The sequence below is a fragment of the Anolis carolinensis genome, chromosome 3 (genome assembly GCF_035594765.1).
Source record: "Anolis carolinensis isolate JA03-04 chromosome 3, rAnoCar3.1.pri, whole genome shotgun sequence".
Classification (NCBI taxonomy): domain Eukaryota; kingdom Metazoa; phylum Chordata; class Lepidosauria; order Squamata; family Dactyloidae; genus Anolis; species Anolis carolinensis.
The window spans coordinates 46,641,695-47,218,410 of NC_085843.1; the positions used below are offsets into that span (position 1 = coordinate 46,641,695).

Genomic DNA, 576,716 nt, shown 5'->3' on the forward strand with positions numbered 1-576,716 from the left:
CTCTGTGCTTTTTAATGTTTCTTGAGTGTTGGACTTTCAACTGGCCTGTTGTCATCTATCATTAATCTAAGATAACTTTTTACCTTTGAATTTTATCTTTGATTTTTCAGAATAATTTTATATCTGACACTAAGGAGACAAATTTTTTTAGCTGAACAAGAAAGTGACCATTGCTGGTCTTTAAATCGCTACCAAAATTACTAATCTACAATCAACACGTTTAAATTTAAATACTCTACCTCAGCTGATTTGTGGGACATCCTTTAAGAGGAAGGGAGAGAGGGAGGGAGATGTAGCAGTATAGTTCTACAAACTGATTATGTAAATTTCTCTGCTTTAGAACATACCTTCTGGTTTTAGTAGTGCTGAAGAGAAATTTTATCCTTTCTCTTCAGAAAATTCACCTTACTTTTGAAACAAAGAGTTTTTCATTTTTCATTTATACCAGAATAACTTTGTAGTGAGATGCGCCTTTCAATCTGAAAAAAGTTTTTGGAGCCTTTACTTTTAAAATACCATTATAACTTTTTTTTTTTAGACAATATTCAATATCTTTAACAATCATAGATATAATCATTTCCACTTAAATGCAAACATATATATACTACATCATTTTATATGCCTCTTTTACTTTTTAACTTCATATCCTTGGTTATGGTTACATAATAAGTTAGATTATTTTTTTAAAAAATGAGTTATACTAGAAGCCATGTTCTCCTTAGCAGAAATGAGATTCCTTTTGGGGAAAAATATCTTTCTCATCTTTAAAATGAAAATGTCTTTGAGAATTGCTACCCTACAGGTAAGACTTAATTCTCCCTACCATAACTTTTAATCTACTTTGTACAAAGTCATAGAATAAAAAGCATAGCTTTGGGTGAAAGAAAATTACTCCCAACAAGAATAAACTTAGTCAAGTAATGGGAACTCAGCAAGCCAACACTTATGTAAATCCCATTGACTCAAACAGTCTACTTTAGTTGATAAAAATAGTTGGATTTAGCCATGTATATGTAGCCAAAGGAAAAAACACCAGAATAATTATATTACAAAATATACTCTACCTCTGTGTGTAATTTTTTTTTACTATCAAACTATTTTCAGAATTAGATACATGATCTTTCAGCACATGGGTACTCATAGTTGTATGCTACATAGTTGTACTCTTATAACCCATAACATTCTAAATATGCTCTACATTTCTGAAAGTGTAGAGCAAGAATATTTACAATACAAGTAAGTAATTACAGTCTGAAGGTTTTTGAATATAGCTGAAGTCTATCCCCAGGGATAGTTCTCCATAATTAGGTATGCCATAAATAATCATGATTAATTATGTTTCTGGATAGTCATCTGCCTCTGATGAATTATTGTTGTTCTTGATAATGCTAAAGAAAACAAAGTATATTAAAGCCAGCAGATTTATAAAAGCTCATGTGGCACAGCAGAGAAATCCTATGTGCAAATTATTGTCAGAAGACACATGTTAAGAAACTGTCTGATTCATACGTGTGTTTTGCCTAGGAAGAAAAAGGGGCACAACCTGCATTTAAATGGTAGGTATTCCCAGAACCTTATTGAAAACACACTAACAGGAAAGACAATTGGAGATTTGTACCAGGAGTAATATGTGATATGGAAATGCTTGCAAAATTTCTCATCTTGAAAAGAGAGACTGACTAAGGACGATTCCAGACAGCACAAAAATGCGGATTTTAAATGGAGGACAAAAACCCCCAGGACCTGTAACATTTTCCCACACAGACCTGTGGGTCCCAGGATTTCTTCTGCCATCCTCACAGGATTCCTCTGTGTCAGAACAAGATGGAGGGCAGACAGGGAACATACGCACTAGGCATGGGCGAATCTTCAGAATAAGTCATTTATCGTAATAAATTCATTATTCAAAATAGATCCGAGGTGGTTTGGCGCTTCAGAATTAACCTTCCAATTCGAAGCGTTGGCACCTATGCCTCTAAATACCTTCGGAAAACCTTTGGATATATGGGAAAGTGTTTTAATTCAGCCAACCTTTGCTATTCAGGAGAGAAATCCTCCTTCCTGTTTTAGAGTGGTTGCTTTCTATGGGTCTCTTAAACAGGCTTCAGAAGTGGAGGGAGCCTGGATCTTGTCTTCCCGCGCTTAAACCCGGGCTTGCAAAAGTGGAGGGAGGATCTATCTTGCAAACTACTCCATCTTCCCGTGCTTAAACCTGGGCTTGCAAAAGTGGAGGGAGGATGTCCCTTGCAAACCACTTCATCTTCCCGCGCTTAAACCGAGGCTTGCAGAAAGGAGAGAGCTTGATAATTGCAAGGTTTTAATTCTGCAGGATCTCCCTTGCAAAACCCCTTCTGCCTTTGCCAGAAACATTAAGTGAGGAAAGGGGGGAAAGGAGGGGGGATCAATCCCATTGTACTGGCAAAACCCCAAACTAGAACTCTCCACCCAATGGGCAGGGAAAGCAAACTATCACCCTTCTAAGGATTTCCCACAATTCCCTCCTATTATTTTAAATTACCCTGATATTATTATTATTATTATTATTATTATTATTATTATTATGAATTAATATTATTGGCACCCCACTTTTCTCTCTAGATTTGAGATGGAAAGGGACTCAGGTTATATAAAATAGTATCATTCTGGGAAGGGAAAAAGTTGCATTTCAAATCTATGTTTTAATAGTATTCCTGTGCATGTGACATGTGTAAGCTCCATCCACTCCTGAGCGCGGGAAGAAACCCACTCTTAGATCATCTTCTTATCCCAGAATATATGGCAGTGGGGACATATATTCTCCTCCTCCTCCTCCTCCTCCTCGTTTGCAAGAGGAATTAGGCTGGATCTACACTGGCCTATATCCCAGGATCTTATCCCAGATTTTATGGCAGTGGGGACATATATTCTCCTCCTCCTCCTCCTCCTCCTTGTTTGCAAGATCAGGCTGGATCTACACTGGCCTATATCCCAGGATCTTATCCCAGATTTTATGGCAGTGGGGACATATATTCTCCTCCTCCTCCTCCTCCTCCTCGTTTGCAAGATCAGGCTGGATCTACACTGGCCTATATCCCAGGATCTTATCCCAGAGTATATGGCAGTGGGGACATATATTCTCCTCCTCCTCCTCCTTTGAAAGACCAAGCTGGATCTACACTGGCCTATATCCCAGGATCTTATCCCAGATTATCTGATTTAAACTGGATTATATGAGTTTCCACTGCCATATAATCTGGGATAAGAAGAAAAGTGGTGGATCTTGGCACACAGCTGTGAATCCTGGGGGAGTTTTGGGAATTCTAGTTTACCCACATCCTTATACATTTTCTCATAGGAGCATTCATAAAAAACAAAAGACTGAGGTTTTTTCTAAGACATAATGTAACATCGGAAGCGGGCTAAGTCTCATAGGGAAGAAAGCCACTCGTGAGTAAAAGAGGGGCTAAGCCTTAAAGGCAGAAACAGCGGGTCCCTTTTTGGGACAGCATGGTGTGGTGTAGTGGTTTGAGAGTTGGACTACTATTGTGGCTTCATTCCCCACTCAGCCATGGTGGTCACACACTCTCAGCCCCAGAAAACCCAATGAAACAGGAAATAACACTTTCAAACCAGGAACAGATTTCCTTATTCAGAGGTTGATGGCCATCTGTCAGGAGTGATTTGATGGTGTGCTATGATTTCTGTTCCTGGTTGATAAAACAGCAAGGGGCATTGTCCTATAAAAAATAGCACATTATGGTTTGTTGAGTTTCTCTCCACCAATTTAACAATGTTTCAGCCACAAAAACAAAGTTTCAAACCAGGAACAGATTTCTGCAATTATTAAAAATGGTTTATTATAAAAGCTATGAAAATTCGCCAAAGATCAGAAGATAAGGAAAACGTTCTGAAATTTGGTGAGCTAACAGTGTGTTCTACCACTGTAGCAAATTTCATTAGGATAGTTCAAAAAATGAGGGATAGAGAGGCCCCTCAATTTTCCCCATTGACAATAATGTTTTCCTTTATGTGCATGCGCATCCGCCATTAACAAAGTACATACGAAGCTTCAGAAGCTTCAGAAATTTTGAATTTTTTGCTTCAAAATTCGGAAATGACTTTAGAAATGAAGCGCCAGTGCCCCCTACTTTAGAAGTGAGTATTGAACCATGTTTTCATGGATTGCACATGCCTAATGCACACATATGAATATCTTAATAAAAATACAAGCAGATTTGCATGTGCGTATATGAGGTTCAGCACATAATGGAGGGAATTAAAAAAACTTCTGCCGGATTTCTCTCTTTCCCCAATTATTTATTCAAATGCTGTTTAATACTATACAACTTAAAATAAAGAGTTTCAGAGAGTTCTAATTGCTCTCCATTCATGCTTCCTTTAAATCAGCTGTGTGTCCATTTCACAGCCCAATCAGCTGATCAGCTGTTTCGAGCTTTTTAAAAGCAGACATGTGCTGGAACAGTCTTCACAGAAGAAAACAGAAGAAAACACATGTTTTTCGCAAGTGCAGGGATATACAGTGATGCAAATATGTGCATTTTCCTGCTAAAATTACGATAATAGAGGACCTTTTAGGGGTCCGGGCTGTGGCGCAGCTGTTGAGCAGCTGCCTTAAATCACTCTGAGCATGAGGTCATGAGTTCGAGGCCAGCCCGTGGCGGGGTGAGCACCCGTCAATTAAAAATAAAAAATAGCCCCTGCTCGTTGCTGACCTAGCAACCCGAAAGATAGTTGCATCTATCAAGTAGGAGATAAGGTACCACTAAAGTGGGGAGGCAAGATTAACTAATTTACGACCTGGAATGAGGAAGTGCCGTCAGTGTGGATGATGAAGCAGCTGCTCCCCCCTGTGGCCAGAATTGAACATCCCCTCAGAAGAAGGTTAACTTGCCTCTGCGTGTGTCTCTCAGTCTCTGTTTGATGTGTTTATGGGCATTGAATGTTTGCCCTATGTGTGTTATAATGTGATCCGCCCTGAGTCCCCTTCGGGGTGAGAAGGGCGGAATATAAATACTGTAAATAATAAATAAATAAATTTTACCCTGTGTTTTTCATCCATTGCAGTTAATCAGTGCAGATTTACAGCTAGTCTCATGTAGTCACCCCCTCTCACTTTAACTCGGGAAATCTTGTGTTTTAGGTGCTGTGTAGATGGGCCCTAAAAATCTCAATGACATTTCTCACCTGCAATTTAGAATAAGGAGCACTATGTTTTTTGCCAAGATTTTATCAAAAATATATTTCGGCAATATATTCTGTTTTTGAATCAAAGCACACATGAATAGCAGTTGGGATGCTCTCACATTACACAATTACAATATTATGATTTGCTGTTAACTATCATGGCAACATTCTATGGAATCTTTGGGTTTGCAGTTCTGTGGCCCCTCCTTTTTTTGTGTGCAAAAAAATCTACTTTCCAAATAAGAACTTTTTGCACAAAATTTGTAAATCTGATCTAAAAAAATTCCAACCCTGTGACTATCTCCACGTTGTGAAACTTTTTTTTACATAAACCCTTGTGTGTAATAACAAAATGTATGGGAAAGGGTTATAACATACCCCTTAAAAACCTTCCATTTATATTCTGTTTTGCAAAAATAAAAATAAACACCATAATTTAAATTAAAAAAAACCCTCACCACTGTTTCCAGAAAACCCCACAGTGTTTTGTGTAACAATCATGCTTTCGAATTTAATTGATAGCTTCACACAATAAACAGGTGTTTAGAATAGGTGGTGGGGGGAAGGGGGTGCTATATAAAAATATTTCAAGAAATGTTCTGTTTATGGATTGCCAAATGATTTTGTGTAAGTTTTCTTGGTTTAGCACATTTACACAATATAAAACCCCCATGCATAAACTTTGCATAAACTACCCCAACGTGGTAGTTTTTGCATAAACTACCGCAATGTGGCTATCTAGAAATAGACTAATATCCTGAGATTTCTCAGAAGTATTGAGTGAAAACTAAAACATTTCCCCTGATCTATTATTTTCCTTAACTGGATTTCCTGAGTGTCAGAAAGCACATTTCTGAAGTCAAAACTGTCTGTCCAATACACCAGGTTGGTAACATAGCTCAACTTACCGCAACTTAGTGGAGCATCTGATGCTCAGAAATACCTTCAACCCTTGGATATTGGGAAGAATATTATACTTGTAGGATATTAATTTAAAGGAATACAATAACAAAAGAAAACATGACATTCTTTAAGCCTCATAAGTGAAGTGTTTTTGAGGTGTATTGAACTGCCATTGAAAATACTCTATTGTATACTAATTGTGGTATTGGATGTACATTGCACCTAAATATATTTTGAGATAGAGCAGCAGAGGTCAAGTGAAGAAAATGTCAAATAAGAAGCACAAAAAGAAGACTATTTGAATTTTTATTTTTAATTATTACTGTTTTTATGAACTTTACTTGCAAATCAGTTAGCTAATAGTGTAAAATGATCACAAGTTATGGAACTATAAAACCTGTTTCTTTTGCTACCAAACATACAAACATGGGTTGGATAATGTGTTGGATATTAATTAAATTAAACGTGTGTCTTGAATATTCATGGAGATCTAACATAAAGTAAACAAAACCATCAGTTTATACTACAGAATATCATTATGGAAATCTATCCTTATACATTCAGATGAAATGCATTTTTATTTCATACATTTTATATTAGTTCACAACAGAACCATTAAATGTATTGTCCTATTTACTATTTTTTTCATTTCAAAAAACAGGTAAAATATCCGTTGTAGATTAAGAGCAATTGCCAAATGTTTTGATATAGTAAGTAATATCAATATCCTCTATTGGTCTATAGACCAATATACATTCAATATGTGGTCCAATCTAAAAATCCCATAATCTAGACAGCACCTGAAACATCTTTGACAATTCTCTCTCTGACAGAGAATACTTTGTTTTTAACAGAATTTCAAAAATTGAAATGACAGGTGTGAATGAGCCATATTAGATTACCTGGAAAAGATAACTACACCCATAAAGGCATGTTGATCCAGGCGCTTCACTTGAAACATCTTTCCACTTAAGATTTAGGCTCTGATCCAAATAGGAATATTCATGTGCTTTGAGGTAGGTAGATCTGTCTCATTTTAACCTTACTCCTCCATAATCATTCTTAAGGGGAATGATTTAGCTGAAACTTGTTTCAGCCTGATTCTGTGTATGTTTACTTAGAAAATACAACTGGTTTCCAAGTATTAGTAAGCAAAGTAGACCTCTACATTCTCAGTTCAAAAGGGGAAAAAACAGGGGGAAAAGACAGGAAGAAAAGAGTGATTAGGAGTAAATCCAATCATTTGTTCTAACTACAGGAGAACCAGCGAATCAACAGAACTCACATAGTCATTGATTTTCTAACTGATTTAGTTGTCTTTGTTTTACTGCTAAGTTAGCCTGACATATGACAACATTATGTATGGAATATCTCCAAGAGCCTGGTCATCAACAGCTTTGCTCATGTTTGTAAATTCAAAGCCATGGCTTCCTTAATTAACTGAGGGCGCATCCACACAGCGCCTAAAATGTGCAAGCGCCTGCACTTTTACCTGTGACATCCAAATGATGCCTCAGGTTAAAAGCAAATTAATTTGTGACAAAGCAGGAAAACCTTGCGTTGTCCCAAATTAATTTGACACATGGAAAAACCTGGGTCTTTCAGAAGAAAGCGTCTTTCAAGGTGTGGGTGCTGTGTGAATTGGGCCCGGGGATCCTGTTGTGTGACTTCTGGGCCCAATCCACACAGCTGTCTCAGGATTTAAAGGCTCCTGGAGCCTGGAAACCCCAAAACAGCATCCACCCCCTCCCAAAACCCCTTTAAAAAACAAACAAAAAACAAACAAAAAATAACTTACCTGGCCACCATTTTCCTGCTGTCAGCCCTCTCCTGGCATGTGGAAATGACATGTCAGGAGAAGGGGAGTGAGAAGCAATTTTCTTCTAATTGCAAAATGCACATCTTTATTTTTTTTATACACACAGGATTTTTGAGCCACTTCAAATATAGTGGGTGTAGATCTCTGTTTGACTAATTGCATTGGATTTCACTTTGAGAGAAATACAGGATATAAATTCAATCAATCAAAATATGTGTAAATAAATAAATGTAGAGAGAATTCTTCTTCCTCTTTTCTCACTGTACCCCCAATCTGTTCTGGAAGTCTCCCCATCCCTAAATCATATTTTGAAAGACTACATTAGGAGTTGATACATTTATCATTAGTTGTCTACTGGGGTGTGTGAATCCATTCTGTTTTCATTCTGTTTTCTTTTCAAATTTCAGGTGGCCCCTTTCTGTTTTCTGGAAGATTTGGGGGGATTTGGAGGGGGGGGGGCATTTGGATTGGTAATTCAGAACCCTGAGTTCTGTTTCCATTTTGGGAATAATCTTCCCAAAAAAAGAATGGGAGATGGGGGCACATGAAAACAGAACAAAAACAAAATGGATTATGTACCATTTCAAACACCCCTAGCACACATGCATGCACATCTGAATAAAAATCATTTTAATACTTATCCAGGTTAATGGGATACTTTGACCCTTTGTGGTTACTTTCTATTACAGAATTTATGAATGATTATAAGAACCTAGTAGCCTTTTTATGAAACTGTTGCCTAAAGAGTTGTAAACAATATTCCAGAATTTCAAGCTAGGATGTGTCCAGAGAATGAAACCAAATGTAACAAGGGTCTGGAAGTCAAGCCCTTTGAGGAATGGCTTAGGGAGCTGGGCATGATTAACTTGAAGAAAAAAAGGCTGGGTTAGGGACACAAAAGCCATGTTTAAATGTTTGAAAGGATCTCACACTGAGGAAAGGGCAGGCTTGTTTTCTGCTGCTCTGGAGGCTAAACTATGTTTTCAAACTGCAGGAAAAGTGATTCCACCTAAACATTAGAAAGAATTTCCTGATGGTAACAAGTATTCTGCAGTGGAATATGCTACCTCAGAGTGTGGTGGAGTCCCCTTCTATGGAGGGTTTAAAGTGAAGACTAGATGGCCATCTGTCAGGACTACTTTGATTGTATGTTCTTACATGGCAGAGCAATGGACTGGGTGGTACTTGCTGTCTCTTCCTACTCTATGATTCTATGTGATCATGTTTTATATTACTAGGTGTGGGGATTTGTAGAATATCCTTGTTATTTATATGCAAACACTTCAGTGTATATGGGGCATATTGATATACTGCAATAGATTAGAATTCTTATTTGGATTAGAAATCATTACAGATTAAAGTGAAGATTAAGCATGAGACGTGGAAAGATAACAAGAGCATTAATTAATGAAGGGGAAAGTTTAGCATGTAAAGAGCCTGCAAATAAAAAGAAAATGGGCCTTCACCAGTTCATCAAAAACTACAGCAGCACTGAAACCACAGAAACTAAAATATGCAGTCCTCCCTAAGGATAGAATTCCAAACTGGTCCTCTTCATCATTATGTAACTCATTTATCTGGCTTGTGTAAGTAGAGAAGGGACTCAGATTCTGCTTGTAATAGTCAGATCGATTAATGCAGAGCTTTCCAAAAGTTTCAAGTTGGTGGCAAACCATTTTTGCTAGCAAACTGAAGGTTAAGCCAGCCCTTTATAAGAGATACAGACACATACATAAATTGTAATAACAAAATGTATAGCGAAAGGTTACAACATATTTCATAAAAACCTTTTATTTATATTTTTAAAATATATAATTTATTTCTTATTTCACATAAACTCAAATGTTTCTCGCTACATTAGTGTGATATACTTATACGTTGCAGCTGACACACTAACATGTCATGACACACAGTTTGGAAAGAGCTAGACGGGGGAGTGTATCCCTATAGGTTCTCATGGATCTCTCAATGGCTTTCAATACCACTGTCCATGGGGAGAGGGGGCAGGATATAAATAAAGCTTTATTATTATTATGGTCATCTGGAGTTTTAGAGTACAGTGCCATCTATATGCAGCTCTACTACTCCTTTCCATCTAATGCCAAGTCTACTATATTACCAGGGACTATGGTTTTACCAAAACTGTCCAGACCTTTCTAGAAAACCACAGCTTCTACATGGAGTTTCAAGGCAGGAAAAGTAGATGGAAGAGACAAAATAATGGTTTACCCTAAGGCAGCATTCTTGTTTAACATCTTTACTAATGATCAGCCACAGCCACCATTCACAAAAAGCTTTATATATGCTGATTACCTTGGCCTAACAACACAAGTAAAATACTTTGAAAGCCTTCGACAATACTTTGAAACAGTTGAAAAAACAACTTACTAATGCCCTGATAATGCCAAAGATAACCACCTGATTCCTAACCCCACCAAAACACAGGTATGTGTTTTCCACCTATCTAATCATGAAGCCAACAGGAAATTGAAAGTAACTTGGCAAGGCCAAGAGCTCAAACACTGTTTTCATCCTAAATATCTTGGTGTCAACTTAGATCGAACACTAACATTTAGGAAACACTGTATGAACCCCAAGCACACAGTAGCTGCATGAAATAACATTCTGCAGAAACTTACTGGTAGCACATATGGTACAGACCCAAAATTAATAAGAACATCAGCCCTGTCCTTGTCTTACTCAACTGTTGAAGATGCCTGCCCTGTTTGGCACAAGTCTGTTCACGCAAAGCAAGTGAATATAGCACTGAATGAAACATGCAAATAATCACAGGATGTCTCTGACCTGCACATGTTGATAACCTCTATAAGCTAGCTGGCATTCCCCCCCCCCCCCCGATGTACAATGGGAAGTTCCTGTTAATTGGGAGAGAAAAAAGGTTGAACACTAAAAGCCATCCTCTGCATGACTATCAGCCTCTCCCCCCTCCTAGACTCAAATCTAGGAGAACCACCACTCCTCTTAATATTCCCCCAGCAACAGCAAGAGTATCCCTCTGGGCAGCTAAACCAGGAAATCCCAAATGGTTGGCACCCCACAAGGATCTGCCTCCAGGGGCAAACCAAGAATGGGCAACTTGGAAGTCCCTGAACAGATTCAGAAGTGGAGTGGGCAGACAAAAAGACAATCTGGCAAAATTGCACTACCTAAAAGAATCCTTCACCTTGTGCAAGAAGCAGAACAAACAACTCAGCAGCTGTATGCTTGTCCACAATGCTCTGCCTCATGCACAAAGGAAGAACTGTTTAAAGCTACAGACAATGTGGTTGCTGTTTGTCCATTTTTGGTCTAAAATTATTTAGTCACTTGTGCTCCCTCTAGTTTATCAGTTTTATTCTTATTTAAGCAATGCTTTTGACACAAAATAAATAAATAAACCTAATGCCAAGGAAGCTGTCTTGATCCTAAACTAGTGCTTGTCATCATTAATGGACTGGATGAGGGTAAACAAAATTGAAACTTAATCCAGACAAGACAGAGGTACTCCTGGTCAGGCAGACCAGGGAATAGGGATCCAGTCTGTGCTGGATGGGGTCACACTCCGCCTGAAAACACAGATTCACAGTGAACCTGGAGGCCCAGGTATCGGTTGTGGCCAGGAGGGCCTTTGCACAATTAAAACTTGTGTGCCAACTGCGCCCATTTTGAGAAGCCAGATCTGGTCAGAGTGGTACATGCCTTAGTTACATACCATCTAGATTGCTGTAATGCGATCTCCATGAGGCTGCTTCTGAAGTATGCTCAGAAACTTCAGGTGGTCCAAAGAGCTGCAGCTAGGTTGCTAACTGGGGCTGGCTACAGGGAGCACACAACCCTCGTTGCAGCAGCTCCACTGGCTGTCAGTTTGCTTCTGGGCACAATTGAAAGTGATGGTTATGACCTTTAAAGCCCTAGATAGTTCAGGTCCATACTATCTGCCTGACCGCATCCCCTTGTACAAACCTGCCCAAGCCCTGAGATCTTCAGGAGAGGTTCTTCTCTCGGTCTCACCTCCACCTCAAGCTTGGTTGGTGGGAACGAGAAAACAGGCCTTCTCAGTAGCTGCCTGTCGATTCTGGAACTCCCTGCCCAGGAAAGCCAGGATGCCGCCCTCCCTGCTATCCTTCTGGTGGCAGGCTAAAACCTTTTTGTTCACATAGGCTTTTAAAGATGAAGGTTTTTAAGATAAATTCAGGGGATGCTGTGTTTTTAAACTTTGAATGTGTTTTAATATTTTTTTAACTGGGGATTTTAAAATACTGTTTATATTTAATCCTGTTTTAATATTCACATATTTGTATATTTTAAATAGTTATGCTGATGCTTTTACGTTGAGCCACTTTGAGTCCTTTTTGGGGGAGATAAGGCAGGCTAACAACAACAACAACAACAACAACAACAACAACAACAACAACAACAATAACGGGTTATTGTTCATTTTCTGGGCTGTATGGCCATGTTCCAGAAGCATTATCTCCTGACATTTCACCCACATCTATGGCAGGCATCCTCAGAGGTTGTGAGGTATATTGGAAAACTATACCACTAGAGTTCTTTATCCCACCCTGGACCTTCCACAGATATATAAACCTCCCTTGCTTAGTTTTCCAATAGACCTCACAACCTCTGAGGATGCCTGCCATAGATGTGGGTGAAGAATGCTTTTGGAACATGGCCATGCAGCCCAGAAAATGCACAACAGCCCAGTGATTCTCGCCATGAAAGCCTTCAACAACACTATTATTATTATTATTATTATTATTATTATTATTATTATTATTATTATTTTATTATGACACAGCAAACAAGATAGATATGCTGGATTTCATATCACAAAATCACAAGTCGATCACTTCCCAAGTGTCTAGGACTGTGTGATGTATTTTCGGATGATGTGCGCAGATCCCAGCAGGGTGGCCTTTTGTATTATTATTATTATTATTATTATTATTTGAAACACAACAAGATGAGTCCACAGCAGACACTCTGCTGGCTGTCGTATTGGATCACACGTCGGACACTTCCCAAATGTCTAGAAGTGTGATGTATCGGCGAATGATGCGTGCAGATCCCAGTAAGGTGGCCTTCTGCAGCTGGCAGATGGTAATTTTGTTAGCGCCAATTGTGTTTAAGTGCAGGACAAGGTCTTAAGGCACTGCACCCCGTGTGCCAATCACCACTGGGACCACCTTGAATGGCTTGTGCCAGAATCTTTGTAATTCGATCTTTAAATTCTTATATTGTGTCAGCTTTTCCAGTTGTTTCTCTTCAATCCTGCTGTTACCTGGGACTGCAACATCAACAATCCATACTTGATTTTTTAACACGATCATGAGGTCTGGAGTATTGTGCTCCAAAACTCTGTCTGTCTGAATTTGGAAGTCCCAGAGTAGTCTGACATGTTCATTCTCTGTAACTTTTTCCGGCTTGTGATCCCACCAGTTCTTTGTCACAGGCAGATGGTATTTGTGGCCAGGCCCGGCCCAACATGGAGGCCATTGAAGCGCCCGCTTCGGGCGCACGGTCCTCAGGGGCACCATCGAGGTTCCCCCCCCCCCGGCGGGGACCATGGGCCCGCTTGCTGCCGAATAGGAAAGCCTGTTCAGCGACGAGCAAGCTCTCCTGCTGCAGCCTGGCCAGCTAGGCAAGGCCAGATGGGCCAGGGCGAGTGGCGCAGAAGGCGGGGCCATGTCTGGGTGGTGCTCCACCTCCCGCATCGTGCAGCCATGCCACGCACCCTGGCTCCGCCTCCCACGCTACGCAAGGTCAGGGTGCGCTGTTCGGGAAGCGGGGCCAGAGTTGGCCCCACCTCCCACGCCACTTGCCCTGGCCCAGCTGGCCTTGCCCAGCCAGCCAGACTGCAGAAGGAGTTCTTCTAGGCCACGGTGAAGGTCCAGCCAGCCTGGCTGGGCCTTCGCCGTGGCCTGGAAGGATTTTCCTGCCGCTTCCCGGTCGGGGCAGGATGCGGGGTCCTGTCTAGGCAGGGCCCCGCCTCCTGTGTTGCACAGCCACACCCCACCTCCCACATCACGCGAGAGGCAGGGTCAGGGTGCGTGACGCGGGAGATGGGGCCAGGGCACGGAGGCGAGGCCAGGTCTGGCCACACCCTGCCTCCTGCAGTGCATGGCCACACCTCCCGCAGCACATGGCCACTCCTCCTGCAGCGTGGGGGGGCGCAATTTTTTTTTTGGCTTAACACTTAATATTACCTTGGGCCGGTTCTGTTTGTGGCACAAGTTCCAATGAATCATCTGAGCAACTGTGTTATGCCTCTGCTTGTAGTCTGTCTGTGCGATCTTCTTGCAACAGCTGAGGATGAGATCTATTGTTTCATCTGCTTCCTTGCAGAGTCTACATTTGGGATCTGTAGTCGACTTTTCAATTTTGGCTTTGATGGCCTTGGTTCTAATGGCTTGTTCTTGGGCTGCCAGAATCAGGCTTTCTGTATCATTTGTCAAAGTCCCATTTGTGAGCCCCAGCCATGTTTTTTCTTTGTCAATTTGGCTCTCAATTTTTTCAGGAACTGTCCATGAAGAGCCACCCTAATAATAATAATAATAATAATAATAATAATAATAATAATAATAATAATAATAATAATAATAATAATAAGGTTATTGTGTGAGAAGGTATATTTAGTTACCGAGCTACGAAATATGAGAAATAATAGTGGTACTCGTTAGCTGAATAATAAAATGGGGAAGGCTGAATAACTCAGTCTCATGCCCCCCACCCACACAGAAAGAGAAAGAGAGCAAATAACAGAGAAAGAAATAAGCCCAGCTTTATTGGAGGTCATTTTTGAATTTAGAGTGCCAAATCCCTATACAACCAGTATACATGTCTTTTTAAAAGTTTGTATGCCCTCAATTTTGCAGGTCTGCAAATTATCCTGCTAGGTTGCTTAGACTTTATTAGGTATGGGTTTGTTGGCATTGGCATAGATTTTAGTTTTCCTATAAGAATTTTTGAATGATGCTGTTTGTTCTAGAAGTCATAAATAAACTTTCTCCAGAATGCATCTCATGATAACTGCACTAGCTAATTGGCTGGAAAGAAAACCAAACATATGTTTCCTTATGTAGATAATTTGTTACTTATTCATATATTCACTCAGTATTTAATTGCAGCTGTACATTTTGGCTTTTAGATTTTACGCCTGTTCTATGCAAATGCAATAAAAGATTTAATTACACACTCATAACAATTAGGTGTTTCTACAAAGAAAGTTTTTGCTCTTGTAGAAATGTTTGGAATTCAGATTTATACAAGCTAAGCTTACCACAGTATTTTTAAATGTCTGCCTAGAATCCAGGGCATTTAACTTTTCATATTGCAAAGAAATTATTCATGAAACATTTTTTCAGCTTGATGCAAATGGTCAACATGACATTGACAGACCTCAAGATTGTTGTTGTTTTTTTTTTCATCCAGTACAACTCCTGGAAGCATTTGTGGTTCCTTTAGAATGCATTCTTTAGTGCTTTTCATTTTCAAAGTGTATATCTTCTTTTTGTAGAGTAGGCATTCTTACATTTGTGGCCACTACTTGACATTGTTACAATCTGATTTTTTTGTTATTTATAACATTTCTACAAAGACAATTTTAAAGACCTCATAAACATTCATTTTCAATGCATGAAGTTCCTGCATTCATTTCTTTGTTGTCTAAAGTTGAGACCACAACCCCTTTTAAAGGTGCCAAGGAAAAAAAGCACATGTTTAAAAGCATTCCATTTTTTCAAAATCAACCATATTGGCTCTTTGTACAATAATTAATTCACATGTTTTATGAGTTAAAAGGTGTTTATGCTCAAGTAAGTGTGCATACGTTTGTAGCATGAACCATCCTTTTGTTTCTAATTCTTTTATTTCACACTCTTCACTTCCAGCCATCAAACCAACTTTTCAGACTCAAATACTCCCAAGGTCCCATATCCCCAACATTCATTTGGCACCTCTTTTATGCAATCCAGAAAGCCTTGTCTTCCTTGCTTGCTTTCCTTTACTTCTCTATACTAGATTGACTATGTAAAGGCAGTCTCAAAGCCTTTAACTCCTTATGGAAACAGAAGTGATATGTTCTGAACATGATGGTTTGGATCCAGTTTTAGCACAGGGAGAGGTGACCTACTGTTTTCAAAGCATTTGCACTAAGTACAGCTAACTCTGTCTTCAGACTTTGACCCCTGCTATTCAGACTTAAAAGATGCTACTATCAAAATCCGCATTCTATGAATTCAGAGTAAGAGCATGGGAGTGTCCCACATTTAACATTCTTTGGTCTTGCTGATTCTAAATTGCTTTCTTTCAAAAGTTTACAACACTTTAAATTTAACACTCTTCATCTGAGAAAACATGTTTAGGTAGTTGCAACCTTGCTTTGCATTTACATTCTTTTAAATAGTTTTGACATTTAAGGATGCTGTACTATACCATACACAAGATATATATTTAAATCACATCATTACAAAAAAATCAGCCTGTGCTTTATTGACTGTGGCAAAGTCTTTGAATAAATCATGAAAAGTTTTGGATATAGATATGCCACAACTTTTTATTGTCCGATGCATCACTTGTACTCAAGTTAAAAGACTACTATTAGAACACAATACAGAAAAATAGAATAATTTCTAACTGGCAAGGGAATCAGGCAAGACTACATTTCATCACCCTATTTGTTTAACTTGTATGCTAAAACATATATTTAAAGCAGGATTAGATTCAAAGGAAGGAGGAGTGAAAATTGGAGAAAGGAATATGAATAATTTAAGATAAGAAGAGAACACCATACTACTAACAGAAAATAGCAAATGCTTGGAATGATTAATGAAGAAAATCAAGATCAGAAAGTTCAGGCAAGTTTACAGTTTACAAGTTTAATTCAAGGTTTTTCATACTTTGGCTTAATGGATTATGGATTAATTAAAATGAAGAAATCAGAAGAAGCATTGGATTTTAAAGTTCAGCTATGAAAGAACTAGACAAGATGTTGAAATGTAAAGATATGTCACTGGTTATTGAAGTTAGGCTGGTCAAAGCTATTATATGTCTCATTTCTATGTATGGGCAGCAAAACTGAGCAGTGAATAAGCTATACACACACACACACACACACATTTGAGATGTGGGCAGGAGAACAGATTTGGAGATATCACAGACTGCCAAAAAGGCAAATAAATGGATCCTAGAGGAAATTAGGCCATAACTCTTTCAGAAGCTAAAACCAAAGGTTCCCAAACTTTCTTGGCCTATCACCCCCTTTTCAGAAAAAAAATTACTCAGCGCCCTCTCCCCACTTTGGAAATTTGCCTTCTTTATGTAAACAAATAGAAATGTGCAGTGACAAATATACATTCTTTTATGGATCTACATTTCTATCTATCCTACAATGACCACTGATCATTGCATTTTATATATTTTATATATTTTATAATTTGCATTTTGTATATTCATTTGGAAAATAAAGCAATCACTATGACTTTAACTCTGTGTTACACAAAAGATTAAACATGTACAGAGTTTTCTTCTCTTCTTTCTTTATGTTTCAACCACCCCTTATTTTTATTCACTGTCCCCCAATTGAACCTCAGACTACTTCCACATCCCCGGATCATTTCAGTGCGCCCCAGAGAGCAATATTACCCACTTTGAGAAGCACTAGGTTAAACTGGAATTGTATGACATCAGCAGGATAAAATAATTTTGGGATATCTCACTCATAGGATCACCATATGCCAAAACTGACTTGAAGGCGTTTAACAACAAAAATATTCCTAACCACCAAAAAAGAGCATTGGCCAGAATTCAATGTTAGAAGACTCAACTAGCATGAAACCCTAGGACAGTGATCTGGACAGGCCTGGGTACAATTAGCAAATCACAGCTCATGAAATGTTGAGAAGGGAAAGAGGAGAGAGGTTCTATAAGTCAGCACCTATGTGAGCCAAGGATGAAGCCCCTCCACCACATGGCTGGTCCAGTGGGAGATAGGCAGAGACCACACTCACATTGAGGCTTTAATGCAGGCAGCCCCAGTATTGTGAAGCAAACAGAATTCTAGGAAATGTAGTTTAGAATTCTCTGCCACAGGGGTCCTTGCCTTCGCAAAATACATTTCCAGAATTCCTCCCTGAAAGTTTTGATGTCCATTCTCTAAAGTCATTTTGAGATTTTTAAAAAGGGATTGTTGGGAGTTGAATCAACCCTGCGAGACAGGCAAAGTTGAGAGGCAGTAACTCCAAAGTTTACCTAGTATGTTTCTTATGTGTTATTATTTCAAAGTCTGGGTGGGCATCTGATGGGGTAATTTGACTGTGCTTTTCCTGTGTGGCAGAAAGACATGACAGTAATTACATCTGGGACAATCTACATGCAAGCCATGTGCAATAGTAATGAACTATGTTTTTTCCCATAATGGGTGTTGTCTTTAATTGAACCTCTTCACTTTAGGGCAGTGGTTCTCAGCAGGGCCGTTCCAACGTTGACGCGGATGAAGCCGCGGCTTCGGGTGCACGTGGAAGGGGGCGCTGTTGAGGCCAAATTCTGTGCGTGCACCAACGTGCACACACAACACCATCGCCCAAAAGCGCCCTCCCTCTTCTCCCTCTTTTCCCTCCCTCCTCCTTCTTTTACCTGCTCTCCCCTTCTGCCTTGCAGCCAGGCTTTGAGGCTGCGGAGGGGGCAGGGCTGGGGCCTAAGGGCACAGAGGGCACGCCCCTCCCGGAAGACCACGCCCCCTGCTTCCGAAGGAGTACCTTGGAAGTGCCCTTTGGCCCCGCCCCCTCCTTAGCCCGCGCTTGGCCCAATCAAGATGGCGGCTCATGGGCTATCTGGCAATGTTCCAGAAAGATTCTCTCCTGACGTTTTGCCTGCATCTATGGCAGGCACTCTCAGTGGTTGTGAGGTCTGTTGGAAACAAAGCAAGTGGGGATTATATATCTGTGGAATGTTCAGGGTGGGGAAAAGAACTCTTGTCTGAGGCACATGTGAATGTTGCAAATGGCCACCGTTATTAGCATTAAATAGCCTTGCAGATTCAAAGCCTGGCTGCTTTTTGCCTGGGGTAATCCTTTGTTGGGATGTGTTAGCTTGCCCTGATTGAGGATCCCCTGGCGCCCTCCCTCTTCTCCCTCCTCTCCTTTTCCCTCCCATCTTTTACTCTTTCTTTCCTTCCTTCCTTCCTTCCTTCCTTCCTTCCTTCCTTCTTTCCTCCTTCCTTCCTTCCTTCCTTCCTTCCTCATCTCCTTTCTACTGCATGGACATTCATAGGCAGTTTTCCCAGTCTCTCTGGTGAGTTTATAGGTATGTTCCAGAAGCATTCTCTTCTGACGTTTCGCCTGCATCTATGGCAGGCACTCTCAGTGGTTGTGAGGTCTGTTGGAAACAAAGCAGGTGGGGTTTATATATCTGTGGAATGTTCAGGGTGGGGAAAAGAACTCTTGTCTGAGGCACATGTGAATGTTGCAAATGGCCACCGTTATTAGCATTAAATAGCCTTGCAGCTTCAAACCTGGCTGCTTTTTGCCTGGGGTAATCCTTTGTTGGGAGGTGTTAGCTTGCCCTGATTGAGGATCCCCCTCTTCTTCCTCCCTCCCTCTCTCCCTCCTTCTTCTCTCAGTGGTTGTGAGGTCTCTTGGAAACTAGGCAAACAGGGTTTATATATCTGTGGAATGTTCAGGGTTGGAAAAAGAACTGTTGTCTGAGGTACCTTGATTAGCATTACATAGTCTTGCAGCTTCAAAGCCTGGCTGCTTTCTGCCTGTGGTAATCTTTTGTTGGGCGGTGTTAGCTGGCCCTGATTGTTTCCTTTGTTTTCTGAGTGGTGTTCTTTATTTACTGTCCTGATTTTAGAGTTTTTAAAATACTGACGTTTCGCCCACATCTACTAAGTTTGTCCCCACTTCAAGTAAATCCCCCCAGCTTTGCCATCAGAGTTGTCAGAGGTTGAAAAGAATGTCTGCTCATCATTCTCATGCTCAGCAGAGGATAAGCACCATAGTTATCATGCTGAGTATATTCTCTAAAATGCCAAACCCTAGTTACTGTAGCCCTATTGAAGCTTCTATCAGAGTAAGAAGGCCAAAATTACCATATTACATCAATCTCAGCCACACCTTTTTTGCCTAAATGACTATTTCAAAAGTGAGGTGCACATTACATTTGTGTAATACAGTAAAGACAAGTGGGTTGCTGTGAGCTTTTTGGGCTGTATGGCCATGTTCCAGAAGCATTCTCTCCTGACATTTCGTCTGCATCTATGGCAGGCATCCTTAGAGGTTGGAAACTAATTAAGTGGGGTTTATATATCTGCAGAATGTCCAGGATGGGAGAAAGATACTCTTGTCTGTTGGAGGCAGGTATAAATGTTTCAGTTGCTTGGCTGCTTCCTGTCTGGGGGAATCCTTTGTTGGGATGATTTATTAATATTATTATTATTAGGCCTTGCTCCAGGGAGGGTTCTTCTGCCGTGGCTCCCTACCTATCTATCTACCTTGCCACATATTTTCCACATTGTGTGTATGTGTATATATATATATAAGATACATACACACACACACACACACACACACACACACACACACAAACACATATGCAGGGACCATATGTGCCGTGTGTGTGTTCTATTCACCTCTACCTTCTACCTTTTATTTTTCAGTGATTGGTTTGTCGGGGGGGGGGGCGCCAAAATTACTGCTTGCTTACACTTGAAAATTTCCTAGGTCTGGCCCTAGTTCTCAGCCTGGGGTCCCCAGATGTTTTTGGCTTACAACTCCCAGAAACCACAGCCAGTTTACCAGCTGTGAGGATTTCTGTGACTTGAAGGCCAAAATATCTGGGGACCTACAGGTTGAGAACCACTGCTTTAGGGAGTTATTCTGACCATAAATTCACCTTAGCATCCACACCTACTTCTTGAAATTGTCCAACATTTTTGTGCAAAATTGTTCTTAAAGCAGGGGATTACTAAACAGATTTTGCTGCTCAAAGGCAATTCCAAATTTTCTCTGTAACTGGTTACTTTAAAGCCAGTTTTCCAAGTGAAAGGAAGAATGTAGCTCATGTATCTCCTATAACTAACATTCCATAGAGCTGAGTCATGGCAGTAAAAGTGGTATCAAACTGCACTAATTATACAGTGTAGGAGATTCACTATAAATTAAATTTATTTAATCACTAAACAGACAATAAAATACCAACATTAACTATATTCTCTACTAAACTTAGATTATGTTCCATATGAATGAAGTAAAACACCTTTTGCATCCTTGGTTTTTACTTGAGTTGGAGAGAGTTCAGCATATATATCAATCTACATTCTGTGTGTGTGTATTCATTCATTCATGCACACCTATATTCATGCACACTGTATTATGTGAACTTACATCAACCATATAATGCAGTTTTAAACTGGATTAGATGGCAGTATTAATTTACTCTATTATTATTAAAAGGATACATATGCCTGTAGATCCAGCCTGGGATTACGGTCTCTGCTGCCTATTATCTTAGATTTTCTTCTAAATATATCACCAATGCTCACTGCAGCTGTATGGTATTATTATAAGTAGGAATGGAAAGGAATATCATTCTAGTCAACAGTCTCAATGAAAGTAGTATTTTCTAAGAAACCCAAAAGTCCCTAAGAATGACCATTACTGATGTGATGTGATGGCAGATAGAACAAACTGAAATTGAATCCAGACAAGACAGAGGTCCTCCTAGTCAGTCGTAAAGCTGAACAGGGCATAGGGTTACAGCCTGTGCTAGATGTGGGTTACACTCCCCCTGAAGGCACAGGTTCGCAGCTTGGGAGTGATCCTAGATTCACTGCTGAGTCTAGCAGTGGCTAGGGGAGCTTTTGCACAACTAAAACTTGTGCACCAGCTGCACCCATACCTTGGGAAGCCTGACTTGACCATGGTGGTCTACACTCTTGTTACATCCTGAATAGACTACTACAACGTGCTCTATGTGGGGCTGCCTTTGAAGACTGTTCTGAAGCTTCAATTAGTCCAATGGGCAGCAGCCATATTACTCACTGGAGTGGCGTACAGGAAGCATACCACCTCCCTGTTAGGTCAGCTCCACTGGCTGCCAGATTGCTACTGGGCACAATTCAAAATGCTGACTTTAGCCAATAAAGCTCTAAATTGTTCTAGCCCAACTTACTTGTCCTAACATATCTCCCTCTATGATCTGCCTTGTAAGTTAAGATCATCAGGGGAGACCCTGCTCTTGATCACAACCTTCACAAGTGTGACTGGTAGGGATGAAAGACAGTAGTCTTTCTCAGTAGTGGCCCCCCGTCTGCAGAATTCTCTCCCCAATGAGATCAGGATGGCTCCCTCCCTCCTTTCCTTTCGAAAAAAAAAATTAAAACATTGTTGTGGGACCAGGCACTTGAGCAGCAGATGCAGCGATAATAGTAAGGACAATTTTTATGACTGATAATGGACAGACCCTGGATTATATGACTTGAACTGTGCACTTTTAAATTGATGTTTTTAATTAATGTTTTATTGTTTTTAATTGCTAGTGTCTATAACTGTTGTGTTTTTGACATCTAATGATTGCCGATTGTGAAACTGCCCTGAGTCCCCTCCCCTTGGGGGGTGAGAACGACAGTATACAAATGTCTGAAATAAATAAATAAATAAATAAACATGAAGCCAGTCAAAATGGTGAGATTTGATTTCCTATACTCTGGATCATGCTCATCCCTGTTCATTTTTGGATTCTTCTTGAGGGTGCTGCTATGAAAATCCAGTGCACTTCACAATTCATCACTAAGGCCATATGTCTTTACAGGAGAACACTGCTTCTTATGTCATATGACAGGCCACTATTACATAAGTATCTGGTTAGCTATCACTTCCAAAGGTGAAGATCTGATGCTCATGTACAAATTGCAAATTGATTTGGTGATGCTGTAGTTATAGATCAGCCTTATGTATTCTTTGGGATTAAAAAAAACCCTTTAGTGTTCTGCCCTAGTTCACTTGGAAGGTGAACTGACTGCACAGGGAACAAATTGGAGTTGAATCAAATATGAATTTATTAACTTTAGTCTTTCTCTCCTCCTGAGTCTCACTGCAAAGTCTTTATGAGGAAAGGTAAAGTCTTTGAAAGAGACAGTTCTGGTCAAACTGGGGCTCTTGAATATTTATTTCTTAGTATCTCTTTCTTGTATGGTATTCAACTAGCTCTAAGACGGTCTCAATATTTAACTCTGACTGGACTCAAATACAGTTCATACAGCTCCAACTAGACTTGAATACAGCTCATACAGCTCCAACTGGATGTGCTATTTTGTAGACCTTCCAACCTTCCTCTCTCTTCACCTTTCAGTTACAAAAAGGCTAACTCTTCCAAGACCCAGAAGTGCCTTGCCTGAAGCTCCGCCCCTGAGGAGATTCCTAAAAGGGCAGGGCAACATAGGCTTCAAATGCAAAGAGGCTGTCTAGAAACTGTACAAAAATATTAATCTCTCTAACTATAAAGGTCTTAACTAGGGGTAAACACAGTGTGGGTCTTCATGGGGCATGGCATTTAGACCTAATTGATTTTCCCAGATTTCGGATATACAACTCAGGAATTTCTCACTATCAATGTGAAGCTTAATTAATGAGCAACTTTGCCTTCCATTATGTACAGAATTTCTGAAATCTATGAGCAGTACCTCCATGTAAATGAATATTCTTTAAGAATTTTAAGCAAAGATGTTGGCTTGGTTATTTTCCAACTATCCAAACAAACAGCCAAAAGAAGAGCCAAGGCAGGTGAGCAGTAAAGCCAAAAGGAATTTAATAATCGCCGTGTTTATAGTAGTAACACAATCATCCAAAATTCCTTTTATGAGCCTTTATCTTTTTTCTTTCATATTTATTTCAGTATAAAACAAAACAGATTTTTGACCAAAAAAAATCCCATACCAGTAATCCACAATATTAGGAAATCGCAAAAATGTCACTGTCTTGGTACATTTGTAGTTACAGTATTCTCCTCCTGTCATAATAGTCAGAAGTTATAATGTACAATTAATGTGAGAAGCCAGGATTATCATTAAGATGCCAATGAGAGACTCAAAGGAAGTTCATGACTTTCTACTTTCAACTTAACTAATGCAATAACTGAATAGTGCAACCATTCTTTAAACAGTGATAATGAGTAAAGTCAGATTTTAAAAAATTTTAAATCAAGAAGACATAATAATAGGTTCATAGGTCATGAAGACCTATAAATACAGTGTGTGAAAGAGAGGGGGGAGAGAACTTCAACATGATAACTGGTTACTTTCATCACATGCTCTTCTAATGCTTGATGGCTGGTGGCATGACATAAATACGTTGAGCAGTTAGAAGTATTTGTTTGATTCCTCCCTTCTCTAAATTTTATACAAATATATTTTATATAAACTCTAAGCCTACAAAACTTCAAACTTATGTTGGCTTTACTATCAACTATACAATTGCATTTTTTATTTATCACTAATTACAGGTATGAAAATATAATTTCTGTAAATACTTGAGTAGGTTTTTTAGAAAAAGAGACCTGTGGTATTTTTCTCCTTTAAATTTCATTGACAGAGCAATTGATGGGGCACAATGTAGGCTAACATCTGACATAATGGATATGCTACACCACCAGATTGGTATCTGTTGAATACCAATCTAATGCCACTGACAGTGTATCTACCAATGTGCCTTCGTATTGTCTCTTTGTACAATGGAGGCTTCTCACTGTATATTCCTGCTAAGCCAATGGATAAAGTGGTACTCTGAAAGCACTGTGAATAGTTGTGCCTCATTCAAGAGTGCACAACTGGAATCTTGTAGATTAATCCCCATTAGAGTAGACCCACTGATTCAGGTCTTGAATGGTGAGTCCAGCATGGGTATTTCAATTGATTCAACAGCTCTGCTCCAGTTCAGGATAACAGCAGACTCTAAGGCCATGTGAAATAGTTGTACTTGTGGAACATCATATATAAAACTGTGAACTGAAGATGTCTAGGGACAATGATATAACTATACAGCAGAGGGAATCTACAGAGGTCTATGATACCAATAGGATTCCATTAACAAAAGGTTGTGAATGACAATCACTACTTCACCTTGCAGAATTCTATCTCCAGATTGGATGGAGGATAAGATGGCTACATGTACATTTTTCCAGCCATTTGAAGCTGAGTGTGGAAAATTTTTGTTCCTGTTTCCTTTTTTTTTTTGTTCACAGTAAACATGCTGGGCCAGAGAATCTTAGATTTGTGGTCCTCTTTAAATAAAAAATCCAGTATCTGTTTTAACTTTCTTCTCTATATGTATTGAATATGTTGAATGATTTTAACTCTGAATTTTTAATACTGTTTATATTTAATTCTGTTTTAAATATTTGTATATTTGAATATTTTAAATTGTGTACTAATGAATTTATGTTAAGCTGCTTTGAGTCCCCTTTGGGAGAAGCAAAGTGGAGTATAAATGATGATGATGATGATGATGATGATGATGATGATGATGATGATGATGATGATGATGATGGAAGACCTCAGGTTGTAACTAGATAAGCTAGGGTGCTGGAGGCAGGCCTTCTGCTTATTCTGTATAAGTGGAATAAAAATGAATGAAAAAACATATAAACTGATATATTTTGCTCACATTTCCAGCTTTGGATCAAGTGCTATCTTGAAAAAGCTCTGACACATCCTTTGCAGGGCTGGATCTTTATCAGGTTATCATGGCACATTGAAAGTTGGTAATGTTTTAGGACCATAAATATTCAACTCATTGCCATATATAATCTTTAAAGCATTGACAGTATATTTTACATTAGTTATCCAATTTTCTTTTTGTGCCTTTTATCTAATGTCCACACTAGTTGTAGGCAGACAGATCAAAAAAAGCAGACTATTTTCCCCCACCTAAAATAAATACCTACATATTTTCTCCATACACCATGAGGCTTCATTTCATATGTATGATGAATTTTTCAGTGTCTATAAACGTGAAGCTAATATCTATCTGACATTTCTGGAGTAAACGATAAACACAAATCCATTATTCAGGTTTCTTTTCTTTTTTAAAAAAATCCTTGGAGTAGCAATCATGCTTATCTGCTGGAATGTCTGGAATGCTTTTGCTTCTTCTAAAATCCCACGGAAAAGACACTTGAAGATTTCGGTTCCTTTCTGAATCACTGAGGTCAGGCAAGGACATAATCACAACAACTCCTGAAAGTAAAGGCCCACTTTATTTACTCATCATATCCTCCTGAACCTTTGAATGGGGGAAGAATAGACTTTTGTGTTCTTTCTTTCACTCACAAGTAATATACTTATGACAGGAAGGTTCTAGGTACTTTAGCAATACATGCATATGACTGCCTCTTTGGTGGCAGAGGATGATCATGCAAATAGATAATTTTTGCAAAGCAACTCAGTCTTCTACAAGGGGAATTTTTTGGAATTCCTACTGTTTCAAATACACACATGAACATATGTTGCAACAATTAAATAGGTGACATTAATAACGTTTCCCTTATTTAGAAACATAAGCTATGTTATTCTTTAGAAGTTTGGGTTGCTGTGAGTCTTTCGGGCTGTATGATCATGTTCCAGAAGCTTTCTCTCCTGACATTTCGCCCACATCTGTGGCAGACATCCACAGAGGTTGTGAGATATGTTGGAAACTAGGCAAGGGATATTTATATATCTGTGGAAGGTCCAGGGTGAGAGAAATAACTCTTGTCTGTTGGAGGCAGGTGTGTATGTTGTCATTACACCTTGATTAGCATTTGATGGCCCTGTGACCTCAAGGTCTGGCTTCTTCCTGTCTGGGGGTGTTAGCTGTCCCTGATTGTTTCATGTCTGGAATTTCTCTGTTTTCAGAGTGTTGTTCTTTATTTATTGTTCTGATTTTAGAGTTTTTTAAATACTGGTAGCCAATTTTTTTTCATTTTCATGGTTTCCTCCTTTCTGTTAAAATTGTCCACATGCTTGTGGATTTCAATGGCTTCTCTGTGTAGTTTGACATAGTTGTTAGAGTGGTCCAGCATTTCTGTGTTCTCAAATAATATGCTATGTACAGATTGGTTCATCAAGTGCTCTGAGGATGCCTGCCACAGTAGAGAAAGCTACTGGAACATGGCCATACAGCCCAAAAGGCTCATAACCACCCAGTGATTCCGGCCATGAAAGCCTTTGACAATATTTTAGAAGTTTGTTTTGCTTTAAGTGCATAAGTGTTACATTTTGCAAAGTGTTTCAGGTGATTCCATCTTCTGTGCTTCACCTAGTATTGAACTATGAGCTATTGTTGGCCTCTCCTAATTCAGCACTCTGAGATAGAGTTTTTCTCCAACAAGCCAATTGTCACCTCAAAGGGATATTGAAAAATAGCAGGGGGACTGATTTCATCCGCATTTATAAGAAAATACTACAGACCTTGAAAAACCATGGTGGTATCCCCTGTCCACATTCTTTAGAATGTCTTCTCTTCCTGATGCCACAGAACAAAGACTTCTGTGCTGAATTTGATGTTTTCAAAGCTGTATAAAATCAGTGATATTTTTATTGACAGAACAAACTAAATAGATTCCTATGTGAATTCAAGATAAAGAATTAAAGAACCCCTATTACCAAGCTGAAGATTTATATTTCAAAATATTTAGTAAAAATGCAGGCCAATCTAAGAAGAGACATAATCATATAAATCATTTCAGCTGCTTCAATAAGGAGATTGGCTTTACATGCATTTCTAAAATTTCTATCCATTGAGGGAAGGAATTTACAATTCAGTGAAATAAAAATTCTGGTCATTCAGTCTGAGCACTAATTGATATGTGTTTTGCAAAAAACAAAACAAATCTTTTCCATTAACCTTAGAAGCTTTTGAGAAATGATTTACAGTGCCCTTCCAGACATCTGTACTTGGAAGAAAGTCTTGCAGTGTTATGTGGGACTTGCCTCCTACAATATGTGTTGAGGTCCATAAATCTAATGCATCAGAACAATTCCCCAAATAATAAAATGGAATACTTGCTAATGGAATACTTGTTAATATGATCATTTGTTCCTACACAATGAAATAGTCAACTGATTGGGAGGGGGAGGGCTCAATAGAATACTGTTCTATGAATCTGAATGAGAAGAATAGCATAGACAAATAATGGATTTAAACATAATTCTAAGTTTAAATAAGTATGGATGAATGGGAGATAATATACACAGTCAATTATAATAATCCAAAGGGGGATTACTTTAATGTTTTTCCCCGCACAGTGTGGTGACTTCATGCAATAGACAATTTTATTTTTGTTTGCATTGTTTAAGCTGCATTCTCTGCCTATAGCACCTGAAATGACTTCCGGTTAAGATATTAAAACAATAAAAAAGATAAACATACCAAAATCTATGTAGCAGTCTTTTGAGAAATGGGTTTGCAAATTAATTTGCCACAGCCGTAAATGGCTCAACATAGTTTAGTAGTTCTGCATATGGAGCTATGCAGTGCTGAGGCATTTACCACAACTATGATGACTGAATTGCTGCTGAAGGAACACCATAATTCCTTGTTTGGAAAAGAGCGAGGGGAGTCACAGAGGTGTCTGCTATGTATCTGTAGCCAATTGCCAAGCAATATGCCTATTGGCCAGGGTCATGGAATCATAGAATAGTAGAGTTGGAAGAGACCTCATGGGCCATCCAGTCCAACCCCCTGCCAAGTCCTGCAGAGGACTCTTGTTGACTAGAAAGCAGCTGACTGATGGTCCCATCTTCTCATGCAGTAGCAATCTCTGAAGTGAGAGTAAATTGTGATAGAGGTCTTTCTCCTGCACGTTGCAATGAAGACTTCTCACAGGAGTGCATGGGACCATCAGTTAATTGCTTCTCTGCTAACAAGGGAACAGACCTCAATCAATTGTAGTGACTAATTCCTTAGAAACTGGTGATTTCCTTAGAAACTAATGTGATTAATTCCCAGTGAGTGATAATTAGGGGAATAAAGTTGGGATACACTGAGTAGTACCATAACTATTATGTTTGCATATATCTAAGGGCCCTTCCAGACAGGTCCTATATCCTAGGATCTGATCCCAGGTTTTCTGTTTATCCCAGATTATCTGGCAGTGCAGACTCATAAAATCCAGTTTAAAGCAAAAAACCTGGGATCAGATCTAGGGATATAGGGCCTATCTGGAAGGGCCTCAATGGGATCCTGGTCTTTGCCTCTAATTGTGATTGTAAATCTAAGACATTATTAAGAAAACATAGCTAATTTGCCCACACAGTCGATTGTTAGGAAGATCTGCTAAAAGAGGCACTTTGCCAGTGGATTATTCTTTCATCCAGCTAAAACATAGTTGAAGATAATAGCTATTTCTCAATGCAACAGAACCAGCTAGGGACTTACATAGTGGATAGGTGGATGTAAGTGCAACAATACTCACATAGTTCTATTCTACAAAAATGGTTGTTCAGAATTATATTAGCTTTGATGCTAGAGGAGATGCACTGTAATCATAACAAGTACCCATTGATAGCTTCACAGATGTGTAACACTTTAATGATCAAGTACACACATCAATGTGCTCTACCAGTATCCAAATTTTGTTTCTCCATAAGGTTTGGATTTCTGCTCCCAGAATTCCTGTAAATCAAGTTAGCTGGGCCATCTGGGGAATGAAGGTTGTGAGCCACTGCACTAAACCAAAAGCTTCTGCCACCATTTTCATGGGTCTATCTGTTCTTTTCTTGTTTCCCTCACTACCATCCCTTTAAATTCTCTTTATAATCATAGTTGATGCTGATTTTTATTTTTTTTAAAAGGAGGGGACACATTTATAAAATCTTTTGCAGTGTGTGTATGTGATACTGATAGTTTCATTTCCTGTTACTACCCTACTGATACCCAACAAGGCATGTGATCTTTTCACAGCAGGTGCACCCTGTATTGATGTTTTGATAAAGCTTTGTACAAGAATCTCAACATCATCTTCCTGGTTAATCCCTAATCCCTCAGACCCTGCCACCATCTTTATTCAGTTGGATTATCTTCACTAGTGTATATCACTTTTTTTTACTTGCACTGCATCATTTGGATGCCCATTAACCCAGTTTGAATAAGTATTTTAGTGCTCCTCACTATTCCTAATCTCATTATCCCTACATATCTTGATGTCACTGCTCACTTCACAGTCCAGATCAGTAATGAACACATTAAAGAGCACCTGCTTACTCCTTTGTATCGCTGTCTATTCCAAATTCATTTCCTAATTCTGAAACCAGTTGTCAATCCATTAGAGAACTTCTATCATCCCATGAACACGCAGTATTTTGCCAGTACCAAGACACTGCTTTGATTTTGAGTGATATGATACCAAATCAGTTACAAAGAATCCTGTTTTTATTACAGGATCAGGGGGGAAAGAAACAGTTTGGGCAATTTAAAAAGCACTGGCCATATTTATTTAGAAGATGATCGCTGTCCTGTAATTTATGAATGGGTAAATTAAAAACCAATTACCTGTGCCATACATTTTTATATAGTTCTTTAGTTATTACAATTGCTTATGCCTGCACGTAACAAAGTATATGCATAAGCAATAATTGAACAGGGGGGGGGGGGGGGAAACAGATCCAACCACAAATTCTATTTTTTTCCTTCCATGCGTGCATGCACACTAAGTATCTTCTATTCCTATCCTTTAAAAATATCCTTACATTTCATTATGCTAAGTTGAGAATCATGGAGCAGATAAGAGCTAATTACATTTTATATTTCTTTTTTCACCAAGCCCTACAGAATATGCAGGTGAATGGTGCTTAAATTATTTATCTGAAAAAGGCAGAGTAGGAAAATTTTTAGTGCCACTGAAGTCTTTCAATGGTATGGAGATTGCTGGAAGAAATATCTTCTGTCCTCCATAATCAGTACAATGAGGCAGCAGAATAGACAGTTATGGGAATGGATGTTGAGATTTTTTTTCTCTCCTTTTCCCCCTCAGCTTAATTTTCATTCAAATAGTCTGTTTTTCATGAACAGGATGCAAGCAAGTGACTTTTTGACTATATCTCCCAGAATCCCCAGTCAGACGGCCACATATATTTCAGACTGGGGGTGTTCTAGGAGTTGTAATCAAATAGTAACTTTCTCAAGCTCTTGAAAATAATTATTCTTCCACTGGTGTATATTGTTTATGTTACAATAGAATGGAAGAATACCTGATATCTATATGTTCATATGAGCAGATTTTCATGGATACATCAGTAATAGTCAGGGCCGTAGTCAGAGGAGGGAGTTTAATAATTCAACCCCTTCCCCACCAAAATGGGTCAGGTTAAAAAAAACTGGTTTACTCTAGTAAAGTAAAGTAAAGGTAAAGGTTTCCCCTGATGTTAAGTCTAGTCGTGTCTGTCTCTGGGGGTTGGTGCTCATCTCCATTTCTAAGCCAAAGAGCTGGCATTGTCCATAGACACCTCCAAGGTCATGTGGCCGGCATGTCTGGGACAGTCCTGATTTATCCTCTATCTGCCCATTTTAGATGCTTCTAAAATGTCCCTGTTATTCTTCTCCTACTTTACATTTTTGTCTTCAACCTACTTCATTATTTGTTCAAAGTGCACAAATAATGTGCACTCAACTCAGCAGGTGTGAAGGGCTTTTTGCTCTTCTTAGTAGTCAAAAGACAACTGCTGTATCATCTCCTAGCTTTTATGTTATTTCCTATTAATATCTTGTGTCAATTTGATCAGATTCTGGAGTACTTGTCCACTCATGTTCCTGTTTTCATCTATCCAAGCTCTTATGTGCTTAGATCAGCAGGTTACAGAGATAATTAACTCTTCTACCTCCACCAACTTCAGAAGCAGGACAATAGCTTTGTGGCAGTATGTCTGCTTTGTAAGCAAAAATGTGTGCCTGCAAGCAGGTGAGTTTCTATTAATAAAGGATCAAATAATCCAGACTAAATTATACCATACCAGAAAGAGAAGCAATCCATTCTGATATGCAGAGCCAAATTAAAAGGACTGAGGCACTGGAGCAGTCCAAAAAAATAGAACCCCCATAAAATATGTTTTTTACACATGTAAAGTGTTCCAGAGTGCCTGGTGGCATAGTGAGTTAAACCGCTGAGTGGCTGAACTCTGGGGAGCAAGGTGAGCTCCCACTGTTAGCCCCTGCTTCTGCCAACCTAGCAGTTTGAAAACATGCAAATGTGATCAGATCAATAGGTACTGCTTCGGCAGGAAGGTAACAACACTCCATGCAGTTATGCTAGCCACATGACCTTGGAGGTGTCTACGGACAACACCAGCTCTTTGGCTTAGAAATGGAGATGAGCACCAACCCCCAGAGTCAAACACGACTAGACTTAATATCAGGGGAAAACCTTTACTTAAAGTGTTCCAGAAGTGAGGGCAGAAATATGTTAAAAACCTCACCAAGGTGCATTTGACAGAAGCTGTAAAATCTCCATGTATGAATTCATCTTTATTTCTGCAAGTTGGGAGACCAATGCAGCCCCCCCCCCCCCCACCATACTCTCAAAACAACAAATGTTGATGACAACAGAAAAAATCAGGAGGCTCAGAGGGGAGGGGACTGGGAAGGACAGGAAGAAAATAACACTTATTCCCTTCAGCGCTTTAAAAAAACAGAGCAATTTCATAACTTGGACCAGTGATAGGCCTTTGATTTTTTCTGATTCTTTTTTTTAAGGGGCCGAGCAATTAATCAAGCTTAGCAATGGGCAAAGATGATGTAGTCCTGCTATCAATTGTGTTTTTCTTTTCATATTGACCACATAAGTGAACTGGAATAAAAGGATCTTGGTGTCATTGGAAACAGCACCCCAACCACTCATAGATTCTGTGACAGATAAAAGGAAAATACAAGTTTTGCAACCAATTGAGGCTGGGGAGAGGGGTGCTGACTAATAGTCTTTTAACATTGTTAATCTTATCATGTGCAAGCAGTTTTATTAATTCAGCAGCTGCTTAAAATCAATGGTATGATATAAAGAACTCTTTGAAGTCGGTGGAAAGTTATGCCTAAAAATCAATGGTGCTATATGGTCCTAAAATATGAAATGCTATGCTGTGAACCTCCTACATTTGCTGGTGCAGAGTTATTGAAATAGGAAATATCATTTTATTGCAAAAGAAGTCAGAAGCATCTCATCTATATAATTCTTCATCTTATACCTTAAAACTCACATTAGTTGAAAGTTGTTCTGATTTCAATAGGACTTTCTCCATGTAATGTAAAGATTGGGCTGTTTTCTGTATTTCCACAGTAATTAATTCAGGCATTTGAATGGATAATCTGTTCATTATGCTTAACTGACTCGGTTGGGACTAAGGTTTATGTACAAGGTTTTGTGGATGATTGGTTCAAGTATTTTGTATTGTTTTAAATCTGTATTTAACTTCTTATGTTTTATTCTTTTGTATTGTTGTGTATTGGCATCGAATTCTGCCAGTTTTGTAAGCCGCCCTTAGTCCCTTCAGGTAAGAAGGGTGGGATAGAAATGATGGAAATAAATAAATAATAAATAAATAGTGAAAGCATATGAAGGTATTTTAGTCAAATCTGAACATTTGTTCCAAACCTGAAAGCAGTCCCATGATTCACCTAGGCAAACTTACTTTTCCAGGTAATTTCTATCCTGGCTATAAAAAAACCGATTGCCTGCAAGACTGTTCTTATAGCTACAGATGTAGCTACAGACTTTTGCACCCTCTTCCGAGTCGTCCACGTTTCCTGGCATGGCCAGCTGGAGTGGTGGCAGAAGAGGAGTCTGACTGCCTCTTCCTGGCTCTTCTGCCGCCCGCCCTCCCCCGCTCGCTCACTGAGCGGAGCAGCGTTCCTTCTTCCCTGGCAGAGGCAGCCAGAGCCACATGGCAGGGCTGAAGCAAGGGGGCAGCAATGGGGTAAATAAACAAATATAAATTTTCCCACGAAACAGCGAGTCCACGATAAGAGAACCACAAAGTTCAGGGGAACACTGTACATGCATCCAAAAATCTATACGTATGATTTTTTGATATCTTTGAAATTTGACCACATGGAAAGCAATCACTTGAGAGTTTCCACTAGGATTGTAACAACTTCTATATTGTTATCACTTTGAACTTGGCACAACTGTACTCCATTTAAAACCTCACAGGTCATTATACATACTTATATGTCTCCGATTTCCACACATAACACACTACCAAATCAATTGTGTATAGCCATGTCCTCTGATTCAACCATATCTGTTCTGACCCAAAACACAGAAACACAAAACTCATAGATTTACAACAGGCACTCCTCAAACTATAGCATCTATCTAAAGAGGGGGAGAAGTAAACCAAAGAGGCACAATTAATACCCATGGACCATAGGACAGACCAAAAAGACAATACATTCCTAATCACCACTTGAGACCACTCAATCCCATCATCATCAAGGTACAACCAATTCTGTCCTCACACAAGCTCTGGAAGTCAGCCTTTTATTAACCTACATACAACCTCCAAATTTTAAACAGCTCCTCACTTACAACAGGATGCATAACATAGATGGCAATACCGGAACAAGACCCTGATATAAACTTAGATGCTGATTCTGTCTCCAGACACATACCTGCCAATAGAAATCGCAACACCTCAGACCCTGTAGCAGAACATGCCAAGTGTAAGACTAGAAAGAGAAACAGCTGAATTTAATTACAGTAGAGTCTCACTAATCCAAGCCTCGCTTAGCCAAGCTTCTGGATAATCCAAGCCACTTTTGTAGTCAATGTTTTCAATATATCATGATATTTTGGTGCTAAATTTGTAAATACAGTAATTGCAACATAACATTACTGTGTATTAAACTACTTTTTCTGTCAAATTTGTTGTATAACATGATGTTTTGGTGCTTAATTTGTAAAATCATAACCTAATTTGATGTTTAATAGGCTTTCCCTTAATCCCTCCTTATTATCCAAGATATTCGCTTATCCAAGCTTCTGCTGGCCCATTTAGCTTGGATAAATGAGACTCTACTGTATATTCACACATTCCAGTTCTTTAGCAGAGATATAAAGAAAGGAATGGCTTCATAGTGCACTACATCTATCAATACAAAATTCCTTGCCACTGCATGTATAACAAAGGAATATTCTGATAGAGAGCTTTGAACCCAGGGAAACTGACTTTGAGTGAGCAGAAATATTGCTTTCATACATTAATACTAACTGGTCACTATAAGGATCTGATAGACCCTTTTCAACATATACACTCCTTTGAAAATGTATGACAAAGAATGTGTTTTGCATCTTTCTGGATCCTTGCATTCTACAACATTACCACAACTATATAACTATGTTTCATACCTGAGGCTTTACTATCATTCTGTATTGCCTCTGAAGAAGTGAGCTTATATCCACAAAAGCTTGTTTTAAAATAAAAAAACAGTTAATCTTAGTGATGTTGCAACATACCTTTTATTCTTCATTCCTTCCTTTCTCCTTTTTATATTGCAAAAAATGAAGATGAGTATAAATTTGAAAACTGTTATACCAATTTTCCGAATATGCCACTACCACAACAGACATTTATCTCAATTTTCTGCATAGCCCACTGGATCAATACACCATTATCACAATTTTATGCCTATCCCATCATATCAATATATTCATAGATTGACCAAGATATATATTTTTATACAAAAATATCATTCAGAATCAATTTATAAATTAGTGGTGTCATTCTTTACTTTTTTCGTGAAGCAAATAATGAGAAAATCTTTCAAACGCTGCAGTTTTTGAAGATTATTCACAAGCTGCAAAATTTGCCTATCACTATTTTGCACAAGAAACAGCATCATATGAACCAGCCCCCCCCCCCCCCCGCAAATATCAACTCGATATTTGTTCCTTAACTTACAACAGGAACAAGAAACCAAAGACAAATGAACCCTATTGATATGAATGTTTTCCATCAGAAATTGTCAGATGTAGGTAGGTGAATCCACAGGTACTGGTCCGTAGGATATGGAGGTCACACTGTATTTTCTGTTCAGGAATTAGCTTTTTTGCAGAATATTTTCTATTCAAACACATTCTGTGGAAATTGAATAATTTTCCAAGCAGAAAATAGCTGGTTTCTATGTTAATCAAGCACATGCAAATTTTGCACAGAATAAGTCTACATTTACATGCTTTTTTGTGCAGAAATGCTGTTTCCTTCATTTCTGCAAAACTGTTTCCTGTGCAGAAAAGGCTGTTTTCTGCACAAAATAAGCATGTTTGAATTTTTGCACAGAACAACACTTGAATTGCAGAATTATAATCAGCCCAGAACTTTTTTTATCAGTTTATCAATGCATAAAAACATTTTCTGCTATATCTTGTATATTTTGAATACTAGTTCCATCCCTAACACATGCATTTTTGAGTAATTCAAATATAAATTTTAATTTTGCAAAAATTTCAAACATTTTCCATTTAAAAAAGATAATAATTATTATTATTATTATTATTATTATTATTATTATTATTATTTATTTCTTATATGCTGCCTCCATCTCCCGGAGGGACTCAAGGTGGCTCACATGGGGACAAAGCCCTAAAAACAACAGTTGGCATATGCATAGAACAGTACAAGTTACAACATTAAAATACATAGCAAAAACCAAACAATTTTAAAACTTTAAAATAAACACATATCAAAGCAATTGGACAAGGATTGGGGCTTTTTAGGATTACATGGGAGGTCGCAGATTTGTGCAACATGAATAGTCGAACCAGAGTGGGGTAAAATGCTAGGGGCCAGCTGGGTGATTTGGACTGTATAAGATTTATACTTCTAGATTTTTTTTTAAAAAAAGACGTTTTTATAAAAATTGTGTAGTAGTAGTAATAATAATAATAATAATAATAATAATAATAATAATAACTTCATTTTCATACCCTGCCTCCATCCCCCTGAAGGGACTATAAACCCAATGGTTGAGGAAGATAGATAAAGTGCTGCGTTTAGTGAGAGACTTGGGGTGGGATAAACAATGAAGTTATTCTCAACTGAAGGGATGGAATAAAATCAGATAAATAATTGACACTGAGATGGGACCTGTCATGGGGATTAATTATTCATTCTTCAAAAGCTCACTGGAAAAGTCAAGTTTTTAAACTTTTCTAAAGGCTGACAGGGTGGGTGCTTGCCTATTTTCCCTGGGGAGTGATTTCCAGAGCCAAGGGGCCACCACGGAGAAGGATCTCTCCCTCATCCCCACAAGCCGTACTTGTGACGGAGGCGGAAGCGAGAGGATGGGCTCCCCCGGAGACCAAAGAGATCATAATTTCCTTACTTGTCTTAATTTCCCTAAGTTTCTAATTGTATTGTATATTAAAAGAACTTTCTAATATATTAAAGGAAACTTCAACTAGTACTTAAATCAAAAGTCCATTAGGTACCTAGAGTTCACTAGAATACATTCCACCATTTTTATCTTACAAAAACTGGAACATACTGTTAACATTATTTCCCCTGTGATAAATCATGTTCAGTGTTTCCTTTCCTCTAAAGACTGGTGCATTTTAAAGTTACAATGAGTTGCTTAATTATTAATATCTGGATAAAAGTCTCAAAAGCTTGAAGTACAAAATTATTCAGTGTATTCTATAAATACTGCTGTCATTGCTATGAAACTTTAGATCATTTACTCTCCAGGGCCACTTGCTTGTCTTGCAAAATTCTTGGCAACTCAATACGGATCTATGATCCCCAAAGGTAAAAATAAAAGTATGAATGTGAGTATGTAAAGCTGATTCTCAATAGCTACAGAAAAGAAGAAGAAAAAGGCTGTGCAAGGAGTGTGCAATGACAGCATGTCTAATGCAGACATTGGGGGGGGGGGAGAGTGGGGGGGGGGAATATTCACTGCTGCATTCCTGCAGATGATATCCTTGAGGTAAACTGGATGCATCTCTATTGACTCCCAAAAAAATGGAAACTGTTAAAGAGACTGGTTTTTGGAAGTCTGGAACCATTGTTATGGACTATCAAGCAGAGAGTTCACATCTATCTGGTGTGGGCAAAAAGTGGCCCTCTGGAACTTGTTGAAGCGCAACATCCATCAGTCCTAACCAGTAGAGCCAATTGCGAGTCATGCTGAAGGGATGCTTTTTACATATGCCTGTCACACATTTTTCCATACATGCTCACTAACTCCTCTTCAGAATGTTTGAATACAGGGAATTATTCATGTGATTTTGGAATATTTAATCCTCCAATAAATGGTCTTTGAGGCCAAATTACATGGTGTGATTTGAGCATTGGGCTACAACCCTGGGCACACTCTCTTAGGCCCCACCTACACTGCCATATAATGCAATTTGAAGCTGCATTATAGGATCAGTGTGGACTTACATAATGTAGTTTAATGCAGTTAAATACCTCTCTAGAAATGTATAGGTCCTCCAGTGCAATCCTCTGGTCGGATTCCAGCAAAACGTGAACATAGAGTCATGCTGGAAGATCTAGAAATATTTAGAGAGGTATCCTGTCAGGTAAAAAACATCAATTTCTTTATTTGCAGTTATTTACTTTCATGTGGGGGGGGGGGGGTCCTATGCCACAAAAGTTAATGTAGATCATGGGCTGTATTTCCATAATAAAGATGAGAAACTACATTTGAAAGGACTGTGATTCGCTGAAATTCAGGACTGAGTCAAAAACTAAAATGGCCAATTCTGTATTCATACACACAGTATCATGAAACAATACCCACTAGCTCACATTTGTAGTAATTGGCTTAGAGCCAATTACTCTGAAAGACTAGTATAGTTAAATACAATGGTTTCTGATTGGAATCATAAATCACCTTCTGTAAATTAAGTTACCTGCCCAAAGAGATAGAAAGACTTATAATTGAATTTGGGCACCAAATGCCCCAGCAGCGAGCAGTCAGTATTTTAAGATTTTCACCCATTTACATTTTCTTTCCTAAGTGCTTTTGCTAGGTAATATGCAATGTATGTACAAAATCCAGCAGCACTGGATTGGAAGCGAACAGATGGTATTCAACTGAATTAAAAGCAACAACATTTTGAGATTAAGATTCCATTGTATCAAAGAACATATGGGAAGAAATGCTGTAGTAATGCATTGAATTTCATAGGTAATGGTTTTTTCAAATGTTACTTCAAGGTGGTGCAGGAATCAACATTGCTTTGATTTGGTTTTGTCAAACTATTTAGGTCCACAGTATTAGAGCGCACATGGAACTCCACCTGCCATATACAGTTCAATTGAATCTTGAATTTTGATCATACAGTCATTTAAATTCTTTGCTTGTGTAAAGTCCTGGGCTGAAGAAACCCAACCAGCGTAATGAGGATATTTCCAACAGTGGAAAATAGAATATGATTTCACTTTGGTTCCCTAGTTGATGTATAATTGCACCTCTCTTTCTCTCTCCACATCAAAATATCCACTCTGAATCAGTCCAAACATTTCTCAACTATCCTCCAAAATATTTTGGATTACAATTCCCATAGTCCACTTTACAGATTGGTGAAGGCTGGTCCGGCCAGTTCAAGATTCTGTGTCCACTCAATACCACTGGTCAGATATAAATGGAAAGCTCACACAGAAGTTTTGATGCTGACAGCTTCTCCTTGTTCATTGTGTTCAGCATCTGATATTTTGATTTCGGAATAGATGGATGGATGGACAGGTGAACAGTTAGATAATCTATTTGCATTTGACACCAGCATTGCATATGATCATTCACAATTCTGTCCCATCCTTTGTATATATTTTTATTTTATTCTGTGTCAAAAGCATTGCATAGAAAAGTTTAAAACTGATAAAATAAAGGAATCACAAGCAGCTAAATAGATATAGACCAAAAATGGGCAACAGCGACTGCATTGTCTGTAGCTTTAAACAGTTTTTCCTCTATGCATGAGGCAGAGCATTGTGGGCAAGCATACAGGTGCAAGGTTGTTTGTTCTACTCCACAATCGAACAAGGTGGAGGGTCCTTCTAGGTATTGCCATTTTGCCAGGTTGTCTTTTACTTTTCTAACTCCACTTTTAGGTCTTTTCAGTGACTTCCAAGTTGCCCATTTTTGGTTTGCCACTGGAGGAAGATCCTCGTGGAGGGCCATCCAGTTGGAATTGCCCAATTTTGCTGCCCACAGGGATATTCTTGCTGTTGCTGGAGGAACATTTAGAGGGGTGGTGGTTCTCATCAAGCTTTTCCTTGATTTAAGTCTACTGGGAGGAGGCTGGTAGCCATACAGTGAGTGGCTTTCACCTTATTTCTCCTCCCATCACACATCCGGGGGGGGGGGGGGGACAGTGCCAGCTAGCTTATAGAATCTATCAACAGGTGTAGATTTAAGACATCCTGTGATTATTCTATATGTCTCATTCAGTGCTATATTCACCTGCTTCGCATGGGCAGATTTATGCCAGATGGGGCAGGCATACTCAGCAGTTGAGAAAGACTGCTGATGTTCTTATTAATTTTCAATCTGCACCTCATGAGCTATTAGTACATTTCCACAGGATGTTTGTGCTTGGTGTTCACACAGTGTTTTCTAAATGTTAGTGTTCAGTCTAAGGTTATGCCTTAGATTTTATTTTATATGATAAAATATCATTCATATTTTAATAAATTTATGTCAAAATTAACATAACAGATTTGTCTATTCTGGAGATGGGCTTAATTTTCCAAAGTTCTTGCATTCTGCTATGTTAATGCTGTAATACAATTGCCACCTCATTCTTCTGGGAGCCTTTTCTAAGATGATTTCTCTGTGCTGGGAAATGGTATACTATATGAATGTGGCTAGTGCAAATGAAGAGAAATTCTGTATTTGGAGAGTACACCCCTTGTTTTGATAGATTAAGAAACAGAGAATGAAAAGAGTGGATGGAGATGAGTAAAACTCAAAGAGATCTTATCTGTGTCTGAAGTGTATCTGCCCCCCCCCCCAGAATTACCTCCTAAGTCTCTTGTCCCTTCATCATATCATGCTATGTTGATTGCTGTTCAAAACACCTGTGTAATGAGATAACATGTCCCTTTATCTCAGCCCTATAAGACTTTCACTTTCCTGCTGCTCTGCAAGAAAGAATAGGATCTAACAACTAGTCATTCAAGGTCATATTCACAGCTTTTTTAAGCCAATGGAAAGTGTCTGTTGGGCTTTAAGGGGATTGGCAGTGCAAGGACTTGCAATTTCAATAAACAACATAAACAAACAATATGCAAGTACGTACAGGGAAGGGAAGATGGATGGAATGTGACAGCAAAAACAGTATGACAGCAGTGAAACACAATGCTTGCAGCTTTAGTGGCCCCATGGTGTTTGTTTACATTTTACTATTTTATTAAGAGCAAAGGAATCTACAGTGAATCCCCCAAAGTCCAAACTTTGAGAAGATAAAGCATTATTTTAATGCTTACCAGAAACCTGAAGGCTTTTAGCCAGTGCACTGTGACTGAAATATGCAGCCTTGGAATCCCATCTGATTCTTCTGCCACAGATATATTGCTCTAAGTAAATAAAGTGTTTTGACTCCTGAAGATATTAAGCAATGCATTTGATCTCATTGCCAGCACAAATAGCACTGAAGCATGTACAAGGCTTTTCCTTATGCTCTTTTCTATTAATATGGTATTGCTTGGAAGAACAGGGAGAAATGCTATTTTCTTCTTTGGTAACTTGGTCAAACAGAAGACACTGGATGGAGGAACAGTACATACTGAAATAGGCCTGCAGAGAGCTGGAATCTATGACAAGCTCATCACAATCTATGACGAGCCCTTACATGTCTATCATTCAAAATATCCATACTCCTATATGCTACTCATAATATATACTACAGGAAAATACCACTGTAGGGATATTTGTCTTTAACAAGCTTTCAGCTTAACAGCCCATCTCTTTTAAACTGATACAGGAAAGACCAATGAAACTGCTTCTTCAGACAGACATAATCTGAATATGTGCAGCATAGCTGTGGTTATAATCCCACATGTTTATATCCCAGTAAGTAAAAAGTATATAGGAAGATGCAATATCAATATTTCAAGTAACTTCTACTTTAAGCTGTGATAATGTTTTATTAGTTCAACGAAACAGGAAACCATGATGATCCTGGATGATTGCCCAAGCCTAGTTGTCTATTTTTTTTACTATATTTATATCCCACTTTCTCTCACCCCAAAGGGGACTCAAAGCAGCTCATAGTATGGTAAAATTCAATGCCGCATATACAAACAAGTAAAATGCAATATATCATATACATAAACTGAATAAAAGCATATAAATACTATAAACTGTTAAAAACCATAAAGCCAAGTCAGAGTTGTCGTTTTTGTTGCTACAATTATGCTGGTTCTCTATTGCACATATCCAAATGCCTGCCAGGTCTTTACTCTTTCCCTGAAAACCAGTAATTGATATTTTTCTACCTGTGTTTACAACAAAAACATTAATTTAAAAATAACTTTTCCCACCATTTGGTGATGTTTATATCCCAGTTTTGTTGAACCATATACTGTATTCTTGCTTCAGATTTCTTTGGAAAGTTAGTTCTGTTGTTGGGAGGACTGGGTGCTGTCTACATTTGCATCTTTGACCATGGTCAAAATGTCTTCTGGCCACCTGGAAACAGATAAGGAAAGTAGAGTAGAATGTGAGGTTTCCATACTGATTTGACATTTTCTATAAATAATTCCTTGTAAAATTCAAGATTTGGGAAGCATAGTTTGTTAGATAGAAATGGCACAAGTAAAAATATTTGAAGTTTGATGAACATTTGGAATATTGATAGCACCTGGGTAATGACTGTGAATGTCATGATGAAATACCTAAGGGGATGTGGTAATGGCTGAGTCATAACCATGTGAGGTGTATTGCAAAGGGGTTACATCAGCCATTGTCCCTTATGGATGACTTGTTAGCAGGATTAAAGATTCCATCTTACTCTCTCCTGCATGACTCATTGTGAGTATCTGTCCATTTTGTATGTGACTTTCTGTCTCTGCAGATTTGATTGTTTGTAAGGACAAGCCTGAAAGTGGATCTGCGTATCCTGATTGTACATTTGTGTATATTGCATCGGTGAAGATTAAAACCTTCGGATATTTGGGATGAAAACCTGAATCTGTGAGTTTACTAAACAGTGTGTATATAAAATCAGATGCTTGCAGTTGGACTCTGCTGAAGCATGTTTTTGCTGTGAAAGGACTCTGCTGTATTTTTATTGCTTCTGGGACACTTGCTAGCCAGAGCGCAGCATTCCAAGGAGGTTGTGTTTTGGAAATTATAAATCATTTCACGAACCTATCTCGCAACACATTTAAGATTACCCTAGGAGCATTGACCACAGCAACTTCTCAAATTCTCAAAGAGTTTGAGTTTTTATGCTTATTTTTATTATATTTTTCTTACCTGCCTCTCCTCATGGCTCGACATGGGTCACAGCACAAAAACACATGAATACTAAAACAATTCTACAAACACACATATTGATGAAAGATACATATCAAAGCATTTCTATAAATACAATTAATTGCCGAGGACAAAGACCACAACACAGAACATGCTTTCAAGTGGCTACATAGGCCTGCCAGAAGAGGTAGGTTTTTAGATGGTTCTGAAATTCGGACAGCAGGTCATTCCACAGTCTTGCGGCAGCCAATGAAAAGATCCTCTGGGTGAGGGTGCCCAGTCGAGTTCTAGCTGGTTGGAGTAGCCACTCCCCAGAGGACCTAAGTGTTCAGGGCAGATTGTATGGGAAAAGGTGATCCTATAGGTAACCTGGAAACCGAACCATGTAGGGGTTTAAAGCCCGGAAGCTAATTGGCAGTCAGTGGAGTGACTTTAGGAAAGGTGTAATATGCTTGATCAGTCCTAGATGTTCACGTAACCAATCTGGCTGCTGTATTTTGAACCAGCTGGAGTTTCCAAACTTATTAAAAGGGTAGCCCAATTGCAGAAGTCTAATCTAACAAAAACAAATGATTAATTTAAAAAATGATATTCATTAATTACCCAGCTAGCAAGATAGGGGTGTAATTTGATATACCCTATTTGCCTATTTGTCTATTTATTGGGTGAAGGCAAAAAATTGAAAAGAGGTGGGGTTTTATTTAAGTTTGCCCCTCTTTCCATGTTTGTTTGGTGTTGGGGCATCCACATATAAAAATGATCGAACCTAATTTGAAGGGCTTTTGATTTATTTTTTTAAAAAAGATATGACAGTAATACATTTCTGTTTTCCATTTCATTTCCACAGTACACATATATCCCATCAAGGCTAGGTTTCAAATTAATTAATATCACATATTCTGAAACTATCATGTTTTGTTCTATGGACAATGACGTATTTTCATTAGAAAATAGAGCAAGTTTCAGAAAGAGTTCTCTAGACAACAGCCTTCTGTGGTCATGACATCCAGGGGTTTAAAAAAGCTGTAGTCTCAAAAGAAACTTTTCTAAGCAATTATTGTTATGAATGCATCAAAGACAATGGTTGCCAGGTTCATAAAACTCTTCATAATAATAAAATGAGGGATTTATATCTCGTTTGCTACGTCATACTATGTCTTTGTGCCAATAAATAATAATAATAATAATAATAATAATAATAATAATAATAATAATAATAATAATATCCCTCAATGTGTGCCACCTTGTTGTGGTGGTGGTGGGGAGGGGGGCTTGACTGCTCCAAGGATGCTGAGAATTGTGCTGGGGGTAGTGTAACTACCAGCAGGTCCAACCAAGCCAGAGAGGTCTCAGTTGACGAGTGGAACTAAGAGCACCTAACCCATTAGTATTATGGAGAAACAAACCAAAATGAAGTCTATACTGGCTCGGTTGTCACCCAGGATAAAAAGGACTGCAGTGGATGCTGCTGATTCTGGACATCCATTGACAAGTGGGCTACAGAATCAAAATATAAATGACCAGTCACAGACACGGCAGAAATATACAATGCCAAAAAACCACACAGTTATGAAATGCTATTACAAATCAGAACCTCAGAAGCATGGCTACCAAAAAAGGATGCATCAACTGTGGAAACAAGAGTACCCTGACTCACAAATAACAGAACCCTGACTCGCTGATCAACAAAGATTCATAATCAGAAACAAAGTGTTCAGTGAAGTTGAACTCGAAGAAATTCAGAAAATCTGCAAAGTAAATTACCATCAGGCCACAGTACAGACAGTAGCAGAGACTCCAGAAACACTTGGAATGCTGGAGCAGACTCAACCAGAATAAAGTGTGGAGCTTTTGCAAGAATTTGAAGAACCAACACTTGAAGCACTTGGTGAATTACCAGCAGGGATCCTCCAACTTTTTAAGCCGAGGGCCGGTCCACAATCCTTCAGACTGTTGAGGGGCCGGATTATCATTTGAAAAAAATATAAACAAATTCTGATGCAGACTGCATATGTCTTATTTGTAGTACAAAAATAACAACAACAACAACAACAACAACAACAAGAACGAAAGAACAATACAATATTTAAAAATAAAAACAATTTTAACCAACATACATTTATCAGGATTTCAATGGGAAGTGTGGTCCTGCTTCTGGCCAATGAGATAGTCAAGTTAATTAGGGTTGTTGTTGTTGTTGTTGTGTGCCTTCAAGTCATTTCAGACTTTGGGCGAGCCTAAGTCTAAAATTTATTTATTTATTTATTATTTACTGCATTTATTTACTACATTTGTATCACACCCTTCTCACCCCAAAGGGGACTCAGAGTGGCTTACAAATTATATGTACATACAATATATTATATTATTAGTATAGCACAATATTAGCATTATATATTACTATATTGAACTATACCACTATACTGTAATATTATTAGTAATATTATATGTAATATAGAATATATAATTAATATTATTATATGGTATTATTATTAGTGTTATATTGTATTACATTATAATATTATTATCAATATTATATGTATATACAATATATTATATTATAAAACTGAGGGCGGGGGCCAGGTATATGACCTCAGAGGGCCGCATCCGGCCCCTGGGCCTTAGTTCGGGGACCCCTGATTACCAGGAACGTTGACAGCAAGACAACAAGAGCTCAAGGATAAAGTCATGGCCCATGCTGCAGCAAATGCAGTAAGAAAGAAGTCTCCCAACTTTAAAAACATTGCCCAAGAGATGCCTGGCTCCTCTCATGAAAGATGTGAATACATTACTTTCTACTGTCCATATAATACCCATTGGACAAATAAACCAGTTTGCCTACAGTACAGCAGTGGTAATAACAGAAGAGCTTGGACTCCTACAACCAATGCAGCCCCAAAGAATATCGAATGGAAAACCAAAATGGAAGGTCAGGTTGGAGTTGAAAATCAAAAATCTACAATCAGATGCAAGTAACATGAAAAATATGAAGGAGAAGAAACTGAAGAATTTCAGACAAAATCAAGTAATACATCAGAAAATACTGGCTGAACACCAGAAAAATTGAAGAAGCTTTGGAAATTGTGAAAAAACAAATTACAGCAACAGTCAGAAAAACTGAAAGATATGAAGCCACAATCATCCAGTACAGACAAAATCAAATGTTTCAATCAGACCAAAGATGGTTCTACTGGAGTCTGTACCAAAAAAACAGACACAGTAATCATAAAGCCTGAGAAAACTGCAACAACTAAATTCTGGAAAGAACTTTGGGAAAATAATAAGAACTACAACAGAAACACTTGGTGGATAAAGGAGTTTGAAGAAAAATTCTGACAGAACAAAATGGAACAGATGGAAATAACTGAAATGATCAGCAAACGAGTGCAAAAAGTCAAGAACTGGACATCGCCTGATAATGATCAACTTCATGGATTTTGGCTCAAATATCTGATTAGTCTACATGGAAAAATGGCCCAACAATTTAATGAGGATCCAACAAAAGGAGCAGCACCAGGAAACTACAGGCCAATAACATGTCTGCCCACTATGTTTAAGCTACTGACTGGCATCATAGCTGACAGAATTCAAAACTATCTTGAAGGAAAAAAAACATCTTGCCAGATGAACAGAAAGGCAACAAACGGAACAGCAGGGGCACAAAAGACTAGTTATTAATTGACAAAATGATTCTGGAGAACTGTAAAAGCCGAAATGCTAATCTTCACATGACGTGGATTGGCTACAAAAAGGCCTTTGACTCACTCTCACACAGCTGGGTCATCAAGTACCTGGACGCCATCGGAATTTGTAAAAACGTTGGCACCTTTATTGAAAATATGATGGAGCACTGGAAAACCAAACTGTTTGTTGGAAATGAAAACTATGAACTTGCCAACATCAGAAAAGGAATTTTCCAGGGAGACTCCCTATTCCCACTGCTTTTCATTATTGCCATTATCCCTCTGTCAACAATCTTACAAAAAACAAACCTCAGCTATCAAACCTCTAAGAAATCTCACAAAATTTCACATCTGATGTACATGGATGACCTGAAGCTGTATGGGAAAACTGAAACTGAAATCGAGTCTCTGACTAACACTGTCCGAATCTTTAGCACTGATATCAACATGAAGTTTGGTCTGGAAAAATGTTCGACAGTGGCATTGAAGAAGGGAAAAATCATTGAAAGTGAGGGTATAAATATGCCTAATGGCCAAATGATAAAGCGTCACCAGCCAGAGGCCTATAAATATCTGGGCATATTACAGCTGGACAACATCAAACATGAACATGTAAAAACTGTGGTCAGCAAAGAATACACTCAAAGAGTCATAAAAATTCTCAAAAGTAAGCTCAATGGAGGAAACACCATCAAGGTCATAAACACCTCGGCCATACCTGTCATAAGATATACTGCTGACATCATAAATTGGACACAGATGGAACTGGACAATTTGGACAGAAAACAAGAAAACTCATGACCATTCATCATTCACTTCATCCTCACAGTGATGTTGACCGGATATATCTGCCTAGAAGATCTGGTGGCAGAGGACTCTTACAAGTAAAACAAGCAGTCAAAGAAGAAGAACATGCCCTGACAGAATATGTAAAGGAAAGTGAAGAACCTGCTTTGATTGAAGTCAAAAATCAGAAACTCCTCAAAGCACATCCTCTATTGATATAATTCTAATAGATTATACATAATCTATCAGAGATGTTAGAGTCGACTGGATGAGGAAGAGAAAACAAATCTAGTGTATGCTCAATCTGTCTGCATAGTTGATTTTGTGAGCTGCAGAAAAGAAGTGAACTTTTCTAGGTAACCCATGTTATGGAATTCAGTTACAAAGTTCACTTGGCACACTTTGTTCTTATGACTTTTATTTTCGTGTTTAAATCATGTTTTATTAAGCTTGCCATTTTATCTTTTTATGTTAATGTTTAAAATGTTATAATTGTGCGTGTTTTTTTTTCATTTAATGTGTTTTATTTTGTTTATTCTATTTACCTGGGCTCGACCCCATGTAAGCCGCCCCGAGTCCCTTCAGGGAGATGGAGGCTGGGTATAAAAGGTTGTAAAAGGTTTTCCCCTGACGTTAAGTCCAGTTGTGACCGACTCTGGGGGTTGGTGCTCATCTCCATTTCTAAGCCGAAGAGCCGGCGTTGTCCGTAGACACCTCTAAGTTCATGTGGCCGGCAGGACTGCATGGAGCGCCCTTACCTTCCTGCCGGAGCGATACCTATTGATCTACTCACATTGGCATGTTTTCAAACTGCTAGGTTGGCAGGAGCTGGGGCTAACAGCGGCCGCTCATTCTGCTCCCGGGATTTGAACCTGGCACCTTTTGGTCCGCAAGTTCAGTAGCTCAGTGCTTTAACACACTTCACCACCGGGGCTCCTGGGTATAAAAATAATTGTTGTTGTTGTTGTTGTTGTTGTACATGATCTCAGCATTAAAATCATTTGCTTGTACAGGCAGTTCCTGAGTTTGAAGCATCTGATTTATATACACCTCTTAGTTACAAACAAGGGTGAGACAACAGGAAGTGAGAAGAAATCTAGGAAGAAAGATCCACTCCTGGAAAAACTGTCATGGGAATAGGTGTCTCCACTGAAGCTTTTTCACCAATACTTTTTTCCACAACAACCCAATTTTTTCAAAATCCAATTATCACAGGGATAGAAAGTGAGGTGAAATCTTCTGAATAGGGCCTAAGCAGCAAAAGAAATATTACAGGAGTGTTAACCCTTTCCTATGCTATCCAAAACTTTTTTAAAAATTGGCTGGAGTTACACTTAAAATGTATCTATTCTGACTTACACTCAAATTCAACTTAAGAACAAATATGATCTATCTTGTTCATAAGCCTGGGACGGCCTGTATTTCAAATATGCTTTCTAGCGCAGCTGGATTCAAATGACTGAACTATTCTCAAAACAATATGATATTGTTTATTTATTGGAATTGATTATCTTGGTATACACAAACACACACACACTCTAAAACATTTATATATTAATTGGTTTACTTTTCTGGGTTGTCTTGTTTCTATTGTATTGTATTGTATTGTATTGTATTGTATTGTATTGTATTGTATTGTATTGTATTGTATTGTAAAATCTGCCTTACAAGAATTGTCCTGAAAGGTGGCTAAAAATAAGCCTATAAATAATTATTTATATACTTGGATACTTCATTGATACGATTCTTTTTCACAGGATGAACACATCTTCACCTCTGCATCAACTTTATATGGGGTCATGTGTCCAAATATCCCTTTTGATCAGCAATTATTTATTTAAATCCTGGGACTCTCTCTGTGTGCCAGAGACTATGCATGTGTTTAATGGGAATTATATTGCACTGATGAACACTGGATTTCTTTTTTTATTTCATCCCCTTGTTTTGTGATTTTGTTTTTTGGATTCAACAATTTTGCAAAGTTTTTAGTCACCTAACAATTCTGCATTTTACTTGTTAGTAATTTATTTTATTAGATTATTAATTAATGTTAATTTTCTGCTATGAATGTTATATTTAAAAAGCTTTGTTATATCTTCTATTTCCTTCATGCTTCCTTTTGCTTCCTTAGGTTATCTTGAAACATTAAGCCTATTTAATCTATTTATTTTGCACCATTAAAGACATGAGTATTGAACTGTTTGGTACCCTGCACACACTATAGTTTTTTTAAAAAAAGGTCAGTAAAGTCATTAAGTTTGAACGTTAAGCAATGCAGTTCCAGATTTATTTTTTTTTACTACAGAAAGTCATTATCTTCAGGGATGGTGTACCACTGCATATAACACTCAGTTGGCTGACGCCCTAAAGAAAATTAATAAGATATGTTGTAAAAACATTGTGGCAAAGTGAAATAAAAAGTAACCAGTCAGCCATAGAATGCACAGATGAAAAAATTAATCAGATCCTACAAATTATTGATTGGAAGCTTGGTATATTTAAATAAAAATGTTTTGAGAGTGATTATTACACTTCTGAAACTGTGGGGTGACTGCAGGTCAAGTGGCGATCTGATGGCCTTTATGAATAGAGGCAGGATCAAGCAGTTTTCATCAGGGTTAAAATGTTAGGAGTCAGAGTTAAGATTATTTAAGGTCAGTCTGACCATCACAATCCCTCTGCTTCTAAGTGACAACCCATACTCCTGCTTTCAGTACAGTGTGAAACTAGCTGGCTACACTGGGGTCAGGTAGGAAATTTCTCCCATTTACATGTTTTGTTTTGTTTTGTTTTGTTTTGTTTTGTTTTGTTTTGTTTTGTTTTGTTTTGTTTTGTTTTGTTTTGTTTTGTTTTGTTTTGTTTTGTTTTGTTTTGTTTTGTTTTGTTTTGTTTTGTTTTGCCAGCATCATACTGTTATCTATTGGATTTGGATGATTGATTAAGGGTGGTTTTGATAAATAAGTTGTCTCAAAAATGTATGGGGAGGAATAATACTTTGGTGTATAACTCCCCTTCCCCCTTTCATGGTGAAGAAAGCCTTTGAAATGCCCTTTTAAGTTCTGAGTACCCAGGAGGTTGTGAAAGAGCCTGTCTTTGGAGCTAACTTGTGGATAGTGTGGCGTGAGGAGTCCAGGTGTATCAATGTGGGAGTGTCCAAAAGGTCTTTTGCAGTCTGCACAACCAACCAGGCTGACAGCACATTGGCACCAGTGCTATGTTATCCTAGGGGCCACCACTATTGTTTTGCTAGCCAGAGGTGATGCGGTTCCCCAGTAGAGCCTTGCTGGTGAGATGACAACAGGATGCCCAGCCATGTGATCATGTGCTGGGAAGATGCTTCTTGCTGGCAAAATATTGGTGGGTCTTTTGATGCATGGACACTGGATTCTCTGAGATCCAACATAATCTGCTGTCTTCATTTCAAAAACATTGGGAGTTACAACACAGATTACTTCAGAGTGTCCTGGAAGTCCAAAGTAACACATGATGGATGAATGGCTAGAAGCTGTAGAATTGATTATATAACTTATGGACAATTCACAGGGGGTGTTGATATACCTTTTTTTTTTTTTGCTCATGTAGTCTCGGAGTTAGTCTATTTGGCTGAATTCAGACAAAGGTTGACATGCTGTTACTGGTGCACACTTGCATAAATCACTGTATGCCATTTTATTATTGTATTGCTGCAGTTAGGGGAATTCATTACTTCCCATAAGCAATGATCCTGGCTCCTTCAAAACTCATCTATTGCCTGTGCCTTCTTTCCCATTTAGTGGCCAATGAAAAGCAAATGTTGATGAAGAAGAGGCTGGATATCTCACCCCAGGGTGGACTTAGTGTGGATTTGAGCTGTGTGCAACTCCTGGGCCTCAATTTTGCATCCCTGGAGCTCTCAACAGCTTTCTAAATTTCCCCATTTTAAAAAGAAAATGTTGATGTATTTTCAGATATGTAAAAAAAATGGATTAAGTCCCCTAAATGTGTGAAAACATGCAAACATATCCACACACACACACACTCACTGCTGCTTATGCATAGAAAAAAGGTCAAAAATGGGGAGGTGGGCAAAGTTCTCTTAGTACACTCCTCCCCCCACACACATTTACCAATATATCCAGAACTCGTGGGGGCTGTATGTCAGCCTGGAATGATTCATTTTCACTATACTTATCAGCAAAACATACTCCCATCCCTCACATGCACATACATAATTTGCATGTCATGCCACCCCTGTAAAAACAAGCTGATTTGAACAAGTGAAATTCAAATCAACAGTATGCATTCACAGGTAAATTGGTTTTGAATTTATTACAAAATATGACTCAAATGTGACAAGGCAAAACACATAATAAATTGCAAAGATCAAAACAAAAAAGTGTTGGAGAATGTTGGTTGGGGAAACATTAACTTGGCCAGAAGATGATTTAGATTTTTCTCATTTGGGGAGAATTCCTATGGTAGCCTAATGCCTCCATTGGGCGTTATGCAATCACAATTTAAAACATAATGTTTTTGACATATTGGTGTGCATTGCCCATCCTTCCCACTGCATATTGATACCTGCTGCAGTTTACCACCTGTGTAACCTCTGTTTGATGGGTGTCTAGAGCATACCTTACTGGAATGAAAGTTCTTTCAACTGTTATTGGAATGATCTTATTTCCATTTGTCTATAAGGAATGGGAAAGTTTTGGGGAATGTATTGTATGACCTATGGAAATGAAGTTTTAAATTGCATTAGTAGATAAGAACCTAGCATCCAAGTAAAAACAGAATGTTAGCACATCAACAACGCACTTTGCACATACTCAGAAGTATTTTCCCCTCTTTATTGTAGCTTCATACTTTCCTGAACACAAAGAAAGTAGATTTGAAAGCAAAACAGGTGGGAGCTCATAGCTCTTCCTGCAGTTATTTCAAATACTTGCAGCCACAATATACATAGTATGCAGTCTTGAGTACTACTGATTCCAAATGCCAAGTCTGGAAGCCTGTTTGTTTATTATGTGTAAGTTACCCTAAGAGAGGTGTTCAGTTTTTTTTTCCTGCTGCAAAACATCGACTTACAGGAGGATGTGAAGTTATGCATGTGATGCTATTGTACACACACATTGCTCCTGCAAATGATCATTGTACTTGTGCGCATATAAATACACATTGTCCATTTGATTTCACATTCAATTGTGCAATATTACAAGTCACTGACAAGACAGCATTGCAGAGCCACCATGTAATCCTATGAGCGTCAATTTATACTCAGTCTCCCTAGTGTAAAATTGCAACCCAGAAGGCAAAATCAGTGATATCCTTATTCTTTGCTCCAGTTGTCACTAGCTGCTGCTTCTCTTTTTGCTCCTCTTTATCTTCTTTTCTGTTGCCTGCTTACTTGCTTGAGAGAGAGCAGTTAAGAAAGCAAAACAACTACTGCTGTTTATTCCCTTTTCCCCAACACTCCTCCTTACTGCTGCTTTCTCTAAGCCAAAAAAAAGACAAATGGGCAATGATGAGGAAGAAGATGAAAAGCAGCAGTGTGATGTATCAGGTCAGATTTGGCCTGGGAAAATGAATCCCATCCCATCATAGCTATGAAGTTCCCTGGATGACCTTAGGCCAATTACTCATGGGAATGACCACGAACTAATGGAGGATGACAGGTTAGGTCCCTAGAAGTTCCAAGTATGCTGGAAGCTATTGCCTGGAGCATGAAGAGCTTTCCATACAGATAAATAGTGAATCAAATGGATCAGAAACAGGGCTCTTTATAATGAAGCATCATATGGTCTAAGAACCAGGTAGCTCTTGATATGACTCATGTGGGCCTTGTTAGGTACCAAACAATGCCACTGTATTATGGTGGACTGAACTTTAAGATACTGTCCCAAAAGAATATAAAAAGGTTTCCTGTTGAATCGTACCAAGGATTTATCTGGTCTAGCATCCTATTTTCATTATTTCCCAAACAGATTCTTCTATTTACTCCCTGGGCAGGATTTGTAGTCCTATTGGCAATGGTTGTGAGAATGTTGGCAGCATTCCTTGTTACAAGAAATCATGGCCATATTGCTAGTGGTAAAAAAAAGAAAGGATGGCAATATTTTACACTAGATACTGAGAAGAGCATAGCAAAAATATTACAACTGTTACATGCAGTCTTTCCAGGTTTCCTAGGTTTTTTCAGTATGTACGCAAACCTAGGGCCATGCGCCCCCCCCCCCCGGAAATTACACCCCCCAGCTTACCAGTGGCGGTGGCGACCATTGGGTCACTCGCCACAGAACAAGGAAGTCCTTGCTATTCTCGCAAGATTTCGCGAGATCTCACGAAATCTCGTGAGAATAGCAAGGACTTCCTTGTTACATGGCAAGCGATCCAATGGTCGCCGCCACCGCCACCACTGTGAGAGCGCCCAGCAAGGGCTGCGCCCGAAGCAGCGGCTTCATGGGCCTCCATTATGAACCGGCCCTGAGTCTTTCCATGTGTGGATGAGGGTGTTACTTGAGAAGTATGTATGCCTTGGCTCTGACTGTGAGTTTAATATAAACAACATCAGCAGAAAACCAAAAACAACTAACAAGGGGCCCTTCCACACAGCCATATAACCTAAAATATCAAGGCAAATAATCCAAAATATCTGCTTTGATCAGAGTTATCTGAGTCTATACTGCCATATGATACAGTTCAATGTGGATTTTATACAGCTGTGTGGAAGGGGCCAAAGAATCACAGTGTTGGATTTTTAGGATGTGATCCTTAAACGATTAACTGCAGTGGGGGGAGTTCTGCTGCAATCAACAACATTTGGTTGCAAGTAAACATATTTTAGATCACAGTGTACATCCAGTTTAAATCCAGCTAATACATTTTGTGGGTTGGAATAAATGCCAGAAGGACAAAGTCATTCGAACTAGAAAAACTTTGCACTTCAGTGGCATACCAAAAAGCATAACAAGAACCACTATGGGATTGTTGTGAGCTAAAGCAACTCTCTGATCAGTTCATCAGTTCTGGTTTAATGTTCAGATAACTGGGAGTAGAAAAAGCACTTGTTTCTGCATCTTAAGCAGGAAAACAGAAAATGTTTTATAAGCTTTCATGCTGTATTTGAAGATTATCATAAAAAGGGAATTTTCTCCCTGTAAAGGCTCCAAACAGTAAACCTTTAAGTCTATTTGACATTCATTGCATTTCAAGGCATAACCCACCCTGCAGTTTCTACCGAGCTGCAAATATTTGAATCTAAGCATAAACTCCACCTTTTAAGTTAATTGCTATGCTTTAATGAACAACACTTCCTTGTATATTTACAGTGATCCCATTGACACACTTCCTTTGGCTCTTTGGAAAATATTGATTTTAATAAACTAGCATGTTAGCAGCTTGAAGCAAATGTGACAGATGGCTATGTGGGGGATGATTCAGTCAATGAATATCTCGTATATACATCTCCTCTATTAAGCATAAATGTGGTCCTTATAAAGATGTTGAAGTAAATTCTGTAAAAATATTGCAGGCACTTAGTTCGGAAACATATCATAACCCTCATGAGTGATTTAAAACAACACTCAAACCACCACTTAACCAAGGAAGTAAGATTAAAAGCAGTTCTGCTGGGGTGAAGGCTCTGGCAAGCACAGAACCAATTTTGATGTTTTTTTAGTTTGGTATCCAATGGTTTCTTCACAGGCTATGATGATGGAGGTCTTCAGTTTATTCCAATGTTCCTCAGCATTTTCAAGATATTCCATGGGTAGATGATCCTCCAGTGTTGTTTGGAGTAGGGCTCATTTGGAAGGCTCTTGAAGGGCCTGGGTGTTCATTTAACACCTCATCTTTCTTCCTTGGACTCTGTGTTTGGGACAATCCTTTTTTTTGAAAAAATTATTCAGTTTTAAGACACATACACATATACACAATTTACAATTCCCACCACCACCATGAGGATTTTTTATTTTATATATTAATCCTTTTTGAGATGATCCTTATATATTTACATACTATATAACATTTGTATCTTATTTCTTATGGCCTGATCTCTAGAATTATTCATAATAAAATTCGAATCAGATTAACCTGTGGTCTGTCCAGCAGTCATCAAAGCCTGTCATGGCTCTTGTGAGAAACACATTGTGGCGGTCTCTGGCATGTATAATTATATTGTCTAAGAAGTGGCAGTGCTTTGACTGAGGGTGCTTTCCATGATGTCTTAGAGTAATGGGTCAATTCCACTTCTCTGCTAGCATGTTGGGTGTAAAGTGACATCAGGAGATGAGATTCTCCTCTTCTCACAGTACTCCCCCCCCCCATCCCCAAGCTGGCTCTTTTCTGATTATTTTATATTTTACAGTTATATTTGCATTTTTCCTTTTTCATAACTGAAATTCTTCAGTTGCTTCTAAAACATTAAGGAAACACAGAAGTATGGGAAAGTGGCATTACAAGTGGCAATAATGGTATATGGAAGTATGATGATGCGGCCACAGATTGTTGAATCAATGTAATTGCACAAATCAAGACTGTTGTAATATTGTAAAGTCTTATCCCAGTATGTATCCACTGTTGTTTTTAGTGCAACTGCCATGGAATGGTGGCTTTATGTAATAAAGTCTGGAAGGCCCTCCCCAAAGAGATTAGACTGGCCCCCACTTTAACGATCTTCAGGAAGCAGTTGAAAACATGGTTTTGGAAGCAAGTGTTTGAACATGGTTAATTGTAAACAAATAATGGAGGTTTTTAATAGGATCAAAAATTTAATTGGTTTTTACTGTTTTTATCAACAAGAGCAGACCTTCTGATGCTATAGTGGCACTATATGTCATAACTGTTGTAATCATAACTGTTGTAATACTGTCTGGATGATGTCATAAGACATTAACATTTCTTATTGGATTTATTTTCTTTATGTGTTGTGATTTGCCCTTTTGATTTGTTTGTTTTGATTTAACTTTTTGGAAGTATTTGTGATGATACTATGTATATTGTTCTTTCTGTTGTAAGCCACCCCGAGTCCTCTTGGGGAGAGAGGGTGGGATATAACTAAAGCATTTATTATTATTATTATTATTATTATTATTATTATTATTATTATTATTATTATTTATTTGGAGCTGGAAGAATTTATACACGAGGTTCAGTGGGTCCTTGCTCAGTGGCCATTAATCTGCAGCCACAAAAGAGTCCAGCTTCACTGAGGGACTCCAATCATGTAGAGATACTATAATAGCGGAAGTCTCCATATTATGCAGGCTTCAGCTATTATATAACTCTAATATTATTGCAGATTCACACACACAAAAAAAAACCTGAGGATTATTTCAGGCAGCAAAAGTACATCCACTTCTTTTTCACTTAATGGAAAGACCCACAAAATTTACACCTTGTACTTTGACCCCAAAGCACTTTAGAAATGTATTATAGCACCTTAGTTTAAGTGGCCCCTCCATGCCATCCCCTCCACCAACCTGGTGGTCCATTTTATACTGCTTTATTTTTAACTGATTTATATGTTAACTGAGTTTTATGGTTTAATGTATTGTTTTGTTTAAAGTAACTGTTTTCTATAAATGCTGTTTTTATTGCAATGTCTTTTAACTGATCTACTTGTTCTGTATCTTCGGGCCTGTGTCCTGTGTAGCCGCCCCGAGTCCCTGCTGGGAGATGGTGGCGGGGTAAAAAAAATAAAGTTAGTTACTTACTTACAAAAGAAATTCATCAGATTGTGATTTTGCTATTTGTTCAGTAGTGTTTCTTTTATGAAAATGGCAAAATCATTAGTTGTTTTTCACTGAAAAGAGAGATTTTTATCCATGCTAATATAAGACACAAACTAATTTCTCGCTGATGAACAAAGGACTTCTCTTAGCATCTGAAAATCTAATCATGGTAGTTATTCCAGTGAAGGCTGTACTGTGTGAAGGGCAGTACTATCCTGTCATATGATTATAACAAGATAGTAGATAGAATAGGAGGAGACAGTTTGCATTTGTAGCAACTAAGATCCAATGAAACCATGTAATGGAATAAAAACATTAACAAAGAATTAAAACAAAGATGGGGGACTTTAATTGAAAACTTGATCAATTAGCAGAAAGGCCATAAGTAGGAGGCAGCAGACCATGAAATTTGATTAAACTGAACCATACGTCCCACTTCATTTCCAGTGGTGTCACAAAACTGATGACCTTGAAAAGAGAAGACATTTCGAAAGTGCAAAATACTGGTTAATTTGGTGCTGTTTAAAGGAGAGAGCTGATAATAAATGTTGTACCTCCAGAAAGACTTAAATTAAAAATCACATACATATTCAGACCTGAGAGGCAGGTAGCCAATAAATTTAGATAATTGACATGCAATCCAAATTTATTACAATAGGGAGATGCAAAAGCAATGCAGAAAAAGGCCCTCGTTTAGCAAATTTGACAAACTAGGCTGATCATACAATAGCTTGCTGGCTAGTCTAATTATTCACAGGTATTTCCACATTGCTTTAGTGCACAGTATAATGTCTCACCAATTGAGAAAATCAGAAATTTTTTGTCAGTGATCTGCATTGAAAAAATGTACAATAGTGAATGGTAAGTTTCCTGAACAACTTACATTCATACATTCTTTTTACTCTGTCATTCATACATTCTCTTCCCATATCTCTTTTCCTGCTTATCTATGTAAGATGATGAGGTCATTTTTTTTAAAAGTGGCTTGATTTGGAATGGCAGTCCTGATCAGTCCTCTGTCGTCCCTCTTTTTCAGATGTTTTAATTTCTCCCTTTTTCTCCCACTATCTTACTTTCCTCCAACTTACTTCAACTGCTGCAACTAAAGCCAGATCTACACTGCCATATGATGCAGTTTGGAACTACATTATACTGTCAGTGTAGACCCATATAATGCATTTTGGGGGTGTTAATTTTTTAAAAAAATATTACTTATTCTAAGATACATGAAAACTAGACTCTAAATGTTCTCAGGATCCAGGTTTCTGAAAGTTAAATATTTTTCCCATGGGTAATGAATGCAGAGATTGACGTTCTCTTTTGTCTGATCATAAAGTCATTTCACATATTTGTTTTAGAGAAGGGAGAAATCTACAGGCATTTTTGCCAAGTCAGTTTTGAATGTTTGGCATGGTAGCCATTTCAAACAAAACTGTTCCTCCATGTACAGATAAAGCACCAATTGTATCACGTAAAAAGTATCTCAACTCTCCACCTCTACAGATCAGTTCCGTTTTAGTTTCAGATTTGAGATGCCTGTTCCGTTTTTGGGAAAAATTGGGAGATTTGGGAGGGGAGGTTTTCCCATAATTCAAAATAGAGTTCTGTTTTTGTTACCGGATAATTCAGTCCATTGGTGCCAATGGGGAAACATGCGAGGCTCATCTTTTCATCATTGTTTCAGCTATCAGGACCATGCTTCATACACTTGTAGACCACATTTACAATCACAAGCCTTCCAAGTTTCAGAATGTTTTGGTCATCCATCAATTTTAAGGAATTTTTAAAAATTTTTACAAAGAGTCACAGCACTGAGCTAACAAGTAGAAATGGCTTTTAAATTTTCTTATATATTTTGTTGTTGGGGATAAGCCGCTGGTGCGGGAGTACATACACAAGCCAGAAAAACTCAAAGGAAGAGGGTAGGTACCTTGCAAAACTACAGCACCATGATTCCATAGAATCATAGAATCATAGAATCATAGAATAGTAGAGTTGGAAGAGACCTCAAGGGCCATCTAGTCCAACCCCCCGCTAAGAAGCAGGAAATCGCATTCAAAGCACCCCCGACAGATGGCCATCCAGCCTCTGCTTAAAAGCCTCCAAAGAAGGAGCCTCCACCACAGTCCGGGGGAGAGAGTTCCACTGCCGAACAGCCCTCACAGTGAGGAAGTTCTTCCTGATGTTCAGGTGGAATCTCCTTTCCTGTAGTTTGAAGCCATTGTTCCGTGTCCTAGTCTGCAGGGCAGCAGAAAATAAGCTTGCTCCCTCCTCCCTATGACTTCCCCTCACATATTTGTACATGGCTATCATGTCTCCTCTCAGCCTTCTCTTCTGCAGGCTAAACATGCCCAGCTCTTTAAGCCTCTCCTCATAGGGCTTGTTCTCCAGACCCTTAATCATTTTAGTTGCCCTCCTCTGGACGCTTTCCAGCTTGTCAGCATCTCCCTTCATCTGCGGTGCCCAAAACTGGACACAGTATTCCAGGTGTGGTCTGACCAAGGCAGAATAGAGGGGGAGCATGACTTCCCTGGATCTAGACGTTATTCCCCTATTGATGCAGGCCAAAATCCCATTGGCTTTTTTAGCTGCCGCATCACATTGTAGGCTCATGTTTAACTTGTTGTCCACGAGGACTCCAAGATCTTTTTCGCACACACTGCTGTCAAGCCAGGCGTCCCCCATTCTGTATCTTTGATTTCCATTTTTTCTGCCGAAGTGAAGTATCTTGCATTTGTCCCTGTTGAACTTCATTTTGTTAGTTTCGGCCCATCTCTCTAGTCTGTCAAGATCGTTTTGAATTCTGCTCCTGTCTTCTGGAGTGTTAGCTATCCCTCCGAGTTTGGTGTCATCTGCAAACTTGATGATCGTGCCTTCTAACCCTTCGTCTAAGTCGTTAATAAAGATGTTGAACAGAACCGGGCCCAGGACGGAGCCCTGCGGCACTCCACTTGTCACTTCTTTCCATGATGAAGACGACGCATTGGTGAGCACCCTTTGGGTTCGTTCGCTTAGCCAATTACAGATCCACCTAACCGTAGTTTTGTCTAGCCCACATTTTACTAGTTTGTTTGCCAGAAGGTCGTGGGGGACTTTGTCGAAGGCCTTACTGAAATCTAGATATGCTACATCCACGGCATTCCCTGTATCGACCCAACTCGTAACTCTATCGAAAAAAGAGATCAGATTAGTCTGGCATGACTTGTTTTTGGTAAATCCGTGTTGACTATTAGCAATGACCGCATTTGTTTCTAAGTGTTTGCAGACCACTTCCTTAATGATCTTTTCCAGAATCTTGCCTGGTATTGATGTGAGGCTGACCGGACGGTAATTGTTTGGGTCGTTCTTTTTTCCCTTCTTGAAGATAGGGACCACAGGATGGACTACTGGCAAGCGATGGGGTGCATCTCACACAAGTAGGAAAACATCTTTTTGCACACAGACTCACAAACCTCATCAGGCGCACTTTAAACTAAATCCACTGGGGGAGGGGAACAACAGCCTGGCGAACACTATATTACCCACGACCACAGGGAACCGCCGAAAGGCTAAACGGAGGGCTGCACAAACACAGCAAGGACCAAGTACAGAGAGCACAATAATCCCAAATAAACAGTTCGAGGGGAGGTCACAGGGGCTTACATGTCTTTACACTAATGCTCAGAGCATGGGAAATAAGCAAGACGAACTCCAACTCCTAGCACAGCACCACACATACGATGTCATAGGCATCACTGAAACCTGGTGGGATGACTCCCATCACTGGAATTTAACCATTGAGGGCTATAACCTCTTTCACAGAAATAGAACAAAGGGGAGAGGAGGGGGAGTAGCTTTATATGTCAAAAACAGTTACGTTGCAGAAGAAATGCAAGACTGTAATCCGGGAAACCAGCTTGAAAGCATCTGGATAAGAATCAAGGGAACCGGGACTCAAAAAGATCTTGTCGTGGGTGTCTACTACAGACCTCCGAGTCAGGATGAAGGACTTGATGAAGCCTTCTGTCAACAGCTGACCAAACAGGCACAAAGAAGAGATATAGTAGTCATGGGCGATTTCAATTATCCCGATATCTGCTGGAAAACAAACTCAGCCAAGAGTACAAAGTCTAACAAATTCCTCACTTGCCTTGCAGATAATTTTATGGTCCAGAAGGTAGAAGAGGCAACAAGGGGATCAGCAACTCTTGATCTAATCTTAACAAATGTGGAAGACCTGATCAATACAGTTGAAGTGGTTGGATCCTTAGGGGCAAGTGACCATGTGCTCCTGCAGTTTGCAATACAAAGGAATGCTGAAACTAAGACAAGTCAAACACGCATTCTGGACTTTAAGAGAGCTGACTTCCAAAAAATGAAGGAATTACTGAGCGGCATTCCATGGACGCCGATATTAAAAAACAAGGGAGTTAAGGATGGATGGGAGTTTTTCAAAAGTGAAATACTCAAGGCGCAAATGCAAACAGTGCCAACAAAGAAGAAAAATAAGACAAGTGCAAAGAAGCCAGAATGGATGTCCAAAGAACTTCTAACTGAGCTAAAGCTCAAAAGTGACATGCACAAGAAGTGGAAAAGGGGAGAAATCACCAAAGAAGAATTCAAACGTATAGCCAACACCTGTAGGGAAAAGGTTCGCAAGGCTAAAGCGCAAAATGAGCTCAGGCTTGCCAGGGACATAAAAAACAACAAAAAAGGCTTTTTTGCTTACGTTGGTAGAAAAAGGAAGAAAAAGGAGGCGATAGGGCCATTGCAAGGAGAAGATGGGGTGATGGCGACAGGGGACAGGGAAACGGCAGAACTACTTAATGCCTTCTTTGCCTCGGTCTTCTCGGAAAAAGAAAGCCATCTTCAACCTCAGCAACACGGAATGGACGAAGGATTGGGGGAAATCCAACCCCAAATAGGGAAACAAGTTGTCCAGGAACACTTGGCCTCTCTAAACGAATTCAAGTCCCCAGGGCCAGATCAGCTACACCCAAGAGTACTGAAGGAACTAGCGGAAGTTATTTCAGAACCACTGGCAATTATCTTCGAGAGTTCTTGGAGAACGGGAGAAGTCCCAGCAGATTGGAGGAGGGCGAATGTGGTCCCTATCTTCAAGAAGGGAAAAAAGAACGACCCAAACAATTACCGTCCGGTCAGCCTCACATCAATACCAGGCAAAATTCTCGAAAAGATCATTAAGGAAGTGGTCTGCGAACACTTAGAAACAAATGCGGTCATTGCTAATAGCCAACACGGATTTACCAAAAACAAGTCATGCCAGACTAATCTGATCTCTTTTTTCGATAGAGTTACGAGTTGGGTCGATACAGGGAATGCTGTGGATGTAGCGTACCTGGATTTCAGTAAGGCCTTCGACAAAGTCCCCCACGACCTTCTGGCAAACAAACTAGTAAAATGTGGGCTAGACAAAACTACGGTTAGGTGGATCTGTAATTGGCTAAGCGAACGAACCCAAAGGGTGCTCACCAATGCGTCGTCTTCATCATGGAAAGAAGTGACAAGTGGAGTGCCGCAGGGCTCCGTCCTGGGCCCGGTTCTGTTCAACATCTTTATTAACGACTTAGACGAAGGGTTAGAAGGCACGATCATCAAGTTTGCAGACGACACAAAACTGGGAGGGATAGCTAACACTCCAGAAGACAGGAGCAGAATTCAAAACGATCTTGACAGACTAGAGAGATGGGCCAAAACTAACAAAATGAAGTTCAACAGGGACAAATGCAAGATACTTCACTTCGGCAGAAAAAATGGAAATCAAAGATACAGAATGGGGGACGCCTGGCTTGACAGCAGTGTGTGCGAAAAAGACCTTGGAGTCCTCGTGGACAACAAGTTAAACATGAGCCAACAATGTGATGCGGCTGCTAAAAAAGCCAATGGGATTCTGGCCTGCATCAATAGGGGAATAGCGTCTAGATCCAGGGAAGTTATGCTCCCCCTCTATTCTGCCTTGGTCAGACCACACCTGGAATACTGTGTCCAATTTTGGGCACCACAGTTGAAGGGAGATGTTGACAAGCTGGAAAGCGTCCAGAGGAGGGCGACTAAAATGATTAAGGGTCTGGAGAACAAGCCCTATGAGGAGCGGCTTAAAGAGCTGGGCATGTTTAGCCTGCAGAAGAGAAGGCTGAGAGGAGACATGATAGCCATGTACAAATATGTGAAGGGAAGTCATAAGGAAGAGGGAGCAAGCTTGTTTTCTGCTGCCCTGCAGACTAGGACACGGAACAATGGCTTCAAACTACAGGAAAGGAGATTCCACCTGAACATCAGGAAGAACTTCCTCACTGTGAGAGCTGTTCGACAGTGGAACTCTCTCCCCGGGGCTGTGGTGGAGGCTCCTTCCTTGGAGGCTTTTAAGCAGAGGCTGGATGGCCATCTGTCGGGGGTGCTTTGAATGCGATTTCCTGCTTCTTAGCAGGGGGTTGGACTAGATGGCCCATGTGGTCTCTTCCAACTCTACTATTCTATGATTCTATGATTCTATGATTCTATGATTCGCCCTCCTCCAATCTGCTGGGACTTCTCCTGTTCTCCAAGAACTCTCGAAGATGATTGCCAGTGGTTCTGAAATAACTTCCGCTAGTTCCTTCAATACTCTTGGATGTAGCTGATCTGGCCCTGGGGACTTGAATTCGTTTAGAGTGGCCAGGTGTTCCTGGACAGCTTGTTTCCCTATTTGGGGTTGGATTCCCGCTAATCCTTCGTCCATTCCATGTTGCTGAGGTTGAAGATGGCTTTCTTTTTGTGAGAAGACCGAGGCAAAGAAGGCATTAAGCAGTTCTGCCTTTTCCCTATCCCCTGTCACCATCACCCCATCTACTCCTTGCAGTGGCCCTATCGCCTCCTTTTTCTTCCTTTTTCTACCAACATAAGCAAAAAAACCTTTTTTGTTGTTTTTTATGTCCCTGGCAAGCCTGAGCTCATTTTGCGCTTTAGCCTTGCGAACCTTTTCCCTACAGGAGTTGGCTATACGTTTGAATTCTTCTTTGGTGATTTCTCCCCTTTTCCACTTCTTGTGCATGTCACTTTTGAGCTTTAGCTCAGTTAGAAGTTCTTTGGACATCCATTCTGGCTTCTTTGCACTTGTCTTATTTTTCTTCTTTGTTGGCACTGTTTGCATTTGCGCCTTGAGTATTTCACTTTTGAAAAACTCCCATCCATCCTTAACTCCCTTGTTTTTTAATATCGGCGTCCATGGAATGCCGCTCAGTAATTCCTTCATTTTTTGGAAGTCAGCTCTCTTAAAGTCCAGAATGCGTGTTTGACTTGTCTTAGTTTCAGCATTCCTTTGTATTGCAAACTGCAGGAGCACATGGTCACTTGCCCCTAAGGATCCAACCACTTCAACTGTATTGATCAGGTCTTCCACATTTGTTAAGATTAGATCAAGAGTTGCTGATCCCCTTGTTGCCTCTTCTACCTTCTGGACCATAAAATTATCTGCAAGGCAAGTGAGGAATTTGTTGGACTTTGTACTCTTGGCTGAGTTTGTTTTCCAGCAGATATCGGGATAATTGAAATCGCCCATGACTACTATATCTCTTCTTTGTGCCTGTTTGGTCAGCTGTTGACAGAAGGCTTCATCAAGTCCTTCATCCTGACTCGGAGGTCTGTAGTAGACACCCACGACAAGATCTTTTTGAGTCCTGGTTCCCTTGATTCTTATCCAGATGCTTTCAAGCTGGTTTCCCGGATTACAGTCTTGCATTTCTTCTGCAACGTAACTGTTTTTGACATATAAAGCTACTCCCCCTCCTCTCCCCTTTGTTCTATTTATGTGAAAGAGGTTATAGCCCTCAATGGTTAAATTCCAGTGATGGGAGTCATCCCACCAGGTTTCAGTGATGCCTATGACATCGTATGTGTGGTGCTGTGCTAGGAGTTGGAGTTCGTCTTGCTTATTTCCCATGCTCTGAGCATTAGTGTAAAGACATGTAAGCCCCTGTGACCTCCCCTCGAACTGTTTATTTGGGATTATTGTGCTCTCTGTACTTGGTCCTTGCTGTGTTTGTGCAGCCCTCCGTTTAGCCTTACGGCGGTTCCCTGTGGTCGTGGGTAATATAGTGTTCGCCAGGCTGTTGTTCCCCTCCCCCAGTGGATTTAGTTTAAAGTGCGCCTGATGAGGTTTGTGAGTCTGTGTGCAAAAAGATGTTTTCCTACTTGTGTGAGATGCACCCCATCGCTTGCCAGTAGTCCATCCTCTTGGAAGAGTAGACCATGGTCAAGGAAGCCAAAATGCTCCTCTTGACACCATTTTCTGAGCCAGTTATTGACCTGTACTATTTTTCCGGCCCTTGTAGAGCCATTTTTCCGGCCCTTGTAGAGCCATAGCATTAAGCTATGACAGTTAAAGTGGTGTCAAACTGTAGAAATTCTACAGTGTAGATGCACCCCTTGAAAAGTTTTTAAGAATGCCCTATCCCATGGGGCTAGCCACTGAATAGTCCATCTCCCTATATCTAGTGGGAAACCAGAGGCATTTGGGAGAAAAGAGAGAAATAAAGAAGCATTTTCTGGGAACTGTTCCCAGGGACGGGAGAGTAACTTTTCCAAATCTACAGTAAATGTAATGGCATATCTAACTTTGCCATTAAAATACAGAAATATACAGAAACGTTTTCCAGGAGTGCCCTCCATTCCTATATCTTTTTATTGCCTGCATTTAATTATTCGTAAAGTTAAGAGTTGAAGCTAGAAAATATTAAAGTGGTCAGATCTTATAAATCTACTGCCTGTTATGGTTACAATATTGCAAAAATTAGTTTGTACCAACACATGTGCATTAATTTCTTATGCGTAGCAGTGAGGCAGATGTCTTTTCTCTGCCACAGTAAGCATACAATTGCTGAGAGCTTACTATCAGGCTCACCTTGCAGGGTCATTCATAGTTTCATTTCATTTCCCACCCTGCCAGCTTGCTTATAGCACAATTACAAAACTATACTGATTATACAGTGGTTGCAACCCACTGGAAATAGACATGAGAGTATATGCATATCAGCTTAATTTGTAATCTGGTCTTTTTAATAGCAGGTCTCAGAACACAGGAGTCCATATTTCATTACAAGCTCCAATTACATCACTCTTTCAGATATTCATAATAATGATATTCCTAATAGATGAGACAAGACAATGATGGCCATGAGGGACTAGGTAGCCCAACCTTTTACAATGAATGCTTGAGTCCATATGACGTTGAAATCACATGAAGTTTTGTTTTTAATTGCTGCATTCTAGTCCTCATAAACAATTCCACCTTTGCTCCTTTTGAGTGTAATTTTATTGTCCATATGGAAAGTAGGGTTTGGTATCATCAACAAGCAATCACCTCTAGTGAAAAAAGGATATTTGTCAGAAAACTACAGTTTAAGGAGAGAAAGAAAGGATGAGTATGATACCATTGGCTACCTCTCTCTCTGAGAGTGTTAGCATACCATGCTATTATACTACTATTGCCATGCATTAGCGCCACTTGTTCCTTACTTTATCACACATTGTTGATAAGGTTTGTGGAAAATGTGGAGGGGGGGGGGGAATTTAACTTGGAAGGAATATGATTCCCTTTTTCACAATTCTATAACCACCTGTATGGCTTGTATGAGAGTACAGTGAAGTCAAGCCTGGAAGTATCAGTCTAAAGGTAAGGAAGTAACAAACCAGGCGATAAAATGGGAACCCTTATGTCCAGGCTAGAAGTCTTTAATTGGGCTCTTCCTAATTGTTCCAAGGAATCACCACTAGAGGCAGTCAAAGTCAGATTGAGGTCAGCACAAATGCAGTGGAAACATGGGAATTCAGACAAAGCAGATCGGGGATGTGCCTTCTGGAAAATGAAGACATCACTACTCAAACAAGATTTTTACCTCCCAATGAAGTTGAGTCTCTATCTTTCTCACATTCTAAACAGTGAGACACTGAAAATGTTCACATTTGGAACTCATACTGTGTTTCCATTCCATTGGGACCTTTACCAACCTTCCCCTTTTGGATGTGCAAATTACTGCAGTGTAAGAAATTTGGAAACAAAAGGTAAATTTCATGTGGGGGATTTTTATTAGGGGGGGATTTCTTCTCCATAATTATGCCCTATAAGGCTGACGTAGGATCACAGAAAGGAGTTCTACCAGGTTGAGAGTCAAAGCAAGGAGCAACCCTAAGGAATGTAGCAAAGCTAGGTTTCAGGATATCACTAAAGCAGGAATATAAGAAATGCTGTCAGTCAATTAAAGGCAGTAAAAAAGATGAGTTGTCTTCAGCTCCACACTTACATATGAAGGTGTCCGGGAAAATTCCTTGCACAATTGCTAGTAATCATGTAAGATTTGTTTCAGGGTGCTTCTAGACATATATTAAACCCACTTGGGAGCAGGTTTAAGAAACCTGCTCCAAAGCAGGCATAAATCACCATATTCTGGCAAAACAAACAGGTTTTCCCATGGGTTGTTCCAATTGCAGCGCATTAACTACCGCACTGAAATGAGGACATCTCAAATCCCCCCCCCCCCGAAAAAAAACCCTTTAAAACAAAATAAAAACTTACTGGGCCACCATTATGCTTCTCTGGAAGTTCCTGGTGTGTACCAATGTTGTGCCAAGAAGTGGGGGCAGGTACAATTTGCCCCCCACCTTCTGGAGCATCATTGGTATTTGCCAGGAGCCACCAGAGAGGCACAATGGTGGCCCGGTAAGCTTTTATTTAATTTTAAAGATTTGGGGAGATTTTGGGGAGGGATGGGTTCCCTCTTCACTTCACCAGACCCACGGGGCCTGAAGAAGTAAATTGAACTATGCGGACTGATCCCGTGGTAGTCCCAGGACTACCCAGGAGTCAATCCCCACAGGGCCCATATACTCCATTAGACCCGGGTCTTTCAGGGATAATAATTCGTGACAGAGCAGGGTCCCCCTGCTTTGTCACGAATTACTTTTCTTTTACCAGAGGTGTCGTTTAGATGCCTCCGGTAAAGGTACAAGAGCTCATGCATTTTGGGGCCTGTCTGGATGGGCCCTCAGAATGTCAAGGCAATTGGGAGAAATACAGAAAAGTAAGAAACATGTGGGGCAAAACAGCCTTGTGGATTCAAGGTCAATGACAATAGAATGCATCAGGTAGCAGCTCCACACAAGAATTGGGATGCTTAAACTGACGTGACAATTATTTGGTATGGAAAAAATGCAGGGCCCTTCCACACAGCCATATAACCCAGAAATCAAGGCAGAAAATCCACAATATCTGATTTGAACTGGATTATCTGAGTCCACACTGCCATATAATCCAGATCAATGTGGATTTTACATAACTGTGTGCAAGGGACAGCAGTCTTCTTTTGAGTTTTGCTCCTACCTAACTTTTTAATATAAAAGCATTTTTTTTCTTTTAAAAAAAACACTCACACAGCCATCTCACATCTTTTCACCCCCAAGAGGCTGTTAGTGGAGCTTATTAAAATACATTATCCAAGTTCATGACTTATTCCATAACTTCACAACTCGTTTCCTAAAACAATATTGTATGATGATTTATGTGCTTGTGTTCCTTCCCTGTAAGAAATATGGTTTGTCACAAATCACTCTGTGCCCCGTAAGTAGACAACAATAGGGCTTCAAGAGCAAATCTCCAATAAATTTAATGTATTTTTCCAATAAAGTGGCCATATATTGACACAGGCAGCAATATAGAATTTTAATTACCAATGTCTGAGTGGAAGGAAATTAAAAGGTACAAGCTTGGGCAGAAATTTAATGTTTAGAATAAGATTGTATTTTGTTTTTTAGGGGTGGGCAACTGCAATGAGACCATCGTCACTAATATCAGGGCCCTTCCACACAACCACATAACTCAGGGCCCTTCTACACAGCGCTATATCCCATAATATCAAGGCAGAAAATCCCACATTATCTGAGTGTGGACTCAGATAACCTAGTTACTCTCTGGTTTGTATTTCTTTCTGGCAATAAAAACTGTTAAACTCCAAAGGCAGCCATTCACTTCTGTTACCTGCATTACAGTACACCAGCATTCTTTACCATCACAAAAATAACCACAATTCAATATGAAAAATGAACATCTGTTCACTTGTAAATTTAGTTTTGTTAGCAATTGCCCTTCAGACCAACTTCATTTCCAACCCCCTCAAAAGTACCCTCTTTTTGGTTTATGTTGAATGTCCCATTCTTTCATGTTGGTATGTTTAAGATTCCAGTTGTGGTGGAAATTCTGCACAGACTAAATTGGGAGTAAGTCACCGTTATATAACCAGAGATGCATCTACACTGTGGAATTAATGCAGTTTGATACCAATTCAACTGGCATGGCTCAATACTGTGGAGTCCTGGGAGCTACAGAAGGCAAAAGACATTGTGAAATTACCACTCTCATGATTCTATATCATTGAGCCATGGCAGTCGAAGTTGAATGTAATGCTAGAGAGTAACACAGCAGAAAGACATCTAAAAGAATGGAAATGACCAGGCTAAATTGTTAATTGGAATGGAAATATTTGAAAATGTCCATTTGTTTCTGCGTACTATGGATAGACCAATGTAATGGTACATAGCTGTTCTATTTCTAATACATCTTTTTCTCTGAACTTCTTTTTAGATCTGGGTTGCTGGAGACCTCATTCTTTTCACCATCCTTTATTAATAGCACATCTCTATAGTGAGTATTAGATACCATATTCTGTGAAATGTGATTTCTTTGATCTTCTGCCTGACTGCAAGAAAGGGCACTGAATCTCTTACTCAGCTTGAGAAACGGTTATACAAATATGCATTAATAGGAGCTCCATAATAACTAGTCCTTTTGGATGCTGCCCAAAAAACCCCTAAATCAGTTATTTATCCACAAGGTGTCATGACCTCTCTTTTTTAATGCTCTTGCCTATTTGGCATTGTTATTTCTATTGGTGCCTCCTATAATTTTCTTTCTTCCTGTTCCCTCAAGCATCTGGTACCTCTCTAAAGTTCATGGAATACATTATGTTGTTTGCTTTATCAGTACGGATATAATATTACCTTAATACATTATATAAATGAAGTATGTTGCTAAGTACCCACCTTCCAAGTCAAGTGGAATATGCCTGTGAAAATACATTAACAGTGCTTCTCCATGTGGTACTGTAGGTGTTGGTGCCATCAGTTAATACAATTGCTTTTTAAAACAGGGGGAGTCAAAAACCAGCAAGAAATGTGCTAATTCACATGCATTTAAAATCTAAAAGGCTCCCAAGGGTGAGGAAAAAAACATGTTTCATTAGCACCTTATTGTATAAACTAAAAGGGTTGGAAAAAGTGACTTTACAGAAGGTAAGCTAATTATTGTATCTGGATGGGGAGATAAAAAAGATGTCATCTAACAGGAGTGAGGAAAAGCTTTGAATGGGTTTCAAAATGGAATATTGCTGTGTTATAGAGCAGCCAGCTTTGGGGGTTGATATCATAAAAGAAAAATAAAGAATGAAATGTGCAGCCATCTTACATTATTCAGTTCCTATGAGTCTGTCTTCAATACATCTCCTGCAAGATCTCAGAAAGAAGAGGGGGGGGGGCGAAATCTGTTTCCCACATTTGGAATATTTGCTGGTCAATGCACTGAAAATAATTTTCTAACAACAGTCAAAAGATGGCAATCATGCTATAGTGAGGGTTATTTAATTTATACTAGGGCTTGCAAAGATAAAAATGATCCTGGCATCTAGAATATGTGAAGAACAGATAAAAACATCTGAGAGCAAATACACAGTGCATTTTTCTGTGCTCTGTTTAACTACAAAGACTTCAGACTAATCAGTGATTAGGAGAAAGAAATGACAAGTAAAAGTGGTGTGAAGTCAGATAAACCTGAGCAATATTTTTTTCTTTTTCTTTCTTCCTTAGAAATTAAGTACAGACGGGAGAGATAATTCTTCCATTGTACAGAACACTCTCCCTTTAGCCATCTGATGAAGCCTCCTTATATACTAGAATTCCAAACATAGGGCACTGGGGCAGAATGACCCTTTTCATGTTAAGTGGCAGTTATGGACAACTGGAAGGATCAGTATGTTCATAATTAGTACAATTAGTTAGGTTGATGTATCTTAGCAGGGAGTCCCCGATGGCACAGTGGGTAAAGCACTGAGCTGCTGAACCTGCTGACTGAAACGTCGGTGGTTCAAATCCAGGGAGTGGGGTGAGCTCCAGCTGTTAGCACCAACTTCTGCCAATTGTGCAGTTCCAAAACATGCAAATGTGAGTAGATCAATAGCTACTGCTTTGGTGGGAAGGTAACGGTGCTCCATGAAGTCATGCTGGCCACATAACCTTGGAGGCATCTACAGACAATACCAGCTCTTCAACTTAGAAATGAAGATGAGCACCAACCCCCAGAGTCGGTCACTATTAGACTTAATGTCAGGAGAAAACCTTTACCTTTACCTATCTTGGTGGAGCTACCCAATAGCTCGGATGTATTTTAATGGAGCTATCCAATAGCTCCTGAACTTTTGTGATAAACATGCTCATTACAGATATGAGAAACAACAGTTAGAGCCATGTCAGAATAACTCATGCTCATGCCTCTTTGGCTGATTATGGGTTTTTTTTACCATAATGCCAGAAATTTCTACTAAAATAAACTGAAGGGGGAGAATAGGAATGCCAGGTATGCTAAGAAAGGATGCCAAGATATCTTATATTTGGATCTCACAAAGGTTTCTTTTTAAAGTGTATTCCAGAGTGGTCCAATCAATGTGGCCACTGGTCATTATGGATGGGACACCATGGGGATTTTTGTCCGGAAAAAAAGCACAACTTTTCCAAGCTCTAAATATTTTAATGGACAATAACAACTCCCTAATTCTAAAATATCTAGGGATTGGAGAATCATTAGTCTTCCAGTGTCCAGTTCCCATATCTTTTACTGTTGCCCATGCTGGCTGCGTGTTCTAAAAATGGAAACATTTTATTGTTCACCCCACTGAAGAGAACTGCATTATACATTAACTGTGTTGTCAAAAGCTTTCATAGCCAGAATCACTGGGTTGCTGTGAGGTTTTCAGGCTGTATCGCCATGTGTTGTATGTCAGTCTGTTCAGTCTGTGATTGTTGTGACACCATTTTCCAGTAGTATTTTCTCCTCATGTTTCACCAGCATCTGGCCACAGATTCTGGCAAAACATCAGGAGAAAATGGTACTGTAACATGGCCATACTGCTCGAAAAACTCACAGAGTCATGTACATCTAAGTGCGTAGTTCATTACATCTGATTATTCACATAAAGAACTCACTTTAATATTCATATTTCATGAACATCCCTGAGCTAAAGTGTTAAATGTTCTTCATAAATGGTATCCTAGTGTATTTTCTTTTAAAATAATAATAGCTCACCTTTTTTAAAAATGACAAGAATGAAAAAAAGAAAAACATGTTATGTTTTATTGTTAACGTATGAATTTTCCACATAAAGAGAAAAAATCCTTTAAAAATAATGTTCACCGAATAGTTCGGTTCTGCTTATGGGCAAAAAAAAAACCCTTAGAAATGGAGTTCTGTGCCCTTGACATATTACTTGCTAGGACTTCATCTTAAAACACAAACCCAGCAGTTCCTGTGGGTTTTAAAGAAAAAATATGCATAAAGGGATTGTCTTTCACAACATAACAACCATCATGATGGGTGGTGGCATTGCACATTCACTGCCCCAAGCTGATACATGGAGAGTAATTACCCCCTTTGTATCCATTAGTCAATTATTCACTTTTAAAGAGTAAGTCAAAGAGTATATTCAAATCCCCAGTTCCTTAATGGCTCATTTTAGGTGAATAGCAATTTATTTTTGACCTCTATTTTTTCTCTCCTTCAAAATATTAATTTTTAATAAGAAAACTATACATTTCTCTTGGTCATAGCTAAAGTGAAACAAGAGTTAGATAATATTTTGTCCATTGCAACATTAAGGGTCAAAGGAGAATGTAGATACTAGGGCTGTGCAATTTTTTAAAATTCGTGTTCAGATGTATTTTGTAAGATTCGTACATATGAAGCAATATTAAGAAACACAAGGGGCTCCCACACAAAAAACTTAAAATTCAAAACACTGACCTATCTTGTTAAGGGGGAAAGCATCAAACGAAGCATAGGAACAATAGTTGTGTTTATTTAGCAGAAAAGGATGAAGCCGATTTGGGTTGAAACTGAAGGTTGCAAGCTATACCCTGAAAGTAATGGACAATAGTGTGTGTTTTTACATTCTCATGTACTGTATGCATTTGTAAGTTTCATGTACAGATGACACCAAACTCCAAAACTCTGGATGACCTCACCCATCTTCATTCCAAGAGTCTCTTTCTCATTTTATTGTCTCTTTTAAAATAAATCAGCTTTCTTTCATTAATCATATTTTTCAGACATAGGCAAGATCTATTGGGAAAGGGTTCCCAATTTTTTTTTTTATGAAGTCTTTGAATCCTGACCAGTCAATTTTCCCCCTTATCTTATTTTTTGTGTCAGATTATCCATTTGTATTAAATCCATTACTTTTAATGTCCAATTGTCCATTCCTCTGTTGTAGGTGTCTTTTCTTCTTTCCAGACTTTTGCTAACACCAGTCTTGCCACTGTACTTAAATAAAAAAACATTTTATCTTGATTTTCATTTAATTTGGCTTCTGTTAGGCCTAATAGGTACATTTCTGGTTCCATGACAAACTTGGTTTTTAATATTTCCTGTGTTGGGTTTGGGTTGAAACTGAAGGTTGTAAGCTAAACCCTGAAAGTAATAGGCAATAGTGTGTATTTTTACATTCTTATGTATTGTATGCATTTGTAAGTTTCATGTACAGATGACACCAAACTCCAAAACTCTGGATGACCTCACCCAGTGGTTTCATGTTTCAAGCCCCATTACCCTCTCCCCTCATGTTGATTCATGTAGGAATCAATAATACTGCTAGGCATACTTTTCAAAAGATCACAAACAATTTTCAAGCTCTTGGAACAAAGCTAAAACAATGTACTGGTGGTGTTCTTATCCCTCCTGCCAGTTGTAAGATGCAGCCCTTCAAGGGCCAGAAAAATAGTACAGGTGAATAACTGGCTCAGAAAATGGTGTCAGGAGGAATGCTTTGGCTTCCTTGACCATGGCTAGCTTTTCCAAGAGAATAGACTACTGGCAAGGAATGGGATGCATCTCACACAGGTAGGAAAACACCTTTGTGCTCACAGACTTGCAAACCTCATCAGGTGCACTTTAAACTAGGTCCACTGGGGGAGGGGGACAACAGCCTTGCTAAAAGTATTTTGCCCACGACTGTAGGGAACCACCAAAAGGCTAAACAAAGGGTTGCACAAACAAAACAAGGACCAAGGACCAACAGCACAATACTCTCAAATAAACAGCTCAGTGGAATGTCCCAGAGGGTTATGTGTCTTTACACTAATGCACAGAGCATGGGGAAAAACAAGACAAACCACAACTTTTAGCACAACACCACACTTACAATGTCATAGGCATCACTGCAACCTGATGGGATAACTCCCATCACTGGAATGTAGCCATGGAAGGCTATAAACTCTTTCACAAAAACATAACAAAGGTAAAAGGAGGGGTAGCCTAATATGTCAAAAACAGTTACAACATAGAAGAGATACAAGACTGCAATCTGGGAAACCAGCTTGAAAGCATCTGGATAAGAATCAAGGGAACCAGGACTCAAAAAGACGTCATTGTGGGTGTCTATTACAGACCTCTGGACCAGAATGAAGAATTCAATGAAGCCTTCTGTCAACAGATGACCAAACAGGCACAAAAAAGAGATTTAGTAGTCATGGGTAAGTTCAACTTTCCTGATAATTGCTGGAAAACAAACTCAGCCAAGAGTACAAAGTCCAACAAATTTCTCACTTACCTTGCAGACAATTTAATGGTCCAGAATGTAGAAAAGGCAAGAAGGGGATTGGCTACTCTCAATCTCATCCTTACAAACATGGAGAACCTGATCAATGCAGTTTAAGCGGTCGTATCCTTAGGGGCAAGTGACCATGTACTCCTGCAGTTTGTGATACAAAGGAAGGCCAAAACTAAGACAAGTCAAACCCTCATTCTGGACTTTAGGAAAGCTGACTTCCAAAAAATGAAAGAAATACTGAACGGCATTCCATGGATGCCAATACTAAAAGACAAGGGAGTTAAGGATTGATGGGAGTTTTTAAGAGTGAAACACTCAATTCGCAATTGCAAACAGTGCCAACAAAGAGAAAAAATTAGACAAGTGTAAAAAAAAAACAAACCCAGAATGGATTTCCAAAGAACTTCTAATTGGGTTAAGACTCAAAAGAGACATGTACAAGAACTGAAAAAGGGGAGAAATCACAAAAAAAAAAAAGAACAAGGAGGCAATGGGGCCTCTGTGAGGAGAAGATAGAGAAAAGCCAGAACTACTTAATGCCTTCTTTGCCTTAGTCTTCTCACAAAAACAAAGCCATCCTCAACCTCAGCAACAATGAATGGAAAGGAATTAGGGGAAAATAAAGCCTAAATAGGGAAACAAATCATTCAGAAATACCTGGCCACTCTAAACGAATTCAAATCTCCAGGGCCGGATAAACTACTTCAAGGAGTATTAAAGGAACTAGTGGAAGTCATTTCGGAACCACTGACAATAATCTTTGAGAGTCCTTGGAGAACAGAAGTCCCAACAGATTGGAAGAGGGCAAATGTGGCCCCTATCTTCAAGAAGGGAAAAAAGAACGACCCAAACAATTACCATCCAGTCAGCCTCATGTCACAAGATTCTGGAAAAGATCATTAAGGAAGTGGTCTGCAAACACTTAGAAACGAATTGCTAATAGTCAATACAGATTTATCAAAAATAAGTCATGCCAGACTAATTTGATCTCTTTTTCCAATAATGTTGCAAGCTGGGTAGATGCAGGGAACACCATGAATGTAGTGTGTCTGGTTTTCAGTAAGGCCTTCAAGAAGGTCCCCATGATCTTTTGGCAAACAAACTAGTCAAATGTGGGCTAGGCAAAACTACGGTTAGGTGGATCTGTAACTGGCTAAGTGAACGAACCTAAAAGGTGCTTACCAATGCTTCCTCTTCATCCTGAAAAGAAATGACGAATGGAGTGCCTCAGGGTTCCGTCCTGGGCCTGGTTCTGTTCAACATCCTTTTTTATGACTTAGATGAAGAGCTAGAAGGCATGATCATCAAGTTTGTAGATGACACCAAATTGGGAGAGATAGCTAATACTCCAGAAGACAGGAGCAGAGTCCAAAATGATCATAACACATTAGAGAGGTTTGGATGGAAACGAACAAGGTGCTGTTGGCACGACTGAAGCCCAGCTAGGGTGGGGCACCACCCAAAATGGCTTTGACTATCCAATAACCAGGCCAGCCCCCAGTGGCTGCAGCCACCCGATGGCACAACAGTGGGGGACAACAAGCAGATGACAAGTCCAGTCCCCTCCAGCAGCATGGATTGATCCAACAGAGGTCTGTCAGGGAGAAGCCCCTCAGTTCAGTCACGCAGCTGGCCGTGAGGAGCTGGAGCATCACCAATGCTGTAGAGATGTCTGCAGTAGTGCTGTCTGCAGTAGTGCTGTCTGCAGTGGCGGGCAGCAGTTGGAAGCCATCCCTCCCCCAGCAGTGCAATCAGTGGCAGGTGGCAAATGGAAATTAGCCAGGAGGTGCCCCCCCCCACTCCGGCGGTACAGCTGATGACCAAGGGCAGCAGCACCAGCAATGGCGGCAAGGACAGTCATCTTGGTGGCAGTAGCGAACCGCCGCAGCAACAAGCAGCAGTGGCTGCCAGCAGCAGCACGTTGCTGAACCCATAATGGGAAGCTGCACCACTGCACACCTAAGTCTGGCCAGCAGTGGTGAAAACAGACACACAGTGGAGAGCAACAGGAGGCAGCAAGTGGCCACAACGATGGACGACCAGAAGGAATCAGCAGCCAGGCGACATGGCACCAGCAGCCAGCCCAGATGCCCCGCTGCCTGCAGCAAGCTCCAGGTAAGACTATTATGTAAGATTTAAGATTAAGAAATTTAAGATCTTTGGGTGAGGCCCTACTGACGGTCCTGCCAGCCTCACAGGTACGGCTGGTGGGGACAAGAGACAGGGCCTTTTCAGTAGTGGCTCTGCGTCTATGGAACACCCTTCCAAATGACGTCAGACTGGCTCCCTCCCTTCTATCCTTCTGTAGGAACGTTAAGACCTGGCTGTGAGACCAGGCCTTTGATTAATAACAGCAGCATCAACTATTACCATCCTAGAACTCAATGACAGAACAGTTATCAGACTCGAAATGTGCCAATTGTGTATTTATATGTATATTTTTATCAATGTTTAATGTATTTAATTTTAATTGATTGAATTGTTTGTGATATTTTTATATTGTGTTTTATTGTAAGCCGCCCTGAGTCCCCTATGGGTGAGAAGGGCGGGATATAAGTATTGTTATAAATAAATAAATATTAAAAACTCTCTTAAGAGGATCCTTTTGGTCGCTGAGCAGGGAACACAGAAGGGAGTGCTTGGTAAGATTGGGCTGTTGTAGTCCAGCCTGTGATTGTGTTTGATGTCAATGGCAATGCCGAGGTTTCTGGGCTTGTGTGTGATAGCAATGGGAATGATGATCTTCCTGCTCTTGCTGAAAAGCCTGGCTCTGAGAGTCCTGAGGTTTCTCTCAAACAGAGTCTGGATGCTCAAGATCAAATTCCTGAAAGAGGCCAACAACATCCTTTCTCTGAGAATTTGTCTTCTGAGAATGATTTGTCAAATGCAGAATGTAATGAGCTTGAAGAAAGAAAACAAGTATTTTGTAAACAAAGGGAGAGTTACCAGGTTTGTCGAAGGTCAGCCCATCTATGGGGAAAAAAGGAGAACAAATCCTTATCTGGCTGTAAAGTGAAACAGAAAGTGTTCTTTTCATTGCATGAGACCGGAAAGGCTTTATAAGAGACAAGGGAATGATGCAGCTCAGTTTGGTCAACGTTGAATACTCATGACAGTCTTGTTTCCAAGTCTTGTTTCCAATAGGATTCCTAGTTTTATGATTCCAGGATTGCCAAATTCTTGTTCTGGATTTTGGATCTCTAAGCTGCCTTGTACTTTTGGATCTTGCAACCTTGTTTCTTGTGTTTTTGTCTCTATACCTTGAAGTTCATGGACTATTTGTTACCTTTTGAAGATACTGTTTTTTGGACTATACTGTTTGCATCATTTTTACTGTTTACATTTTTTTATTGCTTGGCTCTCATATATTCTTCAATAAACTGATTGCTGATTATACTCAACTGGTGTGGTGTTTAAGGTCAGAGATGTTCCTGCTCTGGGATACAACACAGGCCATGATAGCAATGGCACCAGCACTCAAGCTTTACTCCTTCATCCTCAAGCTTCTTCTCCCTTTTCCCTCACATGGGATTGCTGCAATTCCAGTTCCTCCAGGCCTCTTTCAAGATCCTGGGTCACTGGGCAGGGCAGCCCCGCTGGGATGGAGCCATTAGAGGGTGGACTGACTCGGATTATAGATCTTCCCCCAGAGCCATTTTTAAGGTCCCTTCTAGCTCGGCACCATCTTGGAAAAAGTGCATACCTTCCACTTCCATTACCCATTGAGTAAGGAAATAGTCTGTAAAATATATGCATCTGGTTTAAAGATGCTCCCGAGTCTCCACGCTTTAGAATCCATGGCAAGTGTACTATACATATAATATAAAAGAACACTTTGGATCAGTAACATTATTCAGGCATTCAGGAACAACAAACTTTGGAACACTATGTTTTTGTTTTTGTTTTACAATGATCCCATACACCATCTTGGATAAGTAATCAAACCCGGGTGTTCAAACAACATCCAGGGATATACAGTCCTTACCATAGGGTACAACAAGTTATCTGAAGTTCAGAAGTTGAACTCCAAATTGCTGAACAGAGTGAATCATCTACAAGACTTGGGTGCTATATAGAATGGAAAAGCACATTTTAAAGATTAACAATTGAATTAAAATGCACCAGCGAGGAGGAAGGGAGGAGACCTTTGAATCTATCCATAAAATACAACATTCCGTCCTAACACAAAAATGTCAACTGACCAAGTGGTCTAATGCCTTGAAGATTTTATTTCAAACCTAAATTAAAAGTGTGCTTCTCTTCAGTAAATTCAATGCTTTTCCTTATCATAGATATTCATCAATGGATCCTAAAATAGCATTTTCCATTTTTCATACAGCATCCCATTACTGGGTGTTGTTTAGCTTGTCATCCATTATAATTCCTCTATCCCCTTCTGAAGTTCTATAATCTAGCAAATTAATTATACTGAAACTATTCTTTTGGTGAATAATATTCCATTCAATATTTCCAATCAACCTTAATGGAAGTTGCTTGCTTCATACAAAATACTTGCCTTTTTATATTACTTGTGAATGTTATTTTTGTTCATTTTCCTTTTTTTCTACAGGGTATTAAATAATTTACCAAAGAGTGTGCTTTTAATATTTTACTATTTTCTTCTGATAATATTTGCTGAGTATCCTTTGTTACAAGTTATTGTTTCAATGAAAAACGAGTATCAACACATGATCACAGAAACACATGGTCAAACATCTCATTTAATGCATGTCTTCTTTTCAAAGTTTGCACTGAACCACTGGGATCTAGATACTTATTTTCCCCAAGAAATGATTGATTTGCTCTTGATGAAAGTTTATGAGAAATTGCAGGACTCCAGGGGTAGTTCTGTTGGCAGCTAATATGGCTGTGGATGGATTAAAATGAAGTACTTCTTCCTGGAAGCACTGAGAGTTGAAGATATTTTACTGAGTCAATTCCCCCCCCCCTCCCTAAAAGTATCTGATAGAAATGAGATACACAACTTAAAAGCTGACAATTAAACATAATTCCATGTGAGACTTTGCATATGATTGACATAGTCTATGGTTTGATAAGATTAAAAAAAAATCTCCAGAGATAATCACTCGTAATGAATCATTTATTATGTATATCTCTTAATTCTAACAGGGTTAAGGATGAGTGAGCATGAAAGCCAGGGGCACAGCTTTCTACATCCCATAAATACTACTTGCAGATATTTATACATGTCCCAATGAATTAGCACAAAGGGGGAAAAAACAAAATGAATCAAGGACAGACATTGCTTAGAGTTAACTGTTCGCACAACAGAAAGAATTGGGAGTTTGTCAAGTGCAAAATTAGGTAACTCTAAAAGAATGCCATTCACCAGCCAGTTTGGGCTGGGGGACTCTTTGTGAATAGACTAGAATGGGGTGAGGTCTTCTTGGTATTAATCTACCTCTGTCACATGCATGGCATGAGCCTATTAAGGTCTGCCCTCTCCCCACCACAACCTGTTAGCTCTGGTAACTCCCCACCCTCCCATCCAGACTTCTGTAAAATATGGTGATCATCTATTAAGCAATAGGAATTCCACCTCCACATTAGGATGTGTGTCCTTGTTTTTGAAATGTTAGTGGGGTAGTTGCTGTATAAATAGGTTAATTTGGCCAATAAGTAACTCTGTAGAATTAATGCAGTTTGACACAATCACAAGAAAACCACACAGTTTTCAAAGACAATTTGTAATTGTTCTGTGCAAAGTTCACATGTGATTGTTTTGAGCAGAAAGCAGCATTTTCTATGCAGGAAACATTATAGCAAGAAATGCAGGCGAGGAATTTTTGTGAGCCCGTCTGGTTCAAAAGATAGAAAGAGGAATACCTTCCTCTAGTAACTCCAGGAAAATTTGAAAGGCCATGCTGAGGAATCAAGGATCTACCTTTATTGAAAGAAAAGCATTTCTGTCTCAAAACTTGACAGAGCTAAATCGAAACAGAATGGAAACCCTAAGCTCAGCCCTAATATAGCATGTTAAAAATTGCCAGGTCAGCCGTGCATTGAATATATGTCAAGGTAAGTCTCCCTCCAACCAACATTTCTAGCTGATGTGTTGGTTATCTTTCTAGCCCAGACATCTAAACTGACCTTCTATAGACTATTTTCATGTAAACAACCCAGTTTTCATTCCTTGCTATCAGAAAGCCTTTAATACTTATGTGCCAGGGGTGAACTAATTATCCTTGGCTATATCTGGGGTTTTTTCCTGAGGAAAAGTTACTGAAAATAAGGTATATAATTTTATAGAGTTGTAAGAGAATTTATCACAAACAAAAACATATTAGACTCCAACTGAAGCAAAGCCATGTTAACCTTCCCTGTGAAGTCTCAGGGAATGAAAATGGACCCCATACTAGCATACTTGCCCATCAGTGTTTGAAAGGAATAGATCCCTTCCTCCTACCAGAGGCTTTTGTCGGGCACTTTGCTAGCACTGGTTCACAGGTTCCCTGGATCATATAATTACTGGAGAAATATGGGCTATCCCAGTTCTAGAGACAGACAGAGAGGCTACCAATGCTGTCTTGGACACAAAGGCCTCAGACTCAGGAGGAGAGGCCTTTCCAGATCTGGGCTGAGGCTTTGACCAAGTGCCTTTTTTTTACCTATACTATGGTGTTTTCAGCATCAGTGGCTTGAACGTAGTGCATTCTGATGGACTCCTGGTCATGTCATTTAACATATTAACTGGCAATAGTGTTCCTTCATTTCCCATATTTATCTGAAGTTATATGAATTAAGCAGCAGATCTGATTTCAGACTTCTTGTCATTAACAAGAAGTTTGAAATCTCCTCTTCCAAGGAGAACCATGTGATCTCAGACACATACTTAATCTGTGCCACAATGTGATGCAGATTAGAAATGTTATGCTCTACAATTAAACTAATCTACCACTGCTTTCGCCTTTGTCCTATCATTCAATATCTTCATTGTTGTCAGCTATTTCAAGCTTCATTCGGGTTATTAAAAATGCATAAAAGCACATGGTGTCACATTGATAAGCTGCAAATGTTCTCTATAAAATACTCTTCAGAATTCTCTTTATCAAGTGTTAATCACAAGTGTTGTCCAGGTAGTACCTGAGAATGAAGCACCAGTTCCTTGTTCAATGTGTCACCACTGAAGCTAATTAGACCTGTAGACTGTTCAAGCTGTCAGTAAGAAAGTTCTGGACAAAACTCTTCCAGACACAAAATAAAGAACCAATAACCGTACATTTCTTCCACCCAAGCTCTAAAACAATTCTTTGAATATCACATCATCTTGAGAATCCACTTGGATGCTCTATTTTATCTGTCAATTGTAACTTTAGAAAAGGTGATGGTTTGCTTTTTTTTTTTTTACTGCAGTAAGTCCTCTGGATCTCTGGGATATGCATCCATCATTTCCAGCAGCCACAGATCATTGTATCCCACATAAGAATGGTAACTGGAAGCCCCTAGTCACAGACTGGCACATGGGCGGTGGATATGGACTCAGTCGTTCTACCTCAAGGACTGTGGCAGTTGAGTAGTCCGGCAGCTGTATCCATGACTGAGCAGCCCTTTTTAAGATCCACTCTGCTCACCCCACACGGGGAAGGGGCTAGAAAAGGTGCCCTAAACATAGTCTGCCTCTCCTACCCTGACTGGACTACCATGTCCAGAGGGGTCACCACTCTGCGGCCAAAAAAGAGTAATGAACTTTGGAACATGGAACGTACGGACACTGTTGGATAACACTGACAGTGAACGCCCCGAACGCAGGACTGCTATCATTGCAAGGGAGCTGGGACGCTTTAAGATCGACATAGCAGCCCTTCAGGAGACCCGGAGAGCAGGAGAGGAACAGCTGAAGGAAGAAAAGGGAGGCTACACCTTCTTCTGGAAGGGACTGCCTGAAGAAGAGCGAAGAATACACGGAGTTGGCTTTGCTATCAGAAATGACCTGGTGAAGCACCTGACTGAAGCACCCACTGGCATCAACGAACGACTTTCAACCCTCCGAATTAACCTTGCCAAAAACCAACAGGCAACCATTATATGCGCCTATGCACCAACTCTAGATGCTGACGAAGACATCAAGGAAAATTTTTACTGTCAGCTGGACACCATCCTATCAGAGATACCTAAGGAGGACAAAATCATCCTCCTGGGGGACTTTAATGCAAGAGTCGGAAGGGACTCTGACCTGTGGCCAGGGATCATAGGAAAAGACGGGGTCGGAAACAGCAATTCGAATGGCATCTTGCTTCTCACCAAATGCGGAGAGCACAACCTTGTCATCACCAACACGCTCTTCCGCCAGAAAAACAAGCTCAAGACATCATGGAAGCACCCTTGGTCAAAGCATTGGCACCTCTTGGACTATGTTATTACACGTGCCAGAGACCGCCGCGATGTGCTTCTCACAAGAGCCATGACAGGTACTGATGACTGCTGGACAGAACACAGGTTAATCCGATCCACGATGGCTATCAAGATCGTCCCCAAACGCAGACTCCAAGGAAGAAAAACAAGGCGCAAAATGAACACCCAAGCCCTTCAGGAGCCCTCCAAACGAGCCCTTCTCCAAACAACACTCAAAGATCATCTACCCACAGAACACCCTGAAAATGTTGAGGAACATTGGAACAAACTGAAGACCTCCATCATCACAGCCTGCAAAGAAAGCATTGGATACCTAACTAAGAAACATCAAGACTGGTTTGATGATAACGACAAAGAGATCCAACAGCTGATTGATAACAAAAGGAAAGCCTTCCAAACATGGCAGAGAGACACCAACTGTGCTGCCAAGAAAAAGATCTATGCCAGTGCAAAAGCTGAGGGCCAAAGAAGGACCAGAGAACTCAAGAACATCTGGTAGACAAAGAAGGCTGAAGAAATCCAACATCTTGCAGATACCCATGACGCTCAGGGATTTTTCAAAGCCACAAAGATCATTTATGGACCAAGAAACCATGGCATACAGCCCCTACGCTCATCAGATGGAACCAAAATTCTGAAGGACAAAACATCAATTGCACTACGTTGGAAAGAGCACTACCAGAACCTGCTGAATCGCAGCTCCAATGTGGCCGAAGAGACCCTCTCACAAATCCCGCAACAACAAACCAGGGATGAGCTTGCAGCACTGCCTAGTTTGGAAGAAGTCAGCAATGCCATCAGCCAACAAAAAAACAACAAAGCCAGCGGACTTGATGGGATTCCTGCTGAAATCTTCAAAGAGGGTGGACCTGAGCTGATACAACAACTCCACCAGCTCATTGAAAAGGTGTGGATGACCGAGAAAATCCCAGCAGACTTCAAGGATGCCACCATCATCACCCTTTTCAAGAAAGGGGACAGAACAGACTGCGGGAACTATCGTGGTATCTCCCTTCTAATCTCTGCCGGGAAAATCCTTGCAAGAATCCTTGCAAACCGCCTTCTCCCTGTCTCAGAAGACACCCTCCCGGAATCCCAGAATGGCTTCCGCCCCTCCAGAGGAACAGTGGACATGATCTTCACTGCTCGACAGCTCCAAGAAAAATGCAGGGAACAAAACCAACCTCTGTACATGGCATTCATTGACCTTGCAAAGGCATTTGACACAGTGAATCGCAGCGCTCTCTGGACCATCCTCCAAAAAATCGGGTGCCCTGACAAATTTGTGAACATCCTGCGGCTCCTCCATGATGACATGATGGCAACAGTCTTGGACAGCAACGGCTCCCAAAGTGACCCATTTAAGGTGGAATCAGGTGTCAAGCAGGGATGTGTTATTGCCCCTACCTTATTTTCCATCTTCATCGCTATGATACTTCACCTTGTTGATGGGAAGCTTCCCACCAGAGTGGAAATCATCTATCGGACAGATGGCAAGCTATTTAACCTCAGCAGACTGAGAGCCAAAACCAAGGTCACTACAACATCTGTTATAGAACTCGAATATGCTGATGACAACGTAGTCTGTGCGCATTCAGAAGAAGACCTACAAGCCACTCTAAACACCTTCTCAGAAGCATACGAGAAGCTCGGCCTCTCACTGAACATCGAGAAAACCAAAGTGCTCTTCCAACAGGCACCAGCTAATCCCTCTGCAAAGCCAGGAATACAGCTTAACGGTGTAACATTAGAAAATGTTGACCATTTCCGCTACCTTGGCAGCCATCTCTCCACAAAAGTCAACATCGACACTGAAATACAATACCGCCTGAGCTCTGCGAGTGCAACATTTTTCCGTATGAAGCAGAGAGTGTTTGATGACCGGGACATCCGTAAAGATACCAAGATGCTTGTTTATAAAGCCATTGTCCTCCCAACCCTGCTCTACGCCTGTGAAACGTGGACTGTTGTGATGAGTCATGGGCCATGTAGTCCCGTTTCTGGCACTGTTGTGCCAGATGAGGAGGAGAACTTGGGTTTTTCGCCGTTTCAGTCAGAATTGGAACTTTCCCAGCCAGAATTGGAAACCTTGCACCTGCAAGAGATTTGTCTTCCAGAAGTCTGTCAAACAAGCCCTGAGCCTAAATCTCCTACGTTTTCTCGCCATGATTTTTGTAAACAACAGAGAGGAGTCGATCAGGCGTCTCGCAGGAGTGCTAGGATAGCTGCTAAGCATTCAGCTGATTAAGCCTGCTTCCCATGGGAAACTTTAGGGAGTCATGCATCTGGACTCAGAAAATAGCTTTCGTTTCTGGTTCTCCAGAGAACTGCTCTTGGGCGGGAAAACGGGACCCTATTTAGGTGTTTTACCCACAAAGGGATCTTGCGGAGTCAATTCGTCAGCAACCGGAGTAGCGTGTGTGGACAGCTACTCCGCTTCCAAGCCTCCGTTCCTGTCGCCAAGCCTTCGTTCCCAGCTTTGTTTACTCCACGAATCCTGCCTTGCTTTCTAAGACTCAGCCTCGTCTTGTTTCCCGGATTTTGCCAAGAAATTACCACGGATCTTGTTCTTGTTCCTTGTTTCCTTGTTGCCTTGAATCAAGCCTCGTTTTTCCAAGAATCAAGTTACTTCCTAGCCTCGCTCAAGTTTCATGGACTAAAAGACCTTGTCATCTCCCCTCACTTTGCCTGGCAAAGTGAGTGTTTCGGTTATTGGATTACAACTTTGGACCTTAATATTTCATATTGGACATTGTTTCTTTGGACTAATTTTGACCTTTCCTGAAAGGTCTATTTCTGGACTATTTCATACACTTGCTTTTATTAACTTTATATATTCCTTCAATAAAGATATTAGTTAGATTCTGGCCTCTGTGTATGGTTATTGGTGCTCTGCAGCCTGGGTCGTGACAGTTTGACTCCGCCACCCTAAGCACCAATTAACCTAGGCCAGTATGTCTACCGGAACCGTGCCGGGTGGCCAGCCACTTAGCTACACCATCGACAAGGACGAAGTGGACCGCATCCGTGACAAGCTCAATGCGCAGGATGGGGAAATAAGGGGTTTGAAGGAGCGCGGAATCCGTCTCCCGGCCATGGCGTTGCCAACCAAGTTTTCTGGAGAAGCTTCTAAGGTTCATGTTTTCCGTCGCCAATGCCAGGCTTATCTAGAGGCCCGTGCTGCCGAGTTTCCCCAAGAAGACATCAAGGTGGCGTGGATTTACAGTCTCTTGGACGGGCCAGGGGCCAACTGGGCGACGGCACTGTTCGACCAAGTCTCCCCACATCTAAGGTCAGCGCAACATTTCTTGGACCACCTTAAGGCGACCTGGGGAATCGAGGACAATTTGGAGGCAGCCGGCCACAAACTCCGGCGCCTCTCCCAAGGGGACAGACCCTTGTCCCAGTACATAGCCGAGTTTCGAGTGCTGGCCCACAACACCGGCTGGAACGATGTAGCCCTCAGAGGACAATTTCGGGAGGGTCTCAACATTGAGATGCTGGAAGAAATCTCCAAGGTGGATCCTCCCCACTCTCTTGAAGCACTCATTGATCAATGTTTACGAGCTGAAGTCATGCTTGCCAACAGAAAACAATGGGTCCGAGGCCAGAGCGGTAGAGCTGGGGTGAAACCTCCCGCTCCCACCGGCGTCCAGCCGCGTCCAGTATGGAGACCCCCGCCACCAGCCCCATACCCCAGAGGGAGCGAGGAGGTGCCGATGCAGTTGGGCAATGTGCGTCCCAGATTAGATGCCGCCGAGAAGGCCCGCCGCCAACGCCTAAATCTCTGTTGGTACTGCGGAAACGGGGGGCACTTCGCCAGAGAGTGCCCAGCCAAAGGGAAGCCCGCCGCCCGTCTGGCGGCGGCGTCCTCCACGGAGACGAAGACGTCTGAGGCGGCTGGCGTACAGCCGGCGGGGGAAGCCAGCGACCGGGCGTAGAGAGGCTCACCAATACGGTCAAAAAACCCACTCAAGAGCCGCCAACCGGGGTCCTATTTCTTCTAGTGGTCACCTTGTGGTCAGCAAAAAAAGGGCCCGTCATGGTCCATGCCATGATAGACTCAGGAGCCACAAACAATTTCATTGATAGAGAGTATGCCGACTCTCTGGGATTACAATATCATGACTTCAAGAACGCCCGTGTGGTGCAAGCCATCGATGGCCGCCCCCTCAAGATGGGTCCCGTAAGCCAGTGGTCGGAACCCACCAGAATGTGGATAAGGGAACATATGGAAGAGATTTCCTTCTTTGTTACCGAGGTTCCCCATTTCCCTGTGATTTTGGGAATTCCATGGCTGACACTTCACGACCCAAGCATCTCCTGGTCCAACAGAGAACTGCAGTTTGCTTCAAAATATTGCCAAAACCATTGCCTTGTAGCCAAGGTCTGCCATGCCACAGACACTGAACCCATTATCACCTTGCCCAAGAAGTACTCAGAATATTGGGATGTATTCAATGAAAAAGAAGCCGAGAGATTACCCCCACATAGACCTTATGACTGTGCCATTGACTTGGTGGAGGGGGCCCCGATCCCGCGAGGACACCTCTACTCCCTGACTGAACCGGAGCAAGAAGCTCTCAGGGAGTTCATAGAGTCAAACCTTCGCAAGGGATTCATCAGACCCTCTCAATCCCCAGCCGCTTCCCCAGTGATGTTTGTGAAAAAGAAGTCAGGGGACTTACGCTTGGTGGTGGACTATAGAGCATTGAACAATATCACTAAGCGGAACAGCTATCCCCTGCCCTTGATCTCGGACCTACTAGACCGACTTCGAGGAGCCAAGGTCTACACCAAGCTGGATCTTCGGGGGGCTTATAATCTAGTTCGCATCAGAGAAGGGGACGAGTGGAAGACCGCCTTCCAGACTAAATTCGGATTATTCGAGTCCCGAGTTATGAATTATGGTTTATGTGGAGCTCCCGCAACGTTCCAGCATTTTGTCAATGACATCTTTCAGGATTATCTAGATCGGTTCTTGATCATCTACCTGGACGATTTTTTGGTGTTTTCTAGATCACAATCAGAACATGAGAACCACGTCAGAATGGTGTTACAACGCTTGCGGGATCATGGACTTTATGCCAAGCTGGAAAAATGCGCTTTTGATCTACAAGAGGTAGATTTCCTGGGGTACCGCGTCTCGCCACTAGGGCTCTCCATGGACCCGGCAAAGGTTTCAGCAGTATTGGAATGGCGGGCGCCAACCAACAAGAAAGAGGTGCAACGATTCTTGGGGTTCGCGAACTACTACCGCAAGTTCATTCCAGACTTTGCCCGCTGGTCTGACCCAATCACCAGCTGCATCCGTGGGAAACAGCCTTTCCGCTGGACAGATCAAGCAGAGAAAGGGTTCCAGCAACTAAAGAAATTATTCACGTCCCAGCCAATCCTTCAGCATCCAGATCCTGAAACCCCTTTTGTCGTGCAGGCGGACGCCTCCGATGTGGCAATTGGGGCTGTACTCCTACAACCAGTGGGAGATCATCTTCATCCTTGTGCCTTTTATTCCCGTCAATTGACCGCACCAGAGAGAAATTACACCATTTGGGAAAAGGAACTATTGGCCATAAAGGCAGCCTTTGAAACTTGGAGACATTGGTTAGAAGGGGCCAAATTTCCCATTGAAGTCCATACTGATCATCGGAATCTAGAGCATCTAAGAACTGCCCGCAAGCTAAATCAGAGGCAACAACGCTGGGCTTTATTCTTTGAACGTTTTAACTTCCAAATTCATTATGTAACCCCAGCCCAGACCAAGCAAGCAGATGCTCTGTCACGGAAACCGGAATACGCTGCTGGGCGCAAGGAGACCTTGGAGTCCCAGCTGCTACAACCCGAGAACTTTGCCACGCTCACAGTGGGAAACACCAAATCCACTCCCATTGAATCAACTCCCTCTACTCCAGGGCCCCTTTGTGCTCAGGAAATCAGGGCTAGTCAGCAAGCAGATGCCTGGGCACAGGACCAACTTCGCCAAGGACTACATTTTCCCTTTTCGCTTAAGGATGGGCTACTTTGCTATAGAAATCATGTTTACATCCCCCCAGGACCGGGCAGGGAAAAAGCACTTCGTCTGTGTCATGACTGCAAGCCAGCAGGGCATTTCGGACTATTTAAAACCATGCATTTGATCCTAAGAGATTTCTGGTGGCCCAAGATCCGCAAGGATGTGGAAAAATATGTCAACACCTGCCCAGTATGCCAGCGCTCCAAGGCAAGAAGGGAAAAGCCCTCAGGGCTTCTGCATCCCCTCCCTACCCCATCCCACCCATGGGAAATAATCTCTGCAGATTTTATCACTGATCTACCACCTTCCTGTGGATTCACCACGATCCTAGTGGTGGTGGACCTTTTCACCAAGTTAGCCCATTTCATTCCCTGTGATGGCCTTCCCACGGCCAAAGAGACTGCAGATCTATTCCTCCAACATGTTTTCAGATTGCATGGATTACCCAAGAGTTTGGTCACAGACCGTGGGTCCCAATTCACCTCTCGTTTCTGGAAAGCACTACAAAAACTATTGGGCATAGACTCTCGTTTATCTTCGGCTCATCATCCCCAAACAGATGGGCAAACTGAGCGCACCAATGCCACTTTGGAACAATACCTTCGCTGTTATGTGAACTACCAGCAGGACAATTGGGCTTCCCTGTTATCGCTGTCAGAGTTTGCCTACAACAATGGGGTCCAGGCTTCTACTAAAGAAACCCCGTTCTTTGCAAACTACGGCTTCCATCCACGTTTCTTTCCCCCTGTCATTGAAACCTCAGAAGTTCCCGCAGCAGAGGACTGGCTGCAGGAACTCACAGCGGTGCAACAACTCTTGCTCCAGCAACTAGACCAAGCCAAGGAGGACTATAAACGTCACGCGGACAAACATCGCCAGCCGGGCCCCGAAATCAAGGTAGGAGACCGGGTTCTTCTGTCCACTCGCTTTTTGCCCTCCCATCGCCCTTGCCGGAAGTTAGATGCCCGTTTCATTGGTCCCTATCCAGTGGTGGCGCAACTTAACCCCGTGACTTTCAAACTCCAACTTCCACGCTCTATGCGCATTCATCCAGTGTTCCATCGCTCCCTGCTCCTTCCGGCGGATGGTGTGCGCCCTGATACAGACCGGCCGGCCCCCCCTCCTGTTTTGGTAGATGGGGAGGAGGAGTTCGAGGTTCAGGACATTTTGGATTCTCGCTTTCACCGCCGCCGCCTACAATATCTCATTGACTGGGTGGGTTTTGGCCCCGAGGAACGCTCTTGGGAAGACGCTTCCACAGTCCATGCCCCCGATTTAACCCGCCGCTTCCATCAGACCTATCCCGCCAAGCCGCGGCCTCGCGCCTCGGGGAGAGAGTCCCAGTTTGAGAGGGGGCTTGAGGAGGGGGATAGTGTGATGAGTCATGGGCCATGTAGTCCCGTTTCTGGCACTGTTGTGCCAGATGAGGAGGAGAACTTGGGTTTTTCGCCGTTTCAGTCAGAATTGGAACTTTCCCAGCCAGAATTGGAAACCTTGCACCTGCAAGAGATTTGTCTTCCAGAAGTCTGTCAAACAAGCCCTGAGCCTAAATCTCCTACGTTTTCTCGCCATGATTTTTGTAAACAACAGAGAGGAGTCGATCAGGCGTCTCGCAGGAGTGCTAGGATAGCTGCTAAGCATTCAGCTGATTAAGCCTGCTTCCCATGGGAAACTTTAGGGAGTCATGCATCTGGACTCAGAAAATAGCTTTCGTTTCTGGTTCTCCAGAGAACTGCTCTTGGGCGGGAAAACGGGACCCTATTTAGGTGTTTTACCCACAAAGGGATCTTGCGGAGTCAATTCGTCAGCAACCGGAGTAGCGTGTGTGGACAGCTACTCCGCTTCCAAGCCTCCGTTCCTGTCGCCAAGCCTTCGTTCCCAGCTTTGTTTACTCCACGAATCCTGCCTTGCTTTCTAAGACTCAGCCTCGTCTTGTTTCCCGGATTTTGCCAAGAAATTACCACGGATCTTGTTCTTGTTCCTTGTTTCCTTGTTGCCTTGAATCAAGCCTCGTTTTTCCAAGAATCAAGTTACTTCCTAGCCTCGCTCAAGTTTCATGGACTAAAAGACCTTGTCATCTCCCCTCACTTTGCCTGGCAAAGTGAGTGTTTCGGTTATTGGATTACAACTTTGGACCTTAATATTTCATATTGGACATTGTTTCTTTGGACTAATTTTGACCTTTCCTGAAAGGTCTATTTCTGGACTATTTCATACACTTGCTTTTATTAACTTTATATATTCCTTCAATAAAGATATTAGTTAGATTCTGGCCTCTGTGTATGGTTATTGGTGCTCTGCAGCCTGGGTCGTGACAACTGTCTACAGACGTCACACCAAACTCCTGGAGCGTTTCCATCAGCGTTGCCTCAGGAAAATCCTGCAAATCTCTTGGGAAGACAGGCGGACAAATGTCAGCGTGCTTGAGGAAGCAAAGACCACCAGCATTGAAGCGATGCTCCTACGCCATCAACTCCGCTGGACTGGCCACGTTGTCCGAATGCCCGATCACCGTCTCCCAAAGCAGCTCCTCTACTCCGAACTCAAGAATGGGAAATGTAATGTTGGTGGGCAGGAAAAGAGATTTAAAGATGGGCTCAAAGCCAACCTTAAAAACTGTGGCATAGACACTGAGAACTGGGAAGCCCTGGCCCTTGAGCGCTCCAATTGGAGGTCAGCTGTAACCAGCAGTGCTGCGGAGTTCGAAGAGGCACGAACGGAGGGCTTAAGGGAGAAACGTGCCAAGAGGAAGGAGCGTCAAGCTAACCCCGACCGGGACAGCCTTCCACCTGGAAACCGATGTCCTCACTGCGGGAGAATATGCGGGTCAAGAATAGGTCTCTTCAGCCGCCTAAGAACCCACCCCCAAGATACCAAGGATGGAAGACTATCGGCCTCGAACTACGAGGGATCGCCTAAGTAAGTAAGTAAGGTAATGATGTGAATATGTGATTGTCTGCATTTTTTCTTATCTGTGGTTTTGTATGGTTATGTCCATGTTGCCTGGGGATTACAGATTACATTTTATTTTATTTTATTTTTAAAAATTACTTTCTCAATATCTGATTTCTTTTCTTTTTTTGCAAGAGCCCTATACCCATTCTACCTGGTCAGGTCTATGACACTGAATGTCTGGGCAGAAAAATGTGGTGGGTTATCACATTTGATCTTCCTATTCAGATAGTGAAGAACATTTGGAATCAAGGACACAGGGACAATATATGATATAAAATTGCTGTATGTATAAATTTATGGATAATATTACACTCCTGATTCTGGTACCTGTATGTCTTTCTAATTTTAGAAAAGACTCTAGAGGAGAGTAGAATGAATCTTCAAAGTAAAATGAGAAGGAACTTATAATAGGTAGTCCCTCAGAGTGATAATGCCCTCTTTGTTAATATTTCCTCTGCCATAATTATAACAACTTCAAATATAGTCTTCTTCACTGTTTCTTCACAAACCACTGTCATTGTACTCTGATCTAATAAAGATGATCTCTCAGTTCTGTTGAAGTCAACACAAAACAAAATACAAATTGGATCTAACATCTATGAATGCAGTTTTTAGAATCAGTCTTTTAGAATCAGCTTCTTTTCCTCCAAAGCTGGCAGGCATACAATAAATGAAGAACTCTGACTGACAGGCATTATGTTATAGTACTGAAGATTGCCCAGTGTTTCCTCTCATAAAAGCTGCATATTTTGTTGATTCCCCAAAGGCTTGTAAAAAGGCCCACATGATGTCCTTGGCACTAGAAAGTACAAATGCCATGTTATTGTAAGACTCATTCTTTTGGGATAACTCTATTTTAATAGTGACTTTGGGACTAAACCACACATCTCTGTCTTCTCTTGGCCTAAAAGGAATGCATATGTTCTCTTTCAAGACCTTGAAAATTTCCAATTCATCCTTAAGAACTCATCATCCCCCGCCCCCTGCCACTGTCCCCTGGCAAACTCACAAATCTCATTATTTATAATAAATGTTTTCATGGACTAGAATTCACTCAATATATCTGATAACGTATATTATATCTGATAACGTATAAACACATAATAAAAGTATTAGTCAATAGATTATCTCTCTTGCTGAGAGCCAGCCTCTCCTGTTGAACAGCAGGCATAATGAATGTCAGAGAAACTGAATACTATGAAAGACTCATCAGTGAGTCAAGACTCTCCTCTAAGACCTAAAGGATTCAATTTTGGTGAGACTTAAAAGAGATTCAACATTGTATGTTCTTTTCACCAAGGCAAGAGCTATTTGTCTACCCAGGTCTTGGGCTTTCCTTGTGTTGGTATGGTTTTAATATGAGCTATTAACTGTTCAAACTTTTTTTATTAGAAGGAAAAAATGCAATATTATGTTTTAATGGGTTGTTGTTATTTTTAATCACGGCTTTCTTTATGTTGTTAATGTGCCATTTTGTATAGCTTTATATGTAAGTCAGCCGGAACATTTGATGCCATTAATTTAAATGTAATCTATCAAATCAAATAAATCAAATCAAATACACTTGAACAAAAACATTCAGCAATACATAAGGTACTTTAAAATTTATATGATAATGCTCTACTGGTTTCCTTGTAGAAGAACTGGTCTTAAATAAATATCTGTAGTTATGATCAGAAGCAGTTGGCATAGAATTGACTGTAGCATTTCAAAGTGTATTTAGTCTACCCCAGATTTTTGTAATGAAAAGTCCAGATTTTCTTCAAACTCTTACAAGATTACCTGGAAGGAAGTCCTTCAATGCTTAATTAAATTTACTCCCATAGAAATGTATGCTGCTCAGAGCAAAGAAGCCATTTCATTGTTGCTGCTGCTGTTATGTGCCTTCAAGTTGTTTCTGACTTATTACAGTACTGAAGCAATGTTTTAATATCTCTTAGGTGATCACTAAGATATAGTACATATGAAATAGTTCTACCTTGCATTATCTTTTCTTTAATATTCAATAATGCTTGTTGTACTTATAAGCAAGAGATTAATGACTTAAACAATTGGTTCATGTTCCCTTTTATAGTGTCTATCTAATGGAATGGCTTTCTCACTTCTCATCTCTCTTCTAACTTGGAAGTTTTCATTTGACATGAGAAACTTCAGAAATACAGCTGTGAATTTATTTCAAAGGAGGGTAGGCTGCCCCCTTTAGTGATGTTACCTAATTTATTTTGAATTATTCTGACCTTACAGGGTTTAACAGCATAAAAATACAGACAGCGTATATTTTGGATGAGAGCTAAACGAAAAATCTTGCTAATGTAGGGCCCATCCAGACAGGGCTTTAAACATGGGAGTTCCTGTTTTAAAAAGAGAAGTGGCTACACGTCAGCGCTAAATGCTCACTGAATTGCTACAAAGGAGGGAAACTGCAGGATAAAAAGGTTTCTGGCCAAAAGATGTGCATCTTCGTATGTCTGTGTGACCCTGCATTCCAATAAACATGTGTTTTCCCTCTCTCCCCCCTGTGGAAACAGCTCCAGCTGATGTCCCTTTTAAAAAGCCCAAAATAGCTGATCAGCTGATTGAGCTGTCAAAAAGGCACAAAGTAGTGAGGAGAAGATGGGGCAATGCTGACAGGGGATAGGGAAAAGGCAGAACTGCTTAATGGCTTCTTCGCCTCAGTCTTCTCACAAAAAGAAAGCCTCCCTCAACCTCAGCAACATGGAGTGGACAAAGGATATGGAGAAATCCAACCCCAAATAGGGAAACAAGTCCTCAGGACCAGATCAACTACATTCAAGAGTATTGAAGGAACTAGCGGAAGTCATTTCGGAACTACTGGCAATCATCTTTGAGAGTTCTTGGAGAACGGGAGAAGTCCCAGCAGATTGGAGGAGAGAAAGGAAAGAGAAAAGGGATGACCCAAACAATTTCCATCCGATCAGCCTCATGTCACAAGATTCTGGAAAAGATCATTAAGGAAGTGGTCTGCAAACACTTAGAAATGAATGCGGTCATCGCCAATAATCAACACGGATTAATCAAAAAAAAATCATGCCCGACTAATCTGATCTCTTTTTTCGATAGAGTTATGAACTGGGTAGATTCAGGAAACACCATGGATGTAGCGTATCTGGATTTCAGTAAGGCCTTTGACGAGGTCCCCCATGACCTTCTGGCAAACTAGTCAAATGTGGGCTAGGCAAAACTATGGTTAGGTGGATCTGTAATTGGTTAAGCGAACAAACCCAAAGGGTGCTCACTAATGTGTCTTCTTCATCCTGGAAAGAAGTAACGAGTGGAGTGCCACAGGTTTCTGTCCAGTTCAACATCTCTATTAATGACTTAGATGAAGGGTTAAAAGGCATGATCATCAAGTTTTCAAATAACACCAAATTGGGAGGGATAGCCAATACTCCGGAAGTCAGGTGCGGAATTCAAAACTATCATAACGGATTCGAGAGATGGGCCCAAAACTGACAAAATTAAGTTCAACAGGGGCAAATGCAAAATACTCCACTTAGGCAGAAAAAATTAAATGCAAAGATACAGAATGGGGGACGATGCCTGGCTCGACAGCAGTACGTGTAAAAAGGATTATCGAGTCCTCATGGACAACAAGTTAAACATGAGCCTACAATGTGATGTGGCAGCAAAAAAGCCATTGGGATTTTGGCCTGAATAAATAGGAGTATAGTGTCTAGATCCAGGGAAGTCATGCTACCCCTCTATTCTGCTTTGGTCAGACCACACCTGGAATACTGTGTCCAATTCTGGGCACCGCAATTGAAAGGAGATGTTGACAACCTGGAAAGTGTCCAGTGGAGGGCAACTAAAATGATTAAGGGTCTGGAGAACAAGCTGTATGAGGAGCAGCTTAAAGAGCTGGGCTTGTTTAGCCTACAGAAGAGAAGGCTGAGAGGAGACATGATAGCCATGTATAAATATGTGAGGGGAAGTCATAGGGAGGAGTGAGCAAGCTTGTTTTCTGCTGCCCTGGAGACTAGGATGAGGAACAATGGCTTCAAACTACAGGAAAGGAGCTTCCACCTGAACATTAGGAAGAACTTCCTCGCTGTGAGAGCTGTTCAGCACTGAAACTGCTCCGGAGTGTGGTGGAGGCTCCTTCTTTGGAAACTTTTAAGCAGAAGCTGGATGGCCATCTGTCAGTGGTGCTTTGAATGTGACTTTCCTGCTTCTTGGCAGGGAATTGGACTGGATGGCCCATGATATCTCTTCCAACTCTATGATTCTATGATGCACAAATGGAGAGCCATTAGAACTCTCTCAAAATATTTATTTTACACTGTTTAATATGAAACAAAACTTTAATAAATAATTAGGAAAGGGAGAAATCCAGTGGAATTTTATTTTAATTCACTCTTATGTGCTGAACTTCATATGCACACATGTTAATATACTTGTATTTATCAAGTATATGCATATCAGCGCATAACCACACACACACACACACACACACACATATACATATACATACATACATACATACATACATACATACACTTCCACCAGATAGCCCCCATTCGCCCTCCATTTTATCTCGAGACACAGAAGGGAGGCCAGTGGAGACGACAGGGAAAGAAATCCTGGGACCGGCATTTCTGTGTGGGAACCTACTCCTAGGTCCTGGGGTTGTTTTGTCCCTCTTTTTAATCCTGTGTTTTGGCGCTGTCTGGAACCACCTGTAGGTGGCTTATTAGCCCTCTGCTCTAGTTATAGCAGTCCTTGTTGAAAAGAAAACAACAGCACAAAATAAAATGTTGTAGGTTTCCATAAAAATCAGTGATGTTAGAAATATAATATCTGTCGTTCTAAAGTTACCAAATTTTTGCATCATTCTCAGTCAATGGCAAGAAGATTGGGGGGGGGGGGTATTGTCCAATGGCATTAGGGAACTTTCTCTTGGATGTACAAACATTTTTTTTGCAATGAAAAAGTCCTGAACTAAAGAAATATCATCCCTTTACAAAATTCACTTAGCTCAACTAGCTCACACAATCAATGTACATAATATCAGTTGTACCTCAGCTTGACCCATTCCTTGAATGATAAGCTGATACAGTAAGGAAATCATTACAGTGAATCTGCAATAGTGCTTTGACACATTCTAGCAATCATAAAATACTTGAATAATCAAGCAGGTGTCATTATTGCTCATTTTTCATAGTGCTTTATATACTTTACAGCACTTATCTGTTCGACAATAGAATGAAAGGATGGTTTCACAAAATGAGGATATGAAGAGATGTATGTTACAAAGAATGTGTCATGTCCCTGCTAAAAGTGTAGCCTTCTTATAGCACTTTGTGCCTGATGCCATGACTCTAATTCAGAATTTGAATAATACTTTGTAAAATGATCTAGTTACTAATTACTACTACTGTAATTCAGCAAGTAACTTGCTGAACTATTCATTACTAATGTGTTGTTATTATGCTACTGAATATACAGAAAAATGCAGATCCCTCATCAAATTAACTTATCTGTAACTCGCAAGTGTTGAAAGTTCTATCTATCTATCTATCTATCTATCTATCTATCTATCTATCTATTTATCTATCTCTTTCATCTATCTATATACACACACTCATACACACACCCTATGACATTGATTTCAGTAAGTATAATGAGGTAGGTTGTCTGTTCTACAGCTAATGTCTTCCTCTTCCTCTTCCTCTAGTCTTCGTTCTCCTCTATCAGGGGCCACACTTGGAACCTTGAGTGCCTCATGCAGCCCATGAAACTTACTTTACCCACTCCCCATTTAATCCAAAGCTCTTGTCATGTATATTATTTGAATTTACTTGCATATTAGGCATTAGATCAGTTCAAAGACATGTTGGTTACCCAATAATGAGAAGCAAAGCAGTAATAACATTTGTATTTATTTATTTTCACTGCATATAACTCACATACCCTAGTCTGACAAAGCACCTTGTAAGATAATTAAAATGGAAAATCAGTTTAAAGATAAACACATCAAGTTTTATATAGGAAGCAAGTGAATTGTATGTATAGTGTAGGACTAGGGACCTTGGCACTGGTTTTAGACAGCAGCTTCTATAACACCTAATAATTTATCATCCTTACTGGGAGAAAATCCTTTTGGGAGCAAATATCCAAAGCTCTGGCTGGCTAGATCCGATTTTAAAGTTGTTTCTGTGTTGTTGTTTTATCAAGTAAATGCAAACAATTAGGGTTTATTTAGAGCTGGAAGACACCAAATATAACTCAATTTAGAGCTGAAAGTGTGGCAAGGAAAACATAGATAGATTTCCATGAAATAACAAGTGACTTTAGTTAATGGATGCCTGAGTGCTTTTCTGGATACACTCCTAAAAGTTGGGTTTTCAAATGAAAAGAGGCAAATACAAAATGTATTAATTAAACATGTTAATTAAAAACTAAGAAAATACACTAATGAAAACATAAATTTACATTTTTAAATGTAAATTTATTGGGTAGTGATGGTTACAACATTTTCCTGGTTTTTTCAAATATAACGTTTTTGTGCCTTTTAATGCACAGCACTATGGTACTGTCTGTTAATGTAGGACAAGAGCATTTTAACATGTGTATAAATAGAACAGAAATATCCTATTCATTTCAAAGAAAAGTCTTATATTTTGTCATGCCCCCACAGGCACTTTTATTGTTTTCTTATTTGAACCTCAGTTTTCCCCTTAGTTATAATGGGTCCAGTTACTTTTTATATATTTTTCTGTGGGACAGAAATTAATTTAGATCCTGTCCCTTTAAGAACACCTGCCCCCTCCAGGTGGAGATGCAGTCCTCCTCAGCAACTTCTTTGCAGTCATTTAGGACCCTTCCACAAAACCATATAATTCAGAATATCAAGGCAGATAATCCACAATATCTGCTTTGAACCAGGTTATCTGAGTCCACACTGCCATATAATCCAGTTCAATGTGGATTTTATATAACTGTGTGGAAGGAGCCTAAGTTAGTCAAAGGGTGCTACCGTGTTTCCCCGAAAATAAGACAGTGTCTTATATTAATTTTTGCTCCCAAAGATGTGCTAGGTCTTATTTTCAGGGGATGTCTTATTTTTTCATGAAGAAGAATTCACATTTATTGTTGAACAAAAAAATGAACATTTATTATATACTGTACAGTAGTTGTCATCACAAACCAGCATAACCAGACAAACTGTGAATCCTGTCAATAATTTCTTGTTACTACCATTATTTCCATGTATATGGTACGTGCATTTATCAATCCTGCATGCTCTGGTGTTCTGTTCGATGGGCATGCTTCCAAACAAAATCTTTGCTAGGTCTTATTTTCGGGGGAGGCCTTATATTTAGCAATTCAGCAAAACCTCTACTAGGTCTTATTTTCTGGGGATGTCTTATTTTAGGGGAAACAGGGTAGGAGTCTAGAGATTGCAACATCTTCCATGTCTACGGTTGAGGAAACTCAGTTTAAGAAGTCAATTTGGGAGGCTCAGTAAAGTTTAAGGAGGCAAAGCCAGATAAAGGATACAGTTTAGAAGCCTGAAAGGAAGATCTCTTAGAAAGTAATCAAGAGAATATCAGTTAAGTTCTGAGCTCCCAACTGTTCCTTTAAAGTATTTGTTCATTAGTCAGATCCTGGGAGGAGTTAAGGTACTGACCTTTCATACAATTAAACTATTTTTGTTTATTGATACATCTTTTAGTTGTAAGTTTCCAGCTGTTCTCACTAAGAATTGGGCACCTGGAAGTTAGCTCAAGAGACAAAACACATTTCATTTTGAAAAATCCCAAGTATCACAGAAAACAGACAAGTGTTTATGACCCTCTTCTGACCTTGTTTAAAAAACAATGACACTAATAGCACGCACAATATCTTAGGTAAAGTATAACATTTTGTGGAGCGTATATTCAATACTTGATGTACTCTCCACTTCCTGCACAGAAGTGCAGCTTCCAGAGAGATTGTGTGATATCACTTTTTTCATGTGTTGGTAATATCTGGGCTGGCTCCAAACAAAACCGCACCACTAAATCTCCTTCACAGAGTACACCATCAGTGTTTGCTTCAAAATTGATGCTTCTTTGTTTTGAGAAGTTTTTCAAATATGTAGAAAGTGTTCATTTTGCAGTGTGCTGATGAAATACAATAGCAAAACCATAAGGGGGGAGGGGGGAGAGAAGAAAAGAAAAAGCTGGCTGTTTCAGAGGCGGTTTTGACTTTGGTATGCAAATTCAGTGGCACAATTGTTACCAAATAGTGGTGGAGGATACATAGTCTAAAGACCTCATCATATGCAGTGACAGAAACATCTTCTCTCTGGTCTTCCATCATGACTTATTTCTTTGTTGTTTGTTTTACTGCACAGGATTGCAGTTTAAATAGGCAAATAAATGGGCCTTTGTTCCATATTTTTTGTTGTCTGCTCTCTTATTTCACAGTGTTGCTTCAATTTATTTATACCGATTTATTTTATATTAAGGTATTAGAGTTTTGGTTATTAATGAGATAATAGATTGCGATGTCATATTTGTGTAGAGAACTGCCTCTTAACACTTACCTATGATGGAAATCCCCGAGCTTCCTCTGAAAAACTTCCTTGCTGAGTTAGATTGCAGATGGACTATAAATAAATTACATGGATATGTACAAATGCATATATATGCTCTTCATCCTCTTTGATTATCGGGACTGAGGAACAGACAATTTTCTCTCATTACTATGACTTGCCATATAGTAGAAGAAAGAGAAGCACGACCTGATCATTAGCATTCATTTATACCTTTGGGCCCTTGAATAAAAACAACAGACAACTTGAATTAGTTTCTATTTCCAGTGGGGAGGCAGTGTGAGATAAAGCACCAGCGTGGTGTGTATAAAATGGTGGTGATGTTGCTAAGCAGACAGTTCCTTTCTCTCTGTGACAGTTAGTGCATCTCTAGGGTACTGGGCTTAATTCTGAGGCAGAACAAGTTACAATACCCTTCCAAAAGCTTCATAGCTTCTGTTTGTGATGAAAATATATAAATATTGGAGAGCTTTTCATTTCATTTTAATTGCTTTGCCAAGGTAATGCAGTTGAAGGGAGGGGGAGAAAAAAGAGAGAGAGTAGCCAGGAGCTGATTAAAAACAGGTTATACAGAATTAAATGGGTGGATAAGGTTCAAAAAGGCCACCTCCAAAACTCCCAGCAATAGTAATTCACTAAAATACACAATCTGTGACATTTATTCTTATGCTTTTCCCCTCATTAAAGAGCACTGCAGGAAAATTTAAACTTTAATGTATTTCAGTGTGTTGCTCACATTGAAAACTTGGCAGGGTTTGGTATTGTTATTTATTTATGCATGTATTTTTGAATTAGATTGTAATTTGGTATTTTACTGTATTTTGTCTTTGGTTAGTCTTCAATGCATACTCTCTTGGGTACTGGCTCAAAGAAGTCTCTTCCATTTCTAATACTAATAGAGTATTATATGGTTCCCTTTTAAAAGCACTGTTCTAATTTTCCAGTCTTGTGTGTAATTTATATCAATATTATTTAAAGAAAAAACATTCCCTCCATTCCATTTTAAAGATAGCTAAGTTAATGCAACTTTAAGGTAGAACATTCAATTTTGCACACTTGCCTACTTCAGTATTTAGCTGAGATGAATAAAAGACTCAATGCATAAACTTGCTCTATCACTGCAGGAATTACAGTGGGGTTTTGGAATCTACTAGGGTTTGGTTTCAGGACCCTATTCCATGGATACCAAAAGTGGTGGATGCTGAAATTTTAGAACCTCTTCACAGGGGCTTTTTCCACCTCGTTTTTCCATTTGTTGACAGGGCCTGGATGGGATCTGCTGAGTGTCATCAGATGGCATTGGCTTGGCCCCACTCACATTTCTCCCACAACAGAGAGGAAAGTGTTTTTGGGGAGCTCTGGTGGAGCTACCCAGACTTTCCTCTCCTTTTCTCCATATGGTGGGGGAAAGGGTGGCGAGGCAATGAAAGGGTGAACCATCCCACACGCCCTTTCACCAGCGACTGCCAGCAAAATGGCACGGCCCCAGGGGGCTGTTTGAAGAGGTCTCTAATGGTATTGTAAAATAGTGTCCCATTTATAAAATAGCAAAATCAAAGGATATACTGTATTCATATTCCAAACTTGGATGATGGAATCTGTGGACATAGAGGCCCTGCTTTTTACTTCAAAATAAAAAATACAGAGGGATATATGTAAATTAGGAAATGATCAGCTGAGCAGAATTACCAACTGAAAACTGGCAAGAGTTTCTTTTGTGCAGAAGGTAACAAGCAACACCAGCAGTTCCTTATCTACAGCTATTTAAGTTATAAATTCCTTTTCCAGTTTTCACTGAGAATCAGGTTCTGGTAGCTGTACTTTTCTAAAACTGAAGTAATGTTTTAAAGTAGTGGTTCTCAACCTGTGGTCCCCAGATGTTTTTGGCCTTCAACTCCCAGAAATTCTAACAGCTGGTAAACTGGCTGAGATTTCTGGGAGTTGTAGGCCAGAAACATCTGGGGACCACAGGTTGAAAACCACTGCTCTAAAGTTCTCTTGTGCTCTTGCAGTGAAAACTGATATGAACTAGAAATAAATGGAATTAGATCATGTTTCCTTTACATATTGTCTTGTGTTTCAAAGTGTACCCAAAGTATGCATATGTATAATGACATGGCCTCCAGAAGAGGTGAAGTATGGGAAAAAAATTAATGGACCTAAAGACAACTATTTCTGTGGCATTACTATTTCTATGAAAGATTCTATCATCCTTCAAAATGAGATCATAATGTCACTAGAGTTGTAAAAAAATATTTTTATTATAGTTCTTCTTTCAACCTATTTCATCTATAGCTCCCAGAATTCTAATCCTACATGTGAATTCTGTTGGCTCGACTCAGTCCGGATTAAGGTTTATGTATAAGGTGTTGGGGACGAATGGCTCAAGTATTTTATAATGTATGGTTTGAAATCCATTTCTTGTATTTTGTTAAATTACCTAATTGTTTTAATTGCTTATGTTTTATCTTTTTGTACTGTAAATTGGCATTGAATTTTGCCAGATTGTGAGCCGCCCTGAGTCCCTTCGGGTGAGAAGGGCAGGATAGAAATGATGAAAATAAATAAATAAATGTTTAGTTGTAATGTTTGTTAATCAAATATAGAAACTGTGATCCAGAAAAATAACTTACCTAATGTATTATTGTAACATGGTCAAAACATATGCACTATGATTCTGAAAGAGGTTAAGACTGAGAATCTACATAGTTAATTTTGGATAATTTTCTATTTTGAGCCAAAATTACCTTTCCTTGGTTTCACAAAAAGGAGTATATCTTAGAATGCAGGTAGTCCACAAGTTAAAAATGGATTTGTTCAGAAAATTTCACCTCACTTTCTGTTCCTGTGATTATTGGATTTTGAAAAAAAAAATGGCTTGTTGAGGAAACAAAGATTGGTGAGAAAGCTTCAGTGGAGACACCTTTTCTCTAACTTGCCTCTTTCCGGGGTGAATGTCCCTTCCAAGGGGTAAATTTCTCTCACTTCCTGTTGTCTCCTCATTCCCCCCCCCCCTTCTTAACGATGAGTTGTTTGTAAGTTGGATATTTATAACTTGCCTGTATATTCATGCAGAGAAGTAGTGTTATCTATCTCAGAGCACTTCTACACTGACACTATAATCTATCTTGGATAAACCATTGTTAAATCCTTGAGCCGGCAAGACTGCTGACTGACAAATCAGCAGTTTGAATCCTGGGAGAGTGGATGAACTCCCTCTGTCAGTTCCAGCTCCCTATGAGAAGACTCCCAAAGGATGGTAAAACATGAAATATCTTGGTCTAGATCCAAGGAAGTAATGCTACCCCTCTATTCTGCCTTGGTCAGACCACACCTGGAATACTGTATCCAATTCTGGGCACCGCAATTGAAGGGAGATGTTGACAAGCTGGAATGTGTCCAGAGGAGGGCGACTAAAATGATCAAGGATCTGGAGAACAAGATCTATGAGAAGTGGCTTAAAGTGCTGGGTATGTTTAGCCTGCAGAAGAGAAGGTTGAGAGGAGACATGATAACCATGTATAAATATGTGAGGGCAAGTCATAGGAAGGAGGGAGAGAGCTTGTTTTCTGCTGCCCTGGAGACTAGGACACAGAACAATGGCTTCAAACTACAGGAAGGGAGATTCCACCTGAACATTAGGAAGAACTTGAGAGCTGTTCAGCAGTGGAACTCTCTGCCCCAAAGTGTGGTGGAGGCTCCTTCTTTAGAGGATTTTAAGCAGATGCAGGATGGCCATCTGTCAGGCATGCTTTGAATGTCATCTTCCTACTTCTTGGCAGGGGGTTGGACTGGATTGGACTTCCACAAATGGGCAGCAAGGACTGGGATGGGTGGAGCTATGAGCTCTGAGGCAGGGCTGAGCTTCTATCCCTGTCCTGCGGCACCTGCCAGGACACAGGGGGTGGGGCTAGAGGAGGGGGTGGGGCCTCATCCCAAATGCCTGGCAGGGCTGAACCTCTCTACCCGCCCCCATGTTCTAACAAGTGCCTCAGGGCAGGTATACAGAGGCTCAGCCCTTTGGAAGAGGCCCCGCCCCCACCCCAGCCCTGCCCTTTAGTCCTAAAAGGCCTCAGAGGCTCAGCCCTGTCTCAGGCTCTTGGAAGGAGGCCCCGCCCCCTTCCCTAGCTCCGCCCACTGTGTCCCAACAAGCACCTCAGGAGAGGTGTAGAAGATTCTCAGCCCTGTCTCAGGCTCTTGGGAAGAAGCCACACCCACTCCTCTAGCTCCGCCCCCTGTGTGTCCTAACAGGCGCCTCAGGTGCTCAACCCTGTCCCCGGCACTTGGGAAGAGGCCCCGCCCCTCCTCTGGCCCCACCCCATGTCCTAATAGGTGCCATCACTGCCCCCTGGATCGCTCCACTGCCCACCGGGGGGTGGCAGCGCCCACTTTGGGATTCACTGGTCTACAGGTTAATGATAAGCTAAATGACATTTGTCACCATATCACAACTGAAAGTGGGAATATAAAACCTAATTCAACACAATTATCTCTAAAACAAGTATTCTTTGTCCTCCCTTTTTGAAACATTTTCATTTTGCTCTTGCAGGACATCTTTAGTTCAAAGAGGTTTTCTCCTCAATAAACATATCATGGATTTTCAAGGATAACTTGTTATTTTAAACATCTAATTGGAAGGTGACATTTTATATTTTTTTAAAAGCATTTAATCTTATTGAGGCACAGTGTTTTGCTGGTGATTCAGGGAGTTTTTTTGTGTGTCAGGAGCAACCTCAGAAACTGCAAGTAGCTTCTGGTATGAGAGAATTGGTCATCTACAAGGACATTGCCCAGGGGATGCCCGGATGTTTTTTGATGTTTTTTGATGTTTTGCCATCCATGTGGGAGGCTTCTCTCATGTCCCCACAAGAGGAGCTAGAGCTGGCAGAGGGAGCTCATCCATGCTCTCCCTGGATTCAAAAGGACAACCTTCAGTCAGCAACCCATCCTGGAGGTTCAGTAAACTACCAGAACAACTTATTAATAGTAATATTGTGGAAGAGATTAGAAAGAATTTAAAAGATGAGGGAATAAATATGGGCAGCAAAAAAGGAGAGTATTAGAACTGTTAGGATGTATGCCAAAAGGAAATACTTGTAGAAATGACTGGGGGACAAGGGAGCAAACTTTACTGTCCTATAAAACTTTTTACTCTTTTTCTTGCCTTCTCTTCTTAATCCTTCTCTTTCACCTTCCTTTCACTTGCTCCCTTTTAATTGAGCACTTGAGGTGCTTTGAATGCGATTTCCTGCTTCTTAGCGGGGGGGTTGTACTAGATGGCCCATGAGGTCTCTTCCAACTCTACTATTCTATGATTCTATGAAAAGCCAAAACTGGGATTCATGATTGTTAAATTGGCTCAGAATAAATTTGAGGTCCCTGTTCCTGGATGGAGAATATGCACTCTACCACTGACTTTTGTAAACTGACTTCCTGATTGGTAATGAGGAGACAGAAAGAGTGCAATAATTCAGATGTACAAAAATGTTCTGTACATGCCCAGCAGTTCTGAAAACGTTTTTATTAAAAATTTCCCACACTCAAATCACTGGCTGATCTTTATAACTATCTAGTTCAAAGTGCCAAAGTAGTGTGCACTCAGTTAATCCAGGATACAAGCAGGAGAGGAAGGACTCGCAACCTCCCTAATAAAAGGTAAAGGTTTCCCCTGACGTTAAGTCCAGTCGTAACTGACTCTGGGGCTTGGTGCTCATCTCCATTTCTAAGCCAAAGAGCCAGCGTTGTCCATAGACACCTCCAAGGTCATGTGGCCAGCATGACTTCATGGAGCACCGTTACCTTCCCGCCGGAGCGGTACCTATTGATCTACTCACGTTTGCATGTTTTAGAACTGCTAGGTTGGCAGGAGCTGGGGCTAACAGCGGGCACTCATTCCGCTCCCTGGATTTGAACCTGGGACTTTTTGGACCGCAAGTTCAGCAGCTCAGCATTTTAACACACTATGCCACCAGAGGCCCTAATCTCCCTAATAGGCTCAGGCAAAAGCAATATTCTCCACTCTTCCTAGCTTGTGTATTTTTCCTCATTAATAACTTTTACCTTATTGACCACTGATGTTGTCATGCATCTTTTTGAAATGCTGGAGATTTTATAACACAACATATTTCCATGACACTGGATTAAGGAAGGCTGTTCTACATTGATGTACAGCCTCTTAAGTTCAAAGGCCTATTATAACTGTGGTCTCTTTCGCACTATACAATATTTAAAATTTGATTCCACTTTATTTGTAAAGTTTTCATTACGGGTAATTTGGGACTTGCAGTTCCATGAGAGGTATATAGCCTTAGCCAAGATTAAATTACAAATCCCAAGATTCTGTTGGATACAGTCATGGAAGTTAAAATGGTATGAAAGAGCTAAGTGAGAAGCTAACAAAGCTGGGCTTCTTTCTACATGGGTCTCAACAGAATCAGGCTTGCTTGCTAGGAACCTGTCAAGAAGAGAATTAACATCATTACCATGTCATTCCCTTTGAAATCCACGGCTTCTAGCTCTTTGCTCAGCCTGGAGCCCAAAACTTTTCTGGGACTACAGTCACATTTCTGATTACAAGTTAAACCAGAGAGGTTGATGTGCATCCGTGGCCTTGTGTTCTTCAGAGAATTTAATTAATGTTGCCTGCTGGCATGAAGGGTACTGAAGAGCTAAGGACCTGAAAGAGTTTAATGTTCTTCTTAGAACTGCCACTCTAATGATATAATTGTAAGTCTGCCAAATGCAGCAGCGTAGCATTAAAATAGCACTTTGTCCAGTGAAAAGGGAATAAACAGATTAAGGTTTTAACGGTAAAATGAACATATCCTTTTTCTTTAAAAAAGAAAAAGAAAAAAGGGGAATGAAGAAAAGAAAATAGCTGTTTAGCCATTTGTTAACCTTTAACCTGTGAGTACCTAGTAACTTATTCTGCCTTTTGAGGATATATGGAAATTTGTTCATTTGCATTTGTTAGGCATTTAAAGCCAATCGACTGGATCTAGACAGTGATTGCAATACCATTGGCATGGGTCTAGAATAATAGAATCATATAGTTGGAAGAGACCCCAAGGGCCATTCAGTCGAATGCTCTGCCATGCAGGAACACACAATCAAAGCATTTCTGACAGACGGCCATCCAGCCTCTGCTTCAATCCTCCCAAAGAAGGAGACTCCATCACACTCTGAGGCAGCATATTCCATTGCCAAATAGCTCTTACTGTCAGGAGATTTTGTTTAAGTGGAATCTCTTTTTCTGCAGTTTGAACCCATTGCTCATGCCCTAGTCTCCAGAGCAGCAGAAAACAAACTTTCCCTCTCCTCAATGTGACATATTTAAACATGGCTAATATGATCCCTCTCAGCCTCTTTTTCTCCCAAGTGATGATGGAATAGAGAGAATATTTATCAAATTTTAAAATTCACCAATTTAGGAAGAGTAGCTATTATCCCAGAGCACAAAATCAGAACTGATTAGAGAGCTGAACCCATATTTAAAAATATTAATTTCACCAGGGATAAATGTAAGGTATGACAGGCAGAAAAAAATGAAATGTGCAGATAAGGAAGGGTGTCACTTGGCTTTATACAAGCTGTACATTTGAGAGGGATATAGAGGTCTTAGAAACCACAAACTGAACATAAGTCAAAAGTGTGATGTTGCAGCTAAAAAGCCAATATGATTCTAGGCTTAATCAACTGGTGTAATGTTTAGATTGAGGGAAGATATAGTACCACCCTATTTTACTTTGGTCAAACCTCATGTGGAATAATGTGTCCAGTTCTGGTTATCATAATTGAAGAATGATATTATCAAGCTGGAACTGTCCAGAGGAGGCAAACAAAATTGTAACACCTTTATAAAACAGACCTGGGAATGTAAACCTGGAAAAGAGAAAGCTGAGAAGGAATAGTTATGTTTAAATATTTGAAAGAACATCGTACTGAAGATGTGGTCTGCTTGTTTTCTGATGCTCCAGAGACAAGGAGCAATGGATTCAAAATATAGGACAAAAGATTCTACTTAAACATTCCTGATTTTAAGCACTGGAGTATGCTACCTTAGAGTTTGGTAGAGTCTCCTTCTTTGGGGGTATCCAGGCAGCCTTGGATGACACATACTTCCTTGATCCATTTCAAATCCGCTTCAGAGTAGGATATGATATGGAGTTGAGACTGCTATGGTCTCCCTAGTGAATGATCTCAGTTTTATCACTGATGGGGGGGGGGAGTGTTCCTGTTGGTGCTTCTATATTTTTCAGTGGCTTTCGATACCATAGTAACCGTCAACCATAGTAACTTTCTGGAGTGCCTGAGGGGTTGGGAATTGAAGATACTGTGTTGCAGTGGTTCCTGTCATATCTTTCAGGCAGGTTCCAGATGTCGATTCTTGGGGATAGCTGCTTCTCAAAAAAATGAGCTTTTGAATGGCATCCCACAAGGTGCCATTCTATCCCCAATGCTTTTTAATATTTACATGAAATCCCTGAGAGAGATCATCCATAGGCATGGAGCTGGGTGTTATTAGTATGCTGATGGCACCCAAATATATTTCTCCATGCCTTCAAAAACAGCCTCAGCTAAGGATAGTATGTCTCCTCTGAATGAATGTCTGGAGGAGGTAATGGGCTAAATGAGGAAAAACAAATTGAAACAATCCAAACACAACAGAAGTGCATGCCATCAAGGGTCCTAATCTGGGGGTAGAGGTGTGTCAACCAGTTCTGGATGGGGTTACACTCCCCCTGAAAGATTGTATTCACAACTTGGGAGTGTCCCTGAATCCAAATGTCAGCCCATGTAAATGCGATGGTCAGCAATGCTTGCTACCAGCTTTGGCTGATATGCCAGCTGCACCCCTTCCTAGATTTGAGGGACCTAAAGACCTAAAGAAATTTCAGTTGGCCCAAAGAAACAGAAGTCAGACTGATAACTGGGGATGGCTATAGGTTGCGGAAAACTCCTCTGTTGCAGAAGATCCACTGACTGCCAACATATTTCCGGGCACAAATCAAAGTGCTGGTTTTGCCCTACATATGACTAGGGGCCAGGCTATCTGAAGGGCCATATCTCTTTCTATGAACCTGGTAGACATCTATGATTGACTGGGGAAGGCCTTCTCTCTGTCCCACCACCTGCTCAAGCATGTTTGGTGAGAACACGGGAGAGGGCCTTTGTAGTGGCTTCTCCCAGACTGCGGAACTCCCTCCCACTGCTGGCCTTTTGTAAGCTGGTAAAAACCTTCTTCTGCCAACAGGCATTTGTGGAAAAATAAGGGGCATGCTGTTGGGTGGGATTCTGGAGAAGTGAGGATTGTGAGTTTTAAAAGCTATTTTATGTTTATTATATTTTAATCTGTTTTTACCTTAATCCAAATTGTATTATAAAATTACTTTTTTGTATTGCACTTTTGAATCTATGACTGAAGTGTGAGATTGTTAGCTGCCTTGAGTCCTCACAGGGATAAAGGGGGGGGGGGGGGGGTAGAAAGAAAGTTAATAAATAAATAATATTCCATTACACATTATGCATTAAAATAAAGATGTAAGCATATCAATCAAAATACCTATGCTTAACTCCTGGTTCTAAGTCACTATCCAAATGAAGTCATCAACTAGTATGACTAGATATAGAGGAAAATTTACACACACCATTTTTCTAGGCAGCTATGACTATATGTGTGTATTTTCTGTTCACTCAGTCATTCCCTAGTGTATTTATGCACACAGCCATACGCAGAAAAGCCTAGTGTGAACTGAAGCCATTTGAATACAGTTAGCAAGTAATTTTAATAAGCAGAAGTACTTTTCATGATCACAGCCACTCAACAAAAGATACTCTGTGCTCAGGAAGACAACACTCTGCATATTTGCAATCCACTATATAATACATATACACATGTGTTGTGAAGAATAAAATTGCATGATAAAAGCACCTGGGAAATGAATGGTTGAAGAAAAATACAGAGCTACTGAGGCAGTGGTTCTCAACCTGTGAGTCCCCAGGTGTTTTGGCCTACAACTCCCAGAAATCCCAGCCAGTTTATCAGCTGTTAGGATTTCTGGGAGTTGAAGGCCAAAACATCTGAGGACCCAAAGGTTGAGAACCACTGTAAGGAATGCCCTTGCTATGCATCACTATTTGAGTTATATGAACAGAGAGAATATTTGTTTATGACTTATGACCATGGTACCTATTGAATAATCTGTCTCCGTATGAATCTGAGGGCCTTTTCAGGTATCCTTTTAATCACATGTAAGACAAGTGCAAATGGCAGGGTGTCACATCAATTTTAGATTTATTTTTGTTGCTTTGGGGTTTTTTATTTAGTTTTAATTTTGGATCATTTCAATCTCTCATTTATTTAATTGAACAGTTGGAGTCATGTTAGGGGCAAATAAAGCCAAACCATTATATTTTTTTCCTGAGTTTTGTGATATTTAGACATAGTTGTGTCTGTAGGTATTGGAGCCACAAGAACAGTACGTGGCATATGTGTGCCACAGATTACATTTTACCTTCTTCTTATCTGTAGATGAGGGAAGTAATAAACATGTGTTGACTATTGCTTTTTTAAAAAAAAATAGTTGGACTAAATGAGAACATCTAAAAAAATAAAGAGGAATGTGTTCCATTGGTTGCCTGGGATGGATTCCATGGTGGTTGTCATTTTATCCCATTCAGTCTTCCTCAAGGATTCTACCCCCTTAATACAAATGTACATAAAATGGCAATAAGAAGCATACCAAATGGGACTGCTGCTTGCCAACCAGATATTGGGAAGAAGCAGGAATCTGGATTTACCCCTGACAAGGTGTGTTAGAATAATATGAGATTTGTTCAAATGAGCCCATCACTTGCCTAAGGCAACACACTCCAAGGAACAATTGCAGCATTTTACTGTGGCCTCCCCCTGCTCTTTGTAAAACAATTCGTACTATAGTCAAGTAAATTGCTTTAAACATTATGCACACTATAAAAACCATACTCCTCTTCCAACCTACTTCTTCCTCACAAGCTAACTCAATTTAAAAAGTGGGGAGGCTGAAAGGAGAACTCTGCTGAGACTGAACTCTGTGGAGCTTCGAAGGGAAAGGGGCTCACTTGCTGTGTGGCATATTCAGAGATCACCTTGCCACATATTCTAGCTGTTTGAATTTGATTCAGAGATAATTGACACATTCAGTAGCAGACAGGGAACTAGGAACCTTAGGCATAGTTTTGCTTTTGAAAAACAGTAGGAGTGAATATAATTTGTAAAGGAGAAACAGAAAGTGAGAGAGTAGTATTTAACCCTTTCCCTGTCCAGAATTCTTCATCTGCACCATTCCAGTTTTTTATTTTATACTACAACTATGCTTCTGGATATCCCATTATGCAGGGGGCTGATGGAACTGAAGCAACAAAGTAGTTATTGCCAGAAGTATCATCTTCTCTGTCTACTGTTCCCCCTCGGAAATTCCAAAGCAGCTTTTCTGTGAAGGACTAGTCACACAATTCCCTCGCCACAATTTGGAGGAGGTGAGGTTACCCAGTGGTGGAACAGCTGGTATGGGTCAAAAATGGACTCAAGGTAAAAATTGCCATCCCCTTCAAAGACTGATTGATTGATTGATTGATTGATTGATTCATTCATTCATTCACTCATTCATAACCTTTATTATAATCTTTCAACATGCCAGTCTCTACATTATACACATATAAACAAGTAAAAACAGTACTGAACAATAAAAACAATGCAACATTTAAAAGCCATACAGCCAGAGCACTCACTTTTTCCTTTAAGGATTAATCACCATGCATATTTATGGCAATATTGTCTGACTGACAGAAGAGATGAGGCAGCCTGATTAATAATAAATTTATTACTGCCTCTCACTTCAGCTCAAGGCGGGGCACAACATCATTAAAATAACGGATAAAACACTATTACAACATATACAACAAGATACAGAGTTAAAATACAAATTAAAATCCACTGATGAAATGCCTGTCAATTTGGGTCTTCGGTTGTATCTTAAATTATGATTACTGATTTAGCTGTTAGAGCCCTTCAGGCAGGTCATTCCACAGTCCTGGTGTAGCCAATAAAAAGGTCTTCTGAGTGACGATTACCAAGCGGTTTCTGCCTGGTTGGAGTAGATGCTGCACAGAGGACCTGAGTGTGTGGAGCAGATTGTACAGGAGAAGGCTATACAAACCATGTGGGTCAAAACACTTTGTACTTTGCCCAGAAACTCACTGGCAACCAGTGAAGTGACTTTAGTATAGGGGCGATATTGTTGTAGCTCAGCCTGAGCCTAAGATGGGGCCCATTCAGCCAGTAATTCTCCCTGCACCTGCTTTGCCAGAGGACTCTGGGTTTGGGCCTGACATGCAGCCAGAGTTTGTGCCAGTGGATTCTTGGACCAGAGACCGAATGGTTGCAAGCAGGCATTGTGAACCACATTCCTCCCTGCAGTCAAGGCCAGATCTCCAGGTGTCAGATAGACATTCTAGTTTAGAGGAGGATAATGAGTTTGACAGGAGGGGGTGGATAACTCATCAAAGGAGGGAACAAGATTGCTTGCGTAGAAGTAAATGACTGCTTTTAAAGTGCTCTAATGAATAGTTTTCTCATGAGATAAAGGGTTTTCTCATGAAAGAAAGACCCTGGGTTTTCCTTAAATACCTGGTTCTTCTCTGCCATGGCAGAGGTGGCAACATTGCAATTCAAGAGAGAAAGATATTTGCTCCATGTTCCTGTATATTCTTTCAGCTATGGATTTTGCTTTAAGTTCCAGCCTTGTTTTGCCTTTGAATCCAGTTGAATATTCCAGTAACTTTGCTGTTTGGATTTCTATTACCTTGGATTACCTTGGAAATTGATCCTGCAATCTGGTCTTGTTTTCTGTGGTTCCAGTTTGTACCATGCCTTGGAATTGAACCATATTTGGACTATTCTTGATGCCTTTCATGGGACTGAGTTTGATATCTGGTTTGGATTATGTTCTTTGAGTGACTTTCTTGGACTCTTGCTTTAAGATTTTCAAGTACATTGCTCTTGTGGATTTAAACCCATTTTATTGACTCTAAACTTTATTTGCTTGTGCTTACTTACAACCTTCAATAAACAGCTTGTTTGCTTATATTCTGGGGCTCCAGTGTGGTTTTGAGGTGCCTATGCAGCCTAGGGGTGCAACAGATATGCTCACTCCTAGATGTTCATGTGATCAATCTGTCTGCTGCGTTTTGCACTATTTGGAGTTTCCAAACTTGGTACAGAGGTAGCCCAAAGTACAGCACATTGCAGAAGTACAGCCTTGAGGTTACCAGCACCTGTTTTACTATTTTTAGGTCCTCGGATTCTAGGAAGGGGCACTGCTGACATATCAGCCAAAACTGATAGTAAGCACTCATGACTGTCACATCTACCTCGGCTGACATTTGGAGAGACTGTTCCAGGAGCACTCCCAAGCTGCGAATACAGTCTTTCAAGGAGTGTAACGTCATCCAGAACTGGTTGACACAACGCCATCCTCAATTTAGGACTCTTAATGACAAGCACCTCTGTCTTATCTGGGTTCAGTTTCATGTTGTTTTTCCTTAGCCAGCCCATTACCATGAACTGAGCATCTTGGCTGATAGAATGTGCAGCAGGATCTCTGCTGAAGGTCTCAGATTTCAGGCTCATATGGAAGGAGGTGATCTGCCAGGTGTCCTGACCTCAAGTCATTTATGACTTTATAGGTCCAAGCCAATAGTTTGAACTGACATTGGAAGCATATTAGAGGTTAATGCTGTTGGTAGACCAGTGAAATGAAGTTTCAGCATACCTGAGAATGGCAGGGAAAGGAACATTGGCATGTAAAGAACTGCAAGAAAAGCCATTGATTTGTATAGACCTAGCCAATTATGGTTCTTTTTCCTCTCTTTTTTTTGGTCAGTTATACTTCTGCTAGAGTTAATTGGTGGATGCAGCACTGTCAGGAAAAGCAGCAATAATGAGGAAGAGGTAGCTGGATCTGGTAGCTGCTACTTAACTTTCCTGATTGTCCAAAGGAAAGTATAGAGTATTATATGAAATTGCAACTGTAATGCTTAGATCCAGATGATCAACATTCATTGGATCACCAGCAGTGGTGCACATTTAAAGGAGATTCAGAAGTATACTTGCAAAAGGGGACAAAAAAGACATTTATTCTCCAGATAAGAGTTGTATCATCTGCCTCAAAAGATTATTTCAGTGTCCATATATTTACTTTAATAGAGAGTGATACACTGAAAATCACACATAGAACTTTTAGGTTTCTGTATTTCCTTTTCCTTGGTAACTTTGGGCCATTTCACTTTGTCAAATTAAAGCACTAAATTCCACTTTAAGGGACATGACTGCATCTGATCGAATCCTGGGATGTTGAGGCACTAAACCTCTCTGATTGAGAATTCTAAATACCACTCTTTAAACAGTCAATCTCCAGATACAATGACATAGTAGTTAATCATATTGCTTTAATTATGCAACAGAAAGAGCCCAAAGTCTGCATCTTTTTTTTCTTTTTTTTCCTTTTTTGCATGTCTAAACTCTATTTCCAAAAGTTCTAAAATGTTATTCCAATGCAAAAGTTTGTATTCAGTTTGTATTTGCTGATAATGGTATAAATGATCTAACAGGTGGTGGTGGATCATGAAAAAAGTGTTCTCAACAGCCCAGAGACTGATGGAAGGAGAAACTTTCTCACATACATGGAGTCCCATCCCCTCTGTTGTTATTATTGTGGATTGCTGATAGTCCCTACACAGTACTTCATTCAACGCTTCATATCACCAATTGTTACTATCAAGTTGGATGCCATAGTATTTGCCTTCTCATTTATATTCTTCCATCCATGCATGCTTTTAATTGGTTCCTAACATTGCCTGAGACAATATTTCAGAGCCCTCAATTTCAGTTGGTAGTAAAGAGGTTTGGTACTTCTATTCAAGACTAATAAATTGTTAATACTTCTTTAATAATGAAATAATGCCATGGCATGCAATCTTCAATAATCATTACAAAATATGCTTTTTCTCCCAAGTAATTTACACACACCATTAAAATTAGTCTCAGCTCTACCTGGGTGAATTTAATAGCTTTAAATATTAGTATGTCTGGTGATAGTTTTCTTACAGGGGAACTGTCATTCTTTCCCCACAAAATTCATGATAGTGTTCATTTGATGAAGCCATTTTGATAATAAACTTAAGAGAAATATTTTCAAAATCTGTGCCTTGTGGTTTAAATTTTACACTGAATAAAGTTGTGTTTCTTTTATATTCAAAGGAGGACATGGGAGCCTTTCTAATTTGAAGATGTATTTTTTCACATGTTGTTTGGTATAATTAAAAGAATGGATTGTGCTCAGCAATAATAGATTATTGGACTAAGAAGGGCATGACTCGAAGTTTGGGTGGCATGGATATTTCTGTTATGATAAAGTTAGTGAATGAAATTTTTAATTATCTCTTTGTGAGGCATATCTTGTTAAAAATCTGGAATAAATCCAAGACAGGGCTACCCCCTAAGATGACTTTGTGGGTTTTACAAAAAAAAAAAAAAAAAAAAAAAAGGAAACAGTCAAAGAAAATTGATATCTGGAATCTGAACAAGAAGAATATAGAATTAAATTGAATGAGAAATTGTTGTCAGAGACTATAGCTTTCAACAGTACTGTTATAGACAAATATTTAAAACATTTAAGATGGATAAAAAGGTATATCTGAATTCGAGCTACATGTATTGATGAGGAATACCTAATTAGAAAATATATAAACTTCTGTCAATAATGGTGAAAGAAGTACAAGTAAAATATTGTATGATAAAATGGGCTCTGAATTTTCGATGTAACAAATGAAAGAGTAGGAAATAATAGGATCAAGGATATTGCTATTTTATTATGTTATGATTTGAAATAATTTTAATTAAATGTTTTATTGATAGTATGTCACTCCAGAGAAATTATCTGCAATGTTTAAAATTGCATCTAATGTTTGTTGAAAGTATGACTTGTGGTGGAGATATGACAAAGCTAAGAAATTTTGGAGTCAAATGCAAGGCTCAGTACAAAAGGTTTTGAAAATCAATGCACAATTAAAACCTGAAATGTTCTTATTAAGATTGATGGATGATCAGCTGGAGACGAAATATGGAAAACTGCTACAATATAGAAAAATATATGATTACTGGGGTTAAAATATTGTGTGCAGAGAAATGGAGGAGCACAACAATACCAGCAAAAGAAGACTGGCTGTTAAATTTGGATGATTTAGCTGAAATCATTCGAATTGGATCAGAAAAAGGTCATTAATGACATTTTTGAAACATTAGAAACCTGTGATTGTATTTATAAAGAGAAAAGACAATAACATGATAACTGTGGATTTTGATCATTGTAGATTTAGTTTAGCAGGAAAAAATGTAAGTTTTAATTGGAGAAGGAGGATTTTATATATTATGACTTTAAACCATTGCAAACAAGCAGGTGGATCAGCCAGTAATTTGTACAGTCTGCAGGGCTGCCTTTCTTCTTCCAGATTGGTATAGTCATGCTTTGCTGCTAATCCACAGGTGTCTTTCTTGGTGTAATCTGATTGAACAATTGTGTCAGCCAGCCAGCAGGATCCCAGTGTCTCAATTTCCACAGCTCTGCCACTAAATCATCAGGTCTGGTCACTTTATCTGGCTTCATGCACTATAAAAAATTTTTAATGTGTCATCAACTACAGAATTCAAGAAATTATCCATCTTACTACCAACCAATGTGGTTTCATCTCCAGCTGCAGTACCATCAATGCAATTCACACCACTCAATTCTTGCTTGAGAAACACCGTGAGAAACAAAAGCCACCTCATGTCTCATTCCTTGATTTGGAGAAAGCATTTAATTGTGTCCCTCATGAAGTTATTTGGTACTCACTATGACAATATGCTGTTCCTAAAGAACTGGTTAACTGGATCTGGATTCTGTACAGTGCTCCAAAAAGCAGGGTGCACATTGCTGTTGGCACATCGTTGGAGTTCCCCATCACCATTGGTGTGCATCAGGGCTCAGCCCTCTCTCCCCTCCTTTGTTGTAATGGATGCAGCTACTAGATATATGCAGAAACCGGCACCTTGAACTTTGTTGTATGCTGACAATGCAATGCTTGCTTCTGAGGAAAAGGAAGAACTTGAATGACAAGTGCAAGCATGGTGTGACTGGCTGGAGCAAATTAGCCTTCACCTCAACATCAAAAAGACAGAGTACATGAAAACCAACAAGGAGGAGACTGGTAGCATCCAGGTGGACAGGGTGGATTTCCCAAAAGTTAACACCTTCAAGTATCTTGAATAAATGATAACTTCTGATGGCAATGTTTTTGACGAAGTCATCGCACAGACTAACACAGGTTGAATGAAATTGCACTCGGTAGCAAGTGTACTTTGTGACAAGAAGATGTCGGATCACCTAAAATCAAAAATCTATCAAACTGTCATAAGGCCTGCCACAATATATGGAGTGAAATGTTGGCCGGTATTAAAGGAAGCGGAACGCCGCCTCAGTGTTATGGAGATGAGAATGCTGCAATTTACAGCTGGCATCACATGCCTTGACATCCGGCAACACTTTAGCATTGCTCCAATTGCTGACAAACAACAAGAACCACGCTTCAGATGGTACGGGCATAGTCTCCAAGGTGAAGATGAGTCCATTGGCAAGACTGCTTTCATTTAGAAGTGCATGGCAAGAGGCCAAAGCGATGACTGAAGCAACATTGGCTGGACATGTTGCACAATGACATAATGACCTCAAGACTTCTGACATACACCCTGGTCAGGCACACAACTTGGTGAAATGGTGCCAACAAACCAGTAAAATGCATTCCGCTATCAAGCGGGACAAATGCTGCTGCTGAAGAAGAAGAAGAAGAAGAAGAAGAAGAAGAAGAAACCATTGTAAACAAAGTTGCTAGTCACTGTAAAAATGCATGGAGAAAGAGTGACTACATATTTTCTCTTTTTCTCTTTCTATGTTCTTTTCCCTTCTTCTCTTTTTTATATATATTGATGTATTTTTTCTTCTATTTTCATGTCTATAGACATGCTCAGCAAAGAATTTCAAGTTGAACATCCCTTATCTAGAATTTTGAAATCTGTAATATACTAAAATCCAAAATTATTCCCACAGCAGCTGAGATAGTGATATTTTTGCATTATGATGGTTCAGTGTATACAAAATTTGATTAATGCACAAAACTATTAAAATATTGTCCATACAATTATTTTCAGGCAATTGTTATAAGATGCATATGAAACATGAGTGAATTTTATGTTTAGACCTGTGTCCCATCTCATAGATATTTCATTATATAAGTGTGTATATATATATACATTCCAAAATCTTTAAAAAAAAATCCAAAATCGAAAACACCTCTTCTCCCAATAATTTTGGATGAGAAATACTGCATCTGTACTTTTAAAAAGAAGTTTTTCCATATGCCACTTGTTCAGAGAAAATAATATGGTGTGCATATGAAAATTACAGTAGGGACAAACTATGCCAATTTCATGATGTAGAATGGCAGCTAAGTGTGGATTTAAAGGGGGGAAATGAATAAGCAGAGTGCAAAATTAAATACATATGCACAAACACAAAGTACTTAATGTTTCACATTAGTAAAGGTACACCAAAGAAATATTTTAATGCAAAATGGGAGGTATTATATGCAGAGACCCTTTATTATATTAGGTGAAATTCTCACAATCATTCTAATTCCATCAGGCAATGAAATGAACTGAGGTACCAAAAATAATATTACCTTTTCAGGCTTAGAAGCCAAGATCAGACATAATATTTGAATACTGCTAATAAGAAATATTAGAAAATTGGTGAGAAAAATCAATCTAATAAATGCTGACAACTTAAATAATTTAATTAATTTTGCTACAATTGGTTAACTGACTGAAGAAAACTCCAACATCGGGTCAAACCTTAGATTTTATAGAGAAAGGCATAGGTTGTTCTTATTGACTTTATAGGAACATATTTTACTATTGTCCCCCCCTCTCTCTCTTTTGTCTTTTTGAAGTCACTCACCTCCAACCTGACTTTTTTTCCCTAGGTGGGCTGCAAATCTTATAATAATATTGCTGCTTGGGAATGGGGGAAATCCCAGACTGGAAATCACTGCCCCAAAGCATAGCATCAAATTTTATAACCTTATCATTCCAGGTTGTCCCTAATTTGCATCTCTCTTTTCTTTCCATTCCCACCAATATGTACACTTCATGCACGCTTCAAACACTTTGTGTACTAAAAGTTAAGAGTGAGTGATTTAGTTCAGTTTCTATACAAATTCAGCAATAGGTGGATAGCTACAAAAATCAAGCAGTGGATAAAAGGTGCAGAAATTCAGCTTTGGGTATTTGAGCATTTCCCCATGCAACTGAATTCTATCTATCTGCTCACTGACAATCAAGAAGTATAGCCTGTAAAGGATCAGTGGTAAACTACATATTAGAGTGGCAGCATGGCAGCAGCCAGGGATCCCAAATTCAATTTGTGGCATCTCTGGTTTAAAAGTTCATATATCTAACAACCCCATTGCTCACTGAACCCTACTTACCTGATTACTTAACCTTGTATTGTGAAGCTAATGAAATAAAGTGAAATCTGCATTCATTCATTTTGAATGAACGAATCCTGGCTTTGAAAAATTGACTGGTGCAAGAATGCAAAGGAATAAATTCATCTCAGAAAGCTTTTTTGTTGGATCTTATGGGGGAAATAGGCTTACCTGAAGTGGATGGCATGATCAGAAACTACTAACCTGGGAGTCAATGTCAACATTACTTCTTTAAAATTAAGACTTATTTATAAGATTTTTTTTGTCTGAAAGATTTTTAATGAAAGACATTAAAGGAGTGGTATGCCATTAATTCTGCTAGATTTGACTTTTTGTTCTAAGCTCCACACTTACCAAACTCCTCATTTATATCCCATCTTTCTTCCCCTATTAGAATTCAAGGAGGCTTACGAAAGGCATAAAATTACAATAAAACATATAGTTAAAATATTACTAAGTTGAAATTAAAACAATATAAAATCTATTTCTGATTTATGGAAATTCTAAGGTGAATCTAGCACAGTGTTTCTTAGCATGTTTTGATGGGAAGGGGAGATATCTGAGTTCAAACTCATACAGTCCGCAAGATGTTGATGGACCACAATTTCCAGCATTCTTTGCTGTAGGCTGTGATGGTTTGGTCTCCTTAGACATGGAGTCCAAGAACATCTTCAGGGCTATATGATTTCCAATGACCATTACAGTCCTTCCCAGAGCAAAAAAGTACCAAGGAGAAAAAAAAGTACAAATAGGAAAAATAGCATTTTCTTTCTACAGTGTTCCTTTTGGTTAATTTGCTTAGCAACATTGCTGACTTGGTAACTTGTGGGTGAGTCAATATAACCTACTTCACTTTCTGAGGTTAAAATAAGGAAGATTATGTACACTGCCCTTTGTTCTTTCGAGGAAAGGTATGATAAAAACATAGGAATTTCAAAGCACTCAACATTATCATTTTCATCAAGACTATTAACTCTCATACTAGCAAAAGTTGTGAAGCAAAGTTGTATAGCTTGATGAAGTGTAGTTGCAGATATCACATGATTTTTTTCCCCTGCAGCTTATTTTTCGAACTTAAATAGAATATGAATTGTCTAGGAGAGCATGACTGTGAAGCTTACAAAAGTAAGAAGAAAGAAAATAGGTTGGGGGGAAATAGCAGTGAACTGCTTGAAGTGACAGAATTGTGTTGATGGTGTTGATCCATGACACAACGTCTGTCCACTTTGCAAGTTCGGCAGCGCATAAAAATTCATTCTTGTAGCAACAAGGAGATTAGGATGCAAGGGAAGAAAGTATATATCTTGAATCTGAAATACATCCATGTGACTGGAGAGTAATAACCACTGATTGCCTGAAACTGTGACAATTTCAGATTCAAAAGTCTAACTGAATGGACAAGCTCTATAAGAAATTTAGCTGGAATACTGGCTTTAAAATAACATTAATGTTGACAATACATTGCCTATCTTAGAAATATTTGCACCTTAAGAGAAGTCAGCATGACATCTCAAGGTCAGTAACTTTTTAATGACACATAAAGAAGATGTTGATGTCAGTGGAAAAATATTTCCTTTACAGAATCTGCAAAGGAATCTGCTCAATACTGATTCATATCTAACTGACCTTTGAATTATCTTCTGAAACTGTGGAGATACCTGTAGTTACACCTTACCATTCGTTTTTTATGTCTTACATTTTCAGTCCCCAAAATATCAAAGAGATGCCCTTTTTCATGACTGAAGACAGAAAATATTTACAAAAAGCAGACATGAGGACTGAAGTGGGAAAATTAAATTCTATTGTGAATTTTTCTCAAAGAAACACATTGTGTTGCTTTGCTGCACAGAAGGGCAGTCTTGCAAACCATGCTGTGTGTATTTCTGCATGTGTCTTGTACTGGTTGGTGCAAGCCTTATTGACAAACATCAGAACTAATGGCATGGTAACCTAATAATGAACATCAAAAGACATGGACACTGAATCCATGCATCAAATTGTTAATCTGATTCAGATTATAAGAAAAAAACTTGCATTGAGTGAGTCATGGTTTTCTAATCCCATTGAGAATTTCAGTAAATTGACTGTGTAGAGCAGTGGTTCTCAACCTGTGGGTCCCCAGAAGTTTTGGTCTTCAACTCCCAAAAATCCTAACAGCTGGTAAACTGGCTGGGATTTCTGGGAGTTGTAGGCCAAAACATCTGGGGAGCCAAAGATTGAGAACCACTGGTGTAGAATATGACTCCTTTATCCACAAATTAAATACCCATACATCAGAAATATTTGTAGACCCCTCTAGGTCCTCCAGTGTGATTCTATGACATGCTTCTGGCTCAGGTAAAGTTAAAATATAGAGTTCACTATTATTCATGGTTCCAGACATCCACAAAGGAGAAGGGTCTTAAAATATATTCCCCATAGATACGGAGGCGATATTGAAAACTTCTGTGTCCTGACTCAATGAGAATTCCTCTATCTCCTAAGTGAGAAGATGACCAATGAACCCCTTCATTTCTGTTTTCCTGCATCACAGTTTGCCAAAAGCATTTATCTTTATCTCTTAACAATTACTAGGACAAAAAAGTATTGCAGTGGCAAAAAGAAATAAATTTTTTGGGCCTTTTTCTTTGTCTTAAAAGTTTTTGTTTATTTTGGTAAATTTTCTAAAAAGTGTACACGTGAACTGGATAAAATTTGGGGAAGCAGTTTACAACTGTTTATGAGACATTGTCATAGAATGTTTACCCTTTAGGTCACAGTAATCTGTATCAATGTCTCATTTATGAAGGTTTGAAAAAGGAAAACACTGTCCAGTTTTGCAATGTTTGGCATGGGATGGCCAAATGGAGAAGTCATGAGTCTTCCTCCCCTATTCCCACCTGTATCCCTAAGATATCATTTCTTTTCTTACCTGCATTAAATAAGTGACATTTTACTATTGTGACTAAAGATATGGGAAATATATTTCTAATTTCCCTACAGTAGAAATAAATATAAATAAACAGTCCTGAAAATATCATTTCTATCCCCTGTCATTTTTCCTGATTTGCTCCAGACATTCTGCTCAAAAACTGGATGCATAGACAGCTAGGATTTCTCTGTCCAACATCCATTATCAAGAAAATTTTGTGCCTTCCAACCAGTAAGCAGCAGGAGTACATTTTTCCATCACTTTTTTATTCATCAGCAACATCACAACAACCCACAGTGATTCCTGCTAACATTAGCAGACTTTCCTATTATTAGGTGGGGTCGGCTATCTTGTACTAGTGCTAACACTAACATTAATGCTTCTTTTTTATTTCATTGTGGTTATACAATTAAACATATTGCAAAGAATACTGCTGTGGAAAATATTCCAGAATTAAGGCTTACATTCCCAGATTCGGTATCTGCAGAAAAAAAATGAAGATTACAGACACAAATGCAAATACTTATCTCCTCTCGTCCCCGATCCTACCACTGACTTTTTATTTCATTAAAATCTTTGTGACAGAATATAAAATTACAGGTTGAAAATTTATTAACTGACCAAGAAAACCATTATTTTAATGAAAAGCAGACAGCCTGTTGGTTGATTATTCTTTTGACTTCTCTGTGAGCAAAGGGATAGAAAGTAAAATTACTCAGAATAGCCAAGGATGCTTCATTAGACCAATCTCATGCAGAATGTAGGCTGGTGGGTACCTTATTGTTCCTTTGAATGCATCCTCAGCATTGCCTATTCTCTCTGAAATTTCACTTAATTTCAAAAACTAAAATAAGTATCTTGGGCAATTTCACATTCTGAGGAAGAATATAATGTCCACATCAGAAGTCACTGCTGGTGGGCAATTCTGACAGAGATCCACAGGCCAGTCATTACTATCTTTGTAAAGTACATTTCTTTCTCTTATTGAGAACAACTCTGAATTCTCTTTAAGTTTTCTGCCAATACTTTCAAGGAGGAGTTTTGCCCATCTCCCAAGATTCAGTGTAATCAGGCCATTATATATATGCAGTTTAAATATTCTTAGCTCTTCAAGACAATTTGGGGAACAAGTCCCTAAAGTATGTGAACATAACAGGGAGGAAACCTTGCTTATTTTCAGAGTGGGAAGTTTGTATTCAGGTAAAAATCCAACTGAGTGCCCAAATTGAGGCAGATTTCTCTATGTCACTGCAACTATCATATTTCCCTGATCAACATGTGCACAGGGCTAATATCTTAAAGATATTGATAGTATGGTGGATTTTCACCAGTATAAGGAATTTCTCACGGTACCAATGTAAATGTAAGGACATATTCAGCGTAAGGCATTAAGTAGTTGCTTGTTACCTATGTTTCATAACTCTAGAAGAGTTGATTCTACTAATATTCCAGGAAAGGGAATCATAGCTAAGGGAAAATGAAGCTGTATGACATAGCATATATCATATTAGATCAACATTTAGCATATCTATATAGAAAGATCAGGGTTGAGATTATTGGCTAATTAGCCTAGCAGTGACTAGAAGAAGTTAGTTTTCTGTTTTAGTAATTTTGAAATTGTACTTCCTTGAAAATATTTTTAAAACATTTTTCAAAATATCTTGAAAATATTTTTTTTGGTAAATCACTCAGAGGGCAATTTTATATTAAATTCTATATTGGGAATCATGCTACTAATCGGTCAGATGCAGCATTGGGTGAATCTTGTGAGCCCTTGGTACGCCAGGTTCCCATTGACTTCCTAAAATGCCCAGTAATCAACTTCAATAAAAAACAATTTCTCAGTTGAAAAATAAGTCCCCAGGGAACAGTTCTTGTTCTAAAATACTATTGGATGAGTCACCCTGAAACAACAAAGAAAAATCCCAGAGATGTCCCCAAAAGCAACCATTAGTAAGTGGAACTCTCTGACTCCGAGTGTTGTGGAAGTTCCTTCTTTGGAGGCTTTCAAACAGAGGCTGGATGGCTATCTGTTTGGGGTGCTTTGGTTGTGCTTTTCCTGCATGGCAGGGGGTTGGACTTGATATTCGATGTGGTCTTTTCCAACTCAATGATTCTATCAATCTATGATTCTATGTATATCCCCTCTATGAGTCCCCTCAGGGAGAAGGGCGGGGTAGAAATATTGGAAATAAATAAATATCACTTGATCAACCCAAATCATAACATGTAGTGACAGGGTTGCCTAGTGCCAAAAGTGGCACTCCAATCCATAGTAAAAGTAAAGGTGTCTCCCTGACATTAAGTCCACTCATGTCTGACTCTGGGGGATGGTGCTCATCTCCATTTCTAAGTTGAAGGGCCGGCATTGTCCGTAGACACCTCCAAGGTCAAGTGGCCGGCATGACTGCATGGAGTACCGTTACCTTCCCACCGGAGCAGTACCTATTGATCTGCTCACATTTGCATGTTTTCAAACTGCTAGGTGGGCAGAAGCTGGGGCTAACAGTGAGTGCTCACTCGAACCTGTAACCTTTTGGTCCACAAGTTAAGCATCTCAATGCTTTAACATGCTGCGCCACTGGGGGCTCACTCCAATCCATAGCAGATGCCTATCTGACTGTCATATAATACATAACTTTCATAGGAAAAATCTTCACTGAACTTTTTTTATTAGATTTGAATACAATAAAGTTGTGCTTTGAGCTACATGCAGAGAAATGAATGGAATTCTGATAACTCTTCATCCTCACAGCCTTTGAAAGCTGAATAAGCAGTTTGATGTTGGAAGTTTGAAACTGTGATGTGCTTCTTTATGGAAAAAATATTCATCACTTACAATGAATTTTTTGTAGCAGTGATGTTGGCTGGAGGATTCTGGAAGTTAAAGTCCAAAGAAGTAACCTTTCAAAGATTCTGTGTGGACTTTTACCCTGTTTATCTTAATTAAAAAGTGATTCAGCATATTGCTGAATCCTTAGGCTCCAGTATTCAGTTGTCAAGTCACATCTCTCACTTACCTTGCCACCATAATCTCTGGAGTTTTGAAAATTAATTGAATGTTTTAAAAGTTCTCTGAATATGAAATGCCGCAGTATTAGGGTGATTGATATACATGTCATCCAAGTAATGGAATCTGCACTGATATCTGGTAAAATGTGCCACACATTTCAATGCAATGAATATGTGGTTAATGAAACCTTTTATCTAAATCAATGTGTACAGTAAAGCTTGTCTAAATCAGCATTTTTCAGAAGTCTTTCAACAGTGCATTATGACAATGAGCTCCTTCATCATCAAGAATAGGGTTGCTCATGTAGAGACGTTAAAGTAGTATAACTCCCCATCAACCTTAGCATGACCATTACATCCATCACCTTGAAAGCCACCATAGTAGCACTGTTAAAACTGGAAAATACAATAAAATATAAACTCCACAAAAGAGAGCTACCTTTATTGGCCAACCAAAATGCTGAAAATGCATCATATAAGCTTTTAAAGTTTAACTGGCTTCTTCATCAGACAAAAACAAATATACAGAGAAGGTAAGTGAAGATAATAGTGTCACAGTCCTACATTCTGTCCCAGATGTTACTCTATTGGTAGTTAAGTTGGTATTGAAAGTTTTCAGTGCAAGCAGAAGTCACTCCTTCTTGACCCTGTAGGGAGTGCTTTGTGTGTTTCTTTATGGCTGGGGGGGGGATTGTATTGGATGATCCTTGTGGTCTTTTCCAACTATATGATTGTATGATTTTAACCAGCAACAAAGGGCAGTAAAAGGCAGGTAATAAAATTTTAACTACATTACCAACAACCTTCCTTGAAATCCAGCTGTCTCTGCAAAGCGAACTGATCCTTTGGTAAGCAGAGAACATTTAATTTGTCAAGAAATTTCTATACTGTTACATCTATTTTTTTAAAAAAACAATTTAAATGCTATATAGATAAAGCTTGTCAGTTGTTGTCCAATGCAAAAGGTTTATATCTTTTGAAAGTGAAAGCCTCAAAGAATTAAGTCCCAGTTCATTAGAACTTGGGTTATTCCATTTCCATGGCCTTAAAGTATCCATGGCTGTAAAAAAACAGTTCATAGCACTGAACTGTGATTTCAAGTGCTCCTGTCTTTTGGTTCATTAATACTCAGAGGCAATATTCTGCTTTTGAAGAACATGCTGCTGGTCAGTTGAAAGGCAGATCAGAAACAGGGATTCTGTCTGTGCTAGGTGAGGTTACCCTCCCTTTGAAATCTTAGGTCCATAGGTTGGATGTTTTCCCAGACTCTGCTCTGAGCCTGAATGGCCAGGTTTCAGCAGTGCCCAGGAATGCATTACCACCACTACAACTGGTATGCCAGTTGCACTCATTTCTTGAGACATTATAAAATCTGGTGGCCACCATGACACATTCTTTGATTGTATTCCATTTGGATCTCTGTAATGCACTCTACATAGGTCTTTAGAAATTTTTCAGAAACTACAGCGGGTCCAGAATGCTATGGCCAGAAGACTGATCGAGGTCAGGTACAGAGAACTTCCTTCTTAAAACAGCAGAATTGGTTACTGGCTCATTTCCAGAACACAATTCAAAGTGCTGGTCATGACCCATAATGTCCAGTTTAGGTCCAAACTATCTGAAAGACCCTATCTCTTTATATATACCTTCCAGAACTCTCAGGCCAAAATGAGGAGACAAAACTATTTCTTGCCCTTCTTTTTATTTTTCTTTATGTCTCAGATAATTTCATTAACCCCAGAAATCCTTCCTCTTCCATCCTGTATTCTTCTTATATAAATTCCTGATGCTAGATCATTATGGCCATTTTCAGAGTAGCCGGGAATCACTACATTCCAGTTTTGGCCCATGTGGTGCTACTTGTGTTCTGTTATGTTTCAGAGCTCCTAAATGCTATATGTTCCATCATTGCACAGATGGAGCTAGAAAACACATGGTCAAATAACATCAGAGTGTGGTCAAGGGAGTGAACGTTTTTAATGAGGAAGAAAACACAAGCTAGGAGAGGTTGTAGCTATTTTGTTTAACCTGAACCTACTCAGAAAGTTAAGAGTCCACACCTTCCTCTATGACACTTCAACTGAATTAATTAAGTGCAAAATACTTTGACACTTTCAACTTTTTTTGAAGAATGAAGTATGATGGCGGTGAAGGAGGAAAAAGGAAAGGAAAAAGAAACATGGATATTTTAAAAGCAGCTGAAAAGGTGAGATGATAGAGGATGAATTGAGATGATCTCTACCAACTGGGACAGCTGGAGGGTGTGTAATGGTACTGCTATATGGGAACTATGAAGATTCTTTCTGTGGGTTACCTATTCCAGTGGTAATTTAAGTTGTTAAAATATGCATAGCACATTCTTCAGATATGCTGCACTATATTTTACCAGCATTTTCTACTCCTTAGGAATTTCGTTTCTGTCAAACTGAATGAGACATGTTAAAAATATCAAGTGAGATCTACATGGCACTATCAAGAACCAGACAAATGGCACAGGTTAGAATTCTCAGTGACTGTCTTACAAGTTATGCTCATGCATTTCACTTTAGACTTGATCATTTCTAAAGCTATTATGATGTATGCTTTCCTCCATATGTAAGTAAGACATCCTTCATAACATGCACAAAATATTTGAATCCCTGGACTTGTTAAAATCTGTTTGTTACTTGTGTGATGATGATATATATTGTACAACAAACACTTAATAAGCATCTGTCAGAAAATTGACAATCCTTCCCTTCATTTCTTTCTGTTCTTTCTCTGCTTTGTAGCACATGCCTTGTACCTGTCAAACAGAGGTTAATAATATGATGTTAATACAGAACGCTTGTAAGAGATTTATTCTTAAGTTCTAAGAATGATTTCAAGATGAAAAATAAAACACATATAAACATTATATACCCTACCCACACATACATAAATCTTTGGACATGGAAACTCTTCAAATCAAAACAAATTGCCTGTTGGCATTTCCATTTACGGTGAGTTTCAGTAAATTGTTTTGTTCAAGAAAAACATCATTTCTCTCCCACTTAATCATTATTTCACTTAAACAATGCTTCTCTTCAGAAAATTCACCATTTAGTCTTCCAACTTCTGTTGCTTTATGAATTTTACTGTCCCTGAGACTGAAGCACTTGTTGATTACAGTGTTAATGCTCAGCCCAGACCTTCACAGTGATATCTAGACTCCAAGGCCAGTTTATTCTCCTGTATGAATAAGGTCAGGCTTGCAATCAACACAGAAATTAATTTGAAGTAAACTCCATACAATTCTGTTCACTTGAAAATGAATTAGCAGGGTAGGAGGAGAAGTTTATATTTTCAAACTGGTTAAAATTACTTCATTCCTAGTTTAAGCTTCCCTATTAATTCCCTTTTAATTTAATTTTAGTTTAATTCCCTTTTAAGATATTAAAATGCAAATTAATGCCTAATACATAAACAACATTTTTCAGAGTTTTCAGAAATAGTCTGTGAATGGAGCCCCCGGTTGCACAGCGAGTTAAACCACTGAGCTGCTGAACTTGCTGACAGAAAGTTCAGTGGTTCAAATCCGTGGAGTGGGGTGAGCTCCCGCTGATAGCCACAGCTTCTGCCAACCTTACATTTCGAAAACATGCAAGTATGAGTAGATAAATAGGTACCGCTCTGGCAGGAAGGTAACAGCACTCCATGCAGTCATGGCAGCCACATGTCCTTGGAGGTGTCTATGGACAACGCCGGCTCTTTGGCTTAGAAATGGAGATGAACACCAACCGGACACAGCTAGACTTAATGTCAGGGGAAAACCTTTACCTTTACCTTTGTCTGTGAATCCTTGTTTTCTTTGTTTTCATAGGAAATGCACAAATTGACAAGAATTCATTGGTTTCTTTCTGTTTCTAAATTTGAGCTAACAGGGCAAAAAGAAAAAAAAACAGCACTATCTGATATTACTATTTTATGTTTCTAATATTGGAAAACATTTGCAATTGAAGATAATGGAATCCTATTTTGTGTGTTATATGTATGAAGAAAACATGACTAGAGTTTATAAACATTGGCAAGACTGGCAAGAAAATTCATTATGAGCAAAATTTTCCAGCAACCTCTGAAGCAAAAGTAAAGAATCAAAAGTTGGAATAGACCACAAGAGTTATACAGTCCAACTGCCTACCAATAAACAAAGAAAGCACTCCTTACAGATGGCCATTCAGCCTCAATTTAAAAACCTGCAAAGGGTAATAACACAGAAAGAGATATTTCCCATACAGTCCGGAAAACTCACAGCAACCCAGTGATTCCAGCTATGAAAACCTTCGCCAACTCATTTCCCATAGTGTTTTCCTCTATATTTAATATGTGAAAGTCAGTTTTAGGAACATCTGAAAGTGAGGATGGCACTACACTGTAGAATTAATGCAGTTTGACACTATCTTAACTATCATGGCTCCATGCTATGGAATCTTGGGATTTATAGATTAGTGAAGTACCAACACATTTTAGCAGAGAAGGCTAAAGATGTTGTAAGACTATAAATCCCAAGATTTATATTGAGCCATGACAGCTAAAGTGGTGTCAAATTGCATTACTTCTATAGATGCATGTTAGGGAGCCTGTTAAGTCTCTAAAAATTGATTTCCTGATACAATCAGCATCTAGTGTATGTTTTGTAGGCATATGGGCACAAGTTAGATTGCCTGTATTCTACTAGTACATGTACTAAATAGATTTGCAATATATGGCATATCTCTCAGAATCCAACCAGACAGAATTAAGCATATTTCAACATGGTTCCCTTTTATTAATATCATCAATGACAATTGTGAGTGTGCAGTCACCGCTGTATCTATGGAGAGACATTTCAGTTGATTAGCATAGACTTTACTTACTCTTTCATGCTGTGAATCAATTAGATCTCTTTACATTTATGCCAGCTTTGTTCTATGAGGATCCTGGTGCAGATGTTTCAAGGCTAGTGAGATTGATCCTGTAAACTTCAACACAGGAAGTGGGTTTATTTTTATAGCATTTCTGCCTTCTTAATCCACTGAATTTGTTCACAGCAATAGATGCTGATGCCTGAAACATGCAGTAGATACTAATAGACAAGGTCTTTGTTGATCCCCAAAACAGTACAGTTGTTGCTGCCTGATACCTACAGCCTTATCACATGGGGCAATTAAAGTGTCCTAAGATGCTTTGCCCTAGTTCACCCATGGAGCCCCATGTGACCCATCAAATGATGTAAGGCAACTTCTGATGGGGCTCCGTGGGCTGACAGCATGGGTGGCAGCTTCCACTGCCAATACACAAGCCACCCCATGTTCCATAAGAAGCAATGGGGCTTTGGAGGAGCTGCAACACCTCCCCACATGGGATTGGGAAGCATTAGCTGGTGGCTGGAGCACTGGGATTGCCCCATTGCCACCCGCACTGTCCCCATAATTTGCCATAGTGGCTAGTGAATCATGCCACTGGACCTCATCCATGTGATGAGGTCCCTACAGTGACTACAAAAGGAAAGGGCTTGTCATTAAATTTATTTGTGCCAATGCACAAATACAGAGCAGTTTCGGAAATATAATAGTATGATGCCATGACTGGAGAAGGTGATGAATAATGTACTGAATGATGCCATGACTGGAGAAGATATGATGCCATGACTGGAGAAGGTGATGGATAATGTACTGAATCTGCTGTCCAGGAGCTTACCAGGAACTCACTGTTTATAGCAATTTCAAGACCTTTGCTACAGGACTTCAGAATTTTTACTTGAAAATGAATCTGAGCTCCCAACTCTCCCCTCCCATTCCCTCCTTGATTTTCTTGCTGTGATGAGAAATTATGGTTTGAATGAACCAAAGATTTCTCAACAACAATTAGCTATGGTTTGATCAGACGAGGAAGCCAATGATGCTATTAAGGATGCAAAGAAAAGCAAGACTATGAGACCGTGTAATTTGCCTAATTGTCTTGAAGACAAGTTGGAGCACTTGAACTGTTCTATTTGAATTGATCCACAGTCTTCAAATACAACTCAGGCTGGATATACACTGCAATATAATGCAGTATCAGAATGCAGAGTAACTGCATTGAACTGAACTATATATAATCCAGTTTAATACTGTTATTCTGCATTCCAAAACTGCATTATATCGCATTGTAGATCAATCCTCATATACTTTTGATTTACCCTGCATGTTTCTTCTTTTTATTGCATCAGACAGTGGAATGAACTTGTACAGCTGGTGAGGACTTATGGTTCAGCAGGAAATGAGCATCCAGATTTCACTGTGGCAAAATCATTTAACATAACAATTAAACTTTTATCAATAGAAATTGATATCATGAAAAATAATGGGGGGTAGTAATGGAAGGAAGGAAGGAACGGGTCTAATTTATTATCTTGGCATACAATCCTTTTTTAAAAATATCAACAATAATAATAGTAATAATAATAAAACTTTATTTATATTCCAGCCCACCTCTCCAAGGGAACTCAGTGCGGATTATAACAAACAAAAGGCAAATGCTCAGTGCTTCAATACAACAACACATACAAACATTACACAAAATCACCTAACATATAAAAACACATTATAACATGACACTAAAGTTAAATAAAACATAAGCTATCAGATAAATTATATCTAACTTAAAACATGAACCTCAGACATCAATTTACAAGTTGATTATGTGGCCAGTGATGTTAACTGGGCTAACAGGGTCTGCAAAACCCAAATACATTAACAGTTCTCAATCAGAGGTATAGTAATGTTACATCATCATCTAATCCTCCTTCTCTCCATATGCTAATGAGAAAAAGTAAGTTTTCAGTTGTTTTTTTGAAGGAGAGAAGGGAAGGGGATATCTTTATTTCTTTAAGGAAGGAGTTCAAGAAGTGGGGAGCGATCACGGAGAAGGGCTTCTCTCTCATATCCACCCGCCGTGCTTGGGGTGAGGGTGGGACCGAGACCAGGGCCTCCTCTGCTGATCGCCGTGTCAAGGTTGGTTTATAGGAGGAAATGCAATTAGTCAAATAGCCTGGGCCTGAACCATTTAGGGCTTTATAGGTAATGACCAGCATTTCTAATAAACAGAATTTATTAATCAATGTTGTGTTTAATAAAAGATCTGTGACTAAATCCTACTGAGCATAGTGAGGATTAATTATGAATAAGCAGAGCAGTGTGGTAGAGTTCTCTTTTTTACGATAAAAGAACTCCTACGATAATACTATACTATCATAATTACTATAATAGGAATAATTAAAATTATAAACTTGTAAGGAGTGTTTCATATACTAGCAAAAGAAGTTTCAACTGTGCCTGATAAAAATGTTTGGTTGAATTCAAGACTGGCTTCCCATGAATAGAATCTCAGTTCTGCAGGGGGTTCCCCAACTCTCTGAGCAACATTTTTAGGGAGCAGAGAAGGTGCTATGATAAGCGGGTGGAAAACTGCTTCATCCAGCCTTGTCGGCACAGATCTAAAAGTAAGCATCCAATGTGTATTGTTATTATTGTATCAGTTTGCAGTTTTAGAGAATAATGAGGAAGATTTAAAAACTTCACTGTTTTGAAAGAGAATTGTACCCCATGTCAACTTTTAAGCTGTTATATGTACCTCTAACTTCTTCTGCCACAACAGTCTATGATGTTTGGATTGGACAGAAGGCTTCAATTGTATGGAGCAGACTTGTCAAGTCTTTCAGACACTGTGTAAAATGGGTTAAAGATACCTCCCTCCCTGTTTTGTCCAGTTCTCTTTCACTGATAGATCAAATAACAGCCACTTTCATTTTTGACATAATAGCTTCAAAAGTGACACCAGAGTTTGTTTTTAAATTTGTTAAAAATTGAAATCCTTTCAATCTACTTCCAGGAAATTATCTTTAAATAGCTGACAACACTGCAAGAGAAAGAATGGGAGAGAAATGCAGATGCAAAGTGTTTTACCTTCGCAATGCAACTACATACATGCTTACCTGAAAAAAAGAAAAGATGGAAAGAGTGATTTTTTTGGACTACAACTTCTAGAATTTCCCAGCCAATATGTGTTGAGGAACATGAGAGATTCTAGTGTAACTCACCAGTGGAGAAATTATCATTTGCAAGCAAATTGTGAGTGACAGTCAATGGACCTCCTCACACACACCACCAGAATCGCCGCGGAATGCAGCAGATTGCAGTGATTGTTGTAGCACCCACACAAGGAGTGTGAGGACCTGTCCCACACCATCCTGGCTTTCCTCCTACCTCACCCTACTGGGCAGAGCATCAGGCAGCTGGCTGTCCCTGTAGATTTTGATGGAAAAAAAGTCTTCTGTCTTTTACCAGGGGCTATTTTTTGGTGGCAGCAGGGTTTGTTTGTTTGTTTGTTTTTTGGCAGTTTTGCCATGGAGCCACCCCAGAAGTGCTTTTCCAGGGTGTAATGGGAGCTAGCAGACTATTTATTTATTTATTTATTTATTCCAACATCCCATTTTAGCTCCTTTTTAAATGTTCCATTTTTCCTCACTTCCTCTACTTTCCCCCTTTTGTGCTCTGCTTCCTTCTATTAGTGCAAACTAATTCCGCAGGAAAGAGGGAAAAGATGAAGGCGACCTTTGCCCTTCCCGGTAGACTCAGGCAAAAGCAAACGGCTGTAGCATCTTCTAGTTTGTGAGTTCTTGCTCATTAAGAACCTTCGCCATCTTTATCACATTCTGACGTCGCTTGGCCACATGTATCCCAGTTTTCATCAGTAAAATATAGGAGAGTGTGAGCTTGTAGTCTCTTAAGTAGAATTGTTACGGTCAGGGCATACCTGTCAAGCATCAATGTATGGAGAACCAATTCCTGAACATGACTCAACTGTTTTTGTTTTTATTTTTTCTCATGATAAGTTACAAAATCCTATGTATTGAGTTTTGTGCAGCTTGATTTTTTATTTTGAGTTTTGTGCAGTTTGGTTCCCTTGGTTCAGCTTACTTATTGATTTATCTGGCTGACAGAGGTTTGGCAGTGTCTACTATAAATCCATAGATTTCCTTCAGTCTACAACACCTCGCTGTGCTCCCTGTCTGCAATATGGTCTTTTTAAAAGAATGTCTTCTAAAAGTTTAAATCCTTAATAACATCCTGCCACAGATGACACATATGACCTGTGTACAGATGTGTGACAGGGATGGAATCCTTTTGATCCCACCGCTGCCACCAATTGAGGAGAGCTCAAATTGTGGTACTCAACTCAGGCAGGGGAAATCTTTTTTAAAATCCCACTGCTGCCTCCAATTCAGGAGATGTGCGCGCGTGTGAGAGGGAGGGATGGAGGATGTGTGAATGTATGACAGGGATGATTTAGTGGATAAGGAAGGATAACAGAACTGATGGGTCTAAATGAGTAAAGATGGTAACTTATATAGAAAAGTACGGTAACTTATATAGATAGGTACAGTAACTGCCACCAACGTGAGGTAACAGGCTTACAGAGAGGCAAGGAGACTTATCTTTATGAACAATAAAAAAATTCAATCTTTATTTGTACATAAGCGTATGGTTCCAATACATAAACGTTTCAGGATCTTAAGTTACAATGTGGTCTATCTTGAATGGATATATCTTAAATAACTTCTCTTCGAACAGTAAATAAAACACCTGGTCAACTTATATTCCCAGCTTTTCCCCTGCGTGAACAATAAGCTGCCGTCCTTAGCTGATTTCCACAGCTCCTAATCTTTCCAAAACCTAACAGCCACTCTTCTTCTCAAACCCCTAACAACCACTCCTTTTTAAACCCTCACAGCAACTGAACTTTTTTTAAAAGGGAATATGCTCCAACTGTCATCTTAGCCACGCCCCTTTTCTCCCAAGGGAAGCTGTGTTACCATGGCAACCTACTAAATGCTGCTTCCAGCTAGTATCCATGCTAGGCTTTTCCTTGCTAATATATAACTCCCTTTTCCCTTAACAAACAAATAAATAAAATCATATCAATAATCCCCATTAACTCATAACATCCTTACACCTCCCCCCTAAGAAAGATTATTTTTGCCTTTTCTATGCCTAGAATGGGCAAAAATAATTAATAAATACATATATACATACACAACAGTATTCCTGAAATAAAAACATGGAGTTAAACACAATACATAATTCATAAAATACAAACCTTCACTGTTGCATATACGCATAGCATATTCATATCTCACCATTCAGTTATGAGATAGTTACTATTCAACATACACCTTAAATCCATTGGTCATCTCCCAGTGTTAAGATACACAACCTCAAATCAAAAGACATTTTAAAAATACATTTTCCATAAATCATATTTCTAACAGTTTAATTCTTATTCTGGGTTATCCCCCAAGTCTTTATTTATACACTGGACTAAAACATCTTTAGACACTTTGTCCAACTCATAGAAATCTTCCTCTCCAGCCCAGTTAGTACAGTTCCTCGACGTTTCACTCTGCGGAGCATTCCAGAGGTTAACGTGTTGTTGGGGACAACCACACTCATCCTTCCCAGCAACACAATGAATTCCCTCTGTCCCAAAAAGTCTTTTGCAAAACTTCCAAGAGTCATTTAAGAAGTCCTGCGAAACATTGTCCAAACATTTTTGTAGAATATTGAAAGTAAGCTGCTGATGGTTAAAAGTACCAATCTCTGTTGCATAGTGGTCCTCAGAACTCACTCCGTTGCAAACCAATCTCCGCTTGTTTCTTGGTTCGCTGCGATTGGCGATGACCCACAGGCTCAAGATGTCCATCTTCTTTCCTCTAACAATGGTGTTCTTTGAGGTACCGGTCACTGCTCTGTCCTCCTTCCAGGTTTCCACCGGTCCTTTAGGCTCTCCTGCACACAGCAACTTAACCGGATTAAATTTGGTGTTTTCCTGAGGTAAATTTTCCTCTGGCCACACCTGCTGACCATGCTCTGTACTTGTGGTGACCAAAGCGGTAACTACTGAGCAGATAGAGTCAGTTGAAGACTGTGAAGAGGCATCCAGACTTCTGCCCTTTGTAGTACTGGACTGTAAAGTCTGTCCTGAACAACTGCCATCTTCCTCCAACTTCTGACTCCTTATACCAACATTCATCTCTTTAGAGTGCTCAAGCAAATCATCTTCATCAATGGCTGGCACTTCTAAATCCCCCATTACCTCAGCTTGCTCTATTCCTGTGTCACCACGGTGTTGAACAGGGATCTCAGCCACTGGTGACTCATTTACCTCAGCCACGCAATGAGTCTCAAGCTGTGACTCAGATAATTTCTTTTGGAGATTTACGATTCCTCCATCTTCAGCAGAATCTTCTACTGGGTCAAAATAAGAGCTTATATGATCAGTAGAGTCATTGTTTTGAGATGGCTTCAACTCTGAAGGATAAACTTCCACTCTACAGTATTTGAAATATTTGCCATATTCCACAACTTTCCTCTCAATTGGTCTCTGTCCCTCTGTACAGCCATACCAATTGACTAACTTATTCCAGGCTTCAATAGGAATCACCTCATAATCCACTTTATCCATGCGATACTTTTTTAAAGTCTGAGTTTCTGAATCTTCAAAATGTTTCATGTTGTCAATGGGTCCTGGGTAGTGATCAGGTTTTCCTGCATAATACAGGTCCCAACTTTCAAAACCCACATATCTCTGCCACTTTTTGAACCACTTATAATCAATCAGGCACCAAGAATCCCCTGGACACAATGACATTTTCAAAAGTGGTGCGAGCTCAATCCGCTGCATCTCCACATCATCATCTTTATTAAACTTTGAGAATCTCTTCAGAAGTAGATCAGACGCTTCAGTCCTACCATTCCCTTCTTGGTTAATAATGTGTGGTTGAGACAGTGCCAATTTCTCTATTTCCAATTCCAATCGTTTCAGTTCTATTTCCTTATCCTTCTCTAGCTGCATTCTTTTCAATTCCTTCTCTTGTTCCATTTCCCATCGTTTTTCCTCCCATTCTCTCTCTCTTTGCTTATCCTCCCTTTCTCTTTGCTTATCCTCCCTTTCTCTTTCTCTTTGCTTATCCTCGCTTTCTCTTTGTTTATCCTCCAATTCTAATTTTCTCAATTCAATTTTATATTTAAGGGTTTCCCTTGTCTCAGGGGTTTGCTCAGAGTCCGAACTATCTCCTTGGTATTCACTAGCCTCTCCTGCTAACTTCTTCTGTAGTCTAGTAGCCATTTTTCTTAAATTTTACCTCACGATTTCTTACTATGCGGTCTCAAGGCACTTAGTTTGAGATGTTAAACGTATCCCGCCGCTTGGCACCAATTGAGGTGAGCCCAAATTGTGGTACTCAACTCAGGCAGGGGAAATCTTTTTTTAAATCCCACTGCTGCCTTCAGGAGATGTGCGCGCGTGTGAGAGGGAGGGATGGAGGATGTGTGAATGTATGACAGGGATGATTTAGTGGATAAGGAAGGATAACAGAACTGATGGGTCTAAATGAGTAAAGATGGTAACTTATATAGAAAAGTACGGTAACTTATATAGATAGGTACGGTAACTGCCACCAACGTGAGGTAACAGGCTTACGGAGAGGCAAGGAGACTTATTTTTATGAACAATAATAAAATTCAATCTTTATTTGTACATAAGCGTATGGTTCCAATATATAAACGTTTCAGGATCTTAAGTTACAATGTGGTCTATCTTGAATGGATATATCTTAAATAACTTCTCTTCGAACAGTAAATAAAACACCTGGTCAACTTATATCACCAGCCTTTCCCCTGCGTGAACAATAAGCTGCCGTCCTTAGCTGATTTCCACAGCTCCTAATCTTTCCAAAACCTAACAGCCACTCTTCTTCTCAAACCCCTAACAGCCACTCCTTTTTAAACCCTCACAGCAACTGAACTTTTTTAAAAGGGAATATGCTCCAACTGTCATCTTAGCCACGCCCCTTTTCTCCCAAGGGAAGCTGTGTTACCATGGCAACCTACCAAATGCTGCTTCCAGCTAGTATCCATGCTAGGCTTTTCCTTGCTAATATATAACTCCCTTTTCCCTTAACAAACAAATAAATAAAATCATATCAATAATCCCCATTAACTCATAACATCCTTACAACTTGTAACCCTAAATCCAGATGATTTTCTTGGAGGTAGGCATTATTACTACTCATTTATTTCTTGCTACGCACACAGAGGGCTTTGGTACATGGAGATAGCAAACTGGCATAGAAGCTTGGGATAGAAATGTTTCAGGCCTCCAGATGTTGTTGGACTGCAACATCCAGCAGCCCTAGGTAGCATAACCAATGTTTAGGAATCTTGGGAGTTACAATCAAGCAACATGCAGAGGATCAAATTATCCTAACCCTTATCTTAGAAAAAGAGTTATCAATGAGATCTGCTTCCCATTTTTCCTTAAGCTTTGTAACATGTGCTTAATTCAGCTTCAAGTTCATAAGCCCCATTCCTAATTTTCCCTCTTGATTGAACTAAATGGTCTTAGTGGCCCCTTTCAACACTATGATTATATGATTTTATATTTTATTAAGATTCCAGAATTGGGATTAAAAATATCTTGTAAGCCTAGTCATTTTTTTACTTTGAAAATGCAAAAGTAAAATTGTGATAGATTTATTTTATGCTTTTGTAATATATATTCTTCCAGCAGCATTTTCCCATAAAGCCCACTGCACTACAAAATTGCTCAACAGATATTTCAGACAGTACAATTACATTACCATCTGTTTGGGTTGGCATATGTGCAGTTTGAAATCCAACTTTTCAGGCATGTCAAGACACTGATTTGATAGCATCAAGTCACTCTTTGAATTTACTTTCATTTTGCTGGCTCTACCTAAAAGTCCATGCTCGTTTTAATGTTTTTCCCTTCATTTTCAAAGTTATAATGATACACATCTACTGAACCTTTCAGGCTTTTGTCACCATATGTTCCTAGTGGCTCACTTTGTTCCACATCTGCCAATTGTACACTGCATTGTGCGTTCAATATTAGCTCGAAAAACAAATAGCTTCCAACAGGGTTTCTTTCTTTTTACAGCTGTGGAATTAACTGCTCAAAATTCTAAAAGCATTCTTGTTCTGAATCTGGTTTTACAAAAATGACACATGATTGATGTGTGACTTTAATACATCTTGGTCTGTCTAAGGTGCAATCTAGGTTCATTGGCATAAGTAAAAATTTTCAATAGGCATCAGTCAGATATTGATTGCACCCTCCTTACTACAATTATGAAAGGACTTGCATAAGCGCATGTTAAAACATGGCAAGTATTCATGCCAATGGAATTTTAAAACTAGCTGTACCTGAATTTTGAAAAACAGGTGATAAAGATTTAGCTTTGAAAAATATGTTTTATTTAGATTTCTGTATCAATAACTACAGAGAGGAATGATTTCCATGACCTAAGATTGGCTTGTTTTGTTTTTCTGTGTTCTGATGTTCTCCCCTAACATCTGCCTGATAAAATAATCACAAGTGATATTGTACTGCATTCTTTTTTGGCTGGAGAGAGATGTTGGTTGCATATCTCTCTGAGCAATCCTGTATTTTTTTTAAATGCCTTTCTTTGAACATACCTCTCCCACAAGATTGTCTCCTTCAATAAAATGAAGTTTGTTGTCCTGAACTCATTATTACGAGCACTATTGTGAATCTGAAACCAACGAGTGTAGGAGATCAACATACCTGGCTCATTTTGGTACTGTGTGCTACTTCGACTTGTGTGAATATTGTTACAGACTGCCTTCAGATGTCTGAAAAATAGAACATTCGAGGACTAGACCTTTGTCCATGTAGCATAACATTGTCCTACTCCCTTCTCATTGCAGCCCTCCTGTACCTTCTCCTATGTCTGTAAATCTCTCTCAAATATCCATAGGCAGATTTGGAGCCAATATGGGTGGAGATATGAGGGTGAGGAAGTCTATGATGGTCATTCAATCATAGAAGGAGTTCACTGAATAATACATAGTTCATTGTATAAGACCAATTTCTTCTGGCAGACCAATCAAGATTATTATTAAACTGTGGTTTTTAAGATATTTATAGATGGATTTTACATATATTGGTTTTATATATTCGTTTAATTGATGTGATGTATTGTGTTATTTGTCCACCCCACCCCTACCAACATACACACACGTCAATGTGTAGAGACAGGCAGGTAACAATAAAACAACAACAAAGTTGAATAGCTCTTATTCAAAATTATTGGGATGAGAAGTGTTTTGGATTTTGGATTTTTGTCCAAATTTTGGAATACTTGCATTATTCTGTGTATGGGACCATTTAAAATTCAGAAGTCATTTGTCACATATACATCTTTAATATGTACATACTAAAAATACATGTGTGTGTGTCTACATCTATCTGTATTTCTATCTATCTGTCTAGTTCTGTACATGTAATATTGTTTGTGTATATTGAACCGTCAGAAAGAAAAGACATCACTATCTCCATCACCCATATGAACAGTCTTGGATTTTGAAGTATTTCAAATTTTGGAATTCCAGATGTGAGATGCTAAACTCATATTCTGGACTCATATTCTTCTAAACTGGAAAATAAATGACTCATTTCATAGGAAAGAAGTAATAAAATGACTGATGAATGGTATTTATAGGGCTTCTAAAGCATTAAAAGAATTAAAATCTGTGTTCATTTTATAAAAGCTTTATTAAAATAGAGTAAAACTTTACTAAATAGCCAAAGGCCATTGGTTAAATGAAATAGAGTTAAATTCTACAGAAAGCACAATAAAATCAAAGAAAGTGAAAACAAAGCAGATTGTTTAACCAATATCTGTCCATAGTACATACTGTATATACTCGAATATAAGCCTAGTTTTTCAGCCCTTTTTTCGGGCTGAAAAAGCTCCCCTCGGCTTATACTCGAGTGAGGGTCCTGGCCGGCTTCTATTCAGGTCGGCTTATACTTGAGTATAAAGGTATTCAGAGTTGGACAGTCTTATCTTATTAAAGTCTTATTATCTTAAATTACAGTTTTATATAAATATTCAAAAACATGTAACCCACTGATGCCTCAAATAATGCAATTTTATTAATATCTATTTTTATTTTTGAATTTGACCTGTAGCTGCTGCATTTCCCACCCCCTTCTTATACTTGAGTCAATAAGTTTTCCCAGGTTTTGTGGCAAAATTAGATACCTCAGCTTATATTCGAGTATATACAGTACATATAAAAAGTGTGAAAACTCAAACTTTAATATCTTTTTTCTTTACTCTCTGTCTTCATCATTCCAAGTCACATTAGCAATCTATTATATAAAGTCCATTACATTCCTTTTAAATAAAATGGATTGCCATTAGAAAATTAACAAAATCATATATAAATCTATTCTGCCCAGTCAGGAGAAAAACAACCACACATAGTTCTCTCCCAATCACTTTCCCCCTTGAATTAATGGACTATCATGCAGGATATACCACAGCATTGTATGTTACAGGATTGGTATGAATTGCTGTCCATCCTGAAACTAATGGTCTTCCATGGGGGTTTGGGGGTTGAACTCCTGAGAACCCACCTAATGTTAATATTGAAAGAAACCTATTATTTTGTGTCAAAGTAATTGTTATCTCACCAGGTGCCTATTCTGCATACATACATTGCCTAAATGTTAGGTTATAACTGTATGGGAAGCCTACACATACTGAGTGGGCTTGATACTTCCTTCACAACCAATACGTCACGTGTGTGTGGATTAGTGGATTTCCCTTTTTTCACAACAGAAAGTGGCTGTCTAAGGGACCATCTGTTGTATCATGAACCTTTCCAGACTTTAAGATCTTATGGTAAGACCCTCTTGAGAATAGCACCACTGCCAGACACACTTTCCAAGATACACTTTCCTCTCTTGTTCCCAGATTTGTGATACAGTCCCTTGGGATTGCAACCAGTTAGTACTATTGTTGCTAACTATCTGGGTGAAGATGCATATTTTTCATTTGACTTTTTGAAACAGTATAATAGTTTGACTGTGGTTTCTGTTAACCATCTTAAATTCCTATTTATAATGTAAAGATGGATTTAAAATGTAAAAATAATGGCTGGGAAGTAGGGATTTTAGATCCAAATAGTCATATCTCACTATCGCAGCTGTTGCTGTGGCATTTGAGCAGCAATGTTCACCTCGGTCTAATCGCTATATAAATACCACACTGCCAATGAAATGATCTTTTACTGAGGGCATTGTGGGAAAGTAAAAAATGGCTAATTTTACTAGCATCACTTGGTTTGCCAGGTAGATTCTTATTTTAAATGGGGCTGAAAGCAAGCATCTTAAGACACAAATTAGTGAGAATATTTCAACTCTCTCTTTTTTTCATATTTTTTTCATAGAACATTACTAAATAGAAGACCAAAAGTTATTATGGTAAAAGTAGTGGAAAGGCCATTAATAGTAGGAACATTAATTTGGAACAAACGGAATTGTGGCCTTTTTAATAGTTCAGTTGGGAATTTTGCCTAAGCATTGAGCTATTCAACGTCTAAATAAGTATTTAAGCTTCGAAAATGGCTTGGCTTTCTGCACCCCCTGTTATTTTTAATCTCTTAAGAGTTTTTCAGCACTGTATCTCATCAGTTGATGCTTCAGTTGCAACAATACTATACAGTGTAATGTCTTTCTAAATGTCTTTTGAGTGTTCCAAGACTATATCTTCCACTGTGTGATGTCTCTGTTCACCCTCCAGATGTTGTTGAACTTCCAGCATGCCTCATTATTGCCTGGATGGCTAAACGCTAAAGGGAATTGAAGTTCCGCAATGTTTGGAGCAACACACCTTGCCCATTCCTTCTGCAAACACATGAGTTTCATAACGTAAGGACCGGTTTCTCCTATGAGACTTTTAAATATATATATCCATGAACCCCAAGCATTAACTAAACATTTGGAATCAAAACTGAACAGCTAAAGAGATTATAAGATCTGATTTCTTTCAGCGTAGCCAGATCGACCTAAAATAGCTTCCTTGAATTTCCCATAATGTAGTTTTATTTGTTCGAAAGCACAATAAAGAAGCCATTTCACTAGAATTAATTTTACCCAGCAAAACTTTTATTTCTATATATCAAAGTTTTAACAAGTTTGATCTTATTCCATCTCATTGTTTATTAGACTGCTTGAGTCTTTTTACCATTAAAGCTGAATTCTCCAATGTAACAGTTTGAGCCAGGATTACAGTTTATTAGATGATTCTTGAATGTTGAGATTTTAAAATAAAAAGATGAAATATTGCTACCAGCAGAGTGACACGCAATCAAATGAATCCTACTTTCTTCCTTCTCATTTTACCTCACAGCCATTTATCAAGTTCTAACATGTAATATGACAGCTGAAAGCTTACCAGTATACCACAAATGCATTTTCTTCTCTGCATAATAATTTCATTCTTTTCACATTTAAAACTAAGCAATGTCAAAATATTTAAAACCTAAAATTATTAACGTTAAAAATACACTTCAATCCCTAATGCTGAAAATAAAATGATTCAATATTCAATCTGTGTAAAAATGCTAAAGATCAGTGCATTTACAGTACAACTCTACTATCCACGGACACACTCTGCATGGTTTTGCTTACCCATGCTCCAAAAAAAAAAAAAAAAAAAAAAGGAGTTCCTCTCCAGACGTGTTTCTGGGCTTCTCTAGGTCCTTTAGTGCTCTATTTCACATGCTTCTGGCCCAAGTATAGTCAAAATCTAGGGTTCAATATTATCTGTGGTTCCCAGTTTTCACAAAGATATGTTGAAATGTATCACCCATGAATTGTACTAATTATATCATTGGCCTGAGTAGTTTCGGCTCTTGGCACTCCCCAGTTTAACTCCTAATATCATGAAAGGAATCCAATTTACAAGCTAGATGTTGTACTCTAAAATTCAGTGATCATAAACTTCTGTGCCACATCTGTGCCTAAGCTTAATTTAGCAGTGATGATTATGTGGATTTGTGCAAATCAGTTGTTTAGAGAGGAGAGTGTCTTGCCAGTGTACCTGGAATAAGAATATATAGTTGTATATTTGAGAGTTTCACATCCAGATTCAACCAACCACAGGTCAGATATTCCTCTTCTCTTGCTCTTTGATGCAAGAGTTGTGTCAATGAAGGAGAGCCAAGAATGTGTTGACATGGTTCTTACTGCTTCTCCATCCAATTTGCAGTGCCCACAGTTGCCCAATTGATTGGCAATGCCCATGGTTGCCCAACTAACATGCTCCAACTTATGTCTAGATTGTCAGCTATTTCATTTATATGTTGTATATGGGTACTTAAGCATCTATGGATTTTGGGCTCTGCAAGGGGCACAGATATAGAGGACTATTTTATTTATTTACTAACTTAAATTATTTTTATTCCACTATTCTCCTGCTATAGGGACTCAAGGCAGCTAACTGTAGTGATGTATTTTTTATTTCAACTCTCACCACCATGCAAAGGGGAATTAAAACCAGTGGATAACATGGCAGGCTTGTTGCACTCAGTTGTACTCTAACATTCAGCCTCAAACAAGGGTCTGATACCACTGGACAACAGAACAGGATTGCATTAAATTATTTAATTTGGCCACTTTCCTTTCTACTCACAGTCCCTTACAACTCTCAAAATGGATAATCAAATGAATTTGCATTGAGATTTACCCAGACTCAATTAAAATATATATTTCACTTTGACTTAGCATAGTATCTTTCCCCTGTACATTTACCTTTGAAAACTTCCTCATCTTCTTTGGTGTGAAACATTAAGCAATGGTACCTAATCTCTGCAAATTTAATTTTTTGGGTTATTCCACTATTGTAGATAGTGACTTATTGTTTGACTAGAGGCGAAAGAAACATTAGATTCAGTCTGTCTATGTTCATACATACATCCTACAGACATCAATTTTGTTCAGATATTTTTGCAGATATATTGTTTATAGTAATTTGTACTCTTAATTTACAGATTTTTGATCCTCACTTTTTCTCTTTTGTGAGAATTTCTTTTTTAAGAAAGTAGAATAAAGGCTAATTTTAGAAGTAAAGGAAATGACGTATTTCTCTTGTCTGATTGAATTTTAGTTGGGAACAATATGTATACTAGAAACATCTAATGACATTAAAACAAATGAATGTGTTCTTTTAATGGATAATTTATTCCAGGATTGCAGCCTAACATAATGAAAAATCATTATTATCATTCCAACCTTGGTCACCCAACCCTGGAACAGCATCTGTGGGCAACTATAATTTATTTATTTACTAGCTTGGGGACCTGGTGGTGCCCGGGTCATTTGAGAATGGTATTATTTGTCTTTCAATGTTATGTATTGTGTTTGGAGTGGGTGAACTACAATTCCCCGAATTATGGGTCAATCCTCCCGAAACCCTGGCAGTATGAAAAGTTGTCCATTTTGGATCTGTGTACCAAGTGTGATCCAGATGTGTCGTTGGGTGGTCATTACGTGGCTGGAGTGGTCTCTGGATGGAGGTGAACAACTACAACTTGCAGTGTCCTGGGACAATTGTCCCACATCATTTGTCAGTATGCACAGCAGGCTATGTTGAATCTGTGTGCCAAGTTTGGTCCAGATCCGTCGTTGGCTGGGGTCAATGGTCTTTGGATGCAGGTGAACTACAACTCCGAAAATCAAGGCCCATTCCCACAAACCCGTGTAGTATGTTCAGTTGGTTATGAGGCTTCTCTGTGCGAAGTTTGGTCCTGGACCATTGTTGGTGGGCATCAGTGTTTCTCTGGATGCAGGTGAACTATAACTCCCCTTTTCCCCAACTTGTCCAATACGTTGTATTGCTTATGGGGACTGTGTGTGGCAAGTTTGGTCCTGGTGCATCATTGGTGGGGTTCGAAGTGCTCATTCATTGCAGGTGAACTATAAATCCCAGTACCTACTACTCCCAAATGTCCAGGCCAATTCCCCTCAAAACCCACCAGTACTGAAATCTGGACATATCAGGTATGCATGGCAAATTTGATCTAGACCCATAATTGTTTAGGTTCATAGCGTTGTGGGCATTGGTAAAGTACAACTCCTATAAATTTCCCAGTAGGAGTCACAATGCTCTGACTTGATGCAGGGTAAACTACAACTTCAATGTCCCAAACTCCTCCAGTAAGTGTAGTTGCAGCTAAATTCTGCTGTTTGTTATGCAGACAGATTTGAAAGGGAAGGGCAGTAGGCGGGGTCATGCAAATTCCACAGCAATGGAGAATGTTGGGATGCCTGTGTGTGGTGCAAGGGCAGTAGGCGGGGTCATGCAAATTCCACAGCAATGGAGAACCCAGGAATGCCTGCGTGTGGTGGAAGAAAAAGCAAAATGTAGGATGAAATTGTCCCCAAATGAAAGCATTCCTTGGTGGTTGTTTGTAGTGTTTGGGGAGGACATTGGCAGGGGTTGGGCTACATGTTTATAGTGCTCGCTGTAACCTCAATATCAGTGCAAAGTAGTGACTTGCTGGCTTTTGAGCAGTGGGAAGTGTAGTCTGTTTGTGGAGGCCAGAGGCTGTCTGTGTGAGCGGACATGCGTGCCACATACACACATACGGGTTTTCACTTTTAATATGGATTTAGATTTATTTAAACATTTATATACCACCTTCCTCCCAAAGCGGTTTACAGCATACTACGAACATAGTGTTAAAAATGGTCAAAACCATAGCATTTAAAACATTCCAATTAAAAACAGATATCTCAAATAAAACAGTTAAAATCACACAATCCGAAAGCGTTGATCCACGGCCAGTCCAATGTCAATTCTTCATTGCACATATGATTCCACAAACAGGTTTTTAGTTTCTTCCTAAAGACCATGAGGCAGGGCACAGATCTGATGTCACTGGGGAGGGAGTTCCACAGCCTGGGGGCCACCACTGAAAAGGTCCTGTCTCTCATCGCTGCCAATCGTGCCTGTGAAAGACGAGGGATTGAGAGCAGGGCCTCCCCAGATGATCTTAGATTCCAGGTGGGCTCGTATAACTTCTGCTTTCTGTTTTGTTAATAAGGAGAACTTTGCTGGGAAATGAAATAATATTTTAAAATAATCAAAAAAGTGGTCAAAAGTATGTTTCTTTAGTCTTGAAAAACCTTGATGACAAGAATTCTGGGCTGACAAACATCTTCACAGCTGGAAAAGTATTCTATATAAAATTTGGACTTTTCACAGAAAATGCTGTTTTCTGAACAAAAATACCACATACAAATTTTGCAGAAAAGTCACAAACTGCAAACAGCCTTTCAAAACTACACAATTTTTGAAAAAATTTTAACAGTAGGAAGAAACAGAGAAAAGAATTCATTATTTTCTTAGAGAACAAAATTAGCAAGAATTATATCCCTATTGTTTGCAGTGTGGTGTGTTTGAATGTTTATTCCATGACTCATCTGCTGGACTGACATTCCTGATCTCTGAGCTAAGGAACTTGGCAGGAGAACAGTGCCTTGTATCCTGACTCCAAACATTCCTTTCCATTTTCCAAATGTCCTAAACTTCTTTTAGACTACTTTTAGGTAGTATATACTCCCTTTTCCTCAACCCTCTCTTCTTCCAGACATTCAGATAATGAGCTGTAGCAGCATATTTATTTGAAACACTCCTATTCACATTTACATCCTCTGTACTGTGAGTTAAATTGCTATGCTTCACCATTGCTTACTCTACTGATCTATACCTACTGATTTCCAGCACTCTGATTTATATACATTGAGCAGGGTTTTGAAAAGAGAACTGCAAGAGCAGGATTGGACAACTGTGGCTCCACATATTTATTTTATTATTTTATTTTATTGAAAGAGAGAGAAAATGCTGTAGTTTTCCTGTAGGGCTCCCAAGAGCATAACAAAGGCTTTCATCCTTTGTGTAATGCATGGAGGTGGATGGGCATGCAAGTGTAGAACTTCCATCTCCCAATCTTGAAAAGCTAGGATTGCTGAGCAAATATATATACAGTAGGGTCTTACTTATCCAACTTAAACGGGCCAGCAGAATGTTGGATAAGCGAATATGTTGGATAATAAGGAGGCATTAAGGAAAAGCCTATTAAACATCAAATTAGGTTATGATTTTACAAATTAAGCACCCAAACATCATGTTAGACAACAAATTTGGCAGAAAAAGTAGTTCAATACGCAGTAATGCTATGTTGTAATTACTGTATTTACGAATTTAGCACCAAAATATCACGATGTATTGAAAACATTGACTACAAAAATGCGTTGGATAATCCAGAACGTTGGATAAGTGAGTGTTGGATAAGTGAGACTCTACTGTACCAGCTATTCACACCAATGAAAATGGAAGTGTTCTCCCACAGAGATTATTTGTAATTAACTAGAATTGAACACATGGTTGGTTACAATGTACTACCTGCCTGCAAATCCAAGCCACTAAATATACCCACACTGAAACTTGAAGACAGTTAGCATATGACAAATATAAGTTTTATATGCAATATGTATACCATCGACAGTTGACATTAACATTTATTTAAAAAATATTACACACAATCCCTAGTTTAAATTACACTGTAGAATACAGTATAAAAATAGATCCTGAACAACAACTACACATAAATAGTTTCCTTCTTTGCATAGGTCTACCATGCTCTTGGAAAAGAAGCACTTGCTAACTTCCACGTTGCCATTCTGATTATAAAATTGGAAAAGTAAGAAGGAAAGCAAGCATTTTACTTTTCTTCCATGTAATTTTACGATTTTCCTCTACGTGCCCTTTAAATTTTAAAAAAGTCATTTTAAAAATGTGAATTATTTTTTAAGTAGACTATAGTAAAGCATAAGTAAACACATGCCAATGTGCAGTAAGCTTAATGTATATGAAGTTTGTGTAATAATTAGCATCTAACTATCATATTAACACTGAGAGATTCAAGTTCAGATTTCTTTAGCCAGTCAATATCAGTTATACCTACTTCATGGGATAGTCATGTACATAACATGGAGCAGGAAACATGCATGCTATCTTGAACTTCATTAGGGAAGCTGGAGATACAACTAAAACAATGACAAAACTATTACTGCTATTAACAACAACAACAACAACAACAACAACAACAAGAAACCATTGACAGATAAACAATCCTTCAAGGTTAATAAAATCAATCAAAACATGTTGTGGAAAAGCAGAGCAAGATTTGGCATGGTATGAGAGATGCCTTTTAACATAAGACTTGCTAGACATGTATTAAACATATACAGTGTTCCCTCGCAATCTTGCAGTTCGCTTTCCACGTATTCGCTCTATCACGGAAATTTTTTAATTATTTATTTGTTTGCTTACCCACCCCATTGCTGCTTTTAATAGTGGCAGAGGAAGCTCCTACCATCACTTCCGGGTTTGCCCTGGCGGCAGCTATTTTTGGACATGCAATTTCAGAGTCTCATGACAGCGCCCCGTGCCTCGGAGGTGTGGCTTGCGCACTGGGCGCTCTTGCGAGACTCTGAAATTGCACACCCAAAAATGGCAGTCGTTAGGGCGAACCTGGAAGTGAGGGTAGGAGCCTCCTGCGTGTCCCAAAGTGCTTGTGCCTTGGTCTGAGGTGGTGCTGGGGGTGGCACAAAAAGGCAGACCAAGCGCGAACACTCAGACGAGTCATTTCTCACGTGCAGGAGCCGGAAAACAGGCACGGCGAACCTGGGAGTGTACCTCCTCTGCTGCCGCCTGCCGCCCTCTCTCTCACCCTCCCTCCTTTGCTCGCTCGCTTGCTTACTGGGCGGAGCAGCCTTCCTTCTTCCCTGGCTTCAGGAGCAAAGGCAGCCAGGGCAACATGGCAGCCACCAAGCAAAAGGCCGGCCGGCACTGGTAAGAAAGGCTTCACTCCCTCCAGGGTTTGCAAGGGGAGAAAGGCCACTTAACTATTAAAATAATGTTTATGTATTAAAATAAATATAGTGCCACTACTTCGCGGTTTTTCAGTTTTCACGGGCAGGCCTGGAACCTAACCCCTGTGAAAAGCGAGTGAGCACTGTACTTTAAGCCATTTGTGTGGCTTTGTACCAAATAAGTTTGCACATACATTTTATTTTACTTGCAACCATGTTTTTCACAGTTCAGGGAGAAGCATTATTTCCTATGTTTGCTATGCTAAAATGACACCATACTATGAAAGAAACCCAATGTCACCATTTAGCCTTACTTGTATTTTCTAATAAAACCTGCTCCAAAAATGTCATACTGGAGACTGCCCTTCAAAACCTCACATTGAATTATGATGTCTTTGAGATTAGCATCATAACATCCTTGGAGACTGAAATGCTATCCCGATAGTTTCTAAATGTTGGCATTTTTATCATCAGATTTGTCAATTGATTCTACTTGTGCTTTTCATATCTATCGGAAAGTGCTATTGGCAAGTGATGACATATATCATATTATACAATCAGAACATAAATAAGAACAAAACTGGATAGGATGAAGCAGTCACATTTGACTAATATTTGATAGTATAATTGTATATACAAAAAGAATATAGAATGTATTTTGATTTTTTTCCTAAAAAGGTGTTTACAGGTATGGAAAATTACCCCCCCCCCCCCCACACACACACACACACATACACTCCCTCCTAAACTCCCCTGTAGTCTAAAATTTCGAACATGAGTTTCCTGCCTGGTTAACTTTTGCTATATAAGACACATTTCTTCCTACCGATCTCACTGCTGGGAGAAAGCTGGTTGAAAATATAGGGAAAGTGAAGTAATGTAAGCCTTTTGTACCTAGCCTCGAGCCACAAGGAGAGGCAGATAACAAATGCTATTATTATTATTATTATTATTATTATTATTATTATTATTATTATTAAAAATATATTTTTTAAAAATATGAATGGATGTGAGGGGCCCTTTCAAACTACCCAGTTATACTGGTGTATTCCACTAACAGCCATGGCTGCATCCTATGGCATTTTGGATTTTGTAGTTTCATGATGCACTGGAGTTATCTGTATAATAATTCTAAACTTCTCCTGAAAATGAAAATCTCAGAATTTGATAGGGTGAAACCATGGAAGTTAAAGTAGAATCATTGCACTGTAGCTGTATAGTATGAAAGTGCCTTAAGTTGTGTAATAGGAAAAGACACAAAGTGAAAGCTAGCTTTTTCAGGGTAGTTTGTTGCAGGACTTTGTCCCTAGATTTGTATGTCTGTGGAAACAGAGTATTGTTAATTAGAGTGCTTAATCCAGTAGTGGTAATTTGAGATTAGGAAATTGACTACAAAGGTGAATAAAAGTAACCAAGATTAAAAAACCACAGTTGAAGAGATGGTCTGTTGCTTTCTCTTCTGAGTATGTCTTGTAGAAGGTAATTCCTGCACACTGTCCTCATTTTGATAATCTGTTTTGTCATTTCACTGAGTACAGACTGTACTTTTAAGAATAACAAGTGTACAAAGGATCATGCAAATCATTTATACAAATTTTGTACATCAAAATGGAACAAACATCAGTTTGCAAAGAATACTTTAAAAATGGGGGTGGGAAATCATGCATCCAAATTGCCTTCAAAACTTGTATCGAAACTCCCAGAAAAGTTAGACAGCACAGCTAGTGCAGAGGAAAGCTGGGAGATTCAGGACCCCATATGCAGGGCTGAACAATTTCCATCCCTTTATAAACCACATAAGTAGTGGTGAGCAGGAAAAAGCATATATAAGTATGTAGCATTCATTAGTTTCAGTACAAAATTGCATTTTAATCTATAGCTCCATTGTGGTATTCATAAAAGCATAGAATCATAGGATCATAGAATAGTAGAGTTGGAAGAGACCTCATGGGCCATCCAGTCCAACCCCCTGCCAAGAAGCAGGAAATCACATTCAAAGCACCCCCGACAGATGGCCATCCAGCCTCTGCTTAAAAGCCTCCAAAGAAGGAGCCTCCACCACAGTTCGGGGCAGAGAGTTCCACTGCCAAACAGCTATCACAGTCAGGAAGTTTTTCCTGATGTTCAGGTAGAATCTCCTTTCCTGTAGTTTGAAGCCATTGTTCCGTGTCCTAGTTTCCAGGGCAGCAGAAAACAAGCTTGCTCCCTCCTCCTTATGACTTCCCCTCACATATTTGTACATGGCTATCATGTCTCCTCTTAGCCTTCTTGTCAGCTTGTCTAGATTCATACTATGGTAGTGCAGAGGCCATGCCTTCACAATATGCTACTTGGCCCTTAAAAGAGTCTTCATTTTAAAAAAATATTGAACTTCGCACATTAGTAAAATGTTTCCCATTCAGTTTACTAATTAGTGGAAACTAAAGTTATTTAATGGACATTAAACTTACCTTAATTTAAAAGTGCTGATACAGCATAGTAAACGACAGGTCAAAAGGTAATAAAGTAGTTATTACTATGCTGAAACATACTTGGTAGATTCATTTACATGGTCCTGCATGTAGCTAGATAAAAAGGCCCCATTGATTTCCCGCTGACCCTCTTTCCCAAGTTAATGAATGACATCTACTTGAGTCAAAGGCAGGCTTACTCCAGGAAGATCTGTTATTTGCATCAGCATTCTGGGGAAGATGCTGATAAGCAAGACAAATACAAGGATTTGAGGGAACTTCTGTCATAATTGCCCAGCATACCAATTTGTAGCATACTCTATTAAATCTCTGCGGCAAGTGCTGCATGCTAATGGCTGGCTGGAGCAGTACTTCTTTCTTAGCATTACTTAGCCCGCTTGTTCCTTCTCGGCTGCATCTGAAGGATCTTCATTCTCTTGATTGCTTTAAAGACCTGCTGTTCAAAATTAGCTGAATCCTGCAGTGTGCCAAAAGCAAGGCAACAGTGGCAGAAAACACTAAGGCTTTATCAACATTTTGGCCTCTTTCCCTAGGCATTCTCAGACTGGGTGGCAAATTGCAAGATTCCCAGAGGGCCTTAATTTCAAAAAAAGCTGTAACAGAATTAGGCAAATGCTGGGTGAATCTTCTAAATTTGCTTTTTGGAGCTTTGTACTGCACATTCATATTGTAAGGAAAAATAGCAAAACAACCAGAAAAAGGGCAAGGGAGTTTTAAAGTGCATAATAGAAGGGACTAAAATAATGCTTTCATTCGTAACTCATTTCTGTTCTGGGTGTCATCCAAAACCATTGGTCCTGACAGTCTGATAATCCACACAACAGGTTATTGTGACTAACTGAGTAATTCTGCTTTCAACTAAGGGAGAAGAAGGTATGGCTACTTGTACGGCTCTCTATAAAGAGAACTATAAGGAAACAATGCACTACTACTTTTCTTAACTGTTTTAGCTGCTAGATTCCCTTCCCTTCCATCACTGTATCAGAAGCTGTTTCCAGCTCCCAGCAGTCTGGCATACAAAGCCATTAACTTCAAGTTACAGTGTGATACTGTGGTTATTTTCTCAGAAATAAGTCTTGCTGAGTGCAATAGGCCTTACTTCATAGTAAGTGTCTTTCACAATTGCAGCCTTTATTTGCCACAAGATCATTTTGCTGATATTTTGTAGACCAAAGTTGTACTCGACAAATGCATCTATTGATTTCCACATGCTAAAAACTCAGACATCCTCTCATCTTTTATACATCATCTTTTATACATTTCTGATCATCCATTTTGATCTTGCTTTAGTCACCTTTCTCATTCATGGATCTCAGTTTGTCTTCACATCACTTTATTAAAATGGATAATATCTCATACTTTTTTGTGGGTACAGTGTTACATATTCGTTTGAGTGGTTTGAGAAGATAAAGAGGAGTTCAGGGCACCAGATTTGTTTGTTCAGCCATGGATACCCTTTGGTTGATGTTTGGAGAAGTCACTGGATCTCTACCCATAAGGAAGGCAACGGTAAACCTCCTCTGACATATAAACCCATGACACTTGGGAAGTTTTCAACTTGTGATTTTGTGATACGAAATCCAGTATATCTATCTTGTTTGCTGTGTCATAATAGAATAATAATAATAATTTTATTTCTTACTGACCTCTCTTTGTGGCTCAAAGTGGGTTACAACATCACTAAAAACACATACTCATCTAAATCATTCTAAAAAACACACATATTTAAACATATTTAAATGTATACTACCTTGGCTGCATTCAGTCAAAGGATTCCTCACAACATAATAGTACAGTGTCAGAACCCTGCTACTAGAGCCTGGATGTGGCTCTGAGTTTCAGGGTCACTGACATTGATAAGACACCTGCGTCCCAGGACTCGGAGGAGAAACGGCTGATGGACTTGGCGGGGAATTTGCGCGGGGTTTTACTGAGCGGGAAGAGACTGTTCAAATGAGGGGGAGGGTATATAAAGGAGGGTTGGCCGGAGCCTCCCATTCTTGGCTTTTCTGATGTTCATGTTTCCTACAGTAAAAGTTTCTGGTGATATCACAGAGAGTCTTGTGTGTTCATTCAGGAGCGGCTGTGGTGAGCTGACATTAAGCCAAGAATACGGACACCATCCCGCTGTAGCGGTGAGGTGTAACATGCAAGTGGAGGATGAAGAGCCCTTGGGCGCCGGAGGAAGGTCGGAAAGGGCCACTCCCGAGACGGACGCTGAGTTCCACCAGCTGGCGGCCCTGGCGTCCTCCACCGCTTATGCCCAGCCAAATGGGGTAACCCAGAGGCGTGGAGTGGTGCGGGGAGACAGCACCGGAGGAGAGGAAGGTTCACCTTCCCCAGGCCCGCAAAAGATGGTGTTTCTGGAGGAGAGGATGTCGGCGATGGAGACCACCCTGGCAGTGATGTCGAGGGCGATGGAGCGCCTGGCGGTTTTGGCGGAGCCGGAGCGAGGAAGGGAACTCCGGGCTAGCTCAATGTGGGACGTGAGCATGGGAAGCAGCCAGGGCTTTGCAGACCTCCCAGCACCGAAGGGAAGGGAAATGCGAAAGGAGCCCGGTGCCCGGCCCAAGATCCAAACGAGCCTGACGCGGGTGGAGGAGAGTGACGACGAAGGGGAAAAGCCTCCGAGAATCCCGGCTACGCTCCCAACTGAGACCCTGGTGCCCCTGGCGAATGCCGGGCGTGGCACAGGACAAAGGGAAGCAGCAGCGGGGCCCACTGGCCCGCAAGGGGGCTTGCGACGGGCGGAGGATTGGGGATTGCCACCACAGGGACCCCTACCGAGACGAGAGGAACTAAGGATCGAGTTTGGGGGAGAGTCCTCTGAACTGGATTTTTTCCTGACCACGGTGAGGGGCTATATGGAGGACAATGCCCACACTTTCAGAACGGAATCCAGCCGGGTACGGGCCATTGGTGCAGTGTTGAAGAGGGGAGCGGCCAGCTGGTACGTTCAACTACACGCGCGGCGCGACCCATGTCTGGGGTCACTCCGACGCTTTATGGGGGCCCTGGAGACCCGTTTCCGAGATCCACTGGAGCAGATCCGGGCGAGGGAGGAGTTGAAGACCGTCTCCCAGGGGCAGAGGTCGGTATCTGAGTATGCGGAGGAGTTCCAATGCCTCGCTGAAAAGGTGCCGGAATGGTCTGCAGTGACAAAGATAGAACTCTTCAAAGAGGGGCTTAGGCGGGAGATCCTCTCCTGGGCGGTGCATCGTGATGAGCCTGACACACTGCGCGGATGGATTCAGCTGGCGGGGCGCGTCGAGACATCGCTGGCCCAGGCGAGGAGGCACCGAGGAGGGCTACAGCAGCGGCCGCAGATGAAAGAGGGGAGCCGGAAGGAGGGATCAACCCCAGCCGGGAGGAGAACGGAGCCGCCAGGGAACGTGAGCACCAGCAGGAGGGGCTGCTTCGTGTGCGGCCGTTTGGGCCACAGGGCTGCCGAGTGCTGGCAGAGAAAAGGGGAAGGCGGAGGCCCGCCCAAACCTAGAGCCGTGGCAGGGAAACGCGCCGAGGAAGAACCACCGATGAGGCACCACTCGGGGGGGTTGGTAAGTCAGGACAAAGCCATGATAGTGGTCCCCATTCAGCTGGAAAGTGGCAGCAAACAAGCAACCTGCAAAGCATTTGTGGATTGTGGATGTTCCAGGAACATCATCTCCCCTGAATTAGCCGAGGGATTGGGATGCGAAAGAACGAACCTAGAATCCCCAATAGCTTTTTCGCAGTTGGACGGATCCACAGCATCGGGATCATTAGCTAAGTACAGTGCCGAAGATGTAAAGTGTAAGATAGGGAGTTGGGAAGGAAAGGTGTCATTTGTGATATCACAAATAGCCAGCTATAATGTTATACTAGGCATGCCATGGCTGGGGCAGGCCAACCCGCAAATCAACTGGGAGGATAAGAGCATGATCTTCAGGATGAAGTTGGAAGAAGGGAGCCAGGAAGTGGAGAGAGAGCAGGGGAAAAGGGGGGAGGAAGACTCTATCAGGATAGCAGAACTGGCAGATAAATTACCCCCAGAGTATCGGGATTTTGTGGACGTATTTGATGAGAAGGAAGCAGACAGTTTCCCACCGAAGCGGAGAGTTGAAGTGAAGATAGAGCTAGTCCCAGGAGCAGAGCTTCCTAAGGCAAAAATATACCCAATGTCGGCTAGGGAAAAGGAGGAACTGAGAAAATACATTGATAAAAACCTAGCGAGGGGTTTCATAGAGCCTTCAAATTCCCCTCTAGGGGCGCCTGTGTTGTTCAGGCGCAAAAAGGACCAAACGCTGAGGCTCTGCATTGACTACAGGGGCCTGAATGCAATCAGTTCTGGAAATAAATACCCCCTACCTTTAGTGAAGGACTTGATCGCCCAGTTATCGGAGGGACAGATATTCACTAAATTGGACTTAATTGAAGCATACCATAAATTGCAGATTAAACCAGAGGACAGGTGGAAGACGGCCTTCTCCTGTGCATTCGGATTATTCAATTATCGTGTGCTCCCTTTCGGTTTGTGCGGCGGAGGCGCCGCGTTCATGCAATTAATCAACGAAGTGTTGCATCCATTGTTGTACAAGGGAGTCTTTGTTTTTTTAGATGACATATTGTTAGTATCTCGGACTAAGGAGCAACACGTAGAACTAGTCAGGGAAGTCCTGCAAAAGTTGAGAGAAGCAAAACTGTATGCGAAGCTTGCCAAGTGCGAGTTCAATAAAGACCAGATAGACTTTCTGGGGTATAGGATTTCCTCCCAGGGAGTGGCGATGGACCCTGCGAAGGTAGAAGACGTGAGGGGGTGGGAAGCCCCCAAAACACGGAAGCAGCTGCAATCCTTCCTAGGGTTCGCAAACTTCTATAGAACATTTATCAAGGACTTTGCGCGCCTCACTTTGCCATTAACGGATTTGTTAAAGACTAAAGGCAGGGGAGAAACAGCCAAAGTGAAGGCCCCAGGGGCCAAACTGACCTGGACAATAGAATGCCAGGAAGCTTTCGAAGCCCTTAAAAAGCGTTTTACGGAGGAGCCTGTCCTACAGCACCCTGATATGTCTAAAGCCTTTGTATTACATTGCGATGCGTCAGACAGGGCATATGGGGCAGTTCTGCTACAGAAAGACGAGGGGGGGAACCTGAAGCCATGTGGCTATCTGTCAAAAAAGTTTAGTGATACAGAAAAAAACTGGCCGATTTGGGAGAGAGAAGCCTTAGCGATTCTAAAAGCACTAGAGTGCTGGAGACACTTCCTGGAAGGAAGTGGAACACCGTTTGAGGTGTGGACTGACCATAGAAATTTACAGTATCTAAGATCCCCTCGTAAACTATCAGCGAAGCAAATTAGATGGGCCCAATATTTCAGCCGTTTTGATTTCAGACTCAGATTCTTCCAGGGGAAACATAATATACTCGCTGACGCTCTCTCTCGGATGCCTCAGCACGGGGGAGGAATTCAGGAATCTGAAGGGAGTATTTTTCTTGATAAGCAATGGGGCCTGGCAGTACTAACTCGAGCACAAGCGGCCAAAGAAAACAAACGTACTGCCATTTCCACGGGGGGAGGAGAAATATGGGAGGAAGAGTTGAAGCGAGCGTATGGAATGGACAAATGGTTACAAACAAACAAAGAAAAGGGAGAATTGTGTGGGGATTTGGTGTTTGTAAATAAGAAATTGTATATTCCTGAATGTTTAAGACGAGAAATGTTAAGGAAGTACCATGATAACAAGGGTGCGGGTCATCTAGGCCCCACCAGGACTATTAAACTGTTGGCCAAACAATGCTGGTGGCCCGGAATGAGGAAAGACGCCAGGGGATACGTCACGCAGTGTGAATTATGCGCAGAGGGAAAAACACCACCGGGGAAGCCCCAGGGGCTGTTGCAGAAGGTGGTAGAGCCCATGAGGCCATGGGAATGCGTAGCCATGGATTTTGTAGGCGAACTACCCCCCAGCAGAGGCCACAGATACATTTGGACAATATTGGACTTATTCTCAAAACAGGCACACTTTGTGGCTCTGCCAAAACTTCCTTCAGCTGAAAAACTTGCTGATTTGTATGTGAAGCACGTATATCGCCTACATGGGTGTCCCGACAAGATAATTAGTGACCGGGGAGTCCAATTTACTGCAAAATTTTGGGGAAAATTCTTACAGCTGTTAGGAGCAGAAAGGAACCTGAGCTCGGCCTTTCATCCCGCGACCAACGGGGGGGTCGAACGTACCCAACAGACACTGTGCCAATTCTTAAGGATGTACACCAATTATAGACAGGATGATTGGGCGGACCTTCTTCCGTTTGCTGAGATGGCTTTTAACGGGGCCGTACATTCGGCCACAGGTCGTGCCCCATTCGAAATAGTATACGGACAGGAGGTGGCACCTTTCCCCAGGCTACCCGAGTGGAAGGAAGGGGAGGGCCAGACCGACGAGGAATGGCCGGCCAAAATCAAGCAAGGGTGGCGAACCGTGGTAGAGGCATTGCGGGAAACACAAAAGAAGTACAAGCTCTTTGCGGATCGTAGGCGCCGAGAGGGGGACAAATTGGGCGAAGGAGATCTGGCTTGGCTGAGCACAAAAAACCTGAAATTGGGGTTCCCATCCAAGAAATTGGCTCCACGCTATATAGGGCCATTCAGGGTAGCAAAAAGAATAAACGAAGTGACCTATGAGCTGAGGCTACCAAAGGACCTAGGAAAGGTACACCCGGTATTCCATTGCAGCCTGTTAAAAAAGTATAAAGGAACTCTGGACAGCGGAGAACAATAGTTGTGTTTAATCTTTTCCTTCCAGGACGAAGGGGAGGAGGACGCCATGTCAGAACCCTGCTACTAGAGCCTGGATGTGGCTCTGAGTTTCAGGGTCACTGACATTGATAAGACACCTGCGTCCCAGGACTCGGAGGAGAAACGGCTGATGGACTTGGCGGGGAATTTGCGCGGGGTTTTACTGAGCGGGAAGAGACTGTTCAAATGAGGGGGAGGGTATATAAAGGAGGGTTGGCCGGAGCCTCCCATTCTTGGCTTTTCTGATGTTCATGTTTCCTACAGTAAAAGTTTCTGGTGATATCACAGAGAGTCTTGTGTGTTCATTCAGGAGCGGCTGTGGTGAGCTGACAGTACAGTATTTTTAAAAGATGTTTGCCCTTTTATTCTGATCTCTCTTTAGTCTTGTCATGTTACCTAGTTTTAAAAAAATATGCATACATAACATTTACCTGGTATCATATTATTTCTTGCATTCAGAGTTCTCCTATATATATGCCCGCTCTGGAGTAAAAATAATTGAATTTAGTTGAACTTACGCGTAGCGACATATTAACAGAAGTTAAAGGAGCTGCTGTTTCATGGAGCTTGTGGAAATATACCCCCTGGCTGTAATATACAATAAACTGCCCTCATGTTTTTAAAAAATACATTAGCATATTCTCTGCTACATATATTATTGTATTCTGAATTTAGAACACAATCCTATAGTTCTTTGAATGGTATCTCAAGAGCATCAGACTACGATAGAGTTCCTTCTCCAGTTTTGAAAATCTCTCTTTGTTGAGGTATGAACATCTTGTTGCTCTTCTATCAATCTTCCAATAGTTAACTTTAAAGAGAAAGGAAAATGTGAACAAAGGAAAAAAGTGATATAACTAAAAGAAGATAAAAATAAGATACCTTTGGTCTTGTGGTAAGCCCAGCAGGATTCTAAATGTGGTGGTTCCTCTCCCACTTCTTCTCTTCCCCAGACTCTAAAACCTGCTATGCCCAGGTCATTATATTTCTCTGCAGTTATATAAAAAACCTAATGAATACTTCTTTCAATCCTATTCTTGCCTCAGGTTTTCAAGAGATCTCTGAAACATTAATATACAGGTTAAACTAATGCAAAGTATCCAGGCTGCACCAAGACAGATTCTGTTTAATGTACTGTACTATAGCAGCAGCAATCCAAAATGCTGCCAATGTTGCCAACCTTTTGTCATACTTTCAGCATTTGGGAAGAAGGCACAGAAGATGGATGCAATGACACCAACTAGAAAAAAGGCTGCCTGGTCTGACCCTGTGTAACAGATTTGCCTACATTGCAGGGTTGGTGTGTAAAGGCAGATCAAAGCCTTGCTTGGAAAGGCAAAGCCAGGCAAGTGGACGAGTGTTCAGGCAGCATCATACATGGAAGTGCAGTCTGATTGGTTGATGAAATTGGAGGGTGGCTTAACAACAGGATGTAGGCGGGGCCAGAGAGACAGTAAGAGCTATTCAGCCAGAGAGTCAGTCAGTTGGGGAAGTGTCAGGATTTGGAGTTTTGAAGAGGAAGGAAATAAGAGTTTGGGAACTGTTAGTGAGAAATCTCTTTGAGGGAAAAGTTAAATTAGCCTTCGGAGAGAAGTGCTAAGAATTATAGTGAGCCTCTAAGGGTTAGAGTGCTTGTGTTAAGAGCCTCTGGGAGAGAGGATTCAAAGGTTTTAAAAGCCTGTTTATATTCCTTGTGAAGGAATATATGTTTAAGGAACTCAAGATAAAGAACCATTCTCTGTTTAAGTAACCAGCCTGTTATTTTGTTAAAACCAATGAACAACCTTTCTGTTCAAGCATAAATAAACATCATATTTCTGTTTTTACTTCACCTCAAGTGTCCGTGTGTCTTCCTTTAATTAGTGGCAGCAAATAGCCTCGCCTGCCATATTTTGGCTACATCCTCTATACCCTGCAACTGGAAAGGAATATAAATAGGACTCAGAAGTCATAACTTCCCAGAAGTTAGGCAAGGTGATTTGGGTTTTGCTTGTTTCTAAGGCCCCTTCGACACAGCTAAATAAAATCCCACATTTTCTGCTATGAACTGGAATATATGGCAGTGTGGATTCAGATAACCCAGTTCAAAACAAATATTGTGGAATTTTATGTCTTGATATTCTGGGTTATATGGCTGTGTGGAAGAGCCCTTAGATTATAACGCCCACTGGAATTTGTCCAGTTCTTTTTTTAAACTGTTCAAGATGGGAGTCATTACTACATTTTATTGTGGAAAATTTTATGATTTAACAAAGTTCTGTGTAAAATATTTCTTTTGTCTGATCTTAATTGTGTACCAATAGTTTTCAGTAGAAAGGGGTTTTTGGGTGATTGTATGATGAAAGAAAGGAAACAGCAGCAAAGAGTTTTGAGGTATCACAAAGAATGGCAAATTTTATTTGGAAAAGCCATCATAAACTCCAGCCCACAACATCAGACGAAACAGAATCCATCATTTCATATGTTTCCTTGTCTTTGCCTCTCTCATCCCAAATTAAACAGCTTCAAACATTGAATACTGGGGTTGAGGTTTTTAAGAAGAGCAATATATAGAAATTAAGAACTATTTTAATGAAAGACTATTCTCTGCCTAAGCGCAACCTAGGCCCCTCCTACACAGCTGTATACAATCCAGATTATCTGCTTTGAACTGGATTATCTAGCTGTGTGGATTTGGATAATCCAGTTCAAAGCAGATAAGGAAGATTATCTGCCTTGATATTCTGGATGATATGGCAATGTAGAAGGGCCCCTACTGTAATATTCTGTAGATCATGTTGGGAACTTTGCATTGTTCTTCTCAGGCTCCACTATCAGTCACGCTCCACCTCTTCACTCTCAGATTGCTATCCGCTCTGCTATCAGCTTTTGTCCCACAGTGTTCTATGCAAACTGAAACAAGCAGACCAAAATCTGGAGTTTTTAAAACAATTAAATATCAAACAATTCTTGGTATTTAGGACTGCATTAGTTGCATTTAAGAGGACTGCAACAAAAGTAAAACGAAAAAGTTCAAGTCAAAGGTTTAAAAGAGAACATTTGCAATAAACTTGCCACAGAGTTCAACTGAGACTGTTCCTCCTCCACTGGCTTGCATTGTTCTTGAAAAAGTAGGTTCACAAACACAGACAATAACATTATAAATTAAAAGTGGAAATCTAGATTAAATCATACCCAGAACTCAACAGATATATTTTATGACCTAAAATGCCTTTTAATATTTAATCCATTTGCAGTACTTGTTATATAATTCCTACATGTGACAAATCAATTTTTTTTAAAAAAAATATTAAATTTGTAAAAATGGAAAACTAATATGAAATTGTTATGTTGTACAAAAGTTGTACCAATCTCTTTGAGGGCAAGGATAATAGCCTTTCTCTGTGCTGCAAAGTTCCTGCTGAGTTGGAATAACATAAAAGAAATAAACAAAACATGCAGCTAATTTATTATTATGAAAGGTTGTCAATGAAACCAAAGGTTAAACTGAGACAAAATACACCATATGGCTGAAGATTCTAAAATTATTTTAAATCCATCAGTATTAAGCAGGGCCAAATATTTGTCAGCTATCTTTGATCTGAGGAGCAAACACATGGCTAGCTCCTTCCTTTCATCTCTGTTGGATCTTTAAAGAAAAACAACAGCTCTCTTATCATTGTATTATCTGCAGAAAAAGAGATAACAGAAATTTAGAAAGTAAAGAAACTTAACCGAAATAATAAATGCATTATCGTGCTTTGACATTCATAAGCTGTTCACAAAAAATATATATAAATGCATTAAGTGGTGACAGAAAATCAAGAAATTTTGACAGCACAGCTGCAGATTTGACATTTTGCCTACTAATTTTTGAAATCGGGAATGAAGCAACCTTTGTGTTCTTTAAATGTTACCGCTATTGCAGTTTTTTAAATCTGCATAATCTTCAAACTGTCAAGAAAATTTGGCTGACATCCACATCCTTTTATCAACATTCACTGACATTACAGCATTATTTTGATGATGTAAACACTAGCCAGACTCATTTGGATACCTATTTATCTCTCAAATAATATAATTTAAAACAGTTCAAATTAAGAGTAGCTTTAGATTTTTACTGACACAGAGTGCATCTACAATTTAGAATTACAATGTAGAATGGACATAACCAGCAATTACAATTCCCAAAACCATCTCTTGTGATTTGTCTTATTTTAAAGAACGTTGTGGTAAAAACTTAAAATAATTCCAAAGAATCTGAAAATTGGTGAATTGTTATGAAATCTGGCAGGCCTGCAGTCGTAAATGTGGTCTACAACTGATGTAGGTTTCACACAGATAAGCCTAAAAATGACTGCGAAACAAACATCTAAAGTTTCGCCATTGTGGTCAATGGGCCAAATCTTTCCCAAATGAAAATAAAATGAGAGGTTAGCAAGAAAATGGGACTGTAAAATGGCATGGTTTTGTGCCAAATTGCACACCCCTACTCTAGTGACTCAATCCCAATATTTCATATGATGTAATCATGTTAGTAAAAGTGGAATCATAGTGCTATAATTGTATAGTATGAAAGAGCCGTAAACTGGACTAAACATACTGGAATATTTGATTTGGCTCTAGGTCAGAGGTGAAGAACAATGGGGACAAATCCAGTATTCCTGGATTTCCAATCAGATGCCCAAATAGCATGCCTTCTCCTCCACAATTCTCTCATTTTTGAGTCTCCCAGCTTTTATACAATTCACTCATTTTAAATGGTTGAAATACGTTTCATAAGACTTACCTGCTAGCAGCAAGAACTGGAAATTACATGTACAATTTTTTTAATACAACCCATCACTGAAATGTGGCCTTCAAGAATTTCTATGAAAATTACTTCAAACTGAATGCAAAGGATTACCTACATTTGATTTGAATGTTAGCTGAATTATCATGATTTAATAACAAGTAAGTGCTCACATTGGACACAATGCTATTAGAGTCATTTTGCATAGTATTAAAAAGATAGATAGTATGTACACATCCAATTAGTGTTCAGTTCCAATAATATAGGCATATGTCATGTTAGCTCATAAAGGTATACTAGAAGCATAAATGCACAAGGCAGCTTTACACTGAAATGTATGCTTTGAATATTACTGTTAACTACAACATTCCTCTCTCTTATGTTTCACTTTTTGATATATATTTGGGCTACTCTTTAATGGAATGCTTTATGAGCACTTCTTAGTAAATTATCTTTTACTCCCAAAGTACTGAAAACTGGAAAGTGAAAAATAGTTTTGAACAAATAATATTGATGCAATGTTATACCTGTCTCTAATGTTTTACCTTCACAATAATGCCCCAGGCGTAATGGTAGTGATTCTTTGCCAAATTGGTTTTTAAAGCAAGCAGTAAATAAAGTCTCTGAAATTGCTCACTTTTCAAACACTTAAGTTCAGGACTTACTCTGAACGAAATTAAAATGGGAAGCTTTTGTACAATAAACATTATTTTGTGTGCAATATATACATTCATACATACATATACATATACAGGCATCCCCCAGATTACAAACATATGACCTGCAAATGACTCATAACTAAGAACAAAGGAAGTGAGAGAAACCTACCTTTAGGAAGGGGGATTCACTCCTGAAAGAGTTACCATGGGGAAACGGTGTCTCCACTAAAGCTTTATCACCAATCCTTGTTTCCACAACAAGCTTTTTTTTTTCAAAATCCAATTATCATGGGGACAAAAAGCAATGTGAAATCTTCTGAACAGGGGAACAGACAGCAAAAGAAACACTACAGGGGTGTTAACCCTTCCTTATGCTATCAAAGTATGTGTGTGTGTGTGTGTGTGTGTGTGTGTGTGTGTGTGTGTGTGTGTATATATATATATATATATATATATATATATATATATATATATATATATATATATATATGTCTGGAGTTACACTTTAAAATGTACCTATTCCGACACATACAAATTCAACTTAAGAAAAAACCTACATAATCTATCTTGTTCATAACTTGCCTGTATCCTGTAATGTTATTTCCTGCCAAATTTTATTTTTTACATAATAGACCCTTGCAAAGAGTCTAGGTTTCTTCTTGTCAGGGTAGGGTTTATCAACATTCAAGAAATGTTTTTCAACAATGTTTTGAAAATTTTTGAATATATATTTTTTTCAATTTCTAGTTACGAGACATAGTTTTCGATCTATTTATTTAAATAGTCTGCACAAAAAGTCTATTGTCTCGCAGGTGTCTTTAAATAAGAATAGTTTTACATTGGCTCTGTCCATGGAATGGCCAGACACTCTGTCCTTGATATTTTAGTCTGTTATTTGTTTAGAACAATCCTCTCATCAACATAGTTCTCACATTTTTGTGAAGGTTACACAGTATGGTGAATTAGGGTCTACCAACATGGGACACATAACCCAATTCAGGCAGAAGTCACCATTGTGTAGCCCAGGCATGGTCAAACTAAGGCCAGGGGACCAGATATGGGCCCCTGGGCACTTACCTTAGGCCCTCCTCATTTTCCCTGTCCTCTCAGCATAAGGACATGGTGGCCCGCCACATGCTTATGCAGAAAGGAAAGGGAAGGAAGGCATTCAGCAGCTGAGAGCCCTCTGGAGTGTTCTCAGCCACTGCATGTCTTGCCCTCCTCCTCGCATAAAGACGGTGTGAGCTGCCTTGTTCTTATGCTGAGAGGACAGCCAAAGGAAGGCACGCAGTAGCCGAGAGCCCTCTGGAGTTCTCTTTGCCATCGCCTGTCCCGCCCTCCTTCTGGCATAATGCTGAGAGGATAACCCAAAGATCAGGGGAGGGGGGTTGGGGAGGAGGATTGGGGCAATCACCGCATGTCTTCCTCCCAGCATAAGGATAGGTTGAGCAGCAGAACAACAACCTGAGGATGACCCGGGCCTGCCCTGCCCCTTCCCTGCCCCACCCTCTCACAGCCCTCTCCTTCCTGGGCCCATCCCATGCAATGCATGCCTGGTTGCCCTCTCTCCTGGCCCTGCCCTCTCCAGTGGGCCCACAATGCAACCCCAAGGCAAAAATGTTTGCCCATGCCTGGTGTAGCCATATGTTACTCAGGACTTCTAGCCCTTAAGGAAGGGTAAAACCAGCTAATCTGATTTTATCCTTTGTCATCAGGGGTTGAGGAATGACACACACTTTTGTTGGGGGTTCTAATTTAACTGCCCCAGTTCACAAGGGCTGGTGCCTTCATCCCATTTACCCCACTTCATCCAGAAAAGAAGCATGCCCTTTTAATTACAATGTTATTTTAGGGTAGGGTTTTTTGTTTGTTTGTTTTGCAGACAGCAATCAGCTTCTCAAACTTAACTACTGGAGTGAATAACTTCATGTAGTGTAATCATTAACATAGGTTTCTTTATGTGCCAGCCTATGAAATTCAACAGCATATTCATAATGCTTCTACCAAATTAGAATAATTAGATACATGAAACTGAATAGGAAAGTCAATAAAATTTAATCCTGGAGATAAAAGTGAAATCCCAGCATAAGTAATCAACCTACTGTTTGTGTGTGTTGCGTCTGTACTTTAAAAAGATGTCACCATGGGTATGTACTTTTGGCTCTTCTAGAAAAATTTTATTCTGCAACATTATATAATGGAAAAAATCATATCTCAGATTGTTGCTGAAGGGATGTACAGTTTCCTTAGCAATGAAACAAAGAATGCAAATAAACTGTAGAACTGCTATCTCTAAGATAATAAAGGAAAAACTGGACAAGTGTTTGTAGGGAATGCTTTACTTATAGACTCTTTGATTTTACTACTGCAAATAATACCCTTTGAGCTGATTCCAATTTTTCTCATCCTAAGGCTGTGGGGTGGGTGCAGACTTAGCATGGCTTTTAATGGAGTCTTGTAAAGTTTTCTGCTCATCAATATTTCTCATTGCTCTCAGAAGATATTTGATTTTAAAATGTCAGCACAGCATCTTATTAATCTGCTATCAATTGAACAAAATTAACCAACTTTTTATGGATGCATAATTTATCCTTCATAGATTACCCATCATCTTTTATGACAGATAACAGCAAACATTGAAATCTGTTGGGATTACACAACTACTGAAGAATAGTGTCTGTTTGCCAATTTATTATGTACAATCCCATTTTTTTAGTGAGGAGGGAGATCTGTCAGCGGAAAATGCAATAATATTTATTACATCTCTGTGCATGGGCATAAGACTGCCTCCTAATGCTTTACTTGTGCAGTAAATATTGAAACAGTATTTTTTTAGCATTAAAATGCTGTTACTGTAATTTCCATTTCAGTAGTAGTGAGTTCACACTCATTACTTAAAGTGCAATTTGAGATCTCTGTGCTTTGAAGCAAGCCTTACAGAATTCAATGAAGCTTGTTTCCAAAGTATATATATAGGATTTAAGCATGTTTATAATTTTACTAGTAAGTGTTCAAAGGTTCTTGCAAATTATGGTTTCCTTAGGTCTTTGTGCTGTGAAATTCCTTTTGTTTAGACTTTTGGGCTCAGGAAAAGACAAAAGTTGATCTGTCTTGCATATTGCTCTATCACTGCTGCTATAAGCATAACTATCAATGGGAGCAGAAAGCCTGTAGAAATAAAATTTAAAATGAGACAGTTCAAAGCCAATTTGATCAAGAACAAACTAATTCATTTATGAGAGTTTTTTCAAACTGAAATAAGCAAGTACACAGTCAATATTTGACAAGAACCATAAACTGAACAAAAAAGGATGCTGTATAAATCCAAGGAGTCTTTTGTGTGTTTTGTGTGTGTCCAAGATATTTCCACAGAGCACACCACAGACTTACATTTCCTTGTCTATTTGCTCCCATTGGCGTATGCTGACAAAGACGTAATAAATTTAACATATTTTGTGTATATATTTCTATTTACCCACTATCCACAGCGACCAAAAATAGCATGTGATGCTTTAATGGTAGTAGTGATGGAGAGTGTCATTTGCAGAAAGTCTGACTTAATGAGAAGAAAGATGGCACAGTTTGAGTACCCACTACATTTCACAATTTGGGTACCCACTACATTTATAAGTATCTGCTGGTGGTTGTTAATAGTCAACATACTTCTGCTGTTCTGTTTGTCTTAAAGTGAAACTCCTCAACACAAAAAATAATTAAATATCTGAATGATACTATTTCAAGTCATTCCTTCTGTTCCAGCCTAAAGAGTTTTCTGTTGGAAAATTGCACCACACACATTAGAAAGCAGCTGCACTGACAGTTCTGGTTCTCATCCAGAATCAAATCCCATTGTTAAGAATGTGGAGCTTCCTCTATGTGCTTTGTGTTTTCATACATATTATTCTCATTATTTAAAACCTACTTCCATCACATCACATGGAACAGCAGTTGTGTGGATTAGAAATAAAGTATCTTTCAGTCATATCTTTAAACACTCCAAATTCTAATGTGGGATTAACAATCCAAATTAAATCTTCCTGGAAATGAAAGGTCATACAGTTCACTCCTTCCAATGTTCACACCAATTTGTTTCAAAAAAAAAGGTTAGACCACTACACTTCCTCACTTTCCCATCTATTATTTATTTTCCCTGACCCTACATATAAGTAGTGTCTAGTCTAATCATATAGACACACAAAAAAGAGAATGAGAAAATATTTATCTCCAGCCATGAATTACAGACAGCTGTAAAAACAATCTTTAAAGACTGGGTCCCCCCCCCCCCGAAATTGAAAGAAAGAAGAGGAAAATAATGGAGATAGTGGACCTGGAGTAAACAATACCTAGCATGGTATTACTACAAAATGAACTCTGGAATTTGTCTTAAGGTTAAAATGGCTACCCCTGCACCTGTATTACATTCTCTATCTTCCTTAAAAAAATATCATCAGCCATGCACAGAGATCCTAATCTCACCTGTTAAGAACTATTAGAACACATAAAATGCATCCACAAGAAACGGACATAGAGAAGACCAGGGATTTAGAAACTTGGTAACCATTGGAAGACATGAAACATATGAATATATGGAATGCTATGAACTGAAATGCTGCTTCCAAGAAAAGCAACGGTCACACAGTGTTTTACTGTTTTAATGGGGTATGATATTGGTTTTTAAGTGTGTTTTTACGATAGTTCGTTTTTACTATATTTTGTATTATATGTGGCATTAATCTTGCCATTATGTAAGACCGCTCTGGGTCCCCCTGGGGGAGAAGAGCGGTATATAAATAAGAAAAGTCTTTACTGATTTCTGTATTGGTGATGTTAAAGTCCTAATGCTGAATCTTATTTACCTTTCAGTTAGTTTTACTCACAAGCATATTAGTGTATTGGAACCCCCAGTGGTGCAGTGGGTTAAACCTCTGAGCTGCTAAACTTGCTGACCAAAAAGTTGGCAGTTAGAATCTGGGGAGCGGGGGTGAGCTCCTGCTGTTAACCCCAGCTTCTGCCAGCCTAGCAGTTTGAAAACATGCAAATGTGAGTAGATAAATAGTTATCGTTCTGGTGGGAAGGTAACGGTGCTCCATGAAGTCATGCGGGCCCCATGACCTTATTTTCCCTGACCCTACATATAAGTAGTGTCTAGTCTAATCATATAGACACACAAAAAAGAGAATGAGAAAATATTTATCTCCAGCCATGAATTACAGACAGCTGTAAAAACAATCTTTAAAGACTGGGTCCCCCCCCCCACCCCAAATGGAAAGAAAGAAGAGGAAAATAATGGAGATAGTGGACCTGGAGTAAACAATAGCTAGCATGGTATTACTACAAAATGAACTCTGGAATTTGTCTTAAGGTTAATAGACCTACTTCTCATTATTAGCTACAAGTTGAACCTCCCTCATCTGGAAATCTGGAAATCTGAAATACTCCAACACATAAATTTTTTGGCTGCCAGCCACCCACTTCCAGAAAAAGGTATGTAATCAAATGTTCACCGTCCTCTTAATTTTTCCTGAAGGAACCCCACTGGGGAAAGAAAAGAGGGAGAAGACTCTGCTTACACAAGCCTCCTGTAAAAAATAGACACCCCAGGCTCTTTTTGCAGTGACCATTTAATGCAGTTTGAACTGCAGCAGCTAGAGAACAAACACTCAGGAAAATGCATAAAAGAAAACTCTTATTGTGCATCAATGCTCTGTGGTTTGTGTAATCACCCTTCAGGTGTCAAACTGGTTCGAGGATTTCCTAAGTAATCATCTGTACAGCAAAACCACTTTCTTCAATACTGCTTTGAAATTGCATTAAATGGCCATTGTAGATAGGACCCCAGACACCTTCTATCTGGCCAATGACAGTGCACAGTGAAGAAGTTACACTGAAAACAGCCAAGAGGGTGAGCATGGAGTGAAAAAAATTCAGAGATGGGATGGTGAGAATATTTTTCCCTCTCTTCCTGGCTACCTTTTGTAAAGTCTGGAAAAAATAATTGACAATTGTATATGCATTTTGGATGTTTGCTTTCTACAAGGGCCGTGTGTAGGTGGAGTTCTCCTCCTTCCCCCTTTGCCTCCTCCATCAGGGCTCCTTGACCAAAAAATACCCCCCCCCAAAAAAAACCCACTGAGTGCTTCACGTGTAACTAGCCCCCTTTCCTCCCTATCCCCCTATCCCAAATTCACTATGTTATATGCAAATATGGACATTTCAAATCCTTTAAAAACATTTGTTCCCAAACATTTCAGATAAGGAAGACTAACCTGTAGCATAGTTTGAATATTAGTTAGAATATACCAAGACTAAGAATGAAGGAAATAAGCAGGGTGAACAGGCTGCAAGATTTCTATGTATGCCCTCATTTCCCTCACTATATTATGCCATATTATGTATTTCCTCATGCTATATTATGCATACTGACAGCAAGGTGTGCATTTTGGGACCTGTATTTCCATTTTCCATTTTGGTAAAGCCCGAATAAAGTGAGCATAAGAATGATTATTCCTGAAATAAATGTGTGTGTTTTGACATCTCCTTTTTCAAGTGTTGTTGTTAGGTCATACAGCAAACAGTGTTGACTTCAGACTGCTTAGGTGTCCCCATAAAAATGACTAGTTCCAGCCTCTCTATATAAGAAAGTATATTATGAAATAATTTTACTTGCATTATATTAGTTTTGTAAAAATACTTTTGCTCCCTTATGTACGAGGAAAATAGCACTAATCAATTTTTTAGTTCTATGACCACATCTTCTAATAGCATACTTGGTGGTCTCAGTCCTTTCAACTGGGCAGCAGAACAGGGCCACCTGCAGGCAAAGTAGCTGTTTCCACACACTCAGGGAGAAACCCAGAAATATAGCTATGGAGAAGCAAAAGGGCCCATTGCCCTCCTGAAATAAGAATTTGGCTTCCTCAAATTATTTTTTTTTTCTCCTGGTCCTCAAATTTCTAACAATTTTAAAGTAACTTCAGCTGAGCATTAAGAAATACAGTTCTGGCATGAAAATAAAAAGGAGACGGCAAAGTAACCAAGGAGATGCACATACAGCAATTATAAGAATTATTTTCATTGTCTTACTGTCTGGAATGCTATAAAATTGAGAACCAAAATAAGCATTTGCCAGAATAAAATTCATATTTTGAGGGGGGCCAATATATTATTTTATCCCTTCTGTCAAAGGTAAACTTTTCAGAAACTCCATTTATACCCTGCCTCCATCTCCCCGAAGGGACTCAGGGCGGCTTACATAGGGCCAAGCCCAGACAGTGCAAAAGACACAACAATGTAAAAACAAATCGGTAAAACATATTTAAATCACATTTACAATAAAACATAGTAAGATAAAAACCTGAGTAGGCTCATTTACAATGGTAATCTGTGAACAGTGGTATAGTCCTGGCATGGATGAACTTTAGCTCTCCAGGTGTTTTGGACTGCAACTACCACAATTCCTAACAGCCGATAGTTGAAGTCCATCTGTGGTTTCCTATCCTCCTCTCTCTATAGTATGCTATAAGATTTTGGGGACTCACGGGCCTAATTCCTCCACTTCTCCTCTACAAATTCCCTTTCTCAGTCCCATGAACCTTAACAATGCAACATGACTCTTGATCCAAACTCACTGAAACCAGAATAGAACTTCTCTTGTTAGAGGTGAGAAGATATGGAACTTTTGTTACTTATTATACCACACAGCAAATGTGTTTGTCCCTTCCCTATCTCGGCTATGCAGAAAAGCAATTTGCTATCATGTAGCAAGAACCATTATGGTCAAAGTAATGGTTTCTGAATACCCAAGGGGTTCATTATGTATGTAGGAATAATCTGTTGTTTTTTTTTAATGTTTTATGTTGTGTGAAAAGAAGAAACTCAGAGCACTTGACTGTGGATCTAGCATAGTTGTTACGCCTCCTCCAAGAGAACGGGACTTTGAGGATGCTACTTGAAAATAATATAGAAAAAAAAATTCCTTTCATTTTTGTTTTCTTCTCTTTTTCTTTTTTTCAGTTTCTTCAATTTAATCTGTTTCTAAATATATTTCATTGTGCTCATACATTTTATGTATTTTTAAAAGCATAAATATTTTTTTTTTTTTAAAAAAAATAATAATATAGAAAAGGTAGGAGGCCTAGTCTGACCAAGCTCCTCATGCATTATGGTACCAAAGAGCTCAGAATTTGGATTAAAAACCCATTCTCCCAATAGCTAAGGCTGCTGAAATCTTTTTGTTCTGGCTGCTGAAAAAGCCCTTAAAAGCCTGAAAAAGAAAATAAGCCAAGAAGACAAAGCACTCTATTTTTCCACATGTCTCCTATGGGTCTTTAAGCTATAACTCTGGCTCAGTCTCTAAAAAGTATCCCGGAATAAAATTAAGGCCTGTGGATGTCGGGTGGGATTTTAAAACATAATTTTAATTGTATTTTACTGTATTTTAACTTTTATACTCATGACACAATTTTATATATAAATAGATAGATATCAGATGTCTTGTATGTCTAAAACGGCATTGAATGTTTGTTGTGTATGTGTGCATTGTGATCTGCCCTGAGTCCCCTTCAGGGTGAGAAGGGCAGAACATAAATACTGTAAATAATAATAATAATAATAATAATAATAATAATAATAATAATAATAATAATAATAATAACCTTGTTTTTGAATTTATATTGTATTGTGTTAGCTTGTTAGCTACCTTCAGTCCCTAGGGGGAGAAAAATGGGATGAAGTAAATTATGATTAAGTGTATCATCAGGCAATATTCCCGTATTCTACTTTCTCACTTCCATATACTGTATGAAAAGGTAAATACTTTCATCCCACTTTTATCCAGTTTTGGGGAGCTAGGTATGTTGTTGCCTATAGGGTCACTTTAACCTTCATCACCACCACTGTAGGGCTAATTCACAATGTTAATCTGCTAAGGTTTTTGATTAGGTAATTGGAATATAACTCATCGACTCCTGGACATCAGTGATTTCACATATTTGTGCCATGTGCTTTACATTGAATGGGGCATATTTTCCACTCCTTTAGACTCCTTTATGAAGTCCAAAATAGTATTTGTTCTATTTGTTGTCTCCATACACAGTTATCTCATTAATCCACTATACATCTTTATAGTCTTAAAAAAAAAAAAAAGATTTCCTGCAACAGTATTGTTTTACAAAATAACACAGTTCTGCTTTTGTCACTCCATTAAAAATATTAGAGGACAAACAAATCCAACTCTACTCAGAAGGTGCAAATTTGCTGCCATCTTGCCCCCATCTGGGACAATTTCACAAGTTATGTTTTCCCCCACACAGGAAGTTACCTTCTGTTATTAAAAAAGAAGAAATGAACAACCTTCTCAGACATGCACAGCAATTGCACATGTGTTTATTCAGCACTGGATACAGATCTTTATAAAGAAATATACTGAGAAACACCGATCTGATGATGTTCACATGAACTTAAAAGTGCTGCAGTCCATTGCAAACCACCAGATACCACAAAAGAAGAAGACCAAAAAAGCTCAGTCTTGTAAAGCTACATAAAGGTCCTTAAACCTTTGAAATCAATGAAATTATCCCAACAGGGGAGAAAAATCAAGGAGTTATCAGGAAAAAGCTAAGAATATAAGATGATTTTCTTCTTCTTAACTAGATCAGATCCAACTCACACTTCCATCTATCTCATGCCATTTCTGCTGTCAGTTAAAGCCTCTGGCAAGATATGGGATCACAGAGCTGGCAAAACTCCTGGGGAAAGATCAGTTTAAGAATTTAAAAACCACATTCATGCTAAAGTTAGGGCTGGTGGAGTGTTGTGTTTCCTGAAGAAGAAGAATTGTAATTTTTTTGTGTCAGAAGCAACTTAAACAGCAGGTTGCTTCTGGTATGAGAGAATTGGCTGTCTGCAAGGATGTTGCCCAGGGGACGCTCAGATGTTTTACCATCCTATGGAAGGCTTCTCTCGTGTCCCCGCATAGGAAGCTGGAGCTGACAGATGGGAGCTCACCCTGCTCCATGGATTCGAACTGCCAACCTTTCAGTCCGCAGTCATGCTGGCACAAGGGTTTAACCCATTGTGTCACTGGGGGTTCCTTAGTGGTATTAATTCATATATACGTAGTAGACTCTGAGGTAACAAGCATTCATAGGTATTGGTAGATGCCAGATAAATGTAGTTTCTGATTGCCTGAGGTAACTATTAAAAATAGGCCTAATACCCTGTATTATACAACATTGGGGTCTCTGGTGGCACAGTGTGTTAAAGCGCTGAGCTGCTGAACTTGCGGGCCGAAAGGTCCCAGGTTCAAATCCCGGGAGCGGAATGAGCGCCCGCTATTAGCCCCAGCTCCTGCCAACCTAGCAGTTCGAAAACATGCAAATGTGAGTAGATCAATAGGTACCGCTCCGGTGGAAAGGTAACGGCGGGCCATGCAGTCATGCCGGCCACATGACCTTGGAGGTGTCTACAGACAACGCTGGCTCTTCTGCTTAGAAATGGAGATGAGCACCAACCCCCAAAGTCAGACATGACTGGACTTAACGTCAGGGAAAAACCTTTACCTTTACCAATACAACATTATTCACATTGTATTGGCAATATTAATATTGAAATACAGTAATTCAAAGAGTCTCATACTCTATGTGTTGTTGAATGCTTTCATGGCCAGAATCACTGGGTTGCTGTGAGTTTTCCGGGCTGTATGGCCATGTTCCAGAAGCATTCTCTCCTGGCGTTTCACCCACATCTATGGCAGGCATCCTCAGAGGTTGTGAGGTTTGTTGAAACTAAGCAAGTGAGGTTTATATATCTGTGGAAGGTCCAGGGTGGGAGAAAGGCACTGCAGACTAACTCAGCCAGATAAGCCAGCCATAGCAGAGCACTTGGTGAACCAACCTGGACACAGCATATTATTTGAGAACACGGACACGCTGTACCACTCTAACAACCATCATGTTAGACTACACAGAGAAGCAATCGAAATCCACAAGCATGTGGACAATTTCAACAGAAAGGAGGAAACCATGAAAATGAACAAAATCTGGCTTCCAGTATTTAAAAACTCTAAAATCAGGACAGTAAATAAAGAACAAGACTCTGAAAACTGGGGGATTCCAGACAAGAAGCAATCTGTTGCTTGAGAATTTCAATTAACTAAGAGTCTACTGCATGGCAAATTTGGGTCCTCCAAGTGTTTTGGACTTCAACTCCCACAATTCCTAACAGCCATGCCTGGTATACACAGATGTGTGTGTGTGTATGTGTATCTATCACCTTTCTCCCTTCTCTACTCTCTTGTGTCTGCCTGTCTATCTTCCTTCCCCTTTCTCTTCTCTCTCCCCTCCCAGCTGCATGGCTTTTCCATGTCTCATTCTTTGCACCTTGCTTAGAAGCCAGGTCGCAGCTTCCTCCAGGATAAGCACCATGGAGATCTCCCTCTTCCTTCCCAGCAGATGCTCCTAACAGCACAATGATAATAGAGGAATTACAGACATGAATCAATCAGGGGCAGCTAACACCTCCGAACAAAGGATTCCCCCAGGCAGGAATGGAGTTTGCAAGGCCATTAATGCTAACCAAGGTGATTAATCACAACATTCACACTGGCCTCCACCCTGGACCGTCCACAGATATATAAACCTCCCTTGCTTAGTTTTCCAATATACAGCAGAGTCTCACTTATCCAACATAAACGGGCCGGCAGAACATTGGATAAGCGAATATGTTGGATAATAAGGAGGGATTAAGGAAAATTAGGTAATGATTTTTACAAATTAAGCACCAAAACAACATGTTATACAACAAATTTGACAGAAAAAGTCGTTCAATATGCAGTACTGCTATGTAGTAATTACTGTATTTACAAATTTATCACCAAAATATATTGAAAACATTGACTACAAAAATGCGTTGGATAATCCAGAACGTTGGATAAGCGAGTGTTGGATAAGTGAGACTCTACTGTACCTCACAACCTCTGAGGATGTCTGCCATAGATGTGGGTGAAATGTCAGGATAGAATGCTTCTGGAACATGGCCATACAGCAAGGAAAATGCACAACAACCTAAATGCTCCTAACGTTGCAGCCTCACAGCCTGGACTGTCTTGCAGCTTGGCTTCTATTCCTCCCAAATGCGAGCACAAACCACCGGCTGCCTCCTCCTCCTCCTCATCTTCTGCTTCTGTTGCAGCCTCGGGGCGAATTGAGGACACGCTCCTTGTGGCTTGACATCTGGGACAAGTCACCTAAGGACCGATCCGGATCCTAGAAACTGTCCCTCTCCCTTGGCTTCCCCCCTCCCCTCTCCCCTCCCCATCCTCTCACCTCCATCCATCCTATGCACACTTACCTAGGAGTAAGCGCCCTTGAAGCCCGTGGGACTGACTTACTGCCGGATAAACGCGCATAGGAGGATGGCAAGGCTGGGGAAGAGGTCGCTCAGGCGGACACAGCCCCAGACAGCTCGCTTCTGCCATCGCCTCTTCAATACGAATCAATGAGACTCCCCACACTCCCCATTAAAGCATTCAATCCTAGTCTCTTGCACGGGACGAGGGTGTCCTTTTTTATGAATGTTGAGAGAGAGAGAGAGCCTCACAGTGAATGGCAGACTCCCCTGGATCCCTGTCCGAGGAGGACACGCCCCCTCCCTTGCTCTCTCCACCCCACCCAGCATTGGCTTGTAGGGCGCGCGCCCCCGGGGACCAATGGGAAGCCCACCTCCCTCTGTCGCAATCAGGAGATAGCATCAGAACTAAGGGGGGAAAAAGAGGCTTCTCGGGAAAGGGAGGGGGGAGGAGAGAGGGGAGGGGTCCGCGCTCGGAGGGGGCGTGTCCTTCCCGGCTTGGCCCCGCCCCCTCTCGCCGCTCTCGGTCCTGGAGCGCCGCTAGGCTGCCAGAGGGAAAGAGCCACCTGCTTTCCCCGCAGTCGGAGCTGGACGCCCTCGCCTTCGCCCGCGACGGCGGAGCCTCCCAACTTCTGCTTCCCTTCTGAGACAGAGCGGGCTGCCGGCTTGGAAAGTTACTACCCTCTCGCTGCTGTTGAGTTGAGGAGGAAAGGCGGAGAAAGGGGAAGCGGGAGAAGCAAGGAAGCCAAAGGGAGCGGCTGCTTCTCCTTCAAGGAGCCTGCCTTCGCGGGGAGGCGGGATGGAGACCCCCTCTCTCGCCGCCGCTGCCGACGCCTCCTCCTGCCGCCGCCGCTCGCCGCTTCTGACGGGGCTCCTCCGGCTATGGCTCCTCCTCGGGGCCCTTTGCCTGCGGCCAGGTGAGCCTCCCTCGCGTGGAGGGAGAGCGCCTTCCCCGCCTCCCCTCCCCTCCTTTCGAGCCGCTCCCCGGAGCCCACGCCGCCCTGCCCCGAGCGCCTCTCCTCCGCTTCCCTTCCCCACCTTTGCCTCTTTTTGCCTCCTGAGAGGCTTTTGCTTTCTAACCTGAGATCTTAATGGAGATTTTGTTTTGGCTGGGGCGGTGTTAGTGGAGAATGTAATGTGTTGCCGAAGGCTTTCATCGCCGGGATCACCGGGTTGCTGTGAGTTTTCCGGGCTGTATGACCATGTTCCAGAAGCATTATAATAATAAGAATAATAACTTTATTCTTCTATCCCGCCCCATGTCCCTGAAGGGACTCGGGGCGGCTTACATAGGGACCAAGCCCAGTAACGCAGCAATAAATGACAGCCACGTAAGATACATTCTCTCCTGACCTTTCGCCCACATCTATGGCAGGCATCCTCAGAGGTTGTGGGGTATATTGGAAACTAGGCAAGGGAGTTGTCGAAGGCTTTCATGGCCGGAATCCCTGGGTTGTTGTGCATTTTCCGGGCTGTATGGCCATGTCCCAGAAGCATTCTCTCCTGACATTTCGCCCACATCTATGGCAGGCATCCTCAGAAGTTGTGAGGTATACTGGAAACTGGGCAAGGGAGTTGTCGAAGGCTTTCATGGGTTGTTGTGCATTTTCCGGGCTGTACGGCCATGTCCCAGAAGCATTCTCTCCTGACGTTTCGCCCACATCTATGGCAGGCATCCTCACAGGTTGTGAGGTATATTGGAAACTAGGCAAGGGAGTTGTCGAAGGCTTTCATGGCCGGAATCACTGGGATGTTGTGCATTTTCCTGGCTGTATGGCCATGTCCCAGAAGTAGTCTCTCCTGACGTTTCGCCCACATCTGTGGCAGGCATCCTCAGAGGTTGTGAGATATAAACTCCAGGAGAGAATGCTTCTGGAATATGGTCATACAGCCCGGAACATGCACAGCAACCTAGACAAGGGAGGTTTGTGTGTCTGTGGAAGGTCCAGGACGGGAGACCTTCTTCTCTGTTGGAAGCAAGTGTGAATGTTGCAATTAATCACCTTGACTAGCATGAAAAACCTTGCACATTCAAAGCCTGGTTGATTCCTGCCTGGAGAAATCCTTTGTTGGGAGGTGTTAACTGGCCCTGATTGATTAATGTGCGGAATTCCTCTCTTTTCAGAGTGTTGTTCTTTATTTACTGATTTTAGAGTTTTCTAAAATCAGGCCAGGCCTTGAAGATTCAAGGCTTTCCTATGCTAATCAAGGTGATTAATGGCAACATCCACACTTGCCTCCAACAGACAAGAGTTCTTTCTCCCACCCCGGACCTTCCACAGATATATAAACCTCCCTTGTCCTGGTTTCCAACAACCTCACAACCTCAGAGGGTGCCTGCCATAGATGTGGGCGAAACACCAGGAAAGAATGCTTCTGGAACATGCTCATACAGCCTGGAAAACTCGCAGCAACCCATGTTTGTAATGTGTGTGCGCCCCCCCCCCCCAAAAAAAAGCCGTCTGCCGCCGCAGCCTCCGGGTCGCCCCCCTTCTCTCCCTCTCTCTCTGCCTGTTGCAAACCTTGGGCGCGCGAGGGGGGGAGGCTTCCAGAGTAAAGCTGCAGGGGATTGTGGTGTTCTTCGGAGCATTCCTTCCAATATATAGAGAGAGGGGGTCGGAAACAGGGCACCCCCCATGGGGTGTGTATGTCCCCTGCTCTTCCACCTCTTACTTTTCAGATGTTCAATATTATCCATCCATGTGTGTATGCATATGGAGAAGGGGGAGACATGCATATACCCACTCAATATATATATGCATGTGTGTGTATGTGCACCCCCCTCAAAATATATCACATATTTTAGCAGGTGCCTGTATGTATGTGTGGGAGTGTGTGTATCTCACATTTTGGCCTGCATAAATAGGAGTATAGTGTCTAGGTCCAGGCAAGTCATGCTACCTCTCTATTCTGCCTTGGTCAGACCACACCTGGAATACTGTGTCCAATTCTAGGCACCGCAGTTGAAAGGAGATGTTGACAAGCTGTAATGTGTCCAGAGGAGGGCAACTAAAATGATCAAGGGTCTGGAGAACAAGCCCTATGAGGAGCGTCTTAAAGAGCTCCGCATATTTAGCCTGCAGAAGAGAAGGCTGAAAGGAGACATGTTGGCCATGTATGCGAGGGGAGGTCATAGGGAGAAGGGAGCAAGCTTGTTTTCTGCTGCCCTGCAGACTAGGACATGGAACAATGGCTTCAAACTATGGGAAAGGAGATTCCACCGGGACATTAGGATGAACTGTTCAGTAGTGGAACCCTGCTGAGTGTGGTAGAGGCTCCTGCTTTGGAGGTTTTTAAGCAAAGGCTGGATGGCCATCTGTCAGGGGTGCTTTGAATGTGATTTTCCTGCTTCTTGGCAGGGGGTTGGACTGGATGGCCCGTGAGGTTTCTTCCAACTCTATGATTCTATATTTTATGGGGTGCATATCTCACATTTTAAGGTGTACATGTCTCCTGCTCTTCCACTTCTTCCTTTCAGATTTTAATATATCATATCATATAGTATGTATATTATATTATACATATATAGATATATAGATATATGGAGGGGCATTCCTTCATATGCATAGAGAGGTGCAGGGAACACGCACTTACACATACATATTGTATATCGTTTTGAGTGGGCACATGTAATGTGTGTGCACTCTTTCAGATCTTATCCCTTTGAAGCTCTTATCTAATATGCAAATGTCTGGGAGAAGTCTCCATGAATTTTTTTTTTTTTTACTTCCGAGGAAGCACACTTAGGATTGAGTACCACAACCCCTTGCATTGGGAGTTCAAAACCACTTCGCTTGTTGTCTATGTAGAATGTTGCTGTTTTAAATTCAAATTAGTATGCGTACAATCAGTGCTAAATCTTTCTCTTTGCTGGCTTCACTATCTTGATCCCCTGCAAAACAAAGCACCCCTCTAGATATTAATGCAAAAAAAAAAAACCTGGTCCTGTTTTAAGCATTTTTGTCTCCTGCACATTACAGGGTCCTGCCTTTCTTGCATTTTATTGTGAGAGCAAATAAATCTGTTTTTTCCTCCCCAAGGAGCCCTGTGAGATCTATCAGAAACAGAGAGAGGGATTTTCCAACTTGGGTGGGTTTCTCTTGGCTCTCGTTGAAAGTTGCCTTTCTGGTTGCTCGAGAAGGAGCAAAAAGAGGTGACCTCACTTGCATTTCTAAAGAAACCCTTCCAGCACATGATAAGCATGTCCTTTGTATGGAGCAGGGGAAAGGAGAAAAAGACAGGACGGGGAGCAAGGAAAGGTTGTTAAATGCTGAATGCAATAGTTCAAGAATAAGGCTTGCTGCCAGCTAAAGGCAGTCCTATGAGCTTAGCCTGTTCTGAGCCTGAATTTTCAGTCTTTAATGCGTTACACATCCCTTTAGTAATCTTCTTAGAGAAACTTGCAATTGTATTCTATATCCTACCTGTACTACAAATGGCTCTGTATGCTAGGAAGCCTTCCCTTGGTTTCTCTGTGCTGTGTTTCCATTTCTGCTGTTCAATCTGGACTAGTGAGTGTGTTTGTGGGTGATGCTGGAAGAGACTGAGATAACTTTTAATATCATCCAGTCTCATGGTGTCTTAATGGCAGAATAAGAAGCTCTAGATGAATCTGTGTGACCAAAAAAGCCATTTGTGTACCGGTAATAGGTATAGCTCTTGGGTAGGTTTGATCTTCAGAGCTGAAGATCTGAAACATGGGGCTTCTTAAGTTCTTTTCTTTTCTTTTATTTTAGTCTGCATCTGTTCTCAAAAGAGTCTCTTGTCAAGTGAGATGTCTGGAGCAATCTTACCTCAAAGCCCATTTAAAACGGCAATGCCCAACTATTTTTTGACCTCTGGGCCACTCAAATATCTAAGGCCAAGCACATATTTTAAAAGACTATTCCCTGAAAGTATTGTGAATGTAGTTGCTCAAGCTTATAGCCTTGTTATTCTGGAGAAAACTCATTAAAGTGCATTGGCATTCTCCAGAGAAGGTGAATTGTATCCCGAAGTTCAGTTTGACTGGTTATATTTTCTTGTGCTGCTCAAGATTTCAGCAAACAGGAGTATTGAAGTGTGTTTCAAACAGGGAGTTCTGTTTGTAATTTTCTGTCTGCCTAGTTGCGTATTAAACTGAACTGATTCAAGGAAAGCAAACTGATCTGTGTTCTCTATGGAGAATGTCTCATTATTCTTGTAGAAAGAGCGTCAGCCTGTGGTTACATTTTGTATTGCTCTAAGAAAGAGTCTTTGTGTGCCTGCCTTTAGAGTCAAGACAGAAGCTTTGCAGTGAACTCAATGTTTTCAGTCACCAGACTGTACATTTGGAAAACTCCCTCATTAACCATATAAAGACCGCCTTCTTGCTGTGGAAATTGCTGGAGTAGGTGCAGATTCCCAAACATTGGTTCCTAATTAAAGACTAAATCAAATAATTCCACCATTCTGATGTCAATTAATGTCACAAAGTATCGTTGAAATATTTTTAAAGCTTTCTGATACATTATACCATTGAACACAGTATTTAATTATTATTGTGTCATGTGTTAATATTCAGGGGAACTAATTATAGTGTAACACGAAAAGGTGGGAAATATATCTAGGTAAGTCTGTGAATAGTGCTGAGACCAAAGCTTCAATTTTATATATGGAGACTTGGAGTAACCTCCATTGAACAAAGTAGGATTTATTTTTAGGAAATATATTCAAGATATATAAAAAACACATTTGCGTGCAAGAGAGATCCTCTGTGTTTGTTTTATGTTATATAGGATAAGCTTATAGAAGAAGTTATTGATCTGAAACTCTTTTATAGTACTCCTTATATTGTGAAATAATTCCTCTCATTTGTAATTCTGCGCAGGTGTATATAATTCTTTTGGAGTTCTACTAGTATGTTACTGTTCAAAATCAACATTATTGCATACTCTTATAATATTGTCATACATAAGACAAGAGAACCATATTTGTAGAGGAATAAGTTGCTTGTATCTCCCGACATAGAAAGTCACTTTCACTATCTTATGTGCTGGAAAAATTATACTTTCAACTGTGCTTCTAGAGCACTATTCCTGTCCATGTTTACCATGAAGCAAACCTTCCTTTATTCATTTGGACTTACGGTTAAGTGACTTAGAGCACCATCCCATGGACTTCCATTCAGTGTCACTTTTCTGCTGATCAACATGGGTAGAAATACAGTTGCATCCTAGTCTTACTTACATCATCACAAAGACCATCCTCCTGTACTGAGTTGTAAATCATGGTAGGAGACTGAGCCTTTCATTCTAAACATTTTTGCAAGAGAGTAAGCCCTATCAAGCCCAGTGAAACTTGCTTCTGAGTAGATGAACATAGATTATTCCTGCGTATATTACTTGTTTTACTTGGGAATATGGTCAGTGAACTCTCATACATAACCAATGAAGTGATTATGTATGCTTAAAAGTAAGGGTTAATTTTTAAAACATGAGGCAGTACATTGGGAAGTACATTGATCTATGTCAAAGATGCAACCAATAATTTTATGTCTGGATATATATTTTCCCGTTTCTAATAGTACAGGTTGAGTATGACTTATCTAAATGCTTAGAACCAGAAGTTTTGGATTTCAGATTTTTAAAAAAGATTTTGAATTACCTGTAGTTGTGTATATGTACATAATGTGATATTTTAGAGCTGGGACTCAGGTCTAAATTTAAAATTCATTTATGTTTATATGCATAGCATGGAGGTAATGTTATGCATTTACTTTTTTAAAAATGTGCACAAACCAAGTTTGTCTGTGAGAAAGTAAAGGTGTCATTACTTCAGCCACCAATGTGAACATTTTGGACTTTGGAGTATTTCAGTTTTTGAAATTCCAGATAATGGATGCTCAATCTGTATTTGAATTTGGGGGGGGGGGGTACCTTAAAACATTTACTTGGAATGGAGTTCTATTTTATTCCAAAATAAACATTTTACAGGCATTTTAATTACTGTCTGCTAGTTACTGTACACTCAAAAAATTAAGTTGCTCTGTATTGTATCATCATGCTTTTTGGAATTTTCTACTCAAGATGAGACATGTAACTGATCAAGCTATGTTTGCATGCTGGCTGAAACAGATATTTAGACTCATAATGTAGAAAGTGAGAAGATAAGACAGTTGAACCTTCATCATTAGTAATTACATCTTCCTGTGTTGAACTCTTTTAGCTTTATAATAAATGTCAGTTCGTACATAAATTAAATGAAATACAAATCTTTGTAGATAAAAATATGTCTTTCCCAAATGAAGCATGGTTGTAACTATGGTATTACTGTACAAGTCCAGAATTCACCTCTATCCAGAATGGTCCTGGCAAGTCACTGACTCATAGCCTCAGACCAATCTTTCATGAGAGGAAAAGCTACATTCCTGCTTTTAAAGGATAAGTAAAGTTGAATGATGAATTCACTTTACAAATGCTAGGGTGATTGTAATGCTTCTTAGATTAGCAACTAAGTGTAAAGTTATAAAATGTCTATAACATTTAGAAACCTAGCTGAATGAGTTGCTTGTTATTTTCTTTTTGCCGCAGCATGAATGCAAGATACAGCCAATAAAGTAAGCTACACACTCCTAATTTGATGTTTCGGGGCTCTAGATGCCTTAAATGAATGCTTCTCAGGCTATTTGGTCTGGGGAAACTGCAGCTACTGTTTTCCTATGTACCAAGAACCAGAATTATATTTGTGCCCATTGATTACAATGGTTTCTTTCTTGCTTGGAATGTTGCCAGGGTCCTAAAGCCAATATATTGGGAACTGGCAGTAGTCCAAGGCCAAAAATTTTGACTAGCACTGCTTTAGAACATTTTCCTAATCTGACTATCCACTTGAAAGATCAACACTCGTAATATTCTTTCCCCATTCCCAAGGGATCTCTTACTTCAGTGGAGTGCGCAGCTTTTCAAACAGGATGAAGCTCAGGTTATTTTTTAGGTAATTCATCACTGTTTTTTTCTTTCAGCATTCTTTCCTGTTTCAAGAAAGTATTTGAAAAATGAAGTTTGATATTGTATGCAAAAAGTCACATGCAGTATTTGGTCCATCTGTATTTGGACCATCTCTATTTGGTCAGGAATACAGATTTTATTTTCAGGAAATGGCAATTTCTGCATGGAAAATAATTTCATTGCTTTTTTTGTACAGAAAATTCTATTTTCTTTTAAAATCAAACATATGCAAAATTTATAAATAACAAATCCCCATTTACAGTGTGTTTTTGTGCAGAAAGCAACATCTGTACAAGAAATAATATTTCTCCATTGAAATATTATCCTAGAAAAATAGTGCTTTCTATGTAGCTCAGTCTTTTTTCCTATACATAAAACAATATGTTCTGAAAAAGAATTAATATTACTCCATTAAACTATTTACAGCATTTAAATTTTTAAAAATGCTGCTTCTCACACAGGACCTGCTGTTTCCTGCACCCATGTGAAATATTTTGCATAGAATAAGTTTCAAGCTGCAAAAACTTTCATTATTTTTGTCAGGGTTTCTTGGCAATGAAAAACATGTTTTGGGGCAATTTTAAAATATTTTTGAATATTCTTTCAATTTCAAATATTTTCACAAAGAAGGACCCAGATTCAATTCCTAACACTTTTAGGTGGTGTAGGAAAGACTCATACTTGAAACCTTGTAGAGCTTCTGCTAATTAGTGTCAATAATACTGGACTCTGGCTCACTATATGGCAGATTTCAGTGTCCTGTGTAAATTTGATGATGCCTCATGGATTACATGCAGTTTCTCATATTTTTGTGTATATTTTGCATAAGGACCTCCAGGAGCCATATATAGCATTGTCCTTTGCAGTTTGCCTAATCTCTAACGGTCACCAGTGCTTCAGGGATTGCAGGAGACCAAAATCTCCAGGAACCTGTATAGCAAAACAAAAAAGAAGCTACACATAATACCACAAAAAAGGCAAAGCAAACAAAACCAAACTGAAAACCCAGCAACAACAACAACAACAACACCACCACAGTATACAAGAAATGTTGGTATCTCAACAGAATAGAAAGGGACTATACTACAATATCTGTTTTACTAAATCCTAGCACACTGAAATCCTTAGTTTGAAGATGATTAATCAGAGGGGCATTGTGAATCTTGTCCTATTCAGAACTCACTCTCGAGTGGCCCTGCCAGTCATATTGTTGATTGATTCATGTTGTAGAACTCTCAAGTTGCTTTTGGATAATTCTGGGAAGGCATTTTTGATGGCACATAAAGATCTTAGTCTTTCTCATCTTTCTGTGTCCTCCTACCCTCCCTGGCACATTTCTTTGTAGTACCTTGTGCAGTTTCCTCTACTTGGTGTGGTCATTAATTTAAGAAAAGTGATCTTGTCTTGTGGTTTGAACTACTAAAGGTATGCCACTATGCCAAAAGATCTTGTATCACCTTAGAGACCAAGAGAATAACATTAGTAGCATGGGCTTTCATAGACTAAGATGTAGTGTATGAAACTTTATGCTACCAACCTCATTCTCTTAGTCTCTAAGGTGATACAAGATCCCTTTGAATACTGATATTCCAGATTAATATGGCTATATCTTGGAATTCTACCTCCGTGTAAAGGAATGCCAGTAGAACAGAATAGTGTGCATCTTGATTACATATGTGGTTGAGAATTCCATTGTACCTTTGCTTTTAAGACATTATTTGAATACATATGTAAATTGTAGACAGCTCAATTCTTAGTATACCAGATGTAATTGGTATCCTGCAGTTGGGAAATGGTCCAGACTTCATAGCTGTCACTCTGCTATTTCACACAAAGGAAACTCTCAACTTTGGAATTTAAACTTTTCATTTAAAAATGAACAAACAACATATTAGCATGAAGTACAGTCATTTATATATCTGCATAGAAGTAAGTACTTCAGAGACGCCTGTGCTGGGGGACATATCTCAGAAGTCAGCCACTTACTGATAAATATAGATGTGTATCCCCAGTGATTTTTAATATGTGAGTGATTTGGAAAGTTAAGATTTAGAATCATAGAGTTGTAAAGGACCTTGTGGACCGTCAGTTCCAATCCCCTGTTCAGTGCTCAAACTTTTATTTTGGCTTTCATGTATATGCAAGGAAAACTGAATTGAGTTCCTAAGTTAAACAAACCCCAACTTGAGGTCAAGGATACAAGATTACGGATTTCTATTTTTGTGTGTGTTGAAAATCTTCCAGCACAAATCTCTTCTATTTTTTGAGATAGGAGGATAATATAAAATAACTATGGTCAGAAGTTCTTACTTGTGGCATATGAACTAGAACAGATAGCAAATATTATAATATCTTCATGAATGTTAAACTGGTGTAGTAATGGAGTGAGTGCCTGCTAGTTCAAGATTTAATTTATTTTCTTAGCATATATGTACAGTATGTTTGAAAATCACTGTGTCTCTTCAACTGATATTTCCTTCAGAGATAAAAAAGTGTCATTTTTTCTTTTTCTCTTAGTGCTGAAATGGTGAAGAAAAAGAGAGCAGAAAGCTCGGGGCTGTGTTACAGAGGTTATCTTATGTTTGAAATGGTTTTGTAATGTTTGATTAAAAAGCATTTGAGGTTTTTCTCCTTGGATATAGCATTAGCAAGGAAACATTAATCACCTCCTAAAATATCCGACAAAGATGTTTTGTTTCATTTTTCTCTTTACATGTTAATTTAATTGAATTATTAATTTAATATAAATTTTAGCTAAATTGCAGTTTTGTTACCTTTTCTCATCTTGTTGGTCCTTGAAACTATAGAGAGTTGGATGGTGTTTTCTCACCCACCCTTTTATTTAGTAAGTATCTTCATTGAAGAGAATTAGAGACATTTGTGTGTGGTTTGTATTCTGGATATTTAAAGTAAAAACTTTGATATTGAGGCCTTCAAGACAATTCCCACAACATCTAATACAGGTGCTAATGTTGAGAAAATCCTGAAAAACTTGATGTTGAGTTGGTCCTCACAGTAGAGTTGTTAATATATATGTCATGAAGAAAAAAATGCATTTGCATGTATTTAGCAACATTATACCGTGGGCCCTTGGTATCCACTAGGGTTTGGTTTCAGGACATCCATAGATACAAGAGTCTATGGATGCTCAAGTCCCATTACATACAATAATACAGTAAAACCGTATTATTTATTTAAAATGACAAAATCAGTGTTTGCTTTTTGGATTTTGGGAAATATTTTCAAGCTGTGGAAGAAGAGTGTGTGGATATCGAGGACTGACTGTTGTTCACATATTTTTCCAAGTTCTGACATATATTAATTTTAGCAGCTCATAGTACTGAGTGATAACAATTTGTAATGCAATTTCTTTTTTGAAAAGTTTGGAATTCCTGCTATGCATTTATTTTATAATACAATCAATCCTAAACAAATTAATTATAATATTATATTACAACAGACGTGAATCTATGCTTCACACTGAAAAACCCATCACAGAAATAGGTTTAAATACATGTATGTTCAGAAATGCTTTCGTGTATTTTAAAATAATATTCACGGCCCTGAGCCATATAGAACTTTGGTGTACATAGATATACTTTGCTCAGACGTAGCTCCTTCTTACTGTCTGCTGATTTCTTTGTATCAATCACCTGATGGATGGTGGTAAAGGTTTCCCCTGACATTAAGTCCAGTCATGTCTGACTCTGGGGGTTAATACTAATCTCCATTTCTAAACCGAAGAGCCGGTGTTGTTCGTAGACACCTCCAAGGTCATGTGGCCGGCATGACTGCATGGAACGCCGTTACCTTCCTGCCGGATCTACTCACATTGGCATATTTTCGAACTGCTAGGTTGGCAGAAGCTGGAGCTAACAGTGGCCGCTCACGCCACTCCCGGGGTTTGAACCTGGGACCTTTCGGTCTGCAAGTTCAGCAGCTCAGTGCTTTAACACACTTCGCCACCGGGGCTCCTTATGGATGGTGATAGTATTCCCAAATATGAGAAATCCATCTTCTAAATCATTGCCAATCCAGGCTTATAAAACCTGTCAAAGTGGAGCTGAATAAGTCCATTTGGCTTCTGATAATTAGGTTGAAACAGTCTTGGTTGATTTTGTGGATGGTCTTCAAGATTAGACAGGAGAAGAGAGTATGTTAATTCTGCTGGACCTCTTTGTAGTGTTCAGTGTTATGGTAGACAGTATAATTCTCGGTGTCTCTGGTTTTTGGCAGTACAGTACTTTCTTTCCTGGATAAAGTTTCCAGAAAGATATTTGCACCTGTGCATACATTTCCTAATGAGGATATTCATAAAATTGTAAAGTTAACAATAAGTATTTCTAATAAATAGCATTAGAAAATACATACCCAGACAATACTGGGTACATAAGCTTGTTATTCATAAATGATTGTTTTGAGTGAGTCACACTGTCTTGGTGTAGAGCCACACTCTTAGCCTCAGAGTAAGGTGCAAACAACCCACTTTTATATACATTCTTAAATTGTTGCCTTGAGTAGGCCACAATCTTTTGAGCTTGAGTCACACTTTTTCAGCTGTAGTGGAACTTTTGTCATCATTTCCACCAGATTCTTCAATGTTTTGAAACATTGGGTTGTTGTATGTCTTTCGGGCTGTGTGGCCATGTTCCAGAAGTATTCTCTCCTGACGTTTCGCCCACATCTATGGCAGGCATCCTCAGAGGTTGTGAGGCATACCTGCCATAGATGTGGGCAAAACGTCAGGAAAGAATACTTCTGGAACATGGCCACACAGCCCAAAAGACATACAACAACCCTGTGATCCCGGCCATGAAAGCCTTCGGCAACACTTTTGAAACATTGATTCCTTCTTCGACTGCTGAAGACGTGCTGGTCATGGCTTTCAGGACTTTTTTTTTTTTTTGGCCTTGTGCTGGGCATTTTCATGACCCAACCATCTAAATGACACCAAAGCTGTCCTTTTCTTGGATGTGACAGTCTCCCAAACTCAGAGCAAAGCTCAGACACACACATACCTCTTTCAAAATATAAATCTTAATTAAATTGCTTACTTCACTATGGTGTGGATGTCCCAAATGTGGCCTTAAGAGGTGTGTGTGTGTGTGTGTGTGTTGTCTCCTGCTTAGTGTGATGCTGTATCTTTTCTAGAAAATTACATTTTGTCTTCTGGTAGCTAATCCTTTCTATCTATATATTGCCTTCTTGTGGTTGAATCTGAGTGCTGCATACATACCTATAGGTTAGTAGCTACGCCTCTTGATACACTGCCCTCTGATGATTGCTTCAGAGTGCTACATGCATATTTTGTTCATTTCGGGTAGCACTTGCCCTAAAACAGGGTGTTTCTTTTAGCTCAAACCCTTCAATTAAGGTGGATAATGAATGGTATATGTGCTAGGTTTCGTCCAGATCAGTTAGGCCACAGGGCCCTCTGTGGATCAAGCAAATAAAAATACTTGGATTAAATAGAGATTTATTTGTATTTTTGTTCCACTTTTCTTCTGTATAAGACACAAAGCAGCTTTTGTGGTTCTTTGGGATTATGTTTATGCTCCCTATTTTTACCATTTATGTCAGCTTTCCTTATTCTCTTGTCTGTCAGATACTTTGGGCCAAATCTTTCACCATCTCTTAACCACTGGCCATGCTGAATTTCTGATTACTGATGTGTACAGTAATTTGAAACAGTAGTTCAAAAATGTCAGTTGATTTTAGACATGATGGGATATATTCCTCTTGTTACCAATTCCCCTTCAATCTTGATGCATTTGGCTTGATGTACGCAGTACAAAGTTCTGAGTTTGATCTGTAAAATCCTACACAACTTGAAGATATTATCTTAAAAACTGCCTTTCTTTATATAATCCGGTCTGTGAACTTCTTATTCTTATTATACTTACTTATTCATAAAGTATTGCTGTGCAAGAGGGATTTTTCTTTGGCAGCCCATCTCTCTCTAAAACCCTTGGGAGAACTGAATATCTCCTTCATCACTTGTATTTAGAAGGGCAGTCATAATCTTTCTTCTAGACACAGTTCTACATTCTCCTTGACATTTTGTGTAATCTGCCAAGAGAGGACAAGTTGAATATCACATCTTGGCTGCAGAATGCTGATTATGGGATTCCTTCGCCATAAAGGCCCAATTGGAAGTGGTGCTGTCTTCCTTTCAGTGCCAAGTGAAAACACAGCTTTTTGCCCAAGTTTAGTGGTCTGCTGGAGTTCATGTTTAATTTAATTTTTGCAAGATTGTATGTCATTCTGGGATTTTCAGATATAGAATAGGATATAGGTATAAATAATATAATATAATATAAATAAATTCTCTGAAGAAACAAATATTTTATATAGCATTGTCCTGTTCTCTTCAGCACTGTACATGTACTGTGGAGATATTCATTGTGATGGTGGTACTTTTCTTATAAAAAGACTGTGTAAGCTTGTGGTGCTTGTCCTATTGCCAGCATTTTCATAGGATCCATGATAAATGTGATGCATATAATTCAAGTACCATCTAAATCACTGTGAATGTGAAGCATGAACTTAAATGTTTTAAGTTGCGTGCCTCCAGTAATCTTGTGTTGTGTCCATGAGACTAGCATAACCGTGTCATAAGATATTAAGAATTCAGTTTCCTGCAGAGCACACTCTGTCTTAGACTGCATAACTTTAACTTAAAAGGAAACAATATTTATAACCAGGACTGAACACTCAGTGTTAATGTGTTTAGGATCAGAGTCCAAATTTATGTATGTGTAAGCACCTAGATTTGCTGATATTAGATCTCTTTAAATTCACTAGAACGTGCCTCGTTCTTTTAATGCATTCGGCTCTTCCAGGAAGTTTGGTCATTTCTATCAAACAGCTTGATTCTAATCAGATAAAATAATTCACTTTGGTTTCACATATTTACATTCTTTTTATACAATTCTTTTATGGCCATTGATTCCACCATCTTTATGACTATTCAGACCAGTATGTATTGAGTATTGCATGCAGAGGAGGCACTTAGTATATTGTGAACTGTAAGGCAGCATTGTAAGATGTGCCACTGCACCAATACTTAAATGGTACAACGTTGGTGATAAAATCTAATCTTAGATGCATACTGAAGTACGTTTGTTAGTCCGAGAGCACCTTCTGCATTATATTAAATGTGATTTGCTTGAATTTGATAGTTCGCACCTAATAGAAGGGTAACCAAGCCAGCATTAAAGATGGATTATGTACCACTGTATCAAATAATTCTTCAATGTATAAAAGAATTCTCCACCTAAGACACTTCACTAAGAAATTGCTTGTTTAAATATGCCTGAATAAAAATATGCTACTGTTCCTTTTTGGAAGCCCACGGGCTCAAAATTTCATCTATTCAGGAAAGGTGTTCCTAATTATACTTCAAGAAAAAAGTGATGGGATTTACCTTGCAGTGTATAAAGTACTTTAGACATTTAAGTCAAATCTCTAAGTCTGTAATTTGCTTTCCATTACCTGTACATATGTACAATTTAAAATTGATGTGCTCAAGTAGCTAATAACAAAATGGTATCCTATCACTATTAAAACTGCAATTCTGTAACTGAAATAAATTCTGAAACTGGTACTAGGATTCCAAATTAACAGTTGATTTTGTAATTTTTTTCCTGTTGCCTTAGAGATTTATTTTAAGTACAACAGTAACCTTGTTGGCAAATAATAGAACTGATCTTCAGCTATGTAACATAAATATGCTTTAATTTTAGATAGGTATAATCTTGGATAGCATACACTGAAAAAGCATTTGCAGCTTTAATTCAGTTTCCTGCCATCTCTGTGAAATTTCCTTTTGCTACTGTGGTGTAGTGAGGACATTTATGCTAATATATGCCATGTGCCTGGGAACCATTACCTTTTTATGCCTGTTTTAATGGACTGATACTTTTGAAAATGATTGATAAGCAGATTTATTTCTTTTTCACACCATCACCTACTGACACTGTAAAAATCTGAAAATCAATGCTGTCTTATCAATCCCTTTGAAAATTTAGGGTGAGGGTGTGAGTTCTGTCTATCAGCATCCTATTACATTTAAGGCTACTCACACTACTGTGTAAATGCTTTCTATCCTGAGCCTTTTATATCACTCTGTACAGCATCTGAAGAAGTGCCATCCCATCCATGAAAGCGCATGCTAACATAAAAGTCAGTTAGTCTTAAAGGTCCTTCTGCATTTCTTCTTTTTTTCCCATTCCCTTTCCTTATTTATATATCCCTTTGTGCTATGTTCATGTACATTTAGCTGCATACCCATAATCACTTAACAACTTTAGAAATAGTCTCAGTGGTCTAATTGTATTCTGGGTTTGTGTGTCTGTATTCCCTCAATTCGGAGATTAATTCAAGTGTGTGAAGTGGGCTGGAAGTAGCCCCAAGGGAATGTTTTTGACTGGCAAATACAGCATGTTGTGAAATGAAGAAAGCCTTCCCTCCCAAAGCTTCTGCTGCAAGCAAATCGGTCTCACTCCAATGCTAGCCATATTTGTTTTCTCTTTTAAAAATCCACCCTTCCATAAAAGCCTTATTTCTTTTCTTTTTTAAACATCCACCCAAGAGCAGTCATACTTTATTCCGTAACATGTAGCTTGGCCTTTTAAAATGCATAGCTGTCTACACAGCCTTTTTGGAGGTGGGGATGGGTAGAACTGATACAATATGTTTTGCAATGTTGACTTTTGTTTAATATGTAACTATAGTGGCAAACATTTTTCCAAAGTACTTTTTTTTTTAATTACGCCAATTGTTAAATCATATACAGTAGAGTCTCACTTATCCAACATAAACAGGCCGGCAGAACGTTGGATAAGCGAATATGTTGGATAATAAGGAGGAATTAAGGAAAAGCCTATTAAACATCAAATTAGGTTATGCTTTTACATATTAAGCATCAAAACATCATGTTATACCACAAATTTGACAGAAAAAGAAGTTCAATACAGTAATGCTATGTAGAAATTACTGTATTTACGAACTTGGCACCAAAATATCACGATGTATTGAAAACATTGACTACAAAAAAGCGTTGGATAATCCAGAACGTTGGATAAGCAAGTGTTGGATAAGTGAGACTCTACTGTATTACAATCATATTGTAAATGAATGTCTCAGTTGAAGGAACCAATGACCCAGCCAAATATTTAAATGTTTATTATACATGGCCCTACAATTATCTCTCTAGATAGTGTAAAAGATTGCATTGCTTAGTATCCAGGATTCTATATTTCAGTTTCTATGTTTTTACTAAAGACTGTGGAGACACAGATCTATTTCAGCTTGCCATAGGTCATCTTCCCTGGAATGTCTGATTTCTTTTGTTTCTGAGTTGGAATGCAAAGAAGAATTTTTGCTGTACAATTTTCTTTTTGCATAGGCTCTCAATTCAAAATTCAAATAATGAATCCTTTGTTCTGATGGATTCCCTTTTAATTGACGTAATCCCCCCCTCTCCCGAGCACTCAGATGTAGACAAGTTGACTTCTGTATGTTCTTGGATTGTAATTTCCATCATTCATAACCCATGCTACTGGCTACAGTTGGTGGAATTTATAGTCCATCAGCAACTGGACAACTCTTTAAATGAAAGAGAGGACTGTCTATTGGGGAAAGCACCAAGGCCACCTTAGGGGGTAGCCACCCCTGGCCACTGCCTCCATTTTCTTACCCAGGTCAAAAGTGGCACCATGGTGGAGAGATAGAGAGGAACTGATGCTTCTTTTAGGTTCTTCCAGGAAAGACTAAGCTCTCTATTTTCACCACATAACTCAGGGAAGGAGATGTTTTCTTTTTAAATAAGAGTTAAGGCACTGGTTATCAACCTGAGGTCTCCAAATGTTTTTGGCCTGCAAGTCTCAGAAATCCCAGCCAGTTTATCAGCTGTTAGGATTTCTGGGAGTTGAAGGCCAAAACATCTGGGGACCCACAGGTTGAGAACAGGTTTACCCTGAGTTAAGGTAAAGTACTCACATTGAGCCGTGGATACGTTGACCCAGATTTTTTGGGCTAATTTTTGACTAAATGCTTACCATAAAAGGGACTCAAACTTTCTTTCATTCTGTAATCTAGTGTTCCCATTATGTTTTCTGCCTTTCAAGTAATTTTAGGTAAGTGCCATAGGAAAAGGTAACAAAGGTAAACATCTATATTTTGAAAACATAGTGGTTCCAATGAAAGCCTGTTCCTAGAAAATGTGAAAGAGGAACTCACATATAATTTTATTAACCTTGTTGCAAAATTCCTTTTATGGAGTTATAGGTTCTTTCTTTGCTGACTATGAGACTTGATGAATTCATTAGTTTTATTTTCTTTACAGAATTTTTTGGTGGGGAGATTATATTCTTTTCATCAAATTTTGAAGAAATCTGAGTTCTCAAATGCTCATAAAAGCATAAGTTTTTATTTTATTTTATTTCTTCTATTTATATGGCACTTTCCTCCTGGATTTGGACATAAGGCAGCTCACAAAAAATTAAGCTAAAACCATATACAGCAAATCTAAATCACAGTTAAAATCATCACCTTTGAATAACATATTCTTTAAAAAATAAAATTATTAAAAAGCATACAAAAGTTTTAAAAATAAGGCAACATCCTCTCCCTTAAGAAACCTCCCTAAAAATTAAATTCTGTTCTATCACTTAACTGAACAGAATCTGTGGCCACATTGACACTCACCTATTCACATTGTGGTGGCCAAATTCTGATGGGCTTTAGCCTGTGTTAGCCAAAATCAGGGAAAAGTTCAAATTCTGCCCCTGAGGACACAACTGGAAAGAGGTCACAACTGTCCCACTCTCATCCTGCATTCCCTGGGCTTGAGTTGCCTAGGGACATGAGATGGCAACCCCTCTCCCACCCTCCCTCAATGTCGTAGTGATCTCCAGCTGTGACATGGATACCATCTGTTCTCTGTTGTGCCATAATGATGACCAGGGTGATGGGGTGCACTGGGAAGGGAGTGGAGAGGAGGGGCCTCCTATTGCCCTGGCTGCGACAGAGATTAGATAGGGCCTGTTTTGTAGCCAGAGACTACTGTAACATTGGGGGTAGGGGAGATGGGGGGGGGCTGCCCAGTGGCACCAAACCGCATTTGGCTTCAGTGGATGATGTGGTCTCCCTCTCACGTTCACAGTGGCTGTGGGAGTCTCTGAGTAATATCACATTAGCATTTTAAAGAGGAGATGCCAGCTATCTTATCATGTTGCTGCCTTCAGAATTCTGGGAAATGTAGTTTAGGGAAGCCAAGGACCACTCTTGCTGAGAATTTCAGAGGCCTCACCCTAAACTACATTTCTTAGAATTCTGCAGGTGGCAGCCATAAAGTAGGAAAGCTGGCATTTCCATTTTAAAACATAATGTGATATCGTCCCCTGTGGGCACTATGCTGCACCCTGCAGTGCTGGATTGGCCCCTGGTTTCGGGTCTGTGTAGGCTCGACATTATTGTCTTTGCTATGTGCTTGAACTGGAAAAGTGTGTGGGTATCACATAATAATCTGTTAAATGGGCTGTAGTATTGAACATTATACAGCAATCTGAAATTAACTTGGATTAAGGTTGACCATTTGAGAAACCAAAAAACAAATGCATGGGAAACTGACTAGTCATATTACTCAATTATTTTAAAAACTAATTTAAAATACTATGGTATAAAAAGTTCTGAATTAGAAAAAGTAAGTCTTGTTAGTAATAAGCATGTTGTTTATGGTTCGTATTAATACCAAAGTACATAAATGGTATATCTAAATCCAAGAAATGGTTGCCATTTTCATCCTAAATGTTTAGACTCTTGAAACAGTTTGTATACTTAGAATATTTTACATAAATGAAAAAACTATGACTTCTTATGTAATAATGTAATAACTTTTTCTTAGCTTGTTCATATAAATGAGTAATCATCTGCTTTACATCCAGGGTTTATATCTTCTTGTATAATTATGCACTGGAGGAAGTAATGTTAAATGTAATTGCTCATTTTAGGTACAATCATATTATTTTATGTGTCACAGACCACATATTAATTCCCTTTTTAGATATAATCTCTGTAGTTGCATAATCATTTATTTTCCCTAATTAGCAACAAAGCAGGCACTAATTTTGGTGTTAGGAAGATAAACCTTTTCTTACACATTAATGTAGTTCCATAGATATTTTTTTTTCTTAAAATATACTGCATATGCTTTATGTAAATATAAAATAGGGGTTTTACAACCAATATTTTTGTGCAATTCTTTGAGATTAATTTTTCCACAATAAATTATGTCTTCTAAATACGGTTTCAATGATATATTGTAGTTTTCTATGCATACATTAGCATAGAGTACTTAATTAATTAATTAAGTTTAATTTCCTGTTTGTTATGTTAAATTTTGTATTCAGAAATTCATAAAATCATGTGGAGTCTCTGAAAACTAGAATGAGAACTATATTTTTGTGTTTGAATCACTGTGGACATAGAATTTGAACATTGGAGATCCTCTTTCCTCTAAATGTGGTTACTATCCCTCATCTCTTTGTGCAGGCTATATGAATTTTCGGGGGAGTATCTGCCACCCTTTTGTCACATTAATATATAATCAATATCTTATAATTGATACAATTGATATCAAAGTATGGACAACTCATATTAAACAAAGTTTAGATATGGTATTGGACACATACACAGAGTGTGTAGGGTTGCCCCCTAAAGAGTTGATGGACTGCAGCATTGGTCTCAGGGAGCTTTACAGACCTCTGTAAACCCTTGAATGTTCTTTAAAAATATGTACTGTTGCAACACATTTTTATAAAAAATGTTTGTCCTCCATGTATGTTGGACTAACCATTGTCCCCGGCCATTGGACATGCTGGCTAAGAAAGGTGGGAGTTGTCATTCAACAGATGTGGAGGAGGTTATATTAGGAAGATTGTTTTAATCACTGGGAATCTCCAATGTAGAACAATACTGACTTGAAATAATTAAAAGTGCGGCTTGCATATAATAATGTCAGTTGGAAAATCAGAATGCTTTCAACCCCTTATTTGGTCTCATTTTGTGCTTGAAAATCATCTTCTTTTGACTAGAACTCATATAGCCCTCCAGATGTTGCAATGCAACTCAAAGCATTCCTCAGCATTGACTGACCTTTCAGTTGTATGATTTCGACTCTTCATTTTAAAGACCCACAGGTGTGTTGTATCCTGCTTAATTTGGTGTCATTAACACTAGGGTACATCTACATTGACCACTTAATGTGGATTAACAGCATCTCAAAAACACAATGTTTAGATGATGCAGAGTGCAAACATACACAGGTGTATGAATTGGAGGCTTTAAACCAGGATAAGTATAGTCAGGAGTTGTTCTGAAATAGTGCCACAAGGTATAAATCATATTGCTTACTGAAAATGAAGAAGGGGCGGGTACTCAGGTGATGTGCACATGCTCATTGTGGAGGAAAGGAAGTTTTTTTAAAAAAATTCTCTGAAGCCATGGATACTGCTGACCTTGGGTCAGAGCTAACTTCTCTGGTGCATGTAAGCACTATCGGCCTGATTCAATTTCTTAGCATGTCATGATCCGCTCCACACTGGAGTCACTTCCTCATTGGCCACTTTCATCCTGCATTAAATGGTCCATGTAGAAGTGCCCAAATCTCTCCTGACATTCTAGGGTAGCTACTGTGTATATAAAACAGTCTTTGTATCTGTTTCCCCAATTTGTTTATTTTAAACAATCCATTTTCAATTCCTATTTTTTTTTCTACTGTAGTGTGACGTTTCCTTAACCCACACGAGTTCCCCATTTTCTGCTTAATGAGTCACATGAAATTAGAAAGGGGGAAGAAGAAAATTAATGTTTCTGTGGGAAGCAACTCTCCGTTGTTTGCATCTATGGAATTTCTTCAGAGGTCATACACATTTTCAGAGTCACATGCTACTAAAAACAAAAATTTGCTGTTTTTTATACTTCATTCTCCTCATCTGAAAGCTGATTCCTTCTTAGTTCATGCAGATTTCATCTCTGAGATTACATGGGTTTATATCAGTTTCCAGTATTTTTTATCCTACATGAGTGCTCGTGGTGTGAGTGATTTAACTCTATGGCAGAGAATTTAAGGCTTATTTGTTTTGGGCTTTTTTCATGAATTAAAACATAATATGCCTATGGAAGAAGGATGCTTTTTAAACTGCTCAGCCAGGAGTATTCAATTAACAGTTTTTGGCTGAGAACATAACTAAAAGGTAGAAAATGAGTCTGTACAAATTGCTACGATTATCTCATTACAGTTGTTTTATGTTTAATTAAAATACAAAGAAATCCCTGAACACAAATTTGTGGTTTGGTGGCTGCTTTAATGAGACTTTTGTGAAAGACATGTCTTTACAGACACTTATCTTTATTAGTTTTGAGTTCAGCATATATTTAATTAAATGTATGGCTATTGGAGCTTGTGATATTTTTGGTTTGTTCTTGTTTGTTTTGACTGCAGCTTGTAATCTAATTTAATTATGTTGCCATTCATATGTCAATATGTTTTTCCCCCTGAAGAGATGTTGCAATGCTCCAGTACTGTAAGTTTTTACCAGGATTCAATTACTTCTTTCTGTCTGAGAAGCTCTCCGTGATAATGGGCAGTCATCGTACTCATATGAGTCCACAGCACTCACCTTTGTTTCTTCTCCATCATTTTGCATTGAGCCTGCTTCACCTGCCCCTGCCTTAAACATGGATGTTAGATGAGGGCAGTTCATGTCAGACATCTACTCTCCATTTGTACTGCAGTTGCACTCTAACTCCATATGACTAAGACAAAAAGACAATTTTCATGTTGGTTTGATTGCTTAATTTATTTGTGTTATCACACACACACACACGTGCTCCAGTAGGCCCAAATCTCCCTGCTAGTCCCAATTGGAGCAGGCCAATTGAGTCTATGAATCTATTTTAAGTATTGGCATACAAATTCCCACTGATTTAATTGTTCTCCTTTGCCTGGTGCTAGCAGAATAAATTAGGCAACCATAAGAAGTATACAAGTAATATAAACTATGTTTACGTGTATATTCTGGCTTCTTCTCTAATCCTATTTAGAGTGGCCATGTTGAAATCTGTTCCTGACAGATTACTAGGAAAAATAATACTTTTCTTCTTGGTTCAAGAATTCTGTATTCAGTCTCCTATACTATTCTGACTTCTTGGAAGTAAAGTGGTAGTGGAGTTCATATTTACTTAGTCTAGCAGGGCTAAGTGAAAGTGGTTTGGTTGATACAGGGAGATATGTATCTGGTTGAGTAGGTAGAATGGACACCGTAAAAGTGTAAAAGTACTGTAATTTCAACCCATATTGTGGTAATTCCTTTAAAATGAACAAAAATGATACCTTATTTAGGTGAGATGTTATAAAGTACAGGAAAAGAGTAATCTTGCACTCATGTTTCCTGCATGCTGTCTTGAGACTTAATGAAGAGGAAGGCACTGCCAACTCTCAACTGGAGCTGACCAGATGATGTGAGTGCTAGCTTTCACCTGGAATTTTCCCTAGACTTCTGGGAAGCAGGAAGCACAAACAAGCATGAAAGTGTACTACACTCTAAATTCACAGCTATTTTCATTCTATAACATGTACGCAATCTAATATATAATTTAGTACGCAGCAATTCAGAAAGCAATTGAGATAGTACATATGCAAAATTTATCAAGTTTTGAATCGTAGCAATGCTGAATTTTAGAAGGAACACAAGTTTGTATTTAATGTGAGGATGCTATATAGAAAGATGAAGCTGAATTAAACTTTAGTGATTGGATGACCCATCGTGTCAAGGGTTTCGCCACATCCCTACAATTATGTTGGATGTCTGCAGAAAGCAGTGCCATGGCATTAGTTTGTTTTTGGGAGGATAGGATTCATTTTAGGGAGAAGGCATCCTTTAAATCAGTCTAGCCTGTTTTCCTTTGGCACTAACTTGCATAGCCCCCAATGAAGTATAATGTGATTGTTGTTATATGCCTTCAAGTTATTTGAATCCATGCCACAAAATAAAGAGACCAGACAACAAACATGGCATAAATGAATCATTATTTGACCTATTTATTTATTTAACATCTGCAAACTGGAGGGAAAAAAGAGGGTTAAATCCACCTGATGGTTATAGTTGAGGGACAAGTGTCACTTCACTGACTACCTCTGCAGACCACTCTGGGCCGGCCCCAGCCCCCAAGGACAATCAAAACATTTGATTTTTGGTTGCTCGTCCCAGCTGGTCTTAACAGGAAGGCTATTCTGGGGTGCTCCATCCCAAACCACAGGGTTTTACAAGAATGAGAAATTCCATTCTAGCCTCAAGGGTGGCCCATTTTCCAGTCCATCAAGGTGGAGACTATAAAGAGACCATTCTAGAAGTTCACCCTTCACTCACAAAGAGGAGGCCTTGGTCCAATTGAATCTAATTTTAACTTTTTACATGCCAGACACAAATTACTTAAGTGACACCACCTCAAGACAATTTCCACCTCCTACAGAAACAGTGTGGGGTAGGCAGAAAAATAAAACACAGATGAAAAGTGGGGCAAAAAATACCACTTGGCCCATGCATGACCAGTAGTAAACATACACGTGTAGGGGCGGAAGGCTGATGCCAGCCAGTTCCTCCCAGACCCTGTCTGGCCTCTTAGTCTGGCCCTTCAAATGTCCCTTCCACTCATGGGCTTTGCCTTTGTGGCTTGGATTGGTTGATTCCAATTTATAGTGATCCTAAAGCATAGTGTATTTTCATGGTTGAGCAGGAATCATAATCTCCATCATACTCGGTCATCTAAGGAAACTACAATCCTTTTCCAGAAAGGAAAGGATATGTTTCACATGCTAGTCCTATCTATGCCTCCGAGGCTGGATCTGTACTGCCCTATATCTCTGGATCTGATCCCAGATTATATGTTTATCCCAGATTATCTGGCAATGTAAACTTTTATAATCCATTTCAAAGCAGATAACCTGGGATCAGATCCTGGGATATCAGGCAGTGTAGATCCAGCCTAACATCCTATTAACTATACTGCTTGAGGCTGCTAAACTATTATTATAAGATGTTTGTGTTTTGGGGATATAAAGGAATCTGTTGGATTGGTATTTCCTTATACAACTACTGTATGAAAATTTGACAACACTCCAAAATGGCCTTACCTCATACTTCATCTTACCTTGAAAATATTGGCTTTTTGTAGATTTACAGTGTGTTTTGAGGGTTGAACTCGATAGTCCTTGGGGTCTCTTTTAATTCTATAATTTTATGAAAACTACAAATTATCCTTTTGCACATTTTAAAATGTTTACAAGCAAAAATGTGCACAAAGTAGTAAGTAGAAAATGCATACAAACATTATGAGGATCAAAAACTGCATACAAAATGGCATACATTTTGAATAAATTTATAGGAAAATGCACACACATTTATACACAACATAAAATGGCAAACCTTTGTAAAAATGAATGATTATATCAATGGGATTCTGGTGAAGGCAACAAGAATAAGACTGACAGATTGTCACATTTCCTTTCTACAGTTTGTTTAATTATCTGTTAGTGGGAGCATTATCCAACAGTATAATCTTCAGCAAAACACTAAACAGTGAAATGGTAGAATATAAGTTATATTTGTGTTCCTTTGGGATTCGCTTCCAAGTGCACTTTTATTATCTCAATTACTTTGGAACTTCAAAATAAATATCCACTATTAAAACTCAAGGTAAATAAATTTTTTTTTGTTCTTACAAAGGATTTTGGGTAGACCTTGTCAATGCATTCACTATTTACCTTATAATTATTTAATTTTCCTAAGAAGTACTGTATGTGGAATCATTCTTACAGCTTGGATTTGTTGCCAGTGTGTATTAGAAGTAGTAGTAGTAGCAGCAGTAGCAGTGGTATTGATACTACTATTGTCTGTGTTCCTTTACAGATTAAAATCTGGCATAACACATACTTGAATAGGCCTTTGAATTTCTCATTACTGCATGGTTGTACTGTGCTGTACCGCACAAAACATGTATAAATGTTAATTATGTTAATAAAACACCACAGTTGTCATCGTAGTAAGAGATGGACATTACGAAAATGATTGTATGTTTCTGTAGGTAAAGATAGTGACAATGTGCATCTTTCAGAAATGTGTGCTCTCACACATTTAGAAAGATATTATTCAGTTCTACCAGACAATCCAAATTCAACAACACCTGTCAAAAGAACAACCATTCAAATAAAAATAGCTGCTTTTCCCATCACATATTTGTAGACATGCTACCCCTGGATATCTCCAAGTCTGTCAGTATCTTTTTATCCAATGCAACCAATTTATGGGAATATCCTCCCTCTGAGAATTCAAGGGAGTATCCATGCCTTCTGTTATCTCTTATTTCAGCTTTGCTACTGTCATAAATGACCATTCTTTCATAATTTATAACTTATTCCCTTACAGTATCTAGACGTGGTGTGGGCCAAAATGGATTAGATGCTGAAATAATAACAAAGATAGTAAATGTATTTAAAAATAATAAAATCTGTAAGAACAAAAAGAAGATGTAATAAATATAGCATATCATATGAACATGGGTATTATGAAGTTGTCTATCAGTTTCTGTTCTCTTTTTATGGGACCATTCAGAAAATATACAAATAATGATTGCTTTAAAAAGCTGACCCATATTAGAGGACTGGTTCTGATCTCTAACTAGTGATTAGCTAATTCTTTTGTAAGCTCTACTACAATTAACACACTAACTGATTTAACATCTTATGATTTTGATAACTGCCTCCTTTCTATTAGCGGTGTATTAAATACATACAAAATTTCTTTTTTAAAAATGTTCACTCTGGTCTGTTGAATACTATTGTTTTAAGTTCACCACATCCTGTGGAAACTTCTGTTCTCTCTTTCTTGAGGGCTGCATTAGGAATTTCCCTTGCCTTATTTCTCAGATCCCTGGTTTCAAGTCATCTCAGCCTCAACTTTTGGCCTCCCTTCATTTCTGGCTTCTTTTTAGGTTCATCACGGTTCTCTCGGTTTCTTTGGAATTAGCTTTCTAGTTTCTTCTAACTCTCTTCTGGCTTCTTCTCTCTCTAACATATCTCTCAGTGCTGAAACTGACTGTAAATATTCTCAGCCGAAATCATTCATCAGTTTAATAATGGTAAATTTCCCTTTCCCTTCCCATATGCTGTTGCAAAATAACAAACCAGAAATACAAAATATCCACACTTTAACCAGTTGTTACCATCATATTTTATTTCTTTGCATAACACAAGAACACATGCCACCACCATCTTGACGACAGCAACAAATGGTTTTTTTTAACTGTCAGTATTCCATTTAATGAAGAGTTGGGGAATTCTTTTGGTTTTAGGGACCATATTATCATTAGGTCAAAACCAATTAACTTGAGCCCCACCACACCTTCCATTCCTAATGTTATCTAATAATATCTATTCCATTCACTATAGAGAAAATCCTTTGGTGCACTTCTCATTGCCTCACTAGATGGTGAGGAGTACGGAAATGTAATCCTCAATTATATATTTAGTCAGTCATCAAAAATAATACAGGGATTCTGCCTATCCTGCCCATTCTGCCAACCTTTAAGGTAAACCTGGGGACAGAGTATCCCCAGTGAGCTCTGCTGATTGACACCATTCACTAATGAAGGAGACTGTTATAATCCATTCTCATGGAAGAAGGTCATGAAGTCAGGATCTATCTGCTCAGAAGCTGGAATTGGCCAATGGGTTGAAGATCTCTCTCATTTGTTTCAGACACCAACTTGATTCAGAATTAACATAGAGAGACTTATCTTTAAGTTGAAGATTTCTTTATCCCACATAATTGGATAAAGAAATACCCTGACTTTTCTGCTGAAAACAAATGCAGGATACTCAGTGAACAAAGTCTCAGATAATGATGATCCTTCGATACCCACCCGCCCATCTTTTCCTCTTTGTTTTTGTCTAGTTAGACATTGAAAACAATTTGATGCTGACCTTCAGCAGCATACTGTAGTAAGCAGTGCAGTAACACTTAACTTAGGGCCCATCTACACAGTACCTTTATCCCAGGAGCTCCTGGTTCAAAATGGCGGGTGACCAAACAACATCCCCTGAAAACATGGGAGGAATTGCTACAAAGCACTAAAATGTGAGATTTTCAGTTGCGGGAATATCCTGGTTCTGGCCGGAAAATGTGGATATTCAAATCTCTGTATGTTCCTACACACAGAAAATACAGAACTTTTTATGTTGGTTTGTTCCCAGGTTATACATGTGGGTTCCTGATTGGTTGTATCCTAAAAACATGGCAACAGTTGATTAGAGGGCAAAACTTTATCCTGGCAATAGAAATTTTGTCTTCCACACATTTAATGAAGTTTGTGATTTTGCCATGTAATCAACTTTCCCCTTATTTTTATGATAAAAGCAATGAGGAACAGACATGTATGACCCAGGAACATTACCCCGTTGTTCCCAGGCACAAGTACACGACCAAACCTGTATGGACAGATGGCTATGCAGCCTCTGAATGATAACAATAATGACAAAGTTCTGTTCCTGGTTTGAAAGTATCAGTTCTTGTTTCATAGTATAGTCCTGACTTTGAAAGTAGTGGTCCTACTCCACAAACTTTGTTTGTTTGCTACAAACTTCATCAAACATGTCAGGAACAAAACTCATATGACTGATGCAAATATTCACATCTGCGCATTTAAAGTTTAAAAAAATGCCAAAATTTCCGGTGGGCGTTTCACAGTGGCCTTCTTGCGGGCTTCAACATCCTGTAATGAAGCATCAAGCCTGGATGTTGCAGGCAGAAATTCCAGGACCAATAGGTCTATTTATTTATTTATTTATTTATTTCAAATATTTCTATCCCGCCCTTCTCACCCGGAGGGACTCAGGGCGGCAAGGTCTAGTGGCCCCTCCAGGCCATCTTCTCCTCCATCCCAGTGGGGTTTTTTCTTCTTCTCTGATTCATATATTTGAGTGATTATATTGCTTCTGTTTATGTGATTGTTTTAGTCAATTGTTATTTTTTTTAATTCTTATAGCTTTTTATAGTGTTTTCAGTGTTTTATTGTACAATGTTTTATGCTGATTTTATATTGGAAACCGCCCTGAGTCCCTTTCGGGAGAGAGGGCAATATACAAATAAACTTTTACTTACTTACTTACTTACTTACTTACTTACTCTGTGTGCAGACCTGCTCTTAGGTTCTGGGGTATTTTTTTTCCCTCATGGAAAACCCGCAATTTGGTGCTGTCTGGAAGCACCCTTAGAAAGTATGTGAATCTACTCTAGCTGATCCATCTATAGCTTTGCATGTTTGGAACAAGAATACCAGAACAATTTAGGCCATTTCTACATGACCAAAATAAAGTGGACGTGCCACTCAGCTACTGCAGAGAGTCCACACGATGAACACACTACTCATCTGCTGCATGGTATAGAAGAATCATGGAATCATAGAGTAGGAAGAGACCACAAGGACCATCAAGTCCAACCCCGTCATACAGGAAAATCCAAACAAAGCACCCCAGACAGATAGCTATTCAGTCTCTGATTAAAAACTTCCAGAAAAAGAGGATCTACCACGCTCTGAAGCAGCATATCCCACTGCCTAATAAGAGTGCACAGATTTGCAACAGAAATGCTGTATCCAGCCATTGATATGGGTCAATTTGGAATTTATTCCAGAGCTTCCAAGGGTACTCCCATGGTTTTGGAAGCATTGTGCCGTCCGCCGGACAATAAAAAACTATAAAACTGAAACGTGCTGTCCTTTATCCGGGCGAACTGCAAATCCCTATAAGCTGTCCTATAGATATTGAACGACTGAGTCTGGATAACTTCAAAAAAGGATGTTTATTCATACAAGGTTGTAAACCTGACACAGATCTTAAAGTTGCAGAAAATGAAACAAATTTCTATAGGTTTTAGTCACAGAATTATCCCTGGTTCCAGAAGGCAAAGGTGATTATAAAACCACTATACCCTAATCACGCTGCCTATATTAGAAGGAGAAACTCTTTCCTTCCCTATCTTTACAGCAAAGATTAGTTCTAGAAGCGATGGAATAACTCTGCTCCTCTAACTAGATTTCCTATTCCAGATCAATATAATTCAATACTTATCTAATTTGGATAGGCTTAGATTGGCCTGGTTTTGAGGATGATTTGTCCCAGTTAGCCTTGCACAGCTCCAGCACGTTGGAAGACTATAGCCAGAATGAAGCTCCAAAATGGAGACTAGACCCTGGTAAAAAGGGCGGTCCTAAGATGTTGCACTCTTTGACCAATCACTGCAAAGAAAACTGCAGCCAGCTCTTGCAGATTCCAAGCCACCTTTCCTAGGCCTTTGCAGCCAGAGGCTCAAACAAAATGTAAAGGAGGGAAAACAAACAAACGACCAATAGGTAAGGCAAACCATCGTCCTGGGGGACGGAACACTCCCCGCTAAATTCCCAGGATGTGGGAATTTACCAATCAAAAACATACAAACACCTTTGTATACACAACAATAAAACAGTATAAAACTTACACACTTTGGACAAGCAACACGAGATTGCTGGTTGGTCTGTCTAGGACAGACATTTTGTCCTTACTATGAGTCTTTACCTGAACTTTTCTAACCTTACCGTCAGGGCAAAGAAAGGTCTTTAGTATAATGCCCATAGGCCAGGCATAGCAGGGCAAGTCTTTGTCCTTTAGCAACACAAGGTTTCCCACCTTGAAATTGTCCTTTGGGGTTTGCCAGAGTCTTCTGGTTGGAAGCTGGCTTAAGTATTCGGCCTTCCACCTCTTCCAGAAGTGGTTGGCTAAGGTCTGCACATGCAAAATTGGTGCCACAGTCCGACCAAATTAACTTAATTGGCCCTCTGAGGGCTACAAACTTTTTCAAGGCATTTATGAATGATGAAGTGTCCATTCCCTCTGCAACCTCTATATGGACAGCTCGTACTGACAAACAAGTAAACAAACCGCCCATCTTTTATTATTTACAACACCACCCCTGGTTTTTCTGGTGACAATTTCCCAAGGACCAAACACATCAATTCCCACGTGGGAAAAAGGGGGGTCTGTCAAAGTCCTGTCCTGAGGTAACTCAGCCATTAACTGACTTAGACAGTTACGTCTGAGTCGCCGACATTTGACACACTTAAAAATAACACTGCTGACCAAACTTTTAGCATTTACCACCCACAGGCTTTCATTTCTAAGGGCTGCCTCAGTTAGAGTTCTACCTTGATGATGAATTTTCTCATGGTAGTGACGAACCAACAGCAAAGCAATATGGCTATTGGGGGGTACAATGATGGGGTTCTTTATACACACTTTGAGTTTAGCTTTGGCTAACCTTCCTCCAACTCTCAAAATACCCTCCTTGTCTAGAAATGGGTTTAACTCATTTAGAAGACTTTGATTAGGGATGTTGAGCCCTTGCTCTAGCCTAGCTATTTCCTGCTTGAAAGCAGATCTCTGTACTGACTTGAATATGACGCTCTTAGCCTTTATCATATCCTGGACCTGTAAAGGCTCACTATCTTTGCAAGCTAAACGATGTATAAGCCTAGCTACTGCTCTAAGAAGACTGTGCCACTCCGAAAAACGTTCAAAACGGTGTGGTTCCAGGCAAGATCTTTGGCCCATCTTGATTTCTGTGGTCATCTTGCAAACTTTCACCTCTGCACTTCGTGAGACTTGAGCATTCATAATGTCCGAAAACCTTTGCTCATCTTTCGAGAGCGCTGTGGCTTCGTCTCTCTCAGAGACTTTGAAGATGGAGGAATACTCTGGAGTTATTGCTTGGCAGTAGACTGAGATGTGACTTAGGCAACTGCGCACAAGTGTAGGACGTCCACCTTTAAGCACCTGTGCTTGATTGGAGTCCAACGACGATAGTGGGTGCATCTTGTTTATGCACACTGGGCCTATGACTGTCCAGCCTAATGGCAATTGTTGTGCGATAGGTGCACCTGGAGGTCCTTTAACTTGGTCGTTCACACAGAACAAGCTCGGGCAGTCCGAGCCAAGCAAAAGGGCAATGTCCACATCTGGCCGAAAGGCTGGTATAGCATTCTTTAGCCTTCGCAAGTGTGGATGAGCCTCCACAACTTCTCTGGTGACAATCTGCCTTTTGTTCCGGGGAATAGAGGAACACTCAATCAGGTCTGGCAACTTGAACTGTCTCTTCTGGTCGCAAGAGGAAACAACGAAGCCAGATGCTATGCGACCCTGCAACTTCTTTTTTCCTGCACACGTAGTCATAGTGTAGTCGACCATCTTGGTTTTAAGGTCAAACATGCGGAAGAACTCTGGAGTAGCCAGGGAGGCGTCGCTCTGTGAATCCAGGGCCACATAGAGTCTCTTTCTAAGCCAAGGGCTCTTGGCTGGATATACATCCGCTAGGCAGATAGGATGACAAACTCTGTACTGGTGCGAGTCAGAACACAGCTCTGTACAGGCGACTGCTGAAACTTCCACCTGCATCTCTGGTGCGGCTGGCTTGTCGGTGTCTTCGACTGCTGACTTTTCTTTTGGTGAAGCGTTCTCTTTGGGGTGGGAGATGATATTGGAGTTGTGCATTGCGGTGCAATGCTTAAGGCTGTTACACCTTGCGCATTTGACGTCCTCTTTGCAGTTGGATGCAAAGTGAAGAGTTGCTCCACAGCACCTAAAACATATGCCCAGCTTCTGTACAATCTGTTGTCTTTCTTTATAAGGCTTCTTGCCAAATTCCCGGCAGTTGGCCAAACTGTGAGGCTTTTGGTGAATGGGGCAGAGCACCTCCTTCACCTCTGACTTGGATTCGTTGGCCCTGTGCTGAGTTTCAACAGCCTTAACACTAACCGGTCTTTTGGCCTCTCTGGATGGTTTTTTCTCCACTTTAGGTGCCTTCTCTGGCTGGGTCCCTTGGTATAAGGTGGGGAGGCCCGTCTGTGGATCATTCCTTTCTCTGGCTGCCCTGGTGATGAACTGGACCAAATGAGAAAATGGAGGGTATGCCTGGGAGTGGGCCTCCTTGTAGTTGAAGACCTCCTGTCCCCAGCGTTCTTGCAAAGTGAAGGGCAGCTTGGTCAAGATCTGCCTCTGGGACAGGTGCTGATCGAGGCACTTCAAACCGGGCAGTTCTGGATTCTCCTTGGCCGACTCTAATTCCGCAAGGAGATCGCTGAGGTCCCACAAGAGTTTGAAGTCTTTGAGTTTTAAAGCTGGGAACCTTTGGAGCTTGTCCATAAGAGATGCTTCAATCTCTGTGCTGGCCCCATACCTCTGCTGCAACCTGGCCCAGGCCTTTTCCAGGGCTTTGTCGGGATCGGCTACGTGGGCTGCGTAGATCTTCTTAACTTGTGAGGATGAGGCTGGGCCCAACCATGCAGCCAGAAGAGTCAGTTCTTCCTCAGGCAATAACTTTAAGTCTCTGATTGCTCTCTGGAAGGTGGCCTTCCAGAGAAGAAATTCCTCAGGCTTGTCCGAAAACTTTTCGACACCCTTGTCCTTAAGATCTCTTCTGGGGCTTCTGATGATGGAGACAAGCTGGGACTCTGGCGTCGAAGGGAACAATTGAGGAGTTTGCTGTTGTGGAGTGGACTCCCACCGTGTACCTTGCGTCAACCTTTGGCCTCTTGGAGGGATGACATCGACCACTGACGAATCGATGGTTCCCTGTGCAGCTGTCTGTAGGGGCCAACTAGCGCTCGGCCTTGGGGCCCTGATTGACTGACCTAGGGTTTTAGCAGGAGGCACAGGTAGCTCGAGCAAGGGTGAGCTCCCCGCTATGACGCTCTGCTCTGCAGGAAACTCAAACGTGACTTTGGGGCCCTGCTCTGGGTAAGGAGAGAAGTCTTCCTGTTCCTCATCCGAAAACTGGCTGTTCATGCTGCCAAGGTGCGCAAACACTTTGGCAGAAGGATCCTGTATTGGTAACTGGCTTACATTTTCTTCTGTGAGTGGCTCAATTAGGGCCTTGGCCAAAGTCTCAGCCCTTACCCTTTTGGCTGCGGCATCCATCTTTATTCTAAGCATCTCTATACGAGCCTGTTCTATTTGCATTTCGCTTTGTCTTTGGGCCTGTTCCATTTGCATTTCGCTTTGTCTACGGGCCTGTTCTATTTGCATTTCGCTTTGTCTACGGGCCTGTTCTATTTGCAGTCGTTGCTCTTCTTCTTTAAAGGGAAGGGTGAGATCAGCTGCCTTAGCATCAGCCTCCGCCCCCGCTACCTTGCTCTTTAGCTCTAGACGTGCAGCCTCCTTAATGTGCAAGGCAGCTAGGGAAGAGATGGCACTCCCAGCAGCAGAAGACTTGCTAGAGTGGCTATGTTTAGATGATGCACACTCCCTTAGTTTAGATACCTGGCTAGAGCGGTTAGACTTAAGACTAAGTGCCACAGCAGGTGATTTTAAAAGATTGGTCTCATGGCTGCATAAGGAAGACTGATTTCCTTTTGGCTCAGACCTTAGATTAACAGGTGGAGAACTAAATTCCAAGGCATCTAGAATTGCCCTCACCTTATTTTCTTTCTCATTAGTGTCAGCTAAGACACTCACTATTTCTAACTCTGAATCCTTGGCGTTAATGCGCTCGAGGACCTGGACTATCTTAGACACCAAACCCCTCCAGAGACCGAAGGTCTCTTCAAGGTCTGTCTGTAATATGGATGGCACCCTTGTAATACCCAAGCTCTCAATTCTGACCATCAATGTTACAATTCGCTCCCATGCCGAACCTAACCTCACATGGAGGAGCTCCTTTTCGTCTATTAGATGGGCTAGCATTTTGGCTGAAGGGTGCTTTATCCTTTGGGGCCTTTCATTCCTACTTTCAGCCTCAGAAGGAGGTACGCCATCTGTATCATCTTGAAATTGCATAGACATTATGTATTCTTAATAGCAAGTAAATTTACAACAAAGGCAAATTCAATATATAATACAATTCACAGCACTTAACCATAGCAATATATATCACTAAGTAACTATACTTTACAAAGATTGTGACCTTTGGCGCCAGACTTTGGTGGGCAAGCTGCAAAATGTCAACTGACAGCAACTTGCCACTTGATACCTCCCTTGCCCGAGTGACGTAAACTGCCAAAATGGCGACTTCGCCAAATTTTCAAGCACCTCGTGCTCTGCGGCTCGAGGCCTGCCGCCGAAGGAGCACCGAGGCTGGCTTTGGAAAGGAGGAGAGAAGAGACGCCTCCTCCCCGCTGTGAAGGGAGGTCACCACCGCAGGTCGATGAGGCAGGTCACCGCCGCAGGTCAATGAGGCAGGTCACCACCGCAGGACGATGAGGCAGGTCACCACCGCAGGACGATGAGGCAGGTCACCACCGCAGGACGATGAGGCAGGTCACCACCGCCGGACCATGAGGCAGGTCACCACCGCAGGACGATGAGGCAAGTCACCACCGCCGGACCATGAGGCAGGTCGAAGCCGGCCGAGTGCTCCGGCCGAACTCGCAGCAGCGTTGCCAGGCCTGTCCAGGTTCTAGCCTGGTTCTGGTGGGCTTCACGCCTCAGAGCCAGCCAAAGAACTGTCGCTGGTGCTCCGCGGCTCGAGGTCTACCGCCGAGGGAGCCCTGGACGTTGCTGGGAACTGCACAGCCTGTGCAAACCCAGAAAGCCACTGGGCCACGTGCGCACACGCGAGCCAAATAGCAAGGAAATAGAGCCCCACTATTTGACTCCTTCAGGTCTGAGAGCGGGCTCCACTGCCTCAGACGCTGGTAGAGTCTTTAGGTATGCAGACTGAGCTCAGGCGGAAAAGCCGCGGCCTATACTAAACTTCCTAAACTATAAAAAACTATAGGCTGTGCAAGCTAGCTCAAGCGGAAAAACCGCTGATCTACCTCAAAACTGTGCCGTCCGCCGGACAATAAAAAACTATAAAACTGAAACGTGCTGTCCTTTATCCGGGCGAACTGCAAATCCCTATAAGCTGTCCTATAGATATTGAACGACTGAGTCTGGATAACTTCAAAAAAGGATGTTTATTCATACAAGGTTGTAAACCTGGCACAGATCTTAAAGTTGCAGAAAATGAAACAAATTTCTATAGGTTTTAGTCACAGAATTATCCCTGGTTCCAGAAGGCAAAGGTGATTATAAAACCACTATACCCTAATCACGCTGCCTATATTAGAAGGAGAAACTCTTTCCTTCCCTATCTTTACAGCAAAGATTAGTTCTAGAAGCGATGGAATAACTCTGCTCCTCTAACTAGATTTCCTATTCCAGATCAATATAATTCAATACTTATCTAATTTGGATAGGCTTAGATTGGCCTGGTTTTGAGGATGATTTGTCCCAGTTAGCCTTGCACAGCTCCAGCACGTTGGAAGACTATAGCCAGAATGAAGCTCCAAAATGGAGACTAGACCCTGGTAAAAAGGGCGGTCCTAAGATGTTGCACTCTTTGACCAATCACTGCAAAGAAAACTGCAGCCAGCTCTTGCAGATTCCAAGCCACCTTTCCTAGGCCTTTGCAGCCAGAGGCTCAAACAAAATGTAAAGGAGGGAAAACAAACAAACGACCAATAGGTAAGGCAAACCATCGTCCTGGGGGACGGAACAAGCATAGACAGCTGTATTGGACTGAATTTGTCCACAACCCCAACAGATTCACTGCTGCATCTCCACTAGTAAGCAGCTCCCTGGCAGAAGCTTATTGGTAATGTCACATTTCTGATTATGTCATAGCAGGTGCATAACTATGTGAACAGAATTGTGACATTGCCATAATGCCTTTGGGAATTGGCTGCTTCTTAGTGGTGATGCAATGGTAGTCCCAAAATGGTCTTGGCCTGGCCGACCACATAGACAGCCAAAGGGATCAGTACACACTCCCAGAGCTCTGGAGTACTTACTGGAATTCCTGTAGACACAATATTAGTCTGCAATCCTGTGTACATGTAGTGCTACTAAACACTGTGGGATTTGTTTCTGGGTCAACAAATATAGGATTACATTGTTACAAAGATAAGGTCATTGAGAGATCACAGGATGTCTCTATAAAGAAGCAGCAGCATGGAGTTATTCATAACCAGATTCTTAAAGTATCATAGACTTTTAAAAGGTATATTCATAATGGAAACAGATTAAACTGAAACTCTGCCTACATTGGAAAGAATTATAAGCATGGGTTTACATGTTTTAAAATGGTTAGCTTAAAGTTCTGGAGACATGTAAGAATGATACAGGCAAATAAAAATATGTAGGTTTTCCAAATATATAAAATTAGTGACTTCTTTTCTACTTACTGTTGAAATTATTTTCTTTTTGGCATTTGAAGGTTTGCCAAGACATAAGATATATAGGTCAGTTTGTATTTTAATACTTAACGATAAATGTTTATGGCTACATTCATAATCTGTAGTTATTATGGGCTTACCTCACGCACAGGGACTCCTATTTAGTGATCAACCATATCTCATCATCCCTGAACACTCCCTCACAGCAACAAACAATCTATTGGGATTTACATATGTAAGAATGAAACAGTCCTCCAGACCCCAGTATGTTCTTCAACAGACTCTTAGCTCACATATAGGAAACCTTGGGCATGATTGAGACATTATATTAAACATGTGGTTTGGTCTCCCCCTCCCCTATTTTGGGGGATTTTTGTTTTTGTTTTTAAATAGCTATGGTTGAAGTTGCTGAACAGGAAACTGCTACTGGTGTTCTTGATGGCTTCTTTCCTCTTACAAAATAAGTGTTGGCTTTTATAGTGAGAATAAGCACAGAACTAAAGAAATAATCTTTCACATGTGTCATAGTCCTGATCAACCTACAGTGGCTGTAATTTGTGTGCATGTGTGTGTATGTGCGCAAATGTGTGTGTCCGCAAGACGAAAGTACATATTTTATGTAACACATTCTTTAGCTTTTCTTCATAAAGCAGAAATTTTAATTATGTGATTTTTAAAAAGATACGTACCATATTTCATAAATTCTAAGATGCTACCAATTTTAAGACACACACTAATTTCAGTACCACCAACAGAAAAAAAAGTTTTATTTATACAGTAGAGTCTCACTTATCCAAGCCTCGCTTATCCAAGCTTCTGGATTATCCAAGCCATTTTTGTAGTCAATCTTTTCAATATATCATTTTTTTTTTTCGTGTCAGGAGCAACCGGAGTTGCTTCTGGAGTGAGAGAATTGGCCGTCTGCAAGAACGTTGCCCAGGGGACGCCCGGATGTTTTGATGTTTTTACCATCTTTGTGGGAGGCTTCTCTCATGTCCCCGCATGGAGCTGGAGCTGATAGAGGGAGCTCATCCACACTCTCCCCAGGTGGGATTCGAACCTGGCAGCTTTCAGGTCAGCAACCCAACCTTCAAGTCACTTTGTCCACTACGCCATCTGGGGGCTCCTCAATATATCATGATATTTTGGTGCTAAATTCGTAAATACAGTAATTACAACATAACATTACTACGTATTGAACTACTTTTTCCTGTCAAATTTGTTGTATAACATGATGTTTTGGTGCTTAATTTGTAAAATCATAACCTAATTTGATGTTTAATAGGCTTTTCCTTAATCCCTCCTTATTATTCAAGATATTTGCTTATCCAAGCTTCTGCCGGCTCGTTTAGCTTGGAAAAGTGAGACTCTACTGTATATACAAAAAAGTGTATGTGATTCTAAAGATACACATCATGGGAGAAATAGTGTGTCTTAGAATCAAATAAATACAGTACTTAGCTACTCTGGTTTTATGGATCCAGACTTTTGAGCGGTGGGAGTGTGCACCAGGAAGAGCACCTAGTTTTAGCCTTTTGTAAGGTGCTTTGGTTTTCATGCTGGATGAAAATTGGCATCAAAATAACTTACTAACTCAGTTGTTTCAAATTACAGTAGAGACTCGCTTATCCAACATAAACGGGCTGGCAGAACGTTGGTTAAGCAAATATGTTGGATAATGAGGGATTAAGGAAAAGCCTATTAAACATCAAATTAGGTTATGATTTTACAAATTAAGCACCAAAACATCATGTTTAACAACAAATTTGACAGATAAAGTAGTTCAATATGCAGTAATGCTATGTAGCAATTACTGTATTTACGAATTTAGCACCAAAATATCATCATGTATTGAAAACATTGACTACAAAACATTGACTACTAAAAGGCAGACTATGTTGGATAATCCAGAATGTTGGATAAGTGAGACTCTACTGTACTTCTTTCCATGTTAAAAATGTAATCGGCTTTCGAAAGCTTAGTCAACACTTCTGTAACATTGATTCAGTAGGTTAACTCTAGTAGAACCTAAAAGTAGGCATGACTCCACTGTGTCTGCGGTTTGTATTTTTTCAGCTTATTGATCTCAACATTCTTTCCATTTTCTTATTTTGTTTAATATCTGAAGATCTGGAAAATGGAAAGCTTGCTCACATTTCAATTAGTCCTAATATCAAAATACGAGAATACCAAAACCAAACACATAAACATGTTTGCCATTTCAGTTATAATAACAAATATACCATTTTCCAGCACTGTGGCTGAAGTGTTGCAGATGTAAAAATAACAGTTTTTGAGAATCAATACTATGCAAAACTGAAGAGAGGCAAGTCACACTAGAGGCAAGCTTTTAATTTCACCAAAATCTCTAGTTCTTGTTGGCATAATCTTTGAAAGCATGCCTCAGGCACATCTTAGCCATTTTACAGTGCCTTCTTATCCTTTGCGTTATGCCCCTTTCTGACAAGACGATATGTGCATATGTAATAGATGCATATGTAATAGATGGAAGGAGGAGGAGAATAGTATTGCTGCACTAGGATAATAATCTCTGGTCTTGTTTTAATGGAAATTCTATTCTAATGCTCATTAAGTTTAGCAGATGAGAGAATGCATGAAATAGAAAATGTGAGGTATTCCTGGGAGGTGGAAATGGGAATGTGCTTCCTGTATACAAAATACATTTCCATATTGTATAAACTTTCACATTAATTAAAATTAGCAAAGTGAAGAGGAAGGAGGAAGAATTTTAGGAGAGTTCAAACTAACAATATGATTCAAGCCAGGGTCTGAAGACTTTTTATTTTTATTTATCCAAACAGCAACTTTTCTTATCACCTTTGGGTTTCATTCGTTGTATTTTCCATACATTCATTGGGTTCCGATGAAAATGTATACATCCAGGCAATTAGGACATCAAGTCTAGAAGTAGACATGGGTACTGCAGCTCCCATCAGTCCTAGGCACCATAACCAACTGTGTGAAATGCCAGGAGATACAGTCTAACAACTGGAAGACTGTAAAATTCCCATCCCTGATCGAGCCCACTTTTTCCCTTATCTAGAAACAGTATTTTGATGTCTCACAGGTAAGCCACTCTCATTGCTTCTATGTGACCTTGTTTTAATTGAAGTTGCTTTTATCTGAGGTTATTTTAATTGAAGGCACTAAGTATTAAGAACATGTATCTCTGTGCTGTTGTCTGTCCACAACATTTCCATAGAAATGTGAACTCAATCCAAGATTTGTGCATTACATACAAGAAACAAAAAAAGAACAAGTATGTCTGTGCTGTAGAATAGTTGTGCATTATATTAAAGTTATTTTTCTTTTTTGTGTTAATCTACAATATATGCAAAAATATGTAGCTTTTTTTTTTTTTTTTAGAAAAAAAGCTTCCAAGTTGAGAAAAGGTGTTCCTTCAATATTCAAGAACTTATTTCTGGTGCGACTTTTGTTTAATCTTATTATTTGTTCCTCATATGTTTTGTCATTTCTTTCCTCTGAGGCTTTCAGATTTATTGTTGGGATTGTTTGCTTAACCTCATTGCATAATTTGATATTTCTATGGGTATGTCTAATATTTGACTTTCATTGGGGCAAAGCAGAATTGAAAGATTCTTATTTAATATACCGTTTTCAAAGACCATCTGCACCCTTTTGAAACTGCCTGCTTTTAAGATTGTCTTTAGAGGCAGTGTTTCAGAGTCTTGGTAGCTGATAAACATTTCTTTGTGGCAGTTATGGAAGCTTCATTTATAAAACACTTTTTTCCTGCCTTGATTAATTTTGGCACCCAATTCAAATTGTTTCATTTCCTTGTGTTTTCCCTACTGCTAGTGTAGACTGCTTTGAGATTTTATCATTTCATGTTGGATTTTTTTGAAAAAAACATTCAAACTCGCTAGGTATTTTAATGGTTTTTTATGGTGTTGTTTGAATCCAGGCTGTTTTTCCCACTTGGGTTTGTTTAGCCAGCAGACCAAAGAAACAAAGTTAAAGCAAGTCAAAGGCTCATTTCCTGGTCTGTTAGGGAAGAAACATACTAAAGAAATGAAGGCACCTGTGGTCTGAAAACAATGAGCAAGGTCCAAAGCAAATTTGCTCATTTCACAGGAGGCACAACTAAAAGCTCATATGCACACAAGTAAACATTGAAGATTCAAAAGCCAACATTTAGTGTCTTCTTGAAATCATTGCACAAGCATGTATGCAGTAGTTTTAATTAGAAAATTTAAGTAATAAGGTTTCTATAATGTTCAAAAACAATTATAATCACTTGGTATGTTTTGGGAAATTAGTTATAAAGACAAATAACCAATGACATGAACAAAGGTCTCTACTTGTCTATTTTAGACAGTCATACTGTCTAAAATAGTTCAATCTCCAGACACCAGATGCTTATTCATAGAATCATCCTTTGGTGAGAGATAATCAATTGCTGTAAACATACATAGTCCCATATGAAAATTTATCAGTGTTCTACTTTCTTTAAAATTCAGAAATCTCTCCAATGTTAATATGAATTTCCTCCAAACTAACCAGCAAAATCCTTAAGTTTATAATAGCTAGGCTTCATTTATGGTTATTATGAGAAAAGATTTAAGCTAATGTTGACTGTAAATTCACCCAAACTCCTCTTGCCTGATGATGAGAGTGAGGAGGAACTATAAGTAACATCGATTACTAAGCTGAATTGATTGAGACTTGTTGGCAGTCTTTTGAGATGGCTAATACTAAGATGTGACTGTACCATCTGTACTAATATAGTAGCACATACTTTATATACTATTTCCTTACTGCATACATATTGTATGACACATTTTGAGATCTGCTAAGGACACAAAGGGAAAAAAACACCTATCAAGTATGCTGTTCTGTTTGAATCTGGATGGCCCTCTGTAGGGGGTGCTTTGATTGTGCTTTTCCTACATGGCAGGTGGTTGGACTAGATGACCCATGAGGTCTCTTCCAATTCTATTATTCTATGCCTAAGGGAAATCTACAAGCAAAACATAAGCCTAGGATCACCCTTCTCATAATGTTACCTAGCAACCTTGCATTGTGTAGGAGTGAATGCCGTAGTTTACCTATGTGTAGTGTGAAGAAGTGTTTTGTTTTATCTGTCCTTAATGTCCCATCATGTAAATGACTTCACATTCTAGCACTATAAAAGAGGAATAAATGTTTTTCCTATTCAGTTTCCTATTTTCAGACCATTTGTAAACTTATACATAGCTGATTTTTTACTTATTCATTATTTCTGTTGTTTAATCGACAAAAGGAAGGAAATGATAGGAACAGAATTTTAAACCAGGCCATCCAGACAATTAAATCAATGTATTGATATAAGCTGACCCAGATGGGGAGGGGGTGAGAAGAGGGGAGTGGGAATGGGGGGATTCAAGGGGAAACTAATGATGTATACTGAAAAGGGAAGTACAAACCAAACCTGTAACTTAGTTACAAAAACTGTAAATAGGCATCTACATTGATTTATAGAATGTCAAGGATTGTACTATAATGTATTGTTAGCTGTATTCAGAAATAAAAATGGAGAAAAATTTATTCATTTTTTCTAAGAAAAATCTTGCCTGAGTTGCTCTAATCCAGGAGTGGTCAAATGTGACAAGTATTGGGAGGGGGGGAATCCTCAGAGAGCTGCATGAGCTATCATAACCCCCCCCCCTAATAATGTGTATATGTGTGCTTTGATTTTAAGCAGTACAGAAAGATCTTGCAACCCATTTAAGAGGTAACCTATTTAAAGAGGCTTCCAAGGGCAACAATTCACCCTCTCTCTCTCTCAGAAAAAAGTCAGTCTAAGGGATTAAGGAGGTATCAAGGGCCACATATAGACCCATGACCAAATTTTGCTAATTAACACCTTCATTATTTTGATTGCCTTTTGCGCCATTTTCAGTTCTGCATTTCCCTGGATATATGTGAGAAAAGTGTATAAGGGAAAAGCTTTTCTTCCTTTCATAATGCTAGAATATGAAGGAAGGTTATCAAAAATTCTTTGCCATGCCTACTGTTCACAGTGGGGTTGACACAAATCAACCCTTGCCTTTGATTTTCATACCTTTGACATATTCCCCAATGGAATTGTCCTGAGTGGTGAAGATCCTATTGGAATCAGACCCAGAGAGACTAGTAACAGAATCCGTGATCACCAGCTGTGACAAATTGACTCCGTTCTTCAAGGAAAAAGTTACTTGTATTCATTCGGACCTTGACAGCATGTTACCATAGAGACCGGGAAAATGTCCAGTGTTTCATCTAATCAAGTTTCTAGGTAATAGTTTAGGTTGTTACAGCCTGATGATGTGGAAGAAAATGGTGAATCAGTCTGTCTTCCCACATAGACTGGTTCCTTGCCCATCTTGTCTAGATTGATTGAGTAGGTTTGAAGGAATGGTTTGTCCTATCGTGGAGTGGAGCCTTTCACTTTGAAATAGGAATGTAGTTCACCTGTATTGAAAAGGTCTTGCCTTGACTACTGCCCATTATTAATAACACTTTTTGAAGCAAGGTATCTGGGTAACATCAGACATTTTAAAGGAAACATTTTATATGAATCGCTTTCATTCTGTTGTCAGGCTAGTCCTGAAATTTCCCTGACTGCTGACTTTCCTCAAGTACAAAGTATGGGAGCACCTGTTGATCCTCCTGTATCTTCAGTTGGACATGATGGCTTTGAACATGATCTCTTACCAGACTGGGTCTGTGGGATGGGAGTAGAAGGCAATTTTTGTGACATGTCCCCTCCTTTCCAAAGATCTAGAACCAGAACGTGCTATTGAGGGATTGTTGTTCAGGCCTATGCTACTAAGTTGTGGGATGCTACGAGATTTCATCCTAGACTCTATGCTATTTAATGTTGATATGAAATGACAGGGTGAGGCCACTGATGATAATCAGTTCTATCTGTGTTCAGTTCTATCTGTGATTACTGTCAAAATACACATGTGTGTGGACACTATAACCAGAAATGCACAAGAATAAAGTTCATGCATTTACTTGACACAGAGTAACCTCATCTCCCAATGCCGGGCACAACTGCTTGAAGCCATTCTGCCATGTACTAAAGGAAGTTGGGGAATGCTCTGGAGCTCCTATACTTCAGAGTAGTGTGAATGGCAGGACTGGTTCTGATTTAGAACCTGCCCCGTTATTCACATGGGCATCATCCTTTTCCCACGGTCTACACCAAAGGGAAAACAGGTTGGCACTCATCTGTGTCATCTTGTTGTCCTCATAATGGCAGCCAAAGAGCTCCAAAGAGCTTCTGATTGTCCCTGACTGCTTTTGCCAATGTAAGAAAGGCATCTGCATAACTTGGAGAGGGGAGTAGGATCAGGATCTTCATCCTCCTTTGCCCCTTCCCCTTTAAAGTTGTGCAGCTGCCTATACTTAAGCAAAGGCACCCAGGGCTAGCCAGGAGCTCTTTGGAGCCCCAAGGCTGTTATGATGATGATGATAACAACATGACACAGTTAAGAGTGGCCATCCAGCAGGAGCAAACCAGATTTGGCCCCACTGGACTGGCTGGACTATCTTGCCACCATAGCAAGATGAAAACCGACAGTAATACTTAAGGTCTAGATTGTCCCAGCAGTAGGTGGCCCATGTAGATGCACCCAAAGTCAACTGAGATTGTGCAGATGCTGGATCTATGTTTGACACTGTTAGGGGCTGGCTGAATACAAATCATCCTGTGCATAGTTGGTTCTTGGGTGTGTGAACTGGGTAAATAGTGTTTCTTGAATGGAATTGCACTTCTCCTGGTACACATTCCTTTCACTAAAGATCCCAAGTGGTTGAAGAAAATTTAAAGTGGTCTATGGACTTTTGTGGACTGACACAAATTAGCAATAGAAGTTCACTTACTGTTACTTTTCTCACTAGACCACTGCAACAATATGAGCTTCCCCTGATTGTGATACTCAGAATACTTAGAAGCAGCAAATGGCACAAAATATATTATGCATTGTGGAACATCATACAGAAACTGTGCAACATTAGTTTTACATGAATTTCACTGATATCCAATATGCTACTTTGCTGATATATGCCTATCTGAGGATTGAGAGCCATGGGAGGGCCTCTCATTGTTGTGCCCCCTAGTAGCAGCACTAGTCTAGGAAGACATAAGGGAGGGCCTTATTTGCTGTGTTGACCCCATTTTGGAACATTTCACACAGAGGTCTGATTGATACTAATATTGGCTTCTTTCTGTCATCAAGTTAAAAGATAACTTTTATGATCTTTGGGGACCTAATTGGTTTTGTACAAACCCATGCATGTGCATAGTTTATACTGTTGAACATTTGTATCTGCTTAATGTATTGTTATAAATCTAAATGCCTCAGAACCCATCATTCTGAAGAATCCCATAGATATCTTCAAGAGTTGATAATTAAATGTGCATAAAGCATTAGATTGAAAATGTTTAAAAATGTGCCAAGCTTCAAAAGAAACCTTATGCAAAAAAATAAAAAAAAGACTGCATGAACAATATGGCAATTATATTTTTTCTGTACATAGCTGACCCCATAAACTGCTTTTCCTGTAAGGCAGGTTTTATGGGACAGTTCTCAGGACTGTGGAGTATTTTACCATAGTTAGATTTGGCTGGACAGCTGGCATCGTCCTTGTCTTTCAAACTTTATTTTTTGTTAAGGGAGGGGGACTCTTGACTGAAATATCAAAGTTATATTATTTTGTTGTATTATTTCTTATATAGTGGTGCTAGAACAAGCGTAACCCTGGTAAATCAAACAAAATGGTTAGATAGGCCACTATCCAGTTTCCTCCACAGTAGCCAGTTCAATGTTGTGAGAAAGCAATGAACAATAGTCTCCTTCCCTGGCATTTCTAGTTGAACTGGGATTTAGAATTATGCTACCTCTCATCCTGGAAATAGAATATATAGGTCAGAACAAGTCACAATTTATAGACTTATTCTCAATGACAAACTGAATGTATTGCCTATCATAAGAAAGAATGTACTGCAGTGGTTTTGGTATGAGATCTGGCTGGTGGAGAAATCTGATTCAAATCCTTGCCAGGCAGTGAAATCCGCTGGGAGAATGGCAGGAAAATCACTGACACTTTCATATAACCTAGAAGAGTTGTAAAGCAACATTGCTATTCTGAAATCCTTGGGATTGATTAAAAAAATACCCTAGATACCTGCCAAGAAGAGGCATCTCAGCTACTAGTTCTGCTACCATGCACTGATTTTTTTACTTGAAATAAAAGAAAATGGCAAGAGGAGGGCTAAAAAAAGATATAGATATGGAGTATCATTGCATCTTGCTTAATAAAAGATCTCATTAAAAAAAACCCCATAAAACTGGCTATGACTTCATAAGTAAAAGCATAGATGGTCCTTAGAATATTTGAAGTATGGTATTAAGCCACCTTTTATCCTGCTGCTGGCATTTTCTCCTTCAAAGAGACATTGCCGCCAGTACTCAATTCTGTTCAGGGAATGAACCCTTGAAAATTGATGTGCTTTTGCTGCAGTAGGTGATGAGCATTCAAAACAACCCAGACCTCTTGTCTGCTTAAAGTACTGATCTTTGGAAGAGTGACAATTTTAAAACACAACCCAAAGGCTGGCAGCTCCGAAAACAACATTTATGACTGCCAATCCTGGGTTTCTATGTTTGTGGGCACATGGGAGGCTTCCAAATGTCACTACATCATTTAGCCCAATATTATTACATCTGATTGGCAGTAATTAACTGTGGTTACAGGCAGGATTCTTTCCTAGTCCTTTCTAGAGAATCTAGTATTCCCAGGTAGTTTCCTCTAGGCCTGACCTAGTTTCCAAAAATCAAATGATACTGAATGTTTTACTGTGGTGTTGTGATTTATTGAGTATGTATATTGTGGTGCAATTTTTGACTTTTCTATTTAGGAAGCTGCCTTACACTGAGTCAGATAATTGATCCTTTGAGCCAAGTATTATAAACTGCCAGCAACTCTGCATTTCTAGATGTATCTAAAGACTCTGCTTAGCTTCTGAAATCAAATGAGATTCAGTGAATTCAAGCTAGAATTGTGATATTTCTCTTTTAAAGAAGTCAACTAAATTGTTTAGGAGGCTTCATTTTCTCAATATTTAATATTTAATATTTACTGTTTATTTACTGTATATTTTAAGAAGGTGAATACTTGTAATGGATTAGGAGAGTAGTCTCTGGAAATCCTGGAAGGCTCTTAGAAACAGTGCTTGGGCAAAACATAGTAAAGAGAGATAGGAACAATACTGTTACAACCATGGATTTGGTCCGTTGCTAATTTATACCATGAAATATACTATGCATTAGACCTCATTTGTACATGCAGAGATGTATAGTTTATGCTTTAAATTGCCTCAATGCATCAGGGTGGGGGAGGGGATTTATTTGAAACTCCCCCATGGAAGAAACCTGTGTTGGTTGGGACTGGCTGGCTTCACCGGCCCCAGTCACATGATGAGGAGGAACTAGAGCCTATTTAAGGTCCGACCATCCCTCGTTCCCCTCCTTCGTTCTTTGTTTTTGATTATGCAAAGCATTCATCATATTCAGAACTGAATACCTTTAAAAATAATGCAAGTCCACATATGCTGATTTGCAATAGTTTAATTCTGTATGTAGAGCCCAGGGTTTTTTGTGACGTAGGCTGGATCTATATTGCCCTGTATCCCAGGATCCAATCCCAAAATATCTGTTTATCTCAGATTATCTGGCAGTGTAAGACTCATAATCCAGTTCAAATCAAATAATCTGGAATCAGATCCTGGGATACAGGGCAGAGTAGAGCTAGCAGAGTTAGATTTTGTAAAAAGAGTACAGATATACTTCACTGGACTGTGCACCTTTATAGACTGCCAAAATGTAGTTTTATAGGGCTATCTAAGTGAAATGTTCAGAAGCTTAAACTCGTGCAGGAGGAGTCTTGCTTCATTGTAAACATATTCTACCAGTGCTGCAAAAACCTCATTGGCTGGTGTGATATTTGACCATATTTCACAGTTGTGATCATTATTGTTAAAGCACTGTAAGCCTTATACTGCATATATTCAAAGGTTCATCCATTACTATATGCTTCACTGTTTAATGTTTGATAGAGATATCTGTTGCATGTCAAGACAGACCGTTAAGCATTTCCTGCAGAATATAAAATGTTTAGACACAATATGTTACAATAAATTGTTTTAATGTTTAACATGTTACTATTTTGACTAATGAGGACAAAATAATGTTCTCTCACACACAAAAAAGGAATTGTAACAACTAGTAACTTTATTAAGTAGAATGAATAATGTTAATTTAGCCATTTGAAAATATTGCTTTTGGTTGCAATTTTTGGTCATTTTTAATATTTTAAATGTCTTAAAAATAATTAATAAGTACCAGAATAACATGGAAACAAGTTCAGTAAAAGGTTAACAATAATATCAGCAAGTAACTTAAAAATAATAACATGAGTGAATGGCAAATTAATAATAAACAAGCATTCTAAATTCTAGTAGTTCTGGATTTATGGTCCATTGATTGATTTATGGCATTAAAAAAGACAAAGGTTAATTTTGCTACTTATCCTTTTTGCTACCTTGAACCCTCTGTAATAACAAATGCATCAAATGAGTTCTAGGGTATTTTTGAGCAGACCAATGCATTTCGGGGAATAAATTGTTCTATATATACAGGCATGTTTGTGGGTATAACATGAGAAGTACTCCACAGCATCTAAACATCAGTCAAAAGATGCATGGTAACATAAGGAAGATCATTTATTTAAAGAAGTTGATATATTTTCTTCAAAATATGTAACCAACGTAATTGTTGTGTCCTAGCCATACTAGCACCATAATTTTCAGCCAAGTCTCCCCTCAAAAATCTTCTTGTAAGCTTCCTAGATTAGGAGACAGATATAATACCTGAAGGACAATATATGTTTTCATTTATTTGCACAAGGACCTAACATTAATAATACTCCAATAATAAACCAGTCTCTGCTGAGGGAAATGTTCCCTCGTGAAGATTGATTCCTTATGCCAGCCACTCCGCAGACAACTACAGCATATCATTTGGCTGCCATGGTGATCCTTGCAAGTCAATGTCTCACATGTAATGTTCCATCTCCTGAATTAAAAAACAACAACTCTGTGCAGAAATAAAATAGGTGAGGAGGATAAGGTTTGGGTTTTTTCTGTTGAATGACACCAGTATATATTTAGCAGATTTCATTCAGTGTAGAAATATTTCATCCAGTGCAGAATATGATCCAATTAGTGTTCAACCAAGCTGGATTTTGTATGGAGTACCAAGTTTCATCTGAAGTAAATTGTTTCCCACTGAAGGATACCATGTCTTTTTGTCACATTTTCTTCCTTTACTTGGCATCTGTTGCTGCAGTAGGCATTTAACTCTGAACTGAATCAACTCTCCATCAGTGGTTAGATCTGTCCTTTATGTAACATGTTTGAAGTTATTCAACAGAAAGTAGTCCTCGTGTCCTGAAAAGCAGTCATTGAATCCTAAGTACCTTCTGAGTGCACAAAATCTCTTCAGGCTGATTGTTGATCTGAAGTGGGAGCACTTTCAGATTGGATGCCTCAGTTGTCCATTGAATTGCACATCAGGAGCAGCTGGCCAGTGTTTCCCCTTAGTTCAGTGTTGCCAAGGGCTTTCCTTGCTTAGACAGGTTTTTCCTTATTCTGTGATTCTATTTTATTCCAGCCAGTTTTTATTTCTTTTATTTTACTATTTCTTTGCATCCTTCTTGGACTGTGGGCTTTTCTTGGTTACTCTAAAGCAGTGGTTCCCAACCTTTGGTCCCCCGGGTGTTTTGGAACAACTCCCACAATTCCCAACAGCTGGTAAGCTGGCTGGAATTTCTGGGAGTTGACGTCCAAAACAACTGAAAGACCAAAGTTTGGGAACCACTGCTCTAAAGTGAACTATCTGTGAATGTCTACACAAGAACATTCTGTCCCTTTCTATTATGATGGCAGGATCTCCCCTTGTCCTTCTTTGGCAAGATCTATTTGTTGCCGCTTGCATGACAAATGTGAATAACAAAATGACAGGGTTTTGTTTTTTGTCCTACGGCATTACACTTGTGGGGCACAAATATACCCCAATAGCAAAATGCAATAGATTTTTCCAGAATATTTTTACTTTTGTCATTTTGTGAGGAAAAGCAAGTGGCTAGCAGGTGGCTGACATCTAAAACTTTTAAATGATGTCCCCAACTTTCAGTGTTTCAAAACTATCTATACCTACAATACCTATCTTGTAGGTGCAGCTATATTTAAATTCTTCAGGAACACAAATTGCCTCTGAGATACCCCATCTTCCAGGATGTTATATTTTATAATGTGCTGAGAACTTTTTGTACATTGAGCTAATGTGATCTCAAGTGTAGTGAATCCAATTTATAAAGTAAGGTATATATAAGAAAGTGAACAAAGTGGAACTGAAAACACATCCTTCCCTGTGATTATTTTTTTATCTCCCTTGGATTTATACTTTAACTATTTTATTAATATTTAACTGCACAATATTTGTAATTGAATATGAACTTCAAAAAGTTACATTGGAACCACCATTGTATTTAAATGAAAAACACATGGTTTTCTAGTTAGCCAGTTTTTTTTACTATCAGATATTGTTAATTAAACCTAACATTTTTAAAGCTTCTCTGATCTGTATTTCACATGTAAATTCTCTGTGGAAGTAGATTTCACAGTCACACTAAAAGCATGACAGCCATTTGTGGGTAGAAGTAAAAATGAGTACAGAAAAAGGCATTATCCCAAGAAAGGGCAAAGTTAGAAAGCCTTCTGTGATCTTTGGAGGGCTTACATCCCTCCATGGACAACTCAATCCCACAAAATTACTACTCCCAATGGCCAGCAACATACTCAAATGCTATTCTCTATACTTTCCATAAAAGCATCTGTCCCAGCCCCAAATGGGCCTTATTCCAACTATCTGTCTAAAACTTTAGTACAAACTTTGAACCAGTGTGGCATCTCTACATTATTCTCTTTATTTGTTTTTCTGCACTCAGAAATCCTATCACCACGAGACTGCCACAAGATTCTTCATGGTTAAAAATATTTTTTTTGTCTACACAGAAATAAACTTGATCTATCAGTGCAGAAAACATATTTATGTGTAGAAAATGGATTTACCGTAAAAGAAATGCATATTTCTCTTTGCAGACTAATACTTCCCAAAGTGCATGTAGTGATTGGAAATTGTACTTAAATCTTTGTGTCCTTCTGCATCAGATAGCATACTCCAGGAATCATACTTCCTTTTCTGTAATAATGAAAAACACAAAAATTCATATCACTACTAAAGTGTAGCAATCAATTTTAATGAGTATCGTGAGTGAGTATCGTGGCTCACTCGCTACCTGTATCAAACTTAATGATCTATTAATCACTGTATAGGGTTTGTAACTTTGGCCTGAATCCAGAAGAAGTTAGGTTCACTTGAGTTAATCAAGTAACTTCTTACATGATACTTACATGTGCAGTTTTATCACTCTGGATCTATAATATCTAGGGGTTTTTTGGATTTACAATATAAAACCACAGGATGACATTACAAAGAGAGGGAAGGAGGAAGCAAAGTGACATGGTCAGGAACATGAATGTCTTATAATAACAGGCATTATGGAATTTCTTACGTGAGCATGCTTCATGTTCTCATTACTTTAAAGGCCTCATAGATGGAGCTGTCCTTCAGAGAAGCTTAATTTAAAATAGAGTGCGAAGAAGCCAGAATAGATGTCCAAAGAACTTCTAACCGGGCTAAGATTCAAAAGAGACATGCACAAGAAGTGGAAAAGGGGAGAAATCACCAAAGAAGAATTCAAACGTATAGCCAACTCCTGTAGGGAAAAGGTTCGCAAGGCTAAAGCGCAAAATGAGCTCAGGCTTACCAGGGACATTAAAAACAACAAAAAAGGCTTTTTTGCTTACATTGGTAGAAAAAGGAAGAAAAAGGAGGCGATAGGGCCTCTGCAAGGAAAAGATGGGGTGATGGTGACAGGGGACAGGGAAAAGGCAGAACTGCTCAATGCCTTCTTTGCCTCGGTCTTCTCACAAAAAGAAAGCCATCTTCAACCTCAGCAACATGAAATGGACGAAGGATTTGGGGAAATCCAACCCCAAATAGGGAAACAAGTTGTCCAGGAACACCTGGCCGCTCTAAACGAATTCAAGTCGCCAGGGCCAGATCAACTACATCCAAGAGTACTTAAGGAACTAGCGGAAGTTATTTCAGAACCACTGGCGATCATATTTGAGAGTTCTTGGAGAACGGGAGAAGTCCCAGAAGATTGGAGGGGGGCAAATGTGATCTCTATCTTCAAGAAGGGAAAAAAGAACGACCCAAACAATTACCGTCTGGTCAGCCTCACATCGATACCAGGCAAAATTCTGGAAAAGATCATTAAGGAAGTGGTCTGCAAACACTTAGAAACAGATGCAGTCATTGCTTAATAGTCAACACAGATTTACCAAAAACAAGTGATGCCAGACTAATCTGATCTCTTTTTTCGACAGAGTTACGAGTTGGGTCGATACAGGGAATGCCGTGGATGTAGCCTACCTAGATTTCAGTAAGGCCTTCGACAAAGTCCCTCACAACCTTCTGGCAAACAAACTAGTAAAATATGGGCTAGACAAAACTACAGTTAGGTGGATCTGTAATTGGCTAAGCGAACGAACCCAAAGGGTGCTCACTAATGCGTCGTCTTCATCTTGGAAAGAAGTCACAAGTGGAGTGCCTCAGGGTTCCATCCTGGGCCCGGTTCTGTTCAACATCTTTATTAATGACTTAGACGAAGGGTTAGAAGGCACGATCATCAAGTTTGCAGACGACACAAAACTGGGAGGGATAGCCAACACTCCAGAAGAAAGGAGCAGAATTCAAAACAATCTTGACAGACTAGAGAGATGGGCCGAAACTAACAAAATGAAGTTCAACAGGGACAAATGCAAAATACTTCACTTCGGCAAAAAAAATGGAATGCAACGATACAGAATGGGGGACACCTGGCTAGACAGCAGTACATGTGAAAAAGATCTTGGAGTCCTTGTGGACAACAAGTTAAACATGAGCCAGCAATGTGATGCGGCTGCTAAGAAAGCCAACGGGATTCTGGCCTGCATCAATAGGGGTATAGCATCTAGATCCAGGGAAATCATGCTCCCCCTGTATTCTGCCTTGGTCAGACCACACCTGGAATACTGCGTCCAATTCTGGACACCACAGTTGAAGGGAGATGTTGACAAGCTGGAAAGCGTCCAGAGGAGGGCAACTAAAATGATCAAAGGTCTGGAGAACAAGCCCTATGAGGAGAGGCTTAAAGAATTGGGCATGTTTAGCCTGCAGAAGAGAAGGCTGAGAAGAGACATGATAGCCATGTACAAATATGTGAGGGGAAGTCATAGGGAGGAGGGAGCAAGCTTGTTTTCTGCTTCCCTGCAGACTAGGACACGGAACAATGGCTTCAAACTACAGGAAAGGAGATTCCACCTGAACATCAGGAAGAACTTCCTCACTGTGATTGCTGTACGACAGTGGAACTCTCTTCCTCGGACTGTGGTGGAGGCTCCTTCTTTGGAGGCTTTTAATCAGAGACTGGATGGCCATATGTCGGGGGTGCTTTGAATGCGATTTCCTGCTTCTTGGCAGGGGGTTGGACTGGATGGCCCATGAGGTCTCTTTCAACTCTACTATTCTATGATTCTATGATAGAGTTCAGATGCTTGCCTACAGCTTAAAATAAAAATGTTATTTCTTCAATTTTGACAGCGTTCTTCTACTACTGGTTTGTTTCCACAAAAATTCAAGATACCTTTAATCCATTGAATAGGAGATAGCAATCATATGATCTTCCAGGTGTTGCTGGGTAAGTGGGTTCCAGCTGCCTCACCAGCATAGCCAATGCCAAGTAATGGGTATCGCAGTCTTCCTGAATCTGGCAAACTGTATTATTCTCTTGCCTGCACCCTGTGCTCGTGTACTTTCTTCCACAGAGCATTTTAAGATCTGAAGATTTTTTTTCCTGCTGGGATCATTTGCTTTCATTTAATGAATATGGATACATCTACACTGTAGAATTCATATGATTTGACACCACTTGAATTGCCATGATTCAATGCAATGGGATCCTGGGAGTTGTTATTTTACAAGGTCTTCAGCCATTTCTGCCAAAAATTGCTAGTGCCTCACCCAAATTACAAATCCCAGGATTCCATAGCATTGGGTCAAGGTAGTTGAAATGGTGTCAAACTGCATGAATTCTTCAGTGTAGATGCATGCTGTGAAAGTCTCTTTTGCTGTGGTCCAATCTACACTGTCATATAATGCAGTTTCAGAATGCAGTCTAACTGCATTCTGAAACTGCATTTTAATTGCATTCTAAAATGCATTATATGGCAGTGTGGCTTAATATAATGCAGTCCAATGCAGTTAAACTGCATTCTGAAACTGCATTTATGACATTATAGACAAGGCCTGTGACTTAGAGAACATACTAGAGATATAAAATTTTACATTAGCATTGTTGTTTTGTTATAGTTTCAGTATTTTTGGTCGTTTGTTATTATTCTACATGATTTCATCTCAGTTTTAGCATTTATATTAATTTATTTTACATATTGTTTCCTAAGTGTATTTTAAGCTGGCTTGTGAGTGGAAAAGCAAAAATATAAATCTTTTGACATTTAGAATGGTTCATTTTTTTAGTATTTTACATTTAAAAATTGAATGGGAAATGGAAGCAGCTTACTTTATTGTAAAGGAAAGCCACTTCATGAATAAGGAATAATGTAGTGCAAAAGTGAGATGGAAGAAAGAAGCAAAGGTTGCAGAGTGCTCGAGTTTGGCTAGAATAACAGGATAATGATGAAGGGAACAGGATGGTAGAAATGTAATCAGGACACATTGGTGAAGAGCCTTAAAAGTAAGAACAAGGAGTTGAAAAGTGATGTGAAGAACAAAGAAGAGCCAGTGTGAAGCCTTAAAGTGTAATAGCATAACTATAAAGTGATAGGAGAAAAAATAGTTTTGTTGAGGCATTTTGAGTTGATTGAAAAGATAAGGAGATGGGAAACTACTGAGAAAATTAGAGTTATCACAATGAGAAATGACCATGACATGAAAAAGAATTCTTTCTTCACAGAGAGAAAGGAAACGGAAAGATTTTTGCTTTTACTGTGAATGCAAAACTGGCTTAAATCCCTGAGTAAGTTTGCAGAATCGAGGAGGGCTTATATGATTGTATGCCAAGTGTTCAAGAATGCATTAAAGCTCAGTTATTTTTTAGAAAGTCATATATTGTTCTTATTTTTTACTTATAGCATATACTGTATTTTAGAGATATCAGCCTATGGGAGATAATTATTTGAAAATCTCAGACTTTTTAAAAAAAAAAACCCCAGCTAAAATCATATGCAAAACATTGAAAGTGTCTGAATAAAGCAATGGCTTACTGAAGACTTAACCCATCGTATTGACTGTGCTTGTATTTGAGGATCAGTGTAAGATAGATATATTGGAAACTGCTTCAGTTATCCTCTCTTGGGTGTAGGATTTTAAAGGCAGAATGTAGTAATTACTGTGATGATTGCATTCACTACTACTACTAGTAGATAGTTACTACTGCAGTTGTTTGTGATAAGTTTTATTAACAATCTATCTTTTGAATATCTTTAAATATCTTTAAATAGTATTTAAATCCATCCTGCTGGAAGCCCCAGCTTCTGCCAACCTAGCAGTTCTAAAACATGCAAATGTGAGTAGATCAATAGGTACCGCTCCTCTGGGAAGGTAACGGTGCTCCATGCAGTCATGCCGGCCACATGACCTTGGAGGTGTCTACGGATAACGCTGGCTCTTCGGCTTAGAAGTGGAGATGAGTCGGACATAACTAGACTTAATGTCAGGGCAAAATTATTAACTTTATCTTTTAAATAAGCTCTATCTACAAATTGAATAATTACAAACAATGCATGTATATGAAAGATGCTTTCTTCTTTAAATTGTAGATTAACATAGCAAAACTGGAAAATAGGTCATCAATTTCCTGAGTGCTGGGGAATAGTGTACTCTTATTTTTCATTTCATAAGGACTTTTAAAAAGGGGAATAAATATATAAAATGGTTGTCGCCATAGGAACAGCTTTTCAAACAGCCTGATACAAGTGTACTTATAATTACGAAATTATGCCCTTTTCTTATACATGGTAGCTGCTGTGGAGTTTAACACAATCATCAGCTACTGTTAGTTAAAAGAAGTTGGCACCTTTAGGGAGAAAACACAGCAGTAATTTGTGGAGAAAATTGGAAACCAGCTGAAAAACTTTTGGTGGCATGGTTCTAGCATTTGCTGATCATATCAATTTATTTATACCTAAAGTTCATTCTCTATAAATGCATATTTTACAGTAGAAAATAAAAACAATATTGTGTACTAAGCCCTACTTGGGTTTCTTTTTCTTCCTTGTGGTGGAAAAAAAAATGAAAAAATGAATCTGCAAAGGCTAAGATTGGTTCTTTGGCTTTTTTGTCTTTTTTCCCTACAAAAAAAAAATCTAAATTGAAAGCCAATTTTTTTCCCTTTCCCTCCCTCCTTTTATATCTATTTTAATTATTTGGAGACCTTATGAGCCCAGAACTTCATATTAAACCCAGATTTAATTAACTTTAATACTGGTTACTTTTAAGTTGCAAAAAGGCACGTGTTATTGGATTTGGGAATGTAATGCAACTGCTTGCTAAGTCATGGAGTGAATATTTTCATACTTTTGATTTTTCTGTAATCTTTTTAAAATTATAAATAGTAGCCAAGGCTTTGGGAACAAGTTTTTGCTTTGTTCAGTGGAGCTGATTCTGCCATTTCTATGGACCTTTCTTAGAAGCCTAACTTGTCTGTTTAGGAGTGGCATGACCCATAATTCTACAGAGCCAGTTTGCTCAATCAGTTTCCAACTGACTCAGGCTACTTCTACCCACTTACAATGATCTCCCCTTCAAGTGGCACACATCTCTGTGCCACATGATAGTCATTTTGAGGATCCCTCCCTCTCACGGTACTGTAAGGAACTCCAGGGTTGTGGAGGAGGGAGTCCCTTATATAAGGGGATCTCTACCTATAAGCATTAGATAAACCCAGCATTCAAGAATGAATAGTGTTTAAATTCAACTTTGTATGGGAGTAAAGACAGGGCTATCTGCTCTTCAGTATATCTAAACTTGAAATATGTGAAGAGACAATTAGATCTCAAAAAAGCAAGTATGTTTAGAACATATTATGCAGCACTTGTTGGATTCATGGTGATAACTATGAGTATGGTTGGTAGTGCTTTGGGAATGTCTCATTCTATAAGTAACTTGTTTAGTGCTCAGTAATGGATTGCAGTTTATAATGTTCCTCGGCAATTCTAATAAACTGGTGATGTCTCAGATTGAATCTTGACTGATTGTATGTTTTGAATATATTGCTGAAATTGATAAAAACAAGCGTGTAACAATTGGTAAGAAGCTTTTCATAAAATGTATTTATGTATCACAATATTTCAAGAGGTCATTCTGGTTACAAAGATGTCACACCATTTTGTATAAAATAATGTCTACAGGGATCTGATTGTTTGCTAGTGATAGCCGACACAGTCTAATACTCCAACTAGGTCTTATCCAGATATGGGCATGTAGGCTTGGGGGGTGGTAATCGTGTGATACTAAAAAAGATGTAAGAAATATTAAAAGAAGACCACTGTTTCATACATGTTGCCAATCCTTCTTCCAACTCTGACAGGAAAGTACACCAACACACCAAATGTCACTCTTGCCTTTTCTTCTCTCCACTCTTCCTCCTTTATAGCAACCTTCTACTACCTTATCTAGGGAAGGCTGCTTTACAGTATAATCAACAACTATCACCTTCAGACAGTGGCCTACTGGAAATTTGGGTATGACTAGAGGAAGAAAGGGAGTGTGTACGTTTGTCTGTCTCAATTCTGCCTATCTTGTGATGGTGGTAAGTTATATTTACAGTACATTCAGTATGAGTACATGAAGTTCCCATAGTTACTTTGCTAAGATGACTTGAGGGTGACTTTTCATCATTTCCCTATGCAAAAATGGAAACAAAAAGGTGGGTAGAGGACTTTTCAGGAAACTTTCCTAATAACTGATATAGTATGAATAAATTATATCCATTATGTAATGACTAATTTTAACCACTCTTAGAGTTTCAACCAGGACTTTTTTACTTAATATTTACTGGTGTATAATGAACATAAAAGGCATCTGGAATTAATATAAAATTACATTTTTATCTTCATTTTTGTCACGACCCAGGCTGCAGAGCACCAATAACCGTACACAGAGGCCAGAATCTATCTAATATCTTTATTGAAGGAATATATAAAGTTAATAAAAACAAGTGTAGAAAATAGTCCAGAATTAGACCTTTCAGGAAAGGTCAGAATTAGTCCAAAAAAGCAATGTCCAATAAGAAATATTAAGGTCCAAAGTTGTAATCCAATAACCGAAACACTCACTTTGCCAAGCAAAGTGAGGGGAGATGACAAGGTCCTTTAGTCCATGAAACTTGAGCGAGGCTAGGAAATAACTTGATACTTGAAACAAGGCTTGAACGTGGAACAAGGTAACTAAGAACAAGAACAAGGTCCGTGGAATAACTTGATAAAATCCGTGGAACAAGGCAAGGATTGATCCTGGGAAACAAGGCAAAGTCCGTAGATAAACAAAGGCTGGGAAGCAAGGCGAAGGCTGGATAGCAAGGCAAGGCTTGAGCAGGAGCGAGGCTTGAATCGGAGCGCGCTGTCCAGACACAACTCGCTCCGTAGGCTGACGAATTGACTCCGCGAAGTTACTACGCGGGTAAAACACCTAAATAGAGTCTAGCTTTCCCGCCGAAGCAGTTCTCTGGGAATCAGAACCGAAAGCTAACTCTGAGACCAGATGTGAGACTCCCCAAAGATTCTCACGAGAAGCAGTCTTAATTGGCCACATTCTTAGCTGCAATCCTCGCACTCCTGCGCGAAGCTGATTCCAAACTTCTCTGTTGTTTACAAAACTCCCGGCGCAAGAACACGGGAGAAGTAGGCTCTGGGCTTGTTTGACATACTTCTGGGAGACAACTTTCTTGCAGGTGCAAGGTTCCCAGATCTGCCTGGGAAAGATCTGGCTGAGAGGAATCCAGTTCAGACTGGGAAGGTAAAAAACCCAAGTTTTCATCTTCATCAGGAATTACAATGTCCTGAGCAGGACTACAAGGCCCATGGGTCATCACACTATCCCCCTCCTCAAGGCCCCTCCCAAACTGGGGCCCTCTCCCCGAGGCGCGAGGCCGCGGTTTGGTGGGATAGGTCTGATGAAAGCGACGGGTTAGATCAGGAGCATGGACTGTGGAGGCGTCTTCCCAAGAGCGTTCCTCAGGGCCAAAACCCACCCAGTCAATGAGATATTGTAGGCGGCGGCGGTGAAAGCGAGAATCCAAAATGTCCTCAACCTCGAACTCCTCCTCCCCATTCATCAAAACAGGAGGGGGGGCCGGTTGGTCTGTATCAGGTCGCACACCATCCGCCGGAAGGAGCAGGGAACGGTGAAACACTGGGTGAATGCGCATTGAACGCGGAAGTTGGAGTTTGAAAGTCACGGGGTTTAATTGCGCCACCACTGGATAGGGGCCAATGAAGCGGGCATCTAGCTTCCGGCAAGGGCGGTGGGAGGGCAGAAAGCGAGTGGACAGGAAAACCCGATCTCCTACCTTGATTTCGAGGCCCGGCTGGCGATGTTTGTCAGCGTGGCGTTTATAGTCCTCCTTGGCTTGGTCCAGTTGCTGGAGCAAAAGTTGTTGCACCGCTGTGAGTTCCTGCAGCCAATCCTCTGCTGCGGGAACTTCTGAAGTTTCAATGACAGGGGGAAAGAAACGTGGATGGAAGCCGTAGTTTGCAAAGAACGGCGTTTCTTTTGTAGAAGCTTGAACTCCATTGTTGTAGGCAAACTCAGACAGTGGTAACAGAGAAGCCCAATTGTCCTGTTGGTAGTTTACATAACAGCGAAGATACTGCTCCAAAGTGGCATTGGTGCGCTCCGTTTGCCCATCTGTTTGGGGATGATGAGCTGAAGATAAGCGAGGGTCTATGCCCAATAGTTTTTGTAGTGCCTTCCAAAAACGAGAGGTGAATTGAGATCCACGGTCTGTGACTAAACTCTTGGGCAATCCATGTAGTCTGAAAACATGTTGAAGAAATAGATCCGCAGTTTCTTTGGCCGTGGGGAGGCCTTCGCAGGGAATGAAATGGGCTAACTTGGTGAAAAGGTCCACCACCACTAAGATCGTGGTGAATCCACAGGAAGGTGGTAGGTCAGTGATGAAATCCGCGGAAATTATTTCCCATGGGCGAGATGGGGTAGGAAGGGGGTGTAAAAGCCCTGAGGGCTTCTCCCTTCGTATCTTGGAGCGCTGGCATACTGGGCAGGTGTTGACATATTTTTCCACATCCTTGCGGATCTTGGGCCACCAAAAATCCCTTAGGATCAAATGCATAGTTTTAAATAGTCCGAAGTGTCCTGCTGGTTTGCAGTCATGACACAGACGAAGCGCTTTTTCCCTGCCCGGTCCGGGTGGGATATAAACATGATTTCTATAGCAGAGCAGCCCATCTTTAAGCGAAAAGGGAAAATGCAGACCTTGGCGAAGTTGGTCCTGCGCCCAGGCATCTGCTTGCTGACTAGCCCTGATTTCTTGAGCACAGATGGGTCCTGGAGTAGGGGAAGTTGAACCAATGGGAATGGATTTGGTGTTCCCCACCGTGAGCGTGGCAAAGTTCTCGGGTTGTAGCAGTTGGGATTCAAAGGTCTCCTTGCGTCCTGCAGCGTATTCCGGTTTACGTGACAGGGCGTCTGCTTGCTTGGTTTGGGCTGGGGTCACATAATGGATCTGGAAGTTGAAACGTTCAAAGAATAAAGCCCAACGTTGCTGCCTCTGATTTAGTTTGCGGGCAGTTCTTAGATGTTCTAGATTACGATGATCAGTGTGGACTTCAATGGGAAATTTGGCCCCTTCTAGCCAATGCCTCCAAGTTTCAAAGGCTGCCTTTATGGCCAGTAGTTCTTTTTCCCAAATGGTGTAATTCCTCTCTGGTGTGGTTAGTTGACGAGAATAAAAGGCACAGGGATGGAGGTGATCTCCCACCGGTTGTAAGAGTACAGCCCCAATTGCCACATCAGAGGCGTCCGCTTGCACCACAAAAGGGGTTCCAGGATTTGGGTGCTGTAGAATTGGCTGGGAGGTGAATAGTTTCTTTAGTTGCTGGAACCCTTTCTCTGCTTGATCAGTCCAGCGGAAAGGCTGCTTTCCACGGATGCAGCTAGTGATGGGGTCGGACCAGCGGGCAAAATCTGGAATGAACTTGCGGTAATAGTTCGCGAACCCCAAGAAACGCTGCACCTCTTTCTTGTTAGTTGGCGCCCGCCATTCCAATACTGCTGAAACCTTGGCTGGATCCATGGAAAGCCCTAGAGGCGAGATGCGGTAACCAAGGAAATCTACCTCTTGTAGATCAAAGGCGCATTTCTCCAGCTTGGCATAAAGTCCATGATCCCGCAATCGTTGTAACACCATTTTGACGTGGTTCTCATGTTCTGATTGTGATCTAGAAAACACCAAAAAATCGTCCAGGTAGATTATCAAGAACCTGTCTAGATAGTCCTGAAAAATGTCATTGACAAAATGCTGGAACGTTGCGGGGGCTCCGCATAAACCGAAATTCATAACTCGGGACTCAAATAATCCGAATTTGGTCTGGAAGGCGGTCTTCCACTCGTCCCCTTCCCTGATGCGAACTAAGTTGTAAGCCCCCCGAAGATCCAGCTTGGTGTAAACCTTGGCTCCTCGAAGCCGATCCAGTAGATCCGAGATTAAGGGCAGGGGATAGCTGTTCCGCTTGGTGATATTGTTCAATGCTCTGTAGTCCACCACCAAGCGTAGTTCCCCTGACTTCTTCTTCACAAACATCACTGGGGAGGCGGCTGGGGATTGAGAGGGTCTGATGAATCCCTTGCGAAGGTTTGTCTCTAGGAATTCCCTGAGAGCTTCTTGCTCTGGTTCAGTCAGGGAGTAGAGATGCCCTCGCGGGATCGGGGCCCCCTCCACCAAGTCAATGGCACAGTCATAAGGTCTATGTGGGGGTAATTTTTCGGCTTCTTTCTCATTGAATACATCCCAATACTCGGAGTACTTCTTTGGCAAGGTGATGATGGGCTCGGTGTCTGTGGCATGGCATACCTTGGCTACGAGGCAATGGTTTTGGCAGTACGGTGAAGCAAACTGCAGTTCTCTGTTGGACCAGGAGATGTTAGGGTCGTGGAGAGTCAGCCATGGAATTCCCAAAATCACAGGGAAATGGGGAACCTCGGTAACAAAGAAAGAAATCTCTTCCATATGTTCCCTTATCCACATCCTGGTGGGTTCCGACCACTGACTTACGGGGCCCGTCTTGAGGGGGCGGCCGTCTATGGCTTGCACCACACGGGCATTCTTGAAATCATGATATTGTAATCCCAGAGAGTCGGCATACTCTCTATCGATGAAATTGTTGGTAGCTCCAGAGTCTATCATGGCGTGGATCATGACGGGTCCCCTTTTTGCTGACCATAATGTGACCACGAGAAGGAACAGGACCCCGGTTGGCGGCTCTTGGATGGATTTTTTGACCGGGTTGGCGAGCCTCTCTACACCCGGTCGTTGGCTTCCCCCGCCGGCTGTGTGCCAGTCGGCTCAGACGCCTTCGTCTCCGTGGAGGACGCCGCCGCAAGACGGGCGGCAGGCTTCCCTTTGGCTGGACACTCTCTGGCGAAGTGGCCCCCGTTCCCGCAGTACCAGCAGAGGTTTAAGCGTTGACGACGGGCCTTCTCGGCGGCATCTAGTCTGGGACGCACATTGCCCAACTGCATCGGCACCTCCTCGCCTCCTCTGGGGTATGGGGTTGGCGGTGGGGGTCTCCACACCGGACGTGGCTGAACGCTGGCGGGAGCGGGGGGTTTTGCCCCGGCTCTACTGCCCTGGCCTCGAACCCACTGTTTCCTGTTGGCAATCATGACTTCAGCCCGTAAACATTGATCAATGAGTGCCTCGAGGGTCTGGGGAGGATCCACCTTGGAGATTTCTTCCAGCATTTCAATGTTGAGACCCTCCCGGAATTGTCCCCTGAGGGCTACATCGTTCCAGCCGGTGTTGTGGGCCAGTACTCGGAACTCGGCTATATACTGAGACATAGGTCTGTCTCCTTGGAAAAGGCGACGGAGTTTGTGACCGGCTGCCTCCAAATTGTCCTCGATTCCCCAAGTCTCCTTGAGGTGGTCCAAGAAGTGTTGCGCTGATCTTAGGTGTGGAGAGGCTTGGTCGTACAGTGCCGTCGCCCAGCTGGCCGCTGGCCCGTCTAGAAGACTGTAAACCCATGCCACTTTGATGTCTTCTTGGGGAAACTCGGCAGCACGGGCCTCTAGATAAGCTTGACATTGGCGACGGAAGACATGAACCTTAGAAGCTTCTCCAGTAAACTTGGTTGGCAACGCCATGGCCGGAAGGCGAATTCCGCGTTCCTTCAAACCCCTTATTTCTCCATCCTGTGCGTTGAGCTTATCACGGATTCGGTCCACCTCATCCTTGTCGATGGTGTAGGTAATCGGCTGGCCGCTCGGCCCAGGTACGACTCCGGTAGACATTCTGGCCGAGGTTAATTGGTGCTTAGGGGCGCGGAGTCAAAACTGTCACGACCCAGGCTGCAGAGCACCAATAACCGTACACAGAGGCCAGAATCTATCTAATATCTTTATTGAAGGAATATATAAAGTTAATAAAAACAAGTGTAGAAAATAGTCCAGAATTAGACCTTTCAGGAAAGGTCAGAATTAGTCCAAAAAAGCAATGTCCAATAAGAAATATTAAGGTCCAAAGTTGTAATCCAATAACCGAAACACTCACTTTGCCAAGCAAAGTGAGGGGAGATGACAAGGTCCTTTAGTCCATGAAACTTGAGCGAGGCTAGGAAATAACTTGATACTTGAAACAAGGCTTGAACGTGGAACAAGGTAACTAAGAACAAGAACAAGGTCCGTGGAATAACTTGATAAAATCCGTGGAACAAGGCAAGGATTGATCCTGGGAAACAAGGCAAAGTCCGTAGATAAACAAAGGCTGGGAAGCAAGGCGAAGGCTGGATAGCAAGGCAAGGCTTGAGCAGGAGCGAGGCTTGAATCGGAGCGCGCTGTCCAGACACAACTCGCTCCGTAGGCTGACGAATTGACTCCGCGAAGTTACTACGCGGGTAAAACACCTAAATAGAGTCTAGCTTTCCCGCCGAAGCAGTTCTCTGGGAATCAGAACCGAAAGCTAACTCTGAGACCAGATGTGAGACTCCCCAAAGATTCTCACGAGAAGCAGTCTTAATTGGCCACATTCTTAGCTGCAATCCTCGCACTCCTGCGCGAAGCTGATTCCAAACTTCTCTGTTGTTTACAAAACTCCCGGCGCAAGAACACGGGAGAAGTAGGCTCTGGGCTTGTTTGACATACTTCTGGGAGACAACTTTCTTGCAGGTGCAAGGTTCCCAGATCTGCCTGGGAAAGATCTGGCTGAGAGGAATCCAGTTCAGACTGGGAAGGTAAAAAACCCAAGTTTTCATCTTCATCAGGAATTACAATGTCCTGAGCAGGACTACAAGGCCCATGGGTCATCACAATTTTAAATATTTAAACATTGAGTGAGTGACTGATGGATTACTTCAGTAAACTTAGGTGCTGTTCTGGGAAATGTAAAACCAACACTTTATCTAATAAACCGTATTTGAGAGTCTTTAACATATTGTCCTTGTTTTAGAGACACTTTCCTTTTTCCTTTGCCACCTTTTGAAATATCCTTCCAATCTGAATCTACAGTGGTGTACTAAATAAATCAGTGTAAATAAACCAAATGGTCCAACTCCTTATAAGGCAACGTTACATTCCAAGGTTATAATTTTGGGCTTGTGTACTTCAGTCTGAAGTTTTGACATTTGATCAAAGGAAAGGCAACTATCACAAAAGCAGCTAAGGAGAATAGCTTTTGGGTAAATATGGTTATGTTTTGTGTAACCTTTGGTGCATGGCATGATGTCTTCCATTCCTATTCCCCATCTTGCCATACAGTAGCTTTTGTACTGCACACAGTACAGTAATGCCCTCTTCTTGATGTAGCCTTTATTCAGTTCCTATACTGCCATTTAAACAGAATGGCACTTCCCTCATGCCAGTATCTCAATGTAATCTTCACAAAATGTACCAAACTCAACTTGGACGAGAGTTTCAAACTGCCATAAATACAGGCTTTTAATCACTTCACCAAAGAACAAGGAATTCCTCAAGTCAAAGCATCTTCAAAAAACTTAAGCATCACTTCTTCAGCTCTTGTACTCTTCAAACAACAGTGTTGCTCAAAAATTATGAAGAATCTGCACATGAAAACCTGGCCTTCTGAGCCTCAGTTCTATTATATTCTGAAATGATACAATATTGTATTCTGAAATAAGATAATAAAGTGGTTATTTCATAGTCAATGTGGCAATTTCAGAGTATTGCACACTTGCAGCATTCTGATTTCAGCATTTCAAAAGAAATTGGATTTGCTGGGCAAATAGCATTTAGAATTCTTAGCCAAACTGGTATAATGGTTCACGAAACTATTGATGCTGAAATACAACACCCTCTGAGCTCTGTGAGCACAGCATTTTTTTTTGAATGAAGCATAGAGTGTTTGAGGATTGGGACATTTATAAAGCTATCGTCCTTGCAACTCTATTGTACACCTGCAAAACATGGACATCTACAACCATCACTCTTGACTTCTGGAAAGATTAATTAACATTTCCTTCTTGCAAATCTCTTGGGAAGACAGGTGAACAAACATCAGCATTCTGGAAGAAGCAAAGATAAAATCTAATCTGGAAGACAATCATACTCAACCTCAAGTGATCACCCATGAATCCTAGGATACCATAGGATGTCACTATGGCAGTCAAATTATAATCATACTGCTATATTTGCATAGTGTAAAAAGAGTTCAGGGTAAATAAGACTCAGTATTTACAATAAACTAGGCAGGCCTCAATTTTCAAGGAGAAAGACATGTTGCAGTATAAAAGAGAAAGAGTCCTGTGGCACATTTAAGTCTAATTTGCCTATTTTAGCATGAGTTTTGTGGAAAGTGATTACCATAAAAGCAAGAACAAAAATGAAACAAAATGCTCATAAACTGATTAAAGCATAACAATACATTAAGCGGAAGAGAAAAATACAAAAGACTTTATTAACTAAATATAGCTATTACATCCTCTTCTCCAGCCCAACCACCTTAATACTGAAAGCTGTGAAAGTATGTCATCAGAGTAAAAACAGAAAGACCTGATTACCATATATCATTCACCATTTATGTAAAACAATGACCATGAAAATTCTAGAATTTTATCAATTAGGAATTAATCAGACAAAGAAAATAGTATTACTTACTGCAATTTAAAAACATGGGGAAAAGAAATGCTAACTTCCCAAAAATGTAGGAATAAGAAGTGAACTCAAATCACCCATTTGATACTTTCTGACAGTGGGGATTTTTTATTTTCACATAAATATGTTATGGTCCATGAGATTGACCATAAACCAAGTAAATGAGAAAATGCAAGATTGGATGTGTTCTTACACAAAACATTTATAACTATATTTTGTCCCTAAATCCCATTCATTACCTTTAATTTTATTCCCAGACAAGAACAATTCATATATAAGCTATATTTGAAGATTCCTAGGGAGAGTTGGGTATGATGATGATAATTATGATGGTGATGATGATTGGGAGACCTTTGAAATGTTGTATTATTTCACAACTAATAGGATATACTATGCCACTAACTGCCATCCATTTTTAAGGCAAACTGTTTCTTCCTTTCAGTGTTGAAAAAAACATTTTCATTCCCTTCTTAGATCCAGTTAATATCATCTAAATCTGCATTTTGTTTTTCTCAAATCTCCAGCTTTACATCAAGTCTAAGCATAATTTGAAGGGTACTTCATGTGAAATTTATGTTTCAATAGAACACATTTTCCTTAACTATAGAACTGAGAGCATTGGTGTGTACATGTACATGTGAGCATGCGGTACAGTCTATGAATATAGATCATACATTGCTGTATATCCTTTCTCCTAGAATAAGAAAACAACTGACCTGTTGACTAGTGGTGCATTAAAAATGTCATAGGGTGTGGATTTTTTTAATAGGACGTTTTGGAATAATTGAAATATATCCAATACATCAACTCTCTTCTTGCATCTTTATTAACACAATCGATGCCAGAACCATAACCTAATACACTGATGCTTCACTTCATTAATCAATAGTTTTCCCAACCTCTGAAAACTTAATTCATTGTGCCACATAGATTCATTTGATGCTGCCAGACTATATTACAACCACTGCTGGCTTAACCATGGATTTCAATTTCTCTTAAAATCCAATTTCTTAAAACCAATTCATTACATAATCAAACTTCACCCAAAAAAACTCTAGAGAGTTCTTTCTCTCACTCTCTATCTCTTTTACATCTTTATTTTTCATCACAATTATTCACAAAACTGATTTAACTCTCTCTGAACATATATACATATTTCAACTTCCGTTCAGACTAATAAACAGGCACAATGTTTTTGCATCTCTGGCGCTTTGGCAACACCTGTGCCAATTGACAAGTTGGAGACCACTGATCAACTGATTCAATCTCGGTCTCAAGAAGAGATATATCTTCACTTTTTTCTGTCACCTGCTCTTCACTCTCAAGCTTAGGTGATTTTTTCCCTTTACCCCCTCTCTTCTGACTCTTTTGGGGAGTCTGTACTTCCCCATGTTTCACTGGAGTAACCATCTCCTCCTTAATGGTTCGTTGCATATCCTTTTCAACAACAGAACCCCCTCCACCTGAAGCTTTTTGTACCTCCGCTTCTTTTGTGGAATTGTTATTAAACAACATCTCTTTGTTCAAATGCAACCTGTCCCAGCCTTCATCCTTCTCAAAGAACGCCTTCTTTGAGAAAATAAGCCTCCCAAGACCACTGTGAAATTTAAGCTTGTCTTGGTAGTAGCCTAAAAATTGCATCCTCCTCCACTTAGGGTCACCCTTTTTCCTTTGGTTGGCTGGAACTAATACATTAGCATTTTGACCATATACTTTTAGATATCCTATATTTGGGTTTTTTTCTCCTAAATGGGATGTCATCCAATTCCTCATCCCATAACCTGTTTAAAATGTAATTACTTGTGTGTGAACACTCTGGCCAATTCTTAGTTGAGCTTTTGGAATCTCTAATTAAACACTCATTCATGTGAAGAATTTGCTTCATCCTATTTTGAGCCACGCCTTCTTCATTTGACTTATTTGATTTTACATTTTTAAATCCTATATTCCTTTCACTCAACAGTTTCTTCATCTCTTCATTACACACATTAACTCCTTTGTCAAAAACTATTTGACCTACATGCTGTTCATAGACCCTTTGAACCATGTCTATCCAATTAGACACCTTTACAACAGCTTCCCTCAAATCCTTAAGGAAGTAAATATAACCAAATGTGTGTCTATCTACTAACAGCAAAGTAAATTGAGAACCTCACTGGCTTTTTACATCAGATTCTGTCACATATAGATGGACCATTTCAAACATTTCCTGGGTTTTAATTCCAGATCTTTTTGGATGCTTTTTTTATTCAATTCCCATCTCTGAACAAACTGCACAGTCTAATAAATTTTCACATTTCTCACACTCAAAATCTGTGCATATTTCTAAAGTCTTTCTGAGCACCTCTACACGTGCATGACCCATCGCTCTGTGAAGATGATGGATACACCTGTCATGCATAATTTTCTGCTTCACACAATAGACTTGTGCCCCATCTGGAAAGTTATTTTTGTCAAACATCATATACGTTTTGTTCCTTTTTACACCTTTTGCGACTACTCGTCCATCTCTCTGTATATAGCAATAGAATCCGCTAAAAATTACTCTATATCCATTCTCGGTTAAGGTAGCCACACTTAACAAATTAGAACTTAATTCTGGGATGTAGAGTACATTTTCCCAATCCACATTCAAGCAAGGGATGAATACAGTGCCACATTTGTTGAACTTCCTCTCAGTTCCATCAGCCAAAGTCACTGCTGTTCCAGACACATCCCTTCTGTTTTTCAAAAGTTTAAGATTTGTAACAACATGGTGTGTACAACCTGAGTCCAAATACCACTTGTTCTTTTCGGTGATCCTTCCATTCACCGCAGCCATAAACACTTGGGGCTTAGTTGTTGTTGACAAATTCCTAGCCCCTCTGTTCCCACGAGAACTTCTTGCCTTGTTGTTTGGGCAACTCCTGGCAAAATGCCCCGGCCTGTTGCAGACAAAACACCGCCGTGTTTTGAGCTGATGTACTGCAACCTCCTCACGATTCCCAGGAACACCATCTGGACCAAAGCCGGCCACTTGCGCCCCCTCCTGGTCGCACTGCGCCATCGTCTGCTTCTGGGCTTGTTCAAATGCCCTCCGGTCCACTTCTTGTTGGATTCTCCCACACACTGAATCCAAAGTTAAATCCTGGACTCTCACATTCTGGAAAGAATGTACCAGAAAGTCCCAGTCCTCAGACAAGCTGCACAGCACCAGATAACACTTCTGTGCTTCAGAATATTGTAGGCCTCTTTCCTCAGCTCCAATCAATAATTGCTTTACATTGTCCAAATGTTTTCTGACATCCTGGCCCTGAACAAGTTTTGCTGAAAACAGCTTCTTAGTCCAAATCATTTGAGACATGCAAGTCTCCCTCTGATGGACATTTCTTAAAGCTTGCCATATCTCCTCAGGAGTGTCCTTGTTTCTCACATGGACAAGTTGGTTTGGTTGGAGGCACAATATCAAATATGCTTTGGCTTTCCTTCTGTGCTCAGCATTTTGATCTGTACCATCGAGGGTACTCTCCAAATCTTCTGATGCCAGCAAAGACCGCATCATTACTGACCACGAAGCATAATTATCATCAGACAGCTTTTCCATGCTGGAAATGAAGCTTTTCCCAGCCATCTCAGCCATCAAGATTCAACACCCCAAGCTCCCGGTGAATCAGCTGCCTCCGTGACCCTCGGTCCCCGAGATTAAGCCGTATTGCCACTTACTCAAGTGCAGACTCAGGCGGTCACAATCTTCTCCTGCAGCTTCACTGGAGCTCTCTTTCGGGTCCCCTCCATCTCTGGAATCCCTCTCACAGCCGCACAGTTGCTGAAAGCTCACCAGCCATCAGCATCTCCATCCACTGCGCAGCAGGAAGCGTGGAGGCCTGGGCCCATAACCCAATGTCAGTGGGGATGATGGGTAGCAGAGTGAAATCCAAAAAATTCACCATCCTGGTCTGCCTCCTTCTCTCCAGACTGTTTTCCCCATGTGAAAACAGCACTGGACAAACTCACTCCAGTAGATGAGGGTTCAGTTGGTAGTCCAACGGCAAACAACTTTATTTACATGATCTATTTACAGATAGAGCAAATTCAGTCCTTTCCCCTCCATGAGTTCTTTCCGAAAGCACCATGCACACACACGCTGCTCATTGCTCATCGCTGTTCTCCGCTCGACACAGGAAAACTAACTCCCTCGCATTCCACAGGAACCAAGATAGTACGTCCTGGTCAAAACACACTTGACCCCATTGGTCCTGTGATACATCAATCATAGCAGACTCTCATTAACTCCATAATTGCTGAATCCAGATTGATTTTAACATTTCACAATACACAATACCCTGACAGGTAAAACATCAAAACATCCGGGTGTCCCCTTGCAGACGGCCAATTCTCTCACTCCAGAAGCAACTCTGATTGCTCCTGACACACACACACACAAAAATTCAGCTGTGTGGAAGGGGTCTGAGTCTACACTATCAGATAAGCTAGGATAAACAAATAATCTGGGATCAGATCCTGGGATATAGGACAGTGCAGATCCAGCCTGGGGCTGCATCTACATTGTAGAATTAATGTATGCAGTGTTCCCTCACTACTTCACGGTTCACTTTTCACAGATTCGCTGTTTCTACTCTAAAACTCTAAAAGACTATTATTAATAATAAAAAATTACAAATTACAGCCTAAGGAAGGGAGGAAGGAGAAGCCAAAGGGAGAGAAAAGGAACCTAAGCAGCAACAGGTGGAGAAGGGGGTGATTTATCAACACACAATTGGTTGATAAAAACTTAAAACAGTGTATAACTACTAAAATAATGTATAAATATTAAAATAAATATAATGTCCTTACTTCGTGGATTTTCACTTATTGCGGGTGGTCCTGGAACCTAATCCCAGCGATAAGTGAGGGAACACTGTATTGATGTTAGTTTGACTGCCATTGCTCAGTGCGAGGGAAACATGGGAGGCATCGTTTTACAAAGTCTTTAGTCTTCTCTGCCTAAGAGTTCTCATGCCTTAACAAATTGCAAATCCCAGGATTCCATAACGTTGGACCACAGCAGTTGTGGATGTGGTGTCAAACTCTATTAATTCTACAGTGCAAAACCAGACAAAATATTGTGTGGTTTATATTACATACATGTTTCATGGGACAGCCCATATACATTTATTTGAGGAGGGCTTTTGAATGGAATATTTGTGGTGGAAGTGAATTAATTAGGATGTTAATGATGGAGAGAACCTGGTGAAGACAGTAGAAAAAACCCTGGCAGGAACACATTACACAAGAAGAGAGAAATTGAGAAAAAATCATTTTAGGTTCATAATAATAATAATAATTATTATTATTATTATTATTATTATTATTATTTATTTGTATCCCACCCTATCTTCCCAAGGGACTCAGAGTGGCTTCCAACATAATAACAGGCAAGCAGGAGCCATGATGGTGCAATGGCTTAAACCTTTGTGCCGGCTGAACTGGCATTAACTTTAAATAAGTATCATTCAAAAGACCAGCTGAGGTAGAGAATAGCATATCAGTTCCGTTACATTCCATTTAGTCTGAGCTATAAAATGTATTCCTCCTTCTCATTGTATGCTTGAGAGCATAAGAATGTCTTAGGTTGTCTCTTAAAGGACAGTAAGGAGGGGACCAATTTGATCTCCTTGGGGGAGGGCATTCCAAAGATGGAGGGCAATGAGAGAGGCCCCCTCTCTCATTCCCACCAGCCATGCTAGAAACAGGGATGGGACTGAGAGTAGGGCCTCCTCGGCCAATCAAAAAGCCCGGGCAGGCGTGTACAAGGAAATGCAGTTTGCTAGACAGTCTGGGCCTGAAGTGAATTGGCAGCCAGTGGAGATGCCGCAACATGGGAGCGGTTCTCTCCCTGTATGGAGCTCCAATTAATAATCTGTCTGCCAGTCTCTGGACCAGTTGAAGTATCTTCAAAGGCAGCCCCATGTAGAGAGTGTTGCAGTAATCCAAGTGGGATGTGACTTTGGTGTGGACTACCATGGCTAGATCTGGTGCATCAAAGTATGGGCACAGCTGGTGCACTAGCTTTAAATGTGCCAAGGCACTCCTGGATCAGTGAAGGAAGGAAGGACTAATAGGAGTTCTTGTTGCTAAAAATATGTACCACAGAAAAGGGAATCAGAGTCGTAGACCAAGGTGACCAATGCCATCTCAGTTTCATAAACGGGTCTAAAACCAGATTGAAATGGATCCAGATAATCAGTTTCCTCTGAATTTTGCATTTGAGAGGTCCGTGAATTTAACAAGGTCATCTGTAGGGAAGGAAAGACTAATAGGAGTGCTTTGAATCTATGTAGCTAAAAACATGTAACACAGAAAAGGGAATCAGAGGCAAAGCAACTCAGTGAATATGCATAAAAAGACAAAGTGGGATGGAGGAAAGTTAACAATGGAGGAATCAGGGATCAGTGTTGAGTTGTCACATTCAGATGTGTGTGCAGGGTACACACTATAAATAACTATTTCAGGACTCTAGAGGTAATTGGGAACAGGTGGGAAAGGCTGTTACAGACAGGTGGGTTCTACTGTCTTGCAATTCTTCTTAATCATCATAATCACTGTTTGTTTAAAAAGCACAATTTTCATATTTGGTACCTTTAGACAGGATACATTTGATCAACTCCTATATTAAGGCTGATACTGTTTTGTAAAGTTGTTTATGATTTTTAAACTACATCACAAATGAGGAAATGTGGTACTGTTAATATGGCATTGTAATGTCATCTTGATGATATCACAAACAGCTGTTTTCTCAGCAGAGGAATGTATATTTTTCCTTACTAATTTCAAAAACATTTGCGTTTAGTGTCCTAAACCCAACTGTTACCATCAATTAGTGTAGACGGGTCAGATCAGTGGGATTTAGATTAGTATTTACTTAATCATCACTTTATTCAATGTGTATGATTTATGTGGTACTCTGAGTGTTGTGAGAGGCAACAGACTATCTCAGCTGATGGTAAGGAATCCTGGGAGCCATAGTCAAAACAATTTCTAGGAGGCCTCTTAAGTCCCACCTTTGACAAGGATAATCTAAAATTATTGTTTGTGATACAAACATCTCCAAATTAAAAAAATAAGTTTTGAATTTCATTTTTATTTTCTCAGAGAGAAAGAAAGAAATATCAAGGAATAACAAATGTATCTTTTATTTCATTGCACAAAATAATTCCATATGGTTTTAAAGGTGAGGTCATTGTGATTGCATGTGTCATGTACTATGCATAGCTATTGAAGCTTCCCAAATTATCCACCTCGCTCTCTTTCTCTTTCATATGCCCTCAAGATGGAGAGAGAAAATTAAAATAATTGAAGAGACGTGCCTGAGAGAAATAATAATTTTGTAAAGCAGATTCATCACTCCAGTGAGCTCCAGTGGGTTTGGAAGTAACTAATCACTAGACATGGGCCCGAAATTTGTCTCATCTGTTTGATTTGTGTTTCCATTTCGTACCGTCCATTCAGATGACACAGAATGGGAATGTCCCTCCTGAAACAAAAAAACAACTTGCTACAAATGGGAGGCGGGAGCAGGTACTGACTCTAAGCCTGCTTTTCGGATTGATGTAGGCCCAAAGCGCCAGGCTGCAGGCAACCCGGTGCTTTGGGCCTATGGGTGCAGGCTTTGGGTCTACGTGCCCAGACCTTGCAAGGCCTGCAGGGTACTCGTTACTTAGCACTTGGCTGCAGAGGCCCAGGTGTGTAGGCCCAAAGCCTGCACCCGTAGGCCTGAGTGCTTTGGACCTACGGGTGAAGCTCACTCCCAATAATGAGCCAAAAGAAAATTGATCTTTTGGCACTGAAGACAGAAGAACAAATATCTTCCCTCCCAATTTCAGGAGGTGCAGTTAAAGTGGATTGGGGCCCTCACCAAAAGCCAAGACACGAAAGGGATCAAGGTTTTCCCTGAATGCACATGACTACTAATCACAAATGAGTTACTTATTACTTATTCCTGTTCACAGTCAGTAATGCATAACTAAGTTACATTATGATTAAATACAAACAAGAGTAATGCCTCCTCCTTTTGTAGTATGGGTAGAATTATGTTAGTTTTATAATTGGAGGATGCCTACAACCTCACTGTGTAGATGTCTTTTGTATCCTGTGCCAGTGAATTCCAGCATTCCAATTTTTTAAACCCTTAAAATACCTGTTCTGATTATTTCTGAAAAAAAATACATTTTAAAGTTATGAAAAGAATAGCAACTATATTTTGAATAGATGAGTAAGTTGGTTTTTAGAAATAACTAAACTCTGCTGATATTTTTCTAAGAATTGCATACCACACTTGAATGCTTGTTCAGTCTTGATCCATGCTTAAAATATAGCTATTCGTATATCAACAAGATAAGGCAATGTGCTAATAAGTTTTTCTGCTCTGCTGGTAGTTTTCTCATCTCACACCTATCATTATTTCATCAGACAATTATATTATGAAATTACAGAGGAATAAAGAGCATGACAAATTTTCTTACTCATATAATCCTAGAAGTGGAATGAGTACAATGAAATTGATTGGAAGTAGACCCAAACAGGCATATTGTTTCACATAGTATAATTTAATTTAACAACAAAATGTGTTAGATTTGATTACTTAGAAAGAACAATTGGTCAAATTCATGGGTGTCAGGTTTTTCCATGGGTATTAGTAATGCAAGCTAAACACAGCTTGGATATTCACAGGGAGTATTGTGTACCAGAAGCTGAATACAAAAGATGAAACCATGAATGAGGCACTGATATCATATTATGAAAATTGTGACCATTTTAAAAGAACATTTCACTGTGGAAAGAAGCCAGAAGGACATCTAGCAAAGCTCTTGTTAAATTCTGAAGAAATTTGGAGGGAGTGGGGGAAATAGTTTGCTAAGAGTAGTAAAAGCTCTGGTGTAACTTAATTTCCTTTAAATTCCAGAAAACTTGAAAAGTAAACATTAGTAGGTCTCATTAAAAACACCTTGGCCCTAAATTTTGGGCATAATGTCCATATGAATGTGTGGGGAAAATGTGGTCCATAAATATAAAATGTACTGTTATGCAGTTATTTAAAAGTAAACATGTATGAGATGATATCTAACACCAAATATCACAGCAAAAATGGCTCAGAGTATTTCAGACAAATGCTGGTGGTGTCAACATAAGGAGCATGTCCTTCCTCATATGTTGCAAAAAATTACTAGTCAAAGATTTATATGTTCACACAAACAAAATGAAAGTTAGATTTTGTAATGTTCCCAGAAATGTTTTTGTTAGACATTAAGAATAAAGAACTGGGGAAAATCATGTTGTAAGCCGCCCTAAGTCAGCTGAGGGGTGAGAAGGACGGGGTAGAAATGATGTAATAAAATAAATAAACAGTATTGTTTGCTCAAACCTGAAAATGGACTGAAATACCAACAATGGGCTGAGGCCCCATTTACACCGACCACTTAATGCAGTTTCAAGCTGTTCTTGAAAAAAGTGGTTTCCCCATGAAACAGTTTGAAAAGAATCCGTAAGAATGCCTTTTTTTAGGGAATGAAGACAATGAAGTAATGAGCTAAAACTATCTTTTAAAAATACCTTTTAACTTGCGAAGCATACTAAAATTTGTTAGGAGAACCTGATTTGCTTCCTGCTTACCTTTCTGTAAAAAAGAAAGGATTTGTGTACAGTTGTGGTTGGTTGTATTACTCTAAAAACTGGAGAGAGTAAGAGAAAGAAGTAATATTTTAACCTTCACCTGACTTTGATTGAAAGCTTTTACATGGCTAGAATCAGTACTTCCTTAGCAGATGCAGGTGGAGAGGGTTTGCACAAAGCAGATTTAATTAAACAGTACTCTTGAGTTACACTGAAAGATTAATTGTTTGCTGGAGCTATCTAATCAACTGCTTAAGAAAAGAAAAATAAGTGTATTCAATGACAGACTGAACCATGATTAATACAATAATTTATTTGCAGACACATTTGCTATTCCTTCCTGGCTACAAACCAGCTCTTAACACTCATCTCAAGTGATAAGGAAATACAAAACTGCAAACAATGCAAAATAAAGAAAGCACAAGGGAAAATGACAGTCATCCATATGGCTGATGAAAATCTTCCACAAAAGAGAACAGAGCATGCTGGGGTGTTGTGTGGTTTCCAGGTTGCATGGCCATGTTCTAACAGCATTTTCTCGTGATGTTTCACCTGCATCTGTGGCTAGCATCTTCAGATGATCTGAATCTTCTAATCAGATCTTCTGAAGATGCCAACTACAGATGCAGCCGAAACGTCAGGAGAAATCCTAGAACACGGCCATACAGCCCAGAAACCACAAAACACCCCAATAATTCCAATGTGAAAACCTTCAACAATACTTTATGGATATAGTTAGATAATTGTATAGCCTTATGATCTAGATATATGCAGTCTTTATTCTGTATATTACAGAACACTTTTTGTGGCACACCATGGGAAATATAACTTACAGGTAAACAACCCGTCTCACAAAAACATTGATGTGGACCATCTAAGCCCCTATGCTGTATTAAAAATGTAGAAATTGAATCTAGGAGCCTCAGTGGTGTTGAAGTTATCATTCAGCTATGAGGATGCTTATGGCAACATGAAACCATTTTGTTACAACCTGTACATGGAAAATTTAATTTGTTCCCTATATGTGCACTGAGAAAGGCAAAAGGATATTGCAAATCCACCCCACCCTAAAAAAAACTTTATCCTCCTTAATGGAGAATAAACATTGATGGAGTCACTTCAAATAATTGCCCCTTATCTTATTCCTGGGCCCCTGGTGGCACAGTGTGTTAAAGCACTGAGCTGCTGAACTTGCGGACCAAAAGGTCCCAGGTTCAAATCCTGGGAGCGGAATGAGCGCCCGCTGTTAGCCCCACCTCCTGCCAACCTAGCAGTTCGAAAACATGCAAATGTGAGTAGATCAATAGGTACCACTCCGGCGGGAAAGTAATGGCGCTTCATGCAGTCATGCCGGCCACATGACCTGGAGATGTCTATGGACAACGCCAGCTCTTCGGCTTAGAAATGGAGATGAGCACCAACCCCCTGAATCGGTCACGACTGGACTTAACGTCAGGGGAAACCTTTACCTTTACTGTCTTATTTCTATTATTTTCTTGTTCATCTAGCCTTTTCTTTTACTATCCTGTCATCTGTATATAACAGACATAAATGGTGTCAGTTGAATGAGGCCACAATTATTTGAAAAAAGTCCTGGGAAGCCAGGTGACTTTTACTTAGGGAACTCAACTAAGATTTCCACAAGGAACTCTTCCACTAAGCTTTTCCTTACTGCCATAACATCAGTGAGTGGTCTTGTTAGGTTACTCCAATGGTTAATTATTTCCAATACAAAAAAAGTTAACACATGATTTATGTTCAGTTTAAAATATATTCTGATCCAGCTGCTTGGTCTGAGATATTCAGTTTGCTATGTAGAAATTCACCACTATTCTTCACTTTATTTTTTCATATTGGTAATGAGCAGACATTCGAGGTCTGTTTTATTGTTCCTAGAATGGAGCATTGTTGAATTATCTTGTCACACATAAAACATTTCCTCCTTTTTATATTGCTTTATGCAAAGTTTTGCTATTCATGATAATGAGGAGGAAAAGCAGTCATGACTCCAGTTCAGTTGGTCTGTATATTCATGAAACTGCCATGAGAAGTATTCTCTTTGCACATATTTAAATTCTGTATCTGACTACGTATTTTCCCAAAGAATGGTCATTCAAATGTTGTGAAGAGAATGCCTTTTCTTCTTTTTGCTAATGGCTTGCACTCAATATACCTACCTATTTGGATAAATAAAAATAGACATGCAGCACATGTTGTAAATTCTCCATCAGCACATACATTTCCAGTATTGAAATGAATCTAGACTAATTTCCATAGTTCCCATAACAATGGCTGGCATCCTATTAATGACATGCACAATGAAAGTTGCACATATGGATTGAATGATTTTTGTCATTATAGATGAATATATTCATTACCTTCCTTCTGCAATGACCCAAACCTCCTGTCCCCTGCCTCTGTGGAACAGTAGATGGTGTCAGAGAAGTGTTTGGCTCTGTACATACAACAGCCAGAATAGCAATGTCTCCTGGGAGGTCTGGGAGGATCACATCATTGTTGACTGTCTGGGTAAACACAAATCCAAATCATCTTTAAGTATTACACCTGCTGTATAATTATCCCTCCCTGATAACTTGATATTGCTTTGCACCTTGGCCTGGATCTTTTGACCCAAATCGGGATTTTAATATTATTGTGTATACTGACTTTTATGACTGTTTTTAATCATGTTGAAGTTTTACTGCTCGGTTTAATGTTTTATCTGATTTGTGCTGTCGTGTCTGGGCATGGCCCCATGTAAGCCGCCCTGAGTCCCTCCGGGGAGATGGGGCGGGATATAAGAATAAAATAATTATTATTATTATTATTATTATTATTATTATTATTATTATTATTATTATTATTATCTTCTTAGAGATTATACAGACATCCTGTGGACAACCTACCAGTTTCTGTTACTGGGTAAAATTTCTTTCCAGCTATATTAATCACTTCCTCATAACCCAATAAAGTCTGCATGGCAGCCTCTTGCCACTATCCTCTCATCACACTAAAATTGAAAATGCAAGCTAAGGTCCCATCTACATTGCCATATAACAGTTTGAAATTACATTATATGCGTCTACACGAGGCATAGGCAAATTTTGGTTCTCTAGGTGTTTTGGACTTGAAATCCCAGCCAACTTAGTGGCTGTTAAGAATTGTGACAGTTGAAGTCCAAAACACCTGGAGGGTCAACATTTGCCCATGGCAGCCTAGATGGACATTTGTGGTTCGTGTATGGCTTCTCTACAGTCCCCATAAGACTCAGGAATGGTTTTTGAATTGATAGGCTTTTAAACAAAGCACATGAACAAGCTTGCTCAGGGATTGAAGAACAATAATTGCAATTTATTTAAATAATGCTTGAAATGCATGATTAATGTATTACATCTCTCATTGTTCATGTATCACAAGATAGCAAGAACGAGTAATGTGCAGAAAAGTCAAACAATTACCAATGTATACATTATTGTTTTAGCAGTGTTTACAAACCCTAGCCTGATGTGTATGTTTCATGCTGATATGCTTGTATCAGAAATCTAATACTGTGCTTTATGACAGAGATGCAAGTCTCACATATTTGCTACTAGACCTTTTTATACTGAAAGAATTTACACATGCACATATCATATCATAGTTTTTCTGTATTTAGCCTTACATTTGAAAATGTACTGTGCCACAAAGATATATTTATCAGCAGGGTGCTCAGCAGTGTTGAAATTTTGTTTAAAAATTACTGAATTTGTTCACACAAATCATTGACAGGAGGGAATTTGAAAAATGGAAACAAAAGACACAACACGTTCCTGATAATCCCCCGTACAGTTTACCAAGCTCTCATTTCTGCTGTTGGTTCATAAAATGCCTTTCTTCTGTCTCACCCACTTTCTTATCTGCCACCCAATTAGTCAGATTTTTGGGTCATGAAGTAATAGTATCATTTCCTTCCCAAACTCCATTACAAGATTGGTCTTTTATCCCTGTAAAGTGTGCTTTTAAAACTACAATTTTCCACTTCACTAATAATCAGGTTCATTGAAAAACAACACTTACCTACTACAATAGGTAACATAGAGGCTAAACTGTGATCGTTAAGGTAACATACCACCTGGTGATCAATACACATTTCAAACCCCATTCTGTGCAGTTTGAAGTTCTACATTTCCTTTGTGTGGGGGAGGCCTAGGTTTCAAATCTTGGCACAGAATTATTCCTGAAAGGTTAGAAGTACAAATTATTGACATTCTAGGAATGTTTGCATTTCATGGTTAATCCCTTTGCCCTGCAGGCAAAATTTAACTACTGAAGTGCTATAGGTGTGGCATTCAAAGAAAAAATTGAATCAGTAATGAAACTAACATATCTCTCAGAGATATTATTCCATCTTACAATTCAGAAAGAATAAGAAATAGGAAATAAATTGGTGTGTCATGATAGTGTCATACTTCTGGACAAAATGTATAATTCAGAAAAAGGAGATACATTTGTTCAGCCTTCTCTTTCCAACAAAATGCCCTGTAAATGCAGTCAGAATTGCAAATACTTTATCTTTTCTGCTACTTACCCTAAAGGTACCAGATTCCATTAGATCTTGGAAGCGAAGCAGGATCAGACTGGTAGTATTTTGCTGGAAGACCACTAATGAATACCAGGTGCTGTAGGCTGTATGTCAAAGGAAGGAATTCTCAGAACCATCTCTGAGTATTCCAAAAAAGAACCCTGTTAAATTCATGGGATTGCCATAAATCAGCAGGTGACTTGAAGATGCAGGCACACATACAATGATTTCTAGAAGTTAGATCTGTTTTTTTCTCAAGTTCTTGTATCAAAACATTGACTACATGTGTATTATATTCAAGTTATTCGGTCACTACAAAATGGTTCTCTTGCACAGTAATGCTAGGTTTCCTTTCTAGTATTGGAAATGAATGCCTTTGATGTAGCATCATCTTAAAATTCATTGATTTTGCTTCAACACTAAATGTTGGTAAAATACATATACAGCCCATTTGTCGCATTTGGGGCCTGCAAAATATCTGCTGATCTTGAGAGAAAGAAATCTGTCAGGTATCTTAGCAATGCTAAATAGCTTATTGGACAGTGATTCATTAAATGTCTTGGCAAAGGTCTCCCGCCCCTTGTGCAGTTTTACTGATTAGCTTTGTTGCCACTGGCAGTACTTTTATATCAGCATTTTCACTTGAAACACCCAGCTCCCAAGGTCCACAATAAGTTACATGTCAGCTATAAAAATGTACTTTTTTGTGGATATCATGAATTTCAATCTCTTCCTCACTGTCTCTTTTCAAATGAAAGAAGAACTCATATTTTGTAATTCAAACCTATCTGATTGTAACAGGAAGATGTATTTTAGTCATGCATTTCCCCCTTAATGATAGTACTAATTCTAATTGTATTAAAAGACCAGTTTATAACTGTTACTTTTGGATGACATATTAAATCAGATTGTATTAGCTTTTCCCAAATAATACTAAGTCACATTTAAACAGGGGGTGCTTTGAATGCAGTTTCCTGCTTCTTGGCAGGGGGTTGGACTGGATGGCCTATGAGGTCTCTTTCAACTCTATGATTCTATGATTCTAGCAATAAAAGTTAATTTTGCATATTGATAATTCTTATATTGAAATTACAAAATTAGAATATACGTGGCCTCTAGAATAGACATATAAATGCAAATTATATGTCTGTTTGTATAAATATAAATGATATGCCAGGGAGGTCCTGCTCTCGGTTCCGCCGTCTTCGCAGGTGCCATTGGCGGGGATGAGGGACAGGGCCTTCTCGGTAGTGGCCCCTCAGCTGTGGACTCCCTCCCCAGTGAGATCAGATCGGCCCCCTCCTTCCTGGTGTTCAGGAAAAACTTAAAACCTGGCTATGCAAGCAGGCATTTGACGAGTGACAGAATTACAGTATAACAACTATCACGATGTAAACACAAATGAAGCAGCTAAATGACAACTATGGAATTGGTGCAATGTTTAATTTGCTTTATGGTGGTTATATGTACAATGTTTTTAACTGGTTATAATTTGTATTTGTTTATCTATTGATTTTAGTTAATTGTGCTATGTATTGTTTTTGTATGTATATGGTGGTATTGAATTTTGTCGATTGTAAGCTGCTCTGAGTCCTCCTTGGGGTGAGATAAGAGCAGTATAGGAATATACCAAATAAATAGAAATGTTTTTGGAGATAACTCTTCTTAATCATTTCTATCCGAATTTCATGTGTGTGTGTGTGTGTGTGTGTGTGTGTGTGTGTGTGTTTGTATATATATATATATAATTTGCACCCTAATGTTTTCCCCCATCCAAACTATATTTTTCAGAAGGTCCAAATGAAAGGAATATGTGTTGTCATACAGCCTTTCACTTTATGAAAGCCACACACAAAAAGGATATCACACAGAACTCTGTGTATCTATGGAAACAAACAGATGTGACCTATCTTTAGGAGCTCATCACAGTGATGAGGTCTCCTGTGCCGATTCACCAGCCTCCGTGGCAAATTTGCAGGACAATCCTGGCACCCCACGCTCCTCCTGGTTTGCAGCAACACTTCGCCATCACATGTGGGCAAGCGTTGGCGCACAGTGTGTCCCCAAGGTAGACCTTTTGTTCCAAATGGAGCATGAGGAGATTCCTGTGTTTGCAGCACAGTGTCCTAGGATGCCGCCGCCCTAGTTGTGCAATGGAACTCCTCCAGAAGTGAGGCTATATCATGTGATTGGCAGCTTGGGGCTCCGTTGGTCAACTAGGGTGCCAGTATCCTAGGATGCTAAAAATTCCTCATGTGATGAGATCATCAATGTAATGCAAATGTCAGTTATTTTAGCAGACCAGGACAGAATTCTGTAGGAAAAGGCATTCTTCAGCAACATTACTTTTAAAAGTATTTCAGCTATAACAAGATTGACATCCAAAAGATTCTTGGCTGCCTTTCTTGTGCTGCACCTCTTACTGGAATGAAATATATTCAGAGTATCGGAATTTTTTTTGTATCTCTTTGCAAGGGTTTCTACCATCTAGTTTCTGTCTCTAGTTGTTATACATGACACAATCTTTTAGTTGCTCATAGTAATTTATAACATAGTCCTTGCTCCTATATGGGTGGTATGAATTTAAGATCTTGCCTACAACCATTCATAAATTCTGATGAAATTATTATTGCTGTATGTCTTCAAGTCATTTTGAACATACAGTGATTCTAAGGTGACCCTATCACAAAGGTTTCTACTCTTTGTCATCATTGGAGGTTGAGAGAGTGTACCTTTCTAGATTTACCCAGATTATATGTGCCTACATCCAGACGTGCCGTTAAAGGGGGCCAGTAAATTAGCAGGATCTATGTATAAGCTGATTTACTATCCAGCACTTGATTCAAAATTGGACTAGATTAATCCTAGTGAGTAATTTTACCATGGCCTGCTCTGATGTCCACAAATTCTCTGGCAACATTTATCCAGCCTTAACAACTCACTGCTTAACCTGGATTCTCTCCAGAAACAAATACATAGACTTGACCCCACTAAATGTAACAACCCAGGACAGAGTTCAGTAGGAAAAGCCATTCTTTAACACCTTGAGGCAACATTGCTTTACAAGGATTTTGTACTGGAATAAGAGTGAGAGTTTTTGGAAGCCTTTCTAATGCTGCAGTTCTTAATGGACTGATTCTTTGATCCTTTTTCTGTGAGGAGAGAGATGTATTAATTTTTCATTTTCCAATTGCATCCTGTGTGGCTATTTGCTCTGCTTGTCAAATTAGTTTGCAAATGATTTAAGTTTCATTTTGGTTTATATTCAAATAACATATGTTATATTTTCTGCATATTTTAGATTTATGTTCTTTTCATCTCTTATAAGATTTGGCAAGCATCTTAGCTTGGGTATTTTTTACTATAAAACTCACTAATTTTCCTTATTTTAAAAATATCATACACTTCTAGGGAGTCGGGATTGCTGGAATGTATAGAGATGAATCTCATATTTCTCTAGCCAATAAATGAATTATCAGGATAGGTTACACTGATTACTGAAAAAAACCAATATTATGATTAGAATAACATGCTTTCTGGAACTAAACTGGTCACAATTAGGAAACGGTAGTTAGGTGGGTGACCTAAAGCTATCATTTCCCATGATGTATGGAAGTAGTAAACTAGACTGCAAAGTATCACTCAGATCCCAAGATCTAAAGCAGTCTACCTAAGTGGCATCTTTGAATCAATTTCGCTAGTACTAGCAATATGCATTTTTGAAAATGTTGTTCTCTTGGGAAAATAGAATAATTTTACAATTTCCTCCTTGCAAAGCAAAATCCTTCAAATGCTGGAATTATTAAAGTTACTCTTGTTTCAGAACTGTTTCTGTGCAAATAAATGCATGTGGAGCTTTTGTGCAGCAAACAGCATTTTCTGTATAGGAATGTTCTGTTTTGCAAGAAAAAACTCACTTTGTTTTCTATGAAAAAAATGTTTTCTATGACAGTAAAATTTGCATTCTTTTTTTCAGAAAATAAGGCCAGGAGTGCAGAAATTCTCATCTCTCTGATATTCTCTCAACATTTTTCATCACTCATTTGAATATTCTTTTATATTATTTCTAGCTTCATTACTATTCTGGAAATCTTGGTGCTATGTATTGAACACCTAATTCAGCCTCACAGTAATTTTCAGCCTTTTCTCACATTGCATAGCCTGCCTCCAATGTCACGTACGGCATGTCATCATCCCACTAGTGGGTATCCTCCTATTGCAGTGGCTCTCAACATCTGGCATTCCCAGATGTTTTTGGCCTACAACTCCCAGAAATCCCAGCCAGTTTACCAGCTGTTAGGATTTCTGGGAGTTGAAGGCCAAAAACATCTGGGGATCCCAGGTTGATAACCACTGTCCTAATGTACAGTATGAACATCCAAAAGGTGTTCATAAATTCATGTTTTCTTTCCCACCCAAAATTCAATCCCATATGTGAATGTTTTTGGGCATATATCATGCATGTTGCCAAGCTCTATGTACTGTTTGCATGTGAAGATATTCAGGTTTAAAAGTGTTCACTTATGGCACATATCAACTCTTTTCCTTGTTTCAGTGGGTAAAGACATGTTCTTTGTGACCTCTGAGAACAAAACTTGATTGAATGGGTTTATTAACAGAAGGACAGATGGGTAGATTTTTTGGAAGATTAGGAAAAATTATTTGATTGAAGGAGCAGTTTTCCAGTATAAACAAAATATTTTTGGGTGAGTAAGGATATTCCTTCATTAGAGAATTTCAGACTAACACTGTACGCAATCTCCCTTTGTTGGGGATGATTTAGATTTGGATTTTCTGTATCGCAGAGCAATTGAATGAACAAGATGTTCTTCTTAAACCTTTTCTTCTTTGACTCCTTTTGCATTTTTTACTCAATCCTGGGTATATAGGTATATAAAATACATGTAAGTGTAGAAATCAAACTTTTAGTGACAATAAATCATAAAGAAATTTATTTGAAAACAATTCTTTGGTATACATATAATTTTACCATTTATTAAAGATGAAAGCAAATTTGTATACTAACTAGCTGTGCCCAGCCACGCGTTGCTGTGGCGAAGTATGGTGGTATGGGAAATAAAGTATTGAGGAATTGGTGGTAGTTAAGGTAAAGGGTAAAGGTGATAATCCATTTAAAGCAGACAATATAAGATTATAAATGGGTTATATAGCTGTGTGGAAGGGCCTTGAGTCTACACTGCCATCTAATCCAGTTAAAATCTGATAATTTGTATTTTATAGGCAGTGTGGAAAAGGCCTAAGTGAGGCCTAATTCTGCCTGTCCCCTGGGCTGCGTGGGTTGCTAGGAGACCAAGTGGGCGGAGCTTAGCCTTCTAACTGGCAGCAATTGGATAAAAACAATTATTCCTTTCCCTCTAATTAGGACTTTATTTTTCTTTTCTTTTTGTTTTATCAACCTAGAGGCATGGATGAGGGGTTGTGTTGTCAAATTTCGAGGTTGGGGGCCCTGTAGTTTTGTTGTTTTGTGGGTCGCCGTGATGCCATCACTCATTTATATATATAGATAATATGTTTGCTTATTTTTACGTAAAGTATTTTATCTTGGCCATATATTTGATGCTGCAGGACAAGGAGCATTTTCAATGTTTTCATGCCATGCTGGAATGCTTGGCTTGCAGCCACAAGTGACAGAAATTTAACCCCCCCCCTTCCATTTGAGGAAACCACAATGGGGTGTTTGGGGTCTTGTACCTCCAACTTAAAAGATCCCAAGTTGCAGAGTAGGCCATGTGCTTGAAATGGACCCAAACCCACCTCCACTTTTTCCCCTCTTGGTCTGCTCACATAAATGAATGCAACCCATATCCTTCCCCACACAAAAATTAAAAATATGTGTCATTAACTCTTCCCTTCCAGCACAGGCTGCATGCAAATTCTTCTTGAACTTTTAATGGCAGATGACTGACATTTTTTTTTACTTTAGTTAAATGTGGCTTATGAGCTCACCTTAAGTTTTTAAAAATCAAAATGTGAAGGGAAATATTCCTGTAACTGAAAAAAGCCATAAAGCAACATCAGCAGTCATAAGGCTTGCTAAACAATGCTGGCTGATTTTCCGCTTCCCCTCAAAAGGAAATCTATACAGGAAGACTATTGTTCTTATCTACATCCAATTAAACCCCTTAAAGTTCATACTTTCTGCTATGGTATTTGTGAAACCTCACCCTATGGTTCTTCGCTGTTCCTGAAGAAGTTTGATTGTTCCAACTTTTGAAATTTGATTGAGTTGGGGAGATGGGGCGGGATATAAATAAAGCTTTGTTGTTATGTGTTGTCGAAGGCTTTCATGGCTGGGATCACAGGGTTGTTGTATGTCTTTCGGGCTATGTGGCCATGTTCCAGAAGTATTCTCTCTTGACGTTTCGCCCACATCTATGGCAGGCATCCTCAGAGGTTGTGAGGTATGGAACCTCTGAGGATGCCTGCCATAGATGTGGGCGAAACGTCAGGAGAGAATACTTCTGGAACATGGCCACATAGCCCGAAAGACATACAACAACCCTTTGTTGTTATGTTTTTCCATATGTTGCATACTGGAGGAGAATAGATGATGTAGTGGAATCGTAGACAAAGGCCACAATGGAGAATGTTCTATGTAACCTCTTGGGAGTAAGTTGGAATACTTGACTACTGTTTGTGAATGTTAAAACTGTTTTGGCATAGATCTGATCGGTCATTGAAGGGGATGTAGATGTGACCATATCTTCTACCACTTTTGTATTAATTATCAGGGTAATCCTACACTACTGCCTGAATTGGAACAGGAATGGGACTATCATATCATGTGATAGTTAAACCTTTTTTAGTACTGCAGAGCAAAGATTGCAGGGTGGCAAGAAGTTTGCTTCATCAAGAGAAGAACTTGAGAAACGGAACATGTATGAGTAATTTTTCCTATGTACCATTCACTTAAATACCATTGTCTCCTACCTCCCATGTTTTTGTATTACTATTCTTTCCGATCTTATCCCTTCTCTGAAATTTGCAGGAGTTTATTGAACTTTTCCCTTAGATTGTTAATAACACACTGCTGAAGAGATTACTTCTGCTCTTGCCTGACATAAGGAAAAAATCTAAATGTGCATTAGTGTCACTTTAAGCCAGTAGGCAGTAGGTCAAAATCAATGGGGCATTTGAAACATTAATGGTACTGTGTTCGGGCAATCAACAGAAAGTGCAAATAGATAAGTAGGAATATCTTTTCTCTTTTAAGAACTGAATGACAGCTCTCATAATGAAACAGAACAGATATCTAGTGATGAACATCAAGGTGACTTCAAAGGAAGTAAACAACCTTACTACCTTTAGAACAAGGACATATAAGAAAGATAGGAGTTGAACCAGTAACTGATAGCATCATATGGATTGAAAGCAATCAGGCTTTGAGGGAATTCTTCTATTTCCCAGAATGTTTAAAGCTCCTTTTCTAATTAATTTCCATTCTTCATTGGCTAACTATCTCTCCCCTACCCCATTCTTTAGGAAAGTTTTGACACTTAAGGTCAGCTGGTATATTTTTGGTTGGTTTGTGATTGCAACAATGTAGATGTGATTAGATATTGCTTTGATAATAAGAAGTTGCTAATGACCTCGACTGTTCCTATTCAAAAGTTCATTATAAACAGAAGCTAACTTTTTAATATATGTCTATAATTTTTATTCAAGAAAACAAAAATTCAAACATAGTAACAAACAAAAAACATAGGCAAGAAGTATCACGAATAGTTCTGTAGACGGATTTCTATAGGATGTTTACACACACAAAGGGGAAACAGTATCTGCACTGATAAAGTACACCATAAGAAGTTTTCTTAATGTATTAATAAGGTCAACAAGTAAAGTCAACAAAGAGACAATCATTTTACATAATTAATAGCATAAAATGATGATAGGTGTAATAATAAAGAAGCACTTTATTTAGTGTAAAACTATTGCTGTCTAAAGTATACTGCACTTATAGTTCTAATACAATCCTATTATGTATCTTTTGAATATGCACTATTATCTAGCTTGGATGTATGTTTAGCTCCCTCCTGCCTCTTCCCTTCTCCTTCATTGTTTCTGTTGCAGATTTGCTCCTCTGTCTTTCAGTAATACAAATTCTATAAATTTCCCCCATATTTTCCAGAAGTCTGTTTGTTTCCATAATCCTTTTTAAACCTTAATGTCACAAGTCATTAATGACAAACTGACTTTAATTTAATCTTTATTTTTTTCTATATTTATTATCTTTAAATCCCAGTCTCTTATTTTCATTACTTCCCTTTTACAGTCTTCTTTTAGTTCTTTTTTAAGTTTACAGGGAATTTTCCTATATCAATACCAATGTTAATGGTGAGATACCTGGCATCAGCTTTATTTTATATTTCCTCCAGATTTCCATAACATTTTTAAGGAAGGGATTGCTTAATTTATTATAACAGTTCTTTTTATAGCTTCCATTTTTATCTAGAAAAATGCAATTTAAAACAAATAGATTCTCTGTTACACAGTACAGTTAACCTTCTGTATCCACAGATTCAAACATTCACAGCATGAAAACAATAAAAAGAATCCAAAAAACTAAATTGATTTTTTTCTTTTTACTATGACATGGTATATAATTTTGGTATCCATGGAGAGTTCTGGACCTAAACCCAAATGGATAGCAAGGGCTTATTGTACTGAAGTTACAATACTCTAGGACAGTGTTTCTCAAAGTGTACTCCTCCACGTGTTTTGGACTTCAGCCCCCAGAAATCTCGGTCAGCTTACCAGGTGTTAGGAATTATGGGAAGTAAAGTCCAAAACATCTGAAGGAGCATAGTTTGAGAAATTCTGCTCTAGGAAATCTAAAAAATAAAATGAGCAAACTCCAGCCCAGGTTAGGAGTTAATTATTGATCAATATTGCTGTTGCAGTTGTTCCTTTGGAAACGGAAGTTGATCTACCAAGAAATTTCTGCAGATGTTGGTTGGTAAGAGAAGTCTTTGACCCTAAGCTTGCATGCAAGAAGGAAAGATTTTTGCAGGAGGAAAAAAGTTTGTTTACTTAAAATTAGTTAATTATCCCTCTTGGTGGAAGTAGCAGCTGTTGACTCGTTAAATCACTGCTTGTTTTCTCATTAGTATGTACTCCGCTCACTTTTCTTACTTTTTTACAATTCATATGTAAGCAAAAGGGCTTCCTCTGCTGGGATCAGGGAAGGAAGTGAATTGCCTGTCTTTTAGATGATCAAATTGAAGCAGTAGCAGCTGCCCTGGGAAATGCAAGAGTCCAGCTGGGAATTTCTTTTCTACCAACAGGTGGTTCAGAATAAATTTCTCAGTTGGTGGGAAGAGGATACAGAAAGGAATCTGACAGAGCAGTGAGAGACCCATGTTTAAAAAAATAACAAGAGATCAAGTGGGGGAAAATGGTTCTCTAGTGGATCCTATTATATGTTCCCCAGTCATGGGGAAGTATCACGAATAGTTCTGTAGACGGATTTCTATAGGATGTTTACACACACAAAAATTATGCAGTTCCCCTTGTAGTTTACAGTTGAGCAATAAGTTCATAGCTTATTTGGAGTAGCCCATCTGGAAGAGTGTACGGATTACCTCCAAATAATGATTTCAGATCATAGGCTGAAGGAGAGCACTGTTTGAATTTACTAATTCAGCATGATATATTGTGATAGCAAAAGTCAGAAAGTGGAATTAGGAACTCACAAGTGAAACTGAAAGCAGAGTGGAGTTCACATCTATTGTTTCACTGAGGTCAGTTCTACACTGCAATATAAACAGTGTAGAGTCACATCAGCCTGCAACCATCCACACAACATGCGCAGTTTAAAAAACACTGCAGAAAACCCAGATCTTGTGGGGCCACTGTCCCGCCACCTAGGTGGTTGACAGCAAACCTGTGTGGCCATAATGCAGCTGCAAAGCAGTATTTTTCATACTGATTTGGAGCTGCATTATATAGCAGTGTAGAACCACCCCAAGTCATTGTACAGTAGAGTCTCACTTATCCAACATAAACAGGCTGGCAGAATGTTGGATAAGCGAATATGTTGGATAATAAGGAGGGATTAAGGAAAAGCCTATTAAACATCAAATTAGGTTATGATTTTACAAATTAAACACCAAAACATCATGTTATGCAACAAATTCGACAGAAAAAGTAATTCATTACACAGTAATGCTATGTAGTAATTACTGTATTTACAAATTTAGCACCAAAATATCACAATGTATTGAAAACATGGACTACAAAAATGTGTTGGATAATCCAGAACATTGGATAAGTGAGACTCTACTGTAATTCATATCCTAGATATATATTTTGGTATATATATATATATCTATATATATAAAAGAGTGATGGCATCAGGGCAGCAGACAAAACAACAAAACTACAGGCCCCCAACCTCGAAATTTGACAACACAACCCATCATTCACGGCTCTAGGTTGATACAACAAAAAGAAAAGAAAAATAAAGTCCTAATTACAGGGAGAGGAATAATAGTTTTTATCCAATTGCTGCCAGTTTGAAGGCTAAGCTCCGCCCACTTAGTCTCCTAGCAAACTACTCAGTCCAGGGGACAGGCAATGTTAGGCCTCACTTAGGCCTCTTCCACAGATTATCAGATTTTAACTGGATTATATGGCAGTGTAGACTCAAGGCCCTTCCATGCAGCTATATAACCCATTTAGAATCTTATATTATCTGCTTTGAACTGGATTATCTTGACTCCACACTGCCATATAATCCACTTCAGTGTGCATACTAAACATAAAGACAACCATACAACAGACATTCAATACCACCACTGCCTCAACAATTTCTCACCAACACCACCAGACAACGGCACAGCAACGCATGGCCGGGCACAGCTAGTATATATATATATATATACACACACCAAAATAGTTTCTCTCCATTATTCCCATTGAATTGATTGTGTGCAATGTCCTCCCTTATTCCCTACATACTTTCCTTTCTTAGTGATAGTTGCTCAACTGTATTTATTTATTTATTTATTTATTTATTTCTGGTATTTCTACCCCGCCCTTCTCCCCGGGGGACTCAGGGCGGCTTACAAATTGGCAACACAGTGCCATCACGTCAACAATACAATACAAAATGCATTAAAAACTAAACTGTAGCTAAATTTCATTTGTATTAGTAACAAAATGGCATTCATGATTGAGTCAGCCACTGGTAAGGAATTGCTGAAGTCATCCACAGGATGTGCAGTATCTAGGATCAGTATGAAACACTTTAATAATTGTAAAGAAAGCTGATCATTCCATTTTCTGAGAACTATTTTCCACACAATTTATAACAATATAGAAAGTATTTTTATTTCCCTTTATGAATATTTCACATTAATCTAAAATATAAAAGTAATCTGATACAAAATTTGATGTTTGTTGATTTCCTAGGGCTGAGATATGTGCTATATTTTTTATTTGATAGAGTGCATGCTTATGATCAGCTATGTTCAGTGTCATAAGACTGTAGATAACTCTTCCTAGGTCTTCAGGTCTGGGGCAGAAATGAAACAGGACTGCTTCAGCTCTTACTCTGATGGATAATCTACTTATTTTTGAACTCTTTACACTTTGGGATAGCAGCCAGATGCCATATATCCAGCTAATAGCATTAGAACTGAGAGAAGACTTTGACACTATCGGTCTGGCGGTATTGCAAATAGAAGACCTTATGGAAAGGAATTATTTGCACTAAATTTGCTTTGCTCTTGCCTCTCAGTCATCTATTGTAAGGTCAAGATGACAGAAAGCTTCTAGTCCTTCAAATTGTTTATGTGAACTCTGCTAGTTCAGTGTCTCTTTAGACAAAATGTCTTAATGATATTGCCAGGTGATGTAGTAGAGTGATTTCATCCTTATCTATAAGCAGAAAGATCCATTATCTTGCTAATGGATATATATGATCTCTAGCTAGAGATTTTCCTTTGCTTTCTCATCCTCTCTTGATACGGAAATACACATATGTACATACACATAGAGAATTCCCCTGCCCTTTTGGGGAGCTCTTTTAAGGATAAATATCATTTATTATCTAAACTTGATTATGCAGCAATCATGAATCCTTTTGTTTAATTTTGTCTTAAGTTTGTCTGATGTTATTTTATATCCTTCAACTGACATAAAAGTTCCAAATTTCCCAAATTCAAGACCATATGTTCACTTGGAATGTGGATAAAGGGAAAGATGTGGGCAGTCTACACAATCCAGACTATTTGATAAATCTGACAGAAAGACATATGTCCAGTTGTTATCCCCATCTAATTTAATAAGTCAGCACGTCTATTAGGTCAGTTTGTCCAATGAGTCCCCTCTAGCTAAGATTAGTAATTGGATTTAGGCCAAATGTATCAGTCTATATACTAATAATTACACAGCTTAGCATTAAGATGAAGGTCCCCGGGGCAGGCTGGAAAGATGCTTTCCTAATTCCTGAGTAGCCCTACTTCTGAAAAATAGGGCATTTTCCTATGTTTCTATGAGAGTCAACTGTGGACAAGAATTAAAGGTAATTTGTAAATGGTACTAAACAAGTAGCAGTGATGGTAATGATGACAGTGACAACATCGTACATAATCGTTTTTAGAAATCTTGATGTTGTTAGCAGATTAGATTGGGTTTACTTGATAACAAGGATCAGAACAGACTTGAACAACAAGTGCGATGTGTTTCAGTTTCTAACTTGAAATTCATTTCACATACTCTAATACTCCAAACTTCATATCACCAGATAAGGTGAAAACCAAAGCAGTTGAAAATCCACACAATAATGGATTCAGAGATAATTTGTGTGTGTGTATGTCTACATGGCAGTGTCTCTGTATTAGAAGGTACAGTCACCTCTGCTGCTGCCCTGTATGCAAACAGAGAATCCACCAGAAGTTGACCTTAGAATCATGCTTCTCTAGAAAAGCTTTCTATTTTTCAGGACTTTTACTTTGGTCTGCAACTTTCCCTCATAGAAATATAGGAAACTGGCTTATGCTTGTCCATTAAACTCAGTTTTTGACTGGTTCTTTGGGAATTCAGAAGGTATATTTCCAGCCCTGCCTTGAAATACTAAAAACATTTACCTTTAGTGATCTGGTATGTGTTTTGTCATTGAAATTTATATATTTTTCCTCAGTTACTCATTAATTGAGACTATTAATTTACTGAACAGCAGTGAATAATAGTGTCACACTGTTGTTATTGTTGTTTGTTATGTCCACTCATTCTGATCCTTACTTTGCACAACCCTATCATAGGATTTTCAGGACAAGATTTATTCAGAAGATATTTGTCATTGCCTTCATCTGAATATAGCTTACAAAGGATTCCTGGAGGTCATTCTTCCTACTGTTAATTAGACCTGATCCATCTTGATTTCCAAAATCTCACAAGACTCGGCGCCTTCAGGGTATTCAGACAGTATGAGACATTAATATATTCACCAAAAAGAAAATAAGAAGGAAGAAAAGGGATACAAACTAAACTTCTGGGTTGTTTCTTGAGATCCATGTACACAGCCACATAATCCAGATTATCAAATCAGATAATTCATATTATCTGTTTTGAATGGGATTATATGAGTCTACAGTACCAGATAATCTAGTTCTAAATCTGTTTTGTGGAATGGTTTTTGTATTAGCTAAATGGTAGAATATCTGAAAATTGAAAATACATAAAGTAGTTTTACTTTACTTTTCCTGAAAGATTGATTAAAAATTCTAAAGTCAGTTTGTACTAAACATCAAAAGTGATTGTCATCTGTTTGTTTTAGTCCTGTGGTGATAAATGAAACAGTGGATTGCAGCCAGGAGCCAAATATTAACAGTTTCTTTACAAGTACAGTAGAGTCTCACTTATCCAACATAAATGGGCCGGCAGAATGTTGGATAAGCGAATATGTTGGATAATAAGGAGGCATTAAGGAAAAGCCTATTAAACATCAAATTCGGTTATGATTTTACAAATGAAGCACCAAAACATCATGTTAGACAACAAATTTGGCGGAAAAAGTAGTTCAATACGCAGTAATGCTATGTAGTAATTACTGTATTTATGAATTTAGCACCAAAATATCACGATATATTGAAAACATTAACTACAAAAATGTGTTGGATAATCCAGAATGTTGGATAAGCGAGTGTTGGATAAGTGAGACTCTACTGTACTTAAAATGATGTATTTCAATTGCTGCACCATCACAGTTCACAGCATTTTGTCTCTATTGGTAGGCATTTTTGAGAAAGCTTCATGCAGAAATACTAATTCAGATTATTTTGGCCATCACATAAATTTCCTTTCATTGATAGACTCATCTTCAGCATCACCATATATCTGCCATTCTCAACCTTTTCTTGGAAAATGTGCATGAGTAGAAATATGATTGAAAATGTTTTTAAGATGCTCTGATGGGTGAGAATGTAATAGACTTTCTCTGTAGATAAAAGAGCAATTCATCATCATCATCATCATCATCATCATCACAGTGCTTTGAGTTAAGTAGAACACTCTAGTCTAGACAAAAAAAAAGCTGTTCCAAATTTCTGAGCAGCTTGAGAACAGAATTGACTTAAAATTCAAAAACCAATAGTGGGTTTTACCTGATTTCATTTTGAAGAAATTATTTTAAAACCTAACACTATCTACCTCATCAGATGATCGGCAGCAGGAGGAGGTGGTGGTTGTCCACTTCACCACGAGGCGTTAGGAATCCGGTGCCCCACACCTCACATCACCTGCCTCGCCAGGAAGGCAAGCACATGGGGGAAGCATGGAGCATGTGTGCTACACGCGGCTTCCCTCCATAGACTGGGCAACACAGGAAGCCTCCCATGTTGCCAGGGCAGCAGCGGCATGTCAGTTCCACCCCTCTGCACCCATAGAACCTGCACAACATCATTTGTGTGACTGGGGCTAGATCAGCATTCACCACCAAATCTAGCCTCATATGATGAGGTTGTTATAATTATAGACAGACTTATTCTGGAGCTAAATAAATTCTTCCTTATTTTGTAAATGGATTTCTCTCAAAGTTAATGGGGATTACACATTGCACTCACATGGAATGGACACATCTGGTCTTAGATGGGGAGATGGGACGGGTATAAATAAAGCTGACTTGACTTAGACTACAGATATACCTCAATAAACAAAGTAGTTTCTTTCCAATAACATGGAAAGAGAATAAATGAAAGATAAGTTCCCACACCACACAAAAATCTCCACTAGGAGCTCCAGCATGTTTCAGCAAACATTTTATTGAAACTAACATTTGCATATGCAAAAAGAAACAATCAGGTCATGTCATCCCTGCATAAGTAAAGAAAAACATATTAACTCTTCTAGACCACATTGAAGGCTTCTTCTAATCTAGGGGTGACATTTTATTTCACCAGTGTCAATATCCTTCACAATTTATATTCTGGTGAATAAGCACATAGATAAATGCTTTTTTAAAAGATATTTCATGTGGTGACCTACTAGTGTTTATCTTGCCTATTTTAGGAAAACACACATAGCAAAGAACTAGGTAGAAAAGAATCTTCTTCCCCTTTCCAAATTTACTACATACTGTTGGAACATGACATCAAAACCATGTGTTTCTCTATCCTACGATACTGATACTGTTAAAGAAACCCTTCTGGCTAACTATAGGATGAGAGAAAAAGCTTTGATGGATCTAAAAAAGACTTTATAAAAAAAAGTTTCTTCATTAGAGGCTTTGCTAAATGATGTCTGTTCATACAGTGAACCCTTTGGTTCCAAGATACACTGTGGGTGCCAAAATCCATAGATGCCCAAATTTCATTAAATGTAATGGTGTAATAAAATGGTTATATAAAATGACAAAAAATTGTTTGCTTCTTAAATGTTTTTTTTAAGTCGTGTATGGCTGAACAGTTTAATGCAGAATCTTTTTGATATTCTGGGCTAGTTGCATATGAATTGTAGTCGCTGGATTTCTCGAAAGTCTCAAGCAAGTGTCTTTCCCAGACTTGTAATTTTTACAGCATACAAAGTAGATTGCATCTGGGACTTTATTCATGAACACGTGCATGAAATGGGTACCACTGAATTTCAAATCTTACAGCTTATAATATTTATAGGGCAAAAACCAATTTCACATAAATGTGGTGCTTGTATTTAGATTACATCACAGAGATTTCTTTAGAACTGACTTTAACTTTCCCCCCCTCTGTTTTGTTTTTGAAGAGATGCAGATATGGGGTTCATTTCTATTTTATTTGAAAAAGAAATTAATAATGTTTTAAAATCTTACTGAGTTTAACATTCTTAAATTTTTCTGGATTTGGCTGCTACTGTTATTGTTAGAGCTGTTGTTGGTGTTGTTGCTATTTCCCACTTTCCCCCTAGCTGTAGAACACAAGGTAGTTTACAAAGATACAGGTAAAAGAAAGTCAAAATATAATCCAACTGTAAATGTTACAAACCAGAAAAATCCTCATATTTATTTAAAACAAATACAGAAACTGCAGCATATATCCCCTCATGTGCAGTTAGTTCAAAATGGCCCACTGAAATAAGAAGTTGTTGCATGCCAACAGAAAGATACTATTCCAGAGGCCATTTTAACCTTAGGAGGATGTTCCAGAGCCTGGAAGTCACCACCTTCACTAGGTGTTTCAACCAGATCTACTACCTCATGATCTCAAAAACAGACCTGCAGTCGCTGGAGCTATTCTAATAAGGGTGTGGTATGCTTTGTTTAGCAGTCTGGCTGTAGTTTTTTTAACCCACTGGGGTTTCTGAATATTCTCTAGATTCAGATTTACATAGATCATATATTATTGTAATGAAAAAGGAATGCTTCGACACCGTAGAATTAATTAACATGTTATTTGTCATGGCCCAAGGCTATGGAATCCTGGGAGCTGTCGTTTTACCAGCCTTCTTTGCAAAATATATTTGGGTCCTCGCCAAATTCCCATGATTCCAAAGTATTGAGCCAGGGCAGTTAAACTGGTGTCAAACTGCATTAATTCTCCAATGTAGATGCACCCTAAGATTGTTACAGCCTATTTTCGTTATAATTTGTAATACATTACATGAATACTATAGCGTGATGCTTGGATTATTGTATGAATCATCTTGGAGTTTTTTATGTTATACACATTTCAGTGCAACAAACCTGCTATGCACTTCCTGTTCATCTGCCCATAACATTCTAGCAGTACAAATCCAGAATATTTTGCTTCAATTTTCCTAGGCTTCAAACATTTTAAAAATGCTTGAAAGGGCTTTTTTTCTTATCCTGATGTCTTATTCCTTAAATATATTTCTGATATGTATAATCTTAGCTATTGAAGGTTGAGAGACTGAATGTCATAATGCTATTTCTCATAAATGGATTTAATTGTGTGATGGTGTCTTAACATTGAGTGAGAACAGTTGGTTCTAGGCATCTATGTCAGTGACCAAGGTGATATTGCAGTGCTAAACAGCTAATTGAATTTGGTTGCTTGATGAAGTTACAGATGACAGATGGAGTTAATTAAGGTCTTGCAAATGAAAAGGTGAATCATTTTATTCAAGATACTTGCTTTTAAAAAGTTTTAAAGGAAGGTATTGTTTGATTTTTTTAACTATTAAGGGAATTTATAGGAATATATGAGTAATATTCACTGTGACCTGCTGTAAAATATCAGTTAATAACTCTGAATAGCATTCATTCTGTGCAAAGTTTTAAAAATTACCGAGAGGAGATGCTAAATGTCTTGGAAAACATGTTATATCTTCTTTACATGCATATGTATACGTGTATCCCCCAAGTACTTAATTCTTAAATTCATAATATCTTATTTGTTTCTGGATGAAATGACATTACAGGCCTGAGCATGTCACATTTTTCACTGATGAACAGATGAACCTCATTAATTCAGTATCAGCGGTGTGGTCTGTGGGGAAGTGACCAGAGCTGGTTTTTTTTTAATTGTTGTGAGCTTCTTTGTATCTCAATTAAGATAGAAGCAGGATGGTGGTGGTGGTGATGATGGTGGTGGTGGTGGTAGTGATTCCTGCTACTACTACAGCATCCAGGCATTCCTCCAATACCTGCATACCCTCATTGCGGTTACAGCGAGCTCCATGAACATGTAGCCCAAACCCTGCCAATGTCCTTCCCAAACACTACGGCCCACCACCCAAGGAATGCTTTCATTTGGGGACCATTTCATCCTAGATTTTGCATTGTCCTTCACCACAGGCAGGCATCCCAGGGTTCTCCATTGGTGTGGAATTTGCATGACCCCGCCTACTGCCTTTCCCTTTCAAATCTGTCTGCAGAACAAACACAGCACAACTACACTTCCTGGAGGAGTTTGGGGGATTGACTCCACATGGTGTTGTAGTTCACCCTGCATCAAGTCAGAGCACTGTGACTCCTACTGGGGAATGTAGAGGAGTTGTAGTTCACCTACACCCAGAATGCTATGAACCCAAACAATGATGGCTCTGGGCCAAACTTGCCATGCATACCTGATATGCCCAGATTTAAATACTGGTGGGTTTTGAGGGGAATTGGCCTGGACATTTGGGAGTAGTAGGTACTGGGATTTATAGTTCACCTGCAATGAATGAGCACTCTGAACCCCTCTGATGATGGACTAGGACCAAACTTGGCACACAAAGCCCCCATAACCAAAATACGATATTGGACAAGTTTGGGGGGAAGGGAGTTATAGTTCCAATTCCAATAAGCTTTTATTGGCATATACCGTATATACTTGATTATAAGCCGACCCAAATATAAGCCGAGGCACCTAATTTTACCACAAAAAACTGGGAAAACTTATTGACTCGAGTATAAGCCAAGGGTGGGAAATGCAGCAGCTACTGGTAAATTTCAAAAATAAAATTAGATACCAGTAAAATTACATTAAATGAGGCATCAGTGGGTTAAATGTATTTCAAAGAAAAACAGTAAACTAACTATAAATGGAAAAGCAACAATAACTTCATAATCATCATCATCATCATCATCAACAGCTTCATTTGTACCCTGCCCTATCTATCTCCCCCTGGGGAACTCAAGCCAGATTCCAACATAGTAACAGGCAAACATATAATGCCTACATAAATAATGCAGAGCTAGATATAGATCTATCATTATATATACTAATTTCACATGTGTGAACCCCCTGAAACCTTTGCAAATCCTCTCTCTATGTGCATTTTCCTCCTGCAATATTTGTAAGCCCTATTTATCAATGTTTATATCTATCTAGACATCTCTGTGTGTGTGTGCACGCGTGCGCATTTTCCCTCTGCACTTGCAAACATGTGAGGGTAAAATTCATATAAAATTCATATATAAAATTAATGTATACATATAGGAACAGATATACAGGTACATGGAAATCTCTATCTATATTTACATAGGATTTGCAAAGACCTGTAAACATATGAGGGGAAAATTTGTATATTAATGTATTTGTAGGGGGAACATCTATATAAATATTTAGAAGCTTTGCGGCATGCATTTACCCAAGGAAGAAATGCAAGCAAACTACCCCCTAAAAACAACTTTGTCCTCTTTTCTCCTGCCCTTTCCCACCTCTTTTCTTTCTCCCTTTTTCAAACTCTAAAAGTAGCCAGAAAAGGCTTTTTAAAACTTCTCTCCCCCTCCCAAAAAAAACCACCTAATTTTTGTTTCCTTAGGAATAAAAAGAAATACACACCTTCTGTTGCACTCTTTTCCCTCCTTCCCTCCCTTTGGACTCAAATGTTCTTGCAATAATAGCAGTAGTAGTAGTAGTAATAATAATAATAATAACAACAACAATAGTAATAGTAATGAATTGTGCAAATTTGCAAGAATATCCTTTTTCCTTCCCCTTCTACCCATGCAATCTGGCTTGCAATTGTTTCTCTCACATTCTCCTTTCGCTTTTGAAAACATTCACTTCTTGTCTCTGTCTCTCTCTCAAAAAAAATAAGATAACCAGCCTGGGAGGAGAAGCAGAGGAGGGAGGCTTGGGAAAAGAAAACATACTGTGGCCTCCAGGCTCCGCTGCTGGCTTGACCTTGACCCGAATATAAGCCGGGGGAGGCTTTTTCAGCTCATAAATATGGGCTGAAAAACTTGGCTTATCTTCGAGTATATACGGTATCTGAAAACGTGGATGTTCACAGGTGCCTTCTCGTAACTGATCATTAATTGTCCATGCGCTTTGCCTAGGCCTTGGCCATTCCATGCACTTTATTACCTTTAGTCGTTCCCATCCCTAGCCACCAAAGAATATACATTTTTAGATTTCCATTCCCCTTAAAATAGCCCATGGCCTATGGTGCTTGGCTACAGATTGGGATTATTGACTATGTTTTAAGTTATTTTTAACTTTTGTGAGAAGTGTTATTATATTGTGATTTTATTGTGTTACTGTTTTTATTGATGTAATACTGTTTTGGGCTTGTCCCAGTATAAGGCGCCCCAAGTCCTTCGGGAGATGGAGCGGGGTATAAATAAAGATTATTATTATTATTATTATTATTATTATTATTATTATTATTATTATATGTATAGTAGAGTCTCACTTATCCAACACTCGCTTATCCAACATTCTGGATTATCCAACGCATTTTTGTAGTCAATGTTTTCAATGCATTGTGATATTTTGGTGCTAAATTCTTAAATACAATAATTACTACAGAGCATTACTGTGTAATGAACTACTTTTTCTGTCAAATTTGTTGTATAACATGATGTTTTGGTGCTTAATTTGTAAAATCATAACCTAATTTGATGTTTAATAGGCTTTTCCTTAATCTCTCCTTATTATCCAACATATTCGCTTATCCAACGTTCTATCAGCCCATTTATGTTGGATAAGTGAGACTCTACTGTATATCAAGACAGTGTAAAATGGAGAGTATATTATCCAATAGAAAAACAATAGAAAAACTTCATGTTTGTCAAACATTCAATTTGCAGACTTTGTTTAAAAACCTTGCCACTGTGAGGCAGCAGTTAAAATCTTGAGAATTTAAAAATATGATTACTTTGTCTTGCTCTGATTGGTGTTTCATAAAATCTATAGCTTACAGTAGCAAGTTTGATCTTGGTTCTTGGTATAGTGGGCAGTGGAAAAGAATATGTGGGGTAGAGTCCAGCTGTCCTGAGCTGTAGAGACAGAGCCTCTTGTCGCTCGGTAGTTCATTGAGCCTTCCTCTATGAAGCGGGGATGGCATAATGTTGAATCTGGCCAGCATATAGGCTCTCCTGTGTATGGGGTTAGTGAGCGCTGTAATATAAGAGGCTGGATTTCCCTGAGTGAATGGAATTGTCAAGTTCGTTGGCGAACAAGATTTATTGGCCAAGCTCTGCAGTTGTTGGTGGTCCATTGCTAACAGCCTCTCTTTAATGAGGGTAAGAGTCTCAGTGAAAGTTAGCATATTTAAGTAGTCGTTATCATAGTCCAGTTTCTCGATCTTTGCTAGGACTGTTGTGCACCATTTTGAGTGGTGTAGTTCGCTCAAGGTGCGTTGGGTCAGTGAGTTACTGGAGCTATGGAAGTGGACATGTAACCAAATTTTTATGATGGTTAACCAAATGGTGGCCTCTATAGAACATTGGCCAGATTCTAAACATAGAGCTGCATATGGAATGCAGTTTGGTACGCCAAATAATTTGTGCAGAAATTTTGAATGAAATGATCCAATGTCACTGTTATTTGGGGTTAGCCAGATAGGGGCTCCATAGAGTATTTGAGGTCTCACCTTTGCTTGGGAGACTTGCAGGGCTGGGGGAATATATTGGTTGAGTGGTAGAACCTCCTGATGGCACTGGTACTTGATTAGGCCTGGGCCAGTGTGTATTTTAAATGAGTGGACCATGACAAGTTGTTGCTAAACCAGAGCCCTGGGTATTTGAAATGTTTTACTTGCTCAGTGTAGTGGCCCTTTACCTTCCTGCTTTTTGCTGCTTTTCCCAAAAACCAAGATCTTGGTTTTGTCATAGTTCACCTGGGGGTCATTTGTCTCGCAGAAGTCAACAAACCTATGCAGGAGTCTTTTTAATCCTACACGGGAAAGGGATAGCAGGGCTGCATTGTCTGCAAATAACAGGAGAGGAACATGCTTTGGGCCAATCTTGGGGGAATGTCCGTCCACTTGGGCCAATGCTATAGGGAGCTTGTGCAGGAAGATGTTAAATAGTAAGGGGGATAGTATGCACCCTTGTTTGACTCCCTTTTTGACCTGGATCGGATTAGACAGGAATCCCCTGTGATCTTTTACCTGGCATAAGTTTTGGTTGTGCAGTTGCTTGATCAGAAAAAAAAATCTTGGGTCAATGTTGAGGGCAGCTAGTTTCCTCCAAAGCTTTTCTCTGTTTACAGAGTCAAATGCCCCCTCTAAGATCCAAGAAGGCCACACTTAATTTGTTAGGATTATAGTTCACCTGCATTCAGAGAAACAGTGGCCCCCACCAACAATGGACCGGGACCAAACTTTGCACAGAGAAGCCTCATGACCAACTGAACATACTGCAGGGGTTTGTGGGAATGGGCCTTGATTTTGGGAGTTGTAGTTCACCTGCATCCAAAGAGCACTGAACCCAGCCAACGACGGATCCGGATCAAACTTGGCACACAGACTCAACATAGCCTGCTATGGATACTGACAGATGTTTTGGGGCAATTGCCACTGGAATCTGGGAGTTGTAGCAGTGCACCCCATCCAGAGAGCACTGCAGCCAGGCAATGACCAGCCAATGACAGATCTGGACCACACTTGATACACAGACCCAAAATGGCCAACTTTGAATACTGGCAGAGTTTGGGGAGGATTGATCCACGATTCTGGGAATTGTACTTTACCCATTCCAAACTGAGAATATCTAACAAACAAAGACAAATAATGCCTTTATCAAAAACCCGGGCATCACCGGGTTCCCAAGCTAGTACAATATAAAATACAACAATATAAAATGCATAACAATCACAACAAATTAATATATCAAACTCTACAACACAAGGCCATCTTACATTAAATATAAAAGACTTCTGCAAAAAGGTATATGAAAATCTGAAAAGAGGGCTGTTTCAATATTATTCTATTGTTAAATAATTTCAGTATATTTTACTGACTAATTTTTACTGAACGTCTGTTCTTTAGTTCCTATTCAAGATGGCAACCACTGGCTTAAATTAAAACCCTTCCCTAAAACCTGGGCGGGGGGAGTAAGCCTATGATCAAAGGTATCAAAAGCTACTGAAAGATATAAAAAGATTAGAGTAGTACAGGCAGTTATTGAGTTACAAACATCTGACATACAAATGACTCATAGTTAAGAACGGGGGTGAGGCAACAGAAAACGATATTGTTGAGCAGTGGGGTATGTGATACATGCTGAGGACCCCCCCCCCCAAACAAAAATGTTGAGATGACTGGCTGCATTTAATACTGACCTTCTGCATCATGAGGAATTTCTCTGTGAAACTTAACGGTATATACTGAAATGCCACTAAAAAGCGTGCATACCAGTTAATTTGTAGACCAGGCTGTCTGCCTTACTTTTTCCTTTTTTTGTATTTTCCACTTGTTTTAGTACTCAATTTTATATTGCTTTTATTTCATGAAATATCTAATATCTAATACTTTTGGCAATTGGCTGTTTTCTGCACTGTTTGAAGCTTCTATTGTGAATTACCAAATTGCAGAAATTGTTGAATAAATGAACTAAGTAAGGATAATGCCTCACATGATGTACTTCGTACATTTACTCCAGCAATTGGACTTTAACATCTTTTAATGCTTTGTAATACAGGAGTAAATGAGCTGTGGCATATTGTTGTAAAAGCAATGAAATTCAAGTTATATATAGACATGCGTTGCAAAGCTTCCTTGTGAGGACTTCAATGGCCCAGTGTGTACTAATATGATTGTAAAACCTGTGTTAATGAAAGCTCCTTATTGCTGGAAACATCCATATTTATTATACTGTTGGGTTATAATGGGGAGGCAATTGATTTTTAATACATAGGTATGCTTAGTTTGTGAGACTCATGAACTTAAGAGTTTAGTATTGAGTAATTTAGGCTCAGGTAATTTAAGCTTCAATTATACATAAAACTACCTTGGAATAAGTAACAGTGAATTCCATTTATAATGTGCTGATGTAGGGTTTTATTATGTTCTACTCTAAGTTATCAATATCAAAACATTCAGATTTTGTTGTGAGCATTCTGTTGCAACATGCTGAAATTATTTTACATTCTTTGATATAGTTTCAATTGTTTTAAGAAAAATATTTTTGCCCTTTGAGAACACTAGTACTACCCTGTTTCCCCTAAAATAAGACATCCTCAGAAATTAAGACCTAGTAGAGGTTTTGCTGAATTGCTAAATATATGGCCTCCCCCGAAAGTAAGACCTAGCACCGTTTGTGTTTGGAAGCATGCCCGCCGAACAGAACACCAGAGCATGCAGGTTTGGTAAATGTACATACCATAGATTGTTGTACATGGAAATAATGGTAGTAACAAGAAATTCTTGATAGGATTCACAGTTTGTCTGGTTATGATGGTTTGTGATGACAACTACTGTACAGTATATAATAAAAGTTCTTTTTTTTGTTCAACAATAAATGTGAATTCTTCTTCATGGAAAAATAAGACATCCCCTGAAAATAAGACCTAGACCATCTTTGGGAGCAAAAATTAATATAAGACACTGTCTTATTTTCGGGGAAACACGGTAGGTAGATAAAGATTGTGTTTACTGAATATTGAGGGGAATATACTGCATTATATGGTTCCTGGCTTCCTGCTTCTGCACTAGTATTCCAGGTGAACACACCCCTTGATAAAATACACTGCCCTTCATACATTAGTGAAATGATGTACTCACTAACTTCATGGGGATGGGAGGCAGAAAGATGGAATGAAATTCCCCAGTGGTCTAGCAAGCCCAAGAATTTCTCAATCAAATGGACAGCAGCTGCCGTTCTCTTTTTATTGGGCCACCATGCCACTGTATCTTATTGAACAGTTAGCAAAACATGGGGTTCACCGGTGTGTATTATACATTGTTACACTAGAATAAACGATGTTTAACTGTGAAATGAATTGTATATAAGATTATGGTATAAATAGTCATAGGAAAGTAATAATATATCACAGTAGAGAATAAACATGGAGAGAAAAATTGTTGATAAATTTTGTAGGATATGTACTGTGACAGAATATCATCCTTGGGGGTTGTGAATTGTGGTGAACTATCAGCAAACATTGAAGAGTAATTGAAAGAGACTATAAATCAGTGGTTCTCAACCTGTGGGCCATGGCCCAACAGTGAGCTGTGAGAATGAAAATCTAGTCTGCGAACCTCCTTCCTCTTTATTTATTTATTTTATGGTGACTACTAGGTGGCATATGTTCTGGATCAGAAATTAGAGCTGATGTGACCTATCCAGTGCAATTTTCTGAATCAGCACCCCAAATCATCAAACCAAATCTAAAGTTGACCAAACACTGATTTATAACCCTTTTGGTCCTAATGTTGGAGAGTGGTCCCCGGTCAAAGTGGACCCTGGCCAAAAAATGGTTGGGAACCACAGCTATAAATGGAGGACCATGTGCCTAGAACTTCTGCAGAGTAAACAAAAAATCACAGCATGAGCCAAGTTGTTTGGCAAACACTCCCATTGTGAGGAAAACAGAGTCTATTAATCGTAACCTTGGCTTAAAAGTGCTAAAATGTCTGTTACTTATCTTTTTCTTTTTTTTAGGGGGGGGGGAGGTTAAATTCTGTGTAGAAGAAAATTGATTTAGTCCAGAAAAAAATGAAAACTGATTTTGTTAATAGTTGATTAGAAGAGAAACTTTGGAGTTAAGCAAAGACATCCAGACCATAGTGCTGTACAATAGTGGAAAATCATGCATTTAGATCTTGAATTGCATTACGTTAAACCTGGCTGAAATTACTGTGAATCTGAAATCTAGAATTTTATATATGGCTTCATTACATTCCAAAATATAATGTCAGTTATCTTTTAAGTATTTTTATGTTCATTTTTTTAAAAATGCTGCTACAAATATTATTTACAATGAAGATATTGAGAGTTGGATGCAAGAATCCAAGGAACAATCGTATCAATTGACAATTCAGTTCTAAAATGTATTTTATCAGCAAGAAACATCTCTTTCCACAAACTACATGCTGAGTTGCAAATCTTTAATTCTTCATGAAAGACCACATAATTTCAAAAGTTGTATCTCAATTGATTGTCGTTATGAGAGATTTGTGCATTTTAAATTATCTTTCGCACTTCAAGGCTGTTTCCAAAAATGTCACAAAACTGTATTTCTACACATACTACTACTACTACTACTAATAATAATAATAATAACTTTATTTTTATACTCCGCCACCATCTCCCCGAAGGGACTCGGGGCGGCTTACACAAGAAAAAACATGAACAACAGTATAGCATTACAGTACACACAATATAATTAAACAGTAAGTTTTAAAAACACTGCAACACAAGATAAAAACAACATCACTGTTACTTAAAAACCTAAAGATAAAATTGTTCTGCACAGCAGAGGGAGACTAGTATAGCGTTCCATAGGGTCCAAGGATAACATCCAAGCGAGTAAGGGTGGGACATGGGAACAATTCCACTTAAAGTGCTATAAAAAATAGAGTGAGGAGCAAGATAAATTGCCTACATAGGCAGCTTTATTCTTTAGTCATATTACTCTACGCTTTATTTATCCATATCAGTCATCACATTTTTAATTATTAGAGAGTTTACTCATTATTTTCTTGCCTTGATTTTTAGCATTCTTATTCTTACTCCTGGAGCCTCTGGTGGCTCAGTGTGTTAAAGCGCTGAGCTGCTGAACTTGCACACTGAAAGGTCCCAGGGAGCGGAGTGAGCGCCCGCTGTTAGCTCCAGCTTCTGCCAACCTAGCAATTCGAAAACATGCAAATGTGAGTAGATCAATACATACTGCTCTGGTAGGAAGGTAACGGCGTTCCATGCAGTCATGCCGGCCACATGACCTTGGAGGTGTCTACGGACAACGCCAGCTCTTCGGCTTAGAAATGGAGATGAGCACCAACTCCCAGAGTCGGACACGACTGGACTTAACGTCAGGGGAATACCTTTACCTTTACCTTATTCTTACTCCTAAGAGGATGATATGTCTATGAGCATCCTGTCAAAAGCTTCACAGATTTGGCTTCTTATAACAATGACTGGTGAATTGCATTTATTTATTTATTTTAAAAATGAATATAAGAAATTGTACTCATTGTACAAAGATATTTTAGGCCTAGAAAGCATGTGTCTATATCATAAATTTTTAGGATAGAGATGAGAAAGATGTGTTTTTTCTTTCATAACTGATTTACATAAGAAGTTTTTCTCAATTATAAAAATAGATACAAAGGTAGAAAAATCTAGAGAGAGATGAGTAAGACTTTTTTCAGTTCATTGTGTATGTTTCAGCTCATTGTCATTCATTAAAATGAAACACTTCCGTGCCAGCTTCAGGCAGGCATCAGCAAACTTTGAAAAACTTCATCTTTGAGGGCTGTGTAAATCTGAAGAAGGCTCAAAGGGAACAACAGTCAGTCATTTGTTTAGCATAAATCAGAAGGATTCCAATCTGACTCACGGCATTATACTTTCAAAGAGCTCCCTTTCTTTTGCTGTTAGCTGTAGTATTTTACTTTTAGCGAAATGATAAGGTTTGTCTCCAGGCAACCAAGACCTGGTGATGATTCTAATTAAGCTCTATTATGTCATCTGCATATTTTTGTCATTACTCTTCAAAAACAGACATAATCTCAGAAAGTCTATTTTCATCAATAAGTCTCTTTCAGCTGTTTTAACCACATCATGTACTTAATCTACCCCATAGAGCATGTCTATGCAATTCTACTGCAATCAGATTTAATAGGATCAATCTACCTTGCTCTCTTCTCATTAAGAACTTTGCTTACAAAAGTCTTTGTTGAAGTTATTGTTTGTTTCACATTTTATATATGGTACTCCCTTGGGTATATTTGGCAGTGAGGATTTTATACGCACAACAGGTAATGGATATAATGCTTATGTTTTATCTGTTGTGGCCCATTAAATTCAAGGAAGGCAGATATGATAAAGGATAGGTAACTATTGTAGTGAATAAATGGCAAAGTTCATTCTCCTTATTTGAAAGATTTATAAATCTATTGGCAGTAATTTTCAGATAAATTCTGCCATGACGTTTAGTGTAAATCATGTTTGTTAGTATTTGAGTACACAGGGATAACATTGCTCTCCCAGATAAGAATTTTGGGTCCTTAGGTAGCCTGAATTTGTATTGATATTTGGTTCATTATAAGTAATCCCTGTAGTTTTCAAAACACCCAGGAATAGGTAGTATCCATAGGTATTTCCTCATGATGCCAATTAAAATGTGGATGTTGTTAACAAAAAGTCTATTTATGTTATGTATGAATGGCAGGTGATCCAAAAGGGATGACATATGTTAAAAATTCTTATGTGTATTGAACAGGAGACAACCGTTAATCCTATAAGAATGTCTGCATTGTCAACAAGTGACGCACAGAAGTAGACATATTATTTTACTTTACGGTCACATTAATTTTGAAAATCAATTATGGCATAATGCTATTTTTAAAATAATCAATTCATTTCTTTTTAAGGTTGTTGATATGCAATATACAAAAATGTGTGAGTTTTACAGGAAAATAGAGGTCATAACAACTTGTGTCTGTGTCCCAAATCACCAAAGCTGTCTGAACCAAATTGCCTCAGATAGGGGGCAGGACAAAAGCATGGATTTTGGGCAAGGCAAAGATGCCATGCACCCAAGTCCAATTCCTCCCTCTTTTTCATCCACTCCACTCAGATCATATCTAGATGTTAAGTGGAATCTGCATCTAGTAGGGTGACATATTCCTTCTATTTGTGATTTTTCCCTCTAGGTTATCTTTCCCTTTAAGGAGGCTTATCTGGAGTTTTTCTATATTTTTTATTTCTCTAGGGATTGTACATCGCTATTTTGTACTTCATATCTTAATATTCTATTCAGCTCCTGGTTCTTACATATTAAGAAAGGTTGCATTGATTTGTTATTTGAAGGATAACAGCAGAGACTGAAAGGAAAGCAAGCTTCAGTCCTCTACATTAGCCAGGTGTTGTCATTCTGCCATCTTAGAAAAAAATCCCATCTTCCATTTTCTAATAGAAGAGGAGGGTTGCTTTTGAGACTGATTAGGAATGTAAAACATCAGCTGCTTGGATTGTAGATGTGTGAAAATGATTCCTCTGCCACTTGCAACAAGCTAGCCATAATAGTTTAGGTGATACTATGGTGCAACATTGGCAAAATCCCAATCTATTATTTTCCAGGTTAATTCCTTCCCTGTGGAAGAAGAATATACACTTGATTTTAATTTGACTCTTCTTTATGTTTTGTTCCTAAAATTATCACTATAACTCAGTCATATAACCTCTTCTTTATAAGATTGCCAGAATGATACCTCTTCTATCTGCTTCTTCTATTGTTGATGCTTTTCTTACCACCTTTGGATTGGTCTTCCATAACTCAGCATAATCTTCTTGTTTCTTTTCAACACTCTACCATTAAGGCTATCTTTTTGTCCATTCATTTTTATCACGTTATTCACTGTATTACGATATAATGATTTAATTTTAAAGCCATGTGTGATTTATCTCTTCCCATATTTTCAGCCCTCATTTCTCATCACTGTCTTCCTTATCTTTACTCTATCTTTCTTACCTGACCAAGAGTTTCCTGCCCTCTGGCTTTCTTAGCCCTTTTCCTCTGCTCCATATTTCTGGGATCATTCCACTGAATATGTGAACTGTAGTTTCAGTTAGTGGGTTTTTTTAAAAAAAAATCTCTGTAATGAAACTTTTATTTTATAAAGTTTTTGGCACTTGAAAATACTTGCTAAAAATTCCAAAAGTAAATCTTGATTTTTCCATGATATGATGATGTGCACTATGATGGTGTGTAGGTATATCCCGCTGTAGCCTCCTGTCATTTCTGAGATCCCCAAGCACTATCTGGTACTTGTTTGAGATGATCACTATCTCATATATCAGTGATGCCATTTTGATAACACCACTGTACATAATGGGATCAATCAAATCCCCACAGATACTGAGGAGCCACTATATGTGTATGAAAACCTGCTTGTCATTTCTTTTCTCCATATTCCTTGCTTCCTATATCTATTTCCCTCTGTTTGGATGGTTCCTTAGGATTCATCTGAATTCAGTATTGCAGGGCTTCGGTGCTTTCATCAATTTAACAAGATGGTGAAAAGAAGTGCCTTTTATTTTGCAGTGCACTGCATTGATATGCACCTATACATGTTTCCTTTAAAAAAATCCTATTGACCTGAACTTTCTTGGTTTCCTCCATTGGGAATTTTCACAGCTTCTTGCCCCTATAAGTACCGAAACGATTAGCAAGATTATTGTTTAAAAAGTAATAAATACAAAGAAAAATTATTGTTTTTAAATATAACAAAAACAAAGTTTTCAGCTGCATGAGAAAATTTCATGGGAACAAATCTTGAAATCAAGTTCTACTTTAGCTTTTCAGGGGAGGATGGCATATGAAAAAGCACAGGCTTACCTAAAAAAGACAAAACAAGATGAAAAATGTACACTTTGATCACCTTGTGATATTAATGTGTGTACCTTGTTGCTCAAATCTTTGAGAAAATTTCAAGACGTTTTTCATTTTTCCTCATAATTTCTTTTCCACTTCTTCGGCAAATTGTAAATTGAACAGATAGAAAACTTGAGCACACTGTACCTTTTGCATGATACCCACCTCCCCTCCCCCCCTATTTCAAACCTGTCATGGTTTCTACCAGAGAATCCTTGATGTTTTAATTGGTGAAAATGCTGTGAAATTGCTACTTGCATCTCCACCTTTTCCATAATTCTCTTCGGAGATAGAACATTTTTACTACATTAATTCCATGTCTGCCACCACTGAATCATAAATCATGAAAATCCCAGCTTATGACTGAAAACATAAACTGTTTGCTTTGATCAATGAAATGAGGAGAGAGAGTAGGGAAGATGGCACTTTAAGACATATGAATAATATACCTTTATTGTGATCTGTGTTCTTTGCAACTATAAAGAAGATAAAGAGGAAAAAACAGTGGAAAGAATACTGGGATACTCTCACCTGGGTTTGCTATTACCTAGCTTTGTCTCTCATCATACATCAGGAACCATATCAACAAATTTTCCCTAAAGTAATTTAAAATCTAAGAAAGATTGTGACAGTGAGAAAAACATCAGCAACAATGGTTTTCCAAAGTCATTTATGGAGAAAGCTACTTTTGAGTCACACGTCTCGCAGAGGATATGCCATGAATTTTATATCACTGGCATTAAATATCCAGAGTTGTAACTTGAAAATATTACAGCATATCCTGATGTAAATATATTCTTGCCAACCTTCCAGCAATTAAAATTTTAAGAGCACTGAGCGGCATCACTTGAAAACACAATATCCTGATTATTTTCTTTTACCAAGGACATAAAAAATACATAGGAAACAAACATTTCATATGCAGTAGGCATTGCAGAGCAGGTAGTCAGAGAGTTTCCTTGAGCAGATTAGAAATTCAAAAAGTCCTCATTCAGCACCCTCTAGCAGCAATAAAAATATGTAAATATTAGAGAAACTCTAAAGCAATTTTCTTGTAATGTAGAAGTTTAATAAAGGAAAAGTATCAAGAGAAATCCATCTAAGCAATAATCTTCAGATCTGCATGACGTTAAATTCAGAATTGCTTCACAAACAGAGGCATAAAAGTGGCAACAGAAATAGAAGTGAAGAAGACAGTAGGCTGTAATTTGTGGACTGTGACTATCAAGGAGAAAAACAATGGGTAGGATTTGGACAAATGCATAGAACAGGGGAACAAAAATATAAGCAATGAGTATGATAGCATTCTGCATTCTAATTCAAATGTGAAAAGGGCATATACAGTAGTTCTTCTCATTAAAGTGTACTCCCTCAGAATGCAAGTGCTCAGCATGTCGATGATTTAAACATTGTGTTGTCGAAGGCTTTCATAGCCGGAATCACAGGGTTGTTGTGTTTTTTCCAGGCTGTATGGCCGTGTTCCAGAAGCATTCTCTCCTGACATTTCACCCACATCTATGGCAGGCATCCTCACAGGTTGTGAGGTATATATACTGAATATATCCTCTGGGCAACGTCCTTGCAGACAGACAATTCTCTCACACCAGTATATACCTCACAACCTCTGAAGATGCCTGCCATAGATGTGAGCGAAACATCAGGAGAGAATGCTTCTAGAACATGGCCATACAGCCCGGAAAAAATTAAAAATGGAATGCAAAGATACAGAATGGGGGACACCTGGCTAGACAGCAGTACTTGTGAAAAAGATCTTGGAGTCCTTGTGGACAACAAGTTAAACATGAGCCAGCAATGTGATGCGGCTACTAAGAAAGCCAATGGGATTCTGGCCTGCATCAATAGGGGAATAGCGTCTAGATCCAGGGAAGTCATGCTCCCCCTGTATTCTGCCTTGGTCAGACCACATCTGGAATACTGTGTCAAATTCTGGACACCACAGTTGAAGGGAGATGTTGACAAGCTGGAAAGCGTCCAGAGGAGGGCAACTAAAATGATCAAAGGTCTGGAGAACAAGCCCTATGAGGAGAGGCTTAAAGAACTGGGTATGTTTAGCCTGCAGAAGAGAAGGCTGAGAGGAGACATGATAGCCATGTACAAATATGTGAGGGGAAGTCATAGGGAGGAGGGAGCAAGCTTGTTTTCTGCTGCCCTGCAGACTAGGACACGGAACAATGGCTTCAAACTACAGGAAAGGAGATTCCACCTGAACATTAGGAAGAACTTCCTCACAGTGAGGGCTGTTCGGCAGTGGAACTCTCTTCCCCGGACTGTGGTGGAGGCTCCTTCTTTGGAGGCTTTTAAACAGAGGCTGGGTGGCCATCTGTCGGGGGTGCTATGAATACGATTTCCTGCTTCTTGGCAGGGGGTTGGACTGGATGGCCCATGAGGTCTCTTCCAACTCTACTATTCTATGATTCTATGAAAACACACGACAACCCTATTTAAACATTTCCTGTCCCTAGGAAATGAGCATGATTGAAACTTTTTCTTCTTGATAAGCTTCCTTTGAACATTATGGGGAAATTTTCAAAGTGGGGCCATGGCTTGTTTTAGTTTTCTCATGTAAGTAATAAAGATCTATTGGTACCATCCTACAGGCTAAGCATCCTTTGTCTGGAGTTCCAAAATCCAAATACTACAAGATACTAAATTGTCTACATTGGGTGCTGGCTGGGTGGGGGCAGAAACTGTTACACTTTTGCTTTCTGATTGGTCGATGTATACTTGGAACTCAAAGTGTTCGGTATTTTTTGATTTTTTTTAAAATTGCAATACTTGTATTTGCATGTATATATGTAATGAGTTATCTTGGAGATGGAGTCCAAGTCTAAACACCACATTCATTCATGTTCCATATACACATAGTCTGCAGGTAATTTTATATACCATCTTTTTGATATCTCTGTGCATACAACAAAGTTTGTGTACATTGCATCATCAGAAAGCGAAGGCGCCTCTATCTCAGCCACTCATCTTGACAGCTTTGTTATAAATGTGATGTTCAAATTAAAAGCTGGCTTAGGGAACATGTCTTCAGGGATCTTGTGCCTTAAAAAGTTCATTCTCCCTTCTTTCTCCTACCATTGCTTCTTACAGCAATACCATACTAGTCACAGAACATTCCTCTGCCTTTCAATGAAAAAAGACCGACTCAATCCACTTTGTCCCTGAACAAGTATACTACATTCAGTTACTCACTTAACCCTTTTTTGTTCACTTCGTATTTCTGCTTTTCTTCTTTCCAGCCTTTACTTCTGTTGATAGAACCTCTTATTCAATGAACTTTCTTGCTTCAACTTGTGTCCAGGACATCATGCAATACTAACAGGCTCATGTAATATAATATATTTCTGTGAGAAAGAAACATCTTTCATTTGACCCATTTTATGTTCTTTCTGTTAAAATGACTTTTGCGTTGGAGTGAGAGATTCTTACTTGTGACTAACAGTAAAAATACAAAAAAGAATGCCCATCAAGTGCTAACACTTTGCCTTCCATCCCATTTCTTTTGTGGCATCTTATAATAGCTAATCAGTAGAAGAAGTTATACGCTTATGCTGAGGCAGCAGGACAAGATAAATGCTGCGTGTCAATGGCAGCTTGGAAATTAATATTTTTTATTATAGCATCCTAAACAGAACAGAAGAGTTTTAGTTTTAATGTTCCAAGACTGTGTCAAAGGAATTCTAATTGATGTATTAAAAATTTATTGCTTTTCCTGAATATAGATGACAGAAGCCTGCCAAAATAAAAATGCATTGAATAATTTCCACATCATTGTATATCTTCAATGCAAAAAAATCAGAGCTCCCTGTGGCACAGTGGGTTAAATTCTTGTGCCAACAGGACTGCTGGCTTAAAGGTAGGGTTGCTGACCTGAAGGTTGCTGACCTGAAGGTTGCTGGTTCAAATCCAACCTGGGGAGGGCGCAGATGAGCTCCCTCTATCAGTTACAGCTCCATGCGGGGATATGAGAGAAGCCTCCCAAAAGGATGGTAAAAACATCAAAACATCCGGGTGTCCCCTGGGCAACGTCCTTGCAGACAGACAATTCTCTCACACCAGAAGTGACTTGCAGTTTCTCAAGTCGCTCCTGACACACACAAAAATGAGAAAAATGAGAAAAGTGGGACACATATTTCTGTCATCATCTCTCCATGTTAGAATGTTCATTCAGTTTTCCAAAACTGAATTACAAAAAGTTCATATGCGTCTGTATCATGTATTTCCATACACTTGCATATGAAATGTAGGGCTTAATAGGACAAGGGATATTGGATAAGGCTTATAATTACAGGGATAATTAATTAATAAAGTCCCTGGTAGTGATTGTCATTTTTTTACAAACTTTTTAAATACCTGCTCACCCCACCTTTCCCACCTCATCCTATATTTAAATGGATTTTTTTAGCAGCATTGGGTTTGGAAAGATGATGAAAGATTGTTGGTATAATACAGATTTTTGATGTCAGGTTGTAGCAACATGTAACAACACCATGAAGCTTGAGCTGGGAAAGAGAGGAATTTCATTTTATCTGATTGTGCTGTGGCATGTGTGCCTGTCCACTGCAGCTATAAAAAAGCCTTCAAGTGTTCTTTAGTACAGCGGTTCTGAAAGTGTGTTCTGTGGAACCTTAGGTTTCCACAAATAGGGGTTCCATGAAATGTCTTTTAAAATCTTTTAAAATTTCTTTTAAAACAGGCATTGCCAGATTATGAGGATTTTGTTGAAATTCAATTTACTTCTGGTTTAAAAATGAAATTTGAATCTGTGCCACTATTGACTATTGGGTAGGACTGATAAACGTAGAGCTGTCAGTAGCCAGAAAGGCTTTATGGGCAAAGTTCCCCTTCATGTCCACCTATCAATGTGAATCAGGCTTTTTAGTTTATGTTTACCCCCAAAACAAATTTTGAAGTAAGATGAATGCAGTACCAGCTTTATGTGTTCAGCTGTAGGTAAGTGCAAAAATGAAAGAATTTCATTCATCGCTTTAGATGTGATTCCAGTATTTTCTTGTAGCAAAATGGAGGTCTGTAGTCATATTTAAAATGTTTTCTCTTTATTTATAAGCCTACTACATTATACAAAGCACTCAGGCAAGTAAATTAAAGAAAGAAGAACTCTGTGGGTTCACAATGCCATGGGACAGAGTTAAGGGGCCATGAGAAAATCAGAGTGAAGGTTTCACAGGGAGGGAGTCTTTTGGAGGGTTCCATTACTGAAAACTGCTCTGAAACGTTGAAAATGTTTTAGACATGGCTTATCTGACATAATTGCTTCATTTCACATATGCATGTTTAAACTGAAAAATATTTCTTTTTTTGTGGTGCAGAATCTATCCCTATTTATTCCATGTTCTTTCTGCTTTTAGTACCAGTTATTTTTTTAAGGAAGTAATATGCAGGAACCATCTACTTCAGTGGTTCTCAACCTGGGGTCCCCAGATTTTTTTAGCCTAGAAATCCTAGCTAGTTTACCAGCTGTTAGGATTTCTGGGAATTGAAGGGCAAAAACATCTAGAGACCACAGGTTGACAACCACAGATCTACTTTATTCATTGAGGTATACATGTATGGCATCAGAGAGCATTATGAAATAATAAAATGCAGAATAGTGCCTCCAGATGTTATTAAACAAGAACCCTTCATAGCTATTTTCTGTGGTGGCTTCTCCCAGTTGTCTGAGGATACTGAGAGTTGCAATGCAACAATATCTGGAGGACTGCATGATTCCCTCTTGCATCTTTGAGAGAGTGCCTCTGTCAACCACTTATCTCACTTATCCCTCAAGTCTCTTGGTTCAGCTTGTGATTATTTATGATTATGTCTTCCAATGTGATGCGGCTGCTAAAAAAGCCAATGGGATTCTGGCCTGCATCAATAGGGGAATAGCGTCTAGATCCAGGGAAGTTATGCTCCCCCTCTATTCTGCCTTGGTCAGACCACACCTGGAATACTGTGTCCAATTTTGGGCACCACAGTTGAAGGGAGATGTTGACAAGCTGGAAAGCGTCCAGAGGAGGGCGACTAAAATGATTAAGGGTCTGGAGAACAAGCCCTATGAGGAGCGGCTTAAAGAGCTGGGCATGTTTAGCCTGCAGAAGAGAAGGCTGAGAGGAGACATGATAGCCATGTACAAATATGTGAAGGGAAGTCATAGGGAAGAGGGAGCAAGCTTGTTTTCTGCTGCCCTGCAGACTAGGACACGGAACAATGGCTTCAAACTACAGGAAAGGAGATTCCACCTGAACATCAGGAAGAACTTCCTCACTGTGAGAGCTGTTCGACAGTGGAACTCTCTCCCCGGGGCCGTGGTGGCCATCTGTCGGGGGTGCTTTGAATGCGATTTCCTGCTTCTTAGCAGGGGGTTGGACTGGATGGCCCATGTGGTCTCTTCCAACTCTACTATTCTATGATTCTATGATTCTAACCTAATCATAATCTGGTAATCATTATCCTGCAAAGAGCTCCCTTAGCAACTATCTTAGAACTGTATTTTTTTTTATTTAGCATCCAATATGAAGAGAAGTCTTGAAAGCCTGCTTGTAGTTTTTCATTTTCAGTTGGCACTAATAAAAAATATAATGTTAACATCCTTGTTTTGGATTTCTTTAAAAGAATTGCACACACACACACACATTGGCAAATAGTCAAGAGTAGTTTATACTGCCCACCAAATGAAAAGGAGTGTTCAACTTGCACGCATGTTTGCTCATGCTCCCCTATTGCAAGCATCCAAGGCCACTAGAGGCAGTTCCCAAGTTATGAACAAGATAGGCTCCATAGGTTTGTTCTTAAGTTGAATATGTTTGTAAGTCAAATTGGTACATTTTAAAAGTTTAATTCCAGATACATGTAGAGATATAAGTTTTGGACAGTACAGGGAAGGGTGAAAACCCTTGTGCTGTTTGTTTTGCTGCCTTTCCCCCTGTTCAGAAGATTTTACCTCAATTTCTGTTCCTGTGATGATTGGATTTTGGAAAATTTGATTTGTTGTGGAAACAAGGTGTTCCACAACAAGCCAAACACCTTACAAACAAGTCAGGTGTTTGTAACTAGGGGATTGCCTGCACTCAGCTTCTTCTACTGATGAGCTGTTCTCCACTCACCATTGCTGCGGCATAAGGCTTGGGTAGTCACTTTTAGGGGGTGAATAGGATTTTTTAAAACCATGCCTTAATTGGCTGGTGGATACTTTTTTCACCTCATCCATGCTGTGTGAAGTCAAAGCTATTCATAGCCATTAAAATTTTCATTGTTTGCTATTTTGTCAGCATTGTGTTGTGCAGAAAGATACTGAGCTGATTTGTATTTTGGAGGTCCTCCCAGAGATACTGAAAGGTGAAGGAACATTCTCTACAACCTACCCAGTGTCATCATTTGATTTAAGAGTAAGAAGAACAGCCTTACTTCTGGGACTAGCCACCCTGCCTTTGCCAAGTACCAGAAACATTGCCAGTTGGCTTTATCAAATGCAGATGCCCCAGGCAGTAACTGAAGGATGGTGACAAAGGGTTTTGCCCATTTGGAGCCTATGAAGGCACGCTGGGGGGAAAGGAAGGCTATTTGTCTGGCTACCCAACGTCGATCAGTTTACCCTTTAATGTACCTCAAAACCTTAATGTAAACACTCTTGAAACTGGTTAAAGATAATCAAAAATATGTTTATTGAACACAGGCAATGATAACTTCAGGCAGGATTCTTGAATAATGATTCAGAATAACATATAATAGAAAACAAAGATTGTTGATTGAGTTTAATCACACAGAAAATAAACCTTTTACTGTATTTGAAGTACTGTAATATGAGGTAAAATCACTGAAATATGTCTCTTATATGTAAGTACAATCCAGAAAATAAATGGCAAAGCACTAAATTATAATGTTGTGAGGTAAAACACTCCAAATTATAATGAAATAAAACTATATTGATTGTGAATGAAGGCTATAAAGACTATAAGGTAAGGGCGAAAGATTTATATGATCTGAAGAGAAACTCTGATTACTTAATTACAGCCGCAAGAATGGTATATACTAAGTTATGGAAAAATAAGACACCCCGGAAATCAGCAGGTGGTACACCAAAATTCTAGAAATTATGAATATGGATAGGTTAACATATTTACTATCAAATAACTATGACAAGCCAAAAAAAAAAAAAACTGGGACTCTATCAAGGACTACTTAAAGAGTGTGAATGTTAAAATTCTGATTTAAAATACAAATCTAGAAAACATATACAAAGGTGGAGGCTGGGTGTAATGTACAAGACAAATTACTATTTAAGATATAAATCGGTAAGGTCAGCAGGCTTTAGATGGAAGTCGATATATATGTACACTGGAGGGGCAAAGGTGAAAGGTGTGACATATACACACACACACACACACACGCACATATATATATATATATATATATATATATATATATACACTCACACATTGTCCAATATATGTAGTCTTGTGTTACTATTCACTGTCTTGTTTTTCCTTTCCCCCCTCTTTTTTTTGTTCTTTGTTTGATTTTTGTTTTTGTTTTTCTATTGTCTAATTCACTGTGGAGAGCACAAAGTCTATGTCTGTTATTGTTTTTATATGTATTTTTTATATTTTCAATTTTATTTGTATGTCACTTTTCTGGAAAATCACTAATAAAAAGATTTTTTAAAAAGACTATGAGGTAAGGTAAGCACAGAACTAAAAGCTACAAAGGCTGTGTGAGGTAAACACTAGCTATAGTGGTAAATACAGGTTATGATATATACTATCTATGCTATTGGTAAGTACTAGGCTATATGGTAACTATAAGGTAAGGTAAGCACAGAACTAAAAGCTATAAAGGCTATGAGGTGAGGTAAGCACGTGATATAGGTTGCCTGTTTGGTTTGCCAGGCCAAAAGAACCCAGACAATTTTCTGATCTAACTCTAAGAAGTTTATTTATTTATTTATTTATTTATTTCCAACATTTATATCCCGCCCTTCTCACCCAAAGGGACTCAGGGCGGCATACAAAATTGGCAACAATTCGATGCCTATACATAATTAAAACAGCAATGAAAATCCAATAAAACAATTAAAACAATATAAAAATATAAAACATATGATTAAAATCCATTCCTCCAAAATCCTCGTGCTGTAACCGTAAATCAGTCCGGGTCGTCTTTATCATTTAATCTTCGAAAGCCTGGGCACATAGCCATGTTTTCAGGGCTTTTCTAAAACTCAAAAGGGTTGGGGCTTGCCGTATTTCTCTGGGGAGGGTGTTCCGCAGCCGGGGAGCCACCACCGAGAAGGCCCTGTCCCTCGTCCCCACCAGCCGCGCCTGTGAGGCAGGCAGGACCGAGAGCAGGGCCTCACCAGATGACCTTAGGGATCTTCCTGGCTCATAGTAGGAGATATGTTCGGACAAGTAGATTGGGCCAGAACCGTTTAGGGCTTTATAGGTCAAAACCAGCACTTTGAATTGGGCTCGGTAGCATATCGGCAGCCAGTGGAGCTGGCTAAGTAGGGGGGTGGTACGCTCCCTGTAAGCCGCCCCAGTTATAATCTGGCTGCCGCCCGTTGTACTAATTGGAGCTTCCGGGCCATCTTCAAAGGCAACCCCACATAGAGAGCGTTGCAGTAGTCCAAACGGGATGTAACCAGAGCGTGGACCACCGTGGCCAAGTCAGACCTCCCAAGGAACGGGCGCAGCTGGCGCACAAGTCTGAGTTCTGCGAAGGCTCCCCTGGCTACTGCCGAGACCTGGGGTTCCAGGCTCAGCAATGAGTCCAGGAGAACCCCCAGACTGCGAACCTATGTCTTCAGGGGGAGTGTGACCCCGTCCAACACAGGCTGTAACCCTGTAAAGTTTTGATCTGGAATTAATTTGGAGGGGAAAAGGCCTCTAAGATGAGCTCTCAACCAGTAAGGCTGAACCAACTTACCCAGGCCAGCAGGGGAGTTTTAAGCTCCACCCCTAAAATAAGAGCAAATGGAACAGTCCATCAATGAGCAGCAAACCAGGTAAAGAGCAAAGGAGAGAAAAGCTAAGTAAGACATCACAGAGCCCATTCACTGTCCGAATAGCATCCAAATTGTTTCTTAATTTGTTATTGTTCCTTGGCTTGTAAAAATTATTACATGATTATGATATTAATGTAGTGGTTTGCGTACTGGAAACCAGAGTTTGAATTATTGCTCAATCTTGGAAGCCTACTGGATGAAAGAAAATCTCGTGTTACAGTTGCCTTAAGGTAGCCAAAAGATGGAAATGACATGAAGGCACATATCATTATCATCATTAGCCTCAAGAACAAGTGGTTTCTTGATTCAGGCTTGACCCCCATCTCAAGATTTAGAGGAGAATAGATCACTTTCCATTCAAAGGAATTAAACTATGAAGAATCATGGGGAAATTCCCTTTCGGTTAGAGCCAGGGAACTTCTACTTTGGAAAGTCTTGGCTTAACTAATCTTCCCAAGATAAGGAGAAAATCTTGTTACAAATGCTGCCAGGATGGGGAAGCTGTCTGGGACTTCTGGAGTTATATTCCAACATTTGCAGGGCTACATCCCTATTTTAAGATGTTGGAGAGTCTGCAGGGAGCTATCTTAATAATTACATATTTTCCCTTGATTCCTTTAAATGCAATAACAACAAAAATAACTTGGTAGAAATAATAGTACCACAAGGTATCATCTCCTCAGTCATTTCAGAGCCTACTGTTAATTGACCTGGTTTCTTTAAAACCTGCACCCAATGCAGTTTATCTATTGATAGAAAGCTGTTGCATTCATGCTAGTATTTATTTTTGATATTACAAAACCCATACTTTCAGTACCATTTATTCCACTTTGCTGAAATTGATTCACCCTTTCAATTCTAAATCGTAACATAGTTCTTATCATTATTTTAAACATTATTTCTACATAATGTTGGTCATATGTAGGCATAAAACTGAATATGCAGATCTCACTAGTGTTCATGGGGGGGGGGGGGGGGCAAAACTGCTGAAAAGATTTCCTGTTCTGTTCACAGCAGAATCCATACTGAGTAATAAAATATTTACATCAAGTAAGCAAGCCATTTAACCTTTCCTCACTATACTTAATTCTGACAAATCAGGAAAAACACAGTTAAATACTTGCAGAGTGTCACTTTTAAGAAGTAGATGCTGTAGATGAGTATCTTTAAAAAATGTATGAGGTGTGGGACCTTTGGGTTATTTTACTTGTATTATAGCTTCCCACATGCAGATGCTAATAAAGAATTAGTAGGACCACACTGTGATTAGAAAAAATAATACCATGCTATATTCTGCTAATGAAGCCAAGTGGTTCAGCTTACTGAAAAAGAACAAAAATAGCTTTGTTCTCTCAGTTGCCAAGGAATATCCAGGGGTGAACGAATGCCAATAAAACAAAACAAGATAATAAAAACCCTAAGCATTTACAGTTTAATTTTTGCCCTTACAGAATTTAGGAAAGCACCCGAAAAATATGTCATATTTCTGAAGACCTTTTTAAAGCTTTGCTCGTATCCCCCCCCCTCCATTTAAAAATGTTTCTGCCACAACTTGTTTCCATTCTTCTTCCATCCTTCTGAACATAACACCACATCAAATCATGATGAATGATGCATGGCTTGCTTTAATGATGATGTCTTGTTACAACAGATGCTTCAGGAAGAATTAACTTTGTTCCTTTCCTTGCACACCATGCCCAGACAAGTACCCTTAAATAGTTCATTTGCTCCAAAGTTTTCATTAAGATAGCCTTTTTGATCCCAGAAGCTTTCAGGGTTTCAGGAGGCCATATATCACAGTATATATGCAAGACTTATACTAAATGGACTGTTGTTTTGTCCTCTACATTCCCCACTGGCCAAAGAGGAAAATATATTTGTCCATATTATGTAATAACCTTTAGCTTGATTTAACTCTTAAATCTTCTTACAGTTTTGCTAATAGCTATAAACAAAATGAAGTAAAGTTTCAGTTTTCATGTTGAAATCTGCGCCATTGACATGGAAAAATGTTCCTAAATAGATAAGCAAACTTATTTTCTGGTGGGAGGGGAATCTACCCACCTAAAAAGAAATCTACATAAAGCGTTATTCAGAGTGACTGTTCAAAACCTCATATACTGTAAGTATGGTTATATTTAGTTTAAAGATGTTGAGAAGAAGAAGAATCTATTCCAGGGCTATTTCTAAGTTTAGTGGGAGCAAAATAGTGGCACTTTATATTGATTTAAATAATCAGTCTCTTCTAAAGTTTAATAGACAAAGAAGTGTACAGTTCTCATCCTGAAAGAAACCCATATGTTTCACAATAAGAAAGGTATTAGGACTTTATCACACAAAGATACTATTCCATGGCAATCTCTTGAGCAGTAATAGTGGGTACATACCAGCCTGAGCCACCTCTTCATTGCTCTTAGATGTATTGGTATCTAAGGTACTTAGCATTAGCTGATCTAATAAAATTTACACCACACTTGCTGCTTTTACTAGCTGTTGGCGAGTACTAAAACAGATCCAACCCAATAATGTTAGCATTTGCCTTAGGCAGCTTTACTAATGCAAGATTTGACAACTAAGATGACATTTCTGAGAAAGTCATGTGCTTTTTGGTCATGAGGTTCTGGTCATTCACAGAACTCAGCATATGAATTAATTAGACATTCTAAAGTTAGTGTTTCAAAATATCAAAGAGTAATCATTCAGGAAACAGGTATGGAATCATCTGACCAAAGTGCTGCATACACCACCCCCAAAGTATTGTACAATCCACAAAGATCAAAAAATCTGCACTCTTGAAGCATTGTTTATTACCAGTCCATTTTTTCAATTACTCCCCTCCGAACTTCTATCCTCTAGATTACCCCTTCCAAATGTCCCTGCCCATAGTGGAGTACTTCTCTGTCCCTCTCACTCCGGGTTTTATCTTTGTGTTCAAGCGGCCTGCCCTTGATTTATTGTTTTTTTTTTCTTTTTTGATTTCTTGATGTTCTGTTTATTATTATTTATTGTATTTTAAATGGTGTTATGATATGTTGTTCTTATATTTTATTATGTTGTATTGCTCTGGGCATGGCCCCATGTTAGCCGCCCCGAGTCCCCATTGGGGAGATGGTGGCGGGGTATAAATAAAGTTTTATTATTATTATTATTATTATTATTATTATTATTATTATTATTAGTCTGGATACCAGTCTGTATCCTAGATAAATTGGTTCTTTTTTTACATGCTTCACCAGTTTTGTACAGAAATGCTCTTTAAGCCTAGGGTGTGAGTAACCAATTAATTTAAATTGCTTAAAATAAATCATCATTGCCTTCTTGTTATTAAATTTCTTCTTTGCCGTTTTTGCAAAAGATTTTGTATATCTAAAAGTAAAAATATACAAAGTTTAAAATGAAATGTAAAATAATTGTTATCCTATAGCCATTTTTTAAAATAACAAAAATCGACCTGTCCTATCCCATCAAATACTTATAAGGAAAGACAATCTTTAACCTGATGCCACATGATGATAATAATATTGGGCTCAGGCAGGCTTTCTTGTGGGTGCACAACATAAAAAAACCCTCTCCTTCATCACCACTCTCTGAGCCTCTCCTAAAGGAGATACTGAGAGGAATGCCTCTGATGATAGTCTTATACCATAAGACAGTAAAGAGATTCAGCAACCTCTGCAGTTAAGCTGTTTGCCACATAACAAGATTTTTGCCAAACTTGTTCCTTAGAACACCTCCCATCTGGCAGCCTCAACACTGCTTTTGCTAAATTTAGAAGCCAATTGTAGAAATGTTTCCTTAAATCTCCTTTCCCACCAAGTATCAGCAGGAGCTTCATATTGTTTTCAAATTCCATATAATTTCAAAATAATCCACTGAGATATCCTGCAAAGGTATATTTCACATTCTGTTCAAGTAAAGATTATTTCACTAAAATTTCAACCTCTACATTTTCTTGGCCTTTAGAGTTGTGAGAGTTGTAAACAAAAAAGTAACTGTTCCAAGCATCACTACATCCATCTATCCAAGATGTTCAACAACAGATGGAATTAGAAAGATGGATGTAAGAATCATTAAAGACTTGAATAACATCACCCTAGAATTGTACCAGTTAGTTTGATCTATATTCATTTAGATTGTTGACATGGTGTTACATATCGTACAACATTGCATTTTCCAGAATTGTGTTGATCTCATGGTACTGGTGATGAAATGGTGCCTTGTCATTGATGCTTTGTTGTTGACCTACATTTGATATGTGTGGGGTGTGAGTGTGAGGAAAAACAGGGATGGGAATGAGAAGAATGGAGAAGCACTGATAACATTTTGTTTTGCAACCTCATTCCTGAGGGAGATATAGCTTGATTAATAATAACTTGTAATCCAATTACATGCTCCTGTTCAACTGTGCATCTTTTTGTATGAAGAACATTAAAGTATGTCGAACTAAATATTGCCTCCCATATAAAATCATTCCTTTATTTTCTTTGCCCATTTTCTATGAGGAACCTGCTGAGGAAGTATTCTGTAATAAAAGCACTGCAGTCCTATCCTTATTTGTCTGAATAGAGAGTTATAGAATTATATTGTAATTTCTGAAATCAAGAGCTTCAGTCTTTGAACTTAACTTGAATTTGTCCAGTTCTCCTCAAGACATTGTTCTTGAACATATGTGTTAGTGGTAATTATCTGTTCGTAAAGGAATAGCATTGTATAAGTCTGTGGTGTCTTTATTTCATGCATTCACCTATCTTGTTCTAGGGATCTTTAGTATCTATATCCAGCAGTGCAGTGTAGTTAGTACAATATGAGTTTGTGATTTTAAAAAACCATGAGAGCTATATATGAGATGCACTTTTAAGGTTGAAAAAGTAAAAACTTTAATTGTTTCAGGAAGTAGATATTTCTTTTTAAAAGATTACCTATATTTTAGTAGACAAGTCCCTGAAATTGGCTCTCATGAGTGAGTATAAGCCATCCTGAAGCAGGAGCCCCATGGATCTTCCCTTTCTAGACAAAAGGACATAAAAGACCAACTAGCTTCTAGAACAGTGGTTCTCAACCTGGGGTCCCCAGATGTTTTTGGCCTACAACTCCCAGAAATCCCAGCCACTTTACCAGCTGCTGGGATTTCTGGGACTTGAAGGCCAAAAACATCTGGGGACCCCCAGGTTGAGAACCACTGTTTTAGAAGAAGGGAAAGTGAACTCTGCAAGCAGAAGGAAAAGGAAAAGGCTTGACTACAGAGATCAAAGGAAGAATTAGAGAAATGAAAACAGAAAGCAGACATGCTCTCTAGAACTACCTCTGTTACTAACTAGTGTTGATTCCTCTTTGCTTCTAACACCTATCAGTGCCATTATTAAAAAGATTCCTGAGCTATGCAGGTGAATCAGTACTGATCAAAATTAAATCTGGAGTTTGCACCTCCAGCCTCTTACTCAATATTTTCGCTGCTCAAAGGTTGCAGTTCAGTTGTTCACTGAAAGTGAGGCTATGCATCCTAATTATTTTTTCACACATGAGAACAAACTCTTTCCTCCTGCAAGATGAGATAACAAGATTTTTTCATTCCCTATTTATGAATTTCCAATCCGTTGAAAATCTTTTGAATTTTTGTTTATATAAAATATGATTTTTATGCAAAATGTGATGCTGTTGCTCAAACTGCTGCTTTTCACTTATGGAAAACTTTTCACAAGGTTTTCTTTGTAAGATTTGTTCGGGGCGGGGGGTGCCTTTGCCTTCCACTAAGGCTGAAAGAGTGTCTTGACCAAGGTCACCCAGCAGGGATTTTAAGCCTGGTCTTCAGAGTTATAGTCCAACGTTCAAACCATTACACCATGCTGGCTCTTTGCATAAAGAGCCAGCATGGTGTAAAATACATTTTACACCATGCTGCATTTGTGTAAAATACATTTATTGGTATTGCTAATGATTATGGAAAAAAGGCTGGTCATTTTGCTTTCATGTAGACTTTTTCTTTGTTTCCAATATGGGAAGGCACCCTGTTTCATCAAAGATAAGAAGATTTGTAAATATTCTGTGTATCCATGAAATCAAGACAATAGCTAAAGAGATTGGAGAAAAAGTACTTTTTTCAGCAGAGCAAATGATTTGATCTGAAGATATCTTAAGGTTATTTCTCAAATAATTGACTTGGCACCTTCCGTGTATTAATAGGGAATCCACAATTATAAATGCTGATTTGCAGAAACCACAGCTCATAATAACACATCTGCAAGCTGGGTTACATTAGTTTTGCCATTCAGTTACATTATTTTGCTCTTGTTCTCTCACTTCCATCTGAACAATTCATTGCCATGGGAACATTTTGTAGCTATATGAACATTCACATAACAATCCACTGGAACCTTGGCCTGACTTTGCCAACCAGCATACTGTTGAGTTTATCTCTCCCGCTTGCATGTGAATGGCTGGACAAATTATTAATACTCAATAGCTGGTTATTGATTTATTATTACAGTAGCTTTTTCTCTGCTGAGGAACCAAAGGAAAAATCTGTGGTTTGTTCTTGATTTCTTTATCTAAATTGTTGCTGCCAGGAAAATCACCATATTTTGTATAGTTGATCTTTCTGCAAATAGGAAGAATTAAACATTGTGCATTAGCATGTTACTCATTTAAGCCTGGATCGCTGCAGATCTTTAACTTGTCATATTATGCAAACACTCTGACTGATGACTTCATCACACACAGTAAAATCAGCATTTCTACACATTTGAGACACAGCAACCCACTGTGCCCTTCACACAACGCAAGCTTAAACTGTGGGGTTGAAGTATTTTGCCATTTCTAAAGTGTTAATTTTTCCAATGATTCCTAAACTGATTGGCAATCAATTTATTTTTAAATTCCCCACATAGCAACGGGCAAAATGGGATGGGCAATTTCCTAATGAGATGCTGCCCGCTTGTAAATAAAACAATGACATGGGAGGAGCCAAAATGCCCATTTCCCCAGATTGCCAATGCAGAGGCTTGGGGAAAAGATCAGGGTTAATGTAAAACCACTTGCTACAATTGCCAATGCAAAGGCTCTGGGAAAGTTGAGGATTAATTTAAATTACTTCCTACAACCTGGGGTGATGTTTATAAAAGAGCCAGTGAGGGCTGTTCGGCAGTGGAACTCTCTTCCCCGGACTGTGGTGGAGGCTCCTTCTTTGGAGGCTTTTAAACAGAGGCTGGATGGCCATCTGTCGGGGGTGCTTTGAATGTGATTTCCTGCTTCTTGGCAGGGGGTTGGACTGAATGGCCCATAAGGTCTCTTCCAACTCTACTGTTCTATGATACTATGATAAATAATTGAAATCTTGGAGGGACAAGGGAAGGAAATAAATCTCAGCGCAAACAACCCCATGGAAAGTTCCACCTTAGGAAAGATGCCTTAAATCTGCTTCAGTGAAATACAGTAGAGTCTCACTTATCCAACACTTGCTTATCCAACGTTCTGGATTATCCAACTCATTTTTGTAGTCAATGTTTTCAATATATTGTGATATGTTGGTGCTAAATTCGTAAATACAGTAATTACTACATAACAATACCATGTATTGAACTACTTTTTCTGTCAAATTTGTTGTATAACATGATGTTTTGGTGCTTAATTTGTAAAATCATAACCTAATTTGATGTTTAATAGGCTTTTCCTTAATGCCTCCTTATTATCCAACATATTCACTTATCCAACGTTCTGCCGGCCCGTTTATGTTGAATAAGTGAGACTCTACTGTACTAGCAAACAAATCAATTTGGGATTCTGTAGTAGCACTAAAGTTAATAGTGTGTTTAAAGCAGAATAAGGTCTTTTTTATGACATAATCTGTATTTTATATGGTAGTCCTGCTATATTTTCACTTTAGATGATTTCGCCAGCAATTTACCCTGAGATATGTTTAGTTGACATGTTTTCTCTGAATATATGCATTCTAAATACATAATTCATTATTTTAGTATTCATAAGCATACTGCATTTCTGAATACTGAAGTTTTATCATTGTCTCCAAATGTTAAGGACTGAATTTTATCAACTTTTCTGATTTCTGTCATGTTATAGAATCTGTTTTGATACTGAATTCTGAGAATAGTGTTGCTTTTAGATTGACAACTGGTTTAAGGTGCCTCATCCCAGTGAGCAAATGCAAACAATGCATATGTTTGTTGGTTATAAGGATACTGCCAAGCTATTGCTATTTGTACCAAGACAAAACCAACCCCTCCCCAAAAACCCCCAAAATAAATATAGAAGATTTGCTCAATTGTTTATACCCTGTTTCCCCGAAAATAAGACATCCCCTGAAAATAAGACATAGTAGAGGTTTTGCTGAATTGCTAAATATAAGGCCTCTCCCAAAAGTAAGACCTAGCAAAGGTTTTGTTTGGAAGCATGTCCGCCAAACAGAACACCAGAGCATGCAGGATCGGTAAATGTATATACCGTAGATTGTTGTACATGAAAATAATGGTAGTAACACGAAATTCTTGAAAGGATTCACAGTTTGTCTGGTTATACTAGTTTGTGATGACAACTACTGTACAGTATATAATAAATGCTCATTTTTTGTTCAACAATAAATGTGAATTCTTCGTGGAAAAATAAGACATCCCCTGAAAATAAGACCTAGTGCATCTTTGGGAGCAAAAATTATAAGACACTGTCTTATTTTCGGGAAAACACGGTATAGTGTGCAGATTTGGTAAGTGTGACATTAAAGTATACCAGAAGGCCAACGCAAACAACATTTGATGTGACTCATGGTGGTGTGAATACTTTTGACACATTTATAGTGATTCAATTAGTAATCAATGGCAGATTATTTTTTTTTATTTTTTTTATTCAAATAGACATACATTTGTAAATGTTTGTTGCATATAGTGCAATACTTTCCAGCTATTAGTGTTCCATAATCGTTTATCTGATAATATATTTTCTTTAAGAGGTCAATTGTTTCTTTTTTTTTAAAAGTGCCTTGGAGAACTCTAATAGGATATTGAAATCTGTAATTTATGGAGTTTCACATTTTAAAAGTGCTTTTATCTTTGGATGATGAATTCCAGAGGACTAGCCCCATTTGTCCATTGTGGCAAAAAAAAAAAAACACTTTTGGAACAAAACTCACATCATAAGATACATAGGTTATATGGCTGTGTGGAAGGGCCCTATGTTTTTAGGCCCTACAAAGAAATATGGCTCTGTCAGTGTCTGCCTTACGTTAGCTTTTAGTGATGTCATGTTGCAGACTAGGGACTTTTTCCCATTAGATAACATATACTGCTTTTATACTACTTTTATTCTCGTGGCTCCATCTTATGGTGTCCTGGGATTTTTAGTTTCTAGGGATACTTAAAATTCTTTTCCCAAAACCTCACCAAACTAAAAATCTGAGAATTCCATAGTACTGTGTGAGACTTGCAAAAGTTGGATCAAAATGATATAATTATGGAATGTGAAAGAGATCTTGAACTTTGAATAAGCTGACATTTCATTATATGATGTCTTTGCATTTGATGATATGATTGAAACCTTTAACTGCTGACACCCTTGTTTCATTGTTTATCTTTGTCTGGAGCATAATTTCGTATTTTCTGAATGTGCATGTAGTCAGTTTGATGTTATGAAATATTTGAGAAAGATCAGTAGGTGGCTGAAATATGTTTGGTGTTTGTTGTGCATGGGTATTTTCCTAAAAATATAGTAAGCTTATATGTCTTTGGTTTTTCCCATTGAATTTACTTGTTTAACATATATTCCAATATGATAGGTAATATTCATGGAACATTACCTAATAGCTAAAATAACCACTTTTATTGTCTTAGGAAGCCTATGTTTGTATACCTGCAAGTTGCCTATTGACTTATGACAATCTGATGAATTTTAAAGGGTTTTCATGGGCTAGGAATATCCAGATATGGTTTTGCCATTTACTTTCTCTGAAATATAGCCTGCAGCACCTGTATTCTCTGATGGTCACTCATCCAAGTACTAATCAAAACTGACCCTACTCAGCATCCAAAATCAGAAGAGAAGGCTGAGAGGAGACATGATAGCCATGTACAAATACGTGAGGGGAAGTCATAGGGAGGAGGGAGCAAGCTTATTTTCTGTTGCCCTGCAGACTAGGACACGGAACAATGGCTTTAAACTACAGGAAAGGAAATTCCACCTGAACATCAGGAAGAACTTCCTCACTGTGAGAGCGGTTCGACAGTGGAACTCTCTGCCCCAGACTGTGGTGGAGGCACCTTCTTTGGAGGCTTTTAAACAGAGGCTGGATGGCCATCTGTCGGGGGTACTTTGAATGCGATTTCCTGCTTCTTAGCAGGGGGTTGGACTAGATGGCCCATGAGGTCTCTTCCAACTCTACTATTCTATGATTCTATGATTCTATGAGATGCTGGATAAATTTGAATATAATGTGGTAGCAAACCGTATTTGAAGCTGACATTCTCACACATGTATAGTGTTTGCATTTCCTTTCTTGCCCCTTCATTTTGCTAAATTCAGAGTTTCATCAGAAATCAGAAGGTAACTTTTATTTTTGTAGCCAACCATTCTAGTGGCCTCATAGACGGAATGTTATAGTCTTCTGGCTCCTTCCCCCCCCCCAAAATACAAGTAGTTTCATTCCCATTCTTGCCAATGTGTGCTATTTAGTCATATACGCATCATATCCTAGCAACTTTAAACATTTAAAATGTATTGTTTGAAAGTAAAGGGAAAAGATCAACAGTTAGGCTCCCACAGGGACAAGGGATTTTTTTCATGGTGACATTTAGTGTGCATTAGTAGGAAAGCAAATAATAACCCTCCCTTTTCTCAAGTGTGAAACAATGTTCTGTTGCTGACCTCAGTTTGTCCTGGTACAACATCTCAAATTTCTCTCTACCTTAAAAGCTATATTGTCAATAGAGGAAAAACACCATGAAATGTTTTTTTTTTTCTTCCTTTTTTGGCATTGTATCAAAACTAACTTTAAGATTGCAAGTGCAAAACTGAAATGTCATTCTTTTTCCTGTCTAGCTTATATCAATAGGAATGGGCTTTGTGCCTCTGTGAGGTTTTTTATGTTCTTTTTTCAAAGGTTGGTGCTTATTAATCTATAAATGTTAACAGAGATAGATCCTGCTTGTAAGAAAAAAAAAATATTTCTTTAGCACCATCTAGTGGACAAAGCATTGCACCCTTAAAAGTTATAGAGCAACCGTTTTCAACCTCAAATGTTGGATAAGATTTATACAATTTAAATTGGAAAAAATGGCACAAATGTTTTGGTTGAATGCATGAGTACTCTCATGCTAGAAAAAATTGCTGTCATATGCTTAACATTAAACAGTGCAGGTAAAATTGAGAGCCGTGACTGGAATTGTACTGGAAAACAGTTTATGGTTTCTTATGTTGTTTTGCCATAAATGTTTACAGATACAAATAGAGACACTTTAGAATACATATAAACACTCTGTTCTCATAGCTAAGATCATTGTTTCCCAGAATTGAACACAGCAGGAACCTGTCTTTCACATGTTATTGATTATACTTGTTTATTTTCAAACACCTTTTTCTAAGCTTCTTTGTGAAAGCATACATACTTAGTAAAATACTCATACTTTTTATTGATTATATCTTTACATTGACATGCTGGTTTATGACCCTGTAGAGTTCAGGTACCAGTAATTTAAAAAGGACAAATTAATAAATAAGACTATTTTACAGAATATTTATCTCTCAACGGGAACGAGTAGAATAGGTATAGTGCGAAGTGATTTAGCACTATTTGCCATCTGAATAGGGGATAAAGGAGAGAGAAGGGAGCCAATATTTGTGTTTGCAGGGATGGACTAGAGAACTTTGGGAGGCTAAGTTTTGATTCTTTACTCAACCATAGAAGCCTACTGGGTGACCTTGGGTGAATCACACTTCTTCAGGCCAAGAGAAAGGCAATGGCAAATATCCAAATATCCTCTCAATAGATCTGACCAAGGATATGGTCACCATAAGTTTGAGTTGACAAAATGCAAATGTATTCTTAATAAAGCACATCACAAATAAGACAAGAAAAACACAAATATATCCCTAAACATCTTTAACAGAAAGGTAATTGAGACTTGCACATTCAGAAAGATGATTGAGTTCTGCAGATCTTAAATTCTGTTTACACCGGTGCTCTGTATCCATGGATTCTGTATCCATGGATTCAACTATACAAAGACTGATTTAAAAAATTTAAAAAGCAAGCCTTGATGTTGCCATTTACATAAGAGGCTTCATTTTACTATACTATTGTATATAACAGGATTGGAACAACCACAGATTTATTAGTGATATATTAGAAACATAACAAGCAGACAACATTGTTAATATTCAGATGTATAATTGTCTGATAGGAAATCACCTCTTGTAAACTAACACACAGAAAAGCAGATAAGCAATGGGATGCCAGTCTAGCTGCATGTGGTTATCACCACACATTCGATAAAAGCCTAAGGCCAGTTGGTTAGTCTGCTTCTTTCCAAAGAGCTACTAAGGATTTGACTATACTGATTTAAAAAACACTCACCTTTTAGCTGTCTTGATCTTGTCACATGAGGTACAACCGCTTTAGCAATGAAAGTGCTTCTTTTAGGTTTTTTATATGATATTCCAATACTCACTTTTTGCTCTGCAATTTCCAAAAATCTTTGGTCTTTTGCTATGGTTTGCTATGTGTGTACAGCTAGATAGGGAGGGCAAAACAGACTTGCCAAGTGGCAAATACCATTTGTTTTACATTACTATTGCTACTTGCTTGAGTGTATGCTTTATGGCATTAAAGATCCCTTTATTGTTATTTTTTATGCTTGGAAGTAGAGAAGGAGAGAGGTCACTGAATCTTCTTTCTCTTAGAAGTCACAACCTTTCTGCCTAAACAACTTAACAGCAGAGCTCTGCTGGAGAGTAACTTGGCCAGGATGAGGTTCCCAGCAATGAAATCAATGATGCAGATTATCTATTAACTGTTGATATGTGAATGGGAACTAGGGGTGTGCATTATTCCGAGTGGTGATTCCGGATTTGGGGAAATTTGGCAATCTACTAGCCAGACAGCCAAAAACAGACCAGGCGGGGGCAGCCGAAGGCTCAGCCGGAAACAGAGCATGACAGCTGCATCTTTCAGCTAATGGGGGTGATGGGGCTGAGTGGAACTCTACCTGAAGCAGAGGCCACGGCATGTGGGCAGCCTCACAAATCAGGCAAAAGCAGGTGCTTGGCAGCAGCAGGTCCTCCTCTTCTTTCTTCCCCGGCAGCCTCCTCCATTGCTTCCCAAAGGCCCGCCTCCTGGAGGAGCGCCTGCTTGAGGCAGATAAGGCTGGAAAGGCTTCCCTAAGCCTCTCCTCCAGAAACTTGCTTTCCCAGCAGCACTTTGAACAATGTGGACATTGAAGGAGCCTCTGTGCTCCTTCTCAGGACATAATGGGAGTTGAGGTTTTTCTATCTCTCTGTTTCTCACATTTCTTTCTCAGCCAATCAGAGGCCTGGTTGACTGTGTCTTATAGTAAAAACTTTTTTAAAAATCCCAAAAATGAGTGGATTGGTGAAACGTTCTGATAGGCCTAAAACTGATTGAGAAACAAGCCTCTAAAGTTCCCAATTGGCACCAATGGACCAAATCTGAAAACTGAAATCTGAAAACGGCACCCCCTCCCAAATTCAGGAAAATCCTAATAAACAGAATGGTTGGGCACTATTTTTGCTGTGTCACACACTCTAATGGGAACATCTTTCTGAGCAACTTCCCCAATGGGAGGCTGTTTGTCTGAGCTGTTTGGCCAGAGAGGCAACAGTAGCAGCAGACCCAAGTGGAATGGAAGACAATGACGAGTTATTTTGGAAAATAAGGGTAACTAAAAACAGTACAATTTCAGTATATTATATTATAGATACTGTAGTCCTGGATTCACACAAAGAGTGTGAATCCAAGACTGCATCTGAGCTGAATATTCTGAATTATTTTGGAGGTGTAGAGTCTTGTTAAACTTTTTCCACTCTTCACCCTGAAAAAAAAATTGCTTGAGAAATTCCATCCAAATTTTTTTTATGAAATCCGGGTATATAAGATAGGTGTGCAAATCAAAGACTGATAACAAATCAGCATTTGCAAGGTTTGCTAAACAGACTGATTTTCCTTTTCATGAAGTTCAACTGAGGCAATTTCTGCAGAGTCCACTGTAAACACTGCACTTTGTTGCTAACAGATTTGTATAGATGTCTAGGTGGCATTTAGAAACCTATTAATGTTGCCAAATTATTTATGACCCCAACATTGAGCTGATGGAACCCCATCTAGGACTGGAACCCACAATTTAAGAAGCAGCGGTGTAGACAAGCCCTTGGTCTCGTCAGACTTTCTAGAGAAAAACTGAGGGTTGGTAATGATCAGGAAAAACATTGCTTTACTCTGGATTCTCATTTGTATTTAAGAATTATCTTATAAATTTGTGAAATTCCTTCATCGTTAAACTAAAAAAGGGCTCTTGATTAAAAACCTGTAGATAATTGCCAATACATCTGCAATATTTAAAACATACTGTATAAATCTGTCTTGCAATAAATAAATAAAGATATGTTTGGGAATAATTTCACTATGTTTAACTTGTGTTTTCATTAGGTTAACTGTATTTGTTCTTACAGTCATTAAATTAGAATAGTATCTGCACGTGATCAACAACTTATGTAAAATATTTAGCTATCATGATTTGGCTGGTTGAAAAAGTAAAGGTTGCCTTTCAATAAAATGAAATACTCTTTTAAAAAAGACTTGTGGATTGCTTTAATAATAACCAGTGTGAATAAAAAAAATGATGTCACCACATTTTAATTTAACTTACGTTGAATAAAGTTGTGAATATTGGAATTCAGTAGATTTACTGCTATTGTTGTTCGTCAGTTTTTCTTATCAGAAAGTTAAAGATAAAAGTTTGTATTCAGTTGGCTTAAATATGCTTAGAGTAGACTGCATGAAACTTAGATGGCCTGGTAGTCAAATGTTCTAAAACTCATATTGTGGAAAGGCTTACTCAGTTTTAATTTCACTCATTTATAATATAGATGCAGATATTTTTAACAGTCATATAGCCCACTAACAAATGAGTGCATTAGAGTGATATTAAAATATATGTACTCATTCACTAGAATTTGAAAGTAACTCTGGATGAATTGTTAACAATGACTCAAAATGTCAAATACAATCCATTCAATATTCTTTTTTCTTTCCTCTCAATAGGACTTGGATTGTACAAAGTAAACACAATATATGGAGATACAATCATTTTGCCTTGCCATTTAGAAGTTCCTAATGACCTTATGTTTGGAAAATGGAAATACGTAAGTGTGATTAATTTTTAAATATATATGCATGAATGTATTTCTGGTATAGTAAAAATATTCTTTAGTTGTATGTAGTTTGAATGTATTCCTTGAATACATGATGATAAATACAGTAGGCTTGTGTATTATGTGAGGCATTTGTTTTAAGATCCTGTGTGTAATATAATTTTCACGTATAATCCAGAACCCAATTTTCCTTACTGGATATAAACCATATCTTGGACTTCTAGCCAGCTCATATCATAGAGTGGTGCTGGAAGACCTACAGATGCCTAGTAAAGTGTTTTATCTTAGCCTCCAGCAGGATTTTATAGTAAACCTCTGGTACAACTTCCAGTAGACATTGACCATAGACCCACACTGGAGATCTAAGAGGGAACAGTTCTCTAGGTCCTCCAGCACAAATCTATGATAATCAAAGCTTTTCATATATAACTGAAACTGCATTCAACAAGCTTGTGTAATATGTGAAATCACTGATTTTTTAAAACTGATATTTACTTTATTATTTTCCCAAAAAAAAAGTATGCAAACAGTCATAATGATCTGTCTAGTAATGTTGAAAGAGGCTGTGCATTTGTAAAAATAATTTCATTACAGAGAAAATGTCTTGGTTTTATAAGTTTTTTAGAATGTTTCATATATTGTTGTGTATTTATAGTCATTATAGTCGTTCTCAGTGGATACATAGAATCAATAATTTATTTCATTTTACATCTATAAATGCATGGAGTACATAAAGGGGACCCAGCTTAGACATAGAAAAATGTTTGCTGAATTGCTGCAGTTGTTCCTTTCCTTAATATATATTGAGAGCTCTACAGAATAATCTGCTCTACCTGATATTGAGAAAAAATGTTGTGAGACACCATAGAATAAGATAGTTTTCTATGTGAGTTTTTTCAGCTTTGAGGTCTCTTTGTTAATATGAATAAGTCCCAAAGTCAAAAGAACAAAAATATCTAACTGACCTCAGTGTTAGGATAGAAGGGGCCAGTTCAATATTGCTAGATAGATGAAAGCATGAGATTGGTAAACAAAAGTCAACAAATAGAACTTGCAGCAAACCATTGTTCAGTGTTCTAGCCAAAATGCCCTGTTTGTTTTTCTGTGTTGGATAGAGCTGTGTATACAGAACAACCTATAATTAGTTATCTGAATCAAATTTTTATATGAAGGGGAGTGTGATGTGCTAACCAATTGTAATAACTGCTGTATGAGACAATTGCCAATAAGTCTAGCCTTTGCTCATGGAATGAGAAGAGGGTGCCAGCTTGTCAATTTCGTAGGAAGCAAACCGCCTTGGGGAATCTGTAGAATTCAGAATTAAATGGATTTAAAGCATGAATTCTTAGACATAGGACCTCATCACATTGAAGTTCTGAAGCCAGGGAACAGTGGGGGCATTCATTGAGCAGCAGGGCAAATTTGGCAGGCAGCATAGAAACCCATTGCCCCTTCCCCATCCGACGGGGGGAAGCATTGCCACCCAACTTCTCCCTGAGCTTTCCCTGTTCTACTTTATGAGAACACAGAAAGCCTCCCGTGTTCTCAGGGCTCTGTCATAGGACGCTTTCAACACAGAGCCAGGAAGTAACCCTGCAACATGTGAAAAGCTCTGTACTAGCTCCATCTTGAAAGTGTCCCATGATGAAGCCCAGACTTCGTGTGATGAGGTTGATAGAGCAATTATTGGTTGTGTAAAAAAGAATTTCTATTTAGAGTACCAGTTGCCAAGACTGTAGTTATGAGGGGGGTGAGAGCATTGCCCCAAGTAAAAATACTGGCACCAAATGAAATTTCTCCCTTAGTTCCAACTTGCTAACATAGAAGAGAGGGAGGTGTTGGAAATCATTCACACCTAGAACTCTTATATTTGATGTGCATCTCATTCCATGGGTAACTTCGTTAGTGTAAGATGTGTTTTGATGTTTGAGTATAAACAGCCATCAGTTTAAGCATGTAAAAGTGATTTCAGGAGCTTCAGGGTTAAAGCCATAGATGGGAAAGGCACAGACAAGATTGTTTAAGGAATGCAAGTTACACAGTTTCTGGAGGCTGGCTATTTCCCTGTGCTGAGAACAGAAGAGAAGAACTTTGTAAGAAAACTTTTGTAATGATGATTCCAGAGATCAGACACTTTTTATGGCTATGCTGCAAATATTGTAAAATAAAGCATAAGTGCTAGTTCTGTGTGAACAGAGACCAAGCTGAATGTGCTTTATTTAAGCTCGTGTCCAAAAGCTGATGTTTTTGGATCAAGGGTGAAGGGGGAGGCCTGGAGGAGAGATTTTACAACCTCTGTAGTTTGGTTTGATGACCCCCCTTTATCACTGTTAAACTTTTCCTGTTCTTTTTCTTCAGATGTCCAAACTATATTTCTAAGTACTCAAGATACTGCAATGTTAGACATTTGGAGAGTGCAGAAAAATTTATGGAGAGTTATATATTATGGGGGGGGGGGGGGAGAGAGAGAGAGAGAGAGAGAGAGAGAGAGAGAGAGAGAGAGAGAGAGATGTCCTCATTTTGCTGTTCTAGCTATGCCCCTGACTACTGATAATGTGTATTTCAGCTGCTTAGTAACTTTGATTTCTTAAGTCCTAGCTAGTACATCATTCTATTCCTATAGTAGCTAACCAGATACATAAAGGAAGTTCCTGAGCAATAAAATATAATAGCACAAAAACACTATTTCATTCATGCTTCCTAGCAACTAGCATTAAAAGACATCCGCCTCTAAGGGCCCTTCCACACAGCCCTATATCCTAGAATATCAAGGCAGAAAATCCCACATTATCTGAGTGTGGATTCAGATAACCCAGTTCAAAGCAGATATTGTAGGATTTTCTGCCTTGATATTCTGGGATATAGGGCTATGTGGAAGGGCCCTAAAACTTCTGGTAATATATAGCCATCATGACTTGGAGCCAACGACAGCACTCTCCATGAATTTGTCTCATCCTCTTTAAAGCCACTATTGTATATTTTGGGAAAAAAATCACATGGTTAGTGTTGGTTTAATTCTTTATTTGATTCAGTTATTTTTCTTAGTTATGAAGCATCCTAAGAAGTGATGTTATCAGCAGCCTCGTTACATAATTTATATGGAATCTGGTTGTGTGCCTCTCTACTTGTGAGGCCAGTCTTACCATCTAATCACACTTAACCCCCCCCCCCTTTTATGGGCAGCCATTGTAAAATTACTGGGAGTCATGGTTGCTATCAGACAACTTCCGGTTGTCTCTCCCCCCCCCCCCCCGGTCACAGAAATACAAAGCAATTGTGAAATTGGGCAGATCTGTAATCATGGGGAGAAATCGTGAATTTAGGCAAAATAGCCTAAATAAAGGACATGTTATTTTAGCTCAAAACAACATGTGATTGGGCCCGTGACAGTCTCCATTCTGTTTCAGAGCTTGCCATGGTGAAAAGGGGCATTCCAATGGGTGGTCCTCAGCAGTGAGTTGTCCTCCCTCTTTACAGAAATACATAATAACTCCTTTTCTTTGCAAATATCTTTTAAAATTTATTAATGACAACTATAGTGTAATAGAGGCATTATAGAACAGAGAACAGGCAGTTTTCCTTTGCTGGTTTGTTCCAATTATAATATTGTACTTAGCAGAGAGCTGTCATCCGTGTTTATAGAAATGCATGATTACTCTTTCCTTTGGAGTAAAGTTCCTTGCGTGGCAAAGATAGTGAAAGGAATAAGGATGTTCAGTCACAACAGTAGCTTCAATTCCTCCTGTATAGGTTGCGAAATTGAATTGTAGCAATGCAGCATTGAGAACACAAGTGCAAACAAGGGTGTGTCTGAGTCTATGATATTCTATCTGTACACAACAGTTCATAGGACCTGGCAGCTTAAGTCAAGGTAGTTCATATAGGCTTAACAAATTAGTTAGCTTTTAAACACCCAGAAGGTTTCTCTTGTTTTAGCTTCACTACATTGATATAAATAGCGGAAGCATTTACTGAATGTTAAATTTTCCATGAATGCAATTTACTAAAACATCCCACTGTTGTCAGTTAACTCTGTAATAAGTCATAGTAAAAGGATGTATACAATATTATACAGAGATAATCTGGAGACATAAGAATGAATACCCTCAAAAGGTGCATCTATACTGTAGAATTAATACAGTTTGACGCCACTTTAACTAATATGGTTCAATGTTATGGAGTAGTGGGAGTTGTAGTCTTACACAATCTTCAGTCTTCTCTGCCAAAGATTGCTGCTGCCTCACCAACCTAAATTCTAGAATTCCATAGCATCGAGCCATGGCAGTGAGAGTCAGCCATATTCACAAAGAATTCTGATGCTTTCTCAGTAAGGAAGCTAATTCAGAATTCGTCAGATCATTATACAGGCAGTCTCTGAGTTACAAACATCTGACTTACAAATGGCTCATCCAGTAGAGTCTCACTTATCCAACATAAATGGGCCGGCAGAACATTGGATAAGTGAAAATTTGTAGCACTTTCTCTGAGTTTACAACTTTAACAAAGTGCACTTTAGCTAGTCTATTACTTAACTTTGCTGTTTTTAATTCCATTTTTTATCAAGTGTGTTTTTATTTCATAGGTAAATGTTTAAATTTTATCATTGGTATATGTTTTTGTTTACTGATGTATTGTTTATTGTCACTGTTTTTATCTGATACTATTTGTGAGCCACCCCGAGTCCCCTTTGGGGGAGATGGAGGCAGGGTATAAATTATTATTATTATTATTATTATTATTATTATTATTATTATTATTATTATTAAAATGTTGGATAATAAGGAGGGATTAAGGAAAAGCCTATTAAACATCAAATTAAGTTATGATTTCACAAATTAAGTACCAAAACATCATGTTTTACAACAAGTCTGCCACTTGTTTGAGAGTGTGGCTGTGCTTGTGTTATTGTTTGGTGTGTTGGCTCGCTGCGCATTGCTGCCTAGAGAAAAAACTGTGGATCCAGGCAGGAGGCCGACTGTGTTGGATAATACAGAAGGTTGGATGAGTAAAGGTTGGATAAGCGAGACGCTACTGTATTTAAGAACGGGGTTGAGACAACAGGAAGTGAAAGAAATCTACCCCTTGGAAGGAAAATTCACTCCTGGAGGAGTTATTATGGGGAAAAGGTGTCTCCAATGAAGCTTTATCTCAAATCCTTGTTTCCACCGCAAGCCAATTTTTTCAAAATCTAATTATCACAGGGACAGAAAGTGCAGTGAAATCTTCTAAACGGGCAGAAACAGCAAAAAAGACACCACAGGGATATGAACTTTTCCCTATGCTATTGAAAACACACACACACACACGGTTGGAGTTGCACTTAAAAATGTACTTGCATACAAATTCAACTTAAGAACAAACCTACAGTTCCTATCTTGTTCGAAACTTGGGGACTGCCTGTAATTGCTTGTATCCTTAATTATGTTTTAATTAAATTTTAATCAAAAAACTTGCATACAGATAATTTAATTGATTGAATTCAAACAACAGTGAGGGAAATGTGATAGTGTTTCCCAATTTGTAAAAGGTATTTATTGGTGCAAGAACGTGAACAGGTTCTCCTTATTCCATTTGTTTTCACTCATAATATTTAGTGTCCCCCCCCCCCACACACACACACACTTAACTTGGATTAATTGACAAAACTAACACTTTTCCTTATTTTCTAGGCCAGTTATTTTATTTTATTTGTCCCATGAGAGCTTTGCTAACATCCATAGTTTCTATGCACAATACTTTGTGCCTCCGCTTGTGGTTCAAGAAATTGTTAGCTAATTTACACAAACAACACTAAGGGTTCATCTGCACTGACCAGATAGCTTCAAACTGCAGCGGAGCTAGCTAGTTAGTTTCAAACAACAGATAAAGCATGCTGATAAGTGCACTGCAGTGCAGATTAAAAATTTAAAGCACATCAAGCAAAGTCAGGGGAAAGTATTAGCCCTGAATGCACATTGGTGACCTCCAAATGTAAAGCACACTGCATAGTGAAATTGATTCCACAGCATGTGAAGCTCATTGAAGACACCTGCCTACACTGAAGTGCTTTGTAAAATTCATAACCCAGGGCAGGGTGTACCAAAAAAACATCCTAATGGCATAGCTGGACAACAGTGTACCAGTGCACACCCTGAGAGCAGTAATTGATTATCTCTACTGGTGATAGTCACTTTCCCATCTTGTTTACTCCTCATATGCCTCTAGAGCACTGGTGCGCATATCACCCAAAAATGAAGAAAATGCTTTTTCCAGCAGTTGTCAAGCTATAGAAATTTTAGATTCTGGTTCGAGGCCACCTTCCATGGTTAATGTAATCACTTTCCCTGCCTTAAATCTGTTCCAGAAATGTCAGTCTAATTATTCGCACATTGATGTGGGTTTCTTCCAAAATGGTTCCAAACTGACCTAAGCAATCAGCATAGATCTATTGACCAAGTCAAAAGTGAACTATGGAGCTGTGTATATTTACTTTAGGGACTGTTGGCTGCCCTAAAAAAGTACAACACTTTCTGCAGTGATTTCAATACCAGTGCATCTTACCACTTTACCATGGGTCTTTGGATCCCTGCTACTAGATAAAGAAAAGTTTTAAAAAGTTTATCACATAAAATGTGTTATATAGGGCATATGTATTCTATGCATACATTTGCATTGTATGGAATGATAAAAAAAATCTAAGATCCTTTAGCGCAGGCATGGGCAAACTTCAGCCCTCCAGGTGTTTTGGACTTCAACTCCCACAATTCCTAACAGCCTATTGGCTGTTAGGAATTTTGGGAGTTGAAGTCCAAAACACCTGAAGGGCCAAGGTTTGCCCATGCCTGCTTTAGTGTATAGTGTAGGTATATATTCAGTATATTATGCACCACTACAATAAATTGTGCAATGAATGCCACAGACTTGATCTTACCTGTTGCAAAGTAATAGATTGGTTTGCTATTAGCCTAGTCAAAAGTGAGCTATAGGGCTGTGTGCATTTACCTGAGGAACTGTTGGCTGCCCTAAAAACTACATCATTTTCTGCAGTGATTTCTATACCAGTGTAACTCACCACTTGACCATGGTAGCCCACTGGATAATCTAAGGCAAGTTACAACTTCAGGGCCTTAAAGGAAGACAATAGCAAACTGCCTCTGAACAAATCATTCTGAGAAAACTCTGTAATAGATTCACCTTAGGGTCATCATGAGTGAAAATTGACTTGAAAGCACATAGCAAGTGCCTTGGAGGAATTCTAACCAATAGACTAGGACTTTAAGAGCTACATTGTTTTACCTATAGCTATACTGCTGCTGATTAAATAACATTTTAATGGTCTTTGAAATTTTCTGGATCAATTAATTTGGTCACATTTTTTGTATAATTTTGGAGCAAGTATTAGATGGACAAAAATAGCAATAATAGGTTTTTATATTTTTCTTGTTTATTTTTTTTTATTCTAGGAAATTGCAAACAAGCCTTCAGAGTTTATTGCCTTCAGATCTGCAACCAAAAAAAATGTACAGTATGATGATGTACCAGAATACAAAGACCGATTAAGTCTCTCTGAAAATTACACCCTATCAATTAATAATGCAAGAATTGGTGATGAAAAGAAATTCGTATGTATGCTTGTAACAGAGGACAATGTCTTTGAACAGGCTACAATAGTCAAGGTGTTCAGTAAGTACCAATTATTGTAACAACTAATAAAATTGGTAATTAATGTGCAGCTCTTCGCTTAAGAGATTTATTAAGAACATTCCGAAGGCAAGGTTGTGAAAAGCATCAGATTACTTAGTTGTTCTGTCCTAAATGCAAGCCCTAATTTTATGCTTCACCTTGGCATAACAGATTTTGCCATCATTTCTGTCTAAATGTGAATGCCAGCAGTCTGCTCCAAACAACTGTAGTGTGAAGACATGATTTCTCTTACTTACTTACTTACTTACTTACTGTATTAATATAGAAATGCATGTTAGGAAGAAATTTTGAAATGTGAATTGTGAATGTTCTTTGGTGCTCTATCACTGCTGAAATATGATTGTAGTATATATATATATATGTACTTCATTTCTTGTCTTTATTCCTAAGAAGGCGGGGGGGGGGGGGGGCATAGCATTTACTGGCCAAGGAAAAAAGTGCAGTATACTTGTAAACATTGATACTGGCCTGTGCAGACATTAGCGTCATCAACTCAATTATTAAGGTGAAGGTGTTTTTAATTCTATAATTCAATATCAGTAAACACAGTAAATTGTCCATTAAATATTCACGTGAAAGACGAATAGAAAGAAAGTATTTTATCAGCTTGCTAAGGCAAAGTATTTTATCAAACATGCAAAGAATTAGAATGCAGACCACTTTCTTGAGTTCAAGATAGATTGAAAGTTGTATTTGTACCCCATATTTGATCTTACTCATTAGATCAGTATTGGTATTTGCTGGAAGATGGAAGATCTGCAAGTGGGGGTGCCCAATAAATCCCCCCTAACATTTCTGCACAGGTTGTGTCCTCTTCAGACCTTTTGGCAATGCAAAGTTCTCTCAAGGGTTTTGGGAGATGTTCAGCTGGATCTAATGACAATGAAGTGAACCCATCATACACATTTTCACCCTCACACAAATGCTTGAATAGTGTTTTAATGAATCTGGGAAACTTTAGGAAAACACTATAGTTTAGTGTTCCTTTCTATGCAGTGTGAAGGGCTTTCAAGAAGAACTAATCTCAAAAATCAATAAGAAACACAAGAGGTAGGGACAGCACTGTACTTCATAAGCTTTTCTTCAGATGTTACGGTGATCATTTTTAATAACTTATTAAAAATGGCCACACAATCTCTGAAGAGAAGCTTATGCCTGATGCCATTTTTAAAAAATGGCTACTACCATTACCCTCCACCTCAAGTGCCCCAATGGCAGGAAGACCACATTCTTCAGGCTTCTCCGCATTTGTACACATTAGTGTTGAATGCACTTGGTTGGGAAAAGAAAGGGAAGAAAAAGAGATGGCTGCCTTTCTTTCTCCAGTTTGTCAGAGGTTGTTTTTGCTACTATTACTGCTGCTGTGGTTGTTATTGTTATTATTCCTTACCTACCTCGTGTCACTGCACTTACACTGAGTTTCTGATAGAGCAGTAGTTCCCAAACTTTGGTCCTTCAGGTGTTTTGGACTTCAGCTCACACAATGCCTAACAACTGGTAAAATGTCTGGGATGTCTGGGAGCTGAAGTCCAAAACACCTCGAAGACCAAAGGTAGGGAACCACTGTAATAGAAGCAGGTTATTTTCTTTGCTCTTCTTTCTCTCTCTCTCCCCCCCCCCCCCGCCCCCACTTTTAAAACCACATTATCTTTCTTTTTATTTATTAATTAATTTTTCTAACTGTACTGGTATAGATGCAAACATTTGAAGATCAGTAATCAATGTACACACACCCCAGTTGTAACCCTTCAAATAAATGTGTCCTCTCTTTTTTTAGCTATTCCTAATTATGTGCTCCCTATGTAGTTTTATAAGGAGAGGCAATATTTGTCACATGGCCTTAAGTTTTACCCTCAACTTATTTGCTTATAGCAAAATATATAATTTTGGCCCCAAAACCTGTCATTGATATATACATGACATTAACGTATACATTAGCCCAACAAATACTTTTATATTTTTCAAATAATCTCTGTCTAGATGAGCAAACACTTATTTCAGGGATTTCTGAAGATCTTATTAATTTCCTTGTATGATAAAATGTTTCCAGTGGATTGGAAAATAATCTTATTCTTTTTCCTGTTTCAGCTAAAATGTAAGGAAGAGCTTTGCTGCCAGTTGTTTATACAACTCTCTTCTAAAGCTTTCAAGAGCCAATTCAAGTTTAGCATAACAATATTTCATATACTGTATTTTATATTACACTTGAATTGTAGGAATCAAAGCTCAGTTTACTGGCACCATGATGTATTCCTGTGAATAGTTAATTTTGCTGAGTTAGCAAGAACCAAGGCTCTTAACATATAGATTTTTCTGAACTTAAGCATATAAAATATGATACTTTGAATTTTTTGCATTTAGAATTAATTTCCATATAGCTTCCAAAGAAGGAGATTCTTACAAACACCATATGTTTTCTCACTGAAGTGTATAAATTATATCCACAGACTTGGTTCCCACTTTTTTTTCCCAAGCAGAACTGCTATGTCTGTAGAGATAGAGATAGTTCTGTCAAGCTTATTGTCTCCCAGTCCTCAACTAATGGACTGGCACAACTAGCTAACAAGCTGTGTTGGGGTACTGTATTGCTAACACTTGTCCGCAGCCAATGCTGGATTATTCCAGTATCACTGTTAGTCAGATTTCTTGCCGAACCTTGTCAGCAATTTCATATGCTTCTTCCAAGACACATAATCTTTCCTGCATTTGTATTTCCTGTCACCATTACTTAAAGACTCAGAGCTTCTGTTTTCACCAGACTCCTAGTGTTATAAGCTTCTAAACCACGGCTTAAGTAGCCTGCTGAAATTTCTCACCTAATGCTATTAATTTCTTGAGCTTTAAATATACTGCTTCTTTAGAAGACACAACATAAAAAGCTTAAATGAGCAGTGAAATTACATATTTGTTTTGTCTTCTCAGCTGTACAGTGTAGCACTTGTGTGTAATAAATAGACTGACCTCTAACTTGTGTTTATTTGGTTGTCTTAGTGATTTTAGTAGCATTTGCATTCAAGGAATTGTGTTAAAGCTGGCAGACAAATAATCTGTCAAGCAGTAGGTGAATCCCAGAATGCTTCCCTCAGCAATACTTACTTTAGCTTATCCCTGTGTAGATAAGATAGCTCTGCAGGAGTCATAAATGCCTTTTCCATAATTTAGACCACTAACTCCGTTTGCAACAATTAAGCAGTTTTTAGCAATTAAAGTGGCATCAAATTTAGTTCAAGTCAAACGGTCTGTCTTCTTCCAACATCAGACACAGCAGTCTTATCTGTCTTTTTTGGAGTTTTTGTTTTTTGTTTTTATCCTTTTGTCCTGATTGTCTGGGGAAAAAGCTTTGACACAAGAACATTGAAAACACTTTGAAGAGATCTAACAGAAGGAATCTAATTTTGATAATGCCATTTAAATAATAAATGAAATTGCTTTTACTGAGCACCTTAGTATCATCAATCATTACAGCTTATCAGTAAATGCAGGCCAAGATCCATCAGTGTATTTGGTATTCAGTATCAGTGAACCAGAATTTTTTTTTCTTCCCTGTCATGTCTCAGGGATGTCAGAGCAGTCCAGAGGACCTCTGAGTAGATATTTAAGGTGTACATTATGGATGCAGAAGGTAAAGAATGCAGGTCCTGGTGGAAGCAATAGGATCCTGATAAGCAGATCACTAGCTTTTGGATTCAGTATACTTTTTAATTATTAAAAATTCTAAAACCATTTTAGAATGGTGCATTTGTAAAACTGTTGTAGTGGCCAATTGTCTGTACAGGATTTTCAAAATCCAAAATTGTTTACATGGGTAACTAGTAGAGTTATACTTTTGCTTTATGGGATTCACAAACTTTGCTTCAAGCAAAGAATTACTAAAAATGTATAAATTATCTTCAGGCTATATGTATAAGATAGATATGAAACATAAATAAATGTCATTATTATTGTTGTTATTATTATTATTATTATTTATACCCCGCATTATCTCCCCAAATGGGACTCAATGTGGCTTGACATAAAAGCATTGATATCAAATTTAAAATATACAAATATGGAAACATTAAAACAGAATTAAACACACTCAGTACTTAAAAACAGTTTTAAAAATTCAGTTGAAATCCATCAAACCTATTTAAAGTTTAAAACATCCCCTGACTAGATCTCAAAACACCTTCAACTTTAAACGCTTGTTCGAATAAAAAGGAACAGCAAGGAGGGGGCTGTTCTGACTTTCCTGGGCAGGGAGTTCCAGAGTCAAGAGGCAGCCACTGAGAAGGCCCATTCTCTTGTTCCCACCAACTCAGCTTGAGATGGAGGTGGGACTGAGAAAAGGGCCTTTCCTGAGGATCTCAGGGCCCAGACAGGTTTGTATAAGGCGATGCGGTCAGCCAAATCACCTGAACCTGAACCTTCTAGGTCATAACCAGCATTTTGAATTGTGGCCGGTAACAGACTGCTGCAACCGGGGGGGGGGGGTTGACCACTCCCTGTAGCCAGCCCCAGTTTGCAACCTGACTGAACCAGCTGAAGTTTCTGAACACTCTTCAGAGGAAGCCCCGCATGGACTGTGTTACAGTAATCCAGATAGGATGTAACTAAGGCATGTACCACTTGGCCAGATCTGGCTTCTCAAGGAACGGATGCAGTTCGTGCACAAGTTTTAATTGTGCAAAAGCCTCCAGGTTCAGTGCTGAGTCCAGAGGACGCCCCAAATGCAGACCTGTGTCTTCAGGGGGAGTGTAACCCCATCCAGCACAGGCTGGATCCCTAGTCCCTGGTTTGCTTTCTGACTGACCTGGAGCACTTCTGTCTTGGTAGGATTAAGTTCCAATTTGTTTGCCTTCATCTAGTCCATTACTGATGACAGGCACTGGTTTAGGGTCAGAATAGCTTCCTTGGCATTAGGCGAAAAGGAGTAGTAGAGTTGGGTATCATCTGCATATAAGTGTCACAGTCCTAGGGTCAATCCCCACAGACAACCTCGGTTCTTCAAGCTTCCAAAGGTATTGGTATTTTTAGACTTGAGCCCCATTTTTAGACTTGTGCCACTGCCTATATCTCAGGCCCGCCTTGTGGGAACAAGGGAGAGGGCCTTTTCTGCTGTGGCCCCCCATTTGTGGAACTCACTGCCCATTGAAATCAGGCAAGCCCCCACTCTTTTAGCCTTTAGGAAAGATCTAAAAACATGGCTCTTCCGGTGTGCTTTTGGTGAGTAACTGTTATACACTTCTTTTGTTACTCCCCCCAACATCTATCCTCTAGACTGTTTCTCTATCTTATGTCCTTGTTCCCCGTGGTTTTATTCTTATGTCTTTCTCACCCCAAGTTTTAACTGAGTGTTCATGTGGCCCGCCCTACTATATTGCTTTTTTTTATTTTGTGTTGTACTGTACATTATTATTTATTGTATTGTTCAATTGTATTATGATATGTTGTTTTATATTTTGCTATATTGTATTGTCCTGGGCATGGCCCCATGTAAGCCGCCCCGAGTCCCCGTTGGGGAGATGGTGGCGGGGTATAAATAAAGTATTATTATTATTATTATTATTATTATTATTATTATTATTTTCAAGATATCCTATTACGTACATGTGATATTCTGAAATCAAGAATATCCAAAATCTGAAACAGATTCCCAAGCATTTTTGGATAAGGGATACTCAAGCTGTACATTCCAATAAATGCATTAGAATGGACATTGGATTGTTGACCTTAATGTGCATTTAGGGGTGAAGCACTCATGTATAAAACACACCTGGTTTATTCAAGTTATAAACATTTACATAGATAATAATTTTATCTACATAACTGTAATATCACCAAAACCTTTACATTTTCTTTACTAAAATTTTCCCTTTAAAAAATACAGAACAGCCATCACAACCTGAAATCATAAGCCAAGCAGAGTATTTAGAAACAGAACAGTTAAAAATGGTAAGTGAATCTTATTTCTTTTAAATGTATTTACTACTTCCAAATTTTATTAATTTCACTCTGCCCCATATGAACTAATTGTGATTTCACAGTGTCGAAATGTAGCATGTCCTATGTTCAAGAAATATATAAAAATAAACTAGTAATAGATTTGTCAAAGGTTCTCTTTCTGGCCACATACTAATTGCAGTTACCCATCTGACTTTCCAAAAATTAAATATCTACAATAACCTTGAATTTGCCTGTGTTTCATGGTTTTGTACAGAAATACTTAAGGAGCCGAAAGCCTCATCAAGAAGAATCCTAGACTGACAAGAATCTTCATAGTTTGGAATTATTCTGCACAAAATTTGCATGAACTTATTGTATGCAGAAAACAACATTTTCTGAGCAATAATGACATTTCCATGCAGAAATGCAAAAAACCCCAAAAAAACCCCATATGTTATTTTTGTGCGGATTCTTTGAAAACCATATGGAAAGAAAATTGTTCTTTCCTCCAGGAAGAAAAATAGTGATGAATTGGTATTCTAGGGTTTAGTATGGCTGCATTGAGCATGGTCAGGCAAAAAAAAAAACCAAAACCATATGATGCCTGGCATTTCTTGAATATATGTACTCTTGCTACTTGTGCAATAAGGGGGAAAAGTTTCTCTACCTACTTTTGACACTGGAAGTGTGATGAGAATGCAAACATTGCATGGAGCAATATGAAATTTAGGAAAAAGGAAGAGTTTGGTGCTTTTCTTTTTGCCATTTAACTGCTAACATAAGACTTCCTATATGTGTTTATAGGGATTAGAATGATGTGTGACAGGAAACATGTTGCGTTCTAGTCCACATCATAAAGATTATGGTGGGACAGTGGATTAAATGTTATGGGATGTATTTGACCAAACAGTCATAAAAACTGAAGGCAATTTCCTGATATCTTGAACTTCATACCTAATTATGAAATTATTATCTTTTTAGCTTGGGCAATGTATTGCAAAAGATGGTTATCCAGAGGGAAACCTGACATGGTTCAAGAATGGAATTGTTCTTCAGCCTGTTGAAGAAAGTGAGTTTTAGAATGTGTGTGCATTTTGTTGTACCTTCAAAAATAACTTTCAGCTACTACAGTGGAATTATTTTTCTTAAGTAATTTGCCATATTCCTAAAATTACTTCTTAAGCACTGTTGCACCCCAGTGAGAGTCCACCTTGCCCTCAATACACACCACTGAGATAGATTTGATATAAATAGTTTATTGATAAAAAGATAGCAACAAGTAAGGCACAGAGAAATAAGGAAGTGCAATAATCCAAATGCAAATGTAGTAATCCAAACAGAGTTTAATGTTCCAAAAACAGCAAGTAAATCCTTAAAAGACAAGGCTTAAAACAGGAACATGAGCTTCAAAGCAAAATCCAAAGTACATGATACAAACAGGAGCATGAAAGCAAGAATACTTTCCCAAGAAACCATAGGCAACACTTGAATCAAGACTTGAGGCTTGAAAACAGGAACCATAGGCAGCACTTGAATCAAGACAGGAACAAAGCGGGAGATCTTCCTCTGAAAGCAAAGTTGCTTGATCTGAAATGTGTCCCTACATTTCCCCTTATTTACCCATTCTTACAAAACATGAAGGCATTCCTTTGACCTTGGGTTCCCAGCCTTTTGGCAGCAATCCATAGCGAACGTCTAGAGAATTTCATTCTCAGACTCAGCCTTGTTTCTCTGTCTAATTTGACTTCCTCATTATCACTTTCAGAATCACCTGGCTGTTGCTGACTTTCTCTGCCTTCCTCCTGTTCTGAGAGCTGGGAAAGGTGACTCCTCCCATTCTGAGGGCTGGGAAAGGTGGCCCAAATATCATCTAGGAGCTTTTTAGAAATCAATATTGAGTCCCTAAATTGGCTGCATAGAGACTTCCAATCACATGACTGCTCTACACGTCTTCTGATTACATTTGAAGACCTTTTTACCATCAGGGAGTTACTAGTTTCTAAATATGGGGCATTGTCATTAGGAGGTTTTTTTACGGATCCCTTAATCTGCCCCTTACCACTGGTCTAAAATCACATCCTCTAGATTTATCATCCACTAGTGACAATTCTATCCCAAACTCTTCAGACAGCCCCCCCCATAATTTAGATTCTTGCCCCTTAGTACCACAAGTTTTTGCCCATCCGTTTTCCCAACCCCGCTCACAAACTCTACCTCTTTATAGTCCACCTAGTAGTCCACCCAGCATCCGGGACGAGTCCCTCATACTGTTTTAACAAGAAATATTCCTAGCCTCAACACAAGACAGGTCTCATATGGTTCTCCTTCTATGGAGAGCTAACTAGGTCCCTTAGTTGGTAGTTCTGCCTTGCCTGGCTCCCTTGGGGAGGGGGCAGTTTCCGGGGGAAAAATATTGAAATCGTGTGGGGAAGGAGGAAAAACAGTTGCCATTATCCCATGGAGAAGCGAAACAGAAACTTTGCAACCCTGGAGAAGGCTAGGTGTGGTAGTCCTCATGACAGACCCCCGGGCTTAAGGGTCTGCTACTGAATGCCAGGTCCGTTAACAGTAAGACCTCTATCATCCAGGATCTAATCCTTGATGAGAGGGCAGACCTGGCCTGCATTACCGAGACCTGGTTGGACGAGCTGGGTGGGGTAAATCTCACCCAGCTGTGTCCTCCTGGTTTCGGGGTAGGCCAGCAGGCCAGGCCCAGGGGGCGAGGAGGAGGGGTTGCATTGGTCTTTCAGCAGTCCATCGCCGTGGCCAGGTCCGCCATTCCGCAATGTTCGGGTTTTGAGTGTGTCCACCTGAAAGTGGGAGTCCAGGACAGTTTGGGGATTCTGCTGGTGTACCATCCACCCCCACAGCAGTCTCTCTGCCTGAGCTTGCAGAAGTGGTCTCTGGTGTGGGGCTGGTCTCCCAATGCCTAGTGATGCTGGGGGATTTCAACATCCACTTTAACAGGTGTAGCACAGGACTTCATGGCTGCCATGAGAATCATGGGACTGTCCCAAGTTATAACTGGACCCACCCATCAGGTGGGACACACACTTGACTTAGTTTTTATTGCGGACGGTGGTGTGGTTGGGGTGGAAGAACAAAATATGCTTCCATTGTCATGGTCCGACCACCATCTGGTCACTTTAAGACTACTTGCAACTGCTAACCTCTGCAGGGGTGGTGGACTGATGGTCCGCCCCAGGAGGCTTATGGATCCAGATGGTTTCCTGAGGTCTCTTGGGGATCTTCCTGTCATAGAGGCTGATGATCCTGTCGATCACTATAACAGAAAGATGGCCAGGGCGATAGACATGATCACCCCTGAACGGCCCCTCTCTATCCACCGACACACCAGGGCTCCCTGGTTCACAGAGGAGCTGGCTGTGATGAAGCAGATGAGAAGGGGACTAGAGTGCTACTGGCAGAAAACTCACAGGGTAGCCGACCGAGCATGGGCTAGAGCCGCCATTAAGGCCTACTCCATGGTTTTGTGGGTAGCCAGAAAGGCTTTCTCGACTGCCTGCATAGCGTCTGCAGCTAATAGACCAATGGAGTTGTTTTGGGTTGTTGGAGAGCTCCTCCACCCATCGCAGGGGGGGAGACCTCTGACAACCCAGCAATCTAATGCAGCGATTTTACACATTTTTTGCAGATAAAGTCGCTCGGATACGCTCTGAGTTGGATGCCAGTGTTACTGCAATGCCAGGTGAGGTGCCTGAGGCATCTGTCTGTCCGATTTTGATGGATTCATTTCGGCTTGTGCAACCCAATGACGTGGACAAGGTTCTTGGAGCGGTGAGAGTGACCACCTGTATTCTTGACCCTTGCCATTCTTGGTTAATCAAACTGACAAAGGGAGATCTGGTAATTTGGTTTGAGAAAATAATAAATTCCTCGTTGGAGCAAGGGATTTTTCCATCTAGCCTGAAACAGGCAATAAGTTTAAAATTTTTAAATTTTTAAAAAATGGATTCCTCCATTCTTAATAACTATAGGCCGATCTCCAATCTCCCTTTTTTGGGCAAGGTGTTGGAGCGGGTGGTTGCTTCTCAGCTCCAGGGATTCTTGGAAGATGCCGATTTTCTAGACCATTCGCAGTCTGGCTTCAGGTGTAGTCACAGTACTGAGACGGCTTTGGTCACCTTGGTGGATGACCTCTGCAGAGAGCTAGATAGGGGGAGTGTATCCTTTCTGGTTCTTTTGGACATCTCAGCGGCTTTCGATACCATCGACCATGGTATCTTTCTGGGACGGCTTCGGGGGCACTGCACTCCAGTGGCTCCAGTCCTTCTTGGAGGGCCGTTCCCAGTTGGTGAAGCTGGGGGAGACCTGCTTGGACACCTGGCCATTGACCTGTGGGGTCCCGCAAGGTTCTATTTTATCCCCCGTGCTTTTCCACATCTACATGAAACCGCTGGGCGAGGTCATCTGGAGTTTTGGAGTTGGGTGCCATCTCTACGCAGATGACACTCAACTCTACTACTCATTTCCACCCAACTCCAAGGAAGCCCCTTGGATACTGAACCAGTGCCTGGCCGCTGTAATGGCCTGGATGAGGGCGAACAAGCTGAAACATAATCCTGACAAGACAGAGGTCCTCGAGGTCAGTCGTTATGTCTGATCGGGGCATAGAGTGGCAACCTATGCTTGACGGGGTCGCACTCCCCCTGAAGGCGCTGGTCCGCAGCTTGGAGGTCTTCCTGGATTCGGCACTGACACTTGATGCTCAGGTGTCAGCGGTGGCCAGGAGGGCCTTTGCACAACTAAAACTTGTGCGCCAGCTGTGACCGTACCTCGTGAATTCTGACTTGGCCATGGTGGTCCACGCCTTAGTCACCTCTAGACTGGATTATTACAATTCACTCTACATGGGGTTGCCCTTGAAGACGGCCCGGAAACAACAATTAGTCCAACGTTCGGCAGCCAGGTTGTTAACGGGAGCGAATTACAGGGAGAGATCTACTCCCCTGTTTAAGGAGCTCCACTGGCTGCCGATTATTTTCCGGTCCCAATTCAAAGTGCAGGTTCTTACCTATAAAACCCTAAACGGTTTGGGACCCGCCTACCTTCGTGACTGTATTTCCCCCTATGAATCTGCACAATCTCTTCGTTCATCCGGAGAGGCCCTTCTCTCACTCCCAGCACCATCACTGGCTCAGTTGGTGGGGACGAGGGAGTGGGCCTTCTCAGTAGTCGCCCCCAGGATCTGGAACTTCATCCCGGGGGAGATCAGGCAGGCCCCCACCCTTGCTTCTTTTTAAAAGCAGCTAAAAACTTGGCTTTTTCACTGCGCATTTGAATAACTGAGTCCCCATGACCAAAAGTCAGATTAATACACCTTCTTTCGCACAGGTTCCTCTTCTCATAACAAATTGGCCGTCTCCCACCCCTTTGGTCCAGAAATGTTTACACTTTGTCCTTTGGCTCCAAAGCACTTTAGAACTGTATTATTGCACCTTAGTTTAAGTGGCCCCTCCATGCCATCCCCTCCACCAACCTGGTGGTCCACTTTATCCTACTTTATTTTTAACTGCTTTATATGTTAACTGAGTTTTATGGTTGTTTTGTTTAAAGTAACTGTTTTGTATAAATGCTGTTTTTACTGTGTTTTTATTGCAATATGTTTTAACTGATTGACTTGTTCTGTATCTTCGGGCCTGTGTCCCGTGTAGCCGCCCCGACTCCCTGCTGGGAGATGGTGGCGGGGTAGAAAAATAAAGTTACTTACTTACTACTTACTTACTCTGATCTGAAGCCTCTATTATCTCTGCTAGCTCATCTTGGCTGCCTGCCTGAGGCCTTCTTAGAATCTCTGGCTGCTCAGACTATCTAACATTTCCTGTTTCAGACTGTGTAAACCCAAATCCCCCTTCATCATCAGCAAATCCCCCTTCATCATCAGACTGAACCACAATAAGCACTACCATAATGCAGTTTTGAATGATGTTGATTTTTTTAAATTTTCTTTCTAAAGCTATTGTCATCCATGAACAAACTAATGTGGATCAAGCAAGTGGACTCTACACTGTGATATCGTCACTAGAATATAAGCCAACAAAAGATGATACTGATGCACAGTTCACTTGTACAGTGACATACTTTGCACCCACAGGACAAGAAACAATGCGATCAGAGTCAGCAGTTTTTGAAATTCATTGTAAGTTCGTAAATCTAGAATATTAAAATTGTACCACCACTTTCTAAGATAGAAGCATGAGTTTTATAGGGTTTTAGATAAGCAAGGCAGGGCTCAGGGACAATAAAGTTGATGGAAAGGCTGTGCATTTTATGACAATGGGAAACTTTGTTGTGTGTGTAGTTTGAAGATGGGTGTGATTAGCTGAGGCATACGGACTGGTAGAGAAGAAGGCACTAATGTAGATAAGAATGCCTAAAACACGTTAATGAACCTCGGGAAAGGATTTATACTTCAAGGTGTTTAAGTATCATCAATCATTCTGTAACATTTATTACTGATAATTATTAGTTTTTCTCACTTGTTATAAGAGATGAGTGTTTCTTATCTCTTATTAATACTCGTACATTATAAGTTGCTACAAAAATTGCTTTTCCCATCCAATATTTTGTTGCTGAGGTTCTTCCAAATCTAGCACCTAGATCACAATTTGTGGTGTGTACTACATACTCTTGCTGTTCAAGCACTTGGAATAACTGTTGCTTAATATCGATTACATTTTAGTAATAAGATCATATTTTCCTAAGTGCTTATAATTCCAAGACATTTTACTTGTTTCTCTGTGTGCTTATGTTGTATTATAATGACAAGAGCACTCATGTTGCATTTCAGATTTGGAAGGGAAAAAAAGCTAAATCTTGTTAAGAATGCCAGTGAAGTTATAATTAATTTGCTTTTGTTTCATTTCATCCTAACACAGATATTGGGCAAATATCTGTGACATTTAAATCTGTTACTTAGCAAATGCCTGAAATAGCTTTAAGGGGACATGAATATGTTGCATGCAAATTTTGAGTACTGCCCAAGATATAGTGCACATATGTCCTGCTAATGATAAATGTTTTTGGAACTTGCTTCAAATTTTTTGAAGAAAGAAATATTCATGAAAATTTCCATCATCCCTTTAATTTCTCCTGGAGGAGGAAAACTGACTAGCAACTCTTTTAGTAAGGTGGCGCTCTTTTTATTTTAATGATAAGTGATATATAAACATCAGTAATAAAATTAACAAAATAAGGATAAGTTAAGCAACAACTGTGCTATTCCCATGCTAGTAGGTTGTTTTAGGATCCACACAGTCATATAACCCAGAATATCAAGGCAGAAAATCCCACAGTATCTGCTTTGAACTGGGTTATCTGAGTCCACACTGCCATATATTCCAGTTCAAAGCAGATAATCTGGATTCAGAAACTGGATTACAGGGCAGTGTAGATGGAGCCTCACAGGAAGGCAAAAGCAAACTTCCTCAGAACAAATTCTCATGATATTTTTCCTTACATCCGTTATGAGTCAGAAATGAATTGAAATCACACAACATCTATTACAACGCCAGCAGAAAATCTTATGTGATACAGCCACACTGTCATATTCAAATAAACCATTCTCTCTTTGTTTTACACATAATTATGGCTAGCCATATGCCAGTTACTTTTGCTTTTCCAAAGGGAAAAAATGACATCTGTTCAGCAGTTACAGGATCTCAAGCTGTACTTGCAATGATCTCATATCTCCTTGAGATTCACATTTTTTGTTGTTAATGATCAAACATGATCTCAGCACCCTACCTTTTCACCCTGGCAACTGCTCAGCCAAAGAGTTTGAAGAGGTACTACATGTCCCATTTGGTATCCTCTCCCAGGCATACAGAACATTAAAACAAGTAGTTACAGCAGAACCCCAAGGGGTGCTCCAGCTGCCTGTTCCTGAAGTCTGAGATCACCAAAGATGTTATTTTCTAGCACCCAATCCTGTAAATCCTTTAGTTGCGATACTTCTAGGATGAAAAGGTTGAGATTGGAGAGGTGAAATCATTGGACAAAGATAGTCCATCATCGTACCTATGCCTGATGATGTAGGACCACAACCTTTATTTCTTTATATTTCATTACTTGTGAAGTATACGAAGTACTGCTTAAGTTATGGCACAACATAAATGACTGTTCTTCTACAAGATAACAAATTTGAACAATGGCCATTGTGTCAGCAAACTATGCATAGTACCTTGTATTATAGTCAGAATGTTGCTTGATATAAAACTGGAATATTTATTTTCCCTTACTTTGAAGTAAGCTAACTTAAATTCAAAGGGGTATATATCTGAGTAAGTATACATAGAACTCCGCTGAAAATATAGTACCTAAAAGTAAATTTATGTGATTTCTGTCAAGGAGACCTACGTGGAATTTGAGTATTCCATGAAAGAGTGTTCCCTTTAAAGGCTTTACATCAAAATGAGGCAATATTTTTTAGTTTAATAATAATAATAATAATAATAATAATAATAATAATAATAAAACTTTATTTATACCCCGCCACCATCTCCCCAACGGGGACTCGGGGCAGCTTACATGGGGCCATGCCCAGAACAGTACAATATAGCAAAATATAAAACAACATATCACAATACAATTAAACAATACAATAAATAATCATATACACTGCAACACAATATATATATATATATATATATATATATATATATATATATATATATAACAGGGCGGGCCGCATGAGACACTTAATTAAAACTTGGGGTGAGAAAAGGATAAGAATACAATCACGGAGACTAGGGACATAAGATAAAAACAATCTAGAGGGTAGATGATGGGGGAGTAACAAAAGAAGTGTGTAATAGTTACTCTCCAAAAGCACATCTTTCCTGAAGGCTAAAAGAGTGGGGGCTTGCCTAATTTCGATGGGCAGTGAGTTCCATAAACGGGGGGCCACAGCAGAATAGGCCCTCTCCCTTGTTCCCACCAGGCGGGTCTGGGATACAGGCAGTGGCGACAGGAGGGCCTCCCCTGATGATCGAAGAGATCGGGCAGGTTTATGGTAGGAGATACGGTCACGGAGGTAGGTGGGTCCCAAACCGTTTAGGGCTTTATAAATGATGGTCTGCACCTTGAATTGGGATCGGAAAGTGAACGGCAGCCAGTGGAGCTCCTTAAACAGGGGAGTAGATCTCTCCCTGTAACTCGCCCCCGTTATTAATCTGGCAGCCGAGCTTTGGACCAGTTGTAATTTCCGAGCCGTCTTCAAGGGAAGCCCCACGTAGGGCGCATTACGGACTGAATTCAGTTTTAGAGAAGTTACCACAGGAAAAGAATCCATTCCAATGACAGGTAGTGCCAACAACAAAAATAAGGAGAAAATACTGATATATTTTAGAATTAAATCTCTTTTGTCAGCAACAAAGCCTTAAGACAACCACTTCATCCCATAGGAGGGAACTCATATAACAGCTAGGAAAGCTCAAATTATAGTGTTGTGAAGAAGGGACATGGCTATTTGAGAAATCCACATGGGCTTTCTCTGCCGAAGAGTGCTGATGCCTCACCAAACTACAAGTCCTAGGTTTCATAGCATTGAGCCAGTAGTGACAAACCGCATTAATTCTACAGAGTAGATCAGGCATGAGCAAGCTTTTTTGCCTTGGGGCCACATCGTGGGCCTGACCGAGACGGCCTGTCCAGGAGGGAGAGGGCCTGTGAGAGGGTGGGGCTGGGAGGGGGTGAGGCAGGACCCAGGTCATCCTCAGGTTGTCCTCCTGGCATAAATATGGAGCTGCTCACTCCATCTTCATGCCGGGAGGAAGACAAGACATGCGGCAACAGCCCCGATCCTCCTCGCCCGATCTTTGGACTGTCCTCTCAGCATTATGCTGGGAGGAGAGCGAGACAGATGACAGCAGAGAGCGCTCCGGAGGGCTCTTAGCCACTGAGTGCTGTCCTTGGGCTGTCCTCTCAGCATAAGGACAGGGCCACTCGCACTGTACTTATGCCAGGAAGAGGGTGAGACATGCTGTGGCTGAGAGCACTCCAGAGGGCTCTCAGTTGCTGCATGCCTTCCTCCCCTGTCCTTTCTGCATAAGAATGCAGTGGGTCACCATGTCTTTATGCTGAGAGGACAGGGAAAATGAGGAGGGCCTTAGGTAAGGGTCAGCAGGCTGCATCCAGCCCCCGGGCCTTAGTTTGCCCATGACTGGTATAGATACACCCTGAGTGGAAAACCCTGGGAGCTAAATACAGCTTTGCATATTACCTATTTTGTACTTGTAGCCATTGCTCCAGAGGGCTATCTGTGCGTGTAATGATCCTCTCTCATCCCCCCCACCCAAACAGTATTTGAGATAGAGAGAGATTATTAACTTATATACCTATTTCTTTACAGATCCTACAGAGAAGGTCAAAATTCAAGTGCTTTCGCAAAGGAATAGTATTAAAGAAGGTGATAACATTACCCTAAAATGTTCAGGAAATGGTAACCCTCCACCTCAGGAGTTTTTGTTTTACATTCCTGTAAGTATTGACTTCCTACAAAGGCTGATATGAAAGGGGAGGGAAAAAAGGTAATAATATGTAGCATTGAACAAATATCTATATATTCTGGGTTGATAGAACGCTACATTACATTGACAGAGCATTATGTTTCTGTGAACTTATAGGAGGCTACTTTCTCTGCTAGTTGTTTCTTCTAGTTTGGACAACAAACAATTGTGCAGGAAAATGTGCCAAGCTAGTTTTAGCTGTTATTGACCATAGAGAGAACGAGCAGCTTTTCCCTCTTATTCCCATAGGATTGCTCATTCCTACTTCAGTGCTCATGATCAATAATTTTATGTATCGAATGAAGTTTGTGTACAATCTCAGCCACCCAAGTGGGCAATTTTGAGTATTTTGGATTTTCAGATAAGGGAATCTCAACCTGTATTTTTCTATTAACTTTAAAGGGAGAACCAGAACCTATAAGAAGTTCAAGTTTGTATGCCTTGATAGATGTAAGAAGAAACGCAACAGGGGAATACAGGTGTGCACTGACAGATGAAAGTTTGATGGACTCCACTATAATTACAGTACATTGTAAGTATTTTTGTTTTATTTCTATTCTTTTTTCTGGTATATTTTTTCTTCCATACCAGCAGGATTGCTAAGTATCTTCCTTGCCACTGACTAAAGTTGAAAATGGGTTTGATTATAAGGGCCTAAGTAAAGCAAATGTGTATGTTTTGCCTTGGTTTTTCAAAAGGCTATATGTATAACTCATTCTGGTTATTTGCTTTGCATTCTTGCTTCCTTGTCACTTCCAAAGTTAAGGATGTTACTATGACTAGTATCATTCACTTTCCATGTTCAATATAGTTGAAATACTTTTATTTCTTTGTCCTGGGATTTTAAAAATCTGGTAATTTACTGAACAAATGAGAAAGCATAGATAGTTTATTCAGAAATTATAACATGGTTCATCAAGTATGAAATTCAGCAATGTGCCACAGTTAACATTTTTGTTGCTGTGTGCCTGCAAGGTTTTCCTGACTTACTTACAGCAATCCTAAGGTGAAAATATTGTGGGTTTTTCTTAACAAGATCTGTTTGGAAGTGGTTTGTGTTTGCCTTCCTTTGATTGTGACTGGCCCAAGGTGATCAATTGGTCTCCATGACTAAGAGGGGGATGCACATTTACCCCAATGTAAAGCAATGAGAGTGGGTAGATCCATTTGCTGGCATCCAGAAAGAGGCCAATCAAGCATTGCTGTATACATATGGGTTGAGGGGCATGGCCTCTGTAGATGATTTAAGTCAGCCATGCACCACCATCTTCCTCTTTGGAATTTTACATCTTTGGGGCAATGACCTGGATCTTCTTGTAGGAAAGGCTCTTACTAGCCAAGCAATTATTGATATGGGCAGAATTAAGGATCACTAGCTTTTACTAAAATTACATGGTCTGCCATCATCTTGAAGCAGTTTTGGCCCAGTGTAGATGTACGCTGCTTAGACTTGGCTCAGAAAAGAGTCCATAGAGAAATCAGGCATATCATGGTTAACGGTTTGGGTTTTCACATTGGTCACCCTGAAATTACTAATAGATTACCCAAATTGTTGCGGTTGGATGGGGTTTGTCTTTTAGAGATAGGACTGAGCTGTTTCTTGAGGATTTGCAGCATGCCATTAAATTCATGATATGTGGTATTGGTGGCCAATAGTGGACTCAGTGGACACTAGCCCCTATTTGGGGCACTATTTGGTGTTGGATAGGAATTTTGAACCCCCTTTGTGAGTCAAGCGATCTGGGGGGTGAAGGATTAATATCCTGGCCTTGGGGCTGCTCTTTGGTGTATTGACTCTAGTTAGAAATCAAAAGTGACTTCGGAGGCTTACACCCCTTGATTAGCCTTCTAAGATAATAACTGGCCTTTGAACAACCATGTAAATCAGTCTCAACTGCTCCTACATCAGATTGTTCTCCCAAATAGTTTTGGTTATCTTCAAGAAACAGCATAAATAGGAAACTAATTAGTTGCCCTTAGTTCAATCCACTACTGTAGTCTAGTCTTTTTATTTACCTGGTTTGTCAGCAATCAAGCTCTGCTCAGGGGTCCCGGAATGGATTAATAGCATTTCAGTGCATTTCAGTGGAAATTTTTGCTTTGAGATAATAGTATTTTGAGTTAAGAGCTCGGTCATGGTATCACTGTATTGCTTTGCAACTTCCTTCCCCTTATGATCAAAAGTCCTCCTTCTCCCCATCCTTCCTCCTCATCTTTATGCTCTGCTTCCTGTTTTTGTTCAGTTATGAATAAAGTTTCTTTACCTATTCATAACTTAATCAGGAGTGTTTGGAAAGATCAGATATGAAATCTGTAATGGACCATGTTAGCTATATATTTGTTGTCATTCTCAAAGTACCGTAACACATTTTCCTACATGCCAGGGGGTTGGACTAGATGGCCCATGTGGTATCTTCCAACTTTATTATTCTGTGATTGAATGATTTGTAAGACATGACCTGCCTTTTCTGAATACATGTTAGGTGATACTAAAATAATAAATACTGAAACTATTGTACAATCCTTATCTTGTTTGATGCAGTAATTTGAGTAATGTAAACTATTAGCATGTTATGTGTACTAAAACTACATCATATAATTCATATAACCTCTTTATTATAATAATTGAGTCTTTCTAGTATTGACAGTGGTTAACAACAACAATACTTGTTAAGGTACAAAGTTTTATCAGACCTTTCATAAGCACTTTTGCTCACATTCAAAATATGCTCTTTTCAAATACAGAAACAATGATTAAACCGTTTGTAAGCTTTTCATATATTTATTTCCAATTTCTTCCTGTCTTTAATAGCTTGCAAAGTAATGCAGTAACATGCAAAAGCCAGCCTTTGCATTGTCACTTCCCCACTTGGTATGCGCTCTGTAGCAGGGAGATTGACTTGAATTCTCTGCACCAAGTTAACATTCGGCTTATATTAAATACAACACTTTGTTTTCAAGGCATGCTTGCTTTTTGTTAATCAATTTGTCAGCTCACCACAGCCGCTCCTGAATGAACACACGAGACTCTCTGTGATATCACCAGAAACTTTTACTGTAGGAAACATGAACATCAAAAAAGCCAAGAATGGGAGGCTCCGGCCAACCATCCTTTATATACCCTCCCCCTCATTTGAAAAGTCTCTTCCCGCTCAGTAAAACCCCGCGCAAATTCCCCGCCAAGTCCAGCAGCCGTTTCTTCTCCGAGTCCTGAGCCGCAGGTGTCTTATCAATGTCAGTGACCCTGAAACTCAGAGCCACATCCAGGCTCTAGTAGCAGGGTTCTGACATGGCGTCCTCCTCCCCTTCGTCCTGGAAGGAAAAGATTAAACACAACTATTGTTCTCCGCTGTCCAGAGTTCCTTTATACTTTTTTAACAGGCTGCAATGGAATACCGGGTGTACCTTTCCTAGGTCCTTAGGTAGCCTCAGCTCATAGGTCACTTCGTTTATTCTTTTTGCTACCCTGAACGGCCCTATATAGCGTGGAGCCAATTTTTTAGATGGGAACCCCAATTTCAGGTTTTTTGTGCTCAGCCAAACCAGATCCCCTTCGCCCAATTTGTCCCCCTCTCGGCGCCTACGATCTGCAAAGAGCTTGTACTTCTTTTGTGTTTCCCGCAATGCCTCCACCACGTTCTGCCACCCTTGCTTAATTTTGGCCGGCCATTCCTTGTCGGTCTGGCCCTCTCCTTCCTTCCACTCGGGTAGCCTGGGGAAAGGTGCCACCTCCTGTCCGTATACTATTTCGAATGGGGCACGACCTGTGGCCGAATGTACGGCCCCGTTAAAAGCCATCTCAGCAAACGGAAGAAGGTCCGCCCAATCATCCTGTCTATAATTGGTGTACATCCTCAAGAATTGGCACAGTGTCTGTTGGGTACGTTCGACCCCCCCGTTGGTTGCGGGATGAAAAGCCGAGCTCAGGTTCCTTTCTGCTCCTAACAGCTGTAAGAATTTTCCCCAAAATTTTGCCGTAAATTGGACTCCCCGGTCGCTAATTATTTTGTCGGGACACCCATGTAGGCGATATACATGCTTCACATACAAATCAGCAAGTTTTTCAGCTGAGGGGAGTTTTGGCAGGGCCACAAAGTGTGCCTGTTTTGAGAATAGGTCCAATATTGTCCAAATGTATCTGTGGCCTCTGCTGGGGGGTAGTTCGCCTACAAAATCCATGGCCACGCATTCCCATGGCCTCATGGGCTCCACCACCTTCTGCAATAGCCCCTGGGGCTTCCCCGGTGGTGTTTTTCCCTCTGCACATAATTCACACTGCGTGACGTACCCCCTGGCGTCTTTCCTCATTCCGGGCCACCAGCATTGTTTGGCCAACAGTTTAATAGTCCTGGTGGGGCCTAGATGACCCGCACCCTTGTTATCGTGGCACTTCCTTAACATTTCTCGTCTTAAACATTCAGGAATATACAATTTCTTATTTACAAACACCAAATCCCCACACAATTCTCCCTTTTCTTTGTTAGTTTGTAACCATTTGTCCATTCCATACGCTCGCTTCAACTCTTCCTCCCATATTTCTCCTCCCCCCGTGGAAATGGCAGTACGTTTGTTTTCTTTGGCCGCTTGTGCTCGAGTTAGTACTGCCAGGCCCCACTGCTTATCTCGGAACAGGCTCCCTTCAGATTCCTGAATTCCTCCCCCGTGCTGAGGCATCCGAGAGAGAGCGTCAGCGAGTATGTTATGTTTCCCCTGGAAGAATCTGAGTCTGAAATCAAAACGGCTGAAATATTGGGCCCATCTAATTTGCTTCGCTGATAGTTTACGAGGGGATCTTAGATACTGTAAATTTCTATGATCAGTCCACACCTCAAACGGTGTTCCACTTCCTTCCAGAAAGTGTCTCCAGCACTCTAGTGCTTTTAGAATCGCTAAGGCTTCTCTCTCCCAAATCGGCCAGTTTTTTTCTGTATTGCTAAACTTTTTTGACAGATAGCCACATGGCTTCAGGTTCCCCCCCTCGTCTTTCTGCAGCAGAACTGCCCCATATGCCCGGTCTGACGCATCGCAATGTAATACAAAGGCCTTAGACATATCAGGGTGCTGTAGGACAGGTTCCTCAGTAAAACGCTTTTTAAGGGCTTCGAAAGCTTCCTGGCATTCTATTGTCCATGTCAGTTTGGCCCCTGGGGCCTTCACTTTGGCTGTTTCTCCCCTGCCTTTAGTTTTTAACAAATCCGTTAATGGCAAAGTGAGGCGCGCAAAGTCCTTGATAAATGTTCTATAGAAGTTTGCGAACCCTAGGAAGGATTGCAGCTGCTTCCGTGTTTTGGGGGCTTCCCACCCCCTCACGTCTTCCACCTTCGCAGGGTCCATCGCCACTCCCTGGGAGGAAATCCTATACCCCAGAAAGTCTATCTGGTCTTTATTGAACTCGCACTTGGCAAGCTTCGCATACAGTTTCGCTTCCCTCAACTTTTGTAGGACTTCCCTGACTAGTTCTACGTGTTGCTCCTTAGTCCGAGACATTATCAATATGTCATCTAAAAAAATAAAGACTCCCTTGTACAACAATGGATGCAATACTTCGTTGATTAATTGCATGAACGCGGCCCCTCCCCCGCACAAACCGAAGGGGAGCACACGATAATTGAATAATCCGAATGCGCAGGAGAAGGCCGTCTTCCACCTGTCCTCTGGTTTGATCTGCAATTTATGGTAGGCCTCAATTAAGTCCAATTTAGTGAATATCTGTCCTTCCGATAACTGGGCGATCAAGTCCTTCACTAAGGGTAGGGGGTATTTATTTACAGTACTGATTGCATTTAGGCCCCTGTAGTCAATGCAGAGCCTCAGCGTTTGGTCCTTTTTCCGCCTGAACAACACAGGCGCCCCTAAAGGGGAATTTGAAGGCTCTATGAAACCCCTCGCTAGGTTTTTATCAATGTATTTTCTCAGTTCCTCCTTTTCCCTAGCTGACATCGGGTATATTTTTGCCTTGGGAAGCTCTGCTCCTGGGACTAGCTCTATTTTCACTTCAACTCTCCGCTTCGGTGGGAAATTGTCTGCTTCCTTCTCATCAAACACGTCCACAAAATCCCGATACTCTGGGGGTAATTTATCTGCCAGATCTGCTATTCTGATAGAGTCTTCCTCCCCCCTTTTCCCTGGCTCCCTCTCCCCTTCCTGGCTCCCTTCTTCCAAATTCATCCTGAAGATCATGCTCTTATCCTCCCAGTTGATTTGCGGGTTGGCCTGCCCCAGCCACGGCATGCCTAGTATCACATTATAGCTGGCTATTTGTGATATCACAAATGACACCTTTCCTTCCCAACTCCCTATCTTACACTTTACATCTTCGGCACTGTACTTAGCTAACGATCCCGATGCTGTGGATCCGTCCAACTGCGAAAAAGCTATTGGGGATTCTAGGTTCGTTCTTTCGCATCCCAATCCCTCGGCTAATTCAGGGGAGATGATGTTCCTGGAACATCCACAATCCACAAATGCTTTGCAGGTTGCTTGTTTGCTGCCACTTTCAAGCTGAATGGGGACCACTATCATAGCTTTGTCCTGACTTACCAACCCCCCCGAGTGGTGCCTCATCGGTGGTTCTTCCTCGGCGCGTTTCCCTGCCACGGCTCTTGGTTTGGGCGGGCCTCCGCCTTCCCCTTTTCTCTGCCAGCACTCGGCAGCCCTGTGGCCCAACCGGCCGCACACGAAGCAGCCACTCCTGCTGGCGCTCACGTTCCCTGTCGGCTCCGCTCTCCTCCCGGCTGGGGCTGATCCCTCCTTCCGGCTCCCCTCTTTCATCTGCGGCCGCTGCTGTAGCCCTCCTCGGTGCCTCCTCGCCTGGGCCAGCGATGTCTCGACGCGCCCCGCCAGCTGAATCCATCCGCGCAGTGTGTCAGGCTCATCACGATGCACCGCCCAGGAGAGGATCTCCCGCCTGAGACCCTCTTTGAAGAGTTCTATCTTTGTTACTGCAGACCATTCCGGCACCTTTTCGGCGAGGCATTGGAACTCCTCCGCATACTCAGATACCGACCTCTGCCCCTGGGAGACGGTCTTCAACTTCTCCCTCGCCCGGATCTGCTCCAGTGGATCTCGGAAACGGGTCTCCAGGGCCCCCATAAAGCGTCGGAGTGACCCCAGACATGGGTCGCGCCGCGCGTGCAGCTGAACGTACCAGCTGGCCGCTCCCCTCTTCAACACTGCACCAATGGCCCGTATCCGGCTGGATTCCGTTCTAAAAGTGTGAGCATTGTCCTCCATATAGCCCCTCACCGTGGTCAGGAAAAAATCCAGTTCAGAGGACTCTCCCCCAAACTCGATCCTTAGTTCCTCTCGTCTTGGTAGGGGCCCCTGTGGTGGCAATCCCCAATTCTCCGCCCGTCGCAAGCCCCCTTGCGGACCAGTGGGCCCCGCTGCTGCTTCTCTTGGCCCTGTGCCACGCCCGGCATTCGCCAGGGGCACCAGGGTCTCAGCTGGGAGCGTAGCTGGGATTCTCGGAGGTTTTTCCCCTTCGTCGTCACTCTCCTCCACCCGCGTCAGGCTTGGTTGGGTCTTGGGCCGGGCGCCGGGCTCCTTTCGCATTTCCCTTCCCTTCGGTGCTGGGAGGTCTGCAAAGCCCTGGCTGCTTCCCACGCTCACGTCCCACATTGAGCCAGCCCGAAGTTCCCTTCCTCTCTCTGGCTCCGCCAAAAACGCCAGGCGCTCCATCGCCCTCGACATCACTGCCAGGGTGGTCTCCATCGCCGACATCCTCTCCTCCAGAAACACCATCCTTTGTGGGCCTGGGGAAGGTGAACCTTCCTCTCCTCCGGTGCTGTCTCCCCGCACCACTCCACGCCTCTGGGTTACCCCATTTGGCTGGGCATAAGCGGTGGATGACGCCAGGGCCGCCAGCTGGTGGAACTCAGCGTCCGGCTCGGGAGTGGCCCTTTCTGACCTTCCTCCTCCTGCGCCCAAGAGCTCTTCATCCTCCACTTGCATGTTACACCTCACCGCTACAGCGGGATGGTGTCCGTATTCTTGGCTTAGTGTCAGCTCACCACAGCCGCTCCTGAATGAACACACGAGACTCTCTGTGATATCACCAGAAACTTTTACTGTAGGAAACATGAACATCAAAAAAGCCAAGAATGGGAGGCTCCGGCCAACCATCCTTTATATACCCTCCCCCTCATTTGAAAAGTCTCTTCCCGCTCAGTAAAACCCCGCGCAAATTCCCCGCCAAGTCCAGCAGCCGTTTCTTCTCCGAGTCCTGAGCCGCAGGTGTCTTATCAATGTCAGTGACCCTGAAACTCAGAGCTACATCCAGGCTCTAGTAGCAGGGTTCTGACACAATTACTGTTGCAATAATAAAAGCTTATTTTAAAATCTTGGGGTAATCTTTCAAACAGAAGGCTTTCTTGTTCTGGTTTCGTCAGATCTGGCTATAGTAACACAAACTTTTATTACATCAGTTTACCCTTTGGGGACTGCCATTGACCTCTCTATTTCTCAAATGGCCTCAAGTTATTTGGGAGGAGGGGATCCTTTTCAATGATGAGGCTCCACAGGTTTTATAATCTTCAGGAGAGAAGACTTCCTTTCTGTGATCAGAAATAGTAAAGGGCCTATTTGTTAGTTGTTTTATAGACTTTAGAACTCCTAGCCAACGGAAAGGATCATCTTCTTCTTTATCTTCCTTCTAACAGGTCAAATACATTTCTACATTTGTGTTTTTTCGGCTGCTGTTTATATATTATTATTGGTTTTTATTATTGTTCTTTGATGTTTCATATTTTATTTTATCATTGTTTTGTATCTGATTTTGCTGTAAGCCGCCCCGAGTCCCCTTCGGGGGAGATGGAGGCGGGATATAAATAAACTTATTACAGTAGAGTCTCACTTATCCAACATAAACGGGCCGGCAGAATGTTGGATAAGCGAATATGTTGGATAATAAGGAGGCATTAAGGAAAAGCCTATTAAACATCAAATTAGGTTATGATTTTACAAATTAAGCACCCAAACATCATGTTAGACAACAAATTTGGCAGAAAAAGTAGTTCAATACGCAGTAATGCTATGTAGTAATTACTGTATTTACGAATTTAGCACCAAAATATCACGATATATTGAAAACATTGACTACAAAAATGCATTGGATAATCCAGAATGTTGGATAAGCGAGTGTTGGATAAGTGAGACTCTACTGTATTGTTATTGTTATTATTATTATTATTATTATTATTATTATTATTATTTAAGGAAGATTTTTAGCTGGACTGAGTTTTAACATGTATATGTTCTTTATTTTTTATTTCATTTTATTGATGGATTGAAATCATTGAGATGAGATTTCAAAATGTCCCCCTTGATTAATGGTTGATTGGACAAACTATTATTTGAAGTGGGGAAAACAATAGGTGGTATCTGACAGGCATTTTCTGGAGTCTTGGTGCTTGTGATCTTGTCGCTAAGTACCTACTTAAGAAAATAAAAGAAGTATTCCTATGGCCCCTCACTGTAGAGAAATTAGGCTTCTATCAGCAATGCACAGATCTCAACTAACAGTAACTGATGGTTATCCCTAGTTAAACCAGCTTTGCCCCAATTTAGACAAAGTTGGGAGATGCTCTGGAGTTGACTTGATAATCTGGAGTATCCTGTGACTTTGGGACAGTGTAGAAAGCTGGGTCAGGTCTGATATGACTGGTCTACTGTCCACATGGGACACCTTCACCATCACTTTTTCCCTGCTCTTATCAGGGCAAGGAAGGGGGGATGGATCATGCCACAGTGATGCTCACAGACAGCTGGGTATCTCAGCTTGGCATCAACTAAAGCATCTGTCTGGCAAGTAAGAAATGGGGAGATCATCCAATTCCTTCTTCCTGGTCATTAAGGTACCCTTGTTGATGTCAGAACAGGTCTTCCATGAAGTTGAGGAGCTTGCACAGAGCTCTGTGGCTGACTGGAAGCCTCAGTGGCAACACAGATGGAGAGGTGGTAGTCCAGTGGGGTCAATATGGTCTTAGCTGAGCCACATGGACTCTAACCCTAACCCTAACCCATTACTTCAGTGTGTTTGATAGAGTGCACATAGTAACCTCTGTGGGCAGTCCAAAGCATTTTAGTTCCAGACTGGCAATGGATTTAACAGCCAGTGTAGACTCACCCCATGTTTTTAAATGAATGATTGTGTTGATGCCCCCTCTTGAAATAATGGAGATCTTCTGTTTTCCAACAAAACAATTAAAGAGAATTCACAGGTTGTAGTGAGATTACACACTTCAGAGCAGATGAAATTCCAGAATTCAAGAACATTAATTTGCCTAGATACAAGTTTCTGATATTTTTTTATCAGAGCTGTATCAGTATACAAAAAAATAAAAGTCACACAGATACTGTAGAAAGTACTTAACCTGTTTCTGCAGCTTTTAAAATGCTTTGTAATGCTATACGGGGAGATGTAAATTTAGGCATGTGTGTGCCATTAAAAATGGTTCAAAAGTCATTACAAAACTGGGGGCACTGGCATTTTGTTTCTAAAGTGTTTCTAAAGTATAGTTCATGAAAATTAGTTACTGTAACCAGAGTAATTAAATGTTGTTATTGTTTCGTTATAGTAGTTGTGCATTTGGGCAAATGTCAGGGGTTCCTTTCTCCCTCATTTGTACAGCTATTGGGGTGAAACTCACTACAATCGTAGAACACATTTACCACTCCTAGCCCACCAAATTTCTATCCGAGTTTAACGGGTGGGCCGCGTCTCAGATAGCTGGATCTCTTGGATAATAGGGAGGCCCGGCCTAAGGAAACCTGGGGCGCATTGCTGTTTAACAATACACTCCTCTTTTCCACAAAGTCTCAGTAGGCCTTTACCTAGGGGAGGAAACTCTTCCCTTCGGTAAAGGGCTGAGACAGGGGAAATGCGGAGCAACGCCTCTGCGTTTGTCCAGGCAAGCGCCTTTACCGAAGGGAAGAGTTTTCTCTTCCCTCCAGTTAAGGCACTCGCCTGGGGAAATGGGGGGAGCAACACCTCCACGTTTGCCCAGGCAAGTGCCTTTATTGAAGGGAAGAGTTTTCTCTTCCGTCCGGTTAAGATGCCGCCTGGAGAAATGCGGGGAGCAATGCCTCCGTGTTTGCCCAGGCAAGCGCCTTTACCAAAGGGAAGACTTTTCTTTTCCCTCCGATTAACGCGCTTACCTGGGGAAATGCAGGCTCGGCGAGACCTCTTACCTTGGGAAGTGCCTTACCATGACTGCTAGGCAGCAGTGATCACAGGACGCTTCCTCCTCCCTCTCCCTCTTCTTCTCTCAAACTCAAGAGAAGGAGAGGGAGGTGCACCCCCAGCGGCGCCTCGGATAATTCAGAGCCTCGGTTTACCAGGGCTCTACTGTAATAAAGAAAATATGTTCTTAGTTTGAAAGTGTTATTTCCTATTTAATTGTGTAGTCCTTACTTTAAACGTAGTGGTTCTACTCCAGGAACTTTGTTTTTTGCACCAAAAACTTTATTAAATGGGCGGATGATGACGTTAAATTAGTGGACTGGAGACTACAGCAAAATGTGCTATAACGTGATGTCCCTCACGCAAAGACGTTTTTGTGTTCAGTAAATTTTCACCATGTTTTTATGATAGAACCAATTGGGAAATTACATTTGTAACCCAGGAACAAAAGCCATAGTGTAGAAACCACCAAAGCACCCTCAACAGATGTCCATCCAGCCTCTGAATAATAATTATTATTATAAAGAAAACATGTTCCTACTATGAAAGTGTTATTTCCTGTTTAAATGTGTATTCTTTACTTTGAAAATAGTAGCTCTACTACAGGAACCTTGTTTTTGCGCCAAATACTTTGGTAAATGGATGGATGACGATGTTAAATTGATGGAATGGATGCTACAACAAAATGTGCTATAACACGATGTCCCTCGTGCAAAGACTAAGTTTTTGCAGTTTAATAAACTTTTGCCATGTTTTTATGATAGAACCAATTAAGAAATGACATTTATAACCCAGCTACAAAAATCTTAGCATAGAATATTAAATTTATTGAAACTCTGTCTGGCTATGGAGCAGAGGGGCAAATCTCTCTGATGCTGAGCATTGCATTCTGGGAAATGTAGTTTAGGTCAGGGCCTTTTAAATTGTCTGTCATAGGGCTCCTTGCCTTCCCAAACTACATTTCCCAGAGTTCTGTGCTTTTCCACAGCAGAATCTGCTTTCTTCCTCTTTTCTGGCCTCTTCTAATGGCGGGAGGCCATTAATTTACAGAGGAAAGGCAAGGCACTAAGGCAGCCTTTTTGGCTTTGCTTTCAGCTTTGCTTCATTGCACTGAATATGAAACTGACTTTGGGAGCCTTCCAAGATTTACAAAACTAAAAGAAAAAAATATGGGGTAAGTTTCAATTCTTAAAATTTTGGCGCAGGCCATGCCCACATATCAGATTTCAATTCAGAAGTATGAATTTAGAAAATTTGATCCGACTCATGAGTACTAATGAAAAAAATTGCACACCCCTAGTAAATATGTGTCACATCAACTGGAATCCACTTTAAGGGAGGCAAATCTTATTTTAGTCTTTAAAAATAGGGAAAAGAACTAATAACTGGGTTGTTGACAAAGGAACTAATAAATATTTTGAAATATTGAATATTACAGTAAGCCAAGGCTGGTGAAATAGGAAATAATAACAATGATAATAATGATTATGATGATGATGATAATAATAATAACTGTTACTATTGCTGTTACTTCTACTACTACTACTACTACTATTAGAATCATAGAAGCATAGAATCGTAGAGTTGGAAGAGACCTCACAGGCCATCCAGTCCAATCCCCTGCAAGAGGCAGGAAAATCTCATTCAAAACACCCCCGACAGATGGCCATCCAGCCTCTGCTTAAAAGCCTCCAAAGAAGGAGCCTCCACCACCCTACTTACCTGCTGTCCACCATGGACTGAGTCGCAGAACAACATATTAAAATACAATGTATCCAATCAGTCAGAAACAGATAACATTTATCCTAATTAAAACATCAGTTTAAAATAACATATTCCTGTTCTTTGCCTGCACATTTTTGTCAAAGGAAATCTCTTGTAAAGAATCACAATGCATCCTTCCAATCATTGTACAAAATAATCCTTGTTTTAGAATTACATTTTAGATTTCTGTTTTGCACGAACAAATATCTATGTTGCATTAGACAAAAAATATCATGTATTTCTCCCATCATTTCCCCTCTTTACATACTATTTTTCTTTCTCAGCAAATCATTTTTGTTTGTTAAGTGATCCTGCAAGGAAAGTATAGTGTTTCACTTTTCTGCTACCCAATAATTACATAGATATGCAAATATTTTTCTACCTTCTTTTGAAGATTATTTTATGTCCTATTGTGTAGAAGTAATTGACTGAGACTGAGAAAATGCAGCTTTAACTAGATTTATCCAACGGGGTTTTTTTTTTCCTAGTTCTGCAAGTTCTTTAAATGAGACTTATTTCTGACAATACTGACTTTCTACCCTGTAGATTTGGATTTGTCACTAACTCCCAGTGGAGAAGTTATTAAGCAGATTGGAGAAGCACTACCTGTATCTTGTACAATCTCTTCCAGTAGAAATGCCACTGTATTCTGGTTGAAGGTAAATATTGGTAATCCTCCTATTGTTAAGCTATTTTGCTCAGTTTTTATCAGGTTTTTATCAAGAACTCTGCACAAAGTGCCTGAAGTAATATTATTTCTGTTTTAATTAAATTTTGATTAAATATGTGTTCAGATCTAATGTGCTAATAGAGGAGAAAGATGTGACAACCTGCTTAAATCTGATGGTCTGTTTCTTAGATAGAAAAAACACTGTCCAAGATTCGGACATAGTTACAAATGCATGTTTCATCTCCGGACATCCCCTTCTTTTCTCCCTCTCCTTTCTGGATCGCATAGGTGCCTTTGCTTACATTTGCAAAGGTACCCAGAGACACTCATATGTTCTATGGTTGCCACTATGACAAAGACAGCATTGCACTGGTGTAAGGTAGCTACTCAGTAGATCTAAACTGGGTTCTGCCCTGCAGGACGCTATGGAGTATGTCCCACCACTGCTGTTGAATAGAGGCAGGCAGTATAGCCAGACTAATGCCATTCAGGATTGGCCCCACAGTAAGTGGCCTGTGTAGGTGAGCCCTTTGTTTTCTGATTTCTTATTTACAGTCTACATTTTGATCCTAAGTATATAAAATCTTGAACTATTTCCATTTTTAACTACCCACACTGACATTACTTTTGCTTTCTTAATATTTAGCTATAATCTTGTTTTGGCACTTTCTTCCTTAACTTTCACTAGTAGCTTTACCTTGAAAACCATATGATGAAATAGAACAAGTTACATTTATTTAATTCTGTATGATACTCTGTTTTATGCTTTATAAGCCCATTGCATAATTCAAATGGGCATTCAGTACTTATTTAAACCACTGTTGAAAGGATTGTATGTTTGGATACATGAAATATCTATTTCATATTTATATTGCAATAATAAATATGAATGGCTGGCAATATGACTCTTGAAATTTAGTCAATAATGGCTGCCCCAAAACATCCTTGCCTGTCTTTCCACAGCCATAAAAGGGGTAGATCAATTAACCACTAGAAAATGAAAAACACTTCTGAAGTCTCACAGCTCAGAAAAAAAGTAATTCAATAAATATAGAGATAATTAATTGAGAATTGATAAGTTTTGACAATATGGTTAACATCATTTGAATTCTGACCAATGTATTGATTTGCTTGAGTGCTGCCATTTATTTTGATAGCAACCATGCAGGTAGGATACATTTGACTGACAATAAACTCTCTGTAGACAAAACAAACAGCCACTTTTCCAATTAACTTCAGTTAATAGGGAAATCCCTCACTTTTGAAATCTGTTATATGTATAGCTCCAATGGTTCAAACAATGAAGTGCACTTCAAGAGGAAAACAAATTCATGTTTACAGTCATAGAATCAGAAGAGACCACATGGGCCTTCTAATCCAGCCCCCTGCCATGCAGGCAAAGCACAATCAAAGTACCCTTGACAGATAACCATCCAGCATCCATCACACTCCGAGGCAGTGAGTTCCACTATTGAACAGCTCTTACAGTTGGAAAGTTCTTCCTAATGCTGAAGTGGAATCTCCTTTCTTGTAATTTAAACCCATTGCTCCAAGTACTAGTCTCTAGGGCAGCAGAAAACAAGCCTGCTTCTTCTTCTGAATGACGTCCTTTCAAATATTTATACATGGCTATCATGTCTCCTCTCAACCTTCTGTTCTACAGGCTAGATATACCCAGCTCTTTAAACCACTCCTCACAGCTTATGTTCTCCAGACCTTTGATCATTTTAGTTGGCCTCCTCTAAACATCTTCCAGCTTGTCAATAAACTGTGGTGCCCAGAATTGGACACAGTATTCCAGGCGAGGTCTGACCAAAGCAGAACAGAGAGGCACCATGACTTATAGACACTATACTCCTTTTGATACAGCCCAAAATCCCATTGGCTTTTTTAGCATCAGCATCACATTGTTGGCATATGTTCAACTTGCTGTCAATGAAGACTCCAAGATATTTTTCACATGGACTGTTGTAAAGCCAGGTGTCATCCATCCTGTATTTTTGCGTATCCTTTTATTTTTCTGCCTATCATACTAGAGCATGGATCCACTTTAAATCCAGTTTCTGCCTCCTGCAAAATTCTTGGGCTTGTAGTTTAGGAAGGACCTTTAAACTACTCAGCCAGACAAGTCCTAGGCCTCATTAAACTGCAAACCCCAGAATCCTTCAGGAGGCAGAAATCTTGAAATGAGGTTGCTTGTGTAATATCTTACATTTCTCCTTGTTGAAATCCATTTTGTTAGTTTTGGCCAACTTTCTAATATGTTATGGTCATTTTGGAATTCTGATCCTGTCTTCTGGAGTATTAGCTATCTCTCCTAATTTGGTATCATCTGCAAACTCGACAAGTTTGCTTTCTAAACCTTCATTTAAGTCATTAGTAAAGATGTTGAACAGAACTGGGCCCAGGACCAAGCCCTGCAGTACTCCACTAATCACCAATTTCCAGGATGAAGACAAACCACTGACGAGCACCCTTTGTGTTTGGTTGCTTAACCAATCATAAATCCACATAACATAGTATTTTCTAGCCCACATTTTACTAGTTTGTTTGAAAGAAGATCATGGGGGACCTTGTCACCCTTTGTGTTTGGTTGCTTAACCAATTGCAAATCGATCTAACATAGTATTGTTTAGCCCACATTTTACTGGTTTGTTTGAAAGAATATCATGGGGACCTTGTCAAAGGCCTTACTGAAATCAAGATATGCTACATCCACAGCATTCCCTGTATCTACCAAGCTTGAAACTATATCAAAAAAAGATAAGATTAGTTTGATATGACATTTCTTTCCAACTGATTGCATACTGTCTCCTTAAGTATCTGCTCCAGAATCTTTCCTGGTATTGATGCCAGGTTGACTAGACAGTCATTGTATGGATCCTCTTTTTTTCCCTTCTTGAAGATAAGAACAACATTTTCCCTCCTCCAGTCTGCTGGGACTTCTGTTCTCCAAGAATTCTCAAAGATTATTGCCAGTGGTTCTGAAATGACTTCTGCTAGTTCCTTCAATACTCTTGGATGTAGTTCATCTGGCCATGGATACCTCAATTCATTTAGAGTAGCCAGGTCTTCCTTAACTACTTCTTTACCTATTTTGGGTTGCATTTCTCCTATTACCTCATTCGCTCCATATTGCTCAAGTTGAACACCAATCTTCTTTTTGTGAGAAGACTGAGACAAACAAGATGTTGAGCAGCTTTGCCTTTTCCCTATCCCCTGTCAACATTTCACCATCTTCTCCATGCAGAGGCCCCACCATTTTCTTGTTCTTTCTTTTCCTACTGATGTAACCAAAGAACCCCTTTTTATTGTTTTAATCTCTCTGGCACATTTGAGCTCATTTTGAGTTTTGCCGTTCTGACTTTTTCCCTACATGTGTTGGTTATCTGTTTAAATTTTCCTTTGGTGATTTCTCCCCTTTTCCATTTCTTGTACATGACTCCTTTAAATCCTAGCTCAATTTTCTTAAATTTCCTGAAGTCAGCTCTCCTAAAGTCTCAAATGCATGTCTGACTTTTCTTAGTTTCCCCTTTCCTCTGTATCATAAACTCCAAGAGCCCACCTAAGGATCCCACCACTTCCACTCTGTTTACCAGATCCTCGTTATTGTCTAAGATCAGATCCAGAATAACGGCTCCCCTTCTTGTCTTTTCTGCCTTCAGGACAATAAAATTGTCTTCAAGGCAAATGAGGAGTTTGTTGGACTTTGTACTTTTGGTGAAGCTTGTTTTGCTCAGTGCTTAAGCAATTTAACAGGAAATTATCTTTATTTGGAGGCAGCAACCACAAAACAAACCTAAAACCTCATCACATGGGGCTTTTGCCCCATCCTACACTTTCATGTCATGTGATGAACCCACCAGATTCCATCACATGACTTGGGGCTCCATCCTGGCTCCATCGTGGCAGCATCATAGGATAAAGCCCTGACAACACGGGTGGCTACCAGTTTTCTCATTACCTAAGCAGGGAACAATGCTTAGGGAAACTGGGTAGCAACAGAAGGAGGCAATGCGGAGCGCTTAATACCAGTTTCCCTCAATGTTCGATTCATTCCCCTGCTGTTCCCTTGCTTGAGGACCTCCAGTGAGAATTTTGGAAGATGACAGCGTGATGACTACTATGTTATTCTAAACTACATTTTGGCTATATTAGCACTACCTCCTGTTTTTTTAAAAAATATATATGCAAGAGGAAATTAGGAACATGGAAAAGATATAGCATAATGAGAAGAGCGGCTCTGAGATTATGGCAGAGAAAAAGGGGGCAAGTGAAAGAAGCTTAAATATGAGGAGTTTGGAATTTGAACGTTGTTGGGGAGAGTGGGTAAATGCCAACAGTTGGTGAGCCTAAACCTAAGTCCAACTATTCTTAAACTCGTATGTAAACATACACACCAGTCTTCCTTTTCTCTTAGCAAGATTCTGAGGATAGGGCAACTGCTTTTACACAGACCTCATCTAATCACTTCAAAAGGACTTTTGATATTGTGCCAATAGGCACATGACATTAAATTGCGTATCAGACAGTGTCCAGCACTAATACATAAAAATCATTAATAGTTTAGATTTGATAAAATAATTTGACAAAGGTGTTTTATTTTTACATAGCATTGCATATTAGATTTTATTTGGGAATCAAAGATTGAAATTTATTTCTATTGTTTAGGTAGTTAATTGGATTGCAAGTGTGTATTTTTGAAACTGGTATGCTTCCCTGTTTAAGTACTACTTAGTTTCCTCTGATTAATCATCCCATTTAACCTCCCTTGCTTTATCAGGACAATACCAGAATGCGCTCAAGTCCATCTTTTTCAAGTTTGCAGTACCAAGATGCTGGAAATTACATCTGTGAAACTACTTTGCAGGAGGTTGAAGGATTAAAGAAAAGGCAAATACTTACACTGATAGTACAAGGTAATATTCATACCAGGCATTATATAATTTTGTTGAGTATAGTTTCTGTGTTTGTTCAAAATGCCAAAAGGTTCTTCCAATAGAGGTCCACCTAAACCTGACCAAGAATAAAATCTTTTGTTTGCAAAAGATGTCAGAGAATAGTTATTGTACAGTTCAAACATTTTTATCTATTGGTCTTTCTTACATTGGATATGAATATTTAGCAGACCAGTCCTTTGTGTATTAAGAATTAAAAGTTCAGTAGAGTTTATTCTATTATTTGTGCATATATGATTACACCCTATGTGCATGTTTTGAATTATATGGTTTTTAAATCCCATAGAGATGTCATAGTGAATACAAATTAAATTATTTTTATCCTTTGTTTTAATTTTTAAAGGAAAACCTCAGATCAAAATGACAAAGAAAACCAGCACAGATGGATCATACAAAACTATATCCTGTCATGTGGAGGGATTTCCCAAACCAGCAGTACAATGGACTAGCAGTGGAGGTGTCATAAATAAAGCAAGTAATTTTCTCATTACCATTTCCATATTAATTTAAATTGCAGTAAAAAAAATTATGGAGTCAATCAATTATTTATTTATTTCCCTCATTTCTATCCCGCCCTTCTCACCCGAAGGGACTCAGGGCATTTTTTTCATTTCTAAACCATGGTTATGGTATGTTATCTGTAACATATCATGCTAGACAATTCCTTGTTCAATCAGACTTATTTAAGTTATCATTAATCTTAAAGTATTTTGAAGTTAGCAAGTATTTATTCATGGAGATCAAAGTATTTTTTGACATTACAGAATAATTGGATACAATGTAATCTTTAGATAAACATAATGTGAGACATTCAGAACTGATCTTTCTGGATGCTAAAAAAGCATTTGATCATTTGAATTTGAACTTCTTATTTGCAGTATTATAGAAAATGGACTTTGGAAATAATTTTATTACCTAGATTAGGGTGATAGATGATCAACAATCAGCAAAAAAAATTTAGCAAATGGAGAATTGACAAACAAGTGCAAGATACAGAAAGGGTCAAGACAAGTATGCCAGCTATTATTTTTAACATTTGAGGTCGTTTTGAGGGCAATTAGAAATGAAGGTAAAAGTGAAGGCATAAAGATAAAGAAAGCTGATGTAATGATCGTTCTTGAAGGGCTGGAATATTATCAAACAACAAGAAGAAAAAACATAAATCACTTGGGAATTATATTGTCAAAAAATCTATGCTGTTTCAAGACAGGTATGAAAAAACTAGAGGAGGATAAAACAAGATTTGCAGAAATGGAATACATTTGAGATTGTTCTTACCTGAAAGAATGTGAACAATCAAAATGAATGTTTTTTCCAGAGATCTCTTTTTTGGACAATGCTGTGGTTTATTTGTTTGACAAATGACACACTACTCAAAAACTGACAAAAAGACCTGGCAATATTCATTTGGCACAGCAGAAACCATGTATAATGTACCAATCCTTCAAAATCAGAATAGGAGAGATATGGGCTTCCCTCACTTGAAACTGTACTACAGAAGGACACAATCTAAATTCAGTATAGAATGTGACTAGCAAAAAAAACTTTAGCTTTGACCTCAAATCTGGGATTTGAGGACAAAATTTGCACAGATGATGAGCAGTTGTTTGGAAAAATATAAACATAGTGATGGAACATACAGCTAGAACATATCAAGTGAAAGAATGTATGATTAAATGAATTGAAAACTTTGAGTTCGAGATTTGGAAAGAATGTGAACTAGTAGACTTAAAATTTACTGTCGTTTGATTTGTACAAAATTTGTACAGATAGTACTTAACCCCAGAAAGACTTTCAAAAATGTATTATGAGTTCAATGGATTATGTTGGAGCTGTGAAGCTTAAGAAGGCACTTTCCCCATATGTGGTAGTTCTGCAAAAAAAGTATTGGAAATGGATTTGGACATCAATGCAAGATATCTTTAAAAAATAATCCATCTAATCAAGAACTGTTATTGTTGGGATTTGCAAATGACCAAATTAAAGTGCTATACATTATAGAATTTTAGAAATAAGATTGCTTTATGCTGGAAAAATGCTGATCTCCTAGCAAAAAGAAGAATGGGTTTTAAAAATCCTTGAAATAGTAAAATCAGTGAATAATTTTGTAAAATATTGTCTTTTATAGAAAAGAAAGAAGGAATAATATCCCTTGTGAGATTTCAAGGTTGACTTTTATTGTAGGATTTTTAGCAGACGTTTAAACTTAAGTAGTAAGAAGATGTTTACTGTAGCTATTCTATGAATGCCTTTGACTGATAGAGTGGGAAGTCAAGTTTGAATGTGTCTGAGTGTGGTGAGGAGAGTGGGATTGGGAATGAACAGAGAATGTCTCGACAAGGATTTAGATTTACAATTTTTGTTGGTGTTTTCTTTTTGTATTTATTTGTTAATTTGTTATTAGTGTAATATTTATTATTACTATTATGGGAGCAAAGTGCAATATATTTCTCAATATGATGCAACATGAATGTGAATGTACATTGTAGTTGTTTTCTTAATGTGTCCATTTTATGATGCTTATATTTATTATTGATATATTCTGATTACTGTTGATGTGATTTTAATATGTTGTAAGCCGCTTTGGGTCCCGTGAGGGAAAAAAGCAGGACATAAATTAAGATTTTTTATTATTATTATTATTATTATTATTATTATTATTATTATTATTACTACTACTACTACTACTACTACTATTACCACATTGCTTGTTTTTGTGGATATTTCAACAAAGAGAATTCTTTTAAAAATGGTATGCAAGAGGGCTTTCCCCTCAGCTATTGGATCTAGGCATGAGGTTGCTGTGCCTGCCTGTTCTTACCATCTAGAGGCCACAGTATAGTGCAGATCTCTACTTGGAAAATTATACATTAATAATATCAGAAAATCTTTGGGTTAAATGGCAGAGTTGTGCAACTGAATGTATATTCAAATGTGTCACCAAATGTACAACCATGTGTTCATTCACATGCACATGTATATACATGCACAATTGTCCCACATAATGATGCTCCAATTTCATTACTGTGAATCTGGATGCATATGTTCAAAGGTTGTGTGTGTGTGTGTGTGTGTACGTGCGTGTGTATGCCTATATAGATATAGATATAGGAGAACATACATAAAACACCACCAAAATGTTTACCTGCAGAATATCCCACATTGGAAACTGGAAAAAATACAGAAAGAGGGAAGAATATTATAGAATGAAGCATAAGCTCTCAGGATAACTCTTTAAAAGTGATATTGGTTCTCCCATTTTCCTTAAATGAATAAGTACAGTATGTACCACCATATTAATCTAATTCCACTAAAAACCAGTTTGTGCACATACAGGCCGGTAGTTGTTCTGTCCTTTCAGTAATCTTCTCAATTGTTTTTCCAGACAGAAGAGACTAAATACATGAATGGAAAGTTTGTTAGTAAAATCAAGATCGCACCTGAGGAAAATGTAACACTAACATGTATTGCAGAAAATCAACTAGAAAGAACTGTAAATTCTTTGAATGTATCTGCTAGTAAGTACATTTCTTTTATTTACTTTGTTTTCAATTTGCTGATAATCTTTGTATAGCAAAATCTGTTACCATTTTTAGACAATTTACACACAAGTGCTAAAATAACCACAGTGCTAAAAGGCTTTGTAATGAATTTTAAAAGTGGAGAAATCTTAGTGTAAACAAGTAGGTTTCCTAAAATTGTTGAACATTATAGAATATTATTCTGTAAAATTCTAGAAGATGTGCACTACTCCTACAATTTGAGGAAATATAAGCCAGGCCTGGGAAGTAATATATACACATTTCTTTCCCACAGCAACCAGTCTCCTAGGTGTCCTAGTCTTGAGCTATTTAGGACTTTGTCTGCCAGCAACAGAAGCTTGGTTATAACTTGGAAGCTAACACATTTTCATGGGTGTTTGTGAAACCTGCTTTAAAATGTGCAGAGCAGGATAAATTCTTGTATTATTTTCTCACCTACCTTCACATAAAATAGCCATCACTGTTTCATTTCTCCCTTGAGTGACTGTGTGCTGGAATGTTTTTTTCCAAGTCACTTTATTATCCTCAGAGGAGAAGAGGGAGGCAAACACTTAGCAGCTACTGCAACCTCTCAGAACTATGTTGCCATGGTAAATTTTCACACTTGTTCCTTTTTTGGGAAGACTCCCAGAAATGCAAATTAGTCTAGCTATAGTAACATGCTTCTTGTTGTCAAGCTTCCATGCCACAGAAATCCCTAGTAACTCAAGGTTTTATCAGTACATTCGTTTTTCATCTGCTGTTTTTCCCCATGCTGTTTTCAATTCTATCATCATCATTTTAAACATTTAGTTCAGTCTTTTAACAAGTTGCCTTTTATCTTCTGTTCAAAACCAATGGAACAATCCAATGGAATACTAGATGGAACATGGGACGGCTAGAGAAGCCAGCTTATCCATACCGTATGCCAAGCTGGTGTTATTTCTTATGATTTCCCACTCTTTCGTTGAAGTGGAAATAATGTACAAGAAAGAAGTGGCAAAGTACTACATAGCCTAACTCCCTCCCTTCCCAAAAAGAGTATTTTTCTCACTGTCTTGGTTTTTAGGCCTGTTCCTGGGGTTATTTAGGGCTTTGATTCAGAAAATTGCATGGGATAGACTCCATCAGCTTTAGTTTCTTAGATATGTTTGTCATGATTTCCTATGGGCAAGCAGATGAAGACAGTTATATGACATATGTTCTGAATCTCAAAAGCTAGAGTTGATAGGGGGGAAACAGGTTCCACATTTTGAATAAGCAGGTCAGATATACCCAAAAATAGGTCTATTGTATGATGCACCAAAATGTATGATGGCCAGTGCTATTAGCCTAAGGATTGAGGGCACACATTTCTTCTGGCCAAGATAAAGAGCAAAAAAGGCATGATCAAAAGACTTTGGCTGAGCACCTAAAGTGTCAGGTATTGGTGATGGAGTTCCATATTTGTTTTGTTTGATGAAGCCATCTCCCGAAAACATGCACCCCAATTAAAGGGTTTAGGGCTCCTGCAGATTAGGGCTCCTGGAAATGAGTCTGCAGACCTGTCCCATTCATGTGGCATGTTGAGAACAAGCAGCTGGAGAGACTTCTCAGGGTCCTGCTGCAGCTGCTTGTCTTCATGTTCTCTTTGACTGGGAGAACACTGCATACACCAGTAACCCAATCTGCATTGCCACAGAAATACTTCTGTTGAGCACTGCCAGGCTGAAAAGCTGGGTTTTAGGATCGCATTCAATCATAAATGACCACTAAAAAAATCCCCAAAATTACAAGATTATAAATCTAACATGTGATCTTGTAACTACTGAATACAGGTCTTACGTCAGCATCTACACCAGTGATTCCCAAAGTGGGCGCTACCGCCCCCTGGTGGGCACTGCAGCGATCCAGGGGGCGGTGATGGCCACAGGTGCATTTGGGGGAGGGGCCTCTTCCCAAGTGCTGGAGACAGGGCTGAGCCCCTGAGGCGCCTGTTAAGACATAGGGGTGGAGCTAAAGGAGTGGGCGTGGCTTCTTCCCAAGAGCCCGAGACAGGGCTGAGAATCCATACCTCTCCTGAGGCACTTGTTGAGACACAGAGGGTGGAGCTAGGGAAGGGGGCGGGGCCTCCAAGACAGGGCTGAGCCATACATCTCCTGAGAGGCTTTTTAGGACTAAAGGGCAGGGCTAGGGGTGGGGGCGGGGCCTCTTCCCAAGAGTGCGAGACAGGGCTGAGCCCCTTGAGGCACTTGTTAGAACACGGGGGCAAGGTATAGAGGTTCATCCCCGTCAGGCACTCAGGAAGAGGCCCTGCCCCTCCTCTAGTCCCGCCCCCTGTGCACTGGCAGGCGGCGCAGGACAGGGATAGAAGCTCAGCCCTACCTCAGAACTCGTAACTCCGCCCATCCCAGTCCTGGCCACCCATTTGTGGCCCTGCCCACCTCCCCCTCCAAGCCCTGCATCTTGGACTAGGGGAGAGGCTCAGCCCACCCTCTTGAGCATGAGCCACGCCCACCCCTCTAAGCCACACACCCCCTTTCCAGGGGGTGCTGAGTAATATTTTTTCTGGAAAGGGGGTGATAGACCAAATAAGTTTGGGAACCATTGATCTACACCTTCAGAAAGGCATTACTTGCAGTCCCCAAATTACAAACAAGATAGATTTTGTAAGTTTGTTCTTAAGTGGAATTTATATGTAAGTTGGAACAGGTTTGGAAGATTTCAGCTCACTTTCTATCCCTGTGATAATTGGATTTTGGAAAATTTTGAGAAAGCTTCAGTTGAAACTCTTTTCCCTCATGATAACTTTCAGGAGTGAATGTCCCTTCTTAGGAGTAGATTTCTCTCACTTACTGTTGTCTCACCCCCTTTCTTAACTATGAGTTATTTGTAAGTCAGATGTTTGTAACTCAGGGACTACTTGTATAGCCTTTTAGAATGACAGAAAGCCATTCAAATGCTGTTAGACTACCACATTATAGTATCACAAGGAATAAGGTGTTGTTACCTGGATAAGCTAACTGGAGTTCCAGCCCATGATGTTTTACACTTTTGATATATATCTTCTCCAGGGATGATGTACATGTCTTCAAACTGAGTAAAAAATTCCAATGACTTTCCTCAGTCTGCCCCAAGATACCGCAGACTGTCTGATTCCCCCCCCCCCAATTGCCAAATTCAGAATCTGTCAAAGAGGCAAAGGCCAGAGAAGGTTCTGAAAAGAGAAAGGACGGGTTTGTGAGACTAGTCTATCACCTCTAATGTTGGATAATTTTTCATCTCCTCAACGAGAAAGTTTGAAATGTCTACAGCCCCATAGTCCCTAAGAAAGCATTGCAGACACCCTATGATGCTTCTTAGGACTATGGGGCTGTAGGCCATAAAGAACTTCAATCACATTCATCAACACTACAAGTCTTCTATTTAGAACTGAGTTTTCTGTTAACAATTTCCTGCTTCCCTAATTTGAGTAAAGTCACTGGTAACCTACTCCGTTGAAATACATAACATCAATTGGATTTTATGTCATGATTGTATATGGAGATCATAATCTGTTAACAGTTCTTGGTAAAGACAGTGTTGCTTTAGTGCTTGAGATGGACAGATTATTTTCCCCAAGTATTCCAATTAAGCCTTCAACTATCCTTAGAGAAATATACTAAATTGTATTAAATTTAATAGTGGGATTTTAATGTAACTTAGTAGCACTCAGTTGTTTGTCCCCACATCCTTCTCACATCTTTATTGCCTGTAATTAGGCAAGCCTTTCTGTGATATTGTGCCAATGGAGAAACCAGTGATTATTAAAACTAATACATACTGAAAATCAGACTGAGCAGTCGTTTTCCAAATGAGGATACTGGATGATCAATTCATTGTGAATAGTTTGGTTAACCTTCATGCACTAGAATGGAATCTTTTACTTTCCCAAAAAAATCATATTACTATAGATAATATACAGTATTGTAACCTACATAGCTCTAAATAGTTCTTCAAGGTTTTAGCAATTTATCATGTTTTCGTGTTTCCCCATGAGAAAAAAACCGCCACAAGAAATCTATTGATTTTTGCTTTGGGATACTTTTTTGTTGTACCTAATGTAACGTACTGGAGGAAAATGTCTTATTATATTTTTCAGTAAGTTGTGATGCAGTGAGCAGAAGTCCCATGCTCAGGTTGTCAGTAGGATTGTTGAATTTAAGGAAATGAAAATTTATGTTAAGGGGACAGTGGCATTCATTGAGGGCCTGATATACACAGCAATACTATAAATTTATGTTTTGCTTTACTTTATTTTTATTTCATTTTGTATTTACTGGCTGTTGGTAGAACACACTTGACTCTTTATACACAAAATATCTATTGGACATAAGTCCTTTGTATAACTTGGAAGTGCAAATATATATGAGGATTTGGCTATTTTATGGTTCCTAGTCTCATTCTTAAGAAGCTGGTTCCCTACTCTTAAATTATCCTTGAAACTGGCTGACTTGAATTCATTGATATGGAGAATATTTCTAAAGCAATACAAATATTGGCACAAGTCACTTTTCAGTGGCATTTGCACCATATCCTTTCCATATCACTAGAAGGGGAACCTTTTCCTAAAGTTCGTTTTTCTTTTGGTTTGGTTTTGGAAAAACACAAAGGTTGAGCAATATAGACACACTATTATGAGTTCATGGTACAGTGTCAGCATGAAAGGGAGACAATATTTCAGAAATTATATTACGTCCCATAAATGTTTGGAGGATACAACCCCCTTCCACACAGCTCTATAAGAATCCACATTGAACTGGATTATATGGCAGTGTGGACTCAGATAATCTAGTTCAAAGCAGATATTGTTGATTATTTGCCTTGATATTTTGAGCTATATGGCTGTGTGGAAGGGCCCACATTCTCATTCCAAGAAGCAGTTTCAGTGTTATTTGATGCTGCTGGATATCCCTTATACAAAATGTGCATATTTTCCAACCCTGAACATTTGTTCCTTCCCTCTATGTTTTTAAATCCTAATTTTAAACTTCCTTGTTTTCTATAGCTTTTTGTGTTGTAATTTAAAACTGTTTCATCATCCTGTATGTTTTGATGATATGTTTTTGTCACTCTGCTGTAGCTGTATGGTTTTTTGTGGGGTTGTATTATATCTAGACAATCTACTTTATCCTTGTATTGAAATTGTTTTTTTTTTTATTTGCACTACTCCTTTTATTTCATCCCATTGGCAGTGCTGGCTTTTTGTGTTGTTATTTTATTTATAAAGCATCATGGACATCAATAGTGCTATACAGTGGGCTTTTGGTACCCAAGACATACACACGCAAGTGGCTGCCATAATCTATAGATGCTCAAGTGCATTATATACAATGGCATATGAAAATGGTATCCTTATATAAAATGGCAAAATTAAGGTTGGCTTTTGGGTTTGCTTTTTTTTTTGTTTGTTTAGTATTTTTAAGCTGTGGATAGTTGAATCCACAGATGGAGAATCATAAATAAACAACAAGCACAACATTGAATGCACAAATTGAAGTATATATATCAGGGATGATGAGAGAATTAGGCATAACAAATAATGAATAAGTGGACAACTGTTTCACAATAAGCAAGTTGCCTAGACACTGTAACCTATAGCTTTTCAAAGGATAAAGTCTTTTTTATTGTTAATCTTTAGCTGGTAAAATTTATATTCTGAAACTAAATAGAATACCCCCATGCTGTTTACCTTCTCCAAGTCAACTTGATTTACAGTAGAATTTACAGTCGAGCTTGTAGGAACAATGCCCATGAATTGTGCAGTGTATTTCTCAGCCTGCTTCACGTGTGGGTTGATCAAGGGATGTTTGCATGAATTCACACAAAGATGTGAAATCGGCTCATTTTCTAGAATAATAAAGGATTGAAAAGTCTGCAAGCAAGACAGAGGAACTCATAAATACTCCTAACTAATCATTAGTAAGATTATACTTCTTATTTTTGAATGAAGCCCTTTCAGATGTTACATTATAGCAATATCTTAAAGATTGCTACCTAAAAGGAAAAGAAAATGCAATCATTTTGGTTAGCTGTTGAACACTGCCTTAAGTATGAACTTTTGGCTCAGCTGGAAAAAAATTATATATTGTTAATATAACACAGCAGACTGGAGTTTCAAAAATGATTTTAAGCAGGTTTAAAAATATTTTTATTTTATTTTCAGTAAGTATTCCAGAATCTGATGAACCAGAAGAAAAAAGTGGTGAGTACATAAAAATGGATCACTACTTATTTAAAGAAAAGGCTCTTTTTTCATTATTTCTAACCTGCTTCATTTGTCAGAAAAATAAATCTAGTCCCACAGTTAAAACTCATATTTTAAAAATTAAATGAAGAACTTTAATTCTAAAACCAACGGCTAGTCATAATCAGAGTAAAGCCATTAAATAAATAGGAACTTGATACATCACTGTACGAGTATATTTAAGTTACATTGATTCCGTGGGTCTAGCAACTTGTTTTAAGCCTAAAGTATACAGGTTTGGATCTTAGCTTAAACCTATGACTTAGATTCACTGAAACCAAAGGAACATACTTTTCTCATGCAATAGGATGCAAAAACCAACATTGTGTGAGTTTTCTGACTCCAATGAGAATTCAAAAATATTGCAGGATATAGAAGTGCCTCAAGTCCAAAAGAACCTGATACATCTGTATCAAGTTTGCCTGTATAGAATCATTCATATTTCATCCAAGCATTCAGAGTGCCAAAAACACAACATGGGATAGAAGTAAACTAATATCAAATAAGATTGAAAAATAATGTGTATTCTTCTATCCTAGCCAGGAATCAAGTCCCCCTGCCCTGGGATCAATTTAATTTCTAGGTAGGAGTCAACCTACTGACAATCTGAACACATCACTTCTGTTTCATTTTATTATGACTTGCTTAAAAAACCTGCATGAACCTTTTGTTTTATCCCTGTATGTTGTATTAGTGAGGAAACTACAGTATATCAATGAACAAAAATTAATGTACCTTTTTGTCATTTGTACTTGGCAATTTGCTGAAATTTTAAGCCATATTTGGATAAGCAACTGAGCATAGGAACAGACTTTCTGTAACTATGTTTGTAGAGAGAGTAAATTAATCATATTTTATTCTCTCTACAAACATAGTTATAGAAAGTCTGTTCCTGTGCTCAGTTGCTTATCCAAATATGTAACAATGCCTGGCGAATGGTGTCAGGCATGCCTCCATCTTCTAAGCCAGTGGTTCTCAACTTGTGGATCCCCAGGTGTTTTGGCCTACAACTCCCAGAAATCTCAGCCAGTTTGCCAGCTGTTAGGATTTCAGGGAGTTGAAGGCCAAAACACCTGGAGACCCCAGGTTGAGAACCACTGTCCTAAGCCCATTGGTTTGTGTTTGTTCTGACTGCTCTTGAGGAAAGAAGTCTGTATGCTGCTAGCTAGCCTAGTTTTTCTACAAGAGCAACCAAAGCAAGCTCACTGTATACAGTATGACCCCCCACACCTATGGGACCATTATCATGTAATTTAATGTATCCATATCTGACAAATAGATCTTCTTCAGGTGTTTTCTACACCCTCAGAATAACTCAAGCTAAGCTTTAGTCAAAAGCCCTTAATTTCCATAGGGTTCACTACAGTTTCCTGTATCATGTATGCATAAGAAACCTGTTGATATGGAGATCCTACTGTGTATGCAAGTATTATGGTCTGAATTAAGGCTTATGCACAAGGTTCTGGATGAATTGATTATATATATATATATATATATATATATATATATATATATATATATATATAAGGTTTTATAATGTATTTTAATAATATTATTAACTGATTTGTATGTATTGTTTTGATTTTAATGATTGTGTTTTTGGGCATTCAATTTTGCCAATCTCTGTAAGCTGCCCTGAGTCTCCTCAGGTGAGAAGGGTGGGGTATAAATCCTGTAAATAAATAAATAAATATTAATATATGTAAGTCAGTGGTCCTCAACTTGGGGTCCCCAGATGTTTTTGGCGTTCAACTCCAAGAAATCCTAAAAGCTGGTAAACTGGCTGGGATTTCTGGGAGTTGTAGGCAAAAAACATCTGGGTATCCCTGATTGAGAACCACTGATGTAAGTGATAGTGTCATAGCTTGTCTACATGATGAGTTTAGTTTCCTGCGAATTATGCAACAAATTGTGAGACACGTGGCTAATATTTCACACCCTAGTGCACGTAAGTTAAGATTTTCATGAATTCCATTGATTTCAGTGGGTTTGCTGCATGACTAAGTCTGAATCCAACTTAAAGTATATACAAAAGGTAAGCAAAGATTTTATGGAAGAATAAAAGCCCTTATACAAGTTCATATTATTATTAATCTTAACCAAATGCTATAAGCTATGAAGTATTAGGCTATAATTCTCAAATCATTTCCTCCAAAAGCTGAAATATTAGCAATTCTGGTACTCAGTTATGAGTATTTAGAATAGTCATATAGCTGCAGGCTGAATTCTTAATAGGCACTTCAAAATCTCTTAGGCTCGAGATTCTCGTTGTTTCTTTGAATTTTGCCTGAATTTTCTTCCCATCCTTTTATAGCAGGTTCCAAAACTTTGTGAGGGAAATAACTGGTAGCATTGACATTATCCCAATTTTTTCTCCATTTTTCTTAATGTGCATATTTATGTATACATTTTACCAAATTTACACACTGACTAAAGCATTTTTTTGCGTTCATTTATCAGTTGTACACTTCCGTTTTGAAATGCACACTTTTACGCATCACTTTATTTCCCCAAAAATGCTATAAGCCTTGCATGGCATGTGTAAATTGACCAGACAAGGGAGCATTTCATCTAACAATGAGGGGTGCAAAATGACAGTCTGGGTTGAGACGGTGAAATTGAATGAAATTCTTTTCCATCCATAAGTTTCAATAAACATGTTTTGAGATGGGCACTTATACAATTCTCATATTGCATTAGTTCACCTTCAGAAATGATTTTTCTGTCTTCCAGCAACAGTAAATGGGATCACAGATATGCTAAGGAGGAAATGGTATTAGAATTACAGAAAGTTATGTTTTGTTAATCCTATCAAATGTGTATGCTTCTCACAATGCTTTCTTAAAATCAGTTCCAGTTTAGAAATACTTCTAGATGTGTACAGTCTGTAGTGAATTTCTTATGCTTTGTTTGACCAAATATTTTCTTCTTTTGTTCTAGATGATAATATGGAAAATGTTAATGACCAGGCAAAACTAATAGTAGGAATCGTGGTTGGTCTTCTTCTAGCAGCATTGGTTGCTGGTGTTGCTTACTGGCTATATGTGAAGAAATCAAAGTAAGACTTGACTAATAAAATTCTTAATGTTCTACTGTTATAAAAGATACACTCTCACCAAAAAAGAAGGTAATCCATAGACAAGGTAGCAGGGCTGCAAATACACTCTCTGTCCAGTTGCTACAAAAGTCACTTTTGACGGGGAAAGCAAGGATCTAAAAATGTTATTTTTATATTACAAATCCCAGAATCCCATCTGCCTGCCAGCCAGCTATTTCAGACTATCTTCCAAGATGATTTCTGGAGCACAATCTAAAATAAAATTTGTATCCTGTTAGGAAGGAACATGGAAAAAGGTATTGTTGACAAATAACCTTAAAGCAGTGGTTCTCAACCTGTGGGTCCCCCAGGTGTTTTGGCCTACAACTCCCAGAAATCCCAGCCAGTTTACCAGCTGTTAAGATTTCTGGGAGTTGAAGGCCAAAATATCTGGGACCCACAGGTTGAGAACCACTGCCTTAAACCACTGGCAAGCTGGTATGGGAGCAGGTTCATTTTCCAAGGAACTAGGTCCTGAGCCATCAGGCTAATAAGTTGAGTTGTCATGTAAAAGAAAGTAGTTACATGGGGAGACTATTGCCTTCCTGGAGACTCCAGTGTTGTACATTCACTCAGCATTGTCTCTGGCAAACTATTCTTCAACAGGAGCTCTACAGAACCAAATAAGCTCACTGTTTTCATAAATCCAAGTTTCTTGTATATAGTCTTTCCTTGTGTTTTTGTTCATGCCATAGTAACATAGAATTTTGGAACTACTAAGAGAATTTTGGGAGAACTTTTGCTTGTTTTTAAAAAAATATATTTAAATTGATACTGTTACACATATTTTTCAAGTAAACTTTTATCACTTTAATGCTGTAGATACAGGGCAAGTATGCTGGTTATGAAATACACTACATTATTTATCCTGTTTAAATTATCTTTTGTTGGTATAAAATGGCAGTGTGCTAAGTGCAGCTTGTGGGCTGCATTCATCCTTCCCCAACCCCCCAATGTCATTTTGATGTGGGGGACATTTGTAGAAAAATGGTCCCAGATACTCTCTAAGACTCAGGTGTCAAATATGACTCAGGTGTCAAATACACATCATTTTATATGGCTCATAGGGCTTTCAATGTGAGGGCAACATAGTTACATTTGTACAGCCTTACAATTACAAATGGCCCTTTGAAAGCAACTACATATAAGGATGTTGTGGTCCTCAGTGAAAATGAGTTTGACACCTCTGCTCTAAGGGATATTGACACTATTTTGTCATAGTTTGAGACCCCTGGGTAGTTTAGGCCCAGGAAAAGAAATGTTTAAACCTGGAAGTGACTTGGACATGAACTTATGTACCACCCAACCCAAAAACTTCCATTAATTAAACTAATAAATTAAATGTTTAAAGTGACTATTCGGATGGATTTGGCCATAAAGTTACTGTATTCATTTATTGCGTCCTGGTGGTTTTCATCACAGAGTGGCATGCATCGTATTTCCTAATTGTGGGATTCCCATGGCATACAGTTAACCATCGTATGAATAGGCTCCTGACAGGTTTCAGATGAGACTGTATGTACATAATCTTACTACACATACTAGCCTTTAGCATTCGAGGGATTTTTTTTTTCACTATTAGGGGAGGAAAAAGGGAGGAATAAAAATACTTCTGATATGAGATGGTTGGTTTACTCATATGTGCTGTGTACAAAAAATGCTATAATGAAACAATGTTATATTTAGGTCTTGTGTAGAAATGTGACAAAATGTGTAGTATTTTTATTTCTCAAAGATGGAGTAAAACATCTGTTATTTCATAATGTTTTTTCTTCGTGTACTCTGTGAATGCACACTAATGGAGAAGCTGCGCCTGCGCAGGTTCCGACGGAAACTCTTCCAAGCTGAAGTTCAAATTTTGGCGGTAACCACGCCCCCCTTTCCAAGGGGCATATAAGGCAGCCCCAGGCGCCCGCTCTCCAGTTCCTTTTTTTCCGCCGCAAGGTTCACTTCGGACTCTTCGCATGTCTACTACTCGTTTCAAACGCTGCACGCAGTGCGCTGCTAAAATTCCTGATTCAGACGGCCACGCCAAGTGCCTCTTCTGTCTTGGCGAGGCTCACGAGGCTCATGTGGTCGGTACCTGCCGCTTCTGCCTAGCTCTCACGGCTCAGGCCAGAAAGAACAGAGCCGCTAGGCTCAGAGCGGCGCTCTACGAAAGATCTCTCGCGCCAGAACCGACTCCGTCGACGTCGGGTATGTCGTCGTCTTCAGCTCTGAGAGCAATGTCGGTCCACCAGCTAAGCCTCCGACAGCTAAAGCCTCCTCGGTCTCGTCCAGGGAGTCCAGGACCTCCAGGGCCGCTAAACCGGTCAAGCCACCGTGTACTGTGACGACGGCTACCGTGTCGACCCGCTCCGGAAAGGTGGGGCCTTCCTCGACGTCGAGCTCTCTGGCTTCGGTGACCTCGATCCGCTCTCGTATCGGCTCCCCTCCGTCCTCCTCTGCTATCAAAATAGCCTTTAAGAGGGCTCACGAGGAGTCTCGTCGAGTGCAATCTGACTCAGCTGTGGTTCCTCCCACACCTGGCAAGTCCTTGAGGGTTGCATCCAAGCAACCGCCGACAAAAAAACGGCTGACTCAGCGCTCCTCTTCCTCGGCTTCCTCAAGGAAAGACCCGCCGTCCTCCTCGGCAACCTCCTCGAGAAGGTCTTCTCCAATTGTGCCAGCCCAGAGGCCTAGAGATGTTTCTCAATCTCCATTGCACCCCCTGTCTGACGGGGAGCTGCAGGACTCACCCCACCACTCTACCCAAACGGTGGTCAGGGTGCCGGTGCCGGAGCCTCTTGCGCCGCCTCATTCTTCGCGCCAACAGCTCTTCCCTCCCACCTCGACACCGGAGCGTGGCAGACAAACGTCTCGCCTGGCTCGAGCAGCCCAGGCCTCAGCCTCTAAAGATCCTCGGCTCCCGGCCCTCTCTTCCCGTGAGGCCATGCCTCCCCCCGAGACTGTGCTTTCTTCTCCCCCTCAGTCCCCCCAAGGGGCTGAGGAGGAAGATGTTGACATTGACCGCCCAGACTCTGTCCTCTCGGCTTCGGTAGTCTCTCTCGGACTCGACCTCTCTCCTCCTCACGATGCGTATGAGGCGGACCCGCCTTCTCCTACTGACAATATTCGTGCTTTCTCTGATCAAATGGTCAGAATGGCCGACGCCCTGGGTTTGGAGATCAAGCAGACTTCCAAAGCAGTGTCTGACCCAGTTTTCAAAAGGGTGCAGGCCCAAGCTCCGCCGGCCACGCTACTCCCTTTCCTGCCTTATCTCTTGGACATTATCCAGGCCTCCTGGAAAACCCCTTCCTCCATTCCCCCGACCTCGAAGAGGATCGAGACTTGGTACCGTACCGACGACGATACCTTGGAGTGGCTGAAACACCACCCCGACCCCAACTCCCTGGTCGTCAAGGCCTCCCAATCCTCAGGTCGTCAGTCGAACACTCCGGCCGACAGAGAAGGGAAGCGCTTCGACGCTGTGGGTCGAAAGCTTTACTCCGGAGCCCTTTTACTTTGCCGGATGGCAAACTATGGAGCCTGCATGGGTGCCTACCAGCATATTATCTGGGAGAAGGCACAGCCCTTCTTCGCTAAACTGTCGGACGAAGACCGCTCCGTCCTTACCACCCTCCAACAGGAGGCTGACTCGCTTGCCCACCATCAAATCCAGATGGCGAAACATACCGGGGACACGGCGGGCAAGATGATTGCTCACGCGATCGCCATCCGTCGCCACGCCTGGCTGAGGTCGTCAGGTCTCTCCTCATCTTCCAGACAGGTCATTGAGGACCTCCCCTTTGATGCACTCGGACTATTTAACTCCGGTACCGATGACAAACTCAAGTCTAATCATGACTTTAAAATTCTTGCGTCTAAATGTGGCGACCAACCGCAGCCACAGCGCACCCGCTGGTTCCCTCACCGCTTCCGTCGCTTCCCGCCGCAATCCTTCCGGCACCAATCTTTCAAGTGCCCCTCGGGCTCGAGCAATCAAAGCCATCACCAACCCCGTCGGGGACCTCATCCGCAAAAGCAACGGGGTCGAACCACCCCCGCTCCTCCGCAGGCTAACCGGCGTACCTGACGCCATCCCCTTTTGCCAAAGCTCCTCGTCCGCTACCGATGTAGAGCCCACGCTGCCTCGACCCTCCTGTGCCTTCGCCGACCGCCTGGCCCCCTTTTACAATCAATGGGAGTCCATCACTTCAGATGCTTGGGTTCTTCGCATTGTCCAAGAGGGCTATGCCTTAGAGTTCACAGAGCTCCCACCTACAGGTCACATTCTCTCTTCAACTCCTTCTCCAGAGATACTGGCCGAAATCGATGCCCTCCTGGCCAAAGGGGCCATCCGTCCCTCCCCTCCCGAACTGGACCCTCAAAGTTTCTTCTCCAGATACTTTACAGTCCCGAAAAGGGGGGGGAGCTACGCCCCATTCTGGACCTAAGGGCCCTCAATATCTTCATTCGCCCTTCCAAATTCAGAATGGTCTCTATTGCCTCTATTCTCCCGATGCTGCAGCTGGGAGACTACTTTGCCTCCATAGACTTACGAGACGCCTACTTCCACGTGGCGATACGGGAGGCTCACAGACGTTTCCTCTGTTTCAAAGTCCTTGACCAAACCTACCAATTTACTGTTTTACCCTTCGGTCTTGTCACGGCTCCAAGGGTCTTTACCAAGGTCGTCGCCGCCGTAGCGGCCCACCTCAGGCTGCATGGCATCATGGTCTTTCCTTATCTGGACGACTGGCTTCTGGTCGGGCCCGACCCTGTACTTCTCGAGAGCCACGTCTCCTTCACGCTGCGTCTCCTAAAATCTCTCGGCCTTCAACTCAATGCCAAGAAGTCAAATCTCTCCCCGTCGACCAAAATCCGATTCATCGGAGCTCTCTTCGACTCCGTCACAGAGACTGTCTCGCTACCGCTCAACAGATTCCTAGCTCTCCGCCACCAGATCGCCCTATGTCGATCCGCCCGGAGGGTCCGAGCCCGTGCCATTCAAGTCCTTTTAGGCCATATGGCCTCCACGGTTCTCACCACCCCCTTCGCCAGGCTGCGTCTTCGGGTTCTACAAAGGTGGTTTATAGACACTTTCAAGCCGCTCTACCACCACAACTCCAAGTACTTGTCGATACCGTCAAACGTTCGCCAATCCCTCTCATGGTGGACGTCTCACCGGAACGTGTGCAGGGGCCTTCCATTTCATCCAACCCTACCTTCAATAACCATAACCACGGACTCCTCCACCTACGCTTGGGGAGCCCACATGAGCGGCCTGACGGTCCAAGATCTTTGGTCCCCATCCGAGAGGACCAACCACATAAACTTTCTCGAGCTTCTCGCCATCCTCAAAGCCCTGAAAGCCTTCTCCCGCCTCATCTGCCACAAATCCATCCTCATTCAATCGGACAATCTGGTAGCAGTATTCTACATCAACAAACAGGGCGGTACGGGTTCGAGAAAGTTGATGCACCTCTCCTCCCGCCTCTGGTTTTGGTGCATAGCCCACGACGTCCAGGTCTCCGCGATTCACCTTCCGGGTGCCCAAAACGACTTGGCAGATGCCCTCAGCAGGATGACATCCTCCTCTCACGAGTGGAAGCTCGATCCCGAGATTCTCCACAATCTGTTCCTCGACTGGGGGCGACCTACTCTGGACCTTTTTGCCTCCCCCCAGAACGCTCAGCTACCCCGCTACGGAGCGAGGCTTCCCCCGAACTCCTTTCCCGGCTGCCTAGGGGACGCCTTTCTGCTAGACTGGTCAGCGGAGATGCTTTATCTCTTTCCCCCTATTCCCCTCATACCGAAAGTCCTCGAAAGACTCCTCTCGATCTCGGTCACAGCGATTCTCATAGCTCCGGCCTGGCCCCGCCGACCGTGGTATCCAGCCCTTCTTCGTCTCTCCAGAGGAACGTTTCGCCCTCTGCCTCCCTCGCCGTACCTTCTCTCGAGAGAGGACGGTCAAATTCTTCACCCGGACCTTCCTTCTCTTCATCTCACTGCGTGGAGGATTCTTACCTAACCTCCCTTCCGCAAAACCTCCAAGATGTTCTTCGGGCAGCCCATAAGCCGTCTACAACTAAAGCTTATACCTACAAACTTTCTCGCTTTCACGCCTTCCTTCGATCCCGTAATATCGACTCCTTTTCAACCTCGGTATCGGTGGTCCTCGACTTCCTTATGACTCTCGTCGAGAGGAAACTCTCTCTCGCTTCTATTAAGGCTTACCTCGCAGCTCTTTCCTGGTCTTTTCAACGCCATGGTCAGCCGTCTCTCTTCTCTCACCACCTGATCAAAACATTTCTCCGAGGCTACAACAACATCTGCCCACCGTCGCTACCACCTACGCCGGGCTGGAACCTCGAACTTGTACTCTCTCAACTCACTTCTGCTCCCTTCGAACCACTAGCCTCAACTGATCTCCGCTTGCTTTCGTGGAAACTGGCCTTTCTAGTGGCAATCACTTCGGCACGACGGCCATCCGAGCTTGCTGCTCTCAGGGTCGATGAGCCTTACCTACATTTCCACCACGACCGTGCTGTCCTTCGCCCGGACATTACCTTTCTCCCTAAGGTAGTGTCAGCTTTCCACCTCAATCAGGACATTGTTCTACCAGCTTTCTTCTCTAACCCCTCCTCTCCTCTCGAGCGAAAACTGCACCTTCTCGACGTTCGCAGGGCGCTCCTCTTCTACAAGGACCGTACCAAGGGCATCCGTAAGACTCAGAGACTCTTTGTCGCCTATGCCCCGGACAAGTTGGGTAATCCCATCTCCTCCCAAAGGTTGTCCCATTGGATTGCTCAGGCCATTGAGTTGGCTTACGAGCTGGCCAAACGCCCTCCCCTTCCATCCATCCGTCCGAGATCAACGAGGGGCCTCTCGGCTTCGACCGCCTTCCTCAGAGGTATCCCGCTTGACTCCATCTGTAAAGCGGCAATCTGGTCGAACCCACTTACGTTTGTCTCTCACTACAGGCTAGACAATAAAGCCCTAAAAGACTCGGCCTTCGCAAGATCAGTACTCTCATCTTGCCTATCCTGACTCTCAAACGTCCTTCTTCTCCCTATACTCACCCGCAGGTGACTCTCTATACCTCTCCTTCAAGTTATGGGCCAGTTTTTCTCCCCATACCTACCTCTGGGGATATGTTTTTTCCCTGATTGTGTTGGACAGTTGCTCTGCAACACTTTATTGACCCTGACGGGTGTGTCAAGTTGTGTGATGTTTACCCCTCTCCCTTGGGAGAGTGTTTATATGCACTGTACTCAATTTCTGTGTTTCTATTACGTTTATTCAGTATTTCCTAATATGTTCTGTTTTCTTGTACTATGCTCATGCTGGCATTGCACTGGTCCTTTCGGACAACTTATTGCACTGGTCTCTTGGGACTGTTATCTCAACGTGTCCTAATAAACTTATGTTTGGACATTCACTGGTTGTCGAGTTTGCCTTGTCCCACCATCCGGGACCTTAGCGTGTCAGTCTCCATTAGTGTGCATTCACAGAGTACACGAAGAAAAAGGACAGGTTGCTTACCTGTAACCATGTTTCTTCGAGTGTACTCTGTGAATTCACACAAACCCGCCCTTCCTTCCCCTCTGGCAAACCTCTCCCTTTCTCGTTGCCTTGGCGGCGTAGGAACTGGAGAGCGGGCGCCTGGGGCTGCCTTATATGCCCCTTGGGAAGGGGGGCGTGGTTACCGCCAAAATTTGAACTTCAGCTTGGAAGAGTTTCCGTCGGAACCTGCGCAGGCGCAGCTTCTCCATTAGTGTGAATTCACAGAGTACACTCGAAGAAACATGGTTACAGGTAAGCAACCTGTCCTTATCTTGAATGTATCTTTGTGATAAGCTCTAAGCATGATGTTAATAGACAAATGTATTCCATTGAATGCTTGTTTGTAAGCCATGTCCTCCTTTATAGGTTCAATTCAGATTGCATGAAACACTTTCATTTATTCCAAGTGCTGTATATATTCATGGATAAGTCAACATATATGTTAATTGAGGACAGGGCCCAAAATTATCAATTATAATATGTTGAGTGTCATTCTGAAGAGAGGAGCCAACCACTCTGGGATGCCAATGGCAATATCAATTTCCTCCTCTGGCATTCAGAAAAGCCTTTTACCACTGTTCTTAGAGAAGTAATGGTTTCTTTTTTGATGAGCATTAATCCTTATTCGAATACAGTAAGAAAAGGCAAACTCTAATATACCACAGGGAAACCTTAAAGAAGCACCAACCTCCTCTACATTCCCAGTGCTTCATCCCCGCCAGTCCACATTAAAAAAGACTTGAAGTGGTACCGTGACAAAGAAAGAAGAGGAGGTCTGTGTTTCTTTTAGGTTTTTCTAAGATTGACTGCTGTACTTAGAAAAAAATGATTTCTTTTTTTAAAATGAAGTTAAAGTACAGTATTTCACTCATGGATAAGTTAACCAGGTTTTTTCAGGTTAATATTTTACTAAAATGTACACAAGTATTTACAGAAAGTGACTAATTCTTAAAGGGTGGTGATTCAGGAAGAATTTTTAAATTCCCCTTTTTATTGTGGGACTGAAGAAGTATGTCTGGCCTTTTGTCTGTCTCAATTTCCTGTATTTTTCAAGTTTGTCATCAATGGGAAAAGGGGAAAAAAACAGGAATATCTCATCCCTATCATTTAAGTAAGTTATAAGTTCAAATCCAGCAGTGATCAGCCTTGCTTTATACACAGGAATATTGCTTGGAGAAGTGTGAAGATTTTAAGATGTCTTGTAAGGATCCCATCTGTTATATCTTCTTTTGTCACACCTTTGAGTCTGACTACTGAGTTGGTTGAACGTAAGCAGCACCAACCTTTTTCCAAAGATGTTGAATCACAGCAAAAAATAGAGACCACGCTTGATAGTCCCATGCATGATCTTCACATACTGATAGAAGTCTTTCGAGCAGGCTTTCCCAAACATGTACACCAGTCCTCCTCTCAAGGGATAATAGCAATAAGGGTCCCACCATACAATTTCTTTATGGAACCTATAAAAATAGTGTTCTATAAATTCAAAATCCACTTGACTGCTTTTTGTACAATTTAAGCAGAAATTCTAATGTCATCACAATACCATTTCTCTGATTAGAAATGGCAGCCTCAACTGGCTGTTCTTTATGGAAAAAAGAGAATCTATCATAATGTCAACTTTCTCAAATGTAGTTTAGTAATCATTTACAAATGAGATGCTGCTTGTAGTGCCTGTACATCTTGCCATCCATTAAACTTCAACTATCTCAGCCTTTGCAGAATCATTTTAAGATCGCTTTCCACATCCTGCTGTCCTCCATTACGGCTTCCAAACTCTGTTGTAGACATAGTCAGCATGCTGATACCACTTCATTCCTATTCTCCGAATGAATTCCTCCAGTAGCTCAACTGATGCTGGGGGACAATATGGAGTTTTGCAGTAGCAATTCAAGTACCACAAGGCACATGTTGCTCAGTACTAGGAAGTTCTTCTGGAAATACCAGAACCACCATGTTACTGTGGTGTTACAGAGGCTGTGAATTGTAGTTCATCATATCTGGATGATAGAATGAAGCTCTAAAGAGTATCACTGGAATCCAGATCTGGACACATTTTTCAGAAACTTGTCTATGGCTCCCACTATTTACAAGAGTTAAGGATTATGTTAGTCTCGGTGCCCTATTTTCTTGCCTATCGGCTGAAGTTACTTGAATATCTACCTTGATAGCTCGTTCTCCCTTTGTCTCCCAACTATTTTAATTCTCCCTTTCCCCTTCATTTTGGCAACTTGTGGGATTCCTTAACATAGGTATAGATCTCTGTGTTGTTTTACCACAGTTGATACAATAGCATTCATTGGTGGAAACCTACTGCTATCCTAATGAGATGAATACTAAAGGCCATGTTTGCATAACTGACTGGAACTAAGTCCAAAAACACATAATAATGTTTTTAATGGTTAAGATCATATAAAGGAAGACCAATTGGCTTATTCTCAAGATGTTTAAAGAAGACAATCAAGCTAATACATATTAGTTAGATTATGCTGGATACTGAGTAATTTATTTGTTGTTAAATTATGGATAATTGCTATACCTGTCACTTCTGAATAAAACCTAATCAGCTGAATTATCACTGTAGGCAATCTTCTATTTTCATCATGAATTTGTCTCTTAGTATTAATCATTGTTTCTGTTTTCTGGGCAAATTGTGGGACCATATTTAACAAAATGAGAGTTTCACATCAAATTAATGCCCAAAGAAATGCAAGTTGATTTTTTAAATCCTTCCTGACACACTCCTCAATCACAAAATTTGATATCCACATAGGCTACCCCACTCAAGCAGTTTTTGAACTATTATTCATATAATCTCTGTCCCCAAAGGGATGTCAACGGAGAGTCTGAGAAGGAGGCAGCACAGAACATTCAAACCCTCCCGAGGCAAGAAAGTTACTTCTTTATGTGTGTTGTGATTTGTAGAATTTCTATTGTCTTGTCATACCCCTGTAACAAGAACTTGATATAATGCCCAAAAAGGATATTGAGATTTTCTACAGTTCCATCAAAACATGGAGGCTGGTATTTTACATTGGGGTTACATATTTATAACCTAGAATTACAGATCTGTTCCATTTTCAGATATGCTGTGTATTCACAATTGTTGCGCTATTGTGATGATCATAGATATCCCCAGAACCTACTTTAAACTCCAGGGGATGTGAGGGAGCTCATTGTCCCGTGGCTTGGGGAAGGGAAGGGCTAGCCATGCAGACGTGCCCCACTTACATACACTGCAGTTACTTGAGTTTAAGGTGGGTTCCAGGGGCTAATTTCTTAAATCATTCATACTGTGAATGTGATGTGGGATGTTGGCTATTATTTTTATAAGCGAACAGGAAAAAATTGACATAAACCCCCTTAATTGGCCTTAATTCATAATACAGCTTCAAAAACCTTGGTGGGATATATATATATATATATATATATATATATATATATATATATATATCTTTGTTAAATCATTCTCTTTGAATGAGAGTCTAAAGGCCTATCTCTTCCATGTCTGTCTGAATGCTTGTGTATGTGTGTTAAAAATTTACATGCCCCATCTACACTGTTACTTAATGCAGTTTCAAACTGCATTATATGGCAATATAGATAGGACCTGAGTGTCAAGTAAAAAAATGTTTGACATTTTAGATATGAGGCCGTTTTTACAACTAACAATAGTGAGGAACGTTTTAGATGTGCTTGTTTTCAGTGGGAAAATTCTCAGACCTATTTGCTTTGCATTGTTGGTGTTTAATTGCTATTTTTTCACTAAGAGAAATGAGACCTTATAAAATTAATGACCGTCTCTCTTTTCACTTTTTAAATTAATTTGAAAAGGCCAACTAACCTTTTGGTTCATCAGGTATAATGTTAATTCATTTTCCAGTGAAGTTTTTTTTTCCTTAAGAGTACCCTGGCCATTGCCTATCCAAACTCAAACCAGCCCTTAGATGTTCTTAGCTGGCTATTATGTAAGGTGGATCATCTCATTCCTTGGATTACTTAATTTTTTTAAGGTTTTTCTTTTTATATTGGAGTTGTTGAATTGAGATTGTTTTTGATGTTTGATCATGTCATCTATATTGAAACCTTAAGTTGTGGGCCTCTTACATATACTTACCCATTCAAACCATTGGACCTTACATTCAAGTGAATATATATTAATAATTTCCAATAGGTTGAAGAGAGTAAAGGATTAACCGTTCAGAAAAACAAAAATGAAATCATTAGGCATTGGAAATTTCAGATTAAATATATCACAAAAAGCCATCTTTCTCACACAGATGGTACTATGGGTAGTGTTGGATATCTGCATCACAGAGTTACGTTCTAGGTCTTGGACAATAATAATAACAATGCCTACCTTTGAAAATAAGCAAAATGTTAACTTAAGAAGTTTAACACATATTAACATATTAATCAAATTTGCAAATAATCACATCCACAAAAGTTAAAACTGCAAATGTGGAAGGCTAGCTGTATTTATTTATGTGAGCATCTGCTTATCTTTGTTACTATGACACATTCTTTTTCTTTACAAATCTCTTTCATTTGGATCATTCAATATTAGTAATATACTTACACTAAACTATCTCTTATCTTTAAAAGTTCTTTTTTGTTGTCATCTTCCCCAAGAAAACTCAAACATACCGCTTCTGAATACAAATAAATTTTCATAACATTTCCCTTTGTTCTTTCTTAGTCAGTAATGCCCTCTCTGTAATAATCTTCTTAAAACAGATTGGTGCCAACATCCATTCAATGTATTTTGGCAACAAACTTAACATTCTTCATTTTGGCCTTTTGATTTCTATTACAGTTCTCCCTCTGTTTTGTTATGAAACTAATGCATGATGATTAACTTTTACACAATTTATGAGAAACATGTTAATTTTAGTAATGTATCATATACCCATTCCTCTGTTCATGTAGGTGGTTTACAGAGAACTGTTTTTTTAAACAAGGAATATAGCAGAAATATCACCATTTTAATATATAATTTTATTTTCTTCCTTCATTTCCTATGTACAACTCATTTTCTCACCTTTTAAATTTAAAATCTCACAACAGCTTTCCCCATGCTTTTGCATAAAGATATACTTCCATATAATATTAACAGTTTTATGCTTGTTATTGGGGATGACAAGGCAATGATATTAACAATTCACTTTCAGAGACAAAAATCTCAATCTGGTGATAACTAATTAGAGACAACCCAGTGTAGTAACAAAATAAATAACTTGGGGGGGATGGCATTTCCAATATAAGATCTCATTATCAACACAGAATACAGTAGCTGCCATGATTGCAACTAAAAAGTGGCAGAATAGGGCCATTCTCTTTCCCCTCATAAGGAATCCCACCACCACAACCACCAAGTTACCTAATGTGTTCTTACAGTTGATCCCATCTGGAGCAGAAGAATGAGTGGTGGTGTTAGATACAAACAGAAAAATTGGATCAAATTGGGAATGACTGGAGAGAATTTTACTTGAGTAAGAAAGAGATAGAGGTATTCAATCGAGATAATTCATTAGGTTAGTAATGAGAAGCCAGGGGAGTTAATGAGATCAGGAATGTGTTATAAAGAAAAACCTGATTGTTAGCAATAAATATTAAAGACAGCACTCAATAAGGTTTGAATAGTTTATTAGACAGAATCACTGTTCTATCCAACCACAGTCTGAATAGTGTGCATAATATCTTTTACCCCATGCACTGGCTTTCACGTACAATGTTGAGAATATAAGAAGAACCCAGCTGGTTTAGACTAAACATCTATTTCAAGTATAGGCATCTGTAGTTTTTTTTTGGGGGGGGGGGGGTATTTTAGTACGAAGTACTTCAGGGGTCACACAGGCTACCAAACAACAAACAGAGCAGGGGAAGAATTGTTGCTCCTATAGGCTAGTGAGAGAGTCGGCTTTCTCCTTTTTACTTACTTGCTTTCGATCCCTCCCTTGCCTTTTTGCCGAAAAAGGGGGAAGCTTAAATGTTTGAGGAGTAGAGGACTACATGAACATATTTGAGGCCCCAGAGCAACACTTTGCCCATCCATGATCTGGTCCAACATTATATTCACATAATGACCAACCAGTTGTCCATGGGAAACCTGTAGGCAAGGAATGAATATAATGTCAACAATCTACTTCATATTCCCGTGAGACAAATATGGTGAAGCATAGATAAATACAGTAGAGTCTCACTTATCCAACATAAACAGGCCGGCAGAACACTGGATAAGCGAATATGTTGGATAATAAGGAGAGATTAAGGTGAGGCTATTAAACATCAAATTAGGTTATTATTTTACAAATTAAGCACCAAAACATCATGTTATACAACAAATTTGACAGAAAAAGGAGTTCAATATGCAATAATGCTATGTAGTAATTACTGTATTTACGAATTTAGCACCAAAATACCACGATGTATTGAAAACATTGACTACAATAATGTGTTGGATAATCCAGAACGTTGGATAAGTGAGTGTTGGATAAGCGAGACTCTACTGTAGTATGGGTTAGATAAAAGTGATGCCTAGCCAATCCAGCTTACTTTTCACATTATCGTTTTATCAGAAAGAAAATCTCAAAGAATATAACTATTTCTACGGAGACTGGGAAATTGCCAGAGAATATGATTAGTATTGCTTACATAGATTTGCAGATTTACAACTTTAATCCAAAAACTGCAGTCTTATGTATGTCTATTCAGAAATCAGGCCCACCCATACATAGGATTGTAGAATGAAACTTTGAAATGTTTATCACAGCGATACTTTAGCATACTGTGAAACCTTCTCCAACACAAAATGCAAACTTTAATATGATCTCGTAGAAACCTGTTTAAGGTCTTCATTCAGTCCATAGGTCTATCTCTATATTAAAACAAGTATTATTACTTTCGATTTTTGACCAGAATTAACGTCATTCATAGACATAGATTTTTTGTGACAGTCAGGTACATTGACACTTGAAAGACAAAGGAGATTTTGTTGCCCCTCTTCTAACGCCATAATTTTGACATGTCAACAGTAGCTATAAAGAACAGAATAACATTCACTTTTTGGAAGCTTTGGGTTTATCCTTCTACATAGCGAATAATATTTCCAGTGAAAGAAAAGCCTGAAGGTGGGAAAAGCCCCCAAATGATAGTAGTAGCACTGAACCCTTAACTGGAATCCTGTGCATACTTACTCAGAAATATATCACATCAAGTTCAGCTTGCTTCCTGCCTAGAATGATAGAATCCTAGAGTTGGAAGAGACCACAAAGTGAATTTCGCCAAACCCCTAGTGAAGATGAATTGTGAATGTAGAGTAATGTAACAATGGCTAGAATCCGGTTTGTGACAAACACTTACATAACATACATTTACATAATATCAATTTATATCTTTTTATATATTCATTACAAAGGAAGGAATTCACCACCTCTCTCATGCAGTGATTTCCAAGAGACTCACTTTCCTCTTGCTGCCCTCTCCTCCCCGTTATATGACGATCAGGGCAACTAAGAAGTCTAGAGCTATTTCCCTATGGCTTAGTGGTTCTCAACCTGTGGGTCCCCAGATGTTTTGACCTTCAACTCGCAGAAATGCTCACAGCTGGTAAACTGGCTGGGATTTCTGGGTGTTGTAGGCCAAAACACCTTTGGACCCACAAGTTGAGAACCACTGCTATAGCTGAATATACAACATCTAAGACCTATACAAGACCCCCATAAAATTCTAGAAGATGCTTTTATTTTTGGGCATCTAGAGACATAATTACGTATTTCTCACCTTTCTCCATTCACTACAGGTGAAATTGTTAGAGACTGTAAGAGTAATGTCAATCCTGCAGAAGAGAAGACATTGATAGGATGTTATATTCCATCTCCTCATGCAGGATTTTGGCCACTTTTATAAAGGAACCCTTGCATCTTTGGTCTTGAGAAAAGACACCCGTCCTTTTGCCTTATTATCAAGATACATAAAGCTTTGTTCAGATGGTAGGGTATGTCCCCAGAAACTGCAATTCATTCATACATACATACATACATACATACATACAGGTGTACACACACAAATTACATTGTCCTCTAGCAAAACTAGAAAAGTACAAAAAGGGAATTGTTACACCAGTGAGATTACCATATTGATAATTGTGCCTTAACACTTTGGGTGTAAGCATTAACATCCCTTTCAGATTTTCATGAAATCTTGCTAATGGATTTTTGTGAAGAAATACCAACTGTTACAGATGACATAGCTCAATGATGTGTAAATGTATAAATGATTGCAGGATAAATGTCAAACTGAATTTCACTTAGGCTATACAGATATTATTATAGAGTGTACTGAGCTAAGGTTGCTCTGACCAGGGGGGGCAGAATGATAGCTGAACTGTAAAAATCCTCATTTGAAGAGAGAGAGAGAAATGTATGTTTTATTGCTCCAAATGATTGATTGCATCAAAAGGCAAAGGCAAAGTGAGGTATCACTATATTTTTGTTTCCATTTTAGGTCAGCCTCAAAACATGTAGATAAAGACCTTGGAAATATAGAAGAAAATAAAAAGTTAGAAGAAAACAATCACAAATCTGAAGCTTGAGATGGAGAATAAGTCAGTCACCATTCCAGGTTTGTGTAAACAACTGTCTCATATAACCTTTCTGTCCTTGGAATGAAATTGAAATGGATTTTGTTCTCTGGATTGCTTTGAAGAGTAGTCTCTGAATGAGAAGTTAACAAAATTGCACCTGCTCTTTGTTTAGAATGCCTTCTGCAGCTTTTTCAATTGCTTGTTGTGTTTTTCTATGATTGCTAAGGAGAATTATGCTTTAGGAATACTATACTATGGCCAGAATTCTGTTAGTGACGTTTTCTCTTGCACATATGTGCAAGGTGTTATGTTATAGCCCTTTGTACAATGTCCAACCGTGCATGCACATGAACACCCCCACACAGCTCTCAAGGAAAATTTGCTGCTGCTCCTTACTAGAGGGGAGGGTTCGAAGGAGAAAGCAGCTTGGACAGTATAGCTCCAAAGTGAAAGAATCATTCTGAGAGTACACTATTAGTTGCTTTCTGTCTGAGCCAAGATGAGACAGTTCTTCATTCATTATTTTACTTGGTCCCCACTCCCTCCTTCTCACAGGTAAGGGACCTCATTTCCCTGGTGATTGACATCTGTGGAAAGGAGGTATTGGGTAGGGAACAAAAAGCTAGGAAATACCTCCTTGCTGCCTATAAAAAGATATACAAGGGGCTGTGGACATAGAAATGGACAGAACATTGCAAATGAACAGAACATGTCTTGATGGAGGATCTCTGCCTATATATGAAGGGTGTATTTGAAGAATGGTTTCTACCTGTTACTAATAGAACAACATAGACCCTTCTAAGTGTCTTCATTAGTTAAAGATGTTTAACAAGCATGAAGTAAATGTAACCGTGATGGTGGTATCGTGATATATATATACATTTTTAACAGGCAAAGCTTGTCCTTAGGAACCAAACAAGGAAAGAATACCTTATGTTAGAGCTGGCATGAGCAAACTTTTTTTGCCTTGGGGCCACATTGTGGGCCCAGCCAGGAGGGCCAGGCTGGAAAGGAGGGGGGCTGGGCACACACTGGGTAGGGAGGGCCCAGGAAAGGACGGGGTCAGGAGGGGGCAGAGCAGGACACAGGTCATCTTCAGGTGCTCATTCCATCCTTATGTTGGGAGGAGGGCGAGACAGGCAGCGACTGCCCCCATCCTCCTTCCTATCCTCCTCCCCCAATCCTCGGGTTGTCCTCTTGGCATTATGTGTCAGCTGAGTGTGCTCCAGAGGGCTCTCAGCCACCACATGCCTTCCTCGAGCCATCCTCCCAGCATAAGGATGGAGTCGCTCACACTGTCCTTATGCTGGGAGGAGGGTGAGACACACGGTGGCTGAGAGCACTCCAAAGGGCTCTCAGCTGCTACATGCCTCCCTCCCCCATCTTTTTGGCATAAGGATGCAGCAGGCCACCATGTCCTAATGCCAAGAGGATAGGGAAAATGGGGAGGGCGTGAAGTAAGTGTTCTGGACCTGTGCTAGAGAGACCAAGCCATCAGAAAATCATGTTTCTTTGTAGGATACTGAAATGATAGGAAATCAGCTTCATCAGCAGGAGCAGCAGAGGCGGTGGCAGCCATACTGATATGTGTCCCAGTGACATGATGGGCACCTTCTGCTAGTGGAGCTACTTTACTACATTCCCAGTCGAAATCAACAAAGCTATCTGTGAGGTGTTATAAGAAGACAAGAATGAGGAGGAGGAGCTGAGCATAGCCTGGCAGCAAGGAAAATTGAGCTCTTATACCTGTGCGGAAGTAAACTGGGAGGAAACTGTTAGCTAAACATAATACCCCAGTAGGATTTTGAACATTTATTTAAATTGGTCCCTGCTTCTACCTAAAGGTGTTCATTTTTGTTATTGTGGAGGTGTTCTTTGGAATTTTACAAATACAAAATTTTAACCAGAATTCTTGATGTGAATGAATCCTACTTCAGGGCAATAAAAGAAAAAAATATACAGGTAACTGTTGATTTTTTTGTGTGTCAGGAGTGACTTGAGAAGTCGCTTCTGGAGTGAGAGAATTGGCCATCTGCAAGGACGTTGCCCAGGGGACGCCCGGATGTTTTGATGTTTTGCCATCCTTATGGGAAGCTTCTGTCATGTCCCCGCAAGGAGCTGGAGCTGATAGAGGAAGCTCATCTCTCCCAGGGTGGGATTTGAACCTGGCAGCTTGCAGATCAGCAGCCTAACCTTCAAGTCACAAGGCTTTAACCCACTACTCCACCGGGGGCTCCTACTGTTGAATTAATCTGGTCATGTTGATTCTGCTGCCACTTGGAAAGAGGGTTCATTTACTTTACTTTCTAGAATCCTACATTGACAGTGTAAACAAAACAAAGAAATAAGAGATTTCATATCCTTGCACCTCACAATTAAGATTCAGACATGAAAATATGACTTGCAAAAGAGAATTTTGGCTACTTCAGCATTGCTGAAAAGTCAGCCATTGAGACCAAGACATCAGAAAAGATAAAACCAGGAACTCTGGAAAAGCAGGCAGCCAAGAGGCCTTAAGAACACCTAAGAAAACTAAATGACAGGCAACAAGACGAGCACAGATTCATGATCTGCATAGTAACTTGAGAAATGGGACATGGGACCTTACAGAGATAGTAAGAGAATGCCGAACCATGGTTATATTTTTGTGGCTCCTTTGGATGCCATGAAGACTGTATCATTTTCCAGGACATGCATAGGGCTAAAACTGGAGATGAGAATGTGGCCATGTCCCCTCCCACAACATCTCCCAGCACATGGATGTAAGTAAGACCCTCATGCATGGATCAAAGCTGAATGTAGTTCTCATGGGCGTTTTGTAGCTTTGCTGAACTTATGGGGTTACAGCAGTCTTCACATTAATTGTGCAAAGGGAATGTTGAAGGGCAAGGCTTATGCCATCCAGATAAATGCCTCAACAGAACTTCTCATTTGCTTAAATCACACCAATTCAGAATATAATTTCAGATTTTTTTTATTCTTCCCCTACCCTCAAAAATTAACACCCCCCCCTCCCACAAGCTACAACTTGATTAGGACACTTTAGGTACACAGACTTTGTAGTGGTGTGTAGGAAATCGAGTATCAATACTTTTGAAGGGCATAGGATGGTGGCTTATATTTCTATAACTTCTTAGTTGTTATTATTGGCCATCTAGTCAACTTGGTATCATGGTGACCCTAGGAATGAGACTTCCAATATCCTAGGTTGTCGACTGCCCTGTTCAAGCCTTGCAAATTCAGGGCTATGGCCATTTGCACTATAGTATCCCTTTTCCCTTACTTCTTTTAAATGAACCAAATATTATCATCTTTTCCAACAAGTCATACTGTCTCCTGAACTTCTCACAGATAATTTTAAAAGGCTCTACTATAGCCCTTGGAAAGAGAACAAAACATTTAATGGCTTTGGCAGACATTTATCAGATCCTTACAAAATAGTATCTTTCTTGTCACCATAATATTTTCAAATAGGCTACACTTGTTTGTTCATGTTTTCACTTTTAAGGATGGCATGGTCTGCCTTCTGACCCAACTCGTGTTTACAGCAAGGAATTCCTAATTATAGTCTTCAGAATATACCACTTCAAATTACAATGTTAACTCATGAATGACAACTCTTAGGGCCATTTTCAGTGCTTACTGATGTCAAATCCATATTTTATGAAAAAAAACCTAACATTTTTACTATAGTGTATTAACTTTATCGTAATGGTAGATTATTGCCCAGCTGACGTTCTTGTTCCTTTTTTTCAGAGAACAAACATAGACCAACCGAAGCATGAACATGGATTGTATTTAAGATATATATGAAGATGTGACGGCTATTCATGGTTCAAGTATTTACACAGACCATTCTATCAAGTTTTCAAAAGAATTGACACAATTATCTCAAGCTTTCAAGAATATCAGCAAAACTAATTTTGGCAGCAGCCATGTTGATAGGTCACAAATTTGTGTTCCGTTTTGAATATATATTTTTTTTGTAAATGTCTGCACTGAAGATTTCTTTTGGTTTGCCTTTATGTAAATTTTTTACGTAGCTATTTTTATACACTGTAAGGCTTTGTTCTGGGAGTCGCTGGTAATCTGATGTATACTGTAATGTTTTTTATTTCCATTGGTTTTCGCACCCCTTCCAGAGGTACATTTCTATTTCTGATTGCTATCAGTAAAGCTCCTACTTTGCACAGCAAGTATTTAATTTATAAGATTGCCTTATTGGAAAATGAGACAGTTCTTTCTCTGTTTTTGAAACACCACTAAAAAGGGGGAAGAATGCATCTTTTAAAAGGGAGGGCAAATTAAATAGTTCATAAATAACAATAATCCCAATCACCTATAAATGACCTGTATATAATTGCCAGGAGTAGAATCAGGTATTAAGCAAGATTCATGTTGTCATGTATACAGATGTCTACTAATAAGTCTTTTTTTAGACAGGAAAATCTTTTTATTGATGGCATTCTGGGAAATTAATTGTTCTTGCAGTTCCATGATATATAGTGTGAATGACTGAAATTAAGAATTAGTTCTGAAATATTTTTGTTATCCACTGCCTTAAAAATTATCTTTCTTTTTGATTTTAAAAAAATCGGAATTGGAGGTTTGTGTATTTTTTTTTGAAGTGGTCATATCAAAGCTGCATTTTTCCACAAAATAGAATATATATTTTTGTGTGTGTGCGTTTTTGTTAACTACACTACAGATATTGCACCTTGAGATAATTTTAGTGTTTTTAACTGGTACATAATTTATCGGAAAGTACATGAAAGTGTAACAATGAAATTAAATCTATGTATCTTTAGTTACATTCAAGATTGTAACTTTATAAACCTGTTTTATGCTTGAGAATTTTTTAGAAGGTTAGCCTAAAAAGAAACATTTGGATAGATCAGGGCAAATAGACAGCAGTATTTAGCAATGTGTCCTCTTTAGCAGAAGACTAGCATCTGAGAGAATGTAATAGATAATTTTGATAACGGCAGGAAGATGTTATTAGAATAAGCATCAGATTTCTGTTTACAGATTTATGAGTCAGGAAAACAGGAAGATTGTGGGGAGTTAAGTGGAAGGCAAATGAAGATGGAACTTGTGAAATGTATTTGCCACTTACGGGGGGGAAACACTGTTGTACATTTGTAAAATGTTAAATGTCTGGGCAATAGTGACTGATGTCTTAAATAAAAGCTTCCTGTAGTGTATTGGCATGGATGAAATATATGACATGTCCTAGAAATTGAATACTGTATAAAATATGACAAAACAACCCTGTTAAAAGTCCTCTCCACATGGGTTAAGGCTTTATTTGGCAAGGGAACAAAATAGTAATCATGGTCTATGTTTAAACCAAAGTTTAAAGGGGGATAAAACCAAAGTCTTTTGTTTTGCATGGCTAAGCCATTTATGATATCTTTGTAAATAATGTGATTTTTTCTTTTTCCTCTTTTTTCTTTTTTTAGAATTTTGGTTTTTTTATCTAAAATTTTTAAGCACCTGTTTTCCAAAATAAAATGTGAACACACACAAAAAGAGATTATAATTTGTTTTGGTGTGAAGGCATCACAGCTTATATGATATTGAATTGAAATGAAGAAAGAAGAGGGGCAGAATTTACAATGCAACATCATGCCTTTGAATTAAATAAAATACAAGCATACCAAACTTTCCATTAAGGAAATGAAGGTCTGTTTAAACACAAAACCTATACTGTTGGTCAGAGATGAAACAAGATTGGGCAGAAATGAAAGTGCTTAACTTCTGCATCCAGTGTCATCATGGAAACGGAATAAAACTCTTTCACCTTTTGAAGTTTTACTGACCATCTTATGTAATTCTTGGAAGTGTTTTCTTCACTGTTCAAAGTTCACATCAGACATGTTTCGGGAATCAAAAATACAAATTAATTGTTGCCATTCATGCCTGGAAGACAATAAAGTGAAGTATGTTTTCACATTCTTGTTTCAGTCCAAAAGAAGTATGTGTATATATGATGTTAACCTAGCATGAAACATTTTATTTGACCTATAGCTTATTTAGGTGAGTTGTGCCTAGGAATGAGTGAAGAACTGGGGGTGGCAACTTGCTGAGGCCAGGTGTGTCAACCCATGATCAACTCTCCCTAGGCAAAACGCCTGAATCCAAGGGGAATCCAATGATATGAGTTGCTTGCCTCAGACAGGCATTTACTGGAAGGGGAACCCTCCCAACTCCCAGAATTATGTTTATGTTTATTTATACCTCCGTTTTCTCTCCGCAATGAAAAGTGGCAGAACTCTATAAGAGGAACAAACCATGAGGTCAGGCCCAAGGGCAGTCTCCTTCACAACCACCCAGGTCCCAGGACCTAGAAAAGCCATTCCAGAGCCCATCCTTCAACAAAATGGTGTCAAGATATGCACCAAACTCTTATATTCCCTTCCCAACCCCAGTATGTGTCATTAAAAACCTATTTATAGATACCCCCTTAGCCAATCATTAAAATCTCATAGATACAGTTTGGGGTAGGCAAAAAAATCAGGTAAAGGAGAGAAAATTTGTCATGTCCAATAATAATAATAATAATAATAATAATAATAATAATAATAATAATAACAACTTTATTTTTATACCCCGCCTCTATCTCCCCAAAGGGGACTCAGGGCAGCTTACATGGGGCCAAGCCTGAATAAAAACAATAGCAATATAAAACACAACAATAGACAAGTTACATGCACAATTATAAAAATTTAAACAATGAAACAACCAACAAAATTCACACTGCATTAAGAATGGGAGGGTGGATTGAAAACCAGAGATGAAAGAAGGTTTGTGAATAGGTGAACTGGTCCCAAGAACCCAAGATATGTGCCATGCCTTGGTACATACCTCCACATTTTGTTAACACTAGGCTCTTTAAACAGAGGCCTTCAAATTCCACCCTGACCTGTAACACCATTCACTGCACAGTCTCATGAATGTATATTATCTATCTGTCTAGATCTATCTGGCATGTCTCCATCATCACAATGCAATGAATGCAGACCATGCAAACATTTTCAGCTTTGTATACCTTCAATTGGTTGGTTTGATCACATTAAGAGGCATACTTTTGTGCAGTTCATTGATCATTCTATAAAAGAGACCTTTTTCCAATAATAATGAAATTAAATATAAAATACAAAATGGTAAGGTGCTGTAGAAAGAAAACAGTCTTTAATGTGCCACAGAAGGAGATTAACAAAGCATCATCCTCACCATCATCTACCTCATATCTCTCTTTAACAATCTGACTATATGTCCTTCTGAACTCACTACTAAATTCATTCAACTGCAATTAAGTTCCCACTGATTTCCATCACCTTTGTTTTGAAATAAGTACAAATCAGTGTCATCATGTCTACTCACTAGTTTCACTAGGTTCAGTGGATTTAGTTGTAGTTATGTAGTAGTTCATTTATTTTAGTCTTTAGCATCCAATCATCAGGCTTTCTGAGAAAGTGACCAAGCAATTTGATTTCTTATGCAAGGTTTTATTTTATTTTTTCATTCACATCTTTATGAAATGTTTTTATAAAAGTTTTCTCCCAAAAAAATTCTTGATGTGCCATTTGAAGCCTAAATCCAATTAGCCATCTCAACAACAGCAATTACTGGGTTGTAAGTAAACACTTACATAAACTGACTCAGGACTTTATTGCACCATGCTTCCATTCCACCATGGTTGCACTATCATAGATATTGGACATATATCCAGATGTGTTCATTTAATATCATAACTCTTTCATTTGTGCAGTTGCACAGGTTTAACAATCCATGGTATCACAATCTTATTTCCACACACCTCATAATCCCACCTTCCTGCACTTCCATGTCTCCATATGTTTTACTTTTATTACTGAGAAATTTTGCAGTTTTAACCATGAAAAACCAAAAAGGCAAATATAATTGTAAAATAGAAGAAAAATAGAATACAGAGATCTTAAAAAATAGCAAGGTGGAGAGGGTGTATGGGAGAAGAGGAGAATCCCACCCTCTGACATCACTTTACTTACTGCCAGCATTCGGACAAAAAAGTGGAAGGGACCCATTACACTTAGATAGCTGATTGGAACAGGTGATGCATTGCAGGAACATTGCTAGCTATTGATGGGTTTTTCAGGGTGAAAGATGTGTCAATTGTGGGGAGGAAGCAGACCGGCAGTGGGATGCATGTGGCATTGTTTTTCTATCTCATGTGATAAAGCCCACTATCTAATCTAGTAGGAAACTGCCAGTTGAATTTTGGACTTGCATGCACATAAACCCAGAAGCAGCATTACTGTACTATGGAGGCTTTATGCTCTTCTAGTTACATATCAGCTATAGTCAGGAGAATAGTTAGCCATGCCTACTTCATGCTGTTCATCATTCTCTGCCATGTGACATGTAATATGAATTTTTAAATGACAGTATAAACCACAGGAAATGTTGCTTTACCAGGTTCTTCCTGGTTAAAGGAGATGATCTCATTTTAATTGAAGCACTTACTTTAGTATGACTCCTAAAAGGTAGACATCACATCCTGATTCTCCCAGTTTAAAAATCATCCCTATCCAGCACAGAACTCTATTTTATCTCTCTTTTCCTCTGTATCCAAGGGGTCCACATCCACATATTCAACCATCTACAGCTTAAAATATTTTTTTTAATTCCAAAAGCAAATCTTGATTTTGGCAATTTATGTAAGGGACACCATTTTATTTTGCCATTGTATATCATCGGACATAAGCATCTACACATGTTGGTATCTACAGGTGGTCCTGGAACTAAACTGCAGGTGTTTTGAGCACACTCTATAGTGTTCCAGGTCCTTTTTAATATTCACAAAGCCAGTATGGATGAGCTCTATCTTTACCTTATCTGTAGCCATTGGCCTAAATCCAATTGTTTATCCCAACTGGAGTAGAGCCACTGAATCAATGGGAATTCAGTAAGTCAATGTTTATGTAAGTGTCATTATGTCCATACAGAAGCTCCCTCCAGAATCCTTTACTGATCATGTGTAAATATCAAAACAGAAAACTGCCTCATCAGCTACCTCCAACAAATAAAGGAAAGAAAAATAGATTCCTATGTTTCCTGTGCATCACTGGATGAAGTTTGAAATAAGCCTTCGAGTAATCTTTAGGCTTCAAAATGTTTTTGTTTACTTATGCAAGATTTACCTGACCTGACCATTTTATTTCTTATGGGCATATTGCCTGGTTTACAGTAAAATGTTTTCTGAAATGTGTTGAAATGCTTTTCTTTTTGGAGAGCATTGAAATGTCCCTGTTATTTTCATGCAATTTCTGCCTCCGGTGCCAAGTTTTCTAGTGGTTCAATGTATACAAATGTTGTTTCATGCATGAAAGTATTTTTAAATATATATATAATTAACTTCAGGTCATGTGTATAAGGTGTATAGGAAACATCAATGAATGTTTCTCATTTAGAATAAGATCTCCTCTCTATGAACTCTTATTATGTACATATAATACTGTACAAGTTTTTTGTAATCTGGAAAAATCCAAAATGCAAAACGCTTCTGGTCCTGAGAATTCCATATATGGGCTAGGCAACCTATACCAGCCACCAATATAAGGCACAATCCAGCAGGTTGTGTTTCTACCAACAAGAACCACTGGGATTAGACAGATGTCACTGTCCAAATGGGTTTCCTCCCTCTATTCTAGATGACATTCTTGCCTTCAGAATCTCTCCCATGTAAACTTTCAAGGCACTCTCTGCAAAATAGTTTTGACCCAAACTCTCTACAGAGACCTCTCACATTGGCTTTGCTAGTTCTGGCAGGAGTCCAAGACTCTCTTGTTTGCTCATGAGAACATCCTCTCTCTCCATCTCTCTTTCTCTCTCTTCCTGGCACAGGCTGATCTTTTCATCGGCTGCATTCACTTCCTTCTCTCCAACCCAGTGGACAGTCAGGATGTTGCTTAGCAACTTGATGGAAAAGGGAATGGACTAATCACATGGGAGCTGACTGGCAAGCCTGCCTCACTGGTGATAGCACATTATAAGACCATTATAGAAGGTGAAATTGAGAGTGGAAGGTTCTGTGAAGCACGATGCCAACTTCACAGAATGGCCACTGCAGCTCTCTGCAGAGCTGGCCAAGTCCAAATGTCTGGCTCTGAGGCAGAGTTGGAAATAACAAGTTAACAGCAATGTAGTTGCCTGCGGAGAAGTCACCTTTTCCCAGCAATAATGGCATAATAAAGCCATGGTTCAGAAATTGCCTAGGAAGTGAGAAGAACATTAATTGTGCGCTTGTAAAGGATACTAGTGAGTAATGCTTTCTCATTTTTTTTGCGTTGCTTTTAGGGACAAACATTCTTTTTGGCTTCAGAGATTTGGGTATTTCCTGGATTTTGCAGTCACAAAAATTCTGGACTCAAATCATTTTAACATCACACAACACATTGTTATTCTCATCAGGGTTGGAAAATATCCCAGGAATGACTGGGAATTATTAAATACCGTATCACTATATACGTACAAACAAGTTTCATCAATTTATTGTAAAAGATAAAAAAGAAGAAAATGGCAATTATAGTAGGTGTCAAACAAACCTTGAACAAAAATAAATTGAGGAGGCTTTTATAGGATTTTAATAGTAATTTCATTACTGTTGCATTTATTTTTATGCTTTGGGTATAGGCAATTGTCTATGCTCAAAGCATTTTAGCTCAGCAAATATAGCACTTTGGGTCACATACTGTTTTAATGACTCAGGCACACAAGATCTCTTTTAAACTCATTTTGTTATGTCATGATAGCAGTAACTCATGTAAAATTTCTGAAAGAAGGAAAACAATATCAGTTACTTTAAAGTTCATGATCCATTGTCATAAGTACTGCAATTAGAATTATAGAATAGTAGAGTTGGAAGAGACCTCATGGGCCATCCAGTCCAACCCCCTGCCAAGAAGCAGGAAATTGCATTCAAAGCACCCCCGACATATGGCCATCCAGCCTCTGATTAAAAGTCTCCAAAGAAGGAGCCTCCACCACACTCCGGGGCAGAGAGTTCCACTGCCGAACAGCTCTCACTGTGAGGAAGTTCTTCCTGATGTTCAGGTGGAATCTCCTTTCCTGTAGTTTGAAGCCATTGTTCCACATCCTAGTCTCCAGGGCATCAGAAAACAAGCTTGCTCCCTTCTCCCAATAATTTCCCCTCACATATTTATACATGGCTATCTTGTCTCCTCTCAGCCTTCTCTTCTGCAGGCTAAACATGCCCAGTTCCTTAATAGGGCTTGTTCTCCAGACCCTTAATCATTTTAGTTGCCCTCCTCTGGACACATTCCTTCTTGTCAACAAATCCCTTCAACGGCAGTGCCCAGAATTGGACACAGTATTCCAGGTGTGGTCTGACCAAGGCAGAATAGAGGGGTAGCATGACTTCCCTGGATCTAGATGCAATACCCCTATTTATGCAGGCCAAAATCCTGTTGGCTTTTTTAGCAGCTGCATCACATTGTTGGCTCATGTTTAACTTGTTGTCCACGAGGACTCCAAGATCTTTTTCAAACATACTGCTGTCTAGCCAGGCGTCCCCCATTCTGTATCTTTGCATTCCATTTTTTTCTGCCGAAGTGAAGTATCTTGCATTTATCCCTGTTGAACTTCATTTTGTTAGTTTCGGCCCATCTCTCTAATCTGTTAAGATCGTTTTGAATTCTGCTCCTGTCTTCTTGAGTGTTAGCTATCCCTCCCAGTTTGGTGTCGTCTGCAAACTTGATGATCGTGCCTTCTAACCCTTCGTCTAAGTCGTTAATAAAAATGTTGAACAGAACCAGGCCCAGGACGGAACCCTGCAGCAATTCGAATGAAGTGATCAATCAAAAATTTGATTCTAAATAAATAAGCAAATTTGTTGCATTGGGCTCCAAATCATGCTATATATTACTGGGTTAAATTAAATGTCCTCTGAGTTCATGAGGACAAAGCACAATTTTCACATACCTCCCTCCCCATCACATGATCAATAGGGCCAAGATTATAAAGCACATTTTAAATTACCACCTTTTTGTTTTCCCAAAAGGCTAAAGAGATGTGCTTTTCATTTTGAAATTACACATTAAAGGCTTCTGTAAACAAATCTTCCTCTAAATGTTGCATGACAGCAAGCTTGGTAAACAAAATGCTATGCACTCATTCTATTTGCAGAAAACTCAGATGGTTTAAAGGATTTGAAGATTCAGCTCTTAAAATTAACACACATTCTGATTAAGAAAGCCACATTATGGCAAGATGCATCCAGCATTATTAAAAAATCTTTCCAAAAATGCAAGATGGTGCTGGGGGGTGGGGGGGCACAGTGACTCTTCCTTGAGTTACCATAACAAATTTGTGTAATTAAAGTGTCAAGCAAAACAGCTTAAAACCCAGAGTTTAGCACTTCTGACACAGCCGAGATTTTAAACATAGCAAGTTTACTGTCATTATTGCTATGATTAATACATACCACTATATGGTATGGAATGAAAGGAAGTGAATGTCAATCAAAGTCCATGTTTTGCTCTTTTGGCATCCAGGTTGATAAAAAAAATGTATACAATTGACAACCGAGATTATGATAGGTAGAAATAGTAACCTCTGCATATATCCTCAGCTGAAGAAACGGCGAAGACAAGAAAGTAAATCTAGGAATTGTGTACAGAAAGCAAAAAGGGAGATATTTCTTCTCATGTAATACTGACATTTGGGAGCCCCACTAAAGAGTTTATTTGGTGTTAAACTAAAGACATGAGTAGGAGGAGTGCAGGAACACAGCCCTTTCTCTTTTCACACCCCCAGAAAATCAAGATTCCTAATCGTATCGAGATCCTCTGTGTGTATAGGCCCTTTGTGTGTAGAGATCAAAGTTGTTATCAATGTATGTGGAGAAATGAAAGAGAGCATGCTTTCCTCCTCATGCCTTTACTTTAGCCCATAATGAATGCCTAAATTTGCCTGGGGACCACCCAGTCTTCTAGATTAGTAGTATTAGATTAGAGAGGAAAAATGCTACTGCTATTATGCACAAATGTAGAGGGTTCTTGCTATCTACTAGAGTTTGTTCCAGAATCCCCCATGAATACAAAAATCGACAAATACTCATCTCATTATACAATTGTGTAGTAAAATGGTGTCCCTTACATAAAACTGGTAAAATCAAGCTTTGTCTTTTAGATTTCCCCCAAAATATTTTCAAGCTGTGGATGGTGGAATCCTTGGATGCAGAACCCATAGATAAAGAAGGGGCAACTGTATTTTAGGGGAAGATCTAATTCAGTAGTAGAGTACAATGCTGTACATCAGAAGTGTGGAAAATGTACCCTCACTAACCAGGAGAACCTCCTCAAACATTTCCAGTGTAAGTCCAACAACACTACAGATCTCATCACATGGCGGTCCTTAAGCCTGTCTGTCCTCAGCTTAGTTTATTTATTTATTTGCGACATTTATATACCGCCCTTCTCACCCCGAAGGGGACTCAGGGCGGTTTACAAGTATATATACATACAATATATTATATTATACAACTATATCGCAATATTATTAGTAATATTGCATGTAATATAAATATACAATTATAATAGTGAATTATAATTATTATTACATTGTATTACATCATAATATTATTATTAATATTACATGTATATACAATGTATTATAATATTAGTATAGTATAATATTATTATATATCATTATATCATTAAATTGATACAGGAGACATGGTGGAAAGATGTCTTCCCGGCCCCGCCTTCTTCATTCTGCTCCAGATATAAAACTAGCATAGCATGTTATTGCAGATAGGGGCCTCTAGCTGATGTAAAAAGACAAGATGGAACTGTCCTCATGGCTCCCTCTTAGCTCTGGCACCCGAGCGTCAGTTGGAGATGGTGGGAGGGGCCTCAGCTGATGTAAAAAAGACAAGATGGAACTGTCCTCATGGCTCCCTCTGCGATGCCTCATGGGCCTTGTAGTCCCGTTCCTAGTGTCATTGTGGCAGATGAGGATGAAAACATGGGGTTTTCTCCGGATCAACAACAGCCGGAGTTTTTCCAGATGCCCGATGTTGATGCTCTTGCCCAAAAGCCAATTAAAACCTACCTTGAACAGCTCTCACCTCCCTTCGCTAGAAAACAATCCTTCACTGCAGACAGGGGAGTGAAAGAGCGAATTCGCAGAAGTGCGAGAATTGCTGCCAAACAAGACACTGATTAGCCATGTTTCCCCTGGGAAAATTCCAGGGAGTCTCACATCTGCAAAGTTGGGTTTCGTTCCCTGTTCTCTAGGGAAAGAGAATGCTGGACGCCTGTTTGGCGGGAAACGAGACCCAGATAAAAGTACCTGGCACTGTTGATTCTTTGCGGAGACAACGGAGCAGCTTCAGGAGTAAATTCATGTTTCCAGCCTAGTGTGGACTTCGCTAAGTCCGCAAATCCAGTTTCCTTGCCTTGCCTTCTCAAGTATCCAAGAATTGCCTTGCCTTGCTCCTAGCCACGGATTTGGTTCTTAGAATCAAGTTTTGGACTGCCTTGCCTTGTTTTGAGCCACGGATCCTGTTTTCTAGGTTCAAGCCTTGCTCCCAGCCTTCTTGCGGATTTACCTTGTGCCTTGAAAGACTCTGGACAATTCCCCACACTATTGCCTGGCAATAGTGTGTGTTTCGGTTTAATGGATTTTATCTTTGAACTCTAATATCATTTATTGGACTAGTTATTTCTGGACTTTATTTGACCTCATTTGAAAGGTCTGCTTTTGGACTACATATTCTACCTGTTTTTATCCTTCTTATATATTTCCTTAATAAAGATATTAGATAGTTTATTGGCCTCCGTGTATGGTTCTTGGTGCTCCGCTGCCTAGGGTCTGACACCCTCTTAGCTCTGGCACCCGAGCGTCAGTTGGAGATGTTGGGAGGGGCCTCAGCTGATGTAAAAAAGACAAGATGGAACTGTCCTCATGGCTCCCTCTTAGCTCTGGCACCCGAGCGTCAGTTGGAGATGGTGGGAGGGGCCTCAGCTGATGTAAAAAAGACAAGATGGAACTGTCCTCATGGCTCCCTCTTAGCTCTGGCACCCGAGCGTCAGTTGGAGATGGTGGGAGGGGCCTCAGCTGATGTAAAAAAGACAAGATGGAACTGTCCTCATGGCTCCCTCTTAGCTCTGGCACCCGAGCGTCAGTTGGAGATGGTGGGAGGGGCCTCAGCTGATGTAAAAAAGACAAGATGGAACTGTCCTCATGGCTCCCTCTTAGCTCTGGCACCCGAGCGTCAGTTGGAGATGGTGGGAGGGGCCTCAGCTGATGTAAAAAAGACAAGATGGAACTGTCCTCATGGCTCCCTCTTAGCTCTGGCACCCGAGCGTCAGTTGGAGATGGTGGGAGGGGCCTCAGCTGATGTAAAAAAGACAAGATGGAACTGTCCTCATGGCTCCCTCTTAGCTCTGGCACCCGAGCGTCAGTTGGAGATGGTGGGAGGGGCCTCAGCTGATGTAAAAAGACAAGATGGAACTGTCCTCATGGCTCCCTCTTAGCTCTGGCACCCGAGCGTCAGTTGGAGATGGTGGGAGGGGCCTCAGCTGATGTAAAAAGACAAGATGGAACTGTCCTCATGGCTCCCTCTTAGCTCTGGCACCCGAGCGTCAGTTGGAGGTGGTGGGAGGGGCCTCAGCTGATGTAAAAAGACAAGATGGAACTGTCCTCATGGCTCCCTCTTAGCTCTGGCACCCGAGCGTCAGTTGGAGATGGTGGGAGGGGCCTCAGCTGATGTAAAAAGACAAGATGGAACTGTCCTCATGGCTCCCTCTTCTTGCAACAGCTTCTTGCAACAGCTAAATTGCTATAGAATAACAATTTGATTTGTCATTGATAAATATAAGAATGTAATTTTAGGATTGCTCACTGGGTGCATTTCTCTATGTGGACTTGCAGGAACCAGAACATGGCTGGTCTCTATTTTTACCTCAAAGGTATAGTTTCTACTTGTTCAGTTTTTGATGAAAATGACCAATTGTTTGTGCTTCCTTCTATATGTCCAACATCTTATGCAGTTTCTCAAGTCGCTCCCAAAAATTACCCAAAATATTCATGCAGAAATTTTTTTGAGGTTTCCATTCCCTAATAAGAACCCCCCTTCCCCCGCAAATACATTTTCCCCAATCCCCAAATTCCTAGCATCACACCAATTTAAGCTTCATTTAGAAATACAGTTTAGATATCCCAAGAAATGCAAAGTTCCCAAGGAAATGCTAATAGAAAAAAATGTAAGAGCTTTAAGTGTGAACGATTTTTAGTGTCTCATCTTGTATCTCAGTTCAGTCCATGAGCAAACAAGAGGTGGGGGAAGTAAAAGCTTGGAGTTACAGGTCAAATGAATATCAGGTCAATTTGAAGCTCTCTGCAGTTCAGCTATCTGTTTTTGAAATAATTCTGGGACTCAGCAGGACAAATCTCTCCAAAGGAGAAAAGCTTGCTGTGCTGAGTTCTGTCAGGACACTACATGTTGCAAGTGTTAGACCAGTGATTCCCAAATTCTGAAGTCCAAAGTCCAGGTGTTTTGGACTCTAGGTTCCAAAGTGGATGAGGCTACTGGGTGCTTAAATCCAAAGCATTTGGGGAACCAGAGTTTGAGAATCACTGTCTTAAATTAAGCAGATATATTGAGGGTATGTATGCACACAAGGCAAAGGGGAAATGAGCATCAGAGAAAGAAATGAAAGCAAAACACATGTCTAAAGCAAGCAGAGCAATGAGTAGTGAGATGATAAATTTTTCTCTGTGTATATATGTACACTGGCCTTGTCTACTGTGTTGTACTGTGCTTGCCTGATTTTTGTTGTGAGACTGTGTACTTTGTCTATGAGTGAGGAAAGCTTACTCTATGTCTCTAAGTACCTGATAGAACAGCACATGCAGGCAAACAACAGAGGTTTCATTCAATCAGGAAGGCTTTTATCCTGTGGTTCAGTAGCAAAAAATATAAACAGCTCTATATAAAAATTACATGATCTCCTCTTAATCTCAGCAAATTTCTCCCGCGTAGATCTCTCTATCCAATGTCCATCAAGGATCAGCAATGATACCAGCACACCAATCAACCACCAACATGTTTGCTGTTCTACTTTTATCCAAGATCCAACCAATCACATCTGGTATTGCATCATCTCTGGTGTTTTGACATTACCTCACGGTTGCCTCAGACACGCAAACTTGCCTTGTCATCCTGACTTAGCAATTAACTATCTGAATATGCTGCCACACTTGACTCACTGCCAAATCCTGACAATTTTATCCAAACCAGGTGGAGGAGGCACATGATTGTGAATATCTGGAGGCGATGGTTAAAAACTCAGACAAGTATGACATAACCAATGTAATCAGTTGTCTAACTATTCTTTAGTTGGAGATATCAAAGCAATGCAGGATTCCAGAAGGAGCATGATGTGAAATGATAAGCAGGATCAGCTTAATAAAATTATTTAAAAGTGGAAGGAAAGTGCAGAGCAATAATAAGAGGGGAAATATGGATGTGCTTATGAACAACATAAATAAATAATAAATAATAAATAAAAATTATTTCAGTTTTGATATTGAATACAAATTACTTGGAGGGCATTACAATATCAACTCTAGTTAAGAGACTGAACAAGATTTTTTTCAGTAATATATTTAAAAAATATAAATGAGCTAGAAAGGTAATCTTGAATGGACCCAAATTTTCCACTAAGCTATTATCTTTACAATCATAAAAACTAATTGCAGCCATGAGTCTAGCATATAGTTTTAGATAAGGTTTAGCTTGCTGATTCAATTTTGTGCCAGAAACTGTTTTGTTACCTTCAACTGAAATGCCAATTGGAAAGACACTTCACTGACACAGCTACTCAGACTTCAGTAGTATCCTAGTTGAGGACCAGCTCTACTATTAAGCAGAGTAAGTCTGTCACTATATCATCATCATCATCATCATCATCATCATCATCATCATCATCATTATTATTATTATTATTATTACCCCACTTTATCTCTTTCAAAGGAGATTCAAAAAGGCTTACATTAAAGTATGACCACACAATTTAAACTATACAAATATGCAAACATTAAAACAAAATTAAACATAACACTATTAAAATTCACAGTTAAAATCCATTAAAAATCACAGCATCACCTGACTTGATCTTTAAAATCATCTTCTTTTAAAGCCTGTCTGAATAAGAAGGTTTTAGCCTACTGCCAGAAGGACAGCAGGGAGGGGGCCATTCTGGCTTTCCTGGGCAGGGAGTTCCAGAGTTGAGGGCCAGCCACTGAAAAGGAAGGCCCGTTCCCTAGTTCCCACCAACTGAGCCTGAGATGGAGGTAGGACTGAGAAAAGGGACTCGCCTGAAGATCTCAGGACCCGGGCAGGTTCATACAAGGGGATGCAACCAGTCAAATAGCCTGGACCCGAGCTGTCTAGGGCTTTAAGACTGGCAGCCAGTGGAGCTGCTGCCACAGAAGAGTTGTCCGCTCCCTGTAGCCAGCCCCTGTTAGCATCCTGGCTGCAGTTTTTTGGAGAGCTGAAGTTTCCAAGCATTCTTCAGAGGCAGCCCCACCTAGAGTGCGTTACAATAATCCAGATGGGATGTAACTAAAGCCTGTACCACCGTGGACAGATCCAGCTTCTCAAGGAATAGGTGCAGTTGGCATGTAAGTTTTAATTGTGCAAAGGCAAAGACTCAGCAACCAAGTTCAACTGACAATTACAGTAGAGTCTCACTTATCCAACGTTCTGGATTATCCAATGCATTTTTGTAGTCAATGTTTTCAATGCATTGTGATATTTTGGTGCTAAATTTGTAAATACAGTAATTACTACATAGCATTAATGTGTAATGAACTACTTTTTCTGTCAAATTTGTTGTATAACATGATGTTTTGGTGCTTAATTTGTAAAATCATAACCTATTTTGATGTTTAATAGGCTTTTTCTCTTAATCTCTCTTTATTATCCAACATATTGGCTTATCCAACGTTCTGCCGGCCTGTTTATGTTGGATAAGTGAGACTCTTCTGTACTAATAATCAAAACTCCTACTACAGCTTTTTCTACGATCCGCTACTAACAATTAAATCTTGGTGATGAACAAGGAGATGAATGAGAAACCTGACTACAGAACATAAATAACCACACATAATAACTATATGTAACCCTGATAATTTAAAGTGGTGTTGCGCTTCCTGTCACAGATTGCATGACAAAGATGTCATTTTGAAAGAAATCCAGCTCCATCCCAGCCTCTTGACATCGCACTACCTTGCTGTCTATTTTATACTGTCTCTTTTTCATGTCAGTGTTTAGGTTGTTCTTTAGTTTCACATTTTAAATTATGTATTGCTTTTGTTACCATTTTTGCAAGGGATAAAATTAATGCTTCATATAAATAAACAAAGGAGTACATACTAGCTAGTTGCAAGGTAGATTTGCTACAGAATATGTTCACACATATTTCCTAGTGTGTAGATGACAGTTGAGTAATTATAACTACAAACATAGTCATTCACTGTGAATCATACTATGTGCTAGATTTATTTTCAGCAGGGATACAACTTAGTTTGATTAAGCATTTAAATGCATCACTTGATTTCTGATCACTTGATGAGGAATTAATCATAAGCAGCCACATTAGGAAGCACTTTATCACAATTCAAGCATTAAAAATCAGGTGTTTATAACTGCCTAATAAAAAGTTTATATGCAATATGCTTCCGCCTTTCCTATTCCTTCCTGATTTTGGAACAATTATATGCGCTTGTTTGGAAGAAGGATGGTTTACACATTTTTGTGTTCGTGTCTTGGGATGCATCTACACATTAGAATTAATGCAGTTTGATACAACTTCAACCATGGCTCAATAGTATGGGATCATGGGAGTTATAGTTTAACAAAGTCTTTAGCCATCTCTGCCAAAGATGCTGGTGGCGTCCTAAAACCTCCCTGATTCCATAACAGAATTAATATGGTATCAAACTGCATTAATTTCATAGTTTACTGCAGCCTTGGTTACAGATCAGCTTTGTTCCTTCTATATATTTCCTGACCAGAAAAGGAGAGAGTAAAGCAAAAAAAAAAAAATACACCCTTCCAAATCACACTTACTGAAGTAGCCTCATAAGCCAATACCTTTGTTAGGGGTTTTCTTTTCAGTTGCATTACATATTTTAGGAAGTGGAGCCTTGACAGAGTGGTAAAACTACCACAAGAGGTCCTCATGGATCAGATAGGAAGCCTTCCTGGTAGGTTGGCCAAGTACAGCCGGTGAGCCAAAAGTCCACATTCCTGATGATATCCACATGAGCCTTGAAACAGCTGGGAGTATGATGGCAGACCCAGGAAACACTGCCCTGTAAGGATGTGAAATGTAATTCAAATGTCACCACGTGCTGTTGCACTCATAAAAACAATGAACCATTTGTTTGGATGAAGCCCTCCATCAACATCATTCCTTCCATTGATTACAAATGGTCTTTCCACAGCATTGTTTCAAGTTTCATATTGATATATTCCTCCAGAAACTACTTCATGCAACATCTTTCAGCTAGACCAGATGTGAAGTGCTAAAAAAGAAGATATCACCATGCTCTTTTGCCTTCTCCTAGTTTACTTTTGGTATTAGTTTGTGAGTCTGTGGGCAGAGATTCCTCTGATTCTGAAGTCTACATACAAGATTACCAACATACAAATATGTCAACACCAAAGTTCCATCTACAGGGATTCTCTTGGGCCCAGCTGTTAATGTAATGTGTGAACATATTTGTTGTTTTTAATGCTTGTACATAGAGAATGCAGGACGTAGCACTGCATAATGTCTTTTGACTGGGGATCCCTACATGCACAAGTGAAAGCGAGTGAATCTATCGTCCTCATCAGCTGGTTCAGCCCTAGTTTACCATCTCACAATGCAGAGGAACTTCCAGAAACACTCCATGGGTAAACTAGCATGGAACTGGTGTATGCCGCTATGTCAGCAATATGGAAGGCTTCCCATGTTACACCAAAAGCAATGGGGGAAAGCCGTGTGGTTGACAGTCTCTCCCCCCCCCCTCCAGTGAGATCAACTTGATGGTAAGCCAGGTGATGTAAGGCTTGGGGGGATGGGTTCCCCATGGCCACTGACAGCGGTTGCTAGATTCATCATGATGTGTGGCAATTCTGGAGGCCCATGTGACAAGGTTCTATGTTTCAACACATATCAAGGTTTGCTACATTGATATTCAGCAGGATCCTGAGCCCTTGGGTGTTCGCACAATACAAGACTTGTAGCTTTTATAAAAATGATATTTTAATAATGTGATGCACACATTTAAATCCCATTGAAATATCAAAGTAAGAACTTTGGAGCATCCACAAATTGCCTTTTCCCATGTATGAGCTTTTTAAGAGAAGCTTTGAACACTGTCCACAGGGAAGGTTCTTTTCATTAAATGTTAGCAGGAATGAGGACAGCATTTTAAGAAGAGTGTAGCAGCTGACAGATGTTTAAAACTTCAATTAAAGAAATGCTTTGGAGAAGCAAGGTCAGCTCTTGGGCACAAAGGAGGAAATAGACGAGGCCTACCTGAAGAAGAGCCAAGCCCTTGTAGTACATTGTAATGGCTGGTCCCTTGAGACAATTGGTTGGGAGGGTGGAATGCCACCAGCTTTCACCTCTACATTCAACACTTCACTGGCCATCATAAGGGGCTAACTAACACAGCTCAAGCTTTTCTTCTAAGTTCAGGGTTATAATTTATGTTGTGAGCCCTAGGACAAGGTGCTTAGCTGAAACTAATGAGACGATGTGTGCTGAAATCAATATTTAAGGTGAGCCAGTTTTTGTTCCATCTATCCTTTCTTTTGTCCCTTTGTTACTCCAGTCCAGATATATATTAGGTATTGACTACTACTGCTGAAGGGAAGAATTTCAAGTAACTTGAAATGTAACAGACAGCTTGCTCTGCTGAAATGTCAATATTTCTTTTCTCTGGCTTCTTTCACAGAAGTACAAAAACCTGTGAAGAGTTTTAAGTGCAGAGATAGTTTCATGCCATTTCCTCCAAAATATGAACTTCAAATGCAACATCTGAATTCAGCTGCACTAACCTAGATAGTCAGTTCAGTCTGTTGGAACTGAAAAATTTAAAAAGTTCTATTTGAAAGCCTGACAAACTATTTGCAAATATTTATATACTGCTCATATCTAAAACTTTCTAAGTGCTGTGCTTCAATAAATTGTAAAATATACACAAATACATAAAACACAACATACATTTTTTTAAGGAATAGATGGCGGGTTGGCCTAAATGAGGAAGGCTTGCTCACATAAATATGTTTTTAACATGGATAGAACACTAGGCAAAGTTGAAGTGTGCCAGACTTTTGATGAAAAAGCATTCCAGATACTAGGCTGCTATGTTCTGATATAGAATTTCTTATTCCAAATAGTTGTTAGGATCATGTGGCACAGCTAGGAAGACCTCTCCAGATCACCTCAAAGATTGAATGGGGAATCTTGAGCATTACCTCAGAATCAGAAGTATCAGAAGTATATCTCTGAACAGCGATTGCTTTTGGGAACTATTATAACACCCAATTCATGTTTCTGGGCACAAGGAGAACAGAATGTTGGACAAGACAGGCCTCTGGTTTGAACCTACTGTTGTATAGGCAAGTCTATGTGTTTGCTGTTATATATGATACCATCTACTACACCAGGGGTCCCCAAACTACGGCCCGCGGGCCACATCCGGCCCCCTGGAGCCATTTATCCATCCCCCTGCAGCTTTCCCCCCTTTCCTACATTGTCCCACTCCCTGCACAAGCCTTGGAGACTTGCTTTTCCGCCTTTCCCGCCACTTTTCTGCTATACGAGCCTTTGAGCCTCTCCTGGCTCCCCACTTTCCCTGCATAAGCCATGGAGGAGCCTTGCCTTTCCGCTTTTACCACAACTCAAAAGGTATTTTAATTATTATTTAATTAATTATTAAGGGGTGTTTGCTTCAGGTTTAGCAATACGTTGATTAGCAATACACACCGGATTTCTCCCTGGGCTGGAGGCCTGAGTGAGGGAAAGAGTTTCTTTCCCCGCTCAGGCTTCCATTCCTGGGAGAAATCTGGAGTATATTGCTATTTCTGATTAGCAGTATATGCCAGATTTCTCCCAGGGCTGGAGGCCTTAGTGAGGCCTCTCCATTATTTTTTATTATTATTATTATTATCATCATCATCATCATCATCATTATTATTATTATTATTATTATTATTATTATTATTATTATTATTATTATTATTAACATTGAGGCTGGGTGGCCATCTGTCAGGTGTGCATTGCTGTGCGTTTGGTGCACAAAGGCAGAAGAGGGTTGGACTAAATGACCCAAGGGTCTCTTCCAACCCTCGCCATTATATTATTATTATTATTATTATTATTATTATTATTATTATTATTATTATTATTATTAACAACATTGAGGCTGGGTGGCCATCTGTCAGGGTTGCTTTGCTTGTGCTTTTGGTGCACAAAGGCAGAAGGGTATTGGACTAAATGGCCCAAGGGGTTTCTTCCAACCCTCTTTATTATTATTATTATTATTATTATTATTATTATTATTATTATTATTATTATTATTATTAACATTGAGGCTGTATTTGTTCCTTTTTTAACTTCAAAATAAAATATGTGCATAGGCATTTGTGTTAAAGTGGGATTTGTGTATTGGAATGAAATTTGTGTCTTGCTTGTATTGCATACTGATTGCATCATCCAGAGTGTACTATAGTCTGTAAAAAGTTAATTACTAAGAAGCTGTGATTACCTTGATGTGTGGCTGGAGCTGGGGAGTATCCAGACACAAGTGTGTGTGCATTGCTGATTGCATCAGTTCAGTTCTGAGTCGAGTTCTGTCTGCTTGGAGTGAGAGTCAAGTCTCACAAGTTCGTCTATTGTCTGGAAGCTTGTTTGTCTTGATTATTACTGCTTACAGTAAAACTTTGTATATAGTTTTACTAAAGTCTTGGTGTTACTTCGTTCTGCGTTCCACTGATTCCATCCAACTGCTGCTGCGCTGCAAATTACTCTGACAATTTGTTCATAGTTTTTTTTAAAAAAATATATAGTCCGGCCCTCCAACGGTCTGAGGGACTGTTAACTGGCCCCCCGTTTAAAATGTTTGGGGACCCCTGTACTAAACTGATCTGCCATTGATTAGAGAAACTCCATGCCAGTCAATTGCAGCTCTTGGAAAGCTAGCAAGTGCTCAGAACAGCAACAACAGGATAAAATTTTGCCTCATGTTCTGGTCAGTAAATATGCTCTAGTATTATGCTAAGGAGCACACAGGCTTTCAGCAGAACATAGTAAATACTGCTCAGCACCCAGAAAAACTCCTAATAAGATCTGTTGATAAGTCTTGTATATGTTAGTTAAAGAGATGTTAAGATTTTCTTCAAGGAATTTCAGGTCATGAACCTAGCACACACAATTATCTCCAAGGCTACCTGAAAGGTGCATTGACTGTAATTGTGTAATTGGCTCTATAGATGAGAAAGCCATTGAAGCTAATTATGCTTGCCCAACTGGATCTGGCCTAAAAATATGTAATAACTGACAGGTTTAATAGTCTCTTCTGGAGTCTCTGACATTTGGGCTTATGGATCTCCTGTTCAGAAGGTGGACATGGTCCCTTTGATTCTATAAGTTTCAACTAGTGATTATTCAGCCTATGCGTCCATTCCAAGACATTGCTGCACTCAAACATCATACCAATTCAACATGTCAGTGTTAATTATATGGGGGAGGGGTCCACAGACTACTAGAAAGAGTTCTACAGGATGAATATGCTTTCTCTGAAATACTTAGGACCAGAAATGATTTGGATTTTAGCTCCTCCCCCCCCCCCCCGCCAAATTTTGGAATACTTGTGTTTGCATATATAGACATAACAAGATGCCTTGGAAATTGGACTCATGTATGTGTACATTGAACAATCAGAAAGAAAAGGTGTCAATTCTGGGTTTTGGGGTATTTTAGAATTGCAGATAAGGGATACTTAGTCTTTATTATTCTTTATAAGGTAAAGGTAAAGGTTTTCCCATAACATTAAGTCTAGTTGTGTCCAACTCTAGGGGGTTGGTGTTCATCTCCATTTCTAAGCTGAAGAGCCAGCATTGTCTGTAGACACCTCCAAGGTCATGTGGCTGGCATGACTGCATGGAGCGCCGTTACCTTCCCGCCGGAGCAGTATCTATTGATCTACTCACATTTTACATGTTTTTGAAATGCTAGGTTAGCAGAAGCTGGAGATGACAGTGGGAGCTCATTCTGCTCCCCAGATTTGAACCGCCCACCTTTTGGTCAGCAAGTTCAGCAGCTCAGCGGTTTAACCCACTGTACCACAAGGAGTCTCCATTATCCTCTATATTCCTGTATAATTCTAGAAATTTTAGTAAAAAAAACCATTCCCAAAAACTTGGGTTGACTTATCCATGACTCAATGTAAGTATTGTACCTAATTTTTAAAAATGGAATAATTTACTTGCCTTTCACTACTCTGAACAGAGTAGTGAAAGGCAAGAGTTTAATCCATCTTGGGACGACCTAAAAGAAGCGCCACTCCCCTCTATTCTCTCTAGTGTATTTCTCTGTCGTGGCAATGTTTCTGTCATTTTTAAGTGCCTGGGCAGAAAAATAGTGGCAGTGGCAACCTGGGACGGCTGATCCTTTAAATTGACAATGGTGATTTCCTCTCTCTATGGAAGGATGTTATGAGTCTATGGGTTATATAAAAATCTATAATTTTGGCCTCAAAACTTTCTTTTGATTCATCCATGAGGTTGTCTTACAAGTTAGTATAAATGATATGTTAAGAGTCTTAAATAGTTGCTTAATTGTTCCTTGTCCTATGTTATATATATATATATATATATAAGGGGGCCGGGCTGTGGCACAGCTGGCTAGTAACCAGCTGCTATAAATCACTACTGACCGAGAGGTCATGAGTTCGAAGCCCGGGTCGGGTTAAGCCTCCGACCATTAAAAAAAAAAAAATAGCCCCGGCTTGCTGTTGACCTAGCAGCCCTGAAAGACAGTTGCATCTGTCAAGTAGGGAAAATTTAGGGACGCTTTATGCGGGAGGCTAATTTAACTAATCTACAACACCATAAAACTGCTCACGAGGAAAAGAAGAGGAAGAACAGCCACCAATGGACGGTAAAGCAACAGCTCCCCCTGTGGCCGGAATCGTGAAGCTGGAAAGATGTTTAAAAAAATGCCTCTGTGTCTGTCTAAAACTGAATGTTGTTTGTCTGTTGGCATTGAATGTTTGCCATATATGTGTTCATTGTAATCCGCCCTGAGTCCCCTTCGGGGTGAGAAGGGCGGAATATAAATACTGTAAATAAATAAATAAAATAAATATTGTTAATTTTTAAAATGAAGAAATACATATAATTCTTGTTAGAATTTTTTCCAGCAATACATTGCTATTTAAATTCCTGTTTAAGTTATTGTTTACTGTTGAAATTATTGTTTACTGGTTATTTTACAAGTATTCATAATTTGTGTCTAATTATTATTCCACATGCTATGTATCAACTTTGTAAAATGAATCTTTATTCCTGTCTCATATTTGCATTTCCTAGCTTACATGCAATCTAACATTGCTCAGGTTGCTTTCTTTGGAATATCCATACAGCTGTAAGTCACAATCCATGCAAATACTTTTCCAGAGAGTTTGTTTATTTATTATCTTTATACCCTGCCTTTCTCCCTGTGCAGACTCAAGTTGTCTCACTTGGATTACAACTTGTAGTACCACGACTAATGCGACATAAAATCTGCAAACCTAGGATACCTAAATATGATAGTCTGACAGCACTCAAAAGTATAAGGATCCACTTTAAAAGCAATGCATAAGTCAATAATTCATGGTTCCAGTCGAGATCAGCATGCAAAAGGTCTCCAATTCAGAAATTGGCACTCCAAATAGAACTGGGAAAAACCTGTCACAGAACTGAAGATCTGCAGCAAATTGGACCAGCGGCCAGACTTGATATGAGACAGCTTTTTATGTAACTTCTCTCTGAGGTCAGGCTGCTTAAAAAAGCCCAACCACCTCAGCAGCTTGATAATTTTAGTTATTCTCATTTACATGGTTCTATAGGTATGAAAATGAAAGCTGCAAGTATATAAAAAAGTATAACCAAAGCAAATCTTTTTTTAAAAGTTCAGGCCAATGTGACTTTTATAGAAAGGTCTATAGAAATGTCCTGAAATTTTTACTATAGAGGAAAAGCAAGCAAGCACTGGAGACATTTGAAGACATGTCCTTTATTGTCTGCTTTCCATAAAAGGTGGACAGAAATAGGATATAGACAGACCTCTTGAAATAGTGTCTCCCAATGCCATATGCCCCAAAGTGCTGTATTACATTGTTATATCACTGATAATGCAAGCATTGGAAATCGCTAATTTTAATATATCAGTTGTAACCTAGATTTCTCTTTTTATAGCTTTCTAACAGTCATTGGTAAATTGAGCAATTAAGGAAATTGCTCCTTGGCTTCTTAAGTGTACTTTTAGGACATCTGGGTCATTTCATATTTTGTTTCCTACTTATATTTGAGATTCAAATTGGTAATTGGTGTTATGTTAAACCTCCCCAATTTCTATCCCTCCTTCGTTTATTTTATTTTCTTGCTGAGATCCTCCTTTATTTCCTGTCTTTATTCTTGTTCTTATTTTTCGTTGGTACATTTTGTTTTCATTTACTCTGGTTTTCTGAGTTGTCCTTGGGTGATCACCAAGAACTGTATAATATTGCTTTGTTTTCACAACAGGCAGATCACAGAACTAGCAGAGCTGATGGTGTCATTCCATGCATGCTAAACAATCCACAGTTTCTACTATTGCTGCTTCCTCCTTCTCTCCTCCTCTTCCTCCTCCCACATTTCTCAGATACGAACTGGGGCACACATAGTCAAGCAACAGAGTATGTTCAAGATAGTTAAAACTTTTAATGAGAAAGGGTTCACCAGTTAGGAGACGCTATAGCAGTTTGCTTTTGACTGAGCCAACTGGAAAGGGCGAGTCCTTTCACTCTCAGTGAGTGAACTGAGTGCAAACTACTTCTGTACTTTGAATTCAGTTTGCCCCAACTGAAATAAAGAGAGAACGAAGGGTGGATAAAAAGGCGTTAACCTGTGATGGAAGGACAAGGAGTGGACCATTCTAGCCTCCCTGGGAAGGAAGTTCCAGAGCCTAGGAGCAGCTACCAAGAGGCTCTCTCATGTCTCCACCAACCATACTAGGGATAGTTGAAAGAAGGGCCTCTCTTGATGATCTCAGAACTTTGGCAAGCTCATAAAGGGAACTACGGTCTGCCAAATTGCCACATAGAACTCTATAGGTCATAAGCAGTACTCTGAATTGTGCCCAGGAGCAAACTAGAAGCAAGTGGAGCTATTTTAACAGAAATGTCTAATGATCTGCTTTGAATGAGATTTTCCTGCTTCTTGTCAGGGGTTTGGACTGGATGGCCCATGAGGTCTCTTCCAGCTCTAGGATTCTAGGATTCTATCTCTGTTATCTGCTCCAGTTAACAATGTTGACTAAGTTTCATTTTGTTTCCCTTCATCTAGTCCAGTCCATCCAGTTCAGTGGTGGACACTGGTTTAGATCAGGATAGTCTCCTTCCATTGGGATACAATGGTAGTAGCGTTATATATAATCTACATATTAATGGTACTACACCCCCAAAACCCAGGCAACTTCTACTAGTGGTTTCATGTATATATTAAATACTACAGGGCACAAAACAGAACTTTGGGAGACCCCACGGACCAACAGCCAGATTGGACAGGTATCCCCCATGCCACCTTTTGCATTTGCCCCTCCCGGAAGGAATGCAACCACTGTAAAACAATGCCAGTCCCAATCCTAGCAAGGTAGCCCAGATAGTATCAAAAGCCACAGAGAGGTCCAGAAAAACCAACAGAAGTACACGGGGTCTAGCACATATATGGTGGCTTTTATCTCTTTGAGGATCTTATCCATAGCCTTGGGCTGCACAAATGGAAAAGCATCAAATAACACTGAACAAACAGGAGCTAACATTATAGCCACTAGAACTGTATCAATGACAGGATCTACGTTGGAGAATATTTGAGCAATTTTATCTGCGAAGTAAAGGTAAAGGTAAAGGTTTTCCCCCTGATGTTAAGTCCAGTCATGTCTGACTCTGGGGGTTGGTGCTCATCTCCATTTCTAAGCTGAAGAGCCGGCATTGTCCGTAGGCCTTCTCTGCTGTGGCCCCCCGATTGTGGAACTCACTGCCTGGTGAGATTAGGCAAGCCCCCACACTAGCAGCCTTTAAGAAAGACCTGAAAACATGGCTCTTCCGCTGTGCTTTTGGAGAGTAATTGCTACATATATCCCTTTTGCTGTTCTCCTCCAATATCTGTCCTCCAGATTGCCCCACCACTCTATAACCCTGTTCTCTGTGGTTTTTACTCCTACTTCCTTTCTCACCCCGAGTTTTAACCTAGTGTTCATGTGGTTTTATTGTTCTACTGTTCTTTTGATTTTGTTTACTGTAATGTATATTTGGTTGGTTTTATTGTTCTACTGTTCTTTTGATTTTGTTTACTGTAGTGTATATTTTTTTAAATTGTATTGTTTAATGTGTTATGATTTGCTGTTTTATTTATATTTTGTTATATTGTATTGTTCTGGGCATGGCCCCATGTAAGCCTCCCCGAGTCCCCGTTGGGGAGATGGTGGCGGGGTATAAATAAAGATGATGATGATGATGATGATGATGATTATTAGACACCTCCAAGGTCATGTGACTGGCATGACTGTATGGAGCGCCGTTACCTTCCTGCCGGAGCTGTACCTATTGATCTATTTATTTATTTATTTATTTATTTCCAATATTTCTACCCCGCCCTTCTCCCCTAGGGGACTCAGGGCAGCTTACACAACTGGTAGGATAACTACTCACATTGGCATGTTTTCGAACTGCTCAGTCTGCAAGTTCAGCAGCTCAGCACTTTAACACACTTCACCACTGGGGCTCCCAACGAAATGCTAGGAAAATCCTTTGTAGTGGGCTATTAAGTGGTCAGTTTTTTCTGTTTGAGGACCCAGTGTGCAATATACCTCTAACAACTCAAAACAGCTCCAGGTCTGTTCTCTGCTGACCAGGTCTAATTATTTTAAGTTGCTGGAGAATAGATTTCAATTGAGTATTAAAAAGGAACTTCTTGATAATAAGAGCAGTTTTGAAATGGAAACAACTACCTTAGAGAAGAGGTTGGATCTCACTCTTTGGATATCTTCAGAAAGAGGCTGGACAGCTATCTGCTGGGAATGCTTTAGCTAAATATCCTGTATTGGGAAGAGGGGGTTAGACTTAATGGCTCATGATACCTCTTCCAACTCTATGATTTTATGGCTCTATGAATATATGGTTCTATAGGACCCCAGTCATCAATCTACCTGCTGCATTTTGTACTAACTGGAGCTTCCTTCACCTTCAAAGGCAGCCCTATGTGGAAGGCAATGCAATACAGTAGTCTAATCAGGAGGCTACCAGAGCATATGGTTAAAAGGTGCCCCCATTCAGGAAAGGTTAGAGCTAAGAGATTAATCAAACCAAACCAAAGCATCCCAAGCCTCAGAACACATCTGAACTTCTAGTCAAAAATTTGACAAACGGACGGTAGCTTAATAACATCAGCTTAGAAATAGCTTCCAAAAATCCACATTGGTCTAAAGTTTTTATAAATAACATTGAAAGCTGAATAATAGTTGGAAACTGCATGTGTAGCTGAACGAAACCATAAACAAAATGACACGGCATCATCCTCCTTTACACCAAATTTATGATGCAATGTCACAAACATGACTGTGTAATAAATATATTTGCTAATTAAACGAAAGCTAGTGGTACAACTAAAGGAAGAGTCAACAGCATGGAATGATTTAGCAGAAGTACATTTTACAAAGGGTGAGTGTATCACAATAATATAGCAGGAGCTGTCAATTTATGCATGTTTGAAAGATAACTCTTGCTGTCTATGCAAATAGCAAGATTAAATGCCTGGTATCTCCAGATAAGGCTTGACTAGTGGAAGTACTGGAGAAATGCTGGTGTTTAGTATTGACAAACCTGGGGAGAAAGTCAGTGGTCTGACTTGGTATAAAGAAGTTTCCCAAATCTGTCAGAAATAAGTCTTCTTCCATGTCAGTTAAAGAGGAACGTAAAAGAGTGTCTCTGTTCTCTTGCATTCTTCCTGTCTGTTTTGTTTTTTTAAAAAACAAAGGCTTTTACAAAAAATAATAGATGTTACAATTCATATGCTATAGAAATTAGCTTTATCTGTCCATAGTAAACTGCGAGTACATTAAACAGAACTGACTAGTATAAATTCAGTGAAATGAATAGGGTTGTTCTTGAACTCTGATAGTAACAAACATTGGATTGTTAGATCTAGGAGAATTATTTTTTCAGCTGCGTTTCAAGTATTTTGAAGTTTCCCAATGAAAACAACTTATTGTGATTGTTGAGCTGGGTCTAGTAAAAGTGGAGTTATGTTTCCTAATGTGAAATTGCAGGAATTTTTTCTTAATGCCATCCCCTTCCTTGAGATGAATCTTGGTTATCTGAGGGTCCCCCTAGGGATTGAAAATTATTTTGGATCACAAAGTGACTAAACTTTCTCTGCTCTGTATTTTTGACTGCTATATATGTAAAGGATTTTGTATATATGTTGAGAGGGAAATACCCATTTGTAGTATTAGCACATCTCCTCTTTCAAAATGTGTCGTCGTTGTCTCACTCATTCAGTCGTTTTTGACTCTTCGTGACCTCATGGACCAGTCCACGCCAGAGCTCCCTGTCGGCCGTCTCCGCCCCCAGTTCCTTCAAGGTCAAGCCAGTCACTTCAAGGATACCGTCCATCCATCTTGCCCTTGGTCGGTCTCTCTTCCTTTTTCCTTCCATTTTCCCCAGCATCGTGATCTTCTCCAAGCTTTCCTGTCTCCTCATGATGTGGCCAAAATACTTCACCTTTGCCTCTAATATCCTTCCCTCCAATGAGCAGCTGGGCATTATTTCCTGGAGGATGGACTGGTTGGATCTTCTTGCGGTCCAAGGCACTCTCAGGATTTTCCTCTAGCATCAGAGTTCAAAAGCGTCTATCTTCCTTATGGTCCAGCTCTCGCATCCATAGGTTACTATGGGGAATACCATTGCTTTGACTATGCGGACCTTCGTTGCCAGTGTGATGTCTCTGCTCTTCACTATTTTGTCAAGGTTGGCCATTGCTCTCCTCCCAAGAAGGAAACGTCTTCTGATTTCCTGGCTGCAGTCTGCATCTGCAGTGATCTTCGCACATAGAAATATAAAGCCTGTCACTGCCTCATTTTCTCCCTCTATTTGCCAGTTGTCAATTGGTCTGGTTGCCATGATCTTGGTTTTCTTGATGTTTAACTGCAACCCAGCTTTTGCACTTTCTTCTTTCACCTTGGTGATAAGGCTCCTCAGCTCTTCCTCACTTTCGACCATCAGAGTGGTATCATCTGCATACCTAAGGTTGTTAATGTTTCTTCCAGAAATTTTAACTCCGGCCTTGGATTTGTCAAGCCCTGCATGTCGCATGATGTGTTCTGTGTACAAGTTGAATAGGTAGGGTGAAAGTATGCTGCCCTGCCGTACTCCTTTCCCAATCTTGAACCAGTCTGTTGTTCCGTGGTCTGTTCTTACTGTGGCTACTTGGTCTTTATACAGATTTCTCAGGAGACAGACAAGGTGACTTGGTATCCCCATACCACCAAGCACATGCCACAGTTTGTTATGGTCCACACAGTCGAAGGCTTTAGAATAGTCAATAAAGCAGAAGTAGATGTTTTTCTGAAACTCCCTGGCTTCCTCCATTATCCAGCGGATATTGGCAATTTGGTCTCTTGTTCCTCTACCTTTTCTGAACCCAGCTTGGACATCTGGCAGCTCTCGCTCCATGTATTGATGAAGTCTGCCTTGCAGGATCTTGAGCATAACCTTACTGGCATGGGAAATAAGTGCCACTGTATGAAAGTTTGAACATTCTTTAGCATTTCCCTTTTTTGGTATGGGGATGTACATTGATTTGTTTCCAATCTGATGGCCATTCTTGTGTTTTCCATATTTGCTGGCATATGGCATGCATCACCTTGGTAGCATCGTCTTTCAAGATTTTAAATAGTTCAGCTGGGATCCCATCGTCTCCTGCTGCCTTGTTGTTAGCAGTGCTTCTTAAGGCCCATTCAACCTCACTCCTCAGGATGTCTGGTTCTAATTCACTCACCACACCGTCCAAGCTATCTTCTATATTTTTATCCCTCCTATACAGATCTTCTGTATATTCCTGTCACCTTTTCTTGATTTCGTCAGCTTCTGTTAGGTCCTTGCCATCTTTGTTTTTGATCATGCCCATTTTTGCCTGAAATTTGCCTCCGATGTTTCTGATTTTCTGGAAGAGGTCTCTTGTCCTTCCTATTCTATTGTCTTCTTCCACTTCCATGCATTGCCTGTTTAAAAATAGTTCCTTGTCTCCCCTGGCTAACCTCTGGAATTGTGCATTTAATTGGGCGTATCTTCCTTGTAGGATCGACTTACTTGCCTACTAAGCAATAGACCCTCAGGTATGCTTTCTCAGGATTACACTTAGCACTTTAATTACTACACTTGTGGTGTAATTACCCCTCCCTGATGACTTGATATTTTTTCTGCACCTTGGCCCAGATCTTTTGATACAACTCATGTTTTTAACATTATTTTGTATATTGACCTTTTATGACTGTTTTATCCATGTTGATGTTTTTATTGTTGGTTGATTTGTTTATTGTTTTTGCTTTGATTTTGTGCTGTTGTGTCTGGGCATAGCCCCATGTAAGCCGCCCGAGTCCCTTTGGGGAGATGGGGCGGGGTATAAGAATAAAGTTATTATTATTATTATTATTATTATTATTATTATTATTATTATTATTCCCCTAGCGCGGTTTCCTTTCGCCTTCCTTCTTTCAAAATGTGTAGTGCTCCATTAACTTTATATGCATAACAGGAATGCACATGATTGAATGTAGTAATGTAGGTTAAACAAATTTATACACAATATATTTTTCATGTCACATTTTAAAAATATTTAAAAGGTTAAATCAACTCCAACGGAGTCAAGAGTGACTACCAGAAAAAAAAGACACATGGTAGCCAGGCATGTAGCCGGGGCTAGGGGTGGGGGGCTTGAAGGGCTTCAGCCCCCCACCCCCGAAATTCTCAAGGTGGTCTAAATGGAGTTCAAACAAGAATTCGAGAAACATACCCCAAAGCAAGATCATCGACTGAACCTTGCATTGAGTGATACATTTTCAAACTCTTCTGTCAGAAATTGTCATAGAACAATAAAAGAAATAACAATTTTTTTCAGAAACAGTTCAAGTGCTAACAATATTTTGCAGATTAATATTAGCGTTCATATGCCAGAAACAAAGAAAAAAAAGACTGACACGTTTATGCGAGATTCGTTTCATTGAGCATGACAGTGTATTGACATTCGTTGAACTATTTAAGCCAATTGTAGTTGCCTTAGAAGAAATCTCAGAAAAACCATGGAAAATCTCTTCTTCAGATTCAAACTTTTTGACTGCATTTGAAAAAAGTGATTTCATTGTTACCTTGTTTGTTTGTGAACTCTTCAGCCTTACTTTGCCCCTATCAATTTTTCTTCAGGAAAAAATGTCTTGATATGGCATCTGCCATAAACCACGCTAAGTCACTGTTAAAGTCTTTAGAAATTTTGAGAGCAGATGCAAAAGATCATTTTTGTAAAATTCTTTGACTTAGCAGGAACAACATCTGAAAAAATATTTCAAAGCAACTTGACTATTCTAAGGCAAAGTTCAAGACAGGTGCATTGGGCAAATCCAGGGACTAATTCTGTAGAAGATTATTTCAGAGTTGCGGTATTCATGCCATGTATTGATTCACTCATACAGAACATTACTGAAAGGTTCATGTCAAATGAAGACATTTTAACCAGTTTCCAGGTTCTCCTCCCTGGGTTTTCAGGTCTAGACAAAGTTCACCATATGGAACAACTGTCAGAATAATTTGAAAATGACGCAGCACTTGCTTCCGTCAAGGCTGAGTACATAATATTACACCATCAATTAAGAAAGATACTGAGGTACTTAAAGTGTTGGAACTGTGTGACAAAACCTATTATCGGTCAATAAATTTCATTTTGACTGTTAGCTACTCTACCAGTAACGACATGCAGTGTGGAAAGATAGTTTTCAACCAAGAAGAGAGTGAAAAGTGTATCTAGAAGTTTAATGACAGACCAGAGACTTAGTGGACTAGCAATGATTTCCATCCATTGGGACCAGAAAAAGTAATTAACAAAATGGCCGGGGAGAAGAAAAGAAGACATTGCTGTAAAGTAAAAAAATAAGTCAAATAAGTCATTAACATTTTGTTAATGGAAGTAAATAAATAACATTTATTATTTAAACTGTTATGTTTATTCATATCATGATATGATCCCCATGCTCAATATATCCCATATGCATGGGGGTATTGGGATAATGATACAAAAGGTTTGCTAGGGTAGATCCTCTCTCACTCAGACTCGGCCCTCCCGAATCAAAATCCTTGCTACGGTAGCAGAACACAAGGATTTTTTTAAAAAAACTTCACAATTACTAATATATTAGACTACACTTATTTGAAGAAAAATGGGAATGGTCTGGTACCTCTTGTATAGTACTGTGTCTCAAATCTGGGCAGTGTTGCTCCAGGAACTACTACTACTATAGATTCACAGGTAATCAAGATGTTGCTTATGAATCCTTGCCTGCTACTTAACACATAGCCATCTATCATAGTCTAGGTTTATTCAGCAAGGCAAGGGGAAGGCATACTACTGTAGGAAAAATTATACTCCATCGTGGAAGACATAAGATATATACAATAGGTATTATTTATTTCATATAAACTATCTAAAATGAGATCATTTTTGTAAATCAAAAATCTGTTTTTATTCCATTTTCAAATGTCTTCATAACCATGAACTGTGATACAGTGTATGAAATGCATTTCTTAAAAAGCCATGCTTGGCATGGGTATTACTAATCTTTTCAGTTAACAGCTTCATTTTCCATACATTTTTGAGAACTGCATACTCCTTGATGTTATTATTGATGTTATTAGTTTTTTTTAATATTATGTTTTATACATGACACAATTTGCTTTTTCCTGGCCTGTGCTGGAATTTATTGAGAAGGAGCCGTACATAACATTTTAAAATGCTATTTTCAGAAGATCTAAAATGCAAATAATTTCTTGATAGCCAGGGATAGTCTAAGCCAGGGGTCCCCAAACTAAGGCCCGGGGGCCGGATGCGGCCCTCCAAGGTCATTTACCTGGCCCCCGCCCTCAATTTTATAATATAATATATTGTATATACATATAATATTGATAATAATATTATAATGTAATACAATATAACACTAATAATAATACCATATAATAATATTAATTATATATTCTATATCTATATATATAAAAGAGTGATGGCATCACGGCAGCGGACAAAACAACAAAAGTAAACACCCCACAACCCCTCATCCATGCCTCTAGGTTGATACAACAAAAATAAAATAAAAATAAAGTCCTAATTAGAGGGAGAGGAATAATTGTTTTTTTCCAATTGCTGCCAGTTAGAAGGCTAAGCTCCGCTCACTTAGTCTCCTAGCAACCCACTCAGCCCAGGGGACCCTTAACTACCTTAACTACCACCAATTCCTCAATACTTTATTTCCCATACCACCATACTTCGCCACAGCAACGCGTGGCTGGGCACAGCTAGTTACATATAATATTACTAATAATATTACAGTATAGTGGTATATTTCAATATAGTAATATATACTGCTAATATTGTGCTATGCTAATAATATAATATATTGTATGCACATATAATTTGTAAGCCACTCTGAGTCCCCTTTGGGGTGAGAAGGGTGTGATACAAATGTAGTAAATAAATGCAGTAAATAAATAAATAATAAATAAATAAATTTTAGACTTAGGCTCGCCCAAAGTCTGAAATGACTTGAAGGCACACAACAACAACAACAACAACAATCCTGATTAACTTGACTATCTCATTGGCCAGAAGCAGGACCACACTTCCCATTGAAATCCTGATAAATGTATGTTGGTTAAAATTGGTTTTTTAAACAATATTGTATTGTTCTTTCATTGTTGTTGTTGTTATTATTTTGCACTACAAATAAGACATGTGCAGTGTGCATCGGAATTTGTTTGTATTTTTTTTTTCAAATGATAATCCGGCCCCTCAACAGTCTGAAGGATTGTGGACCGGCCCTCGGCTTAAAAAGTTTGAGGACCCCTGGTCTAAGCCATTGACAACCCGGCACAGTATTTTCCATGCTAGTTTTTGGATGTACATTTTTTCTTTTTAAAAAATATGTCCTTTTTGCTATAGATGTGTACAGCACAGTGAAATATTGCATTGTATCTTGTTGACTTACAATAAGAAAAACTGTTAGCAATTACCATAGTGTTAATGACAACATAAATCAAGAATTTGGCATTGACTCAGCATTCAGTGTGATGAAGAAAAAATGTTTTTTTAATTAATAAATTAAATCTCTCAGTCTTAAGTATATGAGAACATTCTCAGAAGCCAGAAAATGCTGACTATAAGAACACAAAAAAATTGCAAAATGGCTTCATAAATTAATTCTATGTTATTTTGGTATAGAGAAGGAATGAAAACTGTGGCGCTCCATAAATTGTTGAGATAGCATTCTTTGCTGTTAGTATGATAGTTAAGACCGCCACAAGCTGCAGTTCAAAAAGTTCAACAAAATCTGAAGAGCCATACAGTTCTTTCTATCCCTGCTACAGAGGATATCCATAAAAGTGGCATTCTGAGAAATGATCCAATAGCAGTGTCAAAAAATTGTCAACTTTTTCTTCAGTTTTAATTCTCATTCAAATCTTCAAGAACTGAAACTGCAGGTTTTTTCACATACATATCTCCTTGTGTCTCCTTGTGGAGAGAAAAGGAAGGGTATAAACATAATAAATAATAACTTATGTAACATGAACCTACAACTGATCACTATGATAAAAGGCAGGAAGGAAGACAAAGGAGCATGCTTTCAAAATTTATCCAGGCCCCTATTGTGTTTTTATATACAAGAGAGGGGGCATACGGCACTCTAGGGCTATTTTGCATCCCCCATATTTTTGCACCCTATTTTGGGCAGATTAAGAGGCCCATTCTGCCCCCCCCCCCAAAAAAAAACAAAAACAAAAAAAACTTCACAAGGCACAATTCATACATTTCTGGTCATTTTCTGTGCTCCCTAAGTGCAAAGAGTGGATTTTATCCCTCAAACAAGAAATAAATAGAAGCACTTTGGCTGTATTCATTACCTCAGCTCCTGATTGGCAAAGCAGATCACTTCATGACATCAGAAAAGAACACAGGATACTATACGGCAGTGTTATGCCCAAGTAAGGTCAGTATAGTACAATCCCCTTATCCATAGACTAGATATGGTGTACTTCTGATGCAAAATATAGAGTTTGCTATTAGCCATGATTTCAGGGGATCTTGGAACATATCCTTTTCCAGGCCATATTGTGTTTTTTCATATGTATTTCACCCTATGTGAACTATGATTTTTCCGCTGCTGATTTGATTCTGTCAGGTCCCTGGCTGCTGGGCACCAAAAACCTTACACGGAGGCCATTCTCTATCTAATATCTTTATTAAGGAAATATATAAAAGCAATAAAAACAAGTGAAGAATATAGTTCAGAAGCAGACCTTTCAAATGAGGTCAAATATAGTCCAAAAATGTATTGTCCAATAAATGATATTAGAGTTCAAAGTTTTAATCCACTTGACCGAAACACACACTTTTGCCAGGCAATAGTGTGGGGAAATGTCAGAGTCTTAGAAGTCCAATGAAGCTTGACAACAAGGCTGGAAATAAACTTGGTACTTGACTAGGTCTGTGACTGGAAACAAGGCAAACGTGAAGCGTGGAACAAGGTCCGTGGTTAAACAGCAAGGCAAGGCAAAGGCTTGAATGCTTGATCCGGGAAGCAAGGAACTGGGGTTACGAAGTCCACACACGATCTCTCTCCTGAAGCTGATCAATTGACTCCGCAAAGAATCTCCCGCGTCAAACACCTATATTGGGTCTCGTTTTCCCGCCAACAGAACTCTTTCCCTAGAGAACACGAAGCGAAACCCAACTCTGTCCAGATGCAAGACTCCTTAGAATTTCCCAAGGGAAGCAGGCCTAATCAGCCTGTTGTTTGGCAGCGATCCGTAAACTCCTCCAATTTGCTTCTCTGACTCCTCTGTCTCTAGAATAAGATTCTTTCCTGGGAAACGGAGGGGAGTAAAGCCCAAGGCCTGTTTTACTGAATTCTTGAGGGCAAACATCAACATCCGGCAGGTGAAGAGACTCCGGCTCTTGTTGAACCGGCGAAAACCCCATGTTTTCATCTTCATCTGCCACAATAGTACTAGGAACAGGACTACAAGGCCCATGAGGCATCACAGATTCCAACATTTAAAAAACCAGAACAAACAATGCTCTCCATCATGAAATGCAATGGTCCAGTTTACCTGTCTGAATACATCTCCCTCTATAAACCACTGCGGAAATTAAGATCTTCCAGGGAGGCCCTGCTCTCGGTCCCGCCACCATCACAGGTGCAATTGGTGGGGACGAGAGACAGGTCCTTCTCAGTGATTGCCCCCCGGCTATGGAACTCCCTCCCTGGTGAGATTAGATCAACCCCCTCCCTCCTGTCCTTTAGAAAGATGGTAAAGACCTGGCTGTGGGACCAGGCCTTTGGGGCAGTACAATGAGGCAATAATAGGAAACCTACTTCACTGACCAGAGCCAGCATGGTGTCCTGAGTTGGTTTAAACAGCTGATTTTAAAGTAGATATAACACATTTTAATGTTTGTGTATATTTATAATTATTTTATGTCCCGGCATGGAATGCTTGCTGTATATATGTTGTGCTCCACCCTGAGTCCCCTTTGGGGTGAGAAGGGCAGAATATATTTTAAATAAATAAATAAATAACTTGTGTTTGTAGATCTGGTTGGGATGAGAGGGAAGTCAGGACTTGGTTGTATATGCATGTGAGGATGGTACATGCATGACACAACAAAGGTTATGTGTATATGTCCACCACTCAACTATTAGATTTTTAATTTGAATCACTTTAATTCTCAGGTCTACATTTTTATGGGAATGAAAACATTATTGTAGTCAAAAATCTCAACTGTATTATATTTTGCAAATGAAAAGCAAACGTCTTTGTTCTGCCATTAAAAAAGAAAGCTCTACAGAATTCAGGAATGAAACATTATTTTAACAAAGTTGCCTACTCTTCACTACAGATTCCTATTTTCCATGTAGCATCAAAAGAAAGCATGTTTAGACATTTCTAATTTATATTTAAATAAACATTTTCTTGAAGCCAAAACTTCCCAAGTGAATTCCTAGAATAGTGCAGAAAGCTAATACCAATAAAAATGTTTAGTCAAATAAGAAATATAAACATTGGGGCACAGAAACTAAAATAACAGGAAACATCATAAAAATGCACTCAGAAAACCCTGTAAAGCAGTTCTTGCAAATGCCAGGTTAGCCAAATGGAAAAACTTGGACTTTTCTTAGGAGTCATATATGAAAATCCTAACATAAGAGAATGGATCTCATTTTTTCACTACAGTGTTCCCTCCCTACTTCTAAGTTCGCTGTTGCACCTCAAGGTAGCGTGAGCACTCGAAAACCAGACAGGAGCCAATATAACACACAAGCTGTTTATTGAAGCAGAGAAAATATATAGGTCTATGCATATTTAAGGTGGAAAGTCAAAGAAAGAAATAGTCCATAATATATAGTCTATTGCAATTCAGAAAGAGTTCATCAATGTCCAATTTGTAATCCCCAATGAAGCTCGATAGCTTCCCTTAGATATCAAAATTTGTCCATGAAACAATAATGGAAAACAAACACTGCAAATCCACTTGGAAAGTCCTGTAGCAAAGTCAAAGGAGCAAGGTAAACAAAGTGAAGTCAATCTCGATTCAGGAACAAGGAAGTCGTGGTATCAAGGAAAGGTTTACTCGGGAGTCCTGGCTTGGCGCGGCTCTCCTGGAACTGGAAACTCGGCACGGATTCAGAAGTCAAGGCAAGGAGCTGGAAACTGGAACTTCTTCTGAGGAAAAGCTATGTTGACACCGCAATGAGAATGCAGTGCAGAGTATTTTTAACAGAATCCCAAGTCTGTAAGAATTAGGGAGTACAGGGCCCACGAAAAGTTCTCATGGGAAAACTAATCATTATCTAGTTTGAGAACGAGTCTTTGACTTCTTCTCAGTCCCTGTTTTTTACTTCTATCTCTGGTAACAAAATCTCTCCTATTAAAACTTCCATTCTCCCCCAGGTCTGTACCATCTGATGTGGTTAACGCTGGAGAGGATTAGGAATGTTTGCCAATTAGCGGATCCCTGATTTCCGGAACCTGCAAGGCCATGAGGCCTGAATTCTCAGCAGGAATGTCTTCGAATTCCACCTCCTCATCTGTTTCTGACTCCAACTCTCGTTGAAAACTGGACCATGATGGCTGAGCCACAACATTCGCTTTTTTGTAGACTCGCTGTTTTGCAGTTTTTAATAAACACTAAAATAATATTATAAATCATAAAATATTATAAATCCCTCTTTCTACTTCCTTCCTAAGGAGAAGCCTAAGTAAGTAAGTAAGTAAGTAAGTAAGTAAGGAAGCGCCAAAGGAAGAGAAAAGGAGGCTGAAGCAGCTTTGTTTCTGCCTCATAAGGCAGCGGCAGCGGCAGCGGCAGGAGCATTCCTATATAGCGTCCAAATAGTGTCCCTACTTTGCGGATTTTCATTTATTGCGGGTGGTCCTGGAACGTAACCCCTGCGATAAGTGAGGGAACACTGTACTTTAGGTTAAATCTATGCTTTTTCAGATATTTTATGCTTACCTTCCTAGGATTAGTGCATCTTCATTCAGAACTGCTCACAAATGATAGAACCCATTTTGTCCAAACAAATGAGAGGCATGTGTTAAGAGTGCTATCTAGTGGACACAAGAACATTCACATAACTTCGCTTGTGAAGATAAGATGACCAGAAAATATGCAATGTTTCCATTACTATTTAAGAAACTCCAAAAACGAAGGTAGAGACAGTACATAAAAAAACGAGCAACGGGGAAGGAAAACATGGGAACCTGAAAACTACATAATGTTCCAGACTTGCAAGTGAATCTACGCACACTAAGTGATCAACAAACCTCCTAGAAACTGCCCAATTGGATTTGGTTCTCCATTAGGATTAATAGTGTTGTGATTACTATCCAAAAATAGAAACTAGTAAGGTAAACATTTGCATCCTTTCTATTGTTATAGGTAAAGACCTCAGGGTTACTAATGAGTTATACAGAGTATAAGTAGCCACCAGACAATGTAACATGTTATTTTTATTCATCTCTATTGTTTAGCATAGAGTTCTCCATAAGGGTGCATTCAGAAAACTCAAAGAATTTGTTTCTCAGAATTGAGTTGTTCTTGAATTCCTTGACTGAGAAAACCACTTCTGAAACTGATATGTTTCAAACCATACTCTGATATAGTATAGTGGCTTGTATGTTGTTTTTCTGGGGGAGAAGGAATCTTCTTGTGGAATTTCTTCACAGGCTTCCATTTCTTCAGGGTGCTTAAAATAGCTCTTTTGATTCTGAACAATATTTTAAGGTAAATTCTTATGCAAATTGTGTATTTTACCAAGCTTGCACCATTGCTATGGCTTTCATGTTGAGCCTGACTTACAGGGACACTATCCTGATTTTCTTGGTGAAACTTATTTATAGGTCCTTTGTCATTATTTTTTTCTTAAGGTTGAGAATACATCTTGCCCAAGATCACTCAGTGGGCTTGTATGGCTAAGCAGAGATTCATTCCTTGGTCTCGCAGAGTTCTAATTCAACACTCAAATCACTGAATCACACTGGGTCGCATGCAGAGAAATATCTTACATATAGGGGCAAAAACAATGACTCCAATGTGTTAAAAAAATCTGTGTGTATTATTAACATACACATTAGCAATGTCTTTTCAAGACCAATAAATACTCAAAATGTCATGTAAACATAAGGTTGTTCTTGAGGAAACAATGATTAAGTCCAATGGTAAATGTGTAGAAGATCTTCTCTGGAGGTTGTGATAGCTACAGTCATTTTGAATATGCCACTAAAAAGATCTGATGGACATGGCACTGTGTATGTGTGTATACAGGTGTGTGTGTGTGTGTGTGTGTCATGTATGTGTATATAAACACACACACACAGTTTAAATGAAATAAAATAACCAAAAACACATGAAGAAAACAGATACTTCTGTTAACATTAATTTTTATAAAATATTTTACAAGAACAGATAAAAGTAAATTGAGGTTACATAATCTTCAGAATTGAAAAGGAATGCTGAATAAAATATAAATCGATCACATCACCATGTCTGCCACATTAGACAAGTTTATAAAAGGCATTTTCAGATAAAATAGTTTTTTAGAAGATACACCTTCAATAACAAAACAAAAAAACTATTGCAGTCCGCTCAAGAAACCAGTCCTAGAAGCTCTATGTTCCAGGTCAACAGGCAGTACCTGATTTAAAACATTTGTCGGTTTCCAAATTTGTCAAGCTTTAAGACACAAATTAAAACATTTCCCAGGTCAGTGCAAAGTAAAGCTTCAAGCCGTAATATGAGAAACAAATAAAAACAACAGAAGAATGCTGGAACAAAATAAATTCACATTATGAATCATTGGACAGACATTTATGATACTACATCACTGGCATCAGACTAGCGGCTATTTAAGGGCATAGATTCAGGCCACAAAAATGGCAGCTCATTTATTTTAACAAACATCAGACATTTTTCACACTGTTGGAAGATATCTCTGCTATTGATATGTTCCACCATCTGCTTCACCAATTCTGGAATAGCTTCACACTAATGAATGCAAAATATGCTGAATATGCTGAATTGTGGGGCTGGAAACACAATCAAAACTAGCAATAAATTAAGTATTCCACGCTTCATCTGAAAAGTATGCTATCACAATACTATTTACTTGAATTCAATGGGTGAACATACAAGCCCTTATTCTGTGGAAATGCAGACTACATAAAAAATAAGATTCTTGTCATTGATTTTTAAGGTTGAAAATTTACGTGCATTAAGCAATCCTTGAAAGGACATTTAATTATACTTAATTTTATTTATAAAAATGTCTCTGAGGACAATTCCATGTGCTGGCCTTAAAACTGTGGAAAATTTGTGTGAATGTGTTTCACTGGGATATGAAGCCCTTGCATCCTGTTCAAGGATCCTGGATTTCTGTTAAGACACAGACTGGATGTATCATGATGGTACTGACACAATAGGTTGTACATCACTACTCTGATATGCTTGGGATCAGAAGTGTTTTCAGACTATTTGTACACACATAAGAGATATTTGGCTATGTACACCATCCACCATTACAAATATCTTCATGTCTTGTTTGTTTGCTACTTGTGTTGTGTATGAGACATTAAGCTGGAGTCTGAGAAAGTAATATTTGGAGGGGATTTTTGCAATACCTTACTGGATATCTCATGAGATCCTACTAGATTCCTGTTTCTACTTTGCAAATGAACAAGCAAGTGTATTGCTACCACCTCAAAGGTGGAAGCGGATGGCTGGTAGCAAATTATTTCAGATTAGGGATGCTCAACCTGTTTTAGCATAACATTTTCACAGGCCTGTATCTTCTGAAAATTATCTAAACCTATTCTAATAACCCAAAATAATATATGTCCTCAGTTTGTGCTATTCACAAGAATTGAATTGGTGCTTTTCCTAATGCCTTTACTTATTTTTTTTTAAGAAAAAAGATTTTCTTTCAATACAATTGGATATTTCATTCTATTGGAAATACCGTTAATGTTAACAGGTGGAGGAATTTAATTGAAGTGTTAATTAAAAGAGCTACATGTAGACGCATGTTAATTAGGTTTTTATAAGGGAGGTTTAAAACTAAACTCTTTAAAAGATCTCCTTCTGAATTTAATATTGATATGAGTCTTCATGAGAACATGATAGTTAACATTATGCTCTGAATCAACTGCACATGGACAGGTAAAGTGGGGCCTGTAGACCAGATGTGACACTCATGGACTGTTTCTCGTTTTGGTGAATTTTGTGTGTGGAGGGGATTTCCAGTGTGTCTGGTGGCCTCCTGGTCCACTCAGGAGTAAAAACGAATGGTTATTTTTTTAAAAAAGTTATTGAAAACATACTCTTTTGTATAGGATTTGACAGCTTTCGACATTCATTTGGGTAATTTTGTGTTAGCTCCACACATTAATAAATGGTAACAATACAAGGAAGACATATAGCTTAGCCTGTCCAGTGAAATGTTCCAACACAAAATCTCAACAAGACAGAATACAGCAAGCGAGTATTCTGCACAGCAGTGTCATGAGTAGTGTTTGCAGAATACTAAAAGGAAAAAAGGGAGGAAGCCTTTCAGTACATACACTTGGCTATTCAGCTCACTATCAAAGGCAGATCCACAATTTCAGCAGGAACATATGAAAGAAAATCGGGAATTTGGTTTGTACCTGGGGGTGCATACAAAGAATTAATCTGGAATTTAATCAGAACAATGCATTTAAGAAGTTGAGATTATTGATTTAACTTGTGCTTTAGAACGTGACAATTTGATCTGCTCATATGAACTTCAGGCAACAAGATATGTTATCTCCAAGAATGCATATATGATGCTATACGTTGATCTGGGCACAGAATATAAAGTTAAGAATGTAAATTTAATAGAAGCTTTGCAAAAAATATTGTCATGATAGCCTTAGAGCTCAACAATGGAAAGATTGAAAGCTCCTCTGTTAATATGAACTTGTCCCCTAAAGTGGTGATGAATCAGAGGATAACCATCCACACAGGAAATTAACTGCATCTCGCTTTTCAGAAGACAGGAGTATAATTTACCTGATCACAGCTAATATAATTCAGAATGATGGATCTATTTGTCATGCCTCATGATATTGAAGGTGTGAGCAACATAGGGACCTTTCAAGTTCATTATGGAATCAAAGACTAATTTTAAAACACATACAGCTGTACCTTTAACATAAGCTCTAGTAATGATTTGAATTTTGGGATATTATTATGCAATTTAACATTATGAATGTTAATTTTCTTACTGGAGCCATCTAGATTTTAAATCTTACCAGCCACACATGAAAGAAAAGATACTGAACACTGAAGTCAAAATGCCTTTTAAAAAGATGGATCAAACAATGCAGTGCACATTTACTTCATTCTCTAAATAACAAAAAAATTACTGGGGAGGGGGAAATCAGCGATGAAGGCCACATTTTTCTTGCATTTGCAAGATGCTGTAATTAAAGAAATATAAAAGATTCCTGAAAAATCAAAATGGAGTGTATACATGGGGGAAGAAGTAACTGACTTATTTGATGGGACAATCTACTACAAAAACAGTTAAGAAATGCCAGAAAAACATGAACAAGAACACAGGAGGGCTACCAACTTGGAAATGGTCACTCACCACCTTGTAAACATGAAAAAAGCATTTCACAGATTAAAAGCTCATGGCAAGTAAACTTTAAATTATTTGTCAGTTCAACCCTGATTCAATAAGTATGGCTAGCAAAAATACATAAAATTCAATTCACTTATATCTTGGACTGAGCAGCTATCTTACTCTGAAAAAAATCTGCTGCATCTCAGCTCTTCAAAGACGCCTAGAGAAGAACATTGTTTTCGAACTTCACTTCACACTTCCACATTATTTCTCATATTCACATGCCCACGTTTGGAGACTTGGCGGGATGTAATGTTTTCCATACTGCTATAGGTTTAGACGTTGGGAAATTGCTGGAGGAAAACAAGCAAACTCTCTCAGGATGCTCCGTGCTACATCAAGATTATTTTGGGCAATTTCAAGGGCCCGCTTCACTTCTTCAAATGAATAGCCTTCGCCCATAAGTTTTGCAATTTTTGCATCAACACTTTCTATAGATGAGTCAGAATGATGTGCCTTCCTGTGGTGTATTTCTGGGGCAGTCCTACGAGGAAGAGGTTTTGGAGGTCTGGTTGGTGCTTGTGAACCATCTGGAGAAAAATAAATATAAATATTCCCAATAATTTCAATGCAAATATTTTCTTTAAAATGTTTTAATGAGTTACAACAGCAATTTGAACTGAAGTGTATGATATTCCACTTGTCTCCCTATATAGGATATAAGGTCACCTCTGTGCCTATTAGCTATGTACTAATCCACAGGAGCAGGGAAACAGATGGACAATTCAATTTCTTTCAGTTTCAGTCATGTGTATTTAGTAAGTGCATTCAGTCTTCATTTTTAAAAAGATACATATGGAAAACCAAATTAATCTTGGATGTAAGACTTATCTGAAGGAAGACAGTGCTTTAATTTAAATATCACTTGGGAAGATGTAAATAACGTCAAGTTTGTTTGAAAACACAGACTGCATGAAACCATCCAAAATTAAGCTCTTGTGTCCCATAGACTTCAACCAAACAAATGTTTATTTGAAAGTATGGAAACCTATAAGTGTAAAGAGTGTTTTAACTCCTGTAAAGTCCTCATACACCATTATGATACAACTTATTATAAGTTCTTCCCTGCATATATTTTTTTTAAAAATGTATAAAACTGTTATAAAGCAACAATTAAGGTGATGGAATGCCACAATGTTTAGGAAAAGAGCAGTAACTGGCACAACTTAACAGAAATGTTGCAGTAAGTATCTATTAGGCCAGGTCTCTCAAAATAGTGGACTACTGTTTTTACTGAATTAAACACAACTACTCAAGACTATCAAATGATCAACAGGAAGCTCTCTAAGAATATACCGTATACACTTTATTTATGAGCTGAAAAAGCCTCCTCCGGCTTATAATCGGGTCAAGGTCAAGGTCAAGGCCGGCAACGGAGCCTGCAGGCTATTGCTTGCAATATGTGATCTATTTCTCTCTTCTCCTCCCTTATCAGTGTGTTACTTTTGCAAAGCCTCCCTTGCTCTTAATCAAGGAAATGTTTTGAAAAGAGAGACACCCTTGCAAGTCAGGAAGAAGAAAAATATATATTCATTAATCTTATGAAAGCCTTTTCCCCTGAAATATTTGTTAAACTCTCCTACAGATATATAGGCATTAACCCCTTGCAAGCTTTTGCAATCTCTATGTACCTTTATATGTGTATCTATCTATATACATTAATTTTATATATGAATTCCCCCTCATATGTTTGCAGGTCTTTGCAAGTCCTTTATACATATAGATCCATGTACCTGTGTATCTGTAGCCATACATATACATTATTTTTATATATGAATTTAACCTCATATGTTTGCAAATCTCTGCAAATATCTACCATGTTTTCCCGAAAATAAGACAGTGTCTTATATTAATTTTTGCTCCCAAAGATGCTCTAGGTCTTATTTTTAGGGGATGTCTTATTTTTCCATGAAGAAGAATTCACATTTATTATTTAGCAAAAAATGAACATTATATATATATATATATAGTACAGTAGTTGTCATCACAAACCAGCATAATCAGACAAACGGTGAATCCTATCAAGAATTTCTTGTTACTACCAATATTTCCATGTACAACACACTATGGTACGTACATTTACCGATCCTACATGCGGGCATGCTTCCAAACAAAAACTTTTCTAGGTCTTACTTTCGGGGGAGGCCTTATATTTAGCAATTTAGCAAAACCTCTGCTAGGTCTTATTTTCTGGGCATGTCTTATTTTTCCATGAAGAAGAATTCACATTTATTATTTAGTGCTTCTGTATTTTAGGGGAAACAGGGTATATAAAGAGATGTCTGGATAGATATGAATATACTCTTACCTACTTATATATAGGGCTTGGAAATATTACAGGGGGGAAATGAACACACAAATATATATAGACATGTCTAGATAGATATGAATATATAAAGTAGTCTCTCACTTATCCAACATAAACGAGCCGGCAGAACATTTGATAAGCGAATATGTTGGATAATAAGGAGGGATTAAGGAAAAGCCTATTAAACATCAAATTACATTATGATATTACAAATTAAGCACCAAAACATCATGTTTTACAACAAATTTGACAGAAAAAGCAGTTCAATACACAGCAATGTTATGTAGTAATTACTGTATTTACGAATTTAGCACCAATGTATTGAAAAGATTGACTACAAAAACACTGATTACTAAAAGGCCAACTGCGTTGGATAATCCAGAACACTGGATAAGCGAATGTTGGATAAGTGAGACTCTACTGTGTGTGTGTATATATATATATACAGTAGAGTCTCACTTATCCAAGCTAAACGGGCTGGCAGAAGCTTGGATAAGCGAATAACTTGGATGATAAGGAGGGATTAAGGAAAAGTCTATTAAACATCAAATTAGGTTATGATTTTACAAATGAAGCACCAAAACTTCATGTTATACAACAAATTTGACAGAAAAAGCAGTTCAATACGCAGTAATGTTATGTTGTAATTACTGTATTTACGAATTTAGCACCAAAATATCACGATATATTGAAAACATTGACTACAAAAATGGCTTGGATTATCCAGAGGCTTGGATAAGCGAGGCTTGGATTAGTGAGACTCTACTGTATATATATATGTGTCTGTGTGTGTATAGGTTTAAAGGTTTTCCTTTAAGTCCAGTCGTGACCGACTCTGGGGGTTGGTGCTCATCTCCATTTCTAAGCCGAAGAGCCGGCGTTGTCCGTAGACACCTCCACGGTCATGTGGCCAGCATGACTGCATGGAGCACTGTTACCTTCCCGCCAGAGCAGTACCTTTTGATCTACTCACATTTGCATGTTTTTGAACTGCTAGGTTGGCAGAAGCTGGGGCTGACAGCGGGTGCTCATTCCGCTCCCGAGATTTGAACCTGGGACCTTTCAGTCTGCAAGTTCAGCAGCTCAGTGCTTTAACACACTGCGCCAACACCAGGGCCTGCCTCTATATATATACATATATATATATATATATATATATACACACACACATATATATATATAGGGCTTGCAAATATTGTAGGGGAAATGCACACACACACACACACAGAGGGATTTGCAAACGTTTCAGGGGAAAATGCATATGTGAAATTAGTATCTATAATGATAGATCTATATCTAGCTCTGCATTGTTTATATAAGCATTGAATGTTTGCCTGTTACTATGTTGGAAGCCGGCCTGAGCCCCCATAGGGAGATAGGGTGAAATCCATATGAAGTTTTTTATTATTATTATTATTATTATTATTATTATTATTATTATTAGGTTATTGTTGATACCATACTGTTTTTGTTGCCCCTACTTTTCCACTTATAGAGCTAGTTTATTGCTTTTCTTTGAAATACAGTAAATATTCAAAAACATTTAACCTACTGATGCCTTGATTAATGAAATTTTAATGGTATCTATTTTTATTTTGAAATTTACCCATAACTGCTGCATTTCCCACCCTCGGCTTATACTCGAGTCAATAAGTTTTCCCAGTTTTTTGTGATAAAATTAGGTGCCTCGGCTTATATTTGGGTCGGCTTATACTCGAGTATATACGGTATTTTTCCTGAATCGCAACTGGGTAACGATAGAAACAACAAAACATGTCCCACACTGCCCAATGCTGAAAGGTTTGTAGTAACCACAATTAGTGCTTCTGTAAATACAAGTTATCACTGTGCAGCAAAACGAAAATATATGTAGGGTATCACAAGCATGTTTGAATGCAAAAACTCCTAATATGATGCAATCTGGGTATCAGGTGCAATTCTACAAAACCACACACTTTGGATTGTGCATATTGGAGTTACCTGAACTTACCTGAACAAGAGGGAAGCTGGTCATAGTCTTGAGATAATCGGTGGGTTTTCATACTATCACCAGTTAATCTTCGAACAGGTGGCAATGGAACTAAACAATTTACAGGATCAAAGAAAAGATCTATAAAAATAAATAAAAGAGCTTTTTGCAGATTTCTGTTCCAAAAAATTAAATATCAGAAAGAAATAAAAATTACATCAACACTGGTCTAATAAATCCCCATTTAACTCAAAGGTGCCGTGGCCTTCTGCAGATCAAACACTCTTTTAATGGTCTACTATGGTGCTCAAATCAGGCAAACTACAGTTTAATGCGAGGCTAAGATTTACTCCTCCGCACAGCTTCTCACATCAGTCTCAGTCCACTGTTTCAAATGAAGGCTCAAGCATCCATTTTTACCTCCAACTCCTAAGGTGAAATACATGTTTTCAAAAGATGCAACATACCTTTCCCTATTTTGCAGTTTGAATACATACATTCATTACAGCTATTATTCTCCACCAGATCTGCTGCTTTTAAATCAATAATAAATGGAAAATAGAGAGTTTCACTTTTCTCAAAGCCTCAGCTCCCTGTGCCCCCTAAAAATGTTGCTCCTGAAAATCAGGATATGTGGTGGGATGTGAGAAAGAGATTGCTGTGAAAAGCTGAAAGCAATGGTATGTGAGTCAGGCACCTTATACAACATTATAGGTGAATAGGTTGTTAGAATAGATGCATCTTCCAACTCTATGATTCTATGATTCTATGAATCACTGGATGCAACTAAGTAACAGGACTGTTTTAAAAAGATGAATAAAGATGTTACTTATATGTATCCCACGGAATTCTCTGAGGGCTCTATGGATTGCAAAACAAAACAACAACAAAAAAAGGAAAACCCTCCAGAGCATAATAAAATCACCAAATGGCTGGAACTGTTTTTATTATTTTTAAAGGTGTTTTAATATTAAACAGTACAGAGCAGCTCTGCACCCTATGCAAACATAGGGCCAACATTTCTACACTCCTGAGATGAGGGAGAAGTGAAACAAGGGCACTTCATCAATGATGAGATGCATGCCTTCATTAAATCTGCAACAGGCTTCAGCTAAAGAAGATAAGAAGGGGCTATCATCTGAAATACAGTAACTTTTAGCTCCCCTTGTTCTATAGTTGTTTGCATTGTAAGGACTAATTAATTTGTTGTGCCAATTTTGTTTTATTTCTTCTTTTACTGCTCTTTTAAATTCCACTATACATTTAAAAAATGCCCAAGGGTATCAATAATTTTATTACTGATCACTATAAACCACCCTAAGTTCCTTTTTGGCAGAACAGCAAGGCATGTATATTTTAAATAAACAAAAAACAATTTCAGGCCTTCACCAGGAGGCTATTAACTTACGATTTAATATGGAACTTTTAACCGAGAAATAGGCTACGTTTTTGAACCATCAACCTATTAAGATTTTCATTTTACAATATAGATGCCTTTAAGAAAATCATTCTGGCATGTGATCCTAATGAATCACTCCAACATGATTATTTGAAATTGACATGCTAGACAAACATAGTAAAACATCTGTACCAATTTTGTACTTTAGAGGTAACTGTGTTGTGGACAATGTTCTTAATTTATTGTGATGGTCAGGATGGCTGAAGTCAGAAATGAAACATTCAGAATCATAGAATCATAGAATCATAGAATAGTAGAGTTGGAAGAGACCTCATGGGCCATCCAGTCCAACCCCCTGCCAAGAAGCAGGAAATCGCATTCAAAGCACCCCCGACAGATGGCCATCCAGCCTCTGCTTAAAAGCCTCCAAGGAAGGAGCCTCCACCACAGCCCGGGGGAGAGAGTTCCACTGTCGAACAGCCCTCACAGTGAGAAATGAAGATTTTTATAGTCTTCTGTTATTTCAACAGTAAAATTTAAAAGTTCAGTCTTGTAAAGATAGCTAAAATGTGATTACAGGTTTTTTTTTATCTCTTTCCAGCTAGGTATTTTATTAGAAGATAAAACATGTTTATGCTCTTCTCTTACCAGCAGGAGGAAGATATAGTTCATGTCCAGATAGAGGCCTACTTCCTGCAACAAGTGGCTTTGTTTGCTCAATGAGGCTGTGGCGGGCAGGGGGTGGCGGCGGAGGAAGCGAGGGCGGGGGATTGTCAGATGCATTGTCACCTGCATTGAGAGATAACCTGTTATATAAGCAAATCTCCTTTAATGGTATGATGAACAGTAAAGCTGAACATTTATCATGTTTGGCCATGAAAAAAGTCTCTTCCTCCAAGTTTATCTAGGACTTTGGCGATTCCAGTAATCAAGTTGTAAGCCTCCTTTTTATTATGCAGAAGATGAGACTTGAAAGCATGCTATGAATGACCTTTTTATTCTACTCAATCCATTTTATTCTTTTTAGAAGTTCTCTCCTGGGTTTTAAAATTACCTGCATAGTTGTAACTGTGCCTAAAAGACTGTGCTATGATGAAAAGCAATAATATAAAAAGCTTACTGAATGTTACAATAATTTTAGGCAGATCATCACTGCTTTACTTCCTCCCAATATATATCATTATATAGTGTTACCACCAGAAAATGCATATTTAGAAGCAAGAATCTAAAGAACAATTCAAAGAACAAATCAGTTCTCAAAGGCCTATTACCTTTAGAACTACTACTGAGCCAGGGTTTCAAGACTAGAATTTCACCATAATAAAAGTCTAATGATGTTATCTCTTCCTAGAGAAAGAATAGAAATTCAGCAGTTTCCCAAATGGGATTGAATTTTGCATTCCTTGAGCCCACAATAAATTTAAAGGGGGGGGGGGGAGGGGAGGGAAGGGCATGTGAAATGTTCCTGCAAATTCTAGGAGTTTTTTTTGTTCGAGTACACTACAAAATGTGCAGTTTCTGAGAACTGTACATGGGTCTGAAAAATTGCACACCCTCACAGTTAAAACCTATCTTCACAATCTTTTTTACTACACAAAGAAAACCACACAGCCTCTTGCGGGGGGGGGGGGGGGGGGGATACCACCAGCTTGCCTTGTTTTTTCAATATATATGTGGGCAAAGTGCAGAAAATGTAAAACTAAGTTGCATATGATGCCACTAAATAAACAATATGATAAAGAACTCTACATCATGGTTCAGCCTTTGCCAGGTTGAAAGTTGCACCATCAAAATATTACTCAACAAGGAAAGAAACTTGGGCAGACTGAAACTACAGCTTACAACAATTTTGTTAAAAAATGCCACATGGTTTTGTTGTGCAACAAAGCTGATTTTGCACATTTTTGTTGTGTAGTATTTTTGTTCTGCAATTTTGCAGTTTACTATGTAAAATAAATAATATTGCAGAAAATATACATGTGGCTGCCTAAAAGTATTCCTTTATATATAGAAAACCACACAGGAACTACACAGTTTTTAGAAAACTGGTTTTCCAGGGAAGATCCATAGCTTTTGCATAAAAGATGCACAGTTTTTCATCGCTGATGGGAAAAAATCTTGACTGTCTGAAAGTTATGAAAAACTGCCATGGACATCTGTCAGAACTCGCAAATATCAAGATTTGACATATCTTGCATATTCGTAATATTATACAACTCTAATCTTTATTTCTAAAACGATGTGCTAATTTAGGCATATGTTTGTGGTGCTACAGCCGAAGAAATAAAACCCTAAGCAGAGAATTGCATGTGAGGAAGAGCTCATATACAATTAGTACATGCAGGTCATTTGTAATGCTAAAGGATGTTATTTTCCAGAATTCAAAAGGACTTTGAGAGGAGAAACTGAATAGATAGGGTGGACCAAAAGTCACAAAAGGTAGTATGTAATATCATCTTCATTTTTTTTAAAAGTGCAATACCATAGGCATCATATTCAGTATATACAGAAAATAAAATTACCTTATATTGCATTGCTGTTTATGTAACAAAAATTAAAAAAAACATTTTTAAAACATCAGATGCCTTTGAGACTTTTGGCCCACACTACAGAAGAGTAGTCAATGAATTCTCTTTTCAAGAAATACAGAAAATTCTGATGATCTTTATTGTTATTTTTTCCTTTCAAATTCTAAAACATATTCAAGAAATGTAATCAATTGTATTTTCCTTGATCAAATGTCCATATCTAGCTTTTCTTAAATGCATTTTTTTTATTAATTTCAACATAAATACAGTAATAGAGAAAAAATGAAGCACTGCTTGGCCTAATATTTTTTATAAGTATTCCAGTCTATGAGCACCTCAGACAGATTATATTATTTTCCACAACAATGATCCTTAAACAATTTATACTATAAGGCAAATAGCAATTTTATTAATGAAAGGGAGGGGGGAGAGAAGATACAACCTGGAGGGTGTACCAGCAGATCATAATCAGAAGGAGTCCTGTTGAGTACTGCACCATGTTTCATATTTTCTCTCACAGGAGGCCGTACAGGTGGTAAAGGTATTGAGACAGTTGATTCAAAGGCTTCTTCTGAACAACAAAAGCAGCATGTTCAAAACAGCACTTTAAAAATGTTAATTTGGCTCTCAACCTGAAGTAGCAAATATGAAGTCATACCCATTTCTGGCTGTTTCAATCTTTTCATCTCGGAGGCAGCACTGTGAGTTTCACTAATTATTCCAGAGCATTGACCATTCTCACATACGCTGAAAGTAGAGATGAAAAAAGCACACACTTTGATGTTACTCACATAAAAGCAACTGCAGACAATTTATCATGATGGCCATTAACTCATTAAGCCCTCATGATGTTAACACTTCAAATTAGCCCTATTTGCTCACTTTAAGAGTGACCTGTCAGAGGCTGAAATTAAACACAAAATTAAAATCAAGGCTACATGTAGGTTTTTTTAAAAAAAACTTTTAGAAGTATAAGGCTTTTGTGTTTAAAAGATCAGTACTAATCTTGTATTCTTCTAGCAATAAGGTAGAAATATCTGCCAAGATTCTGCATGGATGATATAGGTAAAATCCACCTTCTAATCTGACCACCTAAAACAAAACTTAAAATCCGGGAAGTATACTGAATAGGATACTGAAGAATGACACATTGAAGATTCTCCTGACAGCAAGACATGATGCGACAAGCACCTACGACTTGACACCATAGGGGAACCTGCCTCAGACAGTATCACAGCTGCCTGGCAGGAGAGGGCTGGGTATCTCTTAGCACCCCACTCCTCACTGCTTTGCAAATCCTTCAGGTGGTGCATTTGCTTGACTTTTAAGGGGCACTTGCAGACCACAGCCATGACTGTAAATGTGAATGCCAAAATTTATGAGGTCATCATTAAGTTCAACTAATGACATTATGACTACTGAAGAGATGACAGCCAGACATTACTTTCTAGGGTCAACACAGCAAACAGAAAAAAAGAAGCAGAGTTCTAATGAATTATAACTAGTTTATCAGAATGTCTTATTACATTATAGATAATTTGTTGAACAGCAAAATAGAGACAAATTCATTCATGATCACATGTCAGCAAAACAGACTGCTAAACTGAACTTTGGCTCTGAAAATTTAGAGCACTTCAAAGTATGAATATATTATTTTTTTCTTGTTAATCAATACTTTTGCAGAAAAAATAGAACTGGAAGTTCTGGTTCTGTGCTATGGCTAAACTTTCTGATTCACAAAAAAAAAACCCTCTACATACACTGTATTAAAAAAAGAGGGAGAGGGTAAAATAAAATGGAGAACAATTAGAAGATTATTCTTAAATAGTTAATTAATAACTTAATATTCTTTTATTTAGTTTAAAATTAGCAATAGCTATGGTAACCTTGCACTGAAGAACTGCATCAATAAAATATTAAATTAAACCCCTTTACACAATTATGCTAAAGTTTAAAATTCACATTTGTATGCAAACTTTATTGAGATAACAAAAAGAGCACAAACATGTAAATAAGCTTTCAAAACTTCCAGATTTTTTTCATTGCAAAAAATATGTTTTTGCATGGTCTTAATCTTGGAAGGAATTTGGAAGGAATGTGGAAGGAACAATCTGTAAGACACTGACATTTCCCAATTGACTGCGCCATTGGAGTCTTGAAATAACCTTACCGAATATGAGGCTTTATATTATAACACTGAGGTGACTGTGAGGTCAAAGAGACAGGATGGGATGAAGGAATCTTGTACTCATCTTCTTCTACATTTTCCCTTGGCTTTTCAGGGAGGGAATTTATGACAGGAACAGATGACCTCAAGATAAAATAATATCAAATCCAGGTAAGTCTTTTTATTTTATTTCTACAAGATTACAATGTGTTCATCCTCTTATAAAAGGAGTAGGCAAAAATCAGAAACTGTTGATTGGTGAAATCAGGCAGTATCACACAAACCCAAAACTGTGGTTTGCCCTTAGCTGATTAGTTTTAACAAACAACCTTCATTAATTCAGATATTAAGCAGAGTTGTCTGATGCTAGCAAGAGTTGAGATTTACCACAGTTTTCATTATGGCACACTATGGACAAATGTGATTAGTTAAGAGCAGAAACTAAATGTTCGAATTCCTTGAAGCTATATGGGAAGAGGAAAGGGAAGGAACCTCAGGACAGGGAATGCAAGTTAATTCACAGTTTACTAAATCATAACTTAATCTGGGACTCAACAAGTACAAAATGACTCAGTAGGCCTTCAGGCTATATAGGGCTGTGAACCTAGGTTCACTTGATTCAAAAAGTACAGAAACCATAGTGATGCTTTCCAAGGATCTGAGACACCTTACAACAACAATATACAGTTAAATATTTACCACCACTTCCTCCAGCAACAGCAAGAATATCCCTGTGGGCAGCAAAATCAGGCAATTTTAACTGGATGCCCCCCATGAGGGTCTTTCTCCAGGGGCAAACCAAGAATGGGCAACTTAGAAGTCCCTGGACAGACTCAGAAGTGGAGTTGGCTGATCAAAAGACAACCTGGCAAAATGGCAATACAGTGTTCCCTCACTACTTCGTGGTTCGCTTTTTGCGGATTCGCTGTTTTGCAGTTTTTCAATAAACTCTAAAATAACATTATGTGGAGAAGTCATAGTTATTATGTTTAATTTTAACTGTTAGAGTATGTATTTGTGTTTAGTTGACATAGTAGCTGAAACAGAAGCCATCTTGTTTCAATCCACAGTAGTGCTGTTACCAAGGAGACGGAGCTGGCTAGCTCACCAGAGGGAGAAGTGGGCGGAGCCACAAAAAAGGGAGTTTTTAAAAGAAGCCAGTGAGTGCGTGGCTGGAGGCTTTTCAGTCAAGAAGGGCTAAGGAGACAGGCCTGGCCTAAATTTTTGGTCAAGGCAGACTAAAGGGAGCCTAGTCAAGATCTCTAGTTGGGAAGGACTAGTGATCAGGAATTAGATCGGTAGTAGATCAAATTAAAGGTTTTTATTGTAGTTGGAACATTGTTCACTAAGGAGCTCAGCTGAGGTTAGAGTTCGCTACAATTTACATCATCAGTAGGAGAGTGAGAGTGGAAGTACACCAGAGACTACTGTTGTGGTGGTTATAAGAGTTATTAAACCACTTGTTTATCTAAAGTTCCATAAGTAAATCAGTCAACCTGCAACCATAAGCTTTGTACGCAATAAAGTTGTTGTTCTTTGTTAACAACCGACTCATCTCATCTCATCTGTGTCTGTGGAGCCAAATTTCATCGGTGATAATTCAAAAGCCTCACGTTGGTGGCAGTTACCTTAATAAATCACCTAATTGGGGAAGAGTAATAGTCACAGTTACCTCAGAAAGGGAACAACAACACAGAAATCCCTAACTACAGAGACAGAGGCTGGGATCTTGAAATAAAGATCACCCCCTGTAATCCTTCCCCTCATATAAAGGTGATATATATATAATCTAGAGGGATTAAAACATTCAAAAATCCCCTCAGCAGTGGAAACAGCATTTATAATTTGCTTTGACACCATTGCAATTGGCTTGAGTCTTTCCAATTGGCTTTAGCGCCATCGCAATTATAAATCATACAAAATTACAATTTACAGCCTAAGGAAAAGAGGAAGGAGAAGCCAAAGGGAGAGAAAACGACCCCAAGCTGCAATGGGAAGAGAAGGAGGTGATTTATCAACACATGATTGATTGATAAAGACTTAAAATAGTGTATAACTACTAAAATGATGTATAAATATATACTTCACAGATTTTCACTTATTGCGGGTGGTCCTGGAACCTAACCCCCGCGATAAGTGAGGGAACACTGTACCTAGAAGATTCCTCCACCTTATGTGACTGGAGCAGAACAAACAACTCAGCATCTGTATGATTGCGCACAATACCCTGCATCATGCAGAGAAAGAACTGTTTAAAGCTACAGACAATGCAGTTGCTGTTGCCCGTTTTTGGGCTAAAACTATTTAGCTGCTTGTGATCCCTTTATTTTATCAGTTTTAAACTTATTTATGAAACTTTTGAAACAAAATAAATACAAATATTTTAAAATGTCAACTTCCCATCATTTGTCTTAAATACAGTTGGCCTTCCATATCCATGGATTTTGCATTCACTTATACAACCATTCACATTGTGAACATAATAAAATACAACAATAAAAGAAACAACCAAACAAAACTTCCCAATGGCAAACCTTGATTTTGTTATTATATATAAGGACACTATTTAACTACACCACTGGACTTGAGGTTCCATTGATTTTGATATTCATAGGGATGCTTGAAACAAACCCCAGTGGATTTTGTTGTGAATGAGCCTTCTGGGGTCAATGATACTACTGATAGTAGCAGGAAGAGAAGAAAGGCTCCTTGGGAGCAAGACTCATTTGAGGAGTTACAGAGAAAGAGGCTTAAAGAGATATTTGAGGAATCAACAGATGAGGATTCATTTGAGGGTTTTGAAGGGGATGAGGGGCTTGAAATGGATGTTGGGGATGTGGCACGGGCTGAAGAGGATGGCATGGAGTGGACACGCGCTCCAGAGGATTGTGATGGGGAGACTGGGCTCACTGGTGATGGGGACGCTGAGGAAACGTGGGGTCCTTCAGGATCGGACCCAAGGTGGTCTAATTGGAGGAGTGGGGATAGTTCCACAGCTGAAGGTAGGTCTGGGCGTCAGCAGGGTGGTTTCAGCTCAGATGAGGAATGGGAACAACCTGTGGGAAGGGCGGTGCCCAGCTCAAGTTCTGAAGACGAATTGTAAATAAATTGTGGGCATTTGGCCATTGGGCCTTTGCGTGTGGCAAGGTGGTTGTTGGGTGCCATTGGGTTTCGTGTTCCTGAAGACTGGCTTGAGACTGTGCAACCGACTTAAGTTTATTCTGGGTTACTTCTACGATGGGGGTTGGAACTGTGTGGGTTTTCTTTAGACTGCATTGTGATTACTGTCTGCATTAGTTCGCCTCCATCTTTTTGGCTACTTGTGTCAACCCATTGACGAGGACTTTGCTGTGACGACTTCTCATCTTGGACCTTGGACTGGACATCGTTTTGGCATTACTCTTCGCTCCCTATTCCAGCTTGGCTTCATTCTCAACCAAGTTATCCTGCAATTTTGAGCTGAATCTAAGCAGTTTTGTTTTAATCCGAATTATATCTCTGGATAATCTGGATTATACTCCGGTTTGGTTTTTTGGAGTTTTTTCAGTTTAAATGTCTTTTTCACACTGAAGTTTAAGGGTCGCAAGCTCCTGTGTTTGTTTTAAGAGCTTTTTTGAGTTGTTTATATAAACTGTATTTTTATCCATTGGCTGGCGTCTGACCTTGACAGATTTTGTCCACTCTATCCACTTCTCTGATAAATGCATAACATTAAGACTTCTTGTGCTTCCACTAGATATTATTAAGCTTGTGAGACCATCAGACAGTCAATTTTAACAGCATGATTTTCTGTTCAGCAGATGTCCCATAGAAGAGACAGAAAGCAAGAATTTACATCACTCTGCATTCTTCAGAAGAATCAGAAGGTTACAATGCAAATGCATCAATATCAAAACATAGGGAAATTGCACTCAAGGAATTTGAAGTAAACATATTGTAATAATTGAGTATTAGTAAGTTCTATACTCAAAATGATCACTGTTTTACTGAAATAACCCATAATTAACTTTAGACTATATTTTTGATTGCCATGATAATTCACTTCAAAGTACAAGAAATCATGTCATAAGCAAAAACAAGGAAAATAGCTCCATCACAAAATCTATGACAGTGATAAAATGAAGGAATGTCACAACCAGATCTACAGAGATTCAAAGTATACTATAACTTTAACTAAGACATAGGTATTTAAGAAGATTAGATGAAACTACAGACTTCAAAGAAACTGGTTATAGAGGAAGAGAGTGTATTAACATCAAAGGGCAAAGTGAGATCTGTCGACTTCCACTTTTATAACCTTTGAGGGCAAACTACATTACAGTTAAATGTGTGTAAGAAAACCCCCTAAAAATTACGGGCTTTGAGTTTCAACTGTTTTTACACTCAAGAGCATACTCAAAAATTAACTAATACCGCATGGCAAGTACAAGGTGTCTCCGGTCAGTTTTCATTTTGGTCAGTCTGTTGTCAATTGGTTGAGGAAGGTGGTATCATACACTCATCTTAGATATTACACTAAAGTTACAAGCTTGTAAAAAAGTGGAGGACAATTCAACATCAATTACGTAATGTTTTAGATTCATAAAGCCCTATATGTTATTAATGTATCAAGCTTTAAAAATGGACAGTTTAAAAACAGTGAAGCAGAAAGCATTTTTTATTGACACTGATTGGACAATGAAAGATAAAATCAATGATGTAAATTTATGCAATGCAATATTTAACCACCTTCTGCAGAGGGAGCCAAAGGATATCATATACTTAAAACATGAAATAGAAAAGATATGTGTGCCTTCTGTCTGTGCCCCAAATATTTTTTCAAGTTTATTTTTACATACAAGTGGCACATAAAAATTGAGTCAATAAAATATTCAAGTTTTAAAGTGTTGGCAAGATTTTAAATTTAATGGTACTCTCAAAGGTTGGGGAAATTGGAGAAAATGTTAAAAAATCACCAGAAAATACTTGTTTCCGTCGATTACTCCTGCACCCAGGGACCTTTTTCCAAGAGGAAAAATAGAGTATGGGAAAAGGCAGATGAAATGATTCACTTGTTCAAAATGCAGGAATTTCATAGAATGTACCATGGGTGTGCAATTTTTTCGTTAGTCGTCTAAGTTGTATCCAATTCGTTAAATTTGTACTAACGAAGTGATATCCAACACATGAGTATGGCCTGCGCCAAAAACCTAAGAATCGAAACTTATCCAATACCTTTATGTGACCGCCTGGTTGAGGATGCAAATGGCAGAGTTTTATGGGGAAGGAGTTGCCAAGCTCATTCATCGCTATGAAAAGTGCCTAGATTTGAATGGCGACTATGTTGAGAAGTGGTATTTGGGTGTGGCTTTCAACTGCATATGGTAAATGTTTTCTCCTATACTTTGTTCCTTTTAAATTCCAAAACGTAATCTACTTTCTGGATAACCCTCGTACATGTAAGACTGAGAAGACCCATAGAGAAATAAAATGAATTTTCCATATTGTAGACATAAACAAAACAGACTGAAGATGTATTTCTGTACATAAAAATGCATTTCTGCACATATTCATGAGAAGAACTAAGAGGCTTTGTTGGTTTTCATGATGATAACAGACTTTCTAAGAGTTCCTTTTTTCTCTGATGCTGAATTAAAAGCTCTCTCAGTATAGAGCATATCTGCAATTTTACTGGTACAATCCTAAGACTCATATTTTTGAATTTCAAAAACAAAGTTAGATTTTAAATAAAAATAAGTATTCCATATATTTCAGTTTTTCACAGAAAATCTTATTTTCTCACAACTTCATATCTATTTTTTAAAAACACAACATTATTCTGTTGTATTTTTCTGTTCATTACAGGCACTTACTGCATCCTGACTATCAATACAGTACGTACAAAAACAGCAAGACATATATCTGGTTATTTTTTCCCCAGTCACCTTATTTCTTTTTACACAACTGAATAGTGGGTTCTGAGAAAGAGTTAACATAGGGTAGCCAGTCCAGTGTAAGGAAAGGTAATCTGGGGGCTATCCCACTTAGTTTACATATAATACACTAACCAACTGTTAGTCCCAACAAGGCTAGAGCCACTGGATCGGTGGTAAATCAACACTATTCCATTGAGTCAGTGGGTCTACTATTGTTAAGCTCAGTGTACTATTTCTTACTTGCTAGATAAGCCCAGGACTTCTGGTCTTTGGGTTACATTCATACTTAATGATGCACTGAATAAACCTTAATGAGGTACAAACTGTAACCAAGTCTAATCGTTAAGACTCAGTAGATCTATTTTGAGATATATCTAAATCTCAGAAACCTAGACAAGCTGAATAATATCCCCTATCTGAAATGGTTAGGACTAGAAGTGCTTTGAATTTCAGATTTCCCCCAGATTTTGGAATACTGGCATGTATGTAATACAATATCTTACAAAAGAGACACAAGTCTAAACACAAAATTCATAGATGTTTCATGTATAGCTTACACATGTAGTCTGAAGCAAATGTTATACACAGTATTTTTAATAAATGTGTGCATAATACAAAGTTCGTGTATACTGAACCATGAGGAAATAGTGGCTGTCACTATCTCAGCCACCGTGTGGACAATTTTGGATTTTTAGTTTGCAATTATTAATAATAATAATAATAATAATAATAATAATAATAATAATTGTGCAGTTTTCTGGCATTGTATATTTTTGCTGCTTCTGTGACTGTTCATTTGTATTTTGATTCCGTAGCTCACTTGCCGATGGATGTCCAGAATCAGCAGCATCCACTGCGGTCCTTTTTATCCTGGGCGACGACCGAGCCAGTATAGACTTCGTTTTGGTTTGATTCTCCATAATGCTAATGGGTTAGGTGCTCTTAGGGTTTGTTTAAACCCTATGTTTAAACTACTGACTGGCATCATAGCTGACAAAGTCCAAGATTATCTTGAAGAAAAAAACATCTTGCCAGATGAACAGAAAGACAACAAATGGAAAAGCAGGGGCACAAAAGACCAGTTATTGATTGATAAAATGATTCTGGAGAATTGTAAGAGACGAAAAGTTAATCTTCACATAACGTGGATTGACTACAAAAAGGCCTTTGACTCACTCCCACACAGCTGGATCATCAAGTGCCTGGACGCCATCGGGATTTGTAAAAACGTTGGCACCTTCATTGAAAACATGATGGAGCACTGGAAAACTGAACTGTTTGTTGGAAATGAAAGCTATGGACTTGTTAACATCAGAAGAGGAATTTTCCAGGGAGATTCATTGTCCCCTCTGCTTTTCATTATTGCCATGATCCCTCTGTCAACAATCTTACAAAAACAAATCTCGGCTATCAAACATCTAAGAAATTTCACAAAATTTCACATCTGATGTACATGGATGACCTGAAGCTGTATGGGAAAACGGAAACTGAAATCCAGTCTCTGACCAACACTGTCCGAATTTTTAGCACTGATATCAGCATGGAGCTTGGTTTGGACAAATGTTCGACAGTGGCATTGAAGAAAGGAAAAATCATTGAAAGTGAGGGCATAAATATGCCTAATGGCCAAACAATAAAGTGTCACCAACCAGAGGCCTATAAATATCTGGGCATACTACAGCTGGACAACATCAAGCATGAACATGTAAAATAAACACAAAGGGTCAGAAAAATTCTCAAAAGCAAGCTCAATGGAGGCAATACCATCAAGGCCATAAACACCTGGGCCATACTTGTCTTAAGATATACTGCTGGCATTATAAATTGGACACAGGTGGAAATAGACAATTTGGACAGAAAAACAAGAAAACTCATGACCATCCATCATTCACTGCACCCTCGCAGTGATGTTGACCGGCTATGTCTGCCTAGAAGATCAGGGGCCAGAGGACTCTTACAAGTCAAACAAGCAGTCAAAGAAGAACATGCCCTGGCAGAATATGTAAAGCAAAGTGAAGAACCTGCTTTGATTGAAGTCAAAAATCAGAAACTCCTCAAAGCACAGCAGACAAAAAATCAGTACGAGAAAACCGCACTACAAACTAGAGCTGACAGCTGGCACAACAAAACATTGCATGGAAAGTTCCTTGACAAAATTGAAGGAAAAGCTGATAAGGAGAAGACCTGACTATGGCTCACGAATGGGACCCTGAAGAAGGAGACAGAAGGCCTGATCCTTGCAGCCCAGGAGCAAGCCATCAGAACAAATGCAATTAAAGCCAAGATCGAAAAATCAGCTGATGACCCAAAATGCAGACTGTGCAAGGAAACCGACGAAACCATTGATCATATCCTCAGCTGCTGTAAGAAAATCGCACAGACAGACTACAAACAGAGGCACAACTATGTGGCCCAAATGATTCATTGGAACTTATGCCTCAAGTACCACCTGCCGGCAGCAAAGAACTGGTGGGATCACAAACCTGCAAAAGTATTGGAAAATGAGCACGCAAAAATACTGTTCTGGAACACAACACACCAGACATCACAGTTGTGGAAAAGAAAAAGGGTTGGATCATTGATGTTGCCATCCCAGGTGACAGTCGCATTGACGAAAAACAACAGGAAAAACTCAGCCGCTATCAGGACCTCAAGATTGAACTTCAAAGACTATGGCAGAAACCAGTGCAGGTGATCCCGATGGTGATCGGCACATTGGGTGCCATGCCAAAAGATCTCAGCCGGCATTTGGAAACAACAGACATTGACAAAATCACGATCTGTCAACTGCAAAAGGCCACCCTACTGGGATCTGCACTCATCATCCGAAAATACATCACACAGTCCTAGATACCTGGGAAGTGTTCGACTTGTGATTTTGTGATACGAAATCCAGCATATCTATCTTGTTTGCTGTATCATAATAAAATAATGATAATAATAATTTAAATTGTGTAGAGTGATTCTTCAGCACTTTACACACCAGCACTGGTACAGATGTAATTATCACACCTTTTGAGTATACAACATTCACCTCCATTTCTGTGTATGCTTACTCAGGGATAATCCACAGTGCAACAACTTATCATGCCACAAACTAGACTTCAAGTGTTAATAACTTCTAAAGCTCTGATTACTCTGTGTGTATGTGCCTGAAACCTATCTGTTTTACGAAATATAACCTACAATATTTGGTATTCATTGCCCATTTCCATCAAAGAACTAACCAGAGCTTAGCTCCCAAAAGCAGACATGATCTTGTGCCTTTAGGACATTCATTACCAACAAGAAATAACTAAAGATGGGGAACAAGCTAGAGTTCCCTATCCCTACTATAGTGATTCTTATTGCATATATATCCCACTTTATCTATATAAATAATTCATAACTATAAAAAGAGCATAAAATCGGATATTTTTCCAACTAACATAGACATCTCAACAATTCTTATCCTCAGTGTTATTTTACTCTGTTCAAGGATTTAGGCAATGAGAATTTAACAAGGTGAAGTAAGACTAACAACTGCATTATGCATTAAACTTCTCCTTTATTCTGTTATTTCAAATATTCATCATTTCCTCAATTCAATTCAGAATAAAAATAGAGTGGAAAATGAAAAATTGAGCCTGTGTTGCATAAATATCTTACAAAACAAATCACAGCAGCAATGCTTAGCAGACTTCTGCACCAACAGTATTATCCCAAAAGTTCAAGGGAGTTGCCTATTTTATAGTCTTAATCTCTCAATGGGTACCATATGTCTACTAGGAATAAACTCACCCATAGAGATCTCTAAAAACACTTGTTTGGCCTTGCCAAAAGGTTTCTGTAATATTGCCTACCCCATATTATATGGCTTCATTATTTTTAACTGCCACTCAAGTTTACAGAATAGCATAATATAAATTGCCTAATAAAGGCTTCAATAATTTATTCTGTAAATCATAGAAACAAAGAGCAAAGTAAGCCCTAACATAGTCTGGTCAATTATGGAGAACCATTCGGGCATGAATAAACTACCACCTAATCAGGAGCCCTTTGTATGTTCTCCACAATTTCTTCCATCCACCCATTCTTAAAAATGTATTCACTACTCTTCCATTTCAGAAATCTTCAGGATAGTATACCAAAAGGTCTCACAGGTATTAAGCAGTGAAAATATCAGTATATCCATGTAGTTTCTAGCCCTTTATGATTTATCTAAAATATTCTACTCAGTCTAAATTCTGAATAAGTACAATATTATATTTGAAGCTCTCCAAATCTTCCGAAACACTTAAAAACTAGAAGCCTATTTGTACAAAAAGATGGTGTTCTCTTAATTATAATACACAGAAAATGTTGTTGAATACTTTGGCTCAATGTCCAGTGCCTTTATTAAACATGCATCAGGGAGCACTGCATATTTTAAGACAGACTATTTATTGTAATCATTACGTTCCAATCTAAAAAAATTCTGGGTCATTTATATCCTCTCTACCAATCTATGTAGACATGTCCCTGCACACACTAACATTTAGCCATGGCTGTGACTGATTGACAACAAATATTTACATGTTTGCTAATTAAACAAAAAAAATTATTTTATATAGCCGTGTCTTCAAAATCTTGGGGTTTTTTCCTCGCAATCAGCAGGATATTTCAGGCTCAAAGGTTATAAGTAAAAAAAAAAAAAAAAAAGATAGCAAAATGAGAATAAAATTAAAATTTCTATATGTCAGCTAATAAAAGCCTAAAAAAGTATCTAATTCCATAGAAACATGAAAATGCCTGTAGGCTTTTAGGAATTGTGGGAGCTGAAGTCCAAAACACCCAAAGGGCCGAAGTTCGTCCATGCCAGAGATATTGTTAATTAGGATTTAGACGCATTAAACAACTAATCTGTGGAACATCTGTTTAATAAATTAATTTTATATTATGCATTTACATCTATAAGAATGCTACTAATTCAAAATTTATGAAATTCTGAAGTTCAGACACACAATATCGGTGCTGGCAGTTCTTCAAGGCCAGTAGTGTCCAGTGATGGGATTGGACAAATAAACCCATGACACAGGAACTATGAGGAAATCTATAAAATTCTTGTGATATTATACACTTTTTAGGGAGAAATCTAAATATCACAGGGATAGAAAGTGAGGTGAAATCTTCTGATCAGGGGCACATACAGGACAAAAAAAAATCACACAGGTATTAATCCTCCCCTATTCTATCCAAAGCTTGCATGCGTGTGTGTGTGTGTGTGTCTGGAGTTACACTTAAAAATGTACCTGTTTTGACTTACATACAAATTGAACTTAGGAACAAACCTACAGAACCTATCTTGTTCGTAACTTTGGAACTGCCTATAATCACACTGTCTTGTGGATAAGTCGATTCAGATGCTTTAAGTTGAGTCGATTTTTTGAACAAAACTTTTAGACATATATGAGTATATAGGATAAAAGACACACAGTGCATTTTAAAGCCATTTGTCTCTTTTAAAAGAGAATTACCAAAATTTATCTAGCAGATCAATTTTTCCCACTATTTAGTTTATATTTTTAATTTTAAGATTAAACTCACTTCATATTCAGCATGACTGATGCAACTGGAGGAGGAGATGCAAGTCGGGGAGGAACATCATATTCCTCATTAGCTAGATGGCCATTTGAAAATAGCTGCAAGAGACGGATTTCTTAGTGTTATAACTATCAAACAATGTATGAAATGTATGATTTTCTAAAACCAGTAAAATCTTTCCCACTAAAACTACCCAATATTTACTTTGCATAAGTTCATAAGTCAATAAAAACGTAAGAAATTTGGTTCCACTTTTAATCCTCAAACACTTTATATAGAGACATAATAGTAAGAGTATCTATCTGAACATCATCTTTACAGTCTCAATGCTATATGTAGCTGAAATTGTAAAGATATTGTCTGTAAAGATAGTATTTATTCTGACATATTGTTTTGTATTCTAATTAAATAAACCCATTTGAAAGAACTATAGAAATATATGGAGAACCACAAAACTTATGAAACCAAAACTACTGTATTTCACCAAATCTAAGATACCATCAAATGTATGGTACACATGATTTCCAAGCTTCAGTTTTAAGAAAAAAATTATTAGTATGTCTTTTAGAATTTTCTCTGCAGGCACAATACTTTTTGTTTGTTTCAATGTGGCTTTGTAGTGCAATCTTTCCTGTAGTATGAGGAGGGAATTGTTTTAACTGACATGTTTTAATGATGTGATTTTGAAGTATATGTGGTTTATGTTGAAATGTTGTTCAAGGCATCAAATTGTGCCTTTTTTGTTAGCCACCCTGAGTCTCCTTCGGGGTGAGAAGGGCAGGATATAAATAAATAAAATAAATAAATGTGAAGAATCTCGCAAGTCAAATGTCTGCATGAGTCTATTTTATTACATCTATGGGTCATTTTGGGAGGAACAGAAGCAAAAAACACACTTGGAGGGGCAGCATCTGGCTGAGGCCAAAATGTTGGGGGCACAGCAAGCCATTATGGCTGGGGCCCTTCCTCCTCAGAGGCAAGACAGATTTGCAAGGGAAAAAAACAGCAAAAGTGAGGCATATTCTCAAATGTTAGAAGCACATTGTTTTTGAAGCCCCTTAAATGGGAAAAAGTGTACCATAGATTCAATGAAATATGTTAATAGAAACAGCAAGATATTCTAAGAATGAGAAGTTCATACAGCGGATTATTATGCGAGAAAGGCTGGAGAGTCTACAACTTTGTTTAAGAATTCAGTAAGTTTAGAGAGACATTCTCCTTGTGCAAGACTTTTGACTGCATAATCTTAAAAGTAGCAGTACTTTGAAAAAGAAAATGCAATGATCTGTTCATTAATTCCAGCATTTTAATTATTAATTGTCAAAGGGGAAGGAGACAACAAAGAAATAGCACTTGTCCCAGCTGGAAACTGTGAAATATAATTAAGCATCATGTATTAAACTATAAGTCCTTACCTTGGCACTTTCTAGAGCCAAATCATGACGTCTATGTTTTCTCAGGAATATTGGATCAGAACCCATTCGACAATGCCTTCCATTCATATTTGAATTTGCAGTGAGTCCAAGTTTGGGAGAGCCATCATTTCCAGCTATTCGACATCCCACTATTTGATTAGTTCCACAAACCTCTCTGGGACACCAGGCTTCAAGTGGCATAGGCTGGTCTCTGCAAGGCACACTTTCAGGATGATGCAAATGTCTATTTAACCTGTTATCTGGTGGAATGGGAGGAGGTCTTTCTGGTGGAGGTGGAGGAGGATCCCGTATAGGCGGTGGTGGTGCTGGAAGAGGCTTGTCTTGTTTCCTCATCATACATGGAGAAGACTAAGTATACAATATAAAGTAACACAGTTAAAGTACATCATGACACATAAGTGTACATTATATTGGAGCTTCTCAAGAACACTTCTCGACTTCTAAAGTGGTTATTTAAAATGAGTTAAATAATGAAAGAATGAGGAAAAGCGAAAGGTCTTGAACCCAAGTTCACATCAAATGAACTTGTAGTATTTAGTTGAAAAAACAAAAAGAAAACTACATCCAAAACGCACACATCAAAACCACTCACATTTTAACATTCAACATATCTATCAAACTACAGCAATATTGTAAACATTTAAAAAATAAAAATGTGTAATGTGGGATATACAGAACTTGATATCAATTTCTATGAGAATTTGTAGTATATGAATTTACTAGTATAATGCATTGTGTTTATCATCTCAATTAAATGCCAGACCTCACCAGCAATTGCAACTTTTCAGTGCCAGTTTAAATGACAAAGTTAATTAAAATTATGATAGCAACGAGGAAACATTTCATGTACTTTAGTTGTTTAAGTATTATGCAGTTAGAATTAAAATTAATTTGTAAATAGAACTGTCAAGTCTGCAGGCAAAACACTGATAAGTAAAATGTGTGTTATCACTGGGCATTCACACACATGCAGGAACATATGCAACCACACTAATTGGGTTTTCAAAGTCTCCTGTCAACATTCAATTAAAAATCTATTTTAATACAACCCAAACAGAAGCCCTGCATGAAAACCCACATTCTTGACTTATACCATTTTATATCGGGTATTTTTTCTAACATGATATAGCAATATTGATGAAATTAAACTTTCTGTTCTTAAAGAACTTTAACCCTTTGCTGTAAACACGTATTGTTCAGACAGTTTTCCCTTTAAGGAAGGGTGTCCAAACCTTTTAAACTGAGAACCAGTTCACAGTTCCCTCAGCTTTTGGGGGGGGGGGGGAGAGACTTATACCACAATTAACTTAATGTATGTTGTGGAGTCATACTTGAGAGTTTTTTTAATATAGAACATGGGTTCTCAAACTGTGCTTTGCTGAGGTCTTGGGGTTCTGCAAGTGATAGTGAGGGGCTTTGCGGCCCCATGCTGCTTTCTGCCTCCTCCTCATTCCTCTTCGTGAGAAATGAAGGGAAATTAAAGTCTTGAGTTGCCGAAAACAACAGCAGCAGCAACAGCAGCAGCAGTAGTGTCCTCCTGTGGCAAAAACTCTTTCCCCCTGCCTTCCTTGCTGTCAAAACCCTATTTCCCACCCACCGCTCAGGGGGTGCTTTGATAGTTTTCTTCTGCATAACAGAAGGGGATTGGAATGGATGGCCTCTGGGGTTTCTGCTATTATTATTATTATTATTATTATTATTATTATTATTATTATTATTACAAAAGTTGGGTGGCCATCTGGTGAGGGTGCTTTGATTGTAATGTTCCTGCATGGCAGAAGAGGATTGGACTGAATGGCCTCTGGGGTCTTCCACTGAAATAGTGTTAAGTTTATATTTGTTAAAATTGTTCTTCTTTTTGAATATTGAATTGTTCTTTCTCCCTCCTCCCCCACTTTTTTTGCACCATGTGAATTAGTTCATACAAGCACTCACCACCCATCTGCCACTAGCCTGGCCCATGCCTGATATATATATACATTATACATAATATAATATACTAGCTGTGCCCGGCCACACGTTGCTGTGGCAAAGTTGTGGTGGTATTGGTTAAAAATTGTTGTGGAATTTTTATTTGATGTTATCTGTATTTTTAATTAATTTTATTGTAACTTATCTTTTTATTTATTATATTTTATTATTTTCTTGTATTATTTTTAGTTATTTTCTGTTACTATAGTATTTTATTGTATTAATTTTTAGTGTTTTTAATTATTTTTAGTGTTTTTATTATTTTTTATTGTATTATTTATATTTATTTTATTTTTATTCTTTTATTATTATTTCTGTTTTTATTATTTTATTTTATTATTTGTATGTATTATATTTTATTATTTGATTATATTATTTTTATTTGTTTTTTAATTGTATTATTTTATTTTGTTTTTTTATTTGTTTTTTTGTATTTATTTTATTATTTTTGTTTCTCTTTGTATTGGGTTGCTCTGAGTTCTGTGGTCTGCCTGGTCATGTTCCAAATGTATTCTCTCCTGATGTTTCGCCTGTATGTATGGCAGGCATCCTCAGAGGTTGTGAAATGTGTTGCAATGAAAGGAAGTGGGGTTTATATATCTGTGGAATGACCAGGGTGGAAGAAAGAACTGTTGTCTGCTTTAGGCAACTGTGAATGTTGGAATTGGCACTGAATAGCCGTATAGCTTCAAAGCCTGGATGGTTCCTGCCTGCCTGGAATGAAGAAAATGTGGCTCCCAGTATTTAAAAAATGTGTGAAATCAGGACAGTAAACTAAAGAACAGCACTGAGCAATCAGGGAGTTCCAGACATGATGTACTGAGGGGCAGCTAATAGGCTTTTCCTGAATCCCTTCTTATTATCCAACATATTCAGTTATCCAATGTTCTGCCGGGGTGTTTGTTGGATAAGTGAGACTCTACTGTATATGTATAATCTTATATTATCTGCTTAGAACTGGATTATTTGAGGCCCCTTCTACAAAGCTGAATAAAATGCACACTGAAGTGGATGATATGGCAATGTGGACTCTAGATAATCCAGTTCAAAGCAGATAATATAAGATTATAAATGGGTTATATAGCTGTGTGGAAGGGCCTTGAGTCTACACTGCCATATAATCCAGTTAAAATCAGATAATCTGTATTTTATAGGCAGTGTGGAAGAGGCCTAATTCTGCCTGTCCCCTGGGCTGAGTGGGTTGCTAGGAAACCAAGTGGGCGGAGCTTAGCCTTCTAACTGGCAGCAATTGGCTAAAAACAATTATTTATTTCCCTCTAATTAGGACTTTATTTTTCTTTTCTTTTTGTTGTTGGGATCTAGGGGCAAGGATGGTGGATTGTGCTGCCAAATTTCTAGGTTCTGGGGCTTGTACTTTTGTTGTTTAGTGGGAGGGGAGGACACCATTACTCATATTTATATATATAGATAGTATAATATATAAACATTTCTTGGGGTATCTCCATGAAAAACTGTTGTTTCAAAAAGAGCTCCACAACTGAAAAGGTTTGACAACCCGATATAGAGAGTCTCACGTTTGTTGTAAAATTGACTACCATGACAACCTTGTAGGAAACTCTGCCGCAAATAAGCAGGGCAATACACAGAGTCACATAGTCATAGAAATATAGAGCTGGAAAGGGTTTCCTGGGCCATCTAGTCCAACTACTGCTCAATAAAGAGTCTTTAATGTAAACTTCCCAACAGGCAGCTATCCAGTGTCATTTTTGAAGATGTCAAGAGAATGCCCCACTATCTTTTTAGCAATTGATTCCATTGCCAAACTGCTCTTAATGTCAAGAAGTTGCTTCTAATTTTCAATCAATATTGACTCTCTTGTAATTTCAAACCATTAAGTCTGATCCTACCCACTGGGTTAACAGAGAAGCGTTCCCCTTCCTTCTGTTACAGCCTTTGTGGTATTTAAAGAGTTCAATCAGACTAGCTACAAGATAAAAGAACCTACAGAAATAAAACACTATATCTACTCAATTCATACAGCCAAAGCTCAGGTATGCATTAGATTTGATGGTATGCTAGAATCGTGCATGTAAACCTGCTTGTGCCCCTCCATCAGGTGAATTCTGAAGCTGTAGAATTCGCCAACCTCAGCATGAAGGAGCAGCACAACTTCCTGGCTGATCTCATTCACAACAACTTCAAAACCTCCCCCTTGGGTTTGAAGGCCTCATGAATGAGGCTTTATTTGAGATGCCACTGTGCGTGTGTCAGGTCAAAGCTGGTGAGTTCACCTGCCTCAACCAGATGGAGGGGAACAGCTTCCCCATGCCTCTTCTGAGGTGGGCAGCAGAACAGCCGATAGGAGAAGTCGCACATTACATTCCACAACAGATTTTTTTTTTTTTTTGCAATGCACACATTCAAAACTGAGGTGCAATCAATGGGATATTATACTCTAGTAAATACAATAGCCATTTAAAATGCTATAATTTTCACAGTTGTCTTTTCAGCTCTCATTTCTGTCTGTATTTTGAGATGTGATGCAGACAAGGACAATACAAGAATGCATTTTAATTGGGAAATGAATGAAATAAAGGAAATATTTTTTTAATCATTGTGAGTGTAGCACTCTAATTGTGGAATGCCCTCCTTTTCTAATATAAATTGACACAGAGATGTCTTGGAGATGGAACCCAAATCTAAACACAATATGCACTTATATTTTATGTACACATAGACTGAAGAGTTTTATATACAATGTCTTTTACAATTTCATGAATGAAAATGTATGTACAATGAATTATCAGAAAGAAAATGTCACTATTTCAGTCATATGAACAATTTCAGATTTTGGAGCATCTCAGATGCCCAGGAACTCAACCAGTACATTTATGATGAAACCAGAAGTATCATCAGTCTGGTCCTCTTTGTTCTGATCACACATTTAACTCCATTAATTACACTGCTTTGCAGACTTGTTCCTAAGAGTAGTTTGCCAGAAAGACTAGTATATAAATGAGAACTTTACTCATGGATATCACACATCTCAATGTTTTGGGTCTCACCTGAGAAGGGTGTATTAAAAATGTAAATTGGACATACCTTTGGTGAACTAGCAGGGCTGGCACAAGGAGATCGAGCAACTCCCTTCTGAATTAGATCTAGTCGAGGAGGCACTGGTGGGAGGTTAAGATGGGGTCCTTGCAGGGGATCAGGAAGTGGTTTTCTTCTTTGAGATAGTGGAGAAGATCCAGGGGATGTCACAGGTGAATTCTGTCTTTCATTACACTGCAACAGAAAGCACTCATAAAGGTTGCAACATATGTAACTTTAATTGATTAAAGAGAATCTACGTAAGTTCTTACAGTGACACTAGCCATTTATTACTATGGAAAGAGTTCTGAGTTTACATTTTATTTATTTTTTCAAAATTAGAGGAATAAACTTTTGTTTCTCTTACACTCAATATTCTTAGATGTTACTCCAAGTGAAACCTAAAACATATCAACACCAGCTAGAGAATATTTTAATGTCTCCAGACTCCTCCACATCATACTATTTGAAAAGCATGTAAAGAAACTTGAACAATAGACTCACCGGTTATGCCTTCTCAGTATTATATTAGCACTTTATCGACTATATTAGCTGTGAAACTACCTCTCCCCGACTCTGAAATATTCTGCACTTTGGCCCAGATCCGTGTATTCATCTCCTGTTTTTAACATTTTATTTTGTATGTTGACCTTTTAGGGCTGTTTTATTGATGCTGATGTGTTATTGTTGAGTAATTTGTTTTATTGTCTTGCTGTTGTTATTATACTGTTGTGTTTGGGCATGGCCCCATGTAAGCCACCCCGAGTCCCTTTGGGGAGATGGGGCGGGGTATAAGAATAAAGTAGTAGTAGTAGTAGTAGTAGTTGTTGTTATTGTTGTTGTTGTTGTTGTTGTTGTTGTTATTATTATTATTATTATTATTATTATTATTATTATTACATGACCAGGGACATTTTTTTCTATTCTGTTTTTCATATTTTGCCTGATGATCTATGTGAGAATCAGCTATCATTAACTTAGCTGATAACTTAGCTGATACTTCTAGGTGAAGTTCATATAGTTCAGAAAAGACGCAAACTATATATTTATTTTGAGCTATCAAATTTTATAGGTAAAACTTGTATTATTCTTAGTACTTCCTAGTTTACTATATCAGTATATGTTACTTCCTTTGAACAATCAACACTCAATCTGTTATTTATACTGTGACCATCACGATATCATTTGAAACAAGCTACCTCTCTAGTTTGTTTTGGGCTTTTTAAAATAAGCATTTAGCTACTAATTTACAGTGTGGTTAACTTATTCACTAGAAAATAATAAGATTGTTACACCTAAGTTCAGTTTCTATTTAAATGACTTAAATAAGTTTTCTGTTTCAGCTACATACTATACCTCTAGCACATATAAAATGCACATGGGGTCAATTGAAAAACAAACAAAACAAGCCACAATGATTTTGGCTGTCTCAACCTAGGCTCTTAATTAGGTGATGAACAAAGAAGTATTTCATACAAGTATTTCATAAAGACTTAAGACCAAATTTAGGTCAGAAATACATGAAGAAATACAGATTAACATAACAATTAACATCCAACTACTACAGTGTCCAAAGGCCAGAGCAATCAGTAAACCCAATTGCCAAAAACCAGTGGCATTTAAGGGAATGCCAGATCAACAGAAGTGTATTTGTAGGCATTAAAGCAATTTCATACCTTATCCTGTAAGGTTTACTTTAAATATGTTGTGTTCAAATCTTTAAAAAATGCAAAAAAAAAAAAAAAAAAGTTTGCATGTCGCACATGTGGAAGATTATTCAAGATAGGTCAGGCTCTCATTTGTGAGTGAATATGCAGAAAATTGGCATATTTTAAATTTAAAATGTGTCTTATCCTTAAGCCAAACACTCTGGCTGATAGCGCCATGTATTTTTTTAAAAAAAATATATCTGTATATTGTGTACAATGATTATTATTTTTGCTAACTAGTTTAAGAATCTCTATAGAGTAATGCAAAATGTTTTGAAAGATGATGTTTGTTTTAATTTTTCAAGAATCTTAATGCAACCTATGTACAGGAATTTATCATTTAGGCCAGTGGTACCCAACCTTTTTTTGACCAGGGCCCACTTTGACCAGGGCCCACTCTCCAACATTAGTACCAAAAGGGATGGTGCTGGTTAGCTTTGTGGAAAGAAGCGGAAATAAAATAAAAGAAAGAGGAAGGAGGTTTTTGGAGGGGGTATGGCAGTATGGCGGCTGGTTGAGTGCTCCGAGCACCAGCCTCCCAAAACATCCCAGGTAGAACTGGAAAGTTCCCCCCCCTGGGGCGGATCGAGGCTCGAGGGGTAGCAAAACCCACCAGGACCCCCACCAACGATCCGGAGAGCTGGACCCCCCCCCAGGAGGCCAGCCAAAGGATCCAGATGAGGGGCCATAGGGTAGCGGGACAAGAGGAGGCAGCATGGACGGGCAACCGATCCACACTACAGCAGCCTAGCTGTACTCCTCGCAAGCAAGAAGGAGATACAAGAATCGTGAGTGTATGAAAAATGGATCATTGTGTGGCGTATTGACTAAAACTTAAGAGAAAGCAAGGAGAAAGAACTGAGACATCTAATAGAGGGGAAAAGAAAAAAGAAACCGGAAAGAGTAAGATAAGAGGTCCAGACAGAGGTTCGGAAGGGGCGAGCGTAAAAAAACAACGTGATCAGGAGAGCAGAAGAGAAAGAGAGAAACGGTACTCCTAGAGTTCCCAGAAAAGCAAAGAGCAGGAGACCCCCTAGGGGAGTGAGGAGAAAAAAGGAGTAAAACCTGCAAGAGTGTGACACAGATGCAATGCGGAAGGCAGAGGACATAGCAAAAGGAAAGGATAATGGTGGAGGACAAAACACAAGGAAGAGAAGCAGATGAACGGGTGGATAAGACCGAGGACGGGAAGCAGACGAGGGAGTGAAAAGAGGCCTAGTGAACTGGTGAATGGGAAAGTAGTAAAGACAGAATAAGAGGAGATTACCGAGAGGGACTAAGGTTAAGATCTTGAAGAGAATTTGGAGTCACAAAGGCATAGGGAAAGGGAGGACAACAGATATTAGATAAAGGACATTGAGACTGGACATTAAATATTAGATACTGGACACTGGGATTCCAGAAAGTATTTTCTCAATTAAGAATGGTCAAAGAAATTAATTAAGAAAGAGTACAAGGTTGGGTAAAAGATTGATTATCTATCGGTACCAAATTAACTTTTGCTAGATTTAATTAAATTAATTATTTGCGATATTAATTGAGGAACCTAAACCTAAGCAATTTAATCAAGTGTTGGTTGTGGCTCAGCCTCAGCCTGACTCTGACAATGAACGGGGAGTTCAGTTACTCTCAGAGGGGGTTGTTGATTCAGGAGAAAGCCAGGTGGATGATTCAAAAGCTGAGGTTGACATGGGAATGGAAGGAAGGATGGAAGATTCTCAGTCAAGTAACAATAAGGAAGTGGGAATGAGGGAGATGGCTCGTTAGACAGAACTTCAATAAACAGAAAAGACTTAAGCCTGCTGTGGTGGAGTTTGTGTGTTAAAGCAAGGCTGAGGTGCGACAGTCATTTAATTGATTTAAGTGATATTTACCTGTTACTTACCTGTTATTTAATTGTTAAATTAATCAATTTAAGTGATATTTGACTGATATTTAACTAATTTAATCAATAATCTTAGTGATTGAATTAACTCACTTGCTAATCAATCAACTAGCAAAACAAAGTATAGTATTAAGTATCCAATCAAGTTGTCTCTGTCCAATTGATTCCTGCCAATCCAGTGGAAATACATTTATTATATTTAACAACAAAAAGATCCTTCAAGAAGTGACAAAGATAAGAAATGCAAGCACAAAGGGTAAGAATGGAAAAAGAAGACAAAAAAGTATTGGGGAGGAGAAACTCACTTCCAGATGATCTTAATCTAAAAGACATCATGAGAGAACTTCAAAAAATAGCAGAAAACCAAAAGATGTTCCAAGAACAGATGACAAGCTTGAAGAGGGACCTGTCTGAAGAATTCTTAGAAATGAAAAAAGAAATGAATGATCTCCAAATGAACACCAAAGAGATCAAAGAAGACAAACAAAGAATGGAAAAAACTCAAGACAAATTTGAAAGAAAATTGGAATTACTGGATATGGAAAATGCGAAACTAGCAGCTAGACAAGAAAGAATTGAACAAAAAGAATTAGAATACCAAATTAGAATAAGGAACCTCCCAGAAAAACGAAAAGATAACCTAAAACTGATCGCGACCCAACTCTTGGCTGACTTGACCCAAACAACTGATGACAAGATGGAAGAAAATACTGAAAGGACCTTCAGGATCACAACAAACTTCTCTAAGAAAATTCAAGTTGCTAGAAACACAATAGTACAATTTACTAAAAGAAGTTGCAGAGAAATTATTTATTTATTTATTTCCGATATTTCTACCCCGCCCTTCTCCCCGAGGAGACTTAGGGCGGCTTACACAACTGGCAGGATCACTACCAGTACATCATAATACAATAAAATAAGAATAAAACAGTTAAAATAGTTAAATAACTTAGTAAAATACAATATATAAAAGATTTAACACAGTGCAACACTGAATATATATGCCAATCATCCATCAGACCTTGTGCAAAAGCCTTATTCCAATCCATGTCAATGCTAAGAGAAGAAGTTCTAAATAGCAACAGCAAAAGCTCCATTCAGTACAAAGAGAAGACACTTACATTCTTGAAGGAACACCCACCGAGCACTATACAAAAAAGTAGAAAATACTATTTCCTAAGAGAAGAATTGAAAAAGAGACAGATCCGCTTTAGGTGGGAAAGAAAAGAATGGCTAATGACAACTTATAAGCAAGAGAGATATAGGATTACCTCAGAAGAAAAAGCAAAAGAATTCTACAAAAGACTAATGAAAGAGACAGAGATGCCGGAACCGACCAAACAAGAGAATGACAGGGAAAGAAAGAAAGCAAGAGCAATTTCTCCCGAAAAGACGGATATTTCAATCAAACTACTGCCCCCAAATATGGGGAAACTGGATGAAGAAGATGAAAATCAGGGTTAAATTATGGAGTTGAAATGTTACTCAAACAACGTAATAAAAGAAAAACATTATTTAATTATTAAAAAAAGAATAAATTTGATGTGATTGCTCTGCAGGAAATACATATCCTGCAGAGACACACAGTACATTTAATTAACAAAAGTATTGGTAATGAATTCATCTCGTCTGCAAAGGAGAGAGAAAAAAGGTGTGGTACTGTATATAAACCCCAAAATAAAACCTGAATTGGCCTTTAGAGATGAGGAGGGAAGAATGGTGTCAAAAATAAACAATAAAACACTATTACTCTATACTATCTATACTCGAACAGAGCAAAAACGGTCTTTATCAAAACACTAGAAAAGAAAATTAAGGCACAAGCGTTTGAAGAATTAATAATTATGGGTGATTTTAATGGGGTAATGGACCCAAAAATAGACAAAAACGAAAATCCAAAATGGGCAAGGAAAACAAAAACAAGAAAATTACTGGCTAATTTCTTTTAAATATTACAAAATTGGGATTTAGAAGACGCATGGAGAAGTCACCATTATAATGAAAAAGACTACACCTTTTTTTCGAACCGACATGGGTCGTAGTCTAGAATTGATATGGCCTGGATGTCAAATTCACTAGTCCCTGAAATATCAAAAATTAAAATATTGCCCAGAAACAATTCGGACAACTGCTCTATAGAATTTATAATAAATAAAACACAGAGAATGCATACATGGAAACTCAATGGTAACCTATTAAAATCTGAGGAAGACATTAAAAAAATAAAAAGATACTCAAGGAATACTTTAGTTTAAATATGTCCGAAGAAATATCACCTCAAACTATTTGGGATGCGAGTAAGGCTGTTATGCGGGGTCACTTCATACAGCAAAGTGCCCAAAAAAGCAAACTGAGAAAAGAAGCTTTAAATAAAGTAACACAGGAGATTAATATAATAGGAAAAAATTAAAAACAAATCCAAGAGATGAGAAATACAAACAGGAATTAGAAATATTGACTAAACAGAAGACATTTCTAGAAATAGAGGAATTAGAGAAACAATTAAGATTTATAAAGCAATAACAATTCCAAAACACCAACAAACCAGGCAAATGGTTATCCTGGAAGATTAGAAAAAAAGACTGGCTCAATATATAACAGAAATACACTCAGAAGGAAAACAATACACCACTGAGCAAGAAATAGCCAATCAATTTATCAAATTCTACCGCAAACTCTATACTACAGACCAAATTAAAAAAGAAGAAATATCAATCTTTCTAGGTAAAAAAAATTAAATAAAATTACAGAACAACAAAGAGTTACTAAATAGGGAAATTACTGAATAAAAATTAAAGAAATAATTAGAAAAATTGATGGAAATAAAGCTCCAGACCCAGATGGATTAACAGGAGTATATTATAAGGTTTTCATGGAAGAATTAACCCCACACCTTAAAATAACATTTTGGAGAATTTCGAAATCCCGGACACATGAAAGTACACGACAATAACAATGATCCACAAAGAAGGCCAAGACCCCCAAACTGTAAAAAATTACAGACCCTTATCACTATTGAACCAAGTCTATAAAATATTCACAGGAATTCTGGCAGATAGGATTAAAGAATTCCCAAAAGAGTGGATTAAGGAGGAGCAAGTTGGATTTCTACCGGGGAGACAATTGAAAGATAATGTAAGAGAAATTATAGATATAATAGAATATTATGAGAAAAGCAACAAAGAAGAATTGGCATTACTAACAATTGACATGGAAAAGGCATTTGACAGTCTAAATTGGGATTATTAAATTATTAATGAAAGAATTGGACATGGGTTTTAAATTTACAAATGCAATTAATAGAATTTATGATGAACAAAAAGCAAAGATTAAAATAAACACATGAGACTCCAAAAAAATTTAAATTTCAAAAGGAAACGGGCAAGGTTGTCCACTCTCCCCAATACTATTGATCTTTGCATTAGAAATACTCCTTGGCATGATTAAAGAGGACAAACAGCTAAGAGGAGCTTAAAAAACAAAACAAAAAAAAACAAAAAAAAAAAAACAAAATAATAAGATCAGGGCATATGCAGATAACCTGATTTGTATAATTGAAGAACCAATAAAATCAATAAGAAATTGGCTTGATAATTTGGCAGAAGTATCAGGTATCCGGGGCCCCTGGTGGCACAGTACGTTAAAGCACTGAGCTGCTGAGCTTGCAGACCAAAAGATGCCAGGTTCAAATCCCGGGAGCAGAATGAGCGCCTGCTGTTAGCTCCAGCTCCTGCCAACCTAGCAGTTCAAAAACATGCCAATGTGAGTAGATCAATAGGTACCGCTCTGGTGGGAAGGTAACGGCGCCCCATGCAGTCATGCCGGCCACATGACCTTGGAGGTGTCTACGGACAATGTCAGCTCTTCAGCTTAGAAAGAAGCCGAAGCACCAACCCCCAGAGTCGGTCACAACTGGACTTAACGTCAGGGGAAAAACTTTACCTTTTACCCTATCAGGTATCCAAATCAGGAAAAAGATTCGATATTTAGGAATAATATTAATAGTTAAAAACTCATAATTGGTAGACAACAACTATGATGCAAAGTGGAAAGAAATTCAGAAAGATCTAGAAAACTGGAACCAACTTAAAATATTGCTATTACGGAGAGTGGCAGTAATCAAAATGACAATCTTGCCTAAGATGCTATTCCTCTTCCAGAACATCCCGGTAATTTGAAATAAGCAAAGATTTAAAAATTGGAACAAGGATATAAACAAATTTATTTGGTCAAACAAAAAACCTCGAATAAAAAAAACTACCTATAATAGATGAAAAAAGAAGAGGAGGGGCTTGCACTCCTGGACCTACAGTTATACCATGAGGCATGCTGCCTAATGTGGGTCAGACAATAGACAGCGATCAAAAAAAAATATTAACATTAGAAGGGGTGGATCTCAGAGCAGGCTGGCACGCCTATACTTGGTATGGGAAAAGGATAGAAAAAAATTGGGGGATCGTTTCATTCGATCTTCGTTAATAAAAGTATGGGAAAATTTCAAAAGAAAATTATTTACAAAGACTCCACTATGTGTATCCCTTTCAGAAGCCTGTCATAGAAGGGAAATGGGAGGGATAAATTGCCCAAAATATAAAGTTATTTTGATTAAGGAAAAGGGCACTTACAAATTAAAAACACAAGAAAGCATAAACCAGGAATTTAGAAACATAGGAATACTTCAACATAGACAACAAAGAAGGATCTGAGGATAGAGAAACATTCTGTGATAAAATAATACAATCCGAGACTAAAATCATAACTAAAATCTACAAAAAATTGTTAGAATGGTCAACCGAACAAGAACTAATCAAAGAGTGTATGGTCAAATTTAGGGAAATCAATTAGAAGAGAAGAATAGGAGAAAGCCTGGAATTACAGATTAAAACTAATATATTCGGCAGACCTTAAAGAGAATTGGATAAAAACTTTTTTAGATGGTACCTGACCCCCCCCCCCCCCGCCCCAAATTATCAAAATAAAAAGGTTTCAGATAAATGTTGGAAATACAGAAAACATGAAGGGACCTATTTCTACTGCTGGTGGACGTGTGAGAAGAATTCTGGAAAGAAGTACAGCTTTTGCTTTTTGGTGTGTTTCTTTGCCAAGTACTTTTGCATTTTTATATCGCCATTTGTTCAGATTTTTTTTCTTTTTTATATAAATATGAACATTTTAGCTTTGTTTTTGGTTTTTGGGTTTCTCTCTCTCTCTCTCTCTCTCTCTCTCTTTGATCCTTTTTAAATCTCAGTTTTCCTACTTTCTATACAATTAATGGTCTCACTCTTTCAATGTTAATTTACTCTATCTTATAAGGTAAAACTTCAATTAAAAATATATTTTGAAAATAAAATAAAAAAGAATAAAAGATGTTACTAATTAAGATCCATCAGGACCCTAAATTCTTTCTCCTGGGCAGGTACAACATAGAAAAAGATAAAAACAAAGAAATATTGTTCAACTACCTAAGTACATCAGTGGGAATGATGTACGCTAAAAGTTGGCAGGAAAAAAATAGACCCGATATAAAATTACGGCTGAATAAAATTTTAGAAATTATGAATTCGGATAAATTAACATATTTTTGTCAAATACTCAAGGAAAACCAAGAAAACAAACAGACTGGGAACTAATCAAGATTTAGTTAAAAAAGGAAAATTACAAAATGGTGATATAAAGATGTCTTAGATAGGAAGGATAGAAAAAACAATCTTAAAAGCAAATAGAGATAAGTATATTAAATGTACTAAGAGAGCATTGTACAAAACACTACACAATAGATGGAAGTCATTTTTAATTATTTGTTCTATGCATAGGTTGTAGTCTTCTATGTTAACTTATGGATTTTTCTTTTGGTTACCACTATTTTATTTTTATTTTTACTCCGTGTGTGTTTTTTGTGTGTATTTTTTTTCTTTCTCCTTCTCTTTATTTCCCATTCATTCTCCCACACATATCACCCCTCTGTATGTAATAGTCTATTTGTTTTGTTACCATTGATTCAATAAAAATTTTTAAAAAAAATAAAGAGGAAGGAGGTCCACAGACCAGATTTTTGTTTCACGGCCCACTGCTGGGCCGCATCTCACAGGTTGAGAACCACTGATTTAGGCAATAATGGAATTAGGTAGGAAGGAGTAATAAAGCTGGATATGTGAACAACCTCTCTCAATGTATGCATGTTAAAGAGTATATGGGGACAGAAAAAACCCTGAGGGACCCCACAGGCTAAGTAGTTGAGCAGAAATATTACAGCACTGCACTCTGAGAGCACCCTTGCAAGAAAGAATGGAACCATGACATAACAGCATCTCGAAATCTTCTCCCAGAAAGGTGGATCAGAAGGATAGCATGGTCAATAGTATCAAAAGGTGTTGGGAAATAGCACAGAACCATCAGGAACACACTCCCCCTGCATAGCTTCCCCATCAAGGTGCCCAAAGATTTCTTTCCCCCTTAACCAGGTCTGGCAACAGATTGAATTGGATCTAGGCAGTCCACCCTTTCAGAATTCCCTAAACTACTGCACACTCTCATGTCATGACCAAAAAAAATGGAATGTTTGAGACTGGTCCATATTACCCAGTATAGCAATAGCCTGGAAACCCACATTTCTGCAGATTTTTGAAGTTTGGAAAAGGCAAAGCAATGAAGGGAGGGCTGCAATATATTTGTAAATCCATAGAATGAAAGGAGAGTATCTCAAAAGTGCTAGTGCCATGATTCCCAATGGTTTCCAACATTTTTTGAGTTGCGATCCCATTTCATAGACGTAATGTCACCTTATTCTTACAAGTGACTTCATTTTTAGCTCTTCTCTGCTCAATAAGAGTTAAATATGTTACATGTTTCAACAGAAATATATACCTTTCTCACAGATGCCAATCGATTCATCATTAAACATTCTTCTCTATCATCATCATCATCCAAATCAAGCATGGGGATACCGAAACTATCCATGATGCTGCAGCACCGTATGTTTTCATCTCTGGGATCAAAAGGGTCTACAATAATGGGTTCCGTCCCTTTGATTTCGCAACGACAGAAAGGACATCCTTGGCCATCAGACTCCTGTATGGGAAAAACTGATTTTAAATTACTGAACAAAATTTTATCTCTGGTATATGGATTTCTAAAAACTCTAAGGGAAACATTTTAACATTGTACCAAACAAATCTTTCAAATCATATAAAATTAAAACTGAAAATATAGTAAAACCCATTTGACTTACCTTATCATTTAAATATGGTTTGCCTTTGTTATTTCTGACCTTTTATAGCCCTACATGGCAGAATTTCATGAAAATAGGTCAAGAGCTTTGCATATCCACAGATATCCACAAACAAGTTTAAGCAATTAGAATTGTTAAATATAATGGCTTTCCAAGGATCATATTCCTGTACTTTGCACATGGACATACACTACAAAAATGTTTATGTTTGCATTTAACACAACTGAGAAAATCTAGAAAGGGTCAGAGAATAAACATATTTTTAAAAGAAGCCAAGTAAAGTATATACAGTAACACTAAGGTGTGAATCAAAATCTATTTGAGAGAAACCCCCCTCTGACTAAATCTTGCTAAGATAGAACCACCATAAGTTAAAAAAGTGAATTAATTTGAGACCCTACTTCGAATTAATTGGATAGCCCATTAGATCTGGGCCTCCCTAAAAGGCCTGGTTCTAATGGGCTATGGGCCTTGTGGGAAAGACTCCTGGGACTGCTTCTGTAATCCCAGTAGTCTGTCTGCACAGCAAAGAGGGCACCCACCCCTGTGGAGCACCTGGTGGCGTAGTGGATTAAAGCCTTGTGACTTGAAGGTTGGGTTGCTGACCTGAAGGCTGCCAGGTTCGAATCCCACCCAGGGAGAGAGTGGATGAGCTCCCTCTATCAGCTCCAGCTCCATGAGGGGACATAAGAGAAGCCTCCCACAAGGATGGTAAAAACATCAAAACATCCGAGCGTCCCCTGGGCAACATCCTTGCAGACAGCCAATTCTCTCACACCAGAAGCGACTTGCAGTTTCTCAAGTCACTCCTGACATGGAAAAAAAGTAAAAAAAATAGCTTGACAGCACACATCAACAACAACAACAACACTTTATTAACCCTATCTCACCCAACTATGGTTTCCACTTCTTTGGCTCAGGCTCATTTTTTCTCACTTACTTCCCTCTACTCTTGAAATTGCCTCCCTGAACATGTGTGGTCTTACTACTTCTCTTGCTGCTTTCAAATTTCAATTGAAAACATTTTTGTTTTCCAAGGCTTTTGAATTTTAGTTTAACATTTTTTTGTATTATTTCCTTATTTATTTATTTGTTTATTTGCTACATTTATATGCCGCCCTTCTCACCCCGAAGGGGACTCAGAGCGGCTTACAAATTAAATTTACATACAAAATTATATTATTAGCATAGTACAATACTGGCAATAAATTACTATATTGTACTATATCAATATATTGTAATATTATTAGTACAGTAGAGTCTCACTTATCCAACGTTCTGGATTATCCAACGCATTTTTGTAGTCAATGTTTCCAATACATCATGATATTTTGGTGCTAAATTCGTAAATACAGTAATTACAACATAACATTACTGGGTATTGAACTACTTTTTCTGTCAAATTTGTTGTATAACATGATGTTTTGGTGCTTAATTTGTAAAATCATAACCTATTTTGATGTTTAATAGGCTTTTTCTTAATCTCTCCTTATTATCCAACATATTCGCTTATCCAACATTCTGCCGGCCCGTTTATGTTGGATAAGTGAGACTCTACTGTAATATTAAATGTAAAATATAATATATAATTTATATATATATATATATATATATATATATATATATATATTCTTATATTGCATTATTAGTATTATATCATATTACAATATAATATTATGAATATTATATGTATATACAATCTGTTATAGTTATTATATACTAGCTTGGGGTCCCGGCGGTGCCCGGGTTAATAGTAGACAGCATTGAGTTGTTTGGGGATGTGAGGAAATATCACTTAAGTTTGGTCCAGATCCGTCATCAGCTGGGTTCAGTGCTGTCTGTATAAGGGTGAACTACAACTCCCAGAGCCAAAGGAGAATCACCCCGAAACCCTGCCTGTATGCTCAGTTGGACATGATGAGGCAGTGTGCCGAGTTTGGTCCAGATCCGAAGTCGGCTGGGTTCAGTGCTAACTATATAAGGGTGAACTACAACTCCCAGAGCCAAAGGAGAATCACCCTGAAACCCTGCCTGTATGCTCAGTTGGGCATGATGAGGCAGTGTGCCAAGTTTGGTCCAGATCCGAAGTCGGCTGGGTTCAGTGCTAACTATATAAGGGTGAACTACAACTCCCAGAGACAAAGGAGAATCACCCCGAAACCCTGCCTGTATGCTCAGTTGGGCATGATGAGGCAGTGTGCCAAGTTTGGTCCAGATCCGAAGTTGGCTGGGTTCAGTGCTGTCTATATAAGGATGAACTATAACTCCCAGAGCCAAAGGACCTAGCAACCCGAAAGATAGTTGCATCTATCAAGTAGGAAATAAGGTACCACTTATAAAGTGGGGAGGCAAATTTAACTAATTTATGACGTTGGAATGAGGAAGTGCCGTCACAGTGGATCAACCTATTTACGTACTGCCGCCTGACCTTGTTGAAGGAGAGTGCTGTATCCAAAAGACACAGGCAAAAGCTGCTCTGTTTGGAACAGGGAAAATGGCCGCCTCTTTTGCGGCCTAGCACAATGGAGCCAGGCTGCAAGGCCTGAAATGTGTTAGCAAAATGATCAAAGGCAGCTTGGATTGGGGCTTTGGGGGCTAGAAGTGTTCATAAGCATATCATTAAAAAGATAGTAACAATGTTCTCTGCTGTCTTTTGAGGAAAGTAGGGCCTTACAAAGGAGTTGAAAGCTGAGGCAAGATGGCGTCCCCTTTTGGGCCTAGCGGCGAGGGGCCAGCCTGGAAGGCCTTAAACATGTCAGCAGAGGGGCCAAAGGGGGCCATCTGTTGTCAGTGGGTTCATGGATCGTAGGGGTGATGTGTGTCAAGTTTGGTCCAGGTCCGGCCTTCGTGGTGCTGGCAGTGGTGTTTTTTATTACCAAAGTGTAGGCCGAAAGCTGTTAACTGTCCCAAAGCTAGCATCGTTCTGAGGAGATAAGTAGGCCGAACGAAGCCAGTTGGTAGTAGTTTTTCCCTCAGCAATCCCAGTGGCCTGTGAAAGTGGCGGCCAATCAGAGCTGGCCCATATTCCGGCTGGCCAATCAGAAAGCTGATCCATATTACGCCAGGCCAATCAAAACGCGAGCACATATTCCGCCAGGCCAATCAAAACGCTGATACATACTCTGATACAAACATTCACTTTTATTATATATATAGATTATATTATATATTATTGTACATTATATTGTATATATATATATATGTATATATATATGTATGTAACTAGCATAGCATGTTATTGGAGGGAGGGGCCTCCAGCTGATGCAAAGAGACAAGATGGAACTCTCTTCATGGCTACCTCTTACCTCTAGCACCAGAGTCTTTTTGAGTGTAGCTCTTAATGTACTGTTTGTAGTCATGTATATTCTGATTACATGCATTAGTCTGTTTGCTTTGTATTATATTGTTTGTCTGTTTTTTGTATTTTATATGGATTATTTGTTTAGAAAGTTGATCATACAGTTTTGTGTTTTGTTATTTTTTTTTCCCTTTGTGTGCATATTTGATATAACATATTTTAGATTGGTTTGGGTTGTTGACTCTTAAAGCAGGGGTGTTCAAACTTTTTCAGCTGCGGAGCCCTTTTAGAAGCAAAAGTTTCTCATGGAGCCCCAATAAATGTTTATATATTATTTTATATATATATATATATATATATATATATATATATATATATATATTGTGTGTGTGTGTGTGTGTGTATATATCTATCTATCTATCTATCTATCTATCTATCTATCTATCTATCTATCTATCTATCAGGAATGAGCAAATATTTAGACACAGGGGTAACATTGTGTATTAAAATTTGATAGACAGGCCGGGCCAATGGCAGATGGATGTATAAAGTTTGTGTGAACTTGAAAAAAACATGAATAAATTCAAATGCACACTGCACATACCTCATTTGTAGTGCAGAAAGAAAGAAAGAAAGAAAGAAAGAAAGAAAGAAAGAAAGAAAGAAAGAACAATATAATATGTTGTTGAAGGCTTTCATGGCCAGAATCACTGGGTTTCTGTGAGTATCAGGATGTGCCCGTCTCAGCTATTTCCAACAAGTTGAACTGTTCACACCATGCCAGTTAATTGGAATGGGAGTCAAGGAACTGCTTACTGAGAACAGCCATCTGGACTGAGGAGGGAACCATTGATTTGTTGCTTGCCTGCCTGGGAATGGAGTGTTAGCCGTTAGGAGTAGAGTAGAAGGGGCGCCATGGGGTGGTGGTTTGATATAGTGATGATTTGGCGGGATATAGTCAGAACTAGCTTGTTTTTCAACTTTGTAAGAAGGATCAATAAAGTTGTTTCCAAGGAGTTATCTTTGTGAGCCTGCTTTTTGTCTGAGATCTTTTTCGGGCTGTATGGCCATGTTGCAGAAGCATTTTTTCCTGAGATTTTGCCCACATCTATGGCAGGCATCCTCAGAGGTTTATGGGTCTGTTGGAAACTAAGTAAGTGAGATTTAGATATCTGTGGAATGTTCAGAGTGGGAGAAATAACTTGTCTACTTGAGGCAGGTGTGAATGTTCTAATTTGCCACACTGATTAGCATTGAATGGCCTCGCAGTGGGGAAATACTTTATTGGGAGGTGTTAGCTGGTCCTGATTTATTCTTGTCAGGGATTCCCCTGCTTTTTGAGCGTAGCTCTTAATGTACTGTTCTGATTTTGGAGTTTTTTTTTAATACTGGGAGCCAAATTTTATTCATTTTCCTGGTTTCCTCCTTTCTGTTGAAATTGTCCACATGCTTGTGGATTTCAATGGCTTCTCTGTGTAGTCTGAAATGATAGTTGTTAGAGTGGTCAAGCATTTCTGTGTTCTCAAATAATATGCTGTGTCTAAGTTGGTTCATCAGGTGCTCTGCTGTGGCTGACTTTTCTGGTTGAATTAATCTGCAGTGCCTTTCATGTTCTTGATTTGTGTTTGGGCGCTGCATGTGGTGGTCCCTATGTAGACTTGTCCACAGCTGCATGGTATACAGTAGACTCCTGCATAGGTGAGAGGATCGTCCTTTGCTGAATGTAGCATTTGTTTCCTAGTGGGTCTGTAGATAGTTTGTAGGTTGTGTTATCATGGAGCCCCAAACGCAGCGCACAAACAGAAATCAAGGAACACAAAAGGCACCCTGGACATTCCACAGATATATAAACCTCACTTACTTAGTTTCGAACAGACCCGTCAACCTCTGAGGATGCTTGCCATAGAGGTGGGCAAAACATCTGGAGACAATGTTTCTGGAACATGGCCATACAGCCTGGAAAACTCACAACAACCAAACAATACAATATTTACAATGAAGAACAATTTAAACCAACATAAACTCAAGAGTATTCAGTGGAAGACCCCAGAGGCCATCCAGTTCAACCCCTTTTTGCCATGCAGGAAAAGCACAAATCAAAGTACCTCGAAGAGATGGCCACCTAGAACTGTAATAAGTGTAATAACTATACCAACAACAACAACCACCCCCCAGGGGTCATCCAGCCCAACCCCCATCTGCCATGCAGGAAAAACACAAATCAAAGCACCCCAACAGATGGCCTTTGTAATAATAATATGGGTCTGGGTGGTGTGGGAGTGCAGCGAAGGGGTCTGTGGCACAAAACCACAGAGAAGACCCACCCTAGTTTTTATTTTGTGCTGAGGGCAGACACAGGCCAGATCAAGAGATATGGTTGCTACTGGCAACCTTGCTAATGCATTTGTATATTCCTGCTTCAGGCTTTAAATTAAGCTATGATTATACGAATGTGTGCAGAAACTCATTAAAATGCTTCAATATAATTCAATGTTCCATACATATATTATTAATTGGCTCTACCTAACCATTTTATAGAATGCAACCCTCATAATTAACCAATATATTTCTTTCAGCATTTATCTGTACTCTGCTTCCCCCCATAACCCCTGCAAAGCTTTTTTTATAAAAAGGAAAATGGGACAAATAAAACTGATCATCAGTTTTTTAAAAAAATATTCAAAATCAGTTCAGTGAAAATTTGTTGTAGAGCAGTAACACAGATGTTTTTCTATGACAAAAAAGCATAGACAATCCCTCTTTTGGCATGTCCGTGAGCCATTATGATAACGATTAAACTCTAACCATTGGCAAGTAACAACTGACACTGCTACAGTATGGCCTCTTTATCAATGCATCAATTATACAGAAGTTAAATTTGCAATGAAGTTTGGTTAAACAGAAAATGTGGCTGCTGATGAAAGAAAAAGCCCAATGTTCTATTTTTTAAATTATAGTTCACTTTGTAAGTTCACTTCAGCTACATTTTTCAAATTTAAAAAAAACATGTTTTGCTTGGGCTAGATTTTTGTCCCCACTGACACATAGAAGGAGATAGTATGGAATTAACATCTGAATGTTTCCCTCCATGCCTGTTTTTACAGCTGTTCCACAAGAAGACCCAACAGAGCATGCAGTCCCTATTGGTGAAAGGAGGAAGAGCTATCTGTAAAAATCCCCATCATTCCTATGGTTTTTCACAGCTTACTTCCTCTGATTCCAATAGGGAGTAGAAAGGATGGAAGTAACAAAACAATGTTAGAAATAGAATCCAAAATATATTTATAGTAGTTGAACACACATCTTGGCTTCAGATTATAGTGCTGGTTGAATTGTCAATGAATTCCATACCCATTCTCCTTTCATTCCTAATTTATAAAATGCTCTTGAACAATGTATGCTTAGAAAAATATTGCCTGCTCATCCTGCTATACTCGTGCACTGTCATATACAACTATTCACAGTACCACCCCACTCCCTGTTTGTCCACCAGGGAAAATGTTCCAAGACATTCACTGGGTGGCTGAAATCATGCATAATATTGAACCCTATATACACCATGTTTTTTTGAGATAAGGTAAAGAAAAAGGTAAAGGTTTTCCCCTGACATTAAGTCTAGTCATGTCCAACTCTGGGGGTTGGTGCTCATCTCCATTTCTAAGCTGAAGAGCCGGCGTTGTCTGTAGACACCTCCAAGGTTATGCGGCCGGCATGACTGCATGGAGCGCCATTACCTTCCCACCGGAGCAGTACCTATTGATCTACTCAGAAGCTGGGGCTAACAGTGGGTGCTCACCCCATTCCCTGGATTCGACTCGCTGACCTTTTTGGTCAGCAAGTTCAGTTACTCAGCTGTTGCGTCACCGGGGGCTCCTTATATATGAATTACAAAGTTTAATTTATAAATTAGTCATATTAAGAGATTAACATAAAAATAGAAGAATTACAACAATATACTGTAATAATAAAAATGTAATAATATTTCTATCAAAATACCTTATCACCTTTCTTCTTGTGATGGTGTGATAAGACGAAGTGAGGTGAATGACACAGGCATTATGAATTAGTGTTTGGCTATTATTGATGTTCTCAGAGTATGTCAGAGGGAAGATCAGCTGCTTTGGATGATCATGGTTCACTGAGCCAAGACAATATTGACGGTTGAAGATTTTCAACAGTTCAATTTTTCCCCAAAATCTTTAGGAAAAACATTGTGATGGATAGTTGCTGTCTTTTTCTTTTTACATAATTGAAATGTTACTACAGAGGATATAATCCTTCAGTAATCACATGGGTGATTTAAATGCTCCATTCCATCCAATTATCCCATTCCATAATGTTGTCTTTAATGTCTGAGCAATTTGAAAAACTTTGGCAAATTTAAACAATGTTCACTTCATTTTCATTTTCATCATCTTCCTTCATAGATGACTCAGTAAGTTCTTGCAATTCATCATTTGTTAAGACTTCTCAATGACCTTCAATATGTTATTTCACTTCTTTATAAAATCTGCCAGCAAGTCCTTCTCTACCTTGTCTTGCCATTTGACTTTTCCATCAATCACCAAGAAGTCTTTAAAATAATTCCCAACTCCACTCCGTAGCTTCTTCCAGCAGGCATTTACAGTTTCTGGTTTTAATTCATCCAATGTTATTTTGAAGGATGTTATTGGCTCACCAATAGTGAATGATTTCCAGCATTGTAATATGTCCACAACAGAGTCTACATCAATTGCTGATCAAATGTGATCAAATACAAGGTGTATGTGTAGCTTTGGCGAAATGAATGATGCCCTGATCTAGGGAGTCAAGTTGTATTTGGAGGTAAAAAGACAACTTTGACATTTCATTTCTATAGTCATAGCAAACAGATTCAGGATGGCAAGGTTCATTGTCTACTATTAATAGCACTTTAAATTCCAAAGCTTCCTCGTTCAAGGGTTTTTTCCCGTTTTTGGGATGAAGCATGGATGCAATCATTCCATACGGTTTTAAAAGCTTAGTTAATGTTTTCCTTTGATTTTTATAATGTTTTATATTTGTGTGTTCGGTTGCTGTTGATCTTGTATTGTATTTTAAAATGTTGGAAGCAGCTTTGGGTCCCTTTGTGGGAGAAAAGCAGCATATAAATAAAGATTTATTATTATTATTATTATTATTATTATTATTATTATTATTATTCCATAAACAAAATGGCCACCACGCTTCCTGATTATGTTGCCAGAACATAGCAGACAATTTTTGATAGCATGGGTTCTTTGCTCTGTTCTTCACCCTGACTTTATCATATGTCCTGTAGAGTTGCACCCAGTATTAGTTAATTTGTTCCTCCATGTTTCATACCCTGGTGCCTCTTTTAAGAATATAGGTTCCACTGGGAATCTGTTTTTATTACAACTGAATATTTGCTTTGGGTCATATCCTTTTTCTCTTTACACAATTTCCTCAACTATGCTGGATGTGGCAGCTGCTTCTTTGTTGGCAGTCATAGGCTCTCCAGTAATTTTATATTGGCCGGGGGTCTAATGTATTCGTGAATCTATGTAATCATCCCTACTAGCTGTAAAGGACTTGCTGTCAGTAATTTCAAGGAATTCCTTCCTAAAGTATTTGAATAGCTTTAGTGTTTTTCGGTTGAACACACTGCTGTCAATTGGAACACATTTTCTGTTCATGTCTTCCACCTACCAATTGCATGCCTTTCCCATCTAAACTAAGCACTTATCATGCACTGTGGCCACAGTTGTTGCAGTTTGAGGTGTGACAACAAAACCAGCATGAATTTCTTTATCCTTCTTCAGAATTTCATGAATAGAAGATTCATTTTTGCTATAGGTCTTAGGAATCTCAGCATACATTTTTCCCTTTCTTTATTAAGTTGAAAATTTTGCCCTTTTAACGTAAAAGGAACACTTTATGGTTTATCTTTGGCAAATCCAAATTGCCGGCATCACAACTCTTGTGCTTTGGGGCCATTATTAAGTAAAAAAGGGTTATGTGAACACAAGCACTGTGATACTGCAACAGTTGATCTGAGAGGGATACTGAATGTCTAACAAGCAGGTAGCATACACAGTGTGGATACACTGGACAAAGGGATGATTTATGTCCCAGGCAAGATGGTGTGAAATTTCATCACAATATTAAGAACAGGGTGAAATTTAAAACTTATTTCTTGAATTTTCCATTTAATATTTTAATATCATGGTTTACAGCAGATAACTGAAAAACACAAAAAGGGAAACTGCGCATGGGGGTATACTAAGGTAAGCATTCACCTTTCTTCTAACTCTCATGATTGAGCAACAATGATCAAACAGGTTAAGGAATTCTGCATTTATCTTCTAAGAAAGGCTTTCAAAAGTCGAGACAAAAGACACTTCTGGATACTTTCACCAATAAAACAAGTCTGACTAGTAAAACAAGTCTGACTCTGACAATGTACACATGTGCTGGTGTGTTTTAAAAGAAAGACGACCTACCTGCCATGCTGTAAGGCAAGACGTACACATCAGATGCCCACAAGGTTCAATCTTCACATCTTTATCATTTTCGGCACAAATTTTACAAAGTTGGAATGTGGAACCCATTTCACAGTACAATTCATATTGTTCCTGAAAATGAGACTACTGTAGTTACTAGTGATTACAATACTGTATGTATTGCTCAGACAAACAAAGGATGTTAAGTTTAATAAAGTTTAAGAAAAACTTGACAACCCAGCTTTTGCCTCATCAGCAATACAAAACACAAGTGAGGCTATAAAATGTTGAAGACATTGATATGATTAAAAATTAGTTTACAACAATATTTTAAATTTGTAAGCCTTGCTTTATATGTATTTTTATATATATAGCATATGCGATAAAATCCCATTAGTAATTACAAAGAAACCTGTGTTATTATGAAGATAAATTAATTACAGAGTAAACTGCTATGAACTACACAGTCCGCTCCACGAGGAAAAATTGAGCACTATCTTCAGTTGCAGAATCATACACACATGTGGCTATGGCAGAACTGCGAGCATTGAGATCCAATGGAAATTCTGTGTTCATTTCTTCACATTAAGGCAAAGTTAAGACTTTTTTGCTGGGAATCAGAACTAAACTACTCCTTGAAAAATGTTCAGACTATTTATCTTTCACAAAATCTTGACTTTAGTCAAATTCTGCTCTTCCTCCTTAATTACATTTACTGCCTTTACAGCACAAAAAAGACAAATCAAAGATGTGTTAGAAAGTTATAATTTTACACCACAGTATACATTCACTTTCAAAAGATTGATATTTTATATTTCACTTAACATTTACATATAGATATCAATTACTTCTCAGTTATCCACAAAAATGACAAAGAGAATATAATATATCCTACTGCAAGAAGCACATAATGAATCTGTATTATCCATGTAGCACACAGAACAACATTACATTATTTTATTTAAAGCTGTACTGACTTTTCATTAATACTAAAAATATTTTTCATTTTTATAAAGCCAAAACCAATATGAGCAAAATTATAACCACCACATACAGAACTGCATTAGAAATGTTGTAAAATCAGCACAGAAAAAAATTAAAAGTTGACCAAATCATCAATACTTTATGGCAAAACAAAGAATCACCTCAAACACTAACATGTAAGATTACCCAAGAGGAGCATAGAAGTTTCATTCTGGTTAATAAAATGTACTCTGCATGAAAATGGTTACAGATTTATTACTAAATTACACTGCTAAAAAGTTAAATAAAAATTTAATATTGTTCAAAGTATCATGAAATAAAACAAACAGAAACAGCCAAAAGTAATTCATATTTTAACTTGATTACTTTCATGAAAATTGAAACAATCAGAGCTTTACTAAATAGATATACTTAATAAACTAAACACTTTTTCAAAGAAGCCTTCTAAAAGCCCATCTTCTGCTATTATTTTTTTTACCAACTTGGATAATGGATTTTATACCTCTGGGTATTTAATACCATTAAAACATATAGATGCCACAAATGTCTCCTTCAAAATTTAGAATTTACATCTATTATTTATGTTTTTACTGATTGGTGTTTTTATTCCAAAGATAATATGTAACATACCTGTGTAACTTTTATATGATCATGTGGGGTGGGCTCACAGAGTCCTGTCAAATCAGGATTATAACTCCGTCCATCTGGATAGAGATAGCTGGATTGAAAATAAACATCAGCCATTATACTTTATGCAAGTTGTAACTAACTCTAAATGCATTTTAGTTGCACAATATGATCAAACTGCTAACGCCTTTTGGAAACAAAAAGCTAACGACTTTTAGATTAATCTGATAAAAACTAGATAACAGAAATTGCTTGATTCTGTCTCATGAAGAATTTTCTCACCAGACTATTAAGGTAAAATGAACGGAAGGTTCCAAAAGTTCCCCTCTTCCTGTTGTTTTTCTGATAATTTCTTTGCAGTTCTGGACATCACTGCAAGAGCAATATTCATACCCCCCCCCCCCCCCCGCCGCTATATCATAGTTGCCTCTCATTGTATCCCCCTTTCTATTTCTGTTTCAATTTCACTGCAAGTTGCATCTAAATTCTACCTGAACTAATTTAGGGCACAAGAAAACTACTTGTTTTCCTGCTTTATATTCTTCCCTGAAGAGTTATGAAAGAATCATGATCTAATGTGAAACTAGAGTACCCCCTACCCTTAATTGCAATCCATGAACGAGAAATTCCATTTTGTATTTGAAAAAGTAAACATTTCTACTCACAATCCTTCCCGGCTGCCATCAATCAGAGCTTGAAATAAAGGCTTATTGTGAGGTATAGTCTGTAAAATATTTCCATCGCCAGTGACATATCCAATGGCCCACTGCCCTAATCGAGTACAACTTAACCTGAAAATATAGCTATAAATAAAAGGAACAAAGCTGTATTTAGTGAAGGAAAAGAACATCATCATTATTAAAGAACAGTGACTGGATCAGGGCTTGGCAACTGTACTCTTCTACATGTTTAAAACTTTACTATAAATGATCAGATGTCTTTCATACAGTGTTCCCTCACTTATCGCGGGGGTTACATTCCAGGACCACCCGCGATAAATGAAAATCCGCGAACTAGGGGCACTATATTTATTTTATTATTTATACCTTATTTTAGTAGTTATACACTATTATTTGATGCCTGAATGCCTCCCATCATGGAGGGGGCGGGGCCAGCGGTGATGTCCCTCCCACCCTTCAGAGAAGAAGAAGAGACTTGTGGAAAGAGGAGGGGATTCCTTCCTTCCTTCCTTCCTTCCTTCCTTGTCATTCGCTTCAAGGGAGGGGGGGGCTTGGGCGGTCTCAGAAGAGCCTCTGCCTCCACCATTTCTGTGTGAGGGAGAAAGAGAACGGTGGGGGAAGGGGAGGCACACACACACACACACACAGGTGTATCTCCCTTTTGGGGGGGGAGGGGAACAACAGCCTAACAGCAAGGCCACGAAAAGCGAACAGCGAAGTAAAGAGAGAACACTGTATACAAAGATAAATCAGACTACACAACACCTTATTATTAACAATTTGCTCAGTACTTTGCAGATAAAATTGCTGCAAAGTGAGATTCATGAGGACCGGAGTAATAAGGTTAATGCAGACACAGTAGATGTAACATTGGGCTCAGATTATCTAGTGCTAATGCATATTTTTGTTCTCATTTGTACACCTTAAGGATGGACACAAGTTACTTGGATAGGTGACTATCCAAGTAGTTTTAGTCCCAGCTAGAATAGGCCTTAAAAATCAATGGAACACATGGCTTACTACTCTATAAATCAGCTGGTTTGCTCTAGTTAGAACTAAAATTGCATATAGCTCACTGTTAGTGGACTTGAAGAGGCTTGTATGTACAAACCACAATTAGGCTAAACAAACCATGGCCTAACATTGTCTGAACAAAGCCAATGTGAAGTCAACATTAGGGATTTTTTTTTAGAACAATAATATAAATTTAGACTTTAGACCTTGTCTTTAGATGACATGTCTCACATTGGAATTAATTTTAATTATGTTTTTATGTCTGTTTTAATTTTAATAATTTTATTAATCTCTGTGTTTTATGCCCAAGGCACTGCACAGGTGCCGTTTGTAAGCTGCCTTGAGTCCCCCTCTGGGTAAAGAAAGGCGGGATATAAATATTGTAAATAAATAAATAAAGATGCTATAGTCCAGCTACAGAAAGTTTATTTTGTTCCAGGGCCAACACTATGAAGCAACAAAAATGAAGACTATCTACTAAATTGTGATGTCTCATGGGCCATGTAGTCCCGTTCCTAGTATTGTTGTGGCAGACGAAGAGGAAAACTTGGGTTTTCCACCGATTCAGCCTGAATCGGAGCCGCTGCACCTGCAAGATGTTTGCCCTCAAGAAGTCAGCCAAACAAGCCTTGGGCAGAATTCTCCCCCGTACTCTCGTAGGGATAATATTAATCGAGATAGAGGCGCTAGGGAGGCGAATCGCCGAAGTGCCAGGATCGCTGCCAGACAATTAGCTGATTAAGCCTGCTTCCCTTGGGAAATCTTAAGGAGTCATGCATCTGGACACAGTTTGGGTTTCACTTCTTGTTCCCCAGGGAAAGTGTTCCTTGGCGGGAAAACAAGATCCTATATAGCTGTTTTACGCAAGGAGATCCTTGCGGAGTCAATTCGTCATCTTGTGGAGTGAGATCGTGTGTGGACTACGTTACTCCAGTTCCTTGTTTCAGGACCAAGTTCCAAGCCTTGTTTCACGGACCTTGTTCTAGTATCAAGCCTTCCTTGTTTCCACGGACCTCACCACGGACCTTGTTCTTGCTTCTTGCTTCTTGTTGCCACGTATCAAGTCTTGTTTGCCAAGAATCCAGTTTGTTTCCAGCCTTGTTGTCAAGCTCCATTGGACTAAAGGACCTTGTCATTTCCCCACACTTTGCTTGGCAAAGTGTGTGTTTCGGTTATTGGATTATAACTTTGGACTCTAATATCTCATATTGGACATTGTTTTTCTGGACTATATTTGACCTTTCCTGAAAGGTCTACTTCTGAACTATATTCTTCACTTGTTTTTATTGACTTTATATATTCCTTTAATAAAGATATTAGATAGATTCTGGTCTCTGCGCATGGTTATTGGTGCTCTGCAGCCTGGGTCCTGACATAAATAAATTTAGAAATGCACCAGAGAAAATTAGAAATTGTGGTGTTCTGCAAATGAAGAATAAAGGACAGACAACGGAGTTAAGAAAGTAAGGCCACAGAATCAAATAATTGAAGCACACCAATAAAGAAGGTAAAGTGTGTTTTTACTGTCACACTAGTGATTTTAGTCCCACTAGCTACTCAGGACACTGTTCCTATTAAATATGTGTGTGTATGTGTTTTATAGCAGTGTTTGTGGTTTTGGCAGAAAGTTTGAAAAACTACCACAAATCTACCAATGCTACACAACTCACAGAAGAGCTCCATATTGATTAAACCTTTATACAGTTTTCTTAAGGGCACCTGAGTTTTTAAAAAGTAGTATGAGTCAAACTATCATATCAAACAAACATCAAGATTATAGTCCTTCATTACATGAACAACAGCTATTATGCACATTACATTAAAGTAGAGGCTCAGGCCAAATGGCATGTTTCTAATGATGTTTGAGTTAAAACACATTACCTTCCTGGTTTGGTGCTGTATTTCTGTAATCGTGCTTTAACTTCATCATAGGTCAGAAATGCCATATATCCAGGATGCGTCACAGCTAAGAAGTTCCAGTTTCTTAAAATTGAACTCCAAGGCTAAAGAAAAAAATGAAAAAAGGACAGTATTTGTCCCAGCTCTCCTCTGAAAACATTGTCAAGTACTTGCACTCTGTTGCTTTTAGACATATGATCTACTTTGACTCCAAATGAAGGATTAGTTTCGGTATGTCTCTGCCTGAATTTAGATTTCCGATATCTGCCCCCTCCTCTCCTCACTTTCACCAGTGCTGCTTTGTTGTTCTCATGGGCCTTCAAACCCTTAGCAACTTATGGCAATACTAAGGTGAGTCTGTCATGGTTTTTTTCCTGGCAATACTTGTTTAGCAAGATTTGCCTTTGTCTTCCTCTGAAATCGAGAGCATATGTGTGACTCACATAGTGGGTTTCCATGAATAAATGAGGTTTCAAATGCTGATCTTCAGTCGTAGTCCAACACTCAAATCACTACATACACTGGCTCACCCAAGGGGCTCTATTGTGATTATTTAAGTCATAGTTCCCTGTTTTTATCTCAAAAGGAAATATGATGTAAAGTCGCACAGCTAGTATGTGCAATGAGGGAAGATTAGTAAGATACTTTTTCTTGCCTTTATTTATTTATTTATTTACAGTATTTATATTCCACCCTTCTCACCCCGAAGGGGACTCAGGGCGGATCACATTGAACACATATAAGGCAAGCATTCAATGCCATAACATAGAACAGGGACAGAGACAGACGTAGTCACGGGCTGGCCTCGAACTCATGACCTCTTGGTCAGAGTGATTTGTTGCAGCTGGCTGCTAACCAGCCTGCGCCACAGTCCGGCCTTAATAAATCATGCTTAAATATGTCAGGAATATTAACTCCACATTGGCCAATAGCAACCAGTTTATTGTCAACCATCAAGTTGGACATGGAACAATAGCTTTAAACTATAGGAAAGGCGATTCCACGTGAACATTAGGAAGAACTTCTAACAGTGAGAGCTGTTCAGCAGTGGAATTCTCTCCCCCAGAGTGTGGTGGCGGCTTTTAAGAAGAGGCTGGATGGCCATTTGTTGGGGGTGTTTTGAATGTTATTTCCTGCTTCTTGGCAGGGGTTTGGACTGGATGGCCCACGAGGTCTCTTCCAACTATTCTATAAGTTTCATTACAAAGTACAAATGTAAACTCAGGTCTTTATGCTCCAAATTCAATATTCCAGCCAATTATACACCAAACGGGATCTTACGGGAAAACCTTTTAAGAATTTACATTATTAGTTTAGTCCAGGAGTCCCCCAAGTAAGATCCGCGGACCAGATTCCGCCCACCAAGGTAATTAACCCGACCTCCACCCTAAACTTTAGATTTAGAGTTACCCTAAGTCTGAAATGACTCAAAGGCACACAATGACAATCCTAATGAACATGATTATCTCATCAGCCAAAAGGTTAGGTTGCTTAGTTTAACCATGTTTCTTTGAGTGGTCATTTGTAAAATTTGCATGTATGGGTCTTCTGCAAAATGAAAGACTGCTCGGAATTCTCTATAGCTTTAAGAAAATTGGTGGTAGCCCTGCCCACACTGCCCTGGAAGATATAGCCATCAGGTGGGGCTAGCACCTCAGTTCCTCGACCTTCTTTGTGGACTCTGTAAAATCACACACATAGGTGACTAGAGATCTTCCCACCTTGGAGGAGGGAGGCATGCCCCACAAGAAACAAGGACAGCTCTTTCAAAGGCAGAATTTCCCCTGGAGAAATCATCCATCTTGCAGTGGGACACAAAAGTGAGTGGGGTCAGCCATGCTGATGCCAGGCAAAACATCTTCAGGTGTACTCCATGTAGGAAAGCGTGAAAGGTAGCAACAATTGTTGCTGAATGATCCCTGATCTGGGATGGAAGAGGTCTGTCTGTGTGTTGGAAGGCCAGTCAGAACATTGAAATGATCAAAGAGGAAAACACTGTGAAGAGACTGAATAGACCTGGTGATATCTCAGAGAAAATGCCCAGGAGATTTCCTGTAGGCAGGTATGCGGACAGTGTAAGAGCTAGAGCCCACAGCTCTATGGAGGGAGCTCTCCAGAGGAGTAGGATTCTGGAAAAAAGCTGGTAAAACAACATCTTGACACATATGAAACCAGGAAATCACCTTGGCTAGAAGGGCAATGTTGATTTGGAGAACTACCTTATCCTATGGAAACAAAGGTAAAGGTGATCTGGACCGAGAGCACAAAGCTCACTGGCTCAGCATGCTGATCTGATGGTGACAAGGAATGCCGTTTTCCAGGAAAGGTGGGAAAGCCCTGCTGATGCCATGGGCTTGAAAGAGGGTTTCAATAGTTGGGACAAGATGAGCTCCAAACTTCATGCTGGGGTTGGAGGGTGAATGGTCTTAACCTCTTCAGGAAGAGTTGAATGAGGGGTCTCAAAAATAGGACAAATGCTGTGCTCTCCGCCTGTACCAAGAGATGGCAGAGAGATAACATTTCAAGGAGAAAAAGGAAAGTCCTTGTTCTGATAGTGAGAGCAAAAAAACAAGCTCTTTGGGCATTGGTGCTGTGACAGAATCAACATCAGCCTTCTGTGAGAAGGAAGAGAACATCTCCAGTTGTAGGTGTAAAATCACTTTGTGGAGTCCTTGTGAATGGCAGTGGTGATACACACTATGGATGGTGAGAGGCCCTGAGTGGCCGGAGTATCCCCCCCCCCCCCCCCCCGCTATGAGGCGGAGGATCAGGATGTTAGGGTGACCTGCCAGTCCTGGCAATCAGAAGGACCCATCTTCACCTGGTGGAACTTACTGCTAGAAGCCTGTAACAGCAGGGCAAACCTGAGTTGCTCAAATTACCATGGGGTGCTGAGGATACAGTCTGCTACGTCCCTCAGGACTTTGTCAAAGTTTGTGCAATTAGCGGTGTAGGAAAAAAACCTAGAGGAGCCCCAGCTGCCATGTGAAGAGAAAGACATTGAGCAGATATGTGCGGCCTATGTGCAGGAGATGGTGGTCACAGAATAGGGGACAGTGAGTGTGGAGGAAGCAAAGATGTACACTTGCAGAATTCTCCAGTGATGAAAGATGAGTCTGCTGTGGGTGAAGTTGCCACTCGTGGGCAAGAGCCAGAGTTCTGCTTAAGGAACCTACTAAAACATTCTCCTCTCCAGGGAGATGGAGTGTGCTAGGGCGAACCCTTTGTGGAATGCACCAAGTCCAGAACTGAATAGTGAGATTGAGAAGACTGAGGGAATGTATCTCCGCTTTGATGTTGATGTAGAACGTGGTGGTTGTATTGTCTGTCAATAACTGAACCACTTGGCCCATCACAGAATCCTTCAGACGCCCAGGGCAGACACTGTGATAGAAAGCAGGTGAATAAGAGAATCAAACACTTAATAAGGTAACTTAACTAAGAGAAAGTCCTTGCTGCTGCTAACACTGCGGACCAAAAAAAAAAAAGGAACTGAGGTGCTAGCCCCACCTGATGGCTATATCCACCAGGAAAGTATATATACTTGACTGTAAGCAACACAGAAAAACGAAGTTCAGCAGTATATTCAGTTGTATATGTTACCTGAAATAATCGTGTGAAGATATCAAATTCAAAAATTGAAATGTAGTCATTGCAAGTTAAATCAATGGTAGATTTCAAAGCCATTGCTTCCAAACCAGAACTTATCTGATGTACTTCATGTAGACACTGCCGAAACACTTTCCAAGGCACTATGGTTCTATGTTAAAAAAAAAAGCAAAATAAAAGGTTTTTGTTATTTAAGTCTCAGTTTTATTTCCATTATGCTGTATTTTCTAGAAGAAAACCTAAAATAAAATTATTGTCTTCTCAAAAAATCTTTTTCTTTTACAAAAGGGGACATGATAAACATAGATCAAAATCACCTGTAATTCAATGGCCTCATTTATTTGCAATGTACTCTTGAAGCCTCTAGGTACTGTTTTTAAGATTATTTCATTTCATTTTTAGGACATTTCCATTTATAATTTCTGATTTTATTTTGTTTCCATTCAATTTATTTCTGATTTTCAGTTACAAATGCCATTGCTGATTTGTAACCAAAACAACACCACTAATCAACAAGAGGAAGGTGGTTTGAAAAAATTAACAAAAAATACTAACTTTTGTTGTAACTCCTTTAAGCAAGCAATTTCATCACATATAAATTCAACAAAAGCAGCTGAAACTTCTTCAAGAGATTTAAGAGCTTCAGGATTTGAAAAGAAATGAAACTTCATTATCTAGAGCAAATTCTAACAGAAGGTACTCCCAAATAGACCACCAAAAGCTGAAATAATGGGACACACCATGAAAAGAATAATATGAATTCAATAATAATAATACATGGATGACCTGAAGCTGTATGGGAAAACTGAAATTGAAATCCACTCTCTGACTAACACTGTCCGAATTTTAGCACTGATATCAGCATGGAGTTCGGCTTGGACAAATGTTCGACAGTGGCATTGAAGAAGGGAAAAATAATTGAAAGTGAGGGCATAAATATGCCTAATGTCCAAACGATAAAGTGTCACCAGCCAGAGGCCTATAAATATCTGGGCATATTACAGCTGGACAACATCAAGCATGAACATGTGAAAACTGTGGTCAGCAAAGAATACACACAAAAGGTCAGAAAAATTCTCAAAAGCAAGCTCAATGGAGGCAACACCATCAAGACCATAAACATCTGGGCCATACCTGTCATAAGATATACTGCTGGCATTATAAATTGGACACAGGCGGAACTGGACAATTTGGACAGAAAAACAAGAAAACTCGTGACCATTCATCATTCACTGCACCCTCAAAGTGATGTTGACCGGCTATATCTGCCTAGAATATCAGGGGGCAGAGGACTCTTACAAGTAAAACAAGCAGTCAAAGAAGAAGAACATGCCCTGGCAGAATATGTAAAGCAAGTGAAGAACCTGCTTTGATTGAAGTCAAAAATCAGAAACTCCTCAAAGCACAGCAGACAAAGAATCAGTATAAGAAAACTGCACTACAAACTAGAGCTGACAGCTGGCACAACAAAACATTGCATGGAAAGTTCCTTGACAAAATTGAAGGAAAAGCTGCCAAGGAGAAGACCTGGCTATGGCTCACGAATGGGACACTGAAGGTGACAGAAGGCCTGATCCTTGCAGCCCAGGAGCAAGCCATCAGAACAAATGCAATTAAGGCCAAGATCGAAAAATCAGCTGATAACCCAAAATGCAGACTGTGGAAGAAAGCTGATGAAACCATTGATCACATCCTCAGCTGCTGTAAGAAAATCGCACAGACACGACTACAAACAGAGGCACAACTATATGGCCCCAATAATTCATTGGAACTTATGCCTCAAGTACTACCTCCCAGCAGCAAAGAACTGGTGGGATCACAAACCTGCAAAGATAATGGAAAATGAACACACAAAGATACTGTGGGACTTTCGAATCCAGACTGACAAAGTTCTGGAACACAACACACCAGACATCACAGTTGTGGAAAAGAAAAAGGTTTGGATTATTGATGTCCCCATCCCAGGTTGCAGTCGGATTGATGAAAAACAACAGGAAAACTCAGCCACTATCAGGACCTCAAGATTGAACTTCAAAGACTCTGGCATAAACCAGTACAGGTGGTCCCAGTGGTAATTGGCACACTGGGTGTCGTGCCAAAAGATCTCAGCCAGCATTTGGAAACAATAGACATTGACATCATGATCTGCCAACTGCAAAAGGCCACGCTATTGGGATCTGCGCATATTATCCAAAAATACATCACACAGTCCTAGACACTTGGGAAGTGTTCGACTTGCGATTTTGTGATATGAAATCCAGCATATCTATCTTGTTTGCTATGTCAGACTATATCGTTGTGTCAATAATAATAATAATAATAATAATAATCTTTATTTATAACTCGCCCTCTCTCCCCAAAGGAACTCAGGGTGTTGTTGTATGTCAGGGTGGTTTACAAAAATAACAAAATTTGCAAACATTCAATGCCTAAACACATGTAACACAAATAAGACAAAACATGAAATAAAATAAACTCAATATAACTTATAAACAACCGATACTGAGGGTTAAGCTAAATAAACATAATAAGTACAAGGAGTCAAACCGATTAAAACATAATACATTAAAAGCATAATATATCACATTTTTGTATCTACTGGTTCTGTATCAGGAAGTCTAGATTAAATGCAAAAATAAATATTAACATACTAATTTAAGAAAAAAACGGCATCATTGTGTTGTTTTACATTTTATAAGAAAATATATTTGTGGACTAATTTTATGTTTCCATTGTTAAAATGTGGCACAGTGAGAGAGACCAAAAAGGGGATGACAGACTTCAATAGCTCCAGAACCACTGAATTGAACAGTAAGACTTAGAAATGCTAACAGAGAATGCCAGAGTTTACTGGCATTTATTTGGGGTATCATTTATCTGTCTTTCAGTAACTCCTGAGAACCCTACCAAGAAGAAGAAATACTCAATGAAGCAGAAAATATTCTGCAGACACTGCAGAAAGTGAAAGTATGGTCAGACTGACTTTTTTTCATACAGTGGAGAAGGATGTTTGCACAGTGGAGCCCTTGCTTAGTGCCTTTAATAGCTACACAGCCTACCAAGTGTTCACTAGCTAAAGAAAACTGGCTAAGGCAAAGGTATTCAAATACAAGGAACTGCACCAAGAATGGCACTGACAGAGGAAGACTTATAAAAACCAAACCACTGTGAAAGTGACTTCATTGAATGTCTTGAAATAACAACATCATTCATAGAGGAAAACCTGGTAAACTATTTTACATTTTTGAACTCTTTTTCATACTGAAACTTTATGTTCATCCTGTTACTAAACTCAGGAGATCGTATAATCCTTCTGAATCGACTGGTATTTAAAGGACCATTAAGGACTAATAAGAGCTTCAGAGATTTCACTTTTTCTATGAATAAGGAAGCTTCTCCTTATCCTTGATTTAATTAAAATGAATTTCAAAGACTCCCTCTTCCGGATTGAACAATATCTGCTGTGGGAAGAAACCAAAAACCTTTTCAGTTTAAGGTAATGACAAACAAAAGTATGCAAATTTATACATTCCTCTAAACTGAAATGTCTCTATGACTGTACTACCAAGAAGATGAACGGACACAAATCTGACATTACAAACGGCAACATAAAAAAACCAGTTGCCAAACATTTCAACCTTCTTGGACATACAGTAAAGGAAATACAGGTAACACTCCTTGAACAAGAACATTACAAAAGAAGATAGAAAAACTACTCAGAGAGTATCCTAAACTTAGGGAAACTGACTTTGGTAAGCAGATTAATTGCTGTCACATATCAGATCACTGTAAAGATCTGAAAGACTTTGATCACTTTGCCAAGGCTTTTAGAAATTTAGGGCAAAGAACATGATATGCATCTTTCTGAATCCTATTACACCCTATCCCACTCTTTCAACTGTATCAGTATGCTTTATATATGATGCCTTAATACCACTTGTTGTGCATCAGACAAAAGGAGTTTATGCTCACAAAAGCACCTGCAAAAATAAAAACCACTTCATCTCATAGGTACCACCACATTTCTTTTTCTCTCTCACTCTTTTCAGTACATATGTATTGATGGTCTCCATACAGGCCAGGGCCCTGAAAAACTAAAGCTCTGGGTCTCAAAATCTGGGATCTGGCTATCTCTGTATGACAATGTAATCTACTTCTACACACCTCTACAGGGCTTGTGTGGAACTTTAGCCCAATGTGAATTTAAAAATACCAGTCAGATTCACTAATTATACAAGCTTTCCTCTCAGGATAGACACATAATATTTGTATGAGAAACTCCTAAAAAAAACCATTCTTAGATGTCTGATTGGGTTATTGAACAATCTCCCAAGCATGTAGCTGTCCTTAGGAGCTTATATTCAGCTGGAACAATGTATTTCTTTTTATAAATCACCATGAGAATATGGCTGAAAGATGGTATCACTATACTTGCTCTACAAGTAATAGAAATAATCAATCCTGGAATCTGTCTAATTCAAAAGGTTTAAATGGGGAACAGCTAATAAAACAACACTTGTAAAAACCGTTTTACAATAAATCTGAATTGTTTTTTGATTTTTCCAAACTAGAACACTGCCACAAGGTTTGGCAGAAAGATTAGTTAGTAATTCTGGATCCCAGTTCTGTAGCTTTTGCAACAAAAATTCTTATTAGCTCACTACTACATACACACAAGCCTTCGGAGATAATATTGCCTGAATGTATTGAGAAATCCAGAAGTGTTTTGGCATGCTGAAATCTAACACATTTGAAGAGATAGCACCTGCTGTTTTTGAAAAACAGGAAACCACAATAAACAGTACAAATACTGCAACACATGCATTAAGGAATAGAGTTGCTGATCTGATTAAAGTCATTTTTCAATGCTTAAGTCTCTACCACTTCTGTCTTAGTCTCTAAAACATCTATACACTCCTTTCCCTGAATTTTGATTTGCCTACAAAATTGCAACAGGTGAGAGATTTCAAGAATGCTGTTGGGGGGGGGGGGGAATTGGGAGGTGACAATAAACAAAATAGTGTGTGTGTCCCTTTAGGGTCTTAATATATCTCCCCAGCCCCTTTCAGTTACCAGCTCACGTTTAACAACGAAGTCAGTATCCAAAAAAGGATGCTTAGCAATTTCTATCGAGTTGAAGACATTGTAACTGTGATAACACAAACAAGACGCTTGTGAACCATGGCCTGAAAAACCCTGTGTGTGACCTTTATGCTTTAAAAAATCAGATGTCAATCATCTCAACAATGGGGGACTCAGATTTTTTATGAAAATGTTCTAACACTCAACATTCCTTATACAATCGATATAAATAGCCTAACAATAGAATAACTGTTGATACTTACTTTTCTCCAAAGAACTTTTTCCAGAATTCAGCAGCATCTGCTTTTGTGATACGAAAGTTGTCACCTTGGAACTGGCCATTAGGAAAGATTGCCTTGATTTCTGCAAGCATGTGGCTAAAGATGAGTGATAGTTTTGTGAGGTTTCGCCTATCAGTAAAATAAAAAAGGAAGAGAAATGTTAAGCAAAACTGCACAGAGGAAGTCCCTGGTTTTACGTGTGTATCTGAAGGAAAACCAAGACCTAAAACTAAATAAATTGGAACTGAAGTAAACTACAGATATTCTCCAACAAACAAGATAGATTCTGTAGGTTTGTTCTTAAGTTGAATTTATATGTAAGTCAGAACAGGTACTTTTTAAAGTGTAACTTTAGCTCTATCTATCTATCTATCTATCTATCTATCTATGCTTTGGATAGAACAGGCAACGGGTAACACCCATGTGGTTTTTGTTTTGCTATCTGTGTCCCTGTTCAGAAGATTTCACTTCACTTTCGGTCCCTGTGATAATTGGATCTGGTTTGTCATGGAAACAAGGACTGGTAATAAAACTATAGTTCAGACACCTTTTTCCCATGATAACTCTTTCAGGAGTGAATCCCTTTCTAGGAGTAGATAGCTTTCACTTTCTGTTTTTTTTCCCCGTGTCAGGAGCAACCGGAGTTGCTTCTGGAGTGAGAGAATTGGCCGTCTGCAAGGACGTTGCCCAGGAAACGCCCAGATGTTTTGATGTTTTACCATCCTTGTGGGAGGCTTCTCTCATGTCCCCGCATGGAGCTGGAGCTGATAGAGGGAGTTCATCCACGCTCTCCCCGGGTGGGATTTGAACCTGGCCGCCTTCAGGTCAGCAACCCAACCTTCAAGTCACAAGGCTTTTATCCCCTAGGCCACCGTAGGCTTTCTGATGATTCACCGCCATTTGTAACTATGAGTCGTTTGTAAGTCGGATGTTTGTAACTCAGGGACAGCTTGTACTTTAATATTTATGACAGCTCATTCATAGCAGTTACAAAATACGTCATACTTTTTAGTGAATAACATCCGTTCTTTGACATTTAGTATAATGACAAGTTTTTAACTTTTGTTTTTAAATATATTACAACTGTGTCCTCAGTTCGCTTCTGATACAATAAATATAAATTTAATGTGATGGAGGAAAGATGCTTCCTATCCACTTTCTTGACACCATGTATAATTTTACGCACCTCTTTTATGTCCCCCCTCTCTTCTTCTATTTTTAAAGGTTTATAATAATAAAAATAAACATTATTTGTATTTTGCTTTATCTCCCCGAGGGGATTCAGGGTGGTTTAAAAGTTCCAAAACATTGTAATCTCCTTGTAGAGGATTGGCTATAGACCATAACCCTACTGGATTGTTTTCTCGGGGCTGCAAGAAAATGAGACTCCAACTGCCTATGAGTTTTCTCATCTCTCTTCCCATTCAGAGGAATATGAGACACATATGGAACACAGGCTGGGAAAGCTTTCGCCTCTCTGCAGTGTGAGGGTTTAAATGGTATTTAATTTTTATCATTAGAAGAAAAGGTGTCAAGACTATCCCTGCCAAAAACTGCAAGTTTTGTTATATTTCAGGACTTTCTAATACAAGTTTCATAGAAGGATTTTGCACAAAACACTATCCATTTGATACAAAACACTCCTCCATTCTCTTATCTCTCTCAAAAACTCAATTCTGCACTCTCTCTCATTTTTCACACACACACACACACACACACACACACACAAAATATGAGCCTACAAAGGGATCTCGTAGCACCTTTGAGACTACAGTAGAGTCTCACTTATCCAACCTTTGCTTATCCAACATTCTGGATTATTCAACGCAGTTTGCCTTCTGCCCAGATCCACAGCTGTTTCTCTAGGCAGCAAGGACTGAACTTTTTATGGATTTAACTTCCGACAACACTGTTACTGTAAGTACATTTTATGCAATTCTATCCTTATTTGTAGTCCATTTTTAGTAGGCAATGTTTTTGTAGTCAATGTTTTCAATACACTGCAATGCTTTGGTGCTAAATTCGTAAATACAGTAATTACTGCATACTGTTACCATGTACTGAACTGCTTTTTGTGTCAATTTGTTGAAAAACATGATGTTTTGATGCTTAATTTGTAATATCATAATGTAATTTGATGTTTAATAGGCTTTTCCTTAATCCCTCCTTATTATCCAACATTTTCACTTATCCAACGTTCTGCCGGCCCGTTTATGTTGGATAAGTGAGACTACTGTACTGTATTTACTCAAATCTAGTGCACACCTCAATTTTCAAGACCCTGAATCCAAAAAAAGGATTTGCTGGTGAATGTAATGCATAGCAGCAAAAAGTGCAGTCTTTGTAATTTGTTCCAAAAAGGTGTGCAACCCTTCTTTCAAAATAAAAAGTAACACCAAAGAACCAGTTAACCCTTGATGGGAAGATAGGAAGGAAATTAAGATAGGGGAAAATTGGAAAGAGGGAAGATGGAAGGAAAAGAAAAAAGGAGACACAACTACTCAAGACTATCAAATGATCAACAGGAAGCTCTCCAAGAATATACCGTATACACCTTATTTATGAGCTGAAAAAGCCTCCTCCGGCTTATAATCGGGTCAAGGTCAAGGTCAAGGCCGGCAACGGAGCCTGCAGGCTATTGCTTGCAATATGTGATCTATTTCTCTCTTCTCCTCCCTTATCAGTGTGTTACTTTTGCAAAGGCTCCCTCGCTCTTAATCAAGAAAATGTTTTGAAAAGAGAGACACCCTTGCAAGTCAGGAAGAAGAAAAATATATATTCATTAATCTTATGAAAGCCTTTTCCCCTGAAATATTTGTTAAACTCTCCTACAGATATATAGGCATTAACCCGTTGCAAGCTTTTGCCATCTCTATGTACCTTTATATGTGTATCTATTTATATACATTAATTTTATATATGAATTTCCCCTCATATGTTTGCAGGTCTTTACAAATCCTTTATACATATAGATCCATGTACCTGTGTATCTGTAGCCATACATATACATCATTTTTATATATGAATTTAACCTCATATGTTTGCAAGTCTCTGCAAATATCTATATAAAGAGAGATGTCTGGATAGATATGAATATATTCTTACCTACCTATATATAGGGCTTGCAAATATTACAGGGGGGAAATGGATGCACAAATATATATAGACATGTCTAGATAGATATGAATATATATATATATATATATATATATATATATATATATATATGGCTTGCAAATATTGTAGGGGAAATGCACACACACAGAGAGAGAGAGAGAGAGAGAAGGAATTTGCAAATGTTTCAGGGGGAAATAAATGTGAAATTCGTATCTATAATTGTAGATCTATATCTAGCTCTGCATTGTTTATATAAGCATTGAATGTTTGCCTGTTACTATGTTGAAAGCCGGCCTGAGTCCCCATGGGGAGATAGGGTGGGTTATTATTATTATTATTATTATTATTAGGTTATTGTTAATAACATATTGTTTTGTTGCCCCTACTTTTCCACTTATAGAGCTAGTTTACTGTTTTTGACCAGAAACTGGGGAATGCCCTTAAACAGGTGGCCATCTTCCGGGTGTGCGAGAACGGCTGAGAGTCAGGCACTGTAGAGCTCTGAGGAAAGGTGCCGGTTCTGACTGCAAGATCAGGTAGAGCTTAAGCTCCCTCCCCCACACGGATAGAGCTGAGGGGGACAGCGAAACTGAGGGTACCAGCCGATGATCCTGAGGGTCTTCTCCTCAAGAGGAGCCCCCAAAGGACCTGGTATATGGTCCCTTAGTATGGTGGATCGCAGCAGAACACAAGGGGAAACCCGAAACTATCTCCGACTGCGCGCACTCACTGAGCCAAAGAAAGAAAGGTAAAGAGACAAAGGAAATAAAAGATCATTGGAAACAGGGCATAGAAGGTTTCCTGGTGGAAAAAAAAGGGTTGTTGGTGTGAGTAGGGAGAAACAGAAAAGGCAAACTAGCAAAGTTGGTAAATGGCGAATGGGTGATCTGGCGAGAAAGCAGCCACAAGACAACCCTATGGGGAGGAGAGAGACTAATCGGTAGGTGGGCAGAGTGAGGGAGACAAGTCCAAACTGACACACACAAATAGAGGACTAGCGTCAAATGGTGGGAACCAGAACAAGAATATCCCTCTCCCTCTAAAGTATATATTTGTATATTGAATACTGAATAGGCTACAAGGCTGAAACACGTACTGGGAGGGAAGAGAGGGATCTGACCTTGAAAGTGTGGATTGTTGTATCTACAGAGAAACGACCGGGGAGCTTCTCCATAAACAAGCCCCTTCCTAGCACGAGGAAGCTCTCGTGAGAGGGAGATCAAGAGACAAACAACGTATGATGTAAGAAGAGCTCAGAAGCTCCAGGAAGCTCTCGCGAGAGTAGAACAGTGCGGCAACAGCAAGGAGGAGGAGAGATACCAGCAATTCGCGCAAGAGAGAGCACGGGAGAAAACGAGAAGACAAGGATGGAAGAAGCCAGAGAAGGAGGGAAGGGTAAGGGTGGAAGAGACGAACGGAGGCAAAAGAGAGACTGAAAGGGACGAGAAAAGCAACACAGAGGGAAACGGAGCAGTGGAGCAGTGGCAAGACAACAGTAAGTACCGGGGGGGGGGGACAGAATTTATAAACCAAATGAGAAAGGAGTGCTCCATGCAGTCATGCCAGCCACATGACCTACGGTGTCTACGGACAATGCCAGCTATTCGGCTTAGAAATGGTGATGAGCACCAACCCCCCAGAGTCAGACATGACTGGACTTAACGTCAGGGGAAACCTTTACCTTTTAAGAAAGGAGCTAAATGTCTAGAAGGAACATACAAGAGGAAGACAAAGGGAAGGAGGAAAGAGAGAGGAAAGATGAGGCAGAAGAAAGAAGGAAAGAGGGGAATAAGAAACGAAAAGAAGGAAAAGAAGGAGAGGAGCTAAGGATGAAGAGAAGGAAAAAGAAAGGACAAGAAAACCAAAAATGACATACTACAAACCAAAGGGAGATAGAGAGAATAAAGATCTAAAAACCCAAACCAGAAGACCATAAATAACAGAAGATATGATTCTCAGAGATATGGTGAAAGATATGATGAAAGAACTTTATAAAATGCAAGAAAAACACGATGTACTTCAAAAGATGGTACAGGAACAAATTTGAGATATGAGAAGGGAATGGAATGAAGATCTCGGAATGATGAAAAAAGAAATGAATTCAATTCAAGAAGAACTGAAGGAGTTAGTAGAAAAAAAATAAGGAATGTACAAGAAACCACACAGATGAGATAAGAAACTGGAAATGAAACAAGAAGAATTAGAAGTAAAATAAATGGAATACCAATTAAGATTACAAACATACAGGAAGAACAAAGAGAAAATGTGAGATTGACAGTTGTGGAAATACTTTCTAAATTACTTGGATGCACAGAGAGAGAAATAGAGGATCAGATGGATAGGACTTACAGAATAAGTACAGTATACACAAGGAAAAATAAGACACCCAGAGACGTAATTGTCCACCTTACAAGGAGAGTAATCAGAGATGAAATACTGAAGATCAATAACAGGAAACAGGTCTTCTACAAAGAAAAAACAAGTGGCTATCCTAAAGGAATATCCAATCTCAGTGATAAAAAGAAGAAAATATACCTTTCTCACAGATTAACTAAAAAAAAGAAAAGAAAAATAAAGTTTAAATGGGAGAGAGAAGGATTAATGGCGACTTTCAAAGAACAGAAATATTGGATAACCACGGAAGAAAGTGCCAAGGAATTCTTAAAGAAAATCAAGACAGAAAAAGGGAAAAAGAGATAAGATGATTACGGATATTATGAAAGAGAAAACAAAAAGAAGAGACCACGTGACTTTTCACTAGAAAAAGAACTTGACCCAGAAAATTACAGACTAAATCTCAGAGGAAGTACGGAAATAATCGATCTAGACAATGTAAATTAGGTAGAAGAGGAAGGTGAGGAAGAGGAGGTAGAAGAAGAGGAAATGGAGAAAAAAGAAGAAAAAAGCCAAGAAGAGGAAGAATGATGCTACGCGAAATAAAGATATACTCTAACAATATTAATGGGCTAAATTCAAAAATAAAAGAAATAAAATATTTAACACACTAATCAAAAGGAACTGTCATATATTTGCACTACAAGAAACACACATAGTTTATAGACATACAGCACACCTAGAAAACAAAAAAGTGGGAAATGCATTTTATGCATCAGCATCAGAGAAGAAAAAAGGGGATGTTTTATATATACAGTAGAGTCTCACTTATCCAAGCCTCACTTATCCAAGCTTCTGGATAATCCAAGCCATTTTTGTAGTCAATGTTTTCAATATATCGTGATATTTTGGTACTAAATTCGCAAATACCGTAATTACAAGATAACATTACTGCGTATTGAACTACGTTTTCTGTCAAATTTGTTGTATAACATGATGTTTTGATGCTTAATTTGTAAAATCATAACCTAATTTGATGTTTAATAGGTTTTTCCTTAATCCCTCCTTATTATCCAAGATATTTGCTTATCTAAGCTTCTGCCGGCCCGTTTAGCTTGGATAAGTGAGACTCTACTGTATACATAAAAATATCCCAACCGATCTGGTCTTTAAAGATGGGGAAGGAAGGTTCGTAGGAATAAACATCGTATTACAGAATACAAAAATATTGGTATGTAATATCTACGCGCCAAACAACTCTAAAAAGATATTCACAGATAAATTACAAGAATGTATAAACAACCAAGAATTCGAACAGCTACTAATATTAGGGGATTTCAACCGAGTGGTAGATGGAAGAATAGACAGGGGTAAAGAAACCAGAAAGAAGAAAGATAAAACAAGTAATTCGGGTAATTTACCAAAGCAAATGACAAATACGTTAAAAGATTTAAATCTGGTGGATGTTTGGAGAAAAATGAAAGGGAGACTATATTTTTTACTCAGACAGGCACAAAACCTGGTCGAGAACTGACATGGTATGGGTATCAAAATCATTAGTAACAAAATTAAAACATGCAAAAATCTTACCAAGATTAGATTCGGATCACTGCCCAACAGAAATAAAAATCTATAACTCAAAGAAAACAATAAGATGAAAATTGGATGACAATCAAAGAAAGAAGAAGATATAGAAAAAAACAGAAAATTATTAAAAGAGTACTTTAACTTAAATGACACCTCAGAAGTACATTTACACACGATTTGGGAAGCCAATAAGGTGGTAATGAGAGGCAACTTCATTCAAAAGAAAGCCTTAAAGAAAAAATAGAGAATACAGAAAATGGAAAAAATAACTGAAGAAACCACTAAAGATGGAATATTAAAAAAGAACCCAAAGAATGGAGATGCACAAAAGAATTTGAAGGTACTATATAAACAAAGAGAATTCTTAGAGATGGAGGAAAGAGCAAATCAACTTACGTTTATAAAACAAGATTTTTTTTCAAAATGCGAATAAATTGAGAAAAAAAGAGGCCACTTATGTGACAAAAATAAAAGAAGGAAACAAGATATATACCCAAGAAGAAGAAATAAAGAACAAATTTGTAAAATTTTATAAGAAACTATACCAGGATGAACAGATAAAGAAAAGATCATGGAATATCTAGAACAGAGTAGAATACAAAGGATATCAGAGGAACAGAGGGAAGAGCTAAATAAAGAGATTTCGGAAGGGGAAATAACAAAAGCCATTATGAATATGAAAACGAATAAAGCACCAGGACCGGACGGGCTAACGGCATTATATTATAAAACTTTCCAAAAAGAACTAATGCCCTATCTAAAAAAGCATCATGAACGAAATAAGACAACAAAGGAAAATGGAAAGAAGCAAATATATGCTTAATATACAAAGAGAATTCAGACCCAGAAAATGTAAAAAATTATAGTCCAATTTCGTTACTAAATATCGATGATAAAATATTCAATAATGTGATTGCAGAAAGATTTAAAAGGTTTTTAAACAGTTGGATAAAAGAAGAACAGATGGGCTTTTTACCAATGGGCTATGTCAATTGAAGCAACATGTTTTTATCCACAGCTATGACTGCATTTTATAAATTTTAATGTTTTACATTGTAATTATGTATGTGTATGGTTGTAATTATGTGGTTTTTATCGTTTCAGATTTATGTATTATCTATTTGCAGCACTTCGCTGTATTTTGTTGGCCGCCCCGAGTCCCTTCAGGGAGATGGTGGCGGGGTAGAAATAAAATTTGTATATATATTTATATTATATATAAGGCTTGTGAATTTTCACTCAACAGTGGTCAGTGGTTAGGTATGGGCTGCTACATGACACTTTGAATCTCAAGGCATGCATCATTTGTTCATAGCTACATCTCCAATGAGTCTCCTTTGCTGAAAACTAAAGAAGAAGAAAGAAATCCTTCTTCAAAATAGAACAGAACACTCTACTAATAATCTGAACTCTAGGTCAGCATCTGGGAAAACTTTGGATAAGATTGCAAGCCACATCAATAGTACTCTGTAATGAGTTTTCTCTCCTCCTTCTTCCCAATATGTCCTTACTTATACAAAAAAGCTACTATAGGAACAGCGTTCCATAACATATGGGGAAAATCTGTCTGAAAGGTTGGGGGATCTCTGCAAAAGTGGAACTGCCTTCTGTTCATTCAGCAATAGATTTGTAATGTTTTTGCAACATGCATACACAAATCACTTAACATTACTGGCAGTAATTATTCTTTGAATTCTGGAGGACATTAGTACCAGTGGCTGTTTTTGTTTTATCTTTCAAAACATTTATAATTTAATATTGTAACATATAAACTCAAACTACAATAAGCAAATATAGTATATATCATGCCAGCATACTAGGAGGTTATCTCTAATGATCTTGAACAAGATATAGTCTCTAAATCCAGAAGGCAGTGTATCCTTAACCTATCCAAATTCTATTAAATGTTATTACAATTTAGCCTGCCTTTCTGCCAACAGAATATTGAAACCAACATGAAAGGAAAATTAATATTTACAAGCCCTCCTGAATGTATTCCGAATCCTTCAAGGGCAATCTAATTTGATAAAATGTCAAACATACAAGGAGTGTCTGCTGATGAAAGTAAAAGCAATACCAAAATTCAGAAGATCGGTGAGATGAAGCCTCAAATGAAGCCTCAAATTAAAGAGCTCTAATGCATCATTGATAATTTAGTATGACCCTTTCCTTCTGAAATGTATAGTATGGGTATCACAGTTGTTACTACAAACTAGAATCGTTTATTGTTTGCTCCAATTTTTATTAGTTTTAAATTGCAAAACTTCTACTTTTTGCTTATCAATACACCAATAATGCCTATGATTTGCAGTGCAGAAGCATATCACAATGCCTAGAAAACACCTTCAGAAAACATATTTTGTCAAATACAGGCAAGTGAAATGGTGCTATGGGGATATTAATTATTTCCATAGCTGTGCTGTGTGGTATCCAGGCTCTATGGCCATGTTCTAGCAGCATTTTTTCTAATGTTTTGCCTGCATCTGTGGCTGGCATCTTCAGGAGATCTGAAGATGCCAGCCTGTGGAATGTCCAGGGTGGGAGAAAGAACTAATGTCTTATTAACCAAGTGTGAAGGGTGTAATTAGCAAACCTGATTTGCAAGTGTTTGAGTGGGATCCATCCATTAGCATGTGAGTAACTGAGAAGACTGCGTAGGGCATCTGCCTGGAACTATTATTTTATTATTTCCCACATTTGTACCCTGGCCTTCTCACCCCAAAGGAGACTCAGGGCAGCCTCACAACAAGCAACCATTTAATGCCAACACATACAAGTATAAATAACAGTTACAATTAAAATCAAAAAGTTTAAACATCAGCTATTAAAACATCAATTAAAATTACACAGATTCAAAATCATAGTCCAAGGTCTATCCATTGTCGGTCAAATAAAGTCACTCTACTTACTGTATTGCTGCATTTACTGCTCGAATACTTAATCCCACCAGCATGTTTTAAGTTTTTCCTGAAGAACAGGAGGGAGGGAGCTGACCTGATTTCATTGCAGAGGGAGTTCCACAGACAAGGAGCCTCCATGGAAGAGGCCCGGTCTCTCGTTCCCACCAGTCACGCTTGTAAGGGTGGTGGGACCAAGAGCAGGGCCTCCCCTGATGATCTTAACCTCCGATATGGTTCATAGAAAGAAATAGGTTCAGACAGGTAAGCTGGGCCAGAACTGTTTAGGGCTTTATAGGCTAAAGCCAGCATTTTGAATTGTGCTCGGTAGCAGACAGGCAGCCACTGGAGCTGACGTAGCAAGGGGATTGTGTGCTCCTTGTACACCACTCCGGTGAGCAATCTGGCTACTGCCTGTTGGGACTAGTTGAAGCTTCCAAGCAGTCTTCAAAAGCAATCCCACCTAGAACATAATCTAGGTAATCTACTTGGGATGTAACGAGTGTGGACTACCATGGCCAAGTCAGACTTCCCAAGGTATGGGTGCAACTGGCGCACAAGTTTTAATTGTATGAAAGCTCCTCTAGCTACCACTGAGATCTGGAGTTCCAGACTCAATGATGAATCTAGGATCACTCCCAAGCTGCGAACTTGTGTCTTCAGGGAGATTGTAACCCCGTCCAACACAGGCTGTAATCCTCTACCCTGTTCGGTTTTAAGATTGACCAGGAGTACCCCTGTTTGTCTGGATTAGGTTTAAATTTGTTCACGCTCATCCAGTCATCACAGCTGCGAAGCACTGTTTCAGGACCTGAACAGCCTCTTTAGTAACAGGTGGGAAGAAGTGATAGAGCTGAACATCATCTGTGTAAAGAAACATTGAACTTTAAAACTCCGGATCATCTCTCCCAGCGGCTTCAAGTAAATGTTAAACAACATGAGGGATAATACTGAGCTCTGCGGAACCTTACAGGTCAATGGCTGTGGGGCTGAGCAGGTGCCCCCCAATGACACCTTCTGGGAATGGCCCTCCAGGAAGGACCGGAGTCACTGTAAAACAGTACCCCCAAGCCTCCTATACCCATGAGATGTCCAGGATACCGTGGTCTACCGTACCAAAGTCTGCTGAGAGGTCCAGAAGAACCAACAGGGACACACTCCCCCTGTTCAGTTCCCAGCACAGATCATCTACTAAGGTGACCAAGACTGTTTTGGTACTATGTCCAGGTCTAAAGCCAGACTACGCCAGAGGACCTGATCAATGCAGTCGAAGTAGTCAGATCCTTAGGGGAAAGGGACCATGTGCTTCTGCAGTTTGCGATACAAAGGAAGGCCGAAACTAAAACAAGTCAAATCTGTATTCTGGACTTTATGAGAGCTGAGTTCCAAAAAATGAAGGAAATACTGAGCAGCATTCTGTGGAAGATGATGCTAAAAGACATGGGAGTTAAGGATGGATGGGAGTTTTTCAGAAGTGAAATACTCAAGGTGCAAATACAAACAGTGCCAACAAAGAAAAATAATAAGACAAGTGTAAAGAAGCCAGAATGAATGTCCAAAGAAATTCTAACTGGGCTAAGACTCAAAAGAGACATGCACAAGAAGTGGAAAAGGGGAGAAATCACCAAAGAAGAATTCAAACAAATAACCAATTCCTGTAGGGAAAACATTTGCAAGGCTAAAGCGCAAAATGAGCTCAGGCTTGTCAGAGACGTTAAAAACAATAATAAAGGCTTATTTGCTTACGTCGGTAGGAAAAGGAAGAACAAGGAGGCAATAGGATCTCTGCGAGGAGAAGATGAGATGATGGTGACAGGGGACAAGGAAAAGGCAGAACTACTTAATGTCTTCTTTGCCTCGGTCTTCTCACAAAAAGAAAGCCTTCCTCAACCTCAACAACATGGAATGGACAAAGGATTAGGGGAAATCCAATGCCAAGTAGGGAAACAAGTTGTCCAGGAATACCTGGCCACTCTAAACAAGTTCAAGTCCCCAAGGTCGGATCAACTACATCCGTGAGTACTGAAGGAACTAGCGGAAGTTATTTTGGAACCACTGACAATCATATTTGAGAGTTCTTGGAGAAACTGAAAAGTCCCAGCAGATTGGAGGAGGGCAAATATGGTCCCTATAGGAAAAAAAGGACAACCCAAACAATTACTGTCGGGTCAGCCTCACGTTGATACCAGGCAAGATTCTAGAAAACATTGTTAAGGAAGTGGTCTGCAAACACCTAGAAAGTAATGCGGTCATCGCTAATAGTCAACACGGATTTATCAAAAACAAGTCATGCCAGACTACTCTGATCTCTTTTTTGACATAGTTACGAGCTGGGTAGATGCAGGGAACATCGTGGATGTAGCGTATCTGGATTTCAGTAAGGCCTTTGACAAGGTCCCCCATGACCACCTAGCAAACAAACTAGTCAAATGGGGGCTAGGCAAAACTAGAGTTAGGTGGATCTGTAATTGGTTAAGCGAACAAACTCAAAGGGTGCTCACCAATGCTTCCACTTCATCCTGGAAATAAGTGATGAGGGGAGTGCCACAGGTTTCCATTCTGGGCCCGGTTCTGTTTAACATCTTTATTAATGACTTAGATGAAGGGTTAGAAGGCATGATCATCAAGTCTGCAGATGACACCAAATTGGAAGGGACAGCTAATACTCCAGAAGACAGGAGCAGAATTCAAAACGATCTTAACAGATTAGAGAGATGGGTTGAAACTAACAAAATGAACTTCAACAGGGACAAATGCAAAATACTCCTTTTAGCCAGAAAAAATGAAATGCAAAAATACAGAATGGGGGATGCTGGGCTCAACAGCAGTATGTGTGAAAAAGATCTTGGAATCCTCATGGAGAAATTAAACATGAGCCAACAATGTGTTGTGATGGCAAAAAAAGTCAATGGGATTAAAGTGTCTAGATCGAGGGAAATCATGCTAACCCTCTATTCTGCCTTGGTCAGACCACACCTGGAATCACACCGTGTCCAATACTGGGCATTACAAATATTGACAAGCTGGAATGTGTCCAGAGGAGGGAAAATCAAATTATCAAGGGTCTGGAGAACAAGCCGTATGAGGAGCGGTTTAAAGAGCTGGGCATGTTTATAGGTGAATTCCTCGGAATCGTCATTAATTAAAATAAAATTGTATCTATTTTGGCTTCCGAACGGAGTTCTGAGGTGGTTTGGCAATTCGGAATTAACCTTCCAATTCGAAGCCCATTTATTTAAAGGCCTCGGAAAACCATCGGATATATGAGAAAGCATTTTTAATTCAACCAAACATTGTTTGCAGGGAGGAGCAGCCTAGCCTGGGCTTGACTCCTTGCCCAATCAGTGCTGACTCTTGGAAGAGCATTTTCATCCAGACTTAATAACAGCCCCATAGAAAGAAACCAAGTCCTGAGTATTTTCCCTCCTGGCTAGCAGCGGGCCGTTTTGAGACAGCATGTAGCGGTTTGAGAATTAGACTATGATTGTGGCTTGATTCCGCACTCAGCCATGGAAACTCACTGGGTGATCTTGGGCAAGTCATTGTGATGTCTCATGGGCCTTGTAGTCCCGTTCCTAGTACTATTGTGGCAGATGAGGAGGAAAACATGGGATTTCCACCGGTTCAGCTTGAATCGGAGCCTCTCCACCTGGAGGATGTTTGTCCTCAGGAAGTTAACCAAACAAGCCTTGGGCAGAATTCTCCCCCGTTTTCCCGAAAGGACAATTATAATAGAGATAGAGGAGTCAGGGAGGCTAATCGCCGGAGTCTCAGAATCGCTGCCAGACAATTAGCTGATTAGGTATGCTTCCCTTGGGAAATTCTAAGGAGTTGTACATCTGGACAGAGTTGGGTTTCGCTTCTTGTTCTCCAGGGAAAGTGTTCTGTTGGCGGGAAAACAAGACCCTATATAGGAGTTTTGCCGCAAGGGGAACCTTGCGGAGTCAATTGTTCAGCTTGAGGAGAGAGATCGTGTGTAGACTTCGTACCCCAGTTCCCTGTTTCCCGGATCAAGTTTTCAGCCTTGCCTTGTTTCACGGATCAAGTTTCCAGCCTTGCCTTGTTTCACGGACTTCTCTGGACTCAGTTCATGTTTCATGTTTGCCTCGTTTCAAGTTTTGATCTAGCCAAGATTCAAGTCTATTTTCCAGCCTTGTTGCCAAGCTACTTTGGACTTTAAGGACCCTGTCATTCCCCACACCATTGCTTGGCAAGGTGTGTGTTTCGGTCAAGTGGATTATAACTTTGGACTATAATATCTTATATTGGACATTATTTTCCTGGACAATATTTGGCCTTTCCTGAAAGGTCTGCTTCTGAACTATATTCTTCACTTGTTTTTATTGACTTTATATATTCCTTTAATAAAGATATTAGATAGATTCTGGTCTCTGCGCATGGTTATTGGTGCTCCGCAGCCTGGGTCCTGACAATTTTGACTCCGCCACCTAAGCACCAATTAACCTAGAACAGAATGTCTACAGGAACCGGGGCGGAAGCCCAACCACTCAGCTACACCATTTCCAAGGATGAATTAGACAGAATCCGTGATACACTCCATACACAGGAGGGAGAAATACGGGGCTTTATATAATTCCTTAATAAAGATATTAGATAGAATCTGGTCTCTGCGCATGGTTATTGGTGCTCTGCAGCCTGGGTCCTGACAGTTTGACTCCGCCACCCTAAGCACCAATTAACCTAAGGCCAGAATGTCCACAGGAACCGGGGCGGATGCCCAACCACTCAGCTACACCATTTCCCGGGAAGAATTCGACCGGATCCGAGATACTCTCCGAACGCAGGAGGGTGAAATTCTGGGCTTGAAGGAACGCGGAGTACGTCTCCCTGCCCTAGCGCAACCAACCAAGTTTTCTGGAGAAGCCTCCAAGGTTCATGTTTTCCGTCGCCAATGCCAGGTGTACTTAAAAGCCCGCCAAGCTGAATTTCCTCAAGAAGACGTCAAAGTGGCGTGGATATACAGCCTCCTAGATGGACCTGCGGCCAATTGGGCGACGGCGCTGTTTGATGCGGGTTCCACACACCTAAGTTCTGCGCAAAATTTCTTGAATCACCTTAGGAAGACCTGCGGGATCGAAGACGACGAGGAGGCGGCCGGTCATAAACTCCGGCGTCTCTTCCAAGGGGACAGGGCATTGTCCCGGTACATAGCCGAGTTCCGGGTGCTGGCTCAGAGCACCGGCTGGAACGATATAGCCCTTAGAGGACAGTTTCGCGAGGGTCTTAACTTCGAGATGCAGGAAGAGATCTCTAAGGTGGATCCTCCAGGGACTCTTGAGAGACTCATCAACCAGTGTCTACGTGCCGAAGCCCTGATAGCCAACAAAAAACAGTGGCTCCGAGGCCAGAGTGGAAGAGCCGGAGTGAAACCCCCCGCTTCTGCCAGTATTCAGCCACGTCCAGTATGGAGATCCCCACCACCAGCCCCAAACCCCATGGGAAGCGAGGAAGAGCCGATGCAGTTGGGCAATGTGCGCCCCAGACTGGATGTTGCCGAAAAGGCCCGCCGCCAACGTTTGAATTTGTGTTGGTACTGCGGGAATGGGGGCCACCTCGCCAGAGAATGTCCAGCCAAAAGGAAGCCCACTGCCCGCCTGGCAGCGGCGTCCTCCGTGGAGCCGGAAACGGCTGAGGCGGCTGGAGCCAAGCCGGCGGGGGAAGCCAGCGACCGGGCGTAGAGAGGCTCGCCAACCCGGTCAAAAACCCCACTCAAGAGCCGCAAACCGGGGTCCTATTTCTCCTGGTGGTCACGTTGTGGTCAGCGAAAAAAAGACCCGTCATGATCCATGCCATGATAGACTCAGGAGCAACAAACAATTTCATCGATAGAGAGTATGCCGACTCTCTGGGATTACAATATCATGATTTCAAGAATGCCCGGGTGGTGCAAGCCATAGATGGCCGTTCCCTAAAAACGGGTCCAGTAAGCCAATGGACTGAACCCACCAGAATGTGGATAAGGGAACACATGGAAAAGATTTCCTTCTTCGTTACCGAGGTGCCCCACTTCCCTGTGATTTTGGGAATTCCATGGCTGACACTCCACGACCCAAACATCTCCTGGTCCAACAGAGAATTACAGTTTGCCTCAAGATATTGCCAAAACCATTGTCTAGTAGCCAAGGTCTGCCATGCCACAGACACCGAGCCCATCATCACCTTGCCCAAGAAATATTCTGACTTTTGGGATGTTTTCAATGAAAAGGAAGCCGAGAAACTACCCCCACATAGACCCTATGACTGTGCCATTGACCTGGTGGAGGGGGCCCCAATTCCGCGAGGACACCTCTACTCCCTGACTGAACCAGAGCAAGAAGCTCTCAGGGAGTTTATAGAGTCAAACCTTCGCAAGGGGTTCATCCGACCCTCTCAATCCCCAGCAGCTTCCCCAGTGATGTTTGTGAAAAAGAAGTCAGGGGACCTACGCTTGGTAGTGGACTATAGAGCCTTGAACAATATCACGAAGCGGAATCGTTACCCCCTGCCTTTGATCTCGGACCTATTAGACCGGCTCCGAGGGGCCAAGGTTTACACCAAGTTGGATCTCCGGGGGGCTTACAATTTAGTTCGCATCAGAGAAGGGGACGAGTGGAAAACAGCCTTCCAGACCAAATTCGGATTATTTGAGTCCCTGGTCATGAATTACGGATTATCCGGAGCTCCCGCAACATTCCAGCATTTTGTCAACGATATCTTCCAGGATTATCTAGATCAGTTCTTGATCATATATTTGGACGATTTTTTGGTGTTTTCTAGATCGCAATCGGAACACGAACAACACGTCAGAATGGTGCTACAACGATTGCGGGATCATGGACTATATGCCAAGTTAGAAAAATGCGCCTTTGATCTACAAGAGGTAGACTTCCTAGGATACCGCGTCTCGCCATTAGGGCTCTCCATGGACCCGGCAAAGGTTTCAGCAGTATTGGAATGGCGGGCGCCAACCAACAAGAAGGAAGTGCAACGCTTCTTGGGGTTTGCAAACTACTACCGCAAATTCATCCCAGACATTGCCCGCTGGTCTGACCCAATCACCAGCTGCATCCATGGGAAACAGCCTTTTCGCTGGACGGAGCAAGGAGAGAAAGGGTTCCAGCAACTAAAGAAATTATTCACGACCCAGCCAATTCTACAGCACCCAGATCCTAAAACCCCTTTTGTTGTGCAGGCTGACGCCTCTGATGTGGCAATTGGGGCTATACTCATGCAACCGGTGGGAGAACACCTTCATCCTTGTGCCTATTACTCCCGTCAGCTAACAGCCCCAGAGAGAAATTACACTATTTGGGAGAAAGAACTTTAGGCCATAAAGGCAGCCTTTGAAAATTGGAGACATTGGTTAGAAGGGGCCAAATTTCCCATTGAGGTTCATACTGATCATCGAAATTTGGAACACCTAAGGACCGCACGAAAGCTAAATCAAAGGCAGCAGCGCTGGGCTTTATTCTTTGAACGTTTTGACTTCCAGATCCATTATGTAACCCCGGCTCAGACCAAGCAGGCAGATGCTCTATCCCGGAAACCAGAGTATGCTGCAGGACGCAGAGAGACCTCCGAATCTCGATTGCTGCAGCCCGAAAACTTTGCCACGCTCACAGTGGGAAACACCAAATCCACAAATACAGTCCCTGAACCTCATTCCTCTTTAATTTCCGCTCCTTTCTGTTGAGCTCCAACAGTTGTCGTGCCGCTGGCCACTCCTTCCCTGTCCTTGTTTCTATTGGGCCCTGCCCCCACCCCACCCCTTTGCCATCCCTAGTTGCTCTCTCTGTCTCTCATCCAAGGTGCGACGATGGCGCCACCGCTGCTCCCACTACTACTGCTGCAGGAACCCTTCCCTTCCAGCGCGGCCGCGGAAGCTCGGGGCGGTAGCTGGAGACTGTGTGCACTGGGAGGAGCATGGCGAGGTGAAGATGCTGCTCTCTCGGGCCCAGCTCAAATAGCAGCCCCACCAAGACCATCGCCGCCGCCAGGAAGGTGAGGAAGGCACACTAAAAGGTGGGCTAGGGTTATACTTTGACACACTGTGATAGGCATTCAAGAAAAAACTGGAAGAGTCAATTGCATGATGTATTTAGTTCATTTTGGATGGCCTATACAGGTATTGATGTTTTGTGAATGTTGTACCTGTTTCCTGGTCAACATGGCTAACCTTGAATATGTTGATGAAACTTCAGTCTAGACATAAAATACATGCATTGTTTGAACCAAAATGCACATACTCTAGGATAGCTGGGGAAAGGCCAAGGGAGGAGGGAAGAGAAGCAACAGAAATTGATAGTCTTAGCTGTCAAATCAAATTAAGCTACCGTTCTTATATTTATACTGCTTATCCTTAAGGACTGTGAGCAGCTTATCTTAAAAAATATGCTTCCTATTAAATGCCCTTAAACAAACAAATAGCAATATTTACAACAGCAATTCTAATCAATTACATTTTAGATTACAGTAATTTCTTTAGATTGTGTTCTTTAGACTGTTTTCTTAAAGTTAACTAAAATTTGATGAATACTGCAGCTGTGTCAGAATAATCACACTTTACATGGCGCTTAATAAGCACCATTGAAATATAGAACAAAGCAAGTAGAAATTCTATCCTGAACTATAGTGAGAATGGGGGAATCTTTGTGACCTTGAGGATGGCAAGCATTTCTGCCCTTCAGATGCTTAAATGTGTCTGCTGAGATGGAATGTTTGGTGGGTGAAGGGAAAATATTAAATCACATCCTGCCCTAAGCAAGTGCCTTGAAAATCATTGTTTACATAGCATTAGGATTAGGTTAAGAGGGGCCTTAATTTGTCAGACCCAAATAATCCCTATCAAGATAATGATTTCCCCAGCAGGCAGCAGAAAGGAGTTTTTAACTGATGATGAAGGGCAATATTAAAAATGTCCACCAAAATTGCTCTACCAGTACTGTTGAAGTAAACATTGAGACAGTGGTCTTTTCCCTGCCATCTAACAGAGTAAAGCGGTGGGAATGTCTTAAGCTTTGCCAAGCTTTGCCCATTTTCTTGTTATTCCCTCCACCTATGGAAACAACCCGCGTTTATGATATGGGAAGGGGGGGGGAGGAATAACCAATGAAAACTGGGGAAATTGTTTTCCTTCTTCAACTCCTCACCTATAAAACAGACTATCCTTCTATCTCTATCCCCTAATGACCTCCACCCGGATAATGGAACAGTACAGTACCATTTTCTGTTCTCAAAAAATTGAAATAGTTTTCATTTAATCAATGACAGAAGAAACCAGAATGGTTAAAAATTATTTAGTTCATTCATTGTTTTGGAAGCCATGTTAAAGCCAATTATGTACTAATAATCTCAGCTACTGAACAAAACTTATTAATGAAAAACTGCTTAAACCATCAGAAATATTATTTCATATTACTTTTCCTACAGAACAATGATTTGAAAGTTTGCAGAATAAATATATTACTTATTATATGGAAAAGGATACTTTTCATATATATGAAAAAATATAGCCTGGCTGCTAGACATATATAACACAATGAGAACTGCTGTTGATACGTCCGTGCAGTTGATATGTCTATGCAGTTGCATCTGGTTACCAACTGAGTTAATAAATAACTGCAGTGCCAAATGCCTCCAAGATGAACACTACTTTTTACTGCTATTAAGTTCCGAATACTATTTAAGCTCATTCTTCACAAGATATTAATTAATTCGACCGAACAAAGAAAAATACAATCAGGGTGCTACTTCTCTTTCAATCTAAATATACTGGTTTGAAATAAAATCAACAGCCATCACAATCCAATGTTATAAAATTCCTCAAAAATTGTTCATCTGGTCCTCCACATGCTTTTGATTTCAACTTTCATAATTTTTAATCATTGGCTAGGCTAGCTTGAGCTTATGGAAACTGACATCTACAAATACAAATAAAGGTTGAGAATCACTATTCTAGAATGAGCATGTTCTTCCTGTATCCAGAAGAAGTGACTGTATTTCTACCCTGCCTATCGGTGATGAAACTCAGTATAGTCAATACAACATGGGTTTTCAGATACTGTCTTGAAGTGCCTATTTTGAACTACTGAGTCATCTTCTTTTCCATTATATATGTCAACATCACGAAGTTAATATGCTTTAGAATGGCAAAAGAATCAGAATATTGAGATTCTGCTGACATACATCAACTTATCAGATATCTTCGGCTAAATGATTGCTCAACTGCAATATTCTTAATTGACATAAAGCACTGTAGAAAACTTTCAAAATTATGGCCAAAGGCCAAAGGCTGGGAACCTATTCAAACACTAAAGTAGTATAATAGTCTGTTGTGGGCTCTTTTGGGGCCTACATAACAGGAAGAACCGACTGTCATATGAAAATTAAGGGGGTGCTGGCTTCAAATCCCCTCTCAAATGCATGGTGTTTGGTAAGATATTGTGTATGGTGCTGAAAAAGTACTGGAAGGATAGTTTGAACAGTGATCTGTACCACAAGTAAGGTAACTGTTTTAGCTAACCATTCATATTGGTTTAGCTGTCAGGCATAGATGAAAATAGGTGGCTTGAAGCCCAGAGACTTTTTCTTCCCTTGTTTCGGGTAGCTGCTACTGCTGCTGTTTCGTCTTTTCTTCTTGCTGCTATTTTTGAATCCCTCATCAATGTAACTTGTAGGATTCCAAATAATATGAGCCAAAAAGCAACATTTATGAAAGATTACTCAATATGAACTCTATAAATAGATAATGGGAAATTACTCCCCTTAAGTCACAAGGAAGATTCTAGCAAGAAATTAAGAAAATGTTTCTAACAGCTGTCTTTTAGTCATAGATGACACTTTACGGAATTCAGGGCTCACCCCAAGGGCATGTGTAGAACACATAACTCTTCTCCTGATTTTTAAAGCTTTTTTCAAACAAAAAAACTCAGAAAAAGGTCAGGAGTTCAGGTTTAAAAATATGTACTTGTAAACCCAATCTATTTATTTATTTAATTCATTTATAGATCACTTTTCTCAACCCTAGGGGGACTCAAAGTGGTGTACAGCATTATACATAGCAAAGATTCCATGTCTCACATTGATATACACATATTAAGACATCCATAAATTAAAACTATACAAACCATCAGCATAATGGCAAAACATTAAAACACTAATAATTAAAACATTGATTTTCTTTAGCTGTTTGTGTATTGATGTTATTTGTCGAATGCCTGTTTACACAGCCAGGTTCTGAGCTACTTCTTGACCAATATCTCTAATGGATGAGGACCCCAGAACAACACCATCTCTGTTTTGTCCTTATCAAATAATATTTTATGCATCTGTATTTAAATTTTAAGAATCATATAAAGCAGCAATTCTCAAACTATCTGATGAGGAGAGCCAGCAATTCTCTCCATCATGTGCTGGGCAGCAATTCCAAAATTGTGCCATATTATCATCATACTGGGCATCACTTCTGAAAACATGTCTTATAGAAGATAGTGCTCATGGACCAGCACTGGTCCACAGAATACCAATGTTAATAGAACTGACATGAAGTACTCTAGGGATATGCAGTAATTTAGCAATTTAGTAATTTTAAAGCTACAGACATGCAGTTGCTGTTGCCCGTTTTTGGTCTAAAACTATTTAGCTGCTTGTGATCCCTTTTTATCAGTTTTGAACTATTATTTATTCAATGCTTTTGACACAAAATAAATAAATAAATGCAGTAATTTAGCTATTTCCTTTCATCCCTTCACCCTATCCTCCAGCTGCCAGAAGATTTTAATGAATCAAACAGCAATATGCTACTTCAAAGTTTCTTGTACAACATCCTTTATTACTTTGTTTAAAAAAACACAACACCATGCTTTCATACTTTTAATTTAAACAACATGTTCCTGGAAAGTGTTCAAATTAATGACACTGTTGCAACTAGACAAAGCTTAGAAATATGTAAGCACAAATTGATCTCTCCTGGGCTATGAATCATCAAGTACATAGTTTTTTGGCAAAGGATTAGCTACTCCTACTATAAAAACATTAGGGACCGACCTACTAGCTTTAAAGAAGAAAGTGAATAAAGAGATAGAAGTAAACGGAAAATCAGGGACTATGTTGAGATATAACACACTATCTACAATTCTCGTGAAGTGTATTTGGTTTTCACGCAATATATTGATTTCTGCTGATGGATTGTTCCTGGTACTAACTTCCCTCTCACCCAATCAGCTTACTGGTAGCTCACCAACCTGAGTCCCTTTCACCGACCTGAGTCCCTTCAGGAAGATAGGGCAGTATACAAATAAAATTTATTATTATTGTTGTATTATTATTATTATTATTATTATTATTATTATTATTATTATTAGGCCATGGTCATGAGTTCAATCCCGTTTCAGCAGCTAGTTTCTACATGTACTCAGAGTTCTCATCATCTGTAAAGGGATAGAAACTTTTTTCTTCAGATGCAGTACAGAGGGATATTAAATCCTCAGGATATAAAATGTATTTATAGAGTTGTAGGAGTGGGACTGAATATAATAAGATCCAAAATGATGCAAATTGTGTTATTTGTTCTTTTTCAAAGGGCTGGATGAGGTAATACTGTTCTTTCAAATCTTTAAAATACTCAATTATTGTTGATGTGTGAATGCAATAAATTTGCTTTCAAAAGTCGGTTTTGCTAGGTTTAAAACTCTTTTATCATACGTGTAGTTATGAGGATTCTTGGTCTGTAGTGCACCACTGTCCACTGTCTTTATTCATACCTCTGCTAATTTGGAATTTGTAAATATAATTCATACAACTTGTACTCTTGGTTAGCTTCTGATACGATAAATAAATAAATAAATTTCAATGGTTTCTCTTTCTTGTCTTCATTTGTAATTTCCTAGACTTTGAAATACAAATCTCTTAGTCTCCTGTCCAGGAAGGTATTGTTATTCATACATCAGATTTGTATCCTGTTGTGTATATACACCATATTTGTCAAACATAGAATGAAGTGGGGCACTGATGACATAGGATGACACATATCACATTGGAAAATGAGCATGCTGTAGGTAACATTACTGTGCACTGCTCCTAGATTAGATATTAGAACAAAGTAGGTAACATTATAGTGCATTGCTCCTACTGTGTTTCCCCTAAAATAAAACATCCCTGAAAATAAGACCTAGTTGAGGTTTTGGTGAATGGACAAATATAAGACATCCCCCGAAAGTAAGACCTAGGAGGAGGGAGCCGCCGCCTCACAGGAAGGCGCACTGAGACTGTTAGGAATTGTGGGAGTAAAAGTCCAAAACACCTGGAGGGTCCAAGTGGGTCCATGCCTGTTTTAGCTGCTAGGCCTCCCTCTGGCCATGCCAATTTTTACCTCAGAGCAGAGACTTGGCCTTGGCACCGGAAAAAAACCACACGCGAAGGCGGAGGAGGCGAAGACATGCCCGCTTGCTCGATTGCCTCAGAAAACGGGCACGGCTGGCTAGAGCGAAAGGAAAGGGGTGAGGGCGGTAAGGTTAAAATGGCGTCAGTTTGCAGGTAGGCTAACGCACTCTAGCCCAGGCCTCTGGGGCACTCTATAGTTCCGAAGGCGTACACATCCCTGGCAGGGCCTAGGCCAGTGCTGCTGGCAGCGGTGCCCACTTACTGAGGTGAGTGAGCAGGCGTGCCCTCACCTCTCCTGCCTTCATGGATGGTTTCTTTCTGGTACCAAGGCCAAGGCTCTGCTCCGGAGGAAGGCCTAGCAGCTAAAACAAGCATGGATCAACTTGGGCCCTCCACGTGTTTTGGACTTCTACTTCCACAATTCCTAACAGCGGAAGTCCTTGGTGGAGAAGGAAGGAGCAAAATAAAACATACCCTAAAAATAATACCTAGTGTGTCTTTGGGATCAAAAATTAATATATGACACTGTCTTATTTTTTGGGAAAGATAGATGTTATAACAGAGTTGGCATCTGGGCACAGGGCAAGGTCTTGCCCCTCTATTGTCATCCATGTTGTGTCCTGCTGTAAGTAAGTGGTTGTTTAACATTTTGAGGTGGTCTGTAGGCCACCAATGGCATGCCTCCCAGAGCTTGTGAGACATTTGTGTTATTCTCCATAATGGGTTGAACTTTGTTCATAACATGTTTGAGCAGTCTCACCTGAGATTAAATGTGACAACTATGGATGTTCTGTCATCTTCTGTCGTTAATCTGTTGTTGATACCACATATTTAGCCTCGTTGACTTATTTCTTTACTTCCTTAGGTATGTATTTTAGTTTGAGAAATGCCTACTGGCTGTTTGATAGGTAAGGAATACTCATAATTTTACCAGTCCCTTCCCCTGAACTATAGCCTGCAGCACTTGGCATCCATTGGCAGTCTCTTATCCAAGGATAGCCCTGACTGACTTCCAAAGTCAGACAGTATATGGTGCTTTTAGGGTATTTAGGCCAGGAATTTCAGTATCTCAGTTGTTTGTCCGTAGCCTTTATTGGCTACCTGCCTGTCATGACTTCAGCTCACTATCTGTTCAAAACCTATGGTCAGGATCTGAGTACTTCCCATTGAATTACACTGCTTCTGCAAGAAACAGAGATAAACACTTCCTTCTACAGTCTCCAGACACGCCAAAAGCTAGAAGGATGGGAAATTCTAAAACAACAGCACTGTGCACTATGGAAAGCATTTCTAAGACACAGAAGGAATAAAAAGTATTAATTTCACTTGCCCTGAATACAGAAGTATTCAGTAAACCATTGTCCTTGACCAAACACTATTATGAATATGCAAATGTGGTATTTAATATGCATATTAATATCTATTAATTTAGAGGTTTTCCAGTAAGCCAAACAGAGGCAATTGATACAAATTTTTGAAAGGGTTCTGCTGTTTGAAAAAATATTTCAAGTTCAAACTTTTACCAAGACAGGGTCCCAATATCTTCAGTAGATCGTACTTTCTAATATATTTGAGACTGCAGCCTAATCATTTTGATAGCTGCTGACATTCACTGAAGCATGCACTGATAATGATTCAAACAGGACAGTGTAAAAAAGCTATGTCTCTCTTCAACTGTGGTTTGCAAAGGCATTTACTTCGCACTTAGCATTATATGATGCATACAAATTATACCCAATACAGAAAATGTTTAGAAACTGTGACTAAAATAAATTCTTCTGTGCTATGTCAAATAGAAAATAGCACACGTAACTCGCTATCTGAAGCCTGACCCATTAATGTCAACAGATCCACCCTTAAGGTATGACAAATATTTCTACATATGCCACTATTTCACTATGTTTTTAATTTAAGATAATTTCAGAAACCTTTTTAGGCATCAGGACATTTTTGTGTAAAAGGCAGAAAGAAAGAATTGTTTTCAGAGCACAAGAGCTTTGAAACATTAATTTCCATTTGCATCTTTCATTTATTGTTACTTCCCATTTTACTTTCCCAAAAGAAAAGGTTTCTCCTCCACTTTGATAGAGGTTTTTTGTTTTGTTTTGTTTTTGTTTTTCTGCAAAATAAAAACACATTTTAATGTTTTGGGTGTTTTAGTCTTTATACAGCTGCCCAGCTAATCATTATACCAGGCTGTTAAATAAGAAAGTATTTCTATTTAAGACCCATATGGAAACAAATTCATTACGGTAAACATACCATATATACCTTATACACATAGCATGAAGGAAATTGCATACAATATTCTAAATAATGTTGAATATGAAACAAAGTTGATATACACTGAACCAGAGGTCCCCAAACTTTTTAAACAGGGGGCCATTTAATGGTCCCTCAGGCCGGACTATATTTGAAAAAAAAACAACCCTATAAACAAATTCCTATGCACACTGCACATCTCTTATTTTGAAGTAAAAAAAAAACAAATGGGAAGAAATACAGCCTCAATGTTAATCATAATCATAATAAAAATAATAAAGATGGTTGGAAGAGACACCTTGGGCCATCTTGTCCAACCCCCTTCTACCTTTGTGCTCAAAAGTACAAGCAAAGCACCCCTGACAGATGGCCACCCAGCCTCAGTGTTGTTAATAATCATCATCATCACCATCATACATCACACAGTCCTAAACGCCAGGGAAGTGTTCAACTTGTGATTTTGTGATACGAAATCCAGCATATTTATATATCTCATTTGCTGTTATACTGTGTCTTTGTGCAAATAATAATAATAATAATAATGATGATAATAATGAAGAGGATTGGAAAAGACCCCTTGGGCCATTTAGTCCAACCCCCTTTTGCCTTTGTGCACCAAAAGCACTGGCAAAGCACCCCTTAGTAAATTATTAATTAAATAATAATTAAAATACCATTATAAACAAGCAAAGCTTTAGAAGGTGCACAACAGGTGAGGGAGGGGGAGGCGGAGGAGGAGGGAGCCGCCATCACGGGGGACAGATAAATGGCTTCGATGGGCCGCATGTGGCCCCCGGGCCTTAGTTTGGGGACCCCTGCACTGGACTATCAGAAAGCAAAGGTGTTACCACTTCAGCTGCCGAAGTGGATCATTTTGGATTTTGTAATTCTAGATAAGGGATGCTCAAACCATACTTTTATCTTATACCATCAGATTTGCAACTCAAAAACCAATAATCTATTTGCCACATAGATCTCCAAAGGCTCCACCTCTCATTTTGATATTCCCAACTGTATTATGTCAAATGATCAGTGAGTTTCCAAAAATGTCATTTATACATCTCTATGAATTACAGTAGAGTCTCACTTATCCAACACTCGCTTATCCAACGTTCTGGATTATCCAACACATTTTTGTAGTCAATGTTTTCAATATATCATGATATTTTGGTGCTAAATTCATAAATACAGTAATTACAACATAACCTTACTGCGTATTGAACTACTTTTTCTATCAAATTTGTTGTATAACATGATGTTTTGGTGTTTAATTTGTAAAATCATAACCTAATTTGATGTTTAATAGGCTTTTCCTTAATCTCTCCTTATTATCCAACATATTCGCTTATCCAACGTTCTGCCGGCCCGTTTACGTTGGATAAGTGAGACTCTACTGTATAACACTGTATGAAATACACAGTTCAACATAAAAAATAACACTTTATGAAGAAAATAGATATATCAGAAATTAAATAAGAAGGGCTGCATACTGGCCACAAAGAAATATTCAGTAATAAATTACTGACTTGAAGGTTGACAGCATTCACTAGCAGGAATTAAATTCTCTGCTTTCAAGAAGGAAACTTTTAGCAAACACTGGTAAGTGTGCATAAAGCTGTTAAAATAATTGGCGAGTCTCAGTGAATCTATAAATGTTCTCTTACCTGTCCTGTGACTGCTCCTCATACATCCTCTCTTTCCCTTCTTTAAATAGTCTTATAGCCCGTTTTGATTTTTTCATGAGACTGTCAATATATATCTTAAAATACTCATTTTCACTGAGCTGTGCAAGTTTCTGGTTGTCATCATACTTGCTCAATATAAGTCGCAAATGCTGATACGTGTCTGGTAAAATATCAAGTATATAAGGTGGGCTGTTCTTCAACTGAAGTTTGGGATTCTGACACAATCTTACCTAGAAGCAAAGAAAAATGTGCATAAATTTAACAGCTGACTGAATTGGCAAAATCTTATTTGATATCACAAAGAGAGCAGACGAAAGCAAAAATATAAGCCTTAAAGTCATACCAGGACTGGTTAGTGAGACTGTTAAAACACAATATGAAACCAAATAAAGACACGTACAATGTTTTAGGGAAGGGGTGGACAAAGTGTGGACAATGGACCTATGTGGCCCCTGCACCTCTTTTTGTGTTCCCCACAGATCAAAAAAGTTTATTTTTAAAAAAGTATTGTTCCAAAATGACCCAAAACTATCTCTGGTGGCAGAAATCCCCTACAGGGCTCTAGCAGCAATTGGGGCCCAAATTATTCCTGCTTTTCCCCCCCAGAGAATAGGTATGGTATAGATACAGTTCTCCAAGGTCTCCTGAAGAGCCAGACTGGTTCCTAGTCTCCCACAGTTGTCAATCCCTGTTTTAGGCCAAATTAATTGAAAGATTGTATTGTTACCTTGGTTTGTGTAGGTGTGTATTTATGTATGTGCCTTCAAGTTACCTGTTGACTTATGGTGACCTCATTAATTTCATAGGGTTTTCTTAGGCAAGGAATACTCAGCTGTTTTTTGCCAGTTTCTCCCTTTTTAAAACATATCGAAGCACACAGAAGACGATTGCAAAATAATCTTCAAGAGAACAGTTGCCAGTATTTTGTCCTTGAGAGATTAGTTTTGTAAGTTTTTTGTTATGAGCAACATAACTTATAGGTTTCTTCCACGTTCAGCATGAGCTAGATTACTCTTGAAATGTTGTCCAAGTATCCTATTTGAAGATTTAATGGAGTTTCTGTGCCGACTTTGCAGTATGATGTTTTACAAGAATGGCACGACACCCCATAAATTTGCATTAACAATAAGCAACAACCAACCTCATGCAATGCTTACTAATTTAACTAAGGCTTAGTTATTTGTTGAAATGACATAACTTGACATTGAAAAAATGTTTCACTGTGAGAGTAACAGGTTAAGAACTTTGGGGTTGTTGGAGGGGGAGGTTGAATAACTATGTGAGGCTAAGTACAATGGGTTCGTGCTATCTTCTATGGTTTAGTTACAGGAACCTCTGTGACCAAAATCTGTGGATGCTCATGTCTCATTATATATAATAGCATAGTAAAATGGCATCCATTATATAAAACTAGCTGTTCCCTGCAACGTGTTGCTGTGGCTTATGGGAATCATTTGTTGACCAGGTGAAATAGTAGTGAATAGCCTTGCAGCCTCAAAGCCTGGCCATTTTCTTCTTATGTGAATTCTTGTTTGGTGAGCTGGAATACAATAGAATAGGCTTGCTGCTTGGAAGGCTGGGTACTTGCGTTCTGGGGAAATGTTTTTTTTTGGCCAATTTGAATTGCACTGAATAGCCTCGCTGCTTCAAACCTGGTCGCTTTCTATATAGGGGCATCCTTCCTTGGGCAGGTTGAATGGGATAGAGTAGCCTTGTGGCTTCAAAACCTGAGGGTTTTCTATCTAGGGGAAATCTTGGTTGTCCAGGTTGAACAGCACTGAATAGCCTTGCTGCCTGCAAGCCTGGCTGCTTTCTACCTTGTGGAATCCTTGGTTGGCCAGGTTGAATAGCAATGAATAGTCTCAGTGAAGCAAGTATGAATGCTGCAATTAGTCACCTTGATTAGCATTTAATGCCCTTGCAGCTTCAAAGCCTAGCGGCTTCCTGCCTGGGGCAATCCTTTGTTGGGAGGTGTTAGTTGGCCCTGGTTGTTTCCTTTCTGGGATTCTCCTGTTTTCAGAGTGTTGCTCTTTATTTACTGTCCTGATTTTAGAGATCATATTATTCTGTATTATTATACCACAGTAATTTTAGATATATTTATAATCTTATATTATCTGCTTAGAACTGGATTATATGAGGCCCCGTCTACACAACTGTATAAAATCCACACTGAACTGGATTATATGGCAGTGTGGATTCAAGATAATCCAGTTCAAAGCAGATACTGTGGATTATCGTGCCTTGGCATTCTGAGTTATATAGGTGTGTGGTAGGGCCTTGAGTCTACACTGCCATATAATCAAGTTCAAATCAGATAATCTGTATTTTATAGGCAGTGTGGAAGAGGCCTAACTGAAATCTGCCTTTCCCCTGGGCGCCATTTAGCTGAGTGGGTTGCTAGGAGATGAAGTGGGTGGAGCCTACCCTTCTAACTGACAGCAAGGGGAAAAAACAGATCTTCCTCTTCCTCTAATTTGGACTTTATTTTTCTAGGGATTTTTTTAACTGAAATACATATTTTGGATGACTATGTCTTTTGTGGCCAAATTTGGTGTGATTTGGTTCAGTGGTTTTGTTGTTTACCCCATAATAAAACGTACATTACATTTATATAGATAGATCGATAGATAGATAGATGATAGATAGATAGATAGATAGATAGATAGATAGATAGATAGATAGATAGATAGCAAAATCAAGGTCTTCTTTTAGAATTTTTTTAAAAATTAAGTCATAAATAATTGAATCCATGGGTATGAGTCTATTTATTGCTGTATGTGCTATCTAATTAAGCAACATTTCAGCAACTACGAGTAGGAAAAAAAAAACCTTTGGACCACCTGAATATGTTGACAAGGTCAAAGATCATATTCCATATTCCATATCCGCAACTAAAAACTGTCCAGGAAACAGAACCACTCCATTTGAGTTTGCAAACTTAAGGACACATCTGTATGCAAGAAGATATCTGATGCATACAGAGAGAGTAACAAATCACTCTTTCCTCATATAAACAACATCTATGACTCAGATAAAGCAGGTATTTCACTTAGGATGTTTTTTTCATGAACAATTTCATTTTACACTAAGAACTTAGGATACCACAACAAAAATATGAATGGAAAACTATTTCGTCTCAAACCACAGAGCAACAAACTAAATGTACACTTCAAAACAAAAATAATTGAAAATGCAGCCTTGAGAAGATTCAAAGCTGTATTTTAAAGTATGAAAATCTGACCTACTGCTGCCCTTTATTACACTCACATGTATCTCTGTTAAAAAGGAAAACAAACTAACAGATTCAGGCTCAGCTCTAAGCCTGTTCTTTTAGTAATGCAGTTAAAATAGATCAAAGTAGACCATTATCCTAGAAGTTAAATATCACCTGATGTGAATTACATCACAGTTGACTCAAATCATTTGAAATACTATCCCCAGCATTCATCAGAGTAACAACAACTGCAACGTATCTTGAGTTTTGGATACAAACAGGCAACCTTAGCACAGGAAATCTGAATCAGACCGTACCCACTATGTTACTTCCTCACGTTCAGAGATAATGATTTTCAGATGCCACAGTCTCAGAAAGCTCTCCATATTTATTATCCCTCCTGAAGGTCAACTGTTTGTCATATGAAAATTATCTTTACTTTCTAGTTTAGATTGCTAAAACGGATTGTCAAGATGCAACCCCAAGGAACTAGTAATACTTTTACTTTTAACAAATATTATAGGAAATCAGAGTACAAAGTTTATTATTTTTTTCATAAATTACTTCTTAATATGTATTTGAAATTGCTGTTTATGGGTGATTAGGAGGACTTGAAAATGAAATGACAGAATTGCTGCAAGAAAGGATTCAAGAAAATCAAGCTTTTATTTGAGGTGCACATAAAATGATAATTTTTAAGCATGGACAGAAACATCTATTTTTCCAATTATGTTGTGCTGATTTAAAAATATATATTTATTTCATAGTATCTGCTCATTCTGCATGTTTTCCTTAGTGCCAGGATCAAGTCTGAATGCACAGGGCAGCAGCTTTAAAGCAAAAGTGCGGATAAGTGAACCTGAACTGGAGAATTACTACTTTGGAATGCTACGTATGCCTCCATCATGAAAGAAACGAATAACCATAAACTAATTGGCCCTTCATATTTACCAATCTCCGTTTTAACAAGCTAGTTATCCTTTATGGTACTACATCTTTCAGCACTTGCTTTCCAATTTCTAGTCCTCTGTTAATGAGAAAGGAGAGTCAAAAGATCATTTAATGAATCTAAAGATAGGGAATAGCTGCACAATAGAAATGTAGAATTTGCTTCCATAGTTGTAATGAAGGCCATCAAACTATAGTTAGAAGTAGTTTAGGCAAATTCATGGAGGATAAGCCTATGAGCATCTAACAATTACAGCAGCATGCTATTTCCAATAATTTTTCTGTATAACCATTTCTAGGGAATAGGTTCTGCCTGTGGGCTTCTTACATGGATCTGTTTGGCCCACTATGTGGAATAGTGTTATTTAATCTGTTTCAGCACAATGCTAATGAAACTTTCTAAGAGAGTATTCTGAGATAATATAAAAGATGTTTTAAACATGTCAGTAGTGCATTTTAGCATTTGCCCCTGGTAACTCATATCCACAACAGTTTTACTACTGAATTCCATTTAAAATACAATTTTATTTTACATAGTTTAGGTTCAGACTCTCACAAAAGATGCCTTCCTCATATGAGCCTGTGTAAGCCCTGAAATCCAGCCTGAACTTTGAGATCATTAGAAGAGGCCCTTCTTTCATTCCTACCACCACCATAGCCATTTCTAGTGAATATATATATGATTGGACCTTTTAGACAAGTGTTTCTCAAACTGTGCTCCTCCAGGTGATCTGGACTTCAGCTCCCAGAAATCCCAGCCAGTTTACCAGCTATTAGAAATTATGGGAACTGGTCCAAAACAGCTGAAGGAACAGAGTTTGCAAAACTGTTCTAGACTGCAATTGCATTCCTAAGAAGGCTAGAATAGCCTCCTTCTTGTTCTTCTTCTGTCAGCAGGGAATTATTATTATTATTATTATTACTACATATTTACTCGGGTCTAATGCTCCATCGAATGTAATGCGCACCTCAATTTTCAAAACCCTGAAATTCAAAAAAAATGTTTTTACCATATTACGCAAATCTAATGTGCACCCTAATTTTGGGAAGGCAATTTAGTCAAAAAAGGTGAGCATTAGAATTGAGTAAATATGGTGTAATCATCATTATTCCAAAGGGTTTATAGGAATTAAATGTATTTTCAAAGAAAAGGCTTTTAACATAGTGTTGCACTGTTTTAAACCATATTGTTCCTGAACTGCTTATTTTTTTTTTGTATAGTTAAATTTTTTATGTTTCTGAACATTTAATCCCAACTTAGTATTTCAAGCACACGGTTTAGTTTTAATTTGTAAATTGAATCATGGGGAAAGACAGGATGCAAATAACAAAAATAATGACCAGGATCAAGAAGATCATTTCTCGCTGCATAAGCCTGCCCAAATTTTAACATCCTTGGGGGGAGGGGACAGGGTTCTCTCTCAGTCACATCACCATCACAGGCATGTTTGGAGAAGACAAAGAACAGGGCCTTCTTGATAGATGATCCCAGAAGATGCAATTGTTCTTTTCTCTTTTCTTTCTGCAAGCTTCTGGCTATTAACTGTCCATGGAGTAGACTGTTTTAACGAAGTGTGCCATATTTTTACCCGCACTGCTATGTTTTAAGTGTTTTAAAACTGTTTTAAATTAGTTTTAATTATTTTTAAAACTGGTTTAACTTTTGTACTATGAACAATATTTATAAGTAATACTGTAACCTGCCTGGGATCTATACCGGGAAAAAGTAATTTATGTATAAATTAAATACACAGTCACTCTTTGCAGAATAGCTTTCATATGGGAGACATTTAATTACAAAATTATATTATATTTCGATGAATAATTAACTAACTCATATGCAACAAACAAGACGTATCATTCACAAGCAAATATCCAGTGAAACAAATTTTCTGAAAAGTCAGGGTAACTATATTATGGCTACGTGGATTGACATCTAGGGAATTACCAAAGGACCAGAGGACACAAAGAATGGACACTGCCTTCTGCAGAATTATTGTGATGACCCATGGGCCTTGTAGTCCTGCTCATGACATTGTGATGCCTGATGAAGAAGAAAACTTGGGTTTTTTACCTTCCCAGTCAGAACTGGATTCTTCCCAGACAGATTCTTCCCAGCCAGATCTGGGAACCTTGCACCTGCAAGAGGATTATGTTCCAGAAGTATGTCAAACAAATACTGAGGCTATATCTCCAGTGTTTTCTCGCCATGAGTTTTGTAAACAACAGAGAGGCTTGGAAGCAGCCTCGCGCAGGAGTGCGAGAATAATTGCTAAGAATTTGCCAATTAAGCCTACTTTCCATGAGAATCTTTAAGGAGTCAAACATCTGGTCTCAGAGATTAGCTTTCGTTTCTGGTTCCCAGAGAACTGCTCTCGGCGGGAAAGTTAGACTCTATATAGGTGTTTTCCCCGCGGAGTAACTTTGCGGAGTCAATTCGTCAGCCTCCGGAGCGAGTTGTGTCTGGACAGCGCGCTCCGTCTCTAGCCTCGTTCCTGCTCAAGCCTTGCCTTGTTTCCAGCCTTCGCTCCTGTTTCCCAGCCTTTGTTTACCAACGGACCTTGCCTTGTTTTCCCAGGACTAAACCTTGCCTTGTTTCACGGATTTTACCAAGTTATTCCACGGACCTTGTTCTTGTTCCTCGTTACCTTGTTCCACGTTTCAAGCCTTGTTTCAAGTATCAAGTTATTTCCTAGCCTTGCTCAAGTTCATGGACTAAAGGACCTTGTCATCTCCCCTCACTTTGCCTGGCAAAGTGAGTGTTTCGGTTATTGGATTACAACTTTGGACCTTAATATTTCATATTGGGCATTGTTTCTTTGGACTAATTTTGACCTTCCCTGAAAGGTCTACTTCTGGACTAACTTTTACATTTGCTTTTACTAACTTTATATATTTCCTTAATAAAGATATTAGATAGAATCTGGCCTCTGCGTATGGTTATTGGTGCTCTGTAGCCTGGGTCGTGACAGTTTGACTCCGCCACCCTAAGCACCAATTAACCTCGGCCAGAATGTCTACCGGAGTCGTACCTGGGCCGAGCGGCCAGCCGATTACCTACACCATCGACAAGGATGAGGTGGACCGAATCCGTGATAAGCTCAATGCACAGGATGGAGAAATAAAGGGTTTGAAGGAACGCGGAATCCGTCTTCCGGCCATGGCGTTGCCAACCAAGTTTACTGGAGAAGCTTCTAAGGTTCATGTTTTCCGTCGCCAATGCCAAGCTTATCTAGAGGCCCGTGATGCCGAGTTTCCCCAGGAAGACATCAAGGTGGCGTGGATTTACAGTCTCCTAGACGGGCCAGCGGCTAACTGGGCGACGGCTCTGTTCGACCAAGCCTCCCCACATCTAAGGTCAGCGCAACATTTCTTGGACCACCTTAAGGCGACCTGGGGAATCGAGGACAATTTGGAGGCAGCCGGGCACAAACTCCGCCGCCTCTTCCAAGGAGACAGACCCATGTCTCAGTACATAGCCGAGTTCCGAGTGCTGGCCCACAACACCGGCTGGAACGATGTTGCCCTCAGAGGACAATTTCGGGAGGGTCTCAACATTGAAATGCTGGAGGAAATCTCCAAGGTGGATCCTCCCCAAACGCTGGAAGCACTCATCGATCAATGTTTACGGGCTGAAGTCATGATTGCCAACAGGAAGCAGTGGGTACGAGGCCAGAGCGGTAGAGCTGGGGCAAAACCCCCGGCTCCCGCCAGCGTTCAGCCGCGTCCAGTGTGGAGACCCCCACCACCATCCCCATACCCCAGAGGGAGCGAGGAGGTGCCGATGCAGTTGGGCAATGTGCGTCCCAGATTAGATGCCGCCGAGAAGGCCCGCCGCCAACGCCTAAATCTCTGTTGGTATTGCGGGAATGGGGGCCACTTCGCCAGAGAGTGCCCAGCCAAAGGGAAGCCCGCCGCCCGTCTTGCGGCGGCGTCCTCCACGGAGACGAAGACGTCTGAGGCGGCTGGCACACAGCCGGCGGGGGAAGCCAACGACCGGGTGTAGAGAGGCTCGCCAACCCGGTCAAGAAACCCATTCAAGAGCCGCCAACCGGGGTCCTGTTCCTTCTAGTGGTCACCTTATGGTCAGCAAAAAAGGGACCCGTCATGATCCACGCCATGATAGACTCAGGAGCTACCAACAATTTCATTGATAGAGAGTATGCCGACTCTCTGGGATTACAATATCATGACTTCAAGAATGCCCGTGTGGTGCAAGCCATCGATGGCCGCCCTCTCAAGACGGGCCCCGTAAGCCAGTGGTCGGAACCCACCAGGATGTGGATAAGGGAACATATGGAAGAGATTTCCTTCTTTGTTACTGAGGTTCCCCATTTCCCTGTGATTTTGGGGATTCCATGGCTGACACTTCACGACCCAAGCATCTCCTGGTCCAACAGAGAATTGCAGTTTGCTTCAAAGTACTGCCAAAACCATTGCCTCGTAGCCAAGGTCTGCCATGCCACAGACACCGAGCCCATTATCACCTTGCCAAAGAAGTACTCCGAGTATTGGGATGTATTCAATGAAAAAGAAGCCGAAAAATTACCCCCACATAGACCTTATGACTGTGCCATTGACTTGGTGGAGGGGGCCCCGATCCCGCGAGGGCATCTCTACTCCCTGACTGAACCAGAGCAAGAAGCTCTCAGGGAATTCATAGAGACAAACCTTCGCAAGGGATTCATCAGACCCTCTCAATCCCCAGCCGCCTCCCCAGTGATGTTTGTGAAGAAGAAGTCAGGGGAATTACGCTTGGTGGTGGACTACAGAGCATTGAATAATATCACCAAGCGGAACAGCTATCCCCTGCCCTTAATCTCGGATTTACTAGACCGACTTCGAGGAGCCAAGGTTTACACCAAGCTGGATCTTCGGGGAGCTTACAACTTAGTTCGCATCAGAGAAGGGGACGAGTGGAAGACCGCCTTCCAGACTAAATTCGGATTATTCGAGTCCCGAGTTATGAATTATGGATTATGCGGAGCTCCCGCAACGTTCCAGCATTTTGTCAATGACATTTTCCAGGACTACCTAGATAGGTTCTTGATAATCTACCTGGACGATTTTTTGGTGTTTTCTAGATCACAATCAGAACATGAGAACCACGTCAAAATGGTGTTGCAACGATTGCGGGATCATGGACTTTATGCCAAGCTAGAAAAATGCGCTTTTGATCTACAAGAGGTAGATTTCCTTGGATACCGTATCTCGCCTCTAGGGCTCTCCATGGATCCAGCCAAGGTTTCAGCAGTATTGGAATGGCGGGCGCCAACTAACAAGAAGGAGGTGCAGCGATTCTTGGGGTTCGCGAACTATTACCGTAAGTTCATTCCAGATTTTGCCCGCTGGTCTGACCCAATCACTAGCTGCATCCGTGGAAAACAGCCCTTCCGCTGGACTGATCAAGCAGAGAAAGGGTTCCAGCAACTAAAGAAATTATTCACATCCCAGCCAATCCTTCAGCATCCAGATCCTGAAACCCTTTTTGTGGTGCAAGCGGACGCCTCTGATGTGGCAATTGGGGCTGTGCTCCTACAACCGGTGGGAGATCACCTTCATCCTTGTGCCTATTATTCTCGTCAACTAACCGCACCAGAGAGAAACTATACCATTTGGGAAAAAGAACTATTAGCCATAAAGGCAGCTTTTGAAACTTGGAGACATTGGCTAGAAGGGGCCAAATTTCCCATTGAAGTCCACACTGATCATCGGAATCTAGAACATCTAAGAACTGCCCGCAAGCTAAATCAGAGGCAGCAACGTTGGGCTTTATTCTTTGAACGTTTCAACTTCCAGATTCATTATGTGACCCCAGCCCAAACCAAGCAAGCAGACGCCCTGTCACGTAAACCGGAATACGCTGCAGGACGCAAGGAGACCTTTGAATCCCAACTACTACAACCCGAGAACTTTGCCACGCTCACAGTGGGGAACACCAAATCCACTCCCATTGATTCAACTCCCTCTACTCCAGGGCCCATCTGTGCTCAAGAAATCAGGGCTAGTCAGCAAGCAGATGCCTGGGCGCAGGATCAACTTCGTCAAGGTCTGCATTTTCCCTTTTCGCTTAAAGATGGACTGCTTTGCTATAGAAATCATGTTTATATCCCACCCGGACCGGGCAGGGAAAAAGCACTTCGTCTGTGTCATGACTGCAAACCAGCAGGGCATTTCGGACTATTTAAAACCATGCATTTGATCCTAAGAGATTTCTGGTGGCCCAAGATCCGCAAGGATGTGGAAAAATATGTTAACACCTGCCCAGTATGCCAGCGCTCCAAGATAAGAAGGGAGAAGCCCTCAGGGCTTCTACACCCCCTTCCTAACCCATCTCGCCCATGGGAAATAATTTCTGCGGATTTTATCACTGACTTACCACCTTCCTGTGGATTCACCACGATCCTAGTGGTGGTGGACCTTTTCACCAAGTTAGCCCATTTCATTCCCTGTGAAGGTCTTCCCACAGCCCAAGAGACTGCAGATTTATTCCTCCAACATGTTTTCAGACTACATGGATTGCCCAAGAGTTTGGTCACAGACCGTGGATCCCAATTCACCTCTCGTTTCTGGAAGGCACTACAAAAACTATTGGGCATAGACTCTCGTTTATCTTCAGCTCATCATCCCCAAACGGATGGGCAAACGGAGCGCACCAATGCCACTTTGGAACAGTACCTTCGCTGTTATGTAAACTACCAACAGGACAATTGGGCTTCTCTGTTACCACTGTCGGAATTTGCCTACAACAATGGAGTCCAGGCTTCTACAAAAGAAACGCCGTTCTTTGCAAACTACGGCTTCCATCCACGTTTCTTTCCCCCTGTCATTGAAACTTCAGAAGTTCCCGCAGCAGAAGATTGGCTGCAGGAACTCACAGCGGTGCAACAACTTTTGCTCCAGCAACTGGAACAAGCCAAGGAGGACTATAAACGTCACGCGGACAAACATCGCCAGCCGGGCCCCGAAATCAAGGTAGGAGATCGGGTTTTTCTGTCCACTCGCTTTTTGCCCTCCCATCGCCCTTGCCGGAAGTTAGATGCCCGTTTCATTGGCCCCTATCCAGTGGTGGCGCAACTTAACCCCGTGACTTTCAAACTCCAACTTCCGCGCTCAATGCGCATTCACCCAGTGTTTCACCGCTCCCTGCTCCTTCCGGCGGATGGTGTGCGGCCAGATGTAGACCGGCCGGCCCCCGTCCCTATTTTGGTGGATGGGGAGGACGAGTTCGAGGTTCAGGACATTTTGGATTCTCGCTTTCACCGCCGCCGCCTGCAATATCTCATTGACTGGGTGGGTTTTGGCCCTGAGGAACGCTCTTGGGAAGACGCTTCCACAGTTCACGCTCCTGATCTAACCCGTCGCTTCCATCAGACCTATCCCGCCAAGCCACGACCTCGCGCCTCGGGGAGAGAGTCCCAGTTTGGGAGGGGGCTTGAGGAGGGGGATAGTGTGATGACCCATGGGCCTTGTAGTCCTGCTCATGACATTGTGATGCCTGATGAAGAAGAAAACTTGGGTTTTTTACCTTCCCAGTCAGAACTGGATTCTTCCCAGACAGATTCTTCCCAGCCAGATCTGGGAACCTTGCACCTGCAAGAGGATTATGTTCCAGAAATATGTCAAACAAATACTGAGGCTATATCTCCAGTGTTTTCTCGCCATGAGTTTTGTAAACAACAGAGAGGCTTGGAAGCAGCCTCGCGCAGGAGTGCGAGAATAATTGCTAAGAATTTGCCAATTAAGCCTACTTTCCATGAGAATCTTTAAGGAGTCAAACATCTGGTCTCAGAGATTAGCTTTCGTTTCTGGTTCCCAGAGAACTGCTCTCGGCGGGAAAGTTAGACTCTATATAGGTGTTTTCCCCGCGGAGTAACTTTGCGGAGTCAATTCGTCAGCCTCCGGAGCGAGTTGTGTCTGGACAGCGCGCTCCGTCTCTAGCCTCGTTCCTGCTCAAGCCTTGCCTTGTTTCCAGCCTTCGCTCCTGTTTCCCAGCCTTTGTTTACCAACGGACCTTGCCTTGTTTTCCCAGGACTAAACCTTGCCTTGTTTCACGGATTTTACCAAGTTATTCCACGGACCTTGTTCTTGTTCCTCGTTACCTTGTTCCACGTTTCAAGCCTTGTTTCAAGTATCAAGTTATTTCCTAGCCTTGCTCAAGTTCATGGACTAAAGGACCTTGTCATCTCCCCTCACTTTGCCTGGCAAAGTGAGTGTTTCGGTTATTGGATTACAACTTTGGACCTTAATATTTCATATTGGGCATTGTTTCTTTGGACTAATTTTGACCTTCCCTGAAAGGTCTACTTCTGGACTAACTTTTACATTTGCTTTTACTAACTTTATATATTTCCTTAATAAAGATATTAGATAGAATCTGGCCTCTGCGTATGGTTATTGGTGCTCTGTAGCCTGGGTCGTGACAATTATCATGGGGATCCTAAGACTTTGGGTGGGGGAAAAAAGGAAAAGAGTTCTGCAACATTCATTTATTTAATGCCCTGTACCAGATCATCATAACATTGGAAGTCATTAGTTGAGACATATTTATTATATTATTTCTAACCTATATCACTGGCTAACAACGTGGGACATTATCCATTAAATAACTGCAACATGATTCAAAATCAACTATAAAACAGGTGGGCAAAGTGAAAGTTGCCAATGTCACTGGAGTGGAGTTCGAATTGTGATAGAATTCTGGAAGAGAGACCTTTATCCATATGATCTAAACAAATCTAAGACAACATACAAATTGACATTTGGAAGCTCCAATGGAGCCCCCGGTGATGTAGTGGATTAAAGCCTTGTGACTTGAAGGTTGGGTTGCTGATCTGAAAGCTGCCAGGTTCGAATCCCACCCAGGGAGAGCGTGGATGGGCTCCCTCTATCAGCTCCAGCTCCATGCAGGGACATGACAGAAGCCTCCCACAAGGATGATAAAAACATCAAAATATCCGGGCAACGTCCTTGCAGATGGCCAATTCTCTCACACCAGAAGCGACTTGCAGTTTCTCAAGTCGCTCCTGACACGAAAAAAAATTTTTGGAAGCTCCAAAATTACCAATAAGTAATGAGTTCACTAGACTCGAAATACTTGCATGAAGAACCATGATTTAATTTTTAAGTCAGGTCTTCATGGGAGGCCATTTCAAAAGTGAGATTCTATTTTGCTTTAAATTCCAACCATATATACCATTTTCCTTTGCCTCCTAAACCGAATAAGGGGCAGAAAAAAGCAAAACATAACTAAACATTACATTCCACAGAACAGGTAATCCTCTGACTCCTGGTACCTTTGAGAAGTCATGAAGGAAGGGATTTTTGTCTGGTAAAGGGAGTATGAAAGTTTCAATTGCAGGGGAAGAATGAGCTTCATCCAAATGCAGAGAGATCTGGAACTGACTCAGAATGGAAATTTTTTTACAAAAAGGTGTCTACAATATATTATAAACTCTTACAGTACCCAAGTTACAAACAAAATAAGTTCTGTAGGTTTCTTCTTATGCTGAATTTACTTCTAAGTCAAAACAGGTATATTTTAGTGTCATGCAGCCAGATCCCAGGGCTGAATTTCCAAGCCCTGAATCTGACTTCATAACATAAACATGCGAGCACCTGGCGGGAGAAGATAAAATGAGCCTGGGAACTCAGGGGTGAAAGTATAAACAATTATAATTGCTGTAGTGTGGGGGGGATAGAAACCTTGGTGGAAATGTGATCCAGAAGGTGGGGTTTGATGATGATATTTGCGTGTGATATTACGTTGCATCAGAAGTGATAAAATTAGATGTATGTAAACATTAGGTCATTCTCGACTTTTCCAAAGTCATGTATTCTTCAATAAAGATTGTGTTTGAGAGCAGCTGTCTTTGATCTGCGTTCAGACTGGTCCTTTGAAGTAAGCCTGACATTAAAGTCGAGAATCCCATTTCTCACCCTCCTGCGGAATTCGCAGTGAAGTGATAATGAGCGAGGAAGAAGATCAAAGCCCAAATGAGGCAGAGAGGCCTTTGCAAGGGGCCCGGCCGAAGAGAGAAGAGACGCTGCAAGCCATAGCTTCCTCTACGGGGTACCCCAAGCCGAACGGCGTGACCCAGAGAATTCCCAGGCTCGGAAGAGGCGTCTCTGCAGCTGCAGAAACCAGTTGGGGATCTGGAGGAAGTATGCCGGAGACCGTGGCCCTGCGGTTATCCATCCTGGAAACTAATTTATCCAGGCTGTCGGAAACCGTGGGGAGATTGGTGCCATTATTGGAAGAGAATCTCCAGAAGGAGGCCAGCCGATATGGCGCCGAGAGAGAACCAAGCAAAGAAGGAGATTGGAGCCAGAGGGGCCAGCGGGCGTCAACGCAGAGCCCCGTGGCGGCAAGGGACGAGGGAGATGAGGAATACTGGCAGGAGCTGCAGTTCCGGGGCAGCATGGCGCGAGAAGTGGAGCGTCAGCGAGCCCTGGGGACCCTGAGGCCGCCGTCTCCAACAGAGCTCCCAACCCCCCGAATGGGCGTCGGGGTGGAAAGGCCACTGGGGCCAGGGATCGGGTCCAGTGGATTCGCAGACGAAGGCGGAGAGGAGCGGGGGGTCCAGGAAGAGGAGGAGGATGTGCCGTACGACGAGGAAAGGCGAGATGAGGGGGCTACAGCTAGGCCAGTATGCGGATGGGCGGAAGAGCCAACAGCGGCGGCAGACTTCCAGGAGCCGCGCAGAATGACCACCGGAGTGGGGCGCGGCGTGTTCCAAGGAGCCACCCGAGGAAACCTGATGCAACCCTTCCCCATGCCGCCCAGACAATATCAAAGGGCTGCAGAATGGATGCCTAGAAGGGAAGATCTCAAGCTGGAATACGGAGGGGAATCAGAGGAACTGAACTTTTTTCTAATTAGCATTAGAGGATACATGGAAGACAACGCACACACATTTCCCTCCGAAGCAAGCAGGGTTCGAGCCATCGGCAACACACTAAAGCGAGGAGCAGCCAGCTGGTATGTGCAATTGCATGCCAGACGCGACCCATGCCTGAGGTCAGTGCCCCGCTTCCTCGCCGCACTGGAGAACCGGTTCAGAGACCGGCTAGAGCAATTGAGGGCTCGAGACCAGCTGAAAGGAATAAAACAGAGGGACAAAACGGTGCCCGAGTACGCAGAGGAATTCCTCCACCTCGCGGAAAGGGTACCGGAGTGGTCTGAAGTAACCAAAGTGGAACTATTTAAAGAGGGACTACGCCCCGAGGTTTTCAGCTGGGCAGCGCACAGAGACGACCCCGAGACGCTCCAGGGATGGATTCAACTAGCGGGGCGCGTCGAATCTACCCTGGCACAAGTAAAGCGCTTCAGGAGCAGCAGCGGCCAGCAAAGACCGGTGGCGAGAGGTCGAGGAGAAACGAGGAAGCAAGAAAGACCCGGAGGGAGGCCGGGGATTCCCTCCAGAGGAGACGACAACAAACCTAAACCGGGATGCTTTGTATGTGGGAAGACGGGCCACCGAGCAGCGGAATGCTGGGCCCGGAAGGGGGAGCCGCCAAAAGCCCCAAAGCCCAAGCCAGCAACCGGGAGGCGTGCGGAGGAGGAGGTGCAGGCCCCAGAATCTTCGGAAAGATTGGTGAGTCGGGACAAACGCATGATAGTAGTACCAATTTGCCTCTCGGGGCTAGAAAATCGGGCCACCTGCAAGGCGTTTGTAGACTGCGGGTGTTCTAGGAACATTATAACCCCAGAATTAGCAGGAGCGCTGAAATGCCAGCAGATGGCACTTGACTCCCCAATTGCATTTTCGCAGCTAGATGGATCAGTCGCTGCTGGGGAAGTATCTACAAAGGAATTACGGGGAGTTCCATGCAAAATAGGCAAATGGGGAGGAAGAATATCCTTTGTGATAGCCCCTATTGCCACATACCATGTAATATTGGGGATACCATGGCTCGAACAAGCAAATCCTGAAGTAGATTGGAGAGGAAAAAGCTTAGCATTTAAAGAACAGCAGATGCAATGGGAGATAAGCAAAATTGCAGAAGAGGAGGACGAGGAAGACGAAGCAGGGGAAATAGACCCACAGCTATTGCCACCTGAATACAGAGACTTTGCGGATGTTTTCAATCAGAAAGAGGCCAGTAAATTGCCTCCCAAAAGAAATATAGAAGTAGGGATTGAAATAACCCCAGGAGCAGACTTACCAAAACCAAAAGTGTATCCCATGTCTGTGCAAGAGAAGGAGGAATTGAGAAAATACATTGATAAAAACCTGGCTCGAGGCTTCATTAAGCCATCTAATTCTCCTCTCGGGGCTCCAGTGTTATTTAGGAGAAAGAAAGACAATTCCCTAAGATTGTGCATTGATTATCGAAATTTAAACGCAATTACCAAGGACAATAAATACCCTATGCCCTTAGTCAAGGATTTAATTACCGTATTGAAGAAAGGGAGCATATTTACTAAACTGGATTTAATTGAAGCGTATCATAAATTAAGGATCAAACCGGAGGATACTTGGAAAACCGCATTTTCCTGCGCATTCGGCCATTTTGAATACGAAATTTTGCCTTTCGGGTTAAAAAATGGAAGCGGCTGCTTTATGCAGCTTATAAATGAAATACTACACCCGTTATTGTACAGAGGGGTGTTCATATTCCTTGATGATATCTTGATCATTTCTGAAGATAAGGAAAAGCACGTAAAATTGGTCCGGGAAGTTTTGCAGAGACTAAGAGAAGCAAAGCTGTACGCAAAACTGTCCAAATGTGAATTTAATAAAACTCAAATTGACTTTCTGGGATATCGGATGTCTCCAGAAGGGTTAGCTATGGATCCAGCTAAAGTAGCAGATGTGAAAGAATGGGGAGTGCCTCAAACAAGGAGGCAATTACAATCATTTCTGGGGTTTGCAAATTTTTACAGACCCTTCATAAAAGGCTTTGCACAAATAACCGCACCCCTTACAGAACTTTTAAAAACAAAAGGGAAAGGGGAGACAGCAAAAGTGAAAGCTCCCGGCGCCAAACTGAGTTGGACGCCAGAATGCCAAAAGGCATTCGAGACCTTAAAAGAATGCTTCACTGAAGGACCCATCCTAAAACACCCTGATATCAGGAGCCCTTTCATAATCCATTGCGATGCCTCAGACTGTGCGTACGGGGCAGTGCTATTGCAAAAGGATCAAAATGGGAACTTAAAACCCTGTGGATATTTGTCACGGAAGTTCAGCGAAACTGAAAAAAGTTGGCCAATATGGGAAAAAGAGGCATTAGCCATATTAAAAGCCTTAGAATGCTGGCGACACTTCCTCGAAGGAAGCGGAATCCCATTCGAAATTTGGTCTGACCATAAGAATCTCCAGTATTTAAAGTCTCCTAGAAAATTGTCCCCCAAACAAATCAGATGGGCGCAATACTTCAGCAGATTCGATTTCCAATTAAAGTTTTTTCAAGGGAAACAGAATGTCTTGGCAGATGCTCTTTCACGCATGCCTCAACACGAAGGCCTAACCACAGCAAAGGAGGGGACAATATTCTCTGACAAACAATGGGGCTTAGCTGTCAGGACAAGAGCACAAACCCAAAAGGAGGACACGGCTTTGGTCGAACTCGGCGGGGAAGATAACTGGGGAAATGAACTAAAACAGTCTTATAAAGGAGATCAATGGATCGCGTCCAACGCAGAAAAGGGGGACCAGAAGGGGGGATTTTGGTTTGTAAACAAGAAACTGTATATCCCAGCAATATTAAGGATTAAGATTCTGCATCGTTTTCACAACAACCAGAGCGCTGGTCATACAGGAATTACCAAAACAACAAAGGCAATAGCAAAACATTGTTGGTGGCCAGGAATGAGGAAGGACATAAAGAATCATGTTGTCCAATGTGATGATTGTGCCAGAAATAAATCGGGAGGAGGGAAGCCTATGGGATTGTTACAGACAGTGGCGGAACCTACCAGGCCTTGGGAATGTGTAGCTATGGACTTTGTGGGAGAACTGCCAGTCAGCAAAGGACATCGTTATATTTGGACAGTATTAGACCTGTTTTCTAAACAGGCCCACTTTATAGCACTGACGAAGCTACCATCGGCTGAGAAACTAGCTGAATTGTACATAAACCATATTTACAAATTACATGGATGTCCAAGTAGAGTAGTCAGTGACAGAGGAGTACAATTCACAGCAAAATTTTGGGAAAAATTCTTGGAAATGCTAGGAGCAGAAAGGAGTTTAAGTTCTGCTTTTCACCCCATGACAAACGGGGCGGTAGAACGTACTCAGCAAACGCTTGGGCAGTTCCTTCGAATGTACTCTAACATGAGACAAAATGACTGGTCTAGGTGGTTGGCGTTTGCGGAACTAGCCTTTAATTCAACTATACATTCAGCAACAAACAAAACCCCCTTTGAAGTAGTTTACGGGTATGAAATACAACCTTTACCCCAATTGCCGAGGTGGACAGAAAATGAAGGAACAGAGGCAGGGAAATGGAAAACGCAAATGATGGAATGTTGGAATCAAGTGACTGCTTCGTTAAAAGAAGCACACAAAAAGTATAAAACGTTCGCAGACAGAAAGAGGGTGGAAGGCGATAAATTAGATAAAGGAGATCTAGTGTGGTTAAGTACCCAAAACATCAAATTGGGGTTACCTTCAAGAAAACTGGGCCCCAAATATATTGGACCATTCAGAATACAGGGTGTTATCAATGAAGTGACTTTCCAATTGGCATTGCCAAAAAGTTTAGGGAAAATACACCCAGTCTTCCATCGCAGCTTGCTGAAAAAATATATGGGGACTTTAGACAAAATGGACCCATAGAGTTATTGTTTGATTTGTTTCAGGACTATGGTGAAAGAAGAACCGAAGAGGAGGACGAAGAAAACGGGGGCGCCATGTCATGCAGCCAGATCCCAGGGCTGAATTTCCAAGCCCTGAATCTGACTTCATAACATAAACATGCGAGCACCTGGCGGGAGAAGATAAAATGAGCCTGGGAACTCAGGGGTGAAAGTATAAACAATTATAATTGCTGTAGTGTGGGGGGGATAGAAACCTTGGTGGAAATGTGATCCAGAAGGTGGGGTTTGATGATGATATTTGCGTGTGATATTACGTTGCATCAGAAGTGATAAAATTAGATGTATGTAAACATTAGGTCATTCTCCAAAGTCATGTATTCTTCAATAAAGATTGTGTTTGAGAGCAGCTGTCTTTGATCTGCGTTCAGACTGGTCCTTTGAAGTAAGCCTGACATTTTAGGGAAAGGATAACAGCCCTGTGTGGTTTATTTTGCTATCTGTGTACCTGTTCAGAAGATTTTACCTCACTTTCTGTCCCTGTTATAATTGGATTTTGAAAAATTTGGCTCATTGTGGAAACAATTGGTGATAACGCTTCACTGGAGACACCTTTTCCCCATGATAACTTTTTCAGAGTTAATTTTCCTTCCTTGCAGTAGATTTATGTCACTTCCTGTTGTCTCACATCTTAACTATGAGTCGTTTGTTAGTAGCACATCTGTAACCTGGGGACTGCCGGTACTTCTAATTAAGGCCATCCACACAACTATTATTAATCTCTGGTGAACAAATATTTTTAAAAAACTATAGGGGATTAAACATATTAATAAAATCGTATAACATAGACAAATGAATCATTGCTGTGAATATTATACACTGGCAATTGAATGTGTTACAATTCTGGAGACTATCCTAACTTATCACATGCTTGCCATTTTTCAGATTGGAAGAAAAATTAAATGCTCAGTAAAGTAAGCTAACACGTTTGTACAGTGTCACCAAACACAGCGCAATGATCGCCACCCAAATCTACACTATAGTACTGTATATAGCATTTCAGTCTACATAGCAATCCAGTATACAAGTAATTTATTTTTGTTTAACCATCAGGGAAAAGAAACATCAGATGGTACCTGGCCCTGGTTGTTAATTAACACAGTTTACAGAAGGGGACCATACTCCCCTGTGATTAGTGCAGAAGCTTTAATAAGTGCAGATGGAGCAGCAAAGCAGCAGATGTTGGAAGAATGGAACTGGATATTTTACATCCTTCCCACAAGGATTATCAGTCACCAATAGACATTTTAAAAGCATTGTTCACTGCCTGATATGTTGATCTTAATATAAACCAGCATTGAGTTTAGGCACCAGGTATGAACACTATGTACATTTGAAATAAACCCAACTCAAGACAGCATTCCAGTTCTATTTAGTCTCTACATAGAATATCAAGGGCAAACTAGCAAAAACACTTCTAAGTATTCCTTGCCTTAGAAACCCCATTTAAATTAATGGGTCACTGTAAATTGGCACATATCAATTCCAGCCTCCTGCTCACCCCCATTTATATGTGTTTTTCAGTAAGAAAATATACTTTATAAATAACGAATAATGTATAGAAAGAATTACACATAATAAAAGCAAATGTAAACAAATAAACGTGCTTGGTTCCATCCAGCCACTGAGGTAAGGAAGCACATCTGAGGCAACAAAATGTGTGTTGGTCAGTGTAAAGCAAAGTGAAACCTGCACAATCACAGGAAACAATAAAGAAAGAAGGATCAACTTTTTGTGTCTAAGCCCCACTAACGTAAATTGCTTAGATTCACTGGGGCTGTTCAAGTTATGATTAGCGATTAAATTTGGGGCAGTTCATTTTTCATTTAAACTAACAAGGAAATGGTGCAGTCTCTCTTTACATTTTTAATTATTTGAATATTTTTATAACATCCTATAACTGATATTGTAAATCAATGTTAAAGTTGAACAAATTGAAACAGACAAACTCAAAGCCAACATAATACCCACAGTCCAATAAAGTTTCCTGCTACATGGTCCCAACTACACAGAGGGTGAAGAGGGAGGAAGACTAGGAGGGGGGGACAGAAAAAGAGCAGCCTTGCCGCTATGATGAGGGCATGAGGAGGAAGTGGGAGGCAGAGAGCGAAAGAGAGAGAGCAGCCCCACCCCTGCCAAGAGAGTGCATGGAGGAAGGAGGCAGACGGAAAGAGGAGGACAGCAGCCCCACCACCACTGCCAAGAGGGCATGAGGGAGGAGAAGGAAGCTGATGGAGAGGGGGGGGGCAGGCGGACTGGCTGAGCTGCATGCGAGGGAAGAGGCAGAGACCGGGGGGGGGGGCAGAAGTGCCCAGAAGAAGAGGAGGGAGGAGGTGGCACTGTACTCTCGAATGAACACTCCCTCTTGCACAAGTTAACCCTTCGGGATAACTGTACATTAAAATTGTGCTCGGAAAGTAAAACAAATCTTGGGCCAAGCGACAGTTTGGAAGTCGAAAAGTACGTATGCTGGGAGGCTCGTAAGTCAAGGTTCCACTGTATATTACTTAGCAGGATGTGACTTCTATAGGCATCATTTTTAAACACTAAGGACAAAAGTTGTTTAAACAGTAAGAATTTAGGGAAAATAACAATTTTTGCTATCTTTCAATTTTGTCCTGTCCTACGTAGATCTACACATATAATTTATATAAAGACATGGCTTGACATGAAATATAAGGTGCAACAGAAACGTAATTAAACCCGACTGAAGTCAAAGAGCACCATCAAAATTTTTGGCATTTCGGATTACTTCTGTTTATAACAAAGAACTTATATAAAACCAATTTCCAATGAAATCCTCCCTTGTTTAAAAAGATCACAACTCCAAATACATATAGCATCTATAAGTTAGAATCAGCAGATAGCATTTTCTGGCTCCAAAATATCTGTCAGTTTTGACATGGATTAGAATTTATTACATATTTATTCACATGGAATTTTTCAGTTGATGTATATTTATGAATTGCATGGTACAGTGACATATTTATATATTTTTTATTTTATCGTGTTTCTCTATAAACAATTCTGAATGCGATGTATTCAGATAAGCAATATGTAAAGTGCCTTTGATGAGAACCCTGTTTAAACATTGTCTACATACGTAAAACAAACAAAGGTAATGGGCCAGCAGTGCCCCTTTGCTGCTGCTCTCCTCATATAAAAGTAACATAATGAAGGTATATCTTCTACTCACTGAAGCTTCCCGTTTGATCTGGAATGCTGCTTTTCTAACACTTTTGATCATATAGGGAGCCTCTATACACAAAGAAGGTTCAACTCTTCAAAAAAGCAGTTCACATGTAGAAAGTGATGAGAACACATAAGGGGACTACCCCTCCTCATGTGTCTGGTCCATAGTTCCAGAAGACCTGACATAAAACAAACATAGCCTATCACAGTTCATTAAATGTTTCTTTACAGAGCAGCTAACAATGCTAACTGATCTTATTTATCTCAGGTTTCTAGTCAAATATTAATAGGTGCTAAAATGAGGCTACAAATGTGTGGTACAAAAATGAGCCATGGCTGGCTTTAAGCTCAGCTCCTCCTCAATATGCTAGGGGTAGAAATCATGTGACCTGTGGGCTGCATGTAGCATCAAGTATTTTTGTGTGGCCTCTGGCCCTCCTTGATCAAAAAAATGTGTTTTGCAAACAAAAGGTAACTTGACACTCCTAAACATTCCAGCAGCAGTAATTCATCTCTAAAAACACTACAGCCCCTTCCCCAAACATATACAACTTTTACCTTTAAGCCTCTCTTCTTGCTCTAAAACCTAAAAGCAGACTGCCAGTAAATTTTGAGTTGCTGTTTTGTTTTTTTCAGGATTCTGGGGGAAGAGGTTTTTTTGTTTTAGTTTGGTGCGCCCCCTGGGAATCCTGGAAATAGTAACTTTTGTTACAAACACATGCTTTGCAAAACCAAAAGCGACTTCCAGTCATTTCTGATTAGCTTTTTTCCTGAATTTAGAGTGAGGAAAGAGCTTTTTAAAGCACAGTGCATCCCCTCGAGGTCAGAGAATACAGAAAATTATCCCCTAGGACTCCAGGGGTGTCTGTCTGTCTGTCTCTCTCCAAAACACTGTCCAAAACTCTCATCTTACTTCCTCATTATGGAAGGGAATTAAAATTTAACATTTTTATTGGTTCTGAATGACTCTCATTTTCTTGCAAGCCTGTAGTTTGCTCTTCCTGCAGACAGTTCCAACATTCAAGACACCATTCCATGGCTAAAATGAAACTGTGAGTTATTCAAAACTTAAAACTTTGAATAACCCATGGTGGCAAAATGATGAAACATGTGATTGAACGAGGCAAGATCCATGAGAAATTCAGACCCCCCCCCCCCCTCAAACAACTGTCATGGTTTAATGCAGTGGTTCTCAACTTGTGGGTTCCCAGGTATTTTGCCCTACAGCTTCCAGAAATCCCAGCCAGTTTACCAGCTGTTCAGATTTCTGGGAGTTGAAGGCCAAAATATCTGGGGACCCACAGGTTGAGGTCCACTGGTTTAATGGGTTCCACTCAGCCACAGAATCCACCGAGTGACCTTGGACAAATCACACTCACTCAGTCTGCAGGCCCATCTAGACAGGTCCCAAAATATGTGAGCTCTCGCACTTTTACCGGAATCGCCCAAATGGCTCCTTCCAATAAAAGTGAATTAATTTGAGACCCTGTTTCGAATTAATTTGATAGCCCATTAGATCTGGGCCTCCCTGAAAGGCCTGGTTCTAAAGGGCTATGGGCCTTGTGGGAAAGACTCCTGGGACTGCTTCTGTAATCCCAGTAGTCTGTCTGCACAGCAAAGAGGGCACCCACCCCCTGTGGAGCCCCTGGTGGCGTAGTGGATTAAAGCCTTGTGTTATACCCCAGCCACCTTTGGGTTCTGAACCTGATTCTGAAATGAACTTTGACCAGGACGAAGTGTATTCTGAATTTTACCTAGTTCGCAGAGCTCCTTTCAATTACAGACCCCAGCTGTGGATAGCTCCGATGCTTCCTTAATTGGGAGAGATACTGAAAACATTACTCCCGTGGTAGAACCAGATGTCCCAAGTTCTCCAGGGAATGTATCCTTTAACAGAAGGGAGTTTCTGCATCGCCAGAGATCAGAAAAACAAGGGTTTCGAAGGAGTCGTTTGGCATCTAGAGGGGATAATGGATAGGAGATTCCCTTGGGAGCCTTTGGGGAGTTTGGTTTCCCTTTGCTGTGATCTTAGTTCCATAAAAGTGTCCTACACTGTGAACAATTTGCGGTGTCAATGTAGCGATCTCCTGAGAACACTTCACCGACTCGTTTGCTTTCCAGTGCTCACGCTGCCTTGGGGTGCAACACCTTGTGCCTTGAAGGTTGGGTTGCTGACCTGAAGGCTGCCAGGTTCGAATCCCACTCAGGGAGAGCGTGGATGAGCTTCCTCTATCAGCTCCAGTTCCATGCGGGGACATGAGAGAAGCCTCCCACAAGGATGGTAAAAACATCAAAACATCCGGGCGTCCCCTGGGCAACATCCTTGCAGATGGCCAATTCTCTCACACCAGAAGCTACTCAGGTTACCCTACCCAAATCCCCCCACCCCATCCAAAAAGTCTTAAAAACATAAACAAACTGACCAATGATGCCAAATAATTCCCCCCCCCCCCACCTATTCATGTCATTGGTACGCTTAATGACATGCGATGAGAGGGGGTTGGATGGCCAGGTGTGGACAGCAATCGGGCAGAGCCCTTTTTTCCTGAGTGTGCAGACTTAAACCCGCTTTGGAGCGGGTTATTTAAACATGCTCCAATGCAGATTTAATTTATGTTTGGAAGTACCCTGGAGAGACAGGCAAACCAAGTATTTCTGAGAAAACCTGTCATAGGTTTGTCTCAAGTTTCCATAAGTCAAAATCATTTTGAAGGCACACAATAACAATTATTATTGATACACTTTATGCAGTGTCTAATTTGAAGAGTGTTCATAAATTTCAGCTGGTTCAAAGAGCTAAACCAGTTTATTAATTGGGGTTCATTATAGGGAATACCCAACTCTCTCATTCATAGCTCTACTGACTGTGAGTTTATTTCCAGGCATTATTCAAAATGCTGGTCATGATCCTACACAGCTGAAGGATGGTATTTTCTCACTGGTGTTTTGAGATTGACTCTTATGTTCATATGGTAAGAACACAGGAGAAGACCTTCTCTGTGCTTGCTCCCAGGCTCTGGGACTTTTTTTCTAGAGATGATAGGCTGGAGCTTGCTTACTTTATTTAGGAGAAAATGGACCTTGTAGAACATGCTGGATTTTTAAATTTGTTTTTAATGCTTTATGTTTTTAATTGTGTTAAAACTTTTGATAATTTACTTTTCAGCCTTTTATGGTTTTTTAAAGTTTTTTATAATATGAGCTAAAATTTTAAAAATTGCAGTAAGCTGAGAGTACTGAACTGGAGAAAAGGTAGCCAGCCTTACCTAAACTTGGCTGCAAAATCAAATTGTAATGCACACTTTGATTACCAATGACTCAAGTTGAAATACCTTATTTTACAATCCTGTACTTATTTTAACAAGCCGAAGAGGCTTCTTTTTGCTTTCTTTGAACTGCAGCAGAGGATTGTATTGGTTTGTTTAAATGTTGGAATAGTTCAAATGTTTCCTCCTAACTACACAGTACCAAATACTCAACTTTAGAAAAAATATCAAATGATTCTAAAACCATGACATCAATACGTCTGGTGTATTTTAAACTAATTTGGGGGGAAATCTGATTAACTGACAAATGTCTACATAGGAGGCATTAAGAGACAGCTAAGGGCACATGTTCATTAAGAAACCAAAAACAACCTTGAAAAATACAACCACATAGGTCCTAATAGGGTAAGTTTCCTTACAACCGGTCACTCAACTGAACCCCCTGAAAAATATGAAATGAATATGCATCTGAACCAACATTTATCAGGATGATCCTCTGATTTTAGAGGCTCTCAAGGGAGCTGCGTGAGAAAAGAGAAAAATAATTCTTATGGTTTAAGCTATAATTCTAAACAGTCAAAGTCTTATCTTTAGGATATATAGCCATTGAAACATAAAAACTGAATCATATATTTCCATGAATTTGCAAGCAGCATTACTGTTTACGGAAATTTCAGAAAACGACATCCACAGATTTCCTTTGTAACATTTCCTTTGAGCTCAGTTGCTCCAGCTCCATGAAGGATGGAAATCATGTGACTCATAGACTGCATGTAGTATCAAGGCTGGCTGTGCGGTGCCAGCGTTTTTTTTTTTAATTAAAAGCTTCATGCTATGGAGTAGAAATGCTGACTATTCTACAGTGTTTACCACAGTGAAAATTAATCATAAGTAAGTTCTACAAAAATATATTTTGCTGTGAATGAAACCTTACAGAGGCAATTATCTTCAATTAGTAGTTACTGAGGCACACAGTCTTGTGTCTAGACACAGACTACTTTATCCATTTGGCTATTTGGGAAAAAACCCAAAACAAGGTGCCAAGGTGTCCACGAGACAGCTTTCTGTGAATCTAACTTTAACAGCAGACAGCCACAAGTATCTCTTCTTCCATACCATTACAGATTTCAAACCAAGGATTCAACTACATAGAGTACACAGCATCTATACCTAATGTGAGAATAAACTAAGCTAAAAGTGTTCCCCATTGGGTTTTTAAAAGAGATTTATGGATGGGCCTAACACTAGGTAAATATATAAATCATTTTAGAAACCAACGTTATATTCCCTTTGGTCATATACACTTAAACTACCAACAAATTAGTACTTAGAACAGGATACACACTACTGCTGTATGTTATTATATCACCAATACAACAAATAGTGGAGGGCAAATCAGAGCAGGGCTCACAATCTACACAACTTCATTTTTATCTCACTATCTTCCAAACACCTACAATGACTTCTCTCACACATTTGCTTGGCACCAGTGGTATGTAAGGCGAATGGAACTGAAATGTGAAATGCCAAGCCTTTCAATAAACATCAGGAAATAGGTCCAATAAAAATAAAATGAATATAGTTATTTTAGCATGACACCAAGATAAAGCTGTATGCAAAACACAGCAAAAACCAGGGGCAATGAAAACTAAGAAAATACAAATTATTTGCCAAAAAACAACATTAATTAAAACAATTACAGTAGAATCTCACTTATCCAAGCTAAACGGGCTGGCAGAAGCTTGGATAAGCAAATATCTTGGATAATAAGGAGGGATTAAGGAAAAGCCTATTAAACATCAAATTAGGTTATGATTTTACAAATTAAGCACCAAAACATCATGTTATACAACAAATTTGACAGAAAATGTAGTTCAATACGCAGTCATGTTATGTTGTAATTACTGTATTTACGAATTTAGCACCAAAATATCATGATATATTGAAAACACTGACTACAAAATTGGCTTGGATAATCCAGAAGCTTGGATAAGCGAGGGTTGGATAAGTGAGACTCTACTGTACTATAATAAATTTGAAATTTTTTAAAACTTGGTCAAACTTTGAAAACAAATGTAAAAGAAAGATAAGAAAAAACAAAATTGGTGTTTTATATCTTTAACCTGCATGCAAGATATTCTGATATGGTGCATGGTATGACTTTGAGGCTATGTTATGGGTATAGACATTACTACTACTTGGATCAAATCTCTAACTTTATAAAAATAGATCCGAAGAATCCACAAAAGGTCTTTTTAACCCTTAAGCAGCCTGGCTCTACCCATGTTTACCACATATTGTTTGTTCATCCAAAAGGGCTTCATGTTTATACAATGGAAGATATGTGTTTTATGCAGAATGCAACTGATTCAGCCCTTGGCATCCCGAATTGGAAGAATCAGATAAGGAATGACATAAAGGCTCTTGCCTCACAAAGCAATGAAGAATAGATGGAACAAGAAACAATGACAAATTAAATAAAAAATGTTTGACCTAGCACAAAGATGCTTACTACGGTCCTATAAATGTGATGGTCTTTTGTAGTTTGCTCAGTTCTCAAATCTGGTTCTTTGCTTCAACTGTATCAAACAAATATAGCATAGGCAGCATCACTCCACAATAGAGCAGAGTTCACAAAGAATCTATATGCCACTTAAACAGAGACTAAATCTTGCTGACAATTGGAAGCACAGAACTTCTTCAGTAGAGAAACCCTTCGACTTTACAAAAACTGTCCAGACCCTCTTAGAAAACCGCAGCTTCTATGTGGAGTTTCAGGGCCAGAAAAGCAGATGGAGGAGGCAAAAGAATGGTTTACCCCAAGGCAGCGTTCTTGCACCAACCTTATTTAATATCTTCACGAACAATCAGCCACAACCACCACTCACAAAGAGCTTTATATATGCTGATGACCTTGGCCTTACAACACAAGCAAAAGATTTTGAAACAGTTGAAAAGCAACTCACCAATGCCTTGAAAAATCTCTCCAGCTACTACAAAGAGAACCACCTGAAGCCTAACCCTGCCAAGACACAAGTGTGTGCTTTCCACCTACGTAACCGCGAAGCCAACAGGAAACTGAAAGTTACTTGGGAAGGCCAAGAACTCGAACACTGTTTCCATCCTAAATACCTTGGTGTCACCTTAGACCGAACACTAACATATAGGAAACACTGCATGAACACCAAGCACAAAGTAGCTGCACGCAATAACATCCTGCGGAAACTGACTGGCAGCGCATGAGGTGCAGACCCACAAGTAATAAGAACATCAGCCCTGGCCTTGTCTTTCTCAACTGCAGAGTACGCCTGTCCTGTTTGGCACAAGTCTGCCCATGCAAAGCAGGTGGACATAGCACTGAATGAAACATGCAGAATCATCACAGGATGCCTTAAACCTACACCTGTTGATAAACTCTACAAGTTAGCTGGCATTGCCCCTCCTGACGTGCGACGGGAAGTTGCTGCTAACGGTGAGAGAAAAAAGGTCGAACATTGTGAAAGCCACCCACTGCATGGCTATCACCCTCCTCCCACCAGACTCAAATCAAGGAAGGGCTTCATGAGAACCACCACTCCTCTTGATGTTCCTCCAGCAACAGCAAGGGTGTCCCTCTGGGCAGCTAAACCTGGCAATTCTAACTGGATGACCCCCCAAGAGGGTCTTCCTCCAGGGGCAAACCAGGAATGGGCAACTTGGAAGTCCCTGAACAGACTCAGAAGTGGAGTGGGCAGATCAAAAGACAACTTGGCAAGGTGGCACTACCTGGAGGAATCCTCCACCTTGTGTGACTGTGGAGCTGAACAAACAACTCCGCATATGTATGCTTGCCCACAATGCCCTGCCTCATGCACGGAGGAGGAGTTGTTTAAAGCTACAGACAATGCGGTTGCTGTTGCCCGCTTTTGGTCCAAAACTATTTAGTTGCTTGTGATTTCTTCTTTTTTTATTTCCATTATTTGAAATGTATTCGTTGTACAATGCTTTTGACATGAAATAAATAAGTAGAGAAATTACAGACTAACCTGACTATAGCAGCCCTGATACTAATGACTTGTTTTTCTGACTTCTTTAGAATAGAATTCACACGGGTGTCTGAAGAACTTCATTACCAGGTGCAAAAAGGGAAGCTTCTGAGTGAGGGAGGAATCTTTATTTTGATATCCCACCTCTGTCATCAATTAATATATAAGTGTGAGGGAGACACAACCTATAAGGGGAGAGTGAAATTCTCACAAACCTTGTGACTTACAGTTCACGCCTGAAATACACTATCTCTGTCTCACCTTTTATTTTATATGCTTGTTATAGGATTAAATTTTTAAATGTTTGTGTATATCTCCTTGATGTGTAACTTAATCCTGGAGTCAAATGTATCTTCCAACTGCTCCTCACAGGGTAGGTACATCAATATAATCTCCAACCGACTTTTAGATATGTAACTTCAGTCCTGTAACTTGACACGAGACTTTAATATATACATTGAAATATAGAAATGTTTATTTATGAAATCTTTTTGCACATATAGTATATTTGTTACAAAGTACTTCACTTTGAAATTAGACAGTCTCTAGCCAGGGGAGCTAGAGTGGAGAGGATCTTCGCCACTTCTGATGGCGAAGTGTGTTAAAGCACTGATCTGCTGAACTTGCAGACCGAAAGGTCCCAGGTTCAAATCCCGGGAGCGGAGTGAGCACCCGCTGTTAGCTCCAGCTTCTGCCAACCTAGCAGTACAAAAACATGCCAATGTGAGTAGATCAATAGGTACTGCTCCGGCGGGAAGGTAACGGTACTCCATGCAGTCATGCTAGCCACATGACCTTGGAGGTGTCTACGGACAACTTTGTCTTAGAAATGGAGTTGAGCACCAACCCACAGAGTCAGACATGGCTGGACTTAATATCAGGGGAAACCTTTACCTTTTACCTACTTCACTTCAGTTTCACATGGTATTATTGCTATTGTCTTTCACTCTTTTGAATACACAAAACTGTTATTATATAACTTCCAGAACAGTCAACTTGGTTATACAACTTTCTTCTCTTTCTAATGTAAATTTCTTTTCAGCATTCCAGTTGGATAACTTATATCTTATAGTCACTCCTTTAATCGATCACCTGTCTGAAAGCTTAGTCCCATAGGACACTCTGTCTCTTAGCTTCACCTGGCTGAAGACTTAGACTCAAATTAGTCTTTTTCCTTCAGTACTACAACTGAAGCCTCGATCTTAAACAAAGATCCTCTCCACTCTAGCTCCCCTGGCTAGAGACTGTCTAATTTCAAAACTGTTCCCTTTTTTCTTCCAGCTAGCTCTGCCCCTTTTCTTGCTAGCCACTCTAAAATGGATACATTTCTACTGCAAAGACTGCGTAACCATGGTGATACATTGACCAATAAGATGTAGCCAACTCCTGCCTTCCCTTGCCATAATATCAACATTACTAAACCTCTTTGGACCAGCTGAAGTTTCCAAGCACTCTTCAAAGGCAGACACATGTAGTGTGTGTTAACAGTAATCCGGATGGAATGTAACTAAAGCAAGTACTACTGTGGCCAGATCTGGCTTCTCAATGAAGGGGTGCAGGTTGACACACAAGTTTTAACTGTTCCAAGTCCCTCTTGGCCTCCAGATACCTGGGCATCCGCTGAGTCCAGGAGGATCCCAAAACTGCAAGCCTGTGTCTTCAGGGGAATTTTAACCCTGTTGCAGCAGCTCCACTAGTTTGTTTCCAGGCACAATTCACAGTGCTGGTTAAGATCTTTAAAGCCCTAGACAGCTCATGTCCAGGCCATTTGGCTGACTGCATCTCCTTTTATTAACCTACCTGAGATCTTCAAGAGATGCCCTTCTCTTGGTCCCACCTCCATCTCAAGCTCGGTTGGTGGGAACGAGAGAGCAGGTCTGTTCAATGGCTGCCCCTCTACTCTGAAACTCCCTGCCCAGGGAAGACAGAATGGCCTCCTCCCTGCTGTCCTTCCGGCGGCAGGCTAAAATCTTTTTATTCAGGAAGGCTTTTAAAGAAAAAAAGATTTTAAGATCAAGTCAGGGGGTTCTGTGGTTTTTATTTTGAATATGCTTTTATGGATTTTAACTGATTTTTAAAAAACAACAATATTTAATTCTTTTTTAATGTTTGTATATTTGTAGATTTTGAATTGTATTGAAATGCTTTAAATGTAAACCACTTTGAGTCTCCTTGTGGAGAGAAAAAGTGGGGAATAATAATAATAATAAGGTATATACAACCTGTAGCCAGTGGGTGCATGTGACTTTTTCAGTTCTGCAATCCAGGCTACAGTCACTGGGAGTGAAGTTTTTTCAGTCTTTAATAGATTATTCATAGAGATTACAGCAACTTGAAGGCATTTAAATTTTCACTACCTTCCAAGTGTGAATGCTCTGCATATATGAAACCTGTTTCATCAAGTTTTACGTTTGAGCAGACAGGAATAGAATTTACTTGTGCTTTATACTGGGAGGAAAACATCCAAGTTAGTTATAACTGAATTCATACATAGGCATGTATCTATATGAACATATTTATGCCCTGCCAGGTTCCTCAGAAGTAGTTTTCAACTCCCACCAAATATTAATAATGATGTCCACAGCTAATACTACACAAAACAACCCACTAATGAACATTTTATATGAATTAAGGCTATGAAAGAATTTTCATGAAAGCATATTCTATTCTTGTCTGCTTGCAAAATATACACACTACTAACCTTTCAAAATGTGTTTTAAAGAAACAGGTTTTAGAAGTACTGTACATACTCGAAGATAAGCCGAGTTTTTCAGCCCTTATTTATGAGCTGAAAAAGCCTCCCCCGGGCTTATAATCAGGTCAAGGCCAGCAACAGAGCCTGCAGGCTATTGCTTGCAATATGTGATCTATTTCTCCCTTCTCCACCCTTATCAGTGTGTTTACTTTTGCAAAGCCTCCCTCGCTCTTAATCAAGGGAATATTTTGAAGAGAGACACCCTTACAAGTCAGGAAGAAGAAAAATATATATTCATTAATCTGATGAAAGCATTTTCCCCTGAAATATTTGGTAAACCCTCCTACAGATATATACGCATTAACCCCTTGCAATCTTTTGCAATCTCTATGTACCTTTATATGTGTATCTATCTATATACATTAATTTTATATATGAATTTCCCCTCATATGTTTGCAGGTCTTTGCAAATCCTTTATACATAGATCCATGTACCTGTGTATCTGTAGCCATACATATACATTATTTTTATACATGAATTTAACCTCGTATGTTTGCAAGTCTCTGCAAATATCTATATAAAGAGAGATGTCTGGATAGATATGAATATACTCTTACCCTATATATAGGGCTTGGAAATATTACAGGGGGAAAATGAACATACAAATATATATAGACATGTCTAGATAGATATGAAAATATATATATATATATATATATATATATATATATATATATAGGGCTTGCAAATATTATAAGGGATATGCATGCACACACACACACACACAGAGGCATTTGCAAACGTTTCAGGGGGAAATGCATATGTGAAATGAGTATATATAATTATAGATCTATATCTAGCTCTGCATTGTTTATATAAGCATTGAATGTTTGCCTGTTACTATGTTGGAAGCCGGCCTGAGTCCCCATGGGGAGATAGGGTGGGATCCAAATGAAGTTTTTATTATTATTATTTTATTGTTGATACCATATTGTTTTTGTTGCCCCTACTTCCCACTTATAGATTTAGTTTATTGCTTTTCTTTGAAATACAGTAAATATTCATAAACATTTAACCTACTGATGCCTCGATTAATGAAATTTTATTGGTATCTATTTTTATTTTGAAATTTACCCATAACTGCTGCATTTCCCATCCTCGGCTTATACTCGAGTCAATAAGTTATCCCAGTTTTTTGTGATAAAATTAGGTGCCTCAGCTTATATTCGGGTCGGCTTATACTCGAGTATATACGGTATATAGCATATATTAACTTGCTTTATATCTGTGAAATTTGTGTAAAACACAGATGAAAGGAGCGATCCTAAAGCTTTCAGCAAACTATAGCAAAAGCTGATGCCCTTAATTCAATATTAAAAATAGAGCTACCAAGTAATGTCCATAACCAAAACTGGTCATTTTGGTTATGAACACATTTCTTTGGTAGTGAACAAAAAGGGAATTCACTTTGGAATTATGTAAATTCAAATGATTATGTGAATGCAACCAAATAAGTGATTCTGATTCAGATATAATTATAAATAATTTTCAATATATTGTCCATCATACCACCATGAGTAAATAACTTTACAAGAACTATTCATCAAAATGTCACATAATATATTTTAAAAGAACATTGATACAAAAGCTGGTGCTTAAATTGTGTTTGTTATATATTATAAAAATCAGAATTGTATCAGTTCCTCTAAACTGCAGCATGAACTGCATTCATGTCATTAACCTATGAGTACTTCACAGCTTGATTACCTTAACTGAAGTTTCTCTGCCTGAGAGATATTGTAAGGTGACCCAATGTGAAAGCAAAGGTACATTAGATTCACATAAAGCAAGGTGCTTATTCAAAACCCTATGAGTCTGTTTATCTAAATAATGCATTATATCAGAAAGTATAATTATTTAAAATGACAGAATTTCATTTTTCTCTCTCCTTCTATGCTGAAGAGGCCTTTGGTGAGTAGAAATTAAAGTGCAATAGATCCTCACAGACCCAACATAGGAAATAATCAGGACAACGAGTCAGGATTGGTTATTTGGTTACACATTTTAACTGTTCATTGTAATTTATATGTTTATTGATTTTAATGATGTATTGTGTGTATTGTATAATTGTGGTAATGAAATTTTGCCAAAAACTTGTAAGCCCCTCTGAGTCCCCCTCGAGATGACAAGAGTGAGGTAGAAATAAAGTAAATAAATAAATAGGCAGAGGACAAATTAGCATGGGGTATCTACCACAATCCAGAAGTAGTGTTTCCATAAAAGGACACCAACTGACAATACCAGTTCCCATGTATATGTATGTCCTCCCAATTCTTCTCTGACAAGGAAACACAATTTACAGACTCACCACTTTGTCCATTAATTTCCAAGTTTTTTCCACAGTCCTGCGATCAGCAGCTGCTTGCTTCGGAGGGCCAACTGCATCCTGAATAGCATCAATGAAGCCCAGAATACGCCCTTTGCGGGGGTTTCCTCCTCGGCCACCTGGGTTCCGGCCGTTGAGGGAATTGGCCATCTGGGATCTTGATTTTGCAATAAAAAGAAAGAGTGGTGTGTGAAATTCTTTCTGCCCCCTCACCCAGGCACACATCCCCACAAAGGAAAACAAGACATGCTAACTTCACGTTTTCACTTCAAGGAAATACAGGATATGTTAAGGAAAAACTACGATATAACTTTTGATGACAAACTGCAATAACCCACCTTTTTGCAACCTTTTTGTGGATGAAAAGTAATCTTCACTCCAACGTCATACAGAATCATTGACAGGAAATCAGTGCATCTTATGGAAATAAACAGTCAACACAGAGAGAATGCAGTTTCAGCTCATTAGCCTCCGTAATATGTTTAAGGAATTCAAAGGCAATATTAAAAATAATTCAAAGCCAGCATAATAATAATAACTGTACTCCCTTTTCCTCATGCAGAGACACACTCTCTCAAATTAAACTCTGTTACATGTAATTGTCCTCACATGGCTCAAAAGGATACACTTTCATAAATAACAAAGGCATGGGCTTCCAAATGGAAGGAAAAACTACAATATAACTTTGATGACAAGAACCGCAGTAACCCATCGATTGCAACCTTTCTATGAAGTAAGGTAATTTTTGCTCCAACAGAATCATTGGCAGTAACTCAGTGCTTCTTGTGGTCAACATACATAAAATATAGGGACCATGATGGCGCAGCGGGTTAAACCACTAAGCTGCAGAACTTGCTGATAGAAAGTTGGCGATTCGAATCCGCAGGACAGAGTGAGCTCCCACTGTAAGCCCCAACTTCTGCCAACCAAGCAGTTCAGAAACAGGCACATGTAAGTAGATCAATAGGTACTGCTTTGGCAGAAAGGTAAGAGTGCTCCATGTAGTCATGCCAGCCACATGACCTAGGAAGCGTCTACGGACAACACCGGCTCTTTGGCTTAGAAATGGAGATGAGCACCACCACTCAGAGTTGGATTTGACTAGACTTAATGTTAAGGGGAAACCTTTATCTTTACTTATACATAGAATACATAGTTTTGGCTCATTCACCTCAACATGTTCAAAGTTAATTCAAAGCCAGCAAGATAATAAATTGCACTCTCTTTTTTTACGCAGTGACACTCAAACGTATGCCTATTATAATCACCTCAGAAGGGACACACTATGATAGGTAACAAAAGCACAATCTACACTGCTATATAACAGTTTGAAACAGCACTATACAGTCAGTTTACTTGTCCAACGCAGTTTAGCTGCAGTGAACTGCATTATATGAGGGCCCTTCCACACAACCCTATATCCCAGAATATCAAGGCAGAAAATCCCACAATATCTGCTTTGAACTGGGTTATCTGAGTCCACACTCAGATAACCCAGTTCAAAGCAGATATTGTGGGATTTTCTGCCTAGATATTCTGGTATATAGGGCTGTGTGGAAAGGCCCTGGGTCTACAACAGGGGTGGGCAAACTTGGGCCCTCCAGGTGTTTTGGACTGCAACGCCCACATTCTTAATAGCCTCAGACCCCTTCCTTTTCCATATCACTCAGGGAACTCCAGGACCAACAAACACAAACAAAAAAACCTACCGAAAGAGGAGGTGGGAACAGAGACCAATCCCACCTCACAAAAGGAAGAGGCCTGAGGCTCTTAGGAATTGTGGTCTTTGGAGTTCAAAACACCTGGAGGACCCAGTTTGCCCGCGCCTGATCTACACTGACCATATGAGGTCCTGACCGTATGATGTCCTTTCAAACTGCAGCCTAGTTGGGAGCCAAAGACATGGGCTTTCAAAGGGCCACGTTACTAAACAAATACTTCCAACCTGAAAAGAAGAACAGGGAGAAGGAATCAATTTCTTTCATCATTCAAAATACTTACAAGTTTCCCAACAATTTTTGCTAAGCAATTTTTGCTGTTGGGATATGGACGTCCTTCCAAGTTAAACCACCCAAAGGAAATCCAGAGGGAAGGAGGCCGCTTGATGTTTGTAGATCCAAAGTCTCCAAGACCTGTTTTTAGAGCAGGAGCACCAAGTCCTTATTCCTTTGGGAAATTTGAAAAAAGGAGGGGGCACAAAAGGCGTCCCCGCACTTGGTTTGGCCTTTCAGGCTATCCCTCAGCAATTAAATCCCAGCCGCTTTCCTGGTTCCGGTTGCTCCTGAAGCGCGCTCTCCTGAGAGAAGAATAAGAAGCCTCCGCCGCCAGGCACTCTGCCTCCCCTTTCCCTTCAAGGCTCCAGAGCCGGGACGTCGACGGGCCTCTGCTCCTTCCCGGCCTCCTCACAGCCGCGGGGGCTCCTCGGGGAAACATGAGGGGCTCATTCCTCACGGACGGCCCATCGTCTTCGACGTCGTCGCCGCAGCGGCGTTAACCACGACACCGCTGATTTCCCTCATCGCTCTCCTGTGTGAGGAGGAGGGCGTGGCTTCGGAGAGAGGGGCGGGGCCAAGCAGAAGGCCCGTTGCCTCTCGCCTGCGCTCAAGCTGTTTGTGAACACCCCACTGCGCCTGCGTACTGAGGAGTCTCGCGCTCCCCTTAACCCTCTCCCCCACTTCAACGGAAGGTTTCTCTCGTTCTCTCTCCTTTGGCCCAATCAAACCTGAGCGCGCGACTGAAAAAGCGGGGGGGGGGGGGAGGGGGAGAGAGAGTGAGGTGGGATTGGTCGCTGTTCCCGCCTCCTCTTTCGGTAGGTTTTTTTTGTTTGTGTTTGTTGGTTCTGGAGTTCCCTGAGTGATACGGAGAAGGGCCAATAAGAGGGCGGGGAAGGACTTCCGGCTGTTTTCTTCTTCTTTCCCTTCCACCTTCGACTGTGATTCATGAGTCAGTCATGAAGGGAGGGAGGGAAGGCAGGAATGAGGCACCGCTACTTCCCTGGAATCTCTGAATGTTGGGCAACGTTGGCTTGTGGAGGAGGGAAAGAAGGATGCGGATAACGGAGGAACCTAGACCAGGCATGGGCAAACTTGGGCCCTCCCTCCAGATGTTTTGGGCTCCAACGCCCACCATCCTTAACAGCCTCGGGCCCTATCCTTTTCCCCCTCAGCCGCTTAAGGGCCTGAGGCTGTTAGGAATGGTGGGCGTTGAAGTCCAAAACACCTGGAGAGAGGGCCTAAGTTTGCCCTTCCTTGATCTATACAGTAGAAGGTATTCCCTTTGGCATCACTTGAACTGCCATGGCTCCCTGCTACGGAATAATCTATCTAGATATATAAAAGAGTGATGGAATCCTGGCGACCAACAAAACTACAGGCCCCCCTAACCTAAAAATTTGACAACACAACCCATCATCCATGCCTCTAGGTTGATACAACAAAAAGAAAAGAAAAATAAAGTCCTAATTAGAGGGAGAGGAATAATTGTTTTTATCCAATTGCTGCCAGTTAGAAGGCTAAGCTCCGCCCACTTGGTCTCCTAGCAACCCACTCAGCCCAAGGGACAGGCAGAGTTAGGCCTCTTCCACAGATTATCTAATTTGCACTGGATTATATGGCAGTGTAGACTCAAGGCCTTTCCACACAGCTATATAACCCATTTATAATCTTATATTATCTACTTGACACTGGATTATCTTGACTCCACATTGCCATATAATCCACTTCAGTGTGCATTTTATACAGCTGTGAAGAAGGGGCCTCATATAATCCAGTTCTAAGCAGATAATATAAGATTATCAATATACAGTAGAGTCTCACTTATCCAACATAAACAGGCCAGCAGAACGTTGGATAAGTGAATATGTTGGATAATAAGAAGGGATTCAGGAAAAGCCGATTAAACATCCAATTAGGTAATCATTATACAAATTAAGCACCAAAACATCAGGTTATACAAAAAAAATCACAGAAAAAGCAGTAATGCTATGTAGTAATTACTGTATTTACAAATTTACCACCAAAATATCACAATGAATTTAAAACACTGACTACAAAAAAAATTGATTACTAAAAGGCAGACTGTGTAGGATAATCCAGAACATTGGATAAGCAAATGTTGGATAAGTGAGATTCTACTTTAATATGAAATAATTACTGTGATAGAATAATACAGAACAGTATAACCCCAAAAACCAGGACAGTAAATAAAGAGCAACACTCTGAAAGCAGGGAAATTGGAAATTCCATAAAGGAAACAATCAGAGCCAGCTAACACAGACAAATAAAAATCAAAAATATTGTATATTCACAACCTTTAGGAAATAATATCCCCCAATGGCGCGGCGTGTTAAAGCGCTAAGCTGCTGAACTTCTGGACCGAAAGGTCGCAGGTTTGAATTGGGGGAGCGGAGCGAGCCCCCACTGTTAGCCCCAGCTTCTGCCAACCCTAAAGTTCAAAACCATGCAAATGAGAGTAGATGAATAGGTACTGCTCTGGCGGGAAGGTAATGGCGCTCCATGCAGTCATGCCTATGGCCACATGACCTTGGAGGAGTCTACGGACAACGCCAGCTCTTCAGCTTACAAATGGAGATGAGCACCAACTCCCAGAGTTAATATCAGGGGGAAACCTTTACCCTTTACCTTAACTACCACCAATTCCTCAATACTTTATTTCCCATACCACCATACCTCACCACAGCAACGCATGGCCAGGCATAGCTAGTGTTTTCTATAGTTTTACCTCCCCTGCCAAGGAGTGCTGGTGCCCAGGGCCATAACCAGAAAAAAAATTCGGGAGTGAGGGGGTGGGGTGAAACTTTCTTTTAGTGAATCATGAAGAGTAGTTCCATGACACAAAATAATATAGAAACCAGGCTCCGCCAATAAACTTCAGTAGGGATTTGGTTAACCAGTTAAAATTCATGAGTAAACCAGTTTTTTTTGTTTTGTTTTTTAAATAAACCTGAAAAAAATGTTGGGGAGGGGGGTTATGCCCTCTGTACGCATAGCCTCTGGATGGATATGACGACTGACTGGACAACAGCACACGTGAAAGGGATCTTGGAGTCTTCGTAGACCACAAGTTGAACATAAGCCAACAGTGCGATACGGCAGTTTAAAAAACCAATGGGATTTTGGGCTGCATCAAAAGGCATATAGTGTCTAGATCAGTCTAAAACACCGGGAGGGCCAAAGTTTGCCCATGCCTGGTCTAGAGCGAGGGAAGCCATGGTGCCTCTCTATTCTGCTTTGATCGGACTTCACCTGGAATACTGTGTCCAGTTCTGGGCACTGCAGTTCAAGAGGGATATTGACAAGCTGGAAGGTGTCCAGTGGAGGGTGACTAAAATGATCAAAGGTCTGGAGACCAGACCCTATGAGGAGCGTTTTAGCTGTGTATGTTTAGCTTGCAGAAGAGAAGGTTGAAAGGAGCCATAATTGTCATGTTTAAATATTTGAAGGGATGTCATAAGGGAATGGGAGCTACCCTGGAGATTAGGACTTGGAGCAATGAGTTCACATTACAGGGAAGGGTATTCCAACTGAACATTAGGAAGAACTTTCTGACTAAGAGCTGTTAGTGGAAGCTCCTTGGACAGAGACTGGACAGCTTTTGGTGCTTTGATTGTTTTTGGTGCTTTGATTGTGCTTTTCCTGCATGGCAGGGGGTTGGACTAGATGGCCCATACGGTCTCTTCCAGCTCTATGATTCTATTCATCAATTTTCCCTCCCTGGTAAATCCCATTTCCTGACACCTAAGCCCATTTACTCTAGCTGTCCTGAGTCCCAGGGATTTAATTTCCTACTGAAGTCACAATTGAACTTTCTTTCTTTCTTTTTGTTTGGGTATAAGCAGATAGTCAGTGTAGTGGTTAGAGGGTTGGACTGGGACATTGGGGAAATGGAAGTCTATAGAGTGACCTTGGACAAGTGACATTCTCTCAGCCGCAGAGAAATCTCTGAAGAAGTCTTGCTAATAAAGCATGTCATGAAGGAACACAACAATTTCTAGAACGCTAGGATTTCTGAATGTACCCATTTAGGAGAAAAGTAGGGTCTAAATCAAACAAATAATAGGCATGTGTAGTATTTTTCTTCATGAAGGCTTATTTCATATGTGCATTTGAGTTGGAAAGATTATTATAACACTCAGGTTTACATTGAAGGAAGGATCCATACAAGGTAATGAACTACAGTGTTCCTTCACTTATTGCGGGGGTTACGTACCCGCGAAAAGTGAAAATCTGCGAAGTAGGGACGCTATATTTATTAGGCTTCTCCTTAGGAAGGAAGTAGAAAGGGAGGGAGGGAGGGAGGGAAGAAAAAGGCAGGGAAACATGGTGCTGCCTCCTTCTCCCGCTACCGTTTGGGCTTCTTCTCTGCCCTGCCGCCCGCACCAGACTAAGACCACCGCTACTAAATCATATTTTTTATGATTTATAATATTATTTTAGTGCTTATTAAAAGCCTACAAAACAGCGAGGGCGCGAAAAGCAAACCGCAAAGTAGCGTGGGAACACTAAATGTGTTTTAATCATGTTTATTAAGTTTGCTATTTTATCTGTATATGTTATTGTTGGATTTTATAATTCCACATGTCTTTGTTCATTCGATGTTTTTTACATTATTACTGTTTTTATCTGAGCTCGAACCTTGTAAGCCGCACCGAGTTCCTTCGGGGAGATGGAGGCGGGGTATAAAAATAAAGTTATTATTATTATATTATTATAAATGTATAATGACGTAAAGGAAGTCATTTGCACCAATGAGACTAACTAGGAAGAACTTTCTCGTATAAAGTTCTGTGGATTCGGTCATTAATAAAGTCATAAATATTGCTTTTGATGGTCATAAAGAGTCATTAACAAAGGTAGGCTATACGTCAGATAAGCAAGTAGGCATATGCATATTGGAGAAAAACTTCACCAGTGGTTCGCAACCTGTGGATCCCCAGATGTTTTGGCCTTCAACTCCCAGAAATCCTAACAGTTGGTAAACTGGCCACTGGTCTAACGCATTGTGTGAGTACAGTAAAATAATTGTCATAAAGCTGGCCTGAGAAAAATCCATTTGTGTATGTGGCAGGGCTGAAAACTTGATATGCAGTACTACAATGGCCTGGATATCCTAAACATGCAAGGTTCTGTCTGATTTTGGAAGCTAAGCAGAAACACCTGTGGGTTTTAGTTGGATTTGAGAATGCCAATGAATCACAGGTGCTGTATGCCATATTTCAGATTCAGGAACTGGCAAAACTGCCTCTGAGTATTCCTTTCCTTAAAAAGCCCTATTAAAGTCATGGAGTTGCTTTAAATCACCACATGACTTGAAGACGCACACATACCTAGTGAAGCGAATGGTGAGAGATACAGGAGAGAGAAAAGTATGCCTATGCATAATTAAACTGTGGAATTTAAAATCATATTGTAGGATGTGGTAGCTGACAACCTGGACAGCTTTGAAAGTGGGTTAGATGAGTTCTTGGTGTATAAGGCTGTTGATGGATGCTAGTTATGACAGCTCTTTATTACATTAAACATCAGAAGTTGTACGCTTCTCAATACAATTTGCCAGGGAACACAAGTGAGGGAGTGCTGCTGTTGCAGTCATATCCTGCTTGTGATCTTCCTGTGCATTTGGTTGTCCACAGTGGGAACAAAATGTCTTATCCAGCAGACCTGCCATTATATGCTTCCTATTTAAGAACACACAGAGATTTGCACTGTATGGGTCCCCCTAGATTTGAATGTCTATAGCTTCAATCCCACTCACACTTTGTCAGGACCCAGGCTGCAGAGCACCAATAACCATACACAGAGACCAGAATCTATCTAATATCTTTATTGAGGAAATATATAAAGTTAATAAAAGCAAGTGTAGAAAATAGTTCAGAAGTAGACCTTTCAGGAAAGATCAAAATTAGTCCAAGAAAACAATGTCCAATATGAAATATTAAGGTCCAAAGTTGTAATCCAATAACCGAAACACTCACTTTGCCAAGCAAAGTGAGGGGAATTGACAAGGTCCTTTAGTCCATGAAGCTTAATGCAAAGCTAGGAAGCAAACTAGATTCTTGGCAAACAAGGCTTGATTCAAGGCAACAAGAAACGAGGAGCAAGAACTGGGTCCGTGGGAAATCCGTGGCGAGGTCCGGGGAACAAGGCAGGGCTGGAACGAGAACAAGGTCCTGAAAACTGGAGTAGCGTAGTCCACACACGATCTACTCCCGAAGCTGACGAATTGACTCCGCAAGGAACCCTTTGTGGGCAAGCATCTATATAGGATCTTGTTTTCCCGCCAAAGCAGACTTTCTCTGGGGAACAAGAACCGAAACCTAAACTGTCCAGATGCAGGACTCCTTAAACTTTCCCAAGGGAAGTAGACTTAATCTTCTAATTGTCTGGCAGCTATCCGGGCGCTTCGGCGAGTCGCCTCCCGCGCGTGTCTATCTTGATTATAATAAAGGCGGCGCGAAAATGTGGGAGATTTCTCCTCAAGGCTTGTTTGTCTGACTTCTTGTGGGCAAACATCCTGCAGCTGCAAGGGCTCCAAATCTGGCAGAAACGGTGGGAAACCCAAGTTTTCCTCTTCATCTGCCACAACAGTACTAGGAACGGGACTACATGGCCCATAAGTCATCACACACTTTGGATGTAAGCCACATTGAACTCAGCAGCCCTACTAAATAATTTTGCTGTGAGATGTGCTGCACAGTTCTGCTGTTCTTCGTGGAACATTGTAGATTTAAACGTCTCTGATTTTAGGTGTTAAACTCAGTGTGAACTCCGAGACAATAGTTCACATAGAAAGCTTTGTTCGCTCCTAACAAACCAAAGTTAAAGTGAAAAAAAGTGTTGGGGAAGAGGCTTTTTATTTTAGAAGAAATCTGATATAAACATTAAATTGCCACAACCTAAGTCTCTGGAAAGATACATGTGATATCCTAAGGTTTGATCACTAGACTAGAAAGAACCCATGCCTAACTTCAATAGAGACCATTATGCGTGATGGGAACACACAGCCTTGCACACCACAGTAAAACAAGTCAGTTTTTATATCTGCAGGTTATGAGGGTTTCCTGAAGCCTTGGTGTTCCCTGGGATTTGGTTCTCGGATGCACACACCCCTTGGTGGATACAAAAATCTGGATGCTCAAATACCACTGTATAGAATAGTATAGGAAAATAGCAAACAAAACAAATGTTGGAAAGATCCTGAGGATCTATGAAATGGCAGGAAACTATTTCAGGGTATTCTTACACATCAGTTTAGTGCTTGGTGCATGTCAGAATCGGGCTTTGCTTTTTTGGGGGGAAACATCAAATATTTTCAAGCTGTGATTGTTTGAAGCAAAGGCTGACTGTATATCAATGAAATCCCATGCATGTTTATTCAGAAAAACATTGCAATGTATCCAGCATTTATAAAATTTCAACTGTCTATTTTGAGTTACCAAATAGGCTCTTTTCAATGGCCATCCTTCAACTAACTTATGCTGCTGTTTACTTTGAATGAACAAGTAGAACGGGTATACTTATACTGTTCCACTCTGTCATGGTACTGATGGTGGTTTCATCTATTCTATATTTAGTCACTTTGCTAATTGAAATATCATAGAGAAACTTAGCAAATTCTTTGCTGAAATCTATATAAATTCCACCAGCATTGAAGCAATGCTCCTATGCCATCAACTCCGCTGGACTGGCCACGTTGTCCGAATGCCAGATCACCATCTCCCAAAGCAGTTACTATACTCCCAGCTCAAGAATGAAAAATGGAATGTTGGTGGGCAGGAAAAGAGATTTAAAGATGAGCTTAAAGCCAACCTTAAAAACTGTGGCATAGACACTGAGCACTGGGAAGCCCTGGCCCTTGAGCGCTCTAATTGGAGGTCAGCTGTGTTCAGCAGTGCTGCGGAGTTCGAAGAGGCACAAATAGAGGGCTTAAGGGAGAAACGTGCCAAGAGGAAGGAACATCAAGCCAACCCTGACTGGGACCGCCTTCTACCTGGAAACCAATGTCCTCACTGTAGGAGAACATGCGGGACAAGAATAGGTCTCTTCAGCCACCTATGGACCCACCGCCAAGACACCAGAAATGGAAGACCATCATCCTCGACCTACGAGGGATCGCCTAAGTAAGTATATAAATTATATCCACAGCACCCCCACCATCTACTAAAAAGATATACATTTATTTTGGCAGGTTTGTTCTTGGTAAACACATGCTGGCTCATACATATCACTGGATTGAAATCAAGATACCTGCAAGCATGAATATGGGTGATATTCAGAGATATAGGAATAACAAGAAAAAATAGAGAAGTTAGTGACAAGAATAACAGGAACCTCAAGAGATTCTGGAAAGTTAATCTACCACAGATAGGTTTTATGGCAAAAATAATAGCTTTTTTTATTAGAAAGAGGACAGCAGAGACAGGTTAGGAAGCATTGGGGCTTTCTAGTTGCTATTTCCCAACTTTTCTATCTCCCTTGTTTCAAAATACTATAAATCTGCTTTTCTATCCTTCTGTTTTAGATTAGAAATTAATTTTTCTTTTCCTTTTTAACATCATAGAAACCTTTGTTGAATTTGATAACAATTGGAAAAGACAAAGATGCAATATGTTAAAAATGCCCTGTTCCTTATCCACTCTTGTACCCTTCTCCATTTCTCATATATTTTGCAATAAATATTATATAAAAAAGAAAAGAAGATACCTGCCAGCAGTATCCTTTATAATCAATTCTAATATTTTTCCTGGCATAAATTCAGGCTGACTGGTCTAAGATTTGCTGAAACTCCTTTGGCCTGTCCTGCAATCATGACTTCTAGCATTTCATGGTCATTTCGCCCTAAAGTATCAAATGCTTTGGTTCTGGTGATCAACTCCTTCCTACTAGTTAGGATCAAGTCCAGCGTTGCTGATCCCTTTGTTCCTTCTACCTCTTGAAAGAAAAATATCTATAAAGCATACCAGGTATTTGTTGGAGAACCTATGCTTAGCAGAGCTGGCCTCCCAGCAGATATCAAGATAATTGAAGTCACCCACAATTGCCAATTCTTGCTTCTTACAGATTTCTGAGATTTGTTTCAGAAACACATCTTCATAGAAACGAAATCTTTAAACATAAGCTTGGGAATAAGGACAAAAGTATTTGGATCTGCTATGCAGATGCAAAGGAAGAACTGTTTGCTTTCAGTGTTCATTTCTAAAATGTGTTATTTCCTGAAAGAAAAGCTTTCAGCACTTTGATGAAACCATCATTTCTTGTCTAGAGGAAATTATTTCCACTCTTTAGCTTCCTGTTTCTGGAAGAAAAAAGTGATCCTACTTGGAAGCCTCAAATGTTTTAGATCACATGCAGTTTATACAGCTCAGTTTAAAAGGACAGCAAACTGAAAGTCTAACTTGTTGATATAATCTGACAGTAGCAACTTCCCCAGTGGCTGTTAGATTTACAAAATAATCCAGTACCAATATGCAGTATTCTGCCCTGGATGGACCCTTTTAGTACCACATATAGGAATCAAATTGTAATGATACATTTCCCCTGTCCAAGGCAAAATCAGCACTGTTTTTCTTTTTCTTTCTCCAAGTCCAGCCTTATGATTAAGAGAGGTGTGTTGACTGGACTGCTTGATTTAGGATCAAATAACTCCACTAGTGTTGTCAGATTGCGGGGGGGGGGGGTGCAAACCAGCAACCTAACCTGCCCCCCATCTCCTCTCAATGTCACCCAATAACTGTAAAGTAAGAAGTGGGTTTTTCAAATTTGTATTAAAGCATAAAATAAATAGTTTCATTGATAAAACAACAGCAGTCAGCTTCTGGCCTGAAGTCAGTGGGTTGATTAGAGAAATCCTGTCCGAACGTATCTTCCCCTATGAGCCCACGAGAACCTTAAGATCATCTGGAGAGGCCCTTCTCTCGGTCCCACCTGCCTCACAGGCACGGCTGGTGGGGACGAGAGACAGGGCCTTCTCGGTGGTGGCTCCCCAGCTGTGGAACTCCCTCCCCAGTGACATTCAGCAGGCCCCATCAGGGCCGTAGCCAGAAAAAAATTTCGGGAGGGGTTTTGAAAATTTCGGGGGGGGGGGGGTTTAAACCCTAGCACATACCCCTCCTCGCTACAAACCTGTCAATATCTGCTTGAGATAGTGCCTGGAGGGACTCTTAATGTTTTGCATCTCATAGACTTAGCATGGGGATTTGGTTAACCAGTTAACATTCATGAGTAAACGAGATTTTTTTTATAAATTGAAAAATTTTGGGGTGGGGGGGTTGAACCCCTAAACCCCCCCCCCCTCGCTACAGGCCTGGGCCCCATCCCTTTTGGGGTTCAGAAAAAACTGAAGACCTGGCTATGTACGCAGGCATTTGAAGAATAAGCATGTGTTGGCTTCGACGCGGTCTGAATTACGGCTCTTGTATAAGGTCTGGTGGATGAATGGCATAAGCACTTTGCGTTGTTTTAAACTTTGTATATTGTATTTTATGACTGTTTTAACTGTTTTAACGTTTTAGTTCATTGTATATCAGTGTAACGGCATCAATTGCCACTTGTAAGCCGCCCTGAGTCTCCTTGGTTGAGAAGGGCGGGGTATAAATAATTGAAATAAAATAAATAAATGCTGGTTTCCACCACTTTCTGGTGATGAGATATGCCATAATACTTGATAGCAACTGCCATCTTCACAATCCCCACTCCAAGGCACTTTATATTGGGGCCTATGTGATGTTGAACCTTCCTTGCCCTCTAACTCTCAGCAATAGATTGAGGAGAATCAACCCCATGGTATACCATAGCCTTTTTGTTTTTGGCTATGCTGACCAACCCAGTGGTACAACATTGCCTTTTTTTTCTTTTTGCTATACTGAGAAAGGCTGCATGATTAGCACTTGTAGTCAAGGCTTGCAGCATCATGTAAACAGGATGAAACAACTTCAGTTTGGGTAACATGAGTGTGAGATAAATGACTTGGTTTCTTGCAGCAAAACTGCTGAATGTGGAGGGCTCACTTGGAACAAGAAGAGTTTGGTCCAGCTTTGTTAAAGATATATTCTGTCTCAAAAGGAAAACTCTTTGTACAGCGTAATATCTTTGTCCCTGCACTGAAGTAAGAGCACTGTACTAGAGTATGCCTTGTGTTGTATTAGAGATCTCATCGTATGGAGGTCCAGAAGCCTGGGGACGACAGGGGAAACCGTGGAGCAGTGGCCAGCTTCATCTCTTTACCATGGTTGGCTATGACATTTCCCTGCTGTACCGGGCTTCTTCAATGAGGATACGGGTAGTAACCCATCTCCTCAGGGCTCCTTCTTAGTGTTCTGCTGGCACACTGCCAGGACAGCACCGAAAGAGCCCCATCGGAGGTAACTCTGCGTCATATGATGGGCTCTGGCAGACTCCCAGCAGCATGCAGGCAGCATGCTAAAACCGGGAGGGGGGCATCTGATGGCATGGTTAGGCTCTGTTTACAGACCAAATCTGTTTTACTTACAGAAACACCTTGAAGAAGGTTAATTTGGCTATCTCGAAGAGAAGCCAGAGGAGGATTGGCTGAGTGGGTGAAGGTGGTGGTGAATGCCTCCCTTCGGGAAGACATATTTCCAGCGAGCCTTAAATTGTAATCAAACCGCTGTTGAAAAAGCCATCCCTGGACCCCACTCAATTGGATAACTACTGGCCTATTTCCAATCTCCCCTTTTTGGGCAAGGTCGTGGAGCATGTGGTGGCCGCAAAAATCCAGACATTCTTGGTAGATACCGATTTTCTGGATCCGGCACAGTCTGGCTTCAGGCCAGGGCATGGTACCGAGACAGCCTTGGTCGCCTTAGTCGATGATCTTCACCAGGAACTGGACAGGGGGAGTATGTTTCTGCTGGTTCTGCTGGACCTCTCAGCAGCCTTCGATACCATCAATCATGGTATCCTTCTGGGGCACCTTGCTGGGATGGGGCTCGGGGGTACTGTTTTGCAGTGGCTCCGGTCCTTTCTGAAGGGTCGTTCCCAGATGGTGTCACTGGGGGACACCTACTCGTCCTCACAACCATTGTCTTGTGGGGTCCCGCAGGGGTCAGTATTGTCCCCTATGTTATTCAACATATACATGAAGCCACTGGGAGTGATCATCTGGAGTTTTAGGGTGCGGTGTTATCTGTACGCAGATGATGTCCAACTCTGTCACTCCTTCCCACCAGTCACTAAGGAGGCTGTTCAGGTCCTGAACCGGTGCCTGGCCACTGTGTTGGACTGGATGACGGTGAACAAATTGAAACTGAATCCAGACAAGACGGAGGTCCCCCTGGTGAGTCGTAGAGCCGGACAGGGAATAGGGTTACAGCCTATGTTGGACGGGGTCGCATTCCCCCTGAAGTCACAGGTTCGCAGTCTGGGTGTTTTCCTGGACTCGTCGCTGAGCCTGGAACCCCAGGTCTCGGTGGTGGCTAGGGGAGCCTTCGCACAACTCAGACTTGTGTGCCAGCTGCGCCCATTCCTTGGGAAGTCTGACTTGGCCACGGTGGTCACTCTGGTTACATCCCATTTGGACTACTGCAACGCTCTCTACGTGGGGTTGCCTTTGAAGACGGCCTGGAAGCTCCAACTAGTACAACGGGTGACAGCCAGATTAATAACTGGGGCGGCTTACAGGGAGCGTACCACCCCCCTACTAAGCCAGCTCCACTGGCTGCCGATATGCTACCGAGCCCAATTCAAAGTGCTGGTTTTGACCTATAAAGCCCTAAAAGGTTCTGGCCCAGTCTACTTGTCTGAACGTATCTCCTCCTATGAGCCAGGAAGATCCCTAAGGTCATCTGGTGAGGCCCTGCTCTCAGTCCTGCCTGCCTCGCAAGCACGGCTGGTGGGAACGAGGGACAGGGCCTTTTCGGCCGTGGCTCCTCGGCTGTGGAACACCCTGCGCAGAGATATACGACAAGCCCCAACCCTTTTGAGTTTTAGAAAAGCCCTGAAAACATGGCTATGTGCCCAAGTTTTCGATGATTAAATGATAAAGATGACCCGGACTGATTTATGGCTACAGCATGAGGATTTTGGATGAACGGATTTTAACCATATGTTTTATATTTTTATATTATTTTAATTGTTATAATTGGATTTTCATTGCCATGTTTTAATTATGTGTAGGCATCGAATTGTTGCCAATTGTGTACGCCGCCCTGAGTCCCTTCGGGTGAGAAGGGCAGGATATAAATGTTGGAAATAAAACATCTCAAAGACCATAAATTACAGTCTTCTACAAAGCACCTCCCATTCAATTTATTGCTGTATAGAAATGTGTCAACTCAATTTCAAAACATGCTTTCTCCAGAGGGAGTATTTTTACATTGCAGTGTTTTTTTTCTTATTTAATAATATCATCCCATCTGTTCAAACAGGTGCAAAGGGTACTAACCAAAGTGTAGTTTAGCATTCTATTGCTTCAGATGGCTTCTTATATTGCCAGATCTACTTTTAACACCACAAAACGTTCATAAATTTCAGTGTTTCAAATGTGCATACTGCCTTACATGGTAGTATACACCATTAATTTCACCTTTTCATCAGTTCAGAGAACTGAAATTCCAATCGCAGCTTTATTTTTAAAAAAATAATAATGAAACTCTGTATTTTAAAAATATATTATTTTCAATTCTTCAAAGAAAATTCAGGTTTTCTCCAGTTTTCACTTGAAGCAATTTTAGAATAATATCCAGGGTTCTTTTTCCCCATTTCTCTTTTTTTGGAAAATTAAGAGGAAGTTCTCACATTTTCTTTTCGAAATATAAAACTCTGGATTTTATTTTGTATCCAGTTACATGCAAATAGTCAAATACATTTGAGAGGAGTAGTTACCATTTAGAAAATGTAAGTGATCATATTTCCCTTTTTAAAATTAAATTTCAAAATATAATGTAGAATAGATTTTTTTACTTCTAAGAATTAACTTGCATTATTAGTTGCAATAGAATGTTTTCTCTGAAATTCAAATTATTCTAGCAATATATGGCTAAATGTGGTCAATTAATAGTTGTATACATATACAATTTTCTGTTTCATTTCCAATTAAACATACTATTTAGAGGAAAGTGTTTTTCAGTAAAAAAAAAAACCAAAAAAAACATTGTAAGCAAACTGTTCAGTCCAGTTCATTATTGTATAAGACTTCTGCTCTTTAGACTTTCATTACTTAGGAGGACAGTAGCATCAAATGGAAAGGACACTTTTAAATTTGTGCCTGTCTAAGGAATATAAAATAGATAGATGAATTTGCCTCCAGAACATTAAGTTAAAGCACAATGTATTATGACCGATTAAAAATGCATAATAGTTCTATTGGACTTAGAGGCAAATGTATACTTATATGCAGCAGACTGTAGATAGGTACTTCTGTGTGGTGTATATATTTAACTGATTAAATTTATATTTGGAGCAAGTAATAAAATGATTTGCAGTTTTTCAGTAATGTTTCGAAACCACACATTACTTATCCTTTTGTACGCCTTTAAATATTATACTAAACACTTTTAATTCTGTAGAAGTTAACATTGTTTTTTCAGCGAGAAGATTACTAGCAACTTCTTTAAAGAAAACATCCCTGTCATTGTTTATATTCCCTTGCAACATACATAAGTGTTGGATATGTTCTATGACTGGGGTCCCCAAACTTTTTAAACTGGGGCCAGTTCACAGTCCCTCAGATGGTTGGAAGGCCGGACTATCATTTTTTTAAAAAAACAAACAAACAACTATGAACAAATTCCTATGCACACTGCACATGTCTAATTTTGAAGTAAAAAAACAAAACCGGAACAAATACAGCCTCAATGTTAATAATAATAATAATAATAATAATAATAATAATAATAATAATAATAATAATAATTGGAAGAGACCCCTTGGGCCATTTAGTCCAACCCCCTTCGGCCTTTGTGCACTAAAAGCAGCCCTGACAGATGGCCACCCAACCTCAATGTTAATAATAATAATAATAATAATAATAATAATAATAATAATAATAATAATGATGATGATGTTTGGAAGAGACCCCTTGGGCCATTTAGTCCAACCCTCTTTGGCCTTTGTGCACCAAAAGCACTAGCAAAGCACCCCTGACAGATGCCCACCCAGCCTCAATGTTAATAATAATAATAACAATAAGGGTTGGAAGAGACCCCTTGGGCCATTTAGTCCAACCCCCTTTGGCCTTTGTGCACCAAAAGCACTAGCAAAGCACCCCTGACAGATGGCCACCCAGCCTCAGTGTTAATAATAATAATAATAATAATAATAATAACAATAAGGGTTGGAAGAGACCCCTTGGG

General features: G+C 39.5%; 3 protein-coding genes across 17 annotated transcripts; 1 reads left to right on the forward strand and 2 right to left on the reverse strand.

Annotated features, from left to right (window-relative positions):
- Positions 1–123,554: 123,554 nt before the first annotated feature.
- On the reverse strand, positions 123,555–179,235 carry LOC103279137 (uncharacterized). Its single transcript, XM_062974841.1, has 2 exons — positions 178,717–179,235; positions 123,555–148,866 (listed from the first exon to the last, which is right to left on the reverse strand). The coding sequence occupies exon 2, from the start codon at positions 139,039–139,041 to the stop codon at positions 137,194–137,196; it is 1,848 nt and encodes a 615-aa protein (XP_062830911.1). The 5' UTR covers positions 139,042–148,866; positions 178,717–179,235; the 3' UTR covers positions 123,555–137,193.
- Positions 179,236–179,292: 57 nt separating this feature from the next.
- Positions 179,293–393,599, forward strand: alcam (activated leukocyte cell adhesion molecule). Of its 8 annotated transcripts, XM_062974832.1 has the most exons (18): positions 179,295–179,630; positions 315,811–315,911; positions 323,363–323,582; positions 329,473–329,537; positions 330,510–330,597; positions 333,184–333,237; positions 335,506–335,688; positions 339,901–340,028; positions 340,460–340,589; positions 353,550–353,662; positions 358,457–358,592; positions 358,975–359,106; positions 362,021–362,149; positions 368,337–368,375; positions 371,358–371,475; positions 381,892–381,948; positions 387,568–387,684; positions 391,403–393,599. In XM_062974832.1, exons 1-17 carry the CDS (start codon positions 179,513–179,515, stop codon positions 387,653–387,655), a joined length of 1,899 nt encoding a protein of 632 aa, XP_062830902.1. In that variant the 5' UTR covers positions 179,295–179,512; the 3' UTR covers positions 387,656–387,684; positions 391,403–393,599. The 8 variants fall into 8 exon arrangements, with proteins under 8 accessions (XP_062830904.1, XP_062830902.1, XP_062830907.1 ...); XM_062974834.1 differs by lacking the exon at positions 368,337–368,375 and having other exon boundaries at positions 179,293–179,630; XM_062974836.1 differs by lacking the exon at positions 381,892–381,948 and having other exon boundaries at positions 179,297–179,630.
- A 37,602-nt stretch (positions 393,600–431,201) lies between these two features.
- cblb (Cbl proto-oncogene B) lies at positions 431,202–561,971 on the reverse strand. Of its 8 annotated transcripts, XM_008107791.3 has the most exons (20): positions 561,389–561,963; positions 559,726–559,804; positions 559,370–559,544; positions 524,810–525,060; positions 497,551–497,697; positions 492,200–492,356; positions 488,579–488,700; positions 485,669–485,806; positions 485,007–485,094; positions 483,393–483,524; positions 473,249–473,452; positions 462,800–462,985; positions 457,745–458,113; positions 456,333–456,427; positions 444,856–444,996; positions 443,344–443,432; positions 443,128–443,256; positions 440,806–440,946; positions 438,780–438,899; positions 431,202–435,011 (listed from the first exon to the last, which is right to left on the reverse strand). In XM_008107791.3, exons 3-20 carry the CDS (start codon positions 559,535–559,537, stop codon positions 434,749–434,751), a joined length of 2,940 nt encoding a protein of 979 aa, XP_008105998.2. In that variant the 5' UTR covers positions 559,538–559,544; positions 559,726–559,804; positions 561,389–561,963; the 3' UTR covers positions 431,202–434,748. The 8 variants fall into 8 exon arrangements, with proteins under 8 accessions (XP_008105998.2, XP_008106000.2, XP_003219133.2 ...); XM_008107793.3 differs by lacking the exon at positions 559,726–559,804 and having other exon boundaries at positions 443,128–443,253; positions 561,389–561,965; XM_003219085.4 differs by lacking the exon at positions 559,726–559,804 and having other exon boundaries at positions 561,389–561,961.
- Between the last annotated feature and the right edge of the window lie 14,745 nt (positions 561,972–576,716).

Coding starts and splice junctions, on each gene's coding strand:
- LOC103279137 (XM_062974841.1), bottom strand. CDS start 139,041: ATGGCTACTAGACTACAGAAGAAGTTAGCAGGAGAGGCTAGTGAATAC.
- alcam (XM_062974832.1), top strand. CDS start 179,513: ATGGAGACCCCCTCTCTCGCCGCCGCTGCCGACGCCTCCTCCTGCCGC. Junction 179,631..315,810: donor GGCCCTTTGCCTGCGGCCAG/GTGAGCCTCCCT, acceptor TCCTCTCAATAG/GACTTGGATTGTACAAAGTA. Junction 381,949..387,567: donor AACATTCAAACCCTCCCGAG/GCAAGAAAGTTA, acceptor TTTCCATTTTAG/GTCAGCCTCAAAACATGTAG.
- cblb (XM_008107791.3), bottom strand. CDS start 559,537: ATGGCCAATTCCCTCAACGGCCGGAACCCAGGTGGCCGAGGAGGAAAC. Junction 485,807..488,578: donor TACAGCACCAAACCAGGAAG/GTAATGTGTTTT, acceptor TTTTATTTATAG/CTATATTTTCAGGTTAAGTT. Junction 443,257..443,343: donor ATTGAAACAGCCAGAAATGG/GTATGACTTCAT, acceptor TTTGTTGTTCAG/AAGAAGCCTTTGAATCAACT.